The 539,363-nt window shown below is 43.4% G+C and overlaps 1 protein-coding gene across 1 annotated transcript; it reads left to right on the forward strand.

Moving 5' to 3' along the window:
• Positions 1 to 43,556: 43,556 nt before the first annotated feature.
• Positions 43,557 to 475,474, forward strand: TRPC4 (transient receptor potential cation channel subfamily C member 4). The gene is made up of 11 exons (XM_077298186.1): positions 43,557 to 44,122; positions 248,753 to 249,157; positions 335,339 to 335,857; positions 400,856 to 401,186; positions 442,065 to 442,204; positions 451,734 to 452,056; positions 464,693 to 464,888; positions 468,772 to 468,966; positions 469,608 to 469,649; positions 472,122 to 472,211; positions 473,978 to 475,474. Exons 2-11 carry the CDS (start codon positions 248,777 to 248,779, stop codon positions 474,659 to 474,661), a joined length of 2,901 nt encoding a protein of 966 aa, XP_077154301.1. The 5' UTR covers positions 43,557 to 44,122; positions 248,753 to 248,776; the 3' UTR covers positions 474,662 to 475,474.
• The last annotated feature ends 63,889 nt before the right edge of the window (positions 475,475 to 539,363 follow it).

Below are 539,363 nucleotides of genomic sequence, written 5' to 3' on the forward strand. Positions count from 1 at the left end.
GCAGTATAGAGATACAGAACAATACCTAACCACACTTAAAATATATGAGGAAGATACGAGTGTGTAAAAAGTACTATACTAGGCCTGCCTGCAAAGACTGGATCAGCTAAACCATAGTGGAGAGAAAAGGTGTAAAATATCAGAGAATGCCCTATTGGTCAGCCCAGAGCAGGAGACAGCACCCGTGGGGTGTAAAGCCGGTCTGAAAAGGGGGGCACAGAGGCCCAATGCGTGTCGCCACGAGCGTGGCTTCGTCAGGGGCAAGGTGATAGTGTCCTTGCTTTGACCATATATATGTATTAGTAGAATAAGTACATGAATTCATACCAGCTGCGTAGAACCTTCCAGGAAGACGCATGATGACGCTATACGGAGTGCTGCAAGGCCAAATCAAGCACCGGAAGTACCATACCGACATAGGAGAATAACGCAATGGTCGTAGGTGTACAAAAATGGTGAAATCAGGCGCAGGTACGCATGCGCCACTAAACATTGTCACCTTCCTGAGAAGCTCATAGAGACGCTGTACCAGAAGCTGAAGCGTTATGTAAGCAACCGGAAATACCATAACGTAATAAGGAACTAAAGCAGCAGCAACGGGTGTAATAAGATGGCGGGTAGACACGCAACTGCGCATGCGCCAAAGGCTCCGCTAGCCTGTAACAGAGTACCGAAATTGCTGAGCTAGTACAAACAAGATATGCCGCTATTAATGCAGGGCAGCCCAATGTGCAAAAACCGGGAGCCTCTATTAAGTATAAACCACCCCATATTTGGAGTAAAGATGTTAGTACGAATGCAGGAAGAAGGGACAGTAATGTACACATCAGTTCTGATGTGTACATTACTGTCCCTTCTTCCTGCGTTCGTACTAACATCTTTACTCCAAATATGGGGTGGTTTATACTTAATAGAGGCTCCCGGTTTTTGCACATTGGGCTGCCCTGCATTAATAGTGGCATATCTTGTTTGTACTAGCTCAGCAATTTCGGTACTCTGTTACAGGCTAGCGGAGCCTTTGGCGCATGCGCAGTTGCGTGTCTACCCGCCATCTTATTACACCCGTTGCTGCTGCTTTAGTTCCTTATTACGTTATGGTATTTCTGGTTCCTTACATAACGCTCCAGCTTCTGGTACAGCGTCTCTATGAGCTTCTCAGGAAGGTGACAATGTTTAGTGGCGCATGCGTACCTGCGCCTGATTTCACCATTTTTGTACACCTACGGCCATTGCGTTATTCTCCTATGTCGGTATGGTACTTCCGGTGCTTGATTTGGCCTTGCAGCACTCCGTATAGCGTCATCATGCGTCTTCCTGGAAGGTTCTACGCAGCTGGTATGAATTCATGTACTTATTCTACTAATACATATATATGGTCAAAGCAAGGACACTATCACCTTGCCCCTGACGAAGCCACGCTCGTGGCGACACGCGTTGGGCCTCTGTGCCCCCCTTTTCAGACCGGCTTTACACCCCACGGGTGCTGTCTCCTGCTCTGGGCTGACCAATAGGGCGTTCTCTGATATTTTACACCTTTTCTCTCCACTATGGTTTAGCTGATCCAGTCTTTGCAGGCAGGCCTGGTATAGTACTTTTTACACACTCGTATCTTCCTCATATATTTTAAGTGTGGTTAGGTATTGTTCTGTATCTCTATACTGCAATATTTACGGATGGGAACATTCAGGGGTGTGTATAGTGTTTATTATTCATTCACCTTTTGTACTGTGCCAGGCGTCTCTGGCATTTAGATCATCTACTACTGTGCCAGTTTTTTCTGATATTTTGTACTGCATCTGGGCCTATCATAGGTGCTGGGCTACACATTTGTACCATTTGCTGGTGTATTTGACCCATCTAGCACTATAAAGGAGATAGTGATTATACGCCTCTATTCCTATGTAATATTAGAAAGGTCATAGTGATTATATGCCCAGAGAATATTTATACACATTGAGGAGCAGCTATATATATATTTTTTCCACGTTTATACAGGCTATATATTTTTGATTATATCCTTGTACCTTATATGTATATACTTTGTGGAATAAGCCTTTATGTGGTCTTGGGGGGTATCCCCTTGTTGGGGTATGTACCTATTTTGTGGTTTTTAAGTGTTTTTAATTGTTTGATGTGTCTTGTGTGACCTTAATAAAATTTGTAATTTCTTATATATATATTTTTTTTTGGTGATCCCTGGTTTCGTGTATGTCTCTTTTTCTCTTTTTGACATGTTCTGAACATGACATACTCCGGGTGGATCCAAGTTAGTGATATAACGATGGTGCCCTCCATCTTGTTTATTAAATGCTTAAAATTTGTTGCAATAAAAGTTGTTTTTCTTATTAACTACATATAAGAGGTCATCTAATGAGAAGCATAAAATATGGCTTCTCTTACCACTGGCTGTGTCCTTAGCATTGTCACTCAACAGGACTGACAATGCTTCTATTGCTTCTATAGACGTTGTGATTGTGTTATCACTACAGAGGACAGTTTCTTCTATTGTGGTCAGGATAGGAGGTAACATTAACTTTGGTCTACACTATGTGCAGAATTATTAGGCAAGTTGTATTTTGATCACATGATACTTTTTATACATGTCCTACTCCAAGCTGTTCAGGCTTGAGAGCCAACTACCAATTAAGTAAATCAGGTGATGTGCACCTCTGTAAGGGGAGGGGTGTTGTCTAATGACATCAAAACCGTATATAAGGTGTGCTTAGGCAACTTCCTTTCCTTTGGCAAAATGGGTCAGAAGAGAGATTTGACGGGCTCTGGAAAGTCCAAAATTGTGAGATGTCTTGCAGAGGGATGCAGCAGTCTTGAAATTGCCAAACTTTTGAAGCGTGATCACCGAACAATCAAGTGTTTTCATGGCAAATAGCCAACAGGGTCGCAAGAAGCGTGTTGGGCAAAAAAGGCGCAAAATATCTGCCCATGAATAGAGGAAAATCAAGCGTGAAGTTGAAAAGATGCCATTTGCCACCACCAGTTTTGCCATATTTCAGAGCTGCAAAGTTACTGGAGTAACAAAAAGCACAAGGTGTGCGATACTCAGGGACATGGCCAAGGTAAGGAAGGCTGAAAAACGACCACCTTTGAACAAGAAACATAAGATAAAATGTCAAGACTGGGCCAAGAAATATCTTAAGACTGACTTTTCAAAGGTTTTATGGACTGATGAAATGAGAGTAACTCACCTGTATGGCCATAGAAGCTGTCCATACAGACCCTCAATGGGATTGTTCTTTGGATCGTTCTTCTCTTCAGTCTAGGTCTTTCAGACTGCTGACTAAGCCATGTTGGTCATGTGAAGTCTAGTCAGCGCTCAAAGATCCTGACTAGTGATCAGCGAGTATACTAGTTGCTCGAGTTTTCCCGAGCACGCTCGGTTGGTCTCCAAGTATTTGTGACTGCTCTAGTTTTCATCGCAGCAGCTGCATGATTTACGGGTGTTAGACAGCTTGAATACATGTGGGGATTTCCTAGCAACCAGGAAACCCCCACATGTACTCAGCCTGGCTAGCAGCTGTAAATCATGCAGCTGAGTCAACAAAAACTTAATCTCTGAGCAGTTATACATACTTGGAGAACACACAAACGTGCTCTGGAAAACCAGAGCAAATAGTATACTCGCTCATCACTAATCCTGACCAAAAATTGAGAAATGGATTGATTTTTCCAGGGGGTGAGATTCAACTGGTTCCTACTAGTTGTGAGGAACCAGTTGTTGGCAGAACCAGCAAGAAGGAGCGCCCAAATCCAGTTCTGATGATCAGTCACCTGCCGGTTTCAACTGAATGTGGCATTCAGTTGAAATGTATTACGGTGCACAAAGCTTCCTGTATCGCAATAGTTAGAATGGCCGTCAGCCTATCAATCAAATGGGTGTGGCTATAAAGTGGGCATTGTTTTCTAACACAAACAGAGAACCTGTTGTTAAAAGGGATATCTGGGAATTTACAAAAAAACAAAAAATGTTTTTAAGCACTAACAGGCAGGTAATTTCAGCTTATCAGCCTGTTGTGTTCTTCTCTGGGACAAAGTGGTAACAGACCACTTCTGCCGGGGATTCAGCTGCCTCTGCTGATGTCACGTCGTTAGAGCGGAAGCTTCTTTTCTGTTCTGTTCACAGGGCAAGACTTCCAAGGTCATTCTGATTGACAGCCAGATCCCCGCCGCCTAACTGGGGGTGCTGGCTGTCAATCAAAATTTTCTCAGAAGTCCCGCCTCGTCATATCAGCAGAGGCAGCTGAATTTGCAATTACCTGCCTGTTAATGCTTAGGTACATTTTTTGTTTTTTTGTAAAGTCCTGGATACCCCTTTTCAAAAAATTGAATCCCACCCTGAATTATTCCTCTATTATTGACCTACAAACTTAACAAATGTCTCCAGATAGGCTATCGTTGTTTGTCTATTGGTTTTCTAATGACAGATAATAATGCAACATTTATACAGATTTTATTGTGAAATCGCATGTGAAATCTGCTTTTTCCAGATATAAAGCTTTTCAAAATTAATAACTTGGACAAGGAATTATAGGTGCTAGGAAATAAACATTATATGGAATTGATATCAGGTGCAAAAAAGACGAGTCACTTACATCTGCTTTATAAAGACAATTAATATATCAAAAGCTCCTATCCCACAAAGAATAATGTTTACTAGGAGAACCTATAATATCTCTATAACAATTATTCCTCATCACGGCTAACATTGTCAGCATGAAAACATTCACAAAGTCACTAATTCAGTCGGATGTGTTTTTATAGAGGGGAATAGATTCATTGCTCAGCAATAATATGGGAAATATTACACAACATAGAAACAACTAAAGGAATTGCCAAAAATCTTGTTAATAAGATGAGATTAAAAGTCAGATGAATATATACCATAAAGACAGGCATTCAGCTCAAGGAATGGCCATCTACAGCTGTCAGTGTGATAAGTCTGTGCACCATTACAGCTGCTGGCTGAGAAATCCAGTCTCTTTGCATCTATTCCACGGGAAACAGAATTGTTTTTGGCTCTAATATCTACATATTAGGCTGGTTTCACACGTCAGTGGCTCCGGTACGTGTAGTGACAGTTTTCTCACGTACCGGAGACACTGACACACGTAGACAAATTAAAATAAATGTGTCTCTGCACATGTCAGCGTGTTTTCACGGACCGTGTGTCTGTTTGCAAAACACGGAGACATGTCAGTGTTCGTGGGAGCGCACAGATCACACGGACCCATTAAAGTCAATGGGTCCGTGTAAACATGTACCGCACACGGATCCTGTCTGTGTGCCATCCGTGTGCTGTCCATGTGAGTTTTTCCTGTCATAGGGTTAAAATTGTAAAAATTGTTGCAATACACGGACATGGACACACGTACAGCACACGTACAGCACACGGACCTTAAAAACATACTCATGGACATCACACGGATCCCACACAGATAGTCTACGTGAGCACTTGGACACACGGATAACTCCGGTACCGTTTTCTCCGGTACCGGAATTATCTGGACGTGTGAGACTGGCCTTAGGAAGATTTGTAATGCAGAGAGAGAAGCCAATCCCGACACAGAACACAACAGAATACAACCTCTGAAACATAACAATGTTTTCATACATAACTTCTGTGGGCACCTATAATGAAAGAATACATGTTTTGGATATATGATAATACAGATATGTGCATTAGTCCTATAAATTAGAAATACAAATGTATTTCTAAATGGAAATTTTGTCCTTTTTCCTTTTTTTTTTTGCAGATCTGGTCCTTTGACACCAAATGCAACTCCCATATAGCGATATCCAGCTATCTCATAACAATATGTTTGTAAATGGCTAGAATAAAGAAACGCTGGAAATTCCGCATAGATATATACCCTAAGGCCGGTTTCACACGTCAGTGGCTCCGGTATGTGTAGTGACAGTTTTCTCACGTACCGGAGACACTGACACACGTAGACCCATTCAAATGAATGGGCCTATGCACATGTCTCCGTGTTTTCACGGACCATGTGTCCGTGTGCAAAACACGGAGACATGTCCGTTTTTCTCCGGCAGTACGGTCTGCAAAGCGTCCCGCACACATGCACACGGAGAACAGTGTGCACTCTCCTCCGTGTGCACGTACCGCCCGCAGGAGAAACAGCGCTACACTAAGCGCTGTCCGCCCTGCTTGTGGTGCTGAAGGCGGCATTCATCCCTTCAGTCCTGCTCGGCTAAAAAGCAGCGCTTGCAGAACAGAAGACGAAGAGATGAAAAATTATGTTTTGCTTTTTTTTTCTTTAAAAATAAAGTTTGGGGGTCACCTTCCACCTCCCACCCCTGCCCAACCCCTGTGCACCCGCCCGCTTGCATTAAAATACTCACCCAGCTCCCGCGATACTTCCTCTCAGCGCCGGCAGCTTGTCCTATGTGAGTGGTCACATGGTACCGCTCATTACAGTGATGAATATGCAGCTCCACCTCCCATAGGGGTGGAGCCGCATATTCATCCCTGTAATGAGCGGTACCACGTGACCGCTCATACAGTACAAGCTGCAGCGCTGAGAAGAAGCATTGCGGGAGCTGGGTGAGTATTTTAATGCAAATGGGCGGGGGCACAGGGGGTGGGAGGCGGGAGGTGACCCCAAACTTTATTTTTAACAAAAAAATATAAAAAAACATTGATTTTTCATTCCTTCTCTCCAGCGACTGCTGCTGGGGAGAAGGAATGAATGGCGGCTTCAGCACCAAAAGCAGGGGACAGCGCTTAACTCTAGCGCTGTCTCCTGCACGGTCCGTGTGGTCCTCAGTCGGCACGTGTGCCACACTGATGTGCCACGTGAGCACACGGACACGGATAACTCCGGCACCAATTTTTCCAGTACCGGAATTATCTGGACATGTGAGACTGGCCTAAAAGATACTCCCACCTCATGATGATGCAGTGATGGACAGAGGAACCGCAGGGTTAACTTGGTTGATATTAACTCAAGCTCAACAGTTAGGCCATGTTCACATGTTGCATTTTTGCTGCATTTTTAATGCTAATTTTAAGATGCATTTAAGCTGCTCATAAAAAGCAGGTTTTGCTGTGTTTTTGGTAAAAAAATGTTTGCTGAGTTTTCGCTGTCTCTTGTGTTGTTGATAAAGTTTAGTGCCACCCAAAAAAATCATGATACAACTTTGTTAAGGTTTTCACTGCAAAACCTGATACCTGTGTTTTTGCTGCTTTTTTTTACCTTACCCATAGTTTCCTACGGAGTAAAAAACATTGCAAATATGCTGAAAAAATGCTGAAAGAAGTGACTTGCTGCAGTTTTCCAAATCAGTCAGGAAAATAAAACCAATGTGTGTGCATGAGATTTCTGAAATCTCATAGACTTTGCTGGTACAGTAAAATTAAACTTTGCATTAAAAAAACAGCAAAAATGCAACTTCTGAACATAGCTTTACAGTCTCACAGTGAGGGTGCAAATTTAATGGGGTTGGACCAAAATTGTTCACTGACCCTGAAAATGGAGATCTGCTGAGCAGTGCCTGATAAAAAGCAGAGGTAAAGCATACACATCTCATATTTCTATTTGTAGAACTTCTGCCAATAGCTGAGCATTGAACTTCTGTTTCCGGCGGTTCCCTTGACAATGAATAAAGCAGAGATGTAGATGCTCAAGTACGGAGGGAATTCCAGCATTCTGATCTCCCCAGTGACAAATAAGTAATCCCCCATCCTATGCATTGTGGATAACTTACAATGTTGGAACAACCTCTTTGATGGTGCTATGCATCAATCAGTGTGCATTCTGCATGGTTTCAGTGAGAGCTATGGCTGATAGGATGGGGGATATCTCTATAGGATAGGTGTGCATGCTCAACAGCCCAATTCATATGGGGCTCTTGAGAACTCTGTTCTCAAGATTTGTGAGGTTCACAGTAGTCGGACCCCCAGTGATCAGGGAGTTTTCCCTCATTCATAGAATATGGGATAATGTCCAAACTTGGCACAACCCCTTTGATGGTTACACAATAGAATTGTCACTGATCTTGTTGGTTCCACAACAATATTGAGGCACTAAGACTGACAGTTACACAATAACAGGAACAGTCTCTAAGTATTGGGTCCCTAGAAGTATTATGGTATGCCATGCTGAATATCATACTCAGATCAGCCATAGCTCTTGCAGAAATAGTCCACTATGCACATTGAAGTCTCAATATTCAGGCCACAACCTACTGCGTTATCTTCTCCCATCAGGGAAGAACTTGTCTTCACAGGCTTTATCTCCACTAACTGTCTCAGGTTGTCAGACCCACTCAGCATTTCACACCCCAGCTCTTCTCTCTGCCTTTGGCCTCATCTCACTACAAGCCACATTATATTTGCCTTTCTGAGGCCACACTATGGCACCAAAGATGGATTCAAGGCAGACAGGTTGATTTCTTAAAAGGATTGTGACAAGTTACTGAGGGGTCCTTCTATAACTTGCCCGACATCTCAACATATTCCCAGACATGCAGGACAATATTTTAAGACAAGGAAATAAGGTTTGTCAGACAAATGCATGCAATGTCTGCTATCTATCACGTATAGACTCTCATTTATTTAATAACTAGAAATAGGCCCTATGCTATCGCATCGGGAGTGCGGTGAACTAGGCGTCACCGCTATTCCTCACGCAGGCACAGTAACAGCCGCGTTGTTACCGCGCATGCACAGGTAGAGCTGGTAGTGCGTGCAGTTATGGCTATTACTACACGCAGTTGTGGCTGTTACTGCGCATGCGCGGAAGTGGCGGTGACGTGAATTGTTGTGAATTCTGCTCTTGGGCTCCCTCCGGTGGTTGTAAGTGGTAGCGCTGCTGTCTCTGAATCACAGCATTTATCAGGTGTTTTCACTTTTTGCAATTTGGACAGGGATTTTTAGTCTTGCTTCACCCTTTAGTCAGTGCCAGTTGTCCATTGTTCCTGGAGGATTCACATCCTTTCCTGGTCTCTCCTGCTTGCTGTTCCTTTCATCAAAGATAAGTTCTGGCTTTGCTTTTGCAGTCCACATGCTGTGGGCTTAATAGTTCAGTTCATTTCTACGTTTTGTTTTGTCCAGCTTGGTCTGTGCAAGGATTTGTTCAGCCATGCTGGTATCTCTGGAGATGCAGATATACCCTCCATATCCTTAGTTGGATGTGGAGATTTTGTACTTTCTGTGGTGGATATTTTCAAGTGTTTTTAATACTGACCGCATAGCACTCTGTTCTATCCTTTCTATCTAGCTAGTACGGCCTCCTTTGCTAAATCCTGATTTCAGTCTGCGTGTGTTATTTCCCTCTCCTCTCACAGTTAATATTTGTGGGGGGCTGTCTATCCTTTGGGGATTTTCTCTGAGGCAAGATAGTTTTCCCTTTTCTGTCTCTAGGGGTATTTAGACCTCCGGCTGTGATGAGGTGTCTAGGGAGTGTTAGGAACATCCCACGGCTGCTTTTAGTTGCAGTGTTAAGTTCAGGGTTTGCGGTCAGTACAGGTACCACCTTCTCCAGAGTGTTCCTCATGCTGCTCCTAGGCCACCAGTTCATAACAGTACAACTGGCCTACAATGAGTTAACCGCATCTCAGAAGAAGGGAAGGAAAGTGCTGAGCCATTTTTTTTTCTGTAGTCTTGTGTTTTTTTTTTCTCTTCCCTCTTTGCCTCTGGGTGGCCCAGGAGTTCGGTGCTGGTATGGATGTTCAGGGATTGGCTTCTCGTGTGGATCAACTTGCTGCTAGAGTACAGGGTATTTCCGATTATATCATTCAGACTCCAGTTTTAGAGCCTAGAATTCCAACTCCTGATTTGTTTTTTGGGGATAGGTCCAAATTTCTGAGCTTTAAAAATAACTGTAAACTGTTTTTTTCTCTGAAACCCCGTTCCTCTGGTGATCCCATCCAGCAGGTTAAAATTATTATATCTCTGCTGCGTGGTGACCCCCAGGATTGGGCATTTGCCCTGGAACCTGGGAATCCGGCGTTGCTTAATGTAGACACCTTTTTTCAGGCGCTTGGGTTATTGTATGACAAACCTAATTCAGTGGATCATGCTGAGAAGACCTTGTTGGCCCTGTCTCAGGGCCAAGAAGTGGCAGAATCATATTGCCAGAAGTTTAGAAAATGGTCTGTACTGACTAAATGGAATGAGGATGCCTTGGCGGCAATCTTCAGAAAGGGTCTTTCTGAATCCGTTAAAGATGTTATGGTGGGGTTCCCCACGCCTGTTGGTCTGAGTGATTCTGTGTCTCAGGCCATTCAGATTGATCGGCGCTTGCGCGAGCGCAGAGTTGTGCACACTATGGCATTGTCTTCCGAGCGGAGTCCTGAGCCTAGGCAGTGTGATAGGATTGTGTCTAGAGCTGAACGACAAGAATTCAGACATCAGAATAGGTTGTGTTTTTACTGCGGTGATTCTGCTCATGTTATTTCTGATTGCCCTAAGCGTACCAAGAGAATCGCTGGTTCTGTTACCATCAGTACTGTACAACCTAAATTTCTGTTATCTGTGACCCTGATCTGCTCATTATCGTCATTTTCTGTCATAGCATTTGTGGATTCAGGCGCCGCTCAAAATTTAATGGACTTAGAATTTGACAGACGTTGTGGTTTCCCCTTGCAGCCTTTGCAGAGTCCTATTCCTTTGAGGGGCATTGATGCTACACCTTTGGCTAAAAATAAACCTCAGTTTTGGACACAGCTGACCATGTGCATGGCGCCAGCCCATCAGGAAGATTGTCATTTTCTGGTGTTGCATAATTTGCATGATGCTATTGTGCTGGGTTTCCCATGGTTACAGGTGCATAATCCGGTATTAGATTGGAAATCTATGTCTGTGACTAGTTGGGGTTGTCAGGGGGTTCATGGTGACGTTCCTGTGATGTCAATTGCCTCCTCCCCCTCTTCTGAAATTCCTGAGTTTTTGTCAGATTTCCAGGATGTATTCAATGAGCCCAAGTCCAGTTCCCTTCCACCGCATAGGGACTGTGATTGTGCTATTGACTTGATTCCGGGCTGTAAGTTCCCTAAAGGCCGACTTTTCAACCTGTCTGTGCCAGAACATACCGCCATGCGGAGCTATGTGAAGGAGTCCTTGGAGAAGGGGCATATTCGGCCATCTTCTTCACCATTGGGAGCAGGTTTTTTCTTTGTTGCCAAAAAAGATGGCTCCTTGAGACCCTGTATTGATTATCGCCTCTTGAATAAGATCACGGTCAAATTCCAATACCCTTTGCCTTTGCTTTCTGATCTGTTTGCTAGGATTAAGGGGGCTAGTTGGTTTACTAAGATTGACCTTCGAGGGGCATATAATCTGGTTCGTATTAAGCAGGGGGATGAATGGTAAACTGCGTTTAATACGCCCGAAGGCCATTTTGAATACCTTGTGATGCCATTCGGACTCTCTAATGCTCCATCTGTGTTTCAGTCCTTCATGCATGATATATTTCGGAATTATCTTGATAAATTCATGATTGTATATTTGGATGATATTTTGATTTTTTCAGATGATTGGGAGTCTCATGTGAAACAAGTCAGGATGGTATTTCAGATCCTTCATGATAATGCCTTGTTTGTGAAGGGGTCTAAGTGCCTCTTTGGAGTACAGAAGATTTCTTTTTTGGGCTTCATTTTTTCTCCCTCATCTATAGAAATGGATCCGGTTAAGGTTCAGGCCATTCATGATTGGATCCAGCCCACATCCGTGAAGAGCCTTCAGAAATTTTTGGGCTTTGCTAATTTTTATCGCCGTTTCATTGCCAACTTCTCTAGTGTGGTTAAACCTCTGACCGATTTGACGAAGAAAGGCGCTGATGTGACAAATTGGTCCTCTGCGGCTGTTTCTGCCTTTCAGGAGCTTAAACGCCGATTTACTTCTGCCCCTGTGTTGCGTCAGCCGGATGTTTCTCTTCCTTTTCAGGTTAAGGTTGACGCTTCTGAGATTGGGGCAGGGGCCGTTTTGTCTCAGAGGAATTCTGATGGTTCCTTGATGAAACCGTGTGCTTTCTTTTCTCAAAAGTTTTCGCCTGCGGAACGCAATTATGATGTCGGCAATCGTGAGTTGTTGGCTATGAAGTGGGCATTTGAGGAGTGGCGACATTGGCTTGAGGGGGCCAAGCACCGTATTGTGGTCTTGACCGATCATAAGAATCTGATTTATCTCGAGTCTGCCAAACGGCTGAATCCTAGACAGGCCCGATGGTCCCTGTTTTTTTCCCGTTTTGATTTTGTGGTCTCGTATCTTCCGGGTTCTAAGAATGTTAAGGCTGATGCCCTCTCTAGGAGCTTTTTGCCTGATTCTCCTGGGGTCCTTGAGCCGGTCGGTATTCTGAAGGAAGGGGTGATTCTTTCTGCCATCTCCCCTGATTTACGACAGGTTCTTCAGAAATTTCAGGCTGATAAACCTGACCGCTGTCCAGTGGGGAAATTGTTTGTTCCTGACAGATGGACTAGTAAAGTGATTTTGGAGGTTCATTGTTCTGTGTTGGCCGGTCATCCTGGGATTTTTGGTACCAGAGATTTGGTGGGTAGGTCCTTTTGGTGGCCTTCTTTGTCACGGGATGTGCGTTCTTTTGTGTAGTCCTGTGGGACTTGTGCGTGGGCCAAGCCTTGCTGTTCCCGTGCTAGTGGTTTGCTTTTGCCTTTGCCGGTCCCTGAGAGGCCTTGGACACATATTTCTATGGATTTTATTTCGGATCTTCCGGTTTCCCAGAGGATGTCAGTTATCTGGGTGGTTTGTGACCGGTTTTCTAAGATGGTTCATTTGGTACCTTTGCCTAAGTTGCCTTCCTCTTCTGATTTGGTTCCGTTGTTTTTTCAGCATGTGGTTCGTTTGCATGGCATTCCGGAGAACATTGTGTCCGATAGAGGTTCCCAGTTTGTTTCTAGGTTTTGGCGGGCCTTTTGTGCTAGGCTGGGCATTGATTTGTCTTTTTCTTCCGCATTTCATCCTCAGACAAATGGCCAAACCGAGCGAACTAATCAGACTTTGGAAACCTATTTGAGATGCTTTGTGTCTGCTGATCAGGATGATTGGGTGGCTTTCTTGCCATTGGCCGAGTTTGCCCTTAATAATCGGGCTAGTTCTGCTACCTTGGTTTCACCCTTCTTTTGTAACTCTGGTTTTCATCCTCGTTTTTCTTCAGGGCAGGTTGAGCCTTCGGATTGTCCTGGGGTGGACTCTGTGGTTGACAGGTTGCAGCAAATTTGGGCTCATGTTGTTGACAATTTGGTGTTGTCTCAGGAAGGGGCTCAGCGTTTTGCTAACCATCGTCACTGTGTTGGTTCCCGGCTTCGGGTTGGGGATTTGGTCTGGTTGTCTTCCCGTCATGTCCCTATGAAGGTTTCTTCCCCTAAGTTTAAGCCTTGGTTTATTGGCCCTTATAGGATTTCTGAGATTATCAATCCAGTGTCTTTTCGTTTGGCTCTTCCAGCCTCTTTTTCCATCCATAATGTTTTTCATAGATCTTTGTTGCGGAAATATGTGGTGCCCGTTGTTCCCTCTGTTGATCCTCCTGCCCCGGTGTTGATTGATGGGGAGTTGGAGTATGTGGTTGAGAAGATTTTGGATTCTCGTTTTTCGAGGTGGAGGCTTCAGTATCTTGTCAAATGGAAGGGTTATGGCCAGGAGGATAATTCTTGGGTTGTTGCCTCCGATGTTCATGCTGATGATTTGGTTCGTGCCTTTCATTTGGCTCATCCTGATCGGCCTGGGGGCTCTGGTGAGGGTTCGGTGACCCCTCCTCAAGGGGGGGTACTGTTGTGAATTCTGCTCTTGGGCTCCCTCCGGTGGTTGTAAGTGGTAGCGCTGCTGTCTCTGAATCACAGCATTTATCAGGTGTTTTCACTTTTTGCAATTTGGACAGGGCTATTTAGTCTTGCTTCACCCTTTAGTCAGTGCCAGTTGTCCATTGTTCCTGGAGGATTCACATCCTTTCCTGGTCTCTCCTGCTTGCTGTTCCTTTCATCAAAGATAAGTTCTGGCTTTGCTTTTGCAGTCCACATGCTGTGGGCTTAATAGTTCAGTTCCTTTCTACGTTTTGTTTTGTCCAGCTTGGTCTGTGCAAGAATTTGTTCAGCCATGCTGGTATCTCTGGAGATGCAGATATACCCTCCATATCCTTAGTTGGATGTGGAGATTTTGTACTTTCTGTGGTGGATATTTTCTAGTGTTTTTAATACTGACCGCATAGCACTCTGTTCTATCCTTTCTATCTAGCTAGTGCGGCCTCCTTTGCTAAATCCTGATTTCAGTCTGCGTGTGTTATTTCCCTCTCCTCTCACAGTTAATATTTGTGGTGGGCTGTCTATCCTTTGGGGATTTTCTCTGAGGCAAGATAGTTTTCCCTTTTCTGTCTCTAGGGGTATTTAGACCTCCGGCTGTGACGAGGTGTCTAGGGAGTGTTAGGAACATCCCACGGCTGCTTCTAGTTGTGGAGTTAAGTTCAGGGTTTGCGGTCAGTACAGGTACCACCTTCTCCAAAGTGTTCCTCATGCTGCTCCTAGGCCACCAGTTCATAACAGTAAATGTCACTTGCGGCACCGAACTGCGCCTGTGCAATTGACACTGCCGCAGTGCCTGATGGGATTCGTGGACAGTGGCCTGAAGTCCCAACTGGCGATTATTATATAGGATAGTATAATTTATCATAAATCACCATGAAATAAATTTAAATCATTACTAGAAAAGATAAAGGTGGTACATCTATACCATTCCTAGTGTGTGGCTATATAATAGATCAATCACCTCCAGCCTCTTCCAATTTAATGGGTCCATCTTTCGGTGATGTTTCTACAGTTGGAGGTAATGAGACAATGATTGCTGGAAATGTGGCTCCATCCAGTGAATATAAGAACGTTCTCTGGTTATAATCAGCAGCTCAGCGTTATTATAGACACAATATACATTCACACATTCACAGGAAAAATAGACTTACTTGTGAACTTCAGCAGATGACCCTACCATAACTGAAAAAAAAATCTCCACAAAGACCAACACTGATATTACCGCCATAGTGTAGAGACCAGCCATGCAGAACATACAAGTGATTGCAGTACTTTTACAGGTGGTGACTTACAGCTGACATTACTTCTTATGGATTAGTTCACTTTTCCTGTATTTTTCATGTGGCCCAGACTGACATGACAATTCTTCCAGCCAGGACTCGTCTGCAGAGATTACAACAGACACATTTCACTTCTCACATTTTCAGCCCCATCTATTCCCAATCTGCACAAACTCATCCTGCTGATGACCCAATCCTGAGCCTCTGCTGCCAAATGTGTCTTACTGCCTCCTATAGTAATGCCACCATTGGGCACGTTATATATTAATAATGCCACCTTTTTACCCTCACAGTAGCCCCAACACATTCTAAAGGCCCTCACAGTAGACCCCACACTGTATAAAGGCCCTCACAATAGTCCCCACACTGTATAATGATCCCCACAGTTTATGACAGCCCCCCACATTAGCTCCCACACTGTATGGGGCCCTACACAGTATGATGTACTATATAGGCCCATAGACAGTATGATGGCTTCCACAGTAGCCTTCAGACTGTATAGTGGCCATTGTATTAGCTCCAAGACTGTGTAATGGCCCCTGCATTAGTTCCCATGCTGAGTAATGGCCCCCGCATTAGTTCCCATTCTCTATAATGGTCCCTGAAATAATTCCCATACTGTCTAATGGCCCCTGCATTAGCTCCCTCAGTGTATAATGGCCCCTGCATTAGCTCCCACGCTGTCTAATGGCCCCCTGCATTAGTGCCCATGCTTTTGATTCTGGTCTCTGTCTGTCCCTGTCTGTGGTCTGCAACTTGCACAGCCCTGATGTATATGTGGCTGCCGTCACACTAGCAGTATTTGGTCAGTATTTTACATCAGTATTTGTAAGCCAAAACCAGGAGTGGGTAATAAATGCAGAAGTGGTGCATATGTTTCTGTTATACTTTTCCTCTATCTGTTCCACTCCTGGCTTTGGCTTACAAATACTGATGTAAAATGCTGAGTGCTGACCAAATACTGATAGTGTGACGGCAGCCTGACACAGAGCTAAAAAGAAAAAAATAGAAAAAGCTAGTGGGTGCGTATAGAGGCCAGCATATGAGTTCCCTGAATGCATCCAGATAACCCTAAAAGGAATACTATTGTCTGGACAAGACGCCAAAGAGGGAAATGGAAAGAAGGAGGAAATCTGAAGAAAGAAGGGGAGGTAGAATATTACACATGCAAAGAAAGTGCACCCCTCAGTACGTCTTATCCTTTCTTTTTCACTACTTTACCTTTGTGGGCTTTGTTGTCCAGATTGAGTATCCGTTCAGAGGCCTACACCAACATGTGATTCCCTATACACACTTACTGGCTGTTTGTATTTTCTTCTATTTGTCTATCTATCATATATATTCATCCTCAACTTTATGTGGATTTATTTTTTAATGAAAGGTTTTATCACGGGATTTTCATGTTTTCCACATTGGATTTACTGATATTAAATGTTACAGATACTATACTGATAGGACGCTGAAGCCAACAGAAGCACTTCATACAGTGGGTACGGAAAGTATTTAGACCCCTGTAAATTTTTCACTCTTTGTTTCATTGCAGCCATTTGGTAAATTCAAAAAAGTTCATTTAATTTCTCATTAATGTACACTCTGCACCCCATCTTGACTGAAAAAACAGAAATGTAAAAATTTTGTAAATTTATTAACCCCTTTCTGACATTAGATGTACTATCCCGTCGAGGTGGGGTGGGCCCGTATGCCCACTGACGGTATAGTATGTCACAGCGACCGGCCGCGCTCACGGGGGGGAGCGCGGCCGATCGCGGCAGGGTGTCAGCTGACTATTGCAGCTGACATCCGGCACTGTGTGCCACAAGGGGCCCGCCCCGGCACATTAACCCCCAGCACACTGCAATCAAACATGATCGCAGCGTTCCGGGGGCATAGGTAAGCATTGCGAAGGGAGGGGGGGCTCCCTGCGGGCTTTCCTGAGACCCTCAGTACAAGGCAATGTGCTCACCTTGTACCGAGCGCCTCCTCCCTGCAGGCCACGGATCCAAAATGGCCGAGGGGCTGAATCCGGGTCCTGCAGGGAGGTGGCTTACCAGCGCCTGCTCAGAGCAAGCGCTGGTAAGCCTGCAGCCCTGTTCTGACACAGTGCTGTGCAAAGTTTCAGATCAGCAATCTGTCACTTTACTGTGATGTCCCTCTCTGGGGCAAAGTAAAAAGTAAACAAAAAATATTTACATGTGTAAAAACAAAAAAATTCCTAAATAAATTTTAAAAAATATTGTTCAAATAAATACATTCCTTTATTTAAATAAAAAAAAAACAATAAAAGTACACATATTTAATATCGCCGCGTCCGTAACGACCCGACCTATAAAACTTTCCCACTAGTTAACCCCTTCAGTGAACACCATTAAAAAAGTAAAAAAAGAGGCAAAAAACAACCCTTTATTATCATACCGCCGAACAAAAAGTGGAATAACATGCGATCAAAAAGACAGATAAAAATAATCATGGTACTGCTAAAAACGTCATCTTGTTCCGCAAAAAACGAGCTACCACACAGCATCAGCAGTTAAAATATAAAAAAGTTATAGTCTTCAGAATAAAGCGATGCTAAAATAATTATTTTTTCTATAAAATAGTTTTTATCCTATAAAAGCGCCAAAACATAAAAAAAATCTAAATGAGGTATCGCTGTAATCGTACTGACCCGAAGAATAAAACTGCTTTATCCATTTTACCAAACGCAGAACGGTATAAATGCCCCCCCAAAAGAAATTCATGAATAGCTGGTTTTTGGTCATACTGCCTCACAAAAATCGGAATAAAAAGCGATCAAAAAATGTCACGTGCCCGAAAATGTTACCAATAAAAATGTCAGCTTGTCCCGCAAAAAACAAGACCTCACATGACTCTGTGGACCAAAATATGGAAAAATTATAGCTCTCAAAATGTGGTAACGCAAAAAAATATTTTTTGCAATAAAAAGCGTCTTTTAGCTTGTGACGGCTGCCAATCATAAAAATCCACTAAAATAACCCGCTATAAATATCAAATCAACCCCGATTCATCACCCCCTTAGTTAGGAAAAATAAAAAAATGAAAACATGTATTTATTTCCATTTTCCCATTAGGGTTAGGGCTAGGGCTAGGGTTAGGGTAAGGGCTAGGTTTAGGGATAGGGATAGGTTTAGGGATAGGGCTAGGGTTAGGGCTAGGGTTAGAGTTGGGGCTAAGGTTGGGGCTAGGGTTAGGATTGGGGTTGGGGTTAGGTCTAGGGTTAGGGTTAGGGCTAGGGTTAGAGTTAGGGTTAGGGTTGGGGTTAGTGTTAAGGCTAGGGTTAGGGTTAGGGTTAGAGTTAGGGTTAGGGCTAGGGTTGGGGCTAGGGTTAGGGTTAGGATTACATTCATGGTTGGGATTAGTTTTAGGGGTGTGTCAGGGTTAGAGGTGTGGTTAGGGTTATGGTTGGGATTAGGGTTAGGGTTGTGTTGGAGTTGGGGGTGTGGTTAAGGTTGGGGTTAGGGATGTGGTTGGGACTAGGGGTGTGTTTGGGTTAGGGTTTCAGTTAGAATTGGAGTTTTCCACTGTTTAGGCACATCAGGGCTCTCCAAACGCGACATGGCATCCGATCTCAATTCCAGCCAATTCTGCGTTGAAAAAGTAAAACTGTGTTTCTTCCCTTCCGAGCCCTCCTGTGCACCCAAACAGGGGTTTACCCCAACATATGGGGTATCAGCGTAGTTTCTTGGGGGGTCTAGTTTCCAATATGGGGTAATTTGTGGGGGGTTTCTACTGTTTAGGTACATCAGGGGCTCTGCAAATGCAGTGTGACGCCTCCATACCATCCTTTCTAAGTCTGCTTTCCAAATGGTGCTCCTTCCCTTCCGAGCTCTGCCATGCACCCAAACGGTGGTTCCCCCCACATATGGGGTATCAGCGTACTCAGGACAAATTGGACAACAACTTTTGGGGACCAATTTCTCCTGTTACCCTTGGGAAAATACAAAACTGGGTGTTAAAGATAATTTTTGTGGAAAAAAAATGATTTTTTTATTTTCACGGCTCTGCATTATTAACTGTAGTGAAACACTTGGGGGTTCAAAGTTCTCACAACCCATTTCGCTAAGTTCCTTGGGGGGTCTAGTTTCCAATATGGGGTCACTTGTGGATGGTTTCTACTGTTTAGGTACATTAGGGGCTCTGCAAACGCAATGTGATGCATGCAGACCATTCCATCTAAGTCTGCATTCCAAATGGCACTCCTTCCCTTCCAAACTCTGCCATGTGCCCAAACGGTGGTTACCCCCCACATATGGGGTATCAGCGTACTCCAATACTCCAGCGTACGTGCAATTTCTCCTGTTACCCTTGGTAAAATACAAAACTGGGGGATAAAAAATAATTTTTGTGGAAAAAAAAAGAATTTTTATTTTCATAGCTCTGCGTTATAAACTGTAGTGAAACACTTGGGGGTTCAAAGCTCTCACAACACATCTAGATAAGATCCTTAGGGGTCTATATGATAGAAAATACCCAAGTGACACCATTCTAAAAACTGCACCCCTAAAGGTACTCAAAACCATATTCAAGAAGTTTATTAACCCTTCAGGTGTTTCACAGGAATTTTTGGAATGTTTAAAAAAAATGTTTCACAAAAAATTTACTTCAGCTCCAATTTGTTTTATTTTACCAAGGGTAATAGGAGAAAATGGACCCCAAAAGTTGTTGTACAATTTGTCCTGAGTACACGGATACCCCATATGTGGGGGTAAACCACTGTTTGGGTGCATGGCAGAGCTCGGAAGGGAAGGAGCGCCATTTGACTTTGCAATGCAAAATTGGCTGGAATTGAGATGGGACACCATTTTGTGTTTGGAGAGCCACTAATGTGCCTAAACATTTAAACCCCCCACAAATGACACCATTTTGGAAAGTTGACCCCCTCAAAATGACTTCAAATGTGACGTGGTCCCTAAAAAAAAATGGTGTTGTAAAAATGAGAAATTGCTGGTCAACTTTTAACCCTTATAACTCCCTAACAAAAAAAAAATTGTTTCCAAAATTGTGCTGATGTAAAGTAGACATGTGGGAAATGTTACTTATTAAGTATTTTGTATGACATATCTCTGTGATTTAAGGGCATAAAAATTCAAAGTTGGAAAATTGCGAAATTTTTAAAATTTTCACCAAATTTCCATTTTTTTCACAAAAAAACGCAGGTAATATCAAAGAAATGTTACCACTATCATGAAGTACAATATGTCATGAGAAAACAATGTCAGAATCACCGGGATCCGTTGAAGTGTTCCAGAGTTATAACCTCATAAAGGGACAGCGGTCAGAAATGTAAAAATTCGCCCGGTCATTAACGTTCAAACCACCCTTGGGGGTAAAGGGGTTAAAAAAAGAAAAACTTAAATATCACATGGTCATAAGTAGGGTTGAGCGACTTTCATTTTTTTAAGATCGAGTAGGGTTTTGGGAAACCCGATTTTGTCCAGAGTCGAGTCGAGTGCAGTCGGCCGATTATCGCTAAAAGTCGGGGATCGACCGAAACACGAAACCCAATGCAAGTCAATGGGGAAGCATAGTCGGCAGTGAGTGGAGGCCAGGAAAACACCTACAGTGCCCATTTTAATGCCAAAAACATCCATTCTTGTTTCTGAAGCTTGCCAATCTTAATTAACTGTATAATAATAGTTGGGCATAGGGAATTGGGGGAAAGTTGTGGGGGGAGTAGGGCTGGCTCAAGTTTTTCGTGGGCCCAGGAAATGCGGACTACGTCACGGCGGTGTTGCAGGGAAAGGTAAGTATTTAAACGTTGCAAGTGCTGTGATCCTGAGCAAGCAGGGGGGGGCCCACTCGTTCGCATTGCCACTGGCACAGGGCCCCTCAAAGTACGGCGGTGTGTTTGCATGGCGGGGGCGCCTCCCACCAGCAGCGACACTTTTGCGTACTCTGAGGGGCCCTGTGCCAGTGACGTCGCCAACGAGTATGCCCCCCCACCTGATGAAGGAACCTGCACTTTCATCTGCACCTTCCTCTTTGTCCCTGTGTAAGGTGGTATAACATGCGGGAAGGGGAACCTTACTTTCAGCAGGGTCAGATTCTGGCTGTGTAGAGTACAAGGGGAATGTAGTGGTCTAGGTCAATGTACCAGCAGACTCATTTAGCAGTGGCTGGGCAATGGGCAGGATGAGGAGGAAACAGATATAGGGCCAAAGAATAAAGTAGGCTACATGCAGTTCAAAATTGGTAACAGGACTAAACAGGCGGCATTGCTTTGTTCAGTGGAGTAGCAAACCCAAGAGCAGCAGACACTGTTTCAAGGGCCTAACCACACTAGTAGGCCAAATGCAGTTTAATATCTGATAGTATAGGGCGAAAGCCAGAATGTGGAAGCTCAGCTTTGTTCAGTTGAGGACAACACCAGGGAGGGGCAGACACCTTTAGTAGGCCGGAAAAGCCTATTGCATTTTTTAAAATGGTAATTTGGAGCAGAAGGTTGAAGCTCAGCTTTATTTAGTTGAGGGCAACACCAGGCAGGGGCACACAGACAGACACCTTTAGTAGGCCGGAAAAGCCTATTGCATTTTTTAAAATGGTAATTTGGAGCAGAAGGTTGAAGCTCAGCTTTATTTAGTTGAGGGCAACACCAGGGAGGGGCAGAAGCCGTTAGTAGGCCCTAACCACCATTTTTTTTTTTAAAACCACTTAATGAGAGCCGGAAGGTTGAAGCTCAGCTTTATTTAGTTGAGGACAACACCAGGCAGGGGCACACAGACAGACACCTTTAGTAGGCCGGAAAAGCCTATTGCATTTTTTAAAATGGTAATTTGGAGCAGAAGGTTGAAGCTCAGCTTTATTTAGTTGAGGGCAACACCAGGCAGGGGCACACAGACAGACACCTTTAGTAGGCCGGAAAAGCCTATTGCATTTTTTAAAATGGTAATTTGGAGCAGAAGGTTGAAGCTCAGCTTTATTTAGTTGAGGGCAACACCAGGGAGGGGCAGAAGCCGTTAGTAGGCCCTAACCACCATTTTTTTTTTTTAAAACCACTTAATGAGAGCCGGAAGGTTGAAGCTCAGCTTTATTTAGTTGAGGACAACACCAGGCAGGGGCACACAGACAGACACCTTTAGTAGGCCGGAAAAGCCTATTGCATTTTTTAAAATGGTAATTTGGAGCAGAAGGTTGAAGCTCAGCTTTATTTAGTTGAGGGCAACACCAGGCAGGGGCAGAAGCCGTTAGTAGGCCCTAACCACCATTTTTTTTTTTTTAAAACCACTTAATGAGAGCCGGAAGGTTGAAGCTCAGCTTTATTTAGTTGAGGACAACACCAGGCAGGGGCACACAGACAGACACCTTTAGTAGGCCGGAAAAGCCTATTGCATTTTTTAAAATGGTAATTTGGAGCAGAAGGTTGAAGCTCAGCTTTATTTAGTTGAGGGCAACACCAGGCAGGGGCACACAGACAGACACCTTTAGTAGGCCGGAAAAGCCTATTGCATTTTTTAAAATGGTAATTTGGAGCAGAAGGTTGAAGCTCAGCTTTATTTAGTTGAGGGCAACACCAGGGAGGGGCAGAAGCCGTTAGTAGGCCCTAACCACCATTTTTTTTTTTTAAAACCACTTAATGAGAGCCGGAAGGTTGAAGCTCAGCTTTATTTAGTTGAGGACAACACCAGGCAGGGGCACACAGACAGACACCTTTAGTAGGCCGGAAAAGCCTATTGCATTTTTTAAAATGGTAATTTGGAGCAGAAGGTTGAAGCTCAGCTTTATTTAGTTGAGGGCAACACCAGGCAGGGGCACACAGACAGACACCTTTAGTAGGCCGGAAAAGCCTATTGCATTTTTTAAAATGGTAATTTGGAGCAGAAGGTTGAAGCTCAGCTTTATTTAGTTGAGGGCAACACCAGGGAGGGGCAGAAGCCGTTAGTAGGCCCTAACCAAAGTTGAAGGCCAAATGCAGTTTAATTTCTGATACTATAGGCCGAAAGCCAGAAGGTGGAAGCTCCGATTTAGACAGTGGAGGACAATTTGAATTAGGGACTGCAGACAGACTTAGTAGGCTGTCCCCTGTGGACCATGCATCCACCACCTCAACCCATTGCGCCGTAATGGACACGTAATCTTCCGTGGCCATGCCTACAGGTCCATGCGTCTGTTGTCAGGTGCACCTTTGTACTCACAGATTGCCAGAGTGCATGGACAATGCGGTCTTCTACATGCTGGTGGAGGGTTGGGATGGCTTTTCTCGCAAAAGAAGTGTCGACTGGTTAGCTTGTAGCGTGGTACAGCGTAGTCCATCATGGCCTTATTAATAGTAAATAAAATATATAACTAGGCTCTATGAACTTTTAAATAGGTTCCAGGGGTACACGGGCAGCATTGGTGTGGTCAGTGGAGGAGTATTGCAAGTAGGGGCTGCAGACAGGCTATCAAAGGCCTAAAATAACAAACAGTAGGCAGTCATGGCAGTTTTACATCGGTTACATGGATACACAGGCAGGCACTCCAGGCAGCATTGTGGTCAGTGGAGGAGTATTGCAAGTAGGGGCCGCAGACAGGCTATCAAAGGCCTAAAATAACAAACAGTAGGCAGTCATGGCAGTTTTACATCGGTTACATGGATACACAGGCAGGCACTCCAGGCAGCATTGTGGTCAGTGGAGGAGTATTGCAAGTAGGGGCCGCAGACAGGCTATCAAAGGCCTAAAATAACAAACAGTAGGCAGTCATGGCAGTTTTACATCGGTTACATGGATACACAGGCAGGCACTCCAGGCAGCATTGTGGTCAGTGGAGGAGTATTGCAAGTAGGGGCCGCAGACAGGCTATCAAAGGCCTAACATAACAAACAATAGGCTCATGGCAGTTTTACAGCGGTTACATGGATACACGGGCAGGCAGCTTGGTGGTCAGTGGAGGAGTATTTAAAGTAGGGACCGCAGACAGGCTTCAAAGGCCTAACATAAGAAAATGGGCTGGCTGTAGGCACTTTATAATTGGTTCCAGGGGTACACGGGCAGCAGTGGTCTGGCCAGTGGAGGACTAGTGGAAGGAGGGACCGCAGACAGGCTTCAAAGGCCTAACATAAAAAAACAGGCTGGCTGTAGGCACTTTATAATTGGTTCCAGGGGTACACGGGCAGCAGTGGTCTGGTCAGTGGAGGACTAGTGGAAGGAGGGACCGCAGACAGGCTTCAAAGGCCTAACATAAAAAAACGGGCTGGCTGTAGGCACTTTATAATTGGTTCCAGGGGTACACGGGCAGCAGTGGTCTGGTCAGTGGAGGACTAGTGGAAGGAGGGACCGCAGACAGGCTTCAAAGGCCTAACATAAAAAAACAGGCTGGCTGTAGGCACTTTATAATTGGTTCCAGGGGTACACGGGCAGCAGTGGTCTGGTCAGTGGAGGACTAGTGGAAGGAGGGACCGCAGACAGGCTTCAAAGGCCTAACATAAAAAAATGGGCTGGCTGTAGGCACTTTATAATTGGTTCCAGGGGTACACGGGCAGCAGTGGTCTGGTCAGTGGAGGACTAGTGGAAGGAGGGACCGCAGACAGGCTTCAAAGGCCTAACATAAAAAAATGGGCTGGCTGTAGGCACTTTATAATTGGTTCCAGGGGTACACGGGCAGCAGTGGTCTGGTCAGTGGAGGACTAGTGGAAGGAGGGACCGCAGACAGGCTTCAAAGGCCTAACATAAAAAAATGGGCTGGCTGTAGGCACTTTATAATTGGTTCCAGGGGTACACGGGCAGCAGTGGTCTGGTCAGTGGAGGACTAGTGGAAGGAGGGACCGCAGACAGGCTTCAAAGGCCTAACATAAAAAAATGGGCTGGCGGTAGGCACTTTATTATTGGTTCCAGGGGTACACGGGCAGCAGTGGTCTGGTCAGTGGAGGCCTAGTGGAAGGAGGGACCGCAGACAGGCTTCAAAGGCCTAAAATAACAAACAATAGGCTTATGGCAGTTTTACAGCGGTTACATGGATACACGGGCAGGCAGCTGGTGATGAGTGGAGGAGTATTTAAAGTAGGGACCGCAGACAGGCTATCAAAGGCCTAAAATAACAAACAATAGGCTTATGGCAGTTTTACAGCGGTTACATGGATACACGGGCAGGCAGCTTGGTGGTCAGTGGAGGAGTATTTAAAGTAGGGACCGCAGACAGGCTATCAAAGGCCTAAAATAACAAACAATAGGCTCATGGCAGTTTTACAGCGGTTACATGGATACACGGGCAGGCAGCTTGGTGGTGAGTGGAGGAGTATTTAAAGTAGGGACCGCAGACAGGCTATCAAAGGCCTAAAATAACAAACAATAGGCTTATGGCAGTTTTACAGCGGTTACATGGATACACGGGCAGGCAGCTGGTGATGAGTGGAGGAGTATTTAAAGTAGGGACCGCAGACAGGCTAGCAAAGGCCTAAAATAACAAACAATAGGCTTATGGCAGTTTTACAGCGGTTACATGGATACACGGGCAGGCAGCTTGGTGGTCAGTGGAGGAGTATTTAAAGTAGGGACCGCAGACAGGCTATCAAAGGCCTAAAATAACAAACAATAGGCTTATGGCAGTTTTACAGCGGTTACATGGATACACGGGCAGGCAGCTTGGTGGTCAGTGGAGGAGTATTTAAAGTAGGGACCGCAGACAGGCTATCAAAGGCCTAAAATAACAAACAATAGGCTCATGGCAGCTTTACAGCGGTTACATGGATACACAGGCAGCTTGGTGGTGAGTGGAGGAGTAGTGCAAGGAGTGTCTGTCCCAGTACTCCCAAAATATAAATAGATGTTAATGTCTCGCAAAACAACCAAAACAAAAAAAAAGGTGGCATACTTAGGTACAGGGGTGGGCTCATCTACTGAGTTTCTGACATAGTAATTTGGCAGTAACTATTTAATGGTGCCAATATAGGACACAGACACAGACTACTTTAAGTTGCATCATAGATGTCTACAAATTTGTATTGTCAGTGCCAGACATTGAATGATGTCAGCGAATAGACTAAAGATTGGTGGAGCTGTGCGACATAATTTTGCACGTGGTAGAGCACATTTTGAGCTGGGGTAGGGGGGAACTCTCTTGAGGCCGGCGGGACCGCCCCAGGGCCCCTCATGTTACAATGGTGTGTCTGACGTTGGGTGCGCACCACCACCGCCAGAGACACTACATTGTACTATGAGGGACCCAGTAGCAATGCCGTCAACCAAAAGCGAGCACACCCACCTCTTCAGACAAACAGCAGTCTCACGGGTGCTTGCGCCAAGTCGCGATACCACGGCCCCGTGTGGGGAGTTTTGCCATTTAGGGAGGTGTAAACATGTCGTATGCTGTACAATCAACTGCAGCAAATTAGACATTAGAAAAGTAATTCACAGGCAAGAGCTTTTCATAGGAAAGCTAGGTGTCGGCCGGGCAAGGTGGGGCAAAAGATTTCGAAATCCAGTTGTGGTTCATTTTAATGAATGTTAGATCGTCAACATTTTGGGTAGCCAGACGAGTCCTTTTTTCGGTTAATATTGAACCTGCAGCACTGAATACTCTTTCTGATAGGACACTTGCTGCCGGGCAAGCAAGCTCCTGCAATGCATATTCTGCCAATTCTGGCCAGGTGTCTAATTTGGAGGCCCAGTAATCAAATGGGAATGACGGTTGAGGGAGAACATCGATAAGGGATGAAAAATAGTTAGTAACCATACTGGACAAATGTTGTCTCCTGTCACTTTCAATTGATGCAGCAGTACCTGTCCTGTCTGCGGTCATAGCAAAATCACTCCACAACCTGGTCAGAAAACCCCTCTGTCCAACGCCACTTCTGATGTGTGCACCCCTAACACTCCTAGTCTGCTGCCCCCTGGAGCTCGTGTGAGAACGATCACGTGCGCTGTGTGCTGGGAATGCCTGAAGCAAACGGTCAACAAGAGTTGATTGTTTGGTTGCTAATATTAGTTCCAAGTTCTCATGTGGCATAATATTTTGCAATTTGCCTTTATAGCGTGGATCAAGGAGGCAGGCCAACCAGTAATCGTCATCGTTCATCATTTTCGTAATGCGTGTGTCCCTTTTTAGGATACGTAAGGCATAATCCGCCATGTGGGCCAAAGTTCCAGTTGTCAAATCTCCGGTTGTGATTGGTTGAGGGGCAGTTGCAGGCAAATCTACGTCACTTGTGTCCCTCAAAAAACCAGAACCCGGCCGTGACACGCAACCAATTTCCTGTGCCCCCGGGAAAGGTTCGGCATTAAAAATATACTCATCCCCATCATCCTCCTCGTCCTCCACCTCCTCTTCGCCCGCTACCTCGTCCTGTACACTGCCCTGACCAGACAATGGCTGACTGTCATCAAGGCTTTCCTCTTCCTCTGGTGCAGACGCCTGCTCCTTTATGTGCGTCAAACTTTGCATCAGCAGACGCATTAGGGGGATGCTCATGCTTATTACGGCGTTGTCTGCACTAACCAGCCGTGTGCATTCCTCAAAACACTGAAGGACTTGACACATGTCTTGTATCTTAGACCACTGCACACCTGACAACTCCATGTCTGCCATCCTACTGCCTGCCCGTGTATCCTCCCACAAATAAATAACAGCACGCCTCTGTTCGCACAGTCTCTGAAGCATGTGCAGTGTTGAGTTCCACCTTGTTGCAACGTCTATGATTAGGCGATGCTGGGGAAGGTTCAAAGACCGCTGATAGGTCTGCATACGGCTGGCGTGTACAGGCGAACGTCGGATATGTGAGCAAAGTGCACGCACTTTGAGGAGCAGGTCGGAGAACCCAGGATAAGTTTTCAATAAGCACTGCACCACCAGGTTTAAGGTGTGAGCCAGGCAAGGAATGTGTTTCAGTTGGGAAAGGGAGATGGCAGCCATGAAATTCCTTCCGTTATCACTCACTACCTTGCCTGCCTCAAGATCTACTGTGCCCAGCCACGACTGCGTTTCTTGTTGCAAGAACTCGGACAGAACTTCCGCGGTGTGTCTGTTGTCGCCCAAGCACTTCATAGCCAATACAGCCTGCTGACGCTTGGCAGTAGCTGGCCCATAATGGGACAACTGGTGTGCAACAGTGTCATCTGCCGATGGAGTGGTTGGCAGACTGCGTTCTGTGGAAGAGCTGTAGCTTCTGCAGGAGGAGGAGGAGGAGGAGGGGGTGCGAACGCCTACAGCCAACTGTTTCCTAGACCGTGGGCTAGGCACAACTGTCCCTAAATTGATGTCGCCTGTGGACCCTGCATCCACCACATTCACCCAGTGTGCCGTGATGGACACATAACGTCCCTGGCCATGCCTACTGGTCCATGCATCTGTAGTCAGGTGCACCTTTGTACTCACAGATTGCCTGAGTGCATGGACGATGCGCTGTTTAACATGCTGGTGCAGGGCTGGGATGGCTTTTCTGCAAAAAAAGTGTCGACTGGGTAGCTCGTATCGTGGTTCAGCGTACTCCATCAGGGCTTTGAAAGCTTCGCTTTCAACTAACCGGTAGGGCATCATCTCTAACGAGATTAGTCTAGCTATGTGGGCGTTAAAACACTGTGTACGCGGATGCGAGGATAAGTACTTCCTTTTTCTAACCAGAGTCTCATGTAGGGTGAGCTGGACTGGAGAGCTGGAGATCGTGGAACTTTCAGGTGTGCCGGTGTACATGGCAGACTGAGAGACGGTTGGAGACGGTATTGTTTCCGCCGGTGCCCTAGATGCAATATTTCCTCCTACAAAACTGGTGATTCCCTGACCCTGACTGCTTTTGGCTGGCAAAGAAACCTGCACAGATACTGCCGGTGGTGCGGAAAATGGTGGCCTTACAGTGACGGAAGGGATGTTGCGTTGCTGACTAGCTTCATTGGCCGAGGGTGCTACAACCTTGAGGGATGTTTGGTAGTTAGTCCAGGCTTGAAAATGCATGGTGGTTAAGTGTCTATGCATGCAACTAGTATTTGGACTTTTCAGATTCTGACCTCTGCTTAAGCTAGTTGAACATTTTTGACAGATGACTTTGCGCTGATCAGTTGGATGTTGTTTAAAAAAATGCCAGACTGCACTCTTCCTAGACTCGGATCCCTTTTCAGGGATTGCAGACTGAGCTTTAACCGGATGGCAACGCTGTGCTCCAACAGGTTTTGGCTTTGACACGCGTTTTGGGCCAGATACGGGCCCGGCAGATGGAACCTGTTGCGATGTTGATGCCTGCTGCGGCCCCTCCTCCACCTCCGCTTCTGAACTACTGCCGCCTGCACCCTGTTCCCCCAATGGCTGCCAATCGGGGTCAATAACTGGGTCATCTATTACCTCCTCTTCGAGCTCGTGTGCAACTTCGTCTGTGTCACTGTGTCGGTCGGTGGTATAGCGTTCGTGGCGGGGCAACATAGTCTCATCAGGGTCTGATTGTGGATCTGTACCCTGAGAGGGCAATGTGGTGGTCTGAGTCAAAGGAGCAGCATAGTACTCTGGCTGTGGCTGTGCATCAGTGCACTCCATGTCAGAATATACTTGTAATGGGCATGGCCTGTTAAATGTTTCACTTTCTAAGCCAGGGACGGTATGTGTAAAGAGCTCCATGGAGTGACCCGTTGTGTCGCCTGCTGCATCCTTCTCTCTTGTTGTAGTTTTTGCTGAGGAGGACAAGGAAGCGACTTGTCCCTGACCGTGAACATCCACAAGCGACGCGCTGCTTTTACATTTACCAGTTTCGGAAGAGGAGGCAAAAGAGCTAGAGGCTGAGTCTGCAATGTAAGCCAAAACTTGCTGTTGCTGCTCCGCCTTTAAAAGCGGTTTTCCTACTCCCAGAAAAGAGAGCGTTCGAGGCCTTGTGTAGCCTGACGACGAAACTGGCTCCACAGCTCCAGACTTAGGTGGAATATTTTTATCCCCATGACCACCTGATGCTCCACTACCACTACCATCATTACCAGCTGACAATGAACGCCCACGACGACCTCTTGCACCAGACTTCCTCATTGTTTTAAAATCTTAACCAAAGTAACTTTATTTGTTGCTGTCAAACAACTTACACGGTGAGCTATAACTTCAGTATGATTTCAATATCCCTTAACAGGTTGGTGAGACCACAAGGAAAATCAGGCACAATGTTACACACTCTGTTTTCTGTGGCACAAAATCACAGAGATGACACACACGCAGGACTGTCACTCAAGCACTAATGTCAATATTAATCTCCCACCTAATTTATTTATTTTTTTTTCTCAGGGAGACTTTAGAAACCAAATAACATTAAAAAATAAAAAAAAAAAAAAGGCTTTCTATGGCCCACAATTAGAGAGAGAGAGGTGGCACACCCAGGAGTCAAGACTGGCGCACAAGCTGAAAGGGCAATATTACTCTCCCACTGTTTTTTTAAGTTTTTTTTTTATTTCAGGGAGACTTTAGAAACCAAATAATATTAAAAAAACAAAAAAAAAAAATAGCCTTTCTATGGCCCACTGAATGAGAGAGAGAGGTGGCACACCCAGGAGTCAAGACTGGCACACAAGCTGAAAGGGCAATATTACTCTCCCACTGTTTTTTTATGTATTTTTTGTTTTTTAAGGGAGACTTTAGAAACCCAATAATATTTAAAAAAATAAAAATAAATAGGCTTTCTATGGCCCACTGAATGAAAGGGAGAGAGGTGGCACACCCAGGAGTCAAGACTGGCACACAAGCTGAAAGGGCAATATTACTCTCCCACTGTTTTTTTTTGTATTTTTTGTTTTTTAAGGGAGACTTTAGAAACCCAATAATATTTAAAAAAAAATAAATAAATAGGCTTTCTATGGCCCACTGAATGAGAGGGAGAGAGGTGGCACACCCAGGAGTCAAGACTGGCACACAAGCTGAAAGGGCAATATTACTCTCCCACTGTTTTTTTAGGTATTTTTTTTTTCAGGGAGACTTTAGAAACCAAATAATATTAAAAAAACAAAAAAAAAATAGCCTTTCTATGGCCCACTGAATGAGAGAGAGAGGTGGCACACCCAGGAGTCAAGACTGGCACACAAGCTGAAAGGGCAATATTACTCTCCCACTGTTTTTTTATGTATTTTTTGTTTTTTAAGGGAGACTTTAGAAACCCAATAATATTTAAAAAAATAAATAAATAGGCTTTCTATGGCCCACTAAATGAGAGGGAGAGAGGTGGCACACCCAGGAGTCAAGACTGGCACACAAGCTGAAAGGGCAATATTACTCTCCCACTGTTTTTTTATGTTTTTTTTTTTCAGGGAGACTTTAGAAACCAAATAATAAGAAAAAAAATAAATAAATAAATAGACTTTCTATAGCCCACTGAATGAGAGATAGCACACACAGCAGTGGCACACAAGCCCTGACTGAGGCCAATATTTTTCTCCCACTGATTGATGTAGTGTTTTTGTGTTGAGGTAGATTTTAGAACACAAATCAAGGAAAAAAAAAAAAATGCTTTCTATGGCCCACTGAATGAGAGAGAGGTGGCACACCCAGGAGTCAAGACTGGCACACAAGCTGAAAGGGCAATATTACTCTCCCACTGTTTTTTGTATGTTTTTTTTTTTTTTTTCAGGGAGACTTTAGAAACCAAATAATATTAAAAAAACCAAAAAAAAAATAGCCTTTCTATGGCCCACTGAATGAGAGAGAGAGGTGGCACACCCAGGAGTCAAGACTGGCACACAAGCTGAAAGGGCAATATTACTCTCCCACTGTTTTTTTAGGTATTTTTTTTTTTCAGGGAGACTTTAGAAACCAAATAATATTAAAAAAACCAAAAAAAAAATAGCCTTTCTATGGCCCACTGAATGAGAGAGAGAGGTGGCACACCCAGGAGTCAAGACTGGCACACAAGCTGAAAGGGCAATATTACTCTCCCACTGTTTTTTTATGTATTTTTTGTTTTTTAAGGGAGACTTTAGAAACCCAATAATATTTAAAAAAAAAAATAAATAGGCTTTCTATGGCCCACTGAATGAGAGGGAGAGAGGTGGCACACCCAGGAGTCAAGACTGGCACACAAGCTGAAAGGGCAATATTACTCTCTCACTGTTTTTTTATGTTTTTTTTTTTTTTTCAGGGAGACTTTAGAAACCAAATAATAAGAAAAAAAATAAATAAATAAATAGGCTTTCTATAGCCCACTGAATGAGAGATAGCACACACAGCAGTGGCACACAAGCCCTGACTGAGGCCAATATTTTTCTCCCACTGATTGATGTAGTGTTTTTGTGTTGAGGTAGATTTTAGAACACAAATCAAGGAAAAAAAAAAAATGCTTTCTATGGCCCACTGAATGAGAGAGAGGTGGCACACCCAGGAGTCAAGACTGGCACACAAGCTGAAAGGGCAATATTACTCTCCCACTGTTTTTTTATGTATTTTTTGTTTTTTAAGGGAGACTTTAGAAACCCAATAATATTTTTTAAAAAAAATAAATAGGCTTTCTATGGCCCACTGAATGAGAGGGAGAGAGGTGGCACACCCAGGAGTCAAGCCTGGCACACAAGCTGAAAGGGCAATATTACTCTCCCACTGTTTTTTGTATGTTTTTTTTTTTTTTTCAGGGAGACTTTAGAAACCAAATAATAAGAAAAAAAATAAATAAATAAATAGGCTTTCTATAGCCCACTGAATGAGAGATAGCACACACAGCAGTGGCACACAAGCCCTGACTGAGGCCAATATTTTTCTCCCACTGATTGATGTAGTGTTTTTGTGTTGAGGTAGATTTTAGAACACAAATCAAGGAAAAAAAAAAATGCTTTCTATGGCCCACTGAATGAGAGAGAGGTGGCACACCCAGGAGTCAAGACTGGCACACAAGCTGAAAGGGCAATATTACTCTCCCACTGTTTTTTTATGTATTTTTTGTTTTTTAAGGGAGACTTTAGAAACCCAATAATATTTAAAAAAAAAAAAAAATAGGCTTTCTATGGCCCACTGAATGAGAGGGAGAGAGGTGGCACACCCAGGAGTCAAGCCTGGCACACAAGCTGAAAGGGCAATATTACTCTCCCACTGTTTTTTTATGTATTTTTTGTTTTTTAAGGGAGACTTTAGAAACCCAATAATATTTAAAAAAAAAAAATATAGGCTTTCTATGGCCCACTGAATGAGAGGGAGAGAGGTGGCACACCCAGGAGTCAAGACTGGCACACAAGCTGAAAGGGCAATATTACTCTCCCACTGTTTTTTTATGTTTTTTTTTTTTTTTCAGGGAGACTTTAGAAACCAAATAATATTAAAAAAAACAAAAAAAAAATAGCCTTTCTATGGCCCACTGAATGAGAGAGAGAGGTGGCACACCCAGGAGTCAAGACTGGCACACAAGCTGAAAGGGCAATATTACTCTCCCACTGTTTTTTTAGGTTTTTTTTTTTTTTCAGGGAGACTTTAGAAACCAAATAATATTAAAAAAAAAAAAAAAATAGGCTTTCTATAGCCCACTGAATGAGAGATAGCACACACAGCAGTGGCACACAAGCCCTGACTGAGGCCAATATTTTTCTCCCACTGATTGATGTAGTGTTTTTGTGTTGAGGTAGAATTTAGAACACAAATCACGGAAAAAATAAATAGGCTTTCTATGGCCCACTCAGTGAGAGATGGCACACACAGGGATGGCACTGTAGCAGAAATGCCAATCTTAATCTCCCACAAAAAAAAAAAAAAACAGGGACTGTCCTACAATTACTATCTCCCTGCAGTAATCTAAGCCAGGTATGGCAGGCAGCAATAGGAGTGGACTGATGCACAAATTAAATAAAAAGTGTGGACAAACAAAAAAGATAGCTGTGCAGAAAGGAAGGAACAAGAGGATATGTGCTTTGAAAAAAGCAGTTGGTTTCCACAGTGGCGTACACACAGCAATACAGCTATCACGGAGCCTTCTAGGGCAGCCCAATGAGCTACAGCGCTGAGGGGAAAAAAAAAAAAAAATAGCTTCCACAGTCCCTGCACACCGAAGGTGGTGTTGGACAGTGGAAATCGCTGCAGCACAAGCGGTTTGGTGGTTAGTGGACCCTGCCTAACGCTCTCCCTGCTTCTGACAAAGCGGCAGCAACCTGTCCCTAAGCTCAGATCAGCAGCAGTAAGATGGCGGTCGGCGGGAACGCCCCTTTATAGCCCCTGTGACGCCGCAGACAGCAAGCCAATCACTGCAATGCCCTTCTCTAAGATGGTGGGGACCAGGATCTATGTCATCACGCTGCCCACACTCTGCGTTCACCTTCATTGGCTGAGAAATGGCGCTTTTCGCGTCATTGAAACGCGACTTTGGCGCGAAAGTCGCGTACCGCATGGCCGACAAGCACAGGGGTCGGATCGGGTTTCATGAGACGCCGACTTAGCCAAAAGTCGGCGACTTTTGAAAATGATCGACCCGTTTCGCTCAACCCTAGTCATAAGTATTCAGACCCTTTGCTCACTATTGAGTAGAAGCACCCTTTTGAGTTAGTACAGCCATGAGTCTTCTTGGGAATGATGCAACAAGTTTTTCACACCTGGATTTGGGGATCCTTTACCATTCTTCCTCGCAGATCCTCTCCAGTTCTGTCAGGTTGGATGGTGAACGTTGGTGGACAGACATTTTCAGGTCTCTCCAGAGATGCTCAATTGGGTTTAGGTCAGGGCTCTGGCTGGGCCAGTCAAGAATTGTCACAGAGTTGTTCTGAAGCCACTCCTTTGTTATTTTAGCCGTGTGCTTAGGGTCATTGTCTTGTTGGAAAGTGAACCTTTGGCCAAGTCTGAGGTCCAGAGCACTCTGGAAGAGGTTTTCATCCAGGATATCTCTGTACTTGGCCACATTCATGTTTCTTTCAATGACAACCAGTCATCCTGTCCCTGCAGCTCAAAAACACCCCCACAGCATGATGCTGCCACCACCATGTTTCATTGTTGGAATTGTATTGGGCACGTGATGAGCAGTGTCTGTTTTTTCCCACACATACCACTTAGAATTATCACCAAAAAGGTCTATCTTCATCTCATCAGACCAGAGAATCTTATTTCTCATAGTCTGGGAGTCCTTCATTTTTTTTTTTTTAGCAAACTCTATGCAGGCTTTCATATGTCTTGCACTGAGGAGAGGCTTCTGTCAGGTCAAAAAAAACACCATTGGAGGAAAACCTCCACTAAACTCAAAAAAAACACCAGAACACAGGCATGCTTACCTGTTCAAGGCCTCCAACAATTGCACTACCCAGGGTGCACCAGGCCCAAGTAAAGATAGCAAACAACACAGGTGCAAATAATACCGATGCAGCCAACCTACAATCAGGAATTGGCTGCTTGGAGCACCCATGCAAAAAAATAGTCTGTATGTGGCATGTTCACACAGGACTGCAAAGTATATGGTGAAAAGCCTATTAATGACGCCATAAATATAGCGGGCTAACCATGATGCATCCTGTGTGAACAGAGGCCACAGTGTACAGAGCCATCTAGGGCCCAGGCGCACCCTGGAAAAATATACAGTGCACCAAAAACATAACAATGTATGCAAGGTATTGGTTGATATTATGGCCACAATATTGAAGCTGCCAACCCACATCAAGGGTCCTTGTATCTTGGCAGTCCTAATCTAAAAAAACACCATTGGAGGAAAACCTCCACTAAACTCAAAAAAAAACACCAGAACACAGGCATGCTTACCTGTTCAAGGCCTCCAACAATTGCACTACCCAGGGTGCACCAGGCCCAAGTAAAGATAGCAAACAACACAGGTGCAAATAATACCGATGCAGCCAACCTACAATCAGGAATTGGCTGCTTGGAGCACCCATGCAAAAAAATAGTCTGTATGTGGCATGTTCACACAGGACTGCAAAGTATATGGTGAAAAGCCTATTAATGACGCCATAAATATAGCGGGCTAACCATGATGCATCCTGTGTGAACAGAGGCCACAGTGTACAGAGCCATCTAGGGCCCAGGCGCACCCTGGAAAAATATACAGTGCACCAAAAACATAACAATGTATGCAAGGTATTGGTTGATATTATGGCCACAATATTGAAGCTGCCAACCCACATCAAGGGTCCTTGTATCTTGGCAGTCCTAATCTAAAAAAACACCATTGGAGGAAAACCTCCACTAAACTCAAAAAAAACACCAGAACACAGGCATGCTTACCTGTTCAAGGCCTCCAACAATTGCACTACCCAGGGTGCACCAGGCCCAAGTAAAGATAGCAAACAACACAGGTGCAAATAATACCGATGCAGCCAACCTACAATCAGGAATTGGCTGCTTGGAGCACCCATGCAAAAAAATAGTCTGTATGTGGCATGTTCACACAGGACTGCAAAGTATATGGTGAAAAGCCTATTAATGACGCCATAAATATAGCGGGCTAACCATGATGCATCCTGTGTGAACAGAGGCCACAGTGTACAGAGCCATCTAGGGCCCAGGCGCACCCTGGAAAAATATACAGTGCACCAAAAACATAACAATGTATGCAAGGTATTGGTTGATATTATGGCCACAATATTGAAGCTGCCAACCCACATCAAGGGTCCTTGTATCTTGGCAGTCCTAATCTAAAAAAACACCATTGGAGGAAAACCTCCACTAAACTCAAAAAAAACACCAGAACACAGGCATGCTTACCTGTTCAAGGCCTCCAACAATTGCACTACCCAGGGTGCACCAGGCCCAAGTAAAGATAGCAAACAACACAGGTGCAAATAATACCGATGCAGCCAACCTACAATCAGGAATTGGCTGCTTGGAGCACCCATGCAAAAAAATAGTCTGTATGTGGCATGTTCACACAGGACTGCAAAGTATATGGTGAAAAGCCTATTAATGACGCCATAAATATAGCGGGCTAACCATGATGCATCCTGTGTGAACAGAGGCCACAGTGTACAGAGCCATCTAGGGCCCAGGCGCACCCTGGAAAAATATACAGTGCACCAAAAACATAACAATGTATGCAAGGTATTGGTTGATATTATGGCCACAATATTGAAGCTGCCAACCCACATCAAGGGTCCTTGTATCTTGGCAGTCCTAATCTAAAAAAACACCATTGGAGGAAAACCTCCACTAAACTCAAAAAAAACACCAGAACACAGGCATGCTTACCTGTTCAAGGCCTCCAACAATTGCACTACCCAGGGTGCACCAGGCCCAAGTAAAGATAGCAAACAACACAGGTGCAAATAATACCGATGCAGCCAACCTACAATCAGGAATTGGCTGCTTGGAGCACCCATGCAAAAAAATAGTCTGTATGTGGCATGTTCACACAGGACTGCAAAGTATATGGTGAAAAGCCTATTAATGACGCCATAATTATAGCGGGCTAACCATGATGCATCCTGTGTGAACAGAGGCCACAGTGTACAGAGCCATCTAGGGCCCAGGCGCACCCTGGAAAAATATACAGTGCACCAAAAACATAACAATGTATGCAAGGTATTGGTTGATATTATGGCCACAATATTGAAGCTGCCAACCCACATCAAGGGTCCTTGTATCTTGGCAGTCCTAATCTAAAAAAACACCATTGGAGGAAAACCTCCACTAAACTCAAAAAAAACACCAGAACACAGGCATGCTTACCTGTTCAAGGCCTCCAACAATTGCACTACCCAGGGTGCACCAGGCCCAAGTAAAGATAGCAAACAACACAGGTGCAAATAATACCGATGCAGCCAACCTACAATCAGGAATTGGCTGCTTGGAGCACCCATGCAAAAAAATAGTCTGTATGTGGCATGTTCACACAGGACTGCAAAGTATATGGTGAAAAGCCTATTAATGACGCCAGACTATTTTTTTGCATGGGTGCTCCAAGCAGCCAATTCCTGATTGTAGGTTGGCTGCATCGGTATTATTTGCACCTGTGTTGTTTGCTATCTTTACTTGGGCCTGGTGCACCCTGGGTAGTGCAATTGTTGGAGGCCTTGAACAGGTAAGCATGCCTGTGTTCTGGTGTTTTTTTTTTTGCTTCTGTCAGGTCACTCTGCCATAAAGGCCCGACTGGTGGAGGGCTGCAGTGATAGTTGACTTTGTGGAACTTTCTCCCATCTCCCTGCTGCATCTCTAGAGTTCTGCCATAGTGATCTTGGGGTTCTTTTTTACCTCTCTCACCAAGGCTTTTCTCCCACGATTGCTCAGTTTGGCTGGACGGCCAGGTCTGGGAAGACTATTGGTGGTCCCAAACTTCTTCCATTTACGGATTATGGAGGCCACTGTGCTCTTAGGAAACTTGAGTACTGCAGAAATTATTTTGTAACCTTGGCCAGATCTGTGCCTGGCCACATTCTGTCTCTGAGCTCCAAGGCCAGTTCCTTTGACCTCATGATTCTCATTTGGTCTGACATGCACTGCGAGTTGTGAGGTCTTTTATAGACAGGTGTGTTCCTTTCCAAATCAAGTCCTATCAGTTTAGTTAAACACAGCTGGACTCAAATGAAGGAGTAGAACCATCTCAAGGAAATAGACAGCATGTGACTTAAATATGAGTGTCTGAGCAAAGCATCTGAATACTTATGACCATGTGATATTTCAGTTTTTCTTTTTTAATAAATTTGCAAACATTTCTACTTTTCTGCTTTTTTTTCCAGTCAAGATGGGGTGCAGAGTGTACATTACTGAGAAAAACATGAACTTTTTAGAATTTACCAAATGGCTGCAATGAAACAAAGAGTGAAAAATTTAAATTTAAAGGGGTCTGAATATTTTCAGTACCCATTATATATATATATATATATATATATATATATATATATATATATATATATATATATATATATATATAGAGGGAAAGAGACATGTATCTCCATCTGTGGCGTCCTGGCCACGTCTATCAGTGCAATGCACGATACAGACACATGTCTGGGGCTCTTAGGCATGATGGGATTTATGGCAGCTGCTTTGAAGTCTTTTACAGATCAATTGATGCTCGGGCTACTGGACTCGCACTGACAGTGACCTGGTCTGTTTAAAAGTTTAAGCAGCTGCCATAAATTTTCTGTGCCTCGGATGGCAAAACAGCAGATAAATGACAATAATCTGTCTGGGACTTGTCAGGAGGTGAGTAGCATCCTGCCACCTCCTCACTGCACCATGCAGACACCTCTGACCCCAGGTGCTGTATCTCCTGTCCTGCTCCTTCTTGGAGCGAAGAAGCAGTGCTGTGCATCCTGACATCTCTTCAGCAGACACCGCCATGCAGAGTGCAATGTGGGCATGTCTGCTGCATGCACCATGCAGGAGGCAGCTGTAACACAGGTACCTTGTTGGCATCCAGCATCCCAGGGGGCATATGCCCCTGTGCCCCCTGTCCCAGCCTGCCCCTGGTAGTACCACTGTCTGATTGGTAGACCAGGGGCGGGCAGAGAAGTGGGTAGTGCAGGGAGATTGTGTCTCCCTGCTCCACTGCGGACCTTATAATGAAGGGTTGCAAAGCTCAGGGTGGGGCCCAGGCCGACCGCACCCTCTGCTCCCTGGTTGCTATACTACTGCTGGGCGTTATGGCTACACATAACAGGATAAAGGACAACAGCTTTATAAATGCAAAAAATATGGATATTTCACAGAATGAAAACTAGACCTCCAGCATGCTCTCACTACGCTGCCCATCAGCCATCTTACAAAAAACATTATGTAAGTGAGTGCTGCATCAAGGGATTTGTTACACCATTTATTCATTAATAGTATAAATGAAAGCATTTTATATTATACAAGCTGAATTTTTCAGATGAAATTAGAAAAAAAAGGAATAAATCTAATGTGCATGGTAATTGGTATGCACAGTTGACTGCACTCTGTAACTCCTGATTCCTGTAGTACCGTCCATTCATCAGACATCATAAATTGTAAAATGCTTTCTCCCAATTAAGTTCATAGTGAATTTTGTCATCCATAATAATAATTTGTCATCACTTTTACTCTAAGGAATTAATGCTAGAAAAAAAGAAATATGAAAAAATGAGGACAAGTCACAATCAATAGTTTTCTTCTAGAGCAGAGAAAAGCCGTCAATACTGTATGTTATGACATTAGATGAATTACACATTAACTCTTCACATATAAATTGCATTGCAATAAACAGCCTAGACAGATTAAAAATCAACCACATTTTTCAAACTGATTGGGACAATTCTTATCCACGTTGCAGTGCCATCAGGGAGGTGTCTGATTGGCTACAAATTTACCCTAATGGAGAAAAACGACCCCGAATATAAATTAAATGCAATTAAGATCTATCTTCAGCATTCAAAAGAATAGGAAGTCCTGGAAGTGATGATATGGCCCCACAGAGCACTGATGTTAACATCAAGTCTATCTGAGTATGAAGAGACTGAAGGATTTGCACAAGCCTACATCCACAGAAGATATGTGTTTAGTTCTCCAAGATGTTTGGAAGAACCTGTCTGCCGATTTCCTCAAAAACTACATTCAAGTGTACTTAGAAGAATTGATGCCTTTATGTTGATTGTTTTGAAGGCAAAATTGTAGGCATAACAAATACTGATTTAATTTAGATTTATCTTTTGTTCATTTACTTTTTATTTTGTGAATTGATATAAAGAAGCTATTTATACTTCTATTTTGAAGACATTCTTGCTTTACAGCATTTTTCCACACCTGCTAAAAAATTTTCACATTGTATATACTTACCGTATATATAGATGTATATATAGATGTCAGCAAAATTATTCAAAACCCCATTCAAATCAGGATTATTAGCAACATTTTCAGACTTTCTACTGTTTGCAATAACCAACAAAGAAAAAATTAAATTGCTCAACAACACAACTAATATAACAAATGGTTTCTCCAAATTCATTAAAAAATGCCACTTTCAATGACTACGACTCGTTAGAGGGTTGATTGTGACTTGTAGGATCGCTACTTCCAACAGGTGGCGCTATAGAGTAAAGTCCTCTTTTTCTCAGAAGAGGCAATTTGCATACTGGAGTCTCAGAATTATTCAATCCTTTCATATCTAGTGGATAATGGTCTTCCTTTTACTGAAATTCTTGACTTTATGTGCTGCAGCTGCTTCACATCATGTCAACGGTTTTTCTATGGATTTCAAGTCAGGCCACTGTGATGGCCACTCAAACATTTTTCAGGACTTCTACTGAAACCAAGCATAGCTGAACTTTCAGGTAAGCTTGGGATCTTTGCCCTGTTGGAAGTTCCAGTGATGCCCAAGCTTCAGCTTCTTTACAGAAGGTGCAATTTTTTTCTTAAGGTTTCTTTATACATGATTGAATCTATCTTGCACGCCACATACTGAAGATTTCCATTGCAGGAGAAGCAAAGCAGTGGTAGAGCATCACTCAGCCACCATTATGCTTGTTAGATTCCTAAAGGCTTATTGGCTTCAGCGCAACCGATGGACTGATCTCCATTCCATTCCCGCAGTAACATATACGTACAAATATTATGTTTCCCTCCTCTCATCTTCCCCAGTCCACAGTTTAGTATATATAGTGTGTCATGGTATGATGGTCTTCAGTAAGGAAGAAGGGCCTCAAACTGTCCCTGGAGCGGGGACCTTTACTATCCCTGTCCTGGGGGTACTCTTAAAGGTAGAGGGGTCCGAGACTCTGACCTTATTATACTCCAGTAAAAACCCTAATTTTCCTCCTTCCTCGCCCCAAGAGGCCAGGGACAGAAATAAAAGGTAAACCAGACACAAAGACAAAACAGAGATAACAAAAACCCTCTACCATTCAAAAACACTAACCAACAATAGATAGGAGGATAGGGGCAGGGATGAATATACTAAATGCAAAAGGGAGAACACCACGACTCCAAAGCCAAACTTCAACTGCTTAGCTTTAGCACACAGCACATCATTTCCTAGGAACAAGGAAGCAGAGCTTTCACATGTAGCACAGAGAGGGTCTGGCCAGGTTTTATAGGAAGAGTTAACCACCAGATCAGAAGCAGCTGAAATGGAGCCGGTGATGGGAACTGTTAATGTGTGATTGGTGAGAAGTGGAGTTTTTCCAAGAGAGAGCAGTGAGACTGTGGACAGTTCAAGCGGTGGAGCCTGGACAATAGTAACCAGGGTGGATACTTGAAGAAAGCCAGGCAGATCAAAAGGATGTGGGTCAAAAACTTCTCAAATCAAGAATCAAAAGATTCTCAGACCAGGTGCCGCATCCTGGAATTTCACATCAAGGAAGGTTATAGGTTCCTGGAGGAAGAATTCACCGCTGACCAGGTCTATATCAGCTGCGATGCGGTAAAGCGTACCTACTTACCCTCTCTCTTGCATAGCCTGGATTGTTTGTTGCCCTGGTTTCAGAAGAAGGATTCTTGGACTCAGAAGAGGCCTGCAGACCAGAAGTAGGTGGGAAACAACACATACACAGCAGCCCACCAGGACTGAGACACACCTTGACTGTAGGATGCCAGAGCGAGTGGGGACCATAGCTTGCCCACGACTACTTTGCTTGGGCATCTTACTCAACCTCTTGTTATTTTAGTTGCTCTGAAGTATTTTAATTTTTCTTGATTCATTGGTTTATTGCAGACAGCAGAAAGTTTATACATTTTTCTAACAAATGTAATTTGCAATGTGGGGTGAATATTGATGGCATATGCGTGTAAACACATTCACTTTGTATAGCTAGTTCAACAAATAAGTAAGTAATTTACAATTTAACTGCTGCCTCCTAAATGTTGCTGTCCAGGGCACCAGCTCTTACGAGTCTAGAGGCAAACACAGCCCTACTCAGCCAACATAACATTTCCCAAGTTACAATACTGAGGACTTCTATCTTATTTCAATGACAGATAAAAGATAGGATAGACCTTTCCATTAACGTACTATAATAAACATAACATTTATATGTGAAATAGAGGAAACAGTCGAACCTTCCAGGCTGTATACGATTCCTGCTAAAACCTTCAGAGCTGTACTGTAACATGAAGCTGAATTTGGGGGAAAATGATTGGGATTGACATTAAATTTACAAACAACGTACAGGAGACGCTTTGAAAACATCCATTACCTATCGCAGACGGCATTATTCCTGGATGACTACTAGAAACATGCAATTTCCTCAATTTCGCACTGAAAATCTGAAAAAAAAAGGAATTTGCAAGAAATTGTTTTCACCATCGTATTCCCTGGTTTTGTAACATTTCTCCAGGCAGATGTACACAACATTCCCCATAGGACTCTCGGTGCAGTTCAACCCTGTCTACAGATATGTTGTGAGTTCCAAGATCCTGTAGGAAGAGAACAAGAAAAAAAAAGAAGAAACAATCAGAATTTATAACATAAAGCTAAATACATCACTGCCATTGCATACAAAAGTTACTTTGTGTTATTTTTTATTTTTTTGTGTTTTTATCTGTTTATTGTTTTCTTTTTGTCTTAAATAAACAGATACATTTTGCGATTTAAATTCAATAGATAATAAACCAGAATTCTTTTTATTTTTTTTATTTTTTTTCTCCGGCTCTGTGTGTCTGCAAGGTGCTCAACAGATTTTACTATGAGTGACAGAAAGAGAAAACATACCAGGCAGGCAAATGGAGCCAGCAAATCAGTAGCAAGTGATCAGTGAGCAACAGGGGAGATGCAAAGAAAGGAGCTTTAAGTCAGTGGGCGGAAGGAAAAACTACTCAGTGAGTGGGAGAGAAGGATAATCGAATGGGAAAGAAGGGAGATCAAAACAGCATGAAGGGATACCCTAAGGGATTTCACCAAAGAGAGGCGGATACTTTACAGCTGGGAAAGATGCAGCCTCCATATAAGTCAATGTAGACTAGCAGCAGTCCAGACAAGTGCAAGTGGGAATCTTCATTTCATGGGCACGCTTCCTAACTACAGCAAGACACCGAGCCTGGAGATGACTTGATGGCATTTTTTACAGTCAGCATGGGATATTCCTAATAACTTCACTATTGATTTTATCTCATCGCCTCCGTAAAGCTTGTAGACATTGAGCAAAAAAAGAAATAACAAGACCATTCAGTCCTATGCCACGAAGAACAGATCCTACTACAAATACTCAATGTGTTACCTTTCCTTATAAATCTTTCTAATGAAGTTTCATTTGGAAAATCCCAATCTAAAGAATCTGTAAACTTCACTTGTGGATATCAGAAAATTGCAAATAGACCAAGTAAGTACTAAATAACTTATTATACAATTTTTTTTGTATACATTATTCTGGAATTCAGAGATGTCTTGTCCTGTATACGTAAATAAATGGGACATCTTGTATTATTATATTGTGAACCTCTTTATTGTGCTGTTTATTATTGTATGTTTTGTTGTTTTTTTATCCTATTTTATATAGTAACTTGGATGATAAATGTGCTATATGGTTTAGCATCAGCGGACAGAGCGGAGGGCTTTAGTCTGCTGTTCCGAGGTTTAAGGCTGGGGAACGCTGACACCTGCAGGAAGGCTGCAAAACCAAAAATAAGGAAAAATTGTAGTTTTGGAATATTTTTAGACTTATTTTTGTCCATTATTATTGGTATATCCATTTACTCCTGAATTATTTTATGCCTGATGGTAAACATTTTTCTGCAGTTGTCTCAGTGCTGTTTATTCCTCATCCCTATTAAACACTCAGGAAGCCACTTAACACTTGTCTTCCCATATTAACACAATATTGGTTATTCTGGGGATTGAGGATGTAGTTGAGATAAGATTTTTTTATCTCTGTTCAGGGAGTTATTGAAGGAAGGAGGATAACTGGTGATCTGCAAAATTGCAGCACGATGATCCTAACTAAGGCTATGTTTACACAATGGAGAGCCATACTGATCTTACGGTGAATGCACCGCATAACGATAAAGAAGTGCTTACAAATATAGAATAATTGTAAAACACTTTATTTCAACTAAAAATTAAAAAAATAAATCATACAGACATGAACAATAATATTAAAAATAAAAAGTGCCTCAAATGACCAAACACACAGAGGAGGACAGATGGAGCAGCATAAATCAATGCACAGGTACGTATACATGCACAGCTATAAGTGTCCTGTCTATAATCTGACAGGTTTCCTAATTAGTCTGGTATGTGGTCAAAATATATAGAAAAGTTCACACATGAGGAACACAATCAGAAAACATGTTCTTGTGAAAGGAAAAACCCCAAATGTCAACCTAATAGCCACACATATATGGAATGCAGCATGTACAGATGAGGGTCCTCATTAGAGCCTTTCACACAGATAATATGACCCTATAGCCAAACATATTAATGGTATCACAGATTACTAAAGTGCATGGGCAAAATTACAATAGTTCTGCTGACCGGAACAAAGTATGAAAAATAAAGCACAGTGCTAGCAGCTATTGAAAATGAGAATCCATATTGTCATGCTCACAGTAAAGTCATAACAAACTGCTGTGCACATATTACCTGGGTTTGCAGTGCTCCTGAAGGCTCCCAGGAGGAAGCACGAGTGAAACGCGCGTCGGGGTTAGGAGAGACAGCGCGCCACTCGGCATTCACTGCAAACCCAGGTAATATGTGCACGGCACAGTTTGTATTCACCATAAGATCAGTGTGGCTCTCTTATGTGAAGTGTTCCACGTATGAGGAAAATGGGCTTGGGTAGTATGTTTATCATTTATGTTTACACGCTGCAGATTTTCTTATAAATTTGAGACAAATATCCACGAGTAACACATGCTGATTTTGTTGCAAATTTGGCATCGGATTTCTCCCCTCTCCATTTGTTAAACATTAAGTACGATGAAACCTGTTCCTAAAATCTACATTATAATTAGCATGCTGCTGATTTGAAATCCGCGCCTTGCTTTCACATTCGAAAAAACCCAATTACCTGTATTGTATTGTAAAATTCTGCAAATTTGCTGTGTGAATTCCGCTCTACAGATCCACAGCAGATGCACGACGTGTGAACTTGGTCTAATGCTTTTATCAGGAGGTATTACATTTTTCAAGATCTCAATATGTACCAGGTGTAATAAAAATAATATTAGTAAATACTTCCAATTAGAAATGTAGTATAGTTCTTCTGATAACCTATGTTGCTTACCTCACTGCTGTAGGTTACGTATCCATGGTTATGACCACTAGCAACTAACTGACTGTCACTATAAGAGTGGTCATAACCATGAATATCTAAGCTACTGCAATGCCCTGGACATGGGGTAAGTGGCATAGCGAATTAGAAGAACTATATTACATGTTTAATTAGATGTATTTGCTAATATTATTACACCTACTATATAGTGGGACAGGATCTTGGAGATGGGAATAGTCCTATAAATTGTGAGCTTCCTTGACCCTGGATATGATGGGGGGAGGAACATGTAACTTAGTTGATATTAATTGGAATTACCGTATTTTTCGGACTATAAGACGCACCGGACTATAAGGCGCACCCAGGTTTTAGAGGTGGAAAATAGGGAAAAAAATATTTGAAGCAAAAAATGTGGTAAAATATTTAATAACATACTATTATAGGTGGTGTTATTATATGTAATAGTATGTTATTATGTTGGAAGCTGCGGGACCAGTGTGGTGTCTGTGAAGTACTATATGAAGACGCTGGAGGGTGAGTATAAGAATGGGGGCACAGGGCTTATATTGAAAGCACCACTCCAGCACTGCAAAATAACACTGGAGTGCTGCTTTAAAATCCCATGGGAGAACTATAACTCCCAGCATGTCCTGCAGATCCTATGACATGCTGGGGGTTATAGTTCACTAAAGGAGTGGCAGAGTGCTTTATTGTGTTTTGGAAAGACTAACCTCTTAATTGTGGCAGCCAGCCACTGTGGTGAGGTAAAAGCATCCCATGGCCACACACACAGAGCCCTCCCTCTTGTTGCCTTTCCACAGCACAGGTAATGGAAGCCAGCAGATTCTAGTGTTGGAGTTTGAAGGACCTGTGATGATGTCAAGAAGAGGGAGGGCTCTGAGCTGCCATGTGATGCTCCAGCCCGCCCACTTCTGACATCATTACAGGTCCTCCTTGTGCACACTGCACAGCACTCAGCTCCAGCCCAGGAAGGTACGCAGCGATCTCCTCTCCCCCGGACCCTGCTGCTGCTGCCTCCTCCTCCCCCGGACACACGGATCTCCCCAGCTGCTGCAGGAATCAGCGCTGAGGAAACCATGTGTGTCCCTGCTTAAGTGCAGTATTCATTTGCTGCTCCCAGCTCACAGCTCGGCTGATAGGTGGGCGGGGAAGCAGCTAATGAATATTCACTGCACTTAATCATCGGGACCATGTGGTTTCCCCAGCGCTGATTCCCGGCAGTGGGGACATTTTTCTGCCTCCTGAAGTGGGATAACAGTGCGATCCCACTCGCTGCTGCCCCCCTCCCCACATGCTACATCCCTACCATAAGACGCACCCACACTTTCCTCCCAAATTTGGAGGAAAAAAAGTGCGTGTTATGGTCAGAAAAATACGGTATATCTTAATTGTTAATTTCATGAGTTAAAGGGATTATCTTTAGTGATGAGCGATTGTGCTCGTTATTCAAGTTTTCCCGAGTATGCTTGAGTGGTCTAATATTTGTGAGTGCTCGGAGATTATGTTTGAGTCGCCGCAGCTGCATGATTTGTGACTGCTAGACAGCCTGAATACATGTTGGAATTCCCTAACAAACAGGCAATCCCTGCATGTGTTCAGGTTGTCTAACAGCCGCAAATCATGCAGCTGCGGTGACTCAAACATAATCTCCGAGCACTCACAAATACTCGGAGATCACCCGAGCGTGCTCAGAAATGTCGAGTAATGAGCACACTTACTCGTCACTAATTATTTTATAAACAATATTTTTCAAGTCTCCACAGGATATGGGATACATTCATGATCGCTAGGGGTTTGTATGCGGAGACCTCCACTGATTCAAAGAAAGGGGCTGCAAAGTCCTCTCTAAGAATGAAGCGTTACTGAGCAAGAGTGACCACTTGTCCTTACACTTCACTTATTTACTATATAAAGTCATTGGACAAGTAATAGAGTAGCGGTCAGGTATGATTAAGCTAGGTTCTTACTAATAAAATGCTTTCCATCGAGCAATATGTCTACATTTCTGTCATTGTCCAAAAAAAACAACAAGATTTTGAAGGGAACCCTTGATGGGGCCATTCAGTTAAATGGAGCCACTGTGGACACTGTTTGGCCTCCACCATGGCTGTGTTCATTTTTTTCACACATGCTTAAAAAGTGGTCTGCCAGAGATTACTGTATTAGTATGTACCTAACCTAAGTAACACTACATTCTAAGGGGGCCAAGGAGCCCTGGTTCTTGTGATCAGTGGTAGTCCTAATGGCCAAACATCCAGAACTCACACATTTATTACCAATCTTGGTCATGATATATGTTGCTTATGGGGCAAACCTTTTAACCTTAATCTTGGCGTTTGAATTTCAACTTTTTTTTCCGTATTTAATATAAATTCTGTTGTAACATATATTGTCATGTAACAATAACTTCTATTCAATGTTATAAAACAGAAAAAGTTATTCATTCCTATTAAACATTCTGCATTATGATCATGGGTAATATCAATGTAATATTGTACATGACATATTTGTTGTTTTGTTCTAATTAGAATAGATTAGAACTCAATCTTTAAAAGAGCAATCCCACAAAATGTTTTATTCCCTAAACCTGTGTAAATGTGTATATAATGTAATGTAAGTGTTTTAAATGGATTATCCAAGAATGTATTAAAATTACACGCATCACGTAATTCAAATGGCAACCTGTCCTAGTCACATGTATGAAGATTTCTTAATATAGCTCCCTAGACCTGTGTCTCAACTGACAGAGTAGCTGTATCATGAGCTGCAGGAGAAGGGCTGTGACATCAGAAGATATACATTTTCTCCTTGTCTAACTGAGCACAATGGATTTTTTTGCTAGACTTTATTCTCCCTGCTCAGTCAGCTGAGGAGATTTATTTATTTAGATATCACAACCATTCTCCTCTGCTCAAGGAGTCATGTGGGTTTCTGATACAGCTCCTCTTTCATTGAGACACAGGTCTCACGAACTGTGTTTCTTCAGATTGCAGCATGTCCTAACTCTTGATTAGCATTGGTTGATGTTAAATTACATTTGGGGACCATTTTATTACATTATTGGAGAACCACTTTAATACACTCAACGATCACCATCTTCCCCAGTTATCACTGTTGCTCCGGTCCTCTTCGCTTTTGCACGCCTGAAATTCTGATTTGCTGGATCACACTGGGGTTTATGTGTGAGGATATTGTAAGTCAATGAAGTCTCGTTCTGACACTACATAGACTTAAGGTACCTTCACACGAAACGACATCGCTAGCGATCCGTGACATTGCAAAGTCCTCGCTAGCGATATCGTTTCGTTTGACACGCAGCAGCGATCAGGATCCTGCTGTGATGTCGCTGGTCGCTGAATAAAGTCCAGAACTTTATTTGGTCGTCCGATCGCTGTGAATCGTTGTGTTTGAAAGCAAAAGCAACGATACCAGCGATGTTTTACACTGGTAACCAGGGTAAACATCGGGTTACCAAGCGCAGGGCCGCACTTAGTAACCCGATGTTTACCCTGGTTACCAGCGTAAAAGTAAAAAAAACAAACAGTACATGCTCACCTGCGCGTCCCCCAGCGTCTGCTTCCTGACACTTACTGAGCGCCGGCCCTAAAGTGAAAGTGAAAGCTTAGTGAAAGTTAGGGCCGGAGCTCAGTCAGTGTCAGGAAGCAGACGCGGGGGGACGCGCAGGTGAGCATGTACTGTTTGTTTTTTTTACTTTTACGCTGGTAACCAGGGTAAACATCGGGTTACTAAGTGCGGCCCTGCGCTTAGCAACCCGATGTTTACCCTGGTTACCCGGGGACCTCGGCATCGTTGGTCGCTGGAGAGCGGTCTGTGTGACAGCTCTCCAGCGATCAAACAGCGACGCTGCAGCGATCGGCATCGTTGTCGCTATCGCTGCAGCGTCGCTTCGTGTGAAGGTACCTTTACACTGTAAAAGCAATTTCTGTTACACACATAAACCCCAGTGTGATCCAGCAAGTTGAGCGTTCAGTCTCGTGAGTGAGAAGAGGACCAGAGCAGTGCTGAAAACCAGAAAAGACTGCGATCTTTGAGTATATTTTTGACCTTACAAGTCATTACATTTATATCTATGAAGTTTTGGGAAAAACAAAAATTCTTCTTAAAATATTCTTGTCTCCATTTATTCTCCAAGAGAAAGTCAGTGTTAACTTCAAACCTGGTGGATCTATTCTTCTGTGCACCGATGAGCGTCTTGTGAGTTCCGGCGATGTAGGTTCTGGTTACATGCTGTATTGTACAGTGTGTCATTAGACTGGTCTCGCCGGTGTCACTGTGGAATGATGTCTGTATACATTGTCTTTCCGCAATCTAATGTGATGTGTTATTGGGCATTATTTCCACGTTACATCATTAGTGTCTATTCCAGAACACTGAAGCATTTCTTAATTAAATTACAAACTGCGCCGTTCCTTGGATTACAACTTTCACAGAAGGAAATGGTACTTAGGTCTTGCCTCTCACTCTACAATCTTATTAAGCTGATGGGATCGCAAGAGCATTTGTTTTATTCCACTGTGATAAATATAGGTGCCATGATTAAGAAGACCTATGCAAGCTATTATTAGGGCAAGTTCACACTAGGTGTTATTTCTGCTTTTTTTAATGCACATTTTCAGCTGCATTTTACAGTTCCAGCAATGTCTATGAGATTTCAGAAATCACATCCACCAACAATGTTTTTTGGTCATCAGTATTTTGTGCTTTGCATGGTTTTGGGGACAATAGAGCATGTCACTTCTTTCATGTTTTTTTCAGTGTTTTTCAACCATTGACATGATTGTGTGGTGAAAAAAAGCTAAAAATCTGCAGCAAAAATTCAGATATCAAGTTTTTCTGCATTTTTTAGCTTGTATCACGTAGAGCCAACCTCTAGGCATATAGTGTGTGAAACTTTCAGGATTCATTAACACAGGCATTCAGCACACCAGTATTAACACAAAGGGCTCACTGGAGTACAATACGCCTATTCTATTTAAAGCCACATTCTGCTTAAAGGGAACCTGTCACCAGGTTTATGCTACTCCATATGAGGACAGCATAATATATTGTAGAGACAGAGACCCTGATTCCAGTGATGTGTCATTTACTGGGCTTCTTACTGTCATTTTGATAACATCATTGTTTTATCTGCTACAGATATAACAGTTCTCTGAATGCTGAGCTCTGTATAACCCCCGCCCACACCACTGATTGGCAGATTTTTCTCTATACTATGCAAAGGCAGAAAGCTGTCAATCAGTTCAGGGGGTGGGATTATAAAGAGCTCATGAATATGGAGGACTACCGGGAAGCAGTCATCTAGTGAAATTCTCTCACTCATAAATCAGTGATTTTATTAAAATTACAGTTAGCAGCAATGTAAGTGACACATCACTGGAATCAGGGTCTCTGCCCAAAACATGCTGCTGTCAGATTTAGTGGCAAAAATCTAGTGACAGATCCCCTTTAATCAATTGTCAGAAATGTCCTCCCCCAGTCACTGACTGGGTGAGAAAAATATTTAGACGTGAGAGTCCTCTGTGGTTGATACCTTTTAGTGGCTAACTGAAAAGATGGTAACAAATTGCAAGCTTTCGAGACTAATGCAAAATCTTAAGAATCACATATTTATACACAACACAGCACAGAGAGAAAGAAGGCAATAGATAAGACAAGTGATGTGAAGCAGAATTATCATTATGTGAGAGAGATAGACATAGATATTAGAACAGTTCATAGAAAAGGAAGTCATAATGTTTTATGGTCCTCTGAATGGGTCTGGATCTGTGTTATGATGACCCCAGAAGGTCTGAACAACAAATTCCTTAGTTGATGTAAAAAGACATAAATCCATGCGACACATTCATTCCTGGACTGAGTGTGTCAAAGGTTGTCATCAGTTTATACTCACAGACTCTTCTGTATTTCTGAGATTTGAAGTTACCATTTAAAACAAGTAATTTCATGTCCATGATGCTATGACCTGGTATACAAAAAAGTTTTGCTACCGGTAGGTCCATTCTTTTTTCTCTTATTGTGTGGCGATGAGAATTCATCCTTGTTCTAAGTTTTTGCCCTGTCTCCCCCACATTCAGACCCCCAGTTGGACATTTAGTACAAATAATTAAATACAACACATTAGCTAGGATGCAGCTGAAAGTACCTGGGATCTTGTAGTCCTGATGTGAGTTGGGATCTTTATCTTGTCCATGGTCATTATAAGTGGACAAGTTTTACTTTTTTTCTGGTTGCAAGGAAAGGTTCCTGCAGCTGTTGGAGAGGACAAGGAGCTTCTGACAATGATACTTCTTAAATTTGGGGGCTGTAATGGATTGAAATCTGGCATCTTTTTGTAGTAAAGGTTGTAATTTCCGTGCAGCTCCCCTTAGCACCTCCAGATTTGGATTGTTGGTGACTACTAGAGGCACAAACTAACAGCAACAGTAACAGCTAAAGACTTTCCACGAACAGTTTAATCAATTTCATCCCACCATCAACTTAACACTCATCCACTTCAGCACTGAAATTAACTTTTTGGACATTAAGCTGCAGAACAATAAAATAGAGACATCCCTGTATCAGAAGCCAATCGACCGTCCAACATACCTTAAATGGGACAGTTTCCATCCAAAACACATAAAAATCTCTATTGTCTAGAGCCAAGCCAACAGATACAATCGTATGTGTTCCAACCCAATGGTTAGAGACAAACACCTTGGTTGCCCCAAAAAGACTTTTTTGAATCAGCAATCATGGGGCAGAGCAACACAGCAACACACAGAGCACACATACTGGAATGAGTATTACTTTTGACTTGAGTACAATGATAGTCAAATATTGGTCTGGCTTCCACATGAGCAACACCATTAAGACCCCTTCAAGAGCGAACGTGGAAGTGTCCCGAGAGACGTTATTCAACATGTGAATGCAGGCAACATGTTGTTTGTGCTACTGTGAGCCCACTGTGTCACCTAAAAGTGCTACAAACGCCTTCTGCATCTACAGACTTGTCCAATTAAGAGCACATCTGAGACGTTATTGATTGGTAATTGCAAAGGGAGCTGTCAGCAGCAGATCTTGATGATTTGCTGTCAAAGTGTATTCAGGGTGGCAGATACAGGAAAGATATATATCTTGGTACCGTGTTAGCCAGTAGATAGAAAAATATTTAGAATTGAGAGTCCTCAGTGGTTGATACCTTTTAACCCCTTCACCCCCAAGGGTGGTTTGCACGTTAATGACCGGGCCAATTTTTACAATTCTGACCACTGTCCCTTTATGAGGCTATAACTCTGGAACGCTTTGACGGATCTTGGCGATTCTGACATTGTTTTCTCGTGACATATTGTACTTCATGTTAAAGGTAAAATTTATTCGATATAACTTGCGTTTATTTGTGAAAAAAATGGAAATTTGGCGAAAATTTTGAAAATTTTGCAATTTTCCAACTTTGAATTTTTGTGCCCTTAAATCACAGACATATGTCACGCAAAATACTTAATAAGTAACATTTCCCACATGTCTACTTTACATCAGTACAATTTTGGAACCAAAATTTTTTTTTGTGACGGAGTTATAAGGGTTAAAAGTTGACCAGCAATTTCTCATTTTTACAACACCATTTTTTTTTAGGGACCACATCTCATTTGAAGTCATTTTGAGGGGTCTATATGATAGAAAATACTCAAGTGTGACACCATTCTAAAAACTGCACCCCTCAAGGTGCTCAAAACCACATTCAAGAAGTTTATTAACCCTTCAGGTGTTTCACAGGAATTTTTGGAATGTTTAAATAAAAATGAACATTTAACTTTTTTTCACACAAAATTTATTTCAGCTCCAATTTGTTTTATTTTACCAAGGGTAACAGGAGAAAATGGACCCCCACAGTTGTTGTACAATTTGTCCTGAGTACGATGATACCCCATATGTGGGTGTAAACCATTGTTTAGGCGCATGGCAGAGCTTGGAAGGGAAGGAGCGCCATTTGACTTTTCAATGCAAAATTGACTGGAATTGAGATGGGACTCCATGTTGCGTTTGGAGAGCCCCTGATGTGCCTAAACATTGAAACTCCCTACAAGTGACACCATTTTGGAAAGTAGACCCCCTAAGGAACTTATCTAGATGTGTGGTGAGCACTTTGACCCACTAAGTGCTTCACAGAAGTTTATAATGCAGAGCCGTAAAAATAAAAAATCATATTTTTTCACAAAAATGATCTTTTCGCCCCCAATTTTTTATTTTCCCAAGGGTAAGAGAAGAAATTGGACCCCAAAAAATGTTGTGCAATTTGTCCTGAGTACGCTGATACCCCATATGTGGGTGTAAACCATTGTTTGGGCGCATGGCAGAGCTTGGAAGGGAAGGAGCGCCATTTGACTTTTCAATGCAAAATTGACTGGAATTGAGATGGGACGCCATGTTGCGTTTGGAGAGCCCCTGATGTGCCTAAACATTGAAACTCCCTACAAGTGACACCATTTTGGAAAGTAGACCCCCTAAGGAACTTATCTAGATGTGTGGTGAGCACTTTGACCCACCAAGTGCTTCACAGAAGTTTATAATGCAGAGCCGTAAAAATAAAAAATCATATTTTTTCACAAAAATGATCTTTTTGCCCCCAATTTTTTATTTTCCCAAGGGTAAGAGAAGAAATTGGACCCCAAAAAATGTTGTGCAATTTGTCCTGAGTACGCTGATACCCCATATGTGGGTGTAAACCATTGTTTGGGCGCATGGCAGAGCTTGGAAGGGAAGGAGCGCCATTTGACTTTTCAATGCAAAATTGACTGGAATTGAGATGGGACGCCATGTTGCGTTTGGAGAGCCCCTGATGTGCCTAAACATTGAAACTCCCTACAAGTGACACCATTTTGGAAAGTAGACCCCCTAAGGAACTTATCTAGATGTGTGGTGAGCACTTTGACCCACCAAGTGCTTCACAGAAGTTTATAATGCAGAGCCGTAAAAATAAAAAATCATATTTTTTCACAAAAATGATCTTTTCGCCCCCAATTTTTTATTTTCCCAAGGGTAAGAGAAGAAATTGGACCCCAAAAAATGTTGTGCAATTTGTCCTGAGTACGCTGATACCCCATATGTGGGTGTAAACCATTGTTTGGGCACATGGCAGAGCTTGGAAGGGAAGGAGCGCCATTTGACTTTTCAATGCAAAATTGACTGGAATTGAGATGGGACGCCATGTTGCGTTTGGAGAGCCCCTGATGTGCCTAAACATTGAAACTCCCTACAAGTGACACCATTTTTGAAAGTAGACCCCCTAAGGAACTTATCTAGATGTGTGGTGAGCACTTTGACCCACCAAGTGCTTCACAGAAGTTTATAATGCAGAGCCGTAAAAATAAAAAATCATATTTTTTCACAAAAATGATCTTTTTGCCCCCAATTTTTTATTTTCCCAAGGGTAAGAGAAGAAATTGGACCCCAAAAAATGTTGTGCAATTTGTCCTGAGTACGCTGATACCCCATATGTGGGTGTAAACCATTGTTTGGGCGCATGGCAGAGCTTGGAAGGGAAGGAGCGCCATTTGACTTTTCAATGCAAAATTGACTGGAATTGAGATGGGACGCCATGTTGCGTTTGGAGAGCCCCTGATGTGCCTAAACATTGAAACTCCCTACAAGTGACACCATTTTGGAAAGTAGACCCCCTAAGGAACTTATCTAGATGTGTTTTGAGAGCTTTGAACCCCCAAGTGTTTCACTACAGATTATAACGCAGAGCCGTGAAAATAATTTTTTTTTTTTTTCTCAAAAATGATTTTTTAGCCCCCAGCTTTGTATTTTTACAAGGGTAACAGAATAAATTGGACCCCAAAATTTGTTTTCCAATTTGTCCTGAGTACGCTGATACCCCATATGTGGGGGGGAACCACTGTTTGGGCGCATGACAGAGCTCGGAAGGGAAGGAGCGCCATTTGGAATGCAGACTTAAATGGATTGGTCAGCAGCCATCACGTTGCATTTGCAGAGCCCCTGATGTACCCAAACAGTACAAACCCCCCACAAGTGACCCCATATTGGAAACTAGACCTCCCAAGGAACTTATCTAGATGTGTTTTGAGAACTTTGAACCCCCAAGTGTTTCACTAAAGTTTATAGCGCAAAGCCGTGAAAATAAAAATTCTTTTTTTTTTTTTTCACAAAAATGATTTTTTAGCCCCCAGTTTTGTATTTTCACAAGGGTAACAGGATAAATTAGACCCCAAAAGTTGTTGTCCAATTTGTCCTGAGTACGCTGATACCCCATATGTGGGGGGGAACCACTGTTTGGGCGCATGACAGAGCTCGGAAGGGAAGGAGCGCCATTTGGAATGCAGACTTAAATGGATTGGTCAGCAGCCGTCACGTTGCATTTGCAGAGCCCCTGATGTACCCAAACAGTACAAACCCCCCACAAGTGACCCCATATTGGAAACTAGACCTCCCAAGGAACTTATCTAGATGTGTTTTGAGAACTTTGAACCCCCAAGTGTTTCACTAAAGTTTATAGCGCAAAGCCGTGAAAATAAAAATTCTTTTTTTTTTTCACAAAAATGATTTTTTAGCCCCCAGCTTTGTATTTTCACAAGGGTAACAGGATAAATTAGACCCCAAAAGTTGTTGACCAATTTGTCCTGAGTACGCTGATACCCCATATGTCGGGGGGAACCACTGTTTGGGCGCATGACAGAGCTCGGAAGGGAAGGAGCGCCATTTGGAATGCAGCCTTAAATGGATTGGTCTGCAGGCGTCACGTTGCATTTGCAGAGCCCCTGATGTACCCAAACAGTACAAACCCCCCACAAGTGACCCCATATTGGAAACTAGACCTCCCAAGGAACTTATCTAGATGTGTTGTGAGAACTTTGAACCCCCAAGTGTTTCACTACAGTTTATAATGCAGAGCCGTGAAAATAAAACATCTTTTTTTTCCCACAAAAATGATTTTTAGCCCCCCAAATTTTTATTTTCCTAAGGATAACAAGAGAACTTGGACCCCAGAAGTTGTTGTTCAATTTGTCCCGAGTACGCTGATGACACATATGTTGGGGTAAACCCCTTTTTGGGCGCACGGGAGAGCTCGGAAGGGAAGGAGCACTGTTTTACTTTTTCAACGCAGAATTGGCTGGAATTGAGATTGGACGCCATGTCGCGCTTGGAGAGCCCCTGATGTGCCTGGACAGTGGAAACCCCCCAATTCTACCTGAAACCCTAACCCAAACACACCCCTAACCCTAATCCCAACGGTAACCCTAACCACACCCCTAGCCCTGACACACCCATAATTCTAATCCCAACCCTAATCCAAACGTAAATGTAATCCAAACCCTAACCCTAACTTTAGCCCAACCCTAACTTTAGCCCCAACCCTAACTTTACCTCCAACCCTAGCCCTAACCCTAACCCTAACCCTAAACGTGACTGAAATACGTGGCACTGAAATACGTGGCACTGAAATACGTGGCACTGAAATACGTGGCACTGAAATACGTGGCACTGAAATACGTGATACGTGGCACTTAAATACGTGGCACTGAAACACGTGGCACTGAAATACGTGGCACTGAAATACGTGGCACTGAAATACGTGGCACTGAAATATGTGGCACTGAAATACGTGGCACTTAAATAAGTGGCACTGAAATATGTGATATGTGGCACTTAAATACGTGGCACTTAAATACGTGGCACTGAAATATGTGATACGTGGCACTTAAATACGTGGCACTGAAACACGTGGCACTGAAATACGTGATACGTGGCACTGAAATACGTGGCACTGAAATACGTGGCACTGAAATACGTGCAACTGAAATACGTGGTACTAAAATATGTGGCACTGAAATACGTGATAGGTGGCACTGAAATACGTGGCACTGAAACACGTGGCACTGAAATACGTGATACATGGCACTGAAATACATGGCACTGAAATACGTGGCACTGAAATACGTGGCACTGAAATACGTGGCACTATGACTGTCAGAAAATGTTCATTAAACGGTTAGGGGTGAGGTTAGGGGTAGAGCTAGGGTTAGGGTTTGGATCCCTTTATCACCTTGATGGTGGTGGGTGGCTTTTCAGTGTGTTTTCTGTTTTTTTTCGATAAAAATGCATGCGTTTTTAACGCAAACGCATGTGCTTAAAAACGCAAGAAAATACTGCAGGTTGTATTTCTGAAAATGAACGCATGCAGAAAAAAACCGCATGCGTTTGAAAACGCGACCAAACGCGTACAAAAAACCGCATGCGTTTTCAATGTTAAATATAGGGAAAAAACGCATGCTTTTTTTGTGCAAAAAACGCTGCAGACAAAAATGGAAGTGTGAAACCAGCGACGCTTTTTATAGCAAAAAAGTTTTTGCGTCTCCACATTTTGAGACCTATAATTTTTCCACATTTGCTCCACAGAGTCATGTGAGGTCTTGTTGTTTGCGGGACGAGTTGACGTTTTTATTGGTAACATTTTCGGACATGTGACCGTTTTTGATCGCTTTTTATTCCGATTTTTGTGAGGCAGAATGACCAAAAACCTGCTATTCATGAATTTCTTTTGGGAGAGGCGTTTATACCGTTCCGCGTTTGGTAAAATTGATAAAGCAGTTTTATTCGTCGGGTCAGTATGATTACAGCGATATCTCATTTATATCATTTTTTTTATGTTTTGGCGCTTTTATACGATAAAAACTATTTTATAGAAAAAATAATTATTTTGGTATCGCTTTATTCTCAGGACTATAACTTTTTTATTTTTTTGCTGATGATGCTGTATGGCGGCTTGTTTTTTGCGGGACAAGATGACGTTTTCAGCGGTACCATGGATATTTATATCAGTCTTTTTGATCGCGTGTTATTCCACTTTTTGTTCGGCGGTATGGTAATAAAGCGTTGTTTTTTGCCTCGTTTTTTTTTTTTTTTTCTTACGGTGTTTACTGAAGGGGTTAACAAGTGTGGCAGTTTTATAGGTTGGGTCGTTACGGACGTGGCGATACTAAATATGTGTACTTTTATTGTTTTTTTTTTTTAATTTAGATAAAGAAATGTATTTATGGGAATAATATATATATTTTTTTTTCATTATTTTGGAATATTTTTTTTTTATTTTTTTTTACACATTTGGAAATTTTTTTTTTACTTTTTTACTTTGCCCCAGGGGGGGACAATACAGATCGGTGATCTGTCAGTTTGCATAGCACTCTGACAGATCACCGATCTGCGAGAAGTGCAGGCTGCTTCACAGTGCCTGCTCTGAGCAGGCTTCTGTGAAGCCACCTCCCTCCCTGCAGGACCCGGATCCGCGGCCATCTTGGATCCGGGTCTGGAGCAGGCAGGGAGGGAGGTAAGACCCTCGCAGCAACGCGATCACATCGCGTTGCTGCGGGGGGCTCAGGGAAGCCCGCAGGGAGCCCTCTCCCTGCGCGATGCTTCCCTGCATCGCCGGCACATCGCGATCATGTTTGATCGCGGTGTGCCGGGGGTTAATGTGCCGGGGGCGGTCCGTGACCGCTCCTGGCACATAGTGCCGGATGTCAGCTGCGATATGCAGCCGACACCCGGCCGCGATCGGCCGCGCTCCCCCCGTGAGCGCGGCCGATCGGCTATGACGTACTATCCCGTCGGCGGTCATACGGGCCCACCCCACCTCGACGGGATAGTACGTCGGATGTCAGGAAGGGGTTAATGGCTACCTTTACTCCAGAATTTCTTTTAGTCTTTGCCTGATGATGAGACCTGAGTAGTCTCGAAAGCTTGCAATTTGTTACCATCTTTTCAGTTAGCCATTAAAAGGTATCAACCACTGAGGACTCTCAATTCTAAATATTTTTCAGGGTGGCAGAACATTCTTAAGACAACCATTAATAACCTCACTGATAGAAGCCAAGGCGTGTAAGTACATATATTTCTGCACATTGCACTCCTACTCAATACTGAATTATTCGAGATGTTTTTAAAATTTTGTTTCCAGATTTTTATCATCTGCAACTCAAATGAGGAAAAAAATGGAAACAACATTTTTAAAACATCTTGATTTTTCAGTATCAAGTAGGGGAGCCACAACTTTATCTTCTTGGTGTTGCAGTTTCAAAATTGTAGAAAAACTTATAGAAACATTTAGTTAACAGTTTTCTTTGTATTCAACGCTAAATAAATCCAATTATACTTTCATTGGATTCTGTAAATAATAGTATATAGAGCAGTGTTCAGAGACTATCCTTCAAATTGTTCAGTGATTAACAGTGAATCGATTCCCAACTACTTTATATTAACGACCAGTTATGTGATAGTTATATTATTGTTACTCCATTATTTTTTCCTTAGGGTTCTCTATGAATAAATAGTCCATTTCTGTGCTACATAAGAGCTGCAAAATGATGGGTGAAAGTGTGATGTGTACAAAGGCTTTTCTCACTTCTTGTGTGAAGCCAAGAGCTCGTGTCAGGGACTCAGCTATTTATGGCCACTTGATAAAGAACACTTACAGGGGAAAAGAATATTTCTTCCTATAGATCTGCTGGTTGTATTTCCTTGAAAACATACTTATATATGGCTGTAGAAGAAATGGTTTAGGATTTAGATTATGTCTTTAGGGTTCAGGAGAATGGGTTATACAGTATATTTGTGTATGTGCATCATGTAGGAAATAACATGAGATTATTCTTCTCATCCATAACAGGACCCCCTACCCATTTAATTGACAGCTTCTCACAGAGTCGGTGAAAGGGGTCTCAGTTGGTGATCATATCTGCTTTTATGACATAGACACCAGGCAGAAAGGATTCATTACTTTCAGTATTTTTTGTACCATCATTCACTGTAAGGAATTCTAGTACTATATGAATAAGAGAAATCTTGCAAAAAAAGGAGGGTTTATCAGCTCATGTCATGTTTATGGAGCAGCAGATAATTGATAAAGTATTGAGACTGCATGAATATACAGTGGCTTATGAAAGTATTGATGCCCCTTGGCATATTTTGTGCTTTGCTATCTCAAAACATGGAAATTCACTGTTTTTTGAAGGTTTGCATCGGATCCTTTAAAGAACATGCCTATAAGCGTGACCATTTGGTTTTCTTTTTATTGTGAAGCAACCAACTAATAGGACAAAATAACTAAACACTTCATAATACATAACTATTCACCCACTCTAAAGTCAGTACTATGTAGAGCCTCCTTATGCGGCAATTGAGGCTACAAGTCTCCATGAGCTTTTACATCTTGCACTGAAAATTTTGCCAATTTCTTAAGATACAGCTGCTGCAGCTTCTTCAAATTAGATGGTTTCCACTGGTGAAAAGCAATCTTCAAGTCTGACGACATATTCTCAATTGGATAAACCGACCATACAGTCCAATATAAGATAATGTAATTTTATTGAAGTAAAAAATATTACAAACAATGGACAATAATTGCAGGTAAGAATAAAAATATGGACCAATTTGCGAAAGTACGAATTGTACACGAAAAGCGACCCGCACCCAGGAGCATCACAAGAAAAAAATAGATAAATTACCACAGTGTGTGAAGTAAAAAATATATATGCAACAGAATATACCCAACTAACAAGTGAATATCACAAAAATTAACCTGGTTAGAAAAAAAAGTATAAAAGTGAACAAATGCTAAAAGCAAAAAAAAAATATCAAAAGTACACAGATGTGTGCAATATAAAGTGAAAAAATAAATGATAATGAATAGTGGGACACCCAAAAAATAATGTAGGGTAATTGTAAGGAGTGGAGAGAGGGAAAAATGATCACTGTGTGAATGTGATAACTAATGCCACAGTGGGGAATTACTTACAGTGTAGATAATGATCCCTGGCTCCCGGATGGGGTCCTCCCCAACGTAATATTTTTTACTTCAATAAAATTACATTATATTATATTGGACTTTATGGTCGTCGGTTTATTGTCTCTTTTTGGTTGTGGTTTTTCTATTTCCGACTGTCCACACTATTTTACATTGGTCCAGGTTTACTGGTAGTAGGCACTGGGATTTTTTTGGATTTCACTTTTAAATTTATTGGGCAATATTATTTCCTTACTACCAACATTCCTTTGTTATTTATTGTTGATTAATTGGATTAATGTCTGGGCTTTCAATAGATACTTCTCTTTAAACCACTCAAGTCTTCTTTTAGCATTATGCTTTGGGTCATTGTCTTGCTGGAAGGTGAACCTCCATCCCAGTCTCAAGTCACTGATAGACTGAAAAAGGTTTTGCTCAAGAATATCCCTGTTTTTTGCACTATCCATCTGACACGCAACTTGCACCATTTTCCCTGCTGCCGATAAACATCCTCACAGCACGATACTTCCATCACTGTTTCACTCTGGGGATGGTGTTATTGGGGTGATGAGCTGTGTTGGTATGGCGCCAGACATAACGTGTACCTTGGTAGTCAAAAAGTTCAACTTTGGTCTCACCTGATCACAGCAACTTCCTCCACATTTGGGAAGTCTCCCACACGTCATTTGGCAAACTCAAAATGAGCTTTACAATTTTTGTGTGAAAGTAAAGGACTTTTTCTTTTTCCAAACTTTTAATTGAAATTTTTGTAATAAGGAATGGAAAAGAGAGTGGGGGGAAGGAGGGGGTGAGGGAGGGGGAGATTGGAGGGAGGGGGAGTGTAAAGGGGTGGGAAGGAATAGAGAGGGAAGGGAGAGAATAGGGAGGACCATAAAGTCCATAATAAGCATTTAAAAATATGTAAGGTAAGCAAGGTAAGCAAGTACATTCCATTGGAAGTTCAGGGAAACAGATCCATCCATCTAGACCACTTTTTCGCGAATTTGTTATATCTGTTATTAACCAGTGTTATCTTATTCTCAAAAGATTTATGAATGCTGACTTTCTTTGTAATATCCTGAAAATGGGGGGATCGGGTCTCTTCCAGTAAAAGCCAATAGAGTTCTTTGTAACTAAGAGTATATGAATTATGATGGAAATCAAAGATGGGTCTATTTGGTAAGTTTCTAATGACAGTAGAGCTAATTGGGGAGTTAAAAAATGTTTTTGGACTGAATGGTGTTGATTAGGTTAGAGATCCTTCTCCATAAAGGTCTGATATAGGGACAATGCCAGAAAATATGTATCCAACTGCCATATTGCCCACAGTTCCTCCAACAGTCAGAAGAATGTGCCTGATTAATTTTGGCCAGTCGGGCTGGGGTGTAATACCACCTCGTGAGAAATTTATAATGGGATTCTTGCAAAGGCATCGAGATAGTGGATGAGAGTGAGATTGAGCAGGCCTGTTCCCATTCAGAGGAGTCAGGGTTTAGATGAAGCGCGGTTTCCCATTTTAATAGATTTTGTGTTTTGGTAAACTCAAGACTATTTTTGAAACATTTATATATATATCCTATGCTCCAGAATATGTTATGGTCTATATTGTTGATAATGTTTACTGCTGGCTCAGAAATTCGGCATTATTATGTAAAGAATTATCTATTTGATCCTTTAAGATCAGGTATTGACAAAATGATGAAGATGGGATGTCAAAATGTTTTTTAATTAAAGGACTTTTTCTGCCCACTCTTCTACAAAGGCCATTCTATGGAGTGTAAGGCTTATTGTGGTGGTATGGTCAGATGCTCCAGTCTCTACTTGGGAACTCTGCAGCTCCTTCAGGGTAACTGTTGGTCTGTGTGCTATCTCTCTAATGCCATACTTGATCTAGCTGAGAGTTTTGGTGGGCTACCCTTTCTTGGCAGGTTTGCTATGGTACCATGTTCTTTTTATTTGATAATGGATTTGATGGTGCTTTGGAGAATCATCAGAGACTTGGACATTTTTTTTTTGTCCAACCCTGACTTTTGCTTCTCAACAACTTTGTCCCTGACTTGTTTGGAGATCTCTTTTGTCTTCATGGTGTTTTTTCATTAGTGGCGCCTCTTGCATAATGATGTTGTAACTTTATGGCCTTTCAGAAAAGGTGTGTGTATACTGACAGACAATGTGACACTTAGATTGCACATAGCTGGACTTCCTTTCACTAAACATGTTAATTACGAAGGTAATTGCTTGCACCAGAAATGTTTAGGCGCTTCATTGCAAAAGGGGTGGATACATATACACATGCCAATTTTTAGTTATTTGATCCCATAAATATATTTATGCCTAGATTTTTCTTTCTTCAGTTCACCAACTTAGACTATTTAGTGCTGATGCATCACACATAAATAAGATTTAAAAAATATTTAAACACAGGTTGTAATGTAATAAAATAGGTAAAAGCCAAGGAGGGTGAATACTTTCACAAGACAAAGTAGATTCCTCAAGATATTAATCAGAACCATATGCTTGTTCATTACAAAAAGGAATAAAAATGTATGTGTCCAGGAACTGTATTGAGAACTTATTTTGAGAACAACTGACAATTCAATGTGGTAAAATGAATGTCCCTTATTATGTTCTTGGAGAAACCTCTGGGAATAATAATAATAATAATTTTTTATTTATATAGCGGCAGCATATTCTGCAGCACTTTACATTTTAGAGGGGACTTGTATATACAATGGACATTACAACATAACAATAAACACAGATCAAAACAGATACCAAGAGGAGTGAGGGCCCTGCTCGCAAGCTTTCAATCTATGAGAAAAAAGGGGTGGCATGAGAGGTGGATGGTAACAATTGCTTTCGTTGTTCGGACGAGACATAGTGTAAGAATAGGGTGTTGATGTACAGCTGCATGAACCGGTTATCAGCCTAAGTATGTAACAGTACAGACACAAAGGGCTATTAAATGCAAAAAGCGTATGAGAACATGAGGTGAGGAACCTGTTTATGGTTTAAGTTTTTTGAATGGGCCACACAGGGATAGTTAGGTTAATGCGTTGAGGCGGTAGGCCAGTCTGAACAAATGCGTTTTTAGGGCACGCTTAAAACTGGGGATTGGGGATTAATCGTATTAACCTGGGTAGTGCATTCCAAAGAATTGGCGTAGCAGGTGAGAAAGTCTTGGAGATGGGAGTGGGAGGTTATGATTTTTGAGGATGTTAACCTCAGGTCATTAGCAGAACAGAGAGCACGGGTAGGGTGGTAGGCTGAGACCAGGGAGGAGATGTAGGGTGGTGGTGAGCCATGGAGTGCTTTATGGATGAGGGTTATAAGTTTGTACTGGATTCTGGAGTGGATGGGTAACCAGTGTAATGACTGGCACAAGATAGAGGTATCCGTGTAACGATTAGTGAGGGAATAATAAATGTAACATGTAAAGCAAACAAACAAAATAATACACACTTTATTACTTACTGTGCCCCGTAGGTCCTAAGAGCGTCTTCTTACTGCCACTGCACATTGCATGTTCAAGCTGGGTCAGAACTGATAGCTATGGCTCTGGGCTTAAAATATGCATCATTAGATCACAGTGCATGTCGTCGCAGTTGACTTTATGATACGCATGCACAAAGATGTCCTGATTAGTGTTGAGCATTCCGATACTGCAAATATCGGGTATCGGCCAAAATTCCAATACCGAGTTCCGATATTTCTGCTACACTGACAGTGATTGACACATTAGCCAATGATGGGACAGTAGTAATCCCATCATCCGGCTACTGTGTTGAATGTAAAAAAAAAAAATACTCCATACATGCTACATACATACATACATGCTACATACATACATACATGCTACATACATACATGCTACATACATGCTACATACATACATGCTACATACATACATTCTACATACATACATACATGCTACATATGTGCTACATACATACGTGCTACATACATACTATATACATACATACATGCTACATACATACATGCTACATACATACATGCTACATACTACATACATACATGCTACATACATGCATACCACATACATACATACCACATACATACTACATACATACATGCTACATACATACATACTACATGCATGCTACATGCTACATACATACATGCTACATACATACTACATACTACATACATGCTACATACTACATACATACTACATACATGCTACATACATACTGCATACATACATCCATACATACTACATACAAGCTACATACATGCATACTACATACATCCATACATACTACATACATGCTACATACATGCTACATACATACATACATGCTACATACATACATACATGCTACATACATACTGCATACATACATCCATACATACTACATACATGCTACATACATACTACATGCATACATACTGCGTACCTACATACATACAATACATACATATAGATATACAGTACATTAAACATAGATTACATACAAACCATTACTTGTCATTTTGCTCCCCGAAGCCAGTGTCATCTGTAAAAAATATGACAAAAACAAACAACCAATATACTCCCTGTCCACAGAAATCCACAAGTGTCCCACAACGATCTCTCGTGGAGAGCAGCAGCAACAGCTGTTGCAACCGCTTTCCAGGGGCCCCAGGAACACAATGATGGGAGGAAGGTATCTTTCCGCCACTGTATTCCTCCGCCGCTGTAAAAAAAAAAGTCCCTAGTCTCACTTTATGGCATTGCTGGCTGACAAATTTTCCCATGCAGCAATTGCCATAAAGTGACACTTTGAACTATAGAAACCTCAGAGATGCACTGCAGGAGCCATTGTCTCCTGTCAGTGAGTCACTGAGGGTCCTATAGAGCAGTGACATCACCCGATGTCACTGTTCTATAGGGGAGATCGTCGTGGGACACTCGTTATTAATTGGACTATGGCGGACAGGTAGTATAGGTTTATTATTTTATGTTTTTTGCAGGCGCTGAAGTATGGTAAGTATGGTGAAATGAAGAATATTAAAATACTTTTTCCTAACGTGTGTGTGTTTTATTAACCCTTTTCTTACTATTGGATTAATAACGGATAGGGGTCTTATTGACGCCTCTCCGTTATTAACCCGGTTTAATGTCATCTTACGATAGCAAGGTGACATTAACCCCTTATTACCCCATATCCCACCACTACACAGGAGTGGGAAGAGAGGGGCTAAGTGCCGGAATTGGTGCATCTTACAGCTGCGCCATTTCCGGGGCGGCTGCGGACTGGTATTTGTAGCCGGGGGGGGGCAATATCCATGGCCCCTCTCTAGGCTATGAATTCATAGCAGGCTACAAATATTGGCCCCCACCGTCGGCTTTCCCCTTCTGGCTCAGAAAATTGCGCGGGAGCCCACGCCGTTTTTTTCCGTTTTTTTTTTAATTCAACGCTCATAAAGGCCTCTTTCACACTTGCGTCGGTACGGGTCTGTTGCTATGCATCGGGCCGACGTACCGACACACGTTGTGAAATCTGTACACAACGTGGGCAGCGGATGCAGTTTTTCAACGCATCTGCTGCCCATTCTGAAGTGCGGGAGGAGGGGGCAGAGTTTCTGCCACGCATGCGCAGTAGAAAATGGCGGACGCGATGGACAAAAAAACGTTCACTTGAACGTTTTTTCGTGCCGACGGTCTGCCAAAACATGACCGATCCGTTGCACGAAGGACGCGACGTGTGGCCATTCGTCGCGATCCGTCGCTAATACAAGTCTATGGGAAAAAAAACGCATCCCGCAAGCACATTTGCAGGATCCTTTTTTTCCGTCGGATCCGTTTTTTTTCCGCCAGATCTGTTTTTTCCACCGGATCCGTTTTTTTTCACCAGATCCGTTTTTTTTCCGCCGGATCTGTTTTTTCCTGCCGGATCCGTTTTTTTCTGCCAGATCTGGTTTTCTCATAGAGTTGTATTAGCGCCGGATTGCGCCTGATGGCCACACGTTTCATCCGTTTTTTTGCTGGATCCGTCAAAAAAGCTGTTTCTGCCTGAAGGATAACACATACAGAGGAACGTTTTTTCTGTCCGGCGAAAACACGCACAGCGACGGATCCGGCAAAAAACGGTTGAAACTGAGATGTGAAATAATGAATCCAGCCTCTGAATCTGTTTTTTCATGCATGTTTCCATTCAAATCATGTACATTTTCCGTTAATTTATTTTCCAAGAACCTCATCAAAACCTGCATCAAAAACTGCACCAAAAACCTGCACCAAAAACTGCATCAAAAACCACATCAAAAACCGCCCAAAAACCTGCATCAAAAAAGCACCAAAAACTGCATCAAAATCAGCATCAAAAACCTCATCAAAAAGCTACATCAAAAACAGCACCAAAAACTGCATCAAAAACTGCACCAAAAACCTGCACCAAAAACTGCATCAAAAACCACATCAAAAACCGCCCAAAAACCTGCATCAAAAAAGCACCAAAAACTGCATCAAAAATAGCATCAAAAACTGCATCAAAAAGCTACATCAAAAACAGCACCAAAAACTGCATCAAAAACCGCTCCAAAAACCTGCACCAAAAACTGCACCAAAAACTGCATCAAAAACCGCACCAAAAACCTGCACCAAAAACTGCATAAAAAACCACATCAAAAACCGCCCAAAAACCTGCATCAAAAAAGCACCAAAAACTGCATCAAAATCAGCATCAAAAACCTCATCAAAAAGCTACATCAAAAACAGCACCAAAAACAGCACCAAAAACTGCATCAAAAACCGCACCAAAAACCTGCACCAAAAGCCTGCACCAAAAACTGCATCAAAAACCGCACCAAAAACCTGCACCAAAAACCGCATCAAAAACCGCACCAAAAACCTGCATCAAAAAAGCACCAAAAACTGCATCAAAATCAGCATCAAAAACCGCACCAAAAACCTACATCAAAAACTGCATCAAAAACTGCACCAAAAACCTACACCAAAAACTGCACCAAAACTGCACCAAAAACGGCATCAAAAACCGCATCAAAAACCTGCACCAATAACTGCACCAAAAACCTGCACCAAAAACTTGCATCAAAAACTGCATCAAAACTGCACCAGTTTTTTATGCAGGTTTTGATGCAGTTTTTGGTGCTGTTTTTGATGTATGTTTTTGGTGCAGTTTTTGGTGCTTTTTTGATGCAGGTTTTTGGTGCGGTTTTTGATGCGGTTTTCGATGCAGTTTTTGGTGCAGTTTTGATGCAGTTTTTGGTGCAGTTTTTGGTGCAGGTTTTTGGTGTGGGTTTTGATGCAGTTTTTGGTGCAGTTTTGTGGTGCGGTTTTTGATGTAGTTTTTTGGTGCGGTTCTTGATGCAGGTTTTTGGTGCGGTTTTTGATGCAGTTTTTGGTGCAGTTTTGATGCGGTTTTTGGAAAAAAAATAAATGGAAAATGTGCATGATTTGAATGGAAACATGCATGAAAAAACAGATTCAGAGGCTGGATTCATTATTTCACATCTCAGTTTCATCCGTTTTTTGCCGGATCCGTCGCTGTGCGTGTTTTCGCCGGACAGAAAAAACGTTCCTCTGTATGTGTTATCCTTCAGGCAGAAACAGCTTTTTTGACGGATCCAGCAAAAAAACGGATGAAACGTGTGGCCATCAGGCGCAATCCGGCGCTAATACAACGAGAAAAAACAGATCCAGCGGAAAAAAACAGATCTGGCAGAAAAAACGGATCCGGTGGTAAAACACGGATCCAGTGGAAAAAAATGGATCCTGCAAATGTGCTCGCAGGATGCATTTTTTACCCATAGACTTGTATTAGCGACGGATCGCGACGGAAGGCCACAAGTCACGTCCGTCGTGCAATGGATCCGTCATGTTTTGTTGGACCGTCGGCACGAAAAAACGTTCAAGTGAACGTTTTTTTGTCCGTCGCATCCGCCATTTTCTACAGCGCATGTGCGGCAGAAACTCTGCCCCCTCCTCCCCGCACTTCAGAATGGGCAGCGGATGCGTTGAAAAACTGCATCCGCTGCCCACGTCGTGTACAAATTTCACAACGTGCATCGGTACGTCGGCCCGACGCATGGTGACGGACCCGTACCGAAGCAAGTGTGAAAGAGGCCTTTATGAGCTTTGAATTTAAAAAAAAAACGGAAAAAAAGGCGTGGGCTCCCGCTCAATTTTCTGCGCCAGAGGGGGAAAGCCAATGGCCGGGGGCCAATATTTGTAGCCTGCTATGAATATCAGCCCGCAGCTGTCTGAGTAGCCTTTACTGGCTATTAAAATAGAGGGACCCCAAAAAAAATGACGTGGGGTTCCCCTATATTTTATAGCTAGAAAGGCTACGCAGACAGCTGCGGGCTGATATTCATAGCCTAGAGAGGGGCCATGGATATTGCCCCCCCGGCTACAAATACCAGTCCGCAGCTGCCCCGGAAATGGCGCATCTGTAAGATGCGCCAATTCCAGCACTTAGCCCCTCTCTTCCCACTCCCGTGTAGCGGTGGGATATGGGGTAATAAGGGGTTAATGTCACCTCGCTATCATAAGGTGACATTAAGCCGGGTTAATAACAGAGAGGCGTTATTAATCCAATAGTAAGAAAAGGGTTAATAAAACACACACATTAGGAAAAAGTAATTTAATATTCTTCATTTCACCATACTTACCATACTTCAGAGCCTGCAAAAAACGTAAAATAATAAACCGCATGCTACCTGTCCGCCGTAGTCCAATTAATAACGAGTGTCCCATGACGATCTCCCCTATAGAACAGTGACATTGGGTGATGTCACTGCTCTATAGGACCCTCAGTGACACACTGACAGGAGACAATGGCTCCTGCAGTGCATCACTGAGGTTACCTGAGTTCAAAGTGTCACTTTATGGCAATTGCTGCCTGGGAAAATTTGTCAGCCAGCAATGCCATAAAGTGAGACTAGGGACTTTTTTTTTTTACAGCGGCGGAGGAATACAGTGGTGGAAGGATACCTTCCTCCCGTCATTGTGTTCCTGGGGCCCCTGGAGAGCGGTTGCAACAGCTGTTGCTGCTGCTCTCCACAGGAGATCGTCATGGGACACTCATGGATTTCTGCGGACAGGGAGTATATTGGTTGTTTGTTTTTTTTACAGATGACACTGGCTTCGGGGAACAAAGTGACAAGTAATGGTGAGTATGTAATCTATGTTTAATGTACTGTATGTCTGTATGTATGTACTGTATGTATGTATGCAGTATGTATGCATGTAGTATGTATGTAGCATGTATGTAGTATGTATGGATGTATGTAGTATGTATGTATGGATGGATGTATGTATGCAGTATGTATGTAGCATGTATGTAGTATGTATGTAACATGTATGTAGTATGTATGTATGTAGCATGTATGTATGTATGTAGCATGTATGTAGCAGGTAGCATGTATGTAGCATGTATGTATGTAGCATGTATGTATGTATGTAGCATGTATGTATGTAGTATATAGCATGTATGTATGTAGAATGTATGTATGTAGCATGTATGTAGCATGTATGTATGTAGTATGTAGCATGTATGTATGTATGTAGAATGTATGTATGTAGCATGTATGTAGTATGTAGCATGTATGTATGTAGTATGTATGTATGTATGTAGCATGTATGTATGTAGTATGTAGCATGTATGTATGTTGCATGTATGTATGTATGTAGAATGTATGTAGCATGTATGTAGCATGTATGTAGCATGTATGTATGTAGCATGTATGTATGTAGCATGTATGTATGTATGTAGCATGTATGTATGTATGTATGTAGCATGTATGTATGTATGTAGCATGTATGGAGTATTTTTTTTTTCATTCAACACATTAGCCGGATGATGGGACTACTACTGTCCCATCATTGGCTAATGTGTCAATCACTGTCAGTGTAGCAGGCATAGCCTTGTAGTCCCATCGGACGATGCCCGCAATGAGACCCCCGCATGCCGCACTGAGACCCCCCCACGCCGCAGAGACACCCCCATGCCGCAGAGACCCCCCCATACTGCAGAGACCCCCTAGCACGCTGCAGAGACACCCCCCACGCCGCAGAGACACCCCTCCTCACTGCACAGAGACCCCCCACGCCGCAGAGACCCCCCCACACCGCATAGAGCCTGGACATCCCGGATACAGCGCCGCATAGAATTAGATCCCTGGCAGGCCCGCACAGACCCCGCCCACACACACAGACACTCACAGTGTCCGCCCACGCACCGCCCACACTCTTCCCCCCTCCAGAACAGCATATAGAAGGACAGAAAGGGCTGATTTACGTTCCGATATTTGTGTCCCATTCACTTGTATTGGTATCGGGTATCAGTATCGGCGATATGCAATATTTTTTGGATATCGGCCGATCCAATCTGATACCGATACTTTTGAATATCTGAAGGTATCGCTCAACACTAGTCCTGATCTCTACACATGCTCAATGCAGGGTCAAAGTAAGGTTTTGAACTCGTGGCTTGCACTGCTGTTATGCACGTAACTCATTCATACATGGGTAACAGGAATAACAAAGCCTACAATACAGGGAAGCAGCACCCACACTCTACTGGTCCCTGTACAGACTAGACAATCATAACAGCCAAAGCACCACCTTAGACCTGGCTCCCTAAAAAGAAATCAAAGGGTTTCTTTTACCTACTGAGGAACAAGAGGGGAGGCCACTGTGCACAGCTAACCAGGAGAGGGAAAGTGTACAGTGACATATGAGGACTCAGGCTAAGTAAACTTAAAACACAAGCACAAACGGGAAATAAGGAGAACTAAGGAGAATAATATATGTAATAAGAATAATCTCCCACCAACTTAATTGTCTGCCTTCTCAGAACCTTTCCTTTCTCCTCAAATAAACACACAGTAGAAATACACACGGTGTGTGGCTACCAAGGAAAATTTCTTCAATGAAGTGCTGGAACTCCTTAGCACTATTCCACACAGAAGTATAGCCAGCAAGGAAGTGCAGTGAAGGGAGAATACATATATCCCAGCATAGAATGTGATAGCACAACCAAAACTGGACAATGTGAAACACCTGAAGAGGAATTAATCCGGAAGGGAAAAAACATCAGCATAAGGTCAGGGAAGAAAAGGGTAATAGCTCAGCAGACAGGAGAACCAACCATGGAGCCAGAGTTCACCAGATCAAATCCCCAAACCAAGCAATGACAGCTGCAACCTTACGATAAACTAGGGTGAAGATGCAGTGTACCGTTTTGTTAAGAATATGCAGATGAGGGAAAGTGGCAAGATGAGATTTTTTTTTACCTTTTGTCCTCTAAAGTCCAGCACGCTGCAATTTTACTGAATTTGAGCAGAGTGTTTTACAAAAAATTTGCATTTTGGATAATATTTTTTTGTAAATTTGAGTACAGTTCAATCAATTCCACTTCAATACATTTGTCCATTTCTAACACACTATTAATAGAAATAATAAAAGTCTGCAGAATTCATGATATTTACTACAATTGAAAACAGGTATCTAATTCTGGCCAACAGGTCCATTACACATTCGATGTATGTTGGCTGAACTTGACGATTTCTGCAGAATCTAACAAGCATATCAACCTGAGGCTAAGGTTGTCCTGTGCTTCCCCGAAGTAGATGTTAAGAAAAAGAGCGTTTGGGTATTTCAGTTTTTAACAGACTTACCCTTAGTTCCCACTAGAGATAAACTACTGCCAGATACGTCTTTGGTCCCCTCTCCCTATTAATAGCACACACATGCTTGGCCTAATTAATCTATCACTACTTATTATGGCAATAACTCTTTATGATGGTTTGTTTTTGTAGTTTACAAGGCTTTTATGAATTCTATGGTTTGTTAAAATTGCGGTTGATCAAAATATTGTCAAGGGATAACAGATAACCATTTTTCCTTTGTTCATAATTTTCTTATTTCTATGTACAATAATCCTAATGGTTTATCAGTGATTAGCCTATTATAATCCATTCCCTAATGTGCACTTGGCTAAATTTTGTAGAGTTCAATTATCATAAACTAGTCAAGAGAGAATAAGAGGATTTGTTATTGAGAGAACAGAAACATAAGGGATTTATTATAAAAAAAAAAAAACCCAAATAGACAGTAGATTGAGAAATCATTAATGTCTTAACCCCTTAGTGACAGAGCCAATTTGGTACTTAATGACCGAGCCAATTTTTACAATTCTGACCAGTGTCACTTTATGAGGTTATAACTCTGGAACGCTTTATCGGATCCCGCTGATTCTGAGATTGTTTTTTCGTGACATGTTGTACTTCAAGTTAGTGGTAACATTTCTTCGATATTACTTGCGATTATTTATGAAAAAAATGGAAATATGGCGAAAATTTTTAAAATTTTGCAATTTTCAAACTTTGTATTTTTATGCCCTTAAATCAGAGAGATATGTCACAAAAAATTGTTAATAAATAACATTTCTCACATGTCTACTTTACATCAGCACAATTTTGGAAACAATTTTTTTTTTTGTTAGGGAGTTATAAGGGTTAAAAGTTGACCAGCAATTTCTCATTTTTACAACACCATGTTTTTTTTAGGGACCACATCACCTTTGAAGTGATTTTGAGGGGTCTATATGATAGAAAATAACCAAGTGTGACACCATTCTAAAAACTGCACCCCTCAAGCTGCTCAAAACCACATTCAAGAAGTTTATTAACCCTTTACGTACTTCACAGGAACTAAAACAATGTGGAAGAAAAAAATTAACATTTTACTTTTTTTTGCAAACATTTTACTTCAGAACCATTTTTTTTAATTTTCACAAGTGTAAAAACAGAAATTTAACCACAAATTTTGTTGTGCAATTTTTCCTGAGTACGCCGATACCCCATATGTGGAGGTAAACCACTGTTTGGGCGCACCGTAGAGCTTGGAAGTGAAGGAGCACCGTTTGACTGTTTCAATGCAGAATTGGCTGGAATTGAGATCGGACGCCATGTCGCGTTTGGAGAGCCCCTAATGTGCCTAAACAGTGGAAACCCCCCACAAGTGACACCATTTTGGAAACTAGACCCCCCAAGGAACTTATCTAGATGTGTGGTGAGCACTTTGAACCCCCAAGTGCTTCACAGAAGTTTATAACGTAGAGCCGTGAAAATAAAAAATCGCATTTGTTTTCACAAAAATGATTTTTTCGCCCACAAATTCTTATTTTCACAAGGGTAACAGGAGAAATTAGACCACAAAAGTTGTTGTGCAATTTCTCCTGAGTACGTCGATACCCCATATGTGGAGGTAAACCACTGTTTGGGCGCACCGCAGAGCTTGGAAGTGAAGGAGCACCGTTTGACTTTTTCAATGCAGAATTGGCTGGAATTGAGATCGGATGCCATGTCGCGTTTGGAGAGTCCCTGATGTGCCTAAACAGTGGAAACCCCCCACAAGTGATACCATTTTGGAAACTAGACCCCCCAAGGAACTTATCTAGATGTGTGGTGAGCACTTTGAACCCCCAAGTGCTTCACAGAAGTTTATAACGTAGAGCCGTGAAAATAAAAAATCTCATTTTTTCTACAAAAATGATCTTTTTGCCCCCAAATTTTTATTTTCACAAGGGTAACGGGAGAAATTAGACCACAAAAGTTGTTGTGCAATTTCTCCTGAGTACGTCGATACCCCATATATGGGGGTAAACCACTGTTTGGGCGCACCGCAGAGCTTGGAAGTGAAGGAGCACCGTTTGACTTTTTCAATGCAGAATTGGCTGGAATTGAGATCGGATGCCATGTCGCGTTTGGAGAGTCCCTGATGTGCCTAAACAGTGGAAACCCCCCACAAGTGATACCATTTTGGAAACTAGACCCCCCAAGGAACTTATCTAGATGTGTGGTGAGCACTTTGAACCCCCAAGTGCTTCACAGAAGTTTATAACGTAGAGCCGTGAAAATAAAAAATCTCATTTTTTCTACAAAAATGATCTTTTTGCCCCCAAATTTTTATTTTCACAAGGGTAACAGGAGAAATTAGACCACAAAAGTTGTTTTGCAATTTCTCCTGAGTACGTCGATACCCCATATATGGGGGTAAACCACTGTTTGGGCGCACCGCAGAGCTTGGAAGAGAAGGAGTGTCGTTTTACTTTTTCAATGTAGAATTGGCTGGAATTGAGATCGGACGCCATGTCACGTTTGGAGAGCCGCTGATGTGCCTAAACAGTAGAGACCCCCCACATATGACACCATTTTGGAAACTAGACCCCTTAAGGAACTTATCTAGATGTGTGGTGAGCACTTTAAACCCCCAGGTGCTTCACAGAAGTTTATAACGTAGAGCCGTGAAAATAAAAAAATCGCATTTTTTCTACAAAAATGATCTTTTTGCCTCCAAATTTTTATTTTACCAAGGGTAACAGGAGAAAATGGACCCCAGAAGCTGTTGTACAATTTGTCTTGAGTACGCCGACACCCCATATGTGGGGGTAAACCACTGTTTGGGCGCATGGCTGAGCTCGGAAGCAAAGGAGCGCCATTTGACTTTTCAATGCAAAATTGACTGGAATTGAGATCGGACGCCATGTCGCGTTTGGAGAGCCCATGATGTGCCTAAACAGCAGAAGCCCCCCAAAAGTGACCCCATTTTGGAAACTAGACCCCCCATGGAACTTATCTAGATGTGTAGTGAGAACTTTGAATGCCCAAGTGCATCACAGAAGTTTATAATGCAGAGTCGTGAAAATAAAAAATATATATTTTTTAACAATAAAGATTTTTTAGCCCCCAAGTTTTTATTTTCACAAGGGTAACAAGAGAAATTGGACCCCAACAGTTGTTGTCCAATTTGTCCTGAGTATGCTGGTACCCCATATGTGGGGGTAAACCACTGTTTGGGCGCATGGCAGAGCTCGGAAGGGAAGGAGTGCCATTTTGGAATGCAGACTTTGATAGAATTGTCTGCGGGCGTTATGTTGCGTTTGCAGACCCCTAATGTACCTAAACAGTAGAAACCCCCAACAAGTGACCCGATTTTGGAAAATAGACCCCCCAAGGAACTTATCTAGATATGTGGTGAGAACTTTGAATGCCCAAGTGCTTCACAGAAGTTTATAATGCAGAGTAGTGAAAATAAAAAATATTTTTTTTCCCACAAAAAAGATTTTTTTAGCCCCCAAATTTTTATTTTCACAAGGGTAACAAGAGAAATTGGACCCCAAAAGTTGTTGTCCAATTTGTCCTGAGTATGCTGGTACCCCATATGTGGGGGTAAACCACTGTTTGGGCGCACGGCAGAGCTCGGAAGGGAAGGAGCGCCATTTTGCAATGCAGACTTTGATAGAATTGTCTGCGGGCGTTATGTTGCGTTTGCAGACCCCTAATGTACCTAAACAGTAGAAACCCCCACAAGTGACCAAATTTTGGAAACTAGACCCCCTAAGGAACTTATCTAGATATGTGGTGAGAACTTTGAAAGCTCAAGTGCTTCACAGAAATTTATAATGCAGAGTAGTGAAAATAAAAAAATATATTTTTTTCCAACAAAAAAGATTTTTAGCCCCCAAGTTTTTATTTTCACAAGGGTAACAGGAGAAATTGGACCCCAAAAGTTGTTGTCCAATTTATCCCGAGTACGCTGATGCCCCATATGTGGGGGTAAACCACTGTTTGGGCGCACGGCAGAGCTCAGAAGGGAGGGAGTACCATTTGACTTTTTTAGCGCAAAATTGGCTGTCGTGTTTGGAGACCCCCTGATGTACCTAAACAGTGGAAACCCCCCAATTCTAACTCCAACCCTAACCCCAACACAGCCCTAACCCTAATCTCAACCCGATCCATAATCCTAATCACAACCCTAACGATAATCACAACCCTAACCCCAAAACAGCCCTAATCTCAACCCTAACCATAACCCTAATCAAAACCCTAAATCCAACACACCCCTAACCCTAATCCCAACCCTAACCCTAATCCCAACCCTAATCCCAAACGTAACACTAATCCCAACCCTAATCCAAACCCTAACCCTAATCCCAACTCTAACCCTAACTTTAGCCCCAACCCTAACTTTAGCCCCAACCCTAACCATAACTTTAGCCCCCGTCGTCACAAAAAAAGTTCAATGTAACCTTTTTTTTGTACGTCGTGTCCGCCATTTCCGCGGATGCGTGGCCGTAACTCTGCCCCCTCCTCCCCAGGACATAGACTGGGCAGCGGATGCGTTGAAAAACTGCATCCGCTGCCCACGTTGTGCACAATTTTCACAACGTGCGTCGGTACATCGGGCCGACGCATTGCGACCGCCCCGTACCGACGCAAGTGTGAAAGAAGCCTTAGGCTACTTTCAGACATAGCGCATTTTTGAGCGCTATTTTGCGGGCGCTTTTCAAAAATGCGCAATGTCATTTTCGTCTGCCGGCAAAGTGAATGAGAAATTCACTTTGCCGTTCAGACACACCGCAAAAAAACGCGGCGCTTTTGTCTGCAAACACGCCGGCGTAAAAAGAATTGACATGTCAATTCTTTACGCAGCGGCGTGTCTGCGTATCCCCCTAGGGCCCCATATTACCTTCCACACACAGCGCCTTTGTCCTGGGTGTCGGCGTCTTTGTACGGAGGGGTTGACACCCAGGACCGGACGTGACGTCGGACAGGAAGAGGGAAGCCCCCGCCCCCCAGTGAAGCAGCATGGAGTCCTTCTGTGTGCGTGTGTGTGCGTGTGTGTGCGTGTGTGTGTCCCCATGCGACGCTAGTGCCACCATTGTGCTAAGTCGCCGTATGGGACTACTACTCCCATCCGGTATTAGGATGGGAGAGTTGTCCCTGTGTCCGGCGACTTAGCACAATTGTAAAGTTACACAAAACACCTACACACAATACACATACATGACACACAGTACATACAACATATAACACAGAGTATATACTCACCAACAGCACACTTGTAGGCGAAGCCCTCGATCCTCCAGGAAAAAATCCAAAAATAATAAACCAAATTCATACTCCCTGTCCGCAGAATCCATAAAACGAGTGTCCCACGCCGATCGGCTGCTCTCCGGCGATACACTGCCAGGAGCGAAGCTCCTAGCAGTGTATCGCGTACTGTTCCGGAGTTCAATGACTCCGGCGTCTCGGTTAACAGCAGTACAGCTGCGTTGAACTTTCCCACGCAGCACTGCCGTTAAGCGAGAGTGCCGGGGTCAATGACCGCCGGTAAACTCGCTCGCGCATGCGCAGTGACACACCGACAGGAACTATGGCTCCTGTCAGTGTGTTGCTGCAGCCGTGGAGAGCAGACATATCTCTGGATGTGTCTGTTCTCCATGGAAAATCTTGATATGTGGCACTTAAATATGTGGCAATTAAATACGTGACACGTGGCACTTATACGTGATACGTGTCACTTAAATACGTGGCACTGAAATACGTGATACGTGGCACTTTGATACGTGGCACGTGTCTCTTAAATACGTGGCACGTGGCACTGAAAGATGTGGCACGTGGCACTTTGATACGTGGCACGTGGCACTTTGATACGTGGCACGTGGCACTGAAATATGTGGCACGTGGCACGTGGCACTTTGATACGTGGCACGTGGCACTTTGATACGTGGCACGTGGCACTTTGATACGTGGCACTGAAATATGTGGCACGTGGCACTTTGATACGTGGCACGTGTCACTTAAATACGTGGCACGTGGCACTGAAATATGTGGCACGTGGCACTTTGATACGTGGCACGTGTCTCTTAAATACGTGGCACGTGGCACTGAAAGATGTGGCACGTGGCACTTTGATACGTGGCACGTGGCACTTTGATACGTGGCACGTGGCACTGACATATGTGGCACGTGGCACTTTGATACGTGGCACGTGGCACTTTGATACGTGGCACTGAAATATGTGGCACGTGGCACTTTGATACGTGGCACGTGTCACTTAAATACGTGGCACTGAAATATGTGGGACACGTTGCACAAAAAAGTTACATGTAGTTTTTTTTGTGTTGACGGTCCGCCGAAGCACGACGCATCCGTCGCACGACGGATGCGACATGTGGCAATCCGTCGCAGTGCGTCGCTAATGCAAGCCAATGGAGAAAAAACGCATCCTGCAAGCACTTTTGCAGGATGCGTTTTTTCTCCAACGACGCATTGCGACGGAAGCCAAAAAACGCTAGTGTGAAAGTAGCCTAACCCTAGCCCTAACCCTAAATTTAGCCCCAACCCTAACCCTAACTCTAACCCTAACCCTAACTCTAACCCTAACCCTAACCCTAACCCTAATTTTAGCCCCAACTTGTCTTCTCCTGCCGGCCGGCAGATGGCAGCAGATGGCGGGCGCACTGCGCATGCGCCCGCCATGATGAAAAAGCCGGCCGGCAGGAGAAGACAGAAGAGGACCCAGGGACCCCGGGTGAGTATGATAGGGTCCCCGAATCCCCCTATTTCTCTGTCCTCTGATGTGCGATCACATCAGAGGACAGAGAAATAACTGATCGCTTTTTTTTTTTTTTTTTTTTTTTGCGGTCGCCGGTAAACTGTTAATTACCGGCGATCGCAAAGCAGGGGTCGGTGCAAATCGACCCCGATCATGTTCTTTGGGGTCTCGGCTACCCCCGGCAGCCGAGACCCCAAAGAACATCCGGGTGCCGGGCGGCGGGCGCACTGCGCGTGCGCCCGCCATTTCCCGGAAAAAAGATGGCGGCGCCCATGGGGAGACACGAGGAGCACCGGGGGAGGTAGGTAAGTATTGGGGGGCTATTGGGGGCCATCGGGGACCACATTTCTCTGTCCTCCGATGTGCGATCACATCGGAGGACAGAGAAATTAAACGGCAAATCGCGTTTTTTTTTTTGTTGTTGCGACCGCCGGTAAACGGTTAATTACCGGCGATCGCAACTCGGGGGTCGGTAAAAACCCCCCGAATCATGTTCTCTGGGGTCTCGGCTACCCTCGGCAACCGAGACCCCAGAGAAAATCCGACTCTGGGGGGCGCTATTCACTTTTTCCACAGCGCCGTTAATTAACGGCGCTGTGGTTTAAGTACCCTTAGCGGCCGCCGTTAAAAGGCGTATCGGCGGTCGTTAAGGGGTTAAGGTAGTGTTAGGGCTAGCGGAACGCACCGAGTAAATATAGATGTTTATCATAATTGGTGCGTTCGCAGCCCAGGGTCCACCGTGCAGGAGGAATCTGCTGCTAGTGAATGGTGGCACTATTTGGCGGTATAGGCTAGCTCTATTACTTCACAGAGTAGCCGTGAAAGGAAAGTACTGTGCACTGCTAGACTCACAGGAGCACAAGCTAACTGCCGAACTGATAGCAGTCAGTGGTCATGCAAGCACACAATCTCTTCACCGGAGGTGCCGGTATTCTAGGGGCTTATTTCAGCCGGGTCCCTGAATACAAGCACACAATCTCCTCACCGGAGGTGCCGGTATTCTAGGGGCTTATTTCAGCTGGGTCCCTGAATACAATCACACATAACCACACTGGCACAAAGCACATAACTTGGATTGATACTAGCGCATGGCCGTGCGATCATGCGAACCTTTTATAGCTGCAGCGAGTACAGGACCTTCCCAAAAGGACCAATGGGAGGCTGCCACAGAAGTTGAGCACCTTCAGGACCTTCCTAGAGGACCAATGGGATTAGCTGCAGTATCTAAGCATGTGACCCTTGATCTCCAAAGAGAGATCTTACCCTGGGCATGCTCAGAAGGGGAAAAGCAGGACTTAGTCCCTAAAACGTCTGCTCGCCGCTGCCCATTACTGGCTACAATGGCAGAAGCTGGAAAGGCAGCAGTAACCCTTTGCACGGAGTCAGACTGAGCAAGACACTGGGACCGATGTCTCTGCTGAGCAGGCTCCACTGCGGCAGGAGAAGAATAGGAGACCGCAGCGGAGATGGCCCGAGATTCCCCCTGTGCAGAGTCAGGAAGACCCCTAACAGGTAGTAGGGAAAATAAATGTTCTAATATAACATTTTTAAAAGTGAGAAACAAGAAGAAAAAGGTTTATTATAAAGAAAAAGGGGTCAAAGAAAAGAGGAGGAGTCCTTAGCAATTAGCTTGGTCCTTCTACCAGTGGTAGGCAGATGGATTGCTTGCTTACTCAGAGTTCTAACTTAAAACTTTTAGATCTCTATGTAAAATATATAATAATCCTTTTTCATATGCAATTTCTAATCACAGTTGGCCTTTAGCGGCTTTCAAGCAACATGGCTTGGATACAATTGTTATATCGTCAGTTTCATGCCACTATTTCATCTGTAATGATTTCATATTTTCATCAGAAGAACTGTTACATATACTGTAGATTTAGAAGAAGACAACCATAAGATTTACTTCACATGGGATGATTGTCTTCAAGTCCTACTTCAACTAATACAATAGCCTTAAAGCATTCCTTCAGAAAGAACTTGATAGTGAAAGAGAAGTAACAAGTAAAAAAAAAAAAAAACAACTCGGAGGTTTGTCTAAACCAGGACTGTGACCGGGCTGCAGTTTTACCATGTCTGTATTGCGACTGAGAATGACAACAATTTTCTGTTAATGAATTTAAAAGGAAAAGGAAAGGTCCACAGTACAAGAACATTTAAGTTTTGAAGGACATTATAGTCTAGACAATTTTTTCTTTTTACTGGGATGTTCTCTACATCATGGACTATATCCAGATTTGCTACCATTTTTTTGCAGCCACCATGGTTTTCAATAAAGAAAGCAATCTTCTATCCTATGTGTTTTGGAAACGCCGGCCAAAACAAGCTAATCTGCCCAAATTTAGATTTTCTCATCTCTTTTACTGCCCTATTTTATATTGAATGGATGGACTATTATAGTGCCTTGTGAAATTAATCAGCCCCCTTGAACTTTTCAACCTTTTCCCACATATCATGCTTCAAACATAAAGATACCAAAGGTAATTTTTTGGTGAAGAATCAACAAGTGGAACACAGTTGTGAAGTTGAACAAAATTTATTGGTTGTTTTAAATTTTTGTGGAAATTCAAAAACTGATAAGTGGGGCGTGCAATATTATTAGGCCCCTTTAACTTATTTCTTTGTTGCGCCACCTTTTGCTGTGATTACAGCTGAAAGTCGCTTGGGGTATGTCTCTATCAGTGTTGTACATTGAAAGACTGAAATTCTTGCCCATTCTTCCTTGGCAAACAGCTCGAGCTCAGTGAGGTTTGATGGAGGTATTTTGTGAACAGCAGTTTTCAGTTCTTTCCACAGATTCTCGATTGGATTGAGGTCTGGACTTTGACTTGGCCATTCTAACACCTGGATACATTTATTTGTGAACCATTCCATTGTAGATTTTTCTTTATGTTTGGGATCATTGTCTTGTTGGAAGACAAAGCTCCGTCCCAGTCTCAGGTCTTTTGCAGACTCCAACAGGTTTTCTTCAAGAATGCTCCTGTATTTCGCTCCATCCATCTTCCCATCAATTTTAACCATCTTCCCTGTCCCTGCTGAAGAAAAGAAGGCCCAAACCATGGTGCTGCCACCACCATGTTTGACAGTGGGGATGGTGTGTTCAGGGTGATGAGCTGTGTTCCCTTTGCACCAAACATATCATTTGGCATTGTTACCAAAAAGTTTGATTTTGGTTTCATCTGACCAGAGCACCTTCTTCCACATGTTTTGTGTGTCTCCCAGGTGGCTTGTTGTAAACTTTAACTGACACTTTTTTGAATATCTTTGAGAAATGGCTTTCTTCTTGCCACTCTTCCATAAAGGCCAGATTTGTACAGTGTACGACTGATTGTTGTCCTATTGACAGACTGTCCCACCTCAGCAGTAGATCTCTGCAGTTCATTCAGAGTGATCATGGGCCTCTTGGCTGCATCTCTGATCAGTCTTCTCTTTGTTTGAGATGAAAGTTTAGAGGGACTTGGTAGATTTGTAGTGGTATGATACTCCTTCCATTTCAATATGATCGCTTGCACAGTGCTCCTTGGGATGTTTAAAGTTTTAGAAATCATTTTCTATCCAAATCCGGCTTTGAACTTCTCCACAACAGTATCACGGACCTGACTGTTGTGTTCCTTGATCTTCGTGATGTTTTCTGTGTTTCAAACAGAACCCTGAGACTATCACAGAGCAGGTGCATTTATACGGAGACTTGATTACACACAGGTGGATTATATTTATCATCATTAGGTTTTAGGACAACATTGGATCATTCAGAGATTCACAATGAACTTCTGGAGTGAGTTTGCTTCACTGAAAGTAAAGGGGCGAATAATATTGCACGCCCCACTTTTCAGTTTTTGAATTTCCACAAAAATTTTAAATAACCAATAAATTTCGTTCAACTTCACAATTGTGTTCCACTTGTTGTTTATTCTTCACCAAAAATTTACATTTGGTATCTTTATGTTTGAAGCATGATATGTGGGAAAAGGTTGAAAAGTTCAAGAAGGCCGAATACTTTTGCAAGGCACTGTATTTAAAACATGGACTTATAACTTAGGCTTTATCCTAACAGATTGTAAGCCCTTCTGAGCAAGGCTTTCCCTTCTCTTTATTGAATTATTAGTTAATTAATCTGAAATGTTTGCTTTTGTCTACACTGTACAGTGTTATGGAATATTATGGCACTATATAAATTCAGATTATTATTATTGTTACATAAATTGTACTTTTTCTTTAATTCTGTTTGCATAAGAACCTGTCCATCTCGATTCCTCTGAGCCCTTTGAAGAGTTACAAAACGTTCATTACACACATTCTTTCTCATTGTAATTCACCAAATAATTATGGCTTTTAATTTATATAACAACTAGTTACTATTAGCATGAAAGGTCAGTAAGTATCAATGACGTTACTACGGCAACCGGAATACTTACTCATTCAAACATCTCTTACTTTATATAATTAGCGGTTCGGCATCCTTACTATACAGCAGACAGTTGTCTAATCTCCGATAGAATTAATCCATAGATATACTGAACAATATTTATCAAGAAGACATTAGCTGTAAAGTACGTTATTGGTCGATATTCATTTGTAAAACACATAGAAGATGGGTATTAAGAAAATACAACAATTTCTTAAATTTTAATCATTTATGATAGTGAGTTTAACCCTTTAGCATTATGTTTGAAGAGGACCTGTCACTCGCAAACAAAAAAAAAAATGAGTTAAATATATTGTAAAAATCCCTGAGCTCTCCTGATTCTGGCACTTTTTTTCCGTTTTGTACTGCATGACTTTATTGTCGAGGTATGCCAATTTGTTGCTTTGGGGTTGCAATATGGGAAATCTCTCTTTGCATTCCAACTGGATATATCTTTAGAATCCTCTTTGGGAGGGAAAAACTCTATCACAGAGATTGTTAATAAAACTTCACTTTTATTATATTTAATTAATATCTGTAAAAGTTATTCTATTTTCTGTCTACCAGTGCAAATACATTGATTCAATGTTAATTCAGTATCCTTAAGGCACACCGGCATATAGCATCAAGAGCATGTGATATGTTAAATGACACGCGGCTCCAGCTCTGCTGCGAGAGTGCGCTGAGTGTCAGTGCACTGTGCGTCAATCCTTTCAAATGAGAGAATCGCACCACAGGTGCGGAAGAGATGGAGAAATGTATTTCTTCATCTTCTCCTTTGCCGGCATCCTAGGGAATCGTATTGCACTGGAGTGACATCCGAGTGCAGTGAAATGTTTCACACGCACTCATAGACTTGTGTGTGTGTGCAATCTGATTCTCACAGCCAATCTCAGCTTGCTGCGATAGTTTTCTCATGCCAAATCGGCATGAGAAAATATTCACAGATGTGCGCTGCCTCATAGAATAACACTGGGCTGAGTGCTATCCGATTTTTTTTTTTATCAGATTGCACTCGTCCGATTTATTCTCTTCTGTGAGTAAGCGCTAACTCAATCACAGCTTCGGTCCATGATCTAATATTAATTGTATGCTAAGGTAGTGTGGGGCAGTGAGGGGCATCATATGCGAGGGTCGATATGTATCCTCTAGGATGCGCATAGAAGCGTATTGAGGCCGCTGGAGTGCATTGCAGTCACAGGCATAGCTGTGGTTACAGTGCAGAATAAAAGTAAGTGTGGACCTAGTCAAGTTATTTGGCCAAGGCAATTTTTAGGAAAACCCTTAAAGGGCTTTTATTTTTGTAGAGAACTACAGGATGGTAGTGGGGCAGTTCACTCCCTCCAGCCGGGTCTTACAAGTGGCCCATGGCCACAGATTCCACTTTAAAAACTCTGCAGCAAAGGTTTGGGTGTGTCAGTTTTGGTTTGCAAGCTGCATCTGGCTTATGTGTGCAGTTAACACAGAGCCAATATAAGCAAACGGCTGGTTCACCCTCAGAGTGACACGGTGGTGCAGTCGCCCACGGCAACCGGTCTCGGATATGGACTGTCTTGACGCCCCGGCTACGAACACCTCAGCTGCTACAGAACCTCCTAATTCACAGCTCAGCTGATGAAAAACATTATAATACACACCCCAGTTGCTGCAGAACCTCATAATACAACTCAGCTGCTGCAGAACATCATAATACACACCTCAACTGCTGCAGAACATCCTAATGTACACCTCAGTCACTGCAGAACATCATAATACACCTTAGCTGTTGCAGAACCTCCTAATACACAACTCAGCTGCTGAAGAACATGATACAACACCCCAGTTGCTGCAGAACCTTATAATACACCTCAGCTGCTGCAGAACATCAAAAAACACACCTCAGCCATTGCAGAACTTCAAAAAACACACCTCAGCTGTTGCATAATCTCAGAATACATACCTTAGTTGCTGAAGAACATTATAATACATACCCCAGTTGATGAAGAACCTCAATACACCTCAGCTGCTGCAGAACATCATAACACACACCTCAGCTGCTGCAGAACCTGATAAGACACCTCGGCTGCTGCAGAACCTCAAACTACACGCCTCAGATACTGCAGAACCTCATAATACACTCCTTAGCTGATGAAGAACATCATAATATACACCTCAGATACTGCAGAACCTCATAATACAAACTTCAACTGCTGCAGAACGTTCTAATATACACCGGTTGCAGTCACCCACAGTAACCGGTCTCGGATACAGACTGTCTTGACGCCCAGGCTGCGAACACCTCAGCTGCTGCAAAACTTCCCAATTCACACCTCAGCTGATGAAAAACATTATAATACACACCCCAATTGCTGCAGAACCTCATAATGCAACTCAGCTGCTGCAGAACATCATAATACAAACTTCAACTTGCAGTCTCCCACGGCAACCGGTCTCGGATATGGACTGTCTTGACGCCCCGGCTTGAACACTTCAGCTGCTGCAAAACCGCCTAATTCACACCTCAGCTGATGAAAAACATTATAATACACACCCCAGTTGCTGCAGAACCTCATAATACAACTCAGCTGCTGCAGAACATCATATTACACAACTCAACTGCTGCAGAACATCCTAATGTACACCTCAGTTGCTGCAGAACATCATAATACACCTCTGCTGTTGCAGAACCTCCTAATACACAACTCAGCTGCTGAAGAACATGATACAACACCCCAGTTGCTGCAGAACCTTATAATACACCTCAGCTGCTGGAGAACATCAAAAACACACCTCACCTATTGCAGAACTTCAAAAAACACACCTCAGCTGCTGCATAATCTCATAATACATACCTTAGCTGCTGAAGAACATTATAATATACACCGCAGTTGATGCAGAACCTCATAATACACCTCATCTGCTGCAGAACATCATAACACACACCTCAGCTGCTGCAGAACCTCATAAGGCCTCTTTCACACTTCCGTCGTTTGGCATCCGTCGCAGTCCGTCGTTTTGGGCAAAAAATGGATCCCGCAAATCTCGCAGGATGCGTTTTTTGCCCATAGACTTGTATTAGCGACGGATCGCGACGGATGGCCACACGCCGCGTCCTTCATGCGACGGATCCGTCGTGTTTTGGTGGACCGTCATCACAAAAAAAGGTTCAATGTAACTTTTTGTGTCCGTCACGTCCACCATTTTCGATTGCGCATGTGTGGCCGAAACTCCGCCCCCTCCTCCCCGGACTGCAGAATGGGCAGCGGATGCGTCGAATAACTGCATTCGCTGCCCATGTCGTGCAAAACTTTCACAACGTCCGTCGGTACGTCGGCCCGACGCATTGCGATGGACCTGTACCGACGGAAGTGTGAAAGAGGCCTAAGACACTTCAGCTGCTGCAGAACCTCAAAATACACACCTCAGATACTGCAGAACCTCATAATACACTCCTTAGCTGATAAAGAACATCATAATATACACCTCAGCTACTGCAGAACCTCATAATACAAACTTCAACTGCTGCAGAACGTTCTAATATACACCTCAGCTGCTCCAGAAACTCATAATACACACTTCAGATGCTGCAGAACCTCATAATACACACTTCAGCTGCTGCAGAACCTCACAAACCTCTGATATCATTAACTTGGACTCAAAAAATAATCTCATTAGGTGCTAAATACTGTAATTCCTAATTGGAGATGAGCACTAAAATGCTCAGGTGCTCGTTGCTCAAACCAAGCAATTCCTAATACTCGCATGCTCGTTTCAAGTAACGAGTATAATGGGAGTCAATGGGAAATCCAAGGTTTTTTCAGGCAGACCCTACAAAGAGGTCTGAGGGCAGTGAAAATATTCAGATGGATGAAAATTGCTGAATGGAAGGAGAACAGGATGGGGAAGATCCCTCGAAGCATCTCTGACTCCCAGATTGCTGCTGTGAACAATGGTGTCACACTTTTACTCCAGCGATATTAAAACATTCCAAACTGACGAGAAATTGCACTTTACATGAAACAAAATGTTAAGAAATATTTTTACCTGTATAAAGACTTGTATATAAGGCAAAATTTAAAAAGGATCTAAAAAATATATAATTTTAGTAAAGCAAAACTGATTTTTTTTCTATTAAAAAGTAAGAAATTTCAGTTTAATTTATGAAGAAAGCAAGACATGGCAAAAATTAAGGAATCAAATACACCCTGTATTAAACATAAAGTAGGGCCTCATACATATTCTGTTCAAATTGTCATGTATTGGTGCTCCTAGATTCCCTAGGATTCATATTCATATTCATCCATCTTACGGAATAGTCTAAGAATGAGCAATATAATACCAATGAGGGTATGTGCACATGTTGAGCTAAATTTCTGCATCTCTTGGCAGCAAAAATGCAGCAGCAAAAACATGCATTTGCCGTGTTTTTTCTGGCGTTTATGATTGATTTGAGTGAAGTCAATGGTGAAAAATGCAGAGCAATAACACACAGAGAACTGACATGCAGCAGATTATTTTCTGCAACAAATCTGCAAGTCGAAATTCCTCAACGTGTGCATGACTTCAGATTTCTCATTCACTTTGCTGGCATCAGGTTTTGCTTCAGGATTTGTCACAAATCTGTGCAGAAAAAAAGTGACAAAAACACACCCAATCTGTAATGTGTGCACACAGCCTACATTTTTTAAGTTTTTTGAGGGTTATATGCCAAGAAAATGTACCCAAGGAGATGTAATACCTTATGCATTATGACACCGATAAATTCGGAACAAGTTTCCGGAGACTTATATAGCAACTTAATGTACCCAAGAAGATAATACCATATGGATGAACATTATAATACCGATACATTTTTTAACAAGTTTTTACAGGCTTTTATAGCAATGAAATGTACCCGATAACGTACCCTATGGGTGAGAGCTATAATATCGATAAATGTTGAACAATTTTTTTGAGGGTTATATACCAACAAAATGTCATCCAGACTGCGGAATAGTCTATGGATGAGCAGTATAATACCGTTAAATTTTGAACAAGTTTTTTGAGGCTTTTATAGCAACAAAATGTACCCAAAAGATGTAGTACCCAATATGTTACCGCTAAATTTGGAACAAGTTTTTGGAGGCTTTAATAGCATTGAAATTTATCTAACAAGATGTAATACGCTATGGATAAGGTTATATATCAAGGAAATGTACTCTAGAACACGGAATAGTCTGTGAGTGATTCATTTAATAACAATAAAATTTGGAACACGTTTTTGAGGGGTATACATCAACGAATTGTACCCAAGAACATGTAATACAAAATTGTTTCACTATTTTTAGTGCTATATATAACTAAAATGTACCACAGAACACAGAACAGTATATGTTCCAAAGACATACTGATAGGGAATTTAGATTGTGAGCCCCAACGGGGATAAAGATTATGTGGGTAAGAAATGTGAAGAAACATGTAAAATTTTCAAATGCTGTTTTCTATAGTTATATACTACCAACATGTGACAGAAAGAGCGTAACACTGTGTGGATGAGTAATCTAGTCCTGAACTATTTTTCTACGCTTTTTGTAAGTTTTTCATGTCATAGTAATGCAACAAAACCCATGTTAAACCATTGAATCCGTAACAAAATTTTGAACAAAAATATTTTCAAAATGTAGTTGATGTACTTATACAGTCATAAAGGCTAGGGTTGAGCGACTTTGACTTTTTTAGGGTCGAGTCATGTTTCGCGAAACCCGACTTTTTGAAAAGTCGAGTCGGGCGAAATCGGCCGATTACTGCGAAAAGTCAAGGAGCGGCCGGAACACGAAACCCTATGCACGTCAATGGGGATTTTTTTTTTCTCTCTCTCTCTCTCTCTCTCCCTCCGTCCGAGCATAGAAAATCTCGTGTTACACATTGCAAATCCCTACTGCGCACAAGCGATAAAATGATGATAGCCGTGCACGCCCCTAACCCCTATGTCTTCACTCTGCCCACACTCCTTCATTGGCTGAAAAAATGGCGCTAAACGCGTCATACGAAACGCGACTTTGGCTCCAAGATCGCGTACCGCATGGCCGACCCCACACAGGGATCGGGTCGGGTTTCATGAGACACCGACTTTGCCAAAAGTCGGCGACTTATGAAAATGAACGATCCGTTTCGCTCAACCCTAATAAAGGTTTTGCAAAAAGTACAAGGCCAGACACAAATTATGAGGAGGCCCATCCATGCACACCTGAAAGGCTTCAACTGGTGACCTTACTTATATGTTAAATATTACAAACCCTTTATGTGCTGTTGTCATCTGGTGGTCTGGAAAAGTGTGAGCTAATCCAGACTTTGTTCATTTTTATGAGAGTGAGCCTCTCTGCATTCTCTGTCTGTTATGACACCCCTGGAACCACTAAAAACTCGCTCAGACAAAACGGTATCGACAAGGCAGCACAAGACCTCCAAGGCATTGAGGGACAGCTCATGCAAGGTGTCCAGCATTGAGACCCAATAGTTGAAAGCTGCAGCGGAAATAGTGAGTGCCCTGGTTTGGTCGGACAAGTATTGCTTGAACATCTTTAAAAATGTTTCCCGCTTTGTCAAAAATATCCTGTCATCAGGCCCTGAGCACTGGGCTGCTGTCATGGAATTATCCCACACCTTTGACAGTGTACCCCTGCCTCTGCTGTGTGTCTCCCTGGCCTTTCTTCCTTGGTTGGGCAAGGATGCTTGCCCCCTGCCAATAGCGTTGTCTGCTGGGAATTTTTTGAAAATATGAAAATATTTTCCACAAGAAGAGAAGCAAAGTTCTCCTTGTAGCGTAGGTCTAGCAGGATGAACAACCAGTACTCTTTTTTAGCCAAGATGAATGTAACACGAGGGTCACGGTAAAGGCACATAAAGTTGGCCATATGTGCCAACACTTCCCTGTCTCTACCATGATAACAACTCTCGATCTCCTCCTCCCTCTCTTCCTCCTCATTCCCATTCTCAGCCCATCTATGTAGGTGAGATGGGAGGCAGGTTGTGTGGCTACTAGCCTCTATTGTGCTCGCCACCAGCTCCTGTTCCTCCTCTTCCTCCCTGTCAGCATCCACCTTCTTATTGATACTCAATCTGCACAGATGAGATGAGGCTGGGCTGGCTACATACTCTCTGTGTTATGTCTTCCTCCTCCTGGTCCACATGCAAAGCTTCATGTTTAATTCTGGATGAATGTGTAAGTAGGCACAGAAGCTGGATAGTTGCGCTGACTATGGCATCATCGCCGCTCTTGTGGAGTCCTCAAGGTCTTGGAAAACCAAACAAATTTCAGACATTCATGCTCACTCTTCAGTTGTTATGTGCGGGGCTGAACAGAAGACTGACGGAAGTGTTGGAGCTGGTTCTTAACCACTGGCCTCTTCTGCTCACAAAACCCTACCAGCATGTGCAGTGTGGAGTTCCAGGACGTGGTGACGTCACACACCAGTCGGTGAGCTGGCACTTGCATGCACTGCTGCAGCACTGTCAGAGCGGCGGCAGCTGTAAACAACTTGTGGAAGTGGGCACTGATGCGGTATGCCTTGACCAGAAGCAGGGTATAGTTCCAGAAAATGATGAATTACCAAGTTGAGCACATCTGCCAAGCATGGGACAAGCATGAGCTTGCCAAATTTCAGAGCCGCCACGAGGTTGCACCCATTATCACACACGACCATGCCTGGTTGAGGGTTCAGTGACAAAAAACACAGATCTGTCTGGTCTATTATTCCTTTAAGTAACTTTTCCAAGTTGTGCGGTTTGTCTCCTAGGCAAATTAGCTTCAGCAGAGCCTGTTGTTGCTTCGCTGAGGCAGTTCTGCTGAGCTTTCGGGTGATGTGGATGATGTTCTCTGAGATAGCACATCAGAGATGGAGTATGAAGAGGAGTGGGAGGGGGGCCAGCAATCCTCCACATCGGAAGCATATGCATCGTGCCAGGGTGTGACTCAGCCCCAGCCTCCACAGTGTTCACCCAGTGTGCTATCCGGGAAACAGTAGCATCCCTGGCCACAAGCGCTTGTCCACATGATGGTCGTTAAGTGGACAATGCCAGTAAGTGTGTTGGTAATGGCACCGGTGATGTTCATGGACACGTGCTGGTACAAGGCTGGTATGCCATACTGGGAGAAATTACTGGGGATCAAGTACTGAGGGACAGCTACTGCCATGAGTCGGCAGAAATCCTCAGTGTTTACCAGCCTAAATGGCAACATTTCAACGGCAAGCAGCCGGGGAATGTGCCCGTTTAGCATTTTGACCTGTGGGAGGATGGCTGGGAACTTTATTTTTTATTCCGAGGCCTGGGGTAGGGACAGCTGAACGCTGTGCTGGGACAAGGATTTGGAAGTGCCTGATGATGGAAAGTCAGGATGTGCAAGGATGGGTGCAGGCCGGGCATGAGACATCCTCGCAAGTGTTTTGGACATGGAATTGGGAAGCACCTAGCATAGGTGAAGAGGCAGTGGTGTTACCCGATTGCACCAATCATGGACCCAGGCATTCTGCCCTCCGAGTCGGGTGCTTAGATGACATGTGCCTGATCATGCTGGTGCTGATTAGATTCTTAGTGGTCAGGCCCCTGCTGATCAGTGCATGGTACAGGTTGCAAATGGTAATTTTGTTTGTTTCAGAACTGTGTTTAAAACAGTCTCTGACTGTGGAACACCTATCTCTTTGACAGAGAAATTCAGGAGTGTTGGTGCTCTGCAGAACAGTTGCCCACCTTTTCCCTCTGATCACCCCACTGCCTCTTCCTGTCTGATTTGGTGCTGCCATTCTCTCCCCCTCAGTGCTGCTGGCATTGCTCTGTATGCCAGCTTCCCAGGTTGGGTAGGTGACTTTGTTACCACCACCACCGCACCGTGGTCCTCCTGACTTTGTGACTTATCAACCATACTTATCGGAAACTGTGTCTCAGCATTATCTTCCACCTTATCCCAAACTTAACATTCCCCACCATCATGCTCTTGTGGCTGTGGCTGCTCTAAGGTTTGTGCATCACTAAACAGCATGTCCTCCTGTCTCTCTTGGAGCATGCAGGTTGAGAGTCCACAATCAAGAAATTATGCTGTAAAGAGCTCCTCAGAGTGTCCTAGTGTGAGATCATTAGTCTCCTGGAACTCAACATGGTGGGAGGAATGAGGATCATGGTGAGGTTGAAGTGATCCAGACTGTAGGCTAGTGAGACTGGACTGTGTTGAAGACTGTGTGGTGCTGCCAAGCCTGCTGGAAGCATTATCTGCTATCCAACTGACAATCTGTTTGCCCTGCTATGGCTTCAGAAGTGGTCTACTGTACCTCCCAGCAAAGTGGGACAGAAACCAATGTGTCGTGGATGGGTGTGTTTCATGTGCACCAGCAACAGGTGTAGTCATACCTGCCCCATGTCCTTGACATTTGCGTGCACTATTATCAGCGCTTCCACTTTTCCATCCCTTAATGCATGCCTTATGCATTTTGCAATTGCTAGGTCTTTTGAAACCAAGTTTATTTTTAATAAAAGCAAAAAATTGGTCAACTGCAGCAGCAATCAAAGCATTTTTTGTGCGTTTAATCCACCGTAATGTAACAAAAAGAACGCAAAGTGTGTGAATGACAATCAAATTCAATACAGAAAAATGTTTAAATGCTTTTTCTGAGTTTTAGAGATCACAAATTGTTCTCAGACCATTTATAACTGTATGTCTGAGAAATGGAAGCCTACAAAATTTTTAAAAGCTTTTTAGCAGTTTTAGAGATGACAGAAATGTTCACAGACCAAGTAACACTATATGTTTGAGAAATGAAAGCTTACAACATTTTTTAAGCTTTTATTTTCAGTTTTAGAGAGCACAGAAATGTTCACAGACCATGTAACACTGTATAGCTGAAAAATGGAAGCCTGCAAAATTTTCAAAAGCTTATTCTCAGTTTTAGATATCACAGAAATTTACTCCACACTACAGAATAGTGTATAGCAGAGAATTGTAGCCCAGGAAAATGTTTCAACAATTTTCGTGTGTTATAGAACACAAAAAGGACACTCAAAGCACGTAATACTTGATGGATCAAAATATATTACATTTTTCAGCCCCTACAAAAAAAGCAGCTATTTATTTGCCAACGGACTTCACAGGTCTAATCACATTTTGCCATTCTACTCAACTAATTCCTTTTTCTCTGCTCTATATAGAAACAGGAAGTCTCCTGTCCCTGCTGTTATTATTCCCCTATTGAACTTCCGACCCAGCTGTTTCTCCTCTCCCCTGCCAGGTCAATTTTTTCTTCATGACTCATGAGTCACTTCAAAAGTGACTCATGAGTCATGCAGCAAACATTTACCTCTTGTTTCTACATAGAGCGTAGAATGATTTGGCTATTCAGTTTTTAATCATGTGAAGACACAGACCTAATGAAAAAATGAAGAATTAGCTTGGTAGAAAGGCAAAATAAAAAATTTTAAGTACACAGTGCTATATTATATAATGATTTCAATATATCAAGGGGATAAACATTTTGATGGGGGTGCATTTTTAAAGACTTACTATCCCCAAACTGAAAAAGTAGGAAAATACCAAAACTACAGCTTGAAAGTGTTTTAAAGCACCAATCACATGCAAACCAGATTTCTTTATTCACAAATTTAGACTATGTGTGATTATTTTTACTGTGAGTATTTTTAAAATGGAACATTTTTGGATCTGACTGCAGTGTTCAAATTACTATACATAAATCATTATAAAAAAGGATGTGAACATATGCCATAAATACAGGTGGGACTATGATAGCCATCCAATTGAGATGAACAAATCATTTTGAAGCAAATAAAATTCACCTCAAATTTTACAAAAAAAAATTAAATTTGTAAGAATCCGAGCTTTTGCTGATTAAATTCATTTGTATGAATCCAGCAAAATTGAGTCTGGCTGCCAATATACTAAATTCAAAACTGGCTCTAAAGTGGTAAAAAAAAAAAAAAATGTAATACTTGCCTGGCCATCACCTGTCTTGTCTGTACCATTCACTGCTGAGGTCTTCACAAGGCAATCTTTGGTATCTTCTGGATTGTAGTTTCCTGCCCTAACTAGATTGCAATGTCAAAATGAGTGGTATGCATTGTCATAACATCATGGCCTAGTCAGCACAGGAGATGAAGATGCCAGGTGTGAGAAAATGTTGAAAATTCTAGGTGCAAGAAGATGTTGAAGATGGACTAGTAAAGAGTAAGACCATACAAGTGAATGGAATGAAGAAAATGACTGAACCAGAATGGGACTGTAGGAAGATGGACCGGGCTAGGGGTCTCTCTTGTGTGTCTGCACTGGAACTGTCAGGGCTGTCACCATTGTTGCTGGGGGAAAGACTTCCTGACTGGGGCAGACCTTTGCACCTGACTGATGGGGACAGATCGGGTATAAAAGGGACTGAGAGCGGGAAGATGGGTCTTTTGGCGGGTACCCAGCATGTGTGACAAGAGAAGGTTGACTCTGTCTCTGCTGACCAACGCCAATTGTCATGGCAGCGTGATCCATCTATGTCCCCACTCAGACAGACCTTGTTTCTGAAAGGAACATTTACATGCTGCCCTGTGACCCTGAGAGTGCTTACCGGACTGTGCCTCTGACAACCGCAGACGTACCGCTCAGTACCGATCCTGCGGTGCATGCTGAGGACTGAGATTGCGGCTAACTCTACTGGACTGTGCACTTCACCAGTGGTGCCACAAACTTGCTTGTGGACAGCTCCCCATTCCAAGATCAGGAGACCATGCGCAGGAAGAACCGGATACTTCACCACTGTGCAGAGACAGTGCTTCACTTACAGTATCTCCAGGACCGGATCAGAGACTTCTCACGCCACCTACGGTGCCATCGTGGGTTTTTCCAGCCTTTACCATCCAGGAACCAGAGACTGATAAGTTAACTTGCTACTTGTCCCTCTGCTATTACCCTGTTCCCATTATTGTTTTTGCGTTCTTTACATATTGTTCCCCCATTCTCGCTGTGTGGAGAGTAACTTCTTAATTGGTTCCTTATAAGGAACCCGTTAACTTTTGCTCTGTCACCTGCCTGTCACTGCATCCCTTGTTCCTGCTAGTATCTTACAGGGCTGTCTAGAGGAACATGAGATTGTATATATATATATATTTTTTCTATATTTGACGGCATGAAGAGACCTAAAAGTACAAAAGTGCACACATGATTCCCATTGGCTAAATTTTAAGCTTATGGAATTTCCAAATTTGAACAAACTGCTGAATATGAATTTCATTGGATTCACTAATCACTGCCATACAGTAAATTATAGGATATATAATACTAGCTATTGAACCCGTTCTACGCCCGGGTGGCGAGCATTTATATTGGTATATGGTCTCCATCCTGGTATGTGCTGCTCCCATCTTGCTCTCCCATCCTGTCATGTGCTGCTCCATCCTGCACCCCCATCCTGTCATGTGCTGCTCCACCGTGTCATGTGCTGCTCCATCCTGCATCCCCATCCTGTCATGTGCTGCTCCACCGTGCCATGTGCTGCTCCATCCTGCGCCCCATCCTGTCATGTACTGCTCCACCGTGCCATGTGCTGCTCCATCCTGCGCCCCATCCTGTCATGTGCTGCTCCACCGTGTCATGTGCTGCTCCATCCTGCATCCCCATCCTGTCATGTGCTCCCATCCTGCGCCCCCATCCTATCACGTGCTGCTCCATCCTGCGCCCCCATCATTGCGGGCGGCTGTGCGGAGTGCGGGAGGCTGTGCGGAGTGCGGGCGGCTGTGCGGAGTGCGGGTGGCTGTGCTGAGTGCGGGCGGCTGTGCGGAGTGCGGGCGGCTGTGCGGAGTGCGGGCGGCTGTGCTGAGTGCGGGCGGCTGTGCTGAGTGCGGGCGGCTGTGCTGAGTGCGGGCGGCAGTGCGTGGCACTGCTGGTGCGGGCAGCTGTGGGTGGCTGTGCTGGGTGCGGTGGCTGTGCTGGGTGCAGCGGCTGTGTGTGGCTGTGGGCGGCAGCTGTGCTGGGTGCGGCGGCTGTGCGCGGCTGTGCTGGGTGTGGCGGCTGTGCTGGCTGCGGCGGCTGTGGGTGGCTGTGCTGGGTGCAGTGGCTGTGCGTGGCTCTAGGCAGCTGTGCGTGGCTGTGGGCGGCTGTGCTGGGTGCGGCGGCTGTGGACGGCTGTGCTGGGTGCGGTGGCTGTGCTGGGTGCGGCGGCTGTGCGTCGCTGTGCTGGGTGCGGCGGCTGTGCTGGGTGTGGCGGCTGTGCTGGGTGCGGCGGCTGTGCGTGGCTGTAGGCGGCTGTGCGTGGCTGTGGGCGGCTGTGCTGGGTGCGGTGGCTGTGCTGAGTGCGGCGGCTGTGCTGAGTGCGGGCGGCTGTATGTGGCGCGGCTGTGCTGGCTGTGCTGGGTGCGGGCGGCTGTGGGTGGCTGTGCTGGGTGCGGCGGCTGTGGACGGCTGTGCTGGGTGCGGTGGCTGTGCTAGGTGCAGCGGCTGTGGGTGGCTGTGGGCGGCTGTGCTGGGTGCGGCGGCTGTGCTGGGTGCGGCGGCTGTGCGTCGCTGTGCTGGGTTCGGTGGCTGTGGTTGGTGCGGCGGCTGTGCGTGGCTGTGCTGGGTGCGGCGGCTGTGGACGGCTGTGCTGGGTGCGGTGGCTGTGCTGGGTGCAGCGGCTGTAGGCGGCTGTGCGTGGCTGTGGGCGGCTGTGCGTGGCTGTGCTGGGTGCGGCGGCTGTGCTGGGTGCGGCGGCTGTGCGTGGCTGTAGGCGGCTGTGTGTGGCTGTAGGCGGCTGTGCGTGGCTGTGCTGGGTGCGGTGGCTGTGCTGGGTGCGGCGGCTGTGCGTGGCTGTGGGCGGCTGTGCTGGGTGCGGCGGTTGTGCTGGGTGCGGCGGCTGTGCTGGGTGCGGCGGCTGTGCGTGGCTCTAGGTGGCTGTGCGTGGCTGTGCTGGGTGTGGCGGCTGTGGATGGCTGTGCTGAGTGCGGCGGCTGTGCTGGGTGCGGCGGCTATGGGCGGCTGTGCGTGGCTGTGCTGGGTGCGGCGGCTGTGCTGGGTGCGGCGGCTGTGCGTGGCTGTGGGCGGCTGTGCGTGGCTGTGGGCGGCTGTGCGTGGCTGTGCTGGGTGCGGCGGCTGTGCTGGGTGCGGCGGCTGTGCTGGGTGCGGCGGCTGTGCGTGGCTGTGCTGGGTGCGGCGGCTGTGCTGGGTGCGGTGGCTGTGCGTGGCTGTAGGCGCCTGTGCGTGGCTGTGGGCGGCTGTGTTGGGTGCAGCGGCTGTGCGTGGCTGTAGGCAGCTGTGCTGGGTGCGGCGGCTGTGCGTGGCTGTGCTGGGTGCGGTGGCTGTGCGTGGGTGCGGCGGCTGTGGGTGGCTGTGCTGGGTGGGGCGGCTGTACTGGGTGCGGCGGCTGTGGGTGGCTGTGTGTGGCTGTGTGTGGCTGTGCTGGGTGCGGTGGCTGTGCTGGGTGCGGTGGCTGTGGTGGGTGCGGTGGCTGTGGACGTAAGTGGCATAAGTAACAAATAGTGCCTCATGGCACAGCAATTTGTTACTTGCGGAGGGTGAGTATACTTACCTGTCCCGTTCCACCGACGCCATTCCGGGCCATGAATATCCCCCTGCTCCCGGAATCGGCGCCTGCGCAGTCTGCGCTTTCCGGCGCCATTTTCTTGAAGACACACTGCAATGTGTCATGGCCCGGAATGGCGTCGGTGGAACGGGACAGGTAAGTATACTCACCCTCCGCCTCCTGGCTCGTCCCTGTTTCTCTGTTGGAGATCGCGGTGTGCGTTCAGCGCTTACGCATACCGCGATCTCCTGGGAGCGTTGCTCTGTGGGGTCCAGACTGCGCCGGCGCTTGCGCTTGCGCAGTCTATAAAGGCTTCGGACAGAGTGACGCTCCCAGCGTTATATTATAGATTGTATTATTTAAATGTTTATAGAAGTATTAAGCGGCTTTGAAGCTCAAGTTACAAGGTTATTTTTACTGCACACAGAATTTTGTAAAAATAAAACCCCACAGCTCCAAACCGGCTATGTTACGAAATCGGCATCTATCTCTAAGGCTACGTTCAGATAACAGATAATGTAGTAGATGTCACCTGCAGTCCTATGTAACACCACAAATAGCCAAAAATTTCAGAGTAAGACTATGTTCATACGCAGCATTTTTTTCAGTAGCCAAAACCTTATCTATTGGCAGTAAAAATGTTGCTTTGAAAACACCTGTTTTTCAGCATGTTTTGTGGTGTTATTTACACTTTTTTCAGCTTTTTTTTGGAGTATGGATGTTTGCTTTGTCTACAGTATGTTTAAGGCCATGTTCACGCATTGAGTATTTGGTCAGTATTTCACATCAGTATGTGTAAGCCAAAACCAGGGGGGTGAGAAATACAGAAGTGGTGATGTGTTGCTCATTGTTCCACTGCTGTTTCTGCATTACAAATACTGATGTGAAATACTGAACATGTGAACGAGAACTAATAGTTTAATTCACCAAAACCACTTAAAAAACTGAAGCGAAAAATGCTGTTGCAATATCTACAGCTTTTTTATTCTTTCATTGCTTGCTATGGGTGAAAACACACTGAAAGAAGTGACACGCTACAGATTTAAAAAGCGCTACAGTTCTGAAATCCAGTCAGAAAAAAACAAGCGCATGCAGGAGATTTCGCAAATCTCCAATGTTTTGCTGGCACTTTAAAAAACAGCTTTCCCCATGTTCATATGCAGAATTTTTGCAGCTTTTTCTTCTGCAAATAAGAAGTTTCCAGCATTTTACAGCACAAGCAAAAACTGAGATTTTCTGAAATTTCCTGCACACCCTTTTATTGTCTCCTGACTGAATTTCACAACTGCAACAGCATTTTTTTCATCACCCGTAGAAAGCAATGAAAAAGTTTAAAAAATGCTGCAAATGTCACAACAACGTTGTTTTTCTCTGCGTTTTTGGTGAATAAAACTAACTTTATTAAACATGTACTGTAGACAAAATGCACACTGTAAAAAAACAAACAGCAAAAGCTCTAAGGGTGTGTGCCCACAATCAGTAAACACTGCGGGTCGGCTGCTGTGTACTTGTGCTGCGTCCAACCCGCAGCGGCCGGATGTTACAGTATAGTGGATGGGATTTCAAGAAATTCCATCTCTACTATGCGTGCACTGACACCCACGGATCACCCGCAGAGATGGACATGCAGCGTGTCTCTCCACACCCCAGCATGCCTATTTATCTTGCGTAGATGCTCAGTCTCTGCAAGAGAAATCTCACCCGTGCAATGTATAAGACGCTGTGATTCCGCATGGTTCAATGAACACATGTGGAATCACCTGTGTTCAATAGATGGCAGCACTTTGGACGCAGCACATGTCCGCTGCATCCAAAGGGCTGCCATTTCCGGATCGTCTGCACATACCCTAAAAAATGGGTGTTTTGAAAGCAGTGTTTTCACTGCCAAGAGAATAGGCTGTGGCTGCAAAAAAAATGCACCAAAAACGCTGATTCCTATGCACACCTGTACTATATATGTGTATGGTTTACCCTTATTACTTCAAGTGAGAATTCATTTATTTCTATATAATGAATACACTGACTCAGCAGACAATTTTCCTGTCTTGTGTCATCCAAACAGTAGTGACAGGAGGTCGCCCTGTCAGATTAAAAGCAGTGATTTAGTGACTGGTCAGAGCCAATGCTTATCGCTGCTGTATGTGACTGTGAAACCTGATCCTACAGCAATCACCACAGAGCTCCGGGACCACAGTGAGTAAATCACTGCACTGAAGGGGTCTCAAAGGGGGTTTGGGAGAGACATTCCATAACAACAGAGCAATGCACAGCATTATTTACTGCTATACACCCCCTGGGCACTTCATAAAGAGGCTGCAGATGCAGGGGGCCCCCTTTGTAGGTGAGGGCCCCAGGCATCTGCCTGGTCTGCTTGCCCCAAATTCCGGCCCTGGGAAGCACTAAAGTATAATGTTCACAATAGGGAAAAACTATTGCATGGTTTATGTCTTGAACTTCTAATACCTTAGAGTCAAATATAAAATTGTAGAACAAAAATCTTTCCCTGTGTTTTGGTATAGCTGAATTTAAAATAAATCCCCCAAAATAATAAAAGAAGTTGAATACACTGCTGATGTATCTGTCCCTTTGCTGTCACAATTTAGAAATACTAAGTTTACCAACTCATCAAATATTCTCTTTTTATTATTCTTCTGTTGGCTAGAATGACACACTCTTTTTTTCCTCTCTTTTAAGTTCTTAGGAAAACATTCAAACCCAAACTTCCAGCATTATTTCATAGATCTAATAAGTCTTATTATTTTGCGATCATTGGATTTTTTTTACATGCCCATTGTTGTTTGATCTTGACTGGGTGGCAGGCGCTGGGTATTTTGGTATTTTATAATTATGACTTTCATCTAAACTATTCATCGTATCTGAATATTTGATGTCATGTGCTGCCAACGTGTCAATTTTTGCAATAGAACTAGTGTTACTGGTTGTGTGTCTAAAGCCTATAGTGGCCAAGCCATTTTTTTTTATTTTGGCATGTATCAATGTATGGGATAATGACTCGTTAACATTTTAAAACGGTTCAATATTTCTCAGATATATTTTGGGACACTGTGTACTTTATGCTAGTGTTAAATTTAGGTTGATATGGTTAAATTTAGGTTGATATGTTCTGTATCGATTTAAGAAAACTGACCAAACAATTTTGAAATTTTCAAATTTTTAATGTCTATACCTTTGAACCACATATTTATACTACACAAAAAGCTTAATAAATAACATTTCAAGTCTAACTTCCTGGAAAACACAGGGACTGATGCCAGGGACATTCTACATGCTTCCCAAAATCCACAAATCTGGAAACCCAGGAAGACCAATTATTTCATGTGTGGGCACCCTTACTGAGCAGGTATCTGGATGGGTAGAGGGTATTCTTAAACCCCTGGTAAAGGATACACCCAGCTTCATTCAGGACACAACTGACCTATTGAATAAACTATCAGCAATAGGTCCTCTACCAGAAGGAACCATCCTGGCCACCATGGATGTGGAATCTTTGTACTCCAATATCCCACACCAGGATGGATTAAATGCCTGCAAATTCTTCCTGGAAAACACAGGGACTGATGCAAATTCTGTGGTGAAACTTATAAAATTCATCCTCACCCACAATTACTTTGAGTTTGACAAGAAGATCTATCTACAGGAGACTGGCACAGCAATGGGAAGTAAAATGGCCCCACAGTATGCAAATCTTTTCATGGTCAAGCTTGAAAGCGACTTTTTGTCCTCATGTCCCATCAGGCCTCTGGCGTACTACCGCTACATTGATGACATTTTAATCATCTGAACGGAGTCTGAGCCACAGCTAAAGACGTTCCATGAACAGTTTAATCAATTTCATCCCACCATAAACTTGACACTCAACTACTCCTGCACTGAAATTAACTTTCTGGACACCATCATTAAGCTGCAGAACAATAAAATAGAGACATCACTGTATCAGAAGCAAATTGACCATCCAACATACCTTAAATGGGACAGTTTCCATCCAAAACACATAAAAAACTCCATTGTCTACAGCCAAGCCATCAGATACAATCGTATATGTTCCAACCCAATGGATAGAGATGAACACCTTGGTCGCCTCAGAAAGACCTTTTTGAATCAGGGCTACCATCCAAGAACAATTGAAAATCAGATCACAAGAGCCACCAGAATATCAAGGAATCACCTGCTACATTACAAAACTAAAGAAGAAAATAACCGGGTACCTCTAGTAGTTACCTACAATCCAAATCTGGAGGCGCTAAGGGGAGCTGCACGGAAATTACAACCTTTACTGCAAAAAGATGCCCGATTACAAGCAATTTTTCCAGACCCCCCACTACTGTGTTTTAGGCAGCCCCCAAATCTAAGAAGCATCATTGTCAAGAGCTCCCTGTCCTCTCCAACAGCTGCAGGTACCTTTCCTTGCAACCAGAAAAAATGTAAAACCTGTCCATTTATAATGACCACGGACAAGATAAAGATCCCCAATTCACATCAGGACTACAAGATACCAGGTACATTCAGCTGCGTCACTTCTAATGTGGTGTACTTAATTATTTGTACTAAATGTCCAACTGGGGGTCTGTATGTGGGGGAGACAGGGCAGAAACTGAGAACAAGGATGAACTCTCATCGCCATACAATAAGAGAAAAAAGAATGGATATACCTGTGGCAATATACAGTATTTCTGTCTCCCAAATCATAACATTATGGACATGAAATTACTTGTATTAAAGGGTAACTTCAAATCGCAGAAAGACAGGAGAGTCTGGGAATATAAACTGATGACGACCTTTGACACTCTAAATGCAGGAATGAATGTGTCACACGGATTTATGTCTTTTTACATCAACTAACTACAACTAAGGAACTTGCCCATCAGACTATGTGGGGTCATCACAACAGAGACCCTAATCACAGGACAATAAAACAATCCTTATCTAAGAATTGGCCCAATATTTATGGACGTAACTGTTTATCACTCATGGTAATTCTGCTTCATGTCACCTGGCTTATCCATGGTTTTTTTCCCCTCTCCCTTTTTTTTTTTTTCTTTTCTATACTATGTTGTGCATAAATATGTGATTCTTCAGAATTTGTTTTAGTCTTTGCCTGATGAAGAGACGTATGTAGTCTCGAAAGCTTGCAATTTGTTACCATCTTTTCAGTTAGCCATTAAAAGGTATCAACCACTGAGGACTCTCAATTCTAAATATTTTTCTATCTACTGGCTAACACGGTACCAAGATATATTTTTTTCATGTACAAAGTGGAATGAATTAAAAGAAAAATTATATTTTTTCCACTAAAATGTTGTTAACATCTTAACAGGCCATCATAGCTGGCAGACCTCTTGGCAATCATCAGGACCACACAATCTTAGTCTTGGGCTGCCATGGGGTTGCAGAGGGAACCCTTGCAATATTTTAACCATCTAGAAGTTGGTGTTTCTATTGAAAATAGCATCTAGCTACTTGAATGTATTTGATTGGTGCCATCACCAATCATGGCCAATGCAGAAGGGTGTCAGCTATGGTATAAAGCTGATACTTTACTCATTGGGGTGCTATTCTCTTGTCTCTCAAGTCAGTAAAAATACATATTGCAGGTGACAGTTCCGTAAATGCTATTTTACAAATCCTCTTGGATGCACCAACATTAAACACAAACAGAACAGCTAAATTTGTCATATTAATCTTTAACACACTGCAATACTCTGTGTTAGGGCTAGCAGAACACACCAAGTAAATATAGATGTTTATCATTATTGATGCGTTCGCAGCCCGGGGTCCACCGTGCAGGGGAACCTGCTGCTAGTAAATGGTGGCACTATTTGGCAGCATAGACTAGCTCTGTTACTTCACAGAGTAGCCATGAAAGGAAAGCACTGCGCCCTGTTAGACTTCACAGGAGCACAGGCTAACTGCCCAACAGAGAGCAGTCGGTGGTCATGCATGCACACAATCTCCTCACCGGAGGTGTCGGTATTCTAAGGGCTTATTTCAGCCAGGTCCCTGAATACACTCAAACACACAATCTCCTCACCAGAGGTGCCAGTATTATAGGGGTTTATTTCAGCCGGGTCCCTGAATACAATCTCACATGACTACACTGGCGCAAAGCACATAACTCAGAAAGATACTAGCGCATGGCCGTGCGGACATGCACACCTTTTATAGCTGCAGCAACTACAGGACCTTCCAAAAAAGGACCAATGGGAAGCTGCCACAGAACTTGAGCAACTTCAGGACCTTCCTGGAGTACCAATGGGAATAGCTGCAGTACCTGAGCATGTGACCCTTGATCTCCAATGAGAGATCTTACCCTGGGCATGCTCAGAAGGGGAAAAGTAGGACTTAGTCCCAAAGACGTCTGCTCACTGCTGACCAGTAGGGTTGAGCGACTTTCATTTTTTTAAGGTCGAGTCGGGTTTTGTGAAACCCAAATTTGTCCAGAGTCGAGTCGAGTGCAGTCGGCCGATTATCGCTAAAAGTCGGGGATCGACCGAAACACGAAACCCAATGCAAGTCAATGGGGAAGCATAGTCGGCAGTGAGTGGAGGCCAGGAAAACACCTACAGTGCCCATTTCAATGCCAAAAACATCCATTCTTGTTTCTGAAGCTTGTCAATCTTAATTAACTTTATAATAGTTTTTCAATGGAACTTGGGGGTCATTTGGCAAATTTGTGGGGGGTAGGGCTGGTTCAAGGTTTTAGTGGGCCCAGGAATCGTGGACTACGTCACGGCGGTGGAGCAGGGAGAGGAAAGTATTTCAACGTTGCAAGTGCTGTGATCCTGAGCAAGCAGGGGGGCACACTTGTTCGCATTGGCACTGGCACAAGGCCCCTCAAAGTACAGCGGTGTGTTTGCACGGCGGGGCGCCTCCCACCAGCAGCGACACTTTTGCGTACTCTGAGGGGCCCTGTGCCAGTGACATCGCCAACGAGTATGCCCCCCCACCTGATGAAGGAACCTGCACTTTCATCTGCACCTTCCTCTTTGTCCCTGTGTAAGGTGGTATAACATGCGGGAAGGGGAACCTTACTTTCAGCAGGGTCAGATTCTGGCTGTGTAGAGTGCAAGGGGAATGTAGTGGTCTAGGTCAATGTACCAGCAGACTCATCTAGCAGTGGCTGGGCAATGGGCAGGATGAGGAGGAAACAGATATAGGGCCAAAGAATAAAGTAGGCTAAATGCAGTTCAAAATTGGTAACAGGACAGGACTAAACAGGCGGCATTGCTTTGTTCAGTGGAGTAGCAAACCCAGGAGCAGCAGACACTGTTTTAAGGGCCCAACAACACTAGTAGGCCAAATGCAGTTTAATATCTGATACTATAGGCCCAAAGCCAGAAGGTTGAAGCTCAGCTTTATTCAGTTGAGGGCAAACACCAGGGAGGGGCAGACACCGTTAGTAGGCCGGAACCAACAATCTTTTAAAAAACAGCACTTAATGAGAGCCAGAAGGTAGAAGCTCAGCTTTATTCAGTTGAGGGCAACACCAGGCAGGGGCAGACACCGTTAGTAGGCCGGAACCAACAATTTTTGAAAAGACAGCACTTAATGAGAGCCAGAAGGATGAAGCTCAGCTTTATTCAGTTGAGGGCAAACACCAGGGAGGGGCAGACACCATTAGTAGGCCCTAACCACCAATTTTTAAAAAAACAGCACTTAATGAGAGCCAGAAGGTTGAAGCTCAGCTTTATTCAGTTGAGGGCAAACACCAGGCAGGGGCAGACACCGTTAGTAGGCCGTAACCAATGTTGAAGGCCAAATGCAGTTTAATATCTGATACTATAGGCCCAAAGCCAGAAGGTTGAAGCTCAGCTTTATTCAGTTGAGGGCAAACACCAGGGAGGGGCAGACACCGTTAGTAGGCCCTAACCACCAATTTTTAAAAAAACAGCACTTAATGAGAGCCAGAAGGTTGAAGCTCAGCTTTATTCAGTTGAGGGCAAACACCAGGCAGGGGCAGACACTGTTAGTAGGCCGTAACCAATGTTGAAGGCCAAATGCAGTTTAATATCTGATACTATAGGCCCAAAGCCAGAAGGTTGAAGCTCAGCTTTATTCAGTTGAGAGCAAACACCAGGGAGGGGCAGACACCGTTAGTAGGCCCTAACCACCAATTTTTAAAATAACAGCACTTAATGACAGCCAGAAGGTTGAAGCTCAGCTTTATTCAGTTGAGGGCAAACACCAGGTAGGGGCAGACACCGTTAGTAGGCCCTAACCACCAATTTTTAAAATAACAGCACTTAATGAGAGCCAGAAGATTGAAGCTCAGCTTTATTCAGTTGAGGAAAAACACCAGGCAGGGGCAGACACCGTTAGTAGGCCGTAACCAAAGTTGAAGGCCAAATGCAGTTTAATATCTGATACTATAGGCCCAAAGCCAGAAGGTTGAAGCTCAGCTTTATTCAGTTGAGAGCAAACACCAGGGAGGGGCAGACACCGTTAGTAGGCCCTAACCACCAATTTTTGAAAACACAGCACTTAATGAGAGCCAGAAGGATGAAGCTCAGCTTTATTCAGTTGAGAGCAAACACCAGGGAGTGGCAGACACCGTTAGTAGGCCCTAACCACCAATTTTTGAAAACACAGCATTTAATGAGAGCCAGAAGGATGAAGCTCAGCTTTATTCAGTTGAGGACAAACACCAGGGAACAGCAAACAGAGGTATTCGGCCCCATCCAGCAATTAAAAAAAAAAAAAAAAAAAAAAAGAAGCTTAATCAGAGCCAGAAGGTAGAAGCTCAGCTTTATTCAGTTGAGGACAACACCAGGCAGGGGCAGACACCGTTAGTAGGCCCTAACCACCAATTTTTAAAATAACAGCACTTAATGAGAGCCAGAAGGTTGAAGCTCAGCTTTATTCAGTTGAGGACAAACACCAGGGAGCAGCAAACAGAGGTATTAGGCCCCATCCAGCAATTAAAAAAAAAAAAAAAAAAAAAAGCTTAATCAGAGCCAGAAGGTAGAAGCTCAGCTTTATTCAGTTGAGGGCAAACACCAGGGAGGGGCAGACACCGTTAGTAGGCCGTAACCAATGTTGAAGGCCAAATGCAGTTTAATATCTGATACTATAGGCCCAAAGCCAGAAGGTTGAAGCTCAGCTTTATTCAGTTGAGGGCAAACACCAGGGAGGGGCAGACACCGTTAGTAGGCCCTAACCACCAATTTTTAAAAAAACAGCACTTAATGAGAGCCAGAAGGTTGAAGCTCAGCTTTATTCAGTTGAGGGCAAACACCAGGCAGGGGCAGACACCGTTAGTAGGCCGTAACCAATGTTGAAGGCCAAATGCAGTTTAATATCTGATACTATAGGCCCAAAGCCAGAAGGTTGAAGCTCAGCTTTATTCAGTTGAGAGCAAACACCAGGGAGGGGCAGACACCGTTAGTAGGCCCTAACCACCAATTTTTAAAATAACAGCACTTAATGAGAGCCAGAAGGTTGAAGCTCAGCTTTATTCAGTTGAGGGCAAACACCAGGGAGGGGCAGACACTGTTAGTAGGCCCTAACCACCAATTTTTAAAATAACAGCACTTAATGAGAGCCAGAAGATTGAAGCTCAGCTTTATTCAGTTGAGGAAAAACACCAGGCAGGGGCAGACACCGTTAGTAGGCCGTAACCAAAGTTGAAGGCCAAATGCAGTTTAATATCTGATAATATAGGCCCAAAGCCAGAAGGTTGAAGCTCAGCTTTATTCAGTTGAGAGCAAACACCAGGGAGGGGCAGACACCGTTAGTAGGCCCTTACCACCAATTTTTGAAAACACAGCACTTAATGAGAGCCAGAAGGATGAAGCTCAGCTTTATTCAGTTGAGAGCAAACACCAGGGAGGGGCAGACACCGTTAGTAGGCCCTAACCACCAATTTTTGAAAACACAGCACTTAATGAGAGCCAGAAGGATGAAGCTCAGCTTTATTCAGTTGAGGACAAACACCAGGGAGCATCAAACAGAGGTATTAGGCCCCATCCAGCAATTTAAAAAAAAAAAAAGCTTAATCAGAGCCAGAAGGTAGAAGCTCAGCTTTATTCAGTTGAGGACAACACCAGGCAGGGGCAGACACCGTTAGTAGGCCCTAGCCACCAATTTTTAAAATAACAGCACTTAAAGAGAGCCAGAAGGTTGAAACTCAGCTTTATTCAGTTGAGGACAAACACCAGGCAGGGGCAGACACCGTTAGTAGGCCGTAACCAAAGTTGAAGGCCAAATGCAGTTTAATATCTGATACTATAGGCCCAAAGCCAGAAGGTTGAAGCTCAGCTTTATTCAGTTGAGGACAACACCAGGCAGGGGCAGACACCGTTAGTAGGCCCTAACCACCAATTTTAAAAATAACAGCACTTAATGAGAGCCAGAAGGTTGAAGCTCAGCTTTATTCAGTTGAGGACAAACACCAGGGAGCAGCAAACAGAGGTATTAGGCCCCATACAGCAATTAAACAAAAAAAAAAAAAAAAAGTTAATCAGAACCAGAAGGTAGAAGCTCAGCTTTATTCAGTTGAGGACAAACACCAGGCAGGGGCAGACACCGTTAGTAGGCCGTAACCAAAGTTGAAGGCCAAATGCAGTTTAATATCTGATACTATAGGCCGAAAGCCAGAAGGTTGAAGCTCAGCTTTATTCAGTTGAGGACAACACCAGGCAGGGGCAGACACCGTTAGTAGGCCCTAACCACCAATTTTTAAAATAACAGCACTTAATGAGAGCCAGAAGGTTGAAGCTCAGCTTTATTCAGTTGAGGACAAACACCAGGGAGCAGCAAACAGAGGTATTAGGCCCCATCCAGCAATTTAAAAAAAAAAAAAAAAAAAAAAGGGTTAATCAGAGCCAGAAGGTAGAAGCTCAGCTTTATTCAGTTGAGGACAACACCAGGCAGGGGCAGACACCGTTAGTAGGCCCATAACCACCTATTTTTAAAAGCACAGCACTTAAAGAGAGCAAGAAGGTGGAAGCTCAGCTTTGTTCAGTGGAGGACAACACCAGGCAGGGGCAGACACCGTTAGTAGGCCGGAACCAACAATCTTTTAAAAAACAGCACTTAATGAGAGCCAGAAGGTGGAAGCTCAGATTTATTCATTTGAGGACAACTTGAATTAGGGACTGCAGACAGACTTACCAGGCTGTCCCCTGTGTGGACCATGCATCCAATACATTAACCCATTGCACCACAAAGGACACGTAACCTTCCGTGGCCATGCCTACAGGTCCATGTGTCTGTTGTCAGGTGTACCTTTGGACTCACAGATTGACAGAATGCAAGGACAATGTGGTCTTTAACATGCTGGTGGAGGGGTGGGATGGCTTTTCTCGCAAAAGAATTGTCAACTGGGTAGCTCATAGCGTGGTACAGCGTAGTCCATCATGGCTTTATTAATATTAAATAAAATAAAAAAATAGGCTCTATGCACTGTAAAATACACTCACCGGCCACTTTATTAGGTACACCATGCTAGTAACAGGTTGGACCCCCTTTTGCCTTCAGAACTGCCTCAATTCTTCGTGGCATAGATTCAACAAGGTGCTGGAAGCATTCCTCAGAGATTTTGGTCCATATTGACATGATGGCATCACACAGTTGCCGCAGATTTGTCGGCTGCACATCCCAAAGATGCTCCATACAAGGCAGGATGGATCCATGCTTTCATGTTGTTTACGCCAAATTCTGACCCTACCATCCGAATGTCGCAGCAGAAATCGAGACTCATCAGACCAAGCAACGTTTTTCCAATCTTCTACTGTCCAAATTCGATGAGCTTGTACAAATTGTAGCCTCAGTTTCCTGTTCTTAGCTGAAAGGAGTGGTACCCGGTGTGGTCTTCTGCTGCTGTAGCCCATCTGCCTCAAAGTTCGATGCACTGTGCGTTCAGAGATGCTCTTAGGCCTACCTTGGTTGTAACGGGTGGCGATTTGAGTCACTGTTGCCTTTCTATCAGCTCGAACCAGTCTGCCCATTCTCCTCTGACTAGGGTTGAGCGACCTTAGCTTTTTTAGGATCGAGGTGGGTTTTGTGAAACCCGACCTTCTCGGATGTCGGATCGTATGGAATCGGCCGATTCTACTGTAAAGTCGGGTTCCGGACCCGGAACACGAAACCCAATGTATGTCAATGAAATTATTTTTTTTATTCTCTCTCTCTCTCTCTCTCTCTCTCTCTCTCTCCTCCGTGCAAGGCATATGTTATTTTTTGACTCCGGAAATTACTACGTCCGAAAACGTAACATAGCACTATGATGCCGCAGGAGCCGGAACCTATGTCATCACGCTGCCCACAATTAATTGGCTCAAAAAAATGGCGGGGAAGGCGTCATTCGAAACGCGACTTTGGCGCCAAGTTCGCGTTCCACGTGGCCGACCCACACTGGGATCGGATCGGGTTTCATGAGACGCCGACTTTGCCAAAAGTCGGCGACTTATGAAAATGAACGACCCGTTTCGCTCAACCCTACCTCTGACCTCTGGCATCAACAAGGCATTTCCGCCCACAGAACTGCCGCTCACTGGATTTTTTTTCTTTTTCGGACCATTCTCTGTAAACCCTAGAGATGGTTGTGCGTGAAAATCCCAGTAGATCAGCAGTTTCTGAAATACTCAGACCAGCCCTTCTGGCACCAACAACCATGCCACGTTCAAAGGCACTCAAATCACCTTTCTTCCCCATACTGATGCTCGGTTTGAACTGCAGGAGATTGTCTTGACCATGTCTACATGCCTAAATGCACTGAGTTGCCGCCATGTGATTGGCTGATTAGAAATTAAGTGTTAACAAGAAGTTGGACAGGTGTACCTAATAAAGTGGCCAGTGAGTGTAGGTTCCAGGGGTACACGGGCAGCAGTGGTCTGGTCAGTGGAGGCCTAGTGGAAGTAGGGACCGCAGACAGGCTTCGAAGGCCTAACATAATAAAATGGGCTGGCTGTAGGCACTTTATAATTGGTTCCAGGGGTACATGGGCAGCAGTGGTCTGGTCAGTGGAGGCCTAGTGGAAGGAGGGACCGCAGACAGGCTTCGAAGGCCTAACATAATAAAATGGGCAGGCTCTATGCACTGTAAAACAGGTTCCAGGGGTACACGGGCAGCAGTGGTCTGGTCAGTGGAGGCCTAGTGGAAGGAGGGACCGCAGACAGGCTTCGAAGGCCTAACATAATAAAATGGGCTGGCTGTAGGCACTTTATAATTGGTTCCAGGGGTACATGGGCAGCAGTGGTCTGGTCAGTGGAGGCCTAGTGGAAGGAGGGACCGCAGACAGGCTTCGAAGGCCTAATATAATAAAATGGGCAGGCTCTATGCACTGTAAAATAGGTTCCAGGGGTACACGGGCAGCAGTGGTCTGGTCAGTGGAGGCCTAGTGGAAGGAGGGACCGCAGACAGGCTTCGAAGGCCTAACATAATAAAATGGGCTGGCTGTAGGCACTTTATAATTGGTTCCAGGGGTACACGGGCAGCAGTGGTCTGGTCAGTGGAGGACTAGTGGAAGGAGGGACCGCAGACAGGCTTCGAAGGCCTGACATAATAAAATGGGCTGGCTGTAGGCACTTTATAATTGGTTCCAGGGGTACACGGGCAGCAGTGGTCTGGTCAGTGGAGGCCTAGTGGAAGGAGGGACCGCAGACAGGCTTCGAAGGCCTAACATAATAAAATGGGCAGGCTCTATGCACTGTAAAATAGGTTCCAGGGGTACACGGGCAGCAGTGGTCTGGTCAGTGGAGGCCTAGTGGAAGGAGGGACCGCAGACAGGCTTAGAAGGCCTAACATAATAAAATGGGCAGGCTCTATGCACTGTAAAATAGGTTCCAGGGGTACACGGGCAGCAGTGGTCTGGTCAGTGAAGGCCTAGTGGAAGGAGGGACCGCAGACAGGCTTCGAAGGCCTAACATAATAAAATGGGCTGGCTGTAGGCACTTTATAATTGGTTCCAGGGGTACACGGGCAGCAGTGGTCTGGTCAGTGGAGGACTAGTGGAAGGAGGGACCGCAGACAGGCTTTGAAGGCCTAACATAATAAAATGGGCTGGCTGTAGGCACTTTATAATTAGTTCCAGGGGTACACGGGCAGCAGTGGTCTGTAGGGTTGAGCGAAACGGGTCGTTCATTTTCATAAGTCGCCGACTTTTGGCAAAGTCGGCGTCTCATGAAACCCGATCCGATCCCAGTGTGGGTCGGCCACGTGGAACGCGAACTTGGCGCCAAAGTCGCGTTTCGAATGACGCCTTCCCCGCCATTTTTTTGAGCCAATTAATTGTGGGCAGCGTGATGACATAGGTTCCGGCTCCTGCGGCATCATAGTGCTATGTTACGTTTTCGGACGTAGTAATTTCCGGAGTCAAAAAATAACATATGCCTTGCACGGAGGAGAGAGAGAGAGAGAGAGAGAGAGAGAGAGAGAGAATAAAAAAAATAATTTCATTGACATACATTGGGTTTCGTGTTCCGGGTCCGGAACCCGACTTTACAGTAGAATCGGCCGATTCCATACGATCCGACATCCGAGAAGGTCGGGTTTCACAAAACCCACCTCGATCCTAAAAAAGCTAAGGTCGCTCAACCCTAGTGGTCTGGTCAGTGGAGGCCTAGTGGAAGGAGGGACCGCAGACAGGCTTCGAAGGCCTAACATAATAAAATGGGCAGGCTCTATGCACTGTAAAATAGGTTCCAGGGGTACACGGGCAGCAGTGGTCTGGTCAGTGGAGGCCTAGTGGAAGGAGGGACCGCAGACAGGCTTCGAAGGCCTAACATAATAAAATGGGCTGGCTGTAGGCACTTTATAATTGGTTCCAGGGGTACACGGGCAGCAGTGGTCTGGTCAGTGGAGGCCTAGTGGAAGGAGGGACCGCAGACAGGATTCGAAGGCCTAACATAATAAAATGGGCAGGCTCTATGCACTGTAAAATAGGTTCCAGGGGTACACGGGCAGCAGTGGTCTGTTCAGTGGAGGCCTAGTGGAAGGAGGGACCGCAGACAGGCTTCGAAGGCCTAACATAATAAAATGGGCTGGCTGTAGGCACTTTATAATTGGTTCCAGGGGTACACGGGCAGCAGTGGTCTGGTCAACGGAGGCCGATTGTAATGAGTGTCTGCCAGTTAGTAGTCCCAAACAACAAATAAATGTGAATGTCTCGCATTAAAACAAAACAAAAACACTAAAGGGTGCAATCATTAGGTTCAGGGGTGGGATCCTCTGCGTTGTTTCAGACCTACTAATTTAGCGCAAAGTATTTACTGTGGTAAATAGAGGACACTGCCCCTGACTATGTTAAGTACCATCATACATGTCAACACAATGGTATTGTCAGTGGCAGGTATGGAAGGATGTCAGCGCATAGACTAAACATTGGTGGAAGTGTGAGAGATAACTGTGGAAGTGGTAGAGCAATGTTTGACCTGGGGGTGGGTGAACTCTCTTGTGGCCGGCGGTACAGGCCCAGGTCCACTCATGTTACAACAGTGTGTCTGACGTTGGGTGCGCACCACCACCGCCAGAGACACTTTATTGTACTATGAGGGACCCAGTAGCAATGCCGTCGACCAAAAGCGAGCACACCCACCTCTTCAGACAAACAGCAGTCTCACGGGTGCTTGCGCCAAGTCGTGATACCACGGCCCCGTGTGGGGAGTTTGGCCATTTAGGGAGGTGTAAACATGTCGTATGCTGGACAATCAGCTGCAGCAATTTAGACATTAGAAAAGTAATTCACAGTAGTCCACAGGCAAGAGCTTTTCATAGGAAAGCTAGGTGTCGGCCGGGCAAGGCGGGGCAAAAGATTTCGAAATCCAGTTGTGGTTCATTTTAATGAATGTTAGATCATCAGCATTTTGGGTAGCCAGACGAGTCCTTTTTTCGGTTAATATTGAACCTGCAGCACTGAATACTCTTTCTAATAGGACACTAGCTGCCGGGCAAGCAAGCTCCTGCAATGCATATTCTGCCAATTCTGGCCAGGTGTCTAATTTTGATGCCCAGTAATCAAATGGGAATGACGGTTGAGGGAAAACATCGATAAGGGATGAAAAATAGTTAGTAACCATACTGGACAAATGTTGTCTCCTGTCACTTTCAATTGATGCAGCAGTACCTGTCCTGTCTGCGGTCATAGCAAAATCACTCCACAACCTGGTCAGAAAACCCCTCTGTCCAACGCCACTTCTGATGTGTGCAACCCAAACACTCCTAGTCTGCTGGCCCCTGGAGCTCGTGTGAGAACGATCACGTGCGCTGTGTGCTGGAAATGCCTGAAGCAAACGGTCAACAAGAGTTGATTGTTTGGTTGCTAATATTAGTTCCAAGTTCTCATGTGGCATAATATTTTGCAATTTGCCTTTATAGCGTGGATCAAGGAGGCAGGCCAACCAGTAATCGTCATCATTCATCATTTTCGTAATGCGTGTGTCCCTTTTTAGGATACGTAAGGCATAATCCGCCATGTGGGCCAAAGTTCCAGTTGTCAAATCTCTGGTTGTGATTGGTTGAGGGGCAGTTTCAGGCAAATCTACGTCCCTTGTGTCCCTCAAAAAACCAGAACCCGGCCTTGCCACGCAACCAATTTCCAGTGCCCCCGGGAAAGCTTCCTCATTAAAAATATACTCATCCCCATCATCCTCCTCGTCCTCCATCTCCTCTTCGCCCGCTACCTCGTCCTGTACACTGCCCTGACCACACAATGGCTGACTGTCATCAAGGCTTTCCTCTTCCTCTGGTGCAGACGCCTGATCCTTTATGTGCGTCAAACTTTGCATCAGCAGACACATTAGGGGGATGCTCATGCTTATTATGGCGTTGTCTGCACTAACCAGCCATGTGCATTCCTCAAAACACTGAAGGACTTAACACATGTCTTGTATCTTCGACCACTGCACACCAGACAACTCCATGTCTGCCATCCTACTGCCTGCCCGTGTATGTGTATCCTCCCACAAAAACATAACAGCCCGCCTCTGTTGGCACAGTCTCTGAAGCATGTGCAGTGTTGAGTTCCACCTTGTTGCAACGTCTATGATTAGGCGATGCTGGGGAAGGTTCAAAGACCGCTGATAGGTCTGCATACGGCTGGAGTATACAGGCGAACGTCGGATATGTGAGCAAAGTCCACGCACTTTGAGGAGCAGGTCGGAGAACCCAGGATAACTTTTCAGGAAGCACTGCACCACCAGGTTTAAGTTGTGAGCCAGGCAAGGAATGTGTTTCAGTTGGGAAAGGGAGATGGCAGCCATGAAATTCCTTCCATTATCACTCACTACCTTGCCTGCCTCAAGATCTACTGTGCCCAGCCACGACTGCGTTTCTTGTTGCAAGAACTCGGACAGAACTTCCGCGGTGTGTCTGTTGTTGCCCAAACACTTCATAGCCAATACAGCCTGCTGACGCTTGCCAGTAGCTGGCCCATAATGGGACCACTGGTGTGCAACAGTGTCATCTGCCGATGGAGTGGTTGGCCGACTGCGGTCTGTGGAAGAGCTGTTGCTTCTGCAGGAGGACGAGGAGGAGGAGGAGGGGGTGCGAACGCCTACAGCCAACTGTTTCCTAGACCGTGGGCTAGGCACAACTGTCCCGAAATTGATGTCCCCTGTGGACCCTGCATCCACCACATTCACCCAGTGTGCCGTGATGGACACATAACGTCCCTGGCCATGCCTACTGGTCCATGCATCTGTAGTCAGGTGCACCTTTGTACTCACAGATTGCCTGAGTGCATGGATGATGCGCTGTTTAACATGCTGGTGCAGGGCTGGGATGGCTTTTCTGGCAAAAAAGTGTCGACTGGGTAGCTCGTATCGGGGTTCAGCGTACTCCATCAGGGCTTTGAAAGCTTCTCTTTCAACTAACCAGTAGGGCATCATCTCTAACGAAATTAGTCTAGCTATGTGGGCGTTAAAACCCTGTGTACGCGGATGCGAGGATAAGTACTTCCTTTTTCTAACCAGAGTCTCATGTAGGGTGAGCTGGACTGGAGAGCTGGAGATCGTGGAACTTTCGGGTGTGCCGGTGGACATGGCAGACTGAGAGACGGTTGGAGACGGTATTGTTTCCGCCGGTGCCCTAGATGCAATATTTCCTCCTACAAAACTGGTGATTCCCTGACCCTGACTGCTTTTGGCTGGCAAAGAAACCTGCACAGATACTGCCGGTGGTGCGGAAAATGGTGGCCTTACAGTGACGGAAGGGATGTTGCGTTGCTGACTAGCTTCATTGGCCGAGGGTGCTACAACCTTAAGGGACGTTTGGTAGTTAGTCCAGGCTTGAAAATGCATGGTGGTTAAGTGTCTATGCATGCAACTAGTATTGAGACTTTTCAGATTCTGACCTCTGCTTAAGCTAGTTGAACATTTTTGACAGATGACTTTGCGCTGATCAATTGGATGTTGTTTAAAAAAATGCCAGACTGCACTCTTCCTAGCATCGGATCCCTTTTCAGGGATTGCAGACTGAGCTTTAACCGGATGGCCACGCTGTCCTCCAACAGGTTTTGGCTTTGACACGCGTTTTGGCCCAGATACGGGACCGGCAGATGGAACCTGTTGCGATGTTGATGCCTGCTGCGGCCCCTCCTCCACCTCCGCTTCTGAACTACTGCCGCCTGCACCCTGTTCCCCCAATGGCTGCCAATTGGGGTCAACAACTGGGTCATCTATTACCTCATCTTTGAGCTTGTGTGCAACTTCGTCTGTGTCACCATGTCGGTCGGTGGTATAGCGTTCGTGGCGGGGCAACATAGTCTCATCAGGGTCTGATTGTGGATCAGTACCCTGAGAGGGCAATGTTGTAGTCTGAGTCAAAGGAGCAGCATAGTACTCAGGCTGTGGCTGTGCATCAGTGCACTCCATGTCAGAATCTACTTGTAATGGGCATGGCCTGTTAAGTGTTTCTCTTTCTAAGCCAGGGACGGTATGTGTAAAGAACTCCATGGAGTAACCCGTTGTGTCGCCTGCTGCATCCTTCTCTCTTGTTGTTTTTGCTGAAGAGGACAAGGAAGCGACTTGTCCCTGACCGTGAACATCCACAAGCGACGCGCTGTTTTTAAATTTACCAGTTTCAGAAGAGGAGGCAAAAGAGCTAGAGGCTGAGTCTGCAAGGTAAGCCAAAACTTGCTGTTGCTGCTCCAGCTTTAAAAGCTGTTTTCCTACTCCCAGAAAAGAGAGCGTTCGAGGCCTTGTGTAGCCAGACGACGAACCTGTCTCCACAGCTCCAGACTTAGGTGGAATATTTTTATCCCCACGACCACCTGATGCTCCACTACCACTACCATCATTACCAGCTGACAATGAACGCCCACGGCCACGACCTCTTGCACCAGACTTCCTCATTGTTTTAAAAACTTAACCAAAGTAACTTTATTTGTTGCTGTCAAACAACTTACACGGTGAGCTATAACTTCAGTATGATTTCAATATCCCTTTACAGGTTGGTGAGACCACAAGGAAAATCAGGCCCAATGTTACACACTCTGTTTTCTGTGGCACCAAATCACAGAGATGCCACACACTCAGGACTGTCACTCAAGCACAAATGTCAATATTAATCTCCCACCTATTTTTTTTTTTTTTTCAGGGAGACTTTAGAAACCAAATAAGATAAAATGATTTTTTCAGTGAGACTTTAGAAACCAAATAAGATAAAATGTTTTTTTCAGGGACAATTTAGAAACCAAATAATAAAAAAAAAAAAGGCTTTCTATGGCCCACTGAGTGAGAGATGGCACACACAGGAGTCAGGAGTGGCACACAAGCCCTGAGGCCAATATTTTTCTCCCACTGATTGATGTAGTGATTTTTTTTTTAGGTAGATTTTAGAACCCAAATCAAGCAAAAAAATAAATAGGCTTTCTATGGCCCACTGAGTGAGAGATGGCACACACAGGAGTCAGGAGTGGCACACAAGCCCTGAGGCCAATATTTTTCTCCCACTGATTGATGTAGTGATTTTTTTTCAGGTAGATTTTAGAAGCCAAATCAAGCAAAAAAATAAATAGGCTTTCTATGGCCCACTGAGTGAGAGATGGCACACACAGGAGTCAGAAGTGGCACACAAGCCCTGAGGCCAATATTTTTCTCCCACTGATTGATGTAGTGATTTTTTTTCAGGTAGATTTTAGAACCCAAATCAAGCAAAAAAAATAAATAGGCTTTCTATGGCCCACTGAGTGAGAGATGGCACACACAGGAGTCAGGAGTGGCACACAAGCCCTGAGGCCAATATTTTTCTCCCACTGATTGATGTAGTGATTTTTTTTCAGGTAGATTTTAGAACCCAAATCAAGCAAAAAAATAAATAGGCTTTCTATGGCCCACTGAGTGAGAGATGGCACACACAGGAATCAGGAGTGGCACACAAGCCCTGAGGCCAATATTTTTCTCCCACTGATTGATGTAGTGATTTTTTTTCAGGTAGATTTTAGAACCCAAATCAAGCAAAAAAATAAATAGGCTTTCTATGGCCCACAATTTGAGAGAGAGAGATGGCACACCCAGGAGTCAAGACTGGCACACAAGCAGAAAGGGCAATATTAATCTCCCACTGTTTTATTTTTTATTTTTTTTTCAGGGAGACTTTAGAAACCAAATAAGATAAAATGTTTTTTTCAGGGACAATTTAGAAACCAAATAATAAAGAAAAAGGCTTTCTATGGCCCACTGAGTGAGAGATGGCACACACAGGAGTCAGGAGTGGCACACAAGCCCTGAGGCCAATATTTTTCTCCCACTGATTGATGTAGTGATTTTTTTTCAGGTAGATTTTAGAAGCCAAATCAAGCAAAAAAATAAATAGGCTTTCTATGGCCCACTGAGTGAGAGATGGCACACACAGGAGTCAGGAGTGGCACACAAGCCCTGAGGCCAATATTTTTCTCCCACTGATTGATGTAGTGATTTTTTTTCAGGTAGATTTTAGAACCCAAATCAAGCAAAAAAATAAATAGGCTTTCTATGGCCCACTGAGTGAGAGATGGCACACACAGGAGTCAGGAGTGGCACACAAGCCCTGAGGCCAATATTTTTCTCCCACTGATTGATGTAGTGATTTTTTTTCAGGTAGATTTTAGAACCCAAATCAAGCAAAAAAATAAATAGGCTTTCTATGGCCCACAATTTGAGAGAGAGAGATGGCACACCCAGGAGTCAAGACTGGCACACAAGCAGAAAGGGCAATATTAATCTCCCACTGTTTTATTTATTTTTTTTTTTTCAGGGAGACTTTAGAAACCAAATAAGATAAAATGTTTTTTTCAGGGACAATTTAGAAACCAAATAATAAAGAAAAAGGCTTTCTATGGCCCACTGAGTGAGAGATGGCACACACAGGAGTCAGGAGTGGCACACAAGCCCTGAGGCCAATATTTTTCTCCCACTGATTGATGTAGTGATTTTTTTTCAGGTAGATTTTAGAAGCCAAATCAAGCAAAAAAATAAATAGGCTTTCTATGGCCCACTGAGTGAGAGATGGCACACACAGGAGTCAGGAGTGGCACACAAGCCCTGAGGCCAATATTTTTCTCCCACTGATTGATGTAGTGATTTTTTTTCAGGTAGATTTTAGAACCCAAATCAAGCAAAAAAATAAATAGGCTTTCTATGGCCCACTGAGTGAGAGATGGCACACACAGGAGTCAGGAGTGGCACACAAGCCCTGAGGCCAATATTTTTCTCCCACTGATTGATGTAGTGATTTTTTTTCAGGTAGATTTTAGAACCCAAATCAAGCAAAAAAATAAATAGGCTTTCTATGGCCCACTGAGTGAGAGATGGCACACACAGGAGTCAGGAGTGGCACACAAGCCCTGAGGCCAATATTTTTCTCCCACTGATTGATGTAGTGATTTTTTTTCAGGTAGATTTTAGAACCCAAATCAAGCAAAAAAATAAATAGGCTTTCTATGGCCCACAATTTGAGAGAGAGAGATGGCACACCCAGGAGTCAAGACTGGCACACAAGCAGAAAGGGCAATATTAATCTCCCACTGTTTTATTTATTTTATTTTTTTCAGGGAGACTTTAGAAACCAAATAAGATAAAATGTTTTTTCAGGGACAATTTAGAAACCAAATAATAAAGAAAAAGGCTTTCTATGGCCCACTGAGTGAGAGATGGCACACACAGGAGTCAGGAGTGGCACACAAGCCCTGAGGCCAATATTTTTCTCCCACTGATTGATGTAGTGATTTTTTTTCAGGTAGATTTTAGAAGCCAAATCAAGCAAAAAAATAAATAGGCTTTCTATGGCCCACTGAGTGAGAGATGGCACACACAGGAGTCAGGAGTGGCACACAAGCCCTGAGGCCAATATTTTTCTCCCACTGATTGATGTAGTGATTTTTTTTCAGGTAGATTTTAGAACCCAAATCAAGCAAAAAAATAAATAGGCTTTCTATGGCCCACTGAGTGAGAGATGGCACACACAGGAGTCAGGAGTGGCACACAAGCCCTGAGGCCAATATTTTTCTCCCACTGATTGATGTAGTGATTTTTTTTCAGGTAGATTTTAGAACCCAAATCAAGCAAAAAAATAAATAGGCTTTCTATGGCCCACTGAGTGAGAGATGGCACACACAGGAGTCAGGAGTGGCACACAAGCCCTGAGGCCAATATTTTTCTCCCACTGATTGATGTAGTGATTTTTTTTCAGGTAGATTTTAGAACCCAAATCAAGCAAAAAAATAAATAGGCTTTCTATGGCCCACAATTTGAGAGAGAGAGATGGCACACCCAGGAGTCAAGACTGGCACACAAGCAGAAAGGGCAATATTAATCTCCCACTGTTTTATTTATTTTATTTTTTTCAGGGAGACTTTAGAAACCAAATAAGATAAAATGTTTTTTCAGGGACAATTTAGAAACCAAATAATAAAGAAAAAGGCTTTCTATGGCCCACTGAGTGAGAGATGGCACACACAGGAGTCAGGAGTGGCACACAAGCCCTGAGGCCAATATTTTTCTCCCACTGATTGATGTAGTGATTTTTTTTCAGGTAGATTTTAGAAGCCAAATCAAGCAAAAAAATAAATAGGCTTTCTATGGCCCACTGAGTGAGAGATGGCACACACAGGAGTCAGGAGTGGCACACAAGCCCTGAGGCCAATATTTTTCTCCCACTGATTGATGTAGTGATTTTTTTTCAGGTAGATTTTAGAAGCCAAATCAAGCAAAAAAATAAATAGGCTTTCTATGGCCCACTGAGTGAGAGATGGCACACACAGGAGTCAGGAGTGGCACACAAGCCCTGAGGCCAATATTTTTCTCCCACTGATTGATGTAGTGATTTTTTTTCAGGTAGATTTTAGAACCCAAATCAAGCAAAAAAATAAATAGGCTTTCTATGGCCCACTGAGTGAGAGATGGCACACACAGGAGTCAGGAGTGGCACACAAGCCCTGAGGCCAATATTTTTCTCCCACTGATTGATGTAGTGATTTTTTTTCAGGTAGATTTTAGAACCCAAATCAAGCAAAAAAATAAATAGGCTTTCTATGGCCCACTGAGTGAGAGATGGCACACACAGGAATCAGGAGTGGCACACAAGCCCTGAGGCCAATATTTTTCTCCCACTGATTGATGTAGTGATTTTTTTTCAGGTAGATTTTAGAACCCAAATCAAGCAAAAAAATAAATAGGCTTTCTATGGCCCACAATTTGAGAGAGAGAGAGATGGCACACCCAGGAGTCAAGACTGGCACACAAGCAGAAAGGGCAATATTAATCTCCCACTGTTTTATTTATTTTATTTTTTTTCAGGGAGACTTTAGAAACCAAATAAGATAAAATGTTTTTTTCAGGGACAATTTAGAAACCAAATAATAAAGAAAAAGGCTTTCTATGGCCCACTGAGTGAGAGATGGCACACACAGGAGTCAGGAGTGGCACACAAGCCCTGAGGCCAATATTTTTCTCCCACTGATTGATGTAGTGATTTTTTTTCAGGTAGATTTTAGAAGCCAAATCAAGCAAAAAAATAAGTAGGCTTTCTATGGCCCACTGAGTGAGAGATGGCACACACAGGAGTCAGAAGTGGCACACAAGCCCTGAGGCCAATATTTTTCTCCCACTGATTGATGTAGTGATTTTTTTTCAGGTAGATTTTAGAACCCAAATCAAGCAAAAAAATAAATAGGCTTTCTATGGCCCACTGAGTGAGAGATGGCACACACAGGAGTCAGGAGTGGCACACAAGCCCTGAGGCCAATATTAATCTCCCACTGATTGATGTAGTGATTTTTTTCAGGTAGATTTTAGAACCCAAATCAAGCAAAAAAATAAATAGGCTTTCTATGGCCCACTGAGTGAGAGATGGCACACACAGGGATGGCACTCTAGCAGAAATGCCAATCTTAATCTCCCACAAAAAAAAAAAAAACAGGGACTGTCCTACAATTACTATCTCCCTGCAGTAATCTCAGCCAGGTATGGCAGGCAGCAATAAGGAGTGGACTGATGCACAAATTAAATAAAAAGTGTGGACAAACAAAAAAGATAGCTGTGCAGAAAGGAAGGAACAAGAGGATTTGTGCTTTGAAAAAAGCAGTTGGTTTGCACAGTGGCGTACACACAGCAATGCAGCTATCAGGGAGCCTTCTAGGGCAGCCCAATGAGCTACAGCGCTGAGGAAAAAAAAAAAAATGTAGCTTCCACTGTCCCTGCACACCGAAGGTGGTGTTGGACAGTGGAAATCGCTACAGCACAAGCGGTTTGGTGGTTAATGGACCCTGCCTAACGCTCTCCCTGCTTCTGACGAAGCGGCAGCAACCTCTCCCTAAGCTCAGAGCAGCAGCAGTGAGATGGTGGTCGGCGGGAATGCCCCTTTATAGCCCCTGTGACGCTGCAGACAGCAAGCCAATCACTGCAATGCCCTTCTCTAAGATGATGGGGACCAGGACCTATGTCATCACGCTGCCCACACTCTGCGTTCACCTTCATTGGCTGAGAAATGGCACTTTTCGCGTCATTGAAACGCGACTTTGGCGCGAAAGTCGCGTACCGCATGGCCGACCCCGCACAGGGGTCGGATCGGGTTTCATGAAACTCGACTTTGCCAAAAGTCGGCGACTTTTGAAAATGAACGACCCGTTTCGCTCAACCCTACTGACCAGTACTGGCTATAATGGCAGAAGCTGGAAAAGCAGCAGTAACCCTTCGCACAGTGTCAGCCTGAGCATGACGCTGGGACCGACGCCTCCGCTGAGCAGGCTCCACTGCAGCAGGAGAAGAATGGGAGACCGCAGCGGAGATGGCTTGAGATTCCCCCTGTGCAGAGATAGGAACTCAACCCCTAACACTCTGTGGCATGGAAGTAAGGTGTCTCCTATAATATATTCTTCTTGGCCTAGGCTATTAAAATGGAAATCTAATTTAGATTCCTTAGGTGGCCCACTAACTTAGTGCTTAGAGCTTCCGCCTTGATGAGAAACTTTGTAGGTCTTGAAAAGTATGGTCACAAGATATGTTAGACTACGGGGAGATGAATGTTATCTTACTTCTGATATCAGGTGAATCTCCCATTTTTGACTGAAGCTTTGCTTTGAAAATAAAACCTGTAGCCACATTCAAATGATATATCTTAATATACACTTACCTTGTATTGTCTTCACATCCTGTTCCATCCAAATGTGTCTGGATCCCAGAATTCCAAGCGAGGGAAGTTCACCGACCTCCATATTGGGACACCCAAGTGATGGGTGTCTCAATATGGAAACTGCTGGTGGCACCAGCCTCTTTGGCGGTACCACCAGCAGAACCCCGTCGCACCATACACACACACACACAAATGGTATATGCCGTACACACCACACATACACACACTTTCTTTGTCATACGCACCACACACACACTGTATACACCGTATGCACCACACACACACACACACTGTATATGCCAAACGCAGCCTCTTGCGTGGCACCACCAGCGGAACAACGTCGTGAACATGCCGCCACCGGGATCAGCCGAATGATTCACTGACCGCCACCATCTTTATACAAGAGGAGCCCATGCACAGTTCTAATGTGACCGTTGCTATCTGTCTGCACAAAGTTGGCGGTGGTCTGATTTACAGCTCCTGCGCAAATTCCGCACATTAGCAGTGAATCATTTGTCTGATCCCGGTGGCAGATGCGCAACAGGCAGAGGAAGCCAGTCACATTAAAGCGGTTTTCCCACGACCGAAATTTCATTTTAAAAATTGCTTGTGTCTGACCGTGTATGGAGCAAACCACATCTCCTGGGCAGGGGAGGAAGCAAAAGACAATACTGACATTACAGCAGCGGATCACAGAGGATTAATTTTGTCAGATAAAATATTTCACTGACTGTTTTTAAACAATATTTTACCTTACAAAATGTATCCTCTGCGATCTCCTGCTGTAATATCAGTGTAGTCTTTGAGGGGAGAACACAGCACAGGAAGGAGAGAGACAGCAGACAAGGGGATAGCACATGGGGTAGACAGGTCAAAGAAGAGATCACAGACGAGAAAAGTCAGCACATGCATATTCATTGGTCGCGGCCTCTGTCTGTCATGGAAATCCAAGTCGCTGATTGGTCACGGCAAAACGGCCACGACTAATCAGCGACGGGCACAGTCCGGCTGCAAAATGGCCGCTCCTTCCTCCCCGCAGTCAGTGCCTGCTCCATAATCCCCTCCAGTCAGCGCTCACACAGGGTTAATGGCAGCGGTAACGGACCGCGTTATGCTGCGGTGTAATGCACTCCGTTACCTCTGCTATTAACCCTGTGTGACCAACTTTTTATGATTGATGCTGCCTATGCGGCATCAATAGTAAAAAGATCTAATGTTAATAATAATAAAAAAAAATAAAAAAACGTTAAATACTCACCGTCCGTCAGCCCCCGGATCAGAAAAAGGCCTTTCCCGCTCCTTGCGACGCTCCGGTGACCGCTCCATGCATTGTGGTCTCGCGAGAGGATGACGTAGCGGTCTCGTGAGACTGCTACGTCATCATCTCGTGAGACCGCAATGCACTCTTGGGACCGGAGCACGCGAGGAGCGTTGGTAACCGCTTCGCCTGCATCCGGGGCCAACGGAAGGTGAGTATATCACTATTTTTTATTTTAATAATTTTTTTAACAAGGATATGGTGCCCACATTGCTATATACTGCGTGGGCTGTGCTATATACTATGTGGGCTGTGCAATATAATACGTGGGCTGTGCAAAATAATACGTGGGCTGTGCTATATACTACGTGGGCTGTGCAATATACTACGTGGGCTGTGCAATGCACTGCGTGGGCTGTGCAATGTACTGTGTGGGCTGTGCAATATAATACGTGGGCTGTGCAATATAATACGTGGGCTGTGCAATATAATACGTAGGCTGCTATATACTACATGGGCTGCTATATACTACGTGGGCTGTGCAATGTGCTACGTGGGCTGTGCAATGTACTACGTGGGCTGTGCAAAATAATACCTGGGCTGTGCAATATAATACTTGGGCTGCTAAATACTACGTGGGCTGTGCAATATACTATGTGGGCTGTGCAATATACTACGTGGGCTGTGCAATGTACTACATGGGCTGTGCAATGTACTGTGTGGGCTGTGCAATATACTACGTGGGCTGTGCAATATACTACGTGGGCTGTGCAATATACTATGTGGGCTGTGCAATATACTACATGGGCTGTGCAATATACTACTTGGCCTGTGCTATACACTACAGGGCCTGTGTTATACACTACATGGGCTTTGTTATACACTATGTGGCCTGTGTTATACACTATGTGGGCTGTGCTATACACTACGTGGGCTGTGTTATATACTGCGTGCGTGGGCTGTTATATACTACGTGAGCTGTGTTATATGCTACGTGGGCTGTTATAAACTACGTGGCTGTGTTATATGCTATGTGGGCTGTTTTACACTCCATGGGCTGTGCTATATACTACGTGGCTGTGCTATATACTCCGTGGGCTGTGTTATATACTATGTGGCTGTGGTATATACTCCATGGGCTGTGCTATTTACTCCATGGGCTGTGCTATATACTACATGGCTGTGCTATATACTACGTGGCTGTGCAATATACTACGTGGCTGTGCAATATACTAAGTGGCCTGTTATATACTACATGGCCGGCCGCGAACAATCAGTGACAGGCGCAGTCCGGCTGCGAATTGGTGCGGGATTTGAACCACTTGAAGAGTCGACTAATTGGTCGAGGCCGGCCGAATCCTGTGTATTCAATGTATTATTCTAAAATCTTCACAAATAAACTACATACATATTCTAGAATACCCGATGCATTAGAATCGGGCTACCATCTAGTTTATAATAATAGAGTATTACACTGTTCAGGAAAGAGTTATGTCTATGGTGACTTTTTACCAATTCTTTGACTTTTTTGTAACATACTGGCTAGCAACATTTTTGTCTTGTCTTCCCTTTGGGCAAGGACGAGAGAGCAGTCAAAGTTAGGACATTAAATTCACTATCATTGAAGGTCTTAGTACTCTATTTCCACCTCCATGCTTCAATTTCTTCTAACCATTGTCCTATAAGTACTTGTCATGTTATTAGTTTTTTAAATTTCTTCAAGTATTTTTTTAAAGTGCTTACTTTTTCATCCTTGATTATAGAAGACTGTTTGCTTGATTAATGCATAAGTGTCTACTTTCCAGCTCATTGAACCAAATTTCATGACGATAAAGGTCCCATGACAAAATATCTCAGATGTTTTGTTTTTCTCTCTACTAAAAAGAATCCTTGATAGCATTAATTTATAATTTCCAATCCCCAAGTAGAAAAAAAACACTTCATGGAACTGAACATATTTAGGATTTGCATAATTTATGCAAAATTTTAATATGCAGCTTTAAAGTACTTTTTTGCTTAAAGGCATCATGGTTCATAGTTCTAATGTTTCTTCTTACAAGAAGCAATAGACTTAGCACTCGTTTACAAGCAAGAAAAGACTCTGACAGGACTCATATAGGCTTCTTAAAAAGGCACATGAAAGTAACATTCAGGACTTTTTTTGGTGTTAAAAAAGTTAACTATCCTATTATAAATGGTGATATAAAAAATATTATGGCCCTAATCATTCATTTTTAATTTACATCTAGTATAAAACACATTGTTAAGTCACAAAATGTTTGTGTAATTCGAGATTGACCAAAATTTAGCAACTTCTGGCATTATCATTCCAGTTTTGCCCAGCTGTCAAAATGGGTGGAGCTGGTGCAGGAAAGGGTGGGAGGATGAGTGCATAACGAACTGTGACCTGTCTTTCTATGCTAATTAATGAAGTTACCAAATGTGTTTGGCTCTCATGTTCCTTTGATACCTATAATTAGAATGCCATGTCTGTATGAAACATGTTAGGTAGACATCTTCTAAAGCATTTTGAGACATTAAAGGATGAGTTTTATAATTGACATTCAGAAGGAAGTCCTTGGTCCATTTTCTTAATTTTTTGTGAATGAATTTCTGGTAATTACTGGCGGAGTAACACCATACAAAAACTTTTATGGTTGGATATTACCAAGAGATGTGATAGCTAGCACTGGTTTGTTTTTATCCTTTGTGAAGAGTACCTGCAATAAATATCTCACTTTACAATTATACACTTCAAAAAGTCATTTAATCAAACTTTGCATAAATCAAAAGTACAAAAAGTAAATATAAGAAGCTTTGAAATATAGCTCAGCAAACCTCTTCTTTCTGCGCTATTTCCCTTGCCTTCTGAACTAACCTTCCACTGTGAAGATACAGCTCAAAGCAAGATGCACTGCTAGCAAACAAAATGATCTTTTTGCTGCTTTTAATAACCTTTATGGAGAGTAGAGGAGGAGGAAGAGTGAGCACTTAGTGAAAGACTGGACTCACAAAGACATATTATGCTTCAGTTTTTAGCAAACCTATTTCATGTCAGTGTTGGATTCACAGCCACACTTCTCAGTATTGCTGTTTAACATCTTGGAGAAAGGTTAAATATGATGGACCTATGTATTTTTTTTCAATCTATGTATACACAGCTTTCCATATTATTATGCAAATTGGATTTAAGCGTCATAAAAATTTATTTTTTCATTTTTCAATTAATATTATGGATGACATTGTGTCGCAGGCTGCTTTAGATGACTGAAATCAATCTTAAGCACCTGTTATAATTAGTTTGACAGGTGAGCCCAATTGTAGGAAAACTACTTAAGAAAGACTTTTCACATTACTAAACTGCCAAAGGTTCAAGCAGTATTGGAAAGAAAAAGAATCTTTCTGCTGCTGAATATCATCAAAGTGCAATGCCTTGGGCAAAGACTTCAGATATTTCACGAAAACTGAAGCGTGTTCATCATACCGTGAAGAGATTTATCGCTGATACAGAGCATAGATGGTTTCATGCAGATAAAGGCATAAGGAGGAAGGTTTTTGACAGGCAAATTAGTCGGATAAAGACAGCAGCTGCTTAAACACCATTACAAAGCAGCAAAACAGGTATTTGAATCTGCTGGTACCTCTGGAGTTCCATGAACCTTAAGGTGTAGGATCTTCCAGAGGTTTGCAGTTATGCATAAGCCTACTAATTGCCACTCCTAAACACTACTCACCAGCAGAAACGGTTGTAGTGGGCCAAGACATGAATGAAGAACACCTTTAAAACAGTCTTATTTACTGATGAATGCTGTGTAACCCTGGATGGAACCGATGAATGGAGTAGTGGTTAGTTGGTGGATGGCTACCATATGACAACAAAGCTGCAACATTAGCAAGGAGGTGGTGGAGCCATGTTTTGGGACACAATCATGGTCAGAAAACTGGTAGGCTCCTTTAGCATTCCTGAATGTGTGAAAATGACCTCGGCGAAGTATAGAGTTTGTGATTAACCACTTTCTTCCATGGTAGAACCATGTCATCCATGCAAAATTATCTTCATGCATGACAATGCACCATCTCATACTGCAAAGAATACCTCTGAGTCATTAGATGCTATGTGCATAAAAGGAGATAAACTCATGATAGACTCCATCCTCCTCTGACCTCAACCCAGTTAAGAACTTTTTGCGTATAGTTAAGCAAAAGATACAGCTCTGTTATGACCCCAATGGCGAGGGTCTCAGAGGAACAAGTAAGTCTGCGAAGTACAAAAATCCAGCTCATAGGGCAGTGGTAACTGGGTTGACCATATATCTACTCCTAACGCCAACACTAGAAGTAGCCGGGGAACATGCCTACATTGGTCGCTAGATGTCTCGCGCCAGCCGGAGGACTAACTACCCCTAGAAGAGGAAAACAAAGACCTCTCTTGCCTCCAGATAATAGACCCCAAAAGTTGGATACAAGCCCCCCACAAATAATAACGGTGAGGTAAGAGGAAATGACAAACACAGAGATGAACTAGGTTTAGCAAAGAGAGGCCCACTTACTAATAGCAGAATGTAGTAAGATAACTTATATGGTCAACAAAAACCCTATCAAAATTCCACACTGGAAATTCAAGAACCCCCGAACCATCTAACGGCCCGGGGGGAGAACTCCAGCCTCCCCAGAGCTTCCAGCAAGGTTAGGATACAGATTATGTACAAGCTGGACAAAAATGCAAACAAACACAAATAGCAAAAAGCAAGAAAGCAGACTTAGCTTAATCTAGCAGGAACCAGGATCAGTAGACAAGAGCACAACAGATTAGCTCTGATTACAACGTTGCCAGGCATTGAGCTGAAGGTCCAGGGAGCTTATATAGCAACACCCCTGAACTAACGGCCCAGGTGAGCATACAAGGGATGACTGACATACCCAGAGTCAAATCACCAGTAACCACTAGAGGGAGCCAAAAAGCAAATTCACAACAGTACCCCCCCCTTAGTGAGGGGTCACCGAACCCTCACCAAGACCACCAGGGCGATCAGGATGAGCGGCGTGAAAGGCACGAACCAAATCGGCATGCACATCAGAGGCGACCACCCAGGAATTATCCTCCTGACCATAGCCCTTCCATTTGACCAGGTACTGAAGCCTCCGCCTGGAGAGACGAGAATCTAAGATCTTCTCCACCACGTACTCCAACTCGCCCTCAACCAACACCGGAGCAGGAGGCTCCGCAGAAGGGACCACAGGCACAACATACCGCCGCAACAAGGACCTATGAAATACGTTGTGAATGGCAAACGACACCGGAAGATCCAGGCGAAAGGATACAGGATTAAGGATTTCCAATATCTTGTAAGGACCAATGAAGCGAGGCTTAAATTTGGGAGAGGAGACCTTCATAGGAACAAATCGAGAAGACAGCCATACCAAATCCCCAACGCGAAGTCGGGGACCCACACCGCGGCGGCGGTTGGCAAAACGCTGAGCCTTCTCCTGTGACAACTTCAAGTTGTCCACCACATGACTCCAGATCCGCTGCAACCTATCCACCACAGAATCCACCCCAGGACAGTCAGAAGGCTCCACATGTCCCGAGGAAAAACGAGGATGGAAACCAGAGTTGCAGAAAAATGGCGAAACCAAGGTGGCGGAACTAGCCCGATTATTAAGGGCAAATTCAGCCAACGGCAAGAAGGTCACCCAATCATCCTGATCAGAAGAGACAAAACACCTCAAATAAGCCTCCAGAGTCTGATTAGTTCGCTCCGTTTGTCCGTTAGTCTGGGGATGAAAAGCGGACGAAAACGACAAATCAATGCCCATCCTACCACAAAAGGATCGCCAGAACCTGGAAACAAACTGGGATCCTCTGTCCGACACAATATTCTCAGGAATGCCGTGCAAACGAACCACGTTCTGGAAGAACACAGGAACCAGATCAGAAGAGGAGGGCAGCTTAGGTAAAGGAACCAAATGGACCATCTTGGAGAAACGATCACATATCACCCAGATGACAGACATGCCCTGAGACACCGGAAGATCAGAAATGAAATCCATAGAGATGTGTGTCCAAGGTCTCTTCGGGACAGGCAAGGGCAAGAGCAACCCGCTGGCACGAGAACAGCAAGCCTTAGCTCGAGCACAAGTTCCACAGGACTGCACAAATGACCGCACATCCCTTGACAAGGAAGGCCACCAAAAGGACCTGGCCACCAGATCTCTGGTGCCAAAAATTCCCGGGTGCCCTGCCAACACCGAGGAATGAACCTCGGAAATGACTCTGCTGGTCCATTTAGCAGGCACAAACAATCTGTCAGATGGACAAGAGTCAGGCCTACCAGCCTGAAATCTCTGCAACACACGCCGCAGATCAGGAGAAATAGCTGACAAGATAACTCCTTCCTTAAGAATACCCACAGGTTCAGCGACTCCAGGAGCATCAGGCACAAAGCTCCTAGACAGAGCATCGGCCTTCACATTCTTAGAACCTGGTAAATACGAGACCACAAAGTCAAAACGGGAGAAAAACAATGACCAGCGGGCCTGTCTAGGATTCAGGCGTTTAGCAGACTCGAGATACATCAGATTTTTGTGATCAGTCAAGACCACCACACGATGCTTAGCACCCTCGAGCCAATGACGCCACTCCTCAAATGCCCACTTCATGGCCAACAACTCCCGATTGCCCACATCATAATTTCGCTCTGCCGGCGAAAACTTCCTGGAGAAAAAGGCACAAGGTCTCATAGTAGAGCAACCAGGGCCTCTCTGCGACAAAACGGCCCCTGCCCCAATCTCCGAAGCATCCACCTCCACCTGAAAGGGAAGTGAGATGTCAGGTTGGCACAAAACAGGCGCCGAAGTAAACCGGCGTTTCAACTCCTGGAAAGCCTCCACGGCAGCAGGAGCCCAGTTAGCTACATCAGAGCCTTTCTTGGTCATATCCTTCAATGGTTTAACAACGCTAGAAAAATTTGCGATAAAACGACGGTAGAAGTTAGCAAAACCCAAGAACTTCTGAAGACTCTTAACTGACGAGGGTTGAGTCCAATCATGAATAGCTCGGACCTTGACTGGGTCCATCTCCACAGCAGAAGGGGAAAAAATGAACCCCAAAAAGGGAACCCTCTGTACACCAAAGAGACACTTTGAGCCTTTAACAAACAAAGAATTTTCACGCAAAATCTTAAAAACCATCCTGACCTGCTCCACATGCGAGTCCCAATCATCAGAAAAAAACAGAATATCATCCAGATAAACAATCAAAAATTTATCCAGATACTTCCGGAAAATGTCATGCATGAAGGACTGAAAAACTGAAGGAGCATTAGAGAGCCCAAATGGCATCACCAAGTACTCAAAATGACCTTCGGGCGTATTGAATGCGGTTTTCCATTCATCGCCTTGCTTAATGCGCACAAGGTTGTACGCACCACGAAGGTCTATCTTGGTGAACCACTTGGCACCTTTAATCCGGGCAAACAAGTCTGACAACAGCGGCAAAGGATACTGAAATTTGACAGTGATCTTGTTTAAAAGCCGATAGTCAATACAAGGCCTCAAAGATCCGTCCTTTTTGGCCACAAAAAAGAATCCCGCACCAAGAGGGGAAGAAGAAGGACGGATATGCCCCTTCTCAAGAGACTCCTTGATATATGAACGCATCGCGGTATGTTCAGGTACCGACAAATTAAACAGTCTCCCCTTAGGAAACTTACTGCCAGGAATCAAATCTATTGCACAGTCACATTCCCTATGAGGAGGCAGTGCACTGGACTTAGACTCACTGAAGACATCCTGATAATCAGACAAATACGCCGGAACTTCTGAAGGCGTAGAAGAAGCAATAGACAAGGGCAGGGAATCTCCATGAATTCCATGGCAGCCCCAACTTGACACCAACATTGCCTTCCAGTCCAAGACTGGATTATGGGTCTGTAACCATGGCAAACCCAAAACAACCAAATCATGCATCTTATGCAGAACAAGAAAACGTATCACCTCCCGATGTTCGGGAGTCATGCACATGGTAACCTGTGTCCAAAACTGCGGTTTATTTTTTGCCAAAGGCGTAGCATCAATACCCCTAAGAGGGATAGGATTTTCTAATGGCTCCAGAACAAAACCGCAGCGCTTGGCAAATGACAGATCCATCAGACTCAGGGCAGCACCTGAGTCTACAAACGCCATGACAGGATACGATGACAGTGAGCAAATCAAAGTTACAGATAGAATAAATTTAGGTTGCAAATTACCAATGGCGACAGGACTAACAACCCTAGTAAGACGTTTAGAGCATGCTGAGATAACATGTGTAGAATCACCACAGTAGTAACACAAGCCATTCTGGCATCTATGAATTTTCCGCTCATTTCTAGTCAGGATTCTATCACATTGCATTAAATCAGGTGCCTGTTCAGACAACACCATGAGGGAATTTGCGGTTTTGCGCTCCCGCAACCGCCGGTCGATTTGAATAGCCAGGGCCATGGAATCATTCAGACCTGTGGGAATGGGAAAACCCACCATCACATTCTTAATGGCTTCAGAAAGGCCATTTCTGAAATTTGCAGCCAATGCACACTCGTTCCACTGGGTCAGCACGGACCATTTCCGAAATTTTTGGCAATACACTTCAGCCTCGTCCTGGCCCTGAGACATAGCCAGCAAGGCTTTTTCTGCCTGAATCTCAAGATTGGGTTCCTCATAAAGCAAACCGAGCGCCAGAAAAAACGCATCAATATCAGCCAATGCCGGATCTCCTGGCGCCAGCGAGAAGGCCCAATCCTGAGGGTCGCCCCGTAAAAAAGAAATAACAATTTTCACTTGCTGAGCAGAGTCTCCAGATGAACAGGGTCTCAGGGACAAAAACAATTTACAATTATTCCTGAAATTTCTAAATTTAAATCGGTCTCCGGAAAACAGTTCAGGAATCGGTATCTTAGGTTCTGACATAGGATTTCTGATAACATAATCTTGTATGCCCTGCACACAAGCAGTAAGCTGGTCCACACCTGTAATCAAGGTCTGGACATTCATGTCTGCAGCAAACACAAGCCACTCAGAGGTAAAGGGGAAAAGAAAAAAAAAATGAGAAAAAGAAAAAAAAAAACTCAGACTTTTCTTTCTTATAATCTCGCTTCTGCAATGCATTTAACATTTAATACTGGCCTGGCAAACTGTTATGACCCCAATGGCGAGGGTCTCAGAGGAACAAGTAAGTCTGCGAAGTACAAAAATCCAGCTCATAGGGCAGTGGTAACTGGGTTAACCATATATCTACTCCTAACGCCAACACTAGAAGTAGCCAGGGAACATGCCTACGTTGGTCGCTAGATGTCTCGCGCCAGCCGGAGGACTAACTACCCCTAGAAGAGGAAAACAAAGACCTCTCTTGCCTCCAGAGAATAGACCCCAAAAGTAGGATACAAGCCCCCCACAAATAATAACGGTGAGGTAAGAGGAAATGACAAACACAGAGATGAACTAGGTTTAGCAAAGAGAGGCCCACTTACTAATAGCAGAATGTAGTAAGATAACTTATATGGTCAACAAAAACCCTATCAAAATTCCACACTGGAAATTCAAGAACCCCCGAACCGTCTAACGGCCCGGGGGGAGAACTCCAGCCTCCCCAGAGCTTCCAGCAAGGTTAGGATACAGATTATGTACAAGCTGGACAAAAATGCAAACAAAAACAAATAGCAAAAAGCAAGAAAGCAGACTTAGCTTAATCTAGCAGGAACCAGGATCAGTAGACAAGAGCACAACAGATTAGCTCTGATTACAACGTTGCCAGGCATTGAACTGAAGGTCCAGGGAGCTTATATAGCAACACCCTTGAACTAATGGCCCAGGTGAGCATACAAGGGATGACTGACATACCCAGAGTCAAATCACCAGTAACCACTAGAGGGAGCCAAAAAGCAAATTCACAACACAGCTCTGGCAAAAATTAAGAGACCACTGCAAAATGTTCAGTTTGGCTGATTTTTCTCGTTACAGGTATATTTTTTAGTAAAATGTAAATTGTTCTTTTATTCTATAAACTTCTGACAACATGTCTCCGAATTTCCAAGCAATAAATTTTGTATTTTTTTTCTGACAGAAAAATGGTCAAAATAAAACAAACAAACAAACAGTGCTTTCAGACCTCAAATAATGCAAAGAAAACAAGTTCATAATCATTTAACAACAACAATACTAATCTTTTAACTCAGGAAGAGTTCAGAAATCAATATTTTGTGGAATAATCATGATTTTTAATCACAGCTTTCATGCGTCTTGGCATGCTTTCCACCAGTCTTTCACACTGTTTCTGGCACAAAAATGTAATCAGTTCTTCTTTGTTTGATGACTTGTGACTATCCATCATCCTCTTGATTACATTCCAGAGGATTTCAATGGGGTTCAGGTCTGGAGATTGGGCCGCCCATGACAGGGTTTTGATTTGGTGGTCTCTTAATTTTTGCCAGAGCTGTATGTGAGGGTAGGAGGCAGTGTACATAAAAAAACAGCTCAGGAAAGCTGTTCTGACATCCTGCAAATAAATTCATCCAGAAACTCTCCAAAAACTCACAAGTTGAATGGATGCAAGCATTGTAAAGGTGATATCACAGGAGGGGTCCTATGTTAACATGTATCTTGGCCTGTTAAGATGTTTTTGATTGAAAAAGCTTTTGATTTCAGAAAATGTGACCTGTTAATGCTGCAAATTCAACAAATGACCATTTTCAGTTCTTTACAACAACATTATGATTGGAAACTTTGTTGTGCATAATAATTTTGAACAGTGCTTTTTGAGGTTGTTTTATGTTGGAAATAATACTGTTATCATTGGGATGTTAGTCCAATAAAATGTGATTTTTACTCCAACGGATGATGATTTGAACATTATACTGACTCATTTGCATCGACCATTTAGGAAAATCAGAAAAAAAGGTAACATTTGCATTATAATTTGGAACATGGTGAATACATAACTATGTACTCTTCCATGCTGCTACTGCCTCTGTCTGGGTGCTGAGGTAGAAGAGTAGGAATCCCTCATTTTTATTTGTACTGTTTATGGAAGACATATCAGTAACTCTTCACCTAATAGCGCAGAGACAAAAGAAAAATAGAGAGAGGAAAACTGGAGAAAAAAACATATGATACAAGTCACATAATGGCCATAAATAGTGTTCTACTTCATGTAGCTTATTTTGAAAATGACCTGAAATAAAATTTCAGGAACAGTTTGAAAAATCAAAAACAAAGTCCTCAGCTCAGGGCGAAACGGACACTGTTTTGAGGAAGAACAAATGATTATGCAAATTTTAGTGTATAATTAACTATAGTCTATACCTGGAGAACCATTCTGAAGAGCAACCAGGCAAATTACCGTACTGTGTATTTACATTTGGTGTAGCAAATTTTGTTATCTCTGAGTGTACCCTTGGTGATATCTGTCTTTAGGGGGTTCTCCCATAGTCTTAATGTTGTGCTTTTAATAGGTGCAGTGTAGTCTAAATTTAATGCCTTATGGATAGCTCTTGTTACTCGAGTCTGCATAGGGTGCTCGGGTGACATGTTTGCATCCCCACGCCCACATGTTTCGACAACCATGAAACACGCAGGGAGTGCCTGACTTACAATGGTAAAGCATAGTTTTTTTGCCTTTTGTATTTATTTTTTTACGGTGTTCACTGAAAGGTTTAACTAGTGGGAGAGTTTTATTGGTTGGGTCATTCCAGATGCGGTGATACCAAATATGTGTACTTTTATTGTTTTTTTTTTAAGAAATAAATGTTTTTATAGGATTTAATATTTTTTCTTTTTTTTATTCTTTATTTGAGGATTTAAAAAAATATATTTTTACATCTTTTAATAACTTTTTTCTTACTTTTTTTACATTGTCCCAGGATGGGACATCACTGTACAGTGACAGATCGCTGATCTGATACTCTGCAATGCATGCAGAGATGGAGGTGTGTTAGCTCCGGCTCTTTGCAGGCACTCACAAGCCACCATCACTGTATGACCCTGACGGACGCCACAGCCATCTTTTTGCCGGGGGGTCACCATGGAGACCATCAGCACAATGCTATTGCATTGTGTTGTGTTGATGGAAGCAAACAGGGAGCTCACTCCCTGTGCAATGCTCCTCAGTGTCGCTGTCAGTATTGACAGCAGCATCAGAAGGGGTTAAACTCCCGTGATCAGTGCTAGCAGCTCTCACATAGATCTGACACCGGCACCCGATCGTGGAGGCACTCAGTGATTGCAGTACCATTCTTGTACAATGCTTTGCAGTAATGCAGCTCCCACAGCACCGTACATGTACTGCACATGTCAGGATGGGGTTAAATAACATTTTCAGAAGAGATGAAAAAAAAATCAAATTCTGACAAAATTCAAATCTGCCTGTTAGTGAGATTTTACCATTAAATTCTATTCATGCAGACATTATTCTCCTCTAATTTAATATTCTTCATAATACACAGGGGTCTATGAAGATTCTGAAGCAAAACAAAACAAAAAAAAAACCTTATACTAACCATTCACCTTTCCAGTTGCTCCCACTGCTCCCTGACCACTGTCCAGTTTTCTGCACCTCCGTAGCATTGCAATTCAATGGTGGAGTGCTCACCCTAGGCCAGGACTTCCGGATGTAAGTAGGCTTTTGAGCATGTACAGTGAACTTTAGAGCCTACTTGCAGCCAAAAAGCCCTGACTTAGGCCGGTTTCACATTAGCATTTTGAGGAGCTGTGGAGGGCTGCAGACTTCCTCCGTGAAGCCCCACCCTCGGCAGCACCTCCGCCGCCAGCTCCGCCTACTTCTGCATGTAGCCTGCATATGGCCTGGGTACCTATCTTTAACATTAGGTACGCAGGTCGTGCAGCTGTATGCGGATGCTTCCACATGCGTCGTTGTGACGATGCGGCGACCAGCGTAGGACGCAGCTGGTAGCAATTTCTTTTTTTCTCCGCATCGTCAAAACGACGCATGCGGAAGCATCCGCATACAGCTGCACAACCTGCGTACCTAATGTTAAAGATAGGTACGCAGGTCACATGCAGGCTGCATGCAGAAATAGGCGGAGCTAGCGGCGGATGTGCTGCCGAGTGCGGGCTTCACGGAGGATGTCCGCAGCCCTCCGCAGCTCCTCAAAACGCTAATGTGAAACTAGCCTTAGAGTGAATCTCAAGCCAGAAATGCGGTGCAATGGAAGAATGGGCACCAGACATTGGGCAGAGAGCAGCAGGGCAGCAGAAAAGGAGAGCACCATTTAGCTGAATTTACACAGAGTGAATTACAAAAAATTTATATTCTCCAGAATTCAGATTTTTGCTAAATTTGAGTAGAATTCAGTAAACTCATTCATTCCTAATTTTCAGACACGTTTCCTTATAATGCTCCATTTGGGATAACATTATTTGTAGTTAGCGACAATAAAACTCTTCGTATGGAGACAAAGACATAATGATAACAAAGAAACACTGACTGCTGCGGTACAACAGATGGCCCAGCGTTCATGCTTAGTGTAACTGGGAATTGATACACTACGACAGCAATTTACTTCATGCCTCGCAGTTGTCCTCATTTATAAACATGATAAGTGTAGACTTTGCCAAGCAGCACATTGTATAGGCAATGAATACAAGTACTCAGCTGCACTTGCAATCTAGGCTATTGAAAATAATATAAACAGAAAACGTTACACTGTGCTACAAATGTATTGATTTCGCATTGACTTTTCTAGGTGCAACAGTATGAATTATTTTGCAGGTCACAGTGCAGCAAGATATGTTGTATTCAGTGGCATAACTGCAACTGACGCAAGAGCTGTACTTGAACATCAGCCCTGGTGTCTCAGTGGTTTAGTGACATCTCTGCCACATACAGTTGAAACCAGAAGTTTACATACACTATATAAAAGTACACATATGCATGTCTTTCTCAATATCTGACATGAAATCAGAATAAACCTATTACTTACCAATGCGGCAGCCACCTCTTATCACGGCTTACTGCCAGCCGCATATCCTGTTTGTCTATTTATTATGTCTTCACCGCATTGTTTTTACAGTGCATTGACTTTTACGGCTTTAAAACCCAGGTTACTGGTATGTATCCTCTATGCAAATCACATCACCTGCCACATACCTTTTAGTTACACGGGCTCATGACCATTTTTCTATGTCCTTAGCCCTGCACATGGACACAGCCTAATCCCCTTTGGGCTCTATCCAATAAGCCCACAAGTACGGTATGTCCTCTTCCTTCCTTTCAGTCCTCACTCGCACGTGCCTTTATACTATTGTGGTCTATCCTGCATTTTTATACCCTTTTCTAAAATTTTTTCATATGACCGTCATATCTCGGATTGACTTTGTTCCACATTGCATTGGATATACTTTGTTTTCATTTTGTTTTTTATTTTCAGTTTTATTTCATTTTTTTATGTTCACAATGTAAATGTATGTATTTGTTTTCTTACACTGTAGAAACTGATGAAGGTCCCGAATTTAGGGACCGAAACGTTTTGTTGGTACTACAAAATAAAACCTGTCACAAAGCATTCAGTTGACTGCCAGGTTCTTCTATCTATTAGTAGTGTGCACATATTTATCTCCACTCTCTCATTATTCTGGCATTTGGCAAATATTAATAATTATGGTAATCCTAGTTGACCTAAAATGGGAAAGGTTTATTCTAATTTCATGTCAGATATTGAGAAAAACTCGTATGTGTCCTTTTATATATTGTACTAGATGGTGGCCCGATTCTAACGCATCGGGTATTCTAGAGTATGCATGTTCACGTAGTATATTGCCCAGCCATGTAGTATAGTGCCCAGTGATGTAGCATATTGCCCAGCGACGTAGTATATTGCCCAGTAATGTAGTATATTGCCCAGCCACGTAGTATATTGCCCAGCCACGTAGTATATTGCCCAGCCACGTAGTATATTGCCCAGCCATGTAGTATATTGCCCAGTGATGTAGTATATTGCCCAGCGATGTAGTATATTGCCCAGTAATGTAGTATATTGCCCAGCAACGTAGTATATTTCCCAGTGACGTAGTATATTTCCCAGCCACGTAGTATATTGCCCAGCCACGTAGTATATTGCCCAGCCACGTAGTATAATGCCCAGTGACATAGTATATTGCCCAGTGATAGCCACAAAAACCTCTCTGGCATATTTAGGTCAGAAGCAAAGGCTATAGTTAGCCCATCTAACAAAAGAAATATACCTACTCACAGCAACATATTATAACTGGAGAAAAAAGAGTTAAACTAGGTATAGGTAAAGTGGAAAAAAGTTCAAATTTTATTCAAGATACACATAACATAAACTGAACATTAGACATGAATAAAGTGCAATGGTACATGTGCAAAGATAGTACATGAAAGTCACCGAAAGCCCTCCAACAACCCAAGTCACTTGAGGCCTATCAATCCATCTATAAAGTGCATATGCATAGTATAAGGGCACAAGAGAATAAATGTCCTGCCAAATAGAAACCTACCTAAAGCCACAGTGGGACGATAATTAGTTAATGAGGAATTGGCAGTGACTCGGTGCAAATCATTCTATATAAAGTGCATATGCATAGTATAAGGGCACAAAACAGTAGGTGTCCTGCCAAACAACAACCCTATCCAGCACCACAGTGGGAGGATAAATGCTTCATAGGGAGTTGGCAGTCACTTACCGCTAGCAGGGGTTAGAGGGTCCTAGGACAGGTGTAGAGATAGAAGCCCCCCGACGCGCGTTTCGCGTCACTAATCGACCGCTTTATCAAGGGAGTGTGCGTTCCCTTACCAGAAGGACCTTTTGAGGTCAGGGAGTAGATCACGTGTCTAAATTGGACCAATCACAGTGGTTTGAAAGCGGCGCATGCGCACCGCGAACCACAGGTCCTAGAGATGCATCGGAGCGTCGTACGCTACTGCGCAAGCGCGGGGAGAGAAGTCCCCAGGCGTGCGAGCAGGGCAAAAGGACGCGCCGATGCATAGCAGGAAGCCCGGGTCATGGCACGCATGCGCACAGTCACTGTATCACCAATGGGTAAGGTAAAAGATAGTGAACCAAGCCGGAAATGTTGCAAATACAAAATATAAAGAACGCACAAGGACCCAATCATAAGAGACATGAACATAAGTGTAATAATAAAGCAGAGATGTCAGCTGGTACAAAAGTTGATTTTCGGTTATCTCTGCTTCATCAGCCATGTTCACCAAGGCAGGGTACTTGAATGTTAGAAGAGGTAAAAATATATAGAGCAAGTCCAGCTCAGATGTAAGGAGTGTAATCCCAGAGGTATCTTTAAACAGGTCCTACTGTAAGGTACACAAATATAAGTATTAAACATCTAAAGACAAATACACAATTAAAAACAAAAAATGACACCACCCCAGGCATAAAGAATGGGTGACGGTAGGAAATATACTAAAAACTAAAGATAGAAATAAGAATACAAATAAAACAGACAGATATGTACAAGTATAAATTCCTCAGGATCCCAAGAATGAGGAAAAGGACACGGATTCATTTAGACCCTTCGGGGTCAAGGTATCCAGTATGGTAATCCATTTGGCCTCAACCTGCGCCAATATTTTCTTATAATTCCCCCCTCTTATACCAAGATGAATTAAATCTATCCCCCTCACCTTGAACGATGCTGGATCACAATTGTGATACTGTCGATAGTGACGGGGGATGGTTTTGAGGAGAGTCACATCGGTCGCCGTCTTGGCAGCGCAAATGTCCCGCACATGTTCTCGCACCCTTATTCTGAGCTCCCTTGACGTAAGTCCTACATAAATTTTGGAACACCCGCATGTAGCATAATATATGACGTTAGTGCTACTGCAGGAGATCCGGTGTCTTATATCAAAGATTTTTTTACCATCGGAGCTGCAGAAGGTGGAGCAGCGCAGGACATTTGCACAGGCAAGACAGCGACCGCATGATATAGATCCAGGTGTAGGGCCTTTAGAACCAAAGGGGTGCTTCATAGTAGGCACATAGTGACTACTAACGAGAAGGTCTTTCAAATTCTTAGACCTTCTTGCGGTCATAAGAGGGTAACTACCCAGGGATGTTCCCAGGGAGGGCTCAGTGCTCAAAATAGACCAATGCTTAGAAAGGATCTGCCGCATGTCCTCCCATTGATGATTGAATGTTGATATGAACCGAATAGGTCCATTGTAGGTAGTATCTGTCCGGGTTCTGGTGCTTTTTAGGAGATCGCCGCGTGGAGTAGCCCGCGCCCTGCGATATCCCTGTTTGATGCACCGGTTTGAATAACCGCGTGCTACAAATCTGGATTTAAGGTCAGAGGCCTGTGTCTCGAATTTTGCATCTGACGAACTGATCCGCCTCATCCGGAGGAACTGTCCGACCGGGACGGCCCTAATGGTGGAAGAAATGTGTGCAGAGGACGCATGAATCAAGGAATTCACAGATGTCGGTTTACGGTATACATCGGTCTGGATGGACCTATTTGCATCCACTTCAAAACTGACATCTAGAAAATTCACCTTTTTGACATCATAATTATAGGTCAGAAATATGTTAAAAGAATTCCGATTCAGTGTCTCCATAAATTCCACGAGCTGCTGCACCGTCCCATCCCAAAGGAAAAAGACATCATCTATATATCTGTGCCAGCACAGCACATGGGAGGCGGCCCGCGGGCCCTCGTCACCAAAAATAAATCTCTCCCAGGAACCCAGGAAGAGATTTGCGTACGAGGGCGCACAGGCCGCGCCCATGGCTGTGCCGCACTTCTGTAGATAATATTGGTCCTTAAAGACGAAAAAATTATGGGTAAGGACATAGTGCAGCAGCTCGAGGATAAAGTCACACAAAGGGCCGTCACGGTCGGAGGCCCCCAGGAAAAGGCGGACCGCGTCGATGCCGTGTTGATGGTCTATGCAGGTATACAGGCTCTCCACGTCGGCGGTCACCAACAAAGTATCATGATCCACAAAAATGCCGTCAACCCTCGCCAGGGCGTCCGTTGTGTCACGCACATAAGATGGCAATGTTTCTATTAAAGGCTTGAGATAAAAGTCAATAAATTGGCATATGGGGTTACAAAGTCCCCCAATGCCGGACACAATGGGACGCCCCGGAGGGTCGAGGGCATTCTTGTGGATCTTAGGAAGTAGGTAGAAAGTCGAGACCTTTGGATGTCTCACCGTCAGGCCCTCTAATACCTGTTTGGTAATGACATTTCTATCAAGAGCCCGAACAAGAATGCCCTGGAGATCGAGAGAGAAAGAGACCAGAGGGTTGTAGGATAATCTGGAATAAGTTTTAGAGTCTCTCAGTTGTCTGAGAGCCTCGCGTTCATATTTGTCCTGTGGCCAGATCACAATGTTCCCCCCCTTGTCTGCTGGCTTGAAAACAACGTCTGGCAAAGATTGTAATTGAGATAGGGCCAGACGCTCATTATGTGTCAAATTATCGTAACGTCTCCTTGTTGAAAGTTTTTTGAAGTCCTCACTGACACATCTAGTGAAAACCTCTATTGCCGGACTTAGAGACAAGGGGGGGAACCTTGTAGATCTGGGTAATGATGAAGCAGGAAAGATGTTAGTGTGTGAACCAACCTGTTCATCCAATAAATCCTCCAAATTCTGGAGAGTCTCTCTCTCGGTCTCGCTCATAGGTTCGCATGAATTCTTTTTATGATGTAGCTTTTTCAGCAATAATTTCCGGGAGAACAACTGCAGATCCTTTACGGCTGTGAAAAAATGAAATGAGTTAGTGGGAGAAAATGAATGGGAGGACATGCGGCAGATCCTTTCTAAGCATTGGTCTATTTTGAGCACTGAGCCCTCCCTGGGAACATCCCTGGGTAGTTACCCTCTTATGACCGCAAGAAGGTCTAAGAATTTGAAAGACCTTCTCGTTAGTAGTCACTATGTGCCTACTATGAAGCACCCCTTTGGTTCTAAAGGCCCTACACCTGGATCTATATCATGCGGTCGCTGTCTTGCCTGTGCAAATGTCCTGCGCTGCTCCACCTTCTGCAGCTCCGATGGTAAAAAAATCTTTGATATAAGACACCGGATCTCCTGCAGTAGCACTAACGTCATATATTATGCTACATGCGGGTGTTCCAAAATTTATGTAGGACTTACGTCAAGGGAGCTCAGAATAAGGGTGCGAGAACATGTGCGGGACATTTGCGCTGCCAAGACGGCGACCGATGTGACTCTCCTCAAAACCATCCCCCGTCACTATCGACAGTATCACAATTGTGATCCAGCATCGTTCAAGGTGAGGGGGATAGATTTAATTCATCTTGGTATAAGAGGGGGGAATTATAAGAAAATATTGGCGCAGGTTGAGGCCAAATGGATTACCATACTGGATACCTTGACCCCGAAGGGTCTAAATGAATCTGTGTCCTTTTCCTCATACTTGGGATCCTGAGGAATTTATACTTGTACATATCTGTCTGTTTTATTTGTATTCTTATTTTTATCTTTAGTTTTTAGTATATTTCCTACCGTCACCCATTCTTTATGCCTGGGGTGGTGTCATTTTTTGTTTTTAATTGTGTATTTGTCTTTAGATGTTTAATACTTATATTTGTGTACCTTACAGTAGGACCCGTTTAAAGATACCTCTGGGATTACACTCCTTACATCTGAGCTGGACTTGCTCTATATATTTTTACCTCTTCTAACATTCAAGTACCCTGCCTTGGTGAACATGGCTGATGAAGCAGAGATAACCGAAAATCAACTTTTGTACCAGCTGACATCTCTGCTTTATTATTACACTTATGTTCATGTCTCTTATGATTGGGTCCTTGTGCGTTCTTTATATTTTGTATTTGCAACATTTCCGGCTTGGTTCACTATCTTTTACCTTACCCATTGGTGATACAGTGACTGTGCGCATGCGTGCCGTGACCCGGGCTTCCTGCTATGCATCGGCGCGTCCTTTTGCCCTGCTCGCACGCCTGGGGACTTCTCTCCCCGCGCGTGCGCAGTAGCGCACGACGCTCCGATGCATCTCTAGGACCTGTGGTTCGCGGTGCGCATGCGCCGCTTTCAAACCACTGTGATTGGTCCAATTAAGACACGTGATCTACTCTCTGACCTCAAAAGGTCCTTCTGGTAAGGGAACGCACACTCCCTTGATAAAGCGGTCGATTAGTGACGCGAAACGCGCGTCGGGGGGCTTCTATCTCTACACCTGTCCTAGGACCCTCTAACCCCTGCTAGCGGTAAGTGACTGCCAACTCCCTATGAAGCATTTATCCTCCCACTGTGGTGCTGGATAGGGTTGTTGTTTGGCAGGACACCTACTGTTTTGTGCCCTTATACTATGCATATGCACTTTATATAGAATGATTTGCACCGAGTCACTGCCAATTCCTCATTAACTAATTATCGTCCCACTGTGGCTTTAGGTAGGTTTCTATTTGGCAGGACATTTATTCTCTTGTGCCCTTATACTATGCATATGCACTTTATAGATGGATTGATAGGCCTCAAGTGACTTGGGTTGTTGGAGGGCTTTCGGTGACTTTCATGTACTATCTTTGCACATGTACCATTGCACTTTATTCATGTCTAATGTTCAGTTTATGTTATGTGTATCTTGAATAAAATTTGAACTTTTTTCCACTTTACCTATACCTAGTTTAACTCTTTATTGCCCAGTGATGTAGTATATTGCCCAGTGACGTAGTATATTGCCCAGTAACATAGTATATTGCCCAGCAACATAGTATATTGCCCAGTTACGTAGTATATTGCCTAGCCATGTAGTATATTGCCCAGCCACGTAGTATATTGCCGAACCACGTAGTATATTGCCCAGCCACGTAGTGTATTACCCAGCCACATAGAATATTGCCCAACCACGTAATATATTGCCCAGCCACGTAGTATATTGCCCAGCCACGTAGTATATTGCCCAGCCACATAGTATATTGCCCAGTCACGTAGTATATTGCCCAGTGACGTAATATATTGCCCAACCACATAGTATATTGCCCAGCCGCGTAGTATATTGCCCAGTAACATAGTATATTGCCCAGCAACATAGTATATTGCCCAGCCACGTAGTATATTGCCCAGTGATGTAGTATATTGCCCAGTGATGTAGTATATTGCCCAGCGACGTAGCATATTGCCCAGCGACATAGTATATTGCCCAGTAACGTAGTATATTGCCCAGCAACATAGTATATTGCCCAGTTACGTAGTATATTGCCCAGCCACATAGTATATTGCCCAGCCACATAGTATATTGCCCAGCCACATAGTATATTGCCGAACCACGTAGTATATAGCCCAGCCACGTAGTGTATTACCCAGCCATGTAGAATATTGCCCAACCACGTAATATATTGCCCAGCCACGTAGTATATTGCCCAGCCACGTAGTATATTGCCCAGTGATGTAGTATATTGCCCAGTGATGTAGTATATTGCCCAGCGACGTAGTATATTGCCCAGCGACATAGTATATTGCCCAGTAACGTAGTATATTGCCCAGCAACATAGTATATTGCCCAGTTACGAAGTATATTGCCCAGCCACATAGTATATTGCCCAGCTACATAGTATATTGCCGAACCACGTAGTATATTGCCCAGCCACGTAGTGTATTACCCAGCCATGTAGAATATTGCCCAACCACGTAATATATTGCCCAGCCACGTAGTATATTGCCCAGCCATGTAGTATATTGCCCAGCCACGTAGTATATTGCCCAGCCGCATAGTATATTGCCCAGTCACGTAGTATATTGCCCAGTGACGTAGTGTATTGCCCAACCACGTAGTATATTGCCCAGCCACGTAGTATATTGCCCAGCCACGTAGTATATTGCCCAGCCGCATAGTATATTGCCCAGTCACGTAGTATATTGCCCAGTGACGTAGTGTATTGCCCAACCACGTAGTATATTGCCCAGCCACGTAGTATATTGCCCAGTAACGTAGTATATTGCCCAGCAACATAGTATATTGCCCAGCCACGTAGTATATTGCCCAGCCACATAGTATATTGCCCAGTGACATAGTATATTGCCCAGTGATGTAGTATATTGCCCAGCGACGTAGTATATTGCCCAGTAATGTAGTATATTGCCCAGCAACATAGTATATTGCCCAGTTGCGTAGTATATTGCCCAGCCACGTAGTATATTGCCCAGTCACGTAGTATATTGCCCAGTGATGTAGTATATTGCCCAGCCACGTAGTATACAGCACAGAGCCATGTAGTATATTGCCCAGCCACGTAGTATATTGCCCAGCAACGTAGTATATTGCACAGCCACGTAGTATGTACTATATTAGTCAGCCACGTAGTAGATTGCCCAGTAATGTATATTGGCCAGTGACATAAAATAAACAATAAACATATACTCACCTTACTCCTGGCTCCTGTGTGCGGTGCACGCAGCAGCTTCCGGTCCCAGAGTTGGTATGACTTCAGCGCAGGACCTGTGATGACGTCGTGGTCACATGACCGTGATGTCATGGCAGGTCCTTCTCGCACAGGCGCGCAGGCCCTGTGATGACGTCGCGGTCACATGACCGTGACATCATGGCAGGTCCTTCTCCCATAGCATCCTTAGCACCGGAACCTGCCGGCGGACAGGACGCGACGTCGGAGGGTGAGAATAAGGTTTTTCTTTTATTATTATTATTATTATTTGTAACATTAGATCATTTTACTATTGATGCAGCATACGCAGCATCAATAGTAAAAACTTGGTCACACAGGGTTAATAGCTGCGTAACCGGAGTGCGTTACACCGCGCTCCGGTAACGCTGGCATTAACCGTGTGTGAGGGCTGACTGGAGGGGAGTATGGAGCGGGCACTGACTGCGGGGAGGAAAGAGCGGCCATATTGCCGCCGGACTGTGGCCGTCGCTGATTGGTCGTGGGTAGTGTTGAGCGATACCGTCCGATACTTGAAAGTATCGGTATCGGAAAGTATCGGCCGATACCGGCAAAATATCGGATCCAATCCGATACCGATACCCGATACCAATACAAGTCAATGGGACTCATGTATCGGACGGTATTCCTGATGGTTCCCAGGGTCTGAAGGAGAGGAAACTCTCTAACTTATCTAGAACCAACTAAATTGCATACTTCTTTTCCTGAGTACTAAAGTGAAGCATGCAAAACCTAAAAATATGTTCTGCAAGTATTCGCCAACCTTTTATTCAATAATACTGTTATATTATTTCTGGGTGGTCTCTTAAAAAAGAAGATATCTCATTATAAAAGACATGTTTACAGTGACTAAAAAAACATATATTGTTATAGTCTCAGAATAAATTCAACACAGTGTTTAAATCATTTAATAAATTCAATTAAAAATTCAAATAAAATTGAAAGGTCAAAAAATGCAACACTGATAAAATAAGAAAATAGTTTCATCCAAAAGACTGAAATAGCCCCAAAATGCAAATGTTATAGCTGATCGTATATTCAACATAAAAGCAACAATAAATATGCAAAAAATGGTCAGCAGAGCTGAATATTTGCTTATCTGTATTTAACCAGACAGCTAATTAGTCTCAGTGAAAACGTCAAGACAGTAATTTCTTGTGTAGAGTGTCGATTAAGAAACCATTGTCATAAGACACATCATTATTTTTGTGTTCTTCGGGCTAGGCTGTGATGGATAATTGTACTTTACATATTGATATATCAATAAACAGCTGATGTTAACAGAACCAAAAAAAGAAGAACTCTAATAGTAGAAAACACAGAGCAGAAAGAATTACCCACAAGGTGACATTATTGAGTATTCAGGGGTGTTGACTGCCAGTACTTACAGTATTATTTGATAGTAATGCCACTTGTTACTCATGTGCAGCCACTTTTCTCACAAATAATATTAATTGGTGAGGTTGGTACCAAAGAAGATGCGTTGTTATTGGAGTAGCACATTGGCTCAGTGGTCAGCACTGTTGCTTTGCAGAGCTGCGGTCCTGGGTTCAAATCCCCCCAAGAAAAACATCTGTAAGGAGTTTTTATGTTTTCATTTAAGAGTGGGGTACCACAGGGGTCAGTATTGGGCAATTCAGTTTGTTCAGTTTGGAATAACAATGACTTAAAAGTGTATTCCCATCTCAAAGATCCTATCCCAATATATAGTAGGTGTAATAATAATAATATTAGCAAACACCCCCACTAGAAATGTAGCATACTGTACATTTCTTTCCTCATCTGCAGGCATTGCAGGACCTTAAGTATCCATAGTTATGACCCCCGATATAGTGACAGATAGACAGTTGCTAGTGGTCATATCCATGGATACCTAGGGTCCTGATAAAAACAGCCTTACCAACACCAAGTCAGATCACAAATGCACAAGCAGGCTACAGTAGACCCCAATTATAAAGGTGGGGGAAGCACAGGTGCAAAATACTGATGAAAGTAGCCATTCACAAGCCTACTAATACATGGATGGGGTGGCTGCCTAGTAAAAAATGCACACAAATGAGGCTTGAATAGAACGCCAGTCTCACAGGTACGTGTGATGCACAGTGTCTGTCTTACAGCCTATTATTGACGCCCATAATATTATGTCAGGCAGCCCCAGCAGAGACGTAGTGAATCAGAAAAAAGCATACTACATTTCTAATTGGAAATATTTGCTTATATTATTATTATTATGCCTGCTACATACTGGGATAGGATCTTAAAAATTGGAATACCCCTTTAAGCTTTCCTTTTATCAAACTGAATAAACTGAATTGCCCAATACTGACCCCTGGGGTACCCCACTGTTAACTGTAACCCAATCTGAGTTTGTTCCATTAATAACCTCCCTTCGTTTCCTATCACTCAGCCACTTGTTAGCCCATTTACATATACTTTACACTAGTCCTGTTTTTCTCATTTTATATACCAACTTTTTGTGTGGCACCATATCAAGCGTCTTTGAAACTCCATATAGACAACATTCACAGTGTTTCCCTAGTTCAGTCTGGCTCCTCATACATGGTAATCAAATTAATTTGACAGGTCCAATCCCTCATGAAACCATGCTGATGCTGGATCATCAGAGTATTCTTATTGAGATACTTCAGGATGGCATCTCTTAGGAAACCCTCAAGGATTTTACCCTCAGCTGAGGTTAAACTTACCAGCCAATAATTTCTAGGCTCCCATTTTGTCCCCTTTTTGAATATTGTACCACATTTGCTGTACGCCATTCCTGTGGTACAGACGCTGTTATTATGGAAACTGTGAATATTAAAAATAGCAGTCTGTCCATCACTGTATGTAATTCCTGCAGTACTAAAGGGGTGGATGCCATCTGGGCCCGGAGATTTATCTCATTCATTGTTTTTGAGGCAGCACCATACTTCCTGCTGAGTTAAACGAATTTCTAGTACCCCCGATCATGTGGTCTGTAGTGGGATTTTTTTCTTATAAATACTGAGAAGAAAAAGGAGTTTAGCAGACTGGCCTCTTCCTCATCCTCTTCCACCAGTTTACCTATGCTATTTTTGAGGGGGGCAACACTATAATTTTTGTGCTTCTTACTGTTTATATAGTTGTAGAATATTTTTAGATTATTTTTACTTTTTTTTTTTGGCATTATTTCTATAATTATTTAATACCTCATCACTACCCTCTTTCTTTTATTCGTGAAACATTTTATTTTTGTAATTTATTGCACCCCTTAAAGCTCTATTTAGTTATAGTGGTTTCCTCCTTATAGCTTGTTTATTCCCATAGTTTATATGTTGTTCACAGGTACTGTTCAGGATGTTTATAAAAAATGTTCCATTTGCTTTGTACTTTTATGTTTCAGGATATTTTCCCAGTTTTTGGCCATAAGATCATCTCTCAACTTTTGGAAATTCGCCTTTCTGAAGTTTAGTGTCTTTGGAGCCCCTCTACTATATAGTTTATTACTGGATTCATAATATTTTGTGGTCACTGTTACTCAATTGACTCCCAATCCCTATAATCTATGCCTCCCTTCTTGTTGGGTCCTGAACCAGTTATGAAAGGTAATTGTCTTTCATTATTCTCAAAAATCAGTTTCCATTGTTGGACCTGCAGATTTCTGCTTCCTCCCAATTTATATCAGGGCAGTTGAAGTCCCCATTAATAATTACTCTACTTTTCCCTGATTTGCTGCCTCATCTATTTGCTTTGTGAGGATATTTTCTGCTTCTTTCATTATATTTGGAACCTTATAGCAAACCCCTATCAATATTTTACAATTTTTTCTCCCTCCCCTTATCTCCACCCACAGGAACTCCACATTTCCATTAATTCATTTTCAAATCTATACATTTAAAAAAAAAAATCATATTTTTTTCAACAAAATTCAACCCCTTTCCAAAAATATCAAAAAAGGAAATGCTACATTTGTGCATAACCAAAAAGTCAGCAACTGCAACAGTGTACTGTATTGGTGTAGCATTCATAGATGTAAAATTTGATTAATAAAATAAATGTGCAAAAAAAATTGTAACGCATACTTTTTCTGAGGTAAAAATTATTTGCATCTTCTTCGGTGCTGTAGTTATACAACATATTACTGCCTAAAGTACTTGTCCAATGTTTTAGGGCTTTCTATTACTATCTCTATTGCTATGCTGTGAGCTCTGACATCCTCTAACTATAATAAATCACCCTAAAATGGCTGCTGCATTCTCTGCATAGACATTTATACTGGCTAGGATAGTCCTCCTGTTTGGATATGCTATATGATGTTATTTGATTATGGTAAAGTCGCAAAGTTGTGCCTGAAGTCATGAGCGACTTTTGTATCTGATGCAATATTCTTCAATTTCTAAAATGATGGAGGATATTCTTTTGGTGATGCATGCAAATCAAATTGCAAATTGTTCAAATTAGTCGAAACCTGTAAATTAGGTAGAATTTAAAATGAATTTACATGGAATCTATAGTCATCTCTACTAATGAATGTTTTGTTTATGGTGTCTTAGTCAATGTTTCCTTTTTTCAGTTATTTTTGGTGCTTCTAGATTATTCATGACTTCTAAGGCATAATTCTTAAGGAAATGCTTTTCATTTTGTAATTTATAGAATAAAGCAACATAACAAGATCTCTGAGACTGGGTATAACAGCTTTATGAAATTTAGCCATTATTTTCAACTATTTATGCCATCTTTTTTTAACTTTAAAGAGTTAAGCAGATTGTTGTCCAGACTTGATTTGACCCCGTGCACTTCTCAGATAGGAGTAAGACTAGTTCTACATGAGCTCAAGAAGGGCCAGATTCGTCAACTGGCAATTCTGGTAAATTCTAGATGGGCCAGCTATGGGCAGCATTGGTCGGCAACACTTCCAACAGTATCAGTGTTCTGAGAATGCCAGTACTGTTAACCACTATGGCGGAGCAGAAAGCTAATGCCTTCCTACTCCGCTACTTCCACAATCACATGCTTTCAAATGCCAGGGATGAATTTCAGATCCCAATCTGGCTCTGGATTAAAAAGTCTATACTGTTTGAGAACCGTGAAAGGATTAATTAAGCAATCATAACAGTGTGAGTTCACACTGGATCAACATGTTAGGGCATGTTAGGTTAGGCTATGGGTTGAACAAGATGGACTTAAAGTCTTCCTTCAACCTTAATAACTATGTTACTATGTTACTATGAGTTCTAGTCCTAAAGAAGCCAGCAATGCTTATTCCATTTTCGATTGGATCTGAAGGCATCCTAAATGAATTCATAAACAAATACCTGAGTCTTAATGGTTTCTATTGGGGTAGTAGTAGAGATGTGCAAATAGCGTTGAGGATAGTCAAATTCCCTTAAAATTTCCCCAAAATGTAAAACTTTTCAGAATCAATTTTTCTTCTAGCCAGCCAACATTGTACAGTATTATAAAGTTCTGGGACAGGTTCTAAAATACAAAATATACTTGCAATAATAACCCGTGAATGCACTGAAAAATATTACCAGAGCCACGGCTGTGCAGCAGGACAGGTGAGGCCCCGGTGAGAGAGACCTCAGAGCACAATAATAATGTACATTCCAGTATCATGGAATACAGTAGATTCAATGTGAATCAAATTTCCTGGACAAATTAGATTTTTGGCAGGTTTGATCACTGGTCATTAGTATATTTAACAGCAAAAGAGAATGCAGTAGTTTCTTCTTCACCAATATTGGAATCTCTAACATAAACATTAAACCTTTACCACCAGTTTTTTTGCCATATGGAGCTTTTTTCGTTTGTAAATGCATAAAGATGATTTGTAGAAAATGTATACATTATTGTGATCAGAAAGACAAAAGGTTCAGATAAACAGATGCTGTAGGTAGAAAGATTCCCAATACAAAATTAGGAGAGAGAGATTTTGGAGCAACAATCTAGTTGCAGCTTGGAGTGCTGGTCTTGGAAGTTGTGTTGACGATGCCGTGTTATGGACCTCTGCAAAAGCTTGAGCATGTGACAATGTACGTATTGTCATAATTCTGATTGTCCAAGAGCTATTGAATGCAACCTAAAGGGTAGAGGAGAAATAGTAGGTGAGGGATGGAGAGAACGATAGAAAACCATATGATAACTAGAGATGAGCCACCTCCCCAGTGTTCGGGTTCATTTCGGTTCGAACAGGGATGTGTTTGACGAACTGTTCGTCGAACGTTTGACGAACACCTTCGAACCCCATTGAAACCAATGGCAGGCAAACACAAACACATACAAACACATGGAAAACACATAGAAAACACCTTAAAAGGTGTCCAAAAGCTGACAAACTGCTCAGAAGACACAACAAACACATGGAAAAGTCACTACTACATATAGTCATGCGAAAAGAAAAGAGGTGGAGAAGTAAAAGGAGGAGGAGACACAGATATAGGCATGTCATGCCCTTCTAAAATCAAGAAAGGCTGGAGTAAAAATCTAAACTCACTCTACCAACACCCAGATGTCTTGACAAAAAAATAAATAAATAAATATCTTTAGGTAGAATGGTGGCGGGTCCATTCACAACACTTTCCTTAGAAGACGTAGTGGTACCCCCATTGGGAGTTGTGCCAAAAAATAAACCCAGTACATTCAGACTAATCCACCATTTGTCATATCCAAGGGGCAGGTCAGTAAACGACAGCATCGATGCAGAACCAAGTACAGTACTATGTACTGTACCTCCTTTGACGAGGCAATCAGGCGGGTCAAGAAGTTGGGAAGGGGCACCCTAATGGCCAAAACAGACATTGAGGGGGCGTTTCGGTTACTACCTGTGCCTCCGAATAGTGTCCTCCCGTTGGGCTGCTTCTGTGAAGGAGCATACTACAAAGATCGCTGTTTGCCCATGTGGTGCTCCATATCCTGCTCACTATTTGAGGCGTTTAGTTGCTTCCTCGAATTTCTTATCATGGACGTTTGTAAGACGGCACATATTATCTATTACCTTGACGACTTCTTATGTCTGGGCCCAAAAGATTCACCACAGTGTGAAAACACGCGGTAGTCCACCTGTGAGAAGGAGAGAGCTGGAGGGAGAGTGGACACCCCAGAGCCGAGGGGTTAGATTGAGAAAGAAAGAAGGCGGTGTAGCTTGCCTCATGGGTGGGGTACTCTGCTGAGTAGCAGAAATTGCTAATAGGCCCAAAAGGATTTCCTGGGCCAGATGCCGTTACAAAATAGTAGTTAGGGAAACAGGCGGTGTAGCTTGCTTCATGGGTGGGATATGCTGCTGTGTAGCACCAAATTCTACTAGGCCCAAAAGGATTTCCTGGGCCAGATGCCGTTAAAAATAGTACTTAGGTAAACAGATGGTGTAGCTTGCTTTATGGGTGGGGTACGCTGCTGAGTAACACTAAATTCTACTAGGCCCAAAAGGATTTCCTGGGCTGGATGCTGTTACAAAATAGTAGTTAGGTAAACAGGCGGTGTAGCTTGCTTCATGGGTGGTTACTGTGCTGAGTAGCACAAAATGCTATTAGGTACAAAATGATTTCCTTGGCTAGATGCAGTTAAAAATTAGTAATTAGATCAACAGGCGGTGTAGCTTGCTTCATGGGTGGGGTACGCTGCTGAGTAGCACTAAATTCTACTAGGCCCAAAAGGATTTCCTGGGCTAGATGCCGTTACAAAATAGTAGTTAGGTAAACAGGCGGTGTAGCTTGCTTCATGGGTGGGGTACGCTGCTGAGTAGCACCAAATTCTATTAGGCCCAAAAGGATTTCCTAGGCCAGATGCCGTTAAAAATAGTAGTTAGGTAAACAGGTGGTGTAGCTTGCTTAATGGGTAGGGTACGCTGCCGAGTAGCACTAAATTCTGCTAGGCCCAAAAGGATTTCCCGGGCTAGATGCCGTTACAAAATAGTAGTTAGGTGAACAGGCGGTGTAGCTTGCTTCATGGGTGAAGTACGCTGCTGAGTAGCACCAAATTCTACTAGGCACAAAAGGAATTCCTGGGCTAGATGCCGTTACAAAATAGTACTTAGGTAAACAGGCGGTTTAGCTTGCTTCATGGGTGGGGTACGCTGCTGAGTAGCACTAAATACTACTAGGCCCAAAAGGATTTCCTGGGCTAGATGCCGTTACAAAATAGTACTTAGGCAAACAGGTGGTGTAGCTTGCTTCATGGGTGGGGTATGCTGCTGAGTAGCACCAAATTCTACCAGGCCCAAAAGGATTTCCTGGGCCAGATGCCATTAAAAATAGTACTTAGGTAAACAGGCGGTGTAGCTTGTTTCATGGGTGAGGTATGCTGCTGAGTAACACTAAATTCTACTAGGCCTAAAAGGATTTCCTGGGCTAGATGCCGTTACAAAATAGTAGTTAGGTAAACAGGCAGTGTAGCTTGCTTCATGGGTGGGGTACGCTGCTGAGTAGCACCAAATTCTACTAGGCCCAAAAGGATTTCCTGGGCTAGATGCCGTTAAAAATAGTAGTTAGATAAACAGGCGGTGTAGCTTGCTTCATGGGTGTGGTACGCTGCTGAGTAGCACCAAATTCTACTATGCCCAAAAGGATTTCCTGGTTCAGATGCCGATAAAAATAGTACTTAGGTAAACAGGTGGTGTAGCCTGCTTCATGGGTGGGGTATGCTGCTGAGTAGCACTAAATTCTACTAGGCCCAAAAGAATTTCCTGGCCAGATGCCGTTAAAAATAGTACTTAGGTAAATAGGCAGTGTACCTTACTTCATGGGTGGGGTACGCTGCTGAGTAGCACTAAATTCTACTAGGCCCAAAAGGATTTCCCGGGCTAGATGCCTTTACAAAATAGTAGTTAGGTAAACAGGCGGTGCAGCTTGCTTCATGGGTGGGGTACGCTGCTGAGTAGCATCAAATTCTACTAGGCCCAAAAGGATTTCCTGGGCCAAATGCCATTAAAAATAGTACTTAGGTAAACAGGCAGTGTAGCTTGCTTCATGGGTAGGGTACGCTGCTGAGTAGCACTAAATTCTACTAGGCCCAAAAGGATTTCCTGGGCCAGATGCCGTTAAAAATAGTACTTAGGTAAACAGGCGGTGTAGCTTGCTTCATGGGTGGGGTATGCTGCTGAGTAGCACTAAATTCTACTAGGCCCAAAAGGATTTCCTGGGCCAGATGCCATTACAAAATAGTAGTTAGGTAAACAGGCGATGTAGCTTGCTTCATGGGTGGGGTAGGCTGCTGAGTAACACCAAATTCTACTAGGCCCAGAAGGATTTCCTGGGCCAGATGCCGTTACAAAATAGCAGTTAGGTAAACAGGCGGTGTAGCTTGCTTCATGGGTGGGGTACGCTGCTGAGTAGCACTAAATTCTACTAGGCTCACAAGGATTTCCTGGGCCAGATGCCTTTAAAAATAGTACTTAGGTACTCTGCTGACTAGCAGACACTGAAGCTTTGGAGCAGACCTCTGAATCCCAGGCCATACTATGAGTAAAAAACTCTGCAGACGACCCCACCCACCTGGAAATGACGATGGCAATGTCATGTAAAACTCAACAAGGGGACTAAATAAAAGAGTCTCCATTTTTTCAAAAAATTCGGCCACAGACACCACTTAAGTGGCATCGATTTTGGCAGAGTTTTTTAAAACGGTTGGTGAGGTGATTTTCAAAAATCATCAAGCTTTTAGTCTCCCCAAAATGACACAGGGGTAGAAAAGTCCTTGCAGATCCAGGATTTGTTCATCTTGATGAACGTTAGTCTGTCTACATTGTCACTGGACAGCCGTGTGTGCTTATCTGTCAGCACACCACCAGCAGCGCTGAACACACGTTCAGAGAGAACGCTGGCGGTGGGGCATGACAAGATCTCCAAGGAGTGAGTGGCGAGCTCAGGCCATTTTTCAAGATTGGAAGTCCAAAATGAGCAAGGGTCCAGTTCCACCGTCATGGCATCGATGTTAACTTGGAGATACTCTTGTACCGTCCTCTCTAGGCATTGGCTATGCGTCAGACTTCTTGTCTCCTGTGGCCTTGCAAAGGATGGTCTAAAAAAATCTTGAAACGATTGGAAAAAATTGCTGTTACCACCAGATACGATGTTACTGTTACGGTTAGAGTGATGACTCGATAGTCCCACGGTTGGCAACTTAGAACTCAGAGATTGACTACATGCACCACTGGTGTTTTGTGGAAAAGCAGATGTTAGATTCTGTAACAGTCTCTGCTGATACTCCTGCATGCGTGAGTCCCTTTCTATGGCAGGAATTATTTCGTGGACTCAGCTGTGGTATTATCCTCAAAATCTAATATGAACAAATATATAGGATAAAATTTAACTTTTACTCGATTCACATAAAATACTAAGTATAAAAATGCACAAAAAATCAAACAGACGAACAAACACAACGTGGGTGGCGCTCTAAGACGAGGGCTAGAGTGTTGCCTCACAAGTCCCGGCAGCCCATCCACAAAAGTACTAATATTGTAGCCAGGTATATGTATGTTCACCACTTGAAACACCGCCTAGCATAAATCATGTACTTGTATATGCCAGTATGCGCTCCCAGGTTATTAAAAACCTCTATAGGGGTATCAACCACTGAATCATTCATAGGACCCCTTTATGGGAAAAACACTGGGATTTATACAATGGATACTCTCCTGTCATATCACATAACCTCTAGACCACATACAAATGTGCAGTGAGTTTGTTCTTTTTGAAATCGCGCCCGGTATGCCACATCCGGTCCGTGTGAAACGCTCAGCCAACCACGTGACCGGAAGTGAGCTAATAGTAACACATCAGCTGACCGAATCTTCAGCCCGCTGTATGTTAAACCTACACTGGAGCGCCATAGTTTATACTGTGCCTGCGCTACACAGTGGAATAGCGAGAAAAGACCCATTATCAGTTATCCAGAACCCTGATAAATAGTTTGGTGCGTCTCTTCCTAGACAGGGCGCATGGCTTTATTGCTACTCAATTCAAAGCAAATATATCCATACGTCCCTACTTTCTACCACTATTATTATGTACAAGTTCACAATCTTTTGGTAAGACCTTTTAATCATCTCCAGAGCAGAGACTACATCCGACAAAGCTAGAAAATACAGTCAAAGTATACCTACATAGAGCGCTAAACATTAGTAAAGATTATACTAACTGTACATCTTTTATAAATAAATATTGGGTATATAACGGACAACGATGAGGAAACCTCAGGAGATCAGCGGCTAGAAATTAAAGACAAAGATTGGAACAAGACCCAGAGAGGAAAGCCTATTAACGATCTAGGGTGCCCTACTCTTACTGTCACCTACCTAACGCGGAGGTTGGCACCCTAAGACCTACGCAGCGGCGCCCCCACTCGTCGGTGGCTTCCCCTAACTATTAGCCCTGCCCCTGACTCACCCTGTATCAGAGGAAGGAATCAAAGGAGAGCTGGTCATTCAGGCCAAATGGATGAACAGTATTTAGCCAGAAAATCCATTTGCATTCTCTCTGTAGGATAATTTGGTCCCAATTGCCTCCTCTAATAGGGGGTCTAATCCTGTCAATGCCAATAAACTTGATCTTCTTTTCATTACCCTCATGCTGCCTATTAATGTGGTTGGCTATAGCTGTATCCCTCTTATTCTTGATGTGACGTACATGCTCCCCTATTCTTCTACAGAAATTTTTCCTTGTTTTTCCAACATATTCCATGCCACACTCACATGTGGCTTTGTACACTATTCCTTTTGTTTGGCAGTTGATAAAATGCCTAATCTGGTATGTCCTGCCTGTGTTGTTACTGATAAATGTCTTACTTGTCTGTATCAAGGCACATGCTTTACATCTGCCACATTTGTAGCAACCTACTGGTTGTGTACCAAGCCACAAGTGACTTTTCGGACTTTGGTAGTGACTATGGACAAGTCTGTCTTTTATGGATTTTCCTTTTCGGAATGTAATTTGGGGTGTAGTACTGATAGTATCCTTTATGTCTGGGTCCATACAAAGAATTTGCCAGTGTTTCTGTAAAATTCTTCTGATCTCCTTTGCCCCATTTGAAAAGCGTGTTATGAAGCGTGTAGTGCCCTCATCCAATTTGGGGGGTTGTTGTGCCAGGAGATCTATATGTTCCTTGCCAAGTGACGATTTATATGCTTCATTCAGTATATGGTCAGGATACCCTCTTTCGCGAAATCTCTCTCTAAGGTCATCCGCTTGCTCTTTAAAGTTGTTAACATCAGAGCAATTGTGGCGTAATCTTAGATATTGACCTTTAGGTATACCTCGTTTCAGAGGTCTGGGATGATTGCTCTCCCATCTTAGGAGAGAGTTCGTTGCAGTGGGTTTCCGGTAATTTTTCGTCACAATCTCCCCATTACCATCTTTTTTTCGCCATTTTTTCGCCAAATTTGCTTTTGTACCGGGGATCTAAGAGTGTGGCAACCCAGTAGTCGGCATTACTTCGGATTCTGACAATCCGAGGGTCATGTTGCAGGTAGTGCAGCAAGAAAGCACTCATGTGTCTTGCGCATCCAGGAGGACTAAGTCCTTGTTGGCTTTGTGGTGGCGAGGTGAGAATCATGCTTCCTTCGTCTGCCCTCTCCCCCCAACCTCGCACAACAGAAATTTGATCAAGGTCCCCCTCATCTGATGAGTCTTCTATGCCCAGTGCCAGTTCGTCCTCCACTTCTTCCTTGCCTCCTGCACCTTCCGCAACAGTTTGGCTGCTACCATGCGCCCTCGGTAATCCCTCTCCCCCAGCCTCCAATGCCAGCTGCCTTGGTGCTGCCAACCTTCTTGACCTTGGAGATATGATCCCTTCCACATACGACTCCTCCTGTTCCTTCTCCTCCTCTTGTTCCACCACCTGACTCCGAACACTGTGTAAGGTGTGCTCCAGCATGTAAATCACCGGAATGGTCATGCTGATAATGGCATCGTCAGCACTAAACATCTTCGTTGCTATTTCAAAACTGTGCAGAAGGGTGCATAGGTCCCTGATCTGAGACCACTCCTGCAGCGTGATTTGCCCCACCTCTAAAGCTCGTTGGCCCAGGCTATACATCATAACGTATTGCAACAGGGCTCGTTAACTGGATTAGATGCAGTAAAAATTGAGATACATAGGCGGTATAGTTTGTTTCACATGCGGGCTACTCTGCTGACGTGCAGACACTGCTCCTAGGCCCAAAACTATTAACTGGATTAGATGCAGTTAAAATTGAGATACACAGGCATTATAGTTTGTTTCACAGGCTGGCTACTCTGCTGACGTGCAGACACTGCTCCTAGGCCCTAAACTATTAACTGGATTAGATGCAGTGAAAATAGAGATACACAGGCGGTGTAGTTAATTTCACAGGCTGGCTACTCTGCTGACGTGCAGACACTGCTCCTAGGCCCTAAACTATTAACTGGATTAGATGCAGTGAAAATAGAGATACACAGGCGCTGTAGTTAGTTTCACAGGCGGGCTACTCTGCTGATGTGCAGACACTGCTCCTAGGCCCAAAACTATTAACAGGATTAGATGCAGTAAAAATTGAGATACACAGGCGGTATCGTTTGTTTCACAGGCTGGCTACTCTGCTGACCTGCAGACACTGCTCCTAGGCCCAAAACTATTAACTGGATTAGATGCAGTAAAAATTGAGATACACAGGCGGTATAGTTAGTTTCACAGGCGGGCTTCTCTGCTGACGTGCAGACACTGCTCCTAGGCCCAAAACTGTTAACTGAATTAGATGCAGTAAAAATTGAGATACACAGGCGGTATAGTTTGTTTCACAGGCGGGCTACTCTGCTGATGTGCAGACACTGCTCCTAGGCCCAAAACTATTAACTGGATTAGATGCAGTAAAAATTGAGATACACAGGCGGTATAGTTAGTTTCACAGGCGGGCTAATCTACTGACGTGCAGACACTGCTCCTAGGCCCAAAACTATTAACTGAATTAAATGCAGTAAAAATTGAGATACACAGGCGGTATAGATTGCTTCACAGGCGGGCTACTCTGCTGACGTGTAGACACTGCTCTTAGGCCCAAAACTATTAACAGGATTAGATGCAGTAAAAATTGAGATACACAGGCGGTATCGTTTGTTTCACAGGCTGGCTACTCTGCTGACCTGCAGACACTGCTCCTAGGCCCAAAACTATTAACTGGATTAGATGCAGTAAAAATTGAGATACACAGGCGGTATAGTTAGTTTCACAGGCGGGCTACTCTGCTGATGTGCAGACACTGCTCCTAGGCCCAAAACTGTTAACTGAATTAGATGCAGTGAAAATAGTGATACACAGGCGGTGTAGTTAATTTCACTGGCGGGCTACTCTCCTGACGTGCAGACACTGCTACTAAGCCCAAAACCCCAAAATGATTTACTGGGTTAGATGCAGTAAAAATTGAGATACACAGGCGGTGTAGCTAGCTACACAGGCGGGCTACTCAGATGACTATCAGACAATGCTACTAGCCCAAAAGGATTGGCTGAGCTAGATTACACCAAATACTGTGATAAACACTTGCACAGCACTGGCTCAGACCTGCCTGGCAAACAGTGCTATGAACTGCTGTAACCTACCCTGAAAAGGGGTGATATTACAACTAGTCCCGACTCCTCCCGACTCCCTAAACCTATCTCTCTGACAATTCGCTCCAAAAAAACACTCTTAGTCTGTATAGCGCCCACAGCAGCAGCGGTGCCGTCTAACACTAAGCTGCAGCAGTGAGGAAATGGTGGCGACGGGGCAAATGGCTGGTTCTTATAGGGCAAGGACATGTGACATGCACAGCCAATGACACATGCCCTTGCTTGTAAATCAAGCTAGGCTTTTGGTGAACGAACAGTTATCGAACAGAAACTTGAACAGCCGAATTTTAAGCAAATTGTTCGGGTTCGTCGAACGACTCGAACACCGCCCAAAACAGCTCAAATTTGAAATTGGCGAACAGTTCGACTCGAACACCGCTCATCTCTAATGATAACCCATGATGACACATTATGACTGTCTATAGTACAACAAGTCAGTCACAATCTATCCAATTTGACAATCCTGGATATTCCAAAGGTAGTATCTGGGAAACCTTTATATGCACAGTGGGGAAAATAAGTATTTTATATGCTGCCAATTTGGGAAGTTTTCCCACCTACAAAGAATGTTGAGGTCTGTAATTTTGTATTGCAGGTACGCTTCAACAGTGAAAGAATCTTTAAAAAATCCAGAAAATAACATTGTATGATTTTTTTTTCATAATTTACATTTTTTTTTTGCATGAAATAAGTATTTCATAAGTACCTGTAATAAAAAAATTACAGACCTCTGCATTCTTTGTAGGTGGGAAAACTTGCAAAATTGGCAGTGTATGAAATACTTATTTTCCCCACTGTATATAGGCATTATACCTCTGCCTTTCTTGTGCATTCACTCTGGAGTATGCCATACCTATTTATTCTAATGTAACATAACAACTGGCATAGCATGAACAGTGGGGTGGAGACGATGGGCAGTGGGCAGGGAGCAATGGAGGTGGCCGGAGAGGTGAACAATGAAGCAAATATAATTTTATTTTCTTTTTAATCTTTTGCAGGCCCACTACTGTTCAGCAAGATGGCAGCTTCAGCTGACTGCCATTGTTTTTTTATTTGCTCAGAGCAAATTACAAAAAATCCTGCCAGAATGGGGATTTTTGTAAAATTAGAGTAGAATTTTTTGGGGGGAATTTATAATAACCTTATATCTTAAAATGGTTACTCTGACTGTAGTTAAAGCGGTTTCTTCTTTGGAGTTTTGTTGATGTGCTGCTTTATGGTTAAATTTATGTAGAATCATTTTGGTGTTTTCTTTTTTTTGGATGTCTTTTGTAGAAATACAGCTCTGGCAAAAATTAAGAGACCATCACATCAAACCCTGTCATGGGCAGCCCAATCTCCAGACCTGAACCCCATTGAAAACCTCTGGAATGTAATCAAGAGGATGATGGATAGTCACAAGCCATCAACCAAAGAAGAACTGCTTACATTTTTGCACCAGAAGCAGTGTGAAAGACTGGTGGAAAACATGCCAAGACGCATGAAAGCTGTGATTAAAAATCATGGTTATTCCACAGAATATTGATTTCTGAACTCTTCCTGATTTAAAACATTAGTATTGTTGTTTCTAAATGATAATGTACTTGTTTTCTTTGCATTATTTGAGGTCTGAAAGCACTGGATTTTTTTTAATTTTGACCATTTCTCTTTTTCAGAAAAAAAATACAAAATGTATTGCTTGGAAATTCGGAGACATGTTGTCAGAAGTTTATAGAATAAATCAACAATTTACATTTTACTCAAAAATATACCTATAAACAGAAAAATCAGACAAAACTGAACATTTTGCAGTGGTCTCTAAATTTTTGCCAGATCTTTAGATATATGAAACTGATTTTTTGAAAAGTGCGTGCCTTTGGATCCAAAGCTGATTGTTATGGACTACAAAAAAAATACCGAAGGCACTTTTGTCTAGTTTGCGAATATTTGTTGCTGGGTTATCTTGGTCCTCCATCAGAACAAACTCAGTGAATGTGTTCTTTGGTACGCAGTATCTCGGATTGACACTTGATTGTAATAATGAAATCTTATTACTACCCTGTGGATAACATTGACCTAATTTTTGTCTTTGAATAGCATGTTGTTCTTATTCTTGTCATCATATGAATAAAAAAAATCACATAATAATAGACAATCATACTTGCCTTGGGCATGCTTTATGGTAAATTTTTGTATATTCCATTCATTACTCCTGAAATGATCAATATGTGTTTGATTCAAGGCTGCATACTTAATGCTTGATTATCATTCCCATCTCAGACCAAAACATCTTCAGTAATCAATCATGCTTATTTCAAAATCTAATATGATTGGAGTGATGATTACTTGCATGAAGTTTTCTTTTCAGCTCCAGCCTAGAAATTTTGGCTTTCTGCAAGTATTTCTAGGCAGACAAGAAGGGATTGGGTATGAAAATGAAAATGAAATCAATTGCCATTGATTAAGCAAAAACTGGAGGATCCCTTGGGTGCATTTCAGTGTTATCTTTATACATGAATTGAGTTATAAAGCAACAGTATATCAATTATACTGCAGAAAAGCCAACCTTGTTATTCTATCGATAAGAAATAGTTTGCCTGGGACCAATAGCGATTATTTAGGACGCTGCAGTAATTAGATTGTTTGTTACTTACAATGCCACATACTATCAAACTACTATAGTACAAGGAAGGAGCAATGATCTAATATAAAAATCAAATTTTATTGTATTAAACAACAATATGACACATAATTATTCAAAATGTGGATAACAATTTTGAGACTTAGTACCAAAGACCTATTGGTCACACAGATACACCACTCCCACCATGAGAGAAACCAAGACTGCTAATTTCATACCATGAGAGTAAATAGTATATATCTATTCTTTGTGTATAAAACAAATAATAGACTTTTCTCATCACTCAATAATTCTATCTAAAATAGATACAGATAGCAAAGTTGTCCTGAATGGATCTTGTCATGCTGGTATACAGGCAACTGAATTTACATAGGTACGTTGGTAGTATCAATCAAAACAAGTAGCATCAATCCCAAGCCTATGATCAATATCTGATAAGAGATTCGCAGGTATGCCCATCTCAGACTATACCTGTTGACATGGTGAGAGAGATATCCGTGTTCCAAACAACCTCGACGCGCGTTTCAACGCCTCATGCAGCTTCGTCGGGAAGCTTGTACTATAGTAGTTTGATGGTTAAACTTGAAGGGATCTTACATTTAATGAGGAATCATATTGGTGAAATGTCACATACTATGCCTGTGGCCTGGGGAGGGGTGAAGACAAATTGTGCTGGCTTAGCTAAGATATTATATTTTGGTGTACCTCGCTAGAAGTTAAAAACTTTCTCTGACTTATGAGCCTAAAACTGCTGCATGTCAATAATAATTCTGCAAATTGTTTCTTCAGAGAGGAAGAGGACTAGAGCTCTATGGCCACCTATTGGAAGTAGCAATCCTACAAGTCAATATCGACCCTATAATAAGCCTTGTCACATGACTTAGGATAAAACGCAAACCAGAATGTTAATTTACAGACACTGTGTTTCAGTGTGTTGCCCCTCGTCAGTGCAAAGCATGAGATTTGATTTGGATTTATGAGAGGCTTCTTACTGGAATCTAAATGATAATTTTTCTCCTTGTGCAAAATGGCATGTATGGCATGCTGATGTAAGGAAGCATGCAAGCCATGCAATGCTCTTCTGGTAAATTAAATATGCTGCCAAATTAGATCTCATGCTTTGCACTGACGAGGGACAATTCCCCAAAACACAGTGTCTGCAAATTCAGATTCTGGTTTGCCTTTTATCCTAATTCATGTAGCAAGGCTCATTAAAGAGTCGATATTAACTTTTAGGATTGCTACTTCCGATAGGTGGCGCTAGAGTTTCCTGTTCTTTTCCTTTCTGAAGAGGCAATTTGCATATTTAATTTTCCAGAGGAGCACTGCATGGCTTATAAGCCTCCTTTTGCTGGCATTCCAGGCCTGTCACTCTTAACAAGGAGAAATATTACCCCTTAGATCCAAGTTATAAGGCTAGCACTTTTTTATGCACAGCAAATCCACACCCACTCTTCTTGACACCTTTGAATAGAGTTAGGGTTAGTAAGGCAACCCAAACTTTTACATGGCACTGTAGTGCTTTCAAAGACATTTCCGGCAATACCTTTACATGGCCAGGCTGTTCCTCTATTACTGAGAAATCAGCATTTTAATTGATATGCAAATGAGGCTGAAGGACTATGATGGTAGATCAGAAGCTTCTGTCACTCAAGCTCTATTCCCTACCCTGTGCTGCCTCCTCCTGCTTGACTAACCGCCTCTATGCTGTGTGACTTCAGGCAAGCAGGAGCTGGTGATGCTGGTTGAGTAGTAGAGCTGGAGTGACAGAGCATTCAGATCTACTATAACTACTCAGCCACATTTGCATATGAATTCAAACACTGATTTCTCAATAATGGAGGAGCATACTGGCCATGTAAAGATATTACTAGACTTGTGTACAAAAGAGCTACATGCTCATATATAAATAATTTGGGGTGTGAAATCATGCTGAGAGATACATTTTAAAGTGTACCTATCACCAGTGACTGGCAATCTTTCTAAATATAAGTTATTGTTAAAAGTGCGCAGAAGAGTCCCTAACACCCTCCTAAAGAGTGTGACTTCTAGCAAATCGATCTTCTGAATTTGGGGATCTCGGCATACAGGGCAAAATCCTATAATGGTCAAAGATACCTTTCACTGTGAAAATACAAGATCTCATATATTATTACAAGATCTCACTGTTGTACCAAATTATGCTGCATCCTTTACTAAGCAGATACTAAAAATTAACTGCTCTAAGGATATTACCAGTCGTTAGTAAACAATCTGGCAGAGCAAAATGCTAGATATCTTGATAACACTCGAGATCTGATTCTTTCACTTTGAGACAAGCTGTGTAGAATTGTGGAATCCAATTTTGGACAGGTCTTCTGTTCAGTAGACCTCACAATGTCTTGTGGGGAACAATGCCCTAAACTGATGGGCACATCACCACATACAGTCACGCGAAGAGTGTTGTACGTCATTGATATGTGTCATGATCAACGTGATGGCAAGGGACGTTGTTTATGGAAGACCTGTCCGGAAATGTTCAGAGGTCCAGAATGAAAACAGAGTATAGAAGATAGAAGACTCAGATGGGGAAACAGTGGTGGCAGGGGATACAAGCATGGGAGACGATGAGGAGGGATGAGTATAAGATTTTTTGTAACTCATTCCTAGGCCTCCATAATCCAGCAAAATGGTGACTGGCCATTGCCTGCCGCAAATCATAAAAAAATTAATTTGGACAAATATGAATTTGATACAAGACCAATTTCACATCTATCTATAAGGTTTTAAATGAGAAAAGAAGTGGATGAAGGGTCACTATAACATTTTTGTACCCCTTTCCTGACCCTCTATAATCCAGCAAAATGGTGGCTGTCCACGAGATTCGCAGGCTTTCCATCATAGCAGTAACAGATTATTGGCCTGGCTGACGGTTCGGAGTCCTGCAAATTGACTCTTCCATCTCTACTTTAGTAAGCAGACATTATAAACAATATGCATTATAATATACACTCACTGGCCACTTTATTAGGTACACCTGTCCAACTTCTTGTTAACACTTAATTTCTAATCAGCCAATCACATGGCGGCAACTCAGTGCATTTAGGCATGTAGACATGGTCAGGACAATCTCCTGCAGTTCAAACCGAGCATCAGTATGGGGAAGAAAGGTGATTTGAGTGCCTTTGAACGTGGCATGGTTGTTGGTGCCAGAAGGGCTCGTCTGAGTATTTCAGAAACTGCTGATCTACTGGGATTTTCACGCACAACCATCTCTAGGGTTTACAGAGAATGGTCCGAAAAAGAAAAAAAATCCAGTGAGCGGCAGTTCTGTGGGCGGAAATGCCTTGTTGATGCCAGAGGTCAGAGGAGAATGGGCAGACTGGTTCGAGCTGATAGAAAGGCAACAGTGACTCAAATCGCCACCCGTTACAACCAAGGTAGGCCTAAGAGCATCTCTGAACGCACAGTGCGTCGAACTTTGAGGCAGATGGGCTACAGCAGCAGAAGACCATACCGGGTACCACTCCTTTCAGCTAAGAACAGGAAACTGAGGCTACAATTTGTACAAGCTCATCGAAATTGGACAGTAGAAGATTGGAAAAACGTTGCTTGGTCTGATGAGTCTCGATTTCTGCTGCGACATTCGGATGGTAGGGTCAGAATTTGGCGTAAACAACATGAAAGCATGGATCCATCCTGCCTTGTATGGAGCATCTTTGGGATGTGCAGCCGACAAATCTGCGGCAACTGTGTGATGCCATCATGTCAATATGGACCAAAATCTCTGATGAATGCTTCCAGCACCTTGTTGAATCTATGCCACGAAGAATTGAGGCAGTTCTGAAGGCAAAAGGGGGTCCAACCCGTTACTAGCATGGTGTACCTAATAAAGTGGCCGGTGAGTGTATATCTTATACCTGATTATGCTTGTATACTTGCTTTGTAAATTTAAGTAAGAAGGGCTGTACAATCCTGATATTAAAATGAGCATTTATGAGTCCACCTAGCTCGTAAGAGAACTCATGGGCCCAAGTGTATTCAGTCTCTGCCCACCCAGCCTGACTGACAGCTGCAGCTTGTACTGAGAAGTATGAGATCTCAGCCAGCAGTAGGAGGTAGGAGGAACACTGAGGCGCTGTCAGGCGACCTAGATAGGCAGAGATTCAAAAAGGATTATACAGCTTTTTTTTTACATGGATTTACAAAATAAATACACCAGACTTATCTGGTCTGCAATATCTTTTCAATAAAGTATGCAGTTTTTATTGTCAAATCTGATGATGGATCTACTTTAAAAAATCTCCCAATCTTTCTTTTGATGTATAATGTATAAGCGTACAGTCCCATGCCATGTGAATCCTATTTAGATCACACCCCTTGATACATTATTTTTACCACCTTGGACAGAGGTGTTCAATGTTCTGTACTTTGGAACTAAACGTTACGTTAAAAATTTCTAAGCTCGTAAACAACTTTGTTTTCATATCATAAATAATGTGTTCGTTGTTTTTTTTTTTGCCAAGAAGCTTGACCCAAGACAGAGGCTAAGGGAATGCTGCCATGATAAATAATTGATATTTCAGCTGTTCCTACCTTATCTTCTAAGCCAGACCACAGATGAAACAATTTTAAAAACCTGATATAAGCAAGAATTGTCTTGTTCACATCATTGGGCCCATTTGAAGACAAGAGTAAAATTTTATATTAGTAAGACAAAACAAGTGGAAGGTCACAATAACAAGTGATACAACAATGAAATGTAGGGCGGACCCATGAAGATGCCATCTTAGGAGTCCACAGGATTTTGACGCAGGAAGCATTTCTTGTGAAAGTGGATGTTTAGCTTCTCTGGAGAATATTTGGCACCATGGTAGTTTTTAACTGTTTGGTATTTATGAAGGCCCGGTGCCCCACTCAGGTAGTTGTATAATGCCAGCATCTTAGAAATCAACTTATAAATCATTCTGGTTTACCTAATAAAACACAGGCACCATCTGAAATCTAAATATTTATAAATAAGCTGTAGCACCACGGGAAAGGAATGTTCCTGTTTGCAGAAGAAACATACCTTTAGTTAGATGATGCATTTGCTGTTATCGTACCAATTTCAGAATGGATCGTAATACCTAAACAGAGTTTCTTCAATTCTATTGGCTCAGTTCATTTTATTTTTCTGAAGTTTTACTTATCTTATTCTAATGGAACAGTTGTTTGGTTTTAGAAAACATTTAGTAGAAACAGTAGACGATATTACATGATTGCAACATAGTCGTTCAGCGCATGTTGTGCTTTTGTGTTTGTAAGCAGGTTGAAGGGTGCAGAGACAGACAGGAGGCAGATCAAGGGTTAACAGGTTTTAATAAACAAGGTTTTTACTCCATGCAGGGAGATAGGGAAAACGTGAGGTAAAATATAGGCAGAATAGGGAAAACGAAGTAAAATGTACATGGAAGAGTCCAAGAATAAGAATGACGGATCTGGTAACAACAGTTCCTGTGACAAAGTTGTGTCAGAAGCTCCGCAGACTATAATTCCAGCTGAGGACTCAATGGCGCTGACAAAGGCTGGTGCGGTGTCTTTACTAATGGGGTTCAGCAAACAACAATACCCTGTCTTCTGGTGACAGTGGTCGGTCTCCGGTACCTTCCACTGCCTCTAATCCATATACTGTAGTGGCTACTTAACAGTGAGGGCCACAGTCCTGTACGAGCCCAGCATGGCTCTGCTAACATATGGTGGCGAAGTCAGGTCAAAAGTCTTTGGGCCGACACTCAGGCAGATGTCCCTTCTTCTTCTAATCGAATCCCACAGATGGGACCTTCGGATCCAGGTTGCAGTTCCACCAGACTCATCTTCATGCGCCTGGACAGTGCAGACATCTCACTGTGGACAGTCAACACCTTCTCCATCTCTTCTCGGCATCCATTGTCATTGCTCTGTCTGGCTCTAGGTGCGGCTCCTCTCCTCTCGCCATACCATTTCTCCCAGCATCGGAGTTCTCTCTAATTATCAGTACCTTTGAAGGGGTGAGCGGTTCTCCGCCATCGTCTGCCCCGGGTAGGGAAATTTCTGGACAGGTGTCCCACTCTTCCGCATGTCCAGCACTCACTTCTGCGCCTGTCTGGTGGGTGCTTCCTTCTACATCGTCAGACTCTGCAGGAAGCATATCCCATCTGCAAACGCTCTTCACTTCACGTCCTGGAAGCAAATTTCGGGGCAACTGCTGAGGTACTTCTAATGCTCCGCACCTCTCCTCTAACTCCTTCCATTCTTCACCATGAATTACCTTGGGGTATGACACTGGGCTCCAAGACAGCAGCAAGGGCTTTCTTCAGGCCTTCGACTTCTTCCCATATTCTTTGCATTCCTTGCCGTAATTCACGGGACCACTTCAGCTCTTCCTCGTTCGGGGTGGGTATTCTGAAACACCGGACCATCCATGTCAAAGATGCAATCCCTTGTACCTGCTCGCGTATGCACGCTTCGCTCCCCACTTCAGCAAACATCATGCGCGTGTTTGTCCGCAAGCGCTCCTGCAAAGCCTACCTTAACGGCATGTATCGCAAGCCTGTCACCAACTGGTCTCGCAGCACTTGGTCAGGGGGTCCTACGCCTGTGCCATCTTTCTTAATAATGGCAGTGTAGATTTCCTGTAGCACGTTCATATACTGCATCACAGTCTCCCCCTCTCTTTGAATATGCCTAAATAAGTGCATGTGTAACTCCCCTACGTCCGTGGGGTCAGCATGTGTCTCCTTTAATATCTGTAACACCTTGTTAAAAGTGTCTCGCTCATGGGGAGGTCACAGCATGATGGAATCCCTTGCTTCTCCGTCTAGGGCCATCAAAGTAATCTCTGTTGTGAATTGACCTTTTGGCTCCCTCTTGTGGTCACTAGTGATATGACACTTTGATATTCCTTCCCTTGCTTGGTATCCACCTGGCCTCGTTAGTCCAGGGGTGTCGCTATTTGAACTTCCTGGATTTTCAGTCTGGTGCCTGGCATCGTTGTAATCAGATCCTTCTGTTTGCTCCTATCTGCTGGTCCTGGTTCTATGCAAAATTAAGCTAAGTCCTGCTTTCTTGTTTTTGGTTATTTTCTGTGCTCTTATTTTTGTCCAGCTTGTACTAAATGTGATTCCTTATATTGCTGGATGCTCTAGGGTGCGGATGTTCTCCCCCCGTGCCATTAGACGGTTCGGGGGTTCTTGAATATTCCGCGTGGAGTTTTTGTGAGGGTTTTCGCTGACCATATAAGTCATCTTCCTATATTCTGCTATTAGTTAGCGGGCCTCTCTTTGCTAAAACCTAGTTCATTTCTTGCGTTTGTCTTTTCTTCTTACCTCATCGTTATTATTTGTTGGGGGCTTGTATCCAACTTTTTGGGGTATTTCCTCTGGAGGCAAGAAAGGTCTTTCTTTTCCCTGCTAGGGTTAGTTAGTTCTCCGGCTGGCGCGAGACGTCTAGAATCAACGTAGGTACGTTCCCCGGCTGCTGTTATTTGTGTGCTAGGTTCAGGTATATGGTCAGCCCAGTTACCACTGCCCTATGAGCTGGGTTTTATGTTTGCAGACTTCACTATTGTCTCTGAGACCCCCTGCCATTGGGGTCATAACAAATCTCCTCTTTATTGCAGGGGTCATGGGGCACATCCTCATCATCCCTCTGACCTGCTCAGTCCAGTTCCACAACATGGTGCTACTTACAATAAACTTTGGGAGGTTGCTCCATACTGCCCCCAGTGGCATACTGCCCTTGGGGCACCCCTGACCGCTTGGTCTGCCACCCCTGCGCCCGTAGACTGCATCTTGCCGACTTGTAAGCAGGTTTGCTCAATGCAGTGATGGACAGGAGGCAGATTAAGGGTTAACAGGTTTTAATAAACAAGGTTTCTACTCCAGGCAGGGAGATAGGGAAAACGTGAGGTAAAATATAGGCAGAATAGGGAAAACGTGAGGTAAAATATAAGCAGAATAGGGAAAACGTGAGGTAAAATGTACATAGGAGAGTCCAAGAATAAGAATGATGGCTCTGATAACAACAGTTCCTGTGATGAAGTTGTTTCAGAAGCTCCACAGACTATAACTCCAGCTGAGGACTCAATGGCGCCGACAATGGCTGGTGTGGTGTCTTTACTAATGGGGTTCAGCAAACAAAAATACCCCGTCGTCTGGTGACAGTGGTCGGCCTCCGGTACCTTCCACTGCCCCTAGTCCATATACTGTAGTGGCTACTTAACGGTGAGGGCCACAGTCCTGTATGAGGCGAGTGCGGCTCTGCTAACATAAGCTGGCAAAGTCAGGTCACAAGTCTCTGGGCCGACATTCACTAGTACACTCGGGATGTAAATAACAGTCACGCTCCCGCTCTCTTTCAGGTGACACGCACTTGGTACTCACGATTCTGTAACATCTGGCACTTGGCTTTATAATGGTCACCGGGCACACACTGCCCATCTCTCTCTCTAGTCCCCGCTGTTGATGGGGGGGGCGACAGCGGTCACTGTTCTGTGTGGCTCTGATGCTCCCCAGACGGAGCGTTCCTCTCTCTGACTGCTGCAGTAGCCAGCTTGGCTCTGCTCTGTGGGCACAGGTATGCTCCAAGCGGCTCTGCTCTGCAGGCGACGGGGGCTCCTTCTTTATGGCCTGTTGCCACGCCGATACTCTCTAATGAGGGAAGCAGAGCGTGCCGCTCACCATTCTGCACACTGCTCCCTATGCTGCCCTCCTCACTGCTCTGAGCCGGTACCTGACTGACTTGCTTCGTGTGCTTTTTCTTTTTATGTCCCCATCGCTGCGTGCCCTTTTCTGGCTCCGCCCACCTGGGTTTAAGGGTTTTTCCGGCTCCCTCAGGCTTACCCTCGGCACCCGGGGAAGGTCTGGCTCTGTTAAGCCTTCCTCTGGAAACAGGGGATGCAGCCCCTTCAGTTTCAGACCTGGCACACAGGTACCTGCTGCCTCGTCGACCCTCTTACATGTTCATGGATTTATTTCTAGATATACCTGCCAAAGAATATAGCATAATCTATTTACCCTAAGAAGTATGCAAAAATGTAATATATTGTGAGCCTTCGCGGGCAGGGTCCTCTCTCCTCCTGTACCAGTTATGACTTGTATTGTTTAAGAATATTGTACTTGTTTTTATTATGCATACCCCTCCTCACATGTAAAGCGCCATAGAATACATGGTGCTATAACAATAAATAATTATAATAATAATAATAATAATAATATATGAAACTTAAACAGCTATATAGAATACTCATAAAATGGAGGTACATAGCACACAAATTTGGCAATTGATTGTTCCCACCAACCATGACAAGGCAACGTTTCAAAGATAGGACTTTAACCCTAATATTTATCAAACATATCTCTCCTAGGCTAAACGAATACAAGCTTAAAGGAAATCTGTCAGTAGGATGAACCCTTCTAAGCTGTGTATATAATCATCCAGGTCATAAAAAGTTTAAAATCGTGTAAATGTTCACCATGTTACGCAACTCTTATGATAAACCTATGTGTTTCAGCTGTTGCCAGCCTTCCTCAAACGCTATGAGTGAGGCTGGCAAGAGCTGAAATGCGTATGTTAATCATATGAGCTGCTAGACGTGGTGAACATTTACACGATTTCAAAATGAATCAATAAATGTGGACTTTTGCCTTCCTCATACTGTCTCACTGGAATCCTCTCTTTCCTCATTATACTGTATGGAACAAAATATCTGGCTCATTATACTGTATGAAGCATTATATGGGTCCCATTATACTGAATAGAGCAATATGTGGGGTCCATTATGCTATATGGAACAATATATGGGGTTCATTATACTGTATGGAGCAATATATGAGGCTTATTTTACTGTATGGAGCGTTAAATGGGGTCTATTATTCTGTATGGAGCAAAATATGGGGCTCATTATTCTTTATGGAGCAAAATATGGGACTCATTATACTGTATAGAGCAATACTGTATATGGGGCTTATTATACTGTATGGAGAAATATTTGTGGCTCATTATTCTGTATGGAAAAATATATGGGGCTTATTATACTGTATGAAGCAATATATGGGGTCCATTTTTTGTGTGGAGCAATATATGGGGTCCATTATACTGTATGGAGCAATATATGGGACTCATTATACTGTATAGAGCAATACTATATATGGGGCTTATTATACTGTATGGAGCAATAAATGTGGCTCATTATTCTGTATGGAGCAATATATGGGGCTTATACTGTATGAAGCAATATATGGGGTCCATTATTCTGTGTGGAGCAATATGTGGGGCTCATTATACTGTATGGAGCAATATATGGGGCTCATTATTCTGTCTGGAGCAATATATGGGGCTCATTATTTGGTATGGAGCACTATGTGGTGTCATAATACTGTATGAAGGACTATACTGTCCAGTTTCTGAGCAACTGATATCACTCATGTAATATAAGAAGTGAAATCTTTGGCATTGTACTATACATATATTTCTCTGCCATATGTGTGCATCATGAATTGTGGTATGTGTTAAAGTGGCCCACTGTGACTCTTTCACCCGGGGCCCACGAAAACCTGGAGCTGGCCATGGACACATGGATATCACACGGATGTCACACAGATGTCACGTACGTACACAGAGACACGGACCACAGATCTCACCAGTACTGTTTTTTCCAGTACCAAAGTCACCAGGATGTGTGAAGGAGGCCTTTGGCTGATAGGAGGATTGCTCTGTCAAGGCGCCCAACACCTCCAATAGTATATTACAAAAAGCATATTGGCCAGCACCTCCTAACAAAATAGGAAAGTATGAACATGTACCAGCTGTACAATTTGTGCCCCTAGCACATTTATTTTAGAAGTATATTCTATATATCAGTAATGCATTTCATACATTTAGTGTTTGCATACATCGTGGCGTATCTAGGCGTTGCTGTATTCTTTGCATTTTATATTGTTATTATTGAAAAGGATCTTTTGTAATTGTTTTCTGTGGGATGTGCCACTGTTGTCTCTGTCAGATCCTTTTTGTCTTACCTTGATCACCTCAAGAGCAAGAGCCAAAAATAGCTTTTTTAATTAAAAATGCCTCAGCTTGTTTCCTAAATTTCTTGAAGAAGTCATTATGTTTATTAAAAAAAACATTCTATTACACAGGCTTACTAAAGTGATTACTTCAGTGTTGAATCTAAAAGGATTGTTTACATAAGAATGACTTCAGTTTCAAGATCTGACCTTTGATTTGAGGGGAACTCAGACCCCCGGTGATCCACACGGCTTTTAGGCATCTCTAGCAGATCAATAGTGTTTTGAAAGTTTCATTGCATGTTAGAGCCTGATGAAACAGGTGTACTTAGTCTGAAATCATTTCAGAATGGCTTCTTTTTTGATGAAAACACAGATACTGGCTGCGTTATCCAGACCCATGCAATGAACTTTTTTTTTAAGGAATTTCCCAAAAAATGTATCATCACATAAATAAAAAATACATAGCATTATCCCTTCTGTACTCAACCAAACTCTACAGTAAGCACAATGCAGTCTGCCAGGTAATGTTTTCCAGGCATTCGTCAAATCTAGACTTTTCCATCAGACTGGCAGAGAGCGAAGTTCAAATCATCACTAGTATACAGACCATGTGTCCACTGCTCCAGAATCCAGTGGTGGCTGCTTTACATCACTCTATCTGACTCTTGGCATTGTGCTTGGTGATGTACGGCTTGCATGCAACTGCTCGGCCATAAAAACCCATGTCATGAATCTCCCAGGGTATATTTGCTTGGTGAGATACTGTATTGTGGCAGTAGCAAACATTTTATCTTCTTTAACTGCAAATTAAATATTTTCCTGTGCCACTCTATTTTTGTTATCGACTCCCTATATACATTTTATATTTGTTTCCTCTATATAATTTATTGTTCTGATATACACATTGTAAATTTTTTTGTAACTTTGCTTTATGCCATTTATCCATATAATGTAATGAGTGATTTAATATTAGCTCACCCACCAATTTGTTTCTGTGTCTTAGACATGTTTTTAATCCATCTTAATATATACTCACCTTGTAATGTCTTCACATCCTGTTCCGTCCAAATCCCAGAATTCCAAGCAGCGGAAGTTCACCGACCACCATATTGGGACACCCAAGTGATGGGTGTCTCAACATGGAAACTGCTGGTGGTACCAGCCTCTTGTGCAGTACCACCAGCAGAACACTGTCACACCACACACACACTGTATGCGCCGTACGCACCACACACAAACACACTGTATATGCCGTACAAACCACACACTATATACGCCGTACATACCACACACACATAGACCACTCTGTATATGCCATACGCACCACACACACACACACTGTATACGCCGTATGCACCACACACACACACACTGTATGCGCCGTACGCACCACACACTCACACACACTGTATACGCCTACACAGGTCAAAGAAGAGATGACATGAGAGGAGAAGACAGCAGATGGGGAAGAGAGAAAGAGCACAGGGGTGAGAGAGACAGAGCACAGGGAGAGACAGCTCAAATGGGGCAGCGCATGAGGGGAGAACACAGCACAGGAAGGAAAGAGACAGCAGACAAGGAGGATAGCACATGGGGTAGACAGGTCATGGGGTAGACAGGGAGAAGTCAGTACATGGGGAAAAGGAGAGTGGAGAGGTGGGTGAGCACATGGGGGGAGAGATTCCCAATACTGCAAAGCCTGCCCCATCGTGACATTACCGCCCTCCCGATGCGACAGCATCCAGCCTCCATCTAGTATATAATAAAAGCAATATTGTATTAATTTTTGTAACTATTTCAGTCCTGCACATTATTGTATTGGTTTTTGTGCTTTGCTGATTTAAGGCTTGTAAGCTGCTAAGTGCTACGCCATTGATACTGATGTCAAAAGTTCCAAGTGGACTGTATTTGTGCTTATTTTAATGCCAGTGGACTCTGCAGTTATGGAATCAGTAAATAATTAGTGATTATGGTTCCTAAATACTTTGATTTTGCAATAATACCACTCAAGGTTGAGCATAGAATATTTAGAAGGGAAGAAATGTCATGAATTAACTTGCTGCAATGTTGGCTCCTCTAACAGGATCATGCTCAAATTCAGTGATCTCTTTAGAATAACCCAATATTCACAAATGGTTGCAGAATTATTATTATTATTTTTATTTATTATTATAGCGCCATTTATTCCATGGCGCTTTACATGTGAGGAGGGGTGTACATAATAAAAACAGGTACAATAATCTTGAACAATACAAGTCACAACTGGTACAGGAGGAGAGAGGACCCTGCCCACGAGGGCTCACAATCTATAAGGGATGGGTGAGGGTACAGTAGGTGAGGATAGAGCTGGTCGTGCAGTGGTTTGGTCGATCGGTGGTTACTGCAAGTTGTAGGCTTGTCAGAAGAGGTGGGTCTTCAGGTTCTTTTTGAAGGTTTCGGTGGTAGGTGAGAGTCTGATGTGTTGTGGTGGAGAGTTCCAGAGTAGGGGTGATGCACGAGAGAAATCTTGTATGTGATTGTGGGAAGAGGAGATAAGAGGGGAGTAGAGAAGGAGATCTTGTGAGGATCGGAGGTTGCATGCAGGAAAGTACCGGGAGATGAGGTCACAGATGTATAGAGGAGACAGGTTGTAGATGGCTTTGTATGTCATGGTTAGGGTTTTGTACTGGAGTCTCTGGGTAATGGGGAGCCAGTGAAGGGATTGACAGAGGGGAGAGGCCGGGGGACAGGTGGATTAGTAAGGCAGCTGAGTTTAGAATAGATTGGAGGGTTGCGAGAGTGTTTGAGGGGAGGCCACAGAGCAAGAGGTTACAGTAGTCGAGGTGGGAGATGATGAGGGCATGCACTAGGGTTTTTGCAGATTCTTGGTTTAGGAATGAATTAGACTGTTACTCACCTGTCCCGGCACAAGAGCCAGGCCTAGCTCCCTTTGCTGTATTCCACTCTGGGTTTCTCATGTAACTTGGCAAACTCCTCTTACATTATCACCCCAGACCTTTCAAGGCCAGCTTTGGAAGATGTCTGCAGTTTAGTGAATAACAGCATTGTCTACGTTGGCCTCAAGTTGGTCAGGAAATTTTTCCCACTTCACTGGTCTGAGCTCCAGCCAAGTGTTTATGGTCTCCTCTGCTGTTTCTAACTTTCGTGCTACAACCAGCATTTTTTCCAAGATTATTTAAACTTACTTTACTGTTCACATTCACCTCTCAGCATGCAAGTTACCAACTCCTCTCAATTGTTTTCAGTCCTGTTCACACATGGTCTCTGCAATCATGGTTATGCATTTCTTCAAGTATGTCTCTAGTTTGCATTTACCTGTTACATGATTGCTATTAACTGTTGCCCTGCTGGTAGATACCAGACTGCATTTACTTCATTGTTAAATCACTGATATTACCAATTTGTCTGCTTCAACATACCAAACTGCATTTACTTCTTTCTTACTCAAAATTTTTCAACTTTGATCTGTCAGAAGATACCAGACTGTAATCCTGTGATTAACTGTTTTCCTGCTGGAAGATACCAGTTTCATATATAGTTACTGTTCATGTGTGTATCCACACACATGGTTCTGCTAAATCTGTGCTACCTGCTCTACTTGTTTGTCTGGCGCACGGCATGCCTTGCTAAATGATAAACTTGAAGTTAATGATTTAGAAGTACTTTCCAACACCTTTTTTTCCAAATAGTGTTTATGAACCTAACCTTATTTGCTTACGGAAACCATGCTGAAAAATAATGCTAAGCCACTTTGCCTACAGTAGGGATTAAAAACACATTGGTTTCCAGCAGCTTCGAAAAGAACAATAATCATGTTTTTTATCATTTTTATGCAGCGATGAACAGATTAGGCAAAATTAGTAAATCTTTTAACCTTTTGATTGCTCATTATGGTTCAGAAAAATGTCAATCACTCTTATTTTGATGAATTTGCACGGAAGCTAATTGCATTTCGTAACTCCATTCTAATTGTTTTTCTTATCTCTACATTCATATACTGGTTAACAAGGTACAAAGTTTTTTCCTTTAATGCATAGTAATAGACTTTTAAAAATAGCAATACACACAGCATGAAAGAGCGCACATGAAAAACAGAAGAAAATACAGAAAGAAAATAAAATGCTAAGTTTCTAATTTATACAACACTGTTCTAGCGAATGCGATCAAAGTTACTCTTCTGAAGTTTGATTAAATGTTTCTGGATTCATTTAAACGTTCTCTGCAGACACCATCTGCCTGATTAAAACGAGCCGCTTTCTAATTTATTAAAAGGAGATTAAGAAAAGGCATTTACATGGGTTCACTTCGAAATGTTAGCACTTTGCTTCTCAACACATTGCTACGCTTCATGGTACCATCCTCTGAAATGTATTTTTACAATGTGGGCAGTTATATCTTTTCACAAATTATCCATGTAATTATAATACACTTTTTCCAAGAATAGACCCTGTCATTTCCAGAAGATTATATTCTTCGTACAATCTCCAGTGTTAAAAATTAGAGTTTCTCAAGATGTATTTGCATGATATAGCCAATATAGATGAAATTTTCTGCTCTATATGTTTTTGTGCTAAAGAAATGAACATGTATGAAGAATGTCCAGTATTTAATATCTCAATATTTTTTAATTTAATTATTATCATGCTAATGTAAGAAAAAAATGGCAATACTGTTTCTGGAATTCCAAATTATTGAACTTGATCTTAATTTTTCTTTTCTACCTAAAAATAATCTATAGAACATTGATGATAGTATCCCAATATGAGGCTTTATTCACACCACAGATTTTGTCATCCACGTGTCCATTTTAAATACGATTGCAAATAATCTACCGTATATTTGGAGAGTTCTGTGATTTTGCGACATTTTAAATACAGAAAGCACATAAACCTACACACATCATTTGAGTTTTTTAATGGATCCATATGTCCATTCTGAGAAAAACTTCACTATTTTGATACTTTTTTGAAAATTGAAGTCTATGGGCCTCAGTGAAAGGGTTATTTACAAATTTCAAAGTTTTCCCTTATGAATGGAATAGAGAATAGCCAGCTGATCTCTGTGAGTCAGACCACTGGGACCTTAAACAGAATCTGTCAGCAAAATTTTGCATGTTAAATTAAAGGCATGGCCGTAATGGGGCTGTTATACAGATTCAATAGATACCTTTAGTGAAGAAATCCACTTTATGATTGTTCTTTTCTCAAAATTTGAAGTTTTCATGTAATTAGCTTTAGGTGCACAGAGGCGGGACTGTGTGCAGGGTCTTCAGCTCCTGCCTTAGCCCCTCCACCTGCCTCTGGTGTCTGTGAGACAGGTCACTGCTTTCTGCTTCTTGTTGAAAGTTTGTGCTAGTTCTGTCCTCGCTGCTGGTGGTGCTTGTGCAGATTGATCTCCCGGCAGCCTTCAGTTAAATGGTGCCGGTGGCGGCGCATGCACAGCTTGAGATCTTGGTTCAATTAAATCTCTAAAGGACGTATTTGAACCTTCGCAAACTTTCAAATAGGAGGCAGGTCACTCACAAAGCAGTGACCCATCATACATACACCAGAGGCAGGCGAAGGTCCCAGGGCCAGAGCTGAAGACCCTACCCACAGTCCAAACCCTACGCACTTAAATCTTATTACACAAAACTTCAAATGCTGATAAAAGAACAACCACCGTGCAGATTTCTTCACTAAAGGTATATAATATAATCTGTATAAGAGCAAAATTATGGCCATGACTTTCCTCAAACATGCAAAATCGTGCTGACAGGTTCTCAAGAATGATGCTCTCCCATATTCTTTCTCAATGGAGCCAAAGTATGCACACTGAGCCATCAATCTCTTCATTGTCTATGAGTCTGCTTTAAAAAGCCAACTGTTTTACTCGGTTTCTTCTGGCAGTCCCATAAATGAGGAATGGAGCGAATGTGCACAGCCCAGTTCTCGGGATTACTGCTGGTCCCAGTGGTTGAACATCCAGCTATAAGTAAGGTATCTCCTTCATATGTAAAGTGAAAATCTTTCAGTCATGGAATTACCCTTTTAAAAACAGACTGCACATGGAAGTCATTAACATGACATCTGTTTTATTATATATGTGTATTTTTTTAGAGATATTCTTAAGTAGAGATCAACAAATCAATTTTAAATTTATCACATTCTCTATGAATTTCCCCAAAATTTGAGATTTGGATGAATCCAAGCATTTGGAGATGCAATTTACATGAATCCTTCATTTTCCTACAAAACAACCCTTTTACTTACCTTTTCTTGATTCTCTTCAGACTTGTATCACTGTGGGCTCTTTTCTTCCTTCTTCTTCTTCAAGTCTTCTGGCACACAACGTTGCTAACTGGGCTCCATGTGGTCTCAAAGAATTTGATGCAGACCCTTGAGTATGAGAGTTTATTATATTTTAATACTATTCTCAGTCAATTTAACATACATAGTAACATAGTAACATAGTTAGTAAGGCCGAAAAAAGACATTTGTCCATCCAGTTCAGCCTATATTCCTATATTCCATCATAATAAATCCCCAGATCTATATCCTCCTACAGAACCTAATAATTGTATGATACAATATTGTTCTGCTCCAGGAAGACATCCAGGCCTCTCTTGAACCCCTCGACTGAGTTCGCCATCACCACCTCCTCAGGCAAGCAATTCCAGATTTGATTTGCTTCAGACCTCCCCCCCACCAAAAAATGGGAAAATGCCTCCCAACTTTTAAATACAGGTAAAGGGACAAGTTTTGAAGCATGTACATAGAAATAGTCACTTCTTGAAGCCTCTTAGTATCTTAACCCACTATGATACCCCTCTCATATCTCCCATAGAGTATGATGTCCCCAAAAATGCAACCACACACAGTATTATACCTCACAGTGAATCCACCCACATAATTTGATACCACACTACCCCAATGCACAGTATGACGACCTTACAGCAAACCCTATCAGTATGATGCCACACAGTATAATGACCCCACAGGCACCCCCACGTACAGAATGATGGTCCTACAGCTCCAATATAGTAAGATGGTCTCCATTACTCTCACATATCATGATAGACTCCCTCAGCTCTGCCATACTATATACAGTGCCTTGCGAAAGTATTCAGCCCCCTGGAAGTTTTCAACCTTTTCCCACATATCATGCTTCAAACATAAAGATACCAAAGGTAATTTTTTGGTGAAGAATCAACAACAAGTGGAACACAGTTGTGAAGTTGAACAAAATTTATTGGTTGTTTTAAATTTTTGTGCAAATTCAAAAACTGATAAGTGGGGCGTGCAATATTATTAGGCCCCTTTAACTTAATTCTTTGTTGCGCCACCTTTTGCTGTGATTACAGCTGAAAGTCGCTTGGGGTATGTCTCTATCAGTGTTGTACATTGAAAGACTGAAATTCTTGCCCATTCTTCCTTGGCAAACAGCTCGAGCTCAGTGAGGTTTGATAGAGATCGTTTGTGAACAGCAGTTTTCAGCTCTTTCCACAGATTCTCGATTGGATTGAGGTCTGGACTTTGACTTGGCCATTCTAACGCCTGGATACGATTATTTGTGAACCATTCCATTGTAAATTTTGCTTTATGTTTGGGATCATTGTCTTGTTGGAAGATAAATCTCCGTCCCAGTCTCAGGTCTTTTGCAGACTCCAACAGGTTTTCTTCAAGAATGGTCCTGTATTTGGCTCCATCCATCTTCCCATCAATTTTAACCATCTTCCCTGTCCTTACTGAAGAAAAGCAGGCCCAAACCATGATGCTGCCACCGCCATGTTTGACAATGGGGATGGTGTTTTCAGGGTGATGAGCTGTGTTGCCTTTACGCCAAACATATCATTTGGCATTGTTGCCAAAAAGTTTGATTTTGGTTTCATCTGACCAGAGCACCTTCTTCTACATGTTTGGTGTGTCTCCCAGGTGGCTTGTTGCAAACTTTTTACAACACTTTTTATGGATGTCTTTGAGAAACAGCTTCCTTCTTGCCACTCTTCCATAAAGGCCAGATTTGTGCCGTGTATGATTGAATGTTGTCCTATGGACAGACTGTCCCACCTCAGCTGTAGATCTCTGCAGTTCGTACAGAGTGATCATGGGCCTCTTGGCTGCATCTCTGATCAGTCTTTTCCTTGTTTGAAATGAAAGTTTACAGGGATGGCCGGGTCTTGGTAGATTTGCAGTGGTACGATACTCCTTCCATTTCAATATGATCGCTTGCACAGTGCTCCTTGGGATGTTTAAAGTTTTGGAAATCATTTAGCATCCAAATCCGGCTTTAAACTTCTCCACAACAGTATCACGGACCTATCTGTTGTATTCCTTGGTCTTCATGATGCTCTCTGTGCTTCAAACAGAACCCTGAGACTATCACAGAGCAGGTGCATTTATACGGAGGCTTGATTACACACAGGTGGATCATATTTATCATCATTACGCATTTTGGACAACATTAGATCATTCTGAGATCCATAATGAACTTCTGGAGTGAGTTTGCTGCACTGAAAGTAAAGGGGCCTAATAATATTGCACGCCCCACTTTTCAGTTTTTTAATTTCCACAAAAATTTAAAATAACTAATAAATTTTGTTCAACTTCACAATTGTGTTCCACTTGTTGTTGATTCTTCACCAAAAATGTACATTTGGTATCTTTATGTTTGAAGCATGATATGTGGGAAAAGGTTGAAAAGTTCCAGGGGGCAAATACTTTCGCAAGGCACTGTATAATGGTCACCAACAACCCCTCACACCATGTATGATGGACCTCACAGCTCACCACAGAGTATTATGCCTTCAGAGCGCCCCAACCAATTTAGGATAGACCCTATAGCCTCTCACATAGTCTGATCGATCCCACAGCCACCCGCACCATATATGAGACCCCAATAGGCCATGACACAGACTGACGGCTCCCCCCAACTCAAAGGCCATATAGCAGCCACATGTATCCCGCAGTGTGCATCTGGCACATTTTAAATTTTGCGTTGCTTTGTAATAGTTGCCGAAATTTGTTATAATATATACATTTTTAATAATATTACTTAACAAAAATATTTCAAAATTTTTGCTACATTGCAAGTAAACTTTCTATTTCCACTACAGTCTTCTTATTACAGACATATTCTGAGGACAGTTTAGGCTTCAGGCCATCAGTCAGTCCAATGATGAGATTAATGACCAGTGAAAAATTGGATACAGTCACATGCATTGCTGCGTATTGATTCTTGATGTTTTGTCACTTTCCTGTTCAAATCTTTGTAATATCCTCATGTCGAGATTTATCATTTCCAGTACTTGAGCTTGCTGTTATTCAGTTTACAAAGTATCTGTCAAGGTTCAAAAGGATTTATATTTCCCAAATACAAACTCAACAAATCCCCTTACTTGGAACAGACACAAACCAATTTACTGTGAGCCTTAATTCTGGTAAAGTTGACGATTTATATCAAGAGACTTGAACAAAGCTGTAACTGATACAGATACCCTTTTATAGCAACATTTGATGTAAATGTCAACTTAATTGATTTGAATTTGAAATAAATAGATTTTAATATACATAAATGGACTGGATTATCGCACTCTCTGAAGATGAAAAATAAAGTATTTCCAATAGTAATTTCTCATTTCAAGTTCACAAGATAAAACATGAAGTCACAAGAACAATCTGACAGCGTTAATCTGTGTTCACAAGTGCGTTGGTGGCTCCAGTGAGGTTTGCTGGGTGCCAAAGGGATCCCCCATGGCAATTATGAGCAAAAGTTACAACACATATGTAAACGGTACCTGGAATAATAATAATATTAATAATAATAATAGACATTAATTTTATATAGTGCCAACATATTCCACAGCACTTTACAATTAAGTAAGTGCACCTACAAACAATAAAGACATCACAAAGTAACACATATTTCAACACTTGGAGGAGGAATGAGGGTCCTGCTCGCAAGCTTACAATTTATAAGGAAATTGAGGGGACACATTAGGGAAAAAGCGCTTGTCATGTATGGTCCAGCCATTATTATAATACATAGGGCTGAGATTTAGGTTAGTGAATTGAGGTGATAGACCTGTGTAAAGAGACGTGTTGTAAAAGCACCCTTAAAATTTACGCTCGTGGTATTAGTCGGATCGTCCTGGGTAATGTATTCCAGAAAACTGGTGCAGCACTAGAGAAGTTTTGAAGACAAAATTGTGGGGTTCAGATTATGGATGATGTTAGTCTTAGATTAGTTGCAGAGTGGAAAGAACGAGTTGGGTGGTAGACAGACATAAGGGAAGAGATATAGGGTAAGGGAAGAACTGTGGAGAGCTTTGTAGGTGAGAGAGATAAATTAGTATTGCATTCTGTAGTGAATGGGTAACCAGTGCAATGATTGCCACAAGGCGGAGGCATCGGTGAAGCAGCTCGAGAGACATACAACCCTGGCTGCTGCATTCAGGACAGACTGGAGAGGAGAAAGTTTGGTAAGAGGGAGACCAATCAGTAAACAGTTGCAGTAGTCCAGACAAGAATGAATAAGAGCAACAAGAGTTTTTGCAGTTTCAAAGGTGAGAAAAGGTTGGATTCTGATAAGCGAATGAGTAATTGGATATAGGGAATAAAGGAATACTCAACCGTATTTTCAGTCTGACTGCTATCCATTAAAAAATGGAGCTCATTTGAAAAAAAAAGTTATTCAATGGGGTAGTGCAGATGAACGATTTTTTTTTACTGACTGAATATAGTTACGTAGACTGAATAAAGTCCTAGGTCCATCAAAATTCAACCTTTCTCCACCTACTGTACATTTTGTCACTAATCTAGCTATAACCCACAATATGTATCAAGGAAATCGTCCAGCCCTTTTTTAAAAGCTGTTATAGTGTCTGCCATTACTACCTCCTGTGGTCGGACATTCCACAGTCTGACTGCTCTAACTGTAAAGAACCCTTTCCTGTTTAGCTAATAATAAATGATAATAATAATTTTATTTATATAGTGCCAACATATTCCGCAGCTATCGGAATCACCTTTCTTCCACCCGAAATGAGTGCTCCTAGTCTTCAGCATGGTCCTTGGAAGGAACAAGTCATGTGCCAGGGTTTTATACTGACCACACATATATGTATACATGTAAATGAGATCTCCTCTGAGGCATCTTTTTTTCTAAGCTAAACAAGCCCAACCTCTCCTCATTATTTATTGTCCCTTGTAATAATCTAGCTGCCCATCGAACTGATTCTAACTTCTGAATATCCTTTTTAAAATGTGGAGCCCAAAAATGGATTCCATATTCTAGATGAGGCCTCACCAGTGATTTATAAAGGGGTAGTAATGTGTAAGGATTGCAGGATTTTATCTCTTTTTATACATCCTAAAATCTTGTTTGCTTTTGCAGCTGCTGCTTAACATTGAGTACTGCTGCTCAGCTTACTTGTAACCAGAATACCCAAGTCCTTCTCCTGTTCTGTAGTCCCAAGTATGCTCCCATTTAATGTACAGCTTTGGCAAAACTTAAGAGACCACCACATCAAAACCGTGTCATGGGCAGCCCAATCTCCAGACCTGAACCCCATTGAAAACCTTGGGAATGTAATCAAGAGGATGATGGATAGTCACAAGCCATCAAACAAAGAAGAACCGCTTCAATTTTTGCACCAGAAGCAGTGTGAAAAACTGGTGGAATGCATGCCAAGACGCATGAAAGCTGTGATTAAAAATCATAGTTATTCCACAACATATTGATTTCTGAACTCTTCCTGAGTTAAAACATTAGTATTGTTGTTTCTAAATGATTATGTATGAACTTATTTTCTTTGCATAATTTGAGGTCTGAAAGCACTGTTTTGTTTTTTTAAAATTTTCACCATTTCTCGTTTTCAGGAAAAAAAAAATACAAAATGTATTGGTTGGAACTTCGGAGACATGTTGTCAGTGGTTTATAGAATAAATGAAAAACTGACATTTTACTCAAAAATATACCTATAAAGAGAAAAATCAGACAAACTGAACATTTTGCAGTGGTCTCTTAATTTTTGCCAGAGCTGTATCTGCAGCAATAGGATTGCACCATCCTAGGTGCATTACTCTACATTTATCTACTGTACATTAAATATAATTTTCCAAGTGTTTGTCCATTCGGTCATCTTATTCAGATCGTTTTGCAATATTGTAATGTCAAGGTCAGATTTTAATATCTTACATAGTTTGGTGTCGTCGGCAAAGACTGACACTTTACTCTCAATCCACTCCACAAGGTCATTAATAAAGAGGTTAAAAAGAATTGGTCCTAGCACAGATCCCTGCGGTCCCCTACTGCTGACTATATCCCATTTAGAGAACGCACCATTTATGACAACTCTTTGTTTCTGGTCATTTAGTCAATTCCTTATCCATCTGCATATAGTTGCCCCCACCCCCAGTCCTTGATTCTGTAGCTTCAGTGTAAGGCTGTTATGTGGAACTGTATCAAATGCCTTGGCAGAGTCCATATAAATCACATCAGCCGCATTACCTACACCCAGATTTGCACCCACCTCCTCATAGAAACCCAGCATGTTAGTTAGACACGACTTATTCTTCATGAATCCATGCTGGTTGTCAGTTATTATATTATTCTCTGCAATATATTTCTGCAGGTCACTTCTTATAATGCCCTCAAAAATTTTGCACAATATACATGTAATAAAATCGTAGCACACAAGATTTTCCTCCAAAAACCGGATGAGACTCGGCCATTCAAAAATATGCGTGTAAGAAAACAAATTGGATGACATACGGAGCCACAGTATATAATCTGATGTTTATAGATATATTGCAATTCTGTAACATAGAAGACTGTAAAAGAAAAATAAAACAGATTGCACACGGACTGCATAAAATGAAAATTGTCTCACTTTTCTGGATGCAACTCTAAATGATTTTTTATACTGTCGCATGACCCCATCATTCAACTCTATCTACAGATCCAAATCGAACTGGGATTCTGTCCTACAGTTAGATATACGATTATCAGCTCACTTGGTTCCATTCTGAGAATTGTATTACTCCATTTTTGGATATTAACTACATGTTTAAGGTTATATAAATATCCAGGATCTGAACTTACCCTGTAGACTAAGAGGTATCCACAATATCATGATAGCCAGAATATTGTCCAGAATCGACTCGAACTTCTCTTGGACCAAACTAGAGTTATGCATGATCATGTATAAGCAGTGTATAAGCTTTGACCTAAGGTGAATATTCATGAGTTCTATGGGTAATAAATGATTCATTATTCACAGAAAGGCATATATAGACGAAATTCCACTTCTTTCCCTTGAATGTCAAGGTCATGAAGCTGCATATTTCCAATTATCATATATTACTTCTGCTATTCTCATCCAAAACACTTGATAGAATACATATCTCCTCTGATCTGTATCAAGAAGCACTGAATATAACTCAGCGTCAAGGTCAGAGTGAGGGAATTCTATGTAGAACACATCAGCAGTGTCTGTGAATTGCTGTAAGGCAGAGCATGTGTCCTCTCCACCACACTCTTGGAAAGCTGATCAGTAGAGATGAGAGAATTGATGCAAATCAAATTGTGTTGAATTGAAATATTCTTTTCCCAGTGAACAATATGCAAATCAATTTGTGTGAATCACCAAAAAAATGCCTAACTCCATTTTACACATTTGAAGATGATTGTATCAGCCAGAGAAGGCTTACATTATATCAAGTGTAGCCCAGCTAACTTTATCATAATGTTTTGCCGTTATCACATCACATTGTATTGTGCAGTGCAGTCAATCAGAAGTGAGTATTATCACCTGTATAAAAGCTGAGGCAGGGAATGCAGCAGTCTGTTTAGGGGGATTTAGGTATGTCACAAACCCCTGACCGCTTTCACCAATATGTCAGGGATCCACACCGTGACCGTCACCCCTAAGTCACGGATCGGGGTGACTTTAGGCCAACAGACGGCTATCACATGTGCAGGGGGCTTATCTTAGTTATCCCTCCACTCCACAATGTGATAAAAAGACACACACAAGGCTATTGACCTCTTAGCTTACAGCAGGGGCTTATTCTAGGTATCCCACTGCTCTGCAATATACCACGAACTGCAGGGACTTATGTATCCCGCTTACAGTTCCACTTAACACTTGCAGCTCTCTGGCGCCCCCCTTTCTCTCAGGTCAGATTAGGTACTGCACCTAGGGTAATTAGTCGCCAGAAAGGCTGCCTGCTATGTACTGGCTATTGGGCACGCTGCAGCGACGCGATAAACTACTCCCACTCAGGCAGGAACAATAATTATCAACGCCGCAGTCGCTACAGCACCCAAAAGCCTGCACACGGTATTGCTGCCACCAACTCCGATTAAACAGGTCTGAAGCTAATCCAACACAGTAGCGTAATTCCCTTCAAGAGACAGGGTACGTTTTAGAGCAGGAGAACGAATCTAGTATTAATTATTATACTCCATAAAGTTTAGGCAGTGCTTTATCAAAATATTTTACAAAGATGTTACAAAAGAGAGACAATTGCAAATATGTACAAGGTAATTATAAAAAAACAGGGATTACAATAAGAAAATAACACTTACATGTGGTCAGATCATTTGTGGCAACCAGGCTAGTGGAGTTTCCATCTGTCCCAGTGCATTAGGACTTGCAGTCAGGGCTCTTCAGGTAAAAAACTAAAACTGACTGCTGGAAGCCTGCCAGAAACTTATAACCTGCAGCCTGTGACATCCAGAAAGGGCAGGCTTATCCAGACCCTCCTCTCTCTTCAGTCTGAGTAATTCAACCTTAAATTTGTCTAATTTCTATAACTCCGCTACAAAACATGTCATAGTCATAACAAACCCAGCATTCATCTCGTATTAACGTTGGCATTCTAATGAGATCAAATATGTCCTATCTGTAATGCATATTTACAGAGAAATCCAAACTCTTTACCTGATGGAGTTAGAAGCTCATGTTTAGAGTGATGGATAGATGCTCCGATGGACTTTAGCAATCTCTATTTAAGATTCTCTTAGCCCCAGTCCTTGGCCCAATATCTAACAATAATGGAACAAAGGACTTCCATAGATTTTGGAGCCATTTTTCCCAGTTCCAGCTAGTAGAGTTGGGAGGGGGCGAGTAACTTTCGTCGAGCCTGGAATTTATGACACCAGGGCCATAAAACCCCCTTCTAACATACATTCCAAAGCACACAGAGAAACAAGGAGAGCCAGAGAGAGAAGGGGGGCTTAGCCCAAAGCATGGGCTGAAGAGCAACTAAACTTATATGATATTTCATATCATATCGTGACACCTCCCCCTTTTGGTGTGCGCTAGGGAGGCAGAACCCCACGGTATGCCTCCATGCGCACCTCAGTAGGTTTACCCTGGCGGGACAGTCCATCTGCATTCCTATGCTCCCTGCCCATTTTGTGTTCAATGGTGAAGTCAAACTGCTGAAGGGCAAGGCTCCAGCGTAGCAACCTGCCGTTGGTCCCACACATGGCGTTTAGCCAGCGCAGAGGGTTGTGGTCGGTCACCACAGTGAAGGTGCGACCGTACAAGTAGGGCTGCAAGCACTGCAGGGCCCAGACTATGGCCAGGCACTCCTTCTCGATGGTGGAGTAGGCCACTTCCCTCGGCAAAAGTTTCCGGCTCAGGTACAACACGGGGTGCTCTTGGTCCTCCGAGTCAACCTGGCTGAGCACAGCACCGAGGCCAAACTCGCTGGCATCAGTCTGTACTAAGAATGGTTGACTGCTGTCGACTGCTTTCAACACAATGGCGTTGCACAGAGCGGTTTTCAACGCCTGGAAGGCCCCCTCACAGCCATCTGTCCAGTTGATGATGTGGGGTAGCTTCTTCCTGGTGAGGTCCGTCAAAAGTTTTGCCAGGCTACTATAGTGCTGTACGAAGCGCCTATAGTACCCTGCAGTGCCCAGGAAGGACATCACCTGTTTCTTGGTCCTGGGAGTGGGCCAGTTCACGATCGCGCCCACTTTCTCAGGCTCTGGCTTTAGGGTGTTTCCGCCTACCCGGTGCCCCAGGTAGTTTACCTCCCTCATGCCCATCTGTGTTGTGAATTTACTTTTTGCTCCCTCTAGTGGTTACTAGTTTTTTGACTCTGGTTTTTCTGTCATTCCTTTTATCCGCACCTGGGTCGTTAGTTAAGGGTGTTGCTATTTAAGCTCCCTGGACCTTCAGTTCAATGCCTGGCAACGTAGTTATCAGAGCTAGTCTGCTGTGCTCTTGTCTACTGATCCTGGTTCCAGTTATATCAGCTAAGTCCGCTTTTTGCTTTTTGCTATTTTGTTTTGGTTTTTGTATTTTTGTCCAGCTTGTTCCAAATATATATCCTGACCTTTGCTGGAAGCTCTAGGGGGCTGGTGTTCTCCCCCCGGACCGTTAGACGGTTCGGGGGTTCTTGAATTTCCAGTGTGGATTTTGATAGGGTTTTTGTTGACCATATAAGTTACCTTTCTTTATTCTGCTATCAGTAAGCGGGCCTCTCTGTGCTAAACCTGGTTCATTTCTGTGTTTGTCATTTCCTCTTACCTCACCGTTATTATTTGTGGGGGGCTTCTATCCAGCTTTGGGGTCCCCTTCTCTGGAGGCAAGAAAGGTCTTTTGTTTTCCTCTACTAGGGGTAGCTAGATTCTCCGGCTGGAGCGTGTCATCTAGAATCAACGTAGGAATGATCCCCGGCTACTTCTAGTGTTGGCGTTAGGAGTAGATATATGGTCAACCCAGCTACCACTGCCCTATGAGCTGGATTTTTGTATTCTGCAGACTTCCACGTTCCTCTGAGACCCTCGCCATTGGGGTCATAACAGTTTGCCAGGCCAGTATTAAATGTTTAATGCATTGCAGAAGAGGGATTATAAGAAAGAAGATTCTGAGTTTTTTTTTTTTTTCTTCTTCCCCTTTACCTCAGAGTGGCTATGCTTGCTGCAGACATGAATGTCCAGACCTTGATTACAAGTGTGGACCAGCTGGCTACTCGTGTGCAGGGCATACAAGACTATGTTATCAGTAATCCTAGGTCAGAACCTAAAATACCGATTCCTGAACTGTTTTCCGGAGACAGGTTTAAGTTTAGGAATTTTGTGAATAATTGTAAATTGTTTTTGTCCCTGAGACCCTGTTCATCTGGAGACTCTGCTCAGCAAGTAAAAATTGTTATTTCGTTCTTACGGGGCGACCCTCAGGATTGGGCTTTTTCGCTGGCGCCAGGAGATCCGGCATTGGCTGATATTAATGCGTTTTTTCTGGCGCTCGGTTTACTTTATGAGGAACCCAATCTTGAGATTCAGGCAGAAAAGGCCTTGCTGGCTATGTCTCAGGGGCAGGACGAGGCTGAAGTGTACTGCCAAAAATTTCGGAAATGGTCCGTGCTGACACATTGGAACGAGTGTGCACTGGCCGCTAATTTTAGAAATGGCCTTTCTGAAGCCATTAAGAATGTTATGGTGGGTTTTCCCATTCCCACAGGTCTGAATGATACTATGGCACTGGCTATTCAAATTGACCGGCGGTTGCGGGAGCGCAAAACCGCAAATTCCCTCATGGTGTTGTCTGAACAGACACCTAATTCGGTGCAATGTGATAGAAAAATCGCAAATTCCCTCATGGTGTTGTCTGAACAGACACCTGATTTAATGCAATGTGATAGAATCCTGACTAGAAATGAGCGGAAAATTCATAGACGCCGGAATGGCTTGTGCTACTACTGTGGTGATTCTACACATATTATCTCAGCATGCTCTAAACGTATAGCTAAGGTTGTTAGTCCTGTCACCGTTGGTAATTTGCAACCTAAATTGATTCTGTCTGTAACTTTGATTTGCTCACTGTCGTCTTTTCCTGTCATGGCGTTTGTAGATTCAGGTGCTGCCCTGAGTCTTATGGATCTGTCATTTGCTAAGCACTGTGGTTTTACTCTTGAACCATTAGAAAATCCTATTCCTCTTAGGGGTATTGATGCTACGCCATTGGCAGCAAATAAACCGCAGTATTGGACACAGGTTACCATGTGCATGACTCCTGAACACCGCGAGGTGATACGTTTCCTGGTTTTACATAAAATGCATGATTTGGTTGTTTTAGGGCTGCCATGGTTACAGACCCATAATCCAGTCCTGGACTGGAAGGCTATGTCAGTCTCAAGTTGGGGCTGTCGTGGTATTCATGGGGATTCCCTGCCTGTGTCTATTGCTTCTTCTACGCCTTCGGAAGTTCCGGAGTATTTGTCTGATTATCAGGATGTCTTCAGTGAGTCTGAGTCCAGTGCACTGCCTCCTCATAGGGACTGTGACTGTGCTATAGATTTGATCCCAGGCAGTAAATTTCCTAAGGGAAGACTGTTTAATCTGTCGGTACCTGAACATACCGCTATGCGTTCATATATCAAGGAGTCTCTAGAGAAAGGACATATTCGTCCGTCTTCTTCCCCTCTTGGTGCGGGATTCTTTTTTGTGGCAAAAAAGGACGGATCTTTGAGACCTTGTATTGATTATCGGCTTTTAAATAAGATCACTGTCAAATTTCAGTATCCTTTACCGCTGTTGTCTGACTTGTTTGCCCGGATTAAAGGTGCCAAGTGGTTCACCAAGATAGATCTTCGTGGTGCGTACAACCTTGTGCGCATTAAGCAAGGTGATGAATGGAAAACCGCATTCAATACGCCCGAAGGTCATTTTGAGTACTTGGTGATGCCTTTTGGGCTCTCCAATGCGCCTTCAGTTTTTCAGTCCTTTATGCATGACATTTTCCGGAAGTATCTGGATAAATTTTTGATTGTTTATCTGGATGATATTTTGGTTTTTTCTGATAATTGGGATTCGCATGTGGAGCAGGTCAGGTTGGTCTTTAAAATTTTTCGTGAAAATTCTTTGTTTGTCAAGGGCTCAAAGTGTCTCTTTGGTGTACAGAAGGTTCCCTTTTTGGGGTTCATTTTTTCCCCTTCTGCTGTGGAGATGGACCCAGTCAAGGTCCGAGCTATTCTTGATTGGACTCAGCCCTCGTCAGTTAAGAGTCTACAGAAGTTCTTGGGTTTCGCTAACTTCTACCGTCGTTTTATCGCTAATTTTTCTAGCATTGTGAAACCTTTGACGGATATGACCAAGAAGGGCTCCGATGTAGCTAACTGGGCTCCTGCTGCCGTGGAGGCTTTCCAGGAGTTGAAACGCCGGTTTACTTCGGCGCCTGTTTTGTGCCAGCCCGATGTCTCACTTCCCTTTCAGGTTGAGGTGGATGCTTCAGAGATTGGAGCAGGGGCCGTTTTGTCGCAGAGAGGCCCTGGTTGCTCTGTTATGAAACCTTGTGCCTTTTTCTCTAGGAAGTTTTCGCCTGCCGAGCGAAATTATGATGTGGGCAATCGGGAGTTGTTGGCCATGAAATGGGCATTTGAGGAGTGGCGTCATTGGCTCGAGGGTGCTAAGCATCGTGTGGTGGTCTTGACTGATCACAAAAATCTGATGTATCTCGAGTCTGCTAAACGCCTTAATCCGAGACAGGCCCGCTGGTCATTGTTTTTCTCCCGCTTTGATTTTGTTGTCTCGTATTTACCAGGTTCAAAGAATGTGAAGGCCGATGCTCTTTCTAGGAGCTTTGTGCCTGATGCTCCTGGAGTCGCTGATCCTGTTGGTATTCTTAAAGATGGAGTTATCTTGTCAGCTATTTCTCCGGATCTGCGACGTGTGTTGCAGAGATTTCAGGCTGATAGGCCTGAGTCTTGTCCACCTGACAGACTGTTTGTCCCGGATAAGTGGACCAGCAGAGTCATTTCCGAGGTTCATTCCTCGGTGTTGGCAGGTCACCCAGGAATTTTTGGCACCAGAGATCTGGTGGCCAGGTCCTTTTGGTGGCCTTCCTTGTCAAGGGATGTGCGGTCATTTGTGCAGTCCTGTGGGACTTGTGCTCGAGCTAAGCCTTGCTGTTCTCGTGCCAGCGGTTTGCTCTTGCCCTTGCCTGTCCCGAAGAGACCTTGGACACATATCTCCATGGATTTCATTTCTGATCTTCCGCTATCCCAGGGCATGTCCGTTATCTGGGTGATATGTGATCGCTTCTCAAAGATGGTCCATTTGGTTCCTTTGCCTAAGCTGCCTTCCTCTTCCGATCTGGTTCCTGTGTTTTTCCAGAACGTGGTTCGTTTGCACGGCATCCCTGAGAATATTGTGTCAGACAGAGGATCCCAGTTCGTTTCCAGATTCTGGCGATCCTTTTGTAGTAGGATGGGCATTGATTTGTCGTTTTCGTCTGCTTTCCATCCTCAGACTAATGGACAGACGGAGCGAACCAATCAGACTTTGGAGGCTTATTTGAGGTGTTTTGTCTCTGCTGATCAGGACGATTGGGTGACATTCTTGCCGTTGGCTGAGTTTGCCCTTAATAATCGGGCTAGTTCCGCCACCTTGGTTTCGCCTTTTTTCTGCAACTCTGGTTTCCATCCTCGCTTTTCTTCGGGTCATGTGGAGCCTTCTGACTGTCCTGGGGTGGATTCTGTGGTGGATAGGTTGCAGCGGATCTGGAATCATGTGGTGGACAACTTGAAGTTGTCACAGGAGAGGGCTCAGCGCTTTGCCAACCGCCGCCGCGGTGTGGGTCCCCGACTACGCGTTGGGGATTTGGTATGGCTTTCTTCCCGCTTTGTTCCTATGAAGGTCTCCTCTCCCAAATTTAAACCTCGTTTTATTGGGCCTTACAAGATATTGGAAATCCTTAATCCTGTATCTTTTCGTCTGGATCTTCCTGTGTCGTTTGCTATTCACAATGTATTTCATAGGTCCTTGTTGCGGCGGTACATTGTGCCTGTAGTTCCTTCTGCTGAGCCTCCTGCTCCGGTGTTGGTTGAGGGCGAGTTGGAGTACGTGGTGGAGAAGATCTTGGATTCTCGCCTCTCCAGGCGGAGGCTTCAGTACCTGGTCAAGTGGAAGGGCTATGGTCAGGAGGATAATTCCTGGGTGGTCGCCTCTGATGTTCATGCGGCCGATTTAGTTCGTGCCTTTCATGCCGCTCATCCTGATCGCCCTGGTGGTCGTGGTGAGGGTTCGGTGACCCCTCACTAAGGGGGGGGTACTGTTGTGAATTTACTTTTTGCTCCCTCTAGTGGTTACTAGTTTTTTGACTCTGGTTTTTCTGTCATTCCTTTTATCCGCACCTGGGTCGTTAGTTAAGGGTGTTGCTATTTAAGCTCCCTGGACCTTCAGTTCAATGCCTGGCAACGTAGTTATCAGAGCTAGTCTGCTGTGCTCTTGTCTACTGATCCTGGTTCCAGTTATATCAGCTAAGTCCGCTTTTTGCTTTTTGCTATTTTGTTTTGGTTTTGTATTTTTGTCCAGCTTGTTCCAAATATATATCCTGACCTTTGCTGGAAGCTCTAGGGGGCTGGTGTTCTCCCCCCGGACCGTTAGACGGTTCGGGGGTTCTTGAATTTCCAGTGTGGATTTTGATAGGGTTTTTGTTGACCATATAAGTTACCTTTCTTTATTCTGCTATCAGTAAGCGGGCCTCTCTGTGCTAAACCTGGTTCATTTCTGTGTTTGTCATTTCCTCTTACCTCACCGTTATTATTTGTGGGGGGCTTCTATCCAGCTTTGGGGTCCCCTTCTCTGGAGGCAAGAAAAGTCTTTTGTTTTCCTCTACTAGGGGTAGCTAGATTCTCCGGCTGGAGCGTGTCATCTAGAATCAACGTAGGAATGATCCCCGGCTACTTCTAGTGTTGGCGTTAGGAGTAGATATATGGTCAACCCAGCTACCACTGCCCTATGAGCTGGATTTTTGTATTCTGCAGACTTCCACGTTCCTCTGAGACCCTCGCCATTGGGGTCATAACACATCTGGCACTTTCCCGGCTTGATAGTCAGTCCTGCTTGGTGAATTCGCCTGAGCACCTCCTCGAGATGCTGCAGGTGTTCCTCCCAGGAGGGACTGAAGATGGCAATGTCATCCAAGTACGCCACTGTGTAATTCTCCAGTCCCTGAAGCAGGAGGTTGACCATCCGCTGGAAAGTGGCAGGGGCATTCTTCATGCCGAAGGGCATGACCGTGGACTCGTACAGTCCAAAGGGTGTGATAAAGGCGGACTTCTCCTGCGCCTCGGGGCTCAGGGGAATCTGCCAGTATCCTTGACTCAGATCCATTATCGTCAGGTATTTTGCGCCAGCTAACTTCTCAAGCAGCTCCTCGATGCACAGCATTGGGTGCGCGTCAGAGGCTGTGATGGCATTGAGCCCCCTGTAGTCCACGCAGAACCGGGTGGACCGGTCTTTCTTTGGCACGAGAACTACAGGTGAGGCCCACGCGCTCTTTGACCGTCGAATCACCCCCAGCTGTAACATCTCATCGATCTCCTGGCGCATAATTTGCTGCACCTGGTCAGAGATTCGATAGGGTGTTCGCCGTAGTGGGGCGTGATTCCCGGTGTCCACTTCCTGGACTGCTAAGTTAGTCCTTCCAGGTCAGTTGGAAAACATGACCCGGAAGGGTTCCAGGGTGGTTTGCAACTGCAACCGCTGTGGTTCAGTTAGCGAGGCGCTTACCTCCACGTCCTCGATGGACCCACTGGCCTTGGCTTGGGCCAGCATGTCCAGGAGGGCGTCTTCCTTCCCGTCTTCGGGTGTGCTGCAGACCGGTAGGCCGAAAGGTTCACGTTCGTGATGAGCCTTCATCATGTTGAAGTGAAAGGCCATTCGCCTACCCTGGGCGTGGTCAAGCGTGACCACGTAGGTGACCGGGTTGAGCTGTTGGTGGACGATGTACGGGCCCTCCCAAGCTGCCTGAAGCTTATCCATTGGTACGGGGACCAGCACCCACACCTTTTGACCCACGTGGTAGGTCCGCTCCCGGGCGTTCTGGTCGTACCAGTGCTTCTGATCAGCCTGAGCCTACGTCATGTTGTCATGCACCAACTGCGTCAAGGTCTGCATCTTGTCACGGAAGCGCATGACATACTCCACTATGGAAACTTCAGAAGGGTTCGGCTCATCTTCCCAGGATTCTCTTACCAACCCAAGGGGTCCCCGGACTCGCCTGCCGTACAGAAGCTCGAAGGGGGAGAACCCCATCGAGGCCTGCGGAACCTCTCAGTAAGCGAACAGCAGGTGTGGGAGGTACCGCTCCCAGTCGCGCCCTTGACTCTCAACCAGCATGCGTAGCATCTGTTTGAGGGTACCATTGAAGCGTTCACACAAGCCATTGGTCTGTGGGTGATACGCACTCGATACCAGGTGCTTCACCTGCATTCTCTTACAGAGAGCCTCCATTAGGCGAGACATAAATTGGGTCCCTTGATCAGTAAGCATTTCCCTGGGAAATCCTACACGTGAAAAGATGGCCAACAGGGCATCCGCCACCTTATCTGCCCTAGTTGAAGACAGAGCTACTGCCTCTGGGTACCGGGTAGCATAGTCTACCACAGTAAGAATATATTGCTTTCCAGAGCTGCTGGGGACGGCCAGTGGGCCCACAATGTCCACCGCGATCCTCTGGAAAGGCTCCTCTATCACTGGCAAAGGGATCAGGGGAGCCTTAATAGCAGGCCCCGCCTTCCCCACTCTTTGACAGGTGACACAGGAGCGGCAGTAGTTTGACATATCTGTCCCCATCTTAGGCCAATAGAAGTGTTGAGACAGCCGGGCCTTAGTTTTGCTGATCCCCAAGTGTCCAGCTAGCGGGATCTCATGGGCAATCCGTAACAACTCACCCCGGAATTGCTGCGGGACGACCAGCTGTCTTTCCCTCAACCACTCCTTTTGCGATTTTCCGGGTACTGTCTCCCGGTACAACCTTCCTCTTTCCCAGAACACCCTCTCCTTATCAGTCTCGGAGAAGCGCGTCCCGGCGAGTTGTCTCAAACTGTCTAGGCTTGCATCTGTGTGCAGAGAGGCCTGAAACTCCTGACTAGGGGAAGACAGAAGCGATGTCAGGGTCCCTTCCCACGGGAGCCCTCTGGGACCTGCTCTGGGTCCACCTCTGGTTCAGTCACACTGATGACTGAGGAGGGTCCGGGAGGCAGACAGTTATCTGCGTTCCGGGCACTCTGACTGTGGGTGACAGCAGCTACGTAGGCTGTCTCCCCGGGGGTTTCTACAGACCCATCAGCCGGCGCTGCTATGGGCTCTACCTCCCCATCCACCCCCAACATTTCAGGGGCAGTGCTACTTATGGGCCAGTTACCTTCCTCGGTGGCACTGGTCAATTTCATGGTGTCACCTTTCTCACGGTTCCCATGCATCTCCCCATTTTCTGTAGCACGATTCTTGCCCCTGCTAGGGGTTCCTCAGCCATCTCACTCCGCAGAGCGACGTGGCTGAGCACTCCTGTACCTATGGACACATCAACTTTCACAGAAAAATCAGTATCAGGTTCAGTTGGCACAGGTACAACATTTTCACCATCAATCCTAGGGAAAAAATGGTTATCAGATGCATCATTACAAGATAAAGCATGGTCAGGTAACACATGCGATTTCCCATCATCATCATCAGGGTTAACGTTACCCTTATTAGCAGATTGGGGAGGGGTGTCAGGGACGTAGTATGCAACCAACCTCCCCAAATCAGTCCCCAACAAAACATCAGTGGGCAAATTATCAGACAGCCCCACTTCCTTCACCCCGCTCCCAGCACCCCAATCAATATAAACCCGGGCCATTGGCATGGGACAGCTGATGCCCCCAATCCCAGTGACAGTTAGGGTTTTCCCCGGAATGATTTCTTCAGGGGCCGCCAGTTCGGGTCGGATGAGGGTTCGTTCAGCCCCGGTGTCTTTGAGGCCTGTAGCAACATGGCCTCCCATGGTGACGTGCTGTATGTTGTCACACACCCTCCCAGCCACACCACCCACCAAAAGAACTGCTGCATTAGGCCCTGGGGCCTGGGATGAGGGGTTCTTCTGCTTGTCTGGACAGTTGGGACTGATATGACCAGGCCGCCTGCAGTGGTAACATTGGCGAGGTTCGGTGGTAGGTCTGGTGCTGTTGGCCACGGGGACAGGACCTCTGGTGTGTTGGCTGGCAAGGGTATTGGCGTTGGTTGCAGGCTTACCCCCTCTCCAGCTGGTGGTGACTGGCTTCCGCACTTCTGATCTACGTTTGGCCTCATAGGCATCGGCAATCTGCGCTGCTTTCGTTACGTCTTTGGGTTCTCTGTCCATCATGAACTGTCGCACCTCAGCTGGGCAAAGATGGAAGAACTGGTCTTTGATCATCAGGTCTCGCAGCTGTGCAAAGGTGGTCACTGACAGTCCTTGGGTCCACTTGTCAAAGTGGGTCCCCAGTCCATGCACATCACTGTAACTGTCGTGTGGGCCACGTTGGAGGGTCCGGAACTTTCTACGGTACACCTCGGGTGTAAGCTGGTACTTGGCTATCAGAGCCTGCTTGATGGCCTCATAGTCACAATCTTGTTCTTGAGGGAGTGCAGCAAACGCCTCCAGAGCTTTGCCTCTCAGCCCTGGTGTCAGGTACCGGGCTCATTCATCTGTAGGCAGTCGGTACTGTCTGCAGGCTTTCTCAAAAGCCCGCAGAAAAGTGTCCAAGTCCCCGTCCTTTTCCATAACAGGGAAGTGATCGGGCCGGGGCTTTGGTATCTGAGCGCTGCTGGGCTCACGGCTGGACTGGGACGACCCTTGCATTTGCAGTTGGGCCATCTGCAGCTGGTACTCCCGCTCCGCTTGCCGCTCGGCTCACTGGGCCTCTCGCTCGGCTCGGGCCTCGGCCTCCTGCCAGTATTGCTGGATCAGCTGCAGACGTCCATCATGGTCGTCAGTGGGGAGTTCTTTCAAGGCCGCCAGCAGGTGGGGGTCCATTTCGCCCTGATTGCTAATAGGGCCAGCATTCAGTGGTTGGACCTCTGCTGCAGCACCATGTTCGCTTGTGCTGGCTTCTGCAGCCACTGGGCTCTGAGAGTGGTCTAGAGCAGCTTCCCATTGCACCAGTTCAGCAACCATTTGAGTCTTGGTCTTTCCCTGGGAGTTCAGGCCATGGTACAGTACATGCATATCCCAGCAAGAGTGTCCCTCTTCTGCTGGGTGTACCAGGCTTCTCCTATCGCAGCCATGGTTGCCAAATAAAAGATAGGATAGAAAAATTAAGAGAAAGGGAGGGGATAATTACCAGTACACAATTGTCTCAGGACTAATAAACACTGAGTTCTTTCCCCAGACTTATTTGCGCAGAGTCCTCGCAAGAACTTTCTGCAAGTTTTTAGTGAGAGGAGTGATTGCTCAAACCAAATCACTAATGCTCTAATATCCCACCACTGCCACCAATTTGTCACGAACCCCTGACCGCTTTCACCAATATGTCAGGGATCCACAATGTGACCGTCACCCCTACGTCACGGATCGGGGTGACTTTAGGCCAACAGACGGCTATCACATGTGCAGGGGGCTCATCTTAGTTATCCCTCCACTCCACAATGTGATAAAAAAGACACAGACAAGGCTATTGACCTCTTAGCTTACAGCAGGGGCTTATTCTAGGTATCCCACTGCTCTGCAATATACCACGAACTGCAGGGACTTATGTATCCCGCTTACAGTTCCACTTAACACTTGCAGCTCTCTGGCGACCCCTTACTCTCAGGTCAGATTAGGTACTGCACCTAGGGTAATTAGTCGCCAGAAAGGCTGCCTGCTATGTACTGGCTATTGGGCACACTGCAGCGACGCGATAAACTACTCCCACTCAGGCAGGAACAATAATTATCAACGCCGCAGTCGCTACAGCACCCAAAAGCCTGCACACGGTATTGCTGCCACCAGCTCCGATTAAACAGGTCTGAAGCTAACCCAACACAGTAGCGTAATTCCCTTCAAAAGACAGGGTACGTTTTAGAGCAGGAGAACGAATCTAGTATTAATTATTATACTCCATAAAGTTTAGGCAGTGCTTTATCAAAATATTTTACAACGATGTTACAAAAGAGAGACAATTGCAAATATGTACAAGGTAATTATAAAAAAAACAGGGATTACAATAAGAAAATAACACTTACATGTGGTCAGATCATTTGTGGCAACCAGGCTAGTGGAGTTTCCATCTGTCCCAGTGCATTAGGACTTCCAGTCAGGGCTCTTCAGGTAAAAAACTAAAACTGACTGCTGGAAGCCTGCCAGAAACTTATAACCTGCAGCCTGTGACATCACAGAAAGGGCAGGCTTATCTAGACCCTCCTCTCTCTTCAGTCTGAGTAATTCAACCTTAAATTTGTCTAATTTCTATAACTCCGCTACAAAACATGTCATAGTCATAACAAACCCAGCATTCATCTCGTATTAACGTTGGCATTCTAATGAGATCAAATATGTCCTATCTGTGATGCATATTTACAGAGAAATCCAAACTCTTTACCTGATGGAGTTAGAAGCTCATGTTTAGAGTGATGGATAGATGCTCCGATGGACTTTAGCAATCTCTATTTAAGATTCTTTTAGCCCCAGTCCTTGGCCCAATATCTAACAATAATGGAACAAAGGACTTCCATAGATTTTGGAGCCATTTTTCCCAGTTCCAGCTAATAGAGTTGGGAGGGGGCGAGTAACTTTCGTCGAGCCTGGAATTTATGACACCAGGGCCATAAAACCCCCTTCTAACATACATTCCGAAGCACACAGAGAAACAAGGAGAGCCAGAGAGAGAAGGGGGGTTTAGCCCAAAGCATGGGCTGAAGAGCAACTAAACTTATATGATATTTCATATCATATCCTGACAAGGTTCAAGTGAGAATGTCAGAGCTCACAACTCAGCAATAAAGCACTGATAAAACGGGAGAAAAACTGGAGTTTAAAGGTATGAAATGTGTATTTGTTTATGCAAAATAGGCAAATGTTAGAAAAATTACATAAAAAAGAAGGCGAACAGACAGATAACACCATTGGCTTATATATATACTTATACAGTTAGGTCCATATATATTTGGACAGAGACAACATTTTCGAATTTTGGTTATAGACATAACCACAATGAATTTTAAACAAAACAATACAGATGCAGTTGAAGTTCAGACTTTCAGCTTTCATTTGAGGGTATCCACATTAAAATCGGATGAAGGGTTTAGGAGTTTCAGCTCCTTAACATGTGCCACCCTGTTTTTAAAGGGACCAAAAGTAATTGGACAATTGACTCCAAGGCTGTTTCATGGACAGGTGTGGGCAATCCCTTCGTTATGTCATTCTCAATTAAGCAGATAAAAGGCCTGGAGTTGATTTGAGGTGTGGTGCTTGCATTTGGAAGGTTTTGCTGTGAAGTAAACATGCGGTCAAAGGAGCTCTCCATGCAGGTGAAACAAGCCATCCTTAAGCTGCGAAAACAGAAAAAACCTACAATATTAGGAGTGGCAAAATCTACAGTTTGGTACATCCTGAGAAAGAAAGAAAGCACTGGTGAACTCATCAATGCAAAAAGACCTGGGCGCCCACGGAAGACAACAGTGGTGGATGATCGCAGAATAATCTCCATGGTGAAGAGAAACCCCTTCACAACAGCCAACCAAGTGACCGACACTCTCCAGGAGGTCGGCGTATCAATATCCAAATCTACCATAAAGAGAAGACTGCATGAAAGTAAATACAGAGGGTTCACTGCACGGTGCAAGCCACTCATAAGCATCAAGAATAAAAAGGCTAGACTGGACTTTGCTAAAAAACATCTAAAAAAGCCAGCACAGTTCGGGAAGAACATTCTTTGGACAGATGAAACCAAGATCAACCTCTACCAGAATGATGGAAAGAGAAAAGTATGGCGAAGGCATGTACAGCTCATGATCCAAAGCATACCACATCATCTGTAACACACGGCGGAGGCAATGTGTTGGCTTGGGCATGCATGGCTGCCAGTGGCACTGGGTCACTAGTGTTTATTGATGATGTGACACAGGACAGAAGCAGCCGAATGAATTCTGAGGTATTCAGAGACATACTGTGTGCTCAGATCCAGCCAAATGCAGCCAAACCGATTGGTCATCGTTTCATACTACAGATGGACAATGACCCAAAACATAAAGCCAAAGCAACCCAGGAGTTTATTAAAGCAAAGAAGTGGAATATTTTTGAATGGCCAAGTCAGTCACCTGATCTCAACCCAATTGAGCATGCATTTCACTTGTTAAAGACTAAACTTCAGACAGAAAGACCCACAAATAAACAGCAACTGAAACCCACCGCAGTGAAGGCCTGGCAGAGCATCAAAAAGGAGGAAACACAGCGTCTGGTGATGTCCATGAGTTCAAGACTTCAGGCAGTCATTTCCAACAAAGGGTTTTCAACCAAGTACTAGAAATGAACCTTTTTGTTTAAAATTATTGAATCTGTCCAATTACTTTTAGTCCCTTTAAAAACAGGGTGGCACATGTTAAGGTGCTGAAACTCCTAAACCCTTCATCCAATTTTAATGTGGATACCCTTAAATGAAAGCTGAAAGTCTGAACTTCAACTGCATCTGAATTGTTTTGTTTAAAATTCAATGTGGTAATGTCTATAACAAAAATTAGAAAAATGTTGTCTTTGTCCAAATATATATGGACCTAACTGTATATAGGTATCCACAAATATAGTATTAGGGCTAGCGGAACGCACCAAGTAATAGGGTGATAGATACGAGGTGCGTTCGCAGCCCAGGGTCCACTGTGCAGAGATACCAGTTGCAAGTAATGAGAGTTGGAGACTGAGCGCACACGTGGGTTAAACTTCACCCCATGTGAAATGAAAGCCATCTCTGTTGCCTCACAGAGTCGCGCTGTACACAGGGACTAAAACCCTAACTAAAAGGTGTGCTTGCTCTGGAACTCTTCTGTGCTAACCGCACACAAGAAGGAACCAGATGCTAAGCCAAGGCTAATTGCCCCCACTGATGCTAGCTGCCTGCCTGAGTGTACAGCCCCAAGGCTAAACAGACTCACACCACTTATATACAGTGTGGCAGAGTATCCACTGGCAACTGCCAAACACAAATGATACTAGCACATGGCCGTGCGGTCATGCAAACCTTTTATAGCTGAAGCAGTTCAGGACCTTCCTAGTGGACCAATAGGTGCTGCTACCGGATCGGAGCGTGTGACCCCCGACCTCCAATGAGAGGGCTTCCCCTGGGCATGCTCAGGAGGGGAAAAGCTGGACTTAGTTCCAGGAGCACCTGCTCCCCGCCGAACAGCACTAGTTAAAATGGCTGAACCTGGAAGGGCAGCAGTAACCAAACGTGCAGTATCTGTCCTGGCCAGGCGCTGGGACCGACGTCTCTGCTGAGCAGGCTCCACTGCAGCTGGAGAAGAATGGGAGACTGCAGCGGACATGGCTCGAGATTCCCCCTGTGCAGCGGCAGGAACTTGACGCCTAACATTACCCCCCTCCTTGGGCCTCGCTGCACTCAAAGGCTGCAATAAGCAGCGGAGCCCGAATGTGCTCCACAGGTTCCCAGGTTCTATCCTCTGAGGTGTGGCCCTTCCAGTCCACCAGATAGTATTTTTTGCCACGTACCACCTTGCACCCCAAGATAGAATTCACCTCGTACTCATCCGTGGACGAACCCGATGTCCCGGCAGATGACTCAGAAAACCAGGACATGTAGACGGGCTTTAAGAGGGATACATGAAAAGTGTCAGTGATACCTAGGCACGGAGGAATAGCTAAACAGTAGACCACAGGGTTGACCTGTTCCAGAACCTTGAAAGGGCCTATGTAGTGAGGCGCAAACTTAGTGGACTCAACTCGCAGTCTGATGTTAAGGGCGGAGAGCCACACTAAGTCGCCAGGAGCAAAGGTCGGAGTGGGGCGCCGGTGTGCATCAGCAGAAATCCTCATTCTCTCCTTGGAGGCCCGGATGGCATCATGTGTGCGGTCCCAAATGTCACGTGCCTCCACCGCCCAGTCTGCCACCCTAGAATCGGTGGATGACACGGGCATGGGCACAGGGACACGCAGATGCTGGCCATAATTAAGGAGAAATGGTGTCTGCCCGGTAGAGTCGGCTACGGCATTGTTCAAAGCAAATTCCTCCCAAGGTAACAAAGATGCCCAGTCATCCTGCCTGGCAGAGACAAAATGTCGCAAGTATGTGACCAGAGTCTGGTTGGCCCTTTCTACCAACACATTCGTCTCGAGATGGTATGCAGAAGAGAGATTCAGCTCAATGCTGAGTAAATGACAGAGCTCTCTCCAGAACTGAGACGCAAACTGAGGACCCCGGTCACTTACAATTTTGTCAGGCATGCCATGTAGATGGCAAACATGTCTAATGAACAATGCCACTAAGGCCCATGCAGAAGGTAACCGTGGAAGCGGAACCAAGTGCACCATTTTAGAAAAATGGTCGTTGACTACTCAGATAACTGTACAGCTGCGAGACTTGGGTAAGCCTACCACGAAGTCCATCCTGACCATCTCCCAGGGCCTGTCTGCCACCGGCAGAGGGTAAAGTAGCCCAGCAGGCCATTGCCGAGGAGACCGATTCTTGGCGCAGGAGACACATGCCCGAATACAGTCCACGACGTCACGGGCCATATGCGGCCACCAGTACGTCCTTGCCAAAAGCTCAGATGTCCTCTTGGCCCCAAAATATCCACCTACCCTGGATGAGTGAGCCCAAGAGAGAACCTCAGGTCGCAAATTAGATGGAACAAAAGTCTTGCCTGGGGGCACAGACTCTAGCGAAACCGGAACCACAGTCCTCAGGCTCTCTGAAGGGACAATAAGCCGAAAGCTCCTTCTCCTCCTCCTCTGATGACACTAAGGAGTGGGAGAGAGAGTCGGCACGAGTGTTCTTCTCCCTGGAGAGAAAATGGAGGGTAAAGTGGAACCGGGAGAAGAACAGGGACCATCTGGCCTGGTGAGAGTTTAGCCGCTGGGCAGTTTGCAAATACACCAAATTTTTGAAAACTTGGAAGGGAAAACGAGCCCCCTCCAGGAGGTGTCTCCACTCTAAAAAGGCCAACTTCATGGCTAGCAACTCCCTATCCCCGATGGAATAATTCCTCTCTGTCGGTGTGAAGGTCTTGGAGAAGAAGAAGCAAGGATGCTTCCGACCTTGAGCATCCTTCTGGAAGAGGACTGCTCCAGCTCTGGCGGAAGAGGCATCCACCTCCATGATAAATGGTTTATCAACATCGGGGCGATGTACAATGGGAGCGCCAGTGAAGTGTGACTTGATAGAGAGGAAGGCCTTGGAGACCTCCTCCGACCACAATTTGGGATTAGCTCCCTTTTTGGTGAGTTGAGAAGTGGGGAATGAATTGGCGATAATAGTTGATGAACCCTATAAAGCGCTGCACCACTTTGAGAGAATGGGGTTCCTGCCAGTCCATCACAGCCTGTAGCTTGGCGGGATCCACAGCCAATCCTTTGGCCAATATGATATACCCAGGAAAGGCAAAGACTCCCCCTCAAACACACACTTCTCCAACTTGGCATAGAGGGAATTTGCCCGTAGGAGGTCGAAGACTTTGCAAACATCTCTCCGGTGGGAGTCTATATCTGGAGAGTAGATGAGAATATCATCCTGACAGACTACAACCAAGGTGGAGAGCATATCCCAAAAGATATAGTTAACAAAGTCTTGGAAAACAGCTGGGGCATTACAGAGCTCGAATGGCATCACCAGAAACTCATAGTGCCCATCCCTGGTGTTAAAAGCCGTCTTCCATTCATCCCCCTCATGGATGCGAATCAGGTTGTAAGCACCCCGCAGATCTAGTTTAGTAAACAACCTTGATCCCTGAAGCCTATCAAAAAGCTCAGATATCAGGGGCTTGTTCTTAATGGTGATGGCATTAAGACCCCTGTAATCTATGCATGGACGTAATTCTCCGTTCTTCTGCACGAAGAAGAACCCTGCCCCTGCAGGTGACACTGACTTCCTAATGAATCCTCTTGCCAGATTCTCCTGGATATACTGAGACATTGCCTCCGTCTCCGAGAGAGACAATGGGTAGACTCGACCCTGGGAAGGCTCAGCACCAGGCAAGAGGTCAATAGGACAGTCATAGGGGCGGTGAGGGGGAAGGGTCTCCGCAGCCCTTTTGGAGAACACGTCCGCATAGGGCCAATATTGTTTTGGGAGAGAAGAAAGATCTGCGGGTACCTCAGTAGCAGCAACCTGAACGCATTCCCTCTGACATCTACCCCCACAAGATTCACTCCATCCCAAAATTCTGCTTGTGGACCACTCAATATGAAGGGAGTGGTACGTGTTATGATCCTAGTGGCCAGGATCGCAGGTCGGACTAGCTAAGTAACTGAACAGACTACTAGCTCTGGGGAAGTGGTAACTAGATTGACCGCAACCTGATCCTATCCGCAAACAACTATAGGCAGCCGTGGAACGTTACCTAAAAATCCTAGACGTCTCGTCACGGCCTGAGAAACTGACTATTCCTGGAGGGAAAGTAAGTCCTCACTTGCCTCAGTGGAAGACCCCAAAGATATAGAATAGCCCCCCACAAATATTAATGGTGAGTTAAGGGGAAAGCACAAACGCAGAGATGAAATCAGATTTAGCAAATGAGGCCCGCTAATACTAGATAGCAGAAAATAGGAAGGAAACTGTGCGGTCAATAAAAAACCCTATTCAAAATATCCACGCAGAGATTGCTCGAGCCCCCGCACCAACAAACGGTGTGGGGGAAGCAACTCCGTACCCCAGAGCTTACCAGCAAAAAGAAATCACATGTTAGCAAGCTGGACTAGACTCATAGTACACAGAAATCATATTGCAGGCAGATGAGCAAAAAATATTCAAACAGAACTTAGCTTATCCTGAAGAGGCAGAAAACGAGATAATCAGGAGTAATCAGAATAGCACTGAATACATTGACAGCCGGCAACAAGTGGAAGTGAAGCAGAGCTAAATAGGAGCCTCCCTGGTGAATAACGAGGCAGCTGATCCAGCAGACCCGCAGGATAATAAACCAAACCACCAGGGGGAGCCAAAAAACCAAAGTCACACAATACCATCTGTGACCACAAGAGGGAGCCTGAAAACAGAGTTCACAACAGTACCCCCACCTTGAGGAGGGGTCACCGAACCCTCATCAAAACCCCCAGGGCGATCAGGGTAAGCCACATGGAAGGCACGAACCAAATCGGCCGCATGAACATCAGAGGCGACAACCCAGGAATTATCCTCCTGACCATAGAGTTTCCACTTAACCAAATACTGAAGCCTCCGTCTAGAAATACGAGAATCCAAGATCTTCTCCACCACGTATTCCAATTCTCCCTCAACCAGCACAGGGGCAGGAGGCTCAACCGAAGGAACCACAGGCACCACATACCTCCGCAACAACGACCGATGGAACACATTATGAATAGCAAACGATGCCGGGAGGTCCAAACGAAATGACACAGGGTTAAGGACTTCCAAAATCTTTTAAGGACCGATAAACTGAGGCTTAAACTTAGGAGAGGAGATCCTTTTTTTTGGAAGTGCATCTGAACAGCAAGGTGGATTGCTGTTGAGGGGAGATAGAGAGAAAAAAAAAAAAATCTATAAATCTTCAGCACAGCGAGTGTGAGCGAGCTGAGTGTGACCTGAGCGTAAGTGTGAACGGCGGTAAGTGTGTGACTTGTGATTCAGTGAGGAGGTATTTGGAAGGCCTTTAACAAATACCTGTGTGAATTTGTGTGAATTGCTGAATTGGGAGTAGCTATATTCACAAGGTGCTAACTTAGGGTGGGCGGTCATAATCAAGGGTTTATAAGGGGCAGCTGTTTGGGGCTCAAGCCCTTTTTGGAAGTGCATCTGAACAGCAAGGTGGATTGCTGTTGAGGGGAGATAGAGAGAAAAAAAAAAAAATCTATAAATCTTCAGCACAGCGAGTGTGAGCGAGCTGAGTGTGACCTGAGCGTAAGTGTGAACGGCGGTAAGTGTGTGACTTGTGATTCAGTGAAGAGGTATTTGGAAGGCCTTTAACAAATACCTGTGTGAATTTGTGTGAATTGCTGAATTGGGAGTAGCTATATTCACAAGGTGTTAACTTAGGGTGGGCGGTCATAATCAAGGGTTTATAAGGGGCAGCTGTTTGGGGCTCAAGCCCTTTTTGGAAGTGCATCTGAACAGCAAGGTGGATTGCTGTTGAGGGGAGATAGAGAGAAAAAAAAAAAAATCTATAAATCTTCAGCACAGCGAGTGTGAGCGAGCTGAGTGTGACCTGAGCGTAAGTGTGAACGGCGGTAAGTGTGTGACTTGTGATTCAGTGAAGAGGTATTTGGAAGGCCTTTAACAAATACCTGTGTGAATTTGTGTGAATTGCTGAATTGGGAGTAGCTATATTCACAAGGTGTTAACTTAGGGTGGGCGGTCATAATCAAGGGTTTATAAGGGGCAGCTGTTTGGGGCTCAAGCCCTTTTTGGAAGTGCATCTGAACAGCAAGGTGGATTGCTGTTGAGGGGAGATAGAGAGAAAAAAAAAAAATCTATAAATCTTCAGCACAGCGAGTGTGAGCGAGCTGAGTGTGACCTGAGCGTAAGTGTGAACGGCGGTAAGTGTGTGACTTGTGATTCAGTGACTTTGGAATCAGGGAGTTTCCAAGGGAGGAATTGCTTCTGTTTTTTTTTTTTTTAAATTAATACTTTGTATTTATTTTTAATTAAAGTTTCTGTGTGGTGCAATCCCCATTAGGAAATGTGCTCCACAATTGTTAATGCCATCCAGTGTACATCTTGCCACATGTATGCAGTCCTTGACCAGCCGGTCGAGGGTGCATACTGCTGTGCGAGATGTGAGCACATTGTGCATTTGGAAGCCCAGATTTTGGATCTAAATGTGCAGCTGGCAACACTGAGATCCATAGACAATATGGAGAGGAGTCTTCTGCTCACAGAGCAGACGCTCAATGGGATAGATGAGGAGGGGGATGGTAGGATGGAGCTGCAGGACAGTGTGGCAGTTAGCTGGGTGACAGATAGAAGGCGGGGTAGAGGGAAGAGTGCCAGGGAGGCTAGTCCTGATCTGGCACACCCCAATAAGTTTGCTAAGTTGGCAGATGAGGGGGGTGCCAGTACAGGGGTAGCACTGCTGCAGCCAGGCATGTCCTCTGAAAGCCGGAGGAGTGACTGCTCCAGTAAGGAGGGAAATAGGAGAGCAGGGCAGGCCAGACAGGTGCTGGTAGTGGGGGACTCAATTATTAGGGGAACAGATAGGGCAATCTGTCACAAAGACAGGGATCGTCGGACGGTGTGCTGCCTACCTGGCGCTCGAGTCCGACACATCGCTGATCGGGTGGACAGATTACTGGGAGGGGCTGGTGAGGACCCAGCAGTCATGGTGCACATTGGCACAAATGACAAAGTTAGAGGTAGGTGGAAGGTCCTTAAAGATGATTTCAGGGAATTAGGCTGCAAGCTGAAAGCAAGGACCTCCAACGTGGTATTTTCCGAAATACTGCCTGTACCACGTGCCACGCCAGAGAGGCAACGGGAGATTAGGGAGGTTAATAAGTGGCTCAAGAATTGGTGTAGGAAGGAGGGGTTTGGGTTCCTGCAGAACTGGGCCGACTTCTCAGTGGGCTACAGGCTCTACGCTAGGGACGGGCTGCACCTCAATGGGGAAGGGGCAGCTGTGCTGGGGGAGAAAATGGTTAGAAGGTTGGAGGAGTGTTTAAACTAGGGATTGGGGGGGAGGGTATTCATTTTATAGGAGGGGAAGATAGTGCAGATAGAGAGCTGGGCACAAATAAGGAAGTTGGGGGTGGCGGTGGCATGGGGGGTGGGGTTAGAACAGTTAATAATTTAAGAAAGAATAGAGGTACAGAGAGTAACATCAAGTGCATGTATACTAATGCCAGAAGCCTCGCCAACAAAATGGACGAATTAGAACTAATGTTGTTGGAGCATAATTATGACATGGTGGGGATATCTGAGACGTGGCTGGATGAGAGCCATGACTGGGCTGTTAACTTGCAGGGCTATAGCCTGTTCAGAAATGACCGTACAGATAAGCGAGGGGGAGGGGTGTGTCTATATGTAAAATCTTCCTTAAAACCCATCCTGCGTGATAATATAGGTGAATTTAATGAAAATGTGGAGTCCCTGTGGGTGGAGATAAGAGGAGGGGGAAAAAATAATAAATTACTGATAGGGGTTTGTTATAAATCTCCAAAAATAATGGAAGCAATGGAGAATATCCTCGTAAAGCAAATAGATGAAGCTGCGACTCAAGGAGAAGTCATTATTATGGGGGACTTCAACTACCCTGAAATAGATTGGGGAACAGAAACCTGCAGTTCCAGCAAAGGTAATCGGTTTTTGACAACTATGAGAGACAATTACCTTTCACAGCTGGTTCAGGACCCAACAAGGAGGGGGGCACTGCTAGACCTAATATTAACCAACAGGCCAGACCGCATATCAAATATAAGGGTTGGGGGTCACTTGGGGACTAGTGATCATAAAATAATAAGTTTTCATGTAACCTTTAATAAGATGGGTAGTAGGGGGGTGACAAGGACACTAAACTTCAGGAGGGCAAATTTCCAACGGATGAGAGAGGATCTTGGTGCAATTAACTGGGACGATATCCTGAGACACAAAAATACACAAAGAAAATGGGAGACGTTTATTAGCATCTTGGATAGGACCTGTGCACAGTATATACCGTATGGGAATAAACATACTAGAAATAGGAGGAAACCAATATGGCTAAATAGAGCTGTTAGGGGCGCAATAAGGAACAAAAAGAAAGCATTTAGAGAATTAAAGGAAGTAGGTAGTGATGAGGCATTAAATAAATACAGAAAATTAAATAAATTCTGTAAAAAGCAAATCAAGGCAGCAAAGATTGAGACAGAGAGACTCATTGCCAGAGAGAGTAAAAATAATCCCAAAATATTCTTTAACTATATAAATAGTAAGAAACTAAAAAATGACAGTGTTGGCCCCCTTAAAAATAGTCTGGGTGAAATGGTGGATGAGGATGAGGAAAAAGCCAATCTGCTAAATGACTTTTTTTCATCAGTATTTACAAAAGAAAATCCCATGGCAGCCAATATGACTAGTGATAAAAATTCCCCATTAAATGTCACCTGCTTAACCCAGCAGGAAGTACAGCGGCGTCTAAAAATAACTAAAATTGACAAATCTCCGGGCCCGGATGGGATACACCCCCGAGTACTGCAGGAACTAAGTACAGTCATTGATAGACCATTATTTTTAATCTTTAAAGAGTCCATAATAACAGGGTCTGTACCACAGGAGTGGCGTATAGCAAATGTGGTGCCAATATTCAAAAAAGGGGCAAAAACTGAACTCGGTAATTATAGGCCAGTAAGTTTAACCTCTACTGTGGGTAAAATCCTGGAGGGCATTCTAAGGGATGCTATACTGGAGTATCTGAAGAGGAATAACCTCATGACCCAGTATCAGCACGGGTTTACTAGGGACCGCTCATGTCAGACTAATTTGATCAGCTTCTATGAAGAGGTAAGTTCCGGACTGGACCAAGGGAACCCAGTGGACGTAGTGTATATGGACTTTTCCAAAGCTTTTGATACGGTGCCACACAAAAGGTTGATACATAAAATGAGAGTAATGGGGATAGGGGAAAATATGTGTAAGTGGGTTGAGAGCTGGCTCAGGGATAGGAAACAAAGGGTGGTTATTAATGGAGCACACTCGGACTGGGTCGCGGTTAGCAGTGGGGTACCACAGGGGTCAGTATTGGGCCCTCTTCTTTTTAACATATTTATTAATGACCTTGTAGGGGGCATTCAGAGTAGAATTTCAATATTTGCAGATGACACTAAACTCTGTAGGGTAATCAATACAGGGGAGGACAATTTTATATTACAGGATGATTTATGTAAACTAGAAGCTTGGGCTGATAAATGGCAAATGAGTTTTAATGGGGATAAATGTAAGGTCATGCACTTGGGTAGAAGTAATAAGATGTATAACTATGTGCTTAATTCTAAAACTCTGGGCAAAACCATCAATGAAAAAGACCTGGGTGTATGGGTGGATGACAGACTCATATTCAGTGGCCAGTGTCAGGCAGCTGCTACAAAGGCAAATAAAATAATGGGATGTATTAAAAGAGGCATAGATGCTCATGAGGAGAACATAATTTTACCTCTATACAAGTCACTAGTTCGACCACACTTAGAATACTGTGCACAGTTCTGGTCTCCGGTGTATAAGAAAGACATAGCTGAACTAGAGCGGGTGCAGAGAAGAGCGACCAAGGTTATTAGAGGACTGGGGGGTCTGCAATACCAAGATAGGTTATTACACTTGGGGCTATTTAGTTTGGAAAAACGAAGACTAAGGGGTGATCTTATTTTAATGTATAAATATATGAGGGGACAGTACAAAGACCTTTCTGATGATCTTTTTAATCATAGACCTGAGACAGGGACAAGGGGGCATCCTCTACGTCTGGAGGAAAGAAGGTTTAAGCATAATAACAGACGCGGATTCCTTACTGTAAGAGCAGTGAGACTATGGAACTCTCTGCCGTATGATGTTGTAATGAGTGATTCATTAATTAAATTTAAGAGGGGACTGGATACCTTTCTGGAAAAGTATAATATTACAGGGTATATACACTAGATTCCTTGATAAGGCGTTGATCCAGGGAACTAGTCTGATTGCCGTATGTGGAGTCGGGAAGGAATTTTTTTCCCCATGGTGGAGTTACTCCTTGCCACATGGGTTTTTTTTGCCTTCCTCTGGATCAACATGTTAGGGCATGTTAGGTTAGGCTATGGGTTGAACTAGATGGACTTAAAGTCTTCCTTCAACCTCAATAACTATGTAACTATGTAACTATATATGTAACCTTCATAGGAACAAAGCGAGAAGACAACCACACCAAATCCCCAACGCGAAGTCGGGGACCCACACAGCGACGGCGGTTGGCAAAGCGCTGAGCCTTCTCTTGTGACAGCTTCAAATTGTCCACCACATGATTCCAAATCTGATGCAACCTATCCACCACAACATCCACTCCAGGACAGTCAGAAGACTCCACCTGACCCGAGGAAAAACGAGGATGAAACCCTGAATTACAAAAAAAAGGCGAAACCAAAGTAGCAGAACTAGCCCGATTATTAAGGGCAAACTCGGCCAATGGCAAAAAAGTCACCCAGTCGTCCTGATCAGCAGAAACAAAACATCTTAAATAGGTTTCCAAAGTCTGATTAGTGCGCTCGGTTTGGCCATTCGTCTGAGGATGGAAGGCCGACGAAAAAGACAAATTAATGCCCATCTTAGCACAAAAGGTCCGCCAAAATCTAGACACAAACTGGTATCCTCTGTCGGAAACAATATTTTCAGGGATCCCGTGCAAACGAACCACATTTTGAAAAAACAGAGGAACCAACTCGGAGGAGGAAGGCAACTTAGGCAAGGGCACCAAATGGACCATTTTAGAAAATCGATCACACACCACCCAAATGACCGACATTCTCTGAGAGACAGGGAGATCTGAAATAAAATCCATGGAAATGTGCGTCCAAGGCCTCTTCGGGACAGGCAAAGGCAACAACAAGCCACTGGCACGAGAACAGCAAGGCTTAGCCCGAGCACAAATTCCACAAGACTGCACAAAGGAACGCACATCCCGCGACAAGGAAGGCCACCAGAAGGACCTAGCCACCAAATCTCTGGTACCAAAAATCCCAGGATGGCCTGCCAACACCGAAGAATGAACCTCAGAAATAACTCTGCTGGTCCATCTATCCAGGACAAACAGTCTCTCCGGTGGACAACGGTCAGGTCTATCCGCCTGAAACTCCTGCAGCACTCGTCGCAAATCTGGGGAGATGGCAGACAAAATCACCCCTTCTCTGAGGATACCAGCTGGCTCTAAATCACCAGGAGAGTCAGGCACAAAACTCCTAGAAAGAGCATCAGCCTTCACATTCTTCGAACCAGGCAGGTATGAGACCACGAAATCAAAACGAGAGAAAAACGACCAACGAGCCTGTCTAGGATTCAGCCGCTTGGCCAACTCGAGATAAATCAAATTCTTGTGATCAGTCAAGACCACCACACGATGCTTAGCTCCCTCGAGCCAATGTCGCCACTCCTCAAATGCCCACTTCATAGCCAACAACTCCCGATTACCAACATCATAATTCCGCTCGGCAGGCGAAAACTTTCTTGAAAAGAAAGCACATGGCTTCATCAGAGAGCCATCAGAGCTTCTCTGCGACAAAACAGCCCCCGCTCCAATCTCAGAAGCATCAACCTCGACCTGGAAAGGAAGGGAGACGTCTGGCTGACATAAGACCGGAGCCGAAGAAAACCGGCGCTTCAGCTCCCGAAAGGCCTCCACAGCCGCAGGAGACCAATTAGTAACATCAGAACCCTTCTTGGTCAAATCCGTCAATGGTTTAACAACACCAGAAAAATGATGAAGCGACGGTAAAAATTAGCAAAACCCAAGAACTTCTGAAGACTCTTAACAGATGTAGGATGAGTCCAGTCATGAATAGCCTGAACCTTGACTGGGTCCATCTCAATAGCAGAAGGAGAAAAAATGTAACCCAAAAAAGAGACCTTCTGGACTCCAAAAAGACATTTTGAGCCCTTCACAAATAAAGCATTGGCACGCAGGACCTGAAACACCATCCTGACCTGCTTAACATGGGACTACCAATCCAATCATCCGAAAAAAGCAGAATATCATCCAGATACACAATCATAAATTTATCCAGATATTTGCGGAAGATGTCGTGCATAAAGGACTGAAAGACAGAAGGAGCGTTAGAAAGTCCAAAAGGCATCACCAAGTACTCAAAATGGCCTTCGGGCGTATTAAATGCAGTTTTCCATTCATCACCCTGCTTAATACGCACAAGGTTATACGCACCACAAAGATCTATCTTGGTGAACCAACTAGACCCCCTAATGCGAGCAAACAGATCAGATAACAATGGCAAAGGATACTGAAATTTGACCGTGATTTTGTTTAGAAGGCGATAATCAATACAAGGTCTCAAGGAACCATCCTTCTTAGCCACAAAAAAGAACCCCGCACCAAGAGGGGAGGAGGAGGGGCGAATAAGTCCTTTCTCCAAAGACTCCTTTATATAACTCCGCATAGCAGCATGCTCCTGCACTGACAAATTGAAAAGTAGTCCCTTAGGAAACTTACTACCAGGAATCAAATTTATCCTGTACAACAACAGTCGCACTCAATAAAGGAGTTTTTAGAATTTTCGTTAGTCAAAAAAACGTGATTTCTTTATTGTTAACAAACACCAAAAATGAGGGTATCACCGCAGTGTTTCAAGGTAGGTAACGTTTCGACCCACAGGGTCTTTCTCAAACCTTACTTTCAGTGGTGGATACCAAGAGGAGGGCACAAATCCCTGTAGAGATGCAGGAGTCCCGTTAGGGGCTGTAGAATGAGATTATCTGGTGTCTGCGGTGGTGGTGTGTGACACACCACCGCAGACACCAGATAATCTCATGCTGAGATAACATGAGCTGAGTCACCACAGTAAAAGCACAACCCATTTTGCCGTCTATAATTTTGCCGTTCACTTCTGGTCAGAATTCTATCACATTGCATAGACTCAGGTGTCTGTTCAGAAGACACCGCCAAATGGTGCGCAGGTTTGCGCTCCCGCAAACGCCGATCAATCTGAATGGCCAGATTCATTGACTCATTCAGACCTGCAGGCGTAGGGAACCCCACCATGACATTCTTAATGGCTTCAGAAAGATCTGAAATTTGCAGCCAGGGCACACTCATTCCATTGAGTAAGCACCGACCATTTCCGAAATTTCTGGCAGTACACCTCTGCATCATCTTGCCCCTGAGAGAGGGCCAACAACGCTTTTTCAGCCTGGTTCTCAAGATTAGGTTCCTCATAGAGCAATCCAAGGGCCAGAAAAAACGCATCCACACTAAGCAATGCAGGATCCCCTGGAGCCAATGCGAAAGCCCAATCTTGAGGATCACCACGCAAGAAAGAAATAATAATCTTAACTTGCTGAACAGAATCCCCAGAGGAACGAGGTTTCAAAGAAAGAAACAACTTGCAATTGTTCTTAAAATTCAGGAACCTAGATCTATCTCCAGAAAACAACTCCGGAATAGGTATTCTAGGCTCTGACATAGGACTGTGCACAACAAAATCCTGAATACTTTGTACCCTTGCAGCAAGATGATCTACACTGGAGGCTAAACTCTGGATATCCATATCAGCAGCTGAACTCAGAGCCACACCAAGATTAAGAGGAGGAGAGAAGCCAGACACACAGTAGCTAGACACACGGCAGCAAAAATAAAAATCTCCAAGCTTCTTTTCTCCTGCTTCTGCCATGCAATTAACACTTTATAGGCCGGCTGTACTGTTATGATCCTAGTGGCCAGGATCGCAGGTCGGACTAGCTAAGTAACTGAACAGACTACTAGCTCTGGGGAAGTGGTAACTAGATTGACCGCAACCTGATCCTATCCGCAAACAACTATAGGCAGCCGTGGAACGTTACCTAAAAATCCTAGACGTCTCGTCACGGCCTGAGAAACTGACTATTCCTGGAGGGAAAGTAAGTCCTCACTTGCCTCAGTGGAAGACCCCAAAGATATAGAATAGCCCCCCACAAATATTAACGGTGAGTTAAGGGGAAAGCACAAACGCAGAGATGAAATCAGATTTAGCAAATGAGGCCCGCTAATACTAGATAGCAGAAAATAGGAAGGAAACTGTGCGGTCAATAAAAAACCCTATTCAAAATATCCACGCAGAGATTGCTCGAGCCCCCGCACCAACTAACTGTGCGGGGGAAGCAACTCCGTACCCCAGAGCTTACCAGCAAAAAGAAATCACATGTTAGCAAGCTGGACTAGACTCATAATACACAGAAATCATATTGCAGGCAGATGAGCAAAAAATATTCAAACAGAACTTAGCTTATCCTGAAGAGGCAGAAAACGAGATAATCAGGAGTAATCAGAATAGCACTGAATACATTGACAGCCGGCAACAAGTGGAAGTGAAGCAGAGCTAAATAGGAGCCTCCCTGGTGAATAACGAGGCAGCTGATCCAGCAGACCCGCAGGATAATAAACCAAACCACCAGGGGGAGCCAAAAAAACAAAGTCACACAATACCATCTGTGACCACAAGAGGGAGCCTGAAAACGGAGTTCACAACAGGTACGGTAGCCAAGGTATCCCTAACAGGACCTCATCAATTCCCTCAGGAATGACGAGCAGAGATAAAATCTCCTGATGAGATGGTGACATAGATGGAGTAAATGGGATGGTCTGGTGTGTTATCTGTGAGGCAGTGTCGACCCATTCACCACTCGTACGGTCACTGGTTTGGTGAGCATGACCAGGGGTATTGCGTATCGTTGGGCGAAGGCAGATGACATAAAATTGCCCTCCGCCCTGGAATCCATGCAAAGCTCTACCGAATGAGTGGATGAGCCTATGTAATTGTCCCCTTAAAGGACAGTTTGGAGGCAAACGTCGCCGTGTCTAGTGTACCTCCACCTACTACCACTAGACACTGACGTTTCCCCAACCGCTGGGGACATCTGGTGGCAAGATGTCCTGACTGCCGGCAGACATGACAGACCTTGAGTGCACAAGCGGTCCGGGACTTAGATCCCGCTCATGACACCTGCATGGCCCATGTGACTCGGGCGCCTGGACCGGAGATTCTAAAGGTTTGGCGAAGGTGGGAGTCAGCCGAATCCTCTGCCTACACTGGGCTCGCTCTAACCTCTGCTCATTAAAACGGAGGTCAATGAGAGTGGATACAGCTATTAGCTCATCCAGTGTGGCGGGAATCTCCCTTGTGGCCAAAGCATCCTTTTCATGGTCAGCCAGCCCCCTCCAAAATACAGGGATGAGGGCTTTATCCGACCACTCCAGCTCAGATGCTAACGTCCGGAAGTGGACATCAAAATGGCTGACCATGGACGAGCCCTGAGTCAATGCCAACAGTTGGAGTGCCGTATCATCGGTGACTCAAGGTCCCAAAAAGACCTGTTTCAGAGTGCTCAAGAACAGCGGAGCACTGTGCACTACATGATCACAGTGCTCCCACAGCGGCGTAGCGCACTTCAATGTCCTGTCCGACAGAAGAGATAAAACGAATCCCACCTTTGCCCGCTCTGTGGGAAAACGTGCAGCCAGGAGCTTGAGGTGTATTGCGCACTGGCTCACAAAACCCCTACAAGATGCACTATCACCAGAGTATTTATCTGGCAGCGGGAGGCGACATAAGGTCGGAACAGGGGTGGCAGTGGACAAAGTTGCTGCAGTCACACTTGCAGCCTGAACAGCTACGGCGGAAACATCCACAGCTGAGGTTGTGCACTCGGGAGCCGCCAACCTGCCCTCCAGCTGTGGATGTACCGCAGCAGTTGCTGTTCGTCCGCCATTACTAGCCAGACCCTGGCGCTAGTATACTGTTAGGGCTAGCGGAACGCACCAAGTGATAGCTTGATAGATACAAGGTGCTTTCGCAGCCCGGGGTCCACTGTGCAGAGATACCTGCTGCAAATAATGGCTGATGGACACTGAGCTCACACGTGGGTTAAAGTTCACCCCTAGTTAAATGAAAACGAGCTCTGTTGCCTCACAGAGTCGCGCTGTACACAGGGACTAAAACCCTAACTGAAAGTAGTGCTTGCTCTGGAACTCTTCTGTGCTAACCGCACACATGAAGGAACCATATGCTAAGCCAAGGCTAATTGCCCCCACTGACGCTAGCTGCCTGCCTGAGTGTACAGCCCCAAGGCTAAACAGGCTCACTCCACTTATATACAGTGTGGCAGAGTATCCACTGGCAATTGCCAAACAAAAATTATACTAGCGCATGGCCGTGCGCCCATGCAAACCTTTTATAGCTGTAGCAGTTCAGGACCTTCCTAGTGGACCAATAGGAGCTGCTACAGGGCCTGAGCGTGTGACCCCCGACCTCCAATGAGAGGTCTTCCACTGGGCATGCTCAGGAGGGGAAAAGCAGGACTTAGTCCCAGGAGCACCTGCTCGCCGCCGAACAGCACTAGTTATAATGGCTGAACCTGGAAGGGCAGCAGTAACCAAATGTGCAGTATCTGTCCTGGCCAGGCGCTGGGACCGATGTCTCTGCTGAGCAGGCTCCACTGTGGCTGGAGAAGAATGGGATACCACAGCCGACATGGCTCGAGATTTTCCCTGTGCAGTGGCATTAACTTGACACCTAGCATATAGTATTTTATCATGCACTCATGGGTGTATATGGAGTCTCTCGGGGAAGTCACAGTAATTATTCCCAATAACATCCAAAATCAGCTGTCAGTACCTAAAAAATACAGAGAGGCGTTCTTACCCGTACAAAAGATACCCATTGTGCATTTTGTGTTAAATAACATGCTTTCTCAAGTGGAGTCTCTGAAATCTGTGTTTTAACCCCTACATCAGGCAATCTTCAGATTACATAGCACAAGCATGCTGACATCACCTTTAATATACTCACCGATCACCATATTTTTCAGTATCCAGCACTGTTTTGTTCCTCTCTGAGTCATGTGTCTGTGAATCAGACTCTCCAGACAACACTGCGCTCTACGTGTGACCCAGAAGTGGTTTTTACAATGGAATCATCTGGAGCATCAGAACCTGGTTACATAGAGTTACCTCGTGGCTACATTCACACATTCAGTATTTGGTCAGTATTTTACATCAGTATTTGTAAGCCAAAGTCAGGAGTGGAACAATCAGTGGAAAAATATAATAGAAACATGTGCACCACTTGTGCATTTATCATCCACTCCTGGTTTTGGCTTCCAAATACTGACCAAATACTGAATGTCTGAAAAGGAGACTTTGAACTCACTCATAGAATGCAGTGTGATCTGGAGAGTATGAATTGCCATCACATAGCGCAGAAGTGGAGCAGAGTGATGCTGGATACTGGAGAAGATGGCGATCGGTGACTATATTAACACACTACACTAACATTTACACAGGCTTTTTAGAAAAAAAAAAACTTAACACAACCAGGTACAATACGCATTCAGATGCTGAAGTTTGATGCATGTCTGTCTTCTGTGGATCCAGTGAAACTCAATAAACTCAAATATTAAAAGCATAAATCTGAAATCTGAAAAATCACTATATGAGGGCTGACAGTGTATAGCAAAATGATTAACCCCCTTCCCAAAATCTGATTTAATGTATATGTACATCAGTAACATGTTCTAAATCCTGCTTTATAATATACATGTATGTTGTACATTAGTTTGAATCATCGGACATATTAGCATTACCTGCGAAATCACCAGCAGAAACAAAGCTCTGACTGCTCCTCCTGCACTAATGGCTGGGATAAGAGAAAACTATGATCCTTGTAGTTTGACACTTAAAATTCCATTTGAAATATTCACATCCATCCATGGATCACAATGCTGGTGGTTTTATACTAACTGCATTGAGCTTACTGTAACAATGGCTACCGGGGCTGTCCTTATACCTTAGGCTATGTTCACGGCAAGTATTTTTGCGCGCATTTTAATCTCAAAATCCACATCAACAGTATTCAAAGAGCATTTCAAGAAGTTTTTTTTATTCATGTGGATTTTGGAATGAATCTGCTTCAAAAGCCTCTGGTCTTCGGCAGGGCCGGACTGGCCATCTGGCAATTCTGGCAAATGCCAGAAGGGCCTGTCTAGTTGTGGGCTGCCTTGCCTGCTATGTTGTTAACAGAATCCGTGTTCTCAAGACACCCATACTGTTAAGAGTTGTTACGGAGCACAAAGTCGCTGACTCCATCACTTACCCCACTATCATTAGAAATATTGGTCTTGTAGTAAATCTTCCTTTCCTCCATCCAGGGTAATAATAGCAATATATCCCATCTAGTTCATGGGGACGGGGACAACATGGGCCTGTGTGATTTCAAATGCCAGGACTGAATTTCAGCCCCAGTCCATACCTGGTCTTCGGTATACCCTGACTGTACATTATAAAGGGAACCTGTCATAATGAAAATACCGTCCAATCTGCGGGTACCATGTGATGGAGCAAGGAAAGCTAAACAGATTGATATATGATATTGCAAGAAAAGATTAAGTATAACAAGTGATTTAATCATTGAATCCTCTGCACTTTTGGGGATTTTGGTCCAGTGGGCGGTCCTATCAGTGATTGAGCTGCTTTCTTTGCAGAATTATGCATCCTGAGACAGCTGTCAATCACTGATAGGACCGCCCACTGGACTGAAAATCCCCGAAAGAGCAGTGGTTTAAAATGATTAAACTACAGGTTATATTGAATCTTTTTTCACAAAACTATATATCAATCTGCTCATGTGCTCCTGCTCTATAACATGGTGCCTGCAGATTGGTCTGCATTTTCATGGTGACAGGTTCCCTTTAAAAGGAAAAATGTACTATCATGTATATTATGAAATTATTTCAACATGAGACCCTTTAAATTTGATGGAGTCGAGTGATGAAGTGCAACATAAAGTTGTGTTTTTTCTTTATACTCATCCATGGCATTTGTTTTTGCGGATACAGAATATGTAAGAGAGTGAGGATAGTCATAATAAGACTTTGCCTCCAGGCAGAACACGGTGGACGTTGCTGTCTTCACTGTCTTGCTGAGTCTGACGTTTTGTAGCGGGAAGCAGCAGTCTGTATCTTGTCCTGATCACTAATGATATAAAGCACAGAATAACTTAATGCTGCATTTCCATTTCTTAGAGGGTACATTGGCATGTTTTTGTTGTTTAGCTCTTCACCGGATTCATAAGACATTCCCTGGGGATATTCTATAATGACATTACACAGGGGCAATGGGAAGAAACTGAAATAGAAATTCCATGAGAAACATTTATTGGGAATTTATTAAGAAAATCTCTGAAAATGTAAATAGATTATGACAGAGCTAAGAATTATGTAAATGATGGGACTAGTGCTCAGGCTGGAACTGCAGCAGTTGCAATGCTCAATGATGTATTGCCATATAAATATATCTGTGATTTGATACGAGTACTTTATATTAAAGGAGATTTTCCATGAAAGACATTTATCATCACTCCTTAGGATAGGTACTTAATCTTCGATCTTTCGGGGTCCCATTGCTTGTACTCCCACCAATCATGAGTAGCAGGATCTCTTCTGTACTTCAATTTTGAATATTGGGAGTGGCATGTTTGATCAATCCCTTAAACAAAAATAATACATATTGTACATATTAGTAAATCTTTAAAATAGCACTATATATTAAGCTTTTATAACTGTATTAGAGTTGGAGTACACACAATGCCTTTGTACTTGTTAATTTAGCACACGTGTGAATTCAAATTTTGAATATGTTTTACAGAAAAAAAAAAGCAAGGCATACACAGTCATATTAATGCCCTGCAGTATCAGACTTTTTAAGACAGTTAAATTGTAAAAACAGTCCAAAAATTATCCCTCTTGAGATAATTATACCTCCATTTCTGGTGTTTATACATACGTGGCGAAAACAGATGAAATCATGGGTCAGAAATTATTACTGTTTTGGGAGTATCAAGAACTACTTTTTTGCATAATGAAGAAGCAATAGCTTGACACAAACCACCCAAAAATTCTTCGCAATAGGATTAATATTGTCAAAATGATTAAAAAATTATAAAGGTTTTTCTAAAAATAAATAAATGAGATTACATTTTTTTTTAGAAGAACCGATTTTGGATGTTGTTTCCTACTGTATTTGTATATCCTCCAAAAAGTATGCTTCTTAGAGTATATGATATCTATAAAGCACAGTAGGCAGGCAGGAGTTGTGTGGATTGAGATGTGCGTGCCATGTGTAGTGCCAGAGCCAGAAACATGGTAATTGAATTTTGATGGGGCAAGCAAGGATCTATCTAGCAATGTACACCCAGCAATGACAGCGCTACAGTATAGATAAAATGTTGGACAGGGAGAAGGGCTGGCGGGAGCAGAGCTTTGTAGAAGACAGAAAATAGTCAAATTGACAGATGTTACACTGTTGTAAATATTTTCAAAAGTTGTCAGGTTCAGTTATGAAATGATCAATTTCTTAATGATACTCCTGAATTCAAATTTAACAATGACAATTCTTAATTGGCTCTTGTTTCTATGATATCAAAGAGTTTTCCTTTTACTGCTACATATATTTAATGCATAAAAGTTTCAGGACTTTGAAACACTATTATATTTGCAAATTGAAAGATGCAGAATATTTTTTATGCCAATCTTCTGATACTTATTTAGAGGAAACTTAGAAACAATTCAAATAACTAAAACATTTCTAAACACTATTGTGAATTATAAACAGTTAGAGAACTTGCACTACAAAATTTGCTTCTCATTCAGTGACAACTGTTTTTGCTTGTCTCTTGTACTCCTCCATAGGATCATCTCTTACTTTACAATCTTGCACAATTGATTCCCTCTTCCTTGATATCTTTTTCTCCATGATCTTCTGTGAAATCTCTCACCATGCTCATCGCTCACTGCTTGACAGTTTGGTGGACAATAGTCTGGATGCAAATGTAAGAAGTGAATCTTTAAAGATATGTTACAGCCAAGATCCTTATATGTTTGGAGGATATTTTCCACCAACACCTTAATAGTTATCTGCTCTTGAGTTCCCAAAGAAATAGTTACCACTAATGCGAATGCTACCCATGCAGTTTTTTCCTTGCCCTACAACAATCGAAATTCATCATCGTAAAGAAGCTTACAAATCTGAGCTCCAATAAATACTCCTACCCTTATTTTTGCTTCACTCAACCTTAAAAATGTATCCACGAGATACTTGAATTCTTTAGCATTTTTTCCATTGCCTTTACAAAGTTCTTCATTAGGCCCAACTTAATATGCAATGGTGGTAACAAAATCTTATATGGGTCAACAAGTGCTAAATGCACTTTCTAGCTGAGGTGAATGTCGGAGAGGCCATTCTCTTTTGGTGATGTTCTCTTGTACGGCTATCCAATTCACAAAGAAAGCTGCAGTATTTTGTGCTTCCACCCTAGAGATCAAGTAAGAGGACAAGCACCTTTTAGTCCCCACAGAAGGGCAACAAATGTTGATCACAGTTCAGTTTCATGTTGTCATAGGTTTCTTTCATGTGGACTGTGTAACTAACTGGAATTGAAGGTAGAAAACCGATTGCCCTCCATCATGAAGTATTGGACAAGATTATTACCACAGTTGCTTATCAAAGAAATTTGAATATCGTCAGCTAGGAGAAACCACTGCTGTAGCCTGATACCTAAGAGCTTAGCCATAGTCTTGGGCAGATCCAAATCTCTAACAAGATTCACTTTGTGTTATAAGGTGAGGTTCAGTTGAGGTTGCTGACAGAAAGTGAGTTGTGAGAGGAAAATGATTCATAAATCAAGGAAGAAAAAAGAAACAAGCCATATACACAGGGATCACCTAAAATACACTAATATTAGTGTATTTTAGGTGATTCCTGTGTATATGGCTTGTTTCTTTTTTCTCCCTTGATTTATGGTCTTCTTTGTGACATGCCTCAAGTGTATACTTTCTATTTGGTGGTGCACTACGTTTTTCCCATGTTTCTGGAAATTGATTCTTGACCCCAAGTGCCCTCTTCTTTTTTTGACTTAACTGAAAATGTTTCTGGTGCTTTTAGAACTGGCAGTTCTTCTGTATGTGGTACTGGGCTTATTGCAGATGGAATGTTTGGATTCTGTAAAGACCACTTCTTCTTCCTTCAAAGTTCTTTTGTAATGGGGAGCACCATGGAGAAATAGCATTTTGTATTGTGATCAGTTGGCTTTCTCCAGATCATTGAGACTGCAAAAGGCATAGATTGCCTCTTCCTATTTAACCACTGGGTAAGATGTGATGCACATATATTACAGCATATGCGTGGAGTCCAAACTTGTCTTGATCTCCTATTCTGTGGCCAAAATGTAGGTTGTAGGCTTTCCTTATCATGGTAGTGAAGTTTTGCCTTTGTGACACAAAAGTGACTTTTCCGCATTGGTAGTAAAAACTGTCCACTTTGTTAATGCAAAAATGAGGCATATCTGAAAAAGCATATAAAAATATGTCACTATGCTAAGAAACTAAGCTAAGAGATCCCAAACCTGTATACCTTACACAGAGAGCATTTATAAATGACACTGTAATTAGAATTACGTAATCGAAGCTGAGTTTCTGTTTTTTCACTGGTCACAATGGACTAAATAGATGATGTAATAGACTAGTTACAAACAATGCAATAATGATGATGAAATAATAAAGGCACATTTTTTGTATAAGCCTGCATAAAAGGTGTCATAAGTAATTATTACAACCACCTTTGGATCTTGAAAATTAGAGCCAATCAGCAAATTTAAGCATCATATTTGTTTTCAGCACCACAAAATTAATTGAGTTCAACTGTTTTCGTCGCTGAACCAATTTGGCTGTAGAGCACAGTTATTTTTTATGCAGTTATTGGCATTAACCATAGCTGAGTGAAAATTGGCATGGATCCTTGCTTTATTCATTTTGACAAATCTAAGATTTTCCACTCTAGTGCAGGGGAACCTGGTCCACTTAGGCGTGACAGAGCCACCAGCTGTATTGAATCTCCTCTCAGTACAGTGGGGGCTGAACATGACAGTACTTTCCATAGCAAACTGTGTCACTTCTTTCCACTGGTCCAATCTGCTGAGGTATATCACCTCCATATATCACTTAAATCTTTGGATTATTGGTCACAAACTGAGGTTACCACTCCTATTTTCAATGTGCTTCAGCACTGCTGCAATAAACCACAATCAGATTAGGCCCTTTTCTGTGGAATAATCTGTATTTTCGCACCTCATATACCTATGCTGTAAAAGCCTAAAATGGTACTGCTTGGCCAGACTTCAACTTTCATAGTGGCTGGGACAGCACCTCTGCTAGCTTTGCTAGATTGTGATGTGATCGTTGCAGAGCATTATTGGAAAGCCCACGTAGACGTTTCTGACATTAATGGCCCGCTATCTGAGTCTTCATCAATGTGTGAAATGGTGCTGTGTATTTTTTTTTCTTGCAATCCTTGCAAATCGAATCTCAAAGGACCTGCAAATTTGAGGAAACTCGATTTGAAGTTAATGCTCAGAAGATCGATTTGCTCATCTCTCCACATGACCCCTCAAAGGCTTTGAAAACTTGCTAATAAGGCTCCTTCAAAGGTAAACCTTTTTGGTTGGTGTTAGTAGGATAATAGTCATTATTGTGGTAGTAGTATTGAAACTTGTATTTCACAAAAGTACTCTAGTAATTATTATTTTTATTTTTAATAATTGTTAGCATTATATTATTTTTATGACTGGAAATACATGTATTTTTTAACTGGAAATAAATGTTGTCCCTGTATCATACCAATATAAATATAAAATACTCTATAGGCCAGGGGTCCCCAACCATGTGGTTTGCAGCCATGAAAAGTTTAGAGATGCCTCTTCCTCCTTGCTGGTGCCATCCCCCTCAGCGTTTGGCTGTCTCTGCCTCCTTATTTGCGCTGCAGGACATTGAGGGGACACAACAGTGAACCGAGAGCACTGAGCATAATTTTAAAGTGCTGTCACTCTCAACTACTTTTCAAGTGAGTGCAAGTAGCAGTCTATGCTGCTTGTTAGCAGCAATAAGCTGGTTCTGTTCAAAGTCTCTAATGCTGACTTAGTATCGCTGCCTGTGCAGACAGCTAAAGGCACTAAAGGCAGCAGTTACAAAATTTGGTGTCCCCCTGTGATCATTACAACATCGCCTACCACAAAAAAATACATTGACGGCTCCACAAAATAGCATAGTGCATCATAAAAAAAAGCTCCCCTCTCAAATACCACAAAACAGCTCCCTAACCCCTTAATGACGGAGCCAATTTTGACCTTAATGACCAAGCCAAATTTTACAATTCTGATTAGTGTCATTTTATCGATCGCTTAAGAATGTTTTTTTAGAGACATATTATATTTCATGATAGTGATAACTTTTCTTCCATATGACTTGTGTTTATTTATGAAAACAAAAATTGAAATTTGGCAAAAATGTTTAAAATTTAGCAATTTTCAAGTTTTACATTTTTGTGCCCTGAAATCAAAAGTTAAGTCACACAAAATAGTTCATAAATAACATTTCCCACATGTCTACTTTACCTCAGCACAATTTTGGAAGCATTTTTTTTGTTAGGAAGTTAGAAGTGTTAAAAGTAGACCAGCAATTTCTCATTTTTCCAATAAAATTTACAAAACCATTTTTTTAGAGACCACATCACATTTGAAGTGACTTTGGCAGGCCAATGTGACCAAAAATACCCAAAAGTGACACCATTGGCTGGAATCTAGAGTGGACACCATGTTCCATTTGGAGAGCCCCTGATGTGCCTAAACAGTGTGCCCCCACAATTGACACCTTTTGGGAAACTACACCCTCAAGGATTTTAAATAGGGGGCATTTTGAACCCACATGTTCGACACAGAATTTTCTAACATTAGGTCATCATATTGAATATGTCGTCCTTAGTGTTGAGCGCAACTGCTCACTACTCCAGATTGCATTGGATGCTCAGGTATGCACCGAATATCACGGGTGCTCGACTGACAGGCTCGATTCCCCACCCCACATGTTTTGCAGCTGTTAGACACCCAAAATAAAACATGTAGGGATCTGCGATACTCTGTGCATATCCGAGCACCCGATGCAAACTCCAGTAGCAAGCCCTTGCTTTCAACACTACCTGTCATATCGTCAGCAATTTTTTTTACTTTTGAAAAAAACAATTGTAATTCCAACCCCAACCCTAAAACAAACCCAACTACAACCATAACCCCAATCCTAACCCTATTCCCAACACTAACCCCAACCCTAACTGCAATTTAGTTATTTTATAATTTTTATCTAACTTAAGAGGTGACAAAGGGGAATCTGATTTACTATTTTTTTTATTTAGATCACTGTGATAGAGCCTATCCCAGTGATCAAAAAGAACCAAAAGGAAAAATCTCCTATTTTTGAGGGGTACTGGCTTGCAGATCTCGGCTTGAGCTCTGCACATGCACCTTCCATATTTTTCCAGGAAGATAATGTGGAGGGCCGGGGGACAGATCAGGAAGGCCTGAGAATGGCGGAGGTATCGGGGCTGGCTTGGTGGAGCCAATTTCTCACTTTTCTGCTGAGATAGATTATATGAGAGGAAAGAGAAATGAATTGTAAATCAAAGTTTTTTTCTATTTGTGCTCCCTGTTATTCGTTGGATAACAGCGATCACGTGACTTGGGACTGTAAAAACCAGCCCTGATTCTCCAGGGTTTCAGCTACTCCTGGTAGCTGAGACCCTGAAGATTTTCTGACACTGGGGGAGCTATACCTTTATTTCTCAGCGTCGTTAAAAAGCGGCGCGAGGAGTAAGTACCCTTAACTGCTGCATTAAAAGGCATATCAGCGCTCGTTAACCAAATATCACAGTGAAGCACAAAATACACTCTGAGTGGTGCCAGTCAAATTCTGTGATTGCCTGGGATAGCTATATTCGGCATTCTCTGGTAGTCTACGCATAGACTTATATTATAAATACACACACGACTCACATACACACTCATATACATGCATATGCAAATTGCCTCTTCAGAGAGGAAGAGGACTAGGACTCTAGTGCCACATTTTGTAAGTAGCAATCCTAAAAGTCACTATCAACCCTTTACCAAGCCTTGTCACATAACTTAGGATGAAAGCTAAACCGGAATCTCAATTTGCAGACACTTTGTTTTGGGGTATTGCCCCTCGTCAGTGCAAAGTATAAGTTCTGATTTTGCTGTATGAGAGACTTTTTAGTGGGATCCAAGGGATAATATTTCTCCACATGGAGAGAGACATGCATGGCATGCCAATACAAGGAGGCTTATAAGGTCTTATATCAGAACAGGAGTTCAGCAGTCTGTATGAAAATCATGTTCCATGCTGGGACCATTATATGTGGATGTCCTAATTTAGCTTTAACCCCTTCATGACTTATGAAGTACTATTTCGACCATAGGGTGTCTCCCTACCTTTGATACGGGCTAGCATTCCAAGCCTGTATCTTTCCCAGCTCCACCTGCCCCTGTTAACCAGTTATATTCTGCTGTCAAGCGGTGACAGATATATTTATGTGAGCCACAGAGGAAGTGCTGTTCTAACCACTCATTGGTCCGCCCACAATGCAATACTGGGTCGTCGATGGGTTGTAATGACAGACAGGTGCCTGACAAAGGCCTTTGTGTTTGTCATCACGGTACGGAGGCTGTGAATTCTGCTAAATACAGCAATGCAGGTCCTGCACCCCTCCACTATGTGGACAAGCACAGGGAGCTGCACAGAGAACCAGTCATGCCCTCAATTTATAAACGTAACTAGTTTTATGGCAATCTGAATGTCGCATAACAAAGATTAATAGATACACTTGCCCTTTGACCATAATTAACCTGAAATAACCAGAATAACCCTTTAACAACTGGTGATGATAACTCTTTAGTGACTAGTTAGCCGACAATGGTTGCAATTTGGCTTCTTAGATTTCATTACACAAATTTTGGCTCCAGACCATCTCTCAGAGTGAAAAGTGTCTCTCAAGGTGAAAAAGTTTAGAAGCTCTGCTATAGGAATTGACAGAAATCATAGACGGGGAATGTATAATCAAGGTATTGGGAGGTTTGTGATTCTGTGGGTTGACATTTTATTTTAGTCCTCAATGTATGAATCATCGATGTGCTGTTCTAGTCACGAGCTGTATATAAGTGCTCTGTTAAATTTGTCGGGAATTTAGGGGTTTGTTTTCTACAGTTTACCCTTTAACTAGGAAGATATCACTCGCAAAGTAATCACATGATGTACTGCACTTAGGAGTATAAAAAAATCCTCATTAAATGATAAGAAATTGATAAATCATTAAGCATGTAACAGTATACATATTAAAAGCTAAGAAAAGCTAATATTTGGCTTATGCAGTATATAGTATAACATGTTTCTATTGTAGGACTCTGATGACTATGTAACTGTGTATACAGTACTAGTCAAAAGTTTGTCCAACCCTGTTCATGAATTTGTTTATCTTGTTCTTGTTAGAATATGTGCACTGTAGATTCAGACTGAAGGCAGCAAAACCACATAAAAATAATGCATATAGAAACAAGTAGTAAAGAAATGTGGAAAAAAAACAAATATGAATTAAACTGTGGAGTCCTCAATGTACCACCTTAACATTCTGTTTGCCACTACATTCAGTGGCTTCGTCAGAACTTACGTCTCAATCTAGACAGGGCCATTGACTGTTATGGTGTAGATGGAGTTACAATGTGCTCTGTCGTTCCTAATTTTTCGCTGTATATGCTTAGTTTAAATGGTCAGCAAGAAGCAGCCACATTTTGCTGGCCTCCTCCAATAGGCATATTTGCAGCGCCCCAGAGTTCTGGTCGTTGCAGTAATGTCGTTCTTCTACCAGGGGGAGTGATATTACGTCTGAAGGCAATAAAGGAGATCTCTTTACCAGGTATCACAAACCACACAACACACACACTCCAGGCCACCAGAAGGAGCTACGCTCCTATCTATTAGGGCACTCCTCACAATTAGGAAAAACTGGTGGTCTGGATAGAAAGTTAGTCAGAACCAGCCAGAGCTTGGCAGAAGCTGGCTGGAGCAAGTTCCAGCCAGATCCAGACTCTGGTCTGAGGAGGACAAGGGTCCACGGAGCTGCGCCTGCCCCACGTGCGGCAGCATCCTAGGAAAGAGACATTAGAAGAGAAGTGTATTGCAGAGGGTGAGAAACGAAGTCATAGCAAAAAGGAGAGGAAACCAGAAGGAGTTCTGCCCTGTAAAAGGCTGACTCCTTCTAAGGCGCAGGAATCCCAGTAGCCAGAATACTGAGGGAGTAAGGATCTATACGCTTTACTTCGGAGACTGGCAGGACAGTTAATTCCACGTTAGCTGCCCGACCTTATACCCAGGAGGCACGGTGGCAACTTGTGGGGGCCGGGGCGTGGTAGAGTCCCTCTAAAAAGCCTCAGGCCACCAGTCATACGGGTTTTGTCCTATCCTATCCATCAGGGGGACAGAGAGAAAGAGACTTAACATCTCCAATAGTTGTGAGGACCTTACCGAGAAGCTCAGCAGGGAGGTACTACAACACCCAGGCGCTAGAGGAAGGCTACTGATTTCCACCTGGATTTGCCTTCAGACCGGCCGAACCCTGCCTACCCTGTGGTCCGTACCTGGACTGTGGACACTGATGCCTTCAGTAAAGGTAAAGAGACTGCAACCTTGTGTCCTCGTTATTCACTGCGCCTCACACCATTCACCATCTACAGTCTGGGAAGCCCTGGGGATACACTTCACCTGTGGGAAGGTGTACCATCAAGCTGCCATAACATCACCCCAGCAGACCCCTAAGCAGCGTCAGTCACCCTGACCGAATACCACAGGTGGCGTCACAAACATTTCCCCTTTAAAGACCTTTCCCTTATCTTACAACGGACATTCCCCTAGGGCCACGGACCGGGTCAGCCACCGTGACATCCCCACAGAATACCGAAGGACCCGGTACCGAGTAACCCACTGCTCTATGGGGGCGCTCCATATTCAGTCAAAAATGATGCATGACATAGCACACTGTGACTCCATCTGCATCATTATAGTCAATGGCCTCCTTGGTGCATATACTGAATTCCGTTGGTTCCACTGAACCACAAACGCTATGTGAACTCAACTTTACACTTATGACAGCTTAATATATCATTGGCATTTGCTCAAGCTGCTTCATAAGGTAGTCAACTAAAATGGCTTTCCAACAGTCATGAAGGAGTTCCTAGTAGTACTGAGCTCTAGAGATGAGCGAACGGTAAACATTAAAGGATTACTCTCAAGTTGTCTCCTAGGCAGCTCAGAGGTATGTTGTTTCTTTATAGTCTCCTTACTTATTGGCATCTGAAAGGGAAGGCTCTAATGGTTTATTTTGCTTCAACACATTTATCTCTATATCTACCCAAGGATAACATGTGCATTTGAAGAATTGCTCAGCTAGGTGCCAGGGATTGTGGTTTTACAGGATTGATAAAAGCAAGATTTATATGAGCAGCTTGTCAGTGGCTGAGAGGAAGGTGGAGGGAGACGAGTAGCCAACTGCTGTATAGAAATAAATGAAATTGAGAAAGATGACTGGGATGTTAGGAGTTAACTCCTCTTCTGCAGTGTATCTATTGCGCAATCTTGGCCAGAGTCTGGGCACTCACTAGAGGTCAACTCCATGAGGTGTACACTATGTAAGAAAAAAGCTCTCATGGCAGGAGAATGACAAAAGGCAGAAAAAGCAATAGCAAACTTGCTAATTTGTATGATGTATAACTAATTTAACCAGTTTAATAACATTACATGAGACTAAGTTCAACAAAGTAATTACCTATTGAGAAAAAGTAACTACGATATATATGTTTTATATCCTTTTAACTGTAATGTACTGTAATATAACATGATATTGTTTGACATTTGTGGACAGCAAGCTTGACTCACACATATTCCGTATGGATGTCAGCTTTAGCGTGATGCATCATCAACATGAATTTGCAACAGTAAACTCTTCTCTCAGCCTTTTTATCCATGACAGTTTACAGAAGTCAGGAGCTTGTTGTGAACCCTGCAGTCATATTCTGCAAAGCAGGATGGCTAGAGTTGCACATGAACTCTGCGTAGTGAAAAAAAACAGCAGCAACAGTTGTAAGACACTCAGTCATGTGTTAGAATGTTAATAGAATCATATCGTATCAGAGAAACCTGCTTCTTTTTCCTTATAGACTGATCTTTCATTCTCAATATTCTCAATTCTCAGGTATAGGAAAGATATATATTTTGGTACCATGTTAGCCAGTAGATATTAAAAATATTTAGAATTAAGAGACCTCAGTGGTTGATACCTTTTAATGGCTAACTGAAAAGATGGTAACAAATTGCAAACTTTTGAGACTACTCGGGTCTCTTCATCAGGTCTATAGACTCATAGAAATTCTGAAGAATCACATATTTATGCACAATACAGCCCAGAAATAATGCCATAGCTAAGACAGGTGACGTGAAGCAGAACTACCATTATGTGAGAGTGATAAACAGTTAGGTCCATAAATATTGGAACTAGGGTTGAGCGAAACGGGTCGGCCATTTTCAGAAGTCGCCGACTTTTGGCAAAGTCGGGTTTCATGAAACCCGACCCCTATGTGGGGTCGGCCATGAGGTCCGCGATCTTCTGAATCTGGTATCAGAATTCCGATACCGAGTTCCGATATGTTTGCGATATCGGAAATCGGTATCGGAATCCACATTTAAGTGTAAAATAAAGAATTAAAATAAAAAATATTGATATACTCACCTCTCCGGAGGCCCCTGGACATCGCCGCTGGTAACCGGCAGCCTTCTTTGCTTAAAATGAGCGCATTTACGGCCTTCCATGACGTCATGGCTTCTGATTGGTCGCGTGCCGCTCATGTGACCGCCACGCGACCAATCACAAGCCGTGACATAATTCTCAGGTCCTAAATTCCTAATTCTAGGAATTTAGGACCTGAGAATTACGTCACGGCTTGTGATTGGTCCGTGAGCGGTCACATGAGCGGCCGCGACCAATCACAAGCCGTGACGTCATCTAAGGCCCTGAACACGCTCATTCTTAAGAAGGAAGGCTGCCGGAAAGAAGCAGGGCGCGTCCGAGGGTGAGTATATACCTAATAGGAATATACTCACCCTCGGCTTCTTTCCGGCAGCCTTCCTTCCTAAGAATTAGCGCGTTCAGGGCCTTAGATGATGTCACGGCTTGTGATTGGTCGCGGCCGCCCATGTGACCGCCACGCGACCAATCACAAGCCGTGACGTAATTCTCAGGTCCTAAATTCCTAGAATTAGGAATTTAGGACCTGAGAATTACGTCACGGCTTGTGATTGGTCGCGTGGCGGTCACATGAGCGGCACGCGACCAATCAGAAGTTGTGACGTCATGGAAGGCCCTGAACGCGCTCATTTTAAGCAAAGAAGGCTGCCGTGTTGTGATTCGGTTATTTGGCTCCCCCAGTGGTCACTGGTGGTACTGGTGTCTTGTGTGCTTTCCACCTGTTTCTATCAGGATATGGGAGTTTCCTATTTAGCCTTGCTCCTCAGTCTTTCCAGTGCCGGCCATCAATGTAACCAGAGTCATTCTGTTGCATGTACCTGCTCCCAGTCTGCTGACCAGCTAAGTTGGACACTTTTGTCCTTAGTCTATTTTTGTATGTTTTGTCCAGTTTGCAGTTATGTGATTCTCTGCAGCTGGAAGCTCTTGTGGGCTGAAGTTACCACTCCGGTGTCATGAGTTGGCACATGAGTTTAAGGTAACTTCAGGATGGTATTTGATAGGGTTTTGTAGCTGACCGCGAAGTCCACTATTGTATCCTTCTGCTATCTAGTTAGTGGGCCTCGCTGTGCTAAATCTGCTTTCATACTACGTGTGTCTTTTCATCTGAACTCACGGTTATTATATGTGGGGGGCTACTATCTCCTGTGGGGATTTTCTCTGGAGGCAAGCCAGGACTATATTTCATCTACCAGGGGTAGTTAGTTCTCCGGCTGGTGCGAGACGTCTAGCAAAAACGCAGATACGTTCCCTGGCTACTATTAGTTGTGTGATAGGTTTAGCATCGTGGTCAGCTCTAGTTTCCATCACCCGAGAGCTTGTCTGTTTTTCTATGCTCCTGATGTTCCCCTGCCATTGGGAACCATGACAGTATGGCCGGCCAAGTGTTAAAACTGTTGGCAGAAGAAAGGAGAGAAAAAGAAGTCTGCAATTTTTTTTTTTTCACTCTGTACTTGATCTATAGTTGAATCAGTTGCATTTCAGCTCTAATTGCAGTCTTTGTCTCCCTCTCCTTCTAACCCTTGAATGGCTCTGATCTCACCTGCTTAAAATGGATCCTCAGAGTTTGGCTACAGGTTTGAATAATCTTGCCACTAAAGTTCAAAATTTACAGGATTTTGTTATACATGCTCCTATATCTGAACCTAGAATTCCTATACCAGAGTTTTTCTCCGGAGATAGATCTTGTTTTCTGAATTTTAAATACAATTGTAAATTGTTTCTTTCTCTGAGATCTCATTCTGCTGGAGATCCTGCACAGCAGGTTAAAATTGTGATTTCATTATTGCGGGGTGACCCTCAAAATTGGGCATTTTCATTGGCGCCAGGGGACCCTGCGTTGCTCAATGTGGATGCGTTTTTTCTGGCTTTAGGGTTGCTTTATGAGGAACCTAATTTAGAGATACAGGCTCAAAAAGCCTTGATGGCCCTCTCTCAGGGGCAAGATGAAGCCGAAATATATTGCCAAAAATTTTGAAAATGGTCTGTGCTTACTCAGTGGAATGAGTGCGCTCTGGCGGCAAATTTCAGAGAAGGTCTCTCTGATGCCGTAAAGGACGTCATGGTGGGGTTTCCTGCGCCTACGGGTCTGAATGAGTCCATGACAATGGCTATTCAGATTGATCGGCGTTTACGGGAACGCAAACCTGTGCACCATTTGGCGGTGTCTTCTGAGAAGGCACCAGAGAGTATGCAATGTGATAGTTTTCTGTCCAGAAGCGAACGACAGAATTATAGGCGCAAAAATGGGTTGTGCTTCTATTGTGGGGATTCTACTCATGTTATATCAGCATGCTCTAAACGAACAAAGAAGGTTGATAAATCCTCTGCTATTGGCACTTTGCAGTCCAAGTTTATTTTGTCTGTGACTTTAATTTGTTCGTTATCTTTTATTGTCACGGATGCTTATGTGGATTCCGGCGCCGCTTTGAGTCTTATGGATTGGTCCTTTGCCAGGCGCTGTGGGTTTGATCTAGAGCCTCTGGAAGTCCCTATACCTTTAAAGGGTATTGATTCTACGCCATTGGCTAGTAATAAACCACAATACTGGACACAAGTGACTATGCGTATGACTCCAGACCATCAGGAGGTGATTCGCTTCCTTGTGTTGTCTAATCTACATGATGTATTAGTGCTGGGATTGCCATGGTTGCAAACTCATAACCCAGTCCTTGACTGGAAAACAATGTCTGTACTAAGCTGGGGATGTCAGGGAAATCATGGGGACGCACCTTTGGTTTCCATTGCTTCATCTATTCCCTCTGAGATCCCGGCTTTTTTGTCTGATTATTGTGATGTTTTTGAGGAGTCTACTCTTAATTCTCTTCCCCCTCACAGAGATTGTGATTGCGCCATAGATTTGATTCCTGGCAGTAAATTTCCTAAGGGTCGTTTATTCAATCTGTCTGTACCTGAACATGCTGCTATGCGAGAGTATATTAGGGAGTCCTTGGAAAAAGGACATATTCGTCCTTCTTCATCTCCTTTAGGAGCAGGGTTCTTTTTCGTAGCCAAAAGAGATGGTTCTTTGAGACCTTGTATTGATTATAGACTCTTAAATAAGATCACAGTCAAATATCAGTATCCTTTGCCTTTGCTGACAGATTTATTTGCTCGCATTAAGGGAGCTAAGTGGTTCTCTAAGATTGATCTTCGCGGTGCGTATAATTTGGTGCGAATTAAGCAGGGGGATGAGTGGAAAACCGCATTTAATACGCCCGAGGGCCATTTTGAGTATTTGGTAATGCCTTTTGGTCTGTCAAATGCCCCTTCGGTCTTTCAGTCCTTTATGCACAATGTTTTCCGTGAATATCTGGATAAATTCATGATTGTGTATCTGGATGATGTTTTGATTTTTTCGGATGACTGGGAGTCTCATGTTCAACAGGTTAGGAAGGTTTTTCAGGTTTTACGGACCAATTCTCTGTTTGTAAAGGGTTCAAAGTGTGTTTTTGGGGTTCAGAAGATTTCTTTTCTGGGGTACATTTTTTCCCCTTCTTCTATTGAGATGGATCCTGTTAAGGTTCGGGCAATTTGTGACTGGACGCAGCCGACTTCTCTTAAGAGCCTTCAGAAATTTTTGGGCTTTGCTAATTTTTATCGTCGATTCATAACTGGGTTTTCTAGCGTTGTCAAGCCTTTGACTGATTTGACTAAAAAAGGTGCTGATGTTGCCGATTGGTCTCCTGCTGCTGTGGAGGCCTTTCGGGAGCTTAAGCGCCGCTTTTCTTCTGCCCCTGTGTTGCGCCAGCCTGATGTTTCACTTCCTTTTCAGGTGGAAGTTGATGCTTCCGAGATCGGAGCGGGGGCGGTTTTGTCACAGAAAAGTTCGGATTGTTCAGTGATGAGACCTTGTGCGTTCTTTTCTCGAAAATTTTCGCCCGCCGAGCGAAACTATGATGTTGGTAATCGGGAGCTTTTGGCGATGAAGTGGGCATTCGAGGAGTGGCGTCATTGGCTTGAGGGTGCTAGACATCAGGTGGTGGTCTTGACTGATCACAAGAATTTGATTTATCTTGAGTCGGCCAGACGTCTGAATCCTAGACAGGCGCGTTGGTCGTTGTTTTTCTCTCGGTTTAATTTTGTGGTCTCGTATCTGCCAGGTTCTAAAAATGTGAAGGCAGATGCCCTTTCTAGGAGTTTTGAACCTGATTTCCCTGGTGATTCTAAACCTACGGGTATCCTTAAGGATGGGGTGATTTTGTCTGCTGTCTCCCCTGACCTGCGACGTGCTTTACAAGAGTTTCAGGCGGATCGGCCTGATCATTGTCCGCCTGGTAGATTGTTTGTGCCGGATGAGTGGACCAATAGAGTCATCTCGGAGGTTCATTCTTCTGCGTTGGCAGGTCATCCGGGAATTTTTGGTACCAGGGATTTGGTGGCTAGGTCCTTCTGGTGGCCTTCCCTGTCTCGGGACGTGCATACTTTTGTGCAGTCTTGTGATGTTTGTGCTCGGGCCAAGCCTTGTTGTTCTCGGGCTAGTGGATTGTTGTTGCCCTTGCCTATTCCGAAGAGGCCTTGGACACACATCTCTATGGATTTTATTTCTGATCTCCCTGTTTCTCAGAAGATGTCTGTCATCTGGGTGGTGTGTGACCGTTTTTCTAAGATGGCTCATTTGGTGCCTTTGCCCAAGTTGCCTTCCTCATCTGAGTTGGTGCCTCTGTTTTTTCAGAATGTGGTTCGGTTGCATGGTATCCCGGAAAATATAGTTTCTGACAGGGGATCCCAGTTTGTGTCCAGATTTTGGCGGGCGTTTTGTGCCAGGATGGGCATTGATTTGTCTTTTTCATCTGCATTTCATCCCCAGACGAATGGCCAGACGGAGCGTACTAATCAAACCTTGGAGACTTATTTGAGGTGTTTTGTGTCTGCTGATCAGGATGACTGGGTCACCTTTTTGCCGTTGGCAGAGTTTGCCCTTAATAATCGGGCCAGTTCTGCCACTTTGGTTTCCCCTTTCTTTTGCAATTCGGGGTTCCATCCTCGTTTTTCATCAGGTCAGGTGGAATCTTCGGATTGTCCTGGAGTGGATACTATGGTGGACAGGTTGCATCGTATTTGGGGTCAGGTGGTGGACAATTTGAAGTTGTCCCAGAAGAGGACTCAGCATTTTGCTAATCGCCATCGTCGTGTTGGTCCTCGTCTTCGTGTTGGGGACTTGGTATGGTTGTCTTCCCGTTTTGTCCCTATGAGGGTTTCTTCTCCTAAGTTTAAGCCTCGGTTCATCGGTCCTTATAAGATTTTGGAAATTCTTAACCCTGTGTCTTTCCGTTTGGACCTCCCAGCGTCCTTTGCTATCCATAATGTTTTCCATCGGTCGTTATTGCGGAGGTATGAGGTGCCAGTTGTGCCTTCTGTTGAGCCTCCTGCTCCTGTGCTGGTTGAGGGTGAATTGGAGTACGTGGTGGAGAAGATCTTGGACTCCCGTGTTTCCAGACGGAGACTTCAATATCTGGTTAAGTGGAAGGGCTACGGTCAAGAGGATAATTCTTGGGTTACAGCTTCTGATGTTCATGCCTCTGATTTGGTCCGTGCCTTTCATAGGGCTCATCCAGATCGCCCTGGTGGTTCTTGTGAGGGTTCCGTGCCCCCTCCTTAAGGGGGGGGTACTGTTGTGATTCGGTTATTTGGCTCCCCCAGTGGTCACTGGTGGTACTGGTGTCTTGTGTGCTTTCCACCTGTTTCTATCAGGATATGGGAGTTTCCTATTTAGCCTTGCTCCTCAGTCTTTCCAGTGCCGGCCATCAATGTAACCAGAGTCATTCTGTTGCATGTACCTGCTCCCAGTCTGCTGACCAGCTAAGTTGGACACTTTTGTCCTTAGTCTATTTTTGTATGTTTTGTCCAGTTTGCAGTTATGTGATTCTCTGCAGCTGGAAGCTCTTGTGGGCTGAAGTTACCACTCCGGTGTCATGAGTTGGAACATGAGTTTAAGGTAACTTCAGGATGGTATTTGATAGGGTTTTGTAGCTGACCGCAAAGTCCACTATTGTATCCTTCTGCTATCTAGTTAGTGGGCCTCGCTGTGCTAAATCTGCTTTCATACTACGTGTGTCTTTTCATCTGAACTCACGGTTATTATATGTGGGGGGCTACTATCTCCTGTGGGGATTTTCTCTGGAGGCAAGCCAGGACTATATTTCATCTACCAGGGGTAGTTAGTTCTCCGGCTGGTGCGAGACGTCTAGCAAAAACGCAGATACGTTCCCTGGCTACTATTAGTTGTGTGATAGGTTTAGCATTGTGGTCAGCTCTAGTTTCCATCACCCGAGAGCTTGTCCGTTTTTCTATGCTCCTGATGTTCCCCTGCCATTGGGAACCATGACACTGCCGGTTACCAGCGGTAAGGTCCAGGCTGCGTCGGAGAGGTGAGTATATCAATATTTTTTATTTTAATTATTTATTTTACACATTAATATGGATCCCAGGGCCTGAAGGAGAGTTTCCTCTCCTTCAGACCCTGGGAACCATAGTATCCCATTGCACTGCATTGGGTTTCGTGTTTCGGCCGACCCCGACTTTTTTATAGGATCGGCCAATTTCACTCGACCCGACTTTTGAGAAAGTCGGGTTTCGTGAAACCCGACCCGATCCTATAAAAATAAAAGTCGCTCAACCCTAATTGGAACAGTTCATAGATAAGGAAGTCTTAATGTTTTATGGTCCTCTGAATGGGTCTGGTTCTGTGTTATGATGCCCACACACAGTCTGAGGAGCAAATTCCTTAATTGATGTAAAAAGACATAAATCCATGTGACAAATTCATTCCTGCACTGAGTGTCTCAAAAGTTGTCATCAGGTTATATTCCCAGACTCTTCTGTCTCTCTGAGATGTGAAATTACCCTTTAATTCGAGTAATCTCATGTCCATGGTGCTATGATCAGGGAGACAATAATGTCTTAAATGTCTTGCCACAGGTACATCTATTCTTTTTTCTCTTAACATTAAGACTTCCTTATCTATGAACTGCTCCAATATTTATGAACACAACTGTTTATCACTCTCACATAATGGTAGTTCTGCTACACGTCACCTGTCTTATCTATGGCATTATTTCTGGGCTGTATTGTGCATAAATATGTGATTCCTCAGAATTTCTATTCGTCTATGCCTGATGAAGGGACCTGAGTAGTCTCGAAAGCTTGCAATTTGTTACCATCTTTTCAGTTAGCCATTAAAAGGTATCAACCACTGAGGACTCTCAATTCTAAATATTTTTCAATTCACAGGTAAAATCTTTGATTGGTGAATACAAACTTTCCCATTATTGAGATGTGAGATGTCATCTGATGCTCAAAAAAGTTTTATGGAGAAGGGAGGAGTTAGAGGCAGATACAGACATTTTCCTGAAACAACAGTTACACTTAAAGTTTTTCTCGCCCTCTTATTTCAAAAATATCCAACTTACTAGTACAGTTGTCTGAAAAAGTGTTTTCCCCTTCCTGATTTCATATTGTTTTCCATGTTTGTCACACTTAAATGTTTCAGATCACCAAACAAGTTTAAATACTACACAAAGGTAAGACAAGTAAACACAAAATGCAGTTTTTAAATGAAGGTCTTTATTATTAAATGAAAAAAAAATCCAAACCTACAGGGCCCTGTGTGAAACAGCAATTACCCCACCACCTTAAAACATAAATGAATTGTGGTTTATCACATCTTTAGAAAGCTGTGTTGAAATTTCCTAGCCACATGCAGGCCTGATTACTGCCACACCTGTTTTCAATCAAGTAATCAATTAAATAGGATCTGCCTGACAAAGTGAAGTGGACCAAAAGATCCTCAAAAGCTAGACATCATGCCGTGATCCAAAGAAATTCTGGAACAAATGAGAAACAAAGTAATTGAGATCTATCAGTGTGGAAAAGGTTAAAATAGAGTTGAGCACATTTTTCTTAACTCTCTTCTGATTATTATCGGCGGCGAATATTGTTTTTGCGATATTTGCCAAACACAGCTGAACGTCAATGGAGTAGAAATGAACAAATATGTTTGGAGCCGATCATTAAACATATATTCGGCACGAATAGGGTACCAATATGGCACAAATATAGCAAATTCAGATTTGGCAGCCAATTCCAAACATTTTTGCGCAACTCTAGTTATAAAGCCATTTCTTAATCTTGATCCATATGAATGTGTAAAATAAAGAATTAAAATAAAAAATATTGATATACTCACCTGTCCGGAGGCCCCTGGACATCACCGTTGGTAACCGGCAGCCTTCTTTGTTTAAAATGAGCGCGTTCAGCACCTTCCATGACGTCACGGCTTCTGATTGGTCGCGTGCTGCTCATGTGACCGCCACGCGACCAATCACAAGCCGCGACGTCATCCCTCAGGTCCTAAATTCCCTTCTAGGAATTTAGGACCTGAGGGATGACGTCACGGCTTCTGATTGGTCGCGTGGCGGTCACATGAGCGGCACGCGACCAATCAGAAGCCGTGACATCATGGAAGGTGCTGAACGCGCTCATTTTAAGCAAAGAAGGCTGCCGGTTCACAGCGGTAAGGTCCAGGCTGCGTCAGAGAGGTGAGTATATCAATATTTTTTATTTTAATTCTTTATTTTACACATTAATATGGATCCCAGGGCCTGAAGGAGAGTTTCCTCTCCTTCAGACCCTGGGAACCATCAGGATACCTTCCGATACTTGAGTCCCATTGACTTGTATTGGTATCGGGTATCAGTATCGGATCAGATCCGATACTTTCCGATACCGATACTTTCAATTATCGGACGGTATCGATCAACACTACTTAAGAAAAAAAAATTAAGACTTTGGAGTGGCCTAGTCAAACTCCTGACCTTAATCCGATGCAGTGGCATGACCTTAGAAAGGTGGTTCATGCTCGGAAACCCTCAAAAGTGACTGAATTACAACAATTCTGCAAAGATTAGTGGCCAAAATTCCTCTAGGACGTTGTAAAAGACTTATTGCTAGTTATTCCAAATGCTTGATTGCAGTTGTTGCTGCTAAGGGTGGCCCGAACAGTTATTAGGTTTAGGGGGAAATCACTTTCTCACACATGGCTCTATAGGTTTGGATTTCTTTTTCCTTTAATAATAAAGACTTTCATTTGAAATCTGCATTCAGTGTTTACTTGTGTTATATTTGGTTAATATTTAAATTTGTTTGATGATCTGAAATATATAAGTGTGACAAACATGCAAAAGAATAGGAAATCAGGAAGGGGCAAAATCTTTTTTTTCACACAACTGTATATTTGCATTAACAAAGGTATCCAAATCTGCTGATATCAGTGTTGGTTACTGGTTTGGACAGCACCGCTTCTGCATTAGGTTTGGCACAGAAGTAAGTTTTATCTGTCTACACATGACCACTGTCCAAAAGAGCTCAATGACTGACTGATATCAGTAGCTAAGCCAGACCACTTCTCTGTCATTGCTGATGAATGGACAGAAAATGGAGCTGTTTTACCTATTGAAATTAGCTAGTCAGCCAGGCCCCTTCCCACACAGCTCTGGTCACATGCCAACCCAAAAAAGTTTTCATCTTTGTTGAACCCAAGTGGAATGGAGTCACTGAGTCCAGGATTAGCATTTGTATCTGTAGATTGTGTCACTGTTGTTTTTGGGCCAAAGAGTCTGATTCCAGTGATGTATCACTTACTGGCCTGCTTGGTGCAGTTTTGAAAGGATCACTGTTTTCTCTGCGGTACATGTAGCAGTGGTCAGAATGCTGAGCTATGTATTACCTCGCCCACACCAGTGATTGTCAGCTTCCTGTGTGCACTCTGCATTGCAAGCTAGCTGCCAATCAGTGGTTGGGGCTGGGTTAAACATGTTCGCCTTGATGTAGAAATACTTGGCACTTGTATAGGTGTGTTCAAGAACTTATTTATTGAGTGAATAAATTCCTGAAAAAATGAGACGTTTCGGTCAATAGTATACCTGACCTTCATCAGTCATCTGGATAGAGGAGATCTGTGTGGCAGCGCGCTGTGTGAGAGTCTGCAGTGTCCATTGCTAAGACAGCAAGAGCTTCCTGTGAATTTCTTCACTCAATAAATAAGTTCTTGAACACCTATACGAGTGCCAAGCATTTCTACATCACAGCTGATGGATTTGGTTATCCTATTTGTGCACCACCAGAATTCCAGAAGCACCATGCTTTCCTAATTACATATATTAGCCTGACTGCCTGTGTCCTGCAGTGATAATATTCTGCTGATAAAACACTGATTGTAATAAAACAACAGTAAGCTGGTAAACAAGTGACACATCTCAGGAATCAAGCTCTCCACCCCTCCATATGCTGCTCACAGAGTAAATAGCAAAAACTTGCTGACAGATTCCGTTTAATACATATATATTAGCTGTATATTTTTACATTTGAAACACATCTGAAACATTTTTCAAATGGACGACCTCTTCAAGCTGTCATTCTAAACCTACTGCATGTGTGCAATTAAGTATGTTGTTTGCACTGACAAGGAAACAAATGGAGTCCTTCCTCATTGCTTAACCCCATAGGGCCCAAAATCTATACTGATCACAAGTATTATAAGAGTTCAACAAACAGAATGTTCTCTAATCCGATAGTCTCCTGCAGTATTGTTTTCAGTCTCAATGACATTTCTGTAGGTAACTCTATTGATGCAGGGTCATTTCCCACATCCTACAGGTTTGCCCTAGTTAACTTCCTCATTGATGGGGGTTCGCCTGCTGGGATCCTCAAGAATCCCGAAAAAAGCCTTCTTCTGAGCCTTGCCTAAATAACTAGAAGATTGGGCATGTGCACCTCTGGTCAGTTCATTCCCTATGGGACTGTAGGAGATAGCTCTCTAGGAGTTCTCAGGATCATTGAGTTTCACAGTGGTAAAACCCATTTTATCGCTTTTTACATTTTGAAGTATATATAAATCAATACCATGCCACAAATAATAGTCAAATTGGCATGTGAATGCCAAACAGGTATGAAATTCAATGTTGCTATTCTATTTCAAATGTATGCTAAATACTTAACAGATTTTAAGAATTTCCAGTTGATGATCTACCTTTATATGTTATTATTATGTTGTATATGATCAATGGGAGTCTAACTTTAGAAACCACCATGGACTGCCATATTGAAGAGACATAACAGCTGAGGCCCTTTCAATGCTATGAATGTGCCAGGAATAACAGCTTAGGCCATTCATGTGAATATTGCTCGGTAGAATTGAGCTAGTGTATCATACTGTCTCTCCAGAGTGTGACATGCTACCACCCCAGAGTGTGTCGTACTGCCACTCCAGAATGTGCCGTGCTACCACAACAGAGTGTGCAGCGTTGCCACTCCAATGTGTGCCACCCTGCCATGCTAGAGTTTGCTGTGCTACCACACCAGAGTGTGCCGTGCTACCACACCAGAGTGTGCCGTGCTACCACACCAGAGTGTGCCGTGCTACTGCACAAGAGTGTGCTGTGCTACCACACCAGAGTGTGCCGTGCTACCGCACCAGAGTGTGCCATGCTACCGCACCAGAGTGTGCCGTGCTACCACACCAGAGTGTGCCGTGCTACCACACCAGAGTGTGCCGTGCTACCACACCAGAGTGTGCCGTGCTACCGCACCAGAGTGTGCCGTGCTACCGCACCCACCAGAGTGTGCCGTGCTACCGCACCAGAGTGTGCCGTGCTACCACACCAGAGTGTGCCATGCTGCCACACCAGAGTGTGCCATGCTGCCATGCCAAGTGAATGTTACTTTGTAGTATTCAGTCAGCACTTCAGTACCTTTGCTCTGCAGATTAGTGGGGGCACCATGCTTAGATTCTTACTAAATATAAATTCATAGTCTATCCTAAGGGTAGGCCACCTGTTAGAAATTCTGGACAACCCCTTTAAATCACAACATTATATTGCGCTACAAATGCATCATAATAAAAATCGTTTGACGATGCTAACTGATATTTTTCTCTATTTTTCAGAAACAGTGTATGATGGCATAAAATATGGCTCTGTTTTACTACAAAAGTAAAGCCAACAATTCTCATTTCCAAGATCGGATCCCCCTCCGAATTGTACGCTCAGAGTCTGAACTCTCCCCATATGAGAAAGCCTACCTAAGTTCGGTGGAGAAAGGTGATTTCGCCAGCGTGAAGCAATCACTTGAAGAAGCCGAAATCTATTTCAGAATCAATATTAATTGCATTGACCCCTTGGGAAGAACAGCGCTATTAATTGCCATTGAAAACGAAAACCTTGAACTGATTGAGCTATTGCTAAGTTATAATGTCTATGTTGGAGATGCTTTACTACATGCCATAAGGAAAGAAGTGGTTGGAGCAGTTGAGCTGTTATTAAATCACAAGAAGCCAAGTGGAGAAAAGCAGGTAGGATAAGTATATTATTATTATTAATCAGTATTACAAAATTATAACCGCTTAATTTTCTTTCTGAGTTTTAGGAAAAATAGACTTATGTAGTGCTGTAAAATGTCATTACTAATTTGTGCAAAGTATCTGCTTACTACAGCTGAGGAATGTAAAACCTAAAAAAGAAAAAGAAATCCTTTGTATGGTTGGGTTCAAATCATGTTTCTGTCACATGTTAGTGGCTCAGTCAGGGTTTCTAAGTGAAGCCCTGAAAAATGTGATTTAGGCAAATCAGCTGATAATGCCATTGATTCTGATGCAATAGATGGAGTAACTTTGTGCTCTGTCTGACCTCTTCTTCAAGCCGGACACAAAAATGTAGTGAGACACTCTTTTTTGTATGCCTCAAAAAGGCAAACACTGTCATTTTTTAAGACTTTATATGGAAACCCCAATGTAGCTGAAGATGTGTGGAAAAAACTTGATATGAGCATAGCCTTACATGTACACTATTAAATTTCCACTTGGTAAGCTTGTATGAAAAATCAAAAACGTGAGTGCTTCATGAAATGAAACCATATTTCCCTCAGTCAGAACAATGGAAGTTTACATTTATCCATTTTGTTGTTTCAACGTTGCTCTAAATACAGTTGTGCTCAAAAGTTTATATACCCCGGCAGAATTTTTGCATTCTTGCTTTGCTTTTTTCAGAGAATATGAATGATAACACGAAAACTTTCTCTCCACTCATGGTTAGTGGTTGGGTGAAGCCATTTACTGTCAAACTACTCTGTTTTATCTTTTTAAATCATAATGAGAACCCAAAACATCCAAATGAAACTGATCAAAAGTTTACATACCCTGGTGATTATGGCCTGATAATATGCACAGAAGTTAACACAAATGGGTTTGAATGGCAACTACAGGTAACATCCTCACCTGTGACCTGTGACAAATGCCAGGAAAATTGTTCAGGATGCAAAAAAACCCCCCACAAATATCATAATATGAAATACTGGGACTCTCTGAAAACCAGAAATGTGGCTGTTTCAAGATGCACAATAAGGAGGCACTTGAAGAAAACTGGGCTGCAGTAAGTAATTAAATAATTGAATCAAGAAAAATTTCTTAATGCTTTTTTGAAGCTTTGTATACCTCCATAATATAACAAAAAATGCATTAAACTGTACGGATGACTAATTGAATCCATAAAAAATTTTCAACGTAAATATTTTGATTTTAGTTGATGTACTTGTACACTCATAAAGGCTTTGCAGAAAGTACAAAGGTAGAAAAAAATTATAAGGAGGGTCATCCATAGACCCTTGAAAGGCAACAACAATTAGCCTGTAATAATTATAGGGGATAACTCATGAGACTCTTTGCGTGGAACAAGACAACTACAGGACACAGTTTTATAAGTGGTAAAGTCTATATCATCACACGGTGATTCAAACAGATGCAGAGAGAAACTCAAGTCCACAACACTTGGTGTAAATATTAAACTTCAGCTTAGCAGTCTATGTCCTTGTCTTAGTCTAAACACAGATAGATAAGCTTATAAGGCAGTTCAAAACATATCTTAGCTCAACCAGGGAGGCCTGGTTAATAGTCTCAGGTTTTTGCAGAGCAGAAACAGCTTACATGTCCAGCAAATGAGATGGAAGTAACACGAGCAGCAGATGAAGGAGGATTACTGGAAACTGGTGTATGCAGCAGGAACTCAGAGCAGAGTTGCAGGATCACCACACAGGTTCACAGGAGCAGGTATATAGCCAGGGAGTAATCAGAGGTCAGGAGCTGGATACAAGGCAGAATGCTCTAGCACAGACTGAAGGCTGGGGTGGAGTTTTATAGCAGGAAGACACAGTGCACATGAGACCAAAGACGCCATCTTGGAAAAGGGCAGTAATGCACAAAAGGTAAAAAAGGTTCAGAGTCCTGACATAGCCTTTACAAAGAGTGTTCTTATGATGGTGCAGCTTCACCATCAGTTTTAACACTACAGGACTGTGATTAGTTAAATTGTGCACACATGCCCGGATAAGCACTCTCTCCCTCCAAGAACAACTGTCACAGAGTTGTACAATGGCTGCAGTGTGCCGAGTCTGGTGGCACTTGTCCTATTATAACCCCTGATGATGTCATACAGCTAGTCAATCACAGTAATGCCACTACCAAGATGGCTATGGCATTACATTGAAGCTCAGGCAATCCCCACATGCTTATTGGCTGTGTAACAGGTGCCAAACAAACATAGGGGCTGGGATTTCAGTTTGAAATTGAGCATCAGTTAATGGTGGCCGAGTAACAAGCATATCTGAGCACCCAGATACTCGAGTAATATTCAAGTATCTCCAAGCACGTTCACTCATCCCTATTCATTATTCTAAATGGTGGACTTGTAGGGGGATATTAATTAAGCAAAATTCTGGCACAAATTGTACCAAAGAAAGTGTCTTATGCAACATGCAGCAATTTATTGTGTTAAAAACATTTTTCAAGCTTCTCATGAAAAGAAAGCATTGAAATATGTTATATTTACTATACAGCATCTGCCTTTCTGATAAATTTTGCAATATTTGTCTGGTCTAGTTTTATACTGTGTAAATTGTGAATCATCTTAAAATACCTGCCCCATTGTTCCCCTCTAGGAAGCACCCAGAATTTGCTATGAACGTTGTGTGAAATAATTTATCACTGGTTGATTACTATGCTGCCTGATGATAGTTATCATCAAGTTATTGCTTTATACTTTATGGCATCAAAATATATAGACTTGAAGGTTATTGCTGTTGGTACTAATCAACAAGATGGCAAACCCATGTAGTTATTATGCTGTATATGATGCAAAACATTAGGTAAAGTTACACTTTCTGCCTGAACTTGAATAAACCAAATCCCAAATCTGCAATTTTTTTCATACATATTGTCTTCCTCCTTTTAACCTTCGTCAGGCTGCATAATTTTACGTTAACAGGCTATAGAGGTACAATTGTACCTTTATATATACCTGCACTGTGGGAAGACTTTCTCCTTTACTTGGTTTCAGAAACTAAAGTTCATTCATCTACAAATGTTATGCTGATATCTATTGGCCAGTGTTGTTACTGCTCACTTATGTTGCTGTCAATTAAGTTGATTCAAACTGGGAGTGGCTTCTACTTCTCTTCCTGCCTCCCTCCTCTCAGTAGCCATTTTGCTGTTCATCTCATTGCTGTGAGCACACACATTTCTAGGCTTGTGAAGTCTTCAATTTCTTGGATACAAAGGTAGGAAAGTCTCACAGCATCTAACAGCCAGTTATACCTTCATTCGCCTTATGTGGGGAAAGAACAGTCAGAAATTGTCTTTGAGCCTGGACTTGGCTTACACATATTTTGTGAAACTTATCACTATAGGTATGATTTTTATACGAAAAATTGATAATAATTAGTATCTACATATTGTTTTACGATGTTTTACTTATATTCAGCACAAAATAAAGATGGTGGCTCTGTTACAATTTTCCTATTGGTCGAAAAAACAGTCGAAGATGGAATGAAAATTCTGAAACCGTATACGGTTTACATAATATATAAATGACATTTGTAAATAATTATCACTAGAAATAATTTACTTTTTTATCTGAACTTTAGAATCGAGTTTCATTCTACTTGCCACGTGTTACTGAACTAAATTACGAAGCCAAAATTCATCTACCAAGTCATCATGAGTGATAGTGATGCTTGATCTAGTTTCCGCCATAATCCAAGAAAACGTGTTTGCAGGTTAGTATCATTTTGTGAAAAGCCAATAATGTAGTATTGTGTAGTATTTTGGAAAATTATTTATTTTTCATTTTTTCTTATTTACAGATTTACGTCTGACGAAATAATGCGAATGCTAGAAGAATCTGATTCTGAGCATGAGGAAGAACCATATGTTGCATCTGATGATGAAAACTATGTACCATAAGTGGATGTTACTGAAAAAGATTCAGACATTGAACAAGAAATGGTCATAGAACAGGAAAAAGAATACAACTCAGACGAAAGTGTTGAGGATGAGTCTGTGCCTCAAAGTGCAGGCGACATTTGGACTGCTAAGGATAAAACTCAATGGTGTAGTGATCCACTGCCAAATGCACAAACAAAATCTCGTAATGTCCTACGACAAAGAGGTGGCCCTGCAGCAATCAGCAACCTGTATACAGCAAAAGAGCTATTCAAGTCAATCATGACTCCCGAGATGTGTGACATCATATTACGAGAAACGAATCGAAAGGCCAAGAGAGTTTGTGATGCTTACAACAACGAACTGGTACAACGTTTTCCTGATTCTTCTGAATGGCCACCACAAAAACATTCAAGCAATTTACTGAAACTGAACTCCATGCATTTTTGGGCATTGCTGCTGGTGTGCACAGACACAACAAAGAGAATCTGGAGGAAATGTGGAATGTTGTTGCTCTGCCTCTTATACGTGCAGCCATGTCTCGTGACTGCTTCAAGATGATACTCAGATTTATCAGATTTGACAATGAAAATACAAGTGCAGATCGTGTGCAAACAGATAAAGCTGCACCAATACAGGACATCTGGACAATGCTGAACAGAAATCTGGAGAGAGCCTACAAGCCATATAATTGTATCACCGTCGATAAACAATTATTTCCATTTAGAGGCCATACTAAATGTACCCAGTATATACCTTCAAAAACAGCTAAATATGGCATAAAGATTTTCTGGGCTTGTGACTCGTTAAACGCCTACCCATTACAAGGTCAGCTCTACACTGGGAAACCAACTGATGGTCCTCGACAAGTAAACATTGGTGAACTAACAGTATTGGACCTAGTGAGCTCGTATAAAGGCTCTGGAAGAAATGTCACCACCGATAACTTCTTTACAACCATGGAACTAGCTAAGGTATTGAACTCCTGGAACATGACACTAGTTGGTACAGTGAGAAAAAACAAAAGGTTCCTACCTAGCAACATGCAGCCTGCCAAAGAAAGGCCCGTAAACTCAACAAATTTTGCCTACAATCATGATGCGACAGTCTGTTCATATGTACCAAAGAAGAACAAATCAGTCGTGCTTCTATCATCTATGCACATGACGGGAGAAGTTGAAGAGACACTAGCAGCCAAGCCAGAGATAATAAAATACTACAACAAAACAAAAGGCGGAGTTGATGTTATGGATAAAATTTTGGGAGAGTACACTGTGAAAGGACGAACATTACGTTGGCCTCTGGCATTTTTCTACAATATGATTGACGTCACTGGGTTAGCATCCTACATCATCTACAGAGAACACAATCCAAGCTTCAGGACAAAGGATCAACGAAGAAAGTTCCTGAAAGATCTCGCAAATCAGCTGTGTATGCCTGCAATTGAAGATCGTAGTACAAACCGAATGATGATGAGAAACCATTTTCTTCAAGGTGCAGTAGAAATGGTGCTTGGACGATGCATTCTGGTAGCATCGCAAGCAGCAGCTGGCCCTCAAATACCTCATGGTAGTCGTGGACCCTCCCCTGTTGGTAGTTGCTATGTCTGCCGAGACCTGAGGCGAAAACAACGTAAGACTAGAAAGTCTTGTGTGGTTTGTGTGAAACCCATTTGCGATGAACACTCGGTAGCAAAGACAACATGCATGACTTGCGAAGAAAATCAATAAAAAAAGTTTCTTACATTTTCTTTTATAATGTAAATGAACAGTTTTTTTACTTGTTTATAATAATAAAATAGCATTATCATTAAAAAAAATATTCTTTTTTCCTTGCATTATCTTCATTCAAAATATATGATGGTACATTTGTACCTATGCAGCTTGTTAGGGATGCAAAAATATCTCGACCCCTTATCTCGGAAGGGGGTGGAGATATTTTATTGAAATTTGGCCAATATATTCTGGACCAAAACTGCAGAGATGTCACGAAATTTCAGCCCTCTACGGCTTTTCAAAAAAAAGTTATTGCAATTTTAAAACGGAATAGTTACAATTGTAAAGGTTAAAGGAGGTGTCCTGCTATATGATACCAACCCTTAGGAAAGGTCATCAATACCAAATCTGTTGGGGCTTGACACCCTCCACTGCTTAGCTGTTATTGGTTTCCTTGAATAGGAGCTGTTCTGCAGCACTCAGCAACGACCACTATTCATTGACCTGAGGTGAGCAGTGCAGTGCACAGTAGATCTGAGGCACCAGAGAAACATTATGTATGAAAAATCATATCTTTTGAGGTAAGCAGTGCATCTCGTTCAATTTTCAGATGCAGCAGCTGATCGATGGAATTGCCTAATGATAGACCCCCACACATTTTAAAATGATGACTTTTCGAGAGGAAAGTCAACAATATCATAAAATTCGATAACACCCTTTAATTTCAGACTCTGAAAAAGAAAGATCCATCAATATATTAAGAGATCATGTGTACTGTCAAGCAATAGCATACAAAGCACAAAATTGGTGCCCTTCATCCATCAATGGATTCACACATGTTTCTTCTGCTCCACGTTATTCAAATTGACAACATGTTAAATGCCAATAGTAAAATTACTGCTGATTATATATGGAAAAACTGGAATAATAGAATTATATAGAATTATTTTTGGCATAGTATACATTCTATTGTTTCTGGTGGCATAATGTATGTTTATAGCTACTCATTTGCTACAATATTACTACAAATATCCTAAAAATACTCATTTGAAAGTTATTCCCTATCTGTTGTATAGGGTATATGTTCCCAGTCGTTTGGGTTCTGATTGCTTAGACCCCCACCAATCCCAAGAACTGGGGTTCTAAATGAAATGGAGGATGATTGTGTGCACTGCCACCTCATTTATTCGTAATGAGACTGCACAGAGGTTACTGAGTGGCTGATCTTCAGCACTTCCAATTATTATTGCTGGTTTAGTCAGTTTTATATTTTTTTAAAGCTGGATCTAAGTTCAAAAATTGACAGTGTTTGTATAAAATATGGTTTTATATTTCCATTGTCCCTAATTAAATGCTCTCAGAAAATCATTGGGAGCCATGGTATTTTCTGTAGTTTCTTAAGTTTGTGCTTCCCTTCTATTTGAAACATTTCCCTCGTTCTAGCATGAAATTTTGGGAGTATGCTGATCTAATTAAACTTTTAGTAAACCCTTTTATGATGAACCTCCTAGACAAAATGGTCAATTGTTCCCTATAATTAGTGCAATTCTGTCTAGTATGACAAAACTGAAAATAGGGGATATTATATATACTTTTTTTTGTAAACTCTGATTTTAGCAGCTGTTTAAATTAACCTCTGAGAAATGTGTCTTTGTGGTAATTTTCTTGACTGTTTATGTCCAAGTGTAAAAGACAATGTTGTCCAGGCTCATGTGTGAGGTGAATGTTAATACCTAATAAAGTCTAAATGATGAAAAAGTCATTAAGGTATTTGTAATAAACAATATGAAGGAAAAAGTAATGATTAGTGTTGAGCATTCCGATACCGCAAGTATCGGGTATCGGCCGATACTTGCGGGTATCGGAATTCCGATACCGAGATCCGATACTTTTGTGGTATCGGGAATCGGTATCGGGATTAATATCAATGTGTAAAATAAAGAATTAAAATAAAAAATAGGGATATACTCACCTCTCCGGCGGCTCCTGGACTTTACCGCCGTAACCGGGAGCCGTTGTACCTAAGAATGCGCGCTTGAAGGGCCTTAGATGAGGTCACTGCGCTCTGATTGGTCGGTAGCGGTCGCGTGACCGCTACGCGACCAATTACAAAGCAGTGATGTCACCTAAGGTCTTTCAAGTGCTTGAAATACCTTAGAAGACGTCACTGCTTTGTGATTGGTCGCGTAGCGGTCACGCAACCGCTACGCGACCAATCAGAAGTTGCGGACGTCTTCTAAGGTATTTCAAGCGCTTGATATCCCTATTTTTTATTTTAATTCTTTCTTTTACGCATTGATATGGATCCCAGGGCCTGAAGGAGAGTTTCCTCTCCTTCAGACCCTGGGAACCATACAGGATACCGTCCGATACTTGGTGTCCCATTGACTTGTATTGGTATCGGGTATCGGTATCGGATTAGATCCGATACTTTGCCGGTATCGGCCGATACTTTCCGATACCGATACTTTCAAGTATCGGACGGTATCGCTCAACACTAGTAATGATGTAATGGGATTCAAATCCATTCACATACAAATTTATACAATAAGGTGTGATTTGAGCCCCCATCACAGTCCTCTCCTCTGATAAAAAATTGTGTCCTCATACACAAAGGTCGTGTGTGAGAATAAATTCTATCCCCTCTAGAAGAAGCTCAATCTTCTTTTGGGTTCAAGATGGGATCTCCAAATATATAACCCTAATTTAAGTTCTTGCAGCAGAGGAAAGACCAACCAAGCGTGAGAAAAATAAAGTATTATTCCCACCTTATACAAATCTTTGATAATAGCAGTGGAATCCCTAAGGTAGGAATATAATTATAATACCAGCAGCTGTAAATGTAATTCAATAAAATGGGACAGTTGACTGATTAATGAGTTTATTTCAGATATTATTGGTCTTTTACAAATAACTTCTCCATATTGATGAGCAATCTTGATCTGATAGATCTCTCATTTTCTCAATAGTTTTTCAAGTATTCTCCTGCAGGGTTATAATCTAATTTTTTTTTTTTTTAATTCTCATCTACAAAGATCCTAAATGCTTACTTCTTATCAATGTTACTATTCTCGATAACAATTGCTCCACTTTTATCTGCTGCTCGAATAATTATAGCTTTATTTGATTTGAGGTTGGTTAGAAATTAGGAATTAATTTTAGTGGAAATTTCTCTTAACTTTATTAGTAGTTACATAGTTATTAAGGTTGAAGGAAGACTTTAAATCCATCTAGTTCAACCCATAGCCTAACCTAACATGCCCTAACATGTTGATCCAGAGGAAGGCAAAAAAACCCATGTGGCAAAGAGTAAGCTCCACATTGGGGAAAAAAATTCCTTCCCGACTCCACATACGGCAATCAGACTAGTTCCCTGGATCAACGCCCTATCAAGGAATCTAGTGTATTTACCCTGTAACATTATACTTTTCAAGAAAGGCATCCAGTCCCCTCTTAAATTTAAGTAATGAATCACTCATTACAACATCACACGGCAGAGAGTTCCATAGTCTCACTGCTCTTACAGTAAGGAATCCGCGTCTGTTATTATGCTTAAACCTTCTTTCCTCCAGACGTAGAGAATGCCCCCTTGTCCCTGCCACCGGTCTATGATTAAAAAGATCATCAGAAAGGTCTTTGTACTGTCCCCTCATATATTTATACATTAAAATAAGATCACCCCTTAGTCTTCATTTTTCCAAACTAAACAGCCCCAAGTGTAATAACCTATCTTGGTATTGCAGACCCCCCAGTCCTCTAATAACCTTGGTCGCTCTTCTCTGCACCCACTCTAGTTCAGCTATGTCTTTCTTATACACTGGAACTGTGCACAGTATTCTAAGTGTGGTGTCGAACTAGTGACTTGTATAGAGGTAAAATTATGTTCTCCTCATGAGCATCTATGCCTCTTTTAATGCATCCCATTATGTTATTTGCCTTTGTAGCAGCTGCCTGACACTAGCCACTGAATATTAGTTTGTCATCCACCCATACACCCAGGTCTTTTTCATTGACAGTTTTGCCCAGAGTTTTAGAATTAAGCACATAGTTATACATCTTATTACTTCTACCCAAGTGCATGACCTTACATTTATCCCCATTAAAGCTCATTTGCCATTTATCAGCCCAAGCTTCTAGTTTACATAAATCATCCTGTAATATAAAATTGTCCTCCCCTGTATTGATTACCCTGCAGAGTTTAGTGTCATCTGGAAATATTGAAATTCTACTCTGAATGTCCCCTACAAGGTCATTAATAAATATGTTAAAAAGAAGAGGGCCCAATACTGACCCCTGTGGTACCCCACTGCTAACCGTAACCCAGTCCGAGTGTGCTCCATTAATAACCACCCTTTGTTTCCTATCCCTGAGCCAGCTCTCAACCCGCTTACACATATTTTTCCCTATCCCCATTATTCTCTTTTTATGTATCAACCTTTTGTGTGGCACCGTATCAAAAGCTTTTGAAAAGTCCATATACACTACATCTACTGGGTTCCCTTGGTCCAGTCCGGAACTTACCTCTTCATAGAAGCTGATCAAATTAGTCTGACATGAACGGTCCCTAGTAAACCCGTGCTGATACTGGGTCATGAGGTTATTCCTCTTCAGATACTCTAGTATAGCATCCCTTAGAATGCCCTCCAGGATTTTACCCACAGTAGAGGTTAGGCTTACTGTCCTATAATTACCGAGTTCAGTTTTTGTCCCCTTTTTGAATATTGGCACCACATTTGCTATACGCCAGTCCTGTGGTACAGACCCTGTTATTATGGACTCTTTAAAGATTAAAAATAATGGTCTATCAATGACTATACTTAATTCCTGCAGTACTCGGGGGTGTATCCCATCCGGGCCCAGAGATTTGTCAATTTTAGTGACTTTTAGATGCCACCGTACTTCCTGCTGGGTTAAGCAGGTGACACTTAATGGGGAATTTTTGTTATCACTGACCATATTGTCTGCCATGGGATTTTCTTGTGTAAATACTGATGACAAAAGTCATTTAGCATATTGGCTTTCTCCTCATCCTCATCCACCATTTCCCCCAGACTATTTTTAAGGGGGCCAACACTTTCATTTTTTAGTTTCTTACTATTTATGTAGTTAAAGAATATTTTGGGATTATTTTTACTCTCTCTGGCAATGAGTCTCTCTGTCTCAATTTTTGCTGCCTTGATTTGCTTTTTACATAATTTATTTAACTTTCTTTCATCACTACCTACTTCCTTTAATTCTCTAAATGCTTTCTTTTTGTCACTTATTGCGCCCCTTACTGCTCTATTTAGCCATACTGGTTTCCTCCCATTTCTAGTATGTTTATTCCCATACGGTATATACTGTGCACAGGTCCTATCCAGGATGCTAATACACGTCTCCCATTTTCTTTGTGTATTTTTGTGTCTCAGGATATCGTCCCAGTTAATTGCACCAAGATCATCTCTCATCCGTTGGAAATTTGCCCTCCTGAACTTTAGTGTCCTTGTCACCCCTCTACTACACATCTTATTAAAGGATACATGAAAGCTTATTATTTTGTGATCACTATTCCCCAAGTGACCCCCAACCCTTATATTTGCTATGCGGTCTGGCCTGTTGGTTAATATTAGGTCTAGCAGTGCCCCCCTTCTTGTTGGGTCCTGAACCAGTTGTGAAAGGTAGTTGTCTCTCATAGTTGTCAAAAACCGATTACCTTTGCTGGAACTGCAGATTTCTGTTCCCCAATCTATTTCAGGGTAGTTGAAGTCCCCCATAATAATGACTTCTCCTTGAGTCGCAGCTTCATCTATTTGCTTTACGAGGATACTCTCCATTGCTTCCATTATTTTTGGAGATTTATAACAAACCCCTATCAGTAATTTATTATTTTTCCCCCTCCCCTTATCTCCACCCACAGGGACTACATTTTCATTAAATTCACCTATATTATCACGCCGGATGGGTTTTAAGGACGATTTTACATACAGACACACCCCTCCCCCTCGTTTATCTGTACGGTCATTTCTGAAAAGGCTATAGCCCTTCAAGTTAACAGCCCAGTCATGGCTCTCATCCAGCCATGTTTCAGATATCCCCACCATGTCATAATTATGCTCCAACAACATTAATTCTAATTCGTCCATTTTGTTGGCAATGCTTCTGGCATTAGTATACATGCACTTGATGTTCCTCTCTGTACCTCTATTCTTTCTTAAATTATTAACTGTTCTAACCCCACCCCCCATGCCACCGCCACCCTCAACTTCCTTATTTGTGCCCAGGTCTCTATCTGCCCTATCTTCCCCTCCTATAAATTGAATACCCTCCCCCCCAATCCCTAGTTTAAACACTCCTCCAACCTTCTAGCCATTTTCTCCCCCAGCACAGCTGCACCTTCCCCATTGAGGTGCAGCCCGTCCCTAGCGTAGAGCCTGTAGCCCAATGAGAAGTCGGCCCAGTTCTGCAGGAACCCAAACCCATCCTTCCTACACCAATTCTTGAGCCACTTATTAACCTCCCTAATCTCCCATTGCCTGTCTGGTGTGGCACATGGTACAGGCAGTATTTCGGAAAATACCACGTTGGAGGTCCTTGCTTTCAGCTTGCAGCCTAATTCCCTGAAATCATCTTTAAGGACCTTCCACCTACCTCTAACTTTGTCATTTGTGCCAATGTGCACCATGACCGCTGGGTCCTCACCAGCTCCTCCCAGTAATCTGTCCACCTGATCAGCGATGTGTCGGACTCGAGTGCCAGGTAGGAAGCACACCGTCCGACGATCCCTGTCTTTGTGACAGATTGCCCTATCTGTTCCCCTAATAATTGAGTCCCAGTGGGCGGTGCGTGGGTGGAGACCGCGTGTCTCTATGCAGGTGGGGTCTGTGTGGGACCGTGGGTGGTCTGTGCATGCCTGCTGGGGGCCTGTATGGCCTCTCCGGGGTCTGTGCAGCCTCTTCGGGGTCTGTACGGCCTCTCCAGGGTCTGTGCGGCCTGCCGGGGGGTCTGTGCGGCCTCTACAGGGTCTGTTCGGCCTGCTGGGGGGTCTGTGCGGCCTCTACAGGGTCTGTGCGGCCTGCCGGGGGTGTGTGTGGCTTGCCGGGGGGTATGTACGACCTGCCGGGGGGTCTGTGCGGCTTGAGGGGGGTCTGTGCGGCCTCTCCGGGGTCTGTACAACATGCCGGGGGTCTTTGTGTCAGTGCGTGCACTACAAGTCCCATCGGGCTATGCCTGCTACAATGACAGTGATTGACACATTAGCCAATGATGGGACAGTAGTAGTCCCATCATCCGGCTAATGTGTTGAATGTAAAAAAAAAAATACTCCATACATACTACATACATGCTACATACATGCTACATACATACATGCTACATACATGCTACATACATACTCCATACATGCTACATACATACTCCATACATACATGCTATATACATGCTACATACATACTCCATATATGCTACATACATGCTACATACATGCTACATACTACATACATGCTACATACATGCTACATTCATACATGCTACATACATACTGCATACATACTACATACATACTGTACATACATACATACATACTGCATACATACATACTACATACATACCACATGTTTCATCCATTTTTTGCAGGATCCGTCAAAAAAGCTGATTCCACCGGACGGAAAACACATACAGAGGAACGGTTTTTCTGTCCGGTGAAAAAATGCACAGCAACGGATCCGGCAAATAACAGATGAAACTGAGATGTGAAATGATGAATCCGACCTCTGAATCCGTTTTTCATGCATGTTTCCATTGAAATCATGCACATTTTCTGTTTATTTATTTATTTCCAAAAACTGCATCAAAACCGGTCAAAAAACAGAATGAAAACTGCATCAAAAACAGCATCAAAAACCGCATCAAAACCAGCACCAAAAACTACATGTGGTGTTTTGGCAGAGCGTCGGCACGAAAAAACGTGAACTTTTTTTGTCCGTCGCATCCGCCATTTTCTACCGTGCATGCGCTGCAGAAACTCCGCCCCCTCCTCCCGGACTTCAGAATGGGCAGCGGATGTGTTGAAAAACTGCATCCGCTGCCCACGTCATGCACAAATTTCACAATGTGCGTTGGTACGTCGGCCCGACGCATAGCGACGGACCAGTATCGTGTGAAAGAGGCCTTTATGAGCGTTGAATTTTAAAAAAAAATTTGAAAAAAACGGCGTGGGCTCCGCGCAATTTTCTGCACCAGAGGGGGAAAGCCGACGGCCGGGGGCCAATATTTGTAGCCTGCTATGAATATCAGCCCGGAGCTGTCTGCGTAGCCTTTACTGGCTATTAAAATAGGGGGACCCCCCCCAAAAAATGACATGGGGTCCCCCTATATTTTATAGCCAGAAAGGCTACGCAGACAGCTGCAGGCTGATATTCATAGCCTAGAGAGGGGCCATGGATATTGCCCCCCCTCGGCTACAAATACCAGTCCGCAGCCGCCCCAGAAATGGTGCATCTGTAAGATGAGCCAATTCCGGCACTTAGCCTCTCTTTTCCCACTCCCGTGTAGTGGTGGGATATGGGGTAATAAGGCGTTAATGTCACCTTGCTATTGTAAGGTGACATTAAGCTGGGTTAATAACGGAGAGGCGTCAATAAGACGCTTATCCATTATTAATCCATTAGTAAGAAAGGGTTAATAAAACACGCACACATTAGGAAAAAGTATTTTAATATTCTTCATTTCACCATATTTACCATACTTCAGCGCCTGCAAAAAACGTAAAATAATAAACCGTATACTACCTGTCCGCCATAGTCCAATTAATAACGAGTGTCCCACGACAATCTCCCCTATAGAACAATGACATCGGGTGATGTCACTGCTCTATAGGACCCTCAGTGACACACTGACAGGAGACAATGGCTCCTGCAGTGCATCACTGAGGTTACTATAGTTCAAAGTCTTACTTTATGGCAATTGCTGCCTGGGAAAATTTCTCATACAGCAATGCCATAAGTCAGACTAGGGAATTTTTTTTTACAGCGGCGGAGGAATACCTTCCTCCCATCATTGTGTTTCTGGGGCCCCTAGAGAGCGGTTGCAACAGCTGTTGCTGCCGTTCTCCACGGGAGATAGTCGTGGGACACTCGTGGATTTCTGCGGACAAGGAGTATATTGGGTGTTTGTTTTTTTCATATTTTTTACAGGTTGATACTGGCTTCGTGGATCAAAATGACAAGTAATGGTGAGTCTGTAATCTGTTTAATGTACTGTATGTCTATATGTATGCCATGTATGAATGTACTGATGTACTGTATGTAGTATGTATGTAGTATGTATGTATGTAGTATGTATGTATGTATGTAGTATGTATGGAGTATGTATGGATGTAGTATGTATGGAGTATGTATGGAGTATGTATGTAGCTTTTATGTAGCATGTATGGAGTATGTATGGAGTATGCATGGAGTATGTATGTAGCATGTATGTAGAATGTATGTATGTAGTATGTATGTAGTATGTATGTAACATGTATGTAGCATGTATGTAGCATGTATGGAGTATGTATGTAGCATGTCTGTAGCATGTATGTAGCATGTATGGAGTATGTATGTAGCATGTATGGAGTATGTATGGAGTATGTATGTAGCATGTATGTAGTATGTATGTAGTATGTATGTAGCATGTAAGTAGCATGTATGGAGTATGTATTGAGTATGTATGGAGTGTGTATGGAGTATGTATGGAGTATTTTTTTTTTTTTCACTCAACACATTAGCTGGATGATGGGACTACTACTGTCCCATCATTGGGACACTTCTAGTCCCATCGGACGATGCCTGCACACACGCACAGAGCCCCAGCATGCCGCACAGAGCCCCGACCTGCCGCACAGAGACCCCCCCACGCCGCACAGAGACCCCCCACCCCACACAGAGACCCCCCCATGCCGCACAGAGACCCCCGCACGCCACACAGAGTCCCCCCATGCCGCACAGAGACCCGCCACGCCGCATAGAGCCCGGGCAGCCCACATACAGCCCTGGCATGCCGCATACAGCCCCGGGCAGGCCCACATAGAGCCCCGGGTAGGCTCGTACAGATCCCTGGCAGGCCCGCACAGACCCCGCCCACACAGACACTCACAGTGTCCGCCCATGCACCGCCCACACTCTTCCCCCCTCCGGAATAGCATATAGAAGGACAGAAAGGGCTTATTTACGTTCCGATATTTGTGTCCCATTGACTTGCATTGGTATCGGGTATCGGTATCGGCGATATCCGATATTTTTTAGATATCGGCAGACCCAATCCGATACCAATACTTTTGAATATCGGAAGGTATCGCTCAACACTATTTATTACCTTTTTTATTAGACTGAAAATCTTTTAGAATGAGATGATAAATTGTCTACAAATAATGACCCTTATAAAGGTGTAGTTCTGTAGCCCCAATATCGTGTGTAGTTGATCCTTTTGACCTTTTATTATTTTTTGAGATCCCAAAATGCCTTAGGATGGTAAGTTTCCTTTCAAAAGCATTGACATTAACAAATAGAACTGAATCTTTAGACCTTTGAGAGCACAAAGTGCTAAACATGGAATAGACATGATATCTTGACATCCAATATGCCAGTTATAACAATCTAGCTAGAAGCCATATGTATATAAAAGGGCAATGGGGGTTCTTTTCACTTACTACTATTACCATATGCTGTTAGGTTCCCTATAAGGTTGCAGTGCCCCCTTACCAACTTACTCACTGGGCTTCTCTGTCGCTGCACAAATAACAATGTCTTTTTATTTTTTAAAGAATATTTATTAGTTATAGGTTCTGAGTGCGGCTGATCGCGGCTGGGTGTCAGCTGACTATCGCAGCTGACATCTGGCCCTATGTGACAGGAGTGGTCACGGACCGCTCCTGGCACATTAACCCCCGGCACACTGCGATCAAAGATTATCTCAGTGTTCCGGCGGTATAGGGAAGCATCGCGCAGGAAGGGGGCTCCCTGCGTGCTTCCCTGAGACCCTCAGAGCAACACAATGTGATTGCAGTACTCCGAGGGTCTCCTACCTCCTCCTCCTCCCTGCAGGCCCCGGATCCAATATGGCCGCGGGGTTGCTTCCGGGTTCTGCAGGGAGGTGGTTTTCAAGCGCCTGCTCAGAGCAAGCACTTGCAAGCATCCCTGCAATGCCTGTCAGATCGCTGATCTGACACAGTGCTCTGCAAAGTGTCAGATCAGCGATCAGACCCTATAACATGATGCCCCCCTTCCCCCCGGGGGCAAGGTTATAAAGTAAAAAATATTCACATGTGTAAAAAAAAAATAAAAAATTCCTAAACAAAGAAAAAGAAAATATTGTTCCCATAAATACATTTCTTTAAAAAAAAAAAAAAAACAATAAAAGTACACATATTTAGTATCGACGCATCCGTAACGACCCGACCTATAAAACTGTCCCACTAGTTAACCCCTTCAGCGATCACCATAAAAAAGAGTCAAAAAACAACGCTTTATTATCATACCACCGAACAAAAAAAGTGGAATAACACGCGATCAAAAATACGGATATAAATAACCATGGTATCGCTGAAAATGTCATCTTGTCGAGCAAAAAACGACCCGCCATAAAGCATCATCAGCGAAAAAATAAAAAGTTATAGTCCTCAGAATAAAGCGATGCAAAAATAATTATTTTTTCTATAAAATAGTTTTTATCGTATAAAAGCGCCAAAACATAAAAAAATGATATAAATGAGGTATCGCTGTAATCGTACTGACCCGAAGAATAAAACTGCTTTATCAATTCTACCAAACATGGAACTGTATAAACGCCCCCCCTAAAGAAATTCATGAATAGCTGGTTTTTGGTCATTCTGCCTCATAAAAATCGGAATAAAAAGCGATCAAAAAATGTCACATGCCCGAAAATGGTACCAATAAAGACGTCAACTCATCCCGCAAAAATAAGACCTCACATGACTCTGTAGACCAAAATATGGAAAAATTATAGCTCTCAAAATTTGGAGACGCAAAAACTATTTTTTGCAATAAAAAGCATCTTTTAGTGTGTGACAGTTGACAATCACAAAAATCCGCTAAAAAACCCACTATAAATAGTAAATCAAACCCCCTTCATCACACCTTAGCTAGGGAAAAATGATAAAATAAAAAAATGTATTTATTTCCATTTTCCCATTAGAGTTAGGGTTAGGGTTGGGGCTAGGGTTAGGGTTGGGGCCTAGGTTAGGATTGGGGCTAGGGTTAGGGTTGGGGCTAGGGTTAGGGCTAGGGCTAGGGTTGGGGCTAGGTTTAGGGTTAGGGTTGGGGCTAGGGTTGAGGCTAGGGTTAGGGTTGGATCTAAGGTTAGGGTTGGGACTAAGGTTAGGGCTAGGGTTGGGGCTAGGGTTAGGGCTAGGGTTAGGCTTGGGGCTAGGGTTAGGGTTGGAGTTAGGGCTACGGTTAGGGTTGGGGCAAAAGTTAGGGTTAGGGTTGGGGCTAAAATTAGGTTTTGGGTTGGGGCTAAAGTTAGGGTTAGGGTTTAGATTACATTTATGGTTGAGGTTAGGGTTAGGGGTGCATCAGGGTTAGGGATGTGTCAGGGTTAGGGGTATGGTTAGGGTTATGGTTGGGATTAGGGTTAGGGGTGTGTTGGATTTAGGGGTGTGTTGGGGTTAGGGGTTTGGTTGGGGTTAGGGTTAGGGGCATGTTCGGGTTAGGGGTGTGGTTAGGGAAATGGGTAGAGTTGGGATTAGGACTAGGGGTGTGTTTGGGTTAGGGTTTTATTTAGAATTGGGGGCTTCCACTGTTTAGACACATCAAGGGCTCTCCAAACGCGACATGGCGTCCAATCTCAATTCCAGCCAATTCTGCGTTGAAAAAGTAAAACAGTTCTCCTTTCCTTCTGAGCTCTCCCATGCGCCCAAACAGGGGTTTACCCTAACATATGGGGTATTAGCGTACTCAAGACAAATTAGACAACAACTTTTGGGGTCCAATTTCTCTTGTTACCCTTGGGAAAATAAAAATTTGAGGGGTGCAAAAACCATTTTTGTGGGAAAAAAATTATTTTTCATTTTCACTGCTCTGCGTTATAAACTGTAGTGAAACACTTGGGGGTTCAAAGCTCTCACAACACATCTAGATAAGTTCCTTAGGGGGTCTACTTTCCAAAATGGTGTCACTTGTGGGGGGTTCCAATGTTTAGGCACATCAGAGGCTCTCCATATGCAACATGGCGTCCCATCTCAATTCCAGTGAATTTTGCATTGAAAAGCTCCTTTCTGCTCTGACTAATTATATTTTATTTTAGTTCACTAGTAGTGTTGAGCGATACCGTCCGATACTTGAAAGTATCGGTATCGGAAAGTATCGGCCGATACCGTCACAGTATCGGAATCCAATCCGATACCGATACCCGATACCAATACAAGTCAATGGGACTCAAGTATCGGACGGTATCCCTGATGGTTCCCAGGGTCTGAAGGAGAGGAAACTCTCCTTCAGGCCCTGGGAACCATATAAATGTGTAAAAGAAAGAATTAAAATAAAAAATATCGCTATACTCACCTGTCCGACGCAGCCGGGACTTCAGCGAGGGAACCGGCAGCGTTGTTTGTTTAAAAATCGCGCTATTACTTGGTTACGTGAATTCCCGGCTTGTGATTGGTCAGGTCGGCCATGTTGCCGGGACGCGGACCAATCACAGCAAGCCGTGACGAAATTACGTCACGGCTTGCTGTGATTGGTCCGCGTCCCGGCAATATGGCCGCCCTGACCAATCACAAGCCGGGACGTCACGGGAGGCTGGACACGCGCTCATTTTAAAATGGGCGCGTGTCCAGCCTCCCGTGACGTCACGGCTTGTGATTGGTTGCGCCGCGATCAACCAATCACAAGCCGGGAGGCTGGACGCGCTCATTTTGAAATGGGCGCGTGTCCAGCCTCCCGTGACGTCACGGCTTGTGATTGGTTGCGCCGCGATCAACCAATCACAAGCCGGGAGGCTGGACGCGCTCATTTTGAAATGGGCGCGTGTCCAGCCTCCCGGCTTGTGATTGGTTGACCGCGACGCAACCAATCACAAGCCGTGACGTCACGGGAGGCTGGACACGCGCCCTTTTTAAAATGAGCGCGTTTCCAGCCTCCCGTGACGTCACGGCTTGTGATTGGTTAATGGCGGCCATGTTGCCGGGACGCGGACCAATCACAGCAAGCCGTGACGTATTTTCGTCACGGCTTGCTGTGATTGGTCCGCGGCCCGGCAACATGGCCGCCCTGACCAATCACAAGCCGGGACTTCGCGTAACCATGTAAAAGCGGGAATTTTAAACAAACAACGCTGCCGGTTCCTGCGCTGAGGTCCCGGCTGCGTCGGACAGGTGAGTATAGCGATATTTTTTATTTTAATTCTCTATTTTACACATTTTAACATTAATGTTGTTCCGATACCCGATACCCGATACCACAAGAGTATCGGAATCCCGGTATCGGAATTCCGATACAGCAAGTATCGGCCGATACCCGATACTTGCAGCATCGGAATGCTCAACACTATTCACTAGACAAATGCTTGATACCACATCTTCTAATTAACTATCAGTAAATCAGTAAAAATATAATATTTTTTGACTCATTGGCCTTGGTATCCAATGTAGCAAATATTACTAATTTAAATATTTTACGATACTTAACATGATTTGATCTTTTTAATGCCTATACATATTTATGCAGTAGTTGTTGTAATATACAGTCATGACCAAAAGTGTTGGCACCCTTAAAATTGCTCCAGAAAATGAAGTATTTCTCCCAGAAAATGATTGCAATTACAGATGTTTTGTTATACACATGTTTATTTTGTTTGTGTGTATTGGAAGAACACAAAAAAAACCAAAAAAGGAAAATTGAACATAATTTATCACAAGACCCCCAAAATTGACTGGACAAAATTGTTTTTCAGCCTCAACTTAATATTTGGCTGCACACCCTTTGGAATAAATAAACTACAACCAATCATTTTATATAACCATCAACAAACTTCCTACACTTCTCAGTTCAAATTTTGGACCACTCTTCTTCTTTCGCGCCAGGTCTTTCACATTTGAAGGTTGCCGTCTTTCAACAGAAATGTTTAAATCTCTCCACTGGTATTCAATGGGATTTAAATCCAGACTAATTTATAGACACTTAAGAACGCTCCAGTGCTTTGCTTTCATCCCTTTTTGGGTGATTCTTGAAGTATGTTTGGGGTCATTGTTCTGCTGGAAGACCCATGAAATAAGATGGAAACCCAGCTTTCTGACAGTGGGGATTACATTGTGACCCCAAATCCTTTGGAAATCTTTAGATTTCTTTATGTCTTGCATGCAGTCAAGGCACCACCCAGTGCCTGAAGCAAAAAAACCAGCCCAAAATCATCTTTGAAAACCAATCCAGTTTGACTGTAGGTACAGTGTTCTTTTCTTTGTAGACCTCATTCCATTTTCGGTAAACAGTAGAATGATGTGCTTTATCAAGCAATTCTTTCTTGGTCTCATCTGTCCACAATATGCTTTCCCAGAAGGATTTTGGCTTACTCACATACATTTTGGCAAATTGCAGTGTAGCTTATGTATGTCTGTTACAAAAGTGAGGTCCTCCTGATCCGTGATCCAATAAGCAAAAAATAGATCCTTTTCAAATGAAAGGAAAACAGATGGCTATTCAAAGTGTCATTTTTACACAGACCACAATGTTAAAAAAATAGATCCAGTTGAAATCAGTTTTCTTTTAGCCCGACAAAAAGATGTCTACAAAACTTTTTTGTCAACAGACTGCTGCTTGATTCATTTCAGTGGATGATTACTGGACATGTAAATGTAGCCAAACATAGAGGCCTGCACCACTTTTTATCTAGAACACACTTTTGTGCTTACTACACTGTGCTCCAAATTATTATGCAAATTGGATTTAAGTGTCATAAATATTTAATTGTTATGTTTTTCAAATAAACTCGTGGATGGTATTGTGTCTCAGGACTCAATGGATCACTGAAATCAATCTTAAACACATGTGATAATTGGTTTTCCAGGTGATTCTAATTAAAGGAAAACTACTTAAAAATGATGTTCCACATTATTAAGCAGGTCACAGTTTTCAAGTAGCAGGGGAAAGAAAAAGGATCTCTCTGCTGCTGAAAAGCATCAAATAGTGCAATGCCTTGGTGAAGGGATGAAAACATTAGAAATTTTCCAAGAACATAAGCGTGATCATTGCACTGTTAAGAGATTTGTGGCTGTATCTGAGCACAAATGTGTTTGTGCTGATAAAGGCATAATGAGGAAGATTTATGCCAGGCAAGTTCATCGGATTAAGAGAGCAGCTGCTAAAAAGCCATTACAAAGCAGCAAACAGATATTTGAAGCTGCTGGTGCCTCTGGAGTCCCTCGAACCTCAAGGTGTAGGATCCTTCAAAGGCTTGCTGTGGTGCATAAACCTACTATTCGGCCACCCTTAAACAGTGTTCACAAGCAGAAATGGTTGTATTGGGCCCACACATACATGAAGACTAATTTCCAAACAGTCTTGTTTACTGATAAGTGTTGAGCAACCCTGGATGGTCCAGATGGATGGAGTAGTGGATGGTTGGTGGATGGCCACCATGTCCCAACAAGGCTGCAACAACAGCAAGGTGGTGGAGGAGTCATGTTTTGGGCCGGAATCATGGGGAAACAGCTGGTAGGGACCTTTAAGGTTCCTGAAGGTGTGAAAATGACCTCTTCAAAGTATATAGAGTTTCTGACTAACAACTTTCTTCCATGGTATAAAAAGCAGAAACGTGCCTTCAGGAACAAAATCATCTTCATGCTGACAATGCCCCATCTCATGCTGCAAAGAATACCTCTAAGTCATTGGCTGCTATGGGCATAAAAGGAGATAAACTCATGGTGTGGCCACCATCTTCCCCTGACCTCAGCCCTATAGAGAACCTTTAGAGGATCATCAAGCAAAAGATCTATGAGGGTGGGAGGCAGTTCACATCCAAACAGCAGCTCTGGGAGGCTATTCCAACTTCATGCAAAGAAATACAAGCAGAAACTGTCCAAAAACTCACAAGTTCAATGGATGCAAGAATTGTGAAGGCGACATCAAAGAAGGCTCCTATGTTAACATGTAACTTGGCCTGTTGGGATGTTTTGGCGTTAAATAGCTTTTTTGTTCAGTGAATGTGAACTCCTAATGCTGCAAATTCCACAAATGAGCATTTTCAGTTCTTTAAAACATATCAAATGTATAGAAATTCTACTGTGCATAATAATTTGGAACAGTGCATTTTAAGTTTTTATTCATTTTGGAGATTATACTGTTATCATTGGGAGGTTTCTTCAATAAAATTCGATGTATAATCTAACGGGTAATGACTTTTATTAGACTGACTGTCATTTGCACCGACCATTTAGGAAAATCTGATAAAAATGTAATTTGCATAATAATTTGGAACATAGTGTAGTGTTGAGCGATACCTTCCGATGCTCAAAGGTATCGGTATCGGATGGTATCGGCCGATATCCAAAAAATATCGGATATCGCCGATACCGATACCCGATACCAATGCAAGTCAATGGGACACAAGTATCGGAAGGTATCCTGGATGGTTCCCAGGGTCTGAAGGAGAGGAAACTCTCCTTCAGGCCCTGGGATCCATATTCATGTAAAAAATAAAGAATTAAAATAAAAAATATGGATATACTCACCCATCCGGCGGCCCCTGGACCTTACCGATGTAACCGGCAGCCTCTGTTCCTAAGAATGAGGAGTTTAGGACCTTCGATTGGTCACGCGACCAATCAAAAGCCGCAACGTCATCGCAGGTCCTAAACTCCTCATTCTTAGGAACGGAGGCTGCCGGTTACATCGGTAAGGTCCAGGGGCCGCCGGACGGGTGAGTATATCCATATTTTATATTTTAATTCTTTATTTTTTACATGAATATGGATCCCAGGGCCTGAAGGAGAGTCTCCTCTCCTCCAGACCCTGGGAACCATACACTGGGAACTTCCGATTCCGATTTCCGATATCACAAAAATATTGGAACTCGGTATCGGAATTCTGATACAGCAAATATCGTCCGATACCCGATACTTGCGGTGTCGGAATGCTCAACACTAGTGCTTACCGATTTAGACAATACTTATAAAGAGTCACGCCTAGGTCCCCTGGTTTGTCAATAACACTCTGTCTTCATCTTTTGCCACAATGCTTGACAATGTATATATTGGCTGGGTAAAAGAGCTTGTTAAACTATATCACAGGATAGAGGGTTGATTTAGTGTTGTTATTTTGCTCCATTTTAAAGACTAAAGTTGGGACCTAATTTTTTCTTAGGCCTGTCATGCACAAAAAATTTGATTTTGTTTTTCGAAGAGTAGTATAATTTATAAAAGTTATTTTGCAATCAAATTATCTTATCATTTTGTGTATACAGTCCATATGCAGACCTATGTATCTCTCTGGTTACAAACCATAAACAAATTCTTTGTGTAATCAGATCCTATGGAATGAAAACATTTTATGCCGAATGTGTCAACATTGTACAGGTTGAATATTAATTTTCTATTTTTCTTTAAGCAGTTTATTTACTTGGCCACCTTACAGCTCTGCTTAGCATACCCCACTTTCTTAATTTACAACTCTTATTGCAAACATTGCATTTCTAGCAGTAAGCCAAGAAGGCGAAACGCAACCAGCAGATAATTGTAAACATAACCTGCCTACCCTTTTTAAGTAAAGTACACATCACTTGCTGGGGGCTTTCTATGAATTGATTAGAATTTTAAAATTCCATTCCTTCCTTTGCTCCCCTCCTTCCCCGAAAAATATTCGTAGAAAGATAATTAGTCAGATGGCTGGCGGTATTTATTCACATAAGTATACGGTACATATTTCACACGGCTACTCTAGAATATAGGCCTTGAGGACATGAAGCTAAAAACTACTACCAAGGGAAATATATTTTTCCAGGGATATGCAAAACATCTCTAGCACATTAATTGCCATTACTATTTACTCGTACTCATTCTACTGGGACTTAAATATATATATATTTAATTGCATGGAATCGCTAATATCAAATTGAATGAATTAGCCATGTTTTCTCCCATATATATCTATAGGTTACAATTCTGGTTATATGTGAAATATTGTGTAACGTGTCTTATCTTGGAGAGATTTTTAATTGTATAGTTTATTGCTAATTGACCACGTTAGCAACCACCGCTCCAGTCTATCACACTTGGATGGTTTCCTAAGTAAAAAGTGTACGTTTGCAGGAATCCAGCGATTGAGAATTGCCATGATAAAACCAAAGGCAATCCTGAATGCTATGATTCTATGTACTCATTCAATAACAAATACCATAGCAGGTAACACACCTTTATAAACATTTTAAAAATAAATACATAATAGCCAAGAATATTTTTTAGACAAATTAAATAACGTGAAAAATTTTTGCATTTTATTTTATTGTATTTTTTTTATTCTTTAAGATATTTATGTAATATAATATTTTATACACACGAAGAAAATAGGTGACACCATCCACTGTATACATGATTTCATTCTTTTAGGTAGGCAACCGGAAGATCGAGATATACCAACGGATTTTATAAAGTTACAATAGGCTTCATTCAAAGGCTTCATTCAAACATCAGTTCTTTTAGCGTGCAAGAAAATCTTATGATTTTGATCAATGTTTTTATTTGATTTTCATGCATTTTTGCTCCACGTGCCCATTTTTATCATCAGTATGACATCTGTTTTTTCTTCTGAAAAAACTTCTATAGTTTTCACAGTAAAAACGGATAGTACACTGATGACATATGGAATCAGAGTGCTATCCATTTTGTTTATCCATATTTTTCATGAACGTATTGACCTACAATGGTGAGTTTGAATCATAGACATATCTCTATTTTCTTCTTCTCAATTTAAAAAAAACCCCTCAAGCATTGAAATGGCCCAATGTTTATAAAGAGTACATTTTTTTCCATGAAAAACACTGACAAAACACGTATGTGAAGATCAGACATCCCAATGAGGCTTACGTTGAAGAGGCATCTGCATATTATTTGGATTGAATTATTTGGGAAGAGCTACCCTACCACTAAGAATATAAACCCCTATTTTCTTAACAGGAGTAAATACCAGAGGTTTCAAACATATCAGGCATCTGTTCTGGCCAGATGGGAATAGCCCTTCAATTACTTTTTGTAATAATAAAACTGCTCTCCTATGCCTGCTACTTCAGTAAACCATTCCTTGTTAACCACCATCCCCTCCCATCCTCCCCAAAAAATTACTCACAACAATTTTCAATTATTTTGATGTATGAGTATGTTCAAGTATGGTTTTCCATTTCTTAATATATCTGCTAATAATTATCCTGTCTATCTTTGGAAACATTTTTTTGTTTTCCTGAATTGTCTGTTTATGACAAGGAAATAGTTAATATAAATAGTCATTTTATTCCTACAATTTCAAGAGGGATAACATAGTCATGGCACAACCCAAATTTCCAACTGAAGATGCTTCACATTTGTCTTTTAACCCCTTAGTTACAGAGTTAAGTTTGACCTTAATGATCAGGCCAAATTTTTGACCAGTCACTTCATGTTGTAATAGCTCTGGAACTCTTCAACGGATTCCACTGATTCTGAGATTTTTTTTTCTTAAATATTGTACTTCATGCTAGTGGTAAATTTTGGTCAATATGATTTGCGTATATTTATGAAAATATCAAAAATGTGACAAAATTTGACAAAAAATTGAAAATGTTTACAATTTTTAAACTTCACATTTTTATGCCATTAAATAAGATAATAATACTCCACAAAGTAATTAATAAATATAATTTCCAATATGTCAATTTTACATTAGCCCAATTTTTTAAACATAATTTTTTTTGTTAGTAAGTTAGAAGGATTAAAAGTTGATCAGCAATTCTCAGTTTTCCAACAAAACCATTTTTTTAGGGACCACGTCTAGTGTTGAGCGATACCGTCCGATACTTGAAAGTATCGGTATCGGATAGTATCGGCCGATACCCGAAAAGTATCTGATATCGCTTATACCGATACCCGATACCAATACAAGTCAATGGAACACCAAGTATCGGAAGGTATCCTGATGGTTCCCAGGGTCTGAAGGAGAGGAAACTCTCCTTCAGGCCCTGGGATCCATATTAATGTGTAAAATAAAGAATTAAAATAAAAAATATTGATATACTCACCTCTCCGGAGGCCCCTGCACCTCACCGCTGTTAACCGGCAGCCTTCTATGCTTAAAATTAGCGCATTTAGGGCCTTCCATGACGTCACGGCTTCTGATTGGTCGCGTGCCGCTCATGTGACCGCCAGGTGACCAATCACAAGCCGTGACGTCATTCTCAGGTCCTAAATTCCTAGAATTAGGAATTTAGGACCTGAGAATGACGTCACGGCTTGTGATTGGTCGCCTGGCGGTCACATGTGCGGCACGCGACCAATCAGAAGCCGTGACATCATGGAAGGTGCTGAACGCGCTCATTTTAAGCAAAGCAGGCTACCGGTTACTACCAGGGCACGTCAGAGGGTGAGTATATCCCTATTTTTTATTTTAATTCTTTATTTTTTACATGGATATGGATCCCAGGGCCTGAAGGAGAGTTTCCTCTCCTTCAGACCCTGGGATCCATACACTGGGAACTTCCGATTCCGATTCCCGATACCACAAAAGTATCGGATCTCGGTATCGGAATTCCGATACCGCAAGTATCGGCCGATACCAAATACTTGCGGTATCGGAATGCTCAACACTAACCACGTCACATTTGAAGTGAATTTGAGTGGTCTATACAACAGAAAATTCCCAAAAGTGATAGCATTCTAAAAACTGCACCCCCTCAAAGTGAAACCCCATTCAAGAAGTTTATTAACCCTTCTGGTTCTTCACATGAATTAATGGAATGTGGAAGGAAAAACGTGTTTAATAGTTAACACACTTTTTTTCTACGTGACCGCCATTATTAATTGAATAATGGCAATCAAGTGATCTGGACCAGAAAAAACTGGCCCTGATCATGTTCTCCAGGGTCTCAGCTAGAGTCCCCAGTAGCTGAAACCTCAGAGAATTTCCAACAATGTGGGTTGCAACAGCTTTATTCCAGATCGCCGTTTTAAAGCGGCAATGAGGGAATAAGGGCCCTTAACGGCCGCTGTTGTAATGCATATCGGCAGTCATTAGAGGTCAATAGAAAACTTAATTCTGTACTAAAACTGACATTTGACTTTTAGAGAAGTGGAATAGCCAGATGTACTGTACTTCACTTAGATTTTTTAGAACTTATAAAGAACCTGTCATATAAAATGGCATATATCTCCAGCCACAGTGCTAATCTTCAGATAAATAATGTTTTAAATATATGTGTCTGTCTAACTGGAAGTTCAGCAGCATGGAGAATATGAACTTAGATTCTTCCTGTCTTCAAGGCTGTGCCAGAAGTTGTGAACAATCAACGCTCACTACACAGTCAACGAGCTGTAAAGCTAAATGTTAATCAAGGGGCAAATGTACTCAGTGTGTACTCAGCCTAAGAGATTATCAAAATGTTTAACCCCTTAATCCCATATGACGTACTATCCCGTCAAGGTGACCTGGGACTTAATTCCCAGGGACGGGACAGTACGTCATAGCGATCGGCCGCGCTCACGGGGGAAGGGCGGCTGATCGCGGATGGGTGTCAGCTGACTATCGCAGCTGACATCCGGCACTATGTGCCAGAAGGGGTCACGGACTTCCCCCGGCACATTAACCCCGGCACACTGCGATCATCTTTCTGGCAGTATAGGGAAGCATCGCGCAGGGAGGGGGCTCCCTGCGGGCTTCCCTGAGACCCTCGGTACAAGGCGATGTGCTCACCTTGTACTGAGCATCTCCTGCCTGCAGGCCCCGGATCCAAAATGGCTGCAGGGCTACATTTGGGTCCTGCGGGGAGGTGGATTACCAGAGCCTCCTCAGAGCAAGCGCTGGTAAGCCTGCAGCCCTGCATGTCAGGTTGCTGATCTGACACAGTGCTCTGCAAAGTGTCAGATCAGTGATCTGACCCTATAACATGATGCCCTCCCCCTGGGGCAATGTTATAAAGTAAAAAAAAATTCACATGTGTAAAAAAAAAAAAAAAATCCTAAATAAAGAAAAAAAAATATTGTTCCCATAAATACATTTCTTTATCTAAATAATAAAAAACAATAAAAGTACACATATTTAGTATCGCCACGTCCGTAACGACCCCACCTATAAAACTGTCCCACTAGTTAACCCCTTCAGTAAACGCGGTAAAAAAAGAAAAAATTATGCTTTATTATCATACCGCCAAACAAAAAGTGGAATAACACGTGATCAAAAAGACAGATATAAATAACCATGATACTGCTGAAAACGTCATCTTATCCCGCAAAAAACAAGCCACCATATAGCATCTTCAGCAAAAAAATAAAATAAAAAAGTTATAGTCCTCAGAATAAAGCGATGCAAAAATAATTATTTTTCTATAAAATAGTTTTAATCGTATAAAAGCGCCAATACATAAAAAAATGATATAAATGAGGTATCACTGTAATCGTACTGACCCGAAGAATAAACCTGCTTTATCAATTTTACCAAACGTGGAACAGTATAAACACCCCCTCCAAAAGAATTTCATGACTAGCTGGTTTTTGGTCATTCTGCCTCGCAAAAATCAGAATAAAAAGCGATCAAAAAATGTCACTTGCCCGAAAATGGTACCAATGAAAATGTCAACTCGTCCCGCAAAAAACAAGACCTCACATGACTCTGTGGGCCAAAATGTGGAAAAATTATAGGTCTCAAAATGTGGAGACGCAAAAACTATTTTTTGCAATAAAAAGTGTCTTTTAGTGTGTGACGGCTGCCAATGATAAAAATCAGCTAAAAACCCGCTATAAATAATAATTCAAACCCCACTTCATCACCCCCTTAGTTAGGGAAAAATTAAAAAATTAAAAAAAGTATTTATTTCCATTTTCCCATTAGGGTTAGGGTTAGGGCTAGGGTTAGGGCTAGGATTAGGGTTAGGGCTAGGGTTAGGGCTAGGGCTATGGTTAGGGCTAGGGTTATGGCTAGGGCTAGGGTTAGGGCTAGGGTTAGGGCTAGGATTAGAGTTAGGGCCAGGGTTAGGGGTAGGGTTAGGGGTAGGGTTAATGCTAGGGTTAGGGCTAGGGTTAGGGTTAAGGCTAGGGTTAGGGCTAGGGTTAGGGTTAAGGTTAGGGCTAGGGTTGGGGCTAGGGTTGGGGCTAGGGTTAGGGTTTCAGTTAGAATTGGGGGTTCCACTGTTTAGGCACATCAGGGGCTCTCCAGACGCGACATGGCGTCCAATCCCAATTCCAGCCAGTTCTGCATTGAAAAAGTAAAACAGTGCTCCTTTCCTTCCGAGCTCTCACGGGCGCCCAAACAGGGGTTTACCCCAACATATGGGGTATCAGCGTACTCAGGACAAATTGGACAACAAATTTTGGGTCCAATTTCTCTTGTTATCCTTGGGAAAATAAAAGTTTGGGTTGCTAAAAAACCATTTTTGTGGAAAAAATGATTTTTTATTTTCACGGCTCTGAGTTATAAACTATAGTGAAAGACATGGGGGTTCAAAGTTCTCACAACACATCTAGATAAGTTCCTTGGGGGGTCTACTTTCCAATATGGGGTCACTTTTTGGGGGTTTCTACTGTTTAGGTACATTAGGGTCTCAGCAAACGCAATGTGACGCCTGCAGACCAATCCATCTAAGTCTGCATTCCAAATGGCACTCCTTCTCTTCCGAGCACTGCCATGTGCCCAAACGGTGGTTCCCCCCACATATGGGGTATCAGCGTACTCAGGACAAATTGGACAACAACTTTTGGGGTCCAATTTCTCCTGTTACCCTTGGGAAAATACAAAACTGGGGGCTAAAAAATAATTTTTGTGGGAAAGAATTTTTTTTTTTCACGGCTCTGCGTCATAAACTGTAGTGAAACACTTGGGGGTTTAAATCTCTCACAACACATCTAGATAAGTTCCTTAGGGGGTCTACTTTGCAAAATGGTGTCACTTGTGGGAAGTTTCATTGTTTAAGCACATCAATGGCTCTCTAAATGCAACACAGCATCCCATCTCAATTCCAGTCAATTTTGCATTGAAAAGTCAAATGGCGCTCCTTCCCTTCCAAGCTCTGCCATGCGCCCAAACAGTGGTTTACCCCCACATATGGGGTATCAGCATACTCAGGACAAATTGTACAACAACTTTTGGGGTCCATTTTCTCCTGTTACCCTTGGTAAAATAAAACAAATTGGAGCTGAAATAAATTTTGTGTGAAAAAAAGTTAAATGTTCATTTTTATTTAAACATTCCAAAAATTCCTGTGAAACACTTGAAGGGTTAATAAACTTCTTTAATGTGGTTTTGAGCACCTAGATGGGTGTAGTTTTTAGAATGGTGTCACACTTGGTTATTTTCTATCATATAGACCCCTCAAAATGACTTCAAATGAGACATGGTCCCTAAAAAAAAATAGTGTTGTAAAAATGAGAAATTGCTGGTCAACTTTTAACCCTTATAACTCCCTAACAAAAAAATGTTGGTTCCAAAATTGTGCTGATATAAAGTAGATATGTAGTAAATGTTACTTATTAAGTATTTTGTGTGACATATCTCTGTGATTTAAGGGCATAAAAATTAAAAGTTGGAAAATTGCGAAATTTTCAAAATTTTTGCCAAATTTCAGCTTTTTTCACAAATAAACGCAAGTCTTATCAAAGAAATGTTACCACTATCATGAAGTACAATATGTCACGAGAAAACAGTGTCAGAATCATCAGGATCTGTTGAAGCATTCCAGAGTTATAACCTCATAAAGGGACAGTGGTCAAAATTGTAAAAATTGGCCCGGTCATTAACGTGCAAACCACCCTTGGGGCTTAAGGGGTTAAAATTAGAAATTGCCAGGTTTGACCAATTTTTCACAAATATGAGATTTGAAACAAATTAATTATCAAAAAGTCACAATATTGCAAGCTATCATCTCTTCTAGCACTGTATCCAACCCCTTTCAAGCTTTGTAACACCAAAAAAGAGACAGTCCATTGCAGTCAGCCAACAGATGAAAGGATCACACTGAGCCCTATTTCAAATCAAACTGCAGATAGGGTAGTTTGTTTTGAAAAAGGGCTCGGTTACAGTATTGAGCTGTGATTGTTACTTCCCCCTGCCCAGATGAATGGAAGTAAGTGACTGGGAAAATATAGTTTTAGTTTTCCCTTGCAGCCAATTTTCCAGTTAAGCAGCCACTTAAATTAAAAAATGTATATACCTGCAAATTACAACTGTTTTAAGACATTTTCTTTTTAATCAATTGGTGATTATCAGTTGAATTGTATTGTGCTTCATGGACAATAAAAGAAGTCTTCTTTTTCTGTCCTTAGTTTGGGAATTGAGACCCTGATTCATCCAGGATTTTTTTATTTTTTTGCCAGAATGTTAACACAAATCTCCTTGAAATTTCATAACATTTTTAGGCATCTCATATTCATGCAAAAATTTAGCAACTTTGGTAGTTTTACACTAGTCTCGGTCACCTAAGCCAAAGTGGGGGGAACTGGGGCAGGATGAGGCATGATGAAGCTCACCCAGCAAATTCATTAACCTAAATAAAAAAATTGGCATACCAGACACCAGAAATATACACCAGCCCTGAACTGAAGTAACATTTCTGGGAGACGCAAACGTCTCTTAGGCCTCTTTCACACGTCAGTGTCTCCGGTACGTGTAGTGACAGTTTCCTCACGTACCGGAGACACTGACACACGTAGACCCATTCAAATTAATGGGTCTATGCACATGTCTCCGTGTTTTCACGGACCGTGTGTCCGTGTGCAAAACACGGAGACATGTTCGTTTTTCTCCCGCAGCACGTACTGCAATACGTCCTGCACACGTGCACACGGAGAACAGTGTGCACTCTCCTCCGTGTGCACGTACCGCCCGCAGGAGAGACAGCCCTACACTAAGCGCTGTCCCCCCCGCATGTGGTGCTGAAGGCAGAATTCATCTCTTCTTCCCCAGCGTTCGTTGGAGAGAAGAGATGAAAGATCATTTTTTTTGGTGAAAAATAAAGTTTGCATGTGCCCCCCGCCTCCCCCCCCCGGTGCGCCACCCGGCCCCTTGCTGAAGAAATACTCACCTAGCTCCCGTGATGTCTCCTCTCTCCTCTCCGCGCTGGCAGCTTCTCCTGTGTGAGCGGTCACGTGGTACCGCTCATTACAGTCAGGGAACATTCACTGACTGTAATAAGTGGTACCACGTGACCGCTCACACAGGAGAAGCTGCCAGCGCGGAGAGGACAGAGGAGATATCGTGGGAGCTAGGTGAGTATTTCTTCGGCAAGGGGCCAGGCGGTGCACCGGGGGGTGAGGCGGGGGGCACATGCAAACTTTATTTTTCACCAAAAAAAAAGATCTTTCATCTCTCGTCTCCAACGAACGCTGGGGGAGAAGAGATGAATTCTGCCTTCAGCACCACATGCGGGGGGGACAGCGCTTAGTGTAGCGCTGTCTCTCCTGCACGGTCCGTGTGGTCCTCAGGCGGCACACGGGCGGCACACGGATGCCGCACGTGTGCCACACTGATGTGCCACTTGAGCACACGGACACACGGACACGGATAACTCCGGTACTGAACGATTTCTCCGCTACCGGAATTATCTGGACGTGTGAAACCGCCCTTAACACTAGAAGTCCTGGGAATTTCAAGATCCCCCCTGAAGTCCTGAGAGAGGGTCAAATGACCCTCAGTCCATATTGACACCTTAATTTGCATCCTTTCATTTGTAAATGTGCTCTTGCCTGAGGAATCTGCAGGGGGGATTATCTAAGATAAGAGTGTGTAAACAGAAGAATGCAAGCTATTCCTGAGTGTGGGGGTTGCTGCTCACAAGAAAGAGATGCTGGCTTCACAGTGCTTTTTTTTGCCTGATCGTTTGCAAATCTTGAAAGAAAACTGATCAGGAACTGAAGTGTGTCCCTACCCAAAGAATGTGAGCTGCTCCTGAGTGTCTGCCCACCCCCCCAGCTGCATTGCATTAGAAAATTTGCATGCAGCTTTATGTGCTGTGGGGGAGAAACCTATTTTGTTCACAGGAAAGAAAATGGAGAGAAGGCACACCATTGAAGAGGCATTGGAACTGATTCTGATGTCATCCGTGTGACTTCCGTGTGCACGGACCACGGAGGAAAGTGAAAAGCCTAAAAATAAAGAATTTCATATTCACCTCAGTCCAGCGCTGACAGTTCCTCTCACTTCCGGTGCCGCTCATTAGGCTATGAATATTCACTTCACTGAGCCCAAGAGTGAACCGGAAGTGAGAGGAGAAGAGGCGCTGGAGGGAGGTGAGTATGTGGTGACAGCAGACAGCGCTATCTGTGGATTCACGGATAGCACACGGACATCACCCACGGTGCATGGGGGCCAAAAGGGATCCTGTTCTGCTTGTTTCAAAAATGGACAGAACAGGATGCCTAAAAAGGCAGTGTGAGTAAGGCTAGGTTCACATTGCGTTAATGGGATAGCGCTAACGGACAGCGTTGCACGGCGAAATTAACGCCGTGCACCGCGTCCGTTAGCGCTCCCATTGCCGGCAATGTTAGCGCGCATTGCTAGCGCGTGTCATTTTCGGCACGCGCTAGCGATGTGCCGTTCTTTTGTAGCGCGCCTCGGACGCTGCTTGCAGCGTCCGCGGCGCGCCAGAGGTCCGTTCCCCGTTCGGGGATCTGCGAGAGCGGGGACGTTAACTGTCATGAATCCCAATGGCTAGGGATAGCACAGGACAAGCAAAGTACAAATATATTACGGACGAGCTCTAGGGTGATGGAACCTGGGCTGACCGCTGCCCTACGCCTGACAAACGCAACTAGAGATAGCCAGGGAGCGTGCCTACGTTGGTTCTAGACGCCACGCACCAGCCTAAGAGCTAACTAGCACTGCAGAGAAAATAAAGACCTCACTTGCCTCCAGCGGAATGAACCCCAAAAGATGTAGTTGTCCCCCACATGTATTGACGGTGAAATGAGAGGAAGGCACACACATAGAGATGATATATATAGTTTTAGCAAATTGAGGCCCGCTGTAAACTAGAAAGCAGAACGATACAAAAGGGGACTGAGCGGTCAGCAAAAAACCCTAATCAAAAAAACCATCCTGAGATTACAAGAACCCATGTGCCAACTCATGGCACATGGGGAGAACCTCAGTCCACTAGAGCTACCAGCTAGCATAGAGACATAATAAGCAAGCTGGACAAAAAACCAAACAACTGAAAATCAGCACTTAGCTTATCCTGAAAGATCTGGGAGCAGGTAGGCAGGAACCAAACAGAGCACATCTGAATACATTGATAGCCGGCAAGGGAAATGACAGAAAGGCCAGGTAAAATAGGAAACACCCAGCCACTGATGGACAGGTGGAAACCAAAGGCCGCAACCCACCAAAGTCACCCAGTACCAGCAGTAACCACCAGAGGGAGCCCACAAACAGAATCCACAACAGTACCCCCCCTTGAGGAGGGGTCACCGAACCCTCACGAGAACCCCCAGGGCGATCAGGGTGAGCTCTATGGAAGGCGCGGACCAAATCAGTCGCATGAACATCGGAGGCGACCACCCAGGAATTATCCTCCTGACCATAACCCTTCCACTTAACCAAATACTGGAGTTTGCGTCTGGAAACACGAGAATCCAAGATCTTCTCAACAACATACTCCAATTCTCCCTCCACCAGCACCGGAGCAGGAGGCTCAACCGAAGGAACAACGGGCACCTCATACCTCCGCAACAACGACCGATGGAACACATTATGAATAGCAAACGATGCTGGGAGATCCAAACGAAAAGATACAGGGTTAAGAATCTCTGAGATCCTATAAGGACCGATGAACCGAGGCTTGAACTTAGGAGAAGAGACCTTCATAGGGACAAAACGAGAAGACAACCACACCAAATCCCCAACAAGAAGTCGGGGACCCACGCGGCGACGGCGATTAGCAAACTGCTGAGTCTTCTCCTGAGATAACTTCAAATTGTCCACCACCTGATTCCAAATCTGATGTAGCCTGTCCACCACCACGTCCACTCCAGGACAATCCGAATGCTCCACCTGACCAGAGAAAAAACGAGGATGAAACCCCGAATTACAAAAAAAAGGAGAGACCAACGTGGCCGAACTAGCCCGATTATTAAGAGCAAATTCGGCCAGTGGCAAAAAAGCAACCCAGTCATCCTGATCAGCAGAAACAAAACACCTCAAATAAGTTTCCAAGGTCTGATTAGTTCGCTCCGTCTGGCCATTCGTCTGAGGATGGAATGCAGACGAGAAAGACAAATCAATGCCCATCTTGGCACAAAACGTCCGCCAAAATCTAGACACAAACTGGGATCCCCTGTCAGAAACGATATTCTCCGGAATCCCATGCAAACGAACCACGTTCTGAAAAAACAAAGGGACCAACTCAGAGGAGGAAGGCAACTTAGGCAAGGGCACCAAATGAACCATCTTAGAAAAGCGGTCACACACAACCCAGATAACGGACATTTTCTGTGAAACCGAGAGATCAGAAATAAAATCCATGGAAATGTGCATCCAAGGCCTCTTCGGGATGGGCAAGGATAACAACAACCCACTGGCCCGAGAACAGCAAGGCTTAGCTCGAGCACACACTTCACAAGACTGCACAAAGGTACGCACATCCCTAGACAAGGAAGGCCACCAAAAAGACCTGGCCACCAAGTCTCTAGTACCAAATATTCCAGGATGACCAGCCAACACAGAAGAATGGACCTCGGAGATGACTCTACTGGTCCAATCATCCGGAACAAACAGTCTTTCTGGTGGACAACGATCCGGTTTATCCACCTGAAACTCCTGCAATGCACGTCGCAAGTCTGGGGATACGGCGGACAATATTACCCCATCCCTAAGGATACCAGTAGGCCCAGAGTCTCCAGGAGAGTCAGGCACAAAACTCCTGGAAAGAGCATCTGCCTTCACATTCTTTGAACCTGGCAGGTATGAAACCACGAAATTGAAACGAGAAAAAAACAACGACCAACGAGCCTGTCTAGGATTCAAACGCCTGGCAGACTCAAGGTAAATGAGATTCTTGTGATCAGTCAAGACCACCACACGATGTTTAGCACCCTCAAGCCAATGACGCCACTCCTCAAATGCCCACTTCATGGCCAAAAGCTCCCGATTACCCACATCATAATTGCGCTCGGCGGGCGAGAATTTTCTAGAGAAGAATGCACATGGCTTCATCACCGAGCCATTAGAACTTCTCTGTGACAAAACCGCCCCCGCTCCAATCTCGGAAGCATCAACCTCAACCTGAAAAGGAAGTGAAACATCTGGTTGACACAACACAGGAGCAGAAGAAAACCGGCGCTTAAGTTCCTGAAAGGCCTCCACGGCCGCAGGAGACCAATCAGCAACATCAGCACCCTTTTTAGTCAAATCAGTCAAAGGTTTAACAATACTGGAAAAATTAGCAATGAACCGACGATAAAAATTAGCAAACCCCAAGAACTTCTGAAGGCTCTTAACAGATGTAGGTTGTGTCCAGTCACAAATCGCCTGAACCTTGACGGGATCCATCTCAATAGTAGAAGGAGAAAAAATGTACCCCAAAAAAGAAATCTTCTGGACTCCGAAGAGACACTTTGAGCCCTTCACAAACAGAGAATTGGCCCGCAGAACCTGAAACACCTTCCTGACCTGTAGAACATGAGACTCCCAGTCATCAGAAAACACCAAAATATCATCCAAATACACAATCATAAACTTATCCAGATATTCATGGAAAATATTGTGCATAAAGGACTGAAAGACTGACGGAGCATTGGAGAGTCCAAAAGGCATTACCAAATACTCAAAATGGCCCTCAGGCGTATTAAATGCGGTTTTCCACTCACCACCCTGTTTTATCCGCACCAGATTATACGCACCGCGAAGATCTATCTTAGTGAACCACCTAGCCCCCTTAATGCGAGCAAACAAATCAGTCAATAATGGCAATGGATACTGATACTTGACTGTAATCTTATTCAGAAGGCGATAATCTATACAAGGCCTCAGGGAACCATCTTTTTTTGCCACAAAAAAAAACCTGCTCCCAGAGGGGACGAAGATGGACGAATATGTCCCTTTTCCAAGGACTCCTTAATATAATTCCGCATAGCAGTATGCTCTGGCAGTGACAGATTAAATAAACGACCCTTAGGGAACTTACTGCCAGGAATCAATTCTATAGCACAGTCACAATCTCTATGCGGAGGGAGCGACTTGAGCTTAGGCTCCTCAAAAACATCCCTATAGTCAGACAAAAACGCAGGGATCTCAGAAGGAGTAGATGAAGCGATTGAAATCGGAGGTGCATCATCATGAACCCCCTGACATCCCCAGCTTAACACAGACATTGTTTTCCAGTCCAGGACAGGATTATGAGTTTGTAACCATGGCAGACCAAGCACTAGTACATCATGTAAATTATAAAGTACAAGGAAGCGAATCACCTCCTGATGAACGGGAGTCATGCGCATGGTCACTTGTGTCCAATACTGCGGTTTATTCATAGCCAATGGTGTAGAGTCAATTCCCTTCAGAGGAATAGGAACTTCCAGAGGTTCCAGACTAAAACCGCAGCGTTTAGCAAATGACCAATCCATAAGACTCAGGGCAGCGCCCGAATCCACATAGGCATCGACGGAAATGGAAGACAGTGAAAAAATCAGAGTCACAGACAAAATGAACTTAGGCTGCAGAGTACCAATGGCAAAAGATTTATCAACCCTTTTTGTGCGTTTAGAGCATGCTGATATAACATGAGCTGAATCACCACAATAGAAACACAATCCATTTTTCCGCCTATAATTTTGCCGTTCACTTCTGGACTGAATTCTATCACATTGCATAGTCTCAGGTGCCTGTTCAGAAGACACCGCCAACTGGTGCACGGGTTTGCGCTCCCGTAAACGCCGATCAATCTGAATGGCCATAGCCATAGACTCATTCAGACCTGTAGGCGTAGGGAACCCCACCATAATATCCTTAATGGCCTCAGAAAGATCATTTCTGAAGTTTGCAGCCAGGGCGCACTCATTCCACTGAGTAAGCACCGACCATTTCCGAAACTTCTGACAATATATCTCCGCTTCATCATGCCCCTGAGAGAGGGCTAATAAAGCCTTTTCAGCCTGAATCTCCAGGTTAGGTTCCTCATAGAGCAATCCCAATGCCAGAAAAAACGCATCCACACTGAGCAATGCAGGATCCCCTGGTGCCAATGCAAATGCACAATTCTGAGGGTCGCCCCGCAGGAAAGATATTACAATCTTGACCTGTTGAGCAGGGTCTCCAGAGGAGCGAGATTTTAAAGAAAGAAACAATTTACAATTGTTCCTGAAATTCAGGAAGGTAGATCTATCTCCAGAAAAGAATTCTGGAATAGGAATTCTAGGTTCAGACATGGGAGTGTGAACAACAAAATCCTGTATGTTTTGAACTTTTGCCGCGAGATTACTCAGGCTGGAAGCCAAACTCTGGACATCCATGTTAAACAGCTAAGATCAGAGCCATTCAAGGGTTAAGAGGAGGTAAGAAGCAGCTAGACAGCAATTAAGGGCTAGGCAGCAAAACTCTGAAGGGAAAAAAAAAAAAAAATTTCCCTTAAACACTTCACTTTCTCCTGCTTCAGCCCAAACAATTAACACTTTGTGGGCCGGCTATACTGTCATGAATCCCAATGGCTAGGGATAGCACAGGACAAGCAAAGTACAAATATATTACGGACGAGCTCTAGGGTGATGGAACCTGGGCTGACCGCTGCCCTACGCCTGACAAACGCAACTAGAGATAGCCAGGGAGCGTGCCTACGTTGGTTCTAGACGCCACGCACCAGCCTAAGAGCTAACTAGCACTGCAGAGAAAATAAAGACCTCACTTGCCTGCAGCGGAATGAACCCCAAAAGATATAGTTGCCCCCCACATGTATTGACGGTGAAATGAGAGGAAGGCACACACATAGAGATGATATATATAGTTTTAGCAAATTGAGGCCCGCTGTAAACTAGAAAGCAGAACGATACAAAAGGGGACTGAGCGGTCAGCAAAAAACCCTAATCAAAAAAACCATCCTGAGATTACAAGAACCCATGTGCCAACTCATGGCACATGGGGAGAACCTCAGTCCACTAGAGCTACCAGCTAGCAAAGAGACATAATAAGCAAGCTGGACAAAAAACCAAACAACTGAAAATCAGCACTTAGCTTATCCTGAAAGATCTGGGAGCAGGTAGGCAGGAACCAAACAGAGCACATCTGAATACATTGATAGCCGGCAAGGGAAATGACAGAAAGGCCAGGTAAAATAGGAAACACCCAGCCACTGATGGACAGGTGGAAACCAAAGGCCGCAACCCACCAAAGTCACCCAGTACCAGCAGTAACCACCAGAGGGAGCCCACAAACAGAATCCACAACAGTTAACGCGACCCCTAATGCGGCCCATAAATAAACATTGCGTTAGCGCAATCTGTTAGCGCTAGCGCTAAACGGATTGCCCTAACGCAATGTGAACCTAGCCTTACCTATTTTATTTCCTGACTATCTTTTTTTTTTTAACCAAAACAAAATGCTTATTTGAAATTATTTATCTTGCAGATGAGGAGACTCCGCCTCTACCAAAAAAGAGAGCTCGGTTGGCGAGTGAGCCGACAGAGACCGCAAAAGATGGCACAGTGTGGCATGAAGTACAAGTGGGGAAACATCTCCATTTGACCCCAATAGAACCGTACCCTACAGATGGAGAGCCAAGTGCTAAGGCCAGACGAAGTGTCCAGAGTCGCCTTCAGAGCTTCCTCTGTTTTATCAGTCTTGACATGCTTCGTAGCATTGAAGAATGGACTACTCAACATGCACGTCACACGGACCAGGTGGATTGGTTCATGGGTCTCCCGGCATTTATTTCAGTCATTATCTTGCGGGGGGTGACCAAGGTTCCATCACTACGTGACAGCTGGTCAGCAAACCTGGGAAACCCAAGCATCATTGCCACTATGACCCGAAACCGCTTTCAAGACATCATGCAACACCTACGCTTTGATGACATGTTCACGCGCAGTGAACGAGTGGAGACCGATAAGTTTGCTGCAATCTCCGATGTGTGGAGATCGTTTGTCACCAACTGCATCGCATCCTACAACCCTGGTCGACACATCACTATTGATGAACAGCTTTTCCCGTCAAAGACTCGCTGCTGATTTCTGCAATACATTGCAACAAAACCAGACAAGTTTGGCATCAAGTTTTGGGTGGCTTGCGACTTGAAATCAAAGTACATCTGTAATGTCCTCCCATATCTTGGCAAGGACCCCAGTCGTCCCAGCGGGGAGAGACTGTCCGAAACTGTAGTGATGAGGCTGATGGAACCATTCATGGACAAGGGCAGAACTGTAACCACGGAAAATTTCTTTACATCATTGTCACTTGCACAACGACTGCTTAGCCGGGAAACCACTATCCTCGGCACAGTCAACAAGAGTCGCCGGGAAATTCCTCAATCCGCTAGACAGATGGACCGCACTGAATTCACCACTCAGGTGTTTTCAACCACTGGTGCCACACTGACAGTGTATGCACCCAAACGAAAGAAGGCCATCTACATTCTCAGCAGCATGCACAGCGTGGTTGAGACTGAGGATACCAACAAAAGGAAGCCAAACACGGTCACACAATACAACCACACAAAGTGCGGTGTGGATGTAATGGACCAAATGGTGCGGGAGTACAGCGTGCGTGCAGGAACACGGGGATGGCCAGTCGCCGTGTTCTACAACATGATTGACATGGCAGCACTCAATGCTCATGTTCTTTATCAGGCATGCACTGGGGTGCAGGAGAGACGGGTGGACTTCCTGGTTGAGCTTGCAAAAGAGTTAGGTGGCCGTCATGTGACTGAAAAGAAGGTACGCAAGGAGAAACTCTTTGGCAACTTCCTTCCACACCCAGCCCTGGCAAAAGGGTGAAGTGTCAGGTCAAACATCGATGCACGAACAATTGTGCAACTGAGAGATGTGTTGACTGCTACAAATACACGTGTGGCAAATGTACCAGGGACATACTCAGGCAGTGCCAGGTATGTTCCGACATGTTCAGACAGACTGCTGAGTGAGTGCTGAAATGCTAGTCACACAAGGACATGCCACTCACACACACACAGCCCCCCACTGCAGCCTATTGAAAATATGTGTGGAATTGTTTTATTCCTTGTATTTTCTTAACATCTTTATAACAAGAATAAAAAGCATCCTTTGATGCGTGCTCCTTTACTCCCCTACCCCCATGTATTTGTCTTTACCCTTTCCCCCCTCCCCTCTTCCCACTCCTCCACCAACATCCCTCCCTGTTGTATAATTTGATTATATTGTTTTCTTGTTCACTGTTTTATCACATTTGTTTGGCCATGCCGCTTATACACTGCTCATCTTGAAAATGTGACTATTTGTTTGATGTTGGTGTGAAATAACCCTTTAGTGAAAAAAAAATCTTATTGGTTTTTTAAAAAAAATAAAAAGCATCGAAACAAATAACAGTTGTTCTTTTGTATATTTTTCACACTAAAATTTTAGTCCTCTTGTGCGAATTTTTTTCGCGCCAAATTTGCACAAGAATGAACATGCTGCGATTTTTTTTCGCTAGTGTGATTGTGGCCTAAAGGTACAGTTACACGTTACGATCTCGTTGACGATATCGTTTGAAAACATCACGTGATCACGTCGTTCATGCGATGTCGTTTTCACATCGTTGCGTGTAACGTGAAGATATCGGACGAACACATCGTTGGATCGCTGATCGCAGATTTGAGGTCAGGATCTCAAATCTGACGATCCTCATCCAATTATGTGTCAGAAGCTGTGCAGCATCGTTCAGTGTAATGCTGAGATGAACGATGTCGGTCTAAATTCTCCTATTCCTGCCATTGTGAAAAATCGTTCTGCAAACGTTTGCAATGAGGCTAACGCGGAGCCAAAATTTACATCATTAACAAGATAGTTGCATGTGACGCCTCTTGGACGATGTGAAACTGATTGCACGAACGATGTGATCACGTGACATTTCTAACTATATCGTCGACGAGATCGTAACATGTAACGGTACCTTTGACCGCTGCGGATCCGCAGCAGTTTCCCCTGAGTTTACAGTACAATGTAAACTTATGGGAAACAAAAAACGCTGTGCACATGCTGCAGAAAAATCTGCGCGGAAACGCTGCGGATTACATTCCGCAGCATGTCACTTCTTTTCTGCGGATTTTCACCTGCTCCAATAGGAAACTGCAGATGAAAATCCGCAGAAGAAACCGCAGTAAAAAAGGCGATAAATCCACAGTAAAAACCGCAAAGGGTTTTCACTGCGGATTTTGGAATTCCGCTGCGGGAAAAATCCGCAGTGGAATCTGCAAAGTGTGCACATATCCTTAAGGTACCTTCACACGAAACGACTTTGTAACGATATCGCTAGTGATCCGTGACGTTGCAGCGTCCTGGCTAGCGATATCGTTTAGTTTGACACGCAGCAGCGATCAGCATCCTGCTGTGATGTCGCTGGTCGCTGAATAAAGTTCAGAACTTTATTTGGTCATCCGATCGGCGTGTATCGTTGTGTTTGACAGCAAAAGCAACGATACCAGCGATATTTTACACTGGTAACCAGGGTAAACATCGGGTTACTAAGCGCAGGGCAAACAGTACATACTTACATGCGTCCCCCGGCATCCGCTTCCCACACTGACTGAGCGCCGCAAAGTGAAAGTGAAAGCACAGCACAGCGGTGACGTCACCGCTGTGCCCTGCTACTGCCGGCGCTCAGTCAGTGCAGGAAGCGGACGCCGGGGGACGCATATAAGTATGTACTGTTTGTTTTTTTTACATTTTACGCTGGTAACCAGGGTAAACATCGGGTTACTAAGCGCGGCCCTGCGCTTAGCAACCCGATGTTTACCCTGGTTACCCGGGGACTTCGGCATCGTTGGTCGCTGGAGAGCGGTCTGTGTGACAGCTCTCCAGCGACCAAACAGCGACGCTGCAGCGATCGGCATCGTTGTCGCTATCGCTGCAGCGTCGCTTCGTGTGAAGGTACCTTTAGACACAAATGCTTCTGGTCATTACTCACAGCTGTACCTTGCTCTAAAAATTCTCTATTTAAAATATATAAAAAATGATTCATTGTTTCAGCGCTTTTTTGCTCAAATAAAACTAAACTAAATACAATATGTATAGTCTTTATATTATCAAATACAATAAACTGAACAGAACTAACTTGAAACTTGAAACTACATGGGTAAACTCGATGGAAAACAGCAAACAACCTCCTGTGGTGCAACAGTAATGGCCTTAATTACAGAACAAAAGACAGTGAATCGAGTTAAGATAAGCTATAGATAAAATCCTTTAGGTCATTTGACCCTTCTCTGGGTTTCAAAGGTAGAAATGTCAAATGACCCTTCTCTGGGACTTCTAGTGTTAATGAGTTTAACGCATCTTGCTCTAATGAACCCTTCCTCAAGACTTGTATACAAAATGTCAGCCTTTAAGGAAATCTGTTAGTAGGCTCAACCCTCCCAAGCCATCTTTATGGGCATTTAGGTCATAGAAAGTTGAATAAATTGCTACCTTGGTAATGAAATTTTGTCTTAGTTCCGATAAATCAAAATTTGTCTTAATATGTAAATGAGCTATCAAATTAATAAGCCGGACACAGATCTCCATAAAAATCGGCCTCCACAGCTTTTTTTTTTTTTAACTCAGATAGTTTTTTATTAAGTATAAAATTTCAATAAAACATTTGACATTAACCCCTTTATGACTTTGGGATTTTCCATTTTTCTGTGTTCGTTTTCCGCTCCCCTCCTTCCCAGAGCGATAACTTTTTAACTTTTTTATTTTTCCATCAATATGGCCATGTGAGGGCTTATTTTTTGCGGAACGAGTTGTACTTTTGAATGATATCATTGGTTTTACCATGTCTTGTACTAGAAAACCGGAAAAAAATTCTAAGTGTGGTGAAATTGCAAGAAAAGTGCAATCCCACACTTGTTTTTTGTCTGGCTTTTTTGTTAGGTTCACTAAATGCTAATACTGACCTGATATTATGATTCTCCAGGTCATTGTGAGTTCATAGACACCAAACTTGACTAAGTTACGGTTTATCTAAGTGGCAAAATAATTCCAAACTTTGCTAAAAAAAAAAAAAAAAATTGCGCCATTTTCCGATACCCATAGCGTCTCCATTTTTTGTGACCTGGGGTTGGTTGAGGGCTTATTTTTTGCATACCAAGCTTTTTTTATTGATACCACTTTTGTGCAGATACGCTCTTTTGATCGCCCATTATTGCATTTTAATGCAATGTCGCAGCGACCAAAAAAAGTAATTCTGGCGTTTCGAATTTTTTTCTCGCTACGCCGTTTAACAATAAGGTTAATGCTTTTTTTATTGATAGATCGGGCGATTCTGAATGCGGCGATACCAAATATATATAGGTTTGATTTTTTGTTATTGTTTTATTTTCAATGGGGCGAAAGGGGGGTGATTTAAATTTTTTTTTTTTTTTCACATTTTTTTTACTTTTTTTTAAACTTTTGCCATGCTTCAATAGCCTCCATGGGAGGCTAGAAGCTGGCACAACTCGATCGGCTCTGCCGCATAGCAGCGATCATCAGCAGAAATGCAGGTGTGCTATGAGCGCCGACCACAGGGTGGAGCTCACAGCTAGTGGGGATCAGTAACCATAGAGGTCTCAAGGACCTCTATGATTACAATGCAGAAGCATCACTGACCCCTGATCATATGACGGGGGTCGGCGATGTGCGCATTTCTGTCCGCGCGGCCAGAAGCGGTAGTTAAATGCCGCTGTCTGCATCTGACAGCGGCATTTAACCCCTCTCTGACATCGGACGTACTATCCCGTTAAGGTGGGGTGGGCCTGTATGACCACCGATGGGATAGTACATTCAGCGCGATCGGACGCATTCACGGGGGGAGCGCGGCCGATCGCAGCTGGGTGTCAGCTGACTATCGCAGCTGACATCCGGCACTATGTGCCAGGAGCGGTCACGGACCGCTCCCGGCACATTAACCCCCAGCACACTGCAATCAAACATGATCGCAGTGTTCCGGCGGTATAAGGAAGTATCGCGCAGGGAGGGGGCTCCCTGCGGGCTTCCCTGAGACCCCCGGAGCAAAGCGATGTAATTGCGTTGCTCCGACGGTCTCTTACCTCCTCCTCCCTGCAGCAGGCCCGGATCCAAGATGACCGCGGCATCCGGGTGCTGCAGGGAGGTGGCTTCACTGCGCCTGCTCAGAGCAGGCGCCGGGAAGCCTGGATCAGTGCACCTCAGATCGCCGATCTGACACAGTGCACAGCAAAGTGTCAGATCGGCGCTCTTACACTATAACATGATTCCCCCCCCCCCCCCGGGGCAATGTTATAGTGTAAAAAAAAAAAAAAATTCCCCAAACAAAGGAAAAAAATATATATATTATTCCTATAAATACATTTCATTATCTAAATAAAAAAACAAACAATAAAAGTACACATATTTAGTATTGCTGCGTCCGTAGCGACCGACCTATAAAACAGTCCCACTAGTTAACCCCTTCAGTGAACACCGTGAAAAAAAAACGAGGCAAAAAATAACGCTTTATTATCATAACGCCAAATAAAAAGTGGAATAACACGCGATCAAAAAGACAGATATAAATAACCATGGTACCGCTGAAAACATCATCTTGTCTTGCAAAAAACGAGCTGTGATACAGCATCATCAAAGAGAAAAGAAAAAAGTTATAGTCCTCAGAATAAAGCGATGCAAAAATAATTATTTTTTCTATAAAATAGTTTTTATCATATAAAAGCACCAAAACATAAAAAAATGATATAAATGAGGTATTGTTGTAATTGTACTGACCCAAGGAATAAAACTGCTTTATCCATTTTACCAAACGCGGAACGGTATAAACGCCTCCCCCAAAAGAAATTCATGAATAGCTGGTTTTTGGTAATTCTGCCTCACAAAAATCGGAATTAAAAGCGCTCAAAAAATGTCACGTGCCCGAAAATGTTACAAATAAAAACGTCAACTCGTCCCGCAAAAAACAAGACCACATATGACTCTGTGGACCAAAATATGGAAAAATTATAGCTTTCAAAATTTGGTAACGCAAAAAATATTTTTTGCAATAAAAAGCGTCTTTCAGTGTGTGACGGCTGCCAATCAAAAATCCCGCTATAAATAGTAAATAAAACCCCCCTTCGTCACCCCCTTAGTTAGGGAAAAATTAAAAAAAATAAAAAATGTATTTATTTCCATTTTCCCATTACGGATAAGGTTAGGGTTAGGGCTTGTGTTAGCGCTAGGGTTAGGGTTAGGATTAGGGTTAGGGCTAGGGTTAGGGTTAGGGTTAGGGCTAGGGTTAGGGCTAGGGTTAGGGTTGGGGCTAGGGTTAGGGCTACAGTTAGGATTGGGGCTAAAGTTAGGGTTGGGATTTAAGTTAGGGTTAGGGTTTGGATTACATTTACGGTTTGGAATAGGGTTGGGATTAGGGTTACGGGTGTGTCAGGGTTAGGGGTGTGGTTGGGGTTACCGTTAAGATTAGGGTTAGGGGTGTGTTTGGATTAGGGTTTCAGTTATAATTGGGCGGTTTCCACTGTTTAGGAACATCAGGGGCTTTCCAAATGTGACATGGCGTCCGATCTCAATTCCAGCCAATTCTGTGTTGAAAAAGTAAAACAGTGCTCCTTCCCTTCCGAGCTCTCCCGTGCGCCCAAACAGGGGTTTACCCCAACATATGGGGTATCAGCGTACTCAGGACACATTGGACAACATCTTTTTGGGTCCAATTTCTCCTGTTACCCTTGGGAAAATGCAAAACTGGGGGCTAAAAAATAATTTTTGTGGGATAAAAAGGATTTTTTATTTTCACGGCTCTGCGTTATAAACTGTAGTAAAATACTTGGGGAATCAAAGTTCTCACAACAAATCTAGATAAGTTCCTTGGGGTGTCTAGTTTCCAATATGTGGTCACTTGTGGGGGGTTTCTATGGTTTAGGTACATTAGGGGCTCTGCAAACGCAATGTCACGCCTGCAGATAATTCCATCTAAGTCTGCATTCCAAATGGCGCTCCTTCCCTTCCGAGCTATCCCATGCATCCAAACGGTGGTTCCCCCCCACATATGGGGTATCAGCGTATTCAGGACAAATTGTACAACAACTGTTGCAGTCCAATTTCTTCTCTTACCCTTGGGAAAATAAAACATTGGGGGCGAAAAATCATTTTTGTGAAAAAATATGATTTTTTATTTTTACGGCTCTGCGTTATAAACTTCTGTGAAGCACTTAATGGGTCAAAGTGCTCACCACACATCTAGATAAGTTTCTTAGGGGGCCTACTTTCTAAAATTGTGTCACTTGTTGGGGGTTTTAATGTTTAGGCGCATCAGGGGCTCTCCAAACGCAACATGGCATCCCATCTCAATTCCAGTCAATTTTGCATTGAAAAGTCAAACGGCGCTCCTTCCCTTCCGAGCTCTCCCTTGCGCCCAAACAGTGGTTTACCCCCACGTATGGGGTATCAGCGTACTCAGGACAAATTGTACAACAACTGTTGTAGTCCAATTTCTTCTCTTACCCTTGGGAAAATAAAATATTGGGGGCGAAAAGATCATTTTTGTGAAGAAATATGATTTTTTATTTTTACGGCTCTGCATTATAAACTTCTGTGAATCACTTAATGGGTCAAAGTGCTCACCACACATCTAGATAAGTTCCTTAGGGGGTCTACTTTCCAAAATGGTGTCAATTGTGGGGGGTTTCAATGTTTAGGCACATCAGGGGCTCTCCAAACGCAACATGGCGTCCCATCTCAATTCCAGTCAATTTTGCATTGAAACGTCAAATGGCGCTCCTTCGCTTCCGAGCTCTGCCATGCGCCCAAACAGTGGTTTACCCCCACATATGGGGTATCGTCGTACTCAGGACAAATTGTACAACAACGTTTGGGGTCCATTTTCTCCTGTTACCCTTGGTAAAATAAAACAAATTGGAGCTGAAGTAATTTTTTTGTGCAAAAAAGTTAAATGTTCATTTTTATTTAAACATTCCAAAAATTCCTGTGAAACACCTGAAGGGTTAATAAACTTCTTGAATGTGGTTTTGGGCACCTTGAGGGGTGCAGGTTTTAGAATGGTGTCATACTTCGGTATTTTCTATCATATACACCCCTCAAAATGACTTCAAATGAGATGTGGTCCCTAAAAAAAAATCGATGAATTCAGCAGGAATGTAGTAAAATCACTAAATTTATTTCTTCATTTTTTTTTTAAAAAGGGAAAGGGTTGTATCCTATGGTACACCACTTGTAAATAAGTTATAATTTCTTACAGCATTATGCACACATGGCAGCGTTCTTCCGACGCGTTTCGACTAACATCTTAATCATGGTGATATAGCAATGAACAATTAATTACTACCTTAAGACTGCCTGTGATGGCACAGTTGCAATATATCCCAGGGCTATGGGCTCCTTCCCTATCCCTAAAGCTAGGGGTGCCCTATCAATCCCTGCCCCCTTGATTATTATTTCTGATAGTAAAGGCACCTGGGCCACATGCCTTATTGAGCTTCTGAATTACCGTCATCCATCACCATCATTATCTGTCATCTCCCCACTCAGGGAAGTGGGAAGTTGTTGTATATATGAATACACAAACAAGGGAGGACGTACAGTGATAAATGAAAATACCATACATACAAATATGCACTCACAAACAGAGTGGAACACCGGGAAGTAAAGTAAGGGAAAACCAAGTAACACCAAGCAACAGTCTCCTTAACAACACTCCTCAATCAACCAACACCTCCAGCTCCAGAAGTAGGCAGTATCAAACTTATTGTGGCAATGCCTGCTTGCCAGAGGCGATAATATATAGCAGAGGGGAGTGGCCAACACTGAACAGCTTAGAGCATCAAAGCAGGAAGCCTTAGAGGAGCACCAAAATGAACAGATTAATATCTGCACTTATAGCAGAAACCTAGACTGTTTAATATGAAGTGCTTCTAATTGGTGAAGTACTTCTAATCGGCGCAGAAGTATAAGAAATCAGGCAGCGCAGTCTTCTGGCTCCTCTGTGTTGCTGTAAACCCATGACACTGCCTCTAGTTTTCATATAGTTGTCCATCATTTTAGTTCTGGAGATTTCTGCTTGGCTAAGCCGCAAGACAATTAACTATTCCAAATATGGCCTTCACTCTGTGTGAAACAGATTCCCACACACTCTCCGAGACCCCTTTTCTGAGAGCATTTCATTTTAAAGAAATTCTTCAATAACAGGGCTGTAGATTGTGTAAAGACAGAAAGTGACATTATATTTAACTCCCTTCTCTGTCACCAAGAGCATTATACCCTTAGCTATAGCATTTGGCAAACATAAAATAGTAAGCACCTATACTTGCTTTAGCAGGTCCAAGATAGATAAAAACAGAAAAAAAGTGGCAAGCAAAATTATTGTACATTTGCTAACCTCGTAATTTCTGCTTTGTTTTACCCTAAAGTCTTATTTTGTCTCCACAATTATGCAGTTATAGATATTTGCATTCATGCATACAAATGTACAATGTGCAGAGTGTACTTTTTGCAGCTAGAATACCAGTCAGTAGCAAATAATGCTCCACATCCAATACCAATACTGAAACTATTAATAAACTGGAACCATATGAGCATATCTTATCTGTCCTCCTGCATTTATGGTAGCATTTACTGAATGTTTGTTGCTTAGGGTACTGTCACACTCTGCAACTTTCCAACGATCACGACCAGCGATACGACCTGGCCGTGATCGTTGGAAAGTCGTTGTGTGGTCGCTGGAGAGCTGTCACACAGACCGCTCTCCAGCGACCAACGATGCTGAAGGCCCCGGCCCTGCGCTTAGCAACCCGATGTTTACCCTGGTTACCCGGGGACTTCGGCATCGTTGGTCGCTGGAGAGCGGTCTGTGTGACAGCTCTCCTGGTTACAAGCGAACGCATCGCTGGATCGCTGTCACACACAACGATCCAGCGATGACAGCGGGAGATCCAGAGACGAAATAAAGTTCCAAACGATCTGCTACGACGTACGATTCTCAGCAGGGTCCCTGATCACAGACACAGCGATATCGTATGGATATCGCTGGAACGTCACAGATCGTACCGTCGTAGCGATCAAAGTGCAACTGTGTGACAGTACCCTTACTGGAAGATTTGGCTTTATATCTACTGGAAACAGTATACTGATTGGGTTTCCTATCAGTCTACTAAATGAAATGCTTATTATAATGAATGTATTCTTTTTTTTCCCCACATATGGGGTATCGGCGTACTCAGGACAAATTGTACAACAACTTTTGGGGTCCATTTTCTCCTGTTACTGCTGTGCTGTGAATCATAGCTCAGTGGTTTTAATGGTTTCTAGCAGCACTGAAGTTTTTGACTCTAAATGGACCAAGAGTGACATTTGTAAAGAGTTTCTATCATGTCTCATTAGTTTCCTTTGAAACTAATGTATATACTGTATGTTAATGAGGGAAATTATATTGTGAGGCCTATTGGAAACAAGGACTGAAATTAATAATTATAATTTGTTTAAAGTGTTGTGAAATGTGTTGGAAATATAAAATGTAAAAAAAATTACATTCCTTGTGTCTAAAGGGATAGTCCAGCACTTAAAAAAAGTATTTTCTACTTTAAATATGTATCCTTACATCCTAACCACTTTTGCAATTTCCTTTATTACTAGTGTTGAGCGATACCGTCCGATACTTGAAAGTATCGGTATCGGAAAGTATCGGCCGATACTGGCAAAGTATCGGATCTAATCCGATACCGATACCCGATACCAATACAAGTCAATGGGACTCAAGTATCGGACGGTATTCCTGATGGTTCCCAGGGTCTGAAGGAGAGGAAACTCTCCTTCAGGCCCTGGGATCCATATTAATGTGTAAAATAAAGAATTAAAATAAAAAATATTGCTATACTCACCTCTCCGACGCAGCCTGGACCTCACCGAGGGAACCGGCAGCGTTCTGTGCTTAAAATGCGCGCGTTTACTTCCTTCCGTGACGTCACGGCTTGTGATTGGTCGCGTGCCGCCCATGTGGCTGCGACGCGACCAATCACAGCAAGCCGTGACGTAATTTTCAGGTCCTGGATGCCTAATTCTAGGCATTCAGGATTTTAAAATTACGTTCCGCCTTGTGATTGGTCGCATCGCGGTCACATGGGCGACGCGACCAATCACAAGCCGTGACGTCACGGGAGGCAGGAAACGCGCGCATTTTAAAATTACGTCACGGCTTGTGATTGGTTGCGTGCCGCCCATGTGACCGCGATGCGACCAATCACAGCAAGCCGTGACGTAATTTCAGGTCCTGAATGCAGAAATAGGCATTCAGGACCTGAAATTACGTCACGGCTTGCTGTGATTGGTCGCGTCGCGGTCACATGGGCGGCACGCAACCAATCACAAGCCGTGACGTAATTTTAAAATGCGCGCATTTCCTGCCTCCCGTGACGTCACGGCTTGTGATTGGTCGCGTCGCCCATGTGACCGCGACGCGACCAATCACAAGCCGGAACGTAATTTTAAAATCCTGAATGCCTAGAATTAGGCATCCAGGACCTGAAAATTACGTCACGGCTTGCTGTGATTGGTCGCGTCGCGGCCACATGGTTGGCACGTGACCAATCACAAGCCGTGACATCACGGAAGGAAGTAAACGCGCGCATTTTAAGCACAGAACGCTGCCGGTTCCCTCGGTGAGGTCCAGGCTGCGTCGGAGAGGTGAGTATAGCAATATTTTTTATTTTAATTCTTTATTTTACACATTAATGTTGTTTCGATACCGATACCCGATACCACAAAAGTATCGGATCTCGGTATCGGAATTCCGATACCCGCAAGTATCGGCCGATACCCGGTACTTGCGGTATCGGAATGCTCAACACTATTTATTACACAAAACCCTACACTTCTGTCTATTCTGCTAATCCCTAAAAAAATTTTTTACTGAACTTCCTGTGGCATTTTGCTTTTTGGCTGGAATCTCAAACATGATGCCACAGGAGGCTGGGGCTTCACTCACTCCTTGTGGTGTCCATCAAACGTCCTGGAACAGGATGTCACCAGGGGGAGGTGCTGAGCACAAGTTTCTTGAATGTCTGCCCCTTTGAAGATGTCCTAGACCCTGGGTGATGGATGCTGTGGTTTATGTGAGTGCTGCACTGGCTCCCTGCTTCTGTCTCTGCCACTGTCTTAGCTTTTGTGAAAGAAGATGTCGGCATGGGGCGGAGATAAAAGCAGTGAGTGAAACCTGTGCCACCCACAGCTTCTATCACCACCCATAAATGAATCGTCATCAGTGGGCTGCATCGGTGTCACTCACTGCTTCCTACACTGCTCCCTGATGATAACTCATTTGAGGGTGATACTAGAAATTGTGGCACGGCACCAGTGCCACTCTCTACTTGTATCTTTGCCCCTGCTAATGTCCTTCACAGTTAAAAGCTATGGGCGTGGCTGCACAAGCAGGGAGCCAGAACAGTACTCACATCTGCCACAGTGTTAATCATGCAGGATCCAGGACATCTTAAGAGGGGACAGTGAGGCAAGAAACTAGAGAGTAACTGCAGATCTGTACAATAATGACATCCTGTACCAGGAGCGATGACGAACGCTACTGGAAGTGAGTGCAGCCCCAGCCTCCTGTGGCATCATGTTTGAGATTCCTCTCAAACAAAACATCATTGAAAGTACAGTAAAAAAAATCAATTAGGGATTAGCTAGATAGGCAGACATGTAGAGAATTGTGTGATAAAATAAAATACATAAGTGGGGGCGTGGCCTGAATCTCAAACAGGGAGGACTCAAGTCATTGCAGCTCCCGCTCTCAGGCCGATTAATTCACATATTCAGTGCCTAAAAGAAAGAAGCTTTAGTTCGATAATAGCCACCAGGTCCTTAGAAGACAGTGCGACAGCGTTGGAAACAATCTAGAGAATGGTGGAGGTCGGGTGAGTGGCGGAGGTGAAGAGGATGAGGTCCCGGGTGCCATCGTGCCACGCTTGTGGTCTGTCCTGATATCCCTAGCTGCAGTGCACGTGACTTGGTGCAGCGGCTTGTCACACACGGAAGAGGAGGACGAGCTCACCCGGTTCCCGGAAACCCCTCAGCAACATTTACCGGAAAGCGACTGCACAGCTGACCACGGGATGGTGTGTGAGGTACATGGTCGCGCCGGTGAGAGGAAAAGAGGAAGAGGCCAGGGCGAAGAGAAGAGGACACAGGCCTGGAAGCTGGGGGGTGACTCGGAAGAGTCTCAGGATAGAAAATTACCAGTTTGGGGTCTCAATTATTGGACTCCAATATATATGAGCAGCTAATTCTCATTTGATATATTGTGCAACATTATTCAACCGCACCTATATGCAGTTGCATTAGACATTTTGTCAGAAACACTCTTTATCAATCCGTGCTAATAGAAGGAGAGTTTCATCAATGAATATGTGGATCTAATCTTACTGTTAATGCACAAGTAGTGATCCTAAAAGCATGTGCTATATTTAGTTATAATGGTCAAACCTCATAAGGAGCGCAGAAAAATCTCTTCTACTGTTCTCCACCAAGACAAACAAAGTGAGATGGAAAAGTACTTAAAGCACAAATCCTTGTCAAGTCGTGCAACCCTTAAAAATAGTCATTCAAACACTGCTACGGACAACCATATTGATGATTCTGACTCAAGTGATGAGGCCTCAGGTAGCGATCTTCTTCAATTGGAATCTGGGGGGATCTCAAAATCTTTTCTTAAGAAAGCTCTCGTTCAGGCGATGAAGCCCCTGATAGCTGAGGTCTCTGGTATGAGAGCAGATATACAACAAATCGGCAATAGGGTGGAATCCTTGGAGACAACACAATTTTCACTCATAAGCTATTCAAATAATATAAAAGAGCATATAGATTTTCAGAGAACTCAGTTGAATAACACATCTCTAGCTATAGAAGACCAAGAAAATCGAAGCCATCAGAAAAACATCAGAGTTAAAGGCATACTGGAAAGTGTCTCATCTGAAATACTTGAAAAAATAACTAAAGAGATATTTGCGTTAATATTGCCACAGGAGAGATGCGATCAAATTGTGATTGAAAGAGTACATCGTTCACTTCGACCTAGACCAAAATCCACGGGTCCCCCGAGAGATGTAATTTGTGGCTTGTTGAACTACCTTGACACTTCGGCCGTCTTGAGTGCATCTCGAGACAATAACAACATTTCCTACTAAGAATCATCAATACAAATATGCCAAGATTTAACTCCATCAACTCTAGCAAAGCGCAGAATTCTAAAACCACTGCTAGATGTACTCCGCTCAAACAAAATATTGTACAAATGGCTATTCCCATTCAGTCTGGCAATACATGGCGGAGGAAAACAAGTTATTGTTCAACATCCGGAAAACCTTATCAAGGTGTGGGAAACTTTTAATATTGCTGCAGTAGAGGTCTCTTCTTGGCTACCCTTATACATGGATCTGCGTGCCCTTCCTGCTCTACATTCCCTGTCAGGACAAGGAGAATGGTCGCTGGTAAAGAGGCACTCATCGCCATGGAGAGAGGTAAATCCCACGAACTCCCTGGCACCCCTGGGTAAGCATTTATAATTACACCGGTGTACCTTGCGGTTGGCTCTATTGCAACTAACATTATGTGACTATGTATCTGATGATATACCATGCCTCTTGCATTGTACACACTGGTATATACTGAGCTTCTACCATGGTATAATATATTATTGTTCTGTGTTCCCATGAACTTTCTGCTGTACCACTAGTTTGTTCCTTGGATTGTTCCTGTGTTTTATGTACCATATCTACATGATTTAATTGTTCTTTGGTATCTATTTAATAAACTGAGTATTTTATAATGATTTGTGAGATTTTGTGCTTACTCCATTTTCCTGTGGTCCTGGATTTATCAGGAAGTACTCTCACACAAACAATCTATTATTGTGATATTGATGATGGAAGAGGGACATTAGTTTCCTCTTGGCCACGGTGTAACCTGTTATGACCCCAATGGCGAGGGTCTCAGAGGAACGTGGAAGTCTGCAGAATACAAAAATCCAGCTCATAGGGCAGTGGTAACTGGGTTGACCATATATCTACTCCTAACGCCAACACTAGAAGTAGCCGGGGATCATTCCTACGTTGATTCTAGATGACACGCGCCAGCCGGAGAATCTAGCTACCCCTAGTAGAGGAAAACAAAGACCTTTCTTGCCTCCAGAGAAGGGGACCCCAAAGCTGGATAGAAGCCCCCCACAAATAATGACGGTTAGGTAAGAGGAAATGACAAACACAGAAATGAACCAGGTTTAGCACAGAGAGGCCCGCTTACTGATAGCAGAATAAAGAAAGGTAACTTATATGGTCAACAAAAACCCTATCAAAATCCACACTGGAAATTCAAGAACCCCCGAACCGTCTAACGGTCCGGGGGGAGAACACCAGCCCCCTAGAGCTTCCAGCAAAGGTCAGGATATAGATTAGGAACAAGCTGGACAAAAATACAAAAACAAAACAAATAGCAAAAAGCAAAAGGCAGACTTAGCTGATATAACTGGAACCAGGATCAGTAGACAAGAGCACAGCAGACTAGCTCTGATAACTACGTTGCCAGGCATTGAACTGAAGGTCCAGGGAGCTTATATAGCAACACCCCTAACTAACGACCCAGGTGCGGATAAAAGGAATGACAGAAAAACCAGAGTCAAAAAACTAGTAACCACTAGAGGGAGCAAAAAGCAAATTCACAACAGTACCCCCCCCTTAGTGAGGGGTCACCGAACCCTCACCACGACCACCAGGGCGATCAGGATGAGCGGCATGAAAGGCACGAACTAAATCGGCCGCATGAACATCAGAGGCGACCACCCAGGAATTATCCTCCTGACCATAGCCCTTCCACTTGACCAGGTACTGAAGCCTCCGCCTGGAGAGGCGAGAATCCAAGATCTTCTCCACCACGTACTCCAACTCGCCCTCAACCAATACCGGAGCAGGAGGCTCAGCAGAAGGAACTACAGGCACAATGTACCGCCGCAACAAGGACCTATGAAATACATTGTGAATAGCAAACGACACAGGAAGATCCAGACAAAAAGATACAGGATTAAGGATTTCCAATATCTTGTAAGGCCCAATAAAACGAGGTTTAAATTTGGGAGAGGAGACCTTCATAGGAACAAAGCGGGAAGAAAGCCATACCAAATCCCCAACGCGTAGTCGGGGACCCACACCGCGGCGGCGGTTGGCAAAGCGCTGAGCCTTCTCCTGTGACAACTTCAAGTTGTCCACCACATGATTCCAGATCTGCTGCAACCTATCCACCACAGAATCCACCCCAGGACAGTCAGAAGGCTCCACATGACCCGAAGAAAAGCGAGGATGGAAACCAGAGTTGCAGAAAAAAGGCGAAACCAAGGTGGCGGAACTAGCCCGATTATTAAGGGCAAACTCAGCCAACGGCAAGAATGTCACCCAATCGTCCTGATCAGCAGAGACAAAACACCTCAAATAAGCCTCCAAAGTCTGATTGGTTCGCTCCGTCTGTCCATTAGTCTGAGGATGGAAAGCAGACGAAAACGACAAATCAATGCCCATCCTACTACAAAAGGATCGCCAGAACCTGGAAACGAACTGGGATACTCTGTCTGACACAATATTCTCAGGGATGCCGTGCAAACGAACCACGTTCTGGAAAAACACAGGAACCAGATCGGAAGAGGAAGGCAGCTTAGGCAAAGGAACCAAATGGACCATCTTGGAGAAGCGATCACATATCACCCAGATAACGGACATGCCCTGAGATAGCGGAAGATCAGAAATGAAATCCATGGAGATATGTGTCCAAGGTCTCTTCGGGACAGGCAAGGGCAAGAGCAAACCGCTGGCACGAGAACAGCAAGGCTTAGCTCGAGCACAAGTCCCACAGGACTGCACAAATGACCGCACATCCCTTGACAAGGAAGGCCACCAAAAGGACCTGGCCACCAGATCTCTGGTGCCAAAAATTCCCGGGTGACCTGCCAACACCGAGGAATGAACCTCGGAAATGACTCTGCTGGTCCACTTATCCGGGACAAACAGTCTGTCAGGTGGACAAGACTCAGGCCTATCAGCCTGAAATCTCTGCAACACACGTCGCAGATCCGGAGAAATAGCTGACAAGATAACTCCATCTTTAAGAATACCAACAGGATCAGCGACTCCAGGAGCATCAGGCACAAAGCTCCTTTGAACCTGGTAAATACGAGACAACAAAATCAAAGCGGGAGAAAAACAATGACCAGCGGGCCTGTCTCGGATTAAGGCGTTTAGCAGACTCGAGATACATCAGATTTTTGTGATCAGTCAAGACCACCACACGATGCTTAGCACCCTCGAGCCAATGACGCCACTCCTCAAATGCCCATTTCATGGCCAACAACTCCCGATTGCCCACATCATAATTTCGCTCGGCAGGCGAAAACTTCCTAGAGAAAAAGGCACAAGGTTTCATAACAGAGCAACCAGGGCCTCTCTGCGACAAAACGGCCCCTGCCCCAATCTCCGAAGCATCCACCTCAACCTGAAAGGGAAGTGAGACGTCAGGCTGGCACAAAACCGGCGCCGAAGTAAACCGGCGTTTCAACTCCTGGAAAGCCTCCACGGCAGCAGGAGCCCAGTTAGCTACATCGGAGCCCTTCTTGGTCATATCCGTCAAAGGTTTCACAATGCTAGAAAAATTAGCGATAAAACGACGGTAGAAGTTAGCGAAGCCCAAGAACTTCTGAAGACTCTTAACTGACGAGGGCTGAGTCCAATCAAGAATAGCTCGGACCTTGACTGGGTCCATCTCCACAGCAGAAGGGGAAAAAATGAACCCCAAAAAGGGAACCTTCTGTACACCAAAGAGACACTTTGAGCCCTTGACAAACAAAGAATTTTCACGCAAAATTTTAAAGACCAACCTGACCTGCTCCACATGCGAATCCCAATTATCAGAAAAAACCAAAATATCATCCAGATAAACAATCAAAAATTTATCCAGATACTTCCGGAAAATGTCATGCATAAAGGACTGAAAAACTGAAGGCGCATTGGAGAGCCCAAAAGGCATCACCAAGTACTCAAAATGACCTTCGGGCGTATTGAATGCGGTTTTCCATTCATCACCTTGCTTAATGCGCACAAGGTTGTACGCACCACGAAGGTCTATCTTGGTGAACCACTTGGCACCCTTAATCCGGGCAAACAAGTCAGACAACAGCGGTAAAGGATACTGAAATTTGACAGTGATCTTATTTAAAAGCCGATAATCAATACAAGGTCTCAAAGATCCGTCCTTTTTTGCCACAAAAAAGAATCCCGCACCAAGAGGGGAAGAAGACGGACGAATATGTCCTTTCTCCAGAGACTCCTTGATATATGAACGCATAGCGGTATGTTCAGGTACCGACAGATTAAACAGTCTTCCCTTAGGAAATTTACTGCCTGGGATCAAATCTATAGCACAGTCACAGTCCCTATGAGGAGGCAGTGCACTGGACTCAGACTCACTGAAGACATCCTGATAATCAGACAAATACTCCGGAACTTCCGAAGGCGTAGAAGAAGCAATAGACACAGGCAGGGAATCCCCATGAATACCACGACAGCCCCAACTTGAGACTGACATAGCCTTCCAGTCCAGGACTGGATTATGGGTCTGTAACCATGGCAGCCCTAAAACAACCAAATCATGCATTCTATGTAAAACCAGGAAACGTATCACCTCGCGGTGTTCAGGAGTCATGCACATGGTAACCTGTGTCCAATACTGCGGTTTATTTGCTGCCAATGGTGTAGCATCAATACCCCTAAGAGGAATAGGATTTTCTAATGGTTCAAGAGTAAAACCACAGCGCTTAGCAAATGAGAGATCCATGAGACTCAGGGCAGCACCTGAATCTACAAACGCCATGACAGGATAAGATGACAGTGAGCAAATCAAAGTTACAGACAGAATAAATTTAGGTTGCAAATTACCAACGGTGACAGGACTAACAACCTTAGCTATACGTTTAGAGCATGCTGAGATAACATGTGTAGAATCACCACAGTAGTAGCACAAGCCATTCCGGCGTCTATGAATTTTCCGCTCATTTCTAGTCAGGATTCTATCACATTGCATTAAATCAGGTGTCTGTTCAGACAACACCATGAGGGAATTTGCGGTTTTTCTATCACATTGCACCGAATTAGGTGTCTGTTCAGACAACACCATGAGGGAATTTGCGGTTTTGCGCTCCCGCAACCGCCGGTCAATTTGAATAGCCAGTGCCATAGTATCATTCAGACCTGTGGGAATGGGAAAACCCACCATAACATTCTTAATGGCTTCAGAAAGGCCATTTCTAAAATTAGCGGCCAGTGCACACTCGTTCCAATGTGTCAGCACGGACCATTTCCGAAATTTTTGGCAATACACTTCAGCCTCGTCCTGCCCCTGAGACATAGCCAGCAAGGCCTTTTCTGCCTGAATCTCAAGATTGGGTTCCTCATAAAGTAAACCGAGCGCCAGAAAAAACGCATCAAGATCAGCCAATGCCGGATCTCCTGGCGCCAGCGAAAAAGCCCAATCCTGAGGGTCGCCCCGTAAGAACGAAATAACAATCTTTACTTGCTGAGCAGAATCTCCAGATGAACAGGGTCTCAGGGACAAAAACAATTTACAATTATTCACGAAATTCCTAAACTTAAACCTGTCTCCGGAAAACAGTTCAGGAATCGGTATTTTAGGTTCTGACCTAGGATTTCTGATAACATAGTCTTGTATGCCCTGCACACGAGTAGCCAGCTGGTCCACACTTGTAATCAAGGTCTGGACATTCATGTCTGCAGCAAGCATAGCCACTCTGAGGTAAAGGGGAAGAAGAGAAAAAAGAAAAGAAAAAAAAAAAAAAAAAAACTCAGAATCTTCTTTCTTATAATCCCTCTTCTGCAATGCATTAAACATTTAATACTGGCCTGGCAAACTGTTATGACCCCAATGGCGAGGGTCTCAGAGGAACGTGGAAGTCTGCAGAATACAAAAATCCAGCTCATAGGGCAGTGGTAACTGGGTTGACCATATATCTACTCCTAACGCCAACACTAGAAGTAGCCGGGGATCATTCCTACGTTGATTCTAGATGACACGCGCCAGCCGGAGAATCTAGCTACCCCTAGTAGAGGAAAACAAAGACCTTTCTTGCCTCCAGAGAAGGGGACCCCAAAGCTGGATAGAAGCCCCCCACAAATAATGACGGTTAGGTAAGAGGAAATGACAAACACAGAAATGAACCAGGTTTAGCACAGAGAGGCCCGCTTACTGATAGCAGAATAAAGAAAGGTAACTTATATGGTCAACAAAAACCCTATCAAAATCCACACTGGAAATTCAAGAACCCCCGAACGTCTAACGGTCCGGGGGGAGAACACCAGCCCCCTAGAGCTTCCAGCAAAGGTCAGGATATAGATTAGGAACAAGCTGGACAAAAATACAAAAACAAAACAAATAGCAAAAAGCAAAAGGCAGACTTAGCTGATATAACTGGAACCAGGATCAGTAGACAAGAGCACAGCAGACTAGCTCTGATAACTACGTTGCCAGGCATTGAACTGAAGGTCCAGGGAGCTTATATAGCAACACCCCTAACTAACGACCCAGGTGCGGATAAAAGGAATGACAGAAAAACCAGAGTCAAAAAACTAGTAACCACTAGAGGGAGCAAAAAGCAAATTCACAACAGTAACCCTATGCTGTATGACCCATTTAATCGATGTGTGTGTATGTGTGCGGTGCTGTGTGTGTGGGTGTGCGGTACTTTGTGAGTGTGTGTGTGGTGCGGCTTTACATGCGGGCAGTGTTAGCTGCACCCTTCGGCTAACGCTGCCTGCTATTAAAGAGAAATGGTATTCACACCTCTCCACACCCATAGGGGCATGGGGAAGCATGAATATTCATTTGGCTTTAGCAGCAGGGACAGGATCCTGTCTCCAGCTGCTGCTACTGGCACAGGGCGGGCCCCCTTGACTCAGGGGCCCTATAGCCACTGGCAAGGGCCCCCTGGAGCAGTGGGGGCCCTAGGCAGCTGCTGGCCAGTATGCCAGCAGGTGTCAGTGCCTGGGCCCACCGGAGAATCCTCCGGTTCTCCGGTGGGCCAGTCCAAGCCTGTCCGGCACAAAGAAGAAACCACCTCCTTGAAGTCCGGTCATGTCAAGACATTAGGCCATCATACACCAGGCTCTTAGTTGCACTGGGCATTCGTAGTCTGGTTTGACTGTGATTTGTAATAATTCTGGGTATGACACTTTCATCGCTTACTTCTTGGATGGGAGATGGGAGAGGGAGAGGAGAAGGGAGAAGGAATAAATATATATATATATTTTTTTTTCTTCTTATCTTCCTCTTCTTGATTCAGAATGTTGTACTTCTTAGTAATTTTGGATTGCCACTTGTGCACCTGTGATAGACTGTCCTATCTGTCTTGGGAGGATGTTGCAAGCCCCTGCCTCCGCCGCGGATGGGATTTACGTTGTTTATAGTTGTTATCTAGTTTTTCCTATTGTTACAAATATGTTTTTAGTTTTGGTACACACGTGATGGCACCTCTTTTATATTACCTCTTTTATATTATTTTTGGGACATGATTGGTAATGATGCCAAGTCAGCCACTATAGTAGTGGCTTCATATAATGTGAAGGGCATGCGCTCACCTAGAAAGCGAGGTCAATTGATGAAACTGTTGCATTCTAAAAATTGTAGCATTGTATTTTTACAGGAGACTCATTTTAAGAAAGGCAGGGTCCCTGATGTGACCAGGACACGTTTCCCGATCTGGTATCACAGCACGGGCACCACAGCCTCAAGAGGAGTGAGTAAAAAAAAGTACCCTTTACACTAACAGACACTTTGTCTGACCCAGATGGGAGATACATTATGATAAAAGGCATGTTAGCCAACACAAAAATTACGCTTTGCAATCTATATGCCCCGAATAGTAATCAGATTGGCTGGCTATGTAAAATTTTGCACACTCTACGCTTGTTTAAGGAGGGCCTTTTGATATTGGGAGGGGATTTTAATGTCCCACTCAATCCGCTAATAGACACTTCATCAGGCAAATCTTCTATCTCACAAAAAGCTCTGAGAAAATTACATCTCAATCTACAATCGTTAAATTTAATAGACCCGTGGAGAACACTATGTCCCTCAATTAAAGATTATACATTTTTCTCATCCCCCCATAATAATTATCATAGAATAAACTATCTCTTAAAGCAAGCTTCACATCTCCATCTTATAAAATCCGTAGATGTTATCGCCCTCTCAGATCATGCTCTGATTTTTCTAGAAATGAATATCTCATCAATACCTTTACCTTCTCGCACCTGGACTCTAAATGAAACGCTATTAGATTCTAGTTCACATATATCTAAGTTTTCGGACTCTCTTGATCTTTTCTTCAAAGAAAATTCTCTCTCAGGCCCATCGACACCCATGGTTTTGGAGACACACAATGCTGTTATGAGAGGTGAATTGATAGCTCTAGGCTCATATTTAAAGAAAGAAAGATCAAGAGAGATAATTTCCATTTTACACCAGATCAATTCTTGTGAAAAACTACATAAACAATCTTAAGCACAAAGAATACATGAGAAGCAAACAGAAATTTTATCTTCATGGCAATAGAGGCAGTAAGCTCATGACTTCTCTTCTGAAGAAACATAACGAAAAAACTTTCATTACACAAATAAAAGCCATGGATGGCTTAAATAATTCTGATACTGCTGATATTGCCAGGAGTCTTCTCTGCACGGTGGACCCCGGACTGTGAATGCACCTTATATCGCCTCTTATTTATATTTGGTGTGTTCTGCCTGTCCTAACAATATGAAAATCTAAATTCAGCCTAAGGTAAATCTTGGAAAATTCTTTAAATGTATTGCAGTCCACATTACTGAGGTGGAAACAGACAGAAGATGGCCCCAGTGCAAAAACGGTATATAGGCAATTTGCAGTCTAATAACTCATCTTAATGTACAATTTGTCCTACTTTGGAGGGGGTAGTGGCACCACTTACCTTTTGGACATAGGTTGCACCAAAGATGTCTGCCCCTGCCACAATCAGCCATAACCAAGTCACCTGTTACATGATAGGTGATTACCACAAGTAAAGAATAGAATATGGAATTTTTCTTTCATACTTTCCAGAATTTTCTCAGATAATATGGGATTTTCCAGAGGGCAATACTATTATGTGTATATCACATTTGTTGAGCCAGAAGATAGCTTGTTATGCAAATGAGTAATCTGTAATGTTTGTCATAGCGTGCCATGAAAATTGATGTATATTACTTTTTCCACAGATCCATCATACCAATACATAGGCTACAAAAGTTATGAGCTTTTAACTCTCCTGTCCTTTAGCATCATCAGGCAATGAAGGAATCTTCACATTTGTCACTTTGTTGTTGCTCCGTTTGGTTGTCATTCTTAAGTTCAGTATCCTCCTCCTACAGATACTTATTTTCTTGCCTAGAGCTATACCCCATAGCTGTACCAATTGCTGTCATTTCAAATTACACTGGCTTTTCTTCTTGCTCATCTATGTCTTACCCTTTCAGGGCTTGGCGCGGCTTCAAATAACTACAAATTATTTGATGCTAGGTCTAGCAGCTGAAATGATTATATGTGCTCTTCACTGCAAGAGCCAAGTAAAATGTTAAGTTCTTGATCTTGGATCTTTTGCTCTATCAACATTATATAATAACAGGAGTGAGCGCTGAATGGATATACCATTAATTAAAAGTGAAGCACATTTCTGCCAACAGACTAAAACCATTCAACTTGAACTAATTGAAGATGGGGACATCTGATAAGGAAGCACTAAATAAGAAGTGTTACATTTGTGCTCTAGATCCGTAAATACCTCCTTTTACCGATCAATAATTTGTTCCCTGTCTGTACAGAAATGGCAGGAAACTATAAATCCAGTTGTTATCCTCATTTCATAATCTGCTTATTTCTGCAAGAAGTAAATAATGTTCTGGGTAGATGAATGCTTATGTTCTTTTCTATATTAATATTCCAAAGTCAACAAGTTTAGTTTATAATAGAAAGGAGTAAAAACTATAACTAATAAATAGGTACATCTGGATCTTTATACATTTAAATGGCTAAAAACAAATTTAGGAAAGTTAAATACAGTCACATCAAAGTTTTATCCTACATGAATTATTCCACTCTTCAATTCATGACTCATCTGCTCCACTCCTCCTCCCTGCCAGGGACTTTTCAAGGTATTGGATCATTGTTCTAATGATGACCCAGGCATCCATTTTCTATATAGAGCTAATAAGGATTCAGCCAGTCTGTTTTTAATCATGTTATGTCATAGACCTAATGGAAAAGGGAACAATTATCTGGGCAGAAATGAGCAATTGTAAGTGCACTGTGCTATATAATATGACGATTGCAATGTAATAAGAGGAAAAAACTTTTATGAGACTGCTTCTTTAAATAGGGTTGGGAGTCATCTCAGAGCACAGAATGAATTACAGCTAGCTATGGTTCGACTCCTAACCCAGCCCGTGTGCTCCCTGATGATTGGCACCTTAAATATATGATGTCACTAAGCTGTTTATATCAATGGCAAACACTGTTTATTTTATGACCTATGCAACTAATATGATTTATAATAGTGGTAAAACCCCTCGGAGGCTCCTTTAACACTTCCGTCGGTACAGGGCCGTCGCCATGCGTCGGCCCGACATACCGACGGATGTTGTGAAATAAATTCACAACGGGGGCAGCGGATGCAGTTTTTCAACGCATCCGCTGCCCCATTGTAATGTCCGGGGAGGAGGGGGCGGAGTTTCGGCCGCGCATGCGCGGTCGATAATGGTGGACGCGACGCACAAAAAAACATTAAATGGAACGTTTTTTTTGCCGACGGTCCGCCAAAACAAGACGCATCCGTCGCACAACTGACGCAACGTGTGGCCATACGTCGCAATGCGTCATTAATGCAAGTCTATGGAGAAAAATCGCATCCTGCGGGCAACTTTGCAGGATGCGTTTTTTCTCCAAAACGATGCATTGCGACGTACTTCACACGAATCAAGTGTGAAAGTAGCCTTAGCTGGATGTTAATGGGTTAAAACTAGATAATTACAGTAGTTTAAGGAGAAGCAAGTCACATGTACAGAGAAAGCTACATGTAGTATCTGCAGATCACCGAGTAAATGTCAGCATCATGTAGCCTACAGAGTTCAAAAGAAACGGAAGGCGAGATAATTCACCAAGCCTAGGGATGCAACACTGTTAGTAATTGTAGAAAAATATCTATTTGGTGAATCACAGAGGGAAAACAGATTATACCATATATTCCGAATATAGTATAATAAAATCTAGCATACCTTAAAGGGAACCTGTCACCCCCCCCCCAGTCGTTTCAAACTAAAAGAGCCACCTTGTGCAGCAGTAATGCTGCATTCTGACAAGGTGGCTCTTTTAGTTCTGGGTGCTGTAACTAGAGAAATAATCAGCTTTATAATTTGTCCGAAATACCTGCTCCTCAGTCACATGTTCTTGGCGCCGGGCGTCGCCTCCTCCTCACCGCTGTTTTCAAAAGTAGCCGGCGCCTGCTCTCTTATCGGCGCTGGCCGTCTTTCCTCATATGCAGTCCAGTTGACTGCGCCTGCGCGGCCGCCCTGCCTGTGAATCCCAGCCCCGCAATGTGAATAAATCATAAGTCACTGCGGGGCTGGGAATCACAAGCAGGGCGGCTGCACAGGCGCAGTCAGCTGGACTGCATATGAGGAAAGATGGCCAGCACTCACTGCACCTGCACCAGACAGGGAATAAGAGAGCAGGCGCCGGCTACTTTTGAAAACAGCGGTGAGGAGGAGGCGGCGCCCGGTGCCAAGAAGATGTGAGTGACAGCTGTGTGCTGTCTGAAGCAGGGGGGAAACGCCGGCCTACTTGACTAAGGAGCAGGTATTTCGGACAAATTATAATACTGATTATTTCTCTAGTTACAGCACCCAGAACTAAAAGAGCCACCTTGTCAGAATGCAGCATTACTGCTGCACAAGGTGGCTCTTTTATTTTGAAACGACTGGGGGGGGTGACAGGTTCCCTTTAAGTCACTGCAAAAGTACATGGTGGGGGGAGGGAGCAGCTGGGTCCAGAGTTGAAGAGGGAACTTTCTGTTTCGAAATAGAGCAGAGAAAAGAGAAGAATTTTCTGGGTAGAAAGGCAAAGTGAGCAATTGTAAGTACACAGTGCTATATAATATGATGACTGCAATATAAATAGAATATAAAAACTTTGATGGGAGTGTTCTTTTCACCCATTAGATGCCACTGGCCAGTCGTTTCACAGAGAAAGCCCTGTGATCTAGCAATTTGACAAGCAGCTAGGAAGGTACCAAAAGTATGCTATTTCAGTACTCTTACTTATGAAGACCTATCGCCTACTGGAAAAAATTATGAAGTAAAAGGAGACCAAAATTAAAAAAAAAACTTTTATAAGATATATATATAGCTAGCTGAAGAGCCCGGCATTGTCGGGGCATAGTAAATATCTGTGGTTAGTTCTCACCTCACTTCTCTTATTTTCCCATCACGCCTCTAATTTTCCCCCTCACATCTTTCATTTTCCCCTCACATCTCTCATTTTCTCCCTCACACTCCTCATTTTCCCCCTCACTACTCTTGTTTTCCCCCTCACTCCTCTCATTCCCCCCCTCACTCCTCTCATTCCCCCCTAACACTTGTCATTTCGACCTCACATCTGTCATTTTCCAATCACTCCACTATTTTCCATCACTCCTCTCATTTTGCACTAACACCTTTTCATTTTCACCTCACACCTCTGATTTTCACCTCACACCTCTCATTTTCCCCTCAGTATAAACATGTTTGTCATCTCTGTTATGATCTGGTGACCTTGGAGCCGCATGAGAGACTTTCTCAGGAGTAGGTGGTACCTGTACTGACTGCAAACCCTAAACTAACACCAAAAACTAGAAGTAGCCGTGGGATGTACCTAACACGTCCTAGACACCTCGACACAGCCGGAGAACTAAATACCCCTATAGATAGAAATGGGAATTCTATCTTGCCTCAGAGCAGAACCCCAAAGGATATGCAGCCCCCCACAAATATTGACTGTGAGTATAAGAGGAAAGACACATGCAGGCAGAAAAACAGGATTTAGCAAAAGAGGCACTTCTAGCTAAATAGAAAAGGATAGGACAGAATTCTAAGCAGTCAGTATTAAAATCCTAAAAATATCCACAGCAGATAATACAAATATTCCACATCTAACTAAAGACATAAAAGTATATCTGCATCTCCTGAGAATCCAGCATGACTGAAAAATCCAAACAAGTCTAAGCTGGACAAAAACACAATAAATTGCACTGAATTGCAAAGCACACTGCATATGTGCACAGAGACAAAAACAAGACACTTATCTTATCTGAATTGGCAGCATGGCATGAGGAGCCAGAGAGAGATGCAATCCCTCCAAGTACAATGGACAACTGGCACTGACTCATGGAGCCTGCACACCTAAATACCTAATAGAGCTGCAATCAGCAGAAACACCTGCCCGGATTACAACCCCAAGACAACTGCACTACCACCAACAACCACCGGAGGGAGCCCAAGAGCAGAATTTACAACAGTACCCCCCCTTGAAGAGGGGTCATCGAACCCCCACCAGAGCCCCCAGGCCAATCAGGACGAGCCAGATGAAAGGCACGGACCAAATCAGCAGCATGGACATCAGAGGCAAAAACCCAAGAATTATCCTCCTGAGACAACACCAAATTGTCCACCACATGAGCCCAAATCTGCTGCAACGTGTCAACCACAGAATCCACACCAGGACAATCAGAAGGTTCAACTTGCCACGAAGAAAAACGAGGATGAAAACCAAAATTACAAAAGAAGGGCGAAACCATGGTAGCCGAACTAGCCCAATTATTAAGGGCAAACTCGGCCAATGGCAAGAAAGCCACCCAATCATCCTGATCTGCAGACACAAAGCATCTCAAATAAGTTTCCAAAGTCTGATTAGTTCGCTCGGTCTGGCCATTTGTCTGAGGATGAAATGCGGAAGAAAAAGACAAATCAATGCCCGGCCTAGCACAAAAGGCCCGCCAAAACCTAGAAACAAACTGGGAACCTCTGTCAGACACAATATTCTCCGGAATACCATGCAGACGAACCACATGCTGAAAAAACAATGGAACCAAATCAGAAGAGGAAGGCAATTTAGGCAAAGGCACCAAATGAACCATCTTAGAAAACCGGTCACAAACCACCCAGATAACCGACATCCTCTGGGAAACCGGAAGATCTGAAATAAAATCCATAGAAATATGCGTCCAGGGCCTCTCAGGGACCGGCAAAGGCAAAAGCAACCCATTAGCATGGGAACTCAAGGCTTGGCCCGCGCACAAGTCCCACAGGACTGCACAAAAGAACGCACATCACGCGACAAAGAAGGCCACCAAAAGGACCTACCAACCAAATCTCTGGTACCAAAAATACCAGGATGGCCAGCCAACACAGAACAATGAACCTCAGAAATCACTCTACTAGTCCATCTATCAGGAACAAACAGTTTCCCCACTGGACAGCGGTCAGGTTTGTCAGCCTGAAATTCCTGCAGAACCCGTCGCAAATCAGGGGAAATGGCAGAAAGGACCACCCCTTCCTTCAGAATGCCGATCGGCTCAAGTACCTCAGGAGAATCAGGCAAAAAACTCCTAGAGAGGGCATTAGCCTTAATATTCTTAGAACCCGGAAGATACGAAACCACAAAATCAAAACGGGAGAAAAACAAGGGCCATCGAGCCTGTCTAGGATTCAACCATTTGGCAGATTCGAGGTAAATCAGACTTTTATGATCGGTCAAGACCACAATACGGTGCTTGGCTCCCTCAAGCCAATGTCGCCATTCCTCAAACGCCCACTTCATAGCTAACAACTCCCGATTGTCGACATCATAATTGCGTTCAGCAGGCGAAAACTTACAGGAAAAGAAGGCACACGGTTTCATCAAGGAACCATCAGAATTCCTCTGAGACAAAACGGCCCCTGCCCCAATCTCAGAAGCATCAACCTCAACCTGAAACAGAAGAGAAACATCTGGCTGACGCAACACCGGGGCAGAAGTAAATCGGCGTTTAAGCTCCTGAAAGGCAGAGACAGCCACAGAGGACCAATTCGTCACATCAGCACCCTTCTTCGGCAAATCGGTCAGGGGCTTAACCACACTGGAGAAGTTAGCAATGAAACGGCGATAAAAATTAGCAAAGCCCAAAAATTTCTGAAGGCTCTTCATGGATGTGGGCTGAATCCAATCATAAATGGCCTGAACCTTAACCGGATCCATCTCTATAGATGAGGGAGAAAAAATGAAGCCCAAAAAAGAAACCTTCTGCACTCCAAAGAGACACTTAGACCCCTTCACAAACAAAGCATTATCACGAAGGATCTGAAATACCATCCTGACCTGTTTCACAGGAGACTCCCAATCATCGGAAAAAATTAAGATGTCATCCAAATATACAATCATGAATTTATCAAGATAATTCCGGAAGATATCATGCATGAAGGACTGAAAAACAGATGGAGCATTAGAGAGCCCGAATGGCATCACAAGATATTCAAAATGGCCTTCGGGCGTATTAAACGCAGTTTTCCATTTGTCACCCTGCTTAATACGAACAAGATTATATGCCCCCCGAAGGTCAATTTTAGTAAACCAACTAGCCCCCTTAATCCTGGCAAACAAATCGGAAAGCAAAGGTAAAGGGTATTGAAACTTGACAGTGATCTTATTCAAGAGGCGATAATCAATACAGGGTCTCAAGGAGCCATCCTTCTTAGCAACAAAAAAAAATCCTGCTCCCAACGGTGAAGAAGATGGCCGAATATGCCCTTTCTCCAAAGACTCCTTAACATAACTCCGCATAGCGGTATGTTCCGGCACAGACTGGTTGAAAAGTCGGCCCTTAGGAAACTTACAGCCTGGAATCAAGTCAATAGCACAATCACAGTCCCTATGCGGTGGAAGGGAACTGGACTTGGGCTCATCGAATACATCCTGAAAATCAGACAAAAACTCTGGAACTTCAGAAGAGGAGGAAGAGGAGATTGACATCAAAGGAACGTCATTATGAACCCCCTGACAACCCCAACTAGTCACAGACATAGACTTCCAATCCAACACAGGATTATGTATCTGCAACCATGGAAAACCCAGCACAATAACATCATGCAAATTATGCCACACCAGAAAACGACAATCTTCCTGATGGGCTGGCGCCATGCACATGGTCACCTGTGTCCAAAACTGGGGTTTATTTTTAGCCAAAGGTGTAGCATCAATGCCCCTTAAAGGAATAGGGTTCTGCAAAGACTGCAAGGGGAAACCACAACGCCTGGCAAATTCAAAGTCCATTAAGTTCAAAGCGGCACCTGAATCCACAAACGCCATGACAGAAAATGACGACAATGAGCAGATCAAGGTCACAGATAACAGAAATTTAGGTTGTACAGTTCCGATGGTAACTGAACTAGCGATTCTCTTTGTACGCTTTGGGCAGACTGAAATGACATGAGAAGCATCGCCACAATAAAAACACAACCTATTCTGACGTCTGAATCCTTGTTGTTCCGTTCTAGACAGAAGCCTATCACACTGCATAGGCTCAGGCATCTGCTCTGAGGACAACGCCACAGCGCGCACAGTTCTGCGCTCCCGCAAGCACCGATCGATCTGAATGGCCAGAGACATAGAATCACTCAGACCAACAGGCGTGGGAAACCCCACCATAACATCTTTGACAGATTCAGAAAGACCCTTTCTGAAAATTGCCGCCAAAGCATCCTCATTCCATTTAGTCAGCACAGACCATTTTCTAAATTTCTGACAATACAATTCTGCCGCTTCTTGACCCTGAGACAGGGCCAACAAGGTCTTCTCCGCTTGATCCACAGAATTTGGTTCATCATATAATAATCCTAGAGCCTGGAAAAAGGCATCTACATTAAGCAAGGCCGGATTCCCAGATTCCAGGGAAAATGCCCAATCCTGAGGGTCGCCACGCAGCAGGGATATGACAATTTTAACCTGCTGAATGGGATCACCAGAGGAATGAGGCTTCAGAGTAAAAACAGTTTACAGTTGTTTTTAAAACTCAAAAATTTGGACCTGTCCCCAAAAACAAATCAGGAGTAGGAATCCTAGGCTCTAAAAGCGGAGTCTGAGTAATATAATCAGAAATACCCTGTACCCTAGCAGCAAGCTGGTCTACACGAGAAACTAATCCCTTAACATCAATGCTAGCACAAGACTCCTCAGTCACCCAGAGGAAAAGAGGAAAGAAAAGCCAAAGCAGACTACAGAAAAAAAAATGGCTCTTTCTTCCCTTCTTCTGAGATGCATTTAACTCATTGTTGGCCAGTTGTACTGTTATGATCTGGTGACCTTGGAGCCGCATGAGAGACTTTCTCAGGAGTAGGTGGTACCTGTACTGACCGCAAACCCTAAACTAACACCGCAACTAGAAGTAGCCGTGGGATGTACCTAACACGTCCTAGACACCTTGACACAGCCGGAGAACTAAATACCCCTATAGATAGAAATGGGAATTCTATCTTGCCTCAGAGCAGAACCCCAAAGGATAGGCAGCCCCCACAAATATTGACTGTGAGTATAAGAGGAAAGACACACGCAGGCAGAAAAACAGGATTTAGCAAAAGAGGCACTTCTAGCTAAATAGAAAAGGATAGGACAGAATTCTAAGCGGTCAGTATTAAAATCCTAAAAATATCCACAGCAGATAATACAAATATTCCACATCTAACTAAAGACATAGAAAGTATATCTGCATCTCCTGAGAATCCAGCATGACTGAAAAATCCAAACAAGTCTAAGCTGGACAAAAACACAATAAATTGCACTGAATTGCAAAGCACACTGCATATGTGCACAGAGACAAAAAAAAGACACTTATCTGAATTGGCAGCATAGCATGAGGAGCCAGAGAGAGATGCAATCCCTCCAAGTACAATGGACAACTGGCACTGACTCATGGAGCCTGCAAACCTAAATACCTAATAGAGCTGCAATCAGCAGAAACACCTGCCCGGATTACAACCCCAAGACAACTGCACTACCACCAACAACCACCGGAGGGAGCCCAAGAGCAGAATTCACAACACATCTCCCTTATATATAGTATACACCTGTATGTCATCTCCTGTATACAGTATATACCTGTAAGTCATCTCCGCTGTAAATAGTATATACCTGCTGTATGTCATCTCCTCCTGTATACTGTATATACCTATGTGTCATCTCCTCCTGTATATAGTATATATCTGTATGTCATCTCTTCTGTATATAGTATATACCCGCTGTATGTCATCTCCTCCTCTATATACTTATGTGTCATCTCCTCTTTTATATAGTATATACCTGTATGTCATCTCCTCCTGTATATAGAATATACGTGTGTCATCTCCTCCTGTATATAGTACTAGCTGAAGAGCCCGGCGTTGCCTGGGCATAGTAAATATCTGTGGTTAGTTACAGCACCTCACTTCTCTTATTTTCCCATCACCCCTCTCATTTAGCACCTCACTTCTCTCACTTTCTCCCTGACACCTCTCATTTTCCCCCTCACACCTCTCATTTTCCCCCTCACTCCTCTCATTCCCCCCTCACTCCTCTCATTCCCCCCTCACTCCTCTCCCTCTCCTCCCTAACACTTGTCATTTCGACCTCACATCTGTCATTTTTTGATCACTCCACCATTTTCCCTCACTCCTCTCATTTTGCACTCACACCTTTTCTTTTTCACCTCACAGCTCTCATTTTCACCTAGCACTTCTCATTTTCCCCTCAGTATATACATGTTTGTCATCTCCCTTATATATAGTATACACCTCTATGTCATCTCCTGTATATAGTATATACCTGTATGTCATCTCCCCTATATATAGTATATATCTGTATGTCATCTCCCCTGTAAACAGTATATACCTGCTGTATGTCATCTCCTCCTGTGTATAGTATATACCTGTATGTCATCTCTTCTGTATATAGTATATACCTGTATGTCATCTCCTCCTATATATAGTATATACCTGTATGTCATCTCCTGTATAAAGTATATACCTGTGTGTCATCTCCCCTGTATATATTATATACCTGCTGTCTGTCATCTCCTCCTCTATATATCTCCTCCTCTATATACCTATGTGTCATCTCCTCTTTTATATAGTTTATACCTGTATGTCATCTCCTCCTGTATATAGTATATACGTGTGTCATCTCCTCCTGTATATATAACCCAAAAAGGAATGGACACCAAAGCTAAGAGTAACAAATTTATTGAAAGCCATTAAAAAAATACATAAATACAACAAATAAATATCAGAATAAAAACGATGCAATAGATAAACAAAAAGGCAACACTAGTGCCACGTACGTGCGTATCAAGCGGAGCATTTATCTTGAGTGCCCTCTTTATAGGTTTATTAATCCTCCTGTATATAGTATATACCTGTATGTCATCTCCTCCTATATATAGTAAATACCTGTATGTCATCTCCTCCTGTATATAGTATATACCTGTAAGTCATCTCCTCCTGTATATAGTATATACCTGTGTGTCATCTCCCCTGTATATAGTATGTATCTGTATGTCATCTCTTCCTTTATTAGACCTCGTTCACACACTATTTGGTCAGTATTTTCACCTAAGTATTTGTAAGCTAAATTGACAGCCTGATAAATCCCCAGCCAACAGGAAGCCCTCCCCCTGGCAGTAAATATTAGCTCACACATACACATAATAGACAGGTCATATGACTGACAGCTGCCGTATTTCCTGTATGGTACATTTGTTGCTCTTGTAGTTTGTCTGCTTATTAATCAGATTTTTATTTTTGAAGGATAATACCAGACTTGTGTGTGTTTTAGGACGAGTCTCATGTGTCAAGTTGTGTGTGTTGAGTTGCTTGTGGCGACATGCATGTAGCGACTTTTGTGAGATGAGTTTTGTGTGGTGACATGCGTGTAGCAACTTTTTGTGTGTCAAGTTGCATGTGACAGGTTAGTGTAGCAAGTTGTGTGCAGAAATTTTTGTGCATGGCGAGTTTTGCGCGTGGCGAGTTTTATGTGTGGTGCGTTTTGAGTATGTGCAAGTTTTGTGTGAGGCAATTTTTGCATGTGTTGCAACTTTTGTGCATGTGGCAATTTTTCCTCATGTGGCGAGTTTTCCATGAGGTGAGTTTTGCACGTGTGGCTAGTTTTGCGTGAGCCCAGTTTTGCATGTGTGTGAATTTTGCATTTGGCGCGTTTTGAGCGGTGACTTTTGTGTTTCGAATTTTATGTGGCGAGGTTGGTGTATGTGTGGTGAAATGTGTGCTGAGGGTGGTATATGTGTTCAAGCACGTGGTAGTGTGTGGCGCATTTTGTGTATGTGTTCATATCCCCGTGTGTGGTGAGTATCCCATGTCGGGGCCCCACCTTAACAACTGTACGGTATATTCTCTTTGGCGCCATCGCTCTCACTCTTTAAGTCCCCCTTGTTCACATCTGGCAGCTGTCAATTTTCCTCCAACACTTTTCCTTTCACTTTTTCCCCATTATGTAGATAGGGGCAAAATTGTTTGGTAAATTGGAAAGCGCGGGGTTAAAATTTCACCTCACAACATAGCCTATGATGCTCTCGTGGTCCAGACGTGTGACTGTGCATAATTTTGTGGCTGTAGCTGCGACGGTGCAGATGCCAATTCCGGACATACACACACACACACACATTCAGCTTTATATATTAGATTAGGAAAAGAAAAAAAAAAGAATGAATAATGTATTGATTATATATGCGATCCCTTAATAAATAGAGGCTGAAGTTGCCTAAGGTGGGGTTTTGCATTATCTTGCTTTTTTGAGAGCTGTGTGACACAACCTGCTTGGGCTGGAACACAGTGTGGAATAGACTGGGAGTGTGAAGAATGGAAATCAGCGCAGCTGCCTTCAAGCTGGATGTAGTTGTGTAAGAAGATATGTAAATGCATTCCTGTGTATTATGGAGCAGGAGGAGGAGAAGAGGTTGGATAGAAATAGTGACTGAGGTAAATCCTGTCAGTCTTCTCCTCAGTGTGTTCTGACTTCTGCTTTCTGTCTATATACAGTAAATAGAGACACAGATTGGTCCTTCACCGGCGTCTGAATCCTATTATTGCTAATTAGCCATTTACAAGCAGCTATGTCCTACTTTTGGGGATTAAACACTTTGAAGCATTTAGCTGTATCCTCCCCCTTCAGTGACATGTTATTTCATGGCTGATTAATATCGATATTGTGTATGGAGTAACGTTCAGACTCCTAGTAGGAGGTAGAGGGTGAGGTAATTTTTCAGATTTGCATTTTACTGATTCCTATTAGGATGTATTGTGAATTATAATTATGAAATCTTAGAATTTATTATTAATATTAATATAACTTTTTTGTATTTCTCATAATTTATAGGTCCTCTTTAAGATCAGAAAGAAAGAGTACTTAAAAAATGCTTGTAGGCCAATATTGTCCCATACTGAAGATTAAATATTCATGGGTTCATTTCTTCCAAAAATATAAACAATTAAAAAGAGAATAAAAAATGTATTCACCAAATTGGTAGCAAAAAAAAAGGCAGAAAAAATGCAGATTGACCTCCAAATTATAAACCATCACACACTGATAGATAAACAGGTTTTGGCTGTTAGAATATAGTGACAAAAATTGCATCAATTTAGCATCACTGTACACATACTGACCCACTGAATAAAATTAGCATGCTATTTTAGACTGTTAAGACTCATGCAGTCGACCATATTTTCAGCCCAAGTGCGATCCGACAAAACATCTCATCACATTTGGACCAATGTTGTTCTATGGGGACGTGCACATGTCAGATTTTTTTCCTAGGACATGTCTGAGGAAAAAATCACAGCATGAACAATTTACATCTGATATGTTTATCGCACTTAACCACGCAAGTCAATGAGTCAGTGTGAAAAAAATCTGACTGTACTCAGATGACATCCAAGTGCGGTCTGATTTTCACGGACTGACGGAATGGAGAAGGTGGGAAAAAAAGTTTTCATTCCATCTTCCCCTCATCCAAGAAAATTGGATCACACTATGGTCACCTTTTAATCAATCTCTGATCAGAGTGTGACTAGTGTTGTTACTTATGACTTGTGTTTGGAAACTGTTAAACTGTAAAGCGCTGCGGAATATGTTGGCGCTATATAAATAAAGATTATTAGTAGTAGTAGTATAATTGGTCCAATTCTCTTGAATGACGGATAATTTGGTGGTGTGACCCTAGCCTTAACTAAAGCGTGGGGAAAAAAAGATCCATCCAAAATATGCTAAATTTCTTTTTTTACCCACTCCACTCTGCAACGAGGTTTTAAAAGTTTTTCAATACCATTGATTATTCTACAATGCTGCATGATACTAAACCGTGTATTAAATGGTGCTATTAAAAGTAACAACGTCTGCAAAAAAAGTCATCACGTAGCTAAGTTGAAAACAAATTATAAAAACAATTTAGGAGTGAAAAAGTAAGACTACATTGCCGCGATTAGCATTTGGTCTGTTTTGATGTTGCATAATTGCGCTGTATCAAAAACACCTTGTCTAAAGGCCCCGTCACACACAGCGACGCTGCAGCGATACAGACAACTATGCTGATCGCTGCAGCGTCGCTGTTTAGTCACTGTGTGGTCGCTGGGGAGCTGTCACACAGACTGCTCTCCAGCGAGCAACGATGCCGCGGTCCCCGGGTAACCAGGGTAAACATCAGGTTGCTAAGCGCATGGCCGCGCTTAGTAACCCGATGTTTACCCTGGTTACCAGCGTAAAAGTAAAAATAACAAACAGTACATACTCACCTTCGCATCCCCCGGCGTCCGCTTCCTGCACTGACTGAGCGCCGGCCCTAACAGCAGAGCGGTGACGTCACCGCTGTGCTGTACTTTCACTTTACGGCCGGATCTCAGTCAGTGCGGGAAGCAGACGGCAAGGGACCTGACGGACACCGGAATGTGAGTATGTACTGTTTTTTTTTTTTTTACATTTACGATGGTAACCAGGGTAAACATCGGGATACTAAGTGCGGCCCTGCGCTTAGTAACCCGATGTTTACCCTGGTTACCAGTGAAGACATCACTGAATCCGTGTCACAAACACCGATTCAGCGATGTCAGCGGGACCTCAACGACCAAAAAAAGGTCCAGGCCATTCCGACACGACCAGCGATCTCACAGCAGGGGCCTGGTCGCTGGTACGTGTCAAACATAGCGAGATCGCTACTGAGGTCGCTGTTGCATCACAAAACTTGTGACTCAGCAGCAATCTCGCTAGCGATCTCGCTTAGTGTGATGGGGGCTTTAGGGTTCCAACAAAGTGGATGGGATTTATAGAAAACTCCAGCATCTTTTTTGTGCATCTTTTTAGCACAGCATTAACTGACCTGCGGTGCACATTTCAAATCTGCAGCATCTCAATTACTCTTGTGTGTACGCCGAGTTTTCTGTGCGGTATTTCACCATAGACTTACATTAGGTCCCGAAATTCCACAAGTAAAAACATATATGAGTTGTTAGTGTATTTCTGCTGTGGAAACGCATTTAGTCTGAGCTGAAGTATGTCAATAAAGTTTTGTCAAAGCCGAATACCAGGAAGTATCAAAAACAAAGCAGCTTTATTTAAAAGCTGACATACAAACAAGAGACAAAAAAAACCCAGTGTCAAAAACACAATAAAAATGCTTGTTAAATAATGCAAGTAAACTAATTTAAATAATAGGTGCAGAAATGGTGCAGAAATTCTGCAACATCAAAAACGGAAGAAAAGTTCATTGTGGGAACTTAGCTCAATCATTTCTACCTCCAAAGAAGCCAAAATAACTCTTCTGGCTAGATCTGTGGAAAGTCAGCAGCGTTTTGCAGTAAAATAAGCCAAGGTTTTGCTTACTGGAATCCATGGACTATCATTGTGATATATGAACATATATGGCCTACATTGGCTTCATGGTTAAGGTTCCCAAATGGAAGTATGAAGAAACTAGATTATTAATCTCACTGAGGACCAAGACTATGCTGGTGCTATCTAAGCTCTGGTGATGAAATAAATACATTTCTGGAATTATTGCTTCCTAAATCAATGGTGAAAGCTACAAAAACATATTGTGATGTGAATTTTCATAATGGGTAAATTCTGCATCATGACATTGTTTCATGTGTCTGTGAGTTATTAGGCCGTGTTGTCCTATTCCATTAGGTTGCTCTGTAAAATGATAAATGTTATATAGTTGGCATTTCATATTTTGCGCAAGGGCCGGTGAAATCTGGTAATTATGCCGCTGATAACAGCTCAGCTCCTATTTATATGTCTGTCTGGAAACCTGGCATTTGCTTTTCAAGCCTGTCAAAGTCCTGATAAAAATAGCGGATAAACGGCTTCTGCTCCACTCATTTCTGTTGTTACTGACCATGTAATTGTATATTGTCTGCATTTTCAATTCTCTGTTGACTTATTTTCCGCTTTTTGCTCAATTTATTCAACAAAATTGCTCAAGCAGCATAAAACATCAGTATTACAATTTCATCTAGAACATTTACTCAGATTAAAGCCGGGTTCAAACGGCCATAATAAAACTCGGGCCAGTCATCTTTGCAAATTGTGGATAGGTTTTTCTCTGAATGCACGAGCTGCCTGCTGTTAATGTGCACTAGTCTGGTCCATATATCTGCCAAAAGTAGCGTATGCTGTTTTTTATTCCAGATATACTGTTGGTAGGTGTGGAAAATCGCCCATGTGCACTGTCACATTGGCTATAGTGGATGAATGTGCTCTCTATGTGCGGTCAATGGTGCACACGTACAGCAAACGTCCATGTCATTCGCTCGTTTGAACAATCTATAAGGCTACATTCACATTTTAGTTGTTGGACTGATTTTTCTCCCATGTGTCATCATAGTTACTTCCAAGTTGCTTCTGTTTTTTACCCACATCTGTTATTTTTTTCACTAAGGGTTCGCTCACATCTGAGTGTATAAAGTAGCTGAGATTCTCTGACAGAGAATTTAGAGAGTGTCAGGCGAGTGTCACGCATTCTTTTTCCTCACCTACCATCTGTATGACATGTGTATGCAATCCACATACAATGTGTTTTTAACATCAGATTTTACATACAGTAATTCTCTGTCATTTAAAGCTAGTTTTCTAACTAAAGCAATCTTATATACAGAAATAGATAGATGTCAGTAATATACTGTATGTAATTAGTACTTTGCATATGTAGTTTCCTGTACTTGTTTTTAGCTAATATAGAAAATAAATAAATGGTGTGGGATCCCCTTTATTTTTAATAACCAGCTAAGGGAAAGCAGATAGCTGTGAGCTGGTATTAATAGTATGGGAAGAGTTGAATATCATGCATCTTCCCAGCCTATTAATATCAGCTCACAGCTAATAGCTTAGCCTTTACTGGTTATTTCATAGGGGGACTAAAAAAAGATATAGGGTCCCCACCAGTTTGCAATAACCAGAAAAGGCTAAGCAGACAGATGTGGGCTGATATTAATAGGCTGGTAAGGGGCCATATATATTTGACACCTTCCCAGATTAATAACACCAGCCCTAAGCCAATGGTGCAACCATTAGATGTGCGAATTCTGGTGCTTAGCCTTGACTCTTCCTGATTGCCCTGGTGCATGGGCAATTGTAATGGTTTTGGGGTTGATTGAAGCTTTGCAATATCCTCTGACATCAAGCCCCCATTAGTAACCCACAATCAAAATAAATATACACACACAAAAAATAAAAATAATCCATCAGGGTCCACCATAAATCCATAATAAAGAGGTCCCAGAACGATCCCCGACTCATCCAGAGGCTGTGATGAGCGGTGATATCAGTAACATGACCGCTCACCATGGCCGCCGGAACACACTGAGAGTAGCAGACTGCTGTGATAAGCGGTGATGTCATTAAGGTTACCACAGGTCACAGCCGGCACTTCTCATGGTAACCTCTGTGTGATCCACCACTTATGAACTGCTTTAACCTTACTGACTTCACCACTCACAGTGTGAGAACTTTCTCACTGAAAAGATATGTACAAGACTCTGAGATCTTCTAGGACTCTATCCAGCCCCTTTTAATCTCATTAATGCTAACCATAGAAACAGATGGTAACCCAATAGTAACCAACAGCTCATTTAATAACATCATACTTTGATAGACATTAAAATATCATACAAAGAAATAAGGAGGGCACCAATGCATAATAATTGGGATCAACCTACTGCATACCAAAAAATGCAACAAATATGAAGAAAAAGAAGTATGCAAAAAGAGAGATCACCTAAAAATAGATAGACCACGCGTATCATCACTAGGTTTGTGGCTTAATCAGGGGCAGAAGAAATGAAGTCACACCCCTAGTGGTGATACACATGGGGTCTATTTGTCACTGTCTGTCTAATTGATCTCTGCATATTTATTTTTACTCTTTGAAATCATTTGCGATTATTTGCAATTATGCCAGCAGTTGTTGTGCTACCTTTCTTGATTCAATTATGCACTTTCATCCACAGGGTTGTATTATCTATTGTTCATCCTGATATTTATTATACAAAATTGTTGTATATGCTCTTGTTTATCATCTGTCACTTTGTTCTTCTTGATGAATGAGCGCATATTATCCATTGGGCAAATTTATTTTCTGCCCTTTTGTCTCTATGCACTTTGCATAATACTGGTCCTTACTATGGGGCTCAGGTTAATGATGCAGTGCCTCTTGAATTACTGGCATAGCTGTGAATAAGGGTATATATCAATAAATTTCTGTTAAGATGGCAATAATTTGGGTTTCCTAAATCATCATATTGACAGACAAGTTAAATCCAAGCACTATACTGATGTGGTCTGGACTATTCAGGTTACAGCCATTTGTGGTTTTTAAAATGTTTTGAACATGTCTTGTTTGGATTGTATGTTAATCAGCATTTACTATTTTTAGTTGATTCCTCAATTTAAATAATTTTTTCTTTATATTTATTTAAAAAATAGTCCAAAAATTATCCCACTTAGTCATTTACGATCAGGCAGACCATTCTGTGAAAAATACTGACTCAAACTGACGACGTCACTGTTAGAGGTAACATCATACTACTGTGGCTGAGATGAGTGATGTGCCATATATTCCATAATGCCCTCCCACTAATACACTTGCCAGAGGCAAAAAATTAGGCCAATTGTGATCTGCATTTGGTAGTAATACTGCCTGGACAGCTGGTGCCAGTGGTGTTTGTGATCTTTTGCTGTTTACAGCTTTTGCGTTATTGGCCTTGTTATGTTTTTTTTTCTTTTGTATTCATTACCATTGCCAATTTATCTTTCACTATACATTTTTACATTTTGTACAACGCTACATTAAACTGTTGAAAAACTTTCAACTCCAATTATTCAAACCTTGTCAAAAAATACATATTAAGAAATTCTAGGTAAATACAGGTACAAAAAGAAAATTGTGGCAGCAGGCTGGAGTATTAGTGTGACTAGTATGGTTGTCAAATTGAACAAGTAAAACAAATGTGCAAAAACTGACATGCACAGATAAATGTCTACATTTAAAAAAGAAATTCCAAAAAGTGACCTCATAAGAAATGTTAAGTACCCCTTCACGTGACGTGTATAGATATAAAATCTAACTAATGACATAGATGCGCCAAAAAAATAAATTGTTTCTAAAACATAAATAATTTGTGAAACAGACAATTGCAGTTAAAAGTCTAGATTTGGGGGAATTTTCTTTTCAATTAAAAAATATATACTGTATTTCCCCTTTCATAAAAACTGCACAAGAAATACAAAAACTCAGTACAGTCTCTTCTGACAATTAAACACTCTGTCTGACGCTGATTTCAGATTTTTTTTTCCCTGTAAAAACTATTGTGCTGTTTTATTTTGTTTTTATTTAACTAAGAAAAATGTGTGAAATTGTGATTCAAATGCAGCAGAACAAATGTCAGCTACACCATATCATTGATTAATCACAGTGTCTAGCATTGCTGCTGGTACCTCTTCTATCTCTCCCCCTACCAATTGAATCTCTTTATTATTTGCACACTACTATTCGCATCTTCAGTGCAGCTATATAACACATTGCTGTCTTGAGCATTTGTCCATTGTTTTATGTTTTTGTCTTCCTACCTCTATTACTGAACTTTGACCTCTGACAAACTCTCACTATCCTAAATTCACTCTAAAATGGCTGCTGCATTCCCTGCCTAGACTTTTATACAAATAACAAAAGACTGACTGACACATCCAAGCTAGTGTGAATAGGTGCCTACTAGGAGCATCCACCTCCATATACAATATACATAAAGAAATGCACCTATTCACACTAGCACGGATGCGTCAGTCAGTCTTTTGTTATTTCTATGTTAGCTCTCTGACCAAGCACAACATGTTGTGGTTTTAATTACAGCAGGGTCCTATCTACCCACAAATGCAGGCTTTACTGAGAGATGTATCCACATTCACCCAGGAATTCAGACTTCAGCCTAAGAGAGGTATTCAGATTAGATATGTAGGGACACATCAGATTTGAGATCACCTTGACATTGGTTGATGGGCAGGTATAAAATGGCCAAATGATGTGCTAAGAGTCTCCTTTTTTCCTAGTATCCAGAAGCAGTATTGCTATTCATATTTAATATATTTCACATTGACATGTTTTAGCACAATAGAATGCAACTTTTTTGAATATAGACTTTCATACAGACTATAATAGCACATGTGATGTGATAGCTGCAAGGCATTATGGGGAAACACATGTGTTCTTGCCTAAGGTAATGTAAGCCTTCTGTGGCTAATGCAGTCTTCTACAATGTGTAAAAAGGCAGGCATCTTTTAGGCAGTTCATTCTAATCGAATTTCAAATTGTTCAAATTTTCCGGGACCTGTGAAATTCATAAAATTCGACTCAAATTCAGTTTGCTTTTAATCAGTCATCTCTGGCAGCAACACCTGCACTGTTCCATTGTGTCTTTAAGCAGTTAAGCAGTGGAGGAGCTAAAACCTGGATATCAACAGATGTAATATTGATTTTCTGCCCTAGCTTAGGACAAAATTACAACTAAGCAATAGGGTCACTCTTTTAAAGCAAATAACCCTCCAAATCAAGCAATGCATTATTTTCCAAATCAAGCAATGCATTATGTTAAGAGTCATTAGTTCTAATGAGTGCTCTTAAAGGGGTTATCCAGGACTTTTATATTTATTTCCTGTGGGCTAAGAACTTAAGAGCGGTTGTGCCGACGATTCTCCTGCTTCCTGTGATGTTATGTGGACAGAGCAGCTCCTTCTCTTCGACTGTGCTCTGTCAGTGCAGTGTTACTGCTGACATCATGCTGATTGACACCTCTCAGTTAGGCAGTGGGGAGCTGGATGTCAATCAGCATGATGTCAGCAGTTCTTACTGGCAGAACGCACCAAATAATAATTAGAGATTAAATAACGTGCGTTCGTAGTCCGGGGTCCACAGTGCAGCTAAGACACCTGCTGCTTGGTAATGACAGACTATATGGCGGTATAGTGTGAGTACACACACAGGTTAGCTTTACCCGGTATGAAGGAAGCGAACCCTGTTGCATCACAGGGCCGCAATACCGCACAGAGAGCACAAGCAAGGCGACACAGAACTTTGCCCCAAGACTCAGGTTAAGAGTCCCTCTAGATCTCTTGCACTCAACACCGCTACTGTGGTGCCAGGGAAACAACTAAATTAAACATTTACTGCACAGGAGTGCGTGCAGCGCCGCTCTGGCGGATGCCACTAACCACCCTAACTAGGGCCAGGAAAGCGCACTATCTGTGCATGGCACTGCTCTGGCGGTCGCTGCTAACTAGATAGTATCTTGTGCTAATGCGCAGGATAGCCATGTCGGGTGCTAGGTATCTCTACCATTCGCGAGCAGACAACAACTCTAGGGATGGGAATGATTCAGAGCTTTCATCCATTGACAGGCATACATCCACACACACAAGTTTACACTAGCGCTTTGCCGAGCGGCCATGGAAATCTTTTATAGTAGTAGCGATCCGGGACATTCCTGATGGTCCAATAGGAGCCCCAACAGGACCTGAGCATGAGACCCCCGACCTCCAATGGGAGGACGTACTGTGGGCAATCTCAGTGTGGGAAATGCAGGACTTAGTCCCTGAAATGCCTGTTCACTGCTGATCAGTGCTGGCAACAAAGGCAGAGCCTGGAAAGGCAGCAGTACCCAAGCGCACAGTATCAGCTTGAGCCAGACGCTGTGACCGACATCTCTGCTGAGCAGGTTCCACTGCGGCTGGAGGAGAATGGGAGACCGCAGTGGACATGGTTCAAGATTCCCCCTGTATAGCAGCGGGAACTCGACACCTAACACACCCATACACAAAAAAGTCAGAAAAAGTTTTTCTTAAAATCACTGTAAACCCGAATGAGTTAAACATTGATGCCCTATCTATAGGACATGCATGTATTATCAGATTGGTGGGGAGACGACACCCGAAACCCACACTGATGAGCTGTTTTCAGCTCCAGTAATGTCCAGATGTAAAGCTGTAATAGATCAGAACAATACAGCTCCGTTCACTGTGTAGTGGTTATTCTTGAGCACTCCAGTTCAGCTCCTAATCAATAGATCCAGCTGGAGCTTCAAACAGCTGAGCTTCTAATAATGACCAATCCTAAGGAAAGGTCATAAATAATGATGAGTGAAAATACTCGTTAGTCGAGATTTCCCAAGCACGCTCGGGTGTCCTCTGAGTATTTTTTAGTGCTCGGAGATTTAGTTTTCATCTTCCCAACTGCATGATTTACATCTGTTAGCCAGCATAAGAACATGTGGGGGGTGCCTGGTTGCTAGGGAATCCCCACATGTAATCAAGCTTGCTAACAGATGTAAATCATTCAGCTGTGGTGAGGAAAACTAAATCTCCGAGCACTAAAAAATACTCGGAGGACACCCGAGCATGCTCGGGAAATCTCGAGTAACGAGTATATTCGCTCATCACTAATAAACATAGTAAGCTTTAAAAATCCTTTTAAATTTCTCATGTTGTTAAAAATAAATAACATATTTTGGGAAATTGTATAAAATTGAATATGTAATATAATAATGTAATATAGATTTTTATTTTGTTTGCATACAGGTTCCTCCAATCCTTTTGGATAAACAGTTTTCTGAATTTACTCCAGACATCACCCCAATTATTTTGGCAGCTCATACAAACAATTATGAAATAATAAAGCATCTTGTTCAAAAAGGAGTCTCAATCCCCAGACCACATGAAGTGCGCTGTAACTGTGTGGAATGTGTTTCTGGATCTGATGTGGACAGTTTACGGCACTCTCGATCAAGACTTAACATCTACAGGGCATTGGCAAGTCCTTCTTTAATAGCACTGTCAAGTGAAGATCCTTTTCTCACAGCATTCCAGCTGAGCTGGGAGCTGCAGGAATTAAGCAAAGTGGAAAATGAGTTTAAATCGGAGTATGAGGAGCTATCAAAGCAATGTAAGCAATTTGCTAAAGATCTACTGGATCAGACTAGGAGCTCAAGAGAACTGGAAATTATCCTCAATTACAAGGATGATGGTAGCATATTGGAAGAGCAGAGTGGTAATGACCTTGCCCGATTAAAATTGGCAATTAAGTACCATCAAAAAGAGGTAAGCACTCATTAGTAACATAATGCAATGTTTTATTATGTACATATAAGGAGTTTGTTTGCAAATGGAAAAGAAGCGCACTATGCTTTTTGCCTTTTAAAAATTTAACGCCCTCTGGGCTTTCTTAAAGAAAATAAAATCTGTGACATTTTCTGGCAGTAAACCTACTGAATTTGTAAGAGGTACAATTTTACTATGATTAAAGGGTTTGTTTAGGTAAAAAGTATTCATACTTTCTTTCAAAACATGAGGAAAGTATGGTTTGTAGGACACTATCCAACAAAGTACCACCTAGGAAAGGTGGATACAGTATAAGTCAATGTCTGACCCCTTAATGAGTCTTGTGACACAGGCATCCAGGGATAAAGGCTGAACCAGAAATTTGTTGGACCTTGACTTTTAGGGTAGCCCTATTTTCTAGGTGGTACTTTGCTAGTGTTTTTCCTTCCGCAAATTAGGTAATTTGACATGCATTACTCCCAAGCATTGCTACAAGTATCCTTGCTAAGTTGGTCTCTTAAAGGAAAACTAGAACATCCCCCATGTTGCCTCAAAAGGGTTGTTGAGGCTTGGAATTAAAGTTTGTAGTCACTTTAAGGATTGCATCCTTCTGAATTATGACAGATTGAGGTAAGCATGCTGTCAGGTTTGTCCATTGCTGCCGGTGAGAGCAGATGGTCATGTGAATGCAGGCATGCGATTTGTGTACTTCCAATCACATTCTGATTAGACATGCTCATCCTACCTCATTGAAATTTTTTAGAGAGAGGACGAGCATGTCTAGTTGGCATGTGACCGCAAATATTTAAATGGCATAGTTGCGGTCATGTAACTGCGCGCTCTCACTGGCGGCACCAGAAAATACTGCTAGCATGCACACTATACGCTGGCAGGTTTCAGAAGTCTTCTGTCACATAGAGTGACATTTGGTCAGTGTGTCATTTTTTAAGACGTGTTACACTAATTATTTTCTCAAATGCAGAAAAAAAAGACAAATCTACTTTTACTGATTGTAATGCTAAAAATGGACAATACACAGATTTTACAAAAATGGCATCTGTATATTGTCTAATTTTCACAGGTCCATACACTTGTATGGGTGATTTTAACCCAGAATGTTGTTCAAAATCAGACATGTCTCTGATTTTTTGTGTATACTTGGTACGCAAAAACACTCAGACATGTAAATCAGCCTTAATACAACCATGGTGGCACACCCTAATAGTGGATGTAGGGGAACCACAGCAGATGACCGCGCTGTTAGGAAAAAAAATGTCTATACAAAGACCAACACTGATCTTACTTACATACTGTGACCATATTGTGGTAGACACCAGTGCTACAAAACATGCAAGAGCTAACAGTACAGATTTGTTATGGACCTAGTGGTTAGGAACACTTGAGATGACCTGATAGGTAAACCAGAAATATAGGACAAGCTCTGGGGGCGTGGAAACTTTACTGACCGCAACCCTGATCCTATCACACACACTATAGGCAGCCGTGGAGCGTACCTAACTCTCCCTAGACGCCTCTTCACAGCCTGAGAACTAGCTACCCCTAGAGAGAAACAAAAGCCTCACTTGCCTCAGAGAAATTTCCCCAAAAGTAAAGTCAGCCCCCACAAATAATGACGGTGAGTTCAGAGGAAAATACAAACATAGGAATGAAAACAGGTTTTAGCATAGGAGGCCCACTAGTACTAAATAGTAAGAAGATAGCAAGGGAACTGTGCGGTCAGTATAAAATACTACAAAAATATCCACGCAGAGAATACTAAAGACCCTCACACCAACTCACGATGTGAGGGAGCAACTCTGCTCCCCAGAGCTTCCAGCTAGCAAGAAAATAGCATATAAGCAAGCTGGACTGAACTTAACATATACTGAGGAACATTTTCCAAAAGCAGTGAGCAAAAATGAACTAACATGAACTTAGCTTCTCCAAGAGGAGACAGGTCACACGAGAAGTCCCAGAGAGATCTGAACCAATACTGAATACAACGACAGCTGGCAACAAGTAAAGATCTAGGTGGAGTTAAATAGGCAGCAGCACAGCAGAAAATGAGGCAGCTGGAGCCCAGCTAAAGACCAGCAGTATCACTCAAAGCCACCAGAGGGAGCCCACGAACAGAACTCATCAAAGTACCATTCACGACCACAGGAGGGAGCCCGAGAACGGAATTCACAACAGTACCCCCCCCTTGAGGAGGGGTCACCGAACCCTCACCAGAGCCCCCAGGCCGATCAGGACGAGCCAAATGAAAGGCACTAACCAAATCGGCAGCATGGACATCAGAGGCAACAACCCAGGAATTATCCTCCTGACCATAGCCCTTCCATTTAACCAAGTACTGAAGCTTCCATCTCGAAACATGAGAATCCAAGATCTTTTCCACCACATACTCCAATTCTCCCTCGACCAACACTGGAGCAGGAGGATCAACAGAAGGAACCACAGGCACCACATACCTCCGCAACAATGACCTATGGAACACATTATGGATGGCAAAAGATGCTGGGAGGTCCAAACGAAATGACACAGGATTGAGGATTTCAGAAATCTTATAAGGACCGATGAAACAAGGCTTAAACTTAGGAGAGGAAACCTTCATAGGAACATAACGAGAAGACAACCAAACCAGATCCCCCACACGAAGTCGGGGACCCACACAGCGACGGCGGTTAGCAAAGCACTGAGCCTTCTCCTGTGACAGCGCCAAATTGTCCACTACATGGTTCCAAATCTGCTGCAACCTGTCCACCACAGAATCCACACCAGGGCAGTCAGAAGGCTCAACCTGCCCTGAGGAAAAACGAGGATGAAAACCAGAATTACAAAAAAAAGGCGAAACCAAAGTAGCCGAACTAGCTTGATTATTGAGGGCGAACTCAGCCAATGGCAAAAAAGTCACCCAATCATCCTGGTCAGCAGAAACAAAACATCTCAGATAAGTTTCTAAGGTCTGATTAGTTCGTTCGGTTTGGCCATTTGTCTGAGGATGGAAAGCCGAAGAAAAAGACAAATCAATGCCCATCTTAGCACAAAAAGATCGCTAAAATCTGGACACGAACTGGGACCCTCTGTCAGACACAATGTTCTCCGGAATACCATGCAAACGAACCACATTCTGAAAGAACAGCGGAAACAAATCAGAGGAGGAAGGTAATTTAGGCAAGGGCACCAAATGGACCATCTTAGAAAAACGATCACAAACAACCCAGATGACAGACATCCTCCGAGAGACCGGAAGATCCGAAATAAAATCCATGGAAATATGCGTCCAGGGCCTCTTTGGGACAGGCAAAGGCAAAAGCAAACCACTGGCACGAGAACAGCAAGGCTTGGCCCGAGCACAAATCCCACAGGACTGCACAAAAGAACGCACATCCCGCAACAAGGAAGGCCACCAAAAGGACCTAGCCACCAAATCTCTGGTACCAAAAATCCCAGGATGACCCGCCGACACTGAACAATGAACCTCGGAAATAACTCTACTGGTCCATCTATCAGGGACAAACAGTCTCTCCGGTGGACAACGGTCAGGTCTATCGACCTGAAACTCCTGCAGCACCTGCCGCAAATCAGGGGAGATGGCAGACAAAAATCACCCCCTCTCTGAGGATACCAGCCGGTTCAGGAACTCCCGGAGAGTCAGGCACAAAACTCCTAGAAAGGGCATCAGCCTTCACATTCTTAGAGCCCGGGAGGTACGAAACCACGAAATCGAAACGGGAGAAAAACAGCGACCATCGAGCCTGTCTAAGATTCAGCCGCTTGGCAGACTCGAGATAAGTCAGATTCTTGTGATCCGTCAAGACCACCACACGATGCTTGGCTCCCTCAAGCCAATGTCGCCACTCTTCAAATGCCCACTTCATTGCCAACAACTCCCGATTACCAACATCATAATTACGCTCGGCAGGTGAAAACTTTCTTGAAAAGAAAGCACATGGCTTCATCATAGAGCCATCAGAGCTTCTCTGAGACAAGACAGCCCCTGCTCCAATCTCAGAAGCATCAACCTTGACCTGAAAAGGGAGAGAAACACCCGTCTGACGCAAGACAGAAGCCGAATAAAACCGACGTTTCAGCTCCTGAAAGGCCTCAACGGCCGCAGGAGACCAATTAGTCACATAAGCACCCTTTTTGGTCAGATCAGTCAAAGGCTTAACCACACTAGAAAAATTAGTGATGAAGCGACGGTAAAAATTAGCAAAGCCCAGGAACTTCTGAAGACTATTCACAGATGCAGGTTGAGTCCAATCATAAATGGCCTGGACTTTAACTGGATCCATCTCGATAGTAGAAGGGGAAAAAATAAAGCCCAAAAAGGAAACCTTCTGGACTCCGAAGAGACATTTAGAGCCCTTCACAAACAAGGCATTAGCACACAGGACCTGAAATACCATCCTGACCTGCTTCACATGAGATTCCCAATCATCAGAAAAGACCAAAATATCATCCAGATATACAATCATGAATCTATCCAGATACTCTCGGAAGATGTCGTGCATAAAGGACTGAAACACAGAAGGGGCATTAGAAAGCCCAAATGGCATCACCAAGTACTCAAAATGGCCTTCGGGCGTATTAAATGCTGTTTTCCATTCATCGCCCTGTTTTATACGCACAAAATTATATGCTCCTCGAAGATCTATCTTGGTGAACCAACTAGCCCCCTTAATCCGAGCAAACAGATCGGACAGCAGAGGCAAAGTGTACTGAAATTTGACCGTGATTTTATTAAGAAGGCGATAATCAATACAGGGTCTCAAAGAACCATCCTTCTTGGCCACAAAAAAGAACCCTGCTCCCAATGATGACGAGGATGGGCGAATATGTCCTTTCTCCAAGGACTCCTTTATATAACTCCGCATAGCGGCATGTTCAGGCACAGATAGATTGAAAAGTCGACCCTTAGGGAACTTACTACCAGGAATCAAATCTATAGCACAATCACAATCCCTATGAGGAGGTAGGGAACCGGATTTGGGCTCATCAAATACATCCTGGTAATCCGACAAAAATTCAGGGACTTCAGAAGGAGTAGAAGCAGCAATTGACACCAAAGGAACATCGCCATGTACCCCTTGACAACCCCAACTAGACACAGACATTGATTTCCAATCCAATACTGGATTATGAACCTGCAGCCATGGTAACCCCAAGACGACAACATCATGCAAATTATGTAACACCAGAAAACGAATATCCTCCTGATGTGCAGGAGTCATGCACATGGTCATTTGAGTCCAGTACTGAGGCTTATTCTTGGCCAATGGCGTAGCATCAATTCCCCTTAGTGGAATAGGGAACTGCAAAGGCTCTAAGAAAAAACCACAGCGCCTGGCAAAATCCAAATCCATCAGATTCAGGGCAGCACCTGAATCCACAAAAGTCATAACTGAGTAGGATGACAAAGAGCAAATCAAAGTAACAGACAAAATAAATTTAGGCTGTACAGTACCAATGGTGACCGACTTAGCGAACCTTTTAGTGCGCTTAGGACATTCGGAGATAGCATGAGTGGAGTCACCACAGTAAAAACACAACCCATTCTGACATCTGTGATTTTGCCGTTCAATTCTGGTCAGAATCCTATCACATTGCATAGACTCAGGCTTCTGCTCAGAGAACACCGCCACATGGTGCACAGGTTTGTGCTCCCGCAAACGCCGATCAATCTGAATGGCCAAGGACATTGATTCATTCAGACCTGCAGGCGTGGGGAACCCCACCATAACATCCTTAAGGGCTTCAGAAAGACCCTTTCTGAAAATCGCTGTCAGGGCACACTCATTCCATTGAGTGAGCACAGACCACTTCCTAAACCTCTGGCAGTAAACCTCCGCTTCATCCTGACCCTGAGACAGAGCCAGCAAGGTCTTTTCTGCCTGGTCGACTGAATTAGGCTCCTCATAAAGCAATCCAAGCGCCAGAAAAAACGCATCTACATTTAGCAATGCAGGATCTCCTGGCGCCAGGGAAAATGCCCAATCCTGAGGGTCGCCACGTAACAAGGAAATAATAATTTTAACTTACTGAGTAGGGTCACCAGAAGAACAGGGTTTCAGAGCAAGAAACAATTTGCAATTGTTTTTAAAATTCAGAAACTTAGATCTATCTCCAGAAAATAAATCAGGAATTGGTATTCTAGGCTCTAATATAGGATTCTGAACTACATAATCCTGAATGCTTTGTACCCTTGCAGTGAGATGATCCAAACTAGAGGACAGATCTTGAATGTTCATATCTGCAGCTGAGTCCTGAACCACCCAGAGATTAAGGGGAGGAGAGAAGCAAAACACACTGCAGAGAAAAAAAAATGAGCTCAGAACTTCTCTTATCCCTCTTTTGTGAGGCATTAACACTTTATGGGCCAGCTGTACTGTTATGGACCTAGTGGTTAGGAACACTTGAGATGACCTGATAGGTAAACCAGAAATATAGGACAAGCTCTGGGGGCGTGGAAACTTTACTGACCGCAATCCTGATCCTATCACACACACTATAGGCAGCCGTGGAGCGTACCTAACTCTCCCTAGACGCCTCTTCACAGCCTGAGAACTAGCTACCCCTAGAGAGAAACAAAAGCCTCACTTGCCTCAGAGAAATTTCCCCAAAAGTAAAGTCAGCCCCCACAAATAATGACTGTGAGATCAGAGGAAAATACAACCATAGGAATGAAAAAAGGTTTTAGCATAGGAGGCCCACTAGTACTAAATAGTAAGAAGATAGCAAGGGAACTGTGCGGTCAGTATAAAATACTACAAAAATATCCACGCAGAGAATACTAAAGACCCTCACACCGACTCACGATGCGAGGGAGCAACTCTGCTCCCCAGAGCTTCCAGCTAGCAAGAAAATAGCATATAAGCAAGCTGGACTGAACTTAACATATACTGAGAAACATTTTCCAAAAGCAGTGAGCAAAAATGAACTAGCATGAACTTAGCTTCTCCAAGAGGAGACAGGTCACACGAGAAGTCCCAGAGAGATCTGAACCAATACTGAATACAACGACAGCTGGCAACAAGTAAAGATCTAGGTGGAGTTAAATAGGCAGCAGCACAGCAGAAAATGAGGCAGCTGGAGCCCAGCTAAAGACCAGCAGTATCACTCAAAGCCACCAGAGGGAGCCCACGAACAGAACTCAACAAAGTACCATTCACGACCACAGGAGGGAGCCCGAGAACAGAATTCACAACACAGATTACAGTTACAGATAGTAACTTACTGCAGATGTTCTTTCTGATGGAGTTTCCATCTGGCCCTGACCAACATAACTTCTTCAAGCTAGGACTTGGCTGCAGAGATTACAACAAAGACACATCTGGCTTCTCACAATTCATGCACAATTCGCATTCATCCCCAACCTGCACAAACTCTTCATCCTGCTGATACCTCAATGCTGAGCCACTGCTGCCGCATGTGTCCGTATTACTGCACCTGCTGTGTGGTACTGTGTGCCCTTTAATATTCCTCCTACTGAAGCCCTAGATTTTCTTTTCATTGCACTCACAAAATATGATGTCAAAAAAGTTCCTCCACAGTACTCTCCACATGCACAGTATGATGACCCTGCTGTACCCTACCCGTCAACTCCCCCAGAAAATTATGGCGACCCCAAAACAGTATGATCCCCCAACTGTGACCCTCACACAATACTCCATGCAGTATAATGAGCCTACATACAGAATAATTGTCCAACACGTCTCCACACTGTACAATGGTTCCCTACACAGCCCTCCACATAATAAGATGGACCCCACACAAACCTTCACACTGTATAATTGATTGCATACAGTGTAAAGGCTCTCATAAAGCCCTCCAAATATTATAATAGCCCCCACATAGTCTATTAGTATAGTATAATGCACCCCGTAGTCTTTCATATAATATAATGCACACCCCATAGTCCTCCATATAGTATACTGCACTTCTTATAGTCCTCTATATAGTATACTGCACTCCCCATAGCCCTCCATATAGTATACTGCACACCACATAATCCTCCATATAGTATATTGCACTCCCCATCGTCCTCCATATAATATACTGCACTACCAATAGTCCTCCATATAGTATAATGTGCTCCCTGTTGTGAATTCTGCTTTTGGGTTCCCTCCGGTGGTAGTAGGTGGTAATGCAGTTGTCCCTGGGTTGCAGTCCTGGTCAGGTGTGTCTGCTGATTGCAGTTCTGACTGGGGTATTTAGGTGTGCAGGATTCATTAGTCCTTGCCAGTTGTCAATTGTTGTTGGAAGGTGTGAACCTCTGCCTGGTTCCTCCTGCCTTTCTGCCAAATCAGCAAAGATAAGTGTCTGGTTTTTTTTTCCTGTGGCACACATGCGGTGTGCTTCACAATTCAGTGCTATTCTTTGTGTTTTCTTGTCCAGCTTAGATTGTGTCAGTATTTTCTCAGTCTTGTTGGATTCTCTGGAGTGGCAGATATACATTCCATGTCTTTAGTTAGATTGTGGAACTTTTTGTATTATCTGCTGTGGATATTTTTGGAAGGGTTTTAATACTGACCGCCTAGTAATCTGTCCTATCCTTTCCTATTTAGCTAGAGTGGCCTCTTTTGCTAAATCCTGTTTTCTACCTGCGTGTGTCTATTCTTCTCCTACTCACAGTCATTATTCGTGGGGGGCTGCCTATCCTTTGGGGGTCTGCTCTGAGGCAAGGTAGCATTCCTATTTCCATCTTTAGGGGTATTTAGTCCTCCGGCTGTGTCGAGGTGTCTAGGGTATGTTAGGCACACCCCACGGCTACTTCTAGTTGCGGTGTTAGTTCAGGATTTGCGGTCAGTACAGGTTCCACCGACTCCAGAGAAAGTTTCATGCTGCTCCAAGGTCACCAGATCATAACAGTACAACTGGCCCATAATGAGTTAAATGCATCTCAGAAGAAGGGAAGAAAGGTGTTGAGCCATTTTTTTTTCTGTAGTCTGTTTTGTCTTTTCTTCCCTCTTTATTTATGGGTGGCTGAGGAGTCTTGTGCCAGCATGGATGTTCAGGAATTAGCTTCTCGTGTAGACCAGCTTGCTGCTAGGGTACAGGGTATTTCTGATTATATTGTTCAGACTCCTGCTTTAGAGCTGAAGATTCCTACTCCTGATTTGTTTTTTGGTGATAGGTCCAAATTTTGGGGTTTTAAAAACAATTGTAAACAGTTTTTTGCTCTGAGACCGCGATCCACAGGATTGGGCATTTTCCCTGGAATCTGGGAATCCGGCCTTGCTTAATGTAGATTCCTTTTTTCAGGCTTTAGGATTATTATATGATGAACCGAATTCTGTGGATCAAGCGGAGAAAACCTTGTTGGCCCTGTCTCAGGGTCAAGAGGCGGCAGAATTGTATTGTCAGAAATTTAGAAAATGGTCTGTGTTGACTAAATGGAATGATGATGCTTTGGCGGCAATTTTCAGAAAGGGTTTTCTGAATCCGTTAAAGATGTTATGGTGGGGTTTCCCACGCCTTCCGGTCTGAGTGATTCTATGTCTCTGGCCATTCAGATTGATTGGCGCTTGCGGGAGCGTCAAACTGTGCGCGCTGTGGCGTCATCCTTAGAGCAAAGTCCTGAGGTGTGATATGATTTTGTCTAGAACGAAACGACAAGGATTCAGACGTCAGAATAGGTTGTGTTATTATTGTGGCGACGCTTCTCATGTCATTTCAGTCTGCCCTAAGCGGACAAAAAGGATTGCTAGTTCATTTACTATCAGTACTGTACAACCTAAATTTCTGTTATCGGTGTCCTTGATCTGCTCATTGTCATCATTTTCTGTCATGGCATTTGTGGATTCAGGCGCCGCCTTGAACTTAATGGATTTTGAGTTTGCCAGGCATTGTGGTTTTCCCTTGCAGCCTTTGCAGAACCTTATTCGGGGGATTGATGCTACACCTTTGGCTAAAAATAAGCCCCAGTTTTGGACACAGGTGACCATGCACATGGCGCCAGCCCATCAGGAAGATTGTCGATTTCTGGTGTTGCATAATTTGCATGATGTTATCGTGCTGCGTTTCCCGTGGTTCCAGGTACATAATCCTGTGTTGGATTGGAAATCTATGTCTGTGACTAGTTGGGGTTGTCAGGGGGTTCATAATGATGTTCCTTTGATGTCAATCTCCTCTTCTTCCTCTTCTGAAATTCCAGAGTTTTTGTCTGATTTTCAGGATGTATTCGATGAGCCCAAGTCCAGTTCCCTTCCACCGCACAGGGACTGTGATTGTGCGATTGACTTGATTCCAGGCAGTAAGTTTCCCAAGGGCCGACTTTTCAACCTGTCCGTGCTTGAACATACCGCCATGCGGAGTTATGTTAAGGAGTCTTTGGAGAAAGGGCATATTCGGCCATCTTCTTCACCGTTGGGAGCAGGTTTTTTTTTTGTTGCTAAGAAGGATGGCTCCTTGAGACCTTGTATTGATTATCGCCTCTTGAATAAGATCACGGTCAAGTTTCAACACCCTTTACCTTTGCTTTCCGATTTGTTTGCTAGGATTAAGGGGGCTAGTTGGTTTACTAAGATTGACCTTCGTGGGGCATATAATCTTGTTCAAATTAAGCAGGGTGATGAATGGAAAACTGCGTTTAATTCGCCCGAAGGCCATTTTGAATACCTTGTGATGCCATTCGGGCTCACTAACGCTCCATCTGTTTTTCAATCCTTCATGCATGATATCTTCCGGACTTATATTGATAAATTCTTGATTGTATATTTGGACGATATTTTGATTTTTTCCGATGATTGGAAGTCTCATGTGGAACAGGTCAGGATGGTATTTCAGATCCTTCGTGACAATGCTTTGTTTGTGAAGGGGTCTAAGTGTCTCTTTGGGGTGTAGAAGGTTTCTTTTTTGGGCTTTATTTTTTCTCCCTCATCTATGGAGATGGATCCGGTTAAGGTTCAGGCCATTCATGATTGGATTCAACCCACATCCGTGAAAAGCCTTCAGAAATTTTTGGGCATTGCAAATTTTTATCGCCGTTTCATTGCTAACTTCTCCAGCGTGGTTAAACCCTTGACTGATTTGACAAAAAAAGGCGCTGATGTGGCGAATTGGTCCTCTGCGGCTGTCTCTGCCTTTCAGGAGCTTAAACGCCGATTTACTTCTGCTCCGGTGTTGCGCCAACCAGATGTTTCTCTTCCGTTTCAGGTTGAGATTGATGCTTCTGAGATTGGGGCAGGGGCCGTTTTGTCTCTGAGGGATTCTGTTGGTTCTTTGATGAAACCGTGTGCCTTCTTCTCCCGCAAGTTTTCGCCTGCTGAACGCAATTATGATGTTGGCAATTGGGAGTAGTTGGCTATGAAGTGGGCGTTTGAGGAGTGGCGACATTGGCTTGAGCGAGCTAAGCACCGTATTGTGGTCCTGACCGATCATAAGAATTTGATTTAGCTCGAGTCTGCCAAATGGCTGAGTCCTAGACAGACTCGATGGTCCTTGTTTTTTTTCCTGTTTTGATTTCATGGTTTCGTATCTTCCGGGTTCTAAGAATATTAAGACTGATGCCCTTTCTAGGAGCTTTTTGCCTGATTCTCCTGAGGTCCTTGAACCGGTCGGCATTCTGAAAGAAGGGGTGGTCCTTTCTGCCATTTCCCCTGATTTACGGCGGGTTCTTCAGGAATTTCAGGCTGATAGGCCTGACCGCTGTCCTGTGGGGAAATTGTTTGTTCCTGAGAGATGGACTAGTAGAGTGATTTCTGAGGTTCACTGTTCTGTGTTGGCTGGTCATCCTGGTATTTTTGGTACCAGAGATTTGGTTGGTAGGTCCTTTTGGTGGCCTTCGTTGTCACGTGATGTGCGTGCGTTCTTTTGTGCAGTCCTGTGGGACTTGTGCGCGGGCCAAGCCTTGTTGTTCCCATGCTAGTGGGTTACTTTTGCCATTGCCGGTCCCTGAGAGGCCCTGGACGCATATTTCAATGGATTTTATTTCTGATCTTCCGGTTTCCCAGAGGATGTCGGTTATCTGGGTTGTTTGTGACCGGTTTTCTAAGATGGTTCATTTGGTGCCTTTGCCTAAATTGCCTTCCTCTTCAGAGTTGGTTCCGTTGTTTTTTCAGCATGTGGTTCGTTTGCATGGTATTCCGGAGAATATTGTGTCCGACAGAGGTTCCCAGTTTGTTTCTAGGTTTTGGCGGGCCTTTTGTGCTAGGCTGGGCATTGATTTGTCTTTTTCTTCTGCATTTCATCCTCAGACAAATGGCCAGACCGAGCGAACTAATCAGACTTTGGAGACTTATTTGAGATGCTTTGTGTCTGCCGATCAAGATGATTGGGTGGCCTTTTTGCCATTGGCCGAGTTTGCCCTTAATAATCGGGCTAGTTCGGCTACTTTGGTTTCGCCTTTTTTTTGTATTTTGGTTTTCATCCTCGTTTTTCTTCTGGGCAGGTTGAGCCTTCTGACTGTCCTGGTGTGGATTCTGTGGTTGACAGGTTGCAGCAGATTTGGGCTCATGTGGTGGACAATTTGGTGTTGTCTCAGGAGGAGGCTCAACGTTTTGCTAACCGTCGTCGGTGTGTTGGTTCCCGGCTTTGGGTTGGGGATTTGGTTTGGTTGTCTTCCCGTCATGTTCCTATGAAGGTCTCTTCCCCTAAGTTTAAGCCTCGGTTTATTGGTCCTTATAGGATTTCTGAGATTATTAATCCGGTATCTTTTCGATTGGCGCTTCCGGCCTCTTTTGCTATCCATAATGTCTTCCATAGATCTTTATTGTGGAAATATGTGGTGCCCGTTGTTCCCTCTGTTGATCCTCCGGCCCCTGTTTTGGTTGATGGGGAGTTGGAGTATGTGGTTGAGAAGATTTTGGATTCTCGTTTTTCGAGGCGGAGGCTTCAGTACCTTGTCAAATGGAAGGGTTATGGCCAGGAGGATAATTCTTGGGTTTTTGCTTCTGATGTCCATGCTGCTGATTTGGTCCGTGCCTTTCATCTGGCTCGTCCTGATCGGCCTGGGGGCGCTGGTGAGGGTTCGGTGACCCCTCCTCAAGGGGAGGGTACTGTTGTGAATTCTGCTTTTGGGTTCCCTCCGGTGGTAGTAGGTGGTAATGCAGTTGACCCTGGGTTGCAGTCCTGGTCAGGTGTGTCTGCTGATTGCAGTTCTGACTGGGGTATTTAGGTGTGCAGGATTCATTAGTCCTTGCCAGTTGTCAATTGTTGTTGGGAGATGTGGACCTCTGCCTGGTTCCTCCTGCCTTTCTGCCAAATCAGCAAAGATAAGTGTCTGGTTTTTTTTTCCTGTGGCACACATGCAGTGTGCTTCACAATTCAGTGCTATTCTTTGTGTTTTCTTGTCCAGCTTAGATTGTGTCAGTATTTTCTCAGTCTTGTTGGATTCTCTGGAGTGGCAGATATACATTCCATGTCTTTAGTTAGATTGTGGAACTTTTTGTATTATCTGCTGTGGATATTTTTGGAAGGGTTTTAATACTGACCACCTAGTAATCTGTCCTATCCTTTCCTATTTAGCTAGAGTGGCCTCTTTTGCTAAATCCTGTTTTCTACCTGCGTGTGTCAATTCTTCTCCTACTCACAGTCACTATTTGTGGGGGGCTGCCTATCCTTTGGGGGTCTGCTCTGAGGCAAGGTAGCATTCCTATTTCCATCTTTAGGGGTATTTAGTCCTCCGGCTGTGTCGAGGTGTCTAGGGTATGTTAGGCACACCCCACGGCTACTTCTAGTTGCGGTGTTAGTTCAGGATTTGCGGTCAGTACTGGTTCCACCGACTCCAGAGAAAGTTTCATGCTGCTCCAAGGTCACCAGATCATAACAGCTCCCTATAGTCCTTCTTATATTATAATTAGTGTTGAGCGATACCGTCCGATACTTGAAAGTATCGGTATCGGAAAGTATCGGCCGATACCGGCAAAATATCGGATCCAATCCGATACCGATACCCGATACCAATACAAGTCAATGGGACTCAGGTATCGGACGGTATTCCTGATGGTTCCCAGGGTCTGAAGGAGAGGAAACTCTCCTTCAGGCCCTGGGAACCATATAAATGTGTAAAATAAAGAATTAAAATAAAAAATATCGCTATACTCACCTGTCCGACGCAGCCGGGACCTCGGCGATTGTAAGCGGCAGCGTTGTTTCTTTAAAATTCGCGCTTTTACTTGCTTACGTGAATTCCCGGCTTCTGATTGGTCAGGGCGGCCATGTTGCCGGGACTCGGACCAATCACAGCAAGCCGTGACGAAATTACGTCACGGCTTGCTGTGATTGGTCCGCGTCCCGGCAATATGGCGCCGTGACCAATCACAAGCCGTGACGTCACGGGAGGCTGGACACGCGCGCTTTTCAAAATAAGCGCGTGTCCAGCCTCCCGTGACGTCACGGCTTGTGATTGGTTAATGGCGGCCATGTTCCTGGGACGCGGACCAATCACAGCAAGCCGTGACGTAATTTCGTCACGGCTTGCTGTGATTGGTCCGCATCCCGGCAATATGGCGCCGTGACCAATCACAAGCCGTGACGTCACGGGAGGCTGGACACGCGCGCTTTTCAAAATAAGCGACTTGCTGTGATTGGTCCGAGTCCCGGCAACATGGCCGCCCTGACCAATCAGAAGCCGGGAATTCACGTAAGCAAGTAAAAGCGCGAATTTTAAAGAAACAACGCTGCCGCTTACAATCGCCGAGGTCCCGGCTGCGTCGGACAGGTGAGTATAGCGATTTTTTTTATTTTAATTCTTTATTTTACACCTTTTTACATTAATGTTGTTTCGATACCGATATCCGATATTACAAAAATATCGGATCTCGGTATCGGAAATTCCGATACAGCAAGTATCGGCCGATACCCGATACTTGCAGCATCGGAATGCTCAACACTAATTATAATGCACTCTCCATAGTATTAATAATTATAATTATAATCTTTATTTATATAGCGCCAACATATTCAGCAGCGCTTTACAGTTTAACAGTTCCAAACAAAACTGTCATAAGTAACAACGTTAACAATACAATAATTAAAGCAAAATAAGACGACCCTGCTCATGAGAGCTGACAATCTACAATGAAGTGGGGAAGATACAAAGTACAGGTGTGTGTTTACAATGATGTATACAATGATGGTCCAGCCATCTTCAGGGGATGGAGGATAGATGGAAATAGTAGGCTACACACACACACACACACACAAACCTAAAATGACTATGATTGGGGAACGTGATAGGCTGCTCTAAACAAATGTGTTTTAAGGGAGCGCCTAAAACTATGCAAATTGTGGATGGTCCTAATATCTTGGGGTAGAGAATTCCAGAGGATTGGCGCAGAACGGGAGAAGTCTTGGAGTCGGGAGGGGGACGTACGGATTAGTGCAGAAGTTAGTCGAAAGTCGTTTGCAGAGCGCAGTGGTCGGTTAGGCCGATAGACAGAAATGAGGGAAGAGATTAAGGGGGTGCCGCACTGAGAAGAGCTTTGTGGGTGAGAACAAGTACTTTGAATTGGATCCTATAATGAATGGGCAGCCAGTGTAACGACTGGCGAACAGCGGACACATCTGAATACCGATTAGCTAGATGGACAACCCTGGCTGCTGCATTAAGGATAGACTGGAGAGGGGAAAGTTGAGTGAGGGGGAGGCCAATTGATAGAGCATTGCAGTAGTCCAGGCGGGAGTGGATTAGGGCGACAGTGAGGGTTTTTGTTGTTTCCATGGTGAGAAAATTGCAGATTCTAGAGATGTTCTTTAGGTGTAAGTGGCAAGAGTGGGCAAGAGATTGTATATGGGATTTGAAGGAGAGATTGGAGTCAAACATAACACCCAGACAGCACTCCTGCTGCCGGGGTGTTATTATGGTGCCACCCACGAAGAATGAAATGTCAGATTTAGGGAGGTTGGTAGATGGTGGGAGCAGAAGAAGTTCAGTTTTGGAAAGGTTGAGTTTCAGATAGACAGCGGACATGATGTTGGAGACTGCGACAGACAGTCACTGGCGTTCTGTAGTACAGCCGGGGTAAGGTCAGGGGATAACGTGTATAGTTGTGTGTCATCAGAGTTGAGATGGTACTGAAAGCCAAATCTGCTGATGGTCTGTCCAATTGGCACCATGTAGAGAGAGAAGAGGGCAAAGGACTGAGCCCTGAGGTTCCCCAAAAGCGAGAAGAAGAGGAGATAAAGTGGTGACAGCAAACAAAACACTGAAGGAGCGATCAGAAAGGTACGAAGAGAACCAAAAGAGAGCAGTGTCCTTAATATCTAGTGACTAGAGCCTATAGAGTAGGAGACGGTGGTCAACAGTGTCGAAAGCTGCAGAAAGGTCAAGAAGAATGAGCAGAGAGTGGTCACCATTATATTTTGCTGTCAGAAGATCATTAGTCACTTTGATGAGTGAAGATTCTGTCGGATGTAGGGGGCGGAAACTGGACTGTCAAGGGTCTACGAGGGAGTGAGTGGAGAGGTAACTATATTCCATATAGTACAATGCATCTCATAGTCCTCTATATCATATATTGCACGTCGCATAGTTCTCAATATACTGTAGTATAATTCACCCCATACTCCTCTATATCATACAATGCACTCCCCATAGTCCTCTATATCATATAATGCACTTCCCATAGTCCTCCATAAAATATAATGCACTCACCATGGTCCTCCATATAGAATAATGTACTCCCCAGAGGCCTCTATGTAATTTATTGCACTCTCAATATTCCTCCATATGGTATAATGCACTCTCCTAAGTCATCCATACAGAATAATGCACTCCTTAGTCCTCTACAGTCATGGCCAAAAGTATTCACACCCCTGCAATTCTATCCGATAATATTCAGTTTCTTCCTGAAAATGATTGCACAAATTCTTTGGTATTATTACGGTATCTTCATTTAATTTGTCTTAAATGAAAAAACACAAAAGAGAATGAAGCAAAAAGCAAAACATTGCTCATTGCACACAAAACTCCAAAAATGGGCTAGACAAAAGTATTGGCGCCCTCAGCCTAATACTTGGTTGCACAACCTTTAGCCAAAATAACTCTGACCAACCGCTTCCGATAACCATCAATGAGTTTCTTACAATGCTCTGCTGGAATTTTAGACCATTCTTCTTTGGCAAACTGCTCCAGGTCCCTGATATTTGAAGGGTGTCATCTCCAAACTGCCATTTTTAGACCTCTCCACAGGTGTTCTATGGGAGAAGTCTCCAGTGCTTTCTCTCAAACCATTTTCTAGTGCTTTTTGAAGTGTGTTTTGGGTCATTGTCCTGCTGGAAGACCCATGACCTCTGAGGGAGACCCAGCTTTCTCACACTGGGCCCTACATTATGCTGCAAAATTTGTTGGTAGTCTTCAGACTTCATAATGCCATGTACACGGTCAAGCAGTCCAGTGCCAGAGGCAGCAAAGCAACCCCAAAACATCAGGGAACCTCCGCCATGTTTGACTGTAGGGACCGTGTTCTTTTCTTTGAATGCCTCTTTTTTTCTCCTGTAAACTCTATGTTGATGCCTTTGCCCAAAAAGCTCTACTTTTGTCTCATCTGACCAGAGAACATTCTTCCAAAACGTTTTAGGCTTTTTCAGGTAAGTTTTGGCAAACTCCAGCCTGGCTTTTTTATGTCTCGGGGAAAGAAGTGGGGTCTTCCTGGGTCTCATACCATGCAGTCCCTTTTCATTCAGAGGCTGACGGATAGTACGGGTTGACACTGTTGTACCCTCGGACTGCAGGGCAGCTTGAACTTGTTTGGATGTTAGTCGAGGTTCTTAATCCAACATCCGCACAATCTTTTGTTGAAATTTCTTGTCAATTTTTCTTTTCCGTCCACATCTAGGGAGGTTAGCCACAGTGCCATGGGCTTTAAACTTCTTGATGACACTGCGCACGGTAGACACAGGAACATTCAGGTCTTTGGAGATGGACTTGTAGTCTTGAGATTGCTCATGCTTCCTCACAATTTCGTTTCTCAAGTCATCAGACAGTTCTTTTGTCTTCTTTCTTTTCTCAATGCTCAATGCGGTACACACAAGGACACAGGACAGAGGTTGAGTCAACTTTAATCCATGTCAACTGGCTGCAAGTGTGATTTAGTTATTGCCAACACCTGTTAGGTGCCACAGGTAAGTTACAGGTGCTGTTAATTACACAAATTAGAGAAGCATCACATGATTTTTCGAACAGTGCCAATACTTTTGTCCACCCCCTTTTTTATGTTTGGTGTGGAATTATATCCAATTTGGCTTTAGAACAATACTTTTTGTGTTTTTTTCATTTAAGACAAATTAAATGAATATAATAATATCAAAGAATTTGTGTTTGCAATCATTTTCAGGAAGAAACTGAGTATTATCTGACAGAATTGCAGGGGTGTGAATACTTTTGGCCATGACTGTATGTAGTATAATGCACTACCCTTAGTCATCCATATATTATAATGCACGCCTAATATTCTTTCATATAGTATAATACACTCCACATAGTCATTCCATATAGTATAATGCACTCCCATAGTCCTCCAATTAGTATAATGCACTCCCCATAGTCCTCCATATGGTATAAGGCACTCTCCATAGTCCTACATATACTACAATGCACCCCATAGTCCTCTATATAGTATAATGCACTCCTCATAGCTCCCCATATAGTATAATACACTGCCCATAGTTCTCCATATAGCATAATATTCTTCCCGTAGTCATTTCATATAATATAATGCACTCCCCATAGTCCTCTATACAGTATAATGCACTTCCCATAGTCCTCCATATAGTATAATGCACCCCTCATAGTCCTCCATATAGTATGTTGCCCTAACCAAAGTCCTCCATGTAGTATAAGGCACCCCATAATCCTCCATATAACATAATGCTCTCTCTATAGTCCCCCATTTAGTAAAGTGCCCATCCTATTGTCCTCCATAGAGTTGAATGCACCCCATAGTCCTCTATATAGTACACTGCACTCCCAATAGGCCTTCAAACAGTATAAGGCACTCCACATAGTCCTCCATATAGTGTAATGCAATCCACATAGTCCTCCACACAGTATTCTGGGCCCAACAATGTTCCCACTGATTTAAAAAAAATACAATGCTCCCCTCTCCTCTTTGTCCCCTCCCCTGCTCCAGTTTCTGCAGTGAGCGTTCTGATCGCGTGTACATCTTATCACAGCGGGCAATATGTAATGACATCATCACCCCATTGCATTGAGATGTCAGACGCTGAAGGATGAATGACGCTCCATCTTTCATCATTTCTTTCAACTGTATCGGCATCCAGTAGATGCCACCACCTCAGAGAGCTCGGAGGCCACCACACTCTCTGTCTCGCCCCCTAGTAGCTAAGCTACTGTCCTTACGGCATCCAGTTTTTTTTCACACTCATCCAATTTTGCAGACAAATCATAGCATTCTGCAATTTTTTTACTCACCTCTCCCTCCTGAAAGCTATGCAGATCTGTGTTGGCTTGCAGAATAACATTCGTCCTAGTGGAACTCCTATTTTTTATCAGATTCCACTTGTCGTATGAGTAAGCCCTTTAGTTTCTGTCCTGTAGAGTGTAAGCTCATATGGTCTGCAGGATCCTTGCCCTATCTCTCTCTCTCATATAGAATTTAAGCTCTTATGATCAGTCGTGTTCCTACTCTTTCTTCTATAATGTGTAATCTCTCTCTTCCTCATGTCCCCCATCTGTATTATCTGATCTGTCACAAGCTTTTTAGTATTGAGATTCACGCAAATTTATTTGCTGCAAATTGAATTTTGGGGGCAAAATGTGGTAAAGTCAGCAAATTAAAAGATCTTCTCATCTCTACCAGCTATGTTTATTCTTAAAATATAATAGAGATTTTGCTTTTTTCTGATGTCACAAAAGACTGCATCCCGATTTAAAGGTTTATATACGATAATCTACTGTGGTGATGTCACATCACAATTTGTATTTATTTTAAGCCGGTGTTCTTTTGTATTGATGTCACAATTTAGATTGTTTACTTTCTTTGGCTGTATTTTGTTGCCAACAATGTAATTTTTTTCTTTTGCAGGGAGATGTGTATTATACTGAGTTGTGTTTGCTAAAATAACAAAATCTGGTGTCTTTATGTACAGTCTCTGTGATCTAATGTAACCATATCACAATAAAAAAAATTTGTATTTATTTATAGCCAGTGTTCTGTTGTGGTGATACGACAATGAGATTTTTTTTATTATTTTAGAACTGTATAAAGGCATCAAAACACATTTTTTTAATGGCTTGATATAACAGCATTTATATAGGTTGTCCACTACTTTTTCATTGATCACAATTTGTCGAAAGGCAACAAAAATCCCCATCTAAAAAACATAAAAATTAACTTTTAATTCACTATATTAAAAGGAATGGATTATTAAAACCTTACATAGGTCAGTGTGCATAAGGAGCACATCAGGAATATCCTTATCGGTCATTATTCAGATTACTATGACCTACATGCCCATATAGATGGCTTAGGAGGGGTGATCCTACTGATAAGATTCCCTTTAATCGGTCATAAAATCGCATACTGTACATATAAAAAAAGTTACATCATCATCTCATACCAAAAAGTGCCCCAAAACAATGCTAAAAAAAAATCTGTAGGGTAAAGCTTAAACCCCTTAACGCCACAGCCAATTTCTGTTTTTGCATTTCCGTTATTTCCTCCATTTCATTCCTTCTCTTTTATGTTTCTGACCACATTGACATGTGAGGGCTTCTTTTTCTCAGGACGAGTTGTACTTTTGAATTATACCATTAATTTTACTACACAGTGTACTTGAAAACGGGAAACAAATTCCAAATGTGGTAAACTTTGAAAAAAAACATAATTCTGACATTGTTTTTTGGGAACTGTTTTTACAGTGCACATTTTATGGTAAAAAAAAATCACCTCGCAATATGATTACGGCGGTACACAACATGTCCAGGTTTTTTTTTATTTTAGTGGTGAAAAAAAATCAGAAGTTTGCAAGAAAAAAACATTTTGGTTTTGTGTTGCCATTTTCTGAGAACATTTTTATTTTTCTGTCAATGGAGCTGTGTTTTTATTAGTACAATTTTGTGATTGAGGTGACTTTTTAAAAGGAAATTGTGACTTTTTGTGGAACTGTGGCTACCAAAAAAAATGTAATTTTGGCGTTCTTGAATTTTTTGCATTTGCAGTGTCTACCGATCAGGTTAATTGTTTTTATATATTTATAGATCAGTCTTTTGTGAAAACGACAATAACACACGTACATTTAAAAAAAAAAAAAGTTAATATTTTTATTTTCAATGGGGAAAAAGATGATTTGTACTTTTAGGTTTTGAAGTTTTTTTTCCATATTTTTTAAAACATTTTTTTTTCACTTTTTATTGTTGTTAGCCCCCTTAGGAGATTTGAAGATATGATCATCTGATCGCTTGTGTTGTATCCAGTGATGCAAAAGGATTGCTGCATATAGCAGAAATCACAGTCTCCTTTGAAGCCCCGCCACAGGCAAAGTTTCACAAGAACTCCATACTGAGAAGCACAGGGGTCATCAACTGACCCCTGGCTGCCATGATCGCCTATTGGCAACCTGCGATCACATTGATGGGCGAAGAAAATGACGGCACGTGTTAAATGCTGCTATCAAAGATTGACAGCGGCATTTAACGCTTTAGCAATCGCGTTCTTAGGCTCGAGTCACACTTGTCATTTTTAAAAAATTGGTCCGATTTTGACGGCTGAGAATGGCACAAATGTGCCTTGTGAGTGATCCGTATGTAATGCGAGGATGCGATTTCCTTGCATCTAGTAACAGTGTGACATACGTATGGCATCCATATGCAATGCGATTTTAACATGAGCTTTTACATACAGCAGTTCTCTATGTAAAAGCTCATGTTAAAATATATATGGATCGCCCCCAGGCACAGGGCAGTGGGGTACTCGGTACCGGGTCCCTCTGTCTCGGTTGTGCGGATGTCACGGTAGCCCGACCCGGTCCATGGCCCTGCTAAGGGGCGCCCAATTAAAGGTGTAGTTTGTCAAGTGTTCGTGACGCCACCTGTGGTGTTCGGTCAGGATGACCGACGCTGCTAGGGGTCCGCTGGGTTGATGGAATGGCAGCTAGATTAAACTATGTTCCAAATTATTATGCAAATGACATTTTTCTCGGATTTCCCTAAATGGTCAGTGCAAATGACAGTCAGTCTAATAAAAGTCATCACCTGTTAGATTATACATCAAATTTTATTGAAGAAACCAATGATAACAGTATAATCTCCAAAATGAATAAAAACTCAAAATGCACTTTTTCCAAATTATTATGCACAGTAAAATTTCTAAACATTTGATATGTTTTAAAGAACTGAAAATGCTCATTTGTGGAATTTGCAGCATTAGGAGGTAACATTCACTGAACAAAAAAGCTATTTAATGCCAAAACATCCCAACAGGCCAAGTTACATGTTAACATAGGAGCCTTCTTTGATGTCACCTTCACAATTCTTGCATCCATTGAACTTGTGAGTTTTTGGAGAGTTTCTGCTTGTATTTCTTTGCATGAAGTTGGAATAGCCTCCCAGAGCTGCTGTTTGGATGTGAACTGCCTCCCACCCTCATAGATCTTTTGCTTGATGATCATCTAAAGGTTCTCTATAGGGTTGAGGTCAGGGGAAGATGGTGGCCACACCATGAGTTTATCTCCTTTTATGCCCATAGCAGCCAATGACTCAGAAGTATTCTTTGCAGCATGAGATGGGGCATTGTCAGCATGAAGATGATTTTGCTCCTGAAGGCACGTTTCTGCTTTTTAGACCATAGAAGAAAGTGTTCAGTCAGAAACTCTATATACTTTGCAGAGGTCATTTTCACACCTTCAGGAACCTTAAAGGGCCTTACCAGCTGTTTCCCATGATTCTGGCCCAAAACATGACTCCTCCACCTCCTCGCTGATGTTGCAGCCTTGTTAGGACATGGTGGCCATCCACCAACCATCCACTACTCCATCCATCTGGACCATCCAGAGCCGACTCTGTTTGTGGCGTGCTTGCAGAAACGGCTTCTTTCGCATCACTCTCCCATACAGCTTCTCCTTGTGCAAAGTGCGTTGTATAGTTGACCAATGCGCAGTGACACCATCTGCAGCAAGTTGATGCTGCAGCTCTCTGGAGGTGGTCTGAGGATTGTCCTTGACTGATCTCACCATTCTTCTCTGCCTTTCTGATGTTTTTCTTGGCCTGCCACTTCTGGCCTTAACAAGAACTGTACCTGTGTTCTTCCATTTCCTTACTATGTTCCTCACAGTGGAAATTGACAGGTTAAACCTCTGAGACAGCTTTTTGTATCCTTCCCCTGAACAACTATATTGAATAATCTTTGTTTTCAGATCATTTGACAGTTGTTTTGAGGAGCCCATGATGCCACTCCTCGGAGGAGATTCAAACAGGAGAACAACTTGTAAGTGGCCACTTTAAGTAGCTTTTCTCGTGATTGCATACACCTAGCTATGAAGTTCAAAGCTCAATGAGGTTACAAAACCAAAAAAAGTGCTTTAGTAAGTCAGTAAAAAGTAGGTAGGAGTATTTAAAACAAGAAAATGATAAGGGTGCCCATACTTATGCACCTGTCAACTTTTGTTTGAATGCAGATTGCACATTTTCTGTTAGTACAATAAACCTCATTTCAAGGCAGAAACATTACTGTGTCCAACAGTTATTAGATATATGAAACTGAAATAGCTGTTGCAAAAAAAACAATTTTTATAAAACATTAAGCTTAAGATTAATAGGGGTGCCCAAACTTTTTCATATGACTGTATTTGAAAAACAAAACAATTAAATCTTTATGACACTTAAATCCAATTTGCATAATAATTTGAAACACAGTGTATATACCTTCCCACAGGTGAAGTATGTCCCCAGGGCTTCCCTTGATGAGTAGGTGGTAATGGTAGATGTTGTAAGGCGCGATGAATAACGAGGACACAAGGTTGCATTCTCTTTACCTTTTACTGAAGACTTCAGCGTCCACAGTCCAGAGTACTGTTCACAGGGCTGGTTGAGTCCGGCCGGTCGGAAGGCACATCCAGAGTTCCCTTTGCAGGTGGAAATCAGTAGCCTTCCTACTAGCGCCTGTGTGTTGTAGTACCTCCCTGCTGAGCACCACGGGATAGTCCTCACAACTGTCGTGTATGTTTCTGTTTCTCTCTATCCATCCCCCAGATGGTATGGATAGGACGACCCGTATGACGGGGTAGGCCTGGAGCTATTTTATAGGGACCCTAGTGATGCCCCTCTCCCACAATTTGCCTCCGTTGTCTTCATTAGGTTAAAGGTTGGGCAGCCAACTTGGAATTAACTGTCCTGCCGTTGTTTGAAGTAATGCGTAGAGCCTATTACTCCCTCGGTGTTCCGGCCACCGGCTACGCGCCTCAGAAGGATGTTGCCGATCTTAATCCCACAGGACAGCATCAGGATCCCACCCCTGACAGGGACCTCTGTCTGCAGCTCAGGTGTTCCTCCTTCTCTCCCTGTCTGCCTGACAGGTCTTCTCTGGGTCTCACCCAGGCAGCTTCTCCCTAACTTCCTATCCAACCCCCAGTTTTACCCGAGTGTGAGGAGTGGCCTAATAGATAGAACCCTTTGCTCCCCCTGGTGGTTGGAGTGTGAAGTGTATTGTATGACTGTGATACCTGGTCAGGTGAACTCTTTTAGTACCATCAGACGTACCATCACTTCCCCTGGTGGGAGAGCGACATTACTGCAACGACCAGGACTCTGGGGCGCTGCACTTATATATATATATATATATATATATATATATATATATATAGATAGATATATATATATATATATATATATATATATAGATAGATATATATATGTCAGTGACACACACATACATATATATCTTTACATTTCATAGAGAGATAGCAGAATAATCGATAATTCATTTGTCAGCTTTTGTACAATCATTGCAGAAGCCAACATACAGTAAAACATTGCAGAACAGTTAGATTTATATATGTCAGTATCTAATACTACTAGCAGTGTGTGTGTGTGTGTGTAAAATTTTGGACCTGTATGTATTTAATAAAAGAATGCTGTCACTGAAAAAACTGCAATAGATATATACACATAGTATAGGTGTATATATATATATATATATATATATATATATATATATATATATATATACTAGATGGTAGCCTGATTCTAATGCATCGGGTATTCTAGAATATGTATGTAGTTTATTTATGAAGATTTTAGAATAATTCATTGAATACACAGGATTCGGCCGGCCACGACCAATTAGCGAAGCGTAGTACAAATCCCACGCCAATTCGCGGCTGGACTGCACCTGTCGCTGATTGTTCGCGGCTGGCCACGTAGTATATAGCACAGCCATGTAGTATATAATAGCCCACGTAGTAAATAGCACAGCCACGTAGTACATAGCACAGCCACGTAGTATATTGCACAGCCACGTAGTATATAGCACAGCCCACGGAGTGTATAACAGCCCACATAGCATATAACACAGCCACGTAGTTTATAACAGCCCACACACACAGTATATAGCACAGCCCACGGAGTGTATAACAGCCCACATAGCATATAACACAGCCACGTAGTTTATAACAGCCCACGCACACAGTATATAACACAGCCCATGTAGTGTATAACACATCCCACATAGTGTATAACACAGCCCACGTAGTATATAGCACAGCCACGTAGTATATAGCACAGCCATGTAGTATATTGCGCAGCCCACGTAGTATATAACACAGCCCACATATTATATAGCACAGCCCATGTAGTATATTGCACAGCCCACGTAGTATATTGCACAGCCCACATAGTATATTGCACAGCACATGTAGTATATAACACAGCCCACGTAGTATATTGCCCAGCCCACATAGTATATTGCACAGCACATGTAGTATATAACACAGCCCACATAGTATATTGCCCAGCCCACGTAGTATATTGCACAGCACATGTAGTATATAACACAGCCCATGTAGTATATAACACAGCCCACATAGTATATTGCCCAGCCCACGTAGTATATTGCACAGCACATGTAGTATATAACACAGCCCACGTAGTATATTGCCCAGCCCATGTAGTATATTGCACAGCACATGTAGTATATAACACAGCCCATGTATATTGCCCAGCCCACATAGTATATTGCACAGCACATGTAGTATATAACACAGCCCATGTAGTATATTGCCCAGCCCACATAGTATATTGCACAGCACATGTAGTATATAACACAGCCCACATAGTATATTGCCCAGCCCACGTAGTATATTGCACAGCACATGTAGTATATAACACAGCCCACTTAGTATATTGCCCAGCCCACGTAGTATATTGCACAGCCCGCGTAGTATAGTGCACAGCCCATGTAGTATATTGCACAGCCCACGTAGTATATAGCAATGTGGGCATCATATCCCTGTTAAAAAAATAATTAAAATTAAAAATAGTTATATACTCACCTTCCGTTGGCCCCCAGTTCCAGGGGAAGTGTTTTCCGATGCTCCTTGAGCACTCCGGTTCCAAGAATGCATTGCAGTCTCGTGAGATGATGACATAGTGGTCTCGCGAGACCGCTACATCATCATCTCGCAAGATCGCAATGCATGGAGCGGTCAACGGGGCGTCGCAAGCAGCGGGAAAGGCCGGTTCTGGATCCAAGGGGCTGATGGATGGTGAGTATATAACTATTTTTTATTTTTTTATTATTTTTAACATTAGATCTTTTAACTATTGATGCTGCATAGGCAGCATCAATAGTAAAAAGTTGGTCACACAGAGTTAATAGCAGCGTTAACGGACTGCGTCACACCGCGGCATAACGCGGTCCGCTAACGCTGCCATTAACCTTGTGTGAGCTCTGACTGGAGGGGAGTATGGAGTGGGCAATGTCTGCGGGGAGTAAGGAGCGGCCATTTTGCCTCCGGACTGTGTCCGTCGCTGATTGGTCGTGGCTGTATTGCTGCGACCAATCAGCGAATTTGGATTTCCGTGACAGACACAAAGACAGACAGACAGGACAGAAAGACGGAAGTGACCCTGAGACGATTATATAGTAGATATAGATATATATACTGTATATACACACTGCTCAAAAAAATAAAGGGAACACTTAAACTACTGAATATAACATCAAGTAAATTAAACTTCTGCAAAATCAAACTATCCACTTAGGAAGCAACACTGTTTGACAATCAATTTCACATGCTGTTGTGCAAATGGAATAGACAACAGATGGAAATTATTGGCAATTATCAAGACACCGTCAGTAAAGGAGTGGTTCTGCAGGTGGGGACCACAGACCACATCTCAGTACCAATGCTTTCTGGCTGATGTTTTGGTCACTTTTGAATGTTGGTTGTGCTTTCACACTCGTGGCAGCATGAGATGGACTCTACAACCCACACAAGTGGCTCAGGTAGTGCAGCTCATCCAGGATGGCACATCAATGCATACTGTGGCAAGAAGGTTTGTGTGGGTTGTAGAGTCTGTCTCATGCTACTACGAGTGTGAAAGCACAACCAACATTCAAAAGTGACCAAAACATCAGCCAGAAAGCATTGCTACTGAGATGTGGTCTGTGGTCCCCACCTGCAGAACCACTCCTTTATAGAGGGTGTCTTGATAATTGCCAATAATTTCCATCTGTTTTCTATTCCATTTGCACAACAGCATGTGAAATTGAATGTCAATCAGTGTTGCTTCCTAAGTGGACAGTTTGATTTCACAGAAGTTTGTTTTACTTGAAGTTATATTCTGCAGTTTAAGTGTTCCCTTTATTTTTTTGAGCAGTGTATATACTATATATATATATATATATATATATATATATATATATATATATATATATACCGTATATATATATATATATATGTACCGTATATATATATATATACACCTATACTATGTGTATATATCTATTCTGTCTATTCTATTGTAAGCTGTCAGTGTGATTTTACATTACACCTCACTGAATTGCCTGTGCGTATTTCTCGCAAGTCACACTGATGGTCCGTGTGGTGTGCGAGTTTTTCTCGCACCCATAGACTTTCATTGGCAAGTCTCGGCCGATATACGGTGCAAATCGCAGCATGCTGTGATTTCACTCGCACATATAATGCGGGCGAGAAAAATAACGGTGATGGGAGCTGCCCCATATATTAACATTGGTCTGAGTGCTATGCGATTTTTTCTTGCATAGCACTTGTCCATATTCCTCTCTAGTGTGACTCCAGCCTTAGGGGTAGGTCCTGGCTGTAATACACACCATCACCTGTTGGGTATGAGATTGGCTCGCTGTGTGGGCCGGCTCCAAACACCCGCTTCCAACTTGTGCCGTACATATCAGGCAGATGTTGTGAAAGGTGTTAAAAGGGACAATTATTTAAAGTCGCTAATTACGGCTAAAGAATGCATACATTAGTAAGTAACATTAGAGTTGCGCTTAGCTTGATACAAGGGATTAATGGAACTCTATTGTTTAAGTTGTTGCCTTTTATATAATCAGACATATGATTCAGTATTTCACAGAAGGGTAACATTTGTTTCTTGTAACATTTTATATATGTTGTTGATCTGATCAATATGGAAACTCCCACTCCTGTCTATAAATACAGAATACAAGAAATGTGCAATGGACTTACTGAACTGTGTCCATATGCTAACTCCCATGTGATTTAAAGAGAAATGGCACCATGTTGTATCTTGTCGCTAGATGCCCATTTGTCAGTCTCTTCACTCGACAAACGCATTGTTAAACTGACAGTAAGGGTATGTGCACACGTTGTGGATTTACTTGCGGATCCGCAGAGTTTTTTTCTGCACGGAATTGCATCAAATCCGCAATGTAGTGCACAACCAATGTAAGTCTATGGGAACCGCACACTTGATGTGCACATGCTGTTGAAAAATCCGCACAGAAGCGAAGCGTTTTATTTTCCGCAGCATGTCACTTCTTTTGTTGCTGATCTGCAGCATTTCTGCACCCATTGACTTCCATTGTGTCAGGCCAATCTGCAGCAAAGCAGCAGGTTTAAAAAAGATCTGCGGTTTTGCAGCGGAGTTGGGTGCGAGAAACACTGCAGATCCGGAGGGGGAAGAGTGTGTGGGCGGAGTGTTGGTCGGAGACTGTGTGTGTACGGTGAAGATGTGTCTGTGTGCGGGGCTGTGTGTGTCTTTGTTCATGGATCGTGGGGGTCTGCGGGGATCGCGGGGCTTTGTGGGGATTGCGGGGCTGTGCGGTAATCGTGGGGCTGTGCGGGGATCGCAGGGCTGTGTGTGTGTCTGTGTGTGGGTGTGTGAGGGGCTGTGTGTGTGCAGATCTGTATGTAGGCAGGCATCATCCGATGGGACTACTAGTGACATGTGACATGTATCCGCTTGACAGGATAGTATAGTCCCTTCATCTGGCTACTGTGTTCAAGTATACAAAAAAACCACATACACTGATAGACATACAGTACATACAACATACAGAACATACAACATACAACATACAGTGCATGCAACATACAGTACATACAACATACAATACAGACAGTACATATAACATACAATACATACAACATACAGTACATACAACATACAACAAACAGTACATACAACATACAATACATACAGTACATACAACATACAGTACTGTACATACAACATACAGTACAAACAGTACATACAACATACAGTACATACAACATGGAGTACATACAATATACAGAACATACAACATACAGTACATACAACATACAGTACATACAACATACACAACATACAACATACAGAACATACGACATGCAGTACATACAACATACAAAATACAGTACACACAACATACAATACATATGGTACATACAACACACAGCATACAGAACATACAACATACAGTGAATACAACATACAACATACAGTACATACAACATACAGTACATACAACATACAGTACATACATTATGCACATCATACAACATACAACATACAGAACATACAACATGCAGTACATACAACATACAGTACACACAACATACAAAACATACGGTACATACAACATACAGTACATACAGCATACAACATACAGTGCATACAACATTCAGTGCATACAACATACAGTACATACAGTACATATACACAACACATACAGTACATACAACATACAACATGCAGTACATGCAACATACAGTACATATAACATGCAACATGCAGTGCATACAGCATACTTAACATGCAACATACAGTACATACAACATACAGTGCATACCACATACAGTGCATACAACATACAGTACATACAACATATAGTACAGTACATACAAAGTACAACATACAGTGCATACAACATACATCACTTACAACATGCAGTACATACAACATACAACATACAGTACATACAACATACAATATACAGTACATACAACATACAGTACATACAACATACAGTACATACAGTACATATACACAACACAAATAGTACATACAGTACATACAACATACAGTATATACAACATACAACATACAGTGCATACAACATACAGTGCATACAACATACAACATACAATACATACATTACATACAACATAAAATACATGCAACATACAGTACATACAGTACATACAGCATACAGTACACAAAGTACATATACACAACACATACAGTACATAAAGTACATACAACATAGAGTACATACTCACCAATCACCTTGATCCTGAAGCCCTTGCTCACCTGTAAAAAAAATATTAAAATTAGGAACAAACAATATACTCCCTGATCCGCAGAAATCCAATTAATACGAGTGTCTCACGACGATCTCCCGTGGAGAGCTGCCGCATCAGCTGATGACATCGCTCTCTAGGAGCTCTGGGGATACAATGACGGAAGGTATCCTTCTTCACTGTATCCCTCCACCGCTGTGAGAAATAGTTCCTACTCTCACTTGTGGCATTGCTGTGTGGAAAAATCCCCACGCAGCTTTGCTATAAAGTGAGAGCCTGAACTCTGGTAACCTCTTCAGTGATGCACTGCAGGAGCCATTGTCTCCTGTCAGTTCATCACTGGGAGGCCCTATAGAGCAGTGACATCACCCGATGTCACTGTTCTATAGGGGAGATCGTCGTGGGACACGTGTTATTAATTGGAATGCGTCAGACGGAGTATACGGTTGGTTTATTATTTTTCATTTTTTGCAGGCGATCGAGGGCGTCGCAGGAATTAGACGTGTTTGTAAGTATGGTGAAATTAAGAATATTAAAATGCTTTATTCTGGCTGTGTCTTTTTTTAACTCTTTCACTACTATAGGATTAATAATGGATAGGTGTCTTGACGCCTCTCCATTATTAACCCGGCTTAATGTCACCTTACAATACAAAGGTGACATTAACCTCTTATTACCCCATATCCCACCACTACATTGGAGTGGGAATAGAGGGGTTTAGTGCCAGAATTGGCGCATCTTCCAGATGGTCATGATTAAGGGAGCTTAATCTCCTGAAACGCGTTGAGATTCTTACCCATATGGTTCATGCTGAAGTTTGTATCCTCCATGTTTAAAGTTTGTGAACAAAGAAACTCTTTTTTACGGATTTGGTGAAGCTGGACATTCTCTTCTTTTTTGGCCAGGGGTATTACCCCATTCCCAGACTACAAACATAATGCCCCCATCCATTGGCTTTCCCCCCTCTCGTGCAGAAAATTGTGCGGGAGCCCATGCCATTTTTTCCAAAAATTAAACCTATTGTTCATTAATAAACATCGTCCTTGCTATTATATATCTATAGATATATCTATAGAGATAGATATAGATATATCTATCTATAGATATATCTATCTATCTATAGATATATTTATAGATAGACAGATATATCTATAGATACTTAGATATATCTATCCATATATATCTAACTATCCATATACCTATCTACATCTATCCATAGATATATCTATCCATAGATATATCTATAGATAGATATATGAATAGATATATCTATGTATCTATAGATCTATCTATCCCTCATTCCTTCTATCTATCTATCCCATATCTATCTAGCTATTTATCGATAGATAGATAGATAGATAGATAGATAGACAGATAGATAGAATGAGATAGATAGATAGAAGCAATGAGATAGATAGAAGATCCATACATAGATCAATAGATATTATTTATAGATCTATCTGTCTAGCCCATATCTATCTATCTATCTATCTATCTATCTATCTATCTATCTATCTATCTATCTATCTATCTATCTATCTGTAATGGAGTATGGGTTGGACAAATGTAAAAGAGGAGGATGGACAAGAAATTACATTACAAATCTTTTTTTTGTTGTTCAATAATAGATCTTTATTTAGCTTTCAAAAACGCATACAAAAAAGCATCAAATCTGCACAAAAAACGCATCAAAAACGCACAAAAACCGCACCAAAAAATGCATCAAAACCGCATAAAAAACGCACCTGCGTTTTCTGCCAAGAGGTGCTGATTCACTGTGGAAAGATCCGCAGGCAAATCCGCAACGTGTGCACATACCCTTAGGAACACAGATGTGATGTAATACATATTCATTTAATTTATTAAGCAAGTTAATCAAGAATGCTCTCTTCACACTAGTTTCATGAATTCTGCATAGAAAAGACCCATAACAACTATGTTAATGTGTATTCTAATAAATCCTGATGCACCCATTGGCAGTTTGCTATAATGACATTTATAAGATTTCAATTGGGATTCTGTTTTTTAATTTAAGAATACTGAAAATGTTGAGAAAACTGAAAGTCATGTAAAGACTTTGCACTAACACTGGCATTGTGTACGCCAGTCTCAATGGGGGCAGCGCTGAGTAATATTCTCCCATATCATTAAAGGGAATTTGTCAGTTATGTGGGATATGTTTTGCTGTTTCAATAAAATCAGTGTTTTATCAGCAGGAGATTATTATTAGAGGACTGCCTTTCCTCCTGGTCCAACCGCTCCCTCCACATCTCCCCCACAACCCTCCCACAGACTGATTGTCAGCTTCCTGTCAATATACGTTGTCCACAGAAAGCCGCTAATCAGTGGTGTGGTTATATACAGCTCAGCATTATGAGCCCTGCAGCAAACAAAACTGATTCAATCACAGCTGCTGCATGCAGTAGACTAAGTGATTTATTTTATTTTTTTGATGGCCTTCGGCTCAATCTCAAGTTACAGGATTTTGATGGATGAACAATCTGTAGGAAGTCTGATCTTGTGAAAGACTAGATAGGTCCACCAGGGTCTTCTCTATTGTTATCTTAATAGTATCAAGCCATTGGGTTGCCTGTTTTTCCCTTTGCCTTGTTTCTTCTATTCTTCCAAACCTGATGTAATTCTCCAGTGATTTCTGTATTCATATGATGTTTCCAAAGTAGGCAAATCGTAGCTTAGTGATCTTTGCTTCCAGTGACATGTCTGGTTTGATTTGTTCCAAAATTGATTTATTTGTATTTTCCTGCCATCTGTATATCATTGGAATCAAGGTATATGTCCCTATAACATGTTGTCAGATTACATAGCAAAATACTTTTGCCAAATTCCCTTTAAGAGGTGCATGCTTGTTAATGAGTTAGGTGCATCTTACAGTGCCTTGCGGAAGTATTCGGCTCCCTGGAACTTTTCAACCTTTTCCCACATATCCTGCTTCAAACATAAAGATACCAAATGTACATTTTTGATAAAGAATCAACAACAAGTGGAACACAATTGTGAAGTTGAATGAAATTTATTGGTTATTTTAAATTTTTGTGGAAAATCAAAAACTGAAAAGTGGGGTGTGGCACTGTACTTCTAACAGAAAATTACCGCATTTTTCAGACTATAAGACACACTTTTTTCCTCCTATATATTTCGTCTTATAGTCCAGATGTACCTGCTGTGGATGGGAAGGTGGGGGGGCGGCAGCGGCGGAGCTGCTGGTCACAGAAGGCAGGACCCTGCTTCTGCGGCTAATCCGAGTGCCCGCTGCTAAAGAGAAATGAACATTCACTGCTCCCCATGCCCATAGTCCCTCCCACCTCTATTAACTGTAGCCTGTGCCAGCTACTAAAGATAATGAATATTCACTTCTCTGAGGGGAGCAGTGATTATTCATTTCTCTTTAGAAGGGGGAACAGTAGCGGCAGCTGCCGGCTTCATGCTGCGGTTGAGCAATCATGAGTGCCCGCTATTAAAGAGAAATTAATATTTCTCCCATGGGAGTGGAGAACAGTGAATATTCATTCTCTTTAGTAGCATGCACACTTGATCGCCCATCAGCTATAGGCAGCCGGCAGCTGAGGCTAATGGTGCGCCTGCTATTAAAAAAGATGAATATTCACTGCTCCAAATGTCCATAGTCCCGGGCGTGGGGAGCAGTGAGTATTCAGGCAGCTATCCTCGGCTTGTAAAAAGTGCATGACATCATTGCCATGCGCTGCTTACAAGCTGAAATGAGCTGCTGGCATCAGAACAGGATGCAGAGGAGCGCAGGGAAGGTAACTAGAATTTTTTTTTCTTTAAATTTTTTTTAGGTTTTTTCATAGGGGCCATGCATACCAGTATGGGGATGAGGGTGCCATTCATACCAGGAAAGCAATAACGGGGCATGCTTACAAGGATAGGGATTAGGAGGCCATGCATACCAAGATTGGGATGAGAGGGTCATGCATACCAGGATAGCGATGAAGGGACGATGTATAAAAGAATGATGATGAGGTGACCACGTATACCTGGATTGGGGATATATATATATATATATATATATATATATACACTCACCGGCCACTTTATTAGGTACACCATGCTAGTAACGGGTTGGACCCCCTTTTGCCTTCAGAACTGCCTCAATTCTTCGTGGCATAGATTCAACAAGGTGCTGGAAGCATTCCTCAGAGATTTTGGTCCATATTGACATGATGGCATCACACAGTTGCCGCAGATTTGTCGGCTGCACATCCCAAAGATGCTCCATACAAGGCAGGATGGATCCATGCTTTCATGTTGTTTACGCCAAATTCTGACCCTACCATCCGAATGTCGCAGCAGAAATCGAGACTCATCAGACCAAGCAACGTTTTTCCAATCTTCTACTGTCCAATTTCGATGAGCTTGTACAAATTGTAGCCTCAGTTTCCTGTTCTTAGCTGAAAGGAGTGGTACCCGGTGTGGTCTTCTGCTGCTGTAGCCCATCTGCCTCAAAGTTCGACGCACTGTGCGTTCAGAGATGCTCTTAGGCCTACCTTGGTTGTAACGGGTGGCGATTTGAGTCACTGTTGCCTTTCTATCAGCTCGAACCAGTCTGCCCATTCTCCTCTGACCTCTGGCATCAACAAGGCATTTCCGCCCACAGAACTGCCGCTCACTGGATTTTTTTTCTTTTTCGGACCATTCTCTGTAAACCCTAGAGATGGTTGTGCGTGAAAATCCCAGTAGATCAGCAGTTTCTGAAATACTCAGACCAACCCTTCTGGCACCAACAACCATGCCACGTTCAAAGGCACTCAAATCACCTTTCTTCCCCATACTGATGCTCGGTTTGAACTGCAGGAGATTGTCTTGACCATGTCTACATGCCTAAATGCACTGAGTTGCCGCCATGTGATTGGCTGATTAGAAATTAAGTGTTAACAAGAAGTTGGACAGGTGTACCTAATAAAGTGGCCAGTGAGTGTATATATATATGTATATAGGCAGCTCTGGCAAAAATTAAGAGACCACTGCAAAATGTTCAGTTTGTCTGATCTTTCTCTTTAGGCACACAGGGTGGGCTATTTATATGGATACACCTAAATAAAATGGGAATGGTTGGTGATATCAACTTCCTGTTTGTGGCACATTAGTATATTGGAGAGGGGAATCTTTTCAAATGGGTGGTGACCATGGCAGCCATTATGAAGTCAGCCATTTGGATCCAACTTTATTTTTTCCAACGTGAAGATGGTCATGTGACACATCAAACTTATTGAGAATTTCACAAGAAGAACAATGGTGTGCTTGGTTTTAATGTAGCTTTATTATTTCATGAGTTAATTATAAGTTTATGACCACTTATAAAATGTGTTCAAAGTGCTGCCCGTTATGTTGGATTGTCAATGCAACCCTCTTCTCCCACTCTTGACACACTGATAGCAACACAGCAGAAGAAATGCTAGCACAGGCTTCCAGTATCCGTTGTTTCAGATGCTGCACATCTTGTATCTTCACAGCATAGACAATTGCCTTCAGATGACCCCAAAGATAAAAGTCTAAGGGGATCAGATCCAAGCACCACCATATTATGGGTGTCAGGTCCAAGCATTCCTACATGAACAGTTTCCTGGAAAGTGGATTGGTCGTTGTGGGCCAGTTGAATGGCCACCAAGGTCTCCCAATCTGACCCCCTTAGATGTTTTTAGCCGGGGGGGGGCAATAACCATGGTCCCTCTCTAGGCTATTAATATCTGCCCTCAGTCACTGGCTTTCCCACTCTGACGGAGAAAATTACGCAGGAGCCCACGCCAGTTTTTTCCTTGATTTAACCCTTTATTTTAACACCTAGAGCTCCCAAATTTTGCACACAGACACTTCAACATTATTAGTGAGAAATATGTAAAAAAATAAGGGATATGAAATGGTTTACTGTATGTAAACCATGTCTCATATCCTGTCGGGTTTGATAAGGAGATAGGAAAAGCCGGCAATTGAATTACCGTCTTTTCTGCTATCTAGCTCTGTATAAAATATATATATTTATATATATATATATATATATATATATATATATATATGTGTGTGTCTCACTGACACATATATATATATATATATATATATATATATATATACTAGATGGGGGCCCGATTCTAATGCATCGGGTATTCTAGAATATGTATGTAGCTTATTTATGAAGTTTTCAGAACAATGCAATTCATACACAGGATTCGGCCGGCCGGGCGCGACGAATTAGCGAAGCGTGGTTCAAATTCCGTGCCAATTCGTGGCCGGACTGCGCCTGTCGTTGATTTGTCACGCCCAGCCACGAACAATCAGTGAAGCCAGGGCCTGCTCCAGGTTTTTGAGGGTTCAAGAGTGTCAGTGGGCCCCCTCTTTAACACATACCATGATTTATGATGCACAGATACAGCAGAGAAATATAGCACAGCCAAGTAGTATACAGCCCAAGTAGTATATAACACAGCCCACGTAGTATATAGCACAGACACATAGTATGTTGCCCAGCCACGTAATATATTGCACAGCTACGTAATATAAAAACTCATTTGTTCAGATTGGCCTACCACCTCAACGCATTAACCTAACTATCCCTGTGTGGCCCATTCAAAAAAAAAAAATCCATAATCAGGTTCCTCGCATCATGTTCTCATACACTTCATGCAGTTAATAGCCCTCTGTGTCTGTACGGTTACAGACTTAGGCAGTTAACTGGTTCATGCAGCTTTACATGAACACCCGAGCCTTACACTATGGCTGGTCCGAATAACTAAAGCATTGTTACCATCCACCTCTCGTGTCTCCCCTTTTCCTCATAGTTTGTAAGCTTGCAAGCAGGGCCCTCATTCCTCTTGGTATCTATTTTGAACTGTGATTTCTGTTATGCTGTAATGTCTACTGTCTGTACAAGTCCCCTCTATAATTTGTAAAGCGCTGCGGAATATGTTGGCGCTATATAAATAAAATTATTATTATTATTATTAATATATTGCACAGCCACGTAATATATTGCACAGCCATGTAGTATATAGCACAGCCACATAGTATATAGCACAGAGACGTAGCATATAACTCAGCCCATGCAGTATATAACACAGGCCACATAGTATAGAGCACAGCGATGTAGTATATTGCCCAGCCACGTAATATATACCACAGCCACGTAGTATATAGCACAGAGACATAGTATATAGCATAGCCCACGCAGTATATAACACAGCCCATGCAGTATATAACACAGCCCACGTAGTATATTGCCCAGCCATGTAACATATTGCACAGCCACATAATATATTGCACAGCCACGTAATATATTGCACAGCCATGTAGTATATAGCACAGCCATGTAGTATATAGCACAAAGACGTAGTATATATCACAGCCTATGCAGAATATAACACAGGCCACGTAATATAGAGCACAGCGATGTAGTATATTGCCCAGCCACGTAATATATACTGTACCACAGCTACGTAGTATATAGCACAGAGACGTAGTATATAACACAGCCCACGCAGTATATAACACAGCCCATGCAGTATATAACACAGCCCACATAGTATCTAACACAGCCCATGTAGTATATAGCAATGAGGGCACCATATCCCTGTTAAAAAAAGAATTAAAATAAAAAATAGTTATATACTCACTTCCGTCGGCCCCCGGATCCAGCCCAGGAGTTTCCCGCTGCTCCTCGCGACGCTCCCAAGAATGCATTGCGGTCTCGCGAGATGATGACGTAGCGGTCTCGCAAGACCGCTACGTCATCATCTCGCGAGACCGCAATGCATGGACCGGAGCATCGTGAGGAGCAGCGGGAAAGGCGACGGAAGGTGAGAATATAATGATTTTTTAGTTTTTTAAATTATTTTTAACATTAGATCTTTTTACTATTGATGCTGCATAGGCAGCTTCAATAGTAAAAGGTTGGTCACACAGATTTAATAGCAGCGTTAATGGACTGCGTTACACCACGGCATAATGCGGTGTAATGCAGCCATTAACCCTGTGTGAGCGCTGACTGGAGGGGGCACTGACAGAGTAGGAAGGGGCGAATTCGCGGCCGGACTGTGCCTCCGGCCGTGACATATCAGCGTCGTGGGATTTCCGTGACAGACAGAAAAACAGACAGACAGACAAACAGTGCCCCTTAGACGATTATATGTATAGATATATATCTACCTATACTATGTGTAGACATTTATTTTATCTATTCTATTCTAACCTGTCAGTGTGATTTTAGTGTACACCGCACTGAATTACCGGCTTTTCTCTAGAACACTGCTGCGTATTTCTCGCAAGTCACACTGATGGTCCGTGTATAATCCATATTTTTCTCACCCAATAGACTTTCATTGGTGTATTTTTGGAAGAATACGCTGACAAACGCAGCATGCTGCGATTTTCTCAGCCCGTAAAATACGGCGGAGAAATATACGGCAGATAGGGGCTGCCCCATAGAGAAACATTGGTCAGTGTGCAATGCGTTTTTTTTTGCGCCTCTCATATGTCCGTATTCCTCTCTAGTGTGACCCTGGCCTCATGGTTCAGTATGTCTTATAGTCTGAAAAATACGGTACATGAGGACAATGGATTCATGTAATTCCCTTTCTTCAAAGCTCCAACATCAGATGATTTTTTTCAGCAGATATTGACATAGAGAAATATGTAGGTGGTTAAAACCTGTCAGAATAGACAGATGAATAAGTATGCTTATTTTTCATTTAGCTAATTATGAGAACATTAATTGGAAAAGACAGCTCTTTAGAGCACAAAGTGAATCTGTGAACTTCATATGTAATTTGAGAACAATAGTGCTGTATACGGAGACTTTTAATAGAATTATAAATGATAAAGACTTCAAATTAAATTTGACATTGTCATATAAAATTGCTGTTATCATGTGTCTATGACTCAATTTATATGAACAATTACTGAGCTGCATAATGTATTTATAATAAGGGAACACATGATTAAGTGAAATGAAAGAACTTTTATGAGACACTGTTCTCCCATACATTAACTGACAGATGGCACTTTACAATATTATGGGTGGAAGAAATTTATGTCTAATCAGAACTAACTGATACACTTTGAAAAGTTGTAATAGTTGTGTCTAGCTTTTCATGCACAAATCTCTTTGGTGTTTTGCTACGGTGTATCCATTCGAGAATACAGACTGCTTCGCTGACAAAATATTGCATAGATTGGATACCATGTAGTGATGAGCGAACGTGCTCGCCAATACTCGGTACTCGCCCAAGTATCACTATACTCGATGTACGCGGCGTGCACAGAGTATTTCCGGGATTATTTGGTGGGAGCTCAGGTCTCCTCCCTGCAATTCTGGTGCTCTTTAGAGCACCAATGACAATGCAGGGATTGTCTGCCATGCACTGTAGTGCCGCAGCCATCTTTCTTGTGATATTACAGGGATTGGCTGGTTGCATAGCGTCATCAGGTCTATAAGAGACCTGGCTCCGCCCTGCTCGCCGCATTGTGCTCCGGTCTTAGCTAGTGTAGTGAGAGCTGCTGCTGAGATTGGGTCAGAATCGTCCTTTTTAGGCTGGCGTCACACTAGGCATATAAAAATACGGTCCGTTTTTTATGGCCGTAATACGCAGCAATGATCCCAAAATATTGATCTGTATGTCATCCGTAGGCAGGGTGTGGCAGCGTATTTTGCACATGTAAACCTCCGTATGTAATCCGTGTGGCATCTGTACGGCGAGATTTTTTCGTCGGCTTGCAAAACAGACATACAATGGATCCATGGGCTGAAATATTCATGAAAACATATATACAGTCGAAATATATATATATATATATATATATATATATATATATATATATATATATATGTCAGTGAGACACATATATATATATATACTAGATTGTGGCCCGATTCTAATGCATCGAGTATTCTAGAATATGCATGTCCCTGTAGTATATGGACAATGATGATTCCAGAATTCGCGGCAGACTGTGCCCGTCGCTGATTGGTCAAGGCAACCTTTATGACATCATCGTCGCCATGGCAACCATTATGACATCTACGTCGATACTGTGCCCATCACTGATTGGTCGAGGCCTGGCGGCCTCGACCAATCAGAGACGCGGGATTTCTACGTCGATACTGTGCCCGTCGCTGATTGGTTCGAGGCCCAGGCGGCCTCGACCAATCAGAGACGCGGGATTTCCAGGACAGACAGAAAAACCCTTAGACAATTATATATATAGATTTATATTTAACTAGATTGTGGCCTGATTCTAACGCATCGGGTATTCTAGAATATGCATGTCCCCGTAGTATATGGACAATGATGATTCCAGAATTCGCGGCAGACTGTGCCCGTCGCTGATTGGTCGAGGCAACCTTTATGACATCAACTTCGCCATGGCAACCATTATGACATCTACGTCGATACTGTGCCCGTCACTGATTGGTCGAGGCCCAGGCAGCCTCGACCAATCAGAGACGCGGGATTTCCATTATGACATCTACATCGATACTGTGCCCATCGATGATTGGTCGAGGCCCAGGCAGCCTCGACCAATCAGAGACGCGGGATTTCCAGGACAGACAGACAAAACCCTTAGACAATTATATATATAGATACAGCGCTAGATAGCAGAAAAGCCGGTAATTCAATTGCCGGCTTTTGCTATCTCCTTCCCAAACCCGACATGATATGAGACATGGTTTACATACAGTAAACCATTTCATATCCCTTTTTCTTACATATTCCTCAGCACTACTAATGTTAGTAGTGTATGTGTGCAAAATTTTGGGGCTCTAGCTGTTAAAATAAAGGGTTAAATCGCGGAAAAAACTGGCGTGGGCTCCTGCACAATTTTTTGCGCCAGAGTGTTAAAGTCAGTGACTGAGGGCAGATATTAATAGCCTAGAGAGGGACAATGGTTATTGCCCCCCCCCTGGCTACAAACATCTGCCCCCAGCCACCCCAGAAAAGGCACATCTGGAAGATGCGCCTATTCTGGCACTTAGTCTCTCTCTTCCCACTCCCGTGTAGCGGTGGGATATGGGGTAATAAAGAGTTAATGTCACCTTGCTATTGTAAGGTGACATTAAGCCAGGTTAATAATGGAGAGATGTCAATAAGACACCTATCCATTATTAGTTCAATAGTAGTAAATGGTTAATCACCTGAAACAAAGTTAAAATAAAAAAAACAACAATATTCCATACCTTCCATCGTTCAGTCTTGTCCCACGCTGTAAATCCATCTGAAAGGGTTAAATAATTTTACAGCCAGGAGCCTGCTAATGCAGCTGTGCTCCTGACTGTAAAATCTGGGGAATGAATGGAAGCAGGGGAATGTAGCTACCTAGACTTGCGGTGGTGCGCCCCCTGCTGGCATAACCTCATATGAACTCAAGCATGGGAAAATATTCAGAAAAGTTCCCACGCTCGAGTTCATATGAGTTTATGCCAGCAGGGGGCGCAGCACCACAAGTCTAGGTAGCTATGGGAGTGGGAAGAGAGAGGTTAAGTGCCAAAATAGGCGCCTCCTCCAGATGTGCCTTTTCAGTCACTGGCTTTCCCACTCTGGCGGAGAAAATTGAGCGGGAGCCCATGCCAATTTTTTCCGTGATTTAACCTTTTATTTAAACAGCTAGAGCCCTCAAATTTAACACACATACACTTCTAACATTAGTAAACAGGAATATGTAAAAAAAGAAGGGATATGAGATGGTTTACTATATGTAATCCATGTCTCATATCCTTTCGGGTTTCTGAAGGAGATAGCAAAAGCCGGCAATTGAATTACCGGCTTTTAAGCTATCTTGCGCTGTATTAAACATCATTAAAAATCATTTTACACCCAGGAGCTCTGCTAATGCAGTGCTCGAGGCTGTAAAACCCAGGGGAATGAATGGAATGCAGGGGAATGTCCTGTAGGTATCTTGAGTCACGGTGATGCGCCCTCTGCTGGATGTCCTCATATGAACTCGAGCCTGGGAATTTTTCAAGTGTGGAAAAATTCCCAGGCTCGAGTCCTTCCCCTGAGACATTCCCCTGCATTCCATTCATTCCCCGGGGTTTTACAGCCACGAGCACTGCATTAGCAGAGCTCCTGGGTGTAAAATGATTTAACCCCTTCAGATGGATTTACATCGTGGGACGTGACCTGAACGATGGAAGGTATGGGATATTGTTTTTTTATTTTTCCTTTTTTCCAGAATGAAGGTCTTCAGGTGGATTAAGAGTCTAATAAAATATTAAAACACCCTGTGTCTTTATTTCATTAAAGTACTTTGTAATAATGTGTGTGTTTTATTAACCATTTCGTACTATTGGATTAATAATGGATAGGTGTCATAATTGACGCCTCTCCATTATTAATCTGGCTTAATGTCACCTTACAATAGCAAGGTGACATCAACCCTTCATTACCCCATATCCCACCGCTAAACGGGAGTGGGAAGAGAGTGGCCAAGTGCCAGAATAGGCACATCTTCCTGATGTGCCTTTTCTGGGGTGGCTGAGGGCAGATGTTTTTAGCCAGGGGGGGCCAATAACCATGGACCCTCTCTAGGCTATTAATATCTGCCCTCAGTCACTGGCTTTACCACTCTGGCGGAGAAAATTGCGCGGGAGCCCATGCCAATTTTTTCCGCGATTTAACCCTTTAATTTAATAGCTAGAGGGCCCAAATTTTGCACATACACACTTCTAACATTAGTAAAGAGGAATATGTAAAAAAGGAAGGGATATCAGATGGTTTACTATATGTAATCCATGTCTCATATCCTTTCGGGTTTCTGAAGGAGATAGCAAAAGCCGGCAATTGAATTACCAGCTTTTAAGCTATCTTGCGCTGTATTAAACATAAATATATATATATATATGTGTGTCTCAATGACATATATATATATATATATATATATATATATATATATACCTATACTATGTGTAGACATTTATTCTATCTATTCTATTCTAACATGTCAGTGTGATTTTACTGTACACCGCACTGAATTACCGTATTTCTCGCAAGTCACACGCATAGCCCGTGTGCATTCCGTATTTTTCTTGCCCCATAGACTTTCATTGGCGTATTTTTTGCGCAATATGCTGACAAACGCAGCATGCTGCGATTTTCTATGGCCGTACAATACCGTATAATACGGATGTGTAAAATACGGCAGATAGGAGCTGCCCCATAGAAAATCATTGGTCCGTGTGCAATGCGTATTTTCGGCGCCTCTCATACGTCCGTAAAACTCGCAAGTGTGATGCCAGCCTAATAGTTAGTGTGGGTCTGCTAGTGTTCAGTCCACAAATCCTGAGAAACCAATAGTCCTTTTTAGGGCTAATTCGGGGGTCCAGAGATTGCAGCGCTAGGTAGGAAGGGGAGTCTATGTGCACATATCCACATAAGTGCAGAGCCTGCAGGCACTGTATGTGAGTACATAGCTCTCACTGCATACCTCCAAAAGCTCCATTACTGTCTGCTGCTGCCCCCTTTTTTCTACATTTATTTGCTTGGTCACGCTGCAAACTACAGCCAGGTCATTGTAATAAAAGAGCGTGCAAATCTAAGAATTTTTTTTTGTCCCAGGCATCAAATGTGAGTGCGTACGCCAAAAAAATCTTTTTTTTTTTGGTACTAGCTAACATTTTGTAGTGTCTAACAACATTTTTGGACACCATTTTGCTGCCCCAAAAATCTGTAGCTGGCCTAAAGATATTTAACTACAGTACTTAGATTTATCACTGTGAGTTGTACGCCACACGCATCACATATCATTGTGCAAAATATCTTACAATTTTAGTACTCCTTTTTTTGTGTCATAGCCAACTTGTTGACACAATTTTGTTGTGCCCAAAAAAATAAAAGCCATGTTATCTCAGGCTGACAGCTTGTGTATCTGTGGTGGAAAAATCTTTTCTTTGCAGCCATATGTTGCATAGTTCTGTTTGCTAGCCTTGTTCTACTCATTTTTTCTTGTTTTCAAAAATTATTAACAAGCATAAATAAAAATGTATACAGTCTGTTATCTCAGGCTGAGGCCTGGTGCATCTGTGGTGGAAAAATCTTTGCTTTGCAGGCATACGTTGCATAGTTATGTCTGCTAGCCTTATTCTACTCATTTTTTCTTGTTTTCAAAAATTATTAACAAGCATAAATAAAAATATATACAGTCTGTAATCTCAGACTGAGGCCTGGTGCATCTGTGGTGGAAAAATCTTTGCTTTGCAGGCATACGTTGCATAGTTATGTCTGCTAGCCTTGTTCTACTCATTTTTTATTGTTTCCAAAAATTATTACAAGCATAAATAAAAATGTATACAGTCTGGTGTATCTGTGGTGGAAAAATCTTTGCTTTGCAGGCATACTGATCACGTATAATTTTCCTCCAAATAAATGTCTTTGTATTGAGCTTTTCAAATAGTTCAGTAGTAGTGTTGAGCATTCCGATACCGCAAGTATCGGGTATCGGCCGATACTTACGGTATCGGAATTCCGATACTGAGATCCGATACTTTTTTTGGTATCGGGAATCGGTATCGGATCCATATTACTGTGTAAAATAATTAATTAAAATAAAAAATATTGATATACTCACCTCTCCGGAGGCCCCTGGACATCACCGCTGGTAACCGGCAGCCTTCTTTGCTTAAAATGAGCGCGTTTAGGGCCTTCCATGACGTCACGGCTTCTGATTAGTCGCGTGCCGCTCATGTGACCGCCACGCGACCAATCACAAGCCGTGACGTCATTCTCAGGCCCTAAACTCCTCATTCTAGGAATTTAGGACCTGAGAATGACGTCGCGGCTTGTGATTGGTCGCGTGGCGGTCACATGAGCGGCACGCGACCAATCAGAAGCTGTGATGTCATGGAAGGCCCTAAACGCGCTCATTTTAAGCAAAGAAGGCTGCCGGTTACCAGCGGTGATGTCCAGGGGCCTCCGGAGAGGTGAGTATATCAATATTTTTTATTTTAATTCTTTATTTTACACAGTAATATGGATCCCAGGGCCTGAAGGAGAGTTTCCTCTCCTTCAGACTCTGGGAACCATCAGGATACCTTCCGATACTTGTGTCCCATTGACTTGTATTGGTATCGGGTATCGGTATCGGCGATATCCGATACTTTTCGGGTACCGGCCGATACTATCCGATACCGATACTTTCAAGTAACGGACGGTATCGCTCAACACTATTCAGTAGTCCATTTAAAATGGGCAAGGCAAGGGGCAAGGGATGGGAAAGTGGACGTGATGCTGATGGTGCATACAGAGGATGAGGCCGTGGCCAAGTTGAAAGTGGGCAACAACAAAGACCCATATCTTCGCGCTTGACCTTCCTGTCCCAGTTTCTAGGGGACCGCAGCACACCACTATTGAAGCCAGAGCAGTGTGAAACAGTTGTTGGTTGGATAGCGGATAATGCTTCCAGTCACTTAGCCACCACACCACCATGTCTTCCACACGGTTAAGTCTGAGTAGCCGTGAGTGTGGACCGGCTATTCTTCACCCTGATTCTCCTTCCTCCCACCATGCCGAGTGCCCTGAGACAACTGATCCCAAACTTGGATACTCCGAAGAGCTGTTCAGTTTTCCTTTTAAAGATTCCAGACTCTCGGCCGGTCAACTTGAAGTGGGGCCAGATGAGATTGCATGTAGCAATGCCCAAAGCTTTGAACAGCCACGGTCACACGAAGGTGGGAAATTGTCAGAAGAGGTGGATGATGATAAGACACAATTGCCAGAAAGTCAGGCGGAGGAGCAGGGTGCGGATGTGGAAGACAAGGTGGTGGATGACATACTGACTGACCCAAACTGGCAGGAGGACATGCAGAGCAAGGACAGCAGCACACATGGGGAAGGAGGCTTATAACCCCAACAGGCAGGAAGAAGCAGTGTGGTAGCCGCAGACCGAAGGCGTGCATCTATTCCCGGTAACACCAACATGAGGGAAGTTGCCATTCCAACTGTTAGATCTTCCCAAGTCTGGTTATTTTTTAAAGACTCTGCTAACAACCCCAAACAGGCCATTTGCAGCACCTGTCATGCCTGCATCAGCAGGGGTAGCAAAACTACCAGCCTGACCACCACCAGCATTATCAGGCACATGGCAGCAAAGCACCCGACTTTGGGGGCCGAACCCCAGGCTCCAGGAACACTGTCTGCAGGTAACACCACTGCTTCTTCCACCATCATCAAGCCCGCCTTCTTGTCCCAATCCACATTCTTGTCCCAGCACAGCCTTCAGCTGTCTATATCCCAGTCATTTGAATGCTAGCAGAAATACCCAGCCAATGCCCCACAGGCCACAGTACTAAATTCTAACATTTCTCGTCTGCTTGCGCTCGAAATGTTGCCTTTTAGGCTCATTGAGATGGAAGCTTTCCACAACCTGATGGTGGCGGCCATCTCCAGTCACCACTAGTGTTGAGCGATACCGTCCGATACTTGAAAGTATCGGTATCGGAAAGTATCGGCCGATACCGGCAAAGTATCGGATCTAATCCGATACCGATACCCGATACCAATACAAGTCAATGGGACTCAAGTATCGGACGGTATCCCTGATGGTTCCCAGGGTCTGAAGGAGAGGAAACTCTCCTTCAGGCCCTGGGATCCATATTAATGTGTAAAAGAAAGAATTAAAATAAAAAAATATTGCTATACTCACCTCTCCGACGCAGCCTGGACCTCACCGAGGGAACCGGCAGCGTTCTGTGCTTAAAATGCGCGCGTTTACTTCCTTCCGTGACGTCACGGCTTGTGATTGGTCGCGTGCCGCCCATGTGGCCGCGACGCGACCAATCACAGCAAGCCGTGACGTAATTTTCAGGTCCTGGATGCCTAATTCTAGGCATTCAGGATTTTAAAATTACGTTCCGCCTTGTGATTGGTCGCGTCGCGGTCACATGGGCGACGCGACCAATCACAAGCCGTGACGTCACGGGAGGCAGGAAACGCGCGCATTTTAAAATTACGTCACGGCTTGTGATTGGTTGCGTGCCGCCCATGTGACCGCGACGCGACCAATCACAGCAAGCCGTGACGTAATTTCAGGTCCTGAATGCAGAAATAGGCATTCAGGACCTGAAAATTACGTCACGGCTTGCTGTGATTGGTCGCGTCGCGGTCACATGGGCGGCACGCAACCAATCACAAGCCGTGACGTAATTTTAAAATGCGCGCGTTTCCTGCCTCCCGTGACGTCACGGCTTGTGATTGGTCGCGTCGCCCATGTGACCGCGACGTGACCAATCACAAGCCGTAACGTAATTTTCAAATCCTGAATGCCTAGAATTAGGCATTCAGGACCTGAAAATTACATCACGGCTTGCTGTGATTGGTCGCGTCACGGCCACATGGGCGGCACGCAACCAATCACAAGCCGTGACGTCACGGAAGGAAGTAAACGCGCGCATTTTAAGCACAGAACGCTGCCGGTTCCCTCGGTGAGGTCCAGGCTGCGTCGGAGTGGTGAGTATAGCAATATTTTTTTATTTTAATTCTTTATTTTACACATTAATGTTGTTTCAATACCGATACCCGATACCACAAAAGTATCGGATCTCGGTATCGGAATTCCGATACCCGCAAGTATCGGCCGATACCCGATACTTGCGGTATCGGAATGCTCAACACTAGTCACCACTATTTCTCCCAGTGTGCATACCGGCATTACACAAGCATGTGTCCCACAACATTACCCATGCCCTCAACAATTCTGTTACTAGGAAAGTCCACCTAACCACGGACACATGGACAAGTGCTTGTGGGCAGTGACTGTACATCTCACTGATGGCACACTGGGTTAACATAGTGGAAGCCGGGACCCAGTCGGACCTTGGGATGGAACACATCCTCCCGACACCAAGGATTGCAGGCCCTTCGTCAATCAGGGTTGCCCCCACAGTCTACAGCTCTTGCACCTCCTCCTCTTCAGCTTCCATCTGTGAAATGAACACATCAATCAGGAGCTGAAAGCACTGCAGCACTGCCTCAGCCAAGCGGCAACAGGCTGTGCTGAAGCTAATCTGCTTAGGTGACAAACCGCACAATGCTGAAGAGTTGTGGACAGGGCTGATAGATCAGTCAGATATTTGGATGACACCGCTGAACCTACAGCCCGGCATAGTCGTGTGTGACAATGGCCATAACCTGGTTGCGGCTCTTAGGCAAGGTGAGCTCACACATGTACCCTGCCTGGCCCATGTGCTTAACCTCGTGGTTCAACGTTTTATGAAAAGCTACCCAGAGCTGCTGGATCTGCTAGTGAAAGTACGCCATCTGTCTGCCCATTTTAGAAAGTCAGCTTCAGCTGCCCTTGCTGTGCTTCAATAGCATTTGCAGCTTCCGGCTCACTGACTGATGTGTGATGTCCCCACGCATTGGAACTCTACACTGTATATGTTGGAAAGGATTTGTGAGCAGAAGAGGGCAGTTGTTAACTACCAACATCAACAAGACCGTCAATATTCAGTTCAGACTCCACACATAAGCCCTCAGGAGTGGACATGGATGTCAGACATATGCACCAGCCTCCAAAACTTTGACAACTGCACCAAGATGGTGAGCGGCGATGATGCCATAATTAGCATCACCATTCCGCTTTTCTGCATTCTGAAAACCTCTCTGCTTACAATTAAAGAGGATGCATTGTAAGCAGAGCACGAGGACATGGAGCAAGGGCCCATACAGGGTGAGTACACTCAGCCCAGCCTCATGTCTTCCCAACATGGATTGGTAGACAATGAGGAGGAAGAGGAAGAACAGGAGCTACTTTCATGTGCTATAGACAGTACTACAAGCACAGCTATCATACCGTCTGTTCAGTGGGGATGGTCTGAGGACAGGGAGGAGGAGGATTAGGTTGAGGAGAAGGAGGACAGCATGGTCAGTCATCCTGTTGGTGAGGACACGGAAGTCTTGCCTGTTAGCAGTCTGGCACGCATGACTGACTTTATGTTGCGCAGCGTTTCACGTGAACCTCGCATTGTAAAAATTTTTGGTGACACTCATTACTGGTTGGTGACACTTCTAGACCCACCCTACAAGGAGAACTTTCAATCTCTTTTGCCAGAGGCAGAAAGGTGAACTGAAATGTTGCAGTACCAGAGGGCCCTTGTAGTGTAATTACTTAAAAAATTCCCATGTGTGAATGCTGGCAGCAGACGTCAGAGTTTGTTGTACAACCGAGGAGTCCAAGCGAGAGAGACAGAAGTACAATCAAGCTCAGGCAGGGGAACAATGGCAAAGTTCTGGGACAGTTTTCTCAGACCCTCCAATTGTGCCGGCACAGAGGCAAGGGGTGCTGTCACAAGAAGTGCAATGTTTGGAAAGATGCTGAGGGAGTACCTTGCAGATTGTACAAGCATCCTCTGGGATTCCTCTGTGCCTTTTAATTATTGAGTATCCAAGCAGGACACGTGGCATGAACTGGCTCTCTACGCCTTGGAGGTCCTGGCCTGCCCTGCTGCTAGCGTTCTGTCAGAGTGGGTTTTTAGTGCCGCTGGTGGAATTATAACAGATAAGCGCATCCGCCTGTCAACTGAAAATGCTAACAGGCTGATTTCTATAAAAATGAACAAGGGCTGGATTGGACAAGACTTCTGTACACCACCAAGTGAAAACAGCGAAACGTAAGCTCTAATACATTCTGTTTTTGGGAGAGGTGTATTCTCATGCACCTCTTCACAACCACACATGGGTATACACTTCCAAATTTGGTCTGTTTGGTGTTATCCTCCTCCTTAGGGCTTGTTTCCACTTGCGAGAAACACGTCCGTGTCTCGCATGTGGAAACCAAGCTCTGGCGCCGGCACTCCAGAGCGGAGCATGCGGCCACATAGGAACACATGCAGCTGCACGCTCCGCTCCAAAGTGCTGGCGCCAGAGCTTGGTTTCCACATGCGAGACACGGACGTGTTTCTCGCAAGTGGAAACAAGCCCTTATCCTCATCCTCATCATCCTCAACCACTACAACACCAGGGTGAATGGATTCTGTGATGCCAAAGTCACAATTTTTTTTGTGCAAGGGAGTTTTTATGTTGCCCGTTACAAATTAGAAACCAAAACAAATGTTACTCCCCCAGGGGAATGTGTCATAAAAGTGAGATGTACGTCTATTCTTCTCATTTATTCTTATATTTTCCAGTTTTCCTATCTCTGGACAGTCCTTTAATGAGGTAGTGTATGCCTCTACCATAGAAAATTATTCAAATACTTTTATGTTATATTTTTATTTATATCACTGTCTCTGAGCTGTTTCTAGGGACAAACATATCTCGTTGGACACATTTTGGCTTCATATTTATGAACCTGTGTTCGCCCTTCCCTTTTGTTATTTTCTTTCATAGGTGGATTCACATTTTTTATTTATTTCTTTGATTTCAGTATGATTTATCCTATGTCTCCTCATTCTCCACCTATAGATCACCATGGTTAACGGATTCTGTGCTGCTACAGCTAATGCAATTTTTGGCAAAAGTTTCCATGATGCCAATAAAATCTTTTAAAAAAATTTAACCCCAATGGGGAAATGTTTTTTAGCCCATGCACTTCGTGTATGGGCATTACAAGTCTAAGAGACCCGCTCCTTTACATTGGGCCTATTTTTTAATGAGGCTTTCATCAATGTCTCCTCATTCTCCACCACTAGATCACCAGGTTTAATGTGTGTGTTCTGTGCTGCTACACCAGTGCAATTTTTTAATCTTTGGCAAGGGTGTCTATGATGCCCATAAAATATTTTTTCCAAATTTACCCCCAACGGGGAAATGTTTGTCAGCCCATGCACTTCATGTATGGGCATTACAAGTCTAAGGCTGGGGTCACACTAGACCGTAATACGGACGAGTGCTATACGATAAAAAATCGCATAGCACTCGGCCCAATGTTAATCTATGGTCCAGCTCCCATCATCCGATATTTTCTCCACCGTATTTCGGATCCGAGGGAACTCGCAGCAGGCTGCGATTGTCAGCGTATCTCGGCCGAGACTCGCCAATGAAAGTCTATGGGGGCGAGAATAAATCGGATTACACACGGACCATGCATGTGCATTGCGATAAATACGCAGCGGTGTTCTATAGAAAAGCCGGTAATTCAATTGCCGGCTTCTCATTTCTCCTTCACAAACCCGACAGGATATGAGACATGGTTTACATACAGTAAACCATCTCATGTCCCCCTTTTTTTAGCATATTCCACACTACTAATGTTAGTGGTGTGTATGTGCAAAATTTGGCCGCTGTAGCTGCTCAAATAAAGGGTTAAATGGCGGAAAAAATTGGCGTGGGCTCCCGCGCAATTTTCTCCGCCAGAGTAGTAAAGCCAGTGACTGAGGGCAGATATTAATAGCCAGGAGAGGGTCCATGGTTATTGGCCCCCCCCATGGCTACAAACATCTGCCCCCAGCCACCCCAGAAAAGGCACATCTGGAAGATGCGCCTATTCTGGCACTTGGCCACTCTCTTCCCACTCCCTGTAGCGGTGGGATATGGGGTAATGAAGGGTTAATGCCACCTTGCTATTGTAAGGTGACATTAAGCCAGATTAATAATGGAGAGGCGTCAATTATGTCACCTATCCATTATTAATCCAATTGTCTGAAAGGGTTAAAAAAGACACACACACATTATTAAAAATGATTTTAATGAAATAAACACACAGGTTGTTTTAGTATTTTATTGTTCTCTCAATCCATCAGAAGACCTTCGCTTGGCAAAATAATTAACATTAACGCACAAGATACATACCTTCCGATGATCTTTCACGTCCAACGAGGTAATCCATCTGAAGGGGTTAATTATTTTACAGCCATGAGCTGCGCTAAAGCACTCGCTCGTGGTTGTAATCCCCGGGTAATGAAAGGAAATCTGAGTGATCTGTACTTACATTGAGTTGCGGTGATGCGCCCTCTGGTGGATGTCCTCATGAACTGCAGCCTGGGAACTTTTTCCCATGCTCGAGCTCATATGAGGACAACCTGCAGGGGGCGCATCACCGCGACTGAAGGTAACTATAGGTCATTGACCTACATTTCCTTCATTCGCCGGGGCTTACAAGCACGAGCACAGCTGCATTAGCAGGGCTCCTGCTTGTAAAATATTTTAACCCCTTCAGATGGATTACCTCGTGGGACGTGACGGTTCATCTGAGGGTATGTATTTTGTGGGTTTATTATTTTGCCAAGCGAGGGTCTTAAAATGGATTGAGAGAGCAATAAAATATTAAAACAACCTGTGTGTTTATTTAATTAAAATACTATTTAATCATGTGTGTGTGTTTTTTAACCCTTTCAAACAATTGGATTAACCCCTTCACCCCCAAGGGTGGTTTGCACGTTAATGACCGGGCCAATTTTTACAATTCTGACCACTGTCCCTTTATGAGGCTATAACTCTGGAACGCTTTGACGGATCTTGGCGATTCTGACATTGTTTTCTCGTGACATATTGTACTTCATGTTAGTGGTAAAATTTGTTCGATATAACTTGCGTTTATTTGTGAAAAAAATGGAAATTTGGCGAAAATTTTGAAAATTTTGCAATTTTCCAACTTTGAATTTTTGTGCCCTTAAATCACAGACATATGTCACGCAAAATACTTAATAAGTAACATTTCCCACATGTCTACTTTACATCAGTACAATTTTGGAACCAAAATTTTTTTTTGTGACGGAGTTATAAGGGTTAAAAGTTGACCAGCAATTTCTCATTTTTACAACACCATTTTTTTTTAGGGACCACATCTCATTTGAAGTCATTTTGAGGGGTCTATATGATAGAAAATACTCAAGTGTGACACCATTCTAAAAACTGCACCCCTCAAGGTGCTCAAAACCACATTCAAGAAGTTTATTAACCCTTCAGGTGTTTCACAGGAATTTTTGGAATGTTTAAATAAAAATGAACATTTAACTTTTTTTCACACAAAATTTATTTCAGCTCCAATTTGTTTTATTTTACCAAGGGTAACAGGAGAAAATGGACCCCCACAGTTGTTGTACAATTTGTCCTGAGTACGCTGATACCCCATATGTGGGGGTAAACCACTGTTTGGGCGTATGGCAGAGCTCGGAAGGAAAGGAGCGCCATTTGACTTTTCAATGCAAAATTGACTGGAATTGAGATGGGACGCCATGTTGCGTTTGGAGAGCCCCTGATGTGCCTAAACACTGAAACCCCCTACAAGTGACACCATTTTGGAAAGTAGACCCCCTAAGGAACTTATCTTGATGTGTGGTGAGCACTTTGACCCACCAAGTGCTTCACAGAAGTTTATAATGCAGAGCCGTAAAAATAAAAAATCATATTTTTTCACAAAAATGATCTTTTCGCCCCCAATTTTTTATTTTCCCAAGGGTAAGAGAAGAAATTGGACCCCAAAAAATGTTGTGCAATTTGTCCTGAGTACGATGATACCCCATATGTGGGTGTAAACCATTGTTTGGGCGCATGGCAGAGCTTGGAAGGGAAGGAGCGCCATTTGACTTTTCAATGCAAAATTGACTGGAATTGAGATGGGACGCCATGTTGCGTTTGGAGAGCCCCTGATGTGCCTAAACATTGAAACTCCCTACAAGTGACACCATTTTGGAAAGTAGACCCCCTAAGGAACTTATCTAGATGTGTGGTGAGCACTTTGACCCACCAAGTGCTTCACAGAAGTTTATAATGCAGAGCCGTAAAAATAAAAAATCATATTTTTTCACAAAAATGATCTTTTTGCCCCCAATTTTTTATTTTCCCAAGGGTAAGAGAAGAAATTGGACCCCAAAAATTGTTGTGCAATTTGTCCTGAGTACGCTGATACCCCATATGTGGGTGTAAACCATTGTTTGGGCGCATGGCAGAGCTTGGAAGGGAAGGAGCGCCATTTGACTTTTCAATGCAAAATTGACTGGAATTGAGATGGGACGCCATGTTGCGTTTGGAGAGCCCCTGATGTGCCTAAACATTGAAACTCCCCACAAGTGACACCATTTTGGAAAGTAGACCCCCTAAGGAACTTATCTAGATGTGTGGTGAGCACTTTGACCCACCAAGTGCTTCACAGAAGTTTATAATGCAGAGCCGTAAAAATAAAAAATCATATTTTTTCACAAAAATGATCTTTTTGCCCCCAATTTTTTATTTTCCCAAGGGTAAGAGAAGAAATTGGACCCCAAAAAATGTTGGCCAATTTGTCCTGAGTACGCTGATACCCCATATGTGGGTGTAAACCATTGTTTGGGCACATGGCAGAGCTTGGAAGGGAAGGAGCGCCATTTGACTTTTCAATGCAAAATTGACTGGAATTGAGATGGGACGCCATGTTGCGTTTGGAGAGCCCCTGATGTGCCTAAACATTGAAACTCCCTACAAGTGACACCATTTTGGAAAGTAGACCCCCTAAGGATCTTATCTAGATGTGTTTTGAGAGCTTTGAACCCCCAAGTGTTTCACTACAGATTATAACGCAGAGCCGTGAAAATAATTTTTATTTTTTTTCTCAAAAATGATTTTTTAGCACCCAGCTTTGTATTTTTACAAGGGTAACAGAATAAATTGGACCCCAAAATTTGTTTTCCAATTTGTCCTGAGTACGCTGATACCCCATATGTGGGGGGGAACCACTGTTTGGGCGCATGACAGAGCTCGGAAGGGAAGGAGCGCCATTTGGAATGCAGACTTAAATGGATTGGTCAGCAGCCGTCACGTTGCATTTGCAGAGCCCCTGATGTACCCAAACAGTACAAACCCCCCACAAGTGACCCCATATTGGAAACTAGACCTCCCAAGGAACTTATCTAGATGTGTTTTGAGAACTTTGAACCCCCAAGTGTTTCACTAAAGTTTATAGCGCAAAGCCGTGAAAATAAAAATTCTTTTTTTTTTCACAAAAATGATTTTTTAGCCCCCAGTTTTGTATTTTCACAAGGGTAACAGGATAAATTAGACCCCAAAAGTTGTTGTCCAATTTGTCCTGAGTACGCTGATACCCTATATGTGGGGGGGAACCACTGTTTGGGTGCATGACAGAGCTCGGAAGGGAAGGAGCGCCATTTGGAATGCAGCCTTAAATGGATTGGTCTGCAGGCGTCATGTTGCATTTGCAGAGCCCCTGATGTACCCAAACAGTACAAACCCCCCACAAGTGACCCCATATTGGAAACTAGACCTCCCAAGGAACTTATCTAGATGTGTTGTGAGAACTTTGAACCCCCAAGTGTTTCACTACAGTTTATAACGCAGAGCCGTGAAAATAAAACATCTTTTTTTTTCCCACAAAAATGATTTTTAGCCCCCCAAATTTTTATTTTCCCAAGGATAACAAGAGAACTTGGACCCCAGAAGTTGTTGTTCAATTTGTCCCGAGTACGCTGATAATACATATGTTGGGGTAAACCCCTTTTTGGGCGCACGGGAGAGCTCGGAAGGGAAGGAGCACTGTTTTACTTTTTCAACGCAGAATTGGCTGGAATTGAGATTGGACGCCATGTCGCGCTTGGAGAGCCCCTGATGTGCCTGGACAGTGGAAACTCCCCAATTCTACCTGAAACCCTAACCCAAACACACCCCTAACCCTAATCTCAACGGTAACCCTAACCACACCCCTAGCCCTGACACACCCATAATTCTAATCCCAACCCTAATCCAAACGTAAATGTAATCCAAACCCTAACCCTAACTTTACCTCCAACCCTAGCCCTAACCCTAACCCTACCCCTAACCCTAACCCTAAACGTGACTGAAATACGTGGCACTGAAATACGTGGCACTGAAATACGTGGCACTGAAATACGTGATACGTGGCACTTAAATACGTGGCACTGAAACACGTGGCACTGAAATACGTGATACGTGGCACTGAAATACGTGGCACTGAAATACGTGGCACTGAAATACGTGGCACTGAAATACGTGGCACTTAAATACGTGGCACTTAAATACGTGGCACTGAAATATGTGATACGTGGCACTGAAATACGTGGCACTGAAATACGTGGCACTGAAATACGTGGCACTGAAATACGTGGCACTGAAATACGTGGCACTGAAATACGTGCCACTGAAATACGTGATACGTGGCACTTAAATACGTGGCACTGAAACACGTGGCACTGAAATACGTGATACGTGGCACTGAAATACGTGGCACTGAAATACGTGGCACTGAAATACGTGGCACTGAAATACGTGGCACTGAAATACGTGGCACTGAAATACGTGGCACTGAAATACGTGGCACTGAAATATGTGATACGTGGCACTGAAATACGTGGCACTGAAATACGTGGCACTGAAATACGTGGCACTGAAATACGTGGCACTGAAATACGTGGCACTTAAATACGTGGCACTGAAATATGTGATACGTGGCACTTAAATACGTGGCACTGAAACACGTGGCACTGAAACACGTGGCACTGAAACACGTGGCACTGAAATACGTGGCACTGAAATACGTGGCACTGAAATACGTGGCACTGAAATACGTGGTACTAAAATATGTGGCACTGAAATACGTGATACGTGGCACTGAAATACCTGGCACTGAAACACGTGGCACTGAAATACGTGATACGTGGCACTGAAATACGTGGCACTGAAATACGTGGCACTGAAATACGTGGCACTATGACTGTCAGAAAATGTTCATTAAACGGTTAGGGGTGAGGTTAGGGGTAGAGTTAGGGTTAGGGTTTGGATCCCTTTATCACCTTGATGGTGGTGGGTGGCTTTTCAGTGTGTTTTCTGTTTTTTTTCGATAAAAATGCATGCGTTTTTAACGCAAACAAACGCATGTGCTTAAAAACGCAAGAAAATACTGCAGGTTGTATTTCTGAAAATGAACGCATGCAGAAAAAAACCGCATGCATTTGAAAACGCGACCAAACGCGTACAAAAAAAACGCATGCGTTTTCAATGTTAAATATAGGGAAAAAACGCATGCTTTTTTTGTGCAAAAAACGCTGCAGACAAAAACGCAAGTGTGAAACCAGCGACGCTTTTTATAGCAAAAAAGTTTTTGCGTCTCCACATTTTGAGACCTATAATTTTTCCACATTTTGCTCCACAGAGTCATGTGAGGTCTTGTTTTTTGCGGGACGAGTTGACGTTTTTATTGGTAACATTTTCGGACACGTGACCGTTTTTGATCGCTTTTTATTCCGATTTTTGTGAGGCAGAATGACCAAAAACCTGCTATTCATGAATTTCTTTTGGGAGAGGCGTTTATACCGTTCCGCGTTTGGTAAAATTGATAAAGCAGTTTTATTCGTCGGGTCAGTACGATTACAGCGATATCTCATTTATATCATTTTTTTATGTTTTGGCGCTTTTATACGATAAAAACTAAAATATAGAAAAAATAATTATTTTGGTATCGCTTTATTCTCAGGACTATAACTTTTTTATTTTTTTGCTGATGATGCTGTATGGCGGCTTGTTTTTTGCGGGACAAGATGACGTTTTCAGCGGTACCATGGATATTTATATCAGTCTTTTTGATCGTGTGTTATTCCACTTTTTGTTCGGCGGTATGGTAATAAAGCGTTGTTTTTTGCCTCGTTTTTTTTTTTTTTTCTCTTACGGTGTTTACTGAAGGGGTTAACTAGTGGGGCAGTTTTATAGGTTGGGTCGTTACGGACGCGGCGATACTAAATATGTGTACTTTTATTGTTTTGGTTTTTTTATTTAGATAAAGAAATGTATTTATGGGAATAATATATATTTTTTTATTATTATTTATTTAGGAATTTTTTTTTTTTTTTTTTTTACACATGTGGAAAATTTTTTTTTTTACTTTTTTACTTTGTCCCAGGGGGGACATCACAGATCATTGATCTGGCAGTGTGCACAGCACTCTGTCAGATCGACGATCTGCTGTGCAGGGCTGCAGGCTTCCAAGTGTCTGCTCTGAGCAGACACTCGGTAAGCCACCTCCCTCCCTGCAGGACCCGGATGCCGCGGCCATCTTGGATCCGGGACCTGCGGCGAGGAGGGAGGTAGGAGACCCTCAGAGCAACGCGATCACATCGCGTTGCTCCGGGGGTCTCAGGGAAGCCCGCAGGGAGCCCCCTCCCTGCGCGATGCTTCCCTATACCGCCGGTACACTGCGATCATGTTTGATCGCGGTGTGCCGGGGGTTAATGTGCCGGGGGCGGTCCGTGACCGCTCCTGGCACATAGTGCCGGATGTCAGCTGCGATATGCAGCTGACACCCGGCCGCGATCGGCCGCGCTCCCCCCGTGAGCGCCGCTGATCGATGATGACGTACTATCCCGTCGGCGGTCATACGGGCCCACCCCACCTCGACGGGATAGTACGTCTGATGTCAGGAAGGGGTTAATAATGGATAGGTGTCATAATTGACACCTCTCCATTATTAATCTGGCTTAATGTCACCTTACAATAGCAAGGTGGCATTAACCCTTCATTACCCCATATCCCACCGCTACAGGGAGTGGGAAGAGAGTGGCCAAGTGTCAGAATTGGCGCATCTTCCAGATGTGCCTTTTCTGGGGTGGCTGGGGGCAGATGTTTGTAGCCATGGGGGGGCCAATAACCATGGACCCTCTCCTGACTATTAATATCTGCCGTCAGGCACTGGCTTTACCACTCTGGCGGAGAAAATTGCGCGGGAGCCCACGCCAATTTTTTCCGCAATTTAACCCTTTATTTGAGCAGCTACAGCGGACAAATTTTGCACATACACACTACTAGCATTAGTAGTGTGGAATATGCAAAAAAAAGGGGGATATGAGATGGTTTACTGTATGTAAACCATGTCTCATATCCTGTCGGGTTTAGGCAGGAGAAATGAAAAGCCGGCAATTGAATTACCGGCTTTTCACAGATATCGCGCTGAATGAAATATAAATACAGAATATATATATGTGTGTCTCAATGACATATATATATATATATATATATATATACTGTATATATGTTTTCCAGAACATTTGAGCACATAAATCCATTAGATGTCGGTTTTGCAAGCCTGCGAGAAAATCTCGCAGTACGGATGCCATACGGATTACATACGGAGGATGCCATGCGCAAAATACGCTGACACACCCTGCCTACGGATGACATACGGATCACTATTTTGGGGACTTTTCTACGTATTACGGCTGTGAAAAATGGACCGTTTTATTATACGTTATACGTTATTATAGTGTGTCCCGCTCCTTAACATTGGGCCTAGTTTTTAATAAGGCCTTCATCAATGTTTCCTCATTCTCCACCACTAGATCACCAGGGTTAATGGGTTCTGTGCGGCTACACCAGTGCAATTTTTGTCAAAAGTGTCTACATGATGCCTGTTAATAATTTGAAGCCAATTAAATGTTACTCCCCCAGGGGGAAATTACATAAAAATGAGATGTACGTCTATTCTTCCCATTTATTCTTATATTTTCCATTTTTCCTATCTCTGGACCATCCTCTTATGACCTAGTGTATACCTCTCCAATATACATTTTTTAAAAAATACTATTATATTATATTTTTATTTTATACCTGTCTCTGAGCTGTTGCTAGGGACCAACATATCTCGTTGGACACATTGTGGCTTCATATCTATAAACCTTTGTTCGCCCTTCCCTTTTGTTATTTTCTTTCATAGGTGGATTCACATCCTTTATTCACTTTTTTTATTTCTGTATGATTGATCTTTCATTATGTCTCCTCATTCTCCGCCACTAGATCACCAGGGTTAATGGGTTCTGTACTGCTAAAGCCAGTCCATTTTTTGGAAAGGGTGTCTGTGATACCTATGAAATATATTTTTTAAATGTACTCCCTATGGGAAAATGTTTGTACAATTCTCCAAATGTTTTATTTTAGTGTCATAGCCTACTTATGGACACAATTTTGGTGGGCCAAAAAAAATCAAGAACACATTTTGATCACTCTGTTATCTCTGTCAGACACACAGTGTATCTGTGGTGTCCAAATCCTAGCTTTGCAGGCATTCATTGCATTTTTCGATCTGCTAGACTGCTACCCTTGGTGTATACAGTATTTTGAGGTTTTTAAAATTTAAAAAAATACATCCCACATATTGAAACAGTCTGTTATCTTAGTCACACGTCTGGTCTATCTGTGATCTTCATATCTTGGCTTTTCAGCCATACATTCCACTTTTTGGTCTGATACTCTTGGTGTGCACAGTATTTTATGGTTTGAAAATTTTTAAAATACAGGCCACATAATGAAACATATGACACCCTGATGAAGGGGAACCATGTATTCCCCAAAACGCGTTGGTAACTCTTTTGGCCATTCGCGCACTCCGTAGTGCTGTGACATCACACGCCGGCCAGCCTCTGTCGGCCATTTTTGCATTGCTGCGCAACCAGGGATGCCACTGGCCAGGGCTCCCCTGGCTCTGCGCGTACCTCTTAATCTCTTGAAGCTCCGTTTTCCCATTGCCATCTGCAGCCTCCAACAGGTGATCGGTCTTCTGCTGTTATTGATGTCATTGCAGAAGGTCTTTTTTGTTGTCTGGTCATGTCACAAGCCATTTGGAATGCATTGCACTGCCATTAGCCTTGAGATTTATCACAGTACACAAGTTTGTCTGCATGGCTTATATAGATTTCTTGTGATGTGAATGCATTCATTGGAGTTGTTTGCTCATCATTTAGGGACAACTATATGAGCAGTTTGCAGTACAGTGTGTGGGATTAACTAGATACGGATGGTAGCTGTTTTAATTTGGATATTAAGCTTGCTATTGTGCACAGTTTAACATGACATTGGCTTTCTACTTGTTATATTGAACATTATTGTTATAGTTAATTATTGATTAGGCATCATTCAAGGTTATATATTCATTAGGTGACCATTATAAGGATTAGCGCGGCAAACCATTTGATTTTAGTATTTATTATTTTGCATATGGGATTTTTCACACAGGATCCTGAGTTTTGCCAGCAGCTGTTTATCCTATTTTTTTTATCAAAATCATTTTTTATGTTTCCTTTGTCATTGAGGGCACTGGTGTAATTCATATACACATAATTAAACAGTCTGTTAGACTGTTTAGACGTTTTATGTGTGGTCTAAAAAGAGGGTTTTTTATGCATACATTCCAACTTTTGGTCTATACACTATCTTGGTTAAAACAAAATAAAATTTCCAGTGTGGTAGTTCTGTGGCACGGCTCATCTATCTGTTGGCTACAAAGTGTGCTTTTGAGGCTTCCATTCTTTTTTTGGCATTTGTTACACTAGCACTAAGCAGTAAACACTATTTTGTGATGATTTAAAAAAATAAATAAAATGTACCTCCCATGGGGAAATGTTGGTCGGGCATTTCAAGTCTAGGAGACCCACTCCTTTAAATTGGGCCTACTTTTTAAATGAGGCCTTCCTCCACAGCTCATCATCCACTGACACTAGATCACCAGGGTTAACGTGTTCCGTGCTGCTACAGCCAGTCAATTTTTTGGCAATTGTGTCTATGATCCCCATAAAAAATTCTTCAAAAAATGTACCCCCCATGGGGAAATGTTTGTCAGCCCATACACTTAGTGTATGGGCATTACGAGTCTAAGAGACCCGCTCCTTGGTAATGGGACAATATTTTTTAAAAGGCCCTCCTCCATGTTTCTTCCAAGGGGGGATTGGGGTGCATGCAAATTTGGGTCAAGGTGGCCCTTGCATTCAATGCATAAGGAAACTGTATGGTAGGACCAACTGAAGGCTGTGAAGTGGGTTTCCTGTGGCCTTCCAGTATCTGGGTTCAAAGGCTTATTGGGTTGCATATGACTTTGATAGCAGGGCAGGCCTTGTATCGAATGTAATATTTTTTCAGGAGGCCCTACTGTACCTCTCGTGAAAGGGGTATTGGGGTGCGTTGTAATTCTTGGCAGCCCAGTCACTCACTGCATAGGCAATAACAGCATAGGAGACCCACTGTTTAATAATGGCCCTTTAAGAATATTAATGCTGCCTAATGCCCCTCTAAAAATAGGCTTTCCTTTTAAGAGTCCCTCCTTCAGAAATGAAACAAGATGGGTCTGCTTATGTGTCACACACCACATGGCCAGATAGGGTTGTTAAATGTTACAATGACATTTCCCAGTGAATGCATTTGTATTGGTTGAAAGCAATGTTAAAGTTGAAAAACGCATCAAAAACGCTGTGTGTGAACATAGTCGAAGTAGTGGAGGAACATTTTGGTCTGGGGTTAATTATTTTGCCTTATATACAAGTCATTACCCTGGAAAGGATGTACCTTTACATATTTCCCAGCAAAATCCATTTTGGTTTCGTTTTTGTATGTTTTTTGCTGCACCTGTAAAAATGGCGTGAAACTCTGACAACATTGTTTACAGCTGGGACCTAGGAGTCAGGAATTGTTCCAGGGGCTATCCCCATGATGTTCCCATGTCATTTTAGCAGTGTTTCCATCATTTTCAGACGTTTTTAGACCTTAAAAGGACCCCCTGGAGGATCACGGTAAAACTACTCGGGTTTCCCATAGACTTACATTGGGCTCGTTGCTCGGGTCGAGTATCTGAGTATTCCAATCTGCTCGACCTGAGCAACGAGCACCCGAGCATTTTAGTGCTTGCCCATCACTAATACCATGGTATCAACTTCCAAAGTGAGAGCAGGAGAACAAAAGGGGGAGTAATTCATCAAATAGCCTAATAGGCTATGTTCACACACAGCATGTTTTTTTTGCATTTTTCTTCCACAGAAAAAAAAAGGCCTTACGTTTTAAAGTACCAGTACAAGTTATGACATTTCAAACATCTCATGCTCACATTTGTTTTTTGCTGATGAATTTGAACACTGTAGAATTTTCTAAGTCATCATAATATCAAGTCTTTCAGCAATTTTGCTGCATTTATTCAGCAATTTTGCTGCATTTATTCAGCCATAGAAAGTGCTAAAAATGCAGCAAACAGATTTTACTACATTTTTCCTGCATTTTTGCTGCATGAAACTATCTTTATTAAACATTTGCTGTAGACAAATCACAAATGTAATGTACAGCAAAAAAGCAGTCTTTTCTGGCAAAAGAGTAGGTTTTGGTTGCAGAAAAAATTGCTGCAAAAATGCTGCATGTGAACATAACCTCATGCTAAAAAATTGTGATCAAAGTTGCAAATATTTGCTAAATGCCAGGCTCTGCATATGATTAGCAAAACCCCCCATAAGTGTGGTGAATAGTGCTATTTTGTTGTCAATAACAGCTCTGTAAATTTCTATTAAGAAATGGCATAAATTATAGTCAAAATTTACTCCAGCACATGGCACCAAAATTATATGCCATCTTTATTATATTGCATGTGCCTCATAATAAATTTGATACATCATGCTCTGGCAGACTTTTCTTCAAGACTGGCATAGGAAATGATGAATCTGCCCCTTGTATGTTAAAAGTCCAACATCACTGAGTTAGTGGTCTCCGCTAGTCCTGCTTCAATGAGGTCATATCCATCTTTCATGTGACCACTGTAGACAATCATTGGCCCCAGCAGTGACATTTGCATGTGACTTCTACAGCAGACACTTGAATGCCAGATATAACATCTTAGATTACAGAGAGGTAAAGACCACTGGAGCAATGGCAGTGGAGCTGCAGGAGATGCAGTTGGTAAGTACGGCTACTTTCAGACATCAGGCTTTTTCCATCAGGCACAATCCGGCGAATTTTGAAAAAACGGATCTGTTTTTTTTTTTTCCGATGGATCCGTTTTTTTCTCATAGACTATATAATAGTATTAGCGCCGGATGGCCTAATGGTTCATCTGTTTATTGCCGGATCAGTCGAAAATTAGTTGATGAATGATTAGATGAACTTTTTTTTGTCTGGCGAAAAAAACGCACAGCGACGTTTCCGGCGAACGGACGAGACGTGAGGGGAATTGAGTGAATCCGGCTACCGATTTTGGTTTTTTTTACACTGAGTATGCCCCATAGCTGCATTTTTCATTCTGGAGTCTCTCTCTCTCTCACTCTCTCTTACTCTCTCTCTCCTTTATCCTGATTAAAAAAAAACAAAAAAACACAAAAACGGATCCAGCACAAAAACGGATCCGTCGCATCAGTTTTTCACATTTTAAGCCGGATCTGTTTTTTTCAAAATTCGCCGGATACTGCCTGAAGGCAAAAAACGGATGTGTGAAAGTAGCCTTAGGTTACCGTGCTATTTTATTCATTTCCAGATTTGAGTGAACATTTTAAAATCACAGACAACCCATATAAATCATTCAGATTAATGTATCGTGAACTGTCTAGTGATATGTTGACTGTAGCAGTGGCCTCCTCACATTCATGTAAATTGTTTTATTTCTCCTTGTGTTTTTCAGTTTGTCGCTCAACCTAACTGTCAGCAGCTGCTTGCTTCCCGCTGGTATGATGAATTTCCAGGCTGGAGGAGACGACATTGGGCAGTGAAGATGGTGACATGTGTAATAATAGGACTCCTTTTCCCTATCTTCTCTGCGTTTTACTTGATAGCTCCAAAAAGCAACCTCGGACTTTTTATTAGGAAACCGTTCATCAAATTCATCTGCCACACCGCATCACATCTGACTTTCCTGTTCTGTTTACTACAAGCTTCTCAAAGTGGATACAACATTAACAAGCCAGGCCCTGCACCAGTGCCCATTGAATGGGTGATATTACCGTGGGTTTTGGGTAAATGAATTACTAAATGCAATACATAATGTCTACATGAATTTCAGTAGCATGTCAAATATTTTTATTGTCGAAGAGTAGTTTAAAGAGTGAAATATTTTATGCTGATCTGGAAATTTGTCAGCCGCAGAAATGATTAGATGTGGTATTGTAGTTCTCATCCTGGTGCCTAGAAGTGAGAAACGTAAGGGCTTATTCACACGCTGAGTTTTTGCTGAATTTTATATGTATTTGTATGTTTTTTGTATTTTTTCTAAAGGTAAAATATACTGCACTTTACGGTATATTCACATGTGACTTTTTTTGCACAATTTATTTGTTGAAATATGTAAAGTAAAATATGCCGGGTTTTACAGCACTAGCCTAATCAATTAGTTTTATGAAATTTCATGCTCGCTCATTTTTTTGTTTGCATATTTTGAGCCCTGCTGCATTTTTGTCAGGACGCAGCTTGTCAATTCTTTCAGTATTTTTTTTCAGCACTTCAACATTCACATGAGTGAGTGAAACATACTGCCAAAAACGCACCTAGAAACACAACAAAAATGTGCAGATTGTACTTTCCTGCCACCACTCTGGTTTTTGGTGCAGGAAAAAAAATGCAAAAATGCAACGTGTGAATATACACTTCCTATATTTTGTTAGCTGCAAAATATAAAGTGAGCAACTACTCTATTAAGTATTGTTTAGCGAGATCCCACCATTGAGGACCACATCGATATTGAGTATGGGGTCCTGGCAGACATTGTCAGAAATTGGAGAGGTGGATGTACATATACGGGGCTTTCTCCATTCATTTCTTTGGGAACTCTGAAACTTGTCGAGCGGACATTTATGGAATATACAATTGATATGTCAAAATATCCCAGATGGGACAGTAATTTAATGCACCAACTGAAACTGAAGACCCCATTGATTAGTTGCCATTTAGCAGACTATAAGTGATGGAAGCAGCACAGTATTCCAATAAGAAGCATTAGCAGTCACTTTGGTGCTACAACATAAGACTTCCGTCTGTGTTTCCTTGGGTTATGGAACATCATGTTCTTATGGAGTTGTATATGATTTCTATAATATAGATAAGTATAAAAGCTAATATACAAACATAGCTGACTCGAATAATACCCCGCCTCTCCAGCACTAAGGCTCCAGATATCCCCGCCTAACTTTGTTTATTGGCTGCAGCAGTCACATGGATAGATAGCACAAGGGTGCCAGTGGGGATTAATAGAGCGGTAGGAAATTTAACAGGGTTGTTATGGTTACTTTGGTTTTTTTTGTACATTTCCGACTATTAGACAAATTACTTTAATTTGCGGAAAACCCCTTTAAAGCTCTAGATATTTGTTTTGTTATTTCCAAGGATATTTCAACAGCTGATATGTATGCATACATTTCTCTCCTGAATCGAATAGCATTACATGTTTCTACTGCCATGTGGCATCATTAATATAGCACGCCATCTGTTGGCATTGAAACAACATGTTCTTGCCAAAATTTTAAGACATACGCAAAATAGACTTACCAGAATTGTTACATAAAAGGCTCATTTGCACATTGGAAATATGGGAATACGGGTATTAATGATTGATATCTTTAGAAAGTTACCAGTGCCAAGTTGTAGACGCCCGATGTCTGCTTTGTTTTCCACAGCTTTATTGTTCTTCCAGTCCACTGCTCCCTCATTTTCATGTTATCACCGCACCACCATCATGATTCAGATCATGCGTGAACATTGACTTGGTTGGTTGGCGCTTTGGATCCTTCAAATGTTGTTATGATAACAGTAATTTTTTTGTCACTTTTTCACATTATTCATGCAAGATTTTTTATATTACAATTTGGCAGATCCTCTGGTGTTCCTCACTGATCTTTGTTCATTTTACTGCAATGGTGATATACTATATGCTCATGTGACCACTGCAGCCAATCACTATTCTCAGCAGTAGGGTTGAGCGACCTTTAGTTTTTTAGGGTCGAGTCGGGTTTTGTGAAACCCGACTGTCTTAAAAGTCGAGTCGACCACCGTGAAAAGTCGGGTTTCGGACGAAACACGAAACTCAATGAAGGAAATTATTAAATTATTATTTTTTATTTTTTTTTCCTCTCTCTCTCTCTCTCTCTCTCCGTCTGTCCGTCCCAGCACACAAAATTTCATATTGCACATTCCAAATCCCTACTGCGCACAAGCGATAACGTTCACTCCCCTAAGACCTATGTCATCACTCTGCCCACGCTCATTCATTGGCTGAAAAAATGGCGCTAAACGCGTCATACGAAACGCGACTTTGGCGCCAAGATCGCGTACCGCATGGCCGACCCTGTACAGGGATCGGGTCGGGTTTCATGAGACGCCGACTTTGCCAAAAGTCGGCGACTTATGAAAATGAACGACCCGTTTCAACCCTACTCAGCAGTGTTCATGTGGATAGACCGCTGCATGATAATCAACAAATGTCTCTGGGGACCATTGGAGTGGTTGCAGCAGGGAATTTATCAGGTAAGTAATAATTCTGCTGCAATTTTTTTATATATATTTACTTCCTTTGTTCTGATTTCAGAAAACCCACTTCATATTTTTTATCATAAGTTGAACTTTTTTTTAAGATGATAGAAAATACAGTTTACAATTAAAAAACTGTGTTATATCTAGTACAGCCAGAAATTGAATGAGCATTTTGTATCTATTTCCTTACTTTAGCTGTTTTTTTATTACATTTCCTAAATAGTGCAGGCTATGACTAATCTGAGGAGATAAATTTAAAAAGTAATTAAACTTCATTTTTTATATATAACTTTGTTCACCATGGAAACAATATCGTGTAAGTGACTTACCCTGCAACACAGTACACATACAACCCCTGCATTTCCCTAAGTCTATTTTCCTGCTTTCAGCTGTATTGATACCAGAATTGTGCTCTCTATGTACTTGGAATACAATTTCTGTATTTGAAGGGGTCACCATCTTAGTAGTGTGATGGCTCTTGAGCAGGGTAGTGAGTTCAGATGTCTTCCTCCTGAGTAGAGGATTTTTATTTTAAAAAAATTGATTTTAACGGCTTCACCAAAACCTCAATCCTCCACATATCGATGTGCTCATGTCTTCCTCTGAGCTCTCAGCTAGCTCACACTCTGCTGCACAGTGTTGTCAGATCAAACTCCTGTAGTATGCTTGTCCACAGAACTATTGAGCTCAGCCAGTGTGTCACTCTGTGACAGTAAGAAAGTCAGAGAGGAGGCACCCTAAACTTTCTCTTAATCTATACTTTCTATTCTAATCTAATCTATTCCCAACCTCAGGGTTACCCCTGAAGTTGGAGATGCCTGGGTCTCATACCTTTCTGTGCTCCTGTATGCAGGTTGCAGGATGCAGTGACAGATAGAAGGCAGAGCTAGGGTTATCAAATTTAACAGTTTTAATTTTAACATGGGGTTAACTCCTCGCAGAGAGATTAAGGGTTAAACAGTAACATAGTAACATAGTTATTAAGGTTGAAGGAAGACTTTAAGTCCATCTAGTTCAACCCATAGCCTAACCTAACATGCCCTAACATGTTGATCCAGGGGAAGGCAAAAAAAACCCATGTGGTAAGCGTAAGCTCCACCATGGGGAAAAAAATTCCTTCCCGACTCCACATACAGCAATCAGACTAGTTCCCTGGATCAACGCCCTATCAAAGAATCTAATATACACTCACTGGCCACTTTATTAGGTACACCATGCTAGTAACGGGTTGGACCCCTTTTGCCTTCAGAACTGCCTCAATTCTTCGTGGCATAGATTCAACAAGGTGCTGGAAGCATTCCTCAGAGATTTTGGTCCATATTGACATGATGGCATCACACAGTTGCCGCAGATTTGTCGGCTGCACATCCCTGATGCGAATCTCCCGTTCCACCACATCCCAAAGATTTCATGTTGTTTACGCCAAATTCTGACCCTACCATCCGAATGTCGCAGCAGAAATCGAGACTCATCAGACCAAGCAACGTTTTTCCAATCTTCTACTGTCCAATTTCGATGAGCTTGTGCAAATTGTAGCCTCAGTTTCCTGTTCTTAGCTGAAAGGAGTGGTACCCGGTGTGGTCTTCTGCTGCTGTAGCCCATCTGCCTCAAAGTTCGACGCACTGTGCATTCAGAGATGCTCTTAGGCCTACCTTGGTTGTAACGGGTGGCGATTTGAGTCACTGTTGCCTTTCTATCAGCTCGAACCAGTCTGCCCATTCTCCTCTGACCTCTGGCATCAACAAGGCATTTCCGCCCACAGAACTGCCGCTCACTGGATTTTTTTTCTTTTTCGGACCATTCTCTGTAAACCCTAGAGATGGTTGTGCGTGAAAATCCCAGTAGATCAGCAGTTTCTGAAATACTCAGACCAGCCCTTCTGGCACCAACAACCATGCCACATTCAAAGGCACTCAAATCACCTTTCTTCCCCATACTGATGCTCGGTTTGAACTGCAGGAGATTGTCTTGACCATGTCTACATGCCTAAATGCACTGAGTTGCCGCCATGTGATTGGCTGATTAGAAATTAAGTGTTAACAAGAAGTTGGACAGGTGTACCTAATAAAGTGGCCAGTGAGTGTATATACCCTGTAACATTATACTTTTCCAGGAAGGTATCCAGTCCCCTCTTAAATTTAAGTAATGACTCACTCATTACAACATCATACGGCAGAGAGTTCCATAGTCTCACTGCTCTTACAGGGTAATAGCAGTCCAATTGCGGAAAATATGCAGGGTAAATAAACAAAGTGACAGTAGTTCGGTGATGCACTTATCGTGTTAGAATTTCTTTAGAAAGCAGTTACCACTTGGGGGTTAGTAGCGCCGTCAATGGCTGGCATGGTGTTGGTCTAAGGAGATTCAGCTGGTAATGGTGTTCCATCTTCTGGCTGCAGCGGTCTGTCTCTGGTACCTACCGCTGAGCCCCTAGTCCATGAATATAGGCGGCCAGAGCAAACAAGGCCGCAGCACGATCATGGCCCTCTGTAGGTGGGAAGGCGTCTGGTGTTAAGGTGGGCCACAAATGTATGTCCAATAGCCGGTTCTCTCTTTGCGGCACTGGTGCTGTACTCGGAGTCATGAAGCACATGGCACCTTGCTCTCTGTCAGTTACCGGTCGCACTACACTTCTCTCTCTGCAATACGCACTGGTCACGGCAGGAGTACATGAACATGGGCCGGCGCAGCCTTAATGCTCAAGGGCTGGAGCACTTCTCTCTCTGTGCTGCGCGCTGCCTGTTCCTGTCAAGATTTACTGCTTCCGTGCTCGTCATGGCTCTTGCCACTTAGCCACACCCCATATTTCCAAGTGCATAGGTCTGTCCGGTCTCTTACTCTTTCCCCCGGAAAACAAAGGAGACAGTCCCGACAATTCTGGACCTGGCATAGGACAGGTAACCACGGCCTGGTTCTCCTTTTTACACTCCTAAAAAGTGGAAAGTGACAGGAGTAAAAGGGTAACAACGGCTGGACAGACGGGGAACCAAGGAATGAACAAACAACAGACATACAGGATAAAATACAAAGGAAAAATGAGTACACAGTAATGAGGCAGAAAAGCAAAAAGAATACAAGAAGGGGAAGATAGAGGTAATCACAACAAACCACATGCAACAATCTCAAGACTACTAGAGTGACTCTCCAGAATACTTTCTTCAATGATGCCAGGGACAGAATGAAGATTCTATTGCTCACATGGAGGGAAACCAGACATAGGTTTATATAATGGAAGGGTGAGGTTCCAATAAGCATCACAGCCAATAGACTATAAGGAACTCTAAACCCTTTCCATTCACAAGAACTCTGTTAAAGGGAACCTGTCACCCCCCCAGGCATTTGTAACTAAAAGAGCCACCTTGTGCAGCAGTAATGCTGCATTCTGACAAGGTGGCTCTTTTAGTTCGGGTCCCTGGCACTGCTGAAAGAATTGTTTTTAAATTTGACCCTCATACCTTGAAATCGCCAGGGGGGCAGGTCTTTCCCCCCTAATCCAGATGCCTCCCAGCCATCACTCAGGGCTTCTGTGCACCGGGCGCCGCCTCCTCTTCCTTCAGTAGCGTCCCTGGCGCCTGCACTGTAAGTTCGAAGGGCAGCGCAACTGCGCATGCCCGAAAGAAAAAAAACAACTGCGCAGGTGCCGGGGACGCTACTGATGGAAGAGGAGGTGGCGCCCAGCGCGCAGAGGCCCTGAGTGATGGCTGGGAGGTGTCTGGATTAGGGGGGAAAGACCTGCCCCCCTGGCGATTTCACGGTATGAGGGTCAAATTTAAAAAACAATTCTTTCACAGTGCCAGGAACAAGAACTAAAAGAGCCAACTTGTCAGAATGCAGCATTACTGCTACACAAGGTGGCTCTTTTAGTTACAAATGCCTGGGGGGGGTGACAGGTTCCCTTTAACTATGAATGGCAGTGTAGTCTTAAAGAGGGCCTGTGCTCAGCTAATCGCCACAATCTTCTAATCTGAGATGTAAAACTGGTCTCAGCAGACTGTAAAGTTTCCGAAGTTTTCATGCTAGACATAATTCTGTTAAAAAGTGTAAGTTTTGGTACTTTTTGTTAAAGGAAAAAACATTACACTCACCTGTCCTTGGCCTTCACATGCCTTAATCAATGCCTCAGCCCCCTTCCTTTGCTCTGCCAGTTCTATGGCCAATGGTTGACCTCATGAGAGCAAGAAGAAGGCTTTACAAGCCATTGACTTAAAGGGAACCTGTCACCCCGTTTTTTCCGTATGAGATAAAAATACTGTTAAATAGGGCCTGAGCTGTGCATTACAATAGTGTATTTTGTGGACCCCGATTCACCACCTATGCTGCTGAAATACGTTACCAAAGTAGCCGTTTTCGCCTGTCAATCAGGCTGGTCTGGTCAGATGTGCGTGGTGTCTTCCCCCAGATCTTGCTTATTTTTCCGTTGGTGGCGTAGTGGTTTGTTATGATTCTAGTGGTAGAGAATCTCTGGTATTCAGACTAAGTCCGCAATAACATAGAACTGCTCTAGGGAGGTGGAAACTAGGCTAACCGCATAACTGATCCTAACACACAACTAGAAGTAGCCGGTGAACATGCCTACGTTGATTCTAGACGTCTCGAGCCAGCCGGAGAACTGACTACCCCTAGAGGGAAAATAAGACCTCACTTGCCTCCAGAGAAATTAACCCCAAAGATATAGAAAGCCCCCAACAAATAATAACAGTGAGGCAAGAGGAAAACACAAACGTAGAGATGAACTAGATTTAGCAAAGTAAGGCCCACTAAACTAGATAGGCAGAAAATAGAAAGTGAACTATGCGGTCAGCAGAAAACCCTGCAAAAACATCCACTCTGAGTATTCAAGAACCCCCGCACCGACTGACAGTGTGGGGGGAGAATATCAGCACCCTAGAGCTTCCAGCAAGCTAGAAAATCACATTTTGAGCAAGCTGAACAAAAAACACTGATAATGCAAATGATCCAAAGTATGCAAACTGGACTTAGCTTTTCTTGCATGAGGCAGATGGCAAGGAATCAGGAGGAGACCAAATAGGACTGAATACATCGATACCAGGCAAGAGACTGAGTCCTAAGGAGGACTAAATAGGGAAAACCCACAGCTTAATGAAACAGCTGAAGCCCAGGCATGCAGAAAGACATGACTCATACAATACCATTAGTGACCACCAGAGGGAGCCCAGAAACACAGTTCACAACAGTGGTTTGCGCATGCCCAAGTCCAGAATCCACTGCACAGCGGAGGGAAAAGAGCGCGATCTGCGCTATTACCCTGGTGATTGGTGGGGGCGGCCATCTTCCTGTGGCCGCGCGTGCGCAGATGGAGCACTCTGCTGCCCGGGGCTTCAGGAAAATGGCCACGGGATGCCGCGCGTGCGCAGATGGAGATCGCGGCGGCCATTTTCCTGAAGCAGAGATGCGAACTCGGCTTCAGGAAAATGGCCGCCGCGATGTCCATCTGCACACGCGCGGCATCCCGCGGCCATTTTCCTGAAGCCCCGGGCAGCAGAGCGCTCCATCTGCGCACGCGCGGCCACAGGAAGATGGCTGCCTCCACCGATCACCAGGGGAATAGCGCAGATCGAGCTCTTTTCCCTCCCCTATGCAGTGGATTCTGGACTTGGGCATGCACAAACCACTACACCACCAACGGAAAACTAAGCAAGATCTGGGGGAAGACACCACGCCCATCTGACCAGACCAGCCTGATTGACAGGCGAAAACGGCTACTTTGGTAATGTATTTCGGCAGCATAGGTGGGGAATCGGGGTCCACAAAATACACTATTGTAATGCACAGCTCAGGCCCTATTTAACAGTATTTTTATCTCATACGGAAAAAACGGGGTGACAGGTTCCCTTTAATAAATTACAACTCATGTGACCACAGAAGGCCATTCACTAAGCTCAGTGCTGGAAGAACAGAAGACCTGTGCAGCTCTCCAGGGATTTGAGGCAGCATAGGTAATCGGGTTAAGACCTGGGACATATTTTTTTTTTTTTTTTAACTCCTTTTCTTTAAGACCTCACTGCATTACTGCATCACTGCATTAGAAATGTCTTTTCACATTAATCAGAGCACTTTCGATTCAGACTGGGTTTTTTTAATCAGTTTTGGGAGATTCGCTTCATTTCTAAATTGCACATTTTCTCTCTCTCTGTCTAGTTGGGGAAATGGATATTTTTGTGGAAAGAAAGGACTTTGCTAATTTCTCTTATTCAGTCAGATCTATTTCCTCTGATGGCCCCTTCTCTTTTCATGGTATCAGAGCTCATTCCCCTATTTTATAATAATGAATGAGGCTGTTCACGTTTGTGATTTTCCGCAGACCGAGGAATGTGCGCAAAATCGTGGAGACATGCCGATATTGATCTGAGTGTCTGATCAAAATCAGTAATGCAAGTCTATGGTCTGTGAAAAAATTGAACAACACTCAGAGGCCTTGTGAGTGCCGTCCGATGTTCATGGACTGTTGGACAGGAGAAGGTGGAGAAACTTTTTTTTTTCTACGTACGAGAAAAACTCATGAAACTCGTACCAAACTTGGAACAAACTCTGATAAAGCTCTGATGAAATTCTCACCGAAATCACTGATGAAACTTGGTCGATTTTTCTTGTCCTTAAAAAAAGAGCTGTCATATGAATGTGCCCCTTAGTCAGACACAAAAGAAAAAGACTTTTCTATAGCTTCCTTTCCTCTCAGTTTTTTTATTTACTATTTCAGGCTTCTTTCACACAGCATTGCACAACCTTTCAGATTTCCCAGGCTTTTTTTTAGCTCTGATTTTGATAATTATTTGCCTATAGTTTGGCGTTTGACTCATGCTGCATCATATTTACTTCACAATTTTTTTTTTCAAGATCTGACTTTTTTTAAAAAAAATACAGTTCTGTAGACAAACCAGGTGAACCATTAACAAAGTCTTTTGGTGATTTCAGTACATTGCAGAATTTCTTTCTCTGCACGGTGTATTTTGCAAGAAAAACGTGTACAATAGATTGCAGTTACTTTAACAAACATAATTCCATGCTGGCCAAAGGAAAGAGGGATTCAGCAGAAAAGCATTGTTGGCTTTTACAAAGCCTAAGGAGAAAGCTTCTCTAAGTAAGAAGTGATAAGCAAAATGCTTCTATATTTAGTTGCAGAGGTGCATGTTAGTCTTAATTACTGCTTATAATTGTGTATAACACTTAATGTGTTCACTTAAAAAACTGGTTAGATAGAAGAACATGTATTCATCTGTCTGTAAGCCTTAAAATAGCAACGAGTAGGAGGTAAGGATGAAGCAAGGATTAGGGCTCATATTCATCTGCGAATAAATCAGACGAGTGCAATCGGATAAAAAAAATCGGATTGCACTCTGACAAATATTATTCAATGATTACACTGGTCAACGCAATTTTTCTGGCAAAAGGTTATAAAACATATTTTAAGTCAATTTTGGCTGCTGATTACGAATATGAACTCCGTTTTTAGCTATCACATCAGGATTTCGAGATATTTTAAATTTTTGATGAAAATTACTCCTATCTAATGTTTTATGATAAAAACACATGATTTTCGATACTATATTGTATATTTTTAATCAAGGAATAACAAAGATTACAAAGTCTATGTACAGCAAATCAAATATACTTACAGAATTAAACTGCAAAATATAAAAACACATATATATATGGGACACAGATGAATGACAAATGGCAGTTATTTGAACGTTCTTTTCTTGGCTGGTCTGTGATGTACAGCTTCTGTGTTGTCTCTCATCAAGCTCTAGCAACAGTCAGCCATCATCTGTGACTCCCACCGACCTTGATACCGTTCTTCCATTGTTTTAAAGTCCTGATGAAAACGCTCCCCTTGTTCCTCGCTCACATCCCCAAGGTTCTCTGGAAAAAAGTCCAAATGGCTGTGTAAATAGTGAATCTTGATACTCATTCTACATCCAAGATTTTGCAGACTCATTAGTAGCTCTTCCACAATCTCTTCATAGTTGTCTGCTTTCTTATTCCCTAGAAAATTCTGCACCACATTACAAAATGCATTCCAAGCTCTTTCTTCTGTCTCATTCATTGATGTGATAAAATTTGGGTCTCTCATAAGTGTTCTTATTTGAGGTCCATCAAAAATTCCAGCCTTTTTCTTCTCTTCACTAAGACCAGGAAAAGTTGAACATATATAGTTAAAGCATTCTCCACTGTGTTTGAGAGCTTTGATGAACTGCTTCATCAACCCAAGTTTTATGTGTAAAGGAGGAAAGACAATGTCCTTCATATCCGCTAGAGGATCATGGATGACATTCTTATCGCCAGATGCCAAACTCTGTCGCTGAGGCCATTCAGTTTTCACCCAATGCTCTGCTGTAGCTCTACTGTGCCAGTAGCACAGAAAACAAGGGTGTTATTATAACAAATGGGAATTATGCATATTCAAAGAAAACAAATATATTCTCACATTTATTGGGAGACTAAATTTACCTTAGTGAACCGTATAAACCGGCACTTTTCATACACTACTTATATTTATCATGGAATTCTTGAAAATGGGCTGTATACCTCTAGTGCAAAAATGTGATGTGATAGAGAAATTATAAGATCAGATTTGAATTCATGACCCTCAAATTAGTCTAAAACTGTTCTTAAAGTCCATGCCAGAATTTTTTTTTTTTTGTAGACCAGTGTGTTCATCTATGATTTTTTTTTCTCAGCTTGGATTGGACTGAGAAAATAATTGAAACAAACGGTGAGTGGCCACATATATTGGACGAGACTTGCCAATGCAAGTCAGTTGGTATGAAAAAAAAACGGATGGGCATGCAGACTGTCCATTTTTTCCGGATACACTACCATTCTGTAGCGTAGAACATTGTAGATGGTCCTGTAAATGTAGAATAATAGTTGCAGAGAAAATGTGTGCATATTTATCGCAAGTCACACTGATGGTCCATGTGATGTCTGAGTTTTTCTCGCACCCATAGGCTTGCATTGTCGAGTCTCTGACGATATAGGCATGAAATCGCAGCATGCTGTGATTTTACACGCACGTTGGATACGCCAGAGAAAAATTACGGTGATGTGAGCTGCCCCATAGATTAACAGTGGTCCGGGCATGCTCTCGAGTAACGAGTATATTCACTCATCACTAATGCTGACACATTTTTACATCATGAAAAGACTATAAATAAGTACTGTAAAAATGCAGTGAAGTGGGCAAGGAAAACAAAATGGTGGTGAACGGTGGCCACAATCTCGGATGCTGTACTTGAATGAAACAAAAAAAACAGAGATTCTTAATTTCTATAACTGTCACTATCTCCTGTAGCAGAAATTTTACAAAAGCATGAAAATTAAAATAAATGGCATAATGCTGAAAATTGAGTATCAAATTTTGTCACAATTGGAAGCCTGTCAAAATTACAAAAATAATATTTCAACCTGATTCTGGTACAGGAAAGTACTTACAGTATATGCTGAAAATGTGTGCACCAGCCCAGCAATTGGCTCTGAAGATATCGTAGCCACTGATTTGAAAAAAAGTGGTTTCTAGAAAAATGCGTTAAAGTTTTTCGTACTGATTACACAGAGATACGTTTACTTACAATCAATCAGCTATTCCAGGACAATAGTAATTCTTCCTTGTGCTCATAAAATTCCTACAGAGCTGCTCTCTCTTTTACCGATGAGATCTGTAGTCTCGAATGGAGTCAGACGAACGCCGCTCGAAGCCACTTAAACGAGCCTTGTCCCACATGTGCACGTACATCTCTGCTTGCAGTCCAATAGTCATTTCATTAAGAATTGGTATAAACCCCTCGTTAAAGATAATTATTGCCAAAAGCATAGCTATGCTCACAATCTTTGCACCTCAATGAAGATGTTTCAGAGCAAATGTCCAAATGTGTGAGTTGAGCGATTCTTTGCTATTTTGCATTTCTGCTCCAACACAACGTTCCAGCAAATCATCCTATTAGATGTCTGATCAGTGTGAGGTGATTACAAAGGGTAATGTCCTCATGAACTGGAGCCTGGTAAAAGTTCCCACGCTCGAGTTCATATAAGGACATCCAGCAGAGGGCGCCTCACCGCAACTCAAGGTAACTACAGGTCATTCCCCTGCAATCCATTCTTTCCCTGGGGTTTTACAGCCACAAGCACTGCTTTAGCACAGCTCCTGGCTGTAAAATGATTTAACCCCTTCAGATGGATTTACTTCGTGGGACTTGACCTGAGCGTCGGAAGGTATGAGATATTGTTGTTTTTTTATTTTTCCTTTGTTACAGAACGAGGGTTTATCAGGTGGATTACCAGTATAATAAAATATTACAACAACCTGTGTCTTTATTTCATTAAAATACTTGTAAATAATGTGTGTGTGTTTTATTAACCATTTCGTACTATTGGATTAATAATGGATAGGTGTCATAATTGTCGCCTGTACATTATTAATCTGGCTTAATGTCACCTTACAATAGTAAGGTGACATTAACCCTTCATTACCCCATATCCCACCACTACACGGGAGTGGGAAGAGAAAAGCCAAGTGCCAGAATAGGCGCATCTTCCAGATGTGCCTTTTCTGGGGTGGCTGGGGGCAGAGGTTTGTAGCCAGGGGGGCCAATAACCATGGACCCTCTCTAGGCTATTAATATCTGTCCTCAGTCACTGGCTTTACCACTCTGGCGGAGAAAATTGCGCGGGAGCCCACGCCAATTTTTTCCGCGATTTAACCCTTTAATTTAATAGCCAGAGGGCCCAAATTTTGCGCATACACACTACTAACATTAGCAGTGTGGAATATGCAAAAAAGGGATATGAGATGGTTTACTGTATGTAAACCATGTCTCATATCATGTCGGGTTTGGGAAGGAGATAGCAAAAGCTGGCAATTGAATTACCGGCTTTTATGATATCTAGCGCTGTATGAAATATAAATATATATATATATGTGTCTCACTGACATATATATATATATACCTATTCTATGTGTAGACATTTATTCTACCTATTCTATTCTATTCTGTCAGTGTGATTTTACTGTACACCGCACTGAATTGCCGGCTTTTCTCTGTAACACCGGTGCGTATTTCTCGCAAGTGACACACATGGTCCGTGTGTAATCCGTATTTTTCTCGCCCCCATAGACTTTCATTGGCGATTTTTTTTGCGCAATACGGTGGACAAACACAGCATGCTGCGATTTTCTACGGCCGTACAAGACCGTATAATACGGATCAGTAAAATACGGCAGATAGGAGCTGGGCCATAGAGAATCATTGTACCGTATGCAATCCGTATTTTCTGCACCTCTCATACGTCCGTAAAACTCGCTAGTGTGACGCCGGCCTAAAGGAATGGAAAAAATACATCTATATGTGTTAAATCAATGCATCAAATATGAGGAACATTTTTAATAAACACTCCAAAAGTTTTCATTCCCCTCTTTAGAAGAAGGTCTCCACAGTTAATTTTTGGTGTCAATTGCTGTATTTTATATCAGCATTGCAAAGTCATGAACTCAATTTATCTCTGACAATTTAAAGATTTGGATTACAGCACCAGAAAAATAATACTTACTTCAGCAGTGTCACATTTAACCTTCACATTTTACATACTACAAGTATTTTTAGTTAAATGTGTCACAAAAACAAAGCAATGACAAGCGAATGTTATTTTTGATACACAATAGCTAAGCACTATTTTATTGACAAACTATTATATGAGTGCAAACTATAAACCTAAGGAGAAAACTAGAACCATATAGTCTCATCAGGAAATGTATAGACGGAAATGCCTTCCTTTGTGCCCCCACACAATAATGATGTCCCACTTTTCATATGGTGTGACAAAAATAAATTTTGTTCCCAAACAGAGGGTTGAACTATCTGCTATATGTTAATTTTATTGTGTGTTGATATTACTGTTTCACATAATATTACAGAGATGCTGAACCTCTTTTTAGGAACTGACTAGTAAAAGTTACATTTTTAAACCGAACTGTTGCTATTTTTTCTGATCCTATTGTGGAACAAACGGTAGTGGGAGATTATTTGTAGTATTGCTCTATATATACATACTGTGAGAGTACTGTGCCAAAAACCCTCTGTTTGTACTTTGCACCCCTGCCTGTGGAAGTATTGTGCCAAAAAGCCTCTGCAAACTCTGCAGTTGTGTCTGTACGAGTAGTGAGCCTAAAAATGTATTTTACTCTACCGCTGTGCCTGTATGACTTGTGGCTGGGCTTAAAAAATAATTATACTCTACCGCTGTGTCTGTATGAGATGTTGCCGGAATTAAAAAGTAATTATACTATACCACTGTCTCTGTAAGAGTTGTGGCTGGTGCTAAAAAAATAATTATACTCTGCCACTATGTCTGTACGAGTTATGGCCGGGACTAAGAAACTAATTTTGCCATACCTCTATGTTTGTATGAGTTGTGGCTATGACTAAAAAACTAATATTACTCTACCGCTGTGTCTATATGAGTTTTGGTTGGGCCTAAAAAGTAATTTTACTCTACCGTTGTGTCTGTCCGAGTTGTGGCTGGGACTATAAAAAATGATTATACTTTTACCTTACCGCTTTGTCTGTATGAGCTGTGGCAATGCCTAAAAAAAAATTATACTCTACCACTGTGTCTATACAAGTTGAGGCTGGGCGTAAAAAAATAATTATACTCTGCCGCTATGTGTGTGTGAGTAGTGTGCCTAAAAAACACTTGAAAACAAATGAGTAGACCATCAATGAAAGGATGAGGACATGGCCTTGGTGATACTGGTGTGGTTGCTGCTGGTAGTGGTAGTAGTGCACCTGCTGCAGGGAGACACCTTCCTCTGGTGCACACAGGCGTCAGGACTTTATGTGTTATTTCAAAGGCTGAATACCACTACTCAAATGGTGAGGCCAGAACATGTTAAGGCAGTGTTAGATTGGATGGCGGAGAGTACCTCCAGTTCCTTTGAATTATCTTTCACTTTGTTCATTGCAGAAAGTGCAGACTTAGCACCTGCGGACCATGGTCATCTGGTTTCAACCTCACCTGCTTGCAAATCAGCAGAGCAGTATGAGCCCCAAGTCATGCAGCAGTCACTTCTGAATTTTGATGACTCCATGGTTCCGTGAGTCATCCACCTGGCCCTGCCCCACAATTCAAAGATATTGAGTGCACTGATGCCCTACCATTTGTTCAGTTGGAGGATGAGTACGTGAAAGGGTAAATGCACACGTTCAGCAGAAAACCGTAGCAAATCTCTGATGATAAAGAAACACAGGTGCCAACTGCTGAGTCTTTCTGCAGTAGGAAGACCATCAAGGAGGGCAGGGGTGAGGACTGGGTGGAAGATGATGTGGGGGATGATGAGATCCTAGACCCCACATGAAGTGAAGGCCATCCTAATGACGTGTGCAATTTGAAGGAAGAGGATGTGGTCACGCTGCCCCAGCAGAACAGCAAAAGAGGAAGCAAGGTGCAAAAGCACAGCCAGTGGCCCCTATCAAGTACATTGGTTATTACTGGACACACGCCTAGGAAATGAGAACAACAATGCCAGCTCAAAGACCTCGCTGGTGTAGCATTTTTTCAGCCAGTGTGCTGACGACAAGAGATGAGTGCTTTGCACTTTGTGCCATCAGAGCCTGAAGAGAGGCATAAATCTTCTGAACCTGAGCACCACCTGCATGACGAGGCATCTGAATTCCAAGCATGATTTGCAGTGGAGTACACACCTGAAAAACCAGTAAACATCAGAGCATCCTCCTGCTTCCTCTTCTGCTGCGGTCTCGGCCTCTTCCTCCCGCTCAAGATCAACAGGGCCCAGTGCCTCCCTGTAAAGAGAGGATGTGACAGCACCACCACCAGCTATGTTACCAAGCATCTCCACATTGTCCCATGGTAATGTTCAGTTCTGCATCCCCCAAACCCTTGAGAGAAAGAAGAAATACCCCCTACCCACCCACATGCCATGGTCCTGAATGACAGCATTTCCAAATTATTGGCCTTTGAAATGTTGCCATTCTGGCTGGTGGAGATGGACAGTTTTAAAAAAACTGATGGCGGTCGCTGTCCAGCAGTACATTGTTCCCCGCCACCACTACTTTTCCAGGCATGCCATGCCTGCCCTGCACACACATGTTGCAGCAAAATCAAGTGTGCACTGCCCAATGCCATCAATAGCAAGGTTCACATAATCACTGATACATGAACCAGTAAACACGGACAGGGACATTAAATCTCCATAACTGCCTACCTGGCAAATGTAATGGCAGCTAGGCCTGAGGTGGAAGGTGTTCTAGCGCATGTCCCACCAACACTGACCTTCCTCTCTCCAGTGTGCCTCTTCTTCCTACTCTGCTTCCTCCACCGCCTCCTCATCCAGTCACAGTAAGACCTGCAACACCAACTTCAGCACACCCAGGGGGCAAAGACAGCAGTCTGTTCTGATACTCATCTGTTTGGGGGACAAATTCCACACAATGCAGAAGTTGTGGACAGGGATCAAACAGCAGACAGGTGGTGTGTCATAACTAGCAAAATCTGGTAGCAGCTATAGGCCTAGCCACTTTGATGCATACCCCGCTCATTAAAACCCTGCTTTTGGCCGGGCTTCAAAGTAGATTGTGATTTCTTCAGGAATACTGCGATATTGCTGTGCAAATTACAAGCAATCAGATGATTGCAGGTTCAAGTTGCAAATACACATATGTGGTACCAAAATGTCCATAAAAGTCCAATCTGTTAAAATCTAAAATTAAGAACATTATGGGTAAAGACCATACACAGAAAAAATCACACCACAATACTGCAAAAAAATGGTGTAAGAAACCTTCGAATGTTGTTTCTGTGCCAAAATGATATCAATAGAAACATTTTGCCCCACAAAAAATAAGCGCTCCTCCAGCTCCATCAACAGAAAAATGGAAACACAATCCAAAAACAGTGCCCAAATCACGTTTTTTTTGTAATTTCATCACATGAGAATTTTTTTTCTTATTTTCCAGTACATTGTCTCTTAAAAAGAATGGTGTCCTTCAAAAGAACAACTTGTCCTGTAAAAAACAAGACCTCATATGGCTATGTGTACAGGAAAAAAAAAAAAATTGGCTCTTGAAAAAATGGGAGGATGGGGAACAAAAATAAAATTGCAGCATGCTGCGAGTCGCCGAAGTATTAAATAGGGGAGCTGTGAAGCAGAGGGTACTGTGATATATGTGATGCAGTAACCCCTGTAACAGGTAGGGGGCGCTGCATGGTCTCCCCGGGATGTGCACGGAGTTGTATTGAGGCCGTGAGAATTGACCTGCAGTGATGTCAGGATCACGTGACCAGCCCATGTGATCCATTACTGTGGGTGTGGTTACAGGTACATAACGTGACCAGGGTGTGGGTCACATGTTCCTGTGTGGTTCCAGTGTGTGGACCTGAAGGGTCCAAGTGCAAAATCCCTGAGGGAGTTCCTGAGGGCTCGGTGTGTTCCTGTGTTGGAAGCCAGAGAGGAGGCTTCCTGGAAAGCACCTGCTGGCATGGGAGGTTGTTATGGTTCTCAATGGCAAGAGAACATAGCCCAGCAAACATACGAACTAGCTCTTGGAAGGATGGAAACTAAACTGACCATGAACTAAACCTGCCGCACAACTAACAGTAGCCGGGTAGCGTAGCCTGCGTTTTATCCCTAGACGCCCAGCGCCGGCCGGAGGACTAACTAATCCTGGCAGAGGAAAATATAGTCCTGGCTCACCTCTAGAGAAATTTCCCCGAAAGGCAGACAGAGGCCCCCACAAATATTGGCGGTGATTTTAGATGAAATGACAAACGTAGTATGAAAATAGGTTTAGCAAAATTGAGGTCCGCTTACTAGATAGCAGGAAGACAGAAAGGGCACTTTCATGGTCAGCTGAAAACCCTATCAAAATACCATCCTGAAATTACTTTAAGACTCTAGTATTAACTCATAACATCAGAGTGGCAATTTCAGATCACAAGAGCTTTCCAGACACAGAAACGAAACTACAGCTGTGAACTGGAACAAAATGCAAAAACAAACAAGGACTAAGTCCAACTTAGCTGGGAGTTGTCTAGCAGCAGGAACATGCACAGAAAGGCTTCTGATTACAATGTTGACCGGCATGGAAGTGACAGAGGAGCAAGGCTAAATAGCGACTCCCACATCCTGATGGAAACAGGTGAACAGAGAGGATGATGCACACCAGTTCAATTCCACCAGTGGCCACCGGGGGAGCCCAAAATCCAATTTCACAACAGGAGGTCCTAGTAGGAGGACCGGATCCCGGAGCAGTGCACAGTGGAACTGGGGAAGCTGGAGTCCTTCGGTGAGGTCTGGACTGACTACTGTATGCCGGACAGGCAAGTTGGGGATCCCTGTTAGGCAGCTTACCCAGAAGAGTGCTAACGGAGTCTGGGGAAGCTGGAGTCCTTCGGTGAGGTCTGGACTGACTAGTGCGTGCCGGCCAGGCAAGTTGGTGATCCCTGTAAGGCAGCTTACCCGGAGGTGCGGACTGGCAAGGAGTCAGCAGGTGGAGCCGGAGCTCCCGTCAGGTATCGTACAGGCCGGTAGTGCTTGTGAAGTTCTATGAACTGTGTGGTCTCCCTTGGGAACTGGTTAAGGGAGGACCAGCGTGTTAGTGGCCGTGAGGCAAAGCCGTACACTGAAGTGTTAGAAGCTGCAAGTAAATATCACCAGTTGGTGCCTGTTGTGTTTCATGTTATGAACTGTGCGTACCCCGGTTTATGAGGCTTAATAAACCGCATGGACTGCTTTGTTTTATAAACCCGTGCCCGTGTGCTTGAATATCGCGGCCAAGTGAGTGTCCCCCAACACTCTCAGTAAGAGAAACCTTACAGTACATGTTCTACCACAGATAGGTGGATACTATAAAAGGTGGTAGAGAGACAAACAGCATCCCTAAACATATGAAAATAGGAACAAATTTTTTAATAAAAATAAGTATAAAAATAATGAAATCCATAAGAGTTAAAGGCCCATGGCATTTTAGAATTGCAGTAGTAATATGGCATCATGACTGCAACAGCCAGTGAGCGAAAAGGCCCATAAGCATGTTTGATTGAGAGAGGGCTTGTAACTAGTGATGGGTGAATCACTTGATGTTCGGGATCGATGGGTTCGCATGAGTTTTTTTGTAAAGTTCGAGCTCGAGGCTGGAGATGACGCGAACTTGCGTCCGAACCCTGAGCTTGGACTTTACTGATATGGGATTGGGCGGGGGGGCGGGCTGTAAAACAAAGCATAAAAATAATAACAAACATTATAATTATACTTACCAGTCCAGTGACGCGTCCTCCCGTCTCACTGTCTCCCAGCCGCATCTACTTCCGGGGCCGCTCATTAACCGGGTAATTCACTCCACTGCTCGGCGCTCGGCCATTTTTGGCCGGCGTCGGCAGTATTCATGCAGTGAGGTCAGGGTTCACCCCAGTTCATGGCCCGAGCCATGAACTCAAGTGATCTCTGACGTCGCTGAACTAACACTGCCGGAAAAAGCTGAAGACTGCCGAGTGCAGTGAATACCGCTGGTCGCCGGAAGTTAATGTGCAGCCCCGGAAGCAGATGAGACCGGGAGACAGCGGGATGGGAGGAGGGGTCACTGAACAGGTAAGTATAATTATAATGTTTATTATTAATTTTATGCTTTTACAGGCCCTGGACCCGAACTGGACCCGAACTGTAACACGGGTATCCCATGGAAACCCGTGTTCGGGACCTTGTGACCGAACACTATGTGTTTGGTACGGGTCCAGAACTTTACAGTTCGAATTCGCCCATCCCTACTTGTAACAAATGAATGGGGGAAAGGGGTTTATATTATAGGTATGTTGTTATGCAGAGGTAGTGATCACTTGGGAATGTATGTATTCCCAAGTGTCATGCAAAATGCCTCAATATAAACCCCTATTATGACTCATATGGATGTCTTTAGAGGGCATATCCCATATACCCAGAGTACATAACAAGACAGCTGGGAGGGAAAAACCACATATCTGCCTATAAAAAAATCAGGTGCCTCCCGACTGTATTTCATGATTGATAATATGTTCCTGTATTAATTTAAAACCATCCCTTTGATGTGGAATATTGGTCAAATGTTTAGACTAAAAAAAATGTAACTGTGTGTCATACGCACTGAAGATAATCAGATTAAAAACTCTATTACTAATATGATTTTTAACACTGAAATTTAAAGCTCAAGTGTTGCCGAGAAGAAAATATAGAGAGTATGAATATTTAATGCCAGCTAAATTTGTATCCCCCTAATAAAATGTTTAATAGTTCACTCACTTCCCTAGCAACACAGATAGGATTTTGGAAGTGGCTTTTTTTATTACAAAGAAGTCCTTGTACAATAACATGTGCAGAAATACAGAACTTTATTTATAGCAACATGTGAATAAAAGATCAGAGCTTCAAATAAATCTATAAGAAGCTGTTGCAGTGTACAAAACTAACAGCAGCAAGTACAGAGGTTCCTATTTATGAACATGAAACAAATCCTTTAGGGCCGAAGACACACTAGTAATTTTAAAATCAGCCCGATTTTGTTCCTGCAAAGTTGGGCGAGTGTCATGCATTTGTTATGAGAACAGAATCTGACTTTTAACACCTAGCATCGGATGTATATCCAAATGCAGTGCGATTGCGATTGCTGTCAGAGCGCAATGAGATTTTAACATGAGATTTTACATAGAGCAATTCTCTGTCATTTACATATAGTTTTCAAAGAAAATATTCTTCTATATATATATATAGAGAGAGAGAGAGAGAGATTAGAAAGATAGATAGATGAAAAGCTAAAGATGTCAGTGACATATACAATTAGTACAGTGCGTGTGCAGCTTACTGTGCATGTACTTAATTATTAAAAGACTATTTTTCAGAAAAAAATGGCGTTGGCTCCCGCATAATTTTCTTAACCAGCAGAGGGAAAGCCGACGGCTGGGGACAGATGTTTATAGCCTGGGAAGGGGGTAATACACAAGGATCTTCCCAGGCTAGTGATCTCAGCTCACAACTGTATACTTAGCCTTTAACTGGCAATTAAAATGGGGGACACCTCCCAAAAAATGACGTAGGGTCCTCCTATAATTAATAGCCAGCAAAGGCTATGCAGACCGCTGCGGGCTGATATTAATAGCCTAGGAAGGGGCCATGGATATTGGCCCCTCCAGGCTAAAAACATCAGCTCTCAGCTGCCCCAAAATAGGCGCATTTATAATTCTGGCACTTACCCTTGCTGTTCTCACTTGCACTGAAGAGGTGGCAAGTGGGGTGATAGTTGGAGGGGCTGATGTCACTTTTGTATTGTCAGGTGACATCAAGCCCAGAAGTTAGTAATGGAGAGGCATCTGTAAGACACTTCCATTACTAACCCCATAGTCATATTGTATGAAAACACACAAACCCAGAATAATGTCTTTTAAGTGAAAGAATGACACAAACACCTTTAATTTATCTTAATTAAACCATACTTACAGCATCACCCTTCCCAGTGAAGCCATTGTCCCCTGTAAGAGAAATAAAATAATAACAATATTCCTCACCTGTCCATTGAGAAGATAATAATCCGTTTCTCCAAGGGTTTCTGTCTTTCAAGTTAAGTGACAAAAACCTGGATTCCCTTGAATTCCTCTCTAAAAGGACAATATTTTTTCTTGCTTCATTTTATTAGTATAAAAGCAAATTATTGAACATTTTAGTAGGTGAACCAGCAGCCAAACTCCCATAGATCACAATGAAATACATGAAAACTGTAATATTGCACTAGGCACTCACATTTAATAACACTTACATTATAAATAATGTACGGCTTTTGTCTTTTATCGGCTTATTTTACAGCCGTTCTTTATCTGGTCTTTAAAAATAGATGGAGTAATATACTGTGAGACACTTGTAGGAAGAATTGGAATAACATTTCCTTGTGATGCTGTTCAGCTCATTTTTTTTTTGCTTTCCCACAATTCTAAAAATACATTAGCTAAAGCAGTGCTAATCTGCTCTGAGCATCACTTTGTAATAATCCAAAATAAAGAATTTTTCTGATGTTTTTGAATTAAAGCAGGCATCTCACGACTACTTAGATATTACAAACAAAATTACTGAATTCAAAAGACAAGACATAAGCTCGCCTGTTTTTGATAGAGAAGGAAAGAAGTGGTCACTAGTGTTGAGCGATACCTTCCGATATCGGAAAGTATCGGTATCGGATTGGATCGGCCGATACCGGCAAAATATCGGATCTCGCCGATACCGATACCCGATACCAATGCAAGTCAATGGGACGAAAATATCGGAATTAAAATAAACCCTTTCTTTCCTTGTAGGTTCATTCTACATGAAGGAAAACAACTAAGAATAATGTAGGATGTATTGGGGGAGGTGGCAGGGACATTAAAGGCATAGAGGTTTAGCCCAATCAAATAGAATAGCAGGAATTTTTTTTTTTTTTTTTAAGATGTTCGCAGTTACAAAGATATTGACTATGTTAAGAATTTTTTTATTTTGTCAGATATTGATGTTTCACAACTTCCACGTCCTTCACCTTTTTTTTAACTTCTCCCACACTTTCTTCTTCATCATCATCAGCATCTTTGACATCAACTTCTTCTTCACCTTATTCATCTTCTTCTTCATCTTCTACCTATTATTTTTTTTTGTTACATTCTTCATATTCTTTTTATTCAACTATTCTTCTTCTTCATATTCTACTTTATCATATTCTTATTTGTGACAGGCGTTCCTGTAGTTGTTATCTATAAAAGTTTGAAGATTACACCTTCCGTTCTGCCTGTCACAAAAGAGTTACCGTATATACTCGAGTATAAGCCGAGATTTTCAGCCCAAATTTTTGGGCTGAAAGTGCCCCCTCGGCTTATACTCGAGTCATGATCGGTGGTGGGGTCGGCGGGTGAGCACTGTCATATACTTACCTAGTCCCGGCGATCCTGGCGCTCCCCCTGCCTGTTACACGGTCTCCGGGTGCAGCAGCCTCTTCCCCTGAGCGGTCACGTGGGACCGCTCATTAGAGAAATGAATAGGCTGCTCCACCCCCCATAGGGGCGGAGCCGCATAATTCATTTCTCTAATCAGCGGTGCCGGTGACCGCTGACAGAGGAAGAGGCTGCGGCACCGAAGACAGGCAGGGGGAAGGAGCGGGACGCCGGGAGCAGGTAAGTATCGCATATTCACCTATCCTGGTTCCACACGCCGGGCGTCGCGCCATCTTCCCGGCGTCTCTCTCTCCGCTCTGACTGTTCAGGCAGAGGGCGCGATGACGCATATAGTGTGCGCGCCGCCCTCTGCCTGATCAGTCAGTGCAGGGAGACGCCGGGAAGATGGCGCCGAGGAGCTGCAAGACAGGTGAGTATGTGTTTTATTTTTTTTTATTGCAGCAGCAGCTATGGGGCAATAATGGACGGTGCAGAGCACTGTATGGTACAGCTATGGGGCAGAGCACTGTATGGTACAGCTATGGGGCAGAGCACTATATGGCACAGCTATGGGGCAGAGCACTATATGGCACAGCTATGGGGCAGAGCACTATATGGCACAGCTATGGGGCAGAGCACTATATGGCACAGCTATGGGGCAGAGCACTATATGGCACAGCTATGGGGCAGAGCACTATATGGCACAGCTATGGGGCAGAGCACTATATGGCACAGCTATGGGGCAGAGCACTATATGGCACAGCTATGGGGCAGAGCACTATATGGCACAGCTATGGGGCAGAGCACTATATGGCACAGCTGTGGGGCAGAGCACTATATGGCACAGCTGTGGGGCAGAGCACTATATGGCACAGCTATGGGGCAGAGCACTATATGGCACAGCTATGGGGCAGAGCACTATATGGCACAGCTATGGGGCAGAGCACTATATGGCACAGCTATGGGGCAGAGCACTATATGGCACAGCTATGGGGCAGAGCACTATATGGCACAGCTATGGGGCAGAGCACTATATGGCACAGCTATGGGGCAGAGCACTATATGGCACAGCTATGGGGCAGAGCACTATATGGCACAGCTATGGGGCAGAGCACTATATGGCACAGCAATGGGGCAGAGCACTATATGGCACAGCTATGGGGCAATGGTGCAGAGCATTATATATATGGCACAGCTATGGGGCAACGGTGCAGAGCACTATATGGCACAGCTATGGGGCAATGGTGCAGAGCATTATATATGTGGCACAGCTATGGGGCAACGGTGCAGAGCATTGTATATATGGCACAGCTTTATGTGGAGCATCTATGGGGCCATAATGAACGGTGCAGAGCATTATATGTGGCACAGCTTTATGTGGAGCATCTATGGGGCCATAATGAACGGTATGGAGCATCTATTTTTAATTTTGAAATTCACCGGTACCTGCTGCATTTTTCCCCCTAGGCTTATACTCGAGTCAATAAGTTTTCCCAGTTTTTTGTGGCAAAATTAGGGGGGTCGGCTTATACTCGGGTCGGCTTATACTCGAGTATATACGGTACATTTGTCCGCGTTCAGTTTGGCCTGCAGCATCAAGCTTTATCCAGGGGCACCACGAGGAGGAACGGACTCACCCCCATACACTGCTTAGTCTTCTTCTGCTTACAATTTAGATAATATCTTTTGCTCTGATATTTAGTGTTATGCTTAATGTTCTTCTGCTCTTTGTTCTGCAGCCTCTTGTTCTTCTGCTTCTCGGTCTTCCATGTCGTCGTCTCCAGGGTCGTCGTCTCCGGGGTCGTTGTCGACGTCATCGGGGTGGTCTTCAGGGTCATCGTCTCCAGGGTCGTCGTCATCTCAGTGGTTGTTGTCTCTGGTGTTGTCGTCATCTTAGGGGTGGTCTTCCGGGTCGTCGTCTTTAGGGTCTTGAACTTGGAAATGTAGCAGAAGGTAAAAGAAGGCTGAGAAAATGGCAAGAACCAGCTGATGGAACTGGGACTCGGATGGCTACCCGAAGGTCCAAGAGCCAATGGAACTACCGAGGACCAGCAGACGTTACTGGAACCCAGTTACTAAGCAGGAGGTACCCATGCCAGAAAGCACTACCAAGGACCACCTGACGTTGGTGGAACTCGGATACCCAGAAGGAGGCACCTAAGCCATAGGCTCTGCCCGGAACCAGCTGATGGTACTGGAACCAGGATGGGGAGCAGAAGGTACAAGAGCAAAAGACACTGCCGAGAACCAGCTGACGATACTGGAACCCGGATGGGTAGCCGAAGGTACAAGAGACAATGGAACTACCGAGGACCAGCTGACGTTACTGGAACCCGGTTACTAAGCAGGAGGTACCCGTGCCAGAAAGCACTACCAAGGACCACCTGACGTTGGTGGAACTCAGATACCCAGTAGGAGGCACCTAAGCCAAAGGCTCTGCCCAGAACCAGCTGACGGTACTGGAACCAGGATGGGGAGCAGAAGGTACAAGAGCAAAAGACACTGCCGAGAACCAGCTGACGGTACTGGAACCCGGATGGGTAGCCGAAGGTCCAAGAGCCAATGGAACTACCGAGGACCAGCTGACGTTACTGGAACCCGGTTACTAAGCAGGAGGTACCAGTGCCTGAAAACACTACCAAGGACCACCTGACGGTGGAACTCGGATACCCAGAAGGAGGCACCTAAGCCAAAGGCTCTACCCAGAACCAGCTGACAGAACTGGAATCAGGATGGGGACCTATTCAAGATTGTCTTCCTAGAGCCCCAACTAGCGGTGTTGGAGCAAAGGGTCAGCAGGGGGAGCAGAGTGTAGGCTGAAGCCTGAACTGGAGGCAGCTTTGTGTCTGCATGGCGTTTGCAGGACATGATGCCGGCTACACAGCAGGGGAACAGCTGGCGTTGCTGAACCCCTCTGACACATTGGCGGGTGTTTTTCTCTGTGCAGCTAGCACTTCCGGGCACCAACTGGCGGTGTTAGAGCCCTGGGACAGCAGGAGGAGAGGGAGCAGAGTGTAGGCCGAAGCCTGCACTGGAGGCAGTTTTAGGTCTGTTGTGTCTGCGTGGCGTTTGCAGGACACGTTGCCGGCTACACAGTGGGGGAACAGCTGGCGTTGCTGAACCCCACTGACACAGTGGCGAGTGTTTTTCTCTGTGCAGCTAGCACTTCCGGGCACCAATTGGTGGTGTTAGAGCCCAGGGTCAGCAGGAGGAGCAGAGGAGCAGAGTGTAGGCCGAAGCCTGCACTGGCGGCAGCTTTGTGTCTGCGTGGCGTTTGCAGGACACATTGCCGGCTACACAGCGGGGGAACAGCTGGTGTTGCTGAACCCCACTGACACATTGGCGGGTGTTTTTCTCTGTGCAGCCAGCACTTCCGGGCACCAACTGGCGGTGTTAGAGCCCAGGGTCTGCAGTATGAGCAGAGTGTATGCCGAAGCCTAATTGAACCAATTTTAAAGTTAACCTTTAACCCCCCTCAGGTGTTACAAACTAGAAGAGCCACCTTGTGCAGCAGTAATGCTGCACAAGTCAAAGGTTGCTCTTTTAATTTTGTTCCTTGCACACGCTGAATGAAACACGTATAAAATTTAGCCCCTAATATAGTCAAAACTGTCTTGGAGGTGTGAGTTCCCTTCTTAATGAGACGCAGCACAGCTGTCAAAAAAAACACCTTGGTGCTTGGCGCGGCCTCCTGAGCATCGCATTTTGCTGTACAGGAGTCAGCGCTGTTGTGTTATCCCTTGGCCCTGCACTGTTAGCGCTGCCCATCTTCTGACATCATTTCATGTCGGCCGGTGCAGTTCGCGATGCCCATGAATCCCAGCCCCGCAGTGTCTTTTCATTAACTCACACTGCGGGGCTGGGATTCATGGCCTTGCGCAGTACATATGTTTGCCTCTCACTCATGTCCTTACACCTGCTTCAGACTGTGCGGCGTCAGCTGATCCCTTATCACATGCCATGGCCATGAAGCTGCATAGTCTGAAGAAGGCGAAAGGAGATGAGTGACAGGCGAACATATGCACTGCTCATGCCCATCAATCACACCCTCGCAGTCAAAATAAATAAGACACCGAGGGGCGTTGTGTCGAGCAGGGCAGCCGCAGAGGCGCAGCCAGCCAACCAATGATGTCAGAAGACGGGCAACGCTACCAAGGGGGTTGCTGCGTGTCATTACAAAGGAAAGTCACACCTCAGGGATGGTTTAATGGTCTCAGGGGACACATTTTAGACGTGTTGAGTTCGACGTGTGCAAGGAGAATAACTGAATGAGCCACCTTGTACAAATGCAGCATTACTGCTGTACAAGGTGGCTGTTATACATACAAACGCCTGGGGGGGACAGGTTCCCTTCAATTTCAGTTGTTGTGTCTGCGTGAAGTTTGCCGGACATGTTGCCGGCTACACAGCAGGGGAACAGCTGGCGTTGCTGAACCCCACTGACACATTGGCTGGTGTTTTTGTCTGTGCAGCCAGCAGTTCCGGGCACCAACTGGTGGTGTTAGAGCCCTGGGACAGCAGGAGGAGAGGGAGCAGAGTGTAGGCCGAAGCCTGCACTGGAGGCAGTTTTAGGTCTGTTGTGTCTGCGTGGCGTTTGCAGGACACGTTGCCGGCTACACAGCAGGGGAACAGCTGGCGTTGCTGAACCCCACTGACACAGTGGCGAGTGTTTTTCTCTGTGCAGCTAGCACTTCTGGGCACCAACTGGTGGTGTTAGAGCCCAGGGTCAGCAGTAGGAGCAGAGGAGCAGAGTGTAGGCCAAAGCCTGCACTGGCGGCAGCTTTGTGTCTGCGTGGCGTTTGCAGGACATGTTGCCGGCTACACAGCGGGGGAACAGCTGGCATTGCTGAACCCCACTGACACATTGGCGAGTGTTTTCTCTGTGCAGCTAGCACTTCTGGGCACCAACTGGCGGTGTTAGAGCCCAGGGACAGGAGGAGCAGAGTGTAGGCCGAAGCCTGCACTGGAGCAAGTTGAAAGGGTACCTTTAACCACCCCCAGGCATTTGTTGCTGAAAGAGCCATCTTGTACAGCACTAATGCTGCAAAAGGAAAATGTGGCTCTTTTAATTATGCTCCTTGCAAACGCTGAACTAGTCATTTTTGAAATGTGTCCACTCACACCATAAAACTGTCCCGGAGGTGGGACTTTCCTTTGTAATGTGACGCAGCACAGCCGTCATTCCTACACCCTTGGTGCCATGCGCCGCCTCCTCCGCGTTGTTTAATTCTGTCCCGGAGCCAGCGCTGTTATGATATCCCTTGGCCAGGCGCACTTTGCGCTGCCCGTCTTCTGACATCATTTGGTGTCAGGCTGGCTGCGCCTGTGCGGCCGCGCTGCCTGAGATCCCGCCTCGCAGTGTCATCTAATTTAATCCCAATGCGGGCCTGGGATCCATGGGCATGCACAGTGCATATCCTCGCCTCTCACTCCCCTCCCTCTGGCTTCTTCAGACTGTGCAGCGTCCCGGCCGTGGCATGCTATTAGGGATCAGCTGACGGCGCACAGTCTGAAGAAGGCGGAGAGAGATGAGTGAGAGCCTGAGGTGAAGATATGCACTGCGCATGGCCATGGATCCCAGGCCCGCAGTGTGATTAAATCAGAAGACACTGCGAGGCGGGATCTCGGCCAGCGCGGCCTCACAGGCGCAGCCAGCCTGACACAAAATGATGTCAGAAGACGGGCAGCGCTAAGTGTGCCTAGCCAAGGGATAACATAACAGCGCAGGCTCCGGGACAGAAACAAACAACGCTGAGGAGGTGGCGCACGGCGCCAAGGGGGTAGGAATGACGGCTGTGCTGCGTCACATTACAAAGGAAAGTCCCACCTCCGGGACGGTTTAACGGTGTGAGGAGACACATTTCATAAGTGTTAGGTTCAGCGTGTGCAAGGAGCAAAACGAAAATAGTCAACTTTTCCTTGTGCAGCATTACTGCTGCACAATGTGGCTCTTTCAGTAACAAACGCCTGGGGGGGCAGGTTCCCTTAAATTTTAGTTGTGCCAGCGTGGCGGGCGCATGACACTTTGCCGGATACACAGCAGGGGAGCAGCAGGCATTACTGAACCCCACTAACACATTGACGAGGTGTTTGGCTCTGTGCAAACAGCACTTCCGGGCAGCAACCAGCAGTGTTGGAGCCCAGGGATAGCAGGAGGAGCAAAGTGTAGGCCGAAGCCTGCACTGGAGGCATGTAAATGTCTGTTAGTGTGCCAGCGTGGCGGTCGCATGACACATTGCCGGATACACAGCAGGGGAGCAGCTGATGTTACTGAACCCCAATAACAGAGGAGAGACTGTTGACTGTGCGGACAGCACTTCCAGGCACCAACTGGCAGTGTTAGAGCCCAGGGACAGCAGGAGGAGCAGATTGGAGGTATTGCCGCACACACAGCTGGGGAACAGCTGACGTTACTGAACCCCAATAACAGAGGAGCGACTGTTGACTGTGCGGACAGCACTTCCAGGCACCAACTGGCGGTGTTAGAGCCCAGGGACAGCAGGAGGAGCAGATTGGAGGTATTGCCGCACACACAGCAGGGGAACAGCTGACGTTACAGAACCCCAATAACAGAGGAGCGACTGTTGACTGTGCGGACAGCACTTCCAGGCACCAACTGGCAGTATTAGAGCCCAGGGACAGCAGGAGGAGCAGATTGGAAGTATTGCCGCACACACAGCTGGGGAACAGCTGACGTTACTGAACCCTAATATCAGAGGAGCGACTGTTGACTGTGCGGGCAGCACTTCCAGGCACCAACTGGCGGTGTTAGAGCCCAGGGACAGCAGGAGGAGCAGATTGGAGGTATTGCCGCACACACAGCTGGGGAACAGCTGACGTTACTGAACCCCAATAACACGGCAGCAAGTGTTAACTGTGCGGACAGCACTTCCAGGCAAAAACTGGCGGTGTTAGAGCCCAGGGACAACAGGAGAAGCAGATTGTAGGTATTGCCACACACACAGCTGGGGAACAGCTGACGTTACTGAACCCCAATAACAGAGGAGCGACTGTTGACTGTGCGGACAGCACTTCCAGGCACCAACTGGCGGTGTTAGAGCCCAAGCACAGCAGGAGGAGCAGATTTTAGGTATTGCCGCACACACAGCAGGGGAGCAGCTGATGTTACTGAACCCCAATAACACGGCAGCAAGTGTTAACTGTGCGGACAGCACTTCCAGGCACCAACTGGCAGTGTGAGAGCCCAGGAACAGCAGGAGGAGCAGATTGTAGGTATTGCTGCACACACAGCTGGGGAACAGCTGACGTTACTGAACCCCAATAACACGGCAGCAAGTGTTAACTGTGCGGACAGCACTTCCAGGCACCAACTGGCAGTGTTAGTGCCCAGGGACAGCAGGAGGAGCAGATTGTAGGTATTGCCGCACACACAGCTGGGGAACAGCTGACGTTACTGAACCCCAATAACAGAGGAGCGACTGTTGACTGTGCGGACAGCACTTCCAGGCACCAACTGGCGGTGTTGGAGCCCAGAGACAGCAGGAGGAGCAGAGGAACACAGTGTAGGCCGAAGCCTGATTGGACAAAGTCAAAAGGGAACCTTTAACCCCCCCCAATATGTTTTTTTAGATGAAAGAGCCATCTTGTGCAGCACTAAGGATGCAAAAGGTGGCTCTTTAAATTATGCTCCTTGCAAGCACAGAACTAAACACTTATAAAATGTGTCCCCTGATACCGTGAGACCATCCTGGAGGTGGGACTTTCCTTTGTAATGGGATGCAGCACAGCCGTCATTCCTACCCCCTTGGTGCCATGTGCCGCCTCCTCAGCATTGTTTGATTCTGTCCCGGAGTCTGCGCTGTTATGTTATCCCTTGGCCAGGCGCACTTAGCGCTGTCCATCTTCTGACATCATTTGGTGTCAGTCTGGCTGCGCCTGTGCGGCCGCGCTGCCCGAGATCCATTACTGCTGCACAAGGTGGCTCTTTCAGTAACAAACGCCTGGGGGGGACAGGTTCCCTTCAATTTCTGTTGTTGTGTCAGCGTGGCGGTCGCAGGACACATTGCCGGCTACACAGCTGGGGATCAGCTGACGTTACTGAAACCCAATAACACTGGGTCGTATGTTTTGACTGTGCAGACGGCACTTCTGAGCCTCAACTGGCGGTGTTGGAGCCCAGGAATTTAAGTTCAGGTGGTAGAAAGATGAACACAACAGGAGACCTGGATACTGTAGACAGTCACCCAATTATTTAATCAGGAAGAGGAGTGGCAAATTCCTGCGAGATCCAGGCCTGGTTCATTTTCAGAAAAGTAAGCCGGTCAACGTTATCGGAGGATAGTCGCATGCGACGGTCTGTTAGTACACTACCTGCAGCACTAAAGACGCATTCCGATAATACACTAGCCGCAGGGCAAGCCAGCACCTCCAATGCATACTGGCTTAGCTCTGGCCATGTATCCAGCTTAGAGACCCAAAACTTGAAAGGGGAAGAGCCGTCTGGGAGTACAGCAAGAGGGCAAGACATGTAGTCTGTCACCATCTGACGGAACCGTTGCCTCCTGCTGACTGGAGCCGCCTGTGATGGTGTAGACATTTGTGGCGGGCACACAAAACTGTGCCACACATGGGCCATACTGGTCTTGCCTTGGGCAGAGGCACTGCTTCTGCTACCTCTTTGTGCAGAGCCTCCTCCACTGCCTGGACGCACTGAGCTGCTTTGTAAAGCACTAGCAGCACTTCTATCAGTTGGACTGGAGAAGATGATGGAATTCACCAGTGTGTCTTGGTACTCCCGCATTTTATGCTCCCGGTTCAACGGTGTGATGAGGCTTTGTACGTTGTCCCGGTAGCAAGGATCGAGGAGGGTGCACACCCAATAATCAGCCATGTTGAGAATGTGGGTGATGCGGCGGTCGTTTCTCAGGCACTGCAGCATGTAATCAACCATGTGCTGCAGACTGCCAACTGTCCAAGAAACGCTGTCCCCTGCTTGAGGCGTGATCTCTGCCCGCTCTTCATCACCCCACCCTCGCTGTACACACTGACTACTGGACAATTGTGTAACTCCCTCCTCTGGACGGATGTCTTCCTCCTCCATTGACTTCTCCTCATCCTCCTCACAAAGTGTCCCCTGCCTATGCATTTGTGAGGAACCACGTGGCGCTGACTGTCCAGAAGCTCGGCTGTGCTCATGTCGGTCGTAACAGGTAAACGTTCACGGGTCCATGCGGAGGTGGACTGTGACAGCTCCTGCAGCGATGATTCTGAAGAACTTGTGTATGAGGAGGAGTCAATGCGTACAGACTGGACTCCTGCAATACTTGGAGTGGGCAGGACACGTCCTGCACCACTCGCACGATCTGTACCCGGCTCAACAACATTAACCCAATGGGCAGTGAGGGAAAGGTATCGCCCCTGTCCATGGTGATTGGTCCACGCATCGGTGGTGAGGTGGACCTTGCTACTGATGGCATTCAGTAGCGCATGTTTTATGTGTCCCTCCACAAGCTTGTGCAGGGCAGGGACGAATTGCCTGCTGAAATAAAAGCGGCTGGGCACATTGTACTGTGGGACTGCCAATGCCATCAAGTCACGGAAGCTGTCAGTCTCCACCAGCCTGAATGACAGCATTTCCAGTGACAGAAGTTTGGCAATGCCTGCATTCAGAGCCTGTGCTCGTGGGTGGTTTGCCGAGAAAGGCCGCCTTTTCTCCCATGCCTGTACTACCGATGGCTGTAGACTGGGCTGGGAGTGTGAGGATAATTGGGAACGTGGTGCTGCGGGTGGAATTACAGTGGGTCTCTGGACAACAGTGCCAGAGGTTCTTCCATGGCAATCCTGGGAGGAAGCCGAACCAGCTGTGTGTGAGCTGGAGGAAGAGGCAAAACGAGCTGAAGAGGTGGTAGCTGCCGCTGTTGGTTGGCCTAGGTCTTCAGTGTGTTTTTGTAACTCCACCGCGTGCCTGGTCCGCACATGTTTCCACATATTTGAGGTATTGAGGTTGCCGACATTTCTCCCTCGTTTGATTTTATGATGACACACCTTGCATTTGACAAAGCAAATGTCATCTGCAACTGTGTCAAGAAAGGACCAGGCACTGCAAGTCTTGGGAGCGCCCTTTTTGGCTTATGAAAGAGACATACTCCTAACGGGTGCCGAAGTGGAGGCTACAGGCTCCGCAGTCTTCCCCCTCCCTCTCCCTCTTTGGCCCGTTCGGGGAATCACTTCCTCAGAGCTGCTCCCACCACCTTCCTGTTCCTCACGCCACGATGGGTCAAGGACCTCATCATCTACACTACCCTCTGCCACCAACTGCTCCTCCTGGGTAGTCTCGGCAGCACAGCACGCACCAGAAAGTGGCACCTGAGTGTCAACATCAGATGCGTACTGCGGTGTGGTGACCGGAGGCACTGGCCCACCCGCCTCTTCAGAGTTAGAGAGACAAAGCTGTTGCGCATCTGTTGTGTAATTGGATTTTGGGCTCCCCCGGTGGCCACTGGTGGAATTGAACTTGTGTGCATCATCCCCTCTGTTCACCTGTTCCCATCAGGATGTGGGAGTCGCTATTTAACCTTGCTCCTCTGTCACTTCCATGCCGGTCAACATTGTAATCAGAAGCCTTTCTGTGCATGTTCCTGCTACCAGACAACTTCCAGCTAAGTCGGACTTTTGTCCTTGTTTGTTTTTTGCATTTTGTTCCAGTTCATAGCTGCAGTTTTGTTTCTGTGTCTGGAAAGCTCTTGTGATCTGAAATTGCCACTCTGATGTTATGAGTTAATACTAGAGTCTTAAAGTAATTTCAGGATGGTGTTTTGATAGGGTTTTCAGCTGACCATGAAAGTACCCTTTCTGTCTTCCTGCTATCTAGTAAGCGGACCTCGATTTTGCTAAACCTATTTTCATACTACGTTTGTCATTTTCATCTAAAATCACCGCCAATATATGTGGGGGCCTCTGTCTGCCTTTCGGGGAAATTTCTCTAGAGGTGAGCCAGGACTGTATTTTCCTCTGCCAGGATTAGTTAGTCCTCCGGCTGGCGCTGAGCGTCTAGGGATAAAACGCAGGCACGCTACCCGGCTACTGTTAGTTGTGCGGCAGGTTTAGTTCATGGTCAGTTTAAGTTTCCATCCTTCCAAGAGCTAGTTCTTATGTATGCTGGGCTGTGTTCTCTTGCCATTGAGAACCATAACAGTTTGACCGGCCCACAAAGGGTTAAATTAATTGGCAGAGAAAGGAGAGAAAAAAGAAGTCTGCTGAAAATTTTTTTTTTTTTTCCTTCAGTTCTGAGTGTGCTTTTTTTTCTCGTAAATTTTCGCCCGCCGAGCGGAATTATGATATTGGGAATCGGGAGCTTTTGGCTATGAAGTGGGTTTTTGAGGAGTGGTGTCATTGGCTTGAGGGGGCTAGACATCAGGTGGTGGTATTGACCGATCACAAGAATTTGATTTATCTTCAGTCTGCCAGGCGCCTGAATCCTAGACAGGCGCGCTGGTCGTTGTTTTTCTCTCGGTTTAATTTTGTGGTCTCATACTTACCAGGTTCTAAAAATGTGAAGGCGGATGCCCTTTCTAGGAGTTTTGAGCCTGATTTCCCTGGTGATTCTGAACCTACAGGTATCCTTAAGGATGGGGTGATATTATCTGCTGTTTCCCCAGACCTGCGACGGGCTTTGCAGGAGTTTCAGGCGGATAGACCTGATCGTTGCCCGCCTGGTAGACTGTTTGTTCCTGATGATTGGACCAGTAGAGTCATCTCGGAGGTTCATTCTTCTGCGTTGGCAGGTCATCCCGGGATCTTTGGTACCAGGGATTTGGTGGCTAGGTCCTTCTGGTGGCCTTCTCTGTCTCGAGATGTACGAGTTTTTGTGCAGTCTTGTGATGTTTGTGCTTGGGCCAAACCTTGTTGTTCTCGGGCTAGCGGATTGTTGTTATCTTTGCCCATTCCAAAGAGGCCTTGGACTCACATCTCTATGGATTTTATTTCTGATCTCCCTGTTTCTCAGAAAATGTCTGTCATCTGGGTGGTGTGTGACCGTTTTTCAAAGATGGTTCATTTGGTGCCCTTGCCTAAGTTGCCGTCCTCTTCCGAGTTGGTTCCTCTGTTTTTTCAAAATGTGGTTCGCTTGCATGATATTCCGGAGAATATCGTTTCTGACAGGGGGACCCAATTCGTGTCTAGATTTTGGCGGGCATTCTGTGCTAGGATGGGCATAGATTTGTCTTTCTCGTCTGCTTTCCATCCTCAGACTAATGGCCAGACCGAGCGGACGAATCAGACTTTGGAGACATATTTGAGGTGTTTTGTGTCTGCAGATCAGGATGATTGGGTTGCTTTTTTGCCTTTAGCGGAGTTTGCCCTCAATAATCGGGCCAGCTCTGCCACCTTGGTGTCTCCTTTTTTCTGTAATTCGGGGTTTCATCCTCGATTTTCCTCCGGTCAGGTGGAATCTTCGGATTGTCCTGGAGTGGATGCTGTGGTGGAGAGGTTGCATCAGATTTGGGGGCAGGTGGTGGACAATTTGAAGTTGTCCCAGGAGAAGACTCAGCTTTTTGCCAACCGCCGGCGTCGGGTTGGTCCTCGGCTTTGTGTCGGGGACTTGGTGTGGTTGTCTTCTCGTTTTGTCCCTATGAGGGTTTCTTCTCCTAAGTTTAAGCCTCGGTTCATTGGCCCGTACAAGATATTGGAGATTCTTAACCCTGTGTCCTTCCGTTTGGACCTCCCTGCATCTTTTTCTATTCATAATGTTTTTCATCGGTCATTGTTGCGCAGGTATGAGGTACCGGTTGTGCCTTCCGTTGAGCCTCCTGCTCCGGTGTTGGTTGAGGGCGAGTTGGAGTACATTGTGGAAAAAATCTTGGACTCCCGTGTTTCCAGACGGAAACTCCAGTATCTGGTCAAATGGAAGGGATACGGTCAGGAGGATAATTCTTGGGTGACTGCCTCTGATGTTCATGCCTCCGATCTGGTCCGTGCGTTTCATAGGGCTCATCCTGATCGCCCTGGTGGTTCTGGTGAGGGTTTGGTGCCCCCTCCTTGAGGGGGGGGTACTGTTGTGAAATTGGATTTTGGGCTCCCCCGGTGGCCACTGGTGGAATTGAACTTGTGTGCATCATCCCCTCTGTTCACCTGTTCCCATCAGGATGTGGGAGTCGCTATTTAACCTTGCTCCTCTGTCACTTCCATGCCGGTCAACATTGTAATCAGAAGCCTTTCTGTGCATGTTCCTGCTACCAGACAACTTCCAGCTAAGTCGGACTTTTGTCCTTGTTTGTTTTTTGCATTTTGTTCCAGTTCACAGCTGCAGTTTTGTTTCTGTGTCTGGAAAGCTCTTGTGATCTGAAATTGCCACTCTGATGTTATGAGTTAATACTAGAGTCTTAAAGTAATTTCAGGATGGTGTTTTGATAGGGTTTTCAGCTGACCATGAAAGTACCCTTTCTGTCTTCCTGCTATCTAGTAAGCGGACCTCGATTTTGCTAAACCTATTTTCATACTACGTTTGTCATTTTCATCTAAAATCACCGCCAATATATGTGGGGGCCTCTGTCTGCCTTTCGGGGAAATTTCTCTAGAGGTGAGCCAGGACTGTATTTTCCTCTGCCAGGATTAGTTAGTCCTCCGGCTGGCGCTGAGCGTCTAGGGATAAAACGCAGGCACGCTACCCGGCTACTGTTAGTTGTGCGGCAGGTTTAGTTCATGGTCAGTTTAAGTTTCCATCCTTCCAAGAGCTAGTTCTTATGTATGCTGGGCTATGTTCTCTTGCCATTGAGAACCATAACACGCATCACTGCACACTGCCTCTTCTTCCATTTCTCCAATGCTGCTTGGCTGGCCCCCTGCTTCCAAGCCAAGAGATTCAGAGAACAGAAGTAGAGACGGCTCCTGTCCTGGGCTCTCTGACTGCCTGGGCAATTTGGCAGGTGGTGAAGAGACAGATGGGTGCTCTCCAGTGCTCTGTGCCTGAAAGGATGTGGCACTAATTGGAGTTGATGCGTTAGCTGCCATCCATCCGACAACGGCTTCAATTTGGTCTTCACGCAGCAGCGGTGTACAGCGCTCTCCGACAAAGCTGCGCATGAAGGACTGTTCCCTCCTGAAACTGGGTGATGATGAGTCACCGGTGCCCGCAGCAGGCACAGAATCCCCACGTCCTCTACCTGCTCCGCGCCCATGCCCACGTGCCTTACTCCCTGCCTTCTTCATCTTGGTTGACTGATAAAGATAAGCAGAAAAGTACTAAGGGCTTAGTGTTCTTATTCCTGAACAGCTCCTAACAGGTATAAGAAACACTAATTTTCTAAAGTGTGGAATAGACTTTAATATGAGCTAATGTGGCCTACACAACTGTAAAGTGGTGTGTTTGGTGAACTTTATTATTTATTTTTTATTTTTTGGCAGAACTGACTACAGGGCGAGCTGCACTCACACGGAGACCGTGCAGACAGCCGTAAACGGCGCTGCAAGGCCCAAAAAAACTCCTCTAGGTTATCCTATGTAGTGTTTTTCCACAATTTAGCTGGATACGGGTGGAAAGCCACTAATAGGAACTATTTGAAAAAATGTGCAGCAGCCTGCACTATTTGCAAAAAAGGACAATTTATTTTACGGTATGAGGCAGTGACGCACCCTGAGCTGGATACAACTGGCTGTGGCTGCACACAGACTACAGGGTGAGCTGTACTCACACGGAGACCGTGCAGACAGCCGTAAACGGCGCTGCAAGGCCCAAAAAACTTCCTCTACCTTATCCTATGTAGTGTTTTTACACAATTTAGCTGGATACGGGTGGAAAGCCACTAATAGGAATTATTTGAAAAAATGTTCAGCAGGCTGCACTATTTGCAAAAAAGGACAATGTATTTTACGGTATGAGGCAGTGACGCACCCTGAGCTGGATACAACCGGCTGTGGCTGCACACAGACTACAGGGCGAGCTGCACTCACACGGAGACCGTGCAGACAGCCGTAAACGGCGCTGCAAGGCCCAAAAAACCTCTTCTAGGTTATTCTATGTAGTGTTTTTCCACAATTTAGCTGGATACAGGTGGAAAGCCACTAATAGGAATTATTTGAAAAAATGTGCAGCACGCTGCACTATTTGCAATAAAGGACAATGGATAGAACAGTATGAGGCAGTGAACCACCCTGAGCTGAATACAACTGGCTGTGGCTGCACACAGACTACAGAGTGGGCTGCACTCACACACACACACAGAGACCTTGGAGATCGCTGTGAAAACAGTGCTGCAAGGCAAAAGCAAGGTGAACACACAGCGGTTGCTAAATTAGCCTGGGAAAAGCACAATGAAGCAAATGGCTATCTCAACTGGCCCTCAGTCAGAACACAGCGTCCTATGCCTAACTGAATTCACAGCAGAGTGAGACAGAAAGGGCAGCAGCGTTTTTATAGTGCATCATGACATCATTTCAGCAGCCAATCACAGCCTTGCCAGTAGTTACATGCCCACCATGCTGAACAGGATGTGCCCACACTTGTAATCATTCCTCATTGGCTGAATTCGTGCAGTTTGAATTCTGGGAACTTCCGATCCCGGTATCCGATATGCGGTAAATATCGGAACTCGGTATCGGAATTCCGATACCGCAAATATCGGCCGATACCCGATACTTGCGGTATCGGAATGCTCAACACTAGTGGTCACATTTTGTTTTGTACAGTAGGCTACTGATCAAATTCTTCACTACACTGATTTTTATTTTTGTATAATAAACTGTGTTTTTATATATAGGCTATTACTTATGCTGAAAAAGATCAGAACAGCAAACTTACTCTTATCTGAAATGGGTAATGTTGAAAATTTTAAATTGCAAATTCTCATCAAGAAGATCTTGACATTAAGAACATAGTCCCTTTGTAATGATTAGTCAACTATTTTCCTCTTCACGTCCAGGGAAGTTGGCTACAGTCCCATTGACCATAAACTTCTGAATAATATGTGCAACTATAGTAACAGGAACATGAAGCTGTTTGGAGATGGACTTATATAATTTACCTTTAAATATAGCCTGTGTTTAATCATTTTAACCTCTCTTCTTTTTAGGATTAGTAGTCCAGTGGGTGGTTCTATCTGTGATTGACAGCTGTCATTGTATAAGTGTGCTTGAAGAGAAAGCAGTCACTGATAGGAAAGGAAATTACTCTGAATTCAGCTTTTTCTATTGTAGCTTATGTGAGATGCTGAAACTGTCCAGTGTTTCCCTACTTCCATAAACCACAATGAATTAATCTGCCCTCAGATATGGCCACTTCTTTACCCCACTAACTACTTTCTGTGAAGAGCATGCATTATGTCATTAGCACCTGTCCCTATGATGATACCCACCACTTTTCTCCTTGACCTGCAAAATACATGTGAGCAGCTATTATTATTATTTATTATCATAGCACCATATATTCCATAGCGCTTTACATGTGAGGAGGGGTATACATAATAAAAAACAAGTACAATAATCTTAATCAATACAAGTCATGACTAGTACATGAGGAGAGAGGACCCTGCCCGCGAGGGCTCACAATCTACAAGGGATGGGTGAGGATACAGTAGGTGAGGGTAGAGCTGGTTGTGCAGCAGTTTGGTGGTTACTGCAGGTTGTAGGCTTGTCGGAAGAGGTAGGTCTTGAGGTTCTTTTTGAAGGTTTCCATGGTAGGCGAGGGTCTGATATGTTGGGGTAGAGAGTTCCAGATTATGGGGGATGCACGGGAGGAATCTTGTATGCAATTGTGGGAAGAGGAGATAAGAGGGGAGTAGAGAAGGAGATCTTGTGAGGATCGGAGGTTGCGTGTAGGTAAGTACCGGGAGACGAGGTCACAGATGTATGGAGGAGACAGGTTGTGGATGGCTTTGTATGCCATGGTTAGGGTTTTGTACTGGAGTCTCTGGGTAATGGGGAGCCAGTGCAGGGATTGACAGAGGGGAGAGGCCGGGAATAGCCGGGGGACAGGTGGATTAGTCGAGCAGCAGAGTTTAGAATAGATTGGAGGGGTGTGAGAGTGTTAGAGGGGAGGCCACAGAGCAGGAGGTTGCAGTAGTCAAGGTGGGAGATGATGAGGGCATGGATAAGGGTTTTTGCAGATTTTTGGTTGAGGAATGTACGGATCCTACCAGACACTATCAAGCAAATCTGTGACCAGATGGCTGAGGGCTTCACAAAAGTGTATTGCATGCTGCATTTGGCCTTGGCCACAGGTTGTGCACCCCTGTTCTATACAATGTTCTCTCCAGCTATTTATTTTTTTTATTTTTGGGGAACCCCTTTAAGGACAAGCAATGATTACATTTTATTAGCTCTGTGTATAATGCACTTTTTAACTGATATTGTATGTAGCAAAGTGTTAATTGTTAGGGAATAATGTTCTGAATGATTAAACTGCATTTGTGCCCCATTACTATTTGATAACATAAATGTTTGTAATTTCATGTGTTTTGTTTTACAATGAATAGGTATCATATGGGCTGAAATTAAACAGATGTGGGATGGAGGACTTCAGGATTACATCCATGACTGGTGGAACTTAATGGATTTTGTAATGAATTCATTATATTTAGCAACTATTTCATTAAAAATTGTTGCTTATTCTAAGGTACAGTGGAGATATAATATGAACACATTTTATGCAATATATGGGATTTAAAAAGCTTGCTAATATTGATGTTTTACTGTTATAAGAATAATAGATATCATTAATATTTTTTTTTCCGTTTTACACCACACTCATTCCTTGTGATATTGCAGTACATGTATTTAGTGTCAAGTGACAGTAAAAGGGATTGTACTACACTGCCTCAAGGAGGGCCTTTAGCTCAACTACACTCACTGGCCACTTTATTAGGTACACCTGTCCAACTTCTTGTTAACACTTAATTTCTAATCAGCCAATCACATGGCGGCAACTCAGTGCATTTAGGCATGTAGACATGGTCAAGACAATCTCCTGCAGTTCAAACCGAGCATCAGTATGGGGAAGAAAGGTGATTTGAGTGCCTTTGAACGTGGCATGGTTGTTGGTGCCAGAAGGGCTGGTCTGAGTATTTCAGAAACTGCTGATCTACTGGGATTTTCACGCACAACCATCTCTAGGGTTTACAGAGAATGGCCCGAAAAAGAAAAAAAATCCAGTGAGCGGCAGTTCTGTGGGCGGAAATGCCTTGTTGATGCCAGAGGTCAGAGGAGAATGGGCAGACTGGTTCGAGCTGATAGAAAGGCAACAGTGACTCAAATCGCCACCCGTTACAACCAAGGTAGGCCTAAGAGCATCTCTGAACGCACAGTGCGTCGAACTTTGAGGCAGATGGGCTACAGCAGCAGAAGACCACACCGGGTACCACTCCTTTCAGCTAAGAACAGGAAACTGAGGCTAATAATAATAATAATAATTTTATTTATATAGCGCCAACATATTCCGCAGCGCTTTACAACTTATAGAGGGGGACTTATACAGACAACAGACATTACAGCATAACAGAAATCACAGTTCAAAACAGATACCAGGAGGAATGAGGGCCCTGCTGCTCGCAAGCTTACAATCTATGAGGAAAAGGGGAGACACAAGAGGTGGATGGTAACAATTGCTTTAGTTATTTGGACCAGCCATAGTGTAAGGCTCGGGTGTTCATGTAAAGCTGCATGAACCAGTTAACTGCCTAAGTATGTAACAGTACAGACACAGAGGCTATTAACTGCATAAAGTGTATGAGAACATGATGGAGGAACGTGATTATGTTGTTGTTTTTTATTAATAGGCTACACAGGGATAATTAGGTTAATGCGTTGAGGCGGTAGGCCAATCTGAACAAATGAGTTTTTAGTGCACGCTTAAAACTGTGGGGATTGGGGATTAATTGTATTAACCTAGGTAGTGCATTCCAAAGAATCGGCGCCGCACGTGTAAAGTCTTGGAGACGGGAGTGGGAGGTTCTGATTATTGAGGATGCTAACCTGAGGTCATTAGCAGAGCGGAGGGCACGGGTAGGTTGGTAGACTGAGACCAGAGAGGAGATGTAGGGTGGTGCTGAGCCATGGAGTGCTTTGTGGATGAGGGTAGTAGTTTTGTACTGGATTCTGGATTGGATGGGTAGCCAGTGTAATGACTGGCACAAGGTAGAGGCATCGGTGTAACGGTTGGCGAGGAATATGATCCTGGCAGCAGCATTCAGGACAGATTGGAGCGGGGAGAGTCTGGTAAAAGGTAGGCCAATTAGTAGAGAGTTACAATAGTCCAGACGAGAATGAATAAGTGAGACAGTAAGAGTTTTTGCAGAGTCGAAAGTAAGAAAAGGGCGAATTCTGGAAATGTTTTTGAGATGCAGATAAGAAGAGCGAGCCAGTGATCGGATGTGGGGGGTGAATGAAAGGCTACAATTTGCACAAGCTCATCGAAATTGGACAGTAGAAGATTGGAAAAACGTTGCTTGGTCTGATGAGTCTCAATTTCTGCTGCGACATTCGGATGGTAGGGTCAGAATTTGGCGTAAACAACATGAAAGCATGGATCCATCCTGCCTTGTATGGAGCATATTTGGGATGTGCAGCCGACAAATCTGCGGCAACTGTGTGATGCCATCATGTCAATATGGACCAAAATCTCTGAGGAATGCTTCCAGCACCTTGTTGAATCTATGCCACGAAGAATTGAGGCAGTTCTGAAGGCAAAAGGGGTCCAACCCGTTACTAGCATGGTGTACCTAATAAAGTGGCCGGTGAGTGTATATTAATTATGGTATGCACGTTTTACATTTTTTGCCATGTTGAAATTGACACAGAATGTAACAGCAACTGCGGAGCCCAATATAATGTTTTTTTTGCTTGTTTTTTATTTTGTAATGTCGCTTCTCCCTTGCAGAAATATTAGCAATTAAATTATTTAGCATCTGATAATTTTAAGTATTTTTTAAATCCAAGTGGGAGTTCTTAGATTCTTTTCATTGGGAGCAAGTTTTTCTTCCCTCTGTATGAGTTGCTATCCGATAACACCCACTTAGTGTATTAAAAGTTAACTCATTAAGTGCCAATACGCTGATAATATGTCCGCAATGGAGTGGCAAAATTAAAATAAAAAAACAAACTTTTTTTTCCACTCTGCAGCCCCTATTAAATTGTGTGTCCAGTTTCATCTTTACAACAATGATCTGTACTACAGCAGATATATCTACAACATAACATTTAAATCGATCTCATATTTGACTTTAGCATCTCAGCATTTGTAAAACATTACCATTAAATGAAGAGATTACAATACATGACCATCTCATTGCTAAAGAGATTTCAGTTAGTAAATGATGGAGTTGCATGCTAAATCAGTACTTTAGAGGTTTATCTGACTGACATCATATCAAATACTTTGCCTGATGACAGATTCCCTTTAAGTTTGAATCATACCTATCCTTACCTTTTCTGTACTGTTAACTCCTTCACCACATATGACGTATACATTCGTCATATGTCATCTCCCTGACTTTGATGCGGGCTCCACTGCTGAGCCCGCATCTTTTCCTGCACATGACAGCTGATTTAATTTTTGACTTCCACAACATTGCAATAAAATGCAATGCAATAAGAGGCGATCAAAACTTTGCATCTACCCCAAAATGGTATCAATAAAAATGTCAGCTCAGGTTTAAAAAAATAAGCCATAGCACAGTCCCCAGATCACGAATAATGAAAATTCTATGGATCTTGAAAAATGGCGACAAAAACAAAACCTTTTTTTTTTTTTTTTAACACATGTCGGAATTTTTTTCACCACAAATAGAAAATAAGCTATACATAACATGGTAACAAAATTAAAAAAAACAATTGTGGAATTGCACTTTTTTTGCAATCTCACTGAACTTTTTTCCCGTCTTCTAGTATATTATATGGTAGACTGAATGGTGCAATTCAAAAGTACCACTCGTCCCTCAAGAAATAAGCCCTAATATGGCTTTATAGCTGGAAAAATAAACACAAGTTATGCACTTGGAAGGAGAGAAAAAATGAAAACTAAAAAATGGAAAATGGCCAAGATGTGAAGGGGTTAAAGGAAGTTTGTCAATAGATTTTTGCTATGCAATGAAACAGCATGTTAGCACATAGCTGATGTCCCTACATGAGTCCCTTTCCTCCTCTTAGCAGGGATGACAACTTGCTCCCTTACAAGCCCTTGCAGCTCCCGCGGTGTCTGGTTCCTCCCAGGACCTGTGCATGGCACGCATGTCTACTGGGAGTGTGGTTAAGGCAAGAACGTGCTCCCTACCTTTTGAAGGGGTAGCGCGCTTGCTTCTGAAAACATTTCCAGCCAATAGCTGGGAGATGCCTGGTATTTAAGGCACCCTCCCCTATTGAGAGGTGACTTAGCAACCTTAGTATCAGTGTGTATCCTGCTACCTAGTTGTAAGGTTCTTGTACCTATGCTCCCTGAATCTGATCCTGTCTGTCCTGTCTGATCTTGATCCTACCTGTTCCACTGTAACCTGTTCCTGTGCGCGTCTAGCCTCTATCTGGTCCTGAGCCTGATCGGCACCTTTCCACAGCTATCCTGCAACTCTCCACACCTATCCTGCTACCCTCACAAGCTCAATCTGAACCTGCACCTGTGATACTGCACCCGAGTCAGCTATGTGCTCCTTAACCTATCTTGTCAGTTCCTGATACTGAACCTGTTCTGTCTACCAGCCGTGAAGTCCTATACGGAATCTGTTCTGTTTAATCGGCAGCACGTACTCCTGTTTACCAGTTCCTGGCCAGTCCTGTTTGACTTCCCCTGTGGGGGTCAGCTGCTGCCGCTCCAAAGTCCATCTTGGAGTAGCATCTGTCATTCACCTGGGTTTCATTCTAATCACACCATGAGGGGCTCTAATGAAGAACCAGGGGGTTGCTTAGTTACGCCCCTCCAGGCTCTCCTTGGACCATGACACAGTGCTTTCACAACTATGTGCGTAACACAGCAGCATAAAGTAGGGACGAAGAACCTGATTCCATGCTGGGTGCAGCAGTTGTGATAGAATCACAGTTTTCTCTGTTGTAGATTTAGCAATACTGAGATATTGAGCTATTTATATCCCCATCCACACCAATAATTGGCAGCTTTCTGTGTACAATGTAAAGTGACAGAAATCTGCTAATCATTGGTGGGGACTTGGTTGGATCAGGAAGCATAAGGCTGCATGCCCAGTAGTGGTAATCTCCTGCAGATAAAACACTGATTTACTGATGGCATTGAAACAGCAAAACGTAGGGTACTACAGTGGATTGTAAAAGTTTTAGCACCCCTGGTCAAAATTACTGTTTTTGTGAACAGTTAAGCAAATTGAAGATTAAATTATATCTAAAATAGCTCAAATTAAAGTTGACACGTTTGCTTTGTATTTTAGGCAAAAAATATATATTTTCATCTTTTAGTTTTTAAATACTAGAAAAAAGGAAAATGAGCCAAAACAAAAGTTTGGTCACCCTGCATGGTTAATACCTAGTAGCACTTCCTTTTAAAAGCATGACAGCTTGTCACTGCTTTCTGTAGCCAGACAAGAGTCTTTCAATTCTTTTTTGAATAATTTTCAATCATTCTTCCCTTGAAAACTTATTCCATTTCTGTGAGATTCCTGGCTCGTCTTGCACGCACTGCTATTTTGAGGTCTAGCCACAGATTTTCAATGATGTTCAGATCAGGGAACTGTGAGGGCCATTGTAAAACCTTCAAATTGTGCCTTTTGAGGTAGTCTATTGTGGATTTTGTCATGTGTTTAGGATCATTATCCATTTATAGAAGCCGTACTCTTTTCAACTTCAGCTTTTTTACTGAAGGTGTTATGCTTGCATCAAGAATTTGTTGAAATTTCATTGAATCCATTCTTCCCTTTACTCTTGAAATGTTCTCCATGCCTTCAATGCAACTTCAAAACATGATTAATGGTGCTAAATGGGTGGCAAGATGTTCTTTTCCTGAAATTATGTGCCCTTTTTCCTCCACACACTCCTTTGATCATTGTGTCCAAAGAGTTCTATTTTTTCATTGGTCCACAGCACTTATTTTCAAAATGCATCAGGCTTGTTTAGATGTTCTTTTGCATACTTCTGACACTGAATCTTACGGTGAGGATGCAGGAAAGGTTTTCTTGTGATGACTCTTCCATGAAGACAATATTTGTGCATGTGTCTCTCAACCGTAGAAAAATGGACCATATCTCCAGAGTCTGTTAAATCATTCTAAAGGTCTTTTGCAGTCAAGCAGGGGTTCTGACTTGCTTCTCTAGCAATCCTAGGAGCAGCTCTCACTGAAATTTTGCTTGGTCATTCAGTCCTTATCATGAACTCCACTGTTCCTTTTAACTGCCATTTCTTAGATAGTACATTTCGAACTGAGGAAAGGGCAACTTGAAAATGCTTTGCTATCTTCTTATAACTTTCTCTTGCTTTGTAGACCTCCACCATGTTCATTTTCAAAGTGCTAGGTAGCTGTTTAGAAGAATCAATGGCTGCTGTTTTTTGACACAAAGTTAGAGGAGTCTGTTTTTTTTTATTAAGCTAGGAAATTTGCATCCCTTTTACTTTTCCCAATGATGATAGTGAACAAGCCATAACTGTAAGAGGCTAATTAAGTTGGAAACCTTAGTCAAAGTTATCTGAGCACACAAATCTCTAAGGGTGCCCAAGCTTTTGCATTGACCCATTTTCCTTTTTGTATTTTTTTAAATGAAAAAAAAAGCAAATATATATGTCATGGGTTTACTGCAACAGAGAAGAGCCAGAAAATCTCAGCGTCTGATTTCACCTACTCCTGCACTGTTTAGAAGCCCTTCACATTCAGATTAACTGGTACAGGTTTATTTTAGCAGTGCAGGGATTAATCTCTTTCATTGAGAGCTCTTGGAAGCTTTCCTGCATTAAGGCTCCACTGTTCACTCTTAGCCACTTCCATCTCCTTTATAATCTGGCCCTGGCTAGCACTCATTGCCAGAGAAAACTTATGCTGCATGGTTAGGAGATGGTGGTTTGTAGTTGTTGTTTGAGAAGGTGTTTGGTGGATTTATCTGAGACTGTTGCTAGGTTTTGGTTGTGTGCTAATTCCCCTCCTTCTCCTACTTTGGTTTTTAACCATCCTCCACACCACAGTGTTTACCTATGTTGTTTGTGTGAGTATATTTGTATGATTGGTATTTTCCTTTTTCCATGTTTGTATTACCTTGTTAGTCTGCTTGGTGTATTGCGGTACACTACTACTCCCCTCTTCCCTGGGTGGGGGAAGGGTACAGACTAAGGGTGGTTTCTGGAGCTTTGTCAAGATACGTGGCCCCGGTGTCTTCACCATCAGAATTAATCTGGGGAACAGGGTCAGCTAGGGCCTGGCTATCATTAGGGTCAGAGAAGGACACCCTGGGTCCTGGGACACCCGACTACAGAGTCATGACAACATTTTTTTTTCCTAATATAGAAAGGAAATGTGTCATCTTTAACTTTGTACCTTTTAGAGATCATTTAATTTTTGGCTTCCTTAACTGTTTACAATAGCAGTAATTTTGACCAGGGGTGCCCAAACTTTTACATGCCACAGTAAGTGATACATCTCTGAAATCAGGCTCTATTCCACTACATCATGGTGCTTTTAGAATACATAGCAAAAACCTGGTGACAGATTCCCTAAAAGGTGTGGTGCAGATGTATTTCTGCTCCCTATTCCACTGAGACATGTATCTTGTATATGAGAAAACCAAAACACTAATCTCAGTAGAAGAGGCAGCAGGGGAGGAATGTATAGTCGCTTTTCAAATCTGGTGTGGCAATTGGCATTAACCTTCCAAAACTTTGGTTAAAGATTTTAATTTCCCATAAAACAAATCTAGTACAATATTGCAACACTCTAGCAAAATCTTTCATAGGTTTCAGCACACTTCACAACCACTGGGTGGCTATACGGACACATATAGAATAATGGTCTCCCAAAAGAGTATTTTAAGATCATGTTTTTTCAAAGCTAGTCACTTTTGGAATACTGCAGTTGTAAATATTTGACAGTGATTGCTTCCCAGAGTAAGCACACTATCTCCTTTCTTATGACATTGCTTATTACTGTATTTTTTCAGACTATAAGACGCACTTTTTCCTCCAAATATGTGTAGGAAAATGGGGGGTGCGTCTTATAGTCTGGATATACTGGCTCTGGCTGTGGTGTAGAAGTGGGGGAGTGGTATTGGCTGAGAAGCGGGTCACAGGAGGCTGAAGCCGGTGGCTGTGGCTAACTCCTATTCCCACTGCTAAAGAAAAATGAATATTCACTGCATTCCATGCCCATAGCCATGGAGGGCAATGAATATTAATTTCTCTTTCATTGAATCTTGGTATGATTGGCCTTCAACCCCGGTCCTGGCATGCATAACCCCATCCTTATAATTGGCCACCTACCCCATCCTGGTATGAATGGCCCCATCAGAAAACATAAAAATAAAATTACACATACCTATCTGGCACTCACTCACAGCGTCCTGTTCCAGTGTTAGCAACTGCTGAATGAATGAATATTCAATTCTCTTAAGTAGCGGCACATGTGAACTGCGTGCTACTGAAGAGCAATGAATATTCACTGCTCTGTGCACACAGTCCCGGCGAGCATTCCGGCAGCTGTGCTCTGCTTGTGAGCATTGCATGACGTCCCTGCTATGCGCTGCTTACAAGCATTAAGTAGTTGCTGGCACCGGAGCAGGACGCTGCGAGGGAGCGCCGGGTAGGTAAGTGTAACTTTTTTAATGTTTTCTGATGGGGCCATGCATACCAGCATGGGGGTGGGGGACAATCATATCAGAATAGGGATGGGGCCCTGCATACTAGGATGAGATGGGGCCCTGCATACCAGGATGAGATGGTTACCCTGCATACCAGGATAAGGATGTGGGCCATGCATACTACGATGAGATGGGGCACTGCATACCAGGATAAGGATGGGGGCTATGCATACCAGGATAAGGATGGGGTCATGCATACTAAGACAAGATAGGGGCCCTGCATACCAGAATAGAGATGGGGCCATGCATATTAGGACAAGATGAGGGCACTGAATACCAGGATAAGGATGGGGCCATGCATACCATGATAGGGAAGAGGTCATGCTTACCAGGATAGAGATGGGGCCATGCATACTAGTACGAGATGGGGGGCCATGCATACCAGGATGGGGATGAGGCCATGCATACCAGGATAGGGATGAGGCCATGCATACAAGGATGAGATAGGGGGACACTGCATAGCAGGATAGGGATGAGGGATCCATCCATACCAGGGTAATGATGAAGGATCCATGCATACCAGGGTAAGTATGAGAGGGCCATGTGTATCAGGATGGGAGTGAGGGGACCATATATACCAGGATAGGGGATATTAAGTACAGAATTGACCACATTTTTTGCTTCAATTATTTTTCCTAATTTCCTCCTCTAAAACCTAGGTGCGTCTTATGGTCCAAAAATATGGTATAGTTCAGAAGTGGAGGGAGGGCCCAATGTGCAAATGAGGTGGTGTAATGGTGCGCCACACTCTTGGCCATGTCAAGGCACAAAGTCTCCTCTTTTGCATATTAATTAAAAGTTGCTTCCTCAGGCATTATATCAGTAACAGGCTCAGTGCTGATATAGTCGTTTATTGGGCTAAGACCCCTTGGGAGATAATGGACCTCTTTGAATTAGCATCAGGGCTCATGCACATGACTGTTTTAATCAGACAAATGCTATTCATGGTTGTGACCAATAGTCTTCATACCCATTTTATTCCATAGGACCATGTACATGTCTGATTTTTTCCTAGGACTGATCGGTCTGAGGAAAAATATCACTGCATGCATGATTTGTCTCCAAGAATCTGACGGCACTCGCCTATTCATGTCTATAGGTCCATAAAAAAAGACAATTGTCATGAACTGACATAGTGGAGAAGGCGGAGAAACCTTTGTTTTTCTCTCCACCTCTAGGAAAATTTGATCAGAGTGCAATTTGCATTATTGGACCGATTTTCTCAGATGGAGAAAAAATGGTCATCTTCATCTGCCCTAACTAGAAGTTATGGTAAAAACTGGTTTTACATACATGAATATAATGTAAATGAGTGGAGTGGTCTGAAAATAACATTATTTCTATTTTCTGTTGCTTTAGTACAGTGAAGATTATTGTGAACGTAGCCACTGGGACATGTGGCATCCAACTTTAGTCGCAGAAGCATTATTTGCCATTGCAAATATCTTTAGCTCGTTGAGATTGATCTCAATGTTCACAGCCAATTCTCACCTGGGTCCTCTGCAGATCTCTTTAGGAAGAATGCTTCTGGACATTTTAAAGTTTCTTTTCATTTACTGTCTCGTATTACTGGCCTTCGCAAATGGATTAAATCAACTGTACTTCAATTACGATACCACTGTGAATAATCCAGCGAGCTGTACTGGCATCCGGTGTGAAAAGCAAAACAATGCCTTCTCCACGTAAGTTGAAAATCGAATGTCATTTTTCTATTTAAATGTTATTATGATTTTGCATGTAATGTTATTATGTAAAGATGTAACCTTGCGTACACTATCACACAAGAAAGATATCACAATGCCGAAAGGTACAGGGAACCTGTCATGTCCCCAAATGTTATTAACCTGCAGTTATAGGCTATGTTCACACGTTGCGTTTTTGCTGCATTTTTTGTGTGTTTCACAGTACCAGCAAAGTCTATGAGATTTCAGAAATGTCATGCACACACATTGCTTTATTTTCCTGACTGATTTGGAAAACTGCTGCATTTTTGAAAACTGCAGCATGTCACTTCCCTCAGCGTTTTTTCAGCATATTTGCTGTGTTTTTCACCCATAGGAAACAATGGGTAACTGCAAGAACACAGCAAAAACTAAGCAAAAAAACGCAGGTATCAGTTTTTGCTACGTTTTTGGTGGAAAAACCTAAGTTAAATCATGCTTTTTTGGGGGCACTAAACTTTATCAACATGCACAAGAGACAGCAAAAGCATAGCAATTAAAATGCAACAAAAACTTTGCAAAACCTTATTTTTGTAAGCAGCTTCTCTACTGCCAAGGGAGCAGGTTTTGTGTGCAGAAAAAATGCATCAAAAACGCAATGTGCGAACCTAGCCATAGAGTTAACCTGCAGGTTAAACGTTTATCTAGGAGTTTTATCATTTTTGTGTATGGACGTTAGAACTAACAGGCATGTAGTTGCTAATTGGCAAATCCTCTATTTTATGCCACCTTTCTTCAACAGAGCACCTCTTCCTCTTCCACTCTGCTTTGTTGACAGGGCATCACTGCAGATGTTATGATAAGTGACAGCTAGCTCCCTGCAGGGAGGTAGTAGGGGGTTGGTTGTCAATCAGCATGACATCCGCAGTCTTGACCCATCGACAGAGCAGAGCGAAAGAGAAGATGCTACTTTGTTGATGTGACATCATAGGAAGCCGGGGAATCACCGGCAGGAGCATTCTGTGACCCTTCGGTGTGGGCAAAAATCGACGCCTGGCAGAACAGGCAGGTAATTAGCAACTCACCACCATGGTCCCATGCCTCGTCCTCATCCTCCAGCAGCTGCCCGGGATCTGCACACGGCTCACAGATCCCTAAGTACTGTGTTTAGCGTACACGCATGCTGTCCTGTCTTCTGAAAAGGACCGCGCACTATCCTAAAGTGTCCCCAGCCAATGGCTGAGGAATACTTATTATTTAAGGCACCTCCACCAGGTGTTGGTTCTCAGATCCCAGTACTCATATTCCTCTTTACCTGCCTGTCTATCAGCCATGCCCGCCTGCCTATCTATCAGCGGTGTCCTCCTGCCTGCCTATCAACTGTGCTCACCTGCCTGTCTATGTACTGTGCCCACCAGCCTGTCTATTAGCCGTGCCTGCCTGTCTATCAGCCATGCCCGACAGTTTGTCTATCGACTGTGCCCATGTGTCTGTCTATCAGCCTTGCCAGTCTGCCTGTTTGTCAGCCATGTCAAACAGTGCTTGCCAAGTCTACCATCCATGGCTGTTCCTGTCTCCTGTCCCTTAAGGGTCAGCTGCCATCTACCCGAGGTCAGTCCTGGTGCAGCAACTGGTCCCACCTCCCACATTTTTTGAGGTATAGTTGGCCACCGTACATTCAAGGTCGGACTTGGTGAGGCACCTAGTCACGCCCCTCCAGGCTTTCCTCAGATCACAGCATAGTGGTTCCAACACCCAGTCCATTACAGACCCAAAGGATATTGCTAAAGTAGCACTTGAGTGGGAAAATGTGTAAATGTTTTGGAGTGGCCTAATCAAAGCCCAGATCTTAATCCAATTGAGAATCTGTGGTCAGACTTGAAGGTTGCTGTTCATCAGAGGAAACCATCTAGCTTGAAGGAGCTGGAACGACCTACAGCTGTAATATCTGGTAAAGGAGGCTCTACAAAGTACTGACTTTAGGGGGTGAATAGATATGCATGCTGAAGTTTTCAGTTATATTGTCCTATTTGTTGTTTGCTTCACAATAAAAAGAAAAACAAAATGTTCACAGTTGTAGGTATGTTCTTTACATGAACTGATGCAAATCAAAAAAAAAACCCTGAAATTCCAGGTTATGAGGTAACAAAACAAGAAAAATGCCAAGAGGGGTGAATACTTTCACAAACCACTGTACATTGTACTTACTTAGGACACATGCACATGGCAAAGCCACAAGTATGGATCCTTCATAATGCTAAAGAATCTGTATTATATACCTATAGGCATTCTGCTCGCTGCCATTTGTCATACCCATGAGCCACTATAATGTAATTTTGGGAAAATTTCTCTGCAATGCAAAATGTGATTGAACAGGACAAAATTATTTTCTCTTATGGGTTCATACATAGTCATGCACATAAAAGTATGATATGGGTCCATAGCATGAGAATTTTATCGGCGGTCGGAAGAAAATATTTATGACAGAAGGCTCCAGCATATGCTGCTGTATGAGTATGAAGTGAAATACATCACACATTAAGGTCCCAATCTAAAATGTACATTGTGTGAAACGTTTTGCAGTGATACGCTGTATAGAAAGGTATAGTTGAATAAATAGTGTCCATTTGACATTATACCTATCAGTATGACCTTGAATGATCAAGACTGGCATTGTTCACGCCGGTCTTGATGAGGATGCTGGAGTCAGATGTTCCTGATTCATTAAAGCGAACCTGTCACCCCCAAAATCGATGGTGAGGTAAGCTCACCGTCATCAGGGGCTTATCTACAGCATTCTGTAATGCTGTAGATAAGCCGCCGATGTTACCTGAAAAAGGAAAAAAAGACGTTAGATTATACTCACCCAGGGGCGGTCCCGCTCCGATGGGCGTCTCAGGTCCGGTACAGCGCCTCCCATCTTAATTCCATGATGTCCTCTTCTGGTCTTCAAGCCGCTGCTTCGGCGCTGGCGTACTTTGTCTGCCCTGTTGAGGGAGGGCAGAGTAAAGTACTGCAGTGCGCAGGCGCCGGTAAGGTCAGAGAGGCCCAGCGCCTGCGCACTGCAGTACTTTGCTGTGCCCTCAACAGGGCAGACAAAGTACGCCTGCGCCGAAGCCGCGGCACGGAGACCAGAAGAGGACGTCATGGAATGAAGATAGGAGGCACCGGAGCGGACCTGAGATGCCCATTTGACCACGGACCGCAGCGAGACCGCCCAGGTGAGTATATTATAACCTCTTTTTCTCCTCTTTCAGGTAACATCGTGGGCTTATCTACAGCATTACAGAATGCTGTAGATAAGCCCCTGATAACGGTGAACTTACCTCACCATCGATTTTGGGGGTGACAGGTTCCCTTTAAGGGATTCAAGCCTCTTAATGATTCAGGACCATCGGACAAATGGCGCGCACCTCTGTGTGCCCCTCGTCACAAATCCTACTCCAGTCCCTGCTGGAGTAAGATTTGCGGTGAAGCATACGCCGCCGCTTGTCATAAATTTTGCAGTCAACACTCCCACATCATACCCCAGCTCTGCCCAAATTGTTGGAGATGAGAAAAAATGGAATGATAACTCCAAAGTCGCAAGATGTTAGCACAGTCTCAAGTTGCAACAACAATTAGAGACTTTTCAAAGCTTTTTACTCCAGTATTCTGGGGAAAAACTTTGATGAATTGGGCTCTATGTTTTTATAGTGAGTAAATCTGAGTACCTAGAGGAAACTTATGGAAATACAGGGAGAACATACAAACTCTTTGAACATGTCCTTGGTGGGATTTGATCCAGGACCTTAATACTACAAAAGTATAGTGCTAACTACTGAACCACCATACTGCACAGTATGTTATCAATGTGTATTTCAGGAGAATGTATCTATTTTATCTATCTATCTATCTATCTATCTATCTATCTATCTATCTATCTATCTATCTATAATATCTATCCTATCTATCCATCCATCTAACTATCCAGAAAATCTGTTTTTCAAAGTTAGGCTGAGTATAGAATATTTCAACAATGGCACACAATGGACAGATGTCAGCCGACAACCGGCATTTAAAAAGGAAAACTGAGTCAGAAACCCTCATATAATTAACAATAAATGATATAGTTATATAATAGCATACTATTAATGTAGCAGAAGATGAAGGACCCCCACAGCTACAATTACAAGTTGGACGATGATTAACATATCTCTGTCCAGCCCCAGGCGGTTCTTCTTAACTCTAGTGAAAATAAATAGTCAGGATCTGAAATAAGAGGATTCCTCCTTATCATTCTGCAATTGAAAAAAGGAGATAGTTTTAATATACAGTAAACCTGTGAAAGGGCTATGCTCCAACATCAGTAGCTGGAGGATGGCCCACTCTTAGGCTGGTTTCACACTTGTGTTGAGCAGAGCTGCGGAGGGCTGCGTAGTTCCTTCATTAAGCCCCGCCCACTGCCACACCTCTTCCATTCAGCTCCGCCTACGTCGGCATGCATCCTGTGTACCTATTTTTAACATTGGGTACGCAGGCCATGCGAATGTATGCGGATGCTTCCGCATGTGTCCTTTTGACGCTGCACCGACCGCAACAAAATGCAACATGTTGCATTCGACGCAGTTCGGCGTAGCGTCAAAACGACACATGAAGAAGCATCCGCATACATTCGCGTGGCCTGCATACCCAATGTTAAAGGTAGGTATGCAGGACGCATGCCGACGCAGTTGGAGCTGAATGGAAGAGCGGCGGCATTGGGCAGGGCTTAACAGAGGAACTATGCAGCCCTCTGCAACTCTGCCCAACGCAAGTGTGAAACCAGACTAACATATGCTAAAATCCCAATCTCCTCACATTGCTCCAGTATTTTTCTGCTTTTTAACTATTACATGAAGTATGGTTAGTGATATTAAGGTTTTTATTTTACATTCCTATCTGATAAAACCATAAACTCTATAATTTTTACAAAATAGTAGGGTTCAAGAATTGGCAAGTGGATGGAATCATTAGACTTTGCTGATATGATTGGAATATATATTTACACATACTTGTAGATATAGTCTAAATTCCACTGGCTTGTAGCGCTCTCATGCCCATCCAGTTCATCCTCGACTCTAAGGTTAACTCAGTCCACCATTCACCGCACTACTATTCCCTCTTACAATTCTGCCACATTAATGAGAGAACTCAGCTCAAAATGAATGACTTACCTGACTATTACCTGACTATTCATGGCCTGTTATCTCCAAATTTCCAGTCCTCAGAAGAACTCCTTCTTTGATCCCCTCTTGTCAGCTCCTTGCTTGATTATCTCCAAGATCTCTCATATGACTTCCTTGTACTCTGGAACTGAGTAATTCAACTGACTGGACCAGCCCCAACCTTCAAAGGTGTCAAATGCAGCCTAAAAACCCACTTCTTCAAAAATGCCTACAAATAGCAAAATAACACTGATTCCATCACATTCCCATATTACTAGCTTTTACTCTCTTCTTCTTTGTTCTTCCCTTTTCTCTTGTAGATTGTAAACTCTTGTTGGCCAAGTCCCCATTCCCATGTCTGTCACTTAGCCATGTTTAGTTTTACTTGTTTTGTACCGTGCATTGTATTTCTGCTAAATGATTCATCTGTGTTAGGGCTAGCGGAACGCACCAAATAATTAGGAAGATAGAGTAAGGTGCGTTCGCAGCCCAGGGTCCACCGTGCAGAGATGGAACCTGCTGCTAAGTAATGACGGACTATATGGCGGTACAATGTGGATACACACACGGGTTAACTTCACCCTGTGTGGAGGAAGCGAACCCTGTTGCATCACAGGGCCGCGGTACCGCACCAAGAGCGCAAGCAAGGAGTCCCAGAACTCAATCCCAAGACACAGGATTTGAGTTCATATAGACCTCTTGCACTCGACACCGCAACTGGGGTGTCAGAGAGAAAGAAATAATATTAATAAAGATGCACGAGAATGCGTGCTGTGCCACACTGGCGGACGCCACTAACCACCCAGGCTTGGGTCAGGAAAGTGCTGTGAAAGCGCACGGCACCGCACTGGCGGTCACAGCAATAGACAGTGTTTTGTGTGTTACGTGCTGATGGCTAAGTCGGGCGCTAGATATCAATCATCCACCTTACGCAAGCAGTCATTCAATAGGGATGGGGTATTTAAATGGACTCTGTAACCTGAATTTGGAGGGAACAATTTTCAGCCATAGAGGCGGGGTTTTTGGGTGTTTGATTCACCCTTTCCTTACGCGCTGGCTGCATGCTGGCTGCAATATTGGATTGAAGTTCATTCTCTGTCCTCCGTAGTACATGCCTGCACAAGGCAATCTTGCCTTACACAGGCATGTACTATGGAGGACAGAGAAAGAACTTCAATCCAATATTGCAGCCAGCATGCAGCCAGCGGGTAAGGAAAGGGTGAATCAAACACCCGAAAACCCTGCCCATATGACTGGATATTGTTCCCTCCAAATTCAGGTGACAGAGTCCCTTTAAGGACGACTTGCACTCATCAACATATACTAATGTACACTAGCGCATGGCTGTGCGGTCATGCGAACCTTTTATAGCTGCAGCATGTACAGGACCTTCCCAGAAGGACCAATGGGAATCTGCCACAGAAGTTGAGCACCTTCAGGACCTTCCTGGAGGACCAATGGGACCTGCTGCAGTATTTGAGCATGTGACCCTCGATCTCCAATGGGAGATCTTGCCCTGGGCATGCTCAGAAGGGGAAAAGCAGGACTTAGTCCCAAAAGCATCTGCTCGCCGCTGCCCAGCACTGGCTTCAATGGCAGAAACTGGAAAAGCAGCAGTAACCCTATGCACAGAGTGAGACTGAGCAAGACGCTGGGACCGATCTCTCTTCTGAGCAGACTCCACTGCGGCTGGAGAAGAATGGGAGACTATAGCAGAGATGGTTCAAGATTCCCCCTGTGCAGAGGCAGGAACTTGACACCTAACAATCTGTACTCTAAAACCTGTTTTCGTCTGCATTTCACCTGAAAATAAAGGGCGCTGTAAAAAAAAAAAATAACTATGCTTAATAATACCCATCTAAGGATGCTTTCACACATCGGTTTTTTGTCGATAGAGAGAGAGACTCCAGAATGGAAAATGCATGATTTGCTTACAAAAAAGGAATCCGTCGCCGGATTCCATCATTTCACCTCAAGTTTCATCCATTTGTCGCCGGATCCGTAGCTGTCCATTTTTCGACGGACAGAAAAAACGTTCCTATGTCCATTTTCTCCAGCCGCCGGAAAATGAATTTCGACGGATCCAGCAAAAAACGCATGAAACGTGAGGCCATCCATCACAATCCGGCGCTAATACAAGTCTATGAGAAAAAAATTGATCTGGCGGCAACTTTTGCAGGATCCGTTTTTTCAACATTCGCTGGATTCTGCCTGATGGCAAAAACCTGATGTGTGAAAGCAGCCTAACATGTAAATCTTGGCTAAACTCATAATGGAATTGTTGTTGAGGTTCCAACTGCCGTGGATGTTCTATGGGACAGGTATATTACCTTCACATTTCTGTAACTCAAACCAAATTAAATGTAATCAAATTATTGTTTAGATGTAATTGAATACCATCAATTTTATATTTATTTGGCTCATCTGATTTGTCTTTATAAAGAAGACAAATTTGAAGACTTATCAACCTCTGTTGCTTAGAGCAATCAATCGCAGAGCAGCTTTAATTTTGTGTTCTGCACTTGCAAAATTAAAGCTTCATTGTGATTAGTTGCTGCGGGCAACATAGACAGTAAAGTTGAGCAAATTTTTCAAAATTCGGTTCCGATTATGATTGGCAGCGAATTTTTTTTTTTTCAATATTGATCGAACACAGACGAATGTCATTGGAGTCAATGGGAGTAGAAATGACCGAACATGTTCGGAACTGATCATCAAACATAAATTCAGCACAAATAGGGCACCACTGTGGCAAGAATATGGCAAAGTCAGATTCCTAGACCGATTCCGAACATATTTGCTCAACTCTAATAGACAGTGCTATTGTCACATCTCCACCAGAACCTGCACCTGCTTCTGCCATCAGGTGCCACCACATTATGGGCTCATACTCATTTGCAAGAAAAAAGGATGAGTGCAATCCGATAAAAAATCGGATTGCACTATGACCAATGTTATTGAATGGGTTACATCTAAACTGTGATTTTTTAATCAGCTGAAATCGTACTGAGAAAAAAATTGCAGCATGCTGCGATTTTCAGCGTATCTCAGACGAGACTCGCCAATGCAAGTCAATGGGTGAGAGCAAAAAATCGTACAGGATTCGGACCATGTGAGTGCTGTCCAATTTTTACATATTGATCTCCTTTGAAAAGCTGGCAATTCATCTGCCGTGCACAGTAAAATCACATCGGGACCCGACAGGAAAGAATAGATAGATTAAATACAGTGGAGGAGAGAGGACCCTGCCCATGAGGGCTCACAATCTACAAGGGATGGGTGAGTATAAAAAAAGAAATAAAAAAATGATTGCTCTCGGAGCATAATGTGGAACAATATATATATATATATATATATATATATATATATATATATATATATATATATATATATATATATATATATATATATATATATATATATATATTCTTGTTCAAAAGCATTAAATTATTGAAATTGTGTGATTTGGATATCAATGTAATCGTATGATCCCGTAATATAAAAATATATAATTCTTTGTTTCATATAGTGAAAACCGTAAGAAAAAAAAGAAAAACAATACCTGAATTGTTACATTTTTTCTAATCCAGTCTCACAAAAAACAATGAACAAAAAGTCATATGTATGTAAACCAATGATTGCTTGGAATGAAGAAGCAAAAATATATTTTGTGTAAAAGTAGTAAAACATAAAAAAACTATATAAATTGAGAATTGTCATTACTGTATCAACCTAAAGAATTAAATTAACATGAAAATTAAACTGAATTGTGAATTGTGTTAAAATAAAAATGTGAAAATCCAAAATTATTGTTTCTTCCAATAAATGCAATAAAAAGTGATAACATGTCATATGTACCAAAAATAAATTAACTACTGAAAACTACACCTTGCCATGCAAAAATTAAGCTTTCATGCAATTTCATTGATGGAAAATTGTAACGCCTCTGCCCTCTGGCTCTCAGAAAATGGCGACACAAAAATATAAAAAAAATTCAGTATATTTTTTGAACAAAAGTAATAAGCGTAAATAAAATTATATAGCTATAGAATTTCGATATCGGCATAAACATGTTGACCCACAGATGAAAGTTAAAGGGAACCTGTCACCTGAATTTGGCGGGACCAGTTTTGGGTCATATGGCGCGGGGTTTTCGGGTGTTTGATTCACCCTTTCCTTACCCGCTGGCTGCATGCTGGCCGCAATATTGGATTGAAGTTCATTCTCTGTCCTCCGGAGTACACGCCTGCGCAAGGTAATATTGCCTTGCGCAGGCGTGTACTACGGAGGACACAGCATGAACTTCAATCCAATATTGTGGCCAGCATGGAGCCAGTGGGTAAGGAAAGGGTGAATCAAACACCCGAAAACCCCGCCCATATGACCAAAACTGGTCCCGCCGAATTCAGGTGACAGGTTCCCTTTAATACTGTATTATTTCAACATGTTTTAACCCCTTTACGTCCTTGGATGTTTGGATACATCCAAAGTCATCTACCCCTCCTTTGATGCTGCCTCCGCCGATGAGCCCACATCTTTCCCAACACAAGATTGCTGATTTGAACAGCTGTCATGTGCCTCTAACAGCCATGGGTGAAATTGAGTTCCAATATAAAATATCACTCTCAATCACTGGCAGCGGAATTTAACACGAGGGAGCTAGAAGCGAGTCATAAGACTTGCCCGTGGACGCCTCTGTCTTGTGATCGTGGGGCACCAAAGCTTTGGCATGACAGCCTGGGGTCTGTGGACCTCGTTCTTGTCATTGCAAATCTCCTATGAGTGTCAGCCTGTGGCTGAATCCCTGCTTTGTGTACCACAAGCGATCAGATGATCGCAGCTTCAAGTCTCTAAAGCAGGTAAAAAGTAAAACACAATGAAAAAATTATATATAAAAAAAGTTCAAATCACCACGCTTTTGTCCCTTTCAAAATTAAAATAATAAGAAAATACACGTCTTATATCACTGCTTTCAAAAATGTACTATCAAAATATAAAGTAAATAATCTGATCGCTAAACGTTGGAACAATAAAAAAATCGAAACACCAGAAATACGTTTTTTTGATCGCTGCGACAATTCAATAAAATGCAATAACAAGCGAACAAAATATTTTATCTACCACAAAATGGAATCAAAAACATCAGCTTGGTGAGGAAAAAATAAGCTCTCACTCACAAAAAATTGAGATGCAACGGTTTTGGAAAATGGTGCCATTTTTTTTTTTCCACAACTTAAATAGAAAAAAAACTACGTTTGGTATCTGCGTACTTGTACTGACCTGGAGAATCATAATGTCAGGCCAGTTTTAACATTTAGTGAACATGGTGACAGTCGTGAGAGCTCCTAGGGAGCCCCTCGTCCTCCTCTGTGATGCACTGCAGATGGCGCCTATGCGATGACTCATTGCGTACATGCCATCATGTAAGAGCACCAGGATCAGGATGCCAGTTCAGAAGTGGAGCTGCAGGGGAGCGTATGAGAGGTAAGCATAGAATTTTTTTTAAAAATAGAAATAATTCAATGGTCTTGGGGGATGAATTCAAGTGAAGAATTGGGAGTGGGGGGAGAGCAAATTATGAATTGGGAGTGGGGAGAGCAAATTACAAATTGGGGTGGGGAAAGCCTATGATGAATTGGGAAAGGGAGAGCAACTTATGAATTGGGAGTGGTGGGAGAGAAAATCATGAACTGGTAGCGGGGAATAGCAAATGCTAAATTGGGAGTGGGGGAGTGCAAATGATGAATTGGGAAAGGGGGTGGGGAGAGCAAATGATGAATTGAAAGTGGAGGGAGAGCAAATGATGAATTGGGAGTGGGGTAAGAGCAAATTAAGAATTGGGAGTGTTGAGAAAGCAGATAATGAATTGGGAGTGGGAGAGAGCAAATCCTAAACTGGGAATGGGAGGAGAGCAAATGATGAATTGGGAGAGGGCGTGGGGAGAGCAAATCATGAATTGGGGGTGGGGCAGAGCAAACGATGAATTGGGGTGAGGGAGAGCAAATTATGAAATGGGAGTAGTGAGAGAGGAAATTATGAATTGGGAGTGGGGGAGAGCAAATGCTGAACTGGGAGTGGGGTTGAGCAAAAGATGAATTGGGAGAAGGGGTTGAGGATAGCAAATTCGGAATTGGGAGTGGGGGGATTTATTGGAAGTAGGGGGAGAGCAAATGATGAATTGGGAGTGGGGGGTGGGGAGAACAAATGCTGAATTGGGAGTGGGGGAAAGCAAATGATAAATTGGGAGTGGGGGGTGGGTAGAGCACATGTTAAATTGAGGGTGGAGGATGATGGAGAGCAAATGATGAATTGGAGGTGGGGGACAGCAAACTATGAAATAAAGGTGGGGGTGGAGAGAGCAAATGATAATGAATTGAGGGTTCGGGAAAGCAAATGATAATGAATTGAGGGTGGGGGAAATCATTTCAAATGATGATGATTTGGGGTGGGGCAAAGTAAATGATGATGAATAGGGGGTGGGAGAGAGAGCAGATATGACAATGAATTGTGGCATAGGGGTCCAGGTAAATATAATGAGTTGGGGGAGCGGGAAGTACAGAGTGGGGGGCATTGAGGATGAAGGAGTGTGACTGGTAATGAATTGAGGGAAAGAGTACAGGTACTAATTATTTTATATCTTAATTGGTTGGGGAAAGTGGCTATGTATAGTTAGTGGGGAAACTAGACCTCTCAAGGAACTTATTTAGATGTGTGGTGAGCACCTTGAACCCTCAGGTGCGTCACAGAAGTTTATAACATTCTGCCGTGAAAATAAAAAAAATCAAATTTTTCCTACAAAAATTTATTTTAGCCCCTAATTTAGCATTTTCACAAGAGAAACAGGAGAAATTGCACCATACAATTTGTTGTACAATTTCTTCTGAGTATGTTGATACCCTATATGTGGGTGATAATTACTGTTTTGGCGTACAGCAGGGCTTGGAAGGGAAGGAGTGCCATTTGACTTTTTGAATGCAAAATTTGCTGGAATAATTAGCGGATGCCATGTCGCATTTGGAGAACCGCTAATGTGCGTAAACAATGGAACCCCCACAAGTGACACCACCAGGGGACTTACCTAGATGTGGGGTGAGCACCATGAAACCCCAGGTGCTTCACAGAAGATTATAACATTGAGCCGTGAAAATTTAAAAAAAAACTAATTTTCCAACAAAAATGTTATTTTATGTTCCCTTTAAACTCCTCAGTAATGCAGACATGCAGTAAAGAAAAATGGGTGTGTCTGTTCTTGTGTTCGGTACGGCTTCCTCGATAGGTCAGTTGCCCATGGTTAGAGTACTCGATTCCCTATTATTGCATAGCTGATGACCCTTACATTGATTACTGCTTGTAGAATTTAGAACAGGAATGTATTTTTCCTTGAAAATGCCTTTTACTTTTTGACTGTTATAATGTGAAAATATCTGTTTTATTATGATTTCCTTTCTCCTGTCGCTCTTCATTATTCTAGATTTTTTGAAACATTACAGTCACTATTTTGGTCAATTTTTGGACTCATCAATCTCCATGTAACAAACGTACAACCTGATCACAAATTCACAGAATTTGTTGGTGCCACAATGTTTGGAACCTACAATGTAATCTCCCTGGTTGTTCTTCTGAACATGCTGATTGCCATGATGAACAACTCCTACCAGCTCATCGCTGTAAGTTGTGTTTTGTAATATTTGTCTATTTTTATTACCGTAAGTGTTATTAAACTTTGTTTTAGTTGTCAAAGTAATAAACCTCAAAAGCTAGCATGACTATCTGATATTATGCATATATCAACTCACAGTTGAGTTCATATAAGTCCAGGCTGTTTAACGGGAACTTGTCTGGTCCTCTAGGCCCTTCAACCGAGACAGCATTCACGTATGCAGCACTTAATTCCCTGCCTAACCAGTCCTGTATAACATTAGTCAGTGAAAACGAGATTTTAAAAAAGCATTTTTAAGGTCCCCATTTGCTATGCTAATTAAAGCTTTGACAAGACAATGGAGCATTAATTTCCCCAGACTGGTCAGCCCTATTTCTATGTTATCACACCTCATAATTTGCAGGAGCCAACATCATTGCCAGCTCTGGCAAATCTTACGCAGGTGTGCAGCTTTTTTCACTCAATTAATTGTGCCAGCTGTTCGTCTTGTTCCTATGAGTCCAGTTGTGCTTTGACTCCTCTATGGATGTAAGCCATCTTCCACACTTCCGATTTGAAGCCAGGAAGCATACACCCAGCAACATAGGAGCAGTGACGTTGGCAAAATGAGCGGCTCACATGCGAGAGATTAGCAGGAGCTGGCGATGATGTCGGCTCCTGCAAATTCTGTTATCACACCCACAGGGGCATGATAACATGGAAAGAGGGCTGATGACTAGTCTAGGGAAACTAATGCTCCATGTACTAGTCAAAGCTCTAATTAGCATGGCAAACAGGAACCTTATAAATGCTATTTTTAAACCTCTGTTTTACTGAATAATGTTATACAGGGCTGATTAGACAGGGAATTTAGTCCTACATAGATGAATGATGCTGAGTTGGAGGGCATGGGTGACCTCACAGGTTCCTTTTAAGTCACGTGGATCCTATGGTGTTGGAGTAGGCACTCGTCTCTTATTTTAGATTCTTTACCTGCTGCATCTGATAGGGAATGGTATTGTAAGACCTCAGCTCATAACGTACAAGGACTTAAGGTATGGTCGGACACAATTATATAGAATCATTAGGAATTTTGGACATCAACGTGTGTTCTATGTGAACACACAAACCAGTTTATATAAATGTCAAAAAGGAGGGGTTTGTTAGTGCAGCGCCCCAGGGTCCTGGTCGTTGCAGTACTGACGCTCCGCCGCTAAGGGGAGTGATGGTACGTCTGATGGCACCTAAGGAGTTCACCTGACCAGGTATCACAGTCACACTTTACACTTCACATTCTGGCCACCAGGGGGAGCAAAGCGTTCTATGCATTAGGCCACTCCTCACAATCTGGTAAAACTGGGGGCTGGATAGGAAGTTAGTCAGAAGCTGACTGGGTTGGAACCAGGCAACATCCTGTGGCAGAGGGTGTTGCGGGAGAAGATTCAGGGGGGTCTCTGTCAGGGGTGGGATCCTGACAGTGGCCTAGCGAACAGAACAGAATGTTACGGAGCCGCGCCTGCACTTGAATGCGGTGGCATCCTAAGAAAGGAAAAGAAGCGAGGTTTACTGTGGAGAAGTGAGAAACAAGATCGCAGCAAAAAGGAGATAAAGCCAGTAGGAGTCGTGCCATAAGATCGAGGCAACATCCTACTGAGGCACGTAGCCGGTGGCCGGAACGCCGAGGAAGTATTAGGCTCCAAGCAATACTTCAAACAGCGGCAGGACAGTTAATTTTAGGTTGGCTGTCTCACCTAAATCACCTAAGCAGACATAGGGGGCAATTGTGGGAGAGGGGCGACTCTAGGGTCCCGGAAGAACTCCAGGCCTACCCGTCATACGGGTGCGTCCTATCCATATCATCTGGGGGACGGAGAAGAACATCAGAATAGATATGAGTTGTGAGAAAGAAGAACATCAGAAACAGACACAACAGTTGTGAGGACTATCCCGTGGTGCTTAGCAGGGAGGTACTACAACACACAGGCGCTAGAAGGTAGGCACTGATTTCCACCTGCAAAGGAAACTGGATGTGCCTTTGGACCGGCCGGTCTCAGCAAGCCCGGTTAGCAGTACTCTGGATTGAGGATCCTGAAGCCTTCAGTAAAGAGGTAAAGAGACTGCAACCCTGTGTCCTCGTTATTCATCGTGACCTGCACCACGCACCATCATCACACCTTTCATTGGACGCCCCTTAGCAGGGTCATGGACCGGGTTTAGCCACCGTGACAACCCCAGAACCGAGACAGAGAGGCCCGGTACCGAGTACCCCGCGGCCCTGCATCTGGGGGCGTGCCATTAGGGCTGGAGGAACGCCCAGAGTAAATATGGAGATAGTATAGGTGCGTTCGCAGCCCGGGGTCCACCATGCAGGAGTGGAACCTGCTGCTAGTAAATGGCGGCACTATATGGCGGTACTACGCCTGAATAGACACGGGATCCATCAAATGGTCTATATAGGAGCGGACCCTGTTGCTTCACAGAGTCGCCAGGATTAACGATAACGCTGTGCTCTGTTAACCTCACAGAGGATCACAGCTCACTAATGGAGCAGGTAGCATACAGTGGTCTTACAGTCAGCAACAGCACACAAACAACTCCTCTCCAGAGATGCCGGAATTCTAGTGGCTATACGCCAGCCCTAAATTCACACACACACAAACTCCTCTCCGGAGGTGCCGGAATTCTAGTGGCTATACAGCCGACCCTGAGCACATGCTGACAAAGACCACAAAGTAGCTAAGCTCAAACAAACAAGAACATAAGTTGATACAAGAGCATGGCCGTGCGGCCATGCGAACCTTTTATAGAGAAAGCTCTCCAGGACCTTCCTAGTGGTCCAATAGGAACTGCTTCAGGACCTGAGCATGTGACCCTCGACCTCCAATGAGTGGTCGTCCCTTGGGCATGCTCAGTAGAGGAAAAGCAGGACTTAGCCCCTGGAGTGTCCGCTTGCCACTGAACAGTGCTGGCTACAATGGCCGAGCCTGGAAGATCAGCAGCAACCAAGCGCACAGTATATGACTGAGCCAGATGCTGGGCCCGATGTCTCCGCTGAGCAGGCTCCATTGCGGCTAAAGAAGAATGGGAGATCGCAGCGGAGGTGGCTCGAGATTCCCCCTGTGCGGCTGTGGGAACTCGACACCTAACAGGGTTCTTGCTCGGAATACATCTACATTGATTGCTCTCTTTGGGGGACACAGCTCATCTGTGGGTTACATGGATGACCCATTAATTTCATGTAATGCTGTATTGGTAAGGGATGCTATGGATAATAGCAGAAAATAAAAGTTAACCATAAACAGCCTCTTTTATATAAGAACTAAAGCTCCTGCTGCAGGTGATATGGAGCATTATAATGCAGCCTTTTAGATGCAGGGCTGACAAATCATTGGTGCAACCTGTTCAGCTGCTTAGGGTCTCAAGAGATAAGCGGCCCATTTCCACCTCCATTTGACAACAAAGGGCCCATGTACTGATCTTGTACAGGAATCCTTTTCTGTCTGTGTCCATCAGTGTTTAAATGAATGGGCATTCATGTATCATGGGTGGCTCAAAACCACCAGAACTGGAACTGCCTTGGAAAGTGACTCCAGAAGGTCTAGGAGGACACATGGTTGTCTTCATAATATGATATTTTAATACTGTGCCCACTGATAGCAAAAAGAATAGAGCATTATTGTCTGATGGTGTGGCCAGATATCAGGGTATCTTAACCCTGCTGTTCTGTTGCCATGTACTATACACTTGTATTGCTCCTGGGTCACTATGACCCTAACAGAACAGCAGGGTTAAATGCGAAGCATTCAACTTCTTGGAATCTAAATTGGAGCCTACAATTAGAATAACATTTGTTCTTTAATCGGGTAACATTTGGCATTTCCTATTAATCTCCTTTTAATTCACCTCAATAGGATCATGCAGATATTGAATGGAAGTTTGCAAGAACAAAGTTATGGATGAGCTACTTTGAAGAAGGAGGGACACTTCCCACTCCTTTCAATATAGTTCCAAGTCCTAAATCATTGTGGTACTTTTGCAAATGGGTTCGGAAACAGATATGCAAGAAGAACACAAGAAAAAAACCTGAAACTTTTGGAGCAATAGGGGTAAGAACTTAAAAAAAATAAAATAAAAAAACACATGAGATCCAGCCAGATATTATTATTATTATTATTATTATTATTATTATATTATTATAGCGCCATTTTTTCCATGGCGCTTTACATGTGATGAGGGGTGTACATAATAAAAACAAGTACAATAATCTTGAACAATACAAGTCACAACTGGAACAGGAGGAGAGAGGATCCTGCCCGCGAGGGCTCACAATCTACAAGGGATGGGTGAGGATACAGTAGGTGAGGGTAGAGCTGGTTGTGCAGCGGTTTGGTCGATCGGTGGTTACTGCAGGTTGTAGGCTTGTCGGAAGAGGTGGGTCTTCAGGTTCTTTTTGAAGGTTTCGATGGTAGGCGAGAGTCTGATATGTTGATACGGTCATATTCATACTGATTGCACTATTATAATGGGGTTTTTTTTGTTTTGACAGGGATATAATCCCAGTTCATTATCCCACTTGATAATCTCACTTCATATAAAGAAGCGACTTTTTCTTTTCTTATTGAAAAAGGAAAAATAACACTGGCCAGTTTGCTAATACAAGGGGGTTAAAGAAAAAATTGGGCCAGGCTCAATGTGGTTGGCTTGTTTAGATGATTTAAATAATTTTGTTCTGTTTTTTTCTTTCCAGAGAAGAGCTGCTGACAATCTTCGAAGACACAATCAATATCAGGTTGTCTAACTTTTCTCATAACCAGTCGCTAGTTAAACTGCTGACTATAAATTTTCCACTTTAGAGCATTAACTGTCACCAAGTAGTTTGCGTATGTATCCTTGGATTTATATACATATTATATATATATATATATATATATATATATATATATATATATATATATATATATACACTCACTGGTCACTTTATTAGGTACACCTGTCCAACTTCTTGTTAACACTTAATTTCTAATCAGCCAATCACATGGCGGCAACTCAGTGCATTTAGGCATGTAGACATGGTCAAGACAATCTCCTGCAGTTCAAACCGAGCATCAGTATGGGGAAGAAAGGTGATTTGAGTGCCTTTGAACGTGGCATGGTTGTTGGTGCCAGAAGGGCTGGTCTGAGTATTTCAGAAACTGCTGATCTACTGGGATTTTCACGCACAACCATCTCTAGGGTTTACAGAGAATGGTCCGAAAAAGAAAAAAAATCCAGTGAGCGGCAGTTCTGTGGGCGGAAATGCCTTGTTGATGCCAGAGGTCAGAGGAGAATGGGCAGACTGGTTCGAGCTGATAGAAAGGCAACAGTGACTCAAATCGCCACCCGTTACAACCAAGGTAGGCCTAAGAGCATCTCTGAACGCACAGTGCGTCGAACTTTGAGGCAGATGGGCTACAGCAGCAGAAGACCACACCGGGTACCACTCCTTTCAGCTAAGAACAGGAAACTGAGGCTACAATTTGTACAAGCTCATCGAAATTGGACAGTAGAAGATTGGAAAAACGTTGCTTGGTCTGATGAGTCTCGATTTCTGCTGCGACATTCGGATGGTAGGGTCAGAATTTGGTGTAAACAACATGAAAGCATGGATCCATCCTGCCTTGTATGGAGCATCTTTGGGATGTGCAGCCGACAAATCTGCGGTAACTGTGTGATGCCATCATGTCAATATGGACCAAAATCTCTGAGGAATGCTTCCAGCACCTTGTTGAATCTATGCCACGAAGAATTGAGGCAGTTCTGAAGGCAAAAGGGGGTCCAACCCGTTACTAGCATGGTGTACCTAATAAAGTGGCCGGTGAGTGTATATATATATATATATATATATATATATATATAGTATACAGCTCTGGCAAAAATTAAGAGACCACTGCAAAATGTTCAGTTTGTCTGATTTTTCTCTTTATATTTTTGAGTAAGATGCAAATTGTTCTTTTATTCTCTAGACTAATGACAACATGTCTCCGAAGTTCCAAGCAATACATTTTGTATTTATTTTCTGAAAATGAGAAATGGTCAAAATAACAAAAAAATGCATTGTTTGCAGACCTCAGATAGTGCAAGAAACAAAAACAAAAATAAATTCGGAGACATGTTGTCAATAGTTTATTGAATAAAAGAACAATTTACATTTAATTTAAAAATATACCTATAAAGAGAAAAATCAGACAAACTGAAAATTTTGCAGTGCTCTTTAGAGAGCCAGTCAACATGCAGGGATTGTTTGCCACGCACTGTAATGCTGCAGCCATGTTGGTTTTGGCATTGCAGTGAGTGGCTGGCCGCACAGCATCATCAAGTCTATATCAGACCTGGCGCCGCCCTGCTGGACACAGTCAGCTCCGGAAGCACCAGTGTAGGGAGAGTTGCTGCAGTGATAGGGACAGAATAGGTGGGGCAACCAGGAAGAAAGAAGCAGTGTGGTGGCCACAGACAGAAGGCGGGCAACCATTCCTCATAACACCAACACGACGGAAGTTGGCAGTATAACTGTTAGGGCTTCCCAAGTCTGGTTATTTTTTAAAGACTCTACCGATAACCCCAAACAGGCCATTTGCAGCACCTGCCATGCCCGCATCAGCAGGGGTAGCAAAACTACCATCCTGACCACCACCAGCATGATCAGGCACATGACAGCAAAGCACCCGACTTTGTGGGCCGAGAATGCTGTAGATAAGCCCCTGATGCCGGTGGCCTTAGCTCATCTTCGATTTTGGTGGTGACAGGTTCCCTTTAACATATTTCCAGGGAAAATCCATTTTGGTTTCGTTTTTGTATGTTTTATTGTGCTCCTGTAAAAGTGGCATAAGACTCTGACAACATTATTCACAGCTGTGACCTGGGAGTCAGAAATGCTACCAGGGCTATTCCCCATGGTTTTACCATGTCAATTGAGCAGTGTTCCCATTGATTTCGGATGTTTTTAGAACCTAAAAGGACCCCTGGGGGGGTCACTGCAATAATGCTCAGTTTTCCCATAGACTTACATTGGGTTCGTTGCTCGGGTCAAGCACCCAACCATTCCAATTTGCTCGACCAGAGCAACGAGCAGCCAAGCATTTTAGTGCTCACCCATCCATCACTACTCTTCATATAAAAAACTTGTTTTCCTTTTGCATTAGTTTTATGGCATCGGTATCTGTAATTTAATGATTAATCATGCTGGAAAATGAAACATTTCAAGTATCTCATTATCTTGTTTCAGGAGGTTATGAAAAATCTTGTTAAGAGATATGTTGCTGCAATGATCAGGGACGCGAAGACTGAAGAAGGGTTAACAGAAGAAAACTTTAAGGTATGTTGTCTGCAATTTCATAATTCGTTTATTTGTATTTATGTTGTTTTATTCTTTTGATTAGCTACTTTAGCCTTACCATTATTCAGTGTGAATAATAGACTGATCAATCACATCTACATATTAAGCACTAATCATGTGAGCGAGGAGGGAGGTAACTTGTATTTATGCAGTATTTTCTCCAAAATAATTTTCATAATTTTTCCTCTGACTTTATTATATATATGTTAATCACAGACAACTTATTTTGTCATTTACAGATTTAAAGAGGGTTTTTCTTAGGTGGTGGAGCAGAACAGTAGCCATTGTAGGTGTATCATATGCTACAAGGCCTGCAGAGTAGCCTGAGATAGAGGCAGGCAAAAAGAACAAATGTCAACATGTCAGGCCCTCCTGCATTACCACTCACTCTGAATTACTCCCTGCCCCACTTATCACAGCCAGGTCCTACTGAAGTCCCTCCTCATCTCAGCATGTCAGAGCAGTCAGCACTGGCTGTGATGCGTGATGGGGAGTGGTAAGGTGCAAGATAGGGCAGAACAGTAGGAGTGCCTGGCTGTGATGCACAGTGGAGGGAATGGTAGGGTGCAAGATAGGGCAGAACAGTAGTAGTGCCTGGCTGTGATGTGCGGTGGGGGAGTAGTAAGGTGCTAGATAGGTCAGAATGGTTGGAGTGCCTGGCTGTGATGTGTGGTGGGGGAATGGTAAGGTGCAAGATAGGACAAAACAGTAGGAGTACCTGGCTGTGATGCACAGTGGGAGGAATGGTAAGGTGCAAGATAGGGCAGAACAGTTGGAGTGCCTGGCTGTGATGCATGGTGGGGGAATGGTAAGGTGCAAGATAGGGCAGAACAGTGGCAGTGCCTGGCAGTGATGTGGAATGAGGGGAGCTGCAGGATGCAAAATAAGGCAGCACAGTAGGCGTGCCTGTCTGTGATGCATGGTGGGGAAAATATTGGGGTGCAAGAGAAGGCAGCACAGTAAGAGAGCCTGGCTGGGATGCGCGGTGGTGGGAAGTGGAGGGGTGCAAGAGAAGGCACCACAGTAGCAGTGCCTGGCTGGGATGCACGGTGGAGAGAAGTGGAGGGGTGCAAAAAAAAGAAGCACAGTAGGAGTGCCTGGCTGTGATGTGCAGCAGGGGTGAGTGGAGGGTGCAAGAGATGGAAACATAGTAGGAGTTCCTGGCTGTGGTGTGCAGTGGGGGGGAGTGGAGGGGTGCAAGAGATGAATGTACAGTAGGAGTGCCTGGCTGTGATGCACGATTCGGAGGGTGGCATGGTGCAAGAGAGGGCAGCTTAGTAGGAGTGCCTGATGGTGACAGGAAGGAATGCCTCATCTAATAACACAGCTGGTTGTACACTATGTGTCTTTAGCATATATGCATGACTTCATTACTCTGTTCACTGTATTACGGATATACAGTATTTTACCCTAGAAATACATTTTTCTAGTTTAAAGTTCCTCTGTTAGATACCAATCTCAGCAAAAAAAGAGGAAATTTTAGAAGCATGTACAGATTATTCTGCAGTGCCTTGATTGACAATAATGTCTTGTTTTATAGTAGTACTTGGGTCGATTGACAGTAAATGTAAGTTCGTAAATTCATGCTGGGGAATTAAATAATGATATGATTAGATTTTTAATCCTTTTATGGAATGACTAGCTCTATAGAAAGCACAAAAGGCTAGAGGCAGTCTTATAAAGAGATATAAAATTCCTATATTGTTACCCTGGTGATGACGTTGAGTTTTTAAAATTTTTCACAGGAATTAAAGCAAGATATTTCCAGCTTCCGTTTTGAAGTCTTGGGATTGTTAAAAGGAAATAAGTTAAATTTTCACAACACTAAAATGAACAATGTATCAGAGGAAGAAGAGAAAAGTATACCCAAAGAAAATAAAAGTAGAACGCAGAAGAAAAACTTCAGCTTCTTTGACATAACCACGATGATTCATCCCAGAACGGGAGAGATAAGAGCCGATAAGCATAACAATGTGAGCAATGGCACTGCTCTGCTAGCTTCACAGCCTGCGAAGGAAAAGCCGAAGAAAATTCAATTTGCCAAAGACATAAAAAGCTTTGGGCTTTTTCACAGACATGTAAAAACTACTACCACGGAACAGAGTGCCACTAAAATCTACTCGGTTTCCGAGGAAATCCTGGAGACAGAAATATCTAGCCCAACAGAAAAAAGATTTAACTCCGCAAAGAGCCAAGAACTTAGCACGGAATTAAATGTTAACAAACTGGATGAACATTGCACAGTAACTCCAGGTCATATGGATACCTTGGAATGTCTACCATCAGAGCCTTCTGCCAGAGGCCACAGTTTAATAGAAGAAAGTCAATTCCATGATGTCGAATACACATCGAGCAAAGAACTACTGTCAGATTCAAAAAGCACACAAGAAGAGCCCTCCACAGATGGAGATACTATTACTAAACTGTGATCATCATCTGTACATATGAGAAATGATATTTTAAGTGCATTTGGAAGGTTTAATAATTCCTTACATGACTGATTAAAGCATTGTCACTTTGGGGCATGACGACCATTTATAAAGAAATGACCAACTATAGGATTTCGAATGCAGAGTAGGGATTATGTAGGGTTTGCAAAAGGAATTAGCATTTATATTTTTATTTTGCAGAAACTCTACAGTTACTCTCAATATATAAGTATATCCATATAAGTACCTTCATATATTAGACTATGCAAAATAATCTTATTGAACGCAATGAAGAAAACTGTTACTGTTAACACTATTTTACATTATTTCTTGTTAGGATGTAATTAAAGGCATCTATTGTAATGTATTAATGGTGAGACGGTTCTACAGATGGAATTGGACATGAAGCTCAGGGAATATTAGAGAATATGTTCTTCTATGTACAGGGTGTTTCATTGTGTATTGCACAAAACCACATGGCAGCAAGGGGTACGGATCGTAAAAGTGGAGCCTCACTTTATATAGTTTTCAATGTACTTCTCGGGGAAGAGAAAACATTGTGGTGGTAAAAAAGCCCTCATAGATCATTCTTGTTATTGAATGGTTTGTATCTTTGGAATTGTGTGATTGTGTTGGCTTTGGGCTCTTCCACAGATTAGGATGGAAACTGTAGAAATGTTATCTTAGAAATAGTAGGCAATGGAAAATGGAAACCCTGTAAATGACTACCATCATAGGTACAAGAGAGTATTTCCTCCTCTTTTCTTTGTACTAATTTTAAGAATTTCCAATAAAATGTTTTCTGTTAATCATAACTTTATCAACATTAATTTATGCACATGGCATAGAGTAACTTTTCAAATACACTATATTACTTATATACATATCATGAATTTGAGCTAGAATTATACTTCAAAGCTGCACCCGCGATTGTTCTTGTTATTTGAAAAGGTCAAGAAGCTTGAGGCCAGGCACACTCCCAACAGCATAGTTGATCCCATTAATACAGTGGGACACTTTATTGTCATCCATCAGATTGTTGGTACTATTGAGTATACATTGGTATACAGATGACTCTTCTGTGTACAAAGTTGAGCCAGCTCATGTTGTGGTGAGAATTCAGCTATGAAACCTCTAAAATTGTGAATGCAGCAGCTTTGGGTATGATTACAGGCTTTAACGTAAAGGGAATCTGTCAGTAGGGTCATGCCTCCTAAGTCATCTACATGGATATGCAGGTCATAAAAAGATGATACCTTGATATCTGTGATATGATTTCTTGTTCCAGAAAAATATGTGTTTTTTTAATATGTAAATTTGCTGTTAAGATCTCTGGGTTGTATATGAGTATAGAGAAACCAAGCGCACCACTATATACAAAGATACCAGAGGAAAAGGAAAACTAGGGGTGCAAGCTCAGTGGTAAACAATAATGGCCAAAAAAGAGAAAGCACCACTGCAATAAATGCACACCACAAGATTGTATAGGAAATTATTTAACAGTATATTTTATTGGTACGCCACACAAAATATTAAAACATAATTAAAACCAGACAAGAATCAATCCACTGAGAAAAATAAGTACATGTTATAGTGCCCAATATACACATATATGCATATAAACCAATCTCAGACCTACTGGCTCATGGAGCTATCTGGTGAAAAGGAGAAAGGGCCCCCCAAGGTAGGCCAAGATCTTTTTGGCCAAGATCTCTGGGCTGGACACAGATCTCCCTTAAAATTTACCTCCAGAGCTTTTTTCAAATGAAAGTGTGAGTAATGTACTGTTCAACCATCAGTTGTTCTGATCTCACTGCAGAGCTGTGTGTGATTATAACTACATAGTGCAGCAGAGCTGAGCTTTTTCTCACTACAAACACATCTGCAACTGTAGCTCTCCATTCATAATGCTGTCACCTCTGCTGTACTGCCCTTTTCCCAAAATAGCTGTTTGTATGATAGATACTGAAGCCCTCTGAAAGGACAACTGCAGCTGCACATGTGTTTGTAATGAAACAAAGCTCAGTTTTTCTGTACTGTGCTAGTTATAATCAAGCACCACTCTACAGTGAGATCAGGAAAGTGGACTGTTAATCTGCAGATATTGCATATATCAAAGCATTATTTTATTCAACTCACTATGACCTGCATGTTCATATAAATGTCTTATTGGGGTTGATACTACTAATAGATTCCTTTTATGAATGGAAGGTAACCAATGAATTGACAAAGTTGCTTAAAATTTTGTTACAAAATACTATACTACACTCAATGCTTCTTCCTTAAATATAAATCTTAATATCAATCCATAAAACAATACTGTGGCCAGGCTCAGATGGAAATCATTTGTCCATATATTAGCACCAATATTAAAGTGGAATTGTTATAAAAATACATTTATCACATATCCCAGGATTGGTCGTCAATGTCTTTTCTCTGCTATCCTCCACTGGTACTCCCACCACTCATGAGAATGTGTGTCCCAGTGCTCTTTTCTACCTCACTGCTGTTGGAGGTGTCTGGTCACACAACCTCTGCCACTCCATTTACTGCCTATGGGACTGATAGAGGTAGCTGAGTACAGCAGCCGGCTGTCTCTATCAGCAACACAGGCAAACGTTAGAGCAGCAGAACTTATCCACAATTTCTGACAGGCCCTCCAGCATTAAGAAATGTATAATCTATTATTGAAATCGGGGATACATTTCTCTTGTGAAAAAACCCTTTAAAAACTGCAATTTCAAGACCTCCTGAATTTCAACTGAATTTAAAGTGTTTAACCTGCCATGTTGAAAATGGTATCTGATCTGCAGGCAGGATGTTATAGAGCAGGAGGAAATGATTAGATTGATTTACAGTTTTGCAGGAAATGTTTCAGTAAATTTTATTCATTGAAATCCCTGGTGCTTGTATGCATATGATTCCAGTGGGTGATCCTACTCAGTGATTTACAGTATCCCCTGTATTACTGTCCAAGCAGAGATAGCTGTCAGTCACTAGTAGAGTAGAACCCCCAACTGGACTCATATACTGTACATATATAAGTTATACTGAATCTTTATCAACAAACCAATATATCATGATGCTTGGCTTCTCCTTCTCTATTCCATGCTGCTCACAAATTGAACTTCATACACAATGTGACAGGTTCTATTTAAATCACCATTCAATGCAACAGTGAATTAAGCTTAGTTCAATAGAAATTCGGAAGTTGCAGTCATTGTGGCCTTAATATAGATTCTAAAATTTGACTGTGTATGTGAAAGTGAAAGTTGGCAAAAAGAAAAGCAATAAAATTTACCTTCTTCAATTTGAGAAACAACTGCTGACAATCAACACGGCCCTAAACTTCCCACAGATCCAGACTTTACTAGGAAACAAAGATAGACTGCCAACTTTGCTTTTATGAATGAACAGAATGACAGCGGGTAAACTGTCTTTCTTGGATGTAGCAGAACAGTTTTAGGTGTACCTATGACTTGGAACTGACAGTGTTTTTCAGTTAAGGTCTAGTTTTAATCTGGGATTCTTGAGATCCTTTAGAGAGCTCCTCAGGAGTCAATAAGGATATGTGTGCTTGATATCTTTTAAATGCCTGTGTCCTCTTTGAGTTTTTCAAACAGAAGACACTTCAGGAAGCTGCCGGTTGTGTTTTTCCTGAAGCATCTTTTTTGTAGCTTATTCTGTCATTTTTGGGGACAGATTTGTTGCTGGCATTTTTTTATTCTTTTAGATATAAGATATTGAGGTGTTTTCATGCAGGAAAATATCTGAAGTATAGTCAGGTCACTTCTTTTAGCTTTGCAGCATTCAGTTTTTTGCAGCCTGAATTGTTTAAAAGAAGCTAAAAAAATCTGCACATACTATATACACAGCCAGTCTTTTTGGCATTGCAATGCATGTGTTTCTTTTTTGTATTTTGTAAGCACTTTTTCAGGCATCACGGCGAACCCGCCTAAAAAAACACATTGTGTGCACAAGCTCCCATGATGAGTATTTGGAGCGTTGATGACGCTTCCTATTTTCGCTGCTCAAAAAAATGAGGCATCTTACAGTTTTAGCAAAGTGGATGGAACGTATATCAAAACTATCAAAAAAATCTTAAAAATTATAATTTTTCTTGGATATGCTTAAAAAAGGGAAATAATCCAAGTCGAACACACAAATAAACAAAAATATGTAGTCCTTGATTATCAACCCTAAAAATGCCCAAGGAAGTCCTATCGTCTGCGTCTACCTTGCTGCAGAGGTTGGCACCCTAAATGATACGATATACACAGCACACAGTACAGCATCTTGGATCCTCTATTAAGCTACATATCTAGTTAGCCTAATTATCTGGGCCTCGTGATCAACCACCTATGAGCAAACATATTGGGGCAAAACACATGGGATAAGTAACCCCTTTTTTTACATTATTATATACTGTATTTGCAAAGCACAGACATTTTAATCATCTATAACTACTTGTGATAGAATGGTCAGTTAAGCTACCCCCTTTTCCAGTTGGGATACCCAATGTATGGTAAGAAGCTATTTAATTTTTTTAAGCATTTCTTATAAGCAATCACTGGTTGTCATGTACAATCATGCATAGGTCATAGATATTTTGACACTTTATCACATATTCATGTCTAGACAACCAATGGCAGGTGATCATATTGCTGCTCTGCTTTTTGGTTAAACCATTTATAAAAGCACTGGCACTTTATCAAGCCACTGGCACTTTATCATTCCTCTGGGACAAATCATAAAAGGCAAGTTACAGACTGCATAGATTGTTGTTTGTGGATATAAAAAGATGTACTGATAAATCTCTGGGTGATCCCCATGTATATATACTCAAAGAATGATATGGGGTATCCTGTCTTATTACAGTTTTTCATTTGGATTTATATATTTCTCTATATATGATGTTTTGTATACTTGTATAGTGCTTACAATATACCTTCAATTCAAGATATGTCTATTTTTGGTGTCCTGTACATATAATGCTTGTATTCTATGCTGTTCATATCAGGAATAAAAGGAATTCCCTGTTTATCTACCCCCTCTTTTTTTCATATGGATCTTGATGAATTGTTTTTTCTGATTATCCCTAGACCCAGATATAGGCATATAAAGGGATATGCAGGGACAGCCGTCAAGGAGCGGGGGTGCCATTTGTTGTATCATTTAGGGTGCCAACCTCTGCAGCACTGTAGACCCAGACAATAGGGCTATCTAGGGGATTTTTAGGGTGGATAATCATCGACTATGTATATTTCTTTATTTGTGTGTTCGTCTTGGATTATTTCCATTTATAAGTTTAGCCAATAAAAATTGAGAATTTTTAAGTTTTTTTATGGTTTTGATATTTGATGATCTTATATTACATCCACTATTTTTTACATGGAACTTATAGAAACATCAACTATGCTTTTGTTTTACGCAGCATAAACTGATCTGCTTTGCATTTATAAAATCTGAAACATTTCAATTTTTCTTGCATTTTGTTCTTGCATTTTATTGGCAGATTTTCCCTATAGGCTTGAATGAGATAAGGAGAATCTGTAAGTAAAAAACACACCATTCTGCACACATGTAAAAAAACACACTAAAAAAAAACAATGTAAAAAATGCAATAACCTAATTTACCTAATAGGCTGAGAAATGCTGCAGAAAATCTGCAACATCTGAAACTCACTGAAAACTCATTGTGGGAACGTCAACTAACAGAGAAAAATTCCTTCATAGTAATAACCATAGAAATGACAGACCGACCATTGGAAAAGGAAATAAATTTAAAAACTCAAACAAGAAAAACTATAATCAAAATTATTCTAAAAATATAATGTTATACATTAAATAAGTATAGTAATTATAATAATAAGAACAATTTATTGACATTTTTTTTTTTTTCTAATTTGCACTATGAAAATATACCGAAGTTGAAACATTTATACTCTGTTTTTTAAATATAATTCTATACATTGCGGCTAAATCTCTACCGTGATGCACAGTCATCAGTGGTAAATACTGCCTTGTTAGGGCTCATGCATTCAACCATAAGAAATGGATGGGTGCTATCCATCATTTTATGGATAGCACTCGTCCCCATGTTATTCAATGAGGATTATTGGAGCATACTGTCATTCACGTCTATGGGTCCGTTGAAAAAAATTGATCAACATCCGAGTGCAATGTGATTTTGAACGGAGAATATGAAGAAACTTTTTTTTTCCACACTTTGATCAAACTCTATCAGAGTAAGATTAGCATAATTGGATTTTCTCGAATGAGAGAAAAACAGTAGTGCGACCCTGGCCTAACTTTTGCCACTCAGTGTTTATTTGCAGGATATAAACTTCCAAGCAAACTAGACTATAGTCCGTAGACTTTTTGCAAAAGTTGCAGGGCTGAATCCACATTTTGTTAAATGGAGCAAAGAGTTGGGGAAAAAAGAGGGATTTTTGGTACTTACCGTAAAATCTCTTTCTTGGAGCCTTCATTGGGGGACACAGGACAACCATGGGTGTATGCTGCTGCTGCTAGGAGGCTGACACTATGCAAAAAGGAAAAAAGGCATGGCTCCTCCCTGGCAGTATACACCCACCGACAGGCACCAAGTACCTCAGTTAGTGCAAAAAGCAGTAGGAGAAGCGACAGAACTCATAGTAAAAGTACCAACTCAACTAGGGCCTCCAGGCCCCAAACACGGTACCAGAACAAACAAGTAGGGAGGGTGCTGTGTCCCCCAATGAAGGCTCCAAGAAAGAGATTTCACGGTAAGTACCAAAAATCCCTCTTTCTTTATCGCTTCATTGGGGGACACAGGACAACCATGGGACGTCCAAAAGCAGTCCCAGAAAAGGGTGGGTAGAAAGGAAATGAGAAAAGGTCTCAGGTCGGCCGGTGTGCGACCGCCTCCTGCAGTACCTTCCTACCAAGACCTGCATCGGACGAGGCTTGGGTATGAACCCGATAGAACCTCGTAAACGTGTGCAAAGACGACGAGGTTGCGGCCTTGCAAACTTGTAAGGCGGAGGCCTGGTGGCGAACATCCCAAGAAGCTCCGACAGCTCTGGTGGAGTGAGCTCGCACCCCCGGAGGAGGACGTGCCTCATGAACATGGTACGATTCTGAAATTGCCGAGCGAATCCAGCGCGAAATGGTGGATTTAGACGCTTGAAAGCCCTTCCAATGACCCTCGGAAACGACAAGGAGAGAATCGGATTGACGGAAAGGAGCGGTTTTAGAAAGATAGACCCGAATGGCCCTGACCACGTCAAGCTTGTGAAGGGACTTCTCCAAAGGATGAGCCAGAGAAGGGAAAAATGATGGAAGGACAATGTCTTCGTTGATGTGGAAAGCCGAGACCACCTTGGGAAGGAATTCGGGAACCGGTCGAAGAACGACCTTATCCTGATGAAGAATCAGGAAGGGAAAACGACATGACAGGGCTGCCAACTCGGAGACCCTCCTGATAGATGTAATGGCAATGAGGAAGGTGACCTTCCAAGAGAGAAGGGAAAAGGGCACGTCATGAAGAGGCTCAAAGGGAGCAGCCTGAAGAGCACCAAGGACCAGGTTAAGGTCCCAATGTTCCAAGGGAGGACGGAAAGGAGGGGCGATATGCGCAACTCCCTGTAGAAAAGTCCGAACCTGGTGAATGGAGGAAAGGTCACTCTGGAAGAGGATCGACAGAGCAGACACTTGTCCCTTGAGTGTGCTGAGGGATAAACCTCATATCGAGACCAGACTGGAGGAAACCGAGAAGATCCGGAAGAGAAAAGGACATTGGAAAAACTTCATTAGTTTCACACCACCGGAAGAACGCTTTCCAGTATCTGTGGTAGATACGGGAAGAAGCTGGTTTTCTGGCTCTGATCATGGTCTGTATGACCTGGGGAGAGAGACCAGAGTTTTTTAAGACTGCGGCCTCAACGGCCATGCCATTAAACTCAGCGACTGAGAACTCTGGTTCCCTGCGAGAAGAGGTCTGGCCGATCCGGAAGTCTCCAAGGAGTGTCCGCGAGCATGTTTACGAGCTCGGCGTACCACGGCCGCCTTGGCCAGTCCGGCGCTATCAGTATGACTGGAATCCCTATTAACTTGATCTTCTTTACCACCCTTGGAATCAAGGGGAGGGGCGGGAACAGGTAGGGAAACTGAAACTGGGACCATGGAATTACCAGAGCGTCGTGGCCGATGGCAAGAGGATCCCGGGACCTGGTGACAAACTGAGGGACCTTGTAGTTCATCCGGGATGCCATAAGATCGACATCTGGTGTACCCCAGTGGAGGCAAATTTGATTGAAGACTGCGGGGTGGAGAGACCACTCGCCCGCTGCCAGGCCCTGGCAACTGAGAAAGTCGGCTGCCCAGTTTTCGACCCCAGGGATATGAACGGCTGATATGGCTGGAATGTGTTCCGCCCACCGAAGAATCTTTGCCACTTCTGCCATTACTTGGCCGCTGCGAGTCCCGCCCTGGTTATTTAAGTACGCCACGGCCGTGGCGTTGTCTGACTGGATGCGGATGGGAAGATTCGACAGAAGAGACTGCCAGCGGATTAACGCAAGGAAGATTGCCCTGATCTCCAGAAGGTTGATGGGAAGGAGAGCTTCCTGGGTGGTCCAACGGCCCTGAGCCGTGTGTTGTCGGAAGACTGCTCCCCACCCGAGAAGGCTGGCATCGGTGGTGATGACCTGCCACTGAAGGGGAAGAAATGATCTTCCTCTCAGTAGAGAGGAGGACAGCGTCCGCCAGGTTAGGGGCTGACGGACCTGGAGAGGAAGGTGGACGGGACGGTCCAGGGAGTCCAAGGACCTGTTCCAGGTGGATAGGAGGAATAGTTGGAGGGGGCGGGTGTGGAACTGGGCGAAAGGAACAGCCTCCATGGAGGCCACCATCTTTCCCAGGACTCCCATGCAGAAACAAAGTGACTGAGGATCTGGGCGTTTGAGAAGGCGGACCGCCTTGAGGAGTACTGAGAACTTGTCCACTGGGAGGAAGACCCGAGCTAAATTCATGTCAAACAACATGCCCAGGAAGGACAGTCGTTGGGAAGGAATCAGAGAGGACTTGGTCCGGTTGATAATCCAGCCGAGATGGGTCAGTGTGTCCAGGGAGACCTGGAGACTGTGGGAACAGTCTAGACGAGAGGACCCTTTGATCAACAGATCGTCCAGGTAGGGGATAACGAGGATCCCCCTGGAACAAAGGAGGGCCATGACCGCAGCCATGATTTTGGTGAAAACCCTGGGGGCAGACGCTAAACCGGAGGGGAGAGCTGTGAATTGGTAGTGATTGTCCCCGATAGCAAACCGAAGGAATCTCTGATGCCGTACGCAGATGGGGACATGAAGGTACGCATCTTGGATGTCGACTGAGCAGAAGAACTCCCCAGGTTCCATGGCGGCGATCACTGACCGCAGGGATTCCATTCTGAAGTGGCAAGGTCGGACGTGGCGGTTGAGAAGCTTCAAGTCTAGGATAGGGCGAAGAGACCCGTCCTTCTTTGGGACTACAAAAAGGTTCGAGTAGAACCCGGAAAAACATTCTTCGGAAGGAACGGGAACTACGACTCCGGCGGCGATCAGAGACGTTACGGCTTGAAGCAAGCCGGGTAAATGGGACGGTTGCTTTGGGGGACGAGAGAGAGAAAGAAGCAATTTTCCGGGAGGGTAGAAAATTCGATCTTGTACCCGGAGGTAATAATCTCTCTGACCCAGGCATCGCTGATCATTGACAGCCAGGTGTCCTTGAAGAGAAGAAGCCTGCCTCCCACCCTGGAAAGTCTCCCAGGTGGGGGCGACCCGTCACTTGGAACGGCATCTGTTGGAACGAGGTCCGGAAGACCTGGGAAGGCTGCAAACGGACGAAAGGGGCGAAATGTTCGAGGACCTTTTTGGGTTAAAGAAGCGCTTTGGCTTGGACTGGGGGAGAGAGGTACTTTTGCCCCCAGTCGCGTCTGAGATAATTTGATCCAGACGAGCACCAAAAAGCCTGGAACCTTGAAACGCCAAGTTAGTGAGAGACTTTTTGGAAATAGCATCTGCATTCCATGCTTTGAGCCAAAGAAAGTGGCGAATAGCGACAATGTTGCTGCTTGCTCTGGCTGAACAGGCTGCTGCATCTAGAGAGGCAGTGAGAAGGTATTTCCCTGCGTGGTTAATCTGGTCTGCGAGGTCAGCCAGCTCGGTAGGAGAGGCTGAAGCCAAAATGCCCCGATGGAGGATCTTGGCCCAGGCAGAGATGGCCTTAGCCACCCAGGTGGAAGCAAAACTGGGGCAGAGGGAAGCACCCGTTGCTTCGAAAGCTGACTTGGCCAGAGCCTCAATTTGTCTGTCCGATGCGTCCTTAAGTGACGTGCCGTCCGGTAAGGAGAGAACCGTCTTGGAGGAAAGACGGGAGATTGGCGGATCGACGTTGGGAGACTCAGCCCACTTGGAGAGAAGATCGGGGCTAAAGGGATAGAGCACGTCCAGATTTTTTCTACCCGAAAAACTTTTTTCAGGATGTTCCCAGTGTTTAGACAGGGTAGACTCAAACTCATCATGGGTAGGAAAGGAGCGAGAGGGATGTTTCATCTGCTTAAAGGAGACAGAGGAATCCTGGGAGGAAACCTCATCTTGTTTTAGTTTGAGGGTTTGCGAGATAGCCGAAATAAGACTATCTACGACAGCCTGCATGCTAGAAGTCTGGTCTGAATCGGAGTCAGAACCGGACTGGGAATCCACATCAGACCCAATGTCCTCCTCCGAGGAGGGGAATTGGGAGGAGGAGAGCAATTTGAGCACTGCGGAGGGACCCGGAGAACCAGACGAAGAGCCAGACAGAGTCCTCTTTCTAGAGTGGCTGGCTGATTTGTCTCCCTGTGGTTCAGGGTCAGGTGCGGCTGACTCGCCATGGGAGACGGTCGGAGCACTGGTGGCTGAAGGAAGCTGTGGAAGACGTTCAAGCGCCTGGACCAGGGACTGAGACACCTTAGTCAAATCAGAGACCGACTGCGAGATAGCAACGGCCCACTCAGGGGGAGGGGGAGCACCCCCATCCTGAGAGTCAGAAGCTTCCTGCGGGGCAGACATGGCAGGAGGACTGCAGGACTGGTAGAGAGGCGACGACTGGCCTACTGACCACTTTATCTTAAAAGGAGCACAGGTGTAGTGAGTTATGGTAGGTTTGGTAAGGAAAGCTCCAGAAGAGTTGGACATAAGGATATTCTGCAGCTCTATACTACAAAAAAGACTAAAGGGCCTACAGTGGTATGGATAATACCAGGGAGGGGCCAATATAGCATCACAATCCTACCGAACCGCAGAGGAGAGTTGTCCGTGTCCCCCAACACATGATGTCTCCTGTGCACAGAGCTGCTGAAGCAGGAAGTGCCAGCGGTGAAGAAGGGTCAGAGCTGTGCTGTGAGGAATAAGCCAAGGCTCCTGATAGAGCCGCACCGAAAGGGAAGGGCGTGCCCGAGATGTAAGAGCTCTCCTAAGTGGAGGAGGAAAAGAGTGCCGAAAAAGCGCGCCCGTGGCCGGCTGCAGCGGTGAAAGTGAAAGTAAAAACGGCCGGGACTCTGTGTGAGAGCGCTGTACATTGCTGCGGGGGAGTGGCTGCTGAAGCGCTGGTACCTGCATGTTCCGGTTCCACAGGTAGAGGGAGAGAGGATCGTCCAGGGGCCCGATGAGAGAGGGGTCGCTGGAAACGGAATCCTTCATCCAGAAGATGGCCTCGACCCCAAAGACAAGGGGGAGGGTCACCGCTGGTGACCACCGTCTTCCTCTCAGCCCTCTCCGAGGAGAGGGGTGAGGGGGACTGTTTGGCAAGGACCGCCACCATAAAAACCCTGGAGCACCTGGGAGGGTGACAGGGGATAATGTCCTGCCGGCGGTCTGAGAGTTGCGATGCGGGCGACACCACACTGCTCGCTCAGCCGCCCTCCTGGGGAGGCAGGGTCGAAGATTGCACCCTGAATCCCTGAAAGCTGTGTTCTGAAAAAGAAAAGCCAAAACATTAATAAAAGCAACAAAAACCTGTAAAGGAATCAAGGTTAGCAGCGGATCTGAAGATCCAGGTCCGCCTCCTACAGACACTAAGCACAAACTGAGGTACTTGGTGCCTGTCGGTGGGTGTATACTGCCAGGGAGGAGCCACGCCTTTTTTCCTTTTTTGCATAGTGTCAGCCTCCTAGCTGCAGCAGCATACACCCATGGTTGTCCTGTGTCCCCCAATGAAGCGATAAAGAAACCCACTTTTAAGCCTGACTGAGTACTTCTTTTACAAGGTCATCTCCATATAAAATGACTCTACTACCATACAGAATAAAGATATGATGCGGACTTTCCTATGGATTTCCCCCACCACATATTTGGATTGCCGTAGATTATTTACTGCTGCATATTATTGTGTTAATATAATTTTTAAAATATGATTCTGCATATTTTCTGGTTCATTCAATATCTTGATTAACTTAAAGTCCATTTCAATCCTCTGATTTTGGCCCGCTAACGAGCACCAATGTATCAGTCATTAGACACTGGTTACTCACTTACGCGAGCCGACAAAACTCACGGGAAGAGAACATTCGAAGCGCCAATCAAAATCAATCAGCCGCATTGCTTTAGTAAGAGTTGGGCATCCTTTATTGCAACATGATATACAACAAATATTGAATGATGGAAACGTATACAATTTTGTAATATTCCCTGTATCTCAATTTTGATTAAAATAAAAACAATGCAGGTTCCAATTTTAATTACTGCAGAAAGAAATCTTAAAAACAGTGAGAAATGTTTGCAAGCATTTTCTTTCTACTGTACATAAATGTTGTTTGCTTAGGGCAGCATGGTGGCTCAGTGGTTAGCACTGTTGCTTTGCAGCGCTGGGGACCTGGGCTCTAATCCCATCCGGGGCAACATCTGTAAGCAGTTTGTATGATCTTCCCATGTTTCAGTGGGTTTCCTCCAGGTACTCCAGTTTCTTCCCACACTCCAAAAACATACTGATAGGGAATGTAGATTGTGAGCCCCAATGGGGACAGCAGTGATGATGTCTGTAAAGTGCGGCAGAATATGATGGCGCTATAAACAAAGCATAATAATTTACAAATAAATACATTTTATGTAAGATTAAATTACCGCTTTATGTTATTGCTACTTTTCCTTAAAATGCTTTACTTTTAATGTCAAATCTTATGACAATTAGGTCGGGGCTGTAAGATGACTTTGGCTGTGACACAAATTTTTTAAGCAGGTCTGATTTATTAATACTAAATAAGCATGTAAACCATATTCATAAGCATGTAGAATGGGTTAATCCAGATTACACTCAGCGCCACCCCAGTCCCTTCAAACACTGGCTCTTCTATCCTACATCATTCACACATTGCTTGAAGTCTAGCATCTGTGCAGCGGAATTTTGTAAAAAAAAAAAATATTTGTTCTGTGCAGCCTTTTTAGAGAACCATAACATTTTTTTTCTGTTTAGTAGGCCTGGTTTTTTTTTTGTGCATTGTGAGCTGGCATTTTTACTGATACCATTTCATATACATAAATTCACATGCTTTAATTGCTTAATATTATTTTTTTTAAGAGGTGAGGTGACAAAAAGAAAAAAGTTATTTTGGAGTCTTGATTTTTAAAAATCTTTAGAGCATTTAGCGATTGGGTTAATCAATTCCATATTTTAATATATTGGATTTTTACCAAAGGGGTAGATACCAAATTTGTTTTTTTCTTATTCTTTATTTTAACTGGAGAAAATAGTTACATTTTTATGTTTTTAAAGGAGACCTGTCAGGTCCCCCATGCCCTCCAACCCAGCTGCATTCACTTATTTTTGAGTAATTTCCCTGCCTAACCATCCCTGTATAACACATTGCTGTAAAAATGAAGTTTAACTAAAGCATTTATATTGCCCCCATTTGTTATGCTAATGAGGGCTTTGACTAGTCGATGATGGCATTAATTGCCCCACACTAGCTGGCAAACATAATTTGCATAAGTATCGTCACCGCCGCTCATCGTCACTGCATCTCTGTAGTCGGGTGTACGCTTCCCAGCTTCAGAGGCGTGCACTCTGCATGACCAGAAGCCATCGTCTGAGCTTCTGGTCATGCGCAGTGCGCCTCTAAAGTGTACACTTCTCACTTCAAAGGCAGGGCACTACATTTGGCTTCAGAAATGCAGTGACACTGCTGGAATGACCGGCGTGCATGCGTGAGATTTGCATGAGTGGGGATAACGCCGCTAGTGCAAATTGTGTTTTCACTTCCACAGGGGCGTGATAACATGGAAAACGGAATGACTTGTCTGGGGCAACTAACACCCCAGTGACTAGTTTAAACCCTCATTAGTATGGCAAATGGAGACAATATAAATTCTTTTTTAAAACCCCTTTCCGATGTTGGGCACAATAATACACCCACGTCGGAATCTCTCCTTTCATCTGGGCTTCGGAGCTGAGCTCACATCTTTCCTGGAACATGTCAATTGCTGTGAACAGCTGACATGTGCCTCTAAGAGCCACGGGTGGAATCACAATCCACCCGTGGTTGTTAACCTGTTAAATGCCACTGTCAGTCTCTGACAGCGGCATTTAACTGCACTTACCGGAAACACGTCGGTAATCGCTAGTCGACTTTAAACCCTTATAACATCCTAGCCAAAAACCAAAAAAATTATGCTTCCAAGATTGTGCTTATGTAAAGTTGACATGTGGGAAATGTTATTTATTAACTATTTTGTGTGACACCACTCTCTGATTTAAGGGTACAAAATTAAAAGTTTTAAAATTGAAAAATTTGCCAAATTTCATTTTTTTCATAAATAAACGCAGGTGATATTGAATAAATTTTACCACAAACATGAAGTACAATATGTGTTAGGGCGAGCGGAATGCACCGAGTATAGATAGGTAGCTACAAGGTTTGTTCACAGCCCGGGGTCCACAGTGCAGAGATATCTGCTGCAAAGTAACGGCGGCCAAGCCAAGGCTAATTGCCCCACTGATGCTAGCTGCCTGCCTGAGTTTACAGTCCCAAAGCTACAGCCTCAAACCACATATGTATAGAGTGGTATAGTATCCACTGGCATAAGCTAAACACATTTGATACTAGCACATGGACGTGCAGCCATGCAAACCTTTTATAGTTGCAGCTCTACAGGACCTTCCTGGTGGACAAATAGGAGCTGCAACATGGCCTGAGCGTGTGATCCCCGACCTCCAATGAGTGCTGGCTACAGGGGCAGAGTCTGGAAAGGCAACAGTAACAATTCGCACAGTATCAGTCTGAGCCAAACGCTGGGACAGATGTCTCCGCTGAGCAGGTTCCACTGTGGGTGGAGGAGAATGGGAGACCGCAGCAGACATGGTTTGAAATTCCCAATGTGCAGCGGCGGGAACTTGACGCCTAACAATATGTCTCGAAAAAAACAGTCTCAGAATCAGTGAAATACATTGAAGCGTTCCAGGGCTATAACTTCACAAAGTGACAGTGGTCAGAATTGTAAAAATTGGCTTTGTCATTAAGTACGAAATTGGCTATCTCACTAAGGGGTTAATAAAAAAGCTATTGACAAAGGTTAACATTTTCTTTCTAGTCTCTCTGCTTTCCATGTTTTCCTATACTTGTTTTATAAGATTAATTTTTATAAACTGAAAAACATAAATTAAATCATCATTCAATAACACAAAAATACTAAAGTTTACAATGTCCTAAAATATAAAGAAAAGGGCGGGATTAGTCAGGAATTATGCCATTTTATCAAAACAAACCAAGTTTCAGTTGTACAAAATTGTAAAATGCCAAAACAAAAATTAACATGTACAAGGTTCAGTACAGTAACATAATATTCAAAAAAGAAAAATGTACACAGGAAACAATAATAGTAAATGTACAATTTTTATTAACAAGAAAAACAAAATGACAGACTAGGTTATTAAAATGTGGGAAACCACAGAGTAGAACCAAACACCCACCATATATCAAATAGAGGCTGTACACAATAGATTATGTAATGGAAAAAACTTCACAAGGTAGTGCATACAAGAAAACACCATGAAGTCATGATATTCACAAGAAAGCACAAGAAGTCCAGAGAACAGATATTCAATATGATACAAACATTGTCTCTTGTGGGTGATGATGCCCGCCCCAACGCACGTGTCCGCTACTGCATTCTTCTGGGGTGGCATCACGCCAACAAGAGCAAAGTTATATAGTTTATAGCGGACAAATCAACGACTGGGTTACAAAGGGAGGTTTACTAGCAACACTTCTGTATGGCCAAGGATATTCAGATAGATCCAGAACATCCCTCCGGCAAGTGAGGAAGGGGCTATCATAGATTTCATCAGGACTGGCGGTCTGACAGCGAGTCAGACCATGCCGGTGCATGCTGAGTTACATGACTGGAGCGCCGGGCCAAAAGACATGGCCCAGGGTGCTCCTGGGAACACACCAATGGGCGCGTGCGCACAGTGGCACCCTAGGATGCAGAGAGAGAGAGAATAACTTTTACTACAATTCCCATCTCCCCCCTGCAACAACCAGCAATATCACCAGTACAACAAACCATACCAAAAAGGGAGGGGGAGGGAAAATTACAATATTAGTGCATGAAATATTAGTGTCTAAAAAGTACCAAATAAACAAAGTTCACCATTATACATCTCTGGCAAAAATTAAGATTCCACTGCAAAATTTTCAGTTTGTCTGCTTTTTCTCTTTATAGGTATTTTTTTGAGTAAAATATAAATTGTTCTTTTATTCCATAAACTGCTGACAACATGTCTCCGAAGTTCCAAGCAATACATTTTGTATTTAGTTTCTGAAAATGAGAAATAGTCAAAATAACAAAAAAATGCATTGTTTGCAGACCTCAAATAATGCAAAAAAAAAAAAAAAACAAGTTCATAATCATTTAGAAACAACAATACTAATGTTTTAACTCAGGAAGAGTTCAGAAATCAATATTTTGTGGAATAACCATGATTTTTATTTACAGCTTTCATGAGTCTTGGCATGCTTTCCACCAACCTTTCACACTTCTTTTGGGTGACCTTATGCCACTTCTGGTACAAAATGTAAGCAGTTCTTCTTTGTTTGATGGCTTGTGACTAGTGTTGAGCGATACCGTCCGATACTTGAAAGTATCGGTATCGGATAGTATCGGCCAATACCCAAAAAGTATCGGATATCGCCGATACCGATACCCGATACCAATAAAAGTCAATGGGACATCAAGTATCGGAAGGTATCCTGATGGTTCCCAGGGTCTGAAGGAGAGGAAACTCCCCTTCAGGCCCTGGGATCCATATTAATGTGTAAAATAAAGAATAAAAATAAAAAATATTGATATACTCACCCTCTGATGCGCCCTGGTTGTAACCGCCAGCCTCCGTTCATAAGAATGAGCGCTTGAAAGTCCTTAGATGACGTCGCGGCCTGTGATTGGTCACGGAGCGGTCACGTGACCGCAACGCGACCAATCACAAGCCGTGATGTCATCTAAGGTCTTTCAAGCGCTTGAAAGACCTTAGATGACATCACGGCTTGTGATTGGTCGCGTTGCGGTCACGTGACCACTCCGCGACCAATCACAGGCCGCGACGTCATCTAAGGACTTTCAAGCGCTCATTCTTATGAACGGAGGCTGGCGGTTACAACCAGGGCACGTCAGAGGGTGAGTATATCAATATTTTTTATTTTTATTCTTTATTTTACACATTAATATCGATCCCGATACCGATTCCAGATACCACAAAAGTATCGGATCTCGGTATCGGAATTCCGATACAGCAAATATCGGCCGATACCCGATACTTGCGGTATCGGAATGCTCAACACTACTTGTGACTATTCATCTTCCTCTTGATTACATTCCAGAGGTTTTCAATAGGATTCAGGTCTGAAGATTGGGCTGGTCATGACAGGAATTTGATGTGGTGGTCCTTCATCCACACCTTGATTGACCTAGCTGTGTGGCATGGCGCATTGTCCTGCTGGAAAAACAGTCCTCAGAGTTGGGGAACATTGCCTGAGCAGAAGGAATCAACTGTTTTTCCAGGATTACTTGTATGCGACTTGATTCATACGTCCTTTGCAAAGATTAACCTGCCCAATTCCAGCCTTGCTGAAGCATCCCCAGATCAACACCTGGTTGTCTAATGGTTAGATAGAGACCTGGAGAGGCGTGCAAGCCACAGTGTCTTGCAGCCACTATGAAATTTGGTGATGATCTGGGGATGCTTCAGCAAGGCTGGAATTGGGCAGGAGAATTGGATCCCAATTATCTTCCCATAGGAAATGGACACTTTAAGATATTTTCAATGATAGACTCGACTGGATCAATACGGTCCGCACAAAATTCAATACCACTTTGCTCTAGGATAAAAACAAGCACATTAAAATCAAATAAACACAAAAAAAGGTGTGATAAAAATTGAAACAGACAACTCATAAGAACGGAACAAAGCGAAGAGCCTCATCAAGCCCATGTGGGTGCACTGATCTCAGGGTCCACATCCACCTCATCTCCAACCAGGCCAGAGAATGACTAATTTCCCCTCCTCTAAACCTCAGGACTATACAGTCTTTTCCCCTAATTTAAGGCCACTGGGATCACACTGATGGTATAGCTTAAAATGTTTTGGTAACGTACATAGATGGTCTGTGTCCTTCTCTTCTTTGGTGGCAGCAATATCACGAATATGTTCCCTTACTCTAATTTTCAGGGCCCTGGTTGTTAACCCTATATAGATCTTAATGCAGGGACAGCGGGCATAATATATAACTGCCTTCGTTGAATATGTGATTGTGTGATTTTGAACTCCTTACTGCCGTCTAAGGAGAAGAACACAGTTGCCCTCTCAATATTGGGGCATGCCACACATTTCCCACATGGGGAACAACCCCACCTATCTCCAAGAGGCAGATAAAGGGAGTACATTTTGGTCACTTTTGTTTTAGGTTTTCTGTACCAGTATGTCCTTAAAATTCTTGCCACGTCTCGCAGTGATACTTGGTTTGGGAGGTAAGTTTGGAGCGTTCGATCCGCCAAAAGAATAGGCCAATATTTGGCAACAGCTTCCTGTATCAAGTTCCATTGGGAATGGTACCTTGTGATCATTCTCACCTTATTGGCCTCATTCCTTTGGTCTAAATTGCTGGCACCTAATGCATGAATGAGATCACTCCTATTTTGTTTGAAGACTCTGCTATAAGTTAATTTAATTTGCCTATTGCTATAGCCTCTTGCACAAAATCTATTTTTAAGATCTAGGGCTCTCTCTTCAAATTCAGCATCCGATAAAAATATCTGGTGAACCTTAAGAAATTGTCCGGTAGGTATAGATTTGATTACTTGTGGGGGATGGGTTAATTTTGCATTCAAAACAGAATTTATGAATGTCTTCTTACGAAAAAGGTCTGTTTGTAAAAATCCGTTGCTGTCACGTTTCACTGTGACATTCAAAAAATCTATCACATCTGGTTGAGAATTATATGTTAAATGCAGATTTAAGTCATTTGTGTTATGGTCATTGAAGAAGTTAGCCAGCTATTGTGGACTTCCCTGCCAGATCAGGAACACATTGTCAATCTACCGCGCTCAGAACAGGGTGCAGTCCATTGATGGGTGCCGATTTGACAGGAATAGGTCCCTCTCCACAACCCCAGGAAAAGATTGGCATAGGAGGGCGCAAAGGCTGCCCTCATGGCTGTCCCCTGGATCTGTAGGTAGAGAGATCCACTAAAAAAGAAAGAAAAAATTATGCTTCAATGCAAAGCCCAGAAGATCTAAAATGAATTGGACTTCCTCCGCTGTAAAGGTGGCCATAAGTAAATAGTATGCTACCACTTTAAGGCCACTATCGTGTCGGATGTAAAGTGCTTCGACGTCACAAGTGACTAGAATCGCCTCATCATCTACATTGGATCTATGTTTTGTAAGAAGTCTCCTGTATCCCGGATGTACGATAGTAAGGTCTCCATCAAAGGTTTCAATTGTAGATCAATGTATTTATATAACCTCTCAAGGAACTTTCCCACACCCGATACAATGTGTCTACCGGGGGGCATCTTACAATCCATATGTACCTTCGGCAGAAGGTACAAAGATGGGACCCTGGCCTCTGCTTCAGTTAGTGCATCATGTAGTTGTTTAGAGATGATTTGTGTTGTGAAATTGGATTCTGGGCTCCCCCGGTGGCCACTTGTGGAATTGAACTTGTGTGCATCATCCCCTCTGTTCACCTGCTCCTATCAGGATGTGGGGGTCGCTATATAACCTTGCTCCTCTGTCAGTTTCTTGCCGGTCAACAATGTAATCAGAAGCCTTCTGTGCTTGTTCCTGCTACTAGACAACTCCCAGCTAAGTTGGACTTTTGTCCTTGTGTGTTTTTGCATTTTGTTCCTGTTCACAGCTGCTGTTTCGTTACTGTGTCTGGAAAGCTCTTGTGATCGGAAATTGCCACTCTGGTGTTGTGAGTTAATGCTAGAGTCTTAAAGGAATTTCTGGATGGTGTTTTGATAGGGTTTTCTGCTGACCATGAAAGTGTCCTTTCTGTCTTCCTGCTATCTAGAAAGCGGACCTCGATTTTGCTAAACCTATTTTCATACTACGTTTGTCATTTCATCTAAAATCACCGCCAATATATGTGGGGGCCTCTGTCTGCCTTTTGGGAAAATTTCTCTAGAGGTGAGCCAGGACTGTCTTTTCCTCTGCTAGGATTAGGTAGTTCTCCGGCTGGCGCTGGGCATCTAGGGTTAAGAAACGTAGGCATGCTACCCGGCCACTTCTAGTTGTGCGGCAGGTTTAGTTCATGGTCAGTATAGTTTCCATCTTCCAAGAGCTAGTTCTCATATATGCTGGGCTATGTTCTCTCGCCATTGAGAATCATGACAGTTTGACCGGCCCAAAAAAGGGTTAAATTACTGGCTGAGAAAGGAGAGAAAAAAGAAGTCTGCTACAATTTTTTTTTTTTTTTTTCCTCTAGTTCTGAGTGTGCTCTTAATTGAATCACTTGCTAGTCTGCCTATACTGCAGCCTTCCTCTCTTTCTCTCCTTCTAATCCTTGAATGGCTCTGTGTTCACCTGTTTCAAATGGATCTTCAGAGTGTAGCTACAGGTTTGAATAATCTCGCCTCAAAGGTACAAAATTTGCAAGATTTTGTTGTTCATGCACCTATGTCTGAGCCTAGAATTCCTTTGCCTGAATTCTTCTCGGGGAATAGATCTCACTTTCAAAATTTTAAAAATAATTGCAAATTGTTTTTGTCCCTGAAGTCTCGCTCTGCCGGAGACCCTGCACAGCAGGTCAGGATTGTAATTTCCTTGCTCCGGGGCGACCCTCAAGACTGGGCTTTTGCATTGGCACCAGGGGATCCTGCGTTGCTCAATGTGGATGCGTTTTTTCTGGCCTTGGGGTTGCTTTATGAGGAACCTCATTTAGAGCTTCAGGCGGAAAAGGCCTTGATGTCCTTGTCTCAGGGGCAAGATGAAGCTGAAATATACTGCCAAAAATTCCGCAAATGGTCTGTGCTTACTCAGTGGAATGAGTGCGCCCTGGCGGCGATTTTCAGAGAAGGTCTCTCTGATGCCATTAAGGATGTTATGGTGGGGTTCCCTGTGCCTGCGAGTCTGAATGAGTCCATGACGATGGCTATTCAGATCGATAGGCGTCTGCGGGAGCGCAAACCTGTGCACCATTTGGCGGTGTCTACTGAGAAAACGCCAGAAAATATGCAATGTGATAGAATTCTGTCCAGAAGCGAGCGGCAGAATTTCAGACGAAAAAATGGGTTGTGCTTCTATTGTGGTGATTCAACTCATGTTATATCAGCATGCTTTAAGCGTACTAAGAAGCCTGACAAGTCTGTTTCAATTAGCACTTTACAGTCTAAGTTTATTCTATCTGTGACCCTGATTTGTTCTTTGTCATCTATTACCGCGGACGCCTATGTCGACTCTGGCGCTGCTTTGAGTCTTATGGATTGGTCCTTTGCCAAACGCTGTGGGTATGATTTGGAGCCACTGGAGGCTCCGATACCTCTGAAAGGGATTGACTCCACCCCATTGGCTAGTAATAAACCACAATACTGGACACAAGTGACTATGCGTGTTAATCCGGATCACCAGGAGGTTATTCGCTTTCTGGTGCTGTATAATCTACATGATGTTTTGGTGCTGGGATTGCCATGGCTGCAATCTCATAACCCAGTCCTCGACTGGAGAGCTATGTCTGTGTTAAGCTGGGGATGTAAAGGAACTCATGGGGACGTACCTTTGGTTTCCATTTCATCATCTATTCCCTCTGAGATTCCTGAATTCTTGTCTGACTTTCGTGACGTTTTTGAAGAACCCAAGGTTGGTTCACTACCTCCGCACCGGGAGTGCGATTGTGCCATAAACTTGATTCCGGGTAGTAAATACCCTAAGGGTCGTTTATTTAATCTGTCTGTGCCTGAACACGCTGCTATGCGAGAATATATAAAGGAGTCCTTGGAAAAGGGACATATTCGTCCTTCGTCATCTCCCTTAGGAGCCGGTTTTTTCTTTGTGTCTAAGAAAGACGGCTCTTTGAGGCCGTGTATTGATTATCGACTTTTGAATAAAATCACGGTTAAATATCAATATCCGTTACCACTGCTTACTGATTTGTTTGCTCGTATAAAGGGGGCCAAGTGGTTCTCTAAGATTGATCTCCGTGGGGCGTATAATTTGGTGCGAATCAAGCAGGGGGATGAGTGGAAAACCGCATTTAATACGCCCGAGGGCCATTTTGAGTATTTGGTGATGCCTTTTGGTCTTTCAAATGCCCCTTCAGTCTTCCAGTCCTTTATGCATGACATTTTCCGCGATTATTTGGATAAATTTATGATTGTGTATCTGGATGATATTCTGATTTTTTCGGATGACTGGGACTCTCATGTCCAGCAGGTCAGGAGGGTTTTTCAGGTTTTGCGGTCTAATTCCTTGTGTGTGAAGGGTTCTAAGTGTGTTTTTGGGGTTCAAAAGATTTCTTTCTTGGGATACATTTTTTCCCCCTCTTCCATCGAGATGGATCCTGTCAAGGTTCAGGCTATTGGTGATTGGACGCAACCCTCTTCTCTTAAGAGTCTTCAGAAATTTTTGGGCTTTGCTAACTTTTATCGTCGATTTATTGCTGGTTTTTCTGATGTTGTAAAACCATTGACTGATTTGACTAAGAAGGGTGCTGATGTTGCTGATTGGTCCCCTGATGCTGTGGAGGCCTTTCGGGAGCTCAAGCGCCGCTTTTCTTCCGCCCCAGTGTTGCGTCAGCCTGATGTTGCTCTTCCTTTTCAGGTTGAGGTCGACGCTTCTGAAATCGGAGCTGGGGCGGTGTTGTCGCAGAGAAGTTCCGACTGCTCCGTGATGAGACCTTGTGCTTTTTTTTACCGTAAATTTTCGCCCGCCGAGCGGAATTATGATATTGGGAATCGGGAGCTTTTGGCCATGAAGTGGGCTTTTGAGGAGTGGCGTCACTGGCTTGAGGGGGCCAGACATCAGGTGGTGGTATTGACTGACCACAAAAATTTAATTTACCTTGAGTCTGCCAGGCGCCTGAATCCTAGACAGGCGCGCTGGTCGTTGTTTTTCTCTCGGTTTAATTTTGTGGTGTCGTACCTACCGGGTTCTAAGAATGTTAAGGCGGATGCCCTTTCTAGGAGTTTTGAGCCTGACTCCCCTGGTAATTCTGAGCCCACAGGTATCCTTAAAGATGGAGTGATATTGTCTGCCGTTTCTCCAGACCTGCGGCGGGCCTTGCAGGAGTTTCAGGCGGATAGACCTGATCGTTGCCCACCTGGTAGACTGTTTGTTCCTGATGATTGGACCAGTAGAGTCATCTCTGAGGTTCATTCTTCTGCGTTGGCAGGTCATCCTGGAATCTTTGGTACCAGGGATTTGGTGGCAAGGTCCTTCTGGTGGCCTTCCCTGTCACGAGATGTGCGAGGCTTTGTGCAGTCTTGTGACGTTTGTGCTCGGGCCAAGCCTTGTTGTTCTCGGGCTAGTGGATTGTTGTTGCCCTTGCCTATCCCGAAGAGGCCTTGGACGCACATCTCGATGGATTTTATTTCGGATCTGCCTGTTTCTCAGAAGATGTCTGTCATCTGGGTGGTGTGTGACCGTTTCTCTAAGATGGTCCATCTGGTTCCCTTGCCTAAGTTGCCTTCTTCTTCCGAGTTGGTTCCTCTGTTTTTTCAAAATGTTGTTCGTTTGCATGGTATTCCTGAGAATATCGTTTCTGACAGAGGGACCCAATTCGTGTCTAGATTTTGGCGGGCATTCTGTGCTAGGATGGGCATAGATTTGTCTTTTTCGTCTGCTTTCCATCCTCAGACTAATGGCCAGACCGAGCGGACTAATCAGACCTTGGAGACATATTTGAGGTGTTTTGTGTCTGCGGATCAGGATGATTGGGTTGCTTTTTTGCCTTTGGCGGAGTTCGCCCTCAATAATCGGGCCAGCTCTGCCACCTTGGTGTCCCCGTTTTTCTGTAATTTGGGGTTTCATCCTCGATTTTCCTCCGGTCAAGTGGAATCTTCGGATTGTCCTGGAGTGGATGCTGTGGTGGAGAGGTTGCATCAGATTTGGGGGCAGGTGGTGGACAATTTGAAGTTGTCCCAGGAGAAGACTCAGCTTTTTGCCAACCGCCGTCGTCGTGTTGGTCCTCGGCTTTGTGTTGGGGACTTGGTGTGGTTGTCTTCTCGTTTTGTCCCTATGAGGGTTTCTTCTCCTAAGTTTAAGCCTCGGTTCATCGGCCCGTACAAGATATTGGAGATTCTCAACCCTGTGTCCTTCCGTTTGGACCTCCCTGCATCCTTTTCGATTCATAATGTTTTTCATCGGTCATTGTTGCGCAGGTATGAGGTACCGGTTGTGCCTTCCGTTGAGCCTCCTGCTCCGGTGTTGGTTGAGGGTGAGTTGGAGTACGTTGTGGAAAAGATCTTAGACTCTCGTGTTTCCAGACGGAGACTCCAGTATCTGGTCAAATGGAAGGGATACGGTCAGGAGGATAATTCTTGGGTCACTGCCTCTGATGTTCATGCCTCCGATCTTGTCCGTGCCTTTCATAGGGCTCATCCTGATCGCCCTGGTGGTTCTGGTGAGGGTTCGGTGCCCCCTCCTTGAGGGGGGGTACTGTTGTGAAATTGGATTCTGGGCTCCCCCGGTGGCCACTTGTGGAATTGAACTTGTGTGCATCATCCCCTCTGTTCACCTGCTCCTATCAGGATGTGGGAGTCGCTATATAACCTTGCTCCTCTGTCAGTTTCTTGCCGGTCAACAATGTAATCAGAAGCCTTCTGTGCTTGTTCCTGCTACTAGACAACTCCCAGCTAAGTTGGACTTTTGTCCTTGTGTGTTTTTGCATTTTGTTCCTGTTCACAGCTGCTGTTTCGTTACTGTGTCTGGAAAGCTCTTGTGATCGGAAATTGCCACTCTGGTGTTATGAGTTAATGCTAGAGTCTTAAAGGAATTTCTGGATGGTGTTTTGATAGGGTTTTCTGCTGACCATGAAAGTGTCCTTTCTGTCTTCCTGCTATCTAGAAAGCGGACCTCGATTTTGCTAAACCTATTTTCATACTACGTTTGTCATTTCATCTAAAATCACCGCCAATATATGTGGGGGCCTCTGTCTGCCTTTTGGGAAAATTTCTCTAGAGGTGAGCCAGGACTGTCTTTTCCTCTGCTAGGATTAGGTAGTTCTCCGGCTGGCGCTGGGCATCTAGGGTTAAGAAACGTAGGCATGCTACCCGGCCACTTCTAGTTGTGCGGCAGGTTTAGTTCATGGTCAGTATAGTTTCCATCTTCCAAGAGCTAGTTCTCATATATGCTGGGCTATGTTCTCTCGCCATTGAGAATCATGACAGTTTGACCGGCCCAAAAAAGGGTTAAATTACTGGCTGAGAAAGGAGAGAAAAAAGAAGTCTGCTACAATTTTTTTTTTTTTTTCCTCTAGTTCTGAGTGTGCTCTTAATTGAATCACTTGCTAGTCTGCCTATACTGCAGCCTTCCTCTCTTTCTCTCCTTCTAATCCTTGAATGGCTCTGTGTTCACCTGTTTCAAATGGATCTTCAGAGTGTAGCTACAGGTTTGAATAATCTCGCCACAAAGGTACAAAATTTGCAAGATTTTGTTGTTCATGCACCTATGTCTGAGCCTAGAATTCCTTTGCCTGAATTCTTCTCGGGGAATAGATCTCACTTTCAAAATTTTAAAAATAATTGCAAATTGTTTTTGTCCCTGAAGTCTCGCTCTGCCGGAGACCCTGCACAGCAGGTCAGGATTGTAATTTCCTTGCTCCGGGGCGACCCTCAAGACTGGGCTTTTGCATTGGCACCAGGGGATCCTGCGTTGCTCAATGTGGATGCGTTTTTTCTGGCCTTGGGGTTGCTTTATGAGGAACCTCATTTAGAGCTTCAGGCGGAAAAGGCCTTGATGTCCTTGTCTCAGGGGCAAGATGAAGCTGAAATATACTGCCAAAAATTCCGCAAATGGTCTGTGCTTACTCAGTGGAATGAGTGCGCCCTGGCGGCGATTTTCAGAGAAGGTCTCTCTGATGCCATTAAGGATGTTATGGTGGGGTTCCCTGTGCCTGCGAGTCTGAATGAGTCCATGACGATGGCTATTCAGATCGATAGGCGTCTGCGGGAGCGCAAACCTGTGCACCATTTGGCGGTGTCTACTGAGAAAACGCCAGAAAATATGCAATGTGATAGAATTCTGTCCAGAAGCGAGCGGCAGAATTTCAGACGAAAAAATGGGTTGTGCTTCTATTGTGGTGATTCAACTCATGTTATATCAGCATGCTTTAAGCGTACTAAGAAGCCTGACAAGTCTGTTTCAATTAGCACTTTACAGTCTAAGTTTATTCTATCTGTGACCCTGATTTGTTCTTTGTCATCTATTACCGCGGACGCCTATGTCGACTCTGGCGCTGCTTTGAGTCTTATGGATTGGTCCTTTGCCAAACGCTGTGGGTATGATTTGGAGCCACTGGAGGCTCCGATACCTCTGAAAGGGATTGACTCCACCCCATTGGCTAGTAATAAACCACAATACTGGACACAAGTGACTATGCGTGTTAATCCGGATCACCAGGAGGTTATTCGCTTTCTGGTGCTGTATAATCTACATGATGTTTTGGTGCTGGGATTGCCATGGCTGCAATCTCATAACCCAGTCCTCGACTGGAGAGCTATGTCTGTGTTAAGCTGGGGATGTAAAGGAACTCATGGGGACGTACCTTTGGTTTCCATTTCATCATCTATTCCCTCTGAGATTCCTGAATTCTTGTCTGACTTTCGTGACGTTTTTGAAGAACCCAAGGTTGGTTCACTACCTCCGCACCGGGAGTGCGATTGTGCCATAAACTTGATTCCGGGTAGTAAATACCCTAAGGGTCGTTTATTTAATCTGTCTGTGCCTGAACACGCTGCTATGCGAGAATATATAAAGGAGTCCTTGGAAAAGGGACATATTCGTCCTTCGTCATCTCCCTTAGGAGCCGGTTTTTTCTTTGTGTCTAAGAAAGACGGCTCTTTGAGGCCGTGTATTGATTATCGACTTTTGAATAAAATCACGGTTAAATATCAATATCCGTTACCACTGCTTACTGATTTGTTTGCTCGTATAAAGGGGGCCAAGTGGTTCTCTAAGATTGATCTCCGTGGGGCGTATAATTTGGTGCGAATCAAGCAGGGGGATGAGTGGAAAACCGCATTTAATACGCCCGAGGGCCATTTTGAGTATTTGGTGATGCCTTTTGGTCTTTCAAATGCCCCTTCAGTCTTCCAGTCCTTTATGCATGACATTTTCCGCGATTATTTGGATAAATTTATGATTGTGTATCTGGATGATATTCTGATTTTTTCGGATGACTGGGACTCTCATGTCCAGCAGGTCAGGAGGGTTTTTTCAGGTTTTGCGGTCTAATTCCTTGTGTGTGAAGGGTTCTAAGTGTGTTTTTGGGGTTCAAAAGATTTCTTTCTTGGGATACATTTTTTCCCCCTCTTCCATCGAGATGGATCCTGTCAAGGTTCAGGCTATTGGTGATTGGACGCAACCCTCTTCTCTTAAGAGTCTTCAGAAATTTTTGGGCTTTGCTAACTTTTATCGTCGATTTATTGCTGGTTTTTCTGATGTTGTAAAACCATTGACTGATTTGACTAAGAAGGGTGCTGATGTTGCTGATTGGTCCCCTGATGCTGTGGAGGCCTTTTGGGAGCTCAAGCGCCGCTTTTCTTCCGCCCCAGTGTTGCGTCAGCCTGATGTTGCTCTTCCTTTTCAGGTTGAGGTCGACGCTTCTGAAATCGGAGCTGGGGCGGTGTTGTCGCAGAGAAGTTCCGACTGCTCCGTGATGAGACCTTGTGCTTTTTTTTACCGTAAATTTTCGCCCGCCGAGCGGAATTATGATATTGGGAATCGGGAGCTTTTGGCCATGAAGTGGGCTTTTGAGGAGTGGCGTCACTGGCTTGAGGGGGCCAGACATCAGGTGGTGGTATTGACTGACCACAAAAATTTAATTTACCTTGAGTCTGCCAGGCGCCTGAATCCTAGACAGGCGCGCTGGTCGTTGTTTTTCTCTCGGTTTAATTTTGTGGTGTCGTACCTACCGGGTTCTAAGAATGTTAAGGCGGATGCCCTTTCTAGGAGTTTTGAGCCTGACTCCCCTGGTAATTCTGAGCCCACAGGTATCCTTAAAGATGGAGTGATATTGTCTGCCGTTTCTCCAGACCTGCGGCGGGCCTTGCAGGAGTTTCAGGCGGATAGACCTGATCGTTGCCCACCTGGTAGACTGTTTGTTCCTGATGATTGGACCAGTAGAGTCATCTCTGAGGTTCATTCTTCTGCGTTGGCAGGTCATCCTGGAATCTTTGGTACCAGGGATTTGGTGGCAAGGTCCTTCTGGTGGCCTTCCCTGTCACGAGATGTGCGAGGCTTTGTGCAGTCTTGTGACGTTTGTGCTCGGGCCAAGCCTTGTTGTTCTCGGGCTAGTGGATTGTTGTTGCCCTTGCCTATCCCGAAGAGGCCTTGGACGCACATCTCGATGGATTTTATTTCGGATCTGCCTGTTTCTCAGAAGATGTCTGTCATCTGGGTGGTGTGTGACCGTTTCTCTAAGATGGTCCATCTGGTTCCCTTGCCTAAGTTGCCTTCTTCTTCCGAGTTGGTTCCTCTGTTTTTTCAAAATGTTGTTCGTTTGCATGGTATTCCTGAGAATATCGTTTCTGACAGAGGGACCCAATTCGTGTCTAGATTTTGGCGGGCATTCTGTGCTAGGATGGGCATAGATTTGTCTTTTTCGTCTGCTTTCCATCCTCAGACTAATGGCCAGACCGAGCGGACTAATCAGACCTTGGAGACATATTTGAGGTGTTTTGTGTCTGCGGATCAGGATGATTGGGTTGCTTTTTTGCCTTTGGCGGAGTTCGCCCTCAATAATCGGGCCAGCTCTGCCACCTTGGTGTCCCCGTTTTTCTGTAATTTGGGGTTTCATCCTCGATTTTCCTCCGGTCAAGTGGAATCTTTGGATTGTCCTGGAGTGGATGCTGTGGTGGAGAGGTTGCATCAGATTTGGGGGCAGGTGGTGGACAATTTGAAGTTGTCCCAGGAGAAGACTCAGCTTTTTGCCAACCGCCGTCGTCGTGTTGGTCCTCGGCTTTGTGTTGGGGACTTGGTGTGGTTGTCTTCTCGTTTTGTCCCTATGAGGGTTTCTTCTCCTAAGTTTAAGCCTCGGTTCATCGGCCCGTACAAGATATTGGAGATTCTCAACCCTGTGTCCTTCCGTTTGGACCTCCCTGCATCCTTTTCGATTCATAATGTTTTTCATCGGTCATTGTTGCGCAGGTATGAGGTACCGGTTGTGCCTTCCGTTGAGCCTCCTGCTCCGGTGTTGGTTGAGGGTGAGTTGGAGTACGTTGTGGAAAAGATCTTAGACTCTCGTGTTTCCAGACGGAGACTCCAGTATCTGGTCAAATGGAAGGGATACGGTCAGGAGGATAATTCTTGGGTCACTGCCTCTGATGTTCATGCCTCCGATCTTGTCCGTGCCTTTCATAGGGCTCATCCTGATCGCCCTGGTGGTTCTGGTGAGGGTTCGGTGCCCCCTCCTTGAGGGGGGGTACTGTTGTGAAATTGGATTCTGGGCTCCCCCGGTGGCCACTTGTGGAATTGAACTTGTGTGCATCATCCCCTCTGTTCACCTGCTCCTATCAGGATGTGGGAGTCGCTATATAACCTTGCTCCTCTGTCAGTTTCTTGCCGGTCAACAATGTAATCAGAAGCCTTCTGTGCTTGTTCCTGCTACTAGACAACTCCCAGCTAAGTTGGACTTTTGTCCTTGTGTGTTTTTGCATTTTGTTCCTGTTCACAGCTGCTGTTTCGTTACTGTGTCTGGAAAGCTCTTGTGATCGGAAATTGCCACTCTGGTGTTATGAGTTAATGCTAGAGTCTTAAAGGAATTTCTGGATGGTGTTTTGATAGGGTTTTCTGCTGACCATGAAAGTGTCCTTTCTGTCTTCCTGCTATCTAGAAAGCGGACCTCGATTTTGCTAAACCTATTTTCATACTACGTTTGTCATTTCATCTAAAATCACCGCCAATATATGTGGGGGCCTCTGTCTGCCTTTTGGGAAAATTTCTCTAGAGGTGAGCCAGGACTGTCTTTTCCTCTGCTAGGATTAGGTAGTTCTCCGGCTGGCGCTGGGCATCTAGGGTTAAGAAACGTAGGCATGCTACCCGGCCACTTCTAGTTGTGCGGCAGGTTTAGTTCATGGTCAGTATAGTTTCCATCTTCCAAGAGCTAGTTCTCATATATGCTGGGCTATGTTCTCTCGCCATTGAGAATCATGACAGATTTGTCTCTTATATGCCGAATCCAGAATCCCCAATAATACCTCGCATAAGTTGTCAAGGGATTAAATGTCACCTTCTGATAGCACTGTTTATCACGTAGCTGGCGATATGCCTCAGCCTCATAGAGTTTAAAAGGCCAGACCATGATGTTTCCACCCTTGTCCGCAGGCTTGTATAGGATCTTATAATGGAATGGGCGGTGGGAAGAGGAAGCCATCAGGTAATAATAAGGCTTAGAGTAATAATGATCCTCATACTTAGTGGTTAGCACTGCAGCTTTGCATCGCTGGGATCCTGGGTTCAAATCCCACCAAGGACAACATCTGCAGGGAGTTTGTATGTTCTCCCCATGTTTCTTGGGTTTCTTCCAGGTACTCCAGTTTCCTCCCACACTCCAAAGACATACTATTAGGGATTCTAGATTGTGAGCCCCAATGGGGACAGTGCTGATAATGTCCGTAAAGTGCTGTGGGATTAATGGCGCTATATAAATGAGTAAAAATAAATACTGGGCCCCTTCCTGGTGTAGTGTGGCTCATGCTGAGGTTATTGTCCCCATCCTAGTCCCCCTTCCTGGGATTATTGTGCTCCATCCTGGCGCTCGGGTTTCTACGACAACTATTAATGTCCCCTATTAAAGATTAATAGATTAATTTTGTCCTCAAATAGACTCAGGTAATATTGTTTCCCATCATGGCCACTCACTTTTAATAATGTCCTATTTTCGCACGATCCTGTAAAATTGTTCCCCATCTTGTAGACTGTAAGCCAACAAGGGCAGGGTCTTCTTCCCTCTATCCCAGTCTATCATTTTTAGTTTGTTTTCTGTCAATTATATCTGTATTTTGTATGCAACCCCTTCTCATGTACAGCATCAGGGTATCAATGGTGCAACATTAAAAATCCTAATAATAATAATCTGGTACTAATATCCCCATCTTATCATAATGCTTCCCTTCCTTTCCCCTATCTTGTAATAATAGCCCCCATTCAATAATAAAATGCCCTCATGGCGTCTAGCCTGTAATACTGTCCCAAATACTGTAATAATATCCCCTATTATGACCCCTATCCTGTAATAATAATATCCTCTGTTCTGGACTCTATCTTGTATTATTGTACTTTATCCATGTCCTCTTTCCTGGCCGAATCCTATAATAATGTCCTCTGTCCTCACCTCCATCCTATAATAATGTCCTCATCATGGACCTCATCCTGGATATAAAATAAAAAATGGAAAGAGGGGAGAGAGCGCAGATTCTAAGTGCAGCAGCTAGATTTGAATTTATGTTAAAAAAGTGCTATTTTGCACTCACCTTTTTTATGTCTTTATAAACTTGTCTATAATTCCGCTTGGTTGATTTGTTGTTGTTCCCCCTGTTCACGGTTTGCAGCACAATCCTGGGCACTTGTGAAAACACTCAAGATGTTTCAATAGGAAGCCACATTTGTAGTTCTTCTGCAGGTGGTGTGCACTCCCGGGACACAGTGGGTGAGATACGATGATATATTCCAAAACCAAGTTTTATTAGTACAGCATGCAATGCGTTTCAACTCTTAAGAGTCTTCTTCAGGTATTATAAATAATATGTATACATTACATTATATATATAATACCTGAAGAAGACTCATGAGAGTTGAAACGCATTGTATGCTGTACTAATAAAACTTGGTTTTGGAGTATATCATCGTATCTCACCCACTCTGTTCCGGGAGCGCACACCACCTGGAGAAGTACTACACATGCTGGACCTCATCCTGTAATAATATTCTCTGTTCTCACCCCCATCATATAATAATGTCCCCCATCCTGGACCTCATCCTGTCATGATGCCCTCTTTCCTCCCTTCCATCCTATAATAATGTCCCCACCCTAGACCTCATCCTGTAATAATGTCCTCCGTCCTCACCCCCATCCTATAGTAATGCTCCACATCCTGGACTTCAGCCTGTAATAATGTCCTCCGTCCTCACCCCCATCCTGTAATAATGTCCCCCATCCTGGAGTTTGTCCTGTAATAATGTCCTCCTTCCTGGCCACATCCTGTAATGATGTCCTCCATCCTCACGCTCATCCCATATTATTGTCCTGCATCTTGGACCAGATCCAGTATTAATGTCCTCTATTTTGTCCCTTATCGTAAGGTGTAATAATGTCCCCATCAGTGATGTCGGGCACCACCTGTGATTGGCATGCTTGTATCAGTCAACAGCCTCTGATTGGCCAGTGATGTGTATAGTGTGTGCCGTGCAGAGAGTCAGTGGCTCAGTGCTTTGGAATATATTTTAGCTAAATGTGTGTCTAAGGACGTACATTCAACTATGAACAGCGCTGGGGTTGGCTCTTCCTCTGCTGGCTTGGTTATCCGTGTACCTCGTGCCTCTGTGTCCATGCTGGTCACAGAATGCAGCCTCAGGGGCCGTATGTTTGAGACCCCTGCCCTTGAAGGGATCTAACATGGGTTTGTCTGGATCAAATAAACTTCTATAATACGTAGGCAATAATGTTCAAGGCGCAGAAAGGCTGCTAATATACCAACTAACAGGGAAGTATCAAGAAAATATGTATACTGATATCATCATCACTAATCCTATTTTTTATGTAACTATCATACTCTATTTTTTTTAGAAAGCTTCACACCAAAGCCTGAGATTGGCCACTACGCAAGAAAATAGACCGTCAAGGCTTTACCTGTTATGCCACAGTGCCCTCTAGTGTTACGTTCAGATAATTTCATAGCATTACATAGTTTCCTTTTGAGCATTAATTTCGCTGCATTGAAAAAAATTTGTCACTTCTGGTTTGTAAATAAGCATTCTGTAAAATCTATAATGCATAAACACGATGCAAAAAAGGCTCAATATGTTAACCACACAAGTCATAAAATTAATAATGTTATCCTCTATACTACAGAAACATGGCCATTACCTTAACCAACTAAGGAGCTTTGGGGACATGAAAGGTTCCCTTTAAGTGAATTCTCCATGTGTTGGAGCTGCAATTACTGGCTGCACTCCGGAAAAGATTGCGGCGAACAACTGCTTGTTTTTCTAATCTTCTACAATCCATTAATCAGGATGGTTTATAAAGTCAATGGCTCCGAATCATCAAGACTGGCATTTTTCACGGCAGCCTCGATGGGGAGGTGTTGGATTCCTCATCATTCTTTTGATTCCTCCACACCCTGACACAGCGGTTCCGTGCTCCGAGCTTCCAAGGATGTCAATTATGGTGAGCTGGACTTTGATTTAGTAAAAACCTGAACACAGATTCCCTTTAAATAAATCTGGCGAGTCTGAAAAGTGGCATGCGACTCTGTGTGCACTTCTCCCCAAGTCTTAGGAACTAGACTCACATTCGTGGCAGAAGGAATGCCGCCGCTCATCATGAAATTGACTAGTGGGTATCCAAAGCCTCCATCACAGCTAAATCCACTTTGTCACAGCTTGGCAAAACTTTAGCGACTTTTCACATTTTTTTGCACTTGAATTTTAGCGGAAAAGCATTAATGAATCAGGATCAAAGTCTTCATAACTGATCTTAATTTTTTCTCACAGCGTAAAAGGAGTCCAACAAGAATAAAGAGAATCAGTATCTGCTCATTAGCTTATAATTAACAGTTTATCAAATAAAAACGTTATTGTATCTCTCCACATCTTTAATACACAAGTGAACCCTGGGCGCACTTCCTGCGGTCTCCCATTATACTTTTGGTACGATTAGGGTTGAGCGAAACGGATCGTTAATTTTCATAAGTCGCCGACTTTTGGCAAAGTCGGCGTCTCATGAAACCCGACCCGATCCCTGTGTGGGGTCTGCCATGCGGTACGCGACTTTCGCGCCAAAGTCGCATTTCAATGACGCTGAAAGCGCCATTTCTCAGCCAATAAAGGTGGACGCAGAGTGTGGGCAGCGTGATGACATAGAGCTCAGTCCCCACCATCTTAGAGAAGGGCATTGCAGTGATTGGCTTGCTTTCTGCGGCGTCACAGGGGCTATAAAGGGGCATTCCCGCCGACCGCCATCTTACTGCTGCTGATCTGAGCATAGGGAGAGGTGCCGCTTCGTCAGAAGCAGGGATAGTGATAGGCAGGGTACATTCACCCCCAAACCGCTTGTGCTGTAGCGATTCCCACTGTCCAACACCACCTTTTGTTTGCAGGACAGTGGAAGCTACATTTTTTTTTCCTCAGCGCTGTAGCTCATTGGGCTGCCCTAGAAGGCTCCCTGATAGCTGCGTTGCTGTGTGTGTACGCCGCTGTGCAAACCAACTGCTTTTTTCAAAGCACAAATCCTGTTGTTCCTTCCTTTCTGCACAGCTATCTTGTGTGTTTGTCCACACTTTTGTGTGTAGCAGTCCTTTTTATAGCTGCCTGCCATACTTTTCTGAGATAACTGCAGGGAGATAAAGATTGGCAAGTCTGCCTCTGTGCCATTGCTGTGTGTGGCATCTGTCTGTCGCTGTGTGCCACCGAAAACCACTGTGTAATACTGGGCCATTCTTTTTTTTTTTTCTAAATTCTCCCTGTAAAAAAAAAAATAATTAGTGGGAGATAAAGATTGGCAAGTCTGCCTCTTTGCCATTGCTGTGTGTGGCATCTGTCTCTCATTGTGTGCCACCGAAAACCACTGTGTAATACTGGGCCATTTTTTTTTTCTGAATTCTCCCTGTAAATAAAAAAATTATTAGTGGGAGATAAAGATTGGCAAGTCTGCCTCTGTGCCATTGCTGTGTGTGGCATCTGTCTCTCATTGTGTGCCACCGAAAACCACTGTGTAATACTGGGCCATTCTTATTTTTTTGGGTAAATTCTCCCTGTAAAAAAAAAAATTAATAGTGGGAGATAAAGATTGGCAAGTCTGCCTCTGTGCCATTGCTGTGTGTGGCATCTGTCTCTCATTGTGTGCCACCGAAAACCACTGTGTAATACTGGTCCATTTTTTTTTTCTAAATTCTCCCTGTAAAAAAGAAAAATAATTAGTGGGAGATAAAGATTGGCAAGTCTGCCTCTGTGCCATTGCTGTGTGTGGCATCTGTCTCTCATTGTGTGCCACCGAAAAACCACTGTGTAATTCTGGGCCATTCTTTTTTGGGGGGTAAATTCTCCCTGTAAAAAAAAATTAATAGTGGGAGTCTGGGAGATAAAGATTGGCAAGTCTGCCTCTATGCCAGTCCTGTGTGTGGCATCTGTCTCTCATTGTGTGCCACCGAAAACCACTGTGTAATACTGAGCCATTTTTTTTTTTCTAAATTCTCCCTGTAAAAAAAATAATAATTAGTGGGAGATAAAGATTGGCAAGTCTGCCTCTGTGCCATTGCTGTGTGTGGCATCTGTCTCTCATTGTGTGCCACCGAAAACCACTGTGTAATACTGGGCCATTCTTTTTTTTTTCTAAATTCTCCCTGTAAAAAAAAAAGTAATTAGTGGGAGATAAAGTTTGGCAAGTCTGCCTCTGTGCCATTGCTGTGTGTGGCATCTGTCTCTCATTGTGTGCCTGTTATGATCCTAGTGGCAAGGATCGCAGGTAGGACTAGCTAAGTAACTGAACAGACGACTAGCTCTGGGGAGGTGGTAACTAGATTGACCGCAACCTGATCCTATCCGCAAACAACTATAAGTAGCCGTGGAACGTTACCTGAAATCCTAGACGTCTCTTCACGGCCTGAGAAACTGACTATTCCTGGAGGGAAAGAAAGTCCTCTCTTGCCTCAGTGGAATGACCCCGAAGATATAGAATAGCCCCCCACAAATATTAACGGTGAGTTAAGGGGAAAGCACAAACACAGAGATGAAATTAGATTTAGCAAATGAGGCCCGCTAATACTAGATAGCAGAAAATAGGAAGGGAGCTGTGCGGTCAATAAAAAAACCCTATTCAAAATATCCACGCAGAGATTGCTCGAGCCCCCGCACCAACTAACGGTGCGGGGGAAGCAACTCCGTACCCAGAGCTTACCAGCAACAAGAAATCACATATTAGCAAGCTGGACTAGTCTCATCATACACAGAAATCATATTGCAGGCAGATGAGCAAAAAATATTCAAACAGAACTTAGCTTATCCTGAAGAGGCAGAAAACGAGATAGTCAGGAGTAATCAGAATAGCACTGAATACATTGGCAGCCGGCAACAAGTGGAAGTGAAGCAGAGCTAAATAGGAGCCTCCCTGGTGAATAATGAGGAAGCTGATCCAGCCAGACCCGCAGGATAATAAACCAAACCACCAGGGGGAGCCAAAAAACCAAAGTCACACAATACCATCTGTGACCACAAGAGGGAGCCTGAAAACGGAGTTCACAACAGTGCCACCGTAAACCACTGTGTAATACTGGGCCATTTTTTTTTTCTAAATTCTCCCTGTAAAAAAAAAAATAATTAGTGGGAGATAAAGATTTGCAAGTCTGCCTCTGTGCCATTGCTGTGTGTGGCATCTGTCTCTCATTGTGTGCCACCGAAAACCACTGTGTAATACTGGGCCATTTTTTTTTTTCTAAATTCTCCCTGTAAAAAAAAAAATAATTAGTGGGAGATAAAGATTGGCAAGTCTGCCTCTGTGCCATTGCTGTGTGTGGCATCTGTCTCTCATTGTGTGCCACCGAAAACCACTGTTTAATACTGGGCCATTCTTTTTTTTTGGGTAAATTCTCCCTGTAAAAAAAAAAATTAATAGTGGGAGTCTGGGAGATAAAGATTGGCAAGTCTGCCTCTGTGCCATTGCTGTGTGTGGCATCTGTCTCATTTTGTGCCACCGAAAAACCACTGTGTAATTCTGGGCCATTCTTTTTTGGGGAGTAAATTCTCCCTGTAAAAAAAAATTAATAGTGGGAGTCTGGGAGATAAAGATTGGCAAGTCTGCCTCTATGCCAGTCCTGTGTGTGGCATCTGTCTCTCATTGTGTGCCACCGAAAACCACTGTGTAATACTGAGCCATTTTTTTTTTTCTAAATTCTCCCTGTAAAAAAAAAAATAATTAGTGGGAGATAAAGATTGGCAAGTCTGCCTCTGTGCCATTGCTGTGTGTGGCATCTGTCTCTCATTGTGTGCCACCGAAAACCACTGTGTAATACTGGGCCATTCTTTTTTTTTTCTAAATTCTCCCTGTAAAAAAAAAAGTAATTAGTGGGAGATAAAGATTGGCAAGTCTGCCTCTGTGCCATTGCTGTGTGTGGCATCTGTCTCTCATTGTGTGCCTGTTATGATCCTAGTGGCAAGGATCGCAGGTAGGACTAGCTAAGTAACTGAACAGACGACTAGCTCTGGGGAGGTGGTAACTAGATTGACCGCAACCTGATCCTATCCGCAAACAACTATAAGTAGCCGTGGAACGTTACCTGAAATCCTAGACGTCTCTTCACGGCCTGAGAAACTGACTATTCCTGGAGGGAAAGAAAGTCCTCTCTTGCCTCAGTGGAATGACCCCGAAGATATAGAATAGCCCCCCACAAATATTAACGGTGAGTTAAGGGGAAAGCACAAACACAGAGATGAAATTAGATTTAGCAAATGAGGCCCGCTAATACTAGATAGCAGAAAATAGGAAGGGAGCTGTGCGGTCAATAAAAAAACCCTATTCAAAATATCCACGCAGAGATTGCTCGAGCCCCCGCACCAACTAACGGTGCGGGGGAAGCAACTCCGTACCCAGAGCTTACCAGCAACAAGAAATCACATATTAGCAAGCTGGACTAGTCTCATCATACACAGAAATCATATTGCAGGCAGATGAGCAAAAAATATTCAAACAGAACTTAGCTTATCCTGAAGAGGCAGAAAACGAGATAGTCAGGAGTAATCAGAATAGCACTGAATACATTGGCAGCCGGCAACAAGTGGAAGTGAAGCAGAGCTAAATAGGAGCCTCCCTGGTGAATAATGAGGAAGCTGATCCAGCCAGACCCGCAGGATAATAAACCAAACCACCAGGGGGAGCCAAAAAACCAAAGTCACACAATACCATCTGTGACCACAAGAGGGAGCCTGAAAACGGAGTTCACAACAGTGCCACCGTAAACCACTGTGTAATACTGGGCCATTTTTTTTTTCTAAATTCTCCCTGTAAAAAAAAAAATAATTAGTGGGAGATAAAGATTTGCAAGTCTGCCTCTGTGCCATTGCTGTGTGTGGCATCTGTCTCTCATTGTGTGCCACCGAAAACCACTGTGTAATACTGGGCCATTTTTTTTTTTCTAAATTCTCCCTGTAAAAAAAAAAATAATTAGTGGGAGATAAAGATTGGCAAGTCTGCCTCTGTGCCATTGCTGTGTGTGGCATCTGTCTCTCATTGTGTGCCACCGAAAACCACTGTTTAATACTGGGCCATTCTTTTTTTTTGGGTAAATTCTCCCTGTAAAAAAAAAAATTAATAGTGGGAGTCTGGGAGATAAAGATTGGCAAGTCTGCCTCTGTGCCATTGCTGTGTGTGGCATCTGTCTCATTGTGTGCCACCGAAAACCACTGTGTAATACTGGGCCATTTTTTTTTTGGGGGGGGGGGCAAATTCTCCCTGTAAAAAAAAAAATTAATAGTGGGAGTCTGGGAGATAAAGATTGGCAAGTCTGCCTCTGTGCCAGTCCTGTGTGTGGCATCTGTCTCTCATTGTGTGCCACAGAAAACCTAGTGTGTAATATTGTTTGTTTGTTTTTTCTTGAATTCTCCCAGAAAAAAAAATAGATTGGCATTAAGATTGCATTTCCCTCACTGTAAACCCACCATTTCCCGCACCACCTGCAGTATATGTGCAGCTTTCGTCGCCAGGCCAAAGCAGTCAGGGAATCACCAGGTTTGCAGTAGGAAACACTGCATGTAGGGCACCGGCAAGAATACCATCTCCAACCCTCTCTCAGTCACCCATGTCCACCGGCACCACCGCTAGTTCCACGATCTCCAGCTCTCCAGTCCAGCTCACCCTACATGAGACTCTTGTTAGGAAAAGGAAGTACTCATCCTCGCATCCGCGTACACAGGGTTTGAACGCCCACATTGCTAGACTAATCTCATTAGAGATGATGCCCTACCGGTTAGTTGAAAGCAAAGCTTTTAAATCGCTGATGGACTACGCTGTACCACGCTACGAGCTACCCAGTCGACACTTTTATTCTAGAAAAGCTATCCCAGCCTTCCAATAGCATGTTAAAGACCGCATCGTCCATGCACTCAGGCAGTCTATGACTACAAAGGTGCACCTGACAACAGATGCATGGACCAGTAGGCATGGCCAGGGACGTTACGTGCCCATCACGGCACACTGGGTGAATGTGGTGGATTCAGGGTCCACAGGGGACAGCAATATTGGGACAGTTCTGCCTAGCCCACGGTCAAGGAAAGAGTTGGCTGTAGGCATTCGCCCCCCCTCCTCCTCTTCCTCCTCCTCCTGCAGAAGCGAGAGCTCGTCCACAGACCGCAGTCGCACATCCACTCCATCCGCAGCTGCCACTGTTGCACACCAGGTGTGCCATTATGGGACAGCTAGTGGCAAGCGTCAGCAGGCTGTATTGGCAATGAAGTGTTTGGGCGACAACAGACACACCGCGGAATTTCTGTCCGAGTTCTTGCAGAAAGAAACTCAGTCATGGCTGGGCACTGTACATCTTGAGGCAGGCAAGGTAGTGAGTGATAACGGAAGGAATTTCATGGCTGCCATAGCCCTTTCCCAACTGAAACACATTCCTTGCCTGGCTCACACCTTAAACCTGGTGGTGCAGTGCTTCCTGAAAAGTTATCCGGGGTTACCCGACCTGCTCCTCAAAGTGCGCAGACTTTGCTCGCATATCCGCCGTTCACCCGTACACTCCAGCCATATGCAGAACTATCAGCGGTCTTTGAACCTTCCTCAGCATCGCCTAATCATCGACGTTGCAACAAGGTGGAACTCCACACTGCACATGCTTCAGAGACTGTGCGAACAGAGGCGTGCTGTTATGTTTTTGTGGGAGGATACACATACACGGGCAGGCAGTTGGATGGCAGACATGGAGTTGTCAGGTGTGCAGTGGTCGAAGCTACAAGATTTGTGTCAAGTCCTTCAGTGTTTTGAGGAATGCACACGGCTGGTTAGTGCAGACAACGCCATAATAAGCATGAGCATCCCCCTAATGCGTCTGCTGATGCAAAGTTTGACGCACATAAAGGAGCAGGCGTCTGCAGCCGAGGAAGAGGAAAGCCTTGATGACAGTCAGCCATTGTCTGGTCACGGCCGTCTAGAGGACGTGGTAGCGGGCGAAGAGGACGAGGAGGACGAGGAGGATGATGGGGATGAGTACTTTTTTAATGAGGAAGCTTCTCCTGGGCCAACCAAAATTAGTGGCGTTGCAAGGCCGGGTTCTGTTTTTTTAAGGGAGACAAGTGACGTAGATTTGCCTGTAACTGCCCCTCAAACCAGCACAACCGCAGATTTGACAACTGGAACTTTGGCCCACATGGCGGATTATGCCTTACCTATCCTCAAAAGGGACCCACGCATTATTAAAATGATGAGCGATGACGATTACTGGTTGGCCTGCATCCTTGACCCTCGCTATAAAGGCAAATTGCAAAATATTATGCCACATGAGAACCTCGAACAAATATTAGCAACCAAACAAGCTACTCTTGTAGACCGTTTGATTCAGGCATTCCCAGCACACAGCGCCGGTGATGTTTCTCACACGAGCTGCAGGGGGCTACAGGGCAGAGGTGTTAGAGGTGCACAGATCAGAAGTGGCGTTGGACAGAGGGGTTTTCTGACCAGGTTGTGGAGTGATTTCGCAATGACCGCAGACAGGACAGGTACTGCAGCATCTATTCAAAGTGACAGGAGACAACATTTGTCCAGTATGGTTACTAACTATTTTTCATCCCTTATCGATGTTCTCCCTCAACCGTCATTCCCATTTGATTACTGGGCATCCAAATTAGACACTTGGCCTGAATTGGCAGAATATGCATTGCAGGAGCTTGCTTGCCCAGCAGCTAGTGTGCTATCAGAAAGAGTATTCAGTGCTGCTGGTTCAATATTAACCGAAAAAAGGACTCGTCTGGCTACCCAAAATGTGGATGATCTCATCTTCATTAAAATGAACCACTCCTGGATTTCAAATTATTTTGCCCCACCTTTCCCGGCTGACACCTAGCTTTCCTATAAAAAGGTCTTGCTTGTGGTCTGGTCTTACTGAGTGTTCCAATCTCTTAATTTGCAGCAGCTGTTTGTCCAGCATATGACATGTTTACACCTCCCTCAATGGGAAAACTCCCCCCACGGGGCCGTGGTCTCGCCACTTGGCGCAAGCACCCGTTAGAGTGCCGTTTGTCTGAAGAGGCTGGTGTGCCCGCTTTTGGTCGACGGCACTGCCACTGGGTCCCTCATAGTACAATAAAGTGTCTCTGGCGGTGGTGGCGAGCACCCAACGTCAGACACACCGTTGTAACATGAGGGGCCCTGGGACGGTACCGCCGGCCACAAGAGAGTTCCCCCCCCAGCTCAAACTGTGCTCTACCACGTGCAAAATTATCTCGCACAGCTCCACCAATGTTTAGTCTATGCGCTGACATCATTCAATGCCTGGCACTGACAATACCAATTTGTTGACATCTATGATGCTAGTTAAAGTAGTCTGGGTCAGTGTCCTATATTGACACCTATAAATACTTACTGCCAAATTACTTTGTCAGAAACTCAGCAGATGAGCCCACCCCTGTACCTAAGTATGCCACACTATTTTTTTTTTTGTTGTTTTGCGAGACATTAACATCTATTTATTTTTTGTGAGTACTAACTGTGTCAGACACTCCTTGCAATCCTCCTCCTCCGCTGACCACAATGCTGCCTGTGTATCCATGTAACCAATTTAAAACTGCCTTGAGCCTATTTTAAGTTATTTTAGGCCTAGTACGCCTGTCTGCGGTCCCTCCTTGCAATCCTCATCCACTGACCACAATGCTACCTGTGTATCCATGTAACCGATTTAAAACTGCCTTGAGCCTATTTTTTGTTATTTTAGGCCTTCGTTAGCCTGTCTGCGGTCCCTCCTTGCAATCCTCATCCACTGACCACAATGCTGCCTGTGTATCCATGTAACCGATTTAAAACTGCCTTGAGCCTATTTTAAGTTATTTTAGGCCTAGTACGCCTGTCTGCGGTCCCTCCTTGCAATCCTCATCCACTGACCACAATGCTGCCTGTGTATCCATGTAACCGTTTTAAAACTGCCTTGAGCCTATTTTAAGTTATTTTAGGCCTAGTACGCCTGTCTGCGGTCCCTCCTTGCAATCCTCATCCACTGACCACAATGCTGCTTGTGTATCCATATAACCGATTTAAAACTGCCTTGAGCCTATTTTAAGTGATTTTAGGCCTAGTACGCCTGTCTGCGGTCCCTCCTTGCAATCCTCCTCCTCCGCTGACCACAATGCTGCCTGTGTATCCATATAACCGATTTAAAACTGCCTTGAGCCTATTTTTTGTTATTTTAGGCCTAGTACGCCTGTCTGCGGTCCCTCCTTGCAATCCTCATCCACTGACCACAATGCTGCCTGTGTATCCATGTAACCAATTTAAAACTGCCTTGAGCCTATTTTTTGTTATTTTAGGCCTTCGTTAGCCTGTCTGCGGTCCCTCCTTGCAATCCTCATCCACTGACCACAATGCTGCCTGTGTATCCATGTAACCGTTTTAAAACTGCCTTGAGCCTATTTTAAGTTATTTTAGGCCTAGTACGCCTGTCTGCGGTCCCTCCTTGCAATCCTCCTCCTCCGCTGACCACAATGCTGCCTGTGTATCCATATAACCGATTTAAAACTGCCTTGAGCCTATTTTTTGTTATTTTAGGCCTTCATTAGCCTGTCTGCGGTCCCTCCTTGCAATCCTCATCCACTGACCACAATGCTGCCTGTGTATCCATGTAACCGATTTAAAACTGCCTTGAGCCTATTTTAAGTTATTTTAGGCCTAGTACGCCTGTCTGCGGTCCCTCCTTCTAATCCTCATCCACTGACCACAATGCTGCCTGTGTATCCATGTAACTGATTTAAAACTGCCTTGAGCCTATTTTAAGTTATTTTAGGCCTAGTACGCCCGTCTGCGGTCCCTCCTTGCAATCCTCATCCACTGACCACAATGCTGCCTGTGTATCCATGTAACCGATTTAAAACTGCCTTGAGCCTATTTTAAGTTATTTTAGGCCTAGTATGCCTGTCTGCGGTCCCTCCTTGCAATCCTCATCCACTGACCACAATGCTGCCTGTGTATCCATGTAACCGATTTAAAACTGCCTTGAGCCTATTTTTTGTTATTTTTGGCCTTCGTTAGCCTGTCTGCAGTCCCTCCTTGCAATCCTCATCCACTGACCACAATGCTGCCTGTGTATCCATGTAACCGATTTAAAACTGCCTTGAGCCTATTTTAAGTTATTTTAGGCCTAGTACGCCTGTCTGCGGTCCCTCCTTGCAATCCTCATCCACTGACCACAATGCTGCCTGTGTATCCATATAACCGATTAAAACTGCCTTGAGCCTATTTTTTGTTATTTTAGGCCTTCGTTAGCCTGTCTGCGGTCCCTCCTTGCAATCCTCATCCACTGACCACAATGCTGCCTGTGTATCCATGTAACCGATTTAAAACTGCCTTGAGCCTATTTTAAGTTATTTTAGGCCTAGTACGCCTGTCTGCGGTCCCTCCTTGCAATCCTCATCCACTGACCACAATGCTGCCTGTGTATCCATGTAACTGATTTAAAACTGCCTTGAGCCTATTTTAAGTTATTTTAGGCCTAGTACGCCTGTCTGCGGTCCCTCCTTGCAATCCTCATCCACTGACCACAATGCTGCCTGTGTATCCATGTAACCGATTTAAAACTGCCTTGAGCCTATTTTAAGTTATTTTAGGCCTAGTACGCCTGTCTGCGGTCCCTCCTTGCAATCCTCATCCACTGACCACAATGCTGCCTGTGTATCCATGTAACCGATTTAAAACTGCCTTGAGCCTATTTTTTGTTATTTTAGGCCTTCGTTAGCCTGTCTGCGGTCCCTCCTTGCAATCCTCATCCACTGACCACAATGCTGCCTGTGTATCCATGTAACCGATTTAAAACTGCCTTGAGCCTATTTATATATTTTATTTAATATTAATAAAGCCATGATGGACTACGCTGTACCATGCTACAAGCTAACCAGTCGACACTTCTTTTGCGAGAAAAGCCATCCCAACCCTCCACCAGCATGTAAAAGACCGCATTGTCCATGCACTCTGGCAATCTGTGAGTACAAAGGTGCACCTGACAACAGACGCATGGACCTGTAGGCATGGCCACGGAAGGTTACGTGTCCATTACGGTGCAATGGGTTAATGTGGTGGATGCATGGTCCACAGGGGACAGCCTACTAAGTCTGTCTGCAGTCCCTAATTCAAATTGTCCTCCACTGTCTAAATCTGAGCTTCAACCTTCTGGCTCTCATTAAGTGCTGTTTTTTAAAAAACTTGGTGGTTACGGCCTACTAACGGTGTCTGCCACTCCCTGGTGTTGTCCTCAACTGAATAAAGCTGAGCTTCAGTCTTTAGGCTTTCGGCCTATAGTATCAGATATTCAACTGCATTTGGCCTTCAACTTTGGTTACGGCCTACTAACGGTGTCTACCGCTCCCTGGTATTGTCCTCAACTGAATAAATCTGAGCTTCAACCTTCTGGCTCTCATTAAGTGCTGTTTTTTAAAAAACTTGGTGGTTACGGCCTACTAACGGTGTCTGCCGCTCCCTGGTGTCGTCCTCAAGTGAATAAATCTGAGCTTCAACCTTCTGGCTCTCATTAAGTGCTGTTTTTTAAAAAACTTGGTGGTTACGGCCTACTAACGGTGTCTGCCGCTCCCTGGTGTCGTCCTCAAGTGAATAAATCTGAGCTTCAACCTTCTGGCTCTCATTAAGTGCTGTTTTTTAAAAAACTTGGTGGTTACGGCCTACTAACGGTGTCTGCCGCTCCCTGGTGTTGTCCTCAACTGAATAAAGCTGAGCTTCAGTCTTTAGGCTTTCGGACTATAGTGTCAGATATTCAACTGCATTTGGCCTTCAACTTTGGTTACGGCCTACTAACGGTGTCTGCCGCTCCCTCGTGTTGTCCTCAACTGTATAAAGCTGAGCTTCAACCTTCTGGCTGTCATTAAGTGCTTTTTTAAACAAAAATTGGTGGTTACGGCCTACTAACGGTGTCTGCCGCTCCCTGGTGTTGTCCTCCACTGTATAAAGCTGAGCTTCAGTCTTCAGGCTTTTGGCCTATAGTAGCAGATATTAAACTGCATTTGGCCTACTAGTGTGGTTGGGCCCTTAAAACAGTGTCTGCTGCTCCTGGGTTTGCTACTCCACTGAACAAAGCAATGCCGCCTGTTTAGTCCTGTTACCAATTTTAAACTGCATTTAGCCTACTTTATTCTTTGGCCCTATATCTGTGTTTCCTCCTCATCCTGCCCATTGCCCAGCCACTGCTAGATGAGTCTGCTGGTACATTGACCTAGACCACTACATTCCCCTTGCACTCTACACAGCCAGAATCTGACCCTGCTGAAAGTAAGGTTCCCCTTCCCGCATGTTATACCACCTTACACAGGGACAAAGAGGAAGGTGCAGATGAAAGTGCAGGTTCCTTCATCAGGTGGGGGGGCATACTCGTTGGCGACGTCACTGGCACAGGGCCCCTCAGAGTACGCAAAAGTGCCCCTGCCGTGCAAACACACCGCTGTACTTTGAGGGGCCCTGTGCCAGTGCCAATGCCAACGAGTGCCCCCCCCTGCTTGCTTAGGATCACAGCACTTGCAAACTTGACATACTTACCTCTCACTGCTCCACCGCCGTGACGTAGTCCACATTTCCTGGGCCCACTAAAACCTTGAACCAGCCCTACCCCCCACAACTTTTGCCAAATGACCCCCAATTTCCAATGCCCAACTATTATTATAAAGTTAATTAAGATTGACAAGCTTCAGAAACAAGAATGGATGTTTTTGGCATTAAAATGGGCACTGTAGGTGTTTTCCTGGCCTCCACTCACTGCCGACTATGCTTCCCCATTGACTTGCATTGGGTTTCGGGTTTCGGTCGACTCTGGACAAAGTCGGGTTTCACAAAACCCGACTCGATCTTAAAAAAATGAAAGTCGCTCAACCCTAGGTACGATATAGTATAATGGGGCTCCTTAAGTTTATTTGTTTGATCAAGATTTTTTTGTACACAACATGAAAATAACAATTTTAATAATATTTATTTAATTCAGTTAATGACAATGTGAGATATTTCATTAGTCAGTTGCAGAAATATTTTTTTTTATATATTAATGGCTTTATAGTTTCCCAATATTTCTTATTATTTATATTTTGTTAAATTAAAACTATAAAACTTTTAGGCAGAAACAATATCCAACTTTTCCACTAGAGGTCCCTAGAGAATTACGATTCACGGGTCATTTCTCAGCAATCTAGTAGAAGAAACAAATATAGTAAAAGAGATTGTGTCGTGTCCAGAAATGTTGTTTCCCCGCAGATATAGGGGCAATTAGCAGGTAAATAGCATTTAAATCCTATGTAACTGATTTACTTACTGGAGCAATGGCTAAATGGAGAGAATTAAGGTTTATTTTCCATGTTGTCGCTGGCTTCTGGTCATCGGGGCAGTGTGGTGCGCTGTTACAGACACCACTCAAGAAAAAAGAAAATCTTTTATTGACCCATAGCCAAAGGATAGGTGATAATAACTCGTCGGGGTGGGTTCGTCCACTGGGACCACCAAATAGCAGAAACGGGGCACTTTTATATCTATGACAATGGATTGGCAGTGCACATTCTCAACCATCGCTCCATTCATTCCTTATTCAAAAAGTGCATAGGGCAGGGATAGGGCAAACTAAAATTGGTTTTCTAGGGGTGATGATTGCATATCTGGATTTGAGGGTGGGGTCTTCATTAAATATTTTCCCTTAGTAGACTCTGTTCACATGTCCTTATATATTTTCCATTACTCTGTTCTATTTAGAGCAAATAAACGGAATTCTGCATCCTGTGCAGTCATGTGTCATACAGAGGTAGAGGGGACCCATACATTTATATGGGGTCCATCTGGTTTCCTTTTCTCATTTTACTTCCATTTTTTCTTTACTATGTGAGCACTGGTCGGCAAGAATCATTATTTTTGTTCTCCCTGCTGTCTCCATATAAAATTTGTCAATAGTGATCTAATAGTAACCATAGGTTACCGCACAGCAGCGATCTCTATTCAGACTCTTTACACAATTCACATCTTTTCTGTTGACCTCCATCCTTTTTCCACCATTGGGAGTGTTCAGGGATTTTAGTGACAGGAAATTAAAATCCTAAAATCAATGCGTCAGCCCAGTCTTGCTGTTGGCACAATGTGTAGAACGGAAGTGCTATTGAACTAATGGACTAATGACCATAAATTTAAATCCTCTCTAATATCCCTGAGTGGACATGGAAACTATCACATTTATTTTTATTTATTTTTTTTAATAAGACTAATTTTTTGTATGTATCTATATTTAGTAAGTGCACCTCTCTGATGGCTGCCAGTAATCAGAATGTAATAGTATACGTGAGCTGGCATGGATTTCTACTATAACTTACATAATGTTGCTGTGAAAATTAGAGTAAATCAATCAGTATGTGGGCGTCCCCCTTCAGCTAAGCCATTGATATTTTTGGAAAAATGGGAAGAATCGCAAGAAAATGAAAAAAGGTCTGCTTTGTGCAAAACAGACATTAGTCAAAATTTGCGATTTTTTTTTTTTTGGCCAGATCAAAATGGAATGATATAATTCCCCTATATGGATCTCAGAGATACAGAGTTTGGACATAAAAAACTTCTATCCAGAAGTGGAATTTTGACAAAAAATAGGGTTCATTGCTATATCTAACCCCCAACAGCTTGAATTCTCCACATTTAGGGCATAAGTCTGCATCATGTGCACATAGAAACCTTCCAATGAAAATCCACGTGTGTAGACATTATTGATGTCATTTCGGTCATTGGTGGTTCCTTAGAATTGACCTCTTTGATGAGTCGGTTCTACGCCTCTGGTATAAGCTGGGACTGTACACAGGAATGTGCGCTGTCTCCGGGCTCCACATTCCATAGTGATTCCGTATTGCACCTTACTACTTGCGCTACATTAACCCTCCTGGTCCTGGAGCACCTGTGTCTGGTGTAAGAGAACGCCTGAGATGTATCGGTCATCACCCAGTTTTATAGATATAATTATGCAATTCCTCAAGAATTAGGATCTAACTTTCCCTGTAGCTACTCGCACTTAGGTCAGGTACTGGACATATTGATATTAATTGTACAGACAAGCCTGTAAATAAAAGCCATACATATGTGACTTTTATACATTGGATACATTTATCAGAAGCACAGCTACGTAAATCTATTTATTGGTCTTGGTAGGTGACTATGGATTGTCATTTATTCCTCTTTTGGTTGACTGTTATTCTTTTCTTCTTTTCGACCCGACCAAAAACTTTTGTTGTCAATAGGGAAATTAAAATAAGCTAGTTCCAGATGTATCTGGTAGCACTTATCTCCCATAAGGGAAACCTGCCAACTCCAGAAACACTATTTACTTGCAGATATACTAATCTGCAGGTAAATAACGACCTTTCACCAAATGTTTCATGTTGAACTGGACATACAATGTAATAGTGGCTGCAGAGCGGAAATTTTTATTATTATTATTATTATATTTTACCTCTTTGTTGCAGATATTCCACTGTTTAGGCAGATCAGGGGCTCTCCAAATGTGACATGACATCCGCAGACCATTCCATCAAAGTCTGCATTCCAAAACGTCACTACTTCCCTTCCGAGCCCCGACGTGCGCCCATACAGTAGTTTTCTCCCACATATGGGGTATCAGCATACTCAGGACAAATTGGACAAGAACTTTTGGAGTCCAATTTTTCCTCTTACACTTGGTAAAAAAAGACTAAAAGATCATGTTTGTGGAAAAAATATGATTTTTTTTTATTTTCAGCGCCCGGGCGCTATAACCTTTAGTGAAACACCTGGGGGTTCAAAGTTGTCACCACACATCTAGATAAGTTCCTTGGGGGTGGAGTTTTGAAAATGGGGTCACTTGTGGGGAAGCTCCAATGTTTAGGCACACAGGGGCTCTCCAAACGTGACATGGTGTCCGCTATCGATTGGAGCTAATTTTCCATTCAAAACGTCAAATGGCGCTCCTTCCCTTCCGAGCCCTTTCGTGCGCCCAAACAGTGGTTTATGATGACATATGACATATGACATACTCAGGAGAAATACTCAGGAGAAATTGCCCAACAAATTTTAGGATCCATTTTATCCTGTTCCCCATGAGAAAATGAAAAAATTGAGGCTAAAAGAACATTTTTGTTGGAAAAATTAAAATGTCCATTTTTGCCTTCCACGTTGCTTTTGTTCCTGTGAAGCACCTGAAGGGTTAATAATCTTCTTGAATGTAGGTTTGAGCACCTTGAGGGGTGCAGTTTTTGAAATATTTTACTTTTGGGTGTTTTCTGTCATATAGGCCCCTCAAAGGGACTTCAAATGTGATGTGGTCCCTAAAAAAAATGGTGTTGTAAAATTGAGAAATTGCTGGTCAACTTTTAACCCTTATAACTTCCTAACTATTTTTTTCCCCCAAAATTGTGCTGATGTAAAGTAGACATGAGAAATGTTATTTATTATCTGTTTGTGTCACATAACTCTCTGGATTAACAGAATAAAAATTCAAAATTTGAAAATTGCAACATTTTCAAAAAATTTTGCCAAATTTCAGATTTTTTCACAAATAAGCGCAAAAATTATTGACCTAAATTTACCACTATCAAGAAGCCCAATATGTCACAAAAAAGCATTCTCAGAATCGCTAGGATCTGTTGAAGCGTTCCTGAGTTATTACCTCGTAAAGGGACACTGGTCAGAATTGCAAAAAATGGCCAGGTCATTAAGGTCAAAATAGGCTGGGTCATGAAGGGGTTAACGAGTATTACAATTCATAGTATAAGGTAAGTACTGACAAAATATTCCATGCATACAACATACTTGTCTATATTGAGGAAAATCCTATGTAATTTTGACTGAGGTTTGTGTATGACCCATTATTTTAGGAGTCAATCACTTACAGGTCCATACTTGCCAGACTACAAACCATATTCCATCACAATTCGTTCACAGTGACAGGTTTTATTTACTGCCAGAGTTCAAACTCTAAACCGCATCATCTATAGAAGTACTTATGTGTAAGAAATGGTATTTTATGTAATTCCAATTAAAAACTGGAGAATCACAAGCTGTAGATCACTGGTCGATAGTTTGCCAGATTTGCAAAGAGTTATACATTTTGACAGCTAAGATTTAGACTGGATGCACCAAATTTATTCCACTGGTTTATGGATGATAAACTTGGCTCATCTTTCATTTTTTTTCTAACTTTTCTACTTCTGACTGATTTTATTTTAACATTTTTTATGCATCTTTAACCATGACCTTTTTCTGATATTTCATGCCCCCAATTGTATGAGGCACAACAAGCTTTGAAATACATATATTGAAGAGCAAACCCTTAAAGATAACTACATCATCTTATATCTGTTAGCTTTAGAGGCAGGATTGGAGGTAGGGCAGCCTAGGGTCACCTAGGGTGCCATCAAGGGAGGGGTTCAATTTGTGGCTTTAAAAACAGTTACAAATCACTGTCTGTCTATTTTTAGTTGTCTTAGGATTGGGGGTGACAGTGTGATGGGACAATTACATCATTGCCAACATGTAGAACAGAAAAATAAGGACATTTAATAAGCTTCCAAATGGCCGTGAATGCCCCCAAAATAACAATTTTACTGGGGTGTTTTTGACAAGTTTAATTATTTTGTCACCTGGTCCTCAGGACTGTTGTGGCAAAATCTGAACAAGAGTGCATTGTGTCAATAATTGTCCATCCAATAACTATCATGTTTAAGTTCAGAAACCACTGAACTTACCCAGAACTTGTCCAACTCCTGAGCTTCATATCAATGTGAGAACTACTATATCCTATCTACTGAAAAGAAGCTACAGGGAAATTGATTTTCCACTTAACTTTGGTTAAGTTTTAGATGGTTCTGAGTATGCTAATATAGGTATCAGTAGAGCTTTTTGATACTGGATGATTAATCACATATTACAGCTTAGTGGCTGGAACTCGCACTAAGGAAAGCGGTGCTCATTGGTACAAAGACTTCACAATATTATAGAATACCAAGGTGCTTAAACAGTTAAATTAATATACCGCATATACTTATTTATTTAGGCTGAAAGTGCCCCTCTTGGCTTATACTCAAGCCATTGTCCCAGGGGTCGGTGGGGGAGGGAGAGCAGCAGCAGTCACATCATACTCACCCTCCCGGCATGGTCTCTCTGCAAGTCCCTGCTTCTCAGATTGTCTTCGGCACTGGCAGCTCTTCCTGTATTCAGCAGTCACGTGGTACAGCTCATTAAAGCAATGAATATGGACTCCACTGCCATAGGCATGGCACACATAATCATTACTTTAATGAGCGGTACCATGTGACCGCTGAACACAGGATCAAGCTGCCGGCGAGCGCCAGAGACAATCTGAGAAGCAGGAAGCCAGGAAGGGGTGAGTATGACGGGGAAGGGTGAGCCGTGCGTTATTCATTTGTCCCCGTTCCACAGCCATGCTCTGTCTTCCGCATCATCTGGCTGTGACGTTCAGGTCAGAGGGCGCTATGATATGTTTAGTGTGTGTCCTCTGCCAGAAGAGTCACTGCAGAGACCCAGAAGACACAGCAGTGAGCAGCGGTGGAACGGGGACAGGTGAATATTGCAAGTGTCGGGGGCCTCCAGCACCTGGCCCCCATAGCGCGCCGGTGTCCCCACCTCCTCAGGACTCCAGCACTCGGTGCCCAGTGATGAGAGGTGAGTATGTCATTTTTTATTTAAATCGCAGCATATGGGGCATATTATGCTATAGAGCATCTTAAGGGGGCCATCAACCTTTATGGAGCAGCATATGGGGCATATTATGCTATGGATCATCTTATAGGGCCATCAACCTTTATGGAGCAGCAAATGGGGCATATTATTCTATAGAGCATCTTATGGGGCCATCAACTTTTATGAAGCATTATATGGGGCATAATATTCTATGGAGCATCTTATGGGGCCATCAATCTTTATGGAGCATTATAAGGGGCATATTATTCTATGGAGCATCTTATGGGGCCATCATTAACCTTTGCGCAGCATTATATGGGGCACATTTTAATATGGAGCCTCTTATGGGGCCATTATTAATCTTTGTGCAGCATTATGTGGGGCATATTTTTGTATGGAGCATTTCATGGGGCCCATCATGAACTGTATGTCTCAATTAATTTTACTTTTATTGGTATCTATTTTTATTTTTGAAATTTACCAGTAGCTGCTGCATTTCCCACCCTAGGCTTATACTCGAGTAAATAAGTTTTCCCATTACAGCAGTCTGTAAAACAGAAAAAGGGCTAATGTTTCCGTCCACGTCGTGAATTCATAGCAGCGCGCACCTGTCTGTACCTCCTGTCTGGCTGTGACAAAGGTCTCTGGACCAAAACGTTGGCCCTGATATCTTAAAATATATTACCACTTCAGTGATATAATCTTTTTTGCAAATGGTAGGATAGAGTGAAATGCTGAGATCAGATATCAGATCAGGTTGGATAAGACACAGGACTGCCCTCTATAGTCAACTTATAAAAAGTGAATTTGAAAATTAAAATTAATAACTTTGTTAAAATTTTTGTTTTAAGTGCCAGTGAAAAAAACAGATTGAACTACACCTAAGGTTTAAATGTCTTGGCCTGGCTGTGACATTTAGCTTCAGCAGGCAGATGTGAGTTTAAGTTAAGTTCCCTATGATTTATTTCAATTAATTTTGTGAAACTACATTCAGGCTGTGTGCACACGTTTTTTTTCACTATAAAAATGCTATAAAAACGCATACAAAATGCATACATATACATCCCATCATTTAGAATGCATTCCGCAATTTTTGTGCATATGTTGCGTTTTTTTCCGCAAAAAAAAGCATTTCGGTAAAAAAAGCAGCATGTTCATTCATTTTGAGGATTTTTTGGGGATTTCCCACTATATTATTGCATTTGGAACCTCCGGAAAAATCCGCAAAAAAACCGCAAGAAAAATGATCAAAAAACGCGAAAAAACGTATACGGATTTCTTGCAGAAAATGTCCGGTTTTGTTCAGGACATTTCTGCAAGAAATCCTGACGTGTGCACATAGCCTAAAAGATAACTTACCACCACCTAAAAAGCCCTCCACTTTCTGCCGGTATAAGATTTGCTGTAAATATGAGCTTGTAGATATGTAACCCTTGCATACACCCTGCAGAAAAGTTGCCCATCTAGACACTCACACACTTACACATTTTCTGACTCTATTCTACTGCTGTCCTACATATCTTCACTCCACTGTTTTCTACATCATCGCACTCGCATCAGATATTGACTCGGAAGCTTCTCTCATGCATGGCAGAGTGCGATGAATCAATAGATAACCCTGGCATAACAACCTCACTAAAAAGCTTCGGCAAGTGTCCAGGGTTGCGGAGTGGCACTGGAAGAAAACACTCGCAAGAAGATTTTACTGCATTCAAAAATGCAACTTTCACATTTAAGTCGTCCCTCATCTCTGCCAAAAAAGGCTACTTCACCATCCTGTATCCTCTTTACCCCACAATCCCAAAGAGCTATTCAACACCTTTAACTCCCTCCTCCTTCCACAAACGCCCCTCCGACCTACCTCATCTCTGCAGAAGACTTTGCCGCATATTTCAAAAATAAGAATGACCAAACAAGACAAGCTTTTACTGGAAAACCACCACAATTCCTATGTGTAACAGACCACTGATTATCCTCCATGACTTTCCTTCCCAAAATCGCTGACAGAGAACTTTTTGATCTCTTCTCCAAATCCCACTTCACCACTTGTGTACTGGACCCCATGCTATCCCACCTCCTCTCCAACCTCACCACCACATTTGTCCTATCCTAAACCCATCTCTTCAACCTATAATTATCTTCTGGTACCTGCCTTTCTGCTTTCAAATATGCCATGATTACACCTATTCTAAACAAATCATCCATCCATCAGACCGCTACATTCAACTATCATGCCATATTGCTGCTCCTGTTCTCCTCCAAGCTCCTTCATTCGGCCAACTCTTTACTAACAGCTACATTGCCCTTTTCCTGAGATGGATGCAAGTGCAAATGGTGGGATTTGCATTTTCTTAACATTATGCAATATTCCATCATTTGTCTAGTCAGCTACATTTTGCTTGTTTAGTGCACATTGCTATATACTCACTTATATGGAAAAATATATACCCTATTACATACCATTGATCAAAGAGAATCTTATAAATCAGAAAGCTTATAGGATGAAAATAACAATTTGCAAACATAAATCTTGCCTAAGGGTTAGGCTGCATACATACATGACCAATTTGTTATTTGAGCTGTCAAGCATCCATTGATGTCACGTTGTATAACATCTGCTAATAGAAGAGTACAATGCAGTTATAAAATAGATCCTGGGGCAAGTGTTAGGGTGTGACAGGGACTGTCGTATACCTTCCCCTGAAGACAACAATTGCAGTGTGAGTATTAACATGCGTCTGTAATGTGTTTTGATGTTATAATGTAAAATGCATAGAGTTTTAACAGTACTGATGCTGCTGTTTGGTTATTGTACTTTCAATGACTGAGGTAACTCTGTACAGTCAGCTCAGGGAAAGAATAGGATATAAGTTAATATTTAGGTAGTAAAAGACAGGAACTTTAAGATCCAAAGTAGTTACCGATAGGTTACGATAAGCAGTGGTGGGTCTATTAACGTGATAGTATAAATAATGGAAGTATAGTTTTAATGTAAGAAAGTAATGCAAGCTGTGTGCTCAAATGTAAGTGAAAGGTTAGATTGCCCCAGCAACAGACTGCAGGAACAGATTAGATACAGTTAAACTCAGTCTGAGTTAGTTAGAGGTTCATGTGAAGTTCAGGTTCAAGCTGCTATGGGCTGGAGGCATGTAGAGTACATATCGTTCTGGCAGCATGAGGTCATACCAAATTTCCAGTGGAACGTCATGTAACGACCGGGGACTACAACCCGAACTACTCACTGAGGAGTGTGCCTTAATCCCTTCCATACAGAGGAAGCCGGATGGGGAACCACGTGAGGGAAACGTAGTGGATCTCGGGATTGCAGTGGGGCTGGATGGGAAATCCCTTGGGCTAACAGAAGGATCAAGCACAGGGATAGTCCAAGCTGAATTTAAGCAGAGGTTTGAAATATACTGTATTGATGAAACTGAAGGGTGATGTGTCTGAAACTGCGTGTTAACGACTTGTATCTGAACTGTCCAGTTAAGTTGAATTTGCTGTAATGAGCCAGGTGTCCCCTGATGTGTGTGTGTGTGGCTAATCCTGGACCAAAGGATGTGGAAGCAGCAGAGGCCTTCGGCCAGAAAGTGAGTACACTGCATTGTACACAGTACAACATTGATGGACTGGGACAAAGGTTAATTGTTGGTGGCCAGGGTGTGGAGAAGCAGCAGCTTTTTGACTTGTTCAATGTAACCCATAATGCACTTTCATGTTAGTGTATGGTTTGTGAATCTTTAGTGTCAATGTATCCAATCTTTGAGCCGTTTCACATTTTTACTTGCACATTACTTATATTGATACATTTGGTGTAAAGCACTAATTGGGATAAAATGTATTTTCTATGATCTTCAAAGGCAAAACATCTCATAAAGAGAGAGTATTTGGCATGTATGAATGGATCTTTGTGTCTAGAGTTACCTTAAATCCTTTGTATCAAATAAAGTGCTTTTAACTGTGGTGTCACGGAGATTGATTTTGGATCACTAGATGGATGGCAGAAATGTATTAATACTAAGAACTTGTGTTGCTGATCTTCATTCAGTCAGTTTAGCAAGAAGAAAGAAGTCAGTAATGCATGAAATGATCATATTGAATTGAAAATTATTGTGAGCTTCTATAAATACAGTATTTGGTCCTGAATAGATGTGTGGAATAATTTAGTGAAATTCGATTTATGGCTTGTAAAAATAAAATATCTTGCCTAACACTATTTCCCTCACTGCTGAGGCTATAGCAAGAAGGCTAGTGTAATTTTGTGTGGCTGCCTGGGCTTCCCCATAACCTCCTGCAGCTATGACATTTAGTGGATTATCATACCTTGTACAGTGGTTGTTATGGACTGACCTGAGTTGGAGTAGTGATATTACAACCACTAGCGGCAGCACCGGCAGGTAGCATCATCAGGGTAAAGCCAGAAAAAGGTACACAGAGCAGCATGGTGGTTGGGAGGATAAGCAGGAATAGTAGTCAGGATATAGCCAGAGGTCGGTACACGGAGCAGCTGTAAGATCTTGAAGATGAGCAGCAAGTGGGAGGAAGTTAGACTAAAGGCTGGAAGCTCAATAATCTTGCAAGGAAGGAAGTGCAGTGCCAGGTTTAAGTAGGGTGTTCAATCAGGAGATCACAGGGTTGAGCCAATCAGGAACTTGAGGTGGAGATAATCAAAAACTCAGGATGGACTCAATCAAGAACCACACAGGTACTAGTATTTTGTCTAGCAAAGAACTGTCCAGAGAGCTTAATATCTCAGAGAGAAGAGCTGCCGACTGGTGCACATGAGCTACTGGGTTCAAATCCTGACAGTGGTAGTCAGAACCTGGGCCATCACATGTCAGTGGTTCCCAGTGCAGCACAGTATGTATGAGTCATTTTCCATCTCCAGAGTCACTGGGCATGTCTTTCTCTTCTCTTCTGTAGTGTGTAAGTGTAATGACCAGGCTGAATGTTCCCTGCTATCCACCTCCACATGGTGTCCGCAGCCGAAGGAATTAAGACACTCACTGGTCTGCTTTTACTTCAGCAGGAATGGGAATTATAACTTGGAACAAGTAAGGAACAGTCTCTCATGGGTAGTCCACAGCAATTACAGTTCACACTTAGATGCTGAGATGTGATTGGGTCTGGAGCTTTAAGAGCACTCAACAGTGTCTTACAGAAGGAGTGTGTCACGGTACGTGCACAAGTACTTATAGGTGAATGTAAAAACTGAGGTGATTCCAGTCAGAAAGACTTTAGAATGATGTCTGTACAGGTTAGAGAGGGAACCCAGGCTCTGAGGCCTGCAGGAGATCTTGTAGCGAAAACAGCTACACATGTGTTCTACTCTCCCTGAGGGCACCCCCAGACTAAAAAACATTCTAGTCAAAACAAAAGAAAGTCAAAACCGCACCCTTTCATATATAAATTGAAGGCCTCAGTGGACACAAGGGCGCACGTCCAAAACCAGGGAGCCCATCCCGGCCAGTGTCAAGACCACAAAAAACAAAAAGACAGCGCCACAATGGATGGTGAAAAAATAGGAGCTTACATTTATTCTGCCTCCTGTAGCGACGTTTCGGTCAACAGTAGTGTTGAGCATTCCGATACCGCAAGTATCGGGTATCGGCCGATACTTGCGGGTATCCGAATTCCGATACCGAGATCCGATACTTTTGTGGGATCGGGAATCGGTATTGGGATTAATATCAATGTGTAAAAGAAAGAATTAAAATAAAAAATAGGGATATACTCACCTCTCCGACGCAGCCTGGACTTTACCGCCGTAACCGGGAGCCGTTGTACCTAAAAATGCACGCTTGAAGGGCCTTAGATGACGTCACGGCGCTCTGATTGGTCCGTAGCGGTCACGCGACCGCTACGCAACCAATCAGAAGCTGTGGACGTCTTCTAAGGTATTTCAAGCGCTTGAAAGACCTTAGGTGACGTCACGGATTTGTGATTGGTCGCGTAGCAGTCACGCGACCGCTGCGGACCAATCAGAGCGCCGTGACCTCATCTAAGGCCCTTCAAGCGCGCATTCTTAGGTACAACGGTTCCCGGTTACGGCGGTAAAGTCCAGGCTGCGTCGGAGGGTGAGTATATCCCTATTTTTTATTTTAATTCTTTCTTTTACACATTGATATGGATCCCAGGGCCTGAAGGAGAGTTTCCTCTCCTTCAGACCCTGGGAACCATACAGGATACCGTCCGATACTTGGTGTCCCATTGACTTGTATTGGTATCGGGTATCGGTATCGGATTAGATCCGATACTTTGCCGGTATCGGCCAATACTTTCCGATACCGATACTTTCAAGTATCGGACGGTATCGCTCAACACTAGTCAACAGACCTTTATCAAGCTTGATAAAGGTCTGTTGACCGAAACTTCGCTACAGGATGCGGCAGAATAAATGTAAGCTCCTATTTTTTCACCATCCATTGTGGCGCTGTCTTTTTGTTTTTTGTGGTCTTAAAAAAACATTCTAGACTTACCTGGAAAACAGCTCCTCCTTTTGACCATGTGACTGGAGCTGGCCAATAGGACACCGGATTCACATCTCAGATCCTTACAAAACAATAATTATAAGTCATTGTACACTTTCACCATTACATAGTGCCAGGACACAGCAAATGAGAAATGCATTGCATCTAAAATGGAGGTGACTAAAAATGGAGAATTACAGCTCACAAATGCTGGTAATAATGTAGAGTGGCAGCTAGAGAGTGAGCTGTAATGTACAGAAGCCACTCACAATCCAGGATTACTTAAAGGGAAGGACACTTTCTCGACTGGGTCACTACATAAGCTCTTATGGTCAGCAGGGCCCTCTCTCTCTTCTGTAGTGTGTAAGCTCTTATGGTCAGCAGGTTCCTCTCTCTCTTATGTAGAGTGTAAGCTCCTATTGTCAGCAGGGTCCTCTCTTGTTCTCTCTCTCCCACTTGTATTTTCTGATCAATTACAAGATTTCCAGTATTAAGATTCAAGCAACTTTTCCACAAATCAGATTGCGGGGAAATTTTGGCAAAGCCAGCTAATTTGAATTGCAAATGATCTGCTCATCTCTAGTTCTGATGTTATGATGTGCTGAAATGATGCAGCGAATTTAGTGGCAACCTGTTAAGTAGAAGGCTGTGCTCACATGTTGCCGTAATATGCCATGCAGCAAAATCACTTTTCCTACTACATTCACATTCCCATATCTAATTTTACATCCATGTAAAACAGACCATGTTTATCTCATATATCATCTGTATAGCCACTGTTTTTCTCTTCCATTTTTTTTAAAGATGAAGCTGGTAGTCTGAACTTTTATTTATCCTGTGACTCTTAAATGGAACCTGTCACCTAAAAAAAACGCTATTAACCTGTAGATATGGGGTTAATCTTAATAGTATTGTGAACCAGCATGGCACCTGCACTTAGACCTCCAGTGCCTGGAGGAAATTAACTTTATTCTTCCCGGCAGCTTTCTGGTTCCAGTAATAGGGGTGGCACCAGCATGGGTTCAGTCACCAATCTGTGCATAGAGAGTGGCGGCTCTAATCATCCCCCTGTATTGCCTGATAGCAACTCAACATTAGGGTTGGCTGTCAGTGCCGGGGGCACGGTCACAGCCGCTGCTCTCTGAACACAGAGCAATGACTGAACCTGCCCTGGAGCCTCCCCTATGAATTGAAGCTGAATGCTGCCAGAGGGAATAAAATTAATTTCCTCCCGGCAGCGGGGCTCTAAGTGTTGATGGCGGGCAGCTTCAGAACACTTTTAACCTGCAGAATAATCCAATGTCTGCAGGTTAACATTGTTTTTTCAGGTGACAGGTTCCTTTAAAAATGGATGAATGAAAAACAGCTGAAACTTGGATGGAACGTGAAATACCAAGGTTGTCTTCAGTGTCATCTGTGTTATGCACATCCACATAAACTTTAATGGCCAAGTTTGATCCACAAAACTGATCAGAATAGGATCTGCTTTGAGTCTCACGGACTGGAGATACAATACAAATAATAAATCTTTTTAAAACTGATATGCATATGTTTCAATGAAATTTGAAGGGCCGGTTGCTTTACGAGAAAAAAAACAGACAGCAGTAGAGCTTTTCATACGAATGTGTGGATCTCTTCTTAAACAAATATGTCCAAAATGTGATCACCGGTAAAAAACACAATATTAACAATCTCTTGGCAAAACAGCGGTAAATGTCTGACACAGTTGCAGACACAGACAGAAGATGGGTTCTGTGCAAGAGCAAATTATGGTCCCTTTTGATGTCCAATACCTCATCATAAAGCACAATTCCACCTGCTTTGGAGGTGGAAATGGGCCCTCTTAGTTCTTGGCCCCTGTGTAGGAGCACCATTGGTATGTCCGCCTCTGGTCTGACATGTGAGACACTATCCTAATGGGTGAACCCAGCCCAATAAACAAAAATGTAGGAATTACCATGTAATAAGACTGACCTCTTTTTTATAACAATTGTTTCCAGCCATACTCCATAAATATACTAACATCTCTCCCAACTTCTCCATACACAGAAGAACTTGGCTGAGAGTTGATGTGTTCTTAACAGGGAGAGAGGAGAAATCCACTTCCAGACGCCTCTAACAGCATCTCATCTCCACATAAGGATCCAATACTCAAATTCCAACTGTCCTATGCACATTGGATAATTGACTGGTCCTGTTGAAAATGTCAGGGTCAGATCGCTTTTTATCTTATGAGTATGTAGGGGAGTGACTGAAGAAGTTGCGACAACAGAGGGTTAACGTGAAGTGTGAGATGTTAATATGTTGTGTTATATCTGTTTGATAAAGGTATGTTGCATTTTATCCTTATGGCTGGTTTGTGTTTTCCTGGATGCTCTGCCTCAAAGCTGTCCCGGGTAATGGGGGGAAGTCTGTCTATTAGGAGAACCATTATCAGCATGGGGATATAGTTTATACCACACAGTGAAACATAGAGCTACAAGTGCTTCCACTGTGTTTTATCAAGACCAAAGTCAGCGCAGACGTCTACCAGGTAATTTTAGAGCACTTCATGCTTCCCTCTGCCAACAAGCTTTTTGGAGATGTAAATTTAATTCTCCAACAGGACTTTGCACCTGTCCACACTGCTAAAAGTACCAATACCTGGTTTACAAACAACAGTGTCACTGTGCTTGATTGGCCAGCAAAATCCCTGACCTTAACCACATAGAGAATCTATGGGGTATTGCCAAGAGGAAGATGAGAGACACCAGACCCAACAATGCAGACGAGGTGAAGGCTGCTATCAAAGTAACCTGGGCTTCCATAACACCTCAGCAGTGCCACAGGCTGATCACCTCCATGCCACGCCTCATTGATGCAGTAATTGATGCAAAGGAAGCCCCGACCAAGTACTGAGTGCATTTACTGAACATACATTTCAGTAGGCCAACATTTCGGATTTTAAAATAATTTTTCAAGCTGGTGTTATACAGTATTCTAATTTACTGAAATAATGACTTTTGGGTTTTCATTGGCTGTAAGCCATAATCATCAACATTAACAGAAATAAACACTTGAAATAGATCACTCTGTTTGTAATGACTGTATATAATATGAGTTTCACTTTTTGTATTGAAAAACTGAAATAAATTAACTTTTTTATGATATTATAATTTTGTGAGAAGCACTTGTAATACAAGGGATTAGCCCACTAGTTGGAAGGGGTTAGGCTAGGTTCAGATTGCGTTAGTGCAATCCGTTTAGCGCGAGCGCTAGCGGATTGCGCTAACGCAATGTCTTTTTCGGGGCCGCGTTCAGGGGTCGCGTTAACGTCCCCGCTCTCGCAGATCCCCGATCTGCGAGAGCGGGGAACGGACCTCTGGCGCGCCGCGGACGCTGCAAGCAGCGTCCGAGGCGCGCTACAAAAGACCGGCACATCGCTAGCGCGTGCCGAAAATGACACGCGCTAGCAATGCGCTCTAACATTGCCGGCAATGGGAGCGCTAACGGACGCGGTGCACGGCGTTAATTTCGCCGTGCAACGCTGTCCATTAGCGCTATCCCATTAACGCAATGGGAACCTAGCCTTAGATCAGTTAATAGGAAAAGCATTTCTGGCTTCTAGTGAGATTAAATAGAGGAAAGTTAGTGAGAAGTCTAGATACAGGAAAGAAATATATCTTGGTACCGTGTTAGCCAGTAGATAGAAAAATATTTAGAATTGAGAGTCCTCAGTGGTTGATACCTTTTAATGGCTAACTGAAAAGATGGTAACAAATTGCAAGCTTTCGAGACCACATACGTCTCTTTGCCTGATGAAGAGACGTATGTAGTCTCGAAAGCTTGCAATTTGTTACCATCTTTTCAGTTAGCCATTAAAAGGTATCAACCACTGAGGACTCTCAATTCTAAATATTTTTGAGAAGTCTAGGAGAGTTAAGTGTGTGAGGGAGTTCTGAGGAAGTGATAGATGATGACAGTGTCAACAGGTTCTAAGAAAGCGGATGCAGCAGAGGCGAGATGGTTCTTTCAGTACAAGTCTCAAAACACTAGGGCCAGGGCAGTCTTGAGCCTAGGGCTCAGAAGAGGAACTGAGTGCCATATCTCTATCTCCCCTGTGAGAAAGATGTCAGCTGGGTCACAGCAAAAGGGAAAGATGGTGAGCATCAGGGAAACTATTATGCCAGATAGGAAGCTCCTGGGACCAACAGAAGATGTCGAGGTGGGGAAAGAATTGGAAGAAGGGAGTCAAGGGCTGATAGTACACAGAACAAAGGTAACATCACCAAAAAGGACTATGTCTCAATATGTATGCCACAACTGCTTGTATGCACATTACACAGTAAAGTCGAACCGGTTGTACTGGACTTAAGGTCATTTCTGTAGCTGCAGCCAGTCCCATGGACGGGGAGGTAACAAGGACTGCCTAACGACAAGTGAGTACAGAACGAACCCCACAGCACTTCACACACGGCGACTCATGTTTAAAAGAGGGGTTTCAGGGCAAAGAGAACTCAGTTCCGGTCCACAGCAAACTGTCCAAATACAAGTGTTCAAGTGTAGGACCCTAAAGAGGTCAAATGGCTGTCTTTGAAATTGACCTTAATGTGTGTGATTACATGTGGGGGTTCCCTAGCAACCAGGCAACCTCCACATGTACTTATGCTGGCTAACAGATGTAAATTATTCAGCTGCGGCAAGAAAAATTAAATCTCCGAGCACTAAAAAATACTCGGAGGACCCCCGAGCGTGCTCGGTAAATCTCGAGTAACGAGTATAGTCGCTCATCACTAGTGGTAATCTCTGTATGGAGCTGTGAAACTGGTTTACGCTATGCATTTGGAAATAAATAATAGTAACATTTAATTTTAATTCAATAGTTTTGGTTCTATAACAATTGCAATTTATTGATAAACCTTTATCTGTACACCCATCTCTGTATATTTAATCTCTGTATGTGTACACAGTATATAAAGTACTGTGCAAGAGATTTAGGCAGGTGTGGAATTACTGCTGCAAAGTAAGAAGGGCCATATGTATTAGATGGCGGCTGGCCGATCATTCGGCTGACTGCCATCTCAGCTGACTCTCCCATACACTGGAGCACTTACTCTGTAACTGTTACTGACACGGCCTGCTGATTATCTCATGGAGAACAATGTGATTGGCAGTCTGAACTGAGTCTTGTGTCACTGACCTCTCGCCCATCCATCAGTTGGCCGGCGCCCCCATACACATTATACTATTGGTCGAACCCATGTATTTGAAGGCAACATTAGTCTAATGTGTTTGGGGGCCTTAAAGGCTTTTAAAAATAGAAATGTTAATAGTTTGAGCCCTGATCTCAACATCATTAAGTCTGTCTAGGATTAAATGAAGAAAAGTAAATATTTCTACAAGCCTACAACCATAGAAGATCTGTGGTTAGTTCTCCAAGATGTTTG

This window comes from Ranitomeya variabilis, chromosome 3 (genome assembly GCF_051348905.1).
Source record: "Ranitomeya variabilis isolate aRanVar5 chromosome 3, aRanVar5.hap1, whole genome shotgun sequence".
NCBI classification, from domain to species: Eukaryota; Metazoa; Chordata; class Amphibia; order Anura; family Dendrobatidae; genus Ranitomeya; species Ranitomeya variabilis.

Bases quoted from the DNA above. Each gene is read 5' to 3' on its own strand.
- TRPC4 (XM_077298186.1), top strand. From the start codon at position 248,777: ATGGCTCTGTTTTACTACAAAAGTAAAGCCAACAATTCTCATTTCCAA. The intron at 249,158-335,338 runs GTAGGATAAGTA...GTTTGCATACAG, and splicing joins AGCCAAGTGGAGAAAAGCAG to GTTCCTCCAATCCTTTTGGA. The intron at 452,057-464,692 runs GTAAGTTGAAAA...TCATTATTCTAG, and splicing joins CAAAACAATGCCTTCTCCAC to ATTTTTTGAAACATTACAGT.